Source organism: Myotis nattereri (assembly GCF_964212035.1).
Source record: "Myotis nattereri genome assembly, chromosome: 7".
Lineage (NCBI taxonomy): Eukaryota > Metazoa > Chordata > Mammalia > Chiroptera > Vespertilionidae > Myotis > Myotis nattereri.
Genome location: NC_138082.1, coordinates 36,308,236 through 36,806,097, shown reverse-complemented (window position 1 = coordinate 36,806,097; position 497,862 = coordinate 36,308,236). Strand labels below are relative to the sequence as shown.

Below are 497,862 nucleotides of genomic sequence, written 5' to 3'. Positions count from 1 at the left end.
GTGACAGGTTCTGAGCAAAACCAAAACCTGAAGGCCTCAGAATAATCCTCTGTCCTCATGTCTGCCTCTAGGCCCACTGGGGTAGAGGTCCCTCCTGGGCTGCAGTAACACACCAGTGGCTCTATCCACCTGGGGTCATCCTAATGGGGAGCTCTCTGCAGCGGCCTCACCTATGTAGGGCCTGGCTCTCTGCCTGGGTCATGAGCCCCCGCACCACTGCAACTCCAAACTCTTCAGTCATTCTTCCTGGTCTTGGACTAGAGGCCCTGACTTCTGTGTAGGGGGCTGGCAATTTCCCCAGGGTTGTAGAAAATCACCCCTAACTTCTTTGAGATGGCCAATTAATACTAATTTCCTTATCAAATCTGGGCACACCAGTCATGCTTCCTCAGAGCAAGCTTTCTCATTATTTTCAATGTGGATAGGCTGAGAATTTTCCAGATTTATAAGGTCTGCTTCCTTTTTAAAATATATATACCTTGTTGGTTTCAGAGAGGAAGGGAGAGGGAGAGAGAGAGAGAAACAATGATGAGAGAGAATCATTGATGGGCTGCCTCCTGCACGCCCCACACTGGGGATGGAACCATGACCTCCTGTTTCATAGGTCAACACTCAACCACTGAGCCACGCTGGCCAGGCAGTCTGCTTCCTTTTTGATGAACAACTCTGTAAGTCGTTTCTCTCTCCCTGCATTTTACTATAGTATTCAGGAGATACTAGGCGACTCGTTCAAAACTTTGACTTAGCTTAGAAATTTCCTGCCGAATAGCCAGTTTCATGACTCACACGTTCTACCCTCCACAGAACTCGGCCACAGACACAGTTCGCCCAAGCACTCTGCCACTTTATAGCAACCATCACCCTCCCTCCAGCTTCTAAGAACTTGACCCTCATTTCCATATGCGATGTCATCAGAATGGCCTTTACCATCCGTATTTCTACAACATTCTGTTGAGTGTTGAGTGGCTCAGATTTCTCTAAGATGATAGAGGCTTTCTCTCCACTCCCCACTTCTCTCTGAATCACTAGACTCACCCAAGACAGTCCATTCATGCAATGTAGCCTTTTCCTATCATAGACGTCTGTCAATTGCCAGGAAGCAAAATCTCAATGAATTGAGATAATGCTCCAGAGAATGGCAGTTTTGCACCTTATTTTAATTTTTGTTATTATTTTTTTTAATCCTCACCTGAGGATATTTTTTCCATTGATTTCCAGAGAGAGTGGACAGAAGGGAGGAGAGGGGGGAGAGAGAGAAAGAGAAACATTGATGTGAGAGAGACATATCAATTGGTTGCCTCACACGCGCCTCCTGAACGGGAATCCAGCCACCGAGCCAACCATCCAGGGCTGCACCTTATTTTATACATTACAATCAAAAGAGAAGGAGCAAGTGGGTTACATGAAATACATTGGTGATAGACTAGGGAGAGGAGAGAAAGCAAAGGGGGAACCTCTGGGATTGGATAAAAAGTAAAATGATAGACCTACTTCTTTTGCATAGGTGGGTATAGAATAGTTAACAGTCAACAATTAATAACAATGAGAGTGGTCTCTGCAGAGTGGTGCCTGTGCTTTGAGGGGTCCGGAAAAAGGAAACTTGCTCTGACATTCCAACAATGTGTTACTGTAGATGCAAAAAGACAATAGGCTCAGGGTAAAGATTGACCTTACATGCTGGCCTAGGACATGACTACCTGTCATAAACTGCTTTTAGTTTAAAAAGTTTTCATTTCAGACCAACCTTTGTGGTTACTCTAGATCTCTGCGTTTGCAAGGCCTCCACGCCAGGCCTTCCCTGAACTTACCAGGTTTAGTATGTGCCCCGTTCCATCCACACCTCAAAACTCTTACCTCAACCCATTACCAGTTCCAAAGCCACCTCCACGCTGTAGACATTGTTACAGCAGCACCTCACTTCTCAGTAACAATTTCTGTCATCCATTCCGGCTACTATAACAAAAATACCACAGACAGGTGGGTGGGGCTTATAAACAACAGAAATTTATTTCTTACAGTCTGGAGTCTGGAAGCCCAAGGTCATCCATTGGGTCCGATGAGGGCCCCTCCCTCGCAGCCACATCTCTACTGTAACTTCACGGGCAGTGGGATGGGGGATCTCTCTGGGGTCTGTTGCAAGGGCACGAATTCCTCCTGAGGATGGAGCCATCATGTCTTAACCTCTTCCAAAAGCCCTACCTCCTCATACCATCACTGGGAGACTAGGATGTCAGCATGGATTTGGGGAAAACGAACATTCAGACCATAGCACCAGGGACCTTGAAAGCTGGTATCAGCTGTCTACACTGCTGGCGAGAAGCCAACAGATGCTGGGAGCATCAAGGAAGTCCCGCCCCTGCATCCCACATCCCACCTCCACATCCTGCCCTTGCATCCCACCCCAAAACCCACATGCTGCCCCTGCATCACACCCCACACCTGACCAAATCCTGCCCCAGCACCTGCCCCCTCTGTCCCACACCCTGTATCTCACCCCTGCACTGAGCTGGGAGGGCAGCACTCGGAGCAGAGCTGAGAAATGAGAAGCAAATAACTGACCAATCATCTTACCCCCAACTCCTGCCACTGCTAGTTGGGAAGCTGGTCACTACTCCTCAAGGCATCCCCAGGCTGCAGTCTGAGTTCACCTGAGCTTCTTGTAGTGTCTGCCGTGTCCCTCTATCCCCTCTATTTCATGTAGTCTGGAAGCTGGATGGCGAGTTCTTGTTGGACACACTCCCTGCAGGGTGCCCAGTCCTCACACAGCTGGTCTCACTTTGAGGATGGGGACAGCCTTTCACGTGAAAGGTTTGCCGCCGAGGACATCGCCCGATGCAGCCCCTTGATTAGAGTGGTGGCCCAGTTGTCGTTACTTATGCATTCGGGGCTGGGACTCCCCCAGAACTTCCTCTGCTTCCACTAGGCTAAGTGTTGTTTCCCTGAAAATGTTCACACCAGAAAGCCAGCATAGAAGCATAACTCTTTTATTGACAAAAGAAATACTGAAACTTGTAAAAACCCTTTAGTGAGAGTTTATTTGAGCCAGGACTTTGAGGACATGCCCAGAAGTGAGATCTCCATGGACTGAGACAGTGCTCCAGGGAAGGATGCTTTTGCAGTTCTTTTAGGATCAAAAGAGATGGCAGAAAGGTCACATGAAGTCCACTGGTGGCAGGGAAATCTCTAGCTTGGCCAGAGAGGAAAATAGAGATACACGCCTGCTTTACATTGGTGGGTGCAGGGTGGTTCACACAATCACAGTGAGGAGACTACGCAGCAACGAGATGCGTTTCCACGCGGCCCTGCCCTGCTGCTAGCGGGCCGGTTTTGAGGGTCTGGAAGTGAAAATTACCCTGACATTCCAAAGACACGTTATGCCAGATGCACAAGAACAGCGGGCAGGCTCCCTCAAGGTGAAGACAAGCCTCTCACAAGGAAGCTGTGGGATGTGACCTTCCACCAGGACCTGCCCAGTCAGGGGCTGATGTTCAGACCCTCCTGTGTGGAGGTCTGGACAGCCGCTCTTCATTCTCACCTTTAACTGTGAATTGTTAGAGTAAGAATGTGCTAACCCTGGGTGATGCCCGAGGATCGCGCTCTTTTCACACCCCCACACCACCCCTCAGCTCCTCCTGCTCCTGCTCCTGCTCGGGCCGGTACTTCTGTACATTTGATGAAATTCTAGTCCACTGCAGCCTTTTTCTCTCTGACAGATGGGAGGTGCTCCAATGATCCCAGCACCACCACTGCCCCCCATATCTCCTGCCCCAGAGCCCATTCTTACTGGGGGTGGGGCATTGGAGAGGGTGGGACTCAGACCACAGGCAGCCGCTATGCTTCCAGGCCTGTTCCATGGGCAGAACCGGAAAATCACTTTATAATTGATTTATTTTCACTGAACTATGAGAGATGAAGGTGCTGCATGACCCTTCACCCTGAAATGCTTAGGCATGCAGCATACACATTTTTTAAGAAGGAAAAAAAAAAAGTATGTGTCTACACTGTTTCCAATTCAAAATTTAAGATTTTAAATTTTTTTCCTTAAAATTTTTCATTTTACATCTTTTAAGATGAAAATCGTGGTTCTTCAAAACATTGAAATTATTTGCTTTATTCTACAGGACACAATTATTTTGGTATAATAATATTCTTATTAACAATAAGATTACTGCCGAAACCGGTTTGGCTCAGTGGATAGAGCGTCGGCTTGCGGACTGGAAGGTCCCAGGTTCGATTCCGGTCAAGGGCATATACCTGGGTTGCGGGCACATCCCCAGTGGGAGATGTGCAGGAGGCAGCTGATCGATGTTTCTCTCTCATCGATGTTTCTAACTCTCTATCTCTCTCCCTTCCTCTCTGTAAAAAATCAATAAAATATATTTTAAAAAAAAACAATAAGATTACTGATAAAAGTTTGATATATTTTTAAAAATATATTTTATTGATTTTTTACAGAGAGGAGGGGAGAGGGATAGAGTTAGAAACATCGATGAGAGAGAAACATCAATCAGCTGCCTCCTACACACCCCCTACTGGGGATGTGCCCGCAACCAAGGCACATGCGCCTGACCGGAATCAAACCTGGGACCCTTCAGTCCATAGGCCAACGCTCCATCCACTGAGCCAAACTGGTCAGGGCAAAGTTTGATATTTTTGTTACTGTTTTTATGCATTCCTCATTGAAGATATAGTTAAAATATAATTGGAGCCCTGGCCAGTGAGGCTCAACCCATGCATGGAAAGGTCACTGGTTCAATTCCTAGTCAGGGCACATACCCAGGTTGCGGGTTCGGTCCCGGTCGGGCTGCATCCGGGAGGCAACTGATCTGTGTTTCTCTCTCTTTCTCAAGTATATATAAATGGAATGAGCAATTTCTCTGGTTGCTTATGTCATCAACTTGATACACAAACTAATTTAACTTCTACAAATTGAGTGTTCTCTTAGGTTAGCTTTGTGTAAAACATCCTATATTACTTTATTGTCAAAATCAAAACTGTAAGTTTGCCCTAGTTGGTTTGACTCAGTGGATAGAGCATCAGCTCTCGGACTGAAGGGTCCCAGGTTCGATTCCAGGCAAGGACACGTACCTTAGTTGCAGGCTTGATCCCCAGCCCCTGTTGGGGCACATGTGGGAGGCAACCAATCGATGTGTCTTTCTTACATCAATATTTCTGTCTCTCCCCTTCTCTGCCACTCTCTCTAAAAAATCAATGGAAAAATATCCACCGGTGAAGATTAACCAAAAACAAACAAACAAACAACAACAAAAATGGTAAGCTAAGGTACCTTTTGCCCCTCACAGAGCCCAGCGGTAGGGTGACCCTGAGAAGCCCTGTGCCAGTTTATCCAGCAGGTCCCCTCATGCTGGGCATTTACTTTGTTGTCTTTTATTGTTCCTGGATTATAAATCTCATTTGGGAGTGTTTTGCCCACTCCTCAGTTCCCAAGAAATTCACTTTTTTTTTCTAGTACTTGTTTCATTTTTTATATTTAGCTCTTTGGTCCATTTGGAGTTTGACTGGTGCAGTGGGATGTACGGTCTGGTTTAGTGTTTTTCCCAGTGGCTCGCTGTGAGTCGACAATCAGCGACAAACCCATCCTCCCTGCTGCCTGAGCTGCCGCCGCTCCGGGGCTTGTCCTCGGGCTGGGCCTGAGTCTGGGCCTGAGCCTGGACGTCCCGAGTCTGCCCGTCTGCATCTGGTCTGGTGCCTGTAGAGACGACCCAGTCTCTCCTCATTACTCTTCTTTCTCAGAGTTTTTCTGGCTGTTTTTGCCTTTTGGTTTCTCTCATATGAGCTTTATAACTAGCTTGTTTAAACTTAGGAAAAAAAATTCTGGTATTTTTTTGGTAAGGATTACATTAAGTTTATAAACGTGGAGAACTGTCTCATGTGGGTTTCCTCTCCGGAAGCTGGTGTTTCTGTCTGCTCGTCTACTTGGGTGTCTTTAGGGTCCTGATTGTCCTCACAGAGGCTTCACGCCCGCCTGGCTCACACCTAGAACGTGATCCTTTGCTGCTGTTGGAAATGGGGCACCTCTCCCAGTGTCTTCAACCTGCATATGCATAGACCACTGATGGGTCACTTCACCCCTGTGCCCTGAGCGCTCTCAGCGTCTGAAACATTACCTTATGCTGGAAATGCCAGCACATTTGGTCCAAGTGAATGACAGAAGGCGGGGGCAGGCAGGGTGGCCTTGTGCAGCACTGGTCTGAGGCTGTCCTCTTCCTCTCCACCCCCCATCCCTTTCTCCTGTCTGCTCCCTTCCTTCTCTCCACCTGCCAGACCTCACACTGCAAGGCCACTGGGGAAGGGGTGCTGAGCAGAGGCTGAGGGGACAGTGCAGGGGGTAGGGGGCCGGGAGGGGCAATGGGGGCAGTGAGGGAAGCTGCGCCATCGGGCCCCTTCTTCCCGAGGCTGCACGGGAAGCAGGGCTAGACCTTAGCATTGTCTGGCTCAACCTGCCTTGTACAGAAAGGGAAACTGAGGCTGAGAAGCCACATTGCAGGCCTCCTGTGCCGTGTGCCTGTGGCTTGAGCGGGAGTCCGATGGGCTGCAGGGGACAGGCCCTGCTGGGGACAGACGGGAGCCAGGCTCAGGGCCATGGGGCAGGCTGCAGTGGGGAAAGGGCTGTGTGAGCCAAGCAAAGGGATAGGAATGGCAGGGACGGACGGGGTTTGTGGGGAGTAGGGCGACTGGGCACCCTGCTCTTGTTCCCCTGTGTGTGCGTGCTGGTGTGTGAGCTCCTGCTTGTGGCCCACAGGAGCAGAGGGCAGCCGATGAGGGAAGACGGCCTATCACGCAGGATTCACCTGCCTCCTGTCCGGTTCAGGCAGCCGCAGGAGGATAGGCACACAGACGCAGGCAGGTCGCCTTCCACTGCTATGACACTTTATTGGAATCGAACACACACCCCGTCCTCGTAGGTCAGGAGTTGGTGCATTCACAGATCAGGGGTGCCGGCCTGGAGCCCAATCCCGGTCCCTGCCACAGGTGGGCGCGCTCTCCCGCCAGGGATGGATTAAGCAACAGCACATGAGCCTTATGCTCTGTGGGGTCGGTAAGATCCCACGGCTCCTCTAGCCTTGGCCAGGCCCAAGTCACCTTCAGGTCCAATGTCCTGACATGGTCACCCTTCGTGGATGGGACCCCAGTGTCAAGTGAGAGTTTGGTGTTCCCAGCTGCCTTCCTTTTGGGCCCGGGAGGTCACCCTGACCTTCTGGCTCCACAAGAGGCACAACGGAGCAGGCCCACAGGTGGGCACTGAAGGCCAGCTCCAGGCCCAGGGGAGCCTGCGTTCCCACTTCCCGAGGGTCTGGGTGTACAGAGAAGGGGCTCGCGGGAGGAGGGGCTCTGCGGGAGGAGGGCAGTGCCCTGGCCCAGAGCCTCCTGGTTCCAGGGCCAGGTTCATCTTTCTGGCAACAGTACAAAGAAGGCAGCCTTCAGGAAGCGGCCGAAGCTGCAGAGCGCAGTCACCAGCCAATGGGAGTGGAAGCCAGGGCTGCTGCTGACCACACACTTGAGGACGTCGGTCTGCAGGGAGGAAGGGACAGTTGAGAACAGAGCTGGGGAGCGGAGGCCCCCGAGCCTTCCACCTGCGTCAGCCGAGCCGACAGGGAGCACCGAGCCATGAAGGGAAGGTCTGTGGTCTGGTGGGGACTGAGGGCTCCAGCAGGGACCAAACCCCTCCATGAGGATTCAGATGGTGAGAAGGGAAGGGAGCTCAGGTGGGAGAGGAGGCAGCTGGGCCCCATGCCAGGAAGCCACCATGTCCAGCCCCAGTGGGGCTCCAGTGGGAGCGGGCAGGGGAGGACAGAGGCCTCAGAGTCCCTGTGCTGGGGGTGCCACAGCCACGGGAGTCACCTGGAGGCAATACCTCCCCGCCCAATGCCCGCTTCAGATGAGACCACAGCCCTTGGCTGCAACCTCAACGGAGGGCTGAGCTCGACACTCCTGCCAGTGTGTCCCACCTATTTTACAGAGAAAACAGATCTATGGGTGAGGGTGCCCCGCCCCACGCCCAGGGCCCAGCAGCCCCCACAGTCTGGCTGGGCCAGGTGAGTAGTTAGGGGCAGGGAGACAGTGTTGGAGATGACCAATGCCATCGCTCACTAGGCACTGGAGCCCGGTGGGCAGGGCAGGGCAGGGCAGTGCTGGGCCTTTCCCTCTCAGGCCTGAAGTCCCTCCCCAGGCCGCCTTCTGCAGTGCAGGGGCCAGGCAGCGGGTCTTTAGAGCTGGAGTTGGGGGTGGAGGGACAGGTCAACACTGAGGTGGGGGAGCAGGCCAGTCCTGGACCCAGCAGCCCAACCCTTACTCATCCTCCCACCTTTAGCACCACTCCCCTTCCCAGCACCCCTGCACCCCAGACCCCACTCACCCATCCACCACGCCTCCGCAGCCAGGTTGCCAGGGTCTTGCGCACAAATTCCCCGAGGCAATCGACGAGAGCATGAACCATGGCGGGCTGGGCCTGCCGCACACAGTCCACAGCCAGCCCCGCAGCCACCAAGTACAGGGACACCACCTTGCCCCACGTGATGCCTGCAGGGAGAAGATGCTGGTCAGCAGAAGGCCACCAAAACCCTGCTCCAGTCCAGCCCACGGGGTCCCATGATGGCTGGGGGTGAAACTCAGGGGGCTAGACCCTACCCACAGCGCCCCCTGAACAGGTGCCTGGCCATCATCTGCTGCAGGTCAGTCCTGCCCACCCTTTGGGTAGTTCTTAGGCAGAGATTTCTTTGGACTCCACTGCCTAACTGTGCACTTGTGCCAGAGCCCCAGACGACCCTGCTCAGCCCCCATCTCCTGGAGGAGGCAATGGGACGGCAAAGTATTCAGCGAGGAGGAAGCTGAGGGGGTGGAGGGTGCTAACTGACTTGCAGCTGGACACAGTGGACAGTAAGAAGCTCTGAGGCACACCTGCCCACCTGTCTGTCCCCGAGCACCTTCTCTGCGGGGCAGCAGGGTGTTCCATGGGAGGAAGGGCCTTCCCAGATCACCAAGCTGTGTGTGTGTGGGGGGGGGGGGGGGGGGGTAGAGCTGAGAAGAACCACCCAGAGAAGTATGCTTGCACATTATATGGTATGATTTCCCTTAATATATAAAAATATTTTATAAATTAATGAGAAAAAAGCGAAACCTTTCAAAAGAAATAAGCACAGAACATGAACAGCTGATTCACAAAAGGAGAAACAGAACTAATGCATTAGACATGAAAAATGCTCTCTAATAACCCGAGGGTGCATTACAATGGGATGCAGACTGTAGTTCACGAGATCAGAACTCAGATGGCAAAATGAGCCCCAGGCAGCTGCAGCCTCGCAATGGACGCACAGCCACCTGCAGGCTGAGAGGACACGCGGGCAGAGATGAAGCCCTTCCGTCTACCTACACAGCAGCACAGCTATCTATACGAATCAGAAATCAGCTTGAGCAGATACTTGTTCACGAAGTTCACAGCAGCCTTATTCCCAATCACCAAAAGCTGGAAATGACAAATGCACTAAGGTCATCCAGACAATGGTGTGTGACTCGGCCGTAAGGAGTGAGGCGTGGACACTCACTGCAGCCTGGACACACCTCTGATGTCCACTCAGCAAGGGCAGTGACACCAAGGCCACCCGTATGAGCCCATCTACACGGTGTCCAGGAAGCAGGTCCGTGGTTATGGGGACAGGGGTGGGGGGAGGGACAGCTAATGAGCATGCGTATTCCTCCTGATGGTGAAAAACTCCGGGGTGGTGGTGCTCAGTGTGAACCCACTACATGCCACGGAATCGTACACTTTAAAATGGCTAGCTATGTTATATGAATTTCACCTCAATAAAAACCTGATGAATCACATCATGTCTCTCCCCTGCTTAAAAACCTCCTGTCATTGTTACTTCCCTCTGTCAAAATAGGCCCAAGTCTGAAATGCCAGAGCCACGGTTCCCCCACCACCAGGTCTAATCAGGTCTCCCTCCTAGCGCCACTCAGGCCCTCACACTATGCTCCCCATTTACCAGATGCCACAGGGCACCGGGCCAGGTCCTGTTCTGCTCACAGCTGGGCTTTGGGCACCCCTAAGCTCAGCACTCTCAGGTGCTCAACAGAGAGAGGGCCGGTGAAGGCTTGATGTGGGCGGTGGGGACGGAGCCCGCCGCCTGGCTACAGCCTGGAATCTGAGACCGCGACAGCAGGTGCTGTGGTGCGGTCTGCAGAGAGGTGCCTGCTGCCCCCTGAGAGGACAGTGAGTCCAGGGACATCCTGTTTCCTTTGTGCTTTACCATTTATGGAGACGTAATATCACTACCCTAAACGCGTCCTTCTAAAGTGAGATATCGTGTTTTAGTCCATCCACAAAGCTGCACAACCATTCCAGAACATTCTCATCACCCCAAAAGCAACCTGCCCCCATGAGCAGTCACGCCCATCCGCTGGCCCAGGCACCCGTCCTGTGGACTCGCCTGTGGTGGACACGTCACCTACGGAATCACTGCGTGTCCCAGCGTGCCTGCCTCCTTTCACTCACCATGCTGTCCAGGCTCATCCCGGTTGAGGTGCATCCTTTTGTAGCCAAATAACATTCCATCCCGTGGATGGACCACACCCCACTCGTCTACCACTCCGGTGATGAACACTCGGGTCGCTGCACCTTCCTGACTCTCAGGAATCTGGCTGCTCTGAACATCCGTGCGCCAGTTTCTGTGTGATGTGTTCTCATTTCGCCGGCTCTCGTGGCACCTGCCTTACAGGCTCTGGCACTCGTCCAAGCATCAGCCCTCTTCCCATTCTTGCCAGCAGCTTATGGACCTTCCAACTCTTCCGATCCTCACCAACACATGTGCTACCTGATGCTCTTACCTGAGCCCTCCCAGGCGCCCAAGGGTGTCCCTGGTGGTTTTGGTGTGCGTCTCCCTAATGACTGACAACTACTGATCTTTTCGTGGGCTTACTGGCCATTTGTACATCTTCCCTGGAAAAATGTCTGTTCAGATCCTGTGTTCATTTTTAAACTGGGTTGTCTTTTTAGTATTATTTCCAAGAGTTTTTACTTTCTGATTCTTCTGTGGTAAAATAATTGCTCTTGTGATAAGGGAAAAAATGCAAACTCTTGCCAACTGTTAATCTGGGAGGAAAAATTAGTTTTTCCACGGAAGTGAATTGAGAAGCCCAAAGGTGCCTCTCCCTTGGAGGGGGCTCGACCACTGCAGGGGCCACCGTGGGAATCTGCCCTCCAGTCCTGGAGCTGCCCACAGCACCGGCACAGCCCCTGCCCCAGCCCCAGCCAGAGGCCTAGTGGAGAAAGAAAGGGGTCAGCCTGTGCAAGGCCTGGCGGCAGCTTGGCAAGAGCCAAAGGCAGAAAGGGACAAGGGCCAGCAACTGCCCAATGGCTGGGCTCACCCTGTGGCGAAAGGGTCCAAGGACCCCCAAGGCAGGGATGGGCGAGGGGTGACAAGGAGCCCACAGGCAACAAGCAGGAGGGCACCTCTCAGGCCTGTCCCCACACTGGGCGAGGCTGGGCAGGCTAAGGTAGGATGCCCTGGCCCCTCACACACCACAACCAACAGGGACCAGGCCCCCGCCTCCCTGCTCAGTCCCAACCACTAGCAGGCCAGAGCTGCCTTCTCACAGATGAACCTTCCTTTTAAAGCCAGCCTTGGGCTCGTAAACCAGCTGCCTGACAGCCTGGAGACAGACACAGGCGGCCACCCACACGCCGGCGTCGGGCCAGGGATGTGGGAGTCCAGGAAGAGCCAAGGGCAGGCGTCAGCCAGGACACCCACCTCGCCCTCCTGCTTTCTCCATGGCCCCACCCACCTCACCCTCCACAAGGTGCCTGACAGGTCACAGTCCCCCCACCCCCCAGGGCTTCCCAGGATCCGGGTCAGCACTGGGAGAACATTCTGGAGGAAGACATCCCCAGCCCACCCAAGCACCCCCTCATGCCGTCTTCACCATGGTCACTTCTGCCCAGGGCAGTCAGCACTGACCCACTCAGTGGTGGCGCTGGAGGCTGGACTCTGCAGCTGGCAGCCCCAGTCCGGGCCAGTCCTGTGTCCCGTGTCTCGCTGCCACACTTGCCACAACTGAGAGAGGCCTACGACTCAGGCTCTGCTCTGTCCCTGGTCGTCTGGCAAAGTGAAACCCAAGCCCCACAGGACATGTGCAGGGCTCCCTGGCCCCATCCAGCCCGGTCAGAACTTCAGGTCACTGCAGCCCCAGCTAACGTCCAACAAGAACCATGTGAGGCTCTGTGCCAGCTGCCTGGCAGGCCCCCCGTCTTTACCAAGAGAGCAGCACAGCCCAGCCCCAGCCCCAGCCCTGACCCCAGGGCCACACTGGCATTGTTGGCTTCCTGGGCTGGATGCAGACGTACCTGCAGCAAAGATCTGGGCGGCCACAGCCAGGAAGGCGTCGGTCACCACGCTCTCGGAGTGCAGGGAGATGTTCAGCTGGCGTGCCACGTTGCGGTAGATGCTGGGCCGAATCAGCTCCAGCTCGTCCCCTGCAGTCACACGGCGGGTCAGAGGGCTCCACACCTGCCTGACCCAGCCCCCTGTCACAAGGGCCTGGGACCAGCCCACTCCTCAGCCCCATTGCCACAGCTGGCTTGGAAACCCTTCCTGCACTGACTGGCCTATATCTGACCCCCACTCAGCCCCCGGGCAGAGGAAGACCAGGGAGGTGGGGTGGGCACTCTCAGAACCTGCTCTGTGGGCGCCCCCTTCTGACGAGCCAGCTCCCCCTATCCCTCCTCCCCCACCACCCCCACCTAAGGCCAATCCGGCTGGGCTGGTGGGGTGGGAATCCCGGGAGGAGCATGGGCCGTGCCTGATGGGTGACTCATGGCCCACAGTGAGCTGCCCGGGCAGCAGGCAGACAGGGCAAGCAGCCAGATCCAACAAGGGCAGGGACTTGGACCCACACAGGTGGGCAGCCCTGGCCACTGCCTCAGAGGCCACTCTCACTCAGGCCCCAGCACCGCTTGGTGAACCAAGAAACTGAGCCACCATCCGGGGCCTCCAGCACTGCCCGAGCTCCAACTGTGCTTGTGCCAAGTGGGTGTGTGCATGGGCGGCCACACTCTGGAGGACAGGCCCTGTCACCAGCTCTGCCTGCCGCCTGCGCTCCCTGCAGCGCCCCTGGCAGTGGCGTGCCGGGAATTCCACAGACGCGCGCTGGGTGTCTCTCAGCCCACCTCTCCAGCCAAAGCAAACAGGGAAACGCCGACTGGACAGTCCTGGTCGATAAGGACGCCAGAGTCATCCCTGGAGCCAGCTGCACACTATCTAATTAATTAAGATCTGGACCAAGCAGAACTGAGGCGGGGTGATGAGGGGGCATGGAAATTCCCAGGGCTGGCCTGGCTGTTCCCACAGAGACCTTGGGGGCTGCTGGGGAATTATCCCAAGAGACTGAGCATGGGAAGTGACCCAGCTTCTTCCTGTGTGTGCTGTCCCCCGAGCTGGGCGTTTGCTGAGGAGGAGCTGGGGGCAGGGAGGCAGCAACAGGCCCAGGGCAGGATGCAGGGAATGAGACAGACACGCTCACTCTGGGGACCCAAGTCACCTCCCTCCAAGGCCCCCTCAGCCATCTGGCAGGGGCTGTGCCCCAGGGACTGGACGTGGCCGGGCTGCACACTGGGAAAGGGCCTTGAAGGCCGAGTTTCTGAGAGGGCCAGTGCAATACCCAGGCTCAGGCCCAAGGGATGGGGCTCTCAGAGTGGAACAGAGGACTGAAGAGACAAAAATGAGCCCATCAGATCTGCAGTGCAAAGCAAGGCTTTTCAGACAAGCTTAAACAACAGGGACACCAGGCTTAGGGTAAGGGCAGCCCTACAAGGCCAGCGCCAGGTTGCAGAGCAAGCCAGGACAGATAGGACTTCTCTAAGCCCTGCCAGGGGTCCTCTAGAGTCTAGAAGGTGCCCCCTGGTGTCATCCCCACAGCCCAGCTAGAAGAAACAGCAGTGGGCAGCTGACCTCACGGGAGTCCAGGCGCTCCAGACCCCTGACTGATCCCCAAACCCACTTGCTCTCCACACCCATGGCCCAGGTGGAACCCACCCTTCTGGAGCCCTGCACAGGCCCCCACTGATTCTGTGTCTGTCTCTCACACACACTCCGGGAGTCCAGATACACATACAACCCTGCTCCCAGGGGCCACACAAAACAGGGACAAGCAAACACGAGTGTCAGCCTCTCCCCACACTTGGCTTGGAGAGGACTGGGCAGGGTCCATCTTTGCTGCCTCCTGCTCTCCAAGTGCCCACTCCCAGAACTGAGAATGGCTGGAGGTCAGGACCTCAGTGCCCATGGTGAGGGGTCCAGACCCTGGAGAAGGTGGAGACAATTACTGGGTTGGGTGTGATCCCAGAAACAAATATGGGCCAGCCCCACGGTGGTGTCAGCTGTCCTGGGCACCCAGTTCTGCCGGGAGGGGGACCCTTGGTGGCCTTCAAATCAAGAGAAAAGAGCAGCAGACAGCAGGATGTCAGCCAGTAACTAAAAGGACCTATTTTCCAAAATAAACACCGGCATGTGGTCCGACCAAGGATATTTGTGCCCAGCTGAGTACAAGGGTCACTGGAAATGTAGCCACCAAAACGTTTTTCTTCCTACAGCTTTCTATCCTTTATGGCCAGGCTGTCTGAAATCTGGGCTGAGCAGACAAGTTGGGGGAGGTCTGTAGAGTGCAGGGAGCCCCTGAGAGGGGTAAATTCAGGACTGTGAGAGAGGGGGAGCATCGCCTGGGTAACCTGCCTCCACGCATGGCTATTCCACCCCCGTCCGAGTTCGCGTCCCCCCAGACCAGCCCCCTCTCTGCCCCAGAGGGAGATTGAGGCCCAGAAGTGGAGGGTACTGGTCAGGTCACCCCGTGGGCGGGTCACTGTGGAGACAGCTGTACCCTAAGGCGCAGTGGGCCCAACCCAGCCGACCAGCTCAGAAGGCGCAGTCTGGGGACCCATCCCGCCTGGTCCCACACTCACCCAGGCGCAGCAGCACCGTGCACACCTCTGCGAGGCGGCCTCCCGGGGCGAGCGCGGCGCGCTCGGGCGCGCTCCAGGAGAGGCCGGCGCGCAGGAGCCGAGCGTGCACGAACTCCCGGCCGAGCGCCTTAGCTTGGGCCACCAGCTCCTTGTCGGTGGGCGAGCGGTCAAAGGCGTCCATGATCTCGGCGGCAAAAACCGAAGAGCGCCGCAGCACCTCCATGGCGGGGACGCGGGAGGGGGGCGCCGCACCTGCGGGCAGACAGCGCTCAGCCCGGCCCGCCCGGCCCAGCTGGCAGAGGGGAAAGCCGGCCGCGCGAGGAGGGCGGGAAGGGGCGCGGTGTGCACCTCGATCGAGTCCGCGCACCAGGCCGGGGCGCACGGAAAGACCGGGCCGGGTACAGCTCCAGGGAAGAGCTGCGGCCAGCAGGGGTAACCGTACGTTTCTCCGCCCCAAGTCTTTAAAAACACCGAGTCACACTCTTTTAGATTCCGGATTAAATAACAAAGACCCCCCGCGGCTGCCGGGGATAAAAAAAGGCTGAAGGGAAATGGCGATTTGCTCTGGGGCCGCCGTGCTCGCGCTCAAAGAGGAGTGCACGGTCGGCGGAGGCGCGGACGGGAGGCACAGCCCAACCTGCTCCGAGCTAGCCAGGACCCCAGCCCAGCCCTGCCACGACCTCCGCGCCCCGCCGCGCCGCAGTGTTTGTCCCTGGCCTGGCCGTTCCCATGGCGCGTCTGCCAGGGGAGGGACGCCGCGCGCGCCCTGCTCACCTCTCCCGCCGCATGTCGCGGGCGCGGGGGCCCAGGAGGAGTTCTGGCTTCAGGATCTGATCGCCGCCGTCGCCGGCGATCTGGATCCTAACATTCAAATCTTCGAGGACGCGGGCCCGCCCCGGCGCCCGCCCCGTCCGCGCCTGAGCCCGGCTGGAGCGCGGAGTGCGCGGGGCCTCGCGCGCTCCTAGGGCTCCGGCGGCGGCGTTGGCGGCTAGGGGAGCGCGGGGCGCACCGCGCGACTCTCCGCCAGCGAAAGGCGAGGCTTGGGGCTTCGCCTTCTAAGGAAAGGCAACCCCCGGGGCGGAGCCGCGCGGGAGCTTCCCCGCTTAAGGAGGCCTGAGTGAGTTCCCACTCAGGGCGGGCAGGAGCTGCCCCGCAAGGCCCAGTGATTAGGACCTAGGTGGGGCCTCAGACCATTTCCCCCACTGAGTTGGGAAAGAGTCCCCACCTGCGTTCACACCGGCCAGATTTTCTTATTGATTCCTAGAGCTCTTTATATATTCCGGTTCACCCTGGCCACATGGGTTTGTGTTAGAGATGGATCCGGGGATTTTCATTGTATTGAAGAGACTGCAAATACTTTGTGCTATTCTGTGGTTGCTATTGATTATAACGAACAGGAGTTATTCTCAATGAAGTCCAATTTATCAGTCTTTTCTCTTATGCTTCATGCCTTCCCATAATGATATTGTATGTTTTCTTTTTGAAGTGTAATAGTTTTAGCGTTCACATAGTGATGGGCCACATTAATTCTTGTGAGTGGTGTGGTAAGGGGTCAGAGCTCATGTATTTTCCATGTGTGTATCCAGTTAACCCAGCATCATTTATTGAAAGACTATTTCCCCCACTGAACTGGGAAAGAGTCCCCATAATAAACAAGTGATGTACATGTGAAGATCTGTTCTGGACTCTTCTATCCCACTATTTATTTCTCTATCCTTGAACCAACACAGCCCAGTTCAAAGAACAGGATTGACCAACTTGCTCCAATTCACACCTAAACAGCCAATAGAATACATGTTCTTTCCATGTGCACATGGATATTAACCAAAATAAACCAAATCCTGAGCTATAAAGTTGTAACAAATTTCAAAGGATTGAAATCATACAATTGTGTTCTCTCAGCATTAATTTAAAACTCAATAATAATAAAGCTACTAGAAAGCCTCCAAGTGGCAATTAAACATTACACTTGTAAATAATCAATGGGTCAAAGAGTAAGTCACAAGGGAAGTTGCAAAATATTTTGAAGTGAACGGTAGTGAAAATATGGGATGCAGGTAAAGCAATGCTTAAAGGAAAATTTATAGCTTTAGAAGAATGACTAAAAATTAGTGCTCTAAGTTACAACTCAAGAAGCTAGAAAAAAAATTAACAAATCCAGGCCAAAGGTGAAAAAAAATAAGATCAGAAATTAATGCCGAAACCGGTTTGGCTCAGTGGATGGAGCGTCGGCCTGCGGACTGAAGGGTCCCGGGTTCAATTCTGGTCAAGGGCATGTACCTGGGTTGCAGGCATATCCCCAGTGGGAGATGTGCAGGAGGCAGCTGATCGATGTTTCTCTCTCATCGATGTTTCTAGCTCTCTGTCTCTCTCCCTTCCTCTCTGTAGAAAATCAATAAAATATATTTAAAAAAAAAAGAAAAAAGAAATTAATAAAAGCAAAAATTAGCCGAAACCGGTTTGGCTCAGTGGATGGGGCGTCGGCCTGCGGACTGAAGGGTCCCAGGTTCGATTCCGGTCAGGGGGCATGTACCTGGGTTGCGGGCACATCCCCAGTGGGGGATGTGCGGGAGGCAGCTGATCGATGTTTCTCTCTCATTGATGTTTCTGACTCTCTATCTCTCTCCCTTCCTCTCTGTGAAAAATCAATAAAATATATATATATAAAAAAAGCAAAAATTAGAAAAAATAACAAAGCCAAAAAATGTTATTTGAAAAGATTAATAGAAATGATAAACCCCTGGAAATGGGTAAGAACTCCCCCCCACCCACACACACAGACACACACACAAATTCTAATATCAGGAATGAAAAAGAGCACATCACCACAGGTATTACAAATATTATAAACATAGCAAAAGGTTAGTATGAGCAACTTGGACAGTAAATTTGAAATTTAAATGAAATGCAATTTATCAAAACTGATACCAAATTAAATTTGTTTAATCTATAATTTAAAATTTTCTTACAAAGAAAATTCTAGGTTCAGATGGTTTCATTGACAAATTCTTCTAAACAGTTGAAGAAATATCACCAACTGTATACAATCTGTCCAAAGAATCGAAAACGATGGAGCCTTTCCCAGCTTATTTTGTAAGGCCAACATAACATTGACCCCCCCCAACCTGTCAAGAACATTAGAAGATATTAGGAAAGCTACCAAACCTGCCTTGGTATCCCCACCCATAGAACAGAAAATAACAACATCTGTCTCCTCAGGCTGTGGAGAAGACTGAATCAGTTAATATGTGTAAAAAAAAAACCTGTGTAGTAAGCACTCAGTAATTTTTAGCTGTTTTTGCAGAGCAGCCACAGAGCTCTAAAATACGAGTGTGCACTGGCCTGTTCTCTTCAATGCACAGAGCACCAGGACAGTCTGCCTCTGGTGTTCCTGAAGGGCACTCAGGCTTGGGGCTCCTTGTGTTTTGTAGATGGGAGTGTGGGACTTGCCCAAAGAGTGGCTGCAGGACGGGGCATAGCCCGATTGTGAACCCGAGTCTGACGCCAGGGCCCCCGGAAGGCAGCTCTGACATGAGAAGCATCTATGCCTGTGGATCCCTGTTAACACCCGCACCTCATATGTGGGAAGTGTGGCCTCAGGGAACTTCCGGTCCCATTCACAGCCTCAGTTTCCTCCCAGACAAAATGAGACCTGGCTCTCTGTTTCCTCTGTCCCAGGGTGTGGAAGGGTGTAGAAAGACTTCCTGGGCTCTGACCTGCAAGTGACAGATCACTGGGTGTAACCCATAGTGACAGGGCCCCTTCGGTCCCAGAGCTGCAGGCTTGAGACCAGCCATGCCTGACACAGGCGATGTTTTCCTGGACATTCCAGATCAGATAAAGCCGCGTCCCAGTATATGCAATACTGAATATTGACAGCAGTAAGGAACTGAACAGGCCCAAGTATTTATCAAGAGGGGGGCAGTTAAACCCACCTGTAGTACCCGGACCACAGCCTTATTCAGACCTTTAAAAGCTTAGGCCCTGCTAGAATCACTTGAGGTCTACCTGTCCCTTGAGGCTGGAGGAGGCTGGCCTGACATGCCCAGCTCAATCCCAGCCCCCAAGGGTACTTGGACATTCTTCCAATTACCTTGGCCCTGATTTTCTGCCTCTTAGAATTCTTGCTCTCCACTCTTATCTTGCATCTGACCCGTCTGTCTGCTCCTGGTTGACGCAGTGTAGAACTTGGTCCCTGGTTGGTGAGGAGCCTTCTGAGTGCTCACAGCCCAAACTGACTTGAGCATAAGGAGGTCTGTGGAATTGTGTGACTGAAATGTCCAGGAGAAGTGCCCTGGTTTCAGGCATGGCTGGATCCAGGAGTCTCCCTTTCCATCTGGGGTCTGTCTGTGCTCCTTCCAGATGGCTTTGCTCTCAGGCTACTTGTCCCCAAGTGATTGCAGACTAATGCCTCTGGCTTCTGTCATTCCCCCCCCCCCCCACACACACATAATTCAGCCTTTTCCCAGTGGAAAAAAGCCACTCTTTCTAGGTAGCTCCTGGGGGTGCCCTGCGACCAGCAGCCTCTGTCCTTTACCCGTCACTGAAGCAGCTGTGGCTGGAAGCGGGATAGGTGCCCCATGGTCAGGCCTGGTCACAAACCTGGCCCTGGAGCGGGTACAGGGGCCCTTCAGTGGCCCCATCAGCATGGATGCGGGCGGGGCTACTGTGGGAGGTGACAGGAGAAGGGTCCTATCCTGGCTTTCTGTAGAGGCCTGCTCAAGGCTATTGTATGGCTCCCAATTTGGGGAGCAGAAGGTCTATAACTCAGTGATGCCAGGTTTGTAAAGTGAGTGGCAATACCTACCTCAGATGTGGTCACGGGTCCCTGCCGGGTCCCCCTACAGCCATTCAGGAGGACAGACACACGCAGGATGGGGTCCCCGACCCCAGAGCAAATGCTTGGGCCCCCAGAACACCCTGTCTACACCACTGCTGCCTCTTCCTGGCCTGGCCCTAGAGGGAAGTGAATGGCTGGAGTCTGCAGAGGTGTGGACTGGAGTGAAGGGGTGTGGAGAGGTGTGGACATGTGGGGTTCATGTAAGAAAGCTGAATGCAGGGCTTGCTGTGTGTGGAGGGGAAGGTTCAGGCCATATTCTTGGTGGGAATCTGGATTTCAGGCTGTGAACCTGGTCATGAAGTAATACATGCTCATGTGATAAATTCTGGAAAATATAGAAAAAAAAACATAAAGAATTTGCACAAAAGATTCATAATTGGGCTCACAGGCAATCATTGTAAGTGGTTTAATATATCTTTATCCAACCACAGGAGGAAAAAGACAAAGAGAAGGAGGGAGCTGGGTTGTAGCTGTCTCTGTTTTCTCCACCGTATTGTCGCCTGTGAGAACCTCCCCAGCTCCTCACGGCGCTGCACAAATGGCAGTTTGATGACTGCACGCTGCTCCTCGGTGGCTGTGTCACTCAGTTATTTATAACACTGGGCATGTTTAACTTGTTTGTACTTTTCCACTATTGAACTAAATCATGTCCTCTGATCACTTTCTTAGCATTGCTGCCCAGAAGTGGTTTCCAGGTCAGTGGGAAGGGGTGTTTAAAAAAAATATATTGATTTCAGAGAAGAAGGGAGAGGGAGAGATATAGAAACATCAATGATGAGAGAGAATCATTGATCAGCTGCCTCCTGCACAGCCCACACTAGGGATCAAGCCCACAACCCAGACATGTGCCCTGACTGGGAATCAAACCGTGACTTCCTGTTTCATAGGTCGACTCTCAACTGTTGAGCCACGCTGGCCAGCATGGGAAGGGGCATTTTTAAAACTCCGCATCATGACGTGTTTGGGCCCTGGTGGGGTAGCTCCGTTGGTTAGATGCAGCGGCCGACAACCTTTCGGACCTCACGGATCACCGGTTGGCGACCGCTGGGTTAGAGCGTTGTCCCCATACACCAAGGTGTGGGTTCAGTCTCCAATCAGGGCACATATAAGAAGCAACCAAGGAATGCATGAATGGGTGGATGGACAAATCGATGTCTCTCTCTTCCTCTCCAAGTTACCAAATAAAAAGAAATTTTTAAAGAAGGGTTTGGGGGACAGCGTGGTCCCTGTGGAACCCCATTGCAAGGGTTTGAACACCAGAACAGGGAAAGGACTTTGAGTTCCGTGGGGTGGGCATGCGGCAAAGCGAGTGTCTGGTCTGCAGCCAGGGAGGTAGTACTGGCTGCCTGTCGGGGGGCTGGGGCTGGGCGGCACCTGAAAGCACCCACCTTCACTAACCTGGGTTTGAATGTTTCCAAAACTTATATTCACTCTTAGAAGGTGAAGATTTGCTGTCTGTGAGGATAGAGAAGGTGACCGAGGCCTCGAGGTGTGTGACGTATGACAGAGTGTGACGATGGAGTGGCTTACCTTTTGACCACCTGGATGTGGGTGGGTCTGCCTGGGGCCAGTGCTCCCCTGGTTCTCTGAAGGACACACGAGCGAATCCTTGAGCACACACTTGGCAAACACTGCGTGACCCAGCATGGGCTGCCCTCAACGTGCCAGAATGGCACCCCAGCCTGGGCTGTGAGGACCCTGACTTGGCCATCCCCATGGGACGTGACCTCCCCATGCACCCAGGGAGGCCTAGGCAGCCACACGGTCCCCTTCGCTGGATCATTCATCTCTTTGCTGAATGTTCATGAGGTGCCCACTCTGCAGGGCCTCACTGGACATTGGAGGCATGGTGGCCAGCACACTGGGAGGGGCACAGTGCCCTGGGACTAGGCAAACACTTCTCCCAGGATTACACAGCTCTCTAGGAAAGGGGCTGCGGTCTGTTGGGGGAAGGCAGCAGGGCCTGAGGCTGCTGTGAGCTCTGAGGACCCGAGGGTGGGCACTGGGCACCATCCCCCACAGCTACCAAACCCCCCCCCCCCCCAGCAGCACTGTCTCCTCAGCACCTGTGCTGGGGCAGCAGAGCCTGTGCTGGAGGGAGGCACTGAGGCTGGGACCCGAGGGGGGTGGCAAGCAGGGAGGGAGGATTCGGGGAGCAGGAGGAGGAGGAGGCATGGGCAGCAGGTGGGCCGGGAAGGCAGGCCTGGCCTGCGAGAGGGCAGCACTGACCCCTCCGGGGCTGGAGACCTCTGGGCACCCACCTGCCCTCCTGCACTGGCGGCACTGTGGAAAGGCCCCTGGTCTTGGCCCCGCGGCTTCAGGCTCCCCCTTTACAAGGCCCTAAAAACCATACATGTTTTTCCTCTTGGCTGCAATCACAGACCCCGATGAACCCAGCGCTCTCCAGTCTGTCACAAGGATGGACCTGCCAGCCAGGCACCCAAAGAGAGAGACACAGATTGGGGGCAGCTGTACATCCTGTGTCCCACACCCACAAAGCAGTGGTTCCTGTAGTGGAAGCCTGATGGTCCCTCTGAGGCTGAACTGGGGACCCAAGGCTCCCCTTCCCAGGGGGCCTGCAGCCTGCGTGTGCGTGAGGGACAGGAGCAGGCCCTGTTCAGACACCGGCAGGGACAATAGCCAGTGGGCCCTTTTCCTCCTGTCGGATGCTGGGTTTTCCCTGACGAGCTCTTTTTCTGCTGCCTTTTCCCCTTTCCTGAGATCTGGAGGCCTTTTCTGCACAAATATGTTGTTTTGAAACACTGTGTATTGTTCTGAGATTTCAAAGTCATGGCCAGCAGCCAAAGACAACATATTTTTGTGACTATAACAGTAAAACCTGGTCACTAAAGTATACTTGCAAAATCAGAAAAGCATATAAGAAGGAAAATTATAAAGTCATAGTGCTGTGTAGAGATAAGGAATGTGAATATTGTGGCCTGTTTCCTCTCGGTTCAAAATAATGTACACACATTTATACAGAATTCGTGTGCAGCTCTGAAACCGGGTTTTTACCTCACACTGGGTCCTGGGCGTGTTTCCATGTGCCCTGACACTCTCAGTGGCTGTGCTGTGTTCTGTCCCATACTGAGGCCCCCTCCCCCCCTCCCCATCCTCGTCCACAGACACATGCGTGGGACGCTCCTGACCTCCTGACACACCCCGAGCACCCCTGCCCGGAGGGTCTCAGGGTCCTGGTTCAGAGATGTCCCTTGGGGACCCTCTCCCAGGGGGGAGGGGAGGCCCGAGGACTAGGCAGTTTCTCCCAGCCTGCCTCCCCCCACAGGCTGTGTTCCTGACTCCCCAGGGGAGACAGTTCAGCCCCAGTGTTGGTGGGAAGAGCCTTCTTCTGGGCAGGAACTTCCAGGATGCCTCATCCCAACCGCAGACCCCAAACCGGGGTTCCCAGCGGAGTTCTGGCCCCAGGGTCACGGAGCGATTGGGATCCTTAAAAGCCACAGAGAGCTGGACAGGCCTGGAGGGAGTGGCAGGGAGAGAAGCCACTGTGTTTTACCTGGGGCCACTGGGTCTGGAGACCCCAGGGGAATTGAACTCTGGTGGCAGAGAAGCCCCTCCAAGCGGGTCAGCAGTAAGCCTCCACCTCCTGCCCGCCCTCCCCCAAGCACGGCCAGGTGGTGGAGATGGGGGTGGGGGGGCGGTGACCAGCCTCTGAAGTTCAGAAGGCGCCCCAGGCCCCCCTCAGGCATCTTTTCTTTCCCACCCAGGTGTTGAGAACCTGGTACCTTTGGCTCTTCCCACCCCTCACCCTGCACCGAGGCGGCCTCCTCCAAGCTGCAGCCCCCCATCCCCAACCTGGGCCTGCTGCCACCTCCACATGAGGACCTGTGTCCCCCAACCCCTGGGTGCCACCTTGCCTGACTTTCTCCCCACCATTCTCTTCCCTGCAGGTGTTCCAAGCTAAAGGGGTCTGTTACCCTGTGCACTCAAAGCCCACGCACAGAACAGGAGTCTGTGGCCTCGGGAGTAAAGGTGCCACGCCCGGATCACAGGGGAGCTCGTGCTCAAGGACTTGGCTCCCCCATGACTTCCAGGGGGCGGAAATCATTAACCATGGTGACTAAGGGAGTTGGGGTGGTGGTCAGGATCGTGGTCTCCATCTTCTGCACAACCTCAGGCAGCGCCACTCAGCCGTGGAGCCAGGCTCACCCTGGGCGCCTGCTGGGCGTCCTCCATACCCTGGTTTCCAGGACTTTCCTGGAAGACATGCTGCTGTGCCCCCACTTGGAAGTGTGTGAGCAGCCTGATACGGCTCACCTGGGCCTCCTCACGGAAACAATAGAGCCTCAAGACGACTGGGATGTCACCGGACAGGGGCCTGAGAGGTGAACCGGCGTGGGGGGGGGAGAGAGGGTCTATCCACAAAGTTCAGCCACGGAGTTCAGCCTGGGGTCCTCCACAGGACAGGGGAGGGATTCTTTTAGCACCTAAATAGCAAAGGGAAAAAGAAACAAGCCAACCCATGGTGGCACATGGACCTTACTGGGATCTTGACAGTCATAGACAGGAAATCATATGTCCATGTACAGGCACCCGTGTATGAAAGTGGAACGCTGGCTCCATCTGTGATATGGAGGAATTATTTAATTTTTAAATCTTTGTTTTAAAAATATGTACAGTGAAATTGCCTTTTTTTAAAAAACTTTTATTGATTTTTTACAGAGAGGAAGGGAGAGAGATAGTTAGAAACATCGATGAGAGAGAAACATCTATCAGCTGCCTCCTGCACACCTCCCATTGGAGATATGCCCGCAACCAAGGTACATGCCCTTGACCGGAATCAAACCTGGGACCCTTCAGTCCGCAGGCCGAGGCTCTATCCACTGAGCCAAACCGGTTCCGGCTGAAATTGCCTTTTTTTAGTGTTCAGTTCTGAGTTCAGCATGTGGATAGCTTTGTGGGCCTCAGGGCGCAGAGCAGTTCGGCCACCGGGCAAGCCCCTCATGCCACCCCGCTCCAGGCTGCCCCTTAACCCCTGGGACCACTGGTCAGTTCTCCCTCGCAGCTTTGTCCTCTTGACAATGTCTCCTCTCTGGAATCACATACCGTGTGACCTTTCGGACTGGCCTCTCTCTCAGGTTACCCGAGGCGGCTGCATCAGTGGCCGATTTCAGGTGCGGATTCAGGTACGGAACCTCAGGTGACCCACGTGTGGCTGACGGACCTCCGGGGTGTCCCTCCTGGCTAGGGGCTCTGAGATAGACATGCTGTGGACATCTATGTACAGGCTTTTGGCTGAAGACCAGCTTTCTCTTCTCTGGGATGAATACCCGAGAGTGGGAACACTGGCTCATGTGTCAAGTATCTAGTTGACTTTTAAAATAAAAAAGCCAAGCTGGATATAAAAGGATCTCTTACCCTTTTCTATAGCATGGATGGACCTGAAGAGTATTATGCTAAGCGAAATAAGCCAGAGAAAGACAAATATCACATGATCTCACTTATATGTGGAATCTAATGAACAAAATAAACTGATGAACAAAATAGGTCCAGAGGGCATGGGTGTGTGGAACAGACTGACAGATAGATCTCAGGGGGAGGACGGGAAGAGATGAACCAAAGAACGTATATTCATGTATGCATGGCCCATGGACACAGACAATAATGTGGTGAAGGTAGGGTGGGGTGGGGACTGGGTGAAGGGGGGCAAAGGGGAAAAATGGGGGGCATCTGCAACGCTGTCAACAATAAATAAATAAAAACACAATAAATCCCCTGGAGTTTAGAGGGGCTGCACCACTTAGCATTTGCACAATTTACAATGCGCCAGAGACCTGGGCTCTGCCTCCTCACCGGGGTGACCTAGTGACCCACCACCTCCTTAGCCCAGGACTGGAGGGGGGGGCGTTCCTGGGATGGGGAACTTTCAGTGTTAAAATGGGAAACTCCTGGGAAAATTAGAATGATTGGTCACCCTATCCTTGTCAACACTTGCTAGGGTCAGTTTTAAAAAAATTATGCTCGTTTTGATTTTAGAGAGAAAGAGGAAGGAAGAAGGGGAGAAACTTTGATGAGAGAGAAGCATCCTGCATGCCTCCTGCATGCCCCCTGCTGGGGCTCGAGCCCACAACCTGGGCATGTGCCCTGGTTCATGGGTCGAGGCTCAACCACTGAGCCACACTGCTGGGCATTATTTTTTACTGTAGCTATTCTAATGTGTGTGTAGTTAGTATCTCATCATTTTAATTTGCATTCCCCTGAGAGCTGATGATGTTGAGCATCCGTTCATGCACTGTTTGCCATCCATATGTCCTCTTTGGTGAACTGTCTCTTTAAATCTAGTCTCAATTTTTTAAAAATATATTTTATTGATTTTTTTACAGAGAGGAAGGGAGAGGGATAGAGAGTTAGAAACATCGATGAGAGAGAAACATCAACCAGCTGCCTCCTGCACACCCCCTACTGGGGATGTGCCCACAACCAAGGTACATGCCTTTGAGCAGAATCGAACCCGGGACCCCTCAGTCCGTAGGCCGACACTCTATCCACTGAGCCAAACCGGTCAGGGCTAAATCTAGTCTCAACTTTTGCTTACTGAATTGTCTTCTAACTGTTGAGTTTTGAGAGCTTTCTATATATTCTCTCTCTATAGTTGTTTGTGTGATTTCCATTTTGTCTCCCAGTCTGTTGCTTGTGTTTTCATTCCGGTAACTGTTGTTTTGAAAGCAAAATTTTAAAATGTTGATGAAACTCCAGTTATCTTTGGTTTTCTTTATTTGTGGTAAAATTTATATAACATAAAATTTACCATTTGAAACATTTTAAGTGTACAATTCAGTGGCATTAAGTATATTCAGTGTTGTGTAACCAGCACCATGATCTATTTCCAGGGCTTTTTATCACCCCAAACAGAACTCTGCTCCCACTAAGTAATATCTCCCCAGTCCCCTCACCCCCAGGCCCCTGAAACCTCTATTCTACTTTCTATCTCTTGAATGGGACTACTGTTGACACCTTATACGAGTGGAATCATACAGTATTTGTCTTGTTGTGACTGGCCTATTTCCCTTAGCATAATGTTTTCAAGGTTCTCCCATGTTGTAGCATGTGTCAGAACTTAATTCCTTTAAAGAAATTTTTTTGGTTAATCCTAACCTGAGGATATTTTTCCCATTGATTTTTTTTTTTTTCCTGAGAGGGAGGGAGGGCGGGAGGCAGAGAGAAAGAGATCATGTAAGAGAGACACTTTGTTTGGTTGCCTCCTCCATGTGCCCCGAGAGGGTGGAGGATGGAACCAGCAACCCAATACTGTGCCTTTGACCGTGCCCTTGACCCTTGACCGGGAATGGAAACCCACGACCCTTCCCTGCACGCGAGTGTGTGTGTGTATGTGTGTGTGTGTGTGTGTGTGTGTGTGTGTTCGCTCTAACCACTGAGCAACACTGGACAGGGCTGAAATTTTTTTAAAAAATTGTATTGATTTTTAGAGCGAGGAAGGAAGAGAGGGAGAGAGAGAGAGAGGGATGTGAGAGAGAAACATCCATTGGCTGCCTCCTGCACGAGGGCCAACCAGGGATTGAACCTGAAAGCTGGGTCTGTCCCCTGACGCCACCTTTGGTGTACACGACATTCAACCAAAGGACCCCACACTCCAGAGCAGAACTAATTCCTTCTTAAATCTCATTTTACTTATTTATAACTGTGGTAAAATACACATAATCCTAAATTTACCCTGTTAATAGTGTTCATTTGTGTTAAGCAACATTCACATGGTTGTGCAGCTGTTACTACTATCCATCCCCATCACTCTTTTAATTTTGCAAAACTGACACTCTGTCCCCATTAAAATACACTAATTCTCCCCCCTGTCCCCACCGTCCACTCATTTGTCTTGTGAGCCTGACTCCTCCAGGAACCTCAGATCCGTGGAGTCACACAGCTGTTGTCCTTCCGTCTGGCTTATTGCACTATGCTCCCTTTTCAGGCCCAATTCGTCGGTCCTTTCATCATTCCATGGACACTGGGGCTGTCGCCACCGCAGGGCCCACGGCCTCCACCGTGGGTGGGGGCGCGGTGGGGAGAATGAAGGAAGAGGAGGGGACGAAGAGAAGGAGGCGCGGAGGGCGTACTCTACCCCACCAGCGGCCGGCCTGGCCCCACCTCCAGGACCCGGCCCCGCCTCCAGGACCCGCCCCACCCCTGTCCCGCGGCCTGCCGGGAGACGTAGTCCAGAGCCTCTTAGGCAGCTGGACTCGGAGTCCCAGCGAGCCCCGCGGCGCGCCTGCGGTCCGCAACACCGTCCCGCCCCATGGCCTGCCGGGACTTGTAGTCCAGCTCTGGCGGATGCCCAGGCCCGGAGCGAGCGGCGGGACTCGGTGTCCCAGAGAGCTCCGCGCTGGGCTACAACGCCGCGCTCCGCCTTCGCTGTCGCCGCCGCCGCGGCCGCCGCCGGCCTTTCTTCGGCTGTCGCCGCCAGAGCCGCTGCTTTGCGGGTTGGAGGGCCCGGCGTCCGGGGCGAGCGAAGGCAGCGGGTGGGAGCCTGTGCGGGCACTGCGGAACGGGCCGGGGGAGGCCGGGATGGAGCCCCCCGGAGGTGGGCGCGCTGCCGGGCGAGCCCGCGCCTGGGGCAGTTGGGGAGGGGGCCGAACGGTGCGGGGCGTGGGGCTGGGGAGGAGGGCACCGGGGGCGGGGTCCGGTGCGGGGAAGCGGGCCTGAAGGCAGCGCCGAGCCGGGCCCTGAGGTGGGAAGGGCCTCAGGGATGCCCAGGGTGGGCAGTGCTCCAGCTGCAGTGGGTTTCCCCCCAGAACCTTTGTCCCCCCCCCCCCCTCCAGTTTGTTCCCAGATGGTCGGAGGAGGGGGCGGCCGCCCGACCTGGCGGAGCCCGTGTGCGCTGAGAGGGACACTGAGCCGGCCTGCTCTCTCTCCAGTTGACTGAAGCGAGCGAGCCGGGTTCCAGAGCCTCAGGCGGAATCCAGGGCCTCCGGGGCTGCGGCGGATGGTCTGAGGGCCGCGCAGACATGGCTCACCTCAGGGGATTTGCCAACCAGGTGAGGGTTGGTTTCTGGGTTGTGAGCGCGCGGTCGCTGGGTCCCCTGGGACGAGAGCACTGCCTGCAGAGTCCGAGGTCCCGAAGGGGCACCTTTTGCACCTATAAGTATCTCTCCTACGTCTGGGGTTTCAGGGGAGCCCCCCCCCAGGGTGTGTGGGATGACAGGAGGCCTTCAAGGGGAGCCTTGTGATGCGCGTGTGTGGGCAGAGTGGGGCGCAGTCCTCGGGGGCCGCTCGGGCGGGCACAGGGCTGGCTCCGTGTGGCTGGGGCGGCGTTTTGCGAGGCAGAAGCCCCCAGGCCTCTCCCCGGGAACCACTGGAGGTCAGTGGCAGGTGTGCAGAGACCTGTCTCAGGAACAGGGCGGGGCAGGGCGGGAACCTGGACCTGCAGGGACAGCGAAGGTCAGAGTCCACGCTGGAGGCTGGGCCTGGGCCGGAGGAGGGGCTCTGGGGGACCGCTCCCTGATGGGCACTGAGAGAGGCTGCGAATGTGACTAAGCAGCTGTCGCGTACCAGTGGCAGGTAGAGAAAGCAGAGGACCCCTGTGGGCATGGCGGGGAGGTGGGCCGGGCTGGTCTGCAGAACCGTGTTTGCCCAGGCTGGGAGTGCTTACCTGGGCGAGGCCTTCTCTCCGCGGTCTTTCTTTGGTTGATGGCTTGTATTTTGTGGCACCGGCTGCCTCTGAGGGACCCTCTGTAGTGTGCCCTGAGTTTGCCTGGAATGAGGACCCGCTCCTTGTGCCAGGAAGGGGGGTGCGCATGGGACTCGTGGTCTGTACCTCCTCCCTTTTTGTTATTTCAACGCCTGTGTGATGTGATGCTGATTCGAAGTGGAGTGAACCACCTGGTGGCAGGTGTTCCTCCTGACGTGCTGGCTTGGGCTAATGCAGGCCAACTGCTGCATGTTGGGAGGACCTCTGAGAAAGAGAGTGCTCCTCCAGCTCGCACGTGTGGGGGCCAGTGCGAACAGCGTGCAGGAGGAGCAGGAGGCCTGTGTCCATGTGCGGCCAGGAGGAGCAGGAGGCCTGTGTCCATGTGCGGCCAGGAGGAGCAGGAGGCCTGTGTCCATGTGCGGCCAGGAGGAGCAGGAGGCCTGTGTCCATGTGTGGCCAGGAGGAGCAGTAGGCCTGTGTCCATGTGCGGCCAGGAGGAGCAGGAGGCCTGTGTCCATGTGCGGCCAGGAGGAGCAGGAGGCCTGTGTCCATGTGCGGCCAGGAGGAGCAGGAGGCCTGTGTCCATGTGCGGCCAGGAGGAGCAGGAGGCCTGTGTCCATGTGCGGCCAGGAGGAGCAGGAGGCCTGTGTCCATGTGCGGCCAGGAGGAGCAGGAGGCCTGTGTCCATGTGCGGCCAGGAGGAGCAGTAGGCCTGTGTCCATGTGCGGCCAGGAGGAGCAGGAGGCCTGTGTCCATGTGCGGCCAGGAGGAGCAGGAGGCCTGTGTCCGTGCAGGAGGAGCAGGAGGCCTGTGTCCATGTGCGGCCAGGAGGAGCAGGAGGCCTGTGTCCATGTGCGGCCAGGAGGAGCAGGAGGCCTGTGTCCGTGCAGGAGGAGCAGGAGGTCTGTGTCCATGTGCGGCCAGGAGGAGCAGGAGCCAGGGTTCAGCTCCAGACACAGGCAGGCTCCTTGGAGAAACCTGGAAGGCCACACGCAGTGTTGGGCAGGGTATCTGGGCCCAGCTGTGGTCACAGATGGGAGCCAGGGCTTGCTGACTGATGCTAACAGGTTTTTCATTCATATCTGACATTGTGTATTTGGTAACTTACTTGACTAATGATGGGAGAAACGTCTGCCTCCAGCTTATTTTTAAGAGCTATAGGAATAGCTCCTGTGGGTTCCAAAATGAGAAATTGGAGCTGTGAGCTGCCTCTTACCATGTGCTGGTGGTGCTTGGTGCTCGGCCTGGGGCGTCGAGTCAGACCCGGGAGGGAGGGCGGGTGCAGAGGAGCTGAGGAAGGATGCCCCCTTTGTCCTTTCAGGGGCAGAGAGGCTCAGCCTTTGTCCGTGGTGGTTGTCACTGGACCTGGGGGGAGGTCCCCCACAGCCTGTGCTCCTACCCTGCCATTTCTCTTCACCGAGCTAGTGCCCACCTGCCTGCAGGGCCTGAGTGGCTGCCGGTGCTCACTGGGGACAGCTTGGCTCCTCTTATTTTGTGGGGTGACACTAATGGCAGGCACACTGCCACATGGTGTGCCCAGATCTGACAGCACCAGGGCTGACTTGGAGAACAAGGGTCTTGACCGCCAGTTGGGTGACCTGAGTGATTGTCCAGACCAGCTGTGGGCAAACTACGGCCCGCGGGCCGGATCCGGCCTGTTTGAAATGAATAAAACTAAAAAAAAAAAAAAAAAAAAAAGACCGTACCCTTTTATGTAATGATGTTTACTTTGAATTTATATGAGTTCACACAAACACTCCATCCATGCTTTTGTTCCGGCCCTCCGGTCCAGTTTAAGAACCCATTGTGGCCCTCGAGTCAAAAAGTTTGCCCACCCCTGGTCCAGACCACGTACATCACCTAGAAGGGCAGCCTGGGCCTCAGACGGGGGAGCTGCTTGCCTTTCCTTCACCAGGGTTTGGGAATGGTTGTCCCTGTGATTGCTTGTAGGGTCAGTATCATAGTTGGGACTATTCCCGTCACACCCTGTCAGCTCAGTTGACTGACCTGCAGAGGTGGGGACGCAGAGTATGGGAGTTGAGAGTTGGGGGTCCTCCTTCCATATTGAGCTGGAACCCTGGCTTAGGGGTGCTCTGAATTCTGCTTGAGGCTGCCTGGCGTTTCCCTTGGGTGGCTGCGTGGATCAGATTCAGCTCTGGCCAGGTGTGCAGAGCGACACTGTTGTGAGCGGAGGGTGTGTTAGCAGCAGAGGCCTGAGAGTGGTTTGGGGGCAGGGGCTGAGAGCTAGAGGGGCGGTGGTGATGAGGGTGCTGCCAGGCCTCAGTCCCACCTCCTCTGGGTCTTAGGCCACCTTAGAAGGAGAGGACTGTCCTTGCAGTGACAGAGGTCGCAAGGTTAGGGCACCAGCTGGACTGCAATCACTGGACAGCTGGGTGTCTTACAGGGCTGCCCCAACATGAGCTGGGGGCAAGCCTTTGGGGTACCCGTTAAGCACTGTGGGAGGGCACTGTTTGGGTCAGTGGGGGAGGAGCAGGCAGAGAGGGCCCTTTCTGGACTACATTCCACACGTGGCCAAGGCTGAGCAGGGTGCATTGAGGTTCCCCACCCAGGTCATGCTGATTGTCAAGTGGTCAGCGGTGTGGACAATGCAGTGATGAGAGGCTGTTCTCTCCAGGGGGGTTGGTTCTACCCATGACCCCATCTCCCTTCCTGAAGATGGCTGAGCAGCTGTGATTTGACGACACACACCTGTTAGAACACGTGAAGCAGGAGAGAAGGGGCTGGGGCAGCCTGGCGTGAGGGACCTGCACTGCCCTCTGCTTTCACTGTCCTGCCCTTGACCTTGACTTTGGGGATTTCTGGCAGCGGTTGGCTGCATGCTTCTGCGGCTGTTTCCTCCATGCACTGGACTGCCATTTCCCGTGAGGGAGGGAGAAGAGCCTCATTCCTAACCGGCTGAGTCAAGGTGCCAGTGGACACCCATAGGCCTGCTTGAGGCACCTGCCTGTGGCTGCATCCCCTGGCTTTGTCCGCCCTGCCTTATTGGGGAGGGTTCTGAATTGAGACCCTGCTCTGGCCCCTGGCCGCTGCAGTGCCTGCTTACCTGTCCCCTGCAGCTCTCTTCTGGCTTGCCTGGTACCTGGAATCTTCCAAGGTGTGTTCAGAGGGGTGGGCCTTCGTATGTCCCCTTCCTCCCTCCTGGTGAGGAACCCCAGGAAGGCAGGTAGCTGGTAGCTTCTGATTGACGTGTGGTCTCAGTCTGGGCCAGGCTGGAGCTCTGCCCGGGGGTGAGCCCAGGGTGAGCATGGGCCCTGAGGGGAGCACTCCCGCCCTGGGCCGGTGTCAGCACCTAGTGCAGCAGGTGTGGTTTTTGTCACTGCATTGGCCCTGGTGTAGGTGCTTTGGTGGGGTGGGGTGGCCTCTTCAGAGGGAGGTGTGCCCTGGGGCATTTGAGGTCTACGGGACTTGGGAGCCTTTCTGCCTCTGTCCAGACAAGGCTGCTAAAGGACATGTGGGTCCGGGCACCTGGCTCCCTTGTCACTGGGCCTGCAGGGCCAGCCCTGGCTTTCTGAGAACACGGTCTGTGGTGGTGGGTGGAGTGCAACATTCTCTGGAGCCCAGGAAGCCACGTGGGCAGGAGCTGGGGGATGCCCAGGGTGGCCCTGGCCAGCTCTCTGGTGTTGCTGTCCTCCATGCAGCCCCCACACTGAGCCCTCGGAGCCCCTGATGCATTGAGGGTCACAGCCCCTCTGCCAACCCTGTCCTGGGCACCATCTGCACTGGCAGCTCTGTACCTTTCCGGCCTTGTTTGTGTTTAAATCCGAGGGCCATGTGGGGCAGTTTGCTGTGATACTTGAGTGTCCAGGGTCAAGCTCCGTGCTGGTGTGAGGGTGCAGTGTCCTGAGGACTGCGTGGGGGTGGTGAAGGGAAGCCCTTTCTAAGGGGGTGTGCTGCCAGGTGAGTTCATGCACGCTGGATGTTTTGTTTAAGAGAATTTTTTTAGAGTAGTTTTAGGTTTACAGGAAAATGAGTGAGAGGTCTGGTCACTGCCCGGGTGTTAGCATATTATTATTTTTTTAAAAAAAATATATTTTATTGATTTTTTTACAGAGAGGAAGGGAGAGGGATAGAGAGTTAGAAACATAGATGAGAGAGAAACATCGATCAGCTACCTCCTGCACATCTCCCACTGGGGATGTGCCCGCATCCAAGGTACATGCCCTTGACCGGAATCGAACCTGGGACCCTTTAGTCCGCAGGCCGACGCTCTAGCCACTGAGCCAAACCGGTCAGGGCAAGCATATTATTAATATCTTGCATTTGTGTGTGAACGTTGGTTAAAACTGATGAGTCAACATGGATACGTTATTAACTATGTCCATGGTTTTCATGTGGTATTGTATCCTACAGGATGGTCTCACTGCCTAAAATCCTTATGCTCCCCCTACTTTTAACCCATCACTGTACCCCCCTTGGTCCTCCCCACCGGTGGGGCTGGGCAGCGGGTGTGACCTTTGTGGCCCCTCCCCTGCTCCACACCTCCATCCCTTGGCTGGAGCCAGGCCTCATGCTCTCTGAGGATCTCCCCGTGGAGGGTGCATTTTGGTTTCCTGAAACAAAAGGGATGAAAGAGGAAACTCAGAAAGAACCTGGGTGAGCTCCTGTCTGCTGCTGGCACATGGGATCCCCACGGCCTGCAGGGCTGCCCTGCCCTGACGGGGCTGCCCGCCCTGTGTTCCTGCAGCACTCGCGTGTGGACCCTGAGGAGCTCTTTACCAAGCTGGACCGCATTGGCAAGGGCTCCTTCGGGGAGGTGTTCAAGGGCATCGACAACCGCACCAAGGAGGTGGTGGCCATCAAGATCATCGACCTGGAGGAGGCCGAGGACGAGATCGAGGACATCCAGCAGGAGATCACTGTGCTCAGCCAGTGTGACAGCCCCTACATCACCCGATACTTCGGCTCCTACCTGAAGGTGTCTGGGGGTGGGGCCCGTGCTCAGGTGGATGCCCAGGGTTCCCTGGGGCCAGGGCTAAACCCAACAGTCTCTGCATCTGCCCCCATATTGGAACAACAGGGAGGAGAGGCATGGCTTGACAGCGAGCATGGACACAGCTTCACAGTTGAGCAGGCCCCCAAAACAATAGCCCAGAGGGCCAGGCAGGTGTTTGGGAGACTCCTGTCTCATCCTGAGGGGGAGCCCTGGGAGAGGCAGGGCCTGAGTGGAGTCTGCAGAGTCTGAATGGGCTGTATGACTCGCTGGCTGGGGTAGCCCCAATGGGATGGCATTTATGAGGTCCTGTAGTAGAGCCCAGTGCCAGCTCGGGGGCCTGGCCAGGGCACACTGTGTGGATACATCGAGGTCAAGCGCTAGCTGGGCAGCCGTCTTCCCAGCCAAGTTTTTGATGGCCTGTTGCAGAGTAGACTTGGCTACTTGTCTGAGCACATGTTCCATCTGCAAAGCTGCTGTCATAGGAGTGTGATGGGAGGGGAGCCGGGTGAGGCTGCTGGATCCCTTTCTTGGAGGGTTCCCCACAGGCCGGAGCCCTGCCTGGGAGTGTGTCATGGGGCCTGGGGTGCTCCCTGCCGACTACCACGTACTGACAGGCATTTCTCTGGTCCCAGAGCACAAAGCTGTGGATTATCATGGAGTACCTGGGCGGCGGCTCCGCACTGGACCTGGTGAGGTGTAGGCCGAAACAATGGGCAGCTTGCTAGGGGCAGGACCAGACCAAAGGTTGCTATGGGGTTGTCCCAGCGGTGTCCCTAGACTCCATGGGCCTCCTTTCCTACGCTGTGTTGGCATATTGTCAGCCAGGAGCCGACTAAGCCCAAATGAAGTGCTATTTTTAGTCCCACTGGTGGGTGCTGAGGGTCCTGGGCATCTTCTGGCCTGGGGAGGGGGCAGGAGGGTTAGTGTCCCCCGTCATACAGGCGTAGAATGTGGCTGGGACCCCATTTTCATCTGTTACCTTTACAGTGAAGGTGAAGGTATTGTATGTTCTCTAAAAACAGCCTCTTGACCCACACCTGAAACTTTATTTTATTTCCAAAGTAGTTAATGGAGTAGGGAGCCCCACTATGCACAGGGTCACCCTCCCCTGGTGGCGAGGCGGTTGAGCTGGGGCCTTGGTGACAGTCTGAGGTGGTGTGGAAGGAAGGGCAGATTGGCCTTGGTGGAGGGAGTCTGAGGCCCTGCTGTCCGGTCTGTGCACAGTTGAAACCGGGCCCCCTGGAGGAGACCTACATCGCCACGATCCTGCGGGAGATTCTGAAGGGCCTGGACTACCTGCACTCGGAGCGCAAGATCCACAGAGACATCAAAGGTCCCTCAGGGCATGGCTCCTGCCTGGGCCCCTGAGCTCTGTGACCCTAGAAAGACCAGGGCATGAGGTGGCAGGTTGATATGGGCATGTGGATGGTGGTGCCAGGCATCTGGGATGCGGGGACCCTTGTAACCCAGTTGCCAGAAAACACAGCCAGTAACTGGTAGAACTTTCTTAGCACCGTATTTCTGTATGGCAAAAACACCTACTGTGCGTCTAGTGTGAGAAGGGACCCTATTTAAGCCAGAGGTGTACATTCTTTATGTCAGGTGTGGGCTGGCCCTGCTGAGTGTCCCTAGGAGGGATGTGGCTGAGAGGCTGATTGGAGACTCTCGTGGAGTGAGGGAATCTGCATGTTGGGTGGTAGCGTGAGGGGAAAGCCCTGCTAGCTGGGCGGTTTGGGAGAAAAAGGCAATTACTGTGTTTTTGGGATCTGTCATAAAAGGCAAACTATGGCAGGGTCCTGGAGCTTGGGCTGGGGGGCTGCACACGGTGGGCCCCTAGCTTGCTGGCACTGCCCTATGGCCTTGGGTCTGAGGGTGGACAGATCTGTTCCCATCTATAGCCTGCTGGATGGAGGAGAGACAAGATGCGGTCTCAGGGACAGCTCTGCTGATGTCCCCAGGAGACCAGGTGGCTGCCAGCAGGCGCGTCTTTTGCAACTGCACATAGGGTGGCACATAGGCGCATCTTTGCAGTGGCTCAAAGGGTGACGCCCTGCTGTCCTGTGTTGGGCAGCTGCCAACGTGCTGCTCTCAGAGCAAGGTGACGTGAAGCTGGCAGACTTCGGGGTGGCGGGGCAGCTCACGGACACGCAGATCAAGAGGAACACATTTGTGGGCACCCCCTTCTGGATGGCACCCGAAGTCATCAAGCAGTCAGCCTATGACTTCAAGGTGGGCACGGCAGGCATGAGGGTGGCTGCAGCAGGGTTCAGGGTGCCCCTGGTGGCAACTGTCCTGTGTGGCTCTGTCCAGGCTGACATTTGGTCGCTGGGGATCACAGCCATCGAGCTGGCCAAGGGTGAGCCTCCGAACTCTGACCTCCACCCCATGCGCGTCCTGTTCCTGATCCCCAAGAACAGCCCGCCCACGCTGGAGGGCCACCACAGCAAGCCTTTCAAGGAGTTTGTGGAGGCCTGCCTTAACAAGGACCCCCGCTTCGTAAGCTTCAGGCCCCTGGCCACATGGGGTGGGCTAGGACAGCTCCAGCCCTCTGGGAAGGTCTGGTGGGAATGGGAGGTGACAGGGCCCTAGGCCCCGCCTAGTTCAGGGTCTTGGGAAGCTCTTGGAGGGTTTTGGCCCCGGCAGATAGTGGAGCCCAGCCCCAGCTTCCTGGTTGCCTCCCCCGGAACCCCTCACGGGTCCTGTCAGAGAGCTTGATGGCCAGGCCCGTTCCCAGCCTGGCTGCCTGGAGTCCAAGCTCCAGGAGTTTGCAGGATGAGCCCAGCCAGCCCTCACCCGGTGACGCCTGCCCATTGCCCGCAGCGGCCCACCGCCAAGGAGCTCCTGAAGCACAAGTTCATCACACGATACACCAGGAAGACCTCCTTCCTGACCGAGCTCATCGACCGCTACAAGCGCTGGAAGTCTGAGGGGCACGGCGAGGAGTCGAGCTCCGAGGACTCGGACATGTAGGCCTGCTTGTCATGCAGGGCGTCTGCCCTGGGCTGTGACATGCAAGGGGTCCCTGCTTCAGGGCGGGAACTTGGGTGCTGGTTTCTGAGGACCTTTGTGGTCACCTGGCTCCTGCAGTCTGAGCAAGGCCCTACCCAGCATTTAGGGCCGTAAGGATGCCTCAGAAAGTGGTGGGGTGGGGGTGCTGAGAGGCGTGTGCTTGGGATCCCCCTGAATCCTGGCCCTCAGGGCCCTCTTGACTTCACTCTCCTCTGCAGTGATGGAGATGCTGAGGACGGAGAACAGGGCCCCATCTGGACGTTCCCCCCCACCATCCGGCCGAGCCCACACAGCAAGCTGCACAAGGGGACAGCCCTGCATGGCCCCCAGAAGGTGCAGTCCCCCAGGCCCTGGCCCTGCATGTGCTGGGAGGGTGCCTTGTGCTTCTCACATTCTGCATCTCTCAAGGAGGCTAGAAACGGGGCCAGGGTGGAGCACACCTGCCCCGGGAATCCACTTGCCTCTGCCCTGTTCACCTCGCTGTGGCCTTTGCTTTTACAGGCTGTGGAGTCCGTCAAGAGGCAGCCGCGGTCCCAGTGCCTGTCCACGCTGGTCCGGCCTGTCTTCGGAGAGGTGAGGGCTAGGCTGGGGGTTCTGTGGGGCGTGGGGCTGCAGTGCCCAGTACACAGGGTTCCAGGTCCCTTGGAGTTCACAGTTTAATTCTTGGCCAGGCTTTGTAGCAGAAGGACTAGGAACAGCTGAGACTGGTTGCCCTAACCTGGCTCTCTCAAGTTCCCTGGCCTGCCCTTGTCCTGCCTGGGGTCCCAGGATGGCTTTGAACTGCAAACATATGAGATGACCAGAAGCATCTTGAGGCCTAGTTCTTGCTTCATGGTGATTGATCCTGTATCTGTGTCACCTGCTGATGGGAGTACGATGCAGCTGAGAGCCCCCAGAGTGGCCAGTTTCTACCCCAGAGTGAAGGCAGCACCGGAATCCAGGGAGGGGGACAGGATGCAGCAGAGTCTTCCCGAGGAAGGTGGGGGCGTCTGGGCAAGGCAGCGCGCTTCTAGCCCCCGAAGCCTGGAATTCGAGGGCAGGAAGTTGGATGGTGCTGGTTGTCATGGACCCTGCAGGAAATTATGAGCTCAGCTTGAATACTTGGATTAGAGGCTGGGCCCCACGTGGGGTAGGGACTGGGGAGTTGACAGGTGTAGGAGAGAATGGCGGGACTACCATATCCCAAACTGCTTGGAGCACGTGTGTGTGTGTGTGTGTGTGTGTGTGTGTGTGTGTGTGTTTATGGGGGGGGGGGGGATCTGTAGGCTGTTGCAGCCTCCACAGTGAGCCCAGTGGGGAGGCAGAGTCCCACCCAGGCTCACAGGGGCATCCCTTAGGGGTCCTGATCCTGTAAGCTGGGCCTGAGGTCTGGGCTGCCCGGTGGGGTGAACTGGGAGACATGCAGGCTCTTCCTCGTTTGTGTCAGGTGTCAGGGTGTGGCAGGGAGGGCCATGCTGACCTGTCCCTAACTGCTCCTGCCAGGTCAGTGGTTCCCACAGCTTGGGGCAGCGTGGAGGCTGAGGGGTGGCTACTAGTGCCCTCTCACCCTGAGGGTCAGAGCAGGCGGTTTGGCTGTGCAGTGCACTCTGGGAGTTATCGTTTCTGGGCTGTTTTCTCAAGTCCGTTGGTCCTGAGCCCTGAGTGTCACTTGCAATTGGGAGGAAGTCCTGTGGTTAGCTGGGTCTACCACAGCATGGGAGGCTGGCAGAGACACCCCTGTTGAGAACCAAGACCTGAGACTCTGAGGGGGGCAACCCCTGGTTGGACCCAGCCATCCTGGCTTTATGGTGGAAGGACCATGAGTGGGGCCCCCAAATGCAAGTCATAGGAGAGAGCCTGAGAAGCCTTCAGCGTGAGCTTCTGACCAGGCGCATGGTGGTCTGTCCACAGCTCAAAGAGAAGCACAGGCAGAGCGGCGGGGGTGTGGGGGCCCTGGAGGAGCTGGAGAACGCCTTCAGCCTGGCCGAGGAGTCCTGCCCTGGCATCTCTGATAAGCTGATGGCTCACCTAGTGGAGCGGGTGCAGAGGTGAGGGGGAGCTGGGGTGGGACCCCAGGACGGGCTATAGGGGTCACTCTGGAAGAGGCTCTCTGCCTCTCTTCCTTTCTGTTTTGTAGCTTCAGGGCTGGAGAGAGGAGGGTGGCGTTTCCTGCCAATCGTGGGCTACAATGGGAGGTGCCCCCATTCCCTCCCAGGCTGCTCTGTGTTGCTGACTCAGCCCACGCCACCTGGTGGCTTCCTGTGGGCCTGCACTGGAGCCGGGGTAGTGACAGGGTCTTTCTCCTCTAGGTTTTCACACAACAGAAACCACCTGCCGTCTGCCCGCTAAAGCTGCTGTTTGTGCAGAGGGGAGAGAATGGTCTTGTTTTGAGGTCTGTACAGACTGTGCTGACTTGGAACCCCTTGTGGGACAGGGCCCCCCACCCTGTGCTGAGGGCTGTTTGCTTCCATTTCCTCCTGGCCTGGCTGAGGTTACCTGGCAGCAAAGACTCATGGAGAACTGCGCAGCCCTGGAGGCGGCAGGTGCAGCCTCCTCAACTCCCCTTGGCAGAGCCGTCCCTCCTTGGACTCACGGGATGGTAGCCACTGGAACTGAAGGTGGGGGAGCTGTTGGGCAGGTCAGCCTTCTCCCCCACTCCCCCAGGCCCCCCGCCCCCACCCAGGGCCCACGTTGGCCCACAGTGGTTGTAGATTTGCCTTGTGGTGTTGGATCGGGTACTGTGTCTTCTCATAAGTACGAGTGTCAGCCAGAATGTTTTTTGTTTAAGAAAACCGAACTTCCTTGTTTCCCCTTATACTCTGAGGTTAAGGTGTTAGTTTTCATAGGACATTGAGAGACTTCTGCCACTTTCAATAAAGACCTGAAATGAAGACGTACTGGTGGTGGGTGGGGATCCAGGCCAGGCAAGGTCTCTACAGCCCTGTCTCCCCCTTGGAGTGACCTGAGACTGAGCAGGCAGGTGCAGAAAGATGCCCTTTATTTTCAGCCACACACACATAAGCAGGTGCATGTCTACTTCCACTCGTTAAGAAATACTGGGTACTAATAAATTAGAGGCCCTTGCACTCCAAGGGCCATAAGGAACTTTGGTTTCCACTTCTCCAGAGGTAGGGGGGGGGGGGGCACCAGAGTGGCTTATGCTGGACTTTTGTGCAGCTGTGACCTGAGGCCTGTGCCTCACCCCTGGTTGACCCAGACTGAAGGACAGGGAAGCCAGGCCTATGTACAGCAGTGAGTGATTCGGGGCCACCCTAGTTCCTGCTCAAAGCCCTTTCTCAGCAGGGCCCTGTTCTAGAAGAGGAGAGGGCAGGCGAGCACCAGCTTGGTGGCCACCCTGGAGCTGGGCCTGCATTTTCACTTTGGTGTTCTTGCCAGGGCCCCACAGGGCCAGGGGACTGCACTGGGTCTTCAGGAGGACAGTGTCCTTCCCCGATGTCACAGTGAGGCCCACCCATACAGCTGACCCGTTGTTGGGAAGACTCGGGATGAGCAGTCGTGGGGCCTGTGCTGACTGTGCTTTGCTTCCTGGGCGCTGTCCTCATCCAGGCAGAATGGGCTTCATGCCTCCTCGGGGCCCCCAGCCTTCCCGGGCGAGCTGCTGGCTCTCTCAATCACCTCCATCCACCTGCAGAAGGGGTTGTCCCGTCAGAAAGCCCAGGATGCCCGCTTGGGAAGCAGGGCACTTTCTGGCCATCTGACAGTGGGCTTGTGCTCAAATACCTTCCCAAGATACGGAGTGAATGGGACAAGACGAGGGCCAGTGAAAACCCAGGAAGCCATGCGCAGCCCTTTCTTCCCAACACCAGGAACTTGCCTCCAGCCCCCAGTGGGAGCAGGAGAACCAGGCAGTCCACCGCAGTTACCTCCCAAACGTGTACTTGCTCTCGGCCCGGAAGAAGTAAACGTGAGATTTGAACTGCAGCTTGAAGACGTGCTCCTTGTGGATGCCGTCAGCCTCCCTGGGGATGCTCACACTGTAGCCCAGCAGGGGGAGGCTAGCCAGGGGATAGTCATCCTAGAAGGCAGCACGGCTCCATGGGCATTCGTTCCCCAGCCACCCCTCCTCTTCTCCCCCCCTCCCCTCCCCTCCCCTCCCCTCCCCTCCCTTCCCCTCCCCTCCCCTCCCCTCCCATCCTGTGCCAGTAGGGTCACACAGGCCCAGAGGCCCTGGGGGAGGGTAAGGACATTCTGAAGTGAGAGAGAAGGGCATGGTGGGCCCTCTAGCACCATGGCAGGCTACCCTGGGCCCTGGTAAACACCCCTACCTGATGTGTTTTGTAGAAGAACAAGCAGAAATTGGTGAAGACCACCCAGAGCTTCTGCCAGCCATTACTGTTTTTGAACTTTCTTAGCAGATACCCTGAAAGCTGGTTCTAAAAGGAAAAAGCAAAAGTGCATTAGTTAAGGTCCCAAGACCGCCGCCCATCAGAGCAATCACCCCCCGGCTCCATCCTCTTGGGATCTCCTGGGAGCAGGTGTGCCCCCCAAGAATACAGCCAGCCCCCCCCCTCCCCATCCTCACAAATGCCCTAGCACGAAGGGAGAATGCTGTAATAGACCATGTGCAGCCAAGTCTAGAAGGTTCTTTCACATGCTGGGTGAGGGCAGGGAGGTAACCCCAGCCCAAGCAGGTATCCGCTGGGCAGCCTTAGGACTGAGGCGCTCTTGTGCTGATACGTTGGGAGCCCTGGCCCAGGGCTGACCCTTCTCTGCAGTGCCCCCTCCTTTCGCACCTCCCACCCTCCTGCTGGTACCACACTTCTTTCTGTGCCCTCACCGTGAGGGGCACGGGTTCTGAGCACATCTGCGGCCTTCACCACCCAAGCAGGCACCCACAGGATAGCACAGATGTCTGAGCTGCTCAAGTCAGGGGACACTCCTGTTCACAGGCACCCCTGACTGGTGAGGGGTGGGAGCTCCTGGTGACAGGCCCTGTGGAGAGCCTCTGGAGACACCAGTTTCCCTGTTCTTCCCAGCACACGGGGCTCTGAGTTTTCCTCACTGGGTGGCTCTAGTCCTGAGGGTGACTGTCACTCCACAGCTCTGGCCACTATGCCTGAGGAGACTTTTCCAAACCAATTTCCTGCCCAAAGAGAGCAGGAGGCAGCTCGCCATGGCCTGGCCCAGTCCTGCTGCCTGCGATCCCCAGGGTCCCTTACCCTCAGCAAGCACAAGCTGAGAGGGTGCTTTGCCAGTTATACCTCATACCTCAACGGCTGCGCTGTGGTCAGCTCTGGAGACACTGGTGTTCCGGTACCAGCACACGTGCACCGTGGTGTTGGCCCGGTGCTGGCCAGGCCCCTCCGAGGAGCTGTGGGGACCATGTGCATCATCTTCTGACTCCTGCTCCAGGGAGACTTCATCGGAGGGTCCTGGGGGAGAAGTCAGGCATCTGCTCAGAGGGGACAGGACCACGCTGGTGAATGGAGCCCTGAGAGCAGGGGAGCTATCCCTTTGTGCCCAGGCCAAGAGCAAAACCATATGGGCTTCTGCCGGAAGAGCTTGCCCTTCCGCCTGGAACCTTGTATAAGAGCACGTGGGCTTAGTGGGTAGAACATGACCGAGGAAACCGGTTTACAGGAAAGCTTCCTCAGTGCAGGGGGTCTCAGCCAGAACTCACTGCGGGGAGGAATGCACACCGCGCTGCTTGGCAGAGCCAGGGTCATGTTGCCGCTGCTCTTTGCCGCTTCAATGGCATTGTTCAGGTCATGCATCCACTTCTCCTTTTCCAGCTGAGTGCTGTGGGGAGAGGGAGGGGCGGGAGGGCGGGCTGAGGCTCAGAGCTGGCCCTCAGGGCCCGCACAATCTCTCAGAGGGGACAGGAGTGCGGGATGCCTGTCTCAGGGTTCAAAGGATGGTCCAGAGTGCTGCTGGAGGCCCAGCCTGCATCCCTCTGTGGGCTGCCAGGGGCAGGAGGAGGGAGGGCAGCACCTTGGTGTGGACTGGAGTTCTCTAGGGGTCGTCTGTTCCTAAAACAAGGTTTAAAGTCTCAGATACAAGACTGGTTGTTTCCTGGATCATTGTTTCCTGGTGGGAGCTGGTGGATGCCTGCCTGAGAGAAGGAGAAACGCTGGAGTCCGCTGGCTCCCCCAGGGGAGGACAGCACAGCATGGGCTGACGGAGGTCAGGCTGCCCCTCCTTTGTTGGTCTGATGTCGAATAGGGGAAAGTGGCCATTTGCCCCTGAGTTGTGGCCCATCAGCCTCACTGCACAGCTAGGGGCTAGGGTGCAGGTGAGGAGGGCCCCAGCCTGGCTGCCCTGTCGTTCTTCCACTAACCCGCTGGCACTGCCCCTTAACTTGAGTGTGCCAAAGAGCTTGTGCCCCTGGAGACCGATAGTCTTCACAGACCTGTTATTGTCAAGGGCAGGAAGCAGCTTGGCAGTGCCATGGCCAGTCTGTGGAGACGTTCTCTAGCTCCCCACCACTGGAGAAGCAGTGCTCAAGGGGCACACATCACTCCTGACTGTGGGAATGACACTCTCATCACTCAGAGGGAACTCTGGCTCATGGGCTCCCAGGGCCCACTGGGATGCAGATGTGAAAGGCTCTTACCTGGCTGCCACCACGATTGTTTTTTGAGCTGCATAAATAGTAAAACAGTGTGGAACAGACCACTCACTCTTGCTTTCTTCTACCTATGGGTGGGAGAAGAGGTAGAAGTCTGGACCAGGAGCAGGGCTGGCTGACACAAGCTTAAAGCACAACACAGGTGATGTGAAAATTCTGTGCTGTCCAAGTCTATGCTGACTCTACAAGGGGCTATGGGAGGCATAAGGAGTCCTCACACCATGGCACTTGCCACCCAGGTGGGTAAGCTGTGGGCCACAGGGCACCCAACTACTCACCGGTGGGTCCAGTACTATTAGCTGAAAATCAAGCACAGGAGAAAGTGTTGAGCATTATCATTAAATAGGGAGTTGGACAATTCATTTTATAAACTTGGTACCAAAACCTAACAAAGTTAGATTCAAAGAAAAACCTATACAGAGTAATCTCAGCTATAAATGACTAAACGAAATACAGTGGGGCCTTGACTTACGAGTGTCCTGACTAACGAGTTTTTCGAGATACAAGCCGTCTCTTGGCTGATTTTTTGCTTTGAGTTGCAAGCTAAAATTCGGGTTACGAGCCAGCTTCAGATACCCCACCGCTAGTTGGCGCAGTGAACGCCACATCAGCCCAGCATCACGTGTCTCACTCGTGACATACGAGTAATTTGAGTTATGAGCTCCGTCACGGAACGAATTAAACTCTTAAGTCAAGGCCCCACTGTAACTTAAAAATAAAATATTCCTACTCAAGCCTAAAAGCAGACAAATTATCCTGTGACCAAGAAAGGTTGTTCTAGGAATGGAAGGATGGTTTGACCCTAGGAGGTGATAAAAGCAATAACTTTGTCACAACGTCAAAGGGAAAATAGTGATCATTTCTCTAAATGCTCAAAAGAACTTTGCTAAAGTTCATCATATTATTTCTGATAATATTTCTTAGAATCTGAAAGAAACTGTTAACATGATAAAGGTTCTCTTTCTCAAGCCAAGAGTTATCATCCTTCCCTAGGTTCAGCCAAGTTACAGATCACTCCGTAGAACAGACAGCTTCCCTGTGCAGAGCCTATAGGATGTCAACCACTGAGCCTTACATTGAACATAAAAAATCTAAAATTAACATGAGCAATGACCAGCAGGAGAAGGTTGTCAAGATGTTAGTATTTCCCCAATATGTAATTTTACAGTTAATTGCCATATATCATTTCCATCAACAACAGATCACATATATGACAGTGGTCCTATGAGATTATAATAGAACTGAAAAATTCTTATCACCTAGTGATGCAGAGGTCCTAATGTCCTAGCATAACACATTACTCTTGAGTTTGTGGTGATATTGGTGTAAACAAACCTGCCACCAGTCATATAAAAGTATAGTAATACAGTTATGTAAGGTATGTAATACTTAATAAACTACTATGTCACTGGTTTATGTATTTACTATACCATAATTTTCATCATTGTTTTAGCGTGTACTCTTTTGATGATTAAAAAGCAGTTTATTGTAAAACAGCTGTGTTACATTGGCGGCACCCTCATATATCTTGTGTTTACCGTGTCATCTCTTGATGTCATCATTTTCTCTTGTGCTTGATTAAAATCATGTTTTATACATTGAATGTAGCCTCACTGTACAGGGTTTATAAAGTCTACAGTTGTGTGCAGTGATGTCCCAGACCCTCATGTCCACTCACTACCCACTGACTCACCCAGAGCAACTTGCAGTCCTATAATCTCCATTCACGGTAAGTGCTCTATTCAGTTATACTATTTTTAATATTTTTTTCCACTTTCATTTTTATACCGTATTTTTATAGTATCTTTTCTATGTTTAGATACACAAATAACATTGTGTTATAGTTGCACAGCCTAGGTGTGTAGTGGGCTGAACCACTTAAGTTTGTGCAGGTGTGGTCTGATATTCACATGACAAAATCACAGCATGGCACATTTCCCAAATGTATAGCCCCATCATTATATGGCATATGACTGCAATGCAATTTCAAGAGAAATCTCAATGGTGTTTTTTGAAGGAACTTGTCCAAATTATTCAGAAATTTACTGGAAGAATTAAATACTTGAGAATAGCAAAAAATTTTTTAAAAAGGAGGACAAGTGAGGGATGAAACTAATTCCCCTAGACCAGCAGTTCTCAACCTGTGGGTCGTGACCCCTTTGGCAGTCGAATGACCCTTTCACAGGGGTCGCCTAAGACCATCCTGCATATCAGATATTTACATTACGATTCACAACAGTAGCAACATTACAGTTATGAAGTAGCAACGAAAATAATTTTATGGTTGGGTCACAACATGAACTGTATTTAAAGGGTCAGAAGGTTGAGAACAACTGCCCTAGACAGTGACTGTAACACATAACACCACAAATTAGAAGAGTGTGGACTGATGAGAAACACACAAACGCCCAGAAAGAGCCCAAGCATGAAAACAAGGGCTATTTATATGGTCAAGGCAGCCTTCAAAATCAGAATATGAAGGGTCCAATGAATAAGGGGAAAACGGATTATATGGCAGAAAATGAGTCCCAATCTAATAACATCCAATGAAATATTTTAGGTAGATTAATTGAGAAAAATGAAACCATAACTGTACCAGGGAATACTGTGCCAATATACTCTTGGCATGGGAGGGACTTTTTGAGCCCACACCAAGGACAGGAGCCCTAAAGGAAAAGATGGACAGATCTGACTACAGAGTCTAAGTTCACTCTCAGCAAGAATGTGCCACATACTGTTCTAGGAACAAGACAAACACAATCCCTGCCCAGATGGGTTTCAATTCTACAAGGTAAAACCAAACTGCAGGCAAAGTAAAAAGGAGTTACTAGCTGGGGAAAGCATTTCTGACATGTGAGGGTTGGCTGGCCTCTTTATAACTGTCACAAAAGTGCATGAAAAGCTAACATCATGGAGACCAGCGTGATAGACATGAATGCCTCCTAGAAGGAGTGCCAGGAGACAAGGACCCAGCCAGCCTCACTGACGTCCCTGGGTTGCTCCACTCACCAAACTGGAAAAGATGAGGGGGAGTCCCCAGTGCTCCCCAGAGCTGTGCAGATGGTGCAGCCTTAGATGTGCTCAGTGCGACGGTCCCAGTGCAAATGCTCCGACAGCCACGGAGCAGCAACACTCACACTGGACATGGCACACTACGTCCACACAACGCCTTTTGGAATTTATTTCGAGGATGTGGTTGAGGTGTAGAGAGGCACACAGTGGTGCTACTTCTAATTCTGAAATGCTAGATGCAGCTGGAGTGTGCGGGATAGCGAGCCAGTCAAGTGAACGGGCTGGCTCCCCAGTGTGCCGTTCATCTCATCTCCACTTGACACGGTGGTGAGGGCACAGAGGATACGAGCACGTCCATGACACACTGCTAAGCAAAACCAGTGCAGCCACAAAACAGCTTGTAAAAGTGAGTCCACTGTGGCAGCAAAAACCCTCGGTCTACTCGTGAAGCTGGAAGGGCATTTTGTAAAACGCCAACAGTGCTTATTGGTGGTTGGTAAAATTGTGACTGATTTTCGTTTTATATTTTTAGTTATTTTTTTCTATAATGAAAGCATAATTATAAAAACAGAGGGGGTCTGCTTCCAGTAATGGCAGGTGAGCACTTTCATACTGATCCTCCTTGCTGAGAGCTGGAGAAGCTCGGAGGGACCCTGAGGGCCGGGAAAGGCAAGACACCCTAGAAGAAGATGGGGTGCGTGCAGGGCTGCTTTGAGTGCAGAAATCGAGACAGCGGGCCAGGCACAACAGAGCAGAGCATGATCGGACCCCACCCACGGACACCTGGAGGGGAGGCCTGGCTGGGGGGCCTCAGGGAGAGATACTCGCTGCAGTCAGATGCTCTGGACCCATGGCACCTCTAAACGGGGCCTCCTATCTACCATTCCTAAATGTGGGTTCCAGGCTGAGTGCAGACTTACACGGAGGGCAAATGAAGGTCTCTCTTCAGGCCATAAAATGAACTGACCACACAGGAGGTGGCTAACAACTGGATCACATTAAAATGAAGAATTTCTATTCATCAGAGAATTACAAGTGTCATGTTGCAGCTGTGACCGTGGGGATGGGGACATGCTAGACAGAGTGTGGTAGACAGAGTGCTCCCAGACCAGCAGGATCCCTAACAGCCCAGGCCAGCAACAACAGAGTGGAAATGGAGGTTAAAGGGCAAAGGGCAAACTGGATGCCACACAAGAGATCACTGCCTGGACCTCACACTGGACTCAGAGGAAAGAAGCCAGGCGCCAGCTCACTGGGAGCTTCTCCAGCCCATAGCTTCCCCATCAGTGGTAGCATGTGTTTTTTATTTTAATAATCCTCAGCCAAGGATATGTTTTAGAGAGAGGAAAAGGTGTGTGTGGGAGAGAGATACATCAATCAGTTGCCTCCTATACACACCCTGATCAGGGATTGAATGTGCAACCTAAGTATGTGTCCTGACTGGGAATTGAACCCACAAACCTCCTGGTGTATGGGACAATGCTCCCACTAACTGAGCCACCTGGCCAGGGCACGTCTGACTGTATTAAAGCTGTGTGTGTATCCGTGTGTGTGTGTGTGTGTGTGTGTGTGTGTGTGTGTGATAACTAATGATGCCATGCAGGACCAATATTGTCAATATAAAAGAGATACAAATCAAAGAAGTAGGAACTCAACAGTCTTAAGATGTGGTGGTTTGGTTTTGTCTTTCAAAACCTGTGTCAGCTCCCACCCCTCCAGCAGCAGAGTGGCCCCCGCGCCTGCCTGGGGTCTTTCATCGCACCTCCCACCCTGGGAGTGGCATGTGGACAAGGTGAGTTGGGGGCTTATCCTGCAGGTGCTGGTGGTGGCCCCAGGGTTGAGTCTGGAGGGGCTGCAGAGGCAGCTGTTTGAGCACCAAAAACAGTAACCACAACAGATAGAAACAGACCAACAGGTGCTTTAAGCTAGCCGGTTGAATCCCAAATACCACAGCCGGTTCCTCAGCACTCACCAGCATGCCACGAAGTGGGAGGAGGCCCCGGATCCGGAAGTGGCTGGTTCCCGAGACACCTCTGCTTGTGTACAGCAACATATCTGAGAACTGAGCCAGGCAGCTTTAGATAAATCATTTAAAAAACAAGTAACAGGGTTTTAACTGTCAGATGAACTTCAACTCCAAGGGCTTGATGGTGTTATCAAATCTATTCAGCTTGCTGGAGATTTTTGGCGCAAAAGGGATTTTTATTTCATTCATACAATAGTTTTTGACTAGAAGTAACTAGTAACCACACAAACCAGCAGATGTCCTTGGCCCAGTCACCCCTCATACAGGATGCTGAGGTCTGGATCTAACTGGACGTGAGGAAGAAGCAGATGACAGGAAAGCTGGTGGCAGCAGGGACTGGCTGGGAGGGCCTCAGCTCCCAGAGTCACAGCCGGACAGCAAGATCCTGTGAGCTGGCAGCTCGGCAGGATGGACATCCCTGCAGCCACAGGCACGTGGAATTTTCTATGTGCTGGCTTTGCTCATCCACAGACAGAATCAGGACGGCAACTGGCCTGGATGTGTTCTGTGACCCTCACATGGCTCCTGACTTTGAGGCTGCCCACCTGGCCCAACGTGCTGGCATAGTCCCCTAACACAACTGCTGCCCATCCACCTACCAGAAAGAACATTCTCTGCTGCAGGCCCTTCCTGGTGAGCTTGTGCAGGCAGCCCTCACGGATGAACTCCTGAAAGACAGCAATGAGGTCTGCATTGTGTGGGCCCACAGCCGCCTCAGCAGATAGCATGCTGGCGGGGCCAGTGCCTGGCTGATGTCACCATGTTGCTTCTCTGAGCCCTTGGATGAGACCCTCACAGCCCCATCCAGCCCTTCACCGGTGCCCTCCTGCCCAGATGCTCAAGGACCCTCCGCACCTTTCTGCCTTCCTCCTTCCTGTCTGCTCCTCATGGTCACTCGGGGCCTGTCTGGGTGCCAATTAACTCAGTCTCCAAACCATCTGCTGAGCACCTTACAGCAGGCTGGCTACACTAAGGCCGTCATGTAAAGCAAAGCGTGCTGCTCTTATTGAGAAGCTTCTGGAAAGTTCAGCCATAGAGATGAAGCCATGAGTTCCACATGGAGAAAAACTGAGTTGCGCACGTTGAAAGGTGAATTCTGTGGTATGTGAATTATATCTCAACCAAAACAATGAAGTAACCAGTGCAAAGAACTTTCTGAGTCACTTACCCTGCCTGGAGCGATGAGGTTCTCTATGCCAACCAAGTCCCGCTGCAGCTCTGTCAGCTTCTGGAGGTTCTCCAGTCGGACGAGGCTGTGTTGTAGTATGGAGGTCACTTCCGTGATGACCTGGAGGGCATCTGTGTGAAGAGATCCCTCAGTACAGGCACCTAGGCAGGTGGGCGAGGGGTGGCACAGACAACCCTGTTCCCCTGCCAGCACCACTTTTTGACAGGAACTGGCATTTTATTTTTTAAAATCCTCATCCAAGGACATGCTTCTATCAATTTTAGATGAGAGAGGAAGGGAGAGGGAGAGAGAGAAACATGGATGCGAGAGTGAAACATCCATCAATTGCCTCCCATATTTGCCCTGACTGGGGATTGAACTCGAAACCTGGGTATGTACCCTGACTGGTAATCAAACCAGTGATCTTTTGGTGTATGGGAAGATGCTCCAACCAGCTGAGCTACAGTGGCCAGGGCAGAACTAGCATTTTATTTTTATTAAAAAATATTTTTATTGATTTCAGAGAGGAAGGGAAGAGAGAGAGACAGAAACACCAATGATGAGAGAGAATCATTGGTCAGCTTCTTTCTACATGCTCCCCACTAAGAATTGAGCTTGCAGCCCAGACATGTGCCCTGACCAGAATCGAACTGCAACCTCCTGGGTCATAGGTCAACACTCACCACTGAGTCACGCTGGCTGGGCCAGAACTGGCATTTAAAAAGCCGTTTTAATTCAAGGAACACTCCACTCAAACTCTACCCATAGCTAAGGCACAAGGGCAGGTTCCTGCAGATGACCCACAACTTGAATTTGTTCAGCCCAAACTACTGACTAGCCAACACTCAGATGTGGTCAAGAGAAAGAACAGCCTTTCTTTGTAAGTAACTAATGTTACAGGCAAGGCAGTATTTGTTCTTTAGGGAAAAATCATTTACTGTAGTTTAAAGTCTAAATAATTTGCACCTTCAAAGTATTAGTAATTTTCTCTTTGAATGGAGGTGCAGATGCTAATCTTATAGTTCAAGCCAAGTTATGAAAATTTAGAATCAGGAAGGAAAACATATTCAGACGAAACACAACCTCAGATATTGAGTGGTCATTAGAGACCTGACCAGGACACTGGGAGCAGCTGTTGGCCAGACGGGCCCAATCCCACATGCAGTGACCACATCTTCCTGTCTCCTGGTCTCCACCACTGATGGGGGCCTGATATCTTCTCATGAGGATCCCGCTGACTGCCTGGCCACTGCCCCTCGAGGTCCCAAGAAGCACAGGTGACATCCACCCCACCCAACTCTGCACCTTCTCAGCTCCAGCTCTGTGAGTCTGGTAAATGGAGGTCTGTGAGTGCTGGCTCGGTCCCTCTTCAGCGGAGGGGACAATACCTTCCCCAGAGCTTTAGGAGGATGAAGTCAGATAGGAAGCACCTGGGGAGATGAATTACTCACTCATAAATGACCCATTATAAGAGCCTTGGTGATGCTAACACAGGGCGGACACCTGGAGTTGCTCTGTGCAGACTCCTGAGCTCCGGCCCATCTCTGACCTCGCTAGCCCTCAGGGCCCAGCTCAGATCTGAGTGACACACTGTTGGTAAAGATTCTTCACTTTGCTTGTTCACTGTAGGCTGCCTGGCCCCACGTGTCTGTGTCTGCCCTGGATGGCACCCAGTGCCACCTTGCCCTTGGACATGTGTGCATGGAGTGCAGGGATGAAAGGTTTGGCTGCCCTTGGGCTGGAACTAGAAGCTGCCAGATGCTGGGGATGTGCTTTGGACCTGATGCAGGGCTGCTGGACACAGTACCATCCTGTGCCTGGGTCTCCACAGAACCAGCGTGATGTTGACAAACCTTCAATGAACACTTAGCACCTGGCCAGCCCAGGCACAGCCCTGGGAACCCCTTACTGAATGAAGGATAAAATTAAGATGCAAGGACATCTTCTCTAAGCCCCAAGCCGGAGGTACCTCCTTTTGTCCAACAGGCTCAAGCCCAACTCTTGGGAAGACCAAAAGGGCTGGTAACAACTACAGCCCAGGGGCCTTCTTCCTTGGCTCTGTGGGAGGTGGGTCGTGGTGGGAAGGGACTCCATCAGCTGAGCCCTCCGGAGACGGCTGAAGCAAACCCGTCCAGGTGCCAGTTGTTGGCACCATGTTGCGTCCACAATTTACAAAGCACTTTCAGAAGTGCAGCCTCATTTGGCTTTTGCATCAGCCCATGAGATGGTTTGACTGATGAGGAACCTGAATAGTGAGGGCGCCCGGCCTTCTCCATGGGCATGGCCTCCCTGATGACCTGGAGAGGGGCCACCCTCTCCCCCTAGCACTGCCCCCCCCTCCCCCTTGCAGGAAAAGACTGACAGAGGCCAGCATGGCAGCATTTTTAATGTTGCTGCACTTTATTTCCCTGAAAATGCTTGGAAATATTTTTGACAATTTTGTCTTTTCCTTTGTAGCAAACACAAAACATTTGCTTTTAGAATAAAGAAGAGATTTGTCAACATCATATGATCCATTTTGTTTCTCATTCAGCAGAAAACATCTTAATTGTACCCATTTATAACTATGGGAGACCAGCAAGAAGTAGTGCCAGTCTTTTATCTTTTACTTGTAACGATGATGGTGAATTCACTTGTAAAAACCTTCCTATAGAGAGTAACTTCCTGCACTAAATTTATCCTACAACTAGAGGTGATATTGTAGGTTAAAAAGGTCAGGGTTTATTCTTTTGTTCCTTTAACACACAAAAATGATAAAGTCTGTCTATGACAGAAACTTCTAACAGCCACCCTGGACCAAATGTTTGAGTTTTAGCGTCAAGGCTTGCAGAACAGAAATACCTCCAGGTAGCAGGTCACTCTAGGGTCATCCCACCCCCACTGCACAGGGGGAGCTCCTCCAGGACGATTGGATCCCTTCACTCGTGGTTCAGATTTGGAGCAGGGCAAGGCCTTGCTGGGGCAGTGGGGCCGAAGGGCGTACTGGCCTGTGCAGACCCAGGGCCTGCTGGCCTCCATCAGCTGGGGAGGAGGGTGGGCAGTGCCAGCTCTGCCCGCTGCAGACTTGGCCCCTGGGGAGGGGAGTGCACACACCCTGTGCTTCCCAAATAAGGGAGCCGAAGCCTGCAGGTTTGCCAATGCTGCTCCTCCCTCAGCACGGCACGGCAGCCCCACTCACCACAGCAGTCGGGGTAGTCGCGGTGCCCGGGCGCGTAGTGCCCGCACAGCCGCCGCAGCAGCAGGCGGTAGTGCACCAGTCGCTGGATGGGCTTCAGCAAGAACGTGTTGAGAGGCAAGTAGCAGACCTTCTGGAGCTCGAACTCTTTGTACACGGTCTCCAGCTTCTTGAAGCGTTTGGTGGCCTTCTCCAGTTCCGTCAGGACCTCATCGAGCCTCTGGAAGCAGCCCGTGAACTGCTGCGGAGGCACCACAGGGGCTCGTTAGGCCAGGGACCTGAGAGGGCATCCGGGGGGAGTGGCCTCCTGTCTGGCTCCCCGTGTGGACATCACACAGGCTGGGAGTCCCAATGGGGCAGAACAGAGGACAACGGCCAGGGCGTCCGGCTGGGGAGTGGCCTCCTGTCTGGCTCCCCGTGTGGACATCACACACAGGCTGGGAGTCCCAATGGGGCAGACAGAGGACAATGGCCAGGGCGTGTCAGCTGGGTTTCCAGCCCCCTGGGGTCCATCCTGCCCCACGGAGGCTCCACCCCAACCCAACCTCACGCCAGCAGGAGGGCAGCGGCTTGTCCACAGCGAAACTACCCCTGCGCTGCTGACTGCCCTCAAACCTCCTGGGGGGGTGGGGGAAGACCACAGGCGTCACCTCACTCTGCAGATGAAGCGCTGAGGCTGAGGGCTGTACCCGCCTCAGGTGCCAGCAGGGAGCTCTCCACCAGCCACACTCCAGAGCAGGCAGAGTGTGTTCAACCCACTTGCCAGAGAGGGAGGGTCACTCCTGACACTGTTTACAGCACCATGTGCATACATGTACGGGCTGGCAGTGTTTCAGTCATAGTAAACTCAACTGGTCCCTACCTTCTAGAAGTTTCTAACATTCAATCAGTTTGTTTTAATGAACATTGCATGTGACTTGTGTGGTATAAGCTCAATCAAACAGATTTATATATATTTTGAAATAAATGTTTTGTAAGGGCTTTTGGGATAGATAACACTTACTAATGAACCTGGCTCAGAAAACCAAAAAGTGTGTGGGGGTAAAAAATGGGGCTCTGGGCAGAATGGAGCTCTTCACGCAGGGCTCTCTGAAGACAGCGTAAGCGAGCCTGTGGCCCCTCAGGTGTCTAGGAGCGGAATGGACCGGAAGGACCTCAGGACTCTGGGCGGATTGGGTGGAGGTGGGACAGGCTTGGGATGGAGGTGCCCGCCTCCCAGTGAATGGGCACAACAGCGAAGGCTTGGGGACTTGGAGCGATGCAAGCGGGTAGAAGACAGCGGTGGAAGGGCCCCCAGAGTCTCAGGCTAGATGCGAGAGCTCCCAGGACAGATGCATGGGCGGGAGAGGCCCATCCCATCTGTTCAGCAAGAGCAGGACCCTGTGCAGTGAAAGCACAGCCGCTGGTTCCAACGCCTGTGGTGACCGGCCCTCAGGAGAAGGCCTCCGCTTCCTCTGCGCTGCTGACCTGGTGACCTACAGCCAATCCTTCCCATGAAACTCTAATGCCTCTGAAGAAAAACCCCTGAACTATGAGCCCAGAAGGAGAGTGGACGCAAACCCTAACAACCCCTGGACAGGCTCTGCACACCCTGTCCAGGCGGGAGCTCAGCAAGCTCAGCAACACCGGCACCTGGGCCCGGGGCTCATGTCCCGGGTGAGTCCAGCGCACTTCCCTGGAGGCTGCTCTGAGGGGAGAGGGTGCCTGAGGGGCCTGGTTCCTAGAGGAAGGAGCCCTGTCCTGACCGAGTGCTGCTCGGAGGGAAGAGCTGCCTGGACGGGAAGGCTGGGCACCGGGAATGATGGTGCTCCCAGGGGATGGCTGCCCCGAGGGAATTCCGTCCTGGCTTGATGCCGTTCTTAGAGGAATGAGGGGCGCTCCTGTGAAGGGGTTGTTAGGGAGGACACTGTCCTTGGGGGAAGCAGCTCTGAGGTGAGTGCTGTTCCAGGGAACGTGGTCCGGAGGGCACACTGTGCTGCACGGCAGGTGCTCGCCCGGAGTCGCTACCTTTAACTGGCGCATGTTCCTGAGCAGGACGTCCCCGATCCGCTGGTGGCTGCCTGGGGCCTGGGCACCGGAAGGTCCTTCCCTGGAGCAGAGATGGACAAATACAATCACACCTCAGGAAGGCTTGTGAGATCCACGCTGATCCATCTCGTGGGCCAGCCGTCCCAGCACGGCCAGGACAGCAGTGAGCTCCTTGGAGGTGGAGGCCTGTGCCTGACAGAAGCATCTTTACTCTGGGCCATTCTCTAAAAGACAGTAATTAGGAAAAAAATAGAATCATCTACTTTTAACCAACTTTGCTCATTCTTCTGAAGCAATATGAATAAAAGTGATTATTACTGTCTACTCCTCCTCACACGTTTTAAAAATAGACTTCAATGACTCTGGTGAATTAGCGTCTGAAGCTGGGAGGTTCCCGAAAGCAGCGGTGGTGACGAGGGGCGGCCGTGTGTGCGGGGGCGGCCGCGTGTGCGGGGCGGGCACGGGGTTGGGCATTACCAGAGTGCCAGCCTCTGCTCCACCTCACACAGGAAGCCCCTGTGGAACTCGTAGATGGGGTCGATGTTGGAGAAGAGCAGCGTCATCAGGTCCGCAGGCATGGCGTCCTCCTTGACCACGGCGCTTCGGAACCACTGCGGGGAGAGCAGAGCTCGGGTGACTGAGGGATCACCCCGGGGCTGCGGCCACAGGGGCCTGCGCTGACCCAGAGTCCCCCTGAGGACAGCTCACATGCCATGGCTTCCTCTTGACTGGCCACCAGATTTTCCCAATATTACACGAGAACAATTCTGGTGAAAAGCTTCAAGTGGCTATAGTCTCAGTTTTATGAAAAAATGGACCCAATATTCTGACCCGACTTAGACATTGTTTAAATGTGTTTCACAGAACATGTACAGGTAGATCTCATGATGGCTGAGAGGTACTTCTTAGGAGGGCTCTTCCGTCTCTGGTTTAGAATTAAGAAATATGAAGAAAATCAAAGTAATAAAAGACTTAGTTTTCATACCACAGTGATAACTTCTAAATCCTTCAGGTATGTGCGTTCTGTGGCGAGAATCTCCTTCGCTATGAAGTAGGCCTCGTCGGCGCCCGTGCCCTGCAAGAGGCGCAGATGGTGAGCACGTGCCTGTCGGGTACGCCACGGACAGGCCACATGCGCAACCCTCGCTTTCTCCTGCTCAGATTAACGCTCTCACACGGTTTTGTCCATAATTCCTGAAGACTTTCCCCTCTGAGTAAAAATATAAGCCCGTTGTTTCTCCTTCACATGTTTTTCTCATTGTATGTTATTCTTTTTGAGAAAAGAATTGCTGTTCAAACATCAACATACTGAAGCTAATTATTGGTTTTGCGATAAAATTATTGTTCGGCTACCACTGCCAGGAGTGTAGCTGCTGAACACACAGACGCGAGAGTGTGTGTATATGTATACATGTAATGATAACTGTTAAGCCTAACTCACAAAAAAGTTATTACGATTGTCAAAGCTCTACACCCTAACGGTGCCCTGGAGAGCACCGGGCGGCCAGCACGCGTTGAGTGCAGGGCCCGAGATGCCCAGCGCTGGAGCTCTAAACCCCATCAGGGCCTCTGCCTGACGTGCAGGTGCCGGCAGGCCCGTCAGCAGTGATGGCACCCTCGGAGCAGAAAGGGTGGCCCTGTGCCCTGGGGCCCCACCATGCCTGGCTCTCGGCAAGCACAGGCCTCACACTTGGGCTCAATGGCCCCTTCTCCACCCTTCCTGGCTGGACGACACCTGGTCCTGCTCTAGGCCTGCGCCCTGTGCTGTCCTCCACCAGGCTGAGATCTCTGAGAGGCCAACTGTCCCGTCTGCCACGCAAACATGCCTGTGAAGCACATGCCAGCCCCAAGGAGGCACCTGAGACGGGCCAGGAACAGCGGACAGCCGCTCAGCAGGAAGGAGACAAGCAGCCTGGCACTGACCAGTGGGGAGGTTCCCGGCACAGGAGACAAGTCCTCTGGACCCAAAGCAGAGCAGGAGGGTGAGGCAGCCACAGCCTCCAGGGAGAGGGCGGGGCTGCTAGCTGGGTGTGGGACACAGGTCAGAGGTCAAGGGGGAGGGGGAAGAGGTGCAGCAAGCTGGTTACTGGCAGGGAAGGCAGGGAGGGGTTTTGGGGTGACGCAGGCTGGGGAGGGCCGGGCTCTTCAGGAGGCCTCTTCCCACCCTGGGAAGGGGAATGGCAGGAGGAGCGGTGGGACCCTGGATACACGGAGGGTCCGGTTCTGGTGTGGGAGGAGGTGTGAAGGACAAAGGAGGCAAGGATGACTGCAGTTTGGGGCCTAAGCCAAAGTAAAAAGCCTCTGAACCATGCAGGTGACAAGTTTGAGGAGGAAGGTCAGGGGCCAGGTTGGCCCCCATTTCCATTGCTGACCCCCATTTCTAGGGCAAAGAAACCTCTCAGGAATCCCTCAGTGGAGAGAAGGTAAAGCAGCCACCCACACCTCTGCCGTAGGCTGGGAGGTGGAGGGGGGTGCCCGGGGGGGACTGTGCTTTCTGCCAAGCTCTGCCACCGGCCCTGCAGAAAGCAGCTGAGATGCGGAGCGTGGTGCTGTGGCCCTTCTCTCAGCCCCACACAATCACCTGTAAGGGGCACCAGCCACCTTCAGCTCTCATACCTTTCGAATATTGTTGGTCCTCACCAATTTCTATTAGAAAGGAGGAGAAACAGCGCGTTAAGTGGGAGACGCTGGTGAGAACAAGTCACACGGATCTCCTGAGGGACAGGTGGTCCTGAGGGAGGCTCAGACGTGAACGCCCTGACCACACCCAACCCCTGTGTTTGTTTGTGAAGCTGAGGAACCCCAAAACTGCCCAGGTCCCACCGGGGAGTCATCAGTGAACCTGGGGGCCGGGGCCTTGTTGGGGACACTGGCTCACAAAACCAGCACAGAACACAGCTAGTCACTCACTGGGGTGACCCAGGGGGCAGAGGTGAAGAAAGTGTGTCCTGCCCCCCTCGGGGCCCCTGTGCTTGATGCTGCTTTTACATGTAGCCTGGGACACCAGCATCCCGTGGCCACGTGGCCGGGAATTAGGAGGCAGCGTGAGGGGAGGGAGCGGGCGCACTGTGTGAGGTGGCTGCACTGTGACGACCATGTCCCTTCTCTCAGAGGCCTGGTTAGATAACGAAGGCCATAGACACCTCTGTTAGCCCAATTAACCTCAAGTGTCAGGTGTCAGGGGTCATCACCCTACAGATCACCACCTAAAGATCAGCTGTTTTATTAGTACAGAAAGTGACAAATTAAAATTTAGTTTTTTAAACAGCTTTCCTCCAAAGCCATTTTTGTTATGGCACCAAAGCAACATGGCCAAGATGGAGGCCTGCGGGTGGGGGGCTGGCTGCAAAGCCCCAACCACCAGGGGGGCGTCCTAGGCTGGAAGCCAGCCGGCACCCACACCTCTTCAACAGCAGGCCTTCCATTCCAGGGCTGCTGTCACTGAAGAGGGCCCGGGGACCTGGCACAAGGACAGACGTCTGCAGAGGCCTCCCCATCCTTGGAAGAGTTGCAGCCCCCCGGCTGAGGAACCTCACGGGTCCAGCTCAGGTGGCCCTGGAAGTAACATGCTTTTTGGCCAATTCTAAGGTGCTAAGGTGTTCTCGATGACAGCTGCCCACATGACAGGCACCTGCGAGGCAGGGGTCCCACCACTTGGGGCCCAGTTCAACACGCTTCCTTCAGGTGTGCACCTCAGGGGCCTCTACTAGGTGCAGGGAAACAGATAGATGGTTCCTGGCTTCTCCCTCTCCATGGCCCCCAGGGCCCACACAGTCCACAGTCCATTATTTTAACCACTCTCTTCCCCAAATGTCAAATTCCCTGGACCCTTTGCCCTTCCTCATGTGCTCACATGCAAAGCCAGCTTGCCCTGGCTGCCTTGCCCAGGACATGGCCCATGATGCAGGCCAGGGCCACAAGAGTGGAAGTGGCCACGAGGCCAGGGGTGCCAATGCCTCTGGCCATCGCCTTGTCCTTGAACCATGAGCTTTCTACCCTACCTTTCCACACCTGCCACACTATCCCTGGGATCACCTCCACTTTCTACCCTAAATCCACCCCATCTCTTCCCTCCCCTTGCAATGACACTCCAGGAACCACTCATACATCAGCCCATGACTCCCTTGACTCCAGACAAGACTGGTCCCCACCCAGCAAACCCTTTCTGTGCATTAGACCTCCTCCCGGTTACTGGGCTGAGGGCTCCTCCAGGGCCTGCCCCTTTCTGCCACATCCCCAGGATCCAGCCCAACACTCAGAACCCATAGGTGCCAGGTACTGTTACAAAGGTCCCAAAAGAGTCCCCAAAAGGACAGGAGGACCTCAAGACAAGATTTCTCTAGGGAAGCCAGCTCACCATCGTTCCCTCAGCAGGCCTGGGAGGGAGGACTGTGTGGGCATAGAGCCCAGTCCTGCTCTGCCCACAGGCTTCCCAGCCCACAGAGAAGTTTGCAAATCCAGGCCCACCAGCACCCAGCCCTCTGCTTGGGGTGGTGCCCACCTTGTGTTTCGGCTCCTCCTCATCGTCCATCCTGGTTCCGCCAGCGTCGCTAAGGACAGGGCTCAGGAGTGGGGACGAGCCCCGCTCAGCTGGGCCCAGCGTCACCTGAAACACAGGGCTCAGGCTCAGCGGGCTCTTCTGGGTGGAGGGAGAAGGCTGAGGACTGTCCATGGGAAGGCCTGGAATTGAACAGGGCGGGGGATGGAGTGAGAAATGAGAAGGGCCAGGATACGGCCAGACACCACATTTCTTACCAGGCGTTAGCCGACACTAGCCTTATACTGCTGCTCGGCACTTTCTGGAAACTGTGTAAGTAAAGACGCAACCACATGCAGTTCTCAATGTGACATAAAGTGAACATGAGAAAAGGCTGCTGGCTGACCAATCCGATTTCACAGACACCAACCACAGGCGCCTGGACCCCTGGGCTGTGCAGTTGCAGGGCTTTCTCTTTGCTCTAGAGATAAAATCAGCAGCACAAGCATGTGAAGCAGGACAGACAGGGAGGAGCACCTACTGTGTATGTGTTAGAGACATACCGAACTGATGCCAACATATCTGAAGAAAATACCTATTTTAATGCCAAACTCATCAATCATTCAGTTAAAAATCTGATCATATAAAATTACAACTCATTGTTTTCTACTTAACTGAATTTTCCATTAACAAAGGTTTTATTTTGGTTTTCTAGAATTATAACACAAAAGTAATTCATAGTTAAATTTTCCCCCTTTTTAAATGTTTGCTTTTGATTAGACAGAAACCAAAATTTTCGCCTAGTTCTAAAAAGGCTAATGATGAGGCATATTCTATCATACATTTTGTAATAAAAAATTCTCTTATCCATTATTTTAAAAAAATTCTTAAAGGTTTATTTCTAATGTTTTTTCCCCCTCTGTGGGAAAACAATTACTATTAAATGCCGAATTTTAAAGATACCATTAAAGCAGAGCCAAAACCGGTTTGGCTCAGTGGATAGAGCGTCGGCCTGCGGACTGAAAGGTCCCAGGTTCGATTCCGGTCAAGGGCATGTACCTGGGTTGCGGGCACATCCCCAGTAGGAGATGTGCAGGAGGCACCTGATCGATGTTTCTCTCTCATCGATGTTTCTGGCTCTCTATCTCTCTCCCTTTCTCTCTGTAAAAAATCAATAAAATATATTTTAAAAAAAAAATAAAGCAGAGTTTGAACAAAAAATATAACTGCTGTTTAAAAGCTCCTTAAGATAATTACCTTAAGTTTCCAAATGTAGAGTGTTTTAACACTCAAACTACCATTATTTCTAACTATGATTAAGTCAGTTTACAAAATGCTGGGATAGAAATAACTCAATTCGAGACCGTGGTGGCTGCCCACTCCCTACACAATGGCTTAAAGCAAGATCCTCTGACACTACCACTAACGACTTCAGATGCAGTCACCTAGTGACCAGCTTATAAAACCAAAGCTTGGCTTATTCAGCCCAAAAACATGGGAGTGTGTAGACAGGTGTAGAGGAGTTTTGTGAACACCCGACACGCCTGTTTCCTGCTCCCCAGACAGTCATAAGCAACTGAACTAGAGTCAGTAGCCATCCCAGGCAGCGGCGGGCTGGCAGGGCCCTATTTTCACATTGACAGATCTGGAGCTGGGATGCCACCGAGTGCTTCCAGCGATGAATTACCAAAGCCAGGACGGCAGTTACCTCTGGAATTTCTCACAACTGACAGATTTAAAACATGATGAAACACCCATTCACATTAGAAAACCTGGACAAAATAAGATATGAAATTAACAACCAGTTTATTAGAATTTGCTTTTATTATATTTAAAATATGCTAGGCCACCTTAAAATAACAAAATTCCTATACCCATCCTCCCACACCAGGCCGGGTGCACTCTGTAAGTTCTGGAGAGCCCAAACCCGAATGGAGGGCACAGTTACTTTTCACATGGAGAAGAGGCATGTGTCCAAAGATGAGCTACTTAGGATTTGCACTCCAAAACCCTTTTGTCCCTAATAAGCCCAAAATTGCATTATGAGATACCGTCACACATTGAAATTTTAGAAAAAGCCTAGAAGTGACTAATAACTGATCTATTTATTCTTCACAATTGTATTGTTCAAGGTGTGAGAGCCAAGATGTTTTATGCTCATTGGCTGTGAAAGGAAGTACAAGGTCATTGTTTACTCTCCCGTCTACCAGCACCGCACACAGCACCTCCCTTGGAGATGGGCAGTCCAATAGCAAATTACTAGTTGGCAATTCACCAAAAAGTTGCTGCAAAACTTGACTTTATTTTTTCAATAGCAGGAGAAAGCTGAGGAGATGGGTGACCAGTTCTCTGCTATGTTGGCCAGTGCGGGCTAGTAAAGCTGTCAGATTAGAGAATGCAGCCCAGTAAACAGCCCCTCTGTGAAGAACTCATAAAAGAGAGGGACCCCTTTTAGGACGGACTGCTCATTTGGAAGGTTAAAAGTCATCATTTGATGTTAGCATTGTAGATACTTATTATTTCACAAAAATTGTCAACTCACAATTTAGTGAACAGATTAAAAAGTACCACAAACTGCCATTAAACACTTGTCTTTATTAAATCTGTCAGCTACAGCACAATGTTGTAAGTTATACCACCTCCTTCCAATTATGTAAACACAGATTCTACAAGATAAAGTCAACAAATCTGTGGGGAGATATTTTTTCAAGCAAATGACCCGTCTACACCCAGTTTGTCTGAGTGTACATCGTGTACCCATGCCCTACCTACGTGGCCAATCTTTCTACTGTGTGTATCGCTGACACACACTCCACACCAAGAAACAAGCGTGGACCGCGGCTCGGCTGGCGTCTCTCCAGAAGTGATGCTGGGGTAGCCCCATCCTGCTGGCATGATGTGAGAGGTGTATGAGCGCTCCCTTGCCTCTGAATATCCTGCCCGTGTTCACAATGCACATTAGAGCACCTGGATAAAAGGCAGATGCCTTCAGAATTTTAGGTATCACAGAATATGCTTACCCTTAACTGACATGGTGAAGAATTAACCTGAAATTTTTGTAAAAACAGACCCCGGTGTCCAAGGTCCTCTACTGAACAACAGGCAGGAACAACAGTTGTTCTGCGTTACAAGAGTCCCTATGACAAACATCCACTTAGACACAGAGCGAGCTTCCAGACCACTATGGTATCAAGGAATGGTAGACAAAGAATTTTTGGAAATTCTTCAATTTTCAAAATCTGGTTACTTGAAAGTAACAGACACAAGCGGTAGTTGTTTCACTGAGCTTCGAGTTTCTGCTGGAGCGGGTCAGATTGTCTACTTGTGTTCACAGACAGGCTCCGTTCTCAAGGCTGCAAGTTACAAAAGCTTAAATTTAAAACTGTTTCAAGTTCGGCAGTGAGTACCTCTGGCAGTTGGTTTTCTTTGCTTTGTGGCATTCGTTATTTCGAAAAATTTCTAAATATTTATCTTACAACTTTTGAAATGTCATTTTAGAAAGCACAGTATTATACATTGTGCTTAACTTCATTTTCTTCATCTAACTAGGTGATGAAAGACAAATATCACATTTAGAGGAAAGTTAACATTACTTTTGTTTCATACCTTTAAATCCTCTTCATCAAATCTCTATAATAAATAATCTTGAACATTTTTTGCCTAATAGTGGAGAAAGAACCAGCTCCAGTTTGGAAGACTCAAGGTTAAGTTTGAAGGTTAATGTGACAGTAGGAGGCATAAGATCTAGAAATTCCTTCTGTAGCTTGAACAATGGCTCAGTAATCCCATGAGAGTAGGGAAGGCTGACTTGTCCCAAGAACCCAGGTGAATGTGAGCTTGCTGCTGAGTTAGCAGAAAACTCTCTGGCTCCATTTTTGGACTAGAATGTCATGAGTCACTTTACACAAAATTTGGCTTAAAAAAATAAGTGGGCAGTAGAAAAAATGGCCCAATTATCAGTTCATCTTATACCGTGTTCTCGCAAAGGTCACCTCCCTGCTCTGCTTCTTCATCTACAAAACAGCAGGTGAGAACCTGACATGTGGTATGCCCTCCCCATGGGGCGGTGAAGCCTACACAAGGAAGCTTGGAGTGGGTGCCTGGCCCACGACCCACGTGGTGACCTGAAGTTCAGAGGGTGACTGACATCAACACATGCAATGCTCCAAGAAGCATGTTTTAGTTTTCTCTTCTGTTTGTTCTAAATAATCAAGACTCTTTCCTTGTTAAGAAAAACAGGCGCATTAACCAATAACATAGTGACACTTAGGGTCATGTGTCTGGCTTGGTGCCTGCTGGGCGTGGGTCTCCACTGTGTGTGCACACATATGGGTGTCTCAGGGAGCTCTGTGTCTTTGTTCTAATAAACGACACCTTTTGTCTCAAAACTGTGACTACAGATCCTCTAAACTATTGGATCAATGACAGCAAGGTCCCCAAAGCAAATTATTCAATAAATGAAAAAGTCTGTAGGTGACTTTCATTAGAAAAGAAATGTAATCTGAAATAACATACTTCAAATATAAAGGCCAAACAGTAGTACTCTCCTAACAGGGCAACCTACAGAGCCAATAGAGAAATGCTTTTGAGCAGTTTCTTAAAATCTGGATTTGTCACAGAGGTGTCTCTCTGAGGATCCACTCGCTTCCATCACCACTTCATCCCCAAACTGGGGCTCTGGGCAGTGGTGGCCTCGGTCAGGGAGCAGGGCCGGCCTGACATGGGAGGGAACTGACGCTCACTTGGTGACTCACCACCCTCTTCTCTCAGTGGGCAGTGACTGCCCACTCAGGGTCTTGGGGAGTTTGTGCAGAGAGGGTCTTTTCTAGAAGGCCACTGGCATGTGCCAGGCACCTTAAAAGCCAGGGAGGAGACCACACCCCCACTCCCGTGCAGCACAGAACAGCCCAAGGGAGCAAATGCTGCTGCCCAGGAGGCGGGGGGGGGGGGGGGGGCGGGGTAGGATATCACCAATCCCATGACCCAAGTGTGGCAGGAGCGCAGGGACAGCTCTGGGGAGGCAGCAGAAAGCATGTCAGCCGAGTGGGAAACAAGTTCAGAGCTGGAGTAAAGACTGTCCAGAATTTGAGCTGAGGCTACACCATAGGCCAGGGATTTTATAGCGTGGGTTCTAGCCAACTGGGTGGGAAAGGCAATAATGTTCTCTTTTTCAGAATTAAGAAGCCAACAGCACGTGTTCTGTGCACAGGACCAGCCCAGGGACTACATGGTTCACCCCAAGGCTATAAACAGTGCTGCCCTCAGCCAGAGCCTCAAGCTTAGAGCAGGCGACTGCCATCCACTTGTGCACCCGACCACAGAAAGCACTGAAAGAAGACTAAGGCTGAGAAAAGCAAGCCCTCTCCTTGCTCCCAATGACCTTCTGGGGACGTTGTCCACATGTGAAACAGACAATGCCTGTTTGCTGCTCAGAAGCCTATGAAGTGAAGAGCCGTTTCAGGGATTCATTTAACATGAAAAATAATTTTTAATTATATAAGTCAAAACTATAACCAAGTAGAGGGAAAGAAAGCTAAAAAGCCCATTTAAAAATTCATAGTAAATATGTCCTTATTTTATTGAATAAACAATTAAAAAATTCTGAATTAGTACAATCTGCATATTTATAAATGGCAATTTCAATGGAAAACAAGCTTTATAAGTACCACAAACCAGGCAACATAATGTTTCTTTAAAGAATGAACAAGTTCAAATGCATAATGAAACACCAGTTCCTTCTCTCTCCATTTTCTAGGGGAATGTAGATGCTTTCATGCAAAAACAAAACAAAACAAAACAAAAAAAAACAGCACCTGGGGAAACTTAAGGCACAGCTACTGTGTGACAAGAGGGGCCAACAGTGGCCACCACAGCGAGCTGTGACAAGCTCTGTACCTTTAGGACAAGGGCCAAGCAAAATCCCAGCAAAGTAAGACTCCATGGCTTTGGGAACAGATACTAAAATCCTCAATTTTAAGTGCCTGAGAAAACACTAACGTTTCGTCTATGAAGTAATTGATCTAGTAACAATTTAAGTTCCACAAACGAGGAGGGAATAACCGTACCGTGAAGACAAAGGACTTGGCATCACATGTCACCTACATATAACACGTAGGGGAACGGTTCATTGTGCTTGACAGCACAAGGTCGTTGCTGCGGCACGGGACATTTCCAGTCACCGCTGGGCAGCAGGAGCCGAGAGCCTGCACTGGGAGCAGAATGTTCCTGCACACCAAAGCCATTCAAAAGGCCTTTGCAAGATGACAATGACGGGCGTGACATAACCAACAAGCTTAAACATCTTTCATATTAAACTTCTTTGGTGTGCTATTTTTACTGCCCATCTCTCTGTCATTACTATTTTTTAAATGTGTGTTAAGTGGAAAAGGGAACCCTAAGCTGATTCTGTACTTAGAGAGAAAAAAGGTGCCCATAAATACCTAATGGTTAGAGGTGCTCCCATTGCACACCATACTGTCCCATGCATCACTCTTCCTAACATGGAGCTATACTGTTGTTAGATTTTAACATTCACAGATTGGTAGAATACCTGGATTTGGAAGCTTAAATACAAAAATAGATTTGGTAACTAATAAAAATATTCTACCTGGATTAGAGGTGGACTCCGCAGGGACAACAGGCACAGCCTGCTGGGGACCTGGCAGTGTGGGGATGGCGCAGGCCTGTGGTCAGCTGGCCATACCAGCACACATGCCCTCCTGTCAGGTGTAAGGCCTTGGGTCGAGTAAAGGATATCAACAGATAAAATGGGAAAACAATTATCCTGTCATCCAGGTAAATGGATCCCAGGTGGCGTCATTGCATAACACAAAGGTCTCTCATGATCAATAGGCATCAGCAGGCATGGCCTCGTGGCCTTCACTCTGGGCTGTTCTGGATGTCTGAGTATTTGCTACAAACCACTTCTCACTAAGATCAAATACAACAAGGTCACTGCTTACATGACCTGCCATGAGTAGAAAGCCACAATGTGAGCAGGATATATGGTCCTTTCTAAAGAAGTCCCTCTGAGTCAGAGGGATGTTTACAAGCCCTCAAAAATGAAAGGAGGAGCTATGAGCAGTAACCAAAGAAAGCCACAAGTGATTTTAAAGTAAATCATTTCATTATAAAGGAAAAGCTGTAAACTCAAAAATATTACGAATACCCTGGAAAGTAAAATTTAATTTCTGCCAGAAAGTAAAATTTAATAATTTCTGCCAAAAAGCTAAACCTGGATCTGAAAATGACAGCTTCACCAGCAATGTCCACAGAGCATCTGGGACCCTGGGCTCCTTCCTGCGCTGTGGCCCCCCAGGCCAGTGGGAGGGAGGGCAACGGTTGATGAGCTCCAGATCCAGGCCAAGGTGAGCGGCCCGAGGGGCGGGCCAGACTGTGGGCATGAGGAAGGACCACTTCTTCCACAAGCCACTGGCACAGAAGAGGGGTCTTCTACTGTCAGGGGAGCTAACAGCTACTAGCTACATGTGGCAAGCACTACCGTTCTTGTTTCTGTAAATTTCGAAAACTTTATAAACAAAGAGCTAAAAAATAAACTCTAGAAAATAAAGTTTCATTGAAGAAACCAAACCAAATCCTTTTATGGGAAGGCCTGGGCAGAGGTCTACACAACGTGTCTTCAGAATCTCCAGGACAAGAGCATGAACCACCACCTGCAGCCTGGCTGCACTCAGGAGTGGCCACCAGGCCGGATGTAGGGCTGACTCAAACCCACGTCTGATCTGCTACTTGGGCACTAGTGCGGGTGCCCTAAAGAAAAAAGGAGAGAAACATCCATCAGCTGCCTCCTGCGTGCACACCGACCAGTGATTGAACCTATAACCCAGGTTGACATGTCTAAACAAGGGCCCTACCAGGAGCTCAAAGATGCGATGATCTTTCCCTGGTTAAGCTTCTAGAAAGGATAGGGAACTACTTAACAAACGGTTGAACCTACAGGATATGGGACCTTGGGTGAAGTTGACTAAGAAATAGACCAACCATGCCTTTACTGCTTACTCCGACATGTTGAATGCTGAGTTACAAAGAAGGGAATGTTTGAGCTGATTTCCTTGGCTCAGATAGGTGACATAAGGGGGCACGTCTGATCTCTGCAACTCACTTAGTGACTTTAGGCTTAGCAAGAGGAGCTGGTGCCTGTCAGCTAAGCAAGGTGGGAGCCAATGGACACCTGCCTCCAGCTCGGATAAGGCTGTGTGACTGATGCCATTTGTAGATGGAACATCTGGAGCAAATGATACCCGCTGTGTACAGGGCCTGCTATTCTCTAGAGCAGCGGTTCTCAACCTGTGGGTCGCGACCCCTTTGGAGGTTGAACGACCCTTTCACGGGTCGCCTAAGATCATTGGAAAACACATATATAATTACATATTGTTTTTGTGATTCATCACTATGCTTTAATTATGTTCAATTTGTAACAATGAAAATACATCCTGCATATCAGATATTTACATTACAATTCATTACAGTAGCAAAATGACAGTTATGAAGTAGCAACGAAAATAATTTTATGGTTGGGGTCACCACAACATGACGAACTGTATTAAAGGGTCGCGGCATTAGGAAGGTTGAGAGCCACTGCTCTAGAGACTGCCAACTGGAGGAACCATCAGGAGACTCAAGTGTCAGTCTGATGCCTTCTACGGAGAGAGGCATTCTCAGCAGGACACCTATGCTGGATCGTTACAGCCCATCTAAGGCATGTGCTAGAAGGACAGAGTGCCTGTGTGCTGGCCTGTGGAACACAGTGGCAGGGAAGGCACACACAAACCTGGGCAGCCCAGAACCACCTGGATGATTCCCCAGCTCTCAAGGAATTCCTACAGCTCACACAGGAGGAGGGTGCCAAGGGCTGGCCACGTAGAGATCTACCAGGAAAAGGTGTTAGATCTCCTGAACCCTGGTGATCTGAGAAGACTGTAGAGTAAACATACTTATTTCAGGGCTCATACTGAAGCTCATCACTAGTTTTGCTGATTTTGAACAGCACTTCCTGCCAGCACTCCTCCCATAGTCATGCTGTGTTCCTGGTTAAGGTGGATCAGTGAGAATGCTTGGCCCCATTTCCTCAGTGGGAGGGGAAACTACCTAATAGAATTGGCTGGCTCAGAGGACAACCAGTGCAGAGGCAGCAAGGGCCTGAGGTTGAAGGAGAGTGGAACCATCTACTCCTCCCTCTTTGTCCTGGGCAAGATGGTGGATATGCTGAACCAGGGCCTCCCTCTTGTGCCTTATCAGGACAGCAAGCTCGCTCTCTTATGGCATCCTCATTGCCAACACTGCCCCTGAGAGATGCTTTTACCTAGACATAATCTCTACACTCAACTCTGCTGCCAGGTCCAAGGAGGTGATCAACTGACCTTTTACCAATGAGAGCCTACAGCTTCCTGTCTTGGCACCTGTTAAACTGTTTCAGAAAGAACTGGTAGACCCTTCAGAGGCAAAGAGAGCTCAAAGCCCTGAGGAATAAGAGATTGGGAATCCTGAGCCCCTGGTACCTTCAGCCTCTGTTTCCCAGAAGTTCAGCCCCTACAGAAGCTAAGTAGCATGGACTGGCCATGCTGTAGCACCTCCTGAGCTTGGGCCCTGTGCTGGGCTGCCAGGGGGTCCAGGAGACCCTGCTGCTGAGCACCCCAAAGTGAGAGCGAATGGTGATCATGGAGACAGTGGAGGAGAAGGACTTGGCAGAGCTAGCTGGTTTGGTTCAGTGGATAGAGTGTCAGCCTGTGAACGGAAGGCATTTGTTCGATTACAGTCAAGGGCACATGCCTGGGTTGTGGGCTCAGTCCTCAGTAAGGGCATGCAAGAAGCAGCCGATCAATGATTCTCTCTCATCATTGATGTTTCTATCTCTCTCTCCCTCTCCCTTCCTCTCTGAAATCAATAAAAATACATTAATAAAAAAAAAGAGAGAAGGATTTGGCAATTGAAAGGCTTAATTAAGATGAAAAAAAACCAAAACAAAACTGGAAGCCAAGGTGCGGGGCCCAGGAAACTGTGGACCCAAAAGAGAAAGAGAATTGCTCTCCCACAATGCTCTGACCCCTTTGCCCGCCACACGGTCACAGTGGCTAAGCCTCTCAAAAGGTTGTGGTGGTTCCCCTACAACAGATTCAGGAGCAGGCAGCATCCCCAGATGCCAACATCCATATCATAAAGAAGAAAAGCCACAAGAGAAAGTTGTAGTGCCTGGATACCAGGAAGAAAAGGCTGAGGACTCTGGGAGCTACAGATCAGCCTGGAACTAGCCCATGGGTACCAAAAAATACTAGATATCCCAGCCTGGGATCTGCACAGCCTGCAATGCATTGGCCAAAAGAAGGCCCAGCTCATCGTGGTCTGGAGGGAGCGCCACGGCCCCTTCAGCCAGAGGGAGGACTTGGAATGCGTGAAGGTCATGTCAGGAAAACAGCTGGAGTCTCTCCTGAAGGTATTTTGGGTCCTGCTGGCCCCTCCTGACTGCCAGCTCTTCTTTCCCATTGGCCTTTTCCCCACCCTTTTCAGTCCTGTATACAGTTTAACACTCCTTGTATACAGTTTAACTCCGTTAAAAGAAGAAAAAAAGGGCAACTTCTAGTTCAGCTGTGGGCAAACTACGGCCCGCGGGCCGGATCCGGGCCGTTTGAAATGAATAAAACTAAAAAAAAAAAAGACCGTACCCTTTTATGTAATGATGTTTACTTTGAATTTATATTAGTTCACACAAACACTCCATCCATGCTTTTGTTCCGGCCCTCCGGTCCAGTTTAAGAACCCATTGTGGCCCTCGAGTCACAAAGTTTGCCCACTCCTGTGCTAGTTGAAAGTATCACTGTGCAACAGCAGGTGCAGGACTGGGCAGCCCTCATAGGACTGAGGCCCAGGAAAAGCATTCTAGATGTATATGCTCATTGTCTTCACCACACAAGTCCAAACTTGGCTTTCTGAGTGACACAGAGGAAAAATGTCCTGAACAGGCTACTCTAAAGAGCAATTCTGACGACATCGCCTTTCTCTTGAGAGTCCCACGGTCTCTTTTCAGAGGTTAGCCAGCCCCTCGGAAGGATCCTGTGCCCTGAGGTGGGTCTGGAGCGGGAGGGAATGGGCTGCAGCCGCACACCCCAGACACCAGTCCAGAGACCTGGATGAGAGTTAGACTGTGGTGCAGGTTTAAGGCAGCTACAAAAACCAGGACATTTCTCAATACATTTAGCTAAAACCCCACCAGTATTGGACCAGCACTGATGAGAAGAGAATGAGTGAGCCTCACAAGAGGCCCAGGGCAGCTCTGAGTCCCTGAGAGCACGTGCTGTCACACAGCAAACCCACCCAGGCACAGAGCTACAGACTCACACAGGAGTAGAGGCCGTAGGCTTGATGTCACCACAGGCCTTGGAAGAAAATAAACCTTTAAACATGGTATCGCTCTCCTAGGTAAGAGCAGGAAGGATAAACCACAAAACCCAAAGCCTAATCCGTGGACTTGACAAATTGAACAGTATGTGCCCAGGGCTAGAGTGCAGTCACCTGAGGTCCTGATGCACAGCAGGGGTTTCCTTCCGACAGCCACAGAAGACGTGTACAGTGCGGGCTGTGAGCATCTGCCCACCTTCCACAGTGGTGTAGATGGGGCACTGAAGGGGCCTGTATGGCCACCTCAACCTGCCTTTCCCACTGCCTGGGGACAAGCCCATGTCCACGATGGGGGCTATGAGAGACGGCTAGGGACTGTGTATTACACAGCCCTGGCCAACAAGAAACAACACTCGTAAGGAAAGCGGGAGCCCTCGATGTTCAGGGGGTCCTGGGATGTTTATTTGTTTTAGCGAATAACCCATTCTGATAGTCCAAAGGAAACAGTTCTTGGATGAGAGCTTACACTACAACTCTCAAGCCAACCAGTGCGTCTGGTTCTGTTTTTCTTCAACCAAATACCTGTTATACCCCCAATTAAGCTAAACAGAAGGAAGGAGTTCAATTGCATTGTAAACCAATGCCTCTCCAAGCCAACTACCTAAACATAGCACTCTTTCTGGGTCTCAAGTCATTAATGGGACAATGCCTTTGGCACTGAGACACCAGGATTTGGCTCACTCAGGACTTCGTGCAGTGGCTGGACAAACCAGGCAAAGCTTCCATCCAATGACTTGTGGCAGCATGCCTCATCTTAAAAAGCAGCCTCAAAAGGCAGACTACACACATTCTACTAAAGATCAACATGAGTCAGACTGTGTGACGTTGAAAGTGGACAGCATCAGCTTTCAGCTGAATCAAAAAACAGCAAGAAAAATATAGCTGCGAGACTAATTCACCAGCTCCCAGGGGGACTAACTGCAAACACTTATCTATTTTAAACCCGATGCATAGTTTTAAACATCACTCCAAGTGAAAGTTTTAATTCTGTGACATTCAAAACAGAATACTGGACCAGAGAATTAGGAGAAGAAAGAATCCCTAGCCATGGGTACAAGCCAACAGTCTGAGCTCACTGCACGAGCAGGTGCAGGGCAGCCTGTGAAGGCTGGGAGTGGTCAACATGGGCTTTGATTTACCTGCTCTCCTGGACTCACATTCTTTAAATTATTCTGCAAATCGAAAATGACTCTCTCTCCACTGGTCTGTGCAAAAGAATTGCCAAAGAAAAGGCTCACGTCCAGGGGGGATTCGGCTTCAGAGCCCCAGGAGTCTGTGTCTGTGCTGCTAGAGTCCTCAGCCGTCGTGGGCGGGTAACTGAGCTGCTCTAACTGGTCGAGGATGTCAGAAAACTGAAAGGCTGAGCTGGCCTCAGAGCGCACTGAGCAGGCGGGGAAGTTGGCCATGGAGCTGGCCTCGGACTGGTTGGTGGAGCTGGGTGTGTGCACAGACAGGCCAAGCAGTGGGAGGTGGCTGAGGGAGCTGCTCTGGGAGGGACTCAGCAGGCTCTGCATCAGGCTGGCCTGGGCCTTCACCTCCAGCAGTTCCGACGTGTCTGAGGGGTGCACACTGCCAAAGCCACTCTCTCCCTCAAACTCAAAGCCATGCTCTACGCTTATGGGCGCTGCCTCAGTAGAGTACCTGTCTGGGCTGAACTGGGCAGAGTGTGGGTGACCACACAAAGGGGTCTGCAGGGCCAAACTGCCATATGGGCAAGAAAATGCCTCAGAGCCTCCAGCAAAGAAAGAGATGTCTGCTGGGTCGTCATCTATGAACTCCTCAGACACCTGCAGCTGGGTGTTTGTCAATGTGAAAACAGGGCTCCCCCCAATGCCCTGCCGACCACATGGGTGCTCCCCCATGGAGGGGAATGAGCTCGTGGTCAAGTCTCCCTTGCTGTGGTCATTTTTACCAGCAGCTCTGCACTCCCTGCTGCACCCCCCTGCACCCAGGGCTAAGGCACTGTGACTCTGCCCCCCAGGACTGCTGGGGCTGCAACTCCTCACAACACGACAAACCCCAACACCTTGACAAGGCTGGAGCGCAGGGGGCCCTGGGAGCTGGGCCTGTCTCATGTCGGGTCCTTCCATGGCTTCGCAGGTCCTCTCTGCAGCCGGCCTCTTGGTGTGGGGAGCCTGGGGCTCCGTCAGGGAGATGATGCTGTCCTTGATATTGGGCCGGCCAGGAGGGGCAACTGGGGAGGTAGGGACTGAATAGAAGGAGGCATGTGTTGATGATGGGGACGCAGAAGTCCTCATGCCCTCAGTGAAGGAGATGCTCTGGGGATCAAAATTAAGAAAAGAAAAATAGGAACATAATTTTATAACTCACCATTAAAAATTTGCAAAATTAACTGGGCCCAAATTAGTAAGTCCACACATTTCTATCACAACTTCCACAAAGGACAGTGGGGTCAGACTTTCCCTTTTACCAAAGACTTATCATGCACACAGGTGTCCAAAAGGACCAGGATCATCTGTGTACAATCCTTTATCCTGCCATTTTTCCTCTATGGAAGTAAATGTTCACAACACAGACAACTCCCATCCCTGAAAATAAAGACTGCCAAGAGTGACTGAAAAAATCGGCCTTGGAATCCTATCACTTGGAGATGACAGACAGATGATATGGTGAGGTTTGCTCCCCAGCCTTTTGTCTCCTTGTGTCTAACTGTCTTTTTTAATCAAATGAGAGTCATGGGCTTCTTTTCAATCTGCTAGTTTTATTTAGTGACATGTTTTGAATGTGTCCCTAGTCACACTATTTTTCTAAAACAAGACTTTTAATGGCTCCTGAGTGCATCAAAGGGACACAAGTAACACTGACACCTGTCTCCAAGAATGAAGCCTTCTCTTCACTTAGGACTCCTTTCTGCAGACAGAGTCCCAGGACTGGAATTGCTGTGTAAATGATACAACTAGTTTTAAGACTCTTGTTACAACATTGCCAGATTATCTCCCAAAAGAGTGCAGGGGATTGACATGGTGTCGGTTTTAACCAGAAGGACTCACCTGCTTTGGCAATTCTGTAGTTAGAGCGCGGCCCGACGTCCGCGTCCTGCTGTGTCTTCTGCAAACAGAGAACAAGCTGTGAGCCGCCCCCTCTGGATTCCTGCTTGACCGTGCTTTGCCCACAAGAAAGAGCTCACACAGAAATGTGGCTAAGACTCTGATTATATGCCAAAAGGCATCTAACTAGAAATGGGCAGGAGAACAGAAAACAAGAACAGGAAATAAAAAATAGATGTCTCGGAGAGGTAAAACTGTCCTCCCACACTGAAGGAAAACAAGGTGAATGTTCGGATTCAAAGTTTATTATACTATGTAAAAACATTTGTAAGCTAAGCTATGCACACTAGAAACTAAAAGTAATATCTGTATCTGTATACAATAACTGTACATAGATATTACAAATAAACAACTCAAGTTTCAAAATACATGTTTATGTATTTGAAATAACTTTCATTCAAATAAAGGTTAAAATAATTAAAATATTAATTTTTAAAGCATACACTTTACATCCTCAAGACCACAGAGCTTACCTTTCATAGGAAGTTCTCGTCATCACACCATCTTTGACATAATCTACTAGTTGTTTCTGAGTTCTTCCACTGTGAACAAAGGTTCAAACATTAAAGAAAAGAATCAATGATAATTTGCAGCATTAATTTTTCACAAAGGCAAGACGTGCCCATCCTTCCTCATAAATCTATATACACATTTTAAAGTTGTGCTGTGTAATAAGCATCAGCAATTTTCTAAACAAAGTTTTTATTACATCTACTTTTTCCACTACTTTATTTCATACTAGAGGCCTGGTGCATGATATTTGTGCACTGGGGAGGGGGAGAGGAAAGTCCCTTAGCCTGGCATGCGCCCTCTCACAGTCTGGGACCCCTTGGGGGATGTCTGCCTGCCATGGAGGTGAGAGAGCTGTGAGCCCAGTGGCAGCGGGAGCCTCTCCTGCCTCTGAGGCAGCGCTAAGAGCAGCGAGCCTGGCTTCTGGCTGAGCAGCGCTCCCCCTTGGGAGCGCACTGACCACCATGAAGCAGCTCCTGCATTGAGCGTCTGCCCCGTGGTGGTCAGTGCACATCACAGCGACTGGTCATTCCTCTGTTCGGTCAATTTGCATATTAGCCTTTTATTACACAGGAGGATACTTTCTCCAGTGTGACAGTAGCTGCCTTCTGTATGTAATTCTCTGAAACATCTTAAAACATTTTCCTAAACTAGGGATATTTCTGTTCTCAGCTCTACAATGCAGCTTAGTCCCACCTGTATCTGAAGGAGGAGCCCCTGCTGAAGAAGACGGCCTTAGCCTTTGGCTTCGGTTGATCAAAGAGTCTAAAGAAGGTGTGATACTCCACACAGATCTTCCAGAAGTTCTTACATTCATCTCTGCTACCCAACAAGAACTCCAGTGTGTCCTGGTAAGGTCCCTAGAAACAAATACAAAGGTTCAAGTAACTAATTCAACTATGAAATTTAGGGAGCATTTCAGATTACAGGATATTTCGAAGTTAAAAATTAGGAAAATGTTTTCCTGAAAATTGTAAAGATTCCTGGTTCCCTTTACATTTAAGAGAAGAAAAACACTATACACACACACACACACACACACACACTCACTGTTTAACTATCAGAACATGTAGCCACCCATAGTCACCCCACTGTGAACATCCTGGAGTGTGTCCTTGTCAGATTTCCGAGAGGGATGAGGGCACCTCCTGTGACGGTAGACATGCTTGTCTGTTATTACTGAACCATTTTCAGTGGGGCCCTGGGGGATGATGTCCAGGCTCACAAACATCACCATGAAGAAACTACTGCATTACCTCTCAGGGTTATTCCTGGAAATGTTATACTGAGCTCACAGAGAATGCAGTTTTAACCTTTTGATATATATTATTAAACCACATTCCAGAAAAACTCTAATACTTTGATTCCTAGTTACTCTTCGGCAAGCATGTTAAACTTGCGGCCCTAGGGCCGCATGCAGCCTGCGATGAATATTTTCGCAGCCCAGCCAATATAAAGGTATGTAAGAAGCGTTTTAATAAAAATTTCGTAACTTAATTTTTACAATATCCTATTATACATAATTATTAATAACAAACTACAACATTTACTAATGACTGTTTACTATAATCGTGTTGTATTCACTTCCCTTACATGCAGGCGCACCATTTCTCTCCACTAATACTAGCAGTGAATATTTTAGCAGCCAATTGCCACATCATTAATCTTGTACTGACTTGCTTGGTGTGTGCAACAGGAAATATTTCGCTCTCAGAGAACAAGAAAAATAGGTTTATTTGCATTACGCTTATTAATTTGTGCAGTTATTCAGTGTTTGGTAAGTTAATGTTCAAGAAAAAATATTAATTTTTATTAAAATGTTCTATTATTTTATGTTAACGATTACTCATTTATTTCAGTCCTTTGTATTCAGCTGTCTCTACTGAAATAAACTTACGTTTCTATGAAAATTGAAGCTTTTTTTTTTTTGCAGCCTACATAAACTTAAACCTTGTTTATTTGGCCTGTGTTAGCCTTTGGGATTGACATGCTTGCTCTTAGGAATCTAAGTGCTTGGGGACGAAAAAGGCAACTTTACCAAGTGCAGCAACAGATATGGTTCTGAACTTTGAATATTATGCTATTCTAATTAATAGTTGCTGTGCTATCTTGAGCCATAATTCTCTTCTTTCTCTGTCTTTTCAGAGTAACTGCTGGAAACATTTTTTTAACTTACAGAGAAAACAAGCAGTCTTTTGCTTGTGTTTTGTCTGTTTTTGGCATTCCTTGTGTTTCCTTTCAACTAAGGACGAAAGATCTGAATAATAAACAATTAGGAACCCTCTCACAGACAGCCTGTGGCTTGACCTTGACAAAAGCCCTTGATAATGAAGTGCCTGTGAATTCTCAGGGCAGACCCTCATCTGGACCAGCCCAGGTCTGAATCCCCACCACCAAAGCTGTGTAAACCCTCCCGGCCTCTTAAGCTTCCACCCAGCAGGTGGCTCAGCTAATCTTTCATCCCTAACTTCCTTTGTACATTGTAAATGTAACAATTTGAACTTATTTGAATAGTTTGAAGTACTGGATTTTTGCCAACTATCAGATTGATATACACTTTTCCCATTTTTACTCCTTTCTGTAAATTCATAGGCAATTATTACTTTACTGATTAATAATCTCAATAGAAAGGAATATTTATTTTCTGAAAATCAAGCTCCTTCATTTAAAGTTATTAAAAGGGTTGATTTCTGAGCCACAGATATCATGAGAACGTGGGGAATGCCCCTCAGTTAACTCTGGACATTACTCAGATTTGCTGTAGGGCTCCCATCATAGCTCATATTTTGTATCTCGACTCCTGTTACTTTGAGCACAACAGGCTGTAACATCCAGTATTCTCAGCAGCCCCGGGGCTTGTCAGACAGGCACTTTCTCAGGGCCACCCAGCCCTGCAGAACCTCCGCCCCCTCCGCCCCCCATGTTGCACTTTCACCAGAGAACTACTGGGCAGACTATGGGGAGCCCCGCCAGACCCCAACCCGAACCCTGTCCTTAAATTCCGTGTGCATTACGCTGAAATGACTTACAAAACAACTAATTACTCGCTATTCTAACAGAATACATTCTCTTACAATTTACCAACTGCTCAAAATATAATACTTACATGGACCTCTGGGTGGAGTTTGATAAGGAATCTTTTCCTCTTGAAGCTGAGTTTCCGGACCCGGGACCAGTTGAAGGTGTTGATTTTGGTGGTGCACTGAAACCCAAGAGCAGACACTTAGTAATATGGACACAGACTCAGGAGCTAGAGAATGTGTAAATGACATCCTTGCCAGATGCACAGCAACGCACATGGTCTTTTACAATCCCATTGGGAATGACTGAATTAAAATGTCAATACTATCGACTAATTTATGTTTTAGAAAAACAACTTGATTTCTTGGGTAAGGCTTTACATAACAAGTTCTTTTTTATTACTGTTAATATTAAGCATTTTAAAAAATATATTTTTATTGATTTCAGAGAGGAAGGGAGAGGGAGAGAGATAGAAATCTGAATGATGGGAGAGAGTCATTGATTGGCTGCCTCCTGCACACCCCCTACTGGGGATCGAGCCCTCAACCCGGGCATGTGTCCTGACTGGGAATTGAACTGTGACCTCCTGGTTCATAGGTCAATGCTCAACCACTGAGCCACACTGGCTGGGCAATATTAAGCATTTTCGAAGCTCACCCCTACAAGAAGGCTTGACAGTCGGGAAAGGGGAAGGGGCAACAGTGGAGGTTGGGCAGGGCTGCTTTTTCACAGCCACGTTTCTCAGAAGGAAAGGGAGGCCAGAGTGGGTCCTGGGTACTGAACTGAAACTAATGACATGAACTCTTGACACTCCGCTCACCTAGTGCATGGACCTGGGTTTCTAACTACTCTCTACTAAGAAGAGCAGGGTTCTATGGTCTTCCAGGGTGAAGCAGGCAAAGTAGAAAACGAACCTAGAATAGTTTGTTGTGTAAGAAAGTGAACAAGTGCTCAAAAAATGATGGGGACATGTCACAAGGACACAGGAACCAGCTCTAAGGGCCAAATGAAGGGACAATTTAAAAATCAAAATAATGATAAAAACAGAGAGTCAAATATCAGATTATAACCCAGGTTATTACAATTTGAACTTAATACAATTATAATATAAATCCATAAATCCACAGTAACATAAAGAAACTAAATAAATGTGGAGAAAACCCTTCTAGGAGCACAAAAAAGGGAATTTACAGAGTTGTCATTCAGCAACCATCACAGTAATTCAACTAGGAGGTAGTGAATGAGGTCTCAAAGTATCTTTCCACAAAATATTAATTAATTACAAAGGATGAATAGTAACTTTCACTAGAGAAGCCTGGGGACACCATCTGACCAAGTGATCAATGCTGATACCACCATCAATGGGAGAGGTGGGCTATATCACAGACTGTACCAGGTATATCCTTATGTCTGTGATTTCCTGCCCAAGAAGATGAGCCTTGGGCTAATCACTAGCAAGTACTGGACAAGCTCATATTATGGTCATTCTACAGCCTATAATGACCAGCCTATAATCTTCCAAAACCTCAAGATCAAGAGGAAGTTCGTGACTGAAGAGACCAGACACAGTGGTTCTCAACCTTCTGGCCCTTTAAATACAGTTCCTCATGTTATGACCCAACCATAAAATTATTTTCGTTGCTACTTCATAACTGTAATGTTGCTACTGTTATGAATTGTAATGTAAACATCTGATATGCAGGATGGTCTTAGGCGACCCCTATGAAAGGGTCATTCAACTGCCAAAGGGGTCGCGACCCACAGGTTTAGAACCGCTGGACTAGAGAGACATAATGACTGAACAGTGTTGGATCTTAGATGGGATCTTTTGCAACGAACAAGATTGGGGCAATTGGTGAAATCTGGATGGGTGAGGGTCGGGTTGGATGAAGGAGGTCTTGTATTGCGTTTGTAACTTTTCCGTAAGCTTGAAATTATTTCAACATAAAAAATCTAAATGTATTAATACTTTTCTGGCATTTTCTACTCTTGATCATCATGACCATTTACTCTTTACTGCAAACTTGAGGTGGGGGACAGCAAGATAAAGAATGTTTTCCCTTCAGAGAGACTAAAAAAAATCTCTGCCATAAAAGGGAGGCGGCCCTGATACGTGGTACAATGTGGTCTGACTGTGAGAACAAGGGGAGAGGCCAGGCAAGGCCAAACACTGAATGATCCCATTTCTGTGAACTGTCCAGAAGGAAATGCAGACAGAAAGCAGATTAGAGGTGGTCAGGGCTGTGAGGGGCTGCTGCCAATGACTGCGTGGGGTGATTAAATGTTCTGGAATTAGGTAGTGAGGATGGTTGCACAATAATGTGCAATTGTTTACACCAAAAGAACTGAATGTACACTTAAAGTGGTGAATTTTATGGCATGTGAATTATATCACAATGAAAAAGATTCCTGATTTATGAGATGTCCTCAAAGCCAAGACATACATGTCTGAGTCCAAATGAGACCGGAAGCTTCCTAGCCCCCCAACTATGGCCCAAACGCTAAATTACTCTAATTTCTACTCAAGATAAAATATTGGAGGATTTTCAAAGATGTTAAAAAAAAAAAAAAGAAAAAAGAAAAAATACCCATCACAGCCAACAAAACAACCCAAACACAAACAGCAACAACAGAGAAGAATTGTTTCCAGCTGCTTGCTTGCCTTTCCGGCTCCCTCTTGCTCGAATTAAAAAGCTGCAGAGGCACTTTCAGTCTGGAAGTTCCTGCCTCAGGTTCTGAGTGTTTTCCCTGGTAATGCCACGACTTCCTCTGCCTCTAGGATTCCTGGGTGCTGGACCTGGATTCCTGCTGGAATCTCCTTCACCTCTCCTATCGGTCATCCTTTAGCTTTTATTCTGCTTTGTGGAGATTCCCTCAACTTTGTTTTTCCAACTGTCTGGCTCTGCTAATGCTGTCACTTCTGCTCTCACATGTGGAAATCTGCAGGCCACCTGTCCTCCCTGTGCCTGCATCCCACTCCTATTTCAGAGATATAAGGTTTTCTCTGACTCCTGTGAGGCTTTCTGGAAAATGTAATACAGTAAGTACATTAACAAGGTTCAAATCCCAAAGGTACTGAAAGTGAGTCCATCGTGAAGTCTGCCTCTAACCCTTCCCCAAAGCCTGCCAGTTGCCACATCTTGCTAGAGGCGACCAGCGCCACCTGCTTATTCTGTGTGGAATAGTGTGTGTGAGTAATTTCCTTTTCCCCACAAGCAACCTGCACACAGTTTTGAGTCTTTTCTCCATGTAACGATCCATCTGGAAGTCTGTCTCCTGAGTCAGGACAGAGAGCTTCCGCATCTTTGTACAGCTGCTCACATTCCAATACTTCACTAATGCAAACAAGGCCAGAACAAAAAATTACAAGATGGGAGTTTTACATGTGTGATAAAGAAGTGATCTGGGTCCTCACGAGCTGACACAATGTGGAGCCTTCTGTTTTGCTGATATGACAGGTGATATGCAGTCATGTCCTGTGAGGACGGTGCAGGGTTGTTTTTTTCTTTCTTCCATCACTGGCACTTCTGTTTCTTCTGAGTTTCTTTGTCCCAACAATTTGGTTCTGGTTCTTCAAGAGAGAGGTCACGTGGGTTATCGTCCCTGTAACTCCTGCACAGCCCCTAATAGGGATGGAGTCCACAACTCGGGCATGTGTCCTGATTAGACTCAACTGGTGACCTCTTGGTGCATGGGATTATGATCAACCCACTGAGCACACTAGCTGGGCAATACCGCATGTGTGTGTGTATATACCTATAATTATTTTTTAAAAAAATATTTTTATTTCTGAGAGGAAGGGAGAGGGAGAAATAAAAACAGCAATGGTGAGAGCAAATACTTGATCAGCTGCCTCCTGTACACCCCACACTGGGGATCGAGCCTACAACCCAGGTATGTGCCCTGATCAGGAATCGAACAGTGACCTCCTGGTTCATAGGAGGCAGTGGTTCACTCAACCACTGAGCCATGCGGGCCAGGCAATACCACATGTTTATTGATACTGTTGTTCCACTGACTGTGTCTGGAATACAATTAATAGTATTTCCACACATGGTTTTGTTATAAATTCTGTATTGCCAGTTAGGGATATAAATATACATTTTTCCTATATAAAATAAATAAATAAAAATAAAGAGGGACTATAAGCCTGGCAACTAAATGCTCTTGTCTGGTCTTAGACTAGATCCTGTCCCAGAGGAAATGAAGTTCTGAGCACACCCCTGGCCAGTTGATGAGCCTGGGAAATAAATGGTGTATTAAGATGTGTTTGAGCCCTAACCGGTTTGGCTCAGTGGATAGAGCGTCGGCCTGTGGACTGAAAGGTCCTAGGTTTAATTCCAGTCAAGGGTATGTACCTTGGTTGCGGGCACATCCCCAGTAGGGAGTGTGCAGGAGGCAGCTGATGGATGTTTCTCTCTCATTGATGTTTCTAACTCTCTATCCCTCTCCCTTCCTCTCTGTAAAAAATTAAAAAAAAAAAAAAGATGTGTTTGAGGCCTCTGTGGTAACTGCATTGTGATTATGTAAGGGAAAATTCTAGTAGGAAATACACACTACAGTTCTTAGGGGTAAAGGTCCATGATAAATATCAAATGCTTCAGAAATAATTGTCTGTGTGCAGGTGTGCACGGGAGTGTGTGCACGTTTGTAAGGAGGAAGGAAAATGCCTGTAATGGCTGGATCTGGGTAAAGGATACATGGGATCCGAGCTACTCTCATTCTTACAGGTTTTCTGACAGTTTGAAAGTCTTTATAAGAGGAGGCTCTAAAATGTGGGCGCAGGCCACATTTGTGGAGTATCCCAGGGTCAAAACCTGTGGGGTTCCTGCAAGGCTGGTCAGACTTTCTGGAGAGCAGAGTGTCCTTCCTCCAAGACAGCAGCCCGGCCACACTCCAGAGGGGCTGAGATGGGAGGCCTGCAGCCTGATGGACATACATCACAGGCTCCCCCACCTATGCGACTTGGTATCTCTACCTCTGAGCTGCACCTGGAGAGAAACAGGCTGCTCTGCCTCGGATCTGAAGCTGTAAGTCTCCTCGCAGACGATGAACGGATGAAACCAAGTTTCCGTTTCCAGCTCCAGGCTTCCCCTGGCTGTCAAGGGGTGCCCTTGTCCACTACTGGACACAGTGGTCTGTTCACAGCTTTCCCTCTGCAGGCCATCGGATTCCAGTCTTTTCCAACCATCTAATCATTTCCCAACTTCCAAAATTTTGCTGTTATACCTCATCTTCTGGATTCCCTTGTTCTCACTGATTTAAACTTAAAAAGAAAAAAATTCCTTTACTCTCATTCTGTGGGGTTTGAGAGAACAGAAGTAAATTCAATCTAGAAGTCTCTGCTTCCTGCTTTTACAACTTCCTCTGGTTATAAATGGTGAAAAGTGACAACAGCTGGATTTGGATGGACATGCGATTAGAATCTGTGTGGTGTAGGAACGACCAGAGTGAGTAGGTTTGGGACCTGGAACCGCCTACTCAAAGGGGTGTGGCAGCTAAAGTCTCTACCTCGAATTTTATTGTTCCTGTCACATCTAGTGCATAATACAATTAACATTCTAAATTCAAAATTAATTTTTTTTCTTTGGACAAAAGACTGAAATTTAATGGCTAGGTAAAGAAAAAGAAAGCAAGCCTGAGCAGGGAGCCTGAACAAACCAGCCACTGCAGGTGATCACTGGCTGAAAGGCCTACAGGGGAAAGAGCTGCCAGTCAGGTTCCAGAAACGAGTGCCAACTGCCACCATGTGCCCTAGGAATCATTGTGCTCAACCAGAGGTGCACAGCTGTGCAAGGCCCAGTGACCAAAGAGCTGATAGGGGTCAGAGCCGATGGTGGGCAGGACTGGGGACCCACCCAGTGTCGGACACTCGAAGGCCTGCGTATATAGTTGTCAGACCCATGACACCACAGACCCTAGGGCACATATACTTAACTACAAATAAAACTCAGTAGTCATTTATATAACTATCTAAACACAGATGACACAAAAATGCCATTAGGCCCTACTGTTATCCCATGTGGCACCTTCTGGTATTTTCTAGTGTGTTCTACCTCATTAACCTAAATGATGGCTGCATCCACTCAGAGACCCACACCCGGAGGACCGAATGGAGGCATGGAGACTGCTCCAGGGAAGGGCCAGTCTCAGTGAAAGGTTCTAAGGGGCGAACTTTCCTTCAGCATTAGAAGGAACAGTGGGAACAGTGACTGGATGCCCTGAGGGGCAATGGGCTCTATGACAGTGAGGACAAAGGCCAGAAAACAATTTCTCTACTGGGTGAGAGGCCAGATCAGATGACATGCAAAGCTCTCCTCCAAGTCCAAGACCTTACTCATCAGAGCAAAGATTTACCAATGTATGTAAACCCTCCTCCCCATCACATTGAGAAGTTCCCACCCCCTACCTGGAACACGAGGACCCCCATGTGGGACACAGCCAGGTTAATCTTGGCTCCCTCCCTGTCGGAAGCCTTGTGAAACCTGATGCCATACATTTCCAACTTCCGGGCGACCTCGAGGACCTGGAAATCTGACTCGGCTGGCGTCTGGCCCCTGTGATAAAAGACAGCAGGATCACAGCACTAAAAACAACCAGGTTCTGAGAGAGCCGAGCACTTCACAGAAGTGATCAGGTCAGCAGAGTAAAACAAATCAGCACAGGAGGCTTTGTGTCACGGTCATCTTCACCTCACCCACAGTGACTGCCCTGGCTCTGCCTTCTCCTGCCCATCCCTACTGCCCCAGTATGTTCCCTCCAGGCGTCCTTCACTACAGTCTAGAAAACTTGCCAGGGGCCAGTGTGAAGAACCCAGCACCTCAGCACTGGGCCGAGCTCACTGCAGGGCCGGCTCTACCTGCAATGGATAAGAAAGCCCACACCAGCCACCCAGCACTCCTGTCCTCACTCCTTCCTGGCCCTGATGTCTCTTCCAGCCTTTTCTAAATGCTGTGTCCCCAGAGAGCCGTGGTCAGCTGTGGCTTTAGTCAGACCTTTAATGCAGGCTCCCCGGTGCACTAGTCACGACCCACCATAGTGACAGCAGTCCAGTGGCCGATTCTCACTGACTTACATGTGCTTCCGATGGAATTCTAGGATCTTCTCTAGACAACACTCCTGATGGGGCAGGTACTTGTTGACTTTGAGGTGCTCCCGATCCAGGGTTTCATCATAATCTCCTATTTCCGCTGAGATGAGATAATAACAGTAAGTAATTTTAATTTTTAAATAAAGAAAATATAAACTCACCCAGCCAGGGTGGCTCAGAGGTTGAGCATTGACCCATGAACCAGGAGGAGGTCCTGGTTCAATTCCAGGTCAGGGCATATGCCTGGATTGTGGGTTCGAGCCCCAGTAGGGGGCATGCTGTGGCAGCTGATCGATGATTGACTCTCATCATTCATGTTTCTATTTCTCTCTCCCTTTCCCTTCCTGTCTGAAATCAATAAAAAACATTAAAAAAAGAGAAAAATATAAACTCATATTATTTTACTGCAGACAGTATAATTTTTTTCTACTTTTAGTTTATGCATTTCGGTGTACAATACCTTCTCTGACCCATACTAAAAGTAGAAAATATTATCCTAAATATGTAGTATGGGGGGAGCAGGGGCAGGCTGGAGGGGGTAAATGGGGGAAAAAAGGGATTATCTGTAATACTTTCAACAATAAATAAATTTTTAAAAAAGAGTAATATAAATATGCCGAAACCGGTTTGGCTCAGTGGATAGAGCCTCGGCCTGCGGACTGAAGGGTCCTGGGTTCGATTCTGGTCAAGGGCATGTACCTGGGTTGCGGGCATATCCCCAGTGGGAGATGTGCAGGAGGCAGCTGATCGATGTTTCTCTCTCATCGATGTTTCTAACTCTCTATCTCTCTCCCTTCCTCTCTGTAAAAAATCAATAAAATATATTTAAAAAAAAAAGAGTAATATAAATAAACAAGAGTTTGTATCTGTATTCCAAATATTTTATGCTATGAAGGCAAATATAAAGACAGGTGAAGAGAATTTCTTCTATGTTTTGAAGAACTAAGACACAGGTGAGTGACTCCAGGGAGGCAAATGCTGGGCTTGCAAGCTTGATGTGTTTGTTAAGTTTTACATCACACTTTATACCAAAGTTGTTTCAAGACTACTGTGACCAGGATAAGGTATTTTACTTGTTTCAAGATAATGTATTTTAAATCATTTTTTCCTTCAGGACCTCTCAAATTCTTTAGGAACAATGTTTCTAATTTCATGTATTTCCAGGCTACAAATATTTTAAAAATAGTAAAGCCCAATAATTTTAAGCAATATACCTCTTGTTTTGTCTTGAGACCATTTCAAATCCACAGTAAAGTTTCATGCATAGAATCACACTTTAGAACAGATTTTCTATAAACCAGACGTCCTTGCTCACAACCACAGCACAGCACCCACATCAGGATGGAACCATGACCTGCTGTGACACCGAGCCTCAGCCCCTATTCATATTTTACCAGCTACCCAACTGTGTCTTTTACAGCTAAAAGCCCAGTTCAGAATCATGCACTGAATGTGGCTGTCAAATCGCTTTAGTGACCTTCAATCTCGGCAGCACACTTCTAAGGTGAAAACTATAGTTGGACAAGTTATTACGATATCTCTAAGCTGTACACAGAGCCCTCCAGCATGTGGCCAAATGAGTTTGCACTGAAAAGCCATCTGTCTGCCTGAGAAGACTTCAGGCCAAATAAAAAACAACTAAGTCACTTTGAAAACGTATGTTAGTGAAAGCCAACAAGTACTATCCTGCAGGAGAAAAACCATAGATAAAATTCGCTATTTGGACCTGGCTGGGTGGCTCAGTTGGTTGGAGTATTGTCCCATACATAGAAAGATTGTGGGTTCGATTCCCGGTAAGGGCACGACCCCGGGTCCGGATGCATACATGAGGCACTGATGTTTCTGTCTCACAGCGATGTTTCTCTCTCTCCCTTCTTCTCACTCTAAAAATCAATAAAAACATATCCTCAGGTGAGGATTAAGAAACAATGCTATTTGAAGGTGTGCCAGGGAAAGAACCAAGTAAATTATAAACAAACCCACATATATATTACTAAAGTTTCTGAAACTTTCTACAGCATGCTTCTTGCTTTCAGAAGCACTAGTTTACACCACAAAGATGTGCCTCCACCTCTAGTCCAGAAGCAACGTGGGTATTTCCTTCCTTCTGTCCCACCAGCTGGGGGCTTGGAAAAGCTCTGGCAAAGACCATACTTGCTTGCCAGAACCTCTTCTTACATTTCTCCTAGTTTGTTTTTGAAGTAACTACAGTTCTTCACATACTGCTTAACTTTCTCTTGTGTGAGATATTGAGGAAATATTTTCTTTTTCCTTCAGGGTTTAATGCCTAACCCATCACCAGGGGAGCTGTGACATTCACCCCAAGGAGACCTCTTTCTGGGGGTGCCACGTCAGGGTTACTGCCTGGCTTTTAGACTGAAGAGGTTTTTGGTAAAATGTGTGAAGGCACAAATGAGGGACAATCTGAAAGAATGTGTGTGGGACCGACTTTGGCCTTGAGCCTTTGTTTCTTAGCCGGGGGCTGTTTGCCTTAAGGAATTCCACTTTGTAGAAGTTAGTCTTCAGTTTATTACAAAATGTGAAAACTGAAAGGCCCGTTCTCGTTCAGGAGCCCTACGACACCTGCTGTCTGCCATACTGGCAGATACTGACACTGCAGAAGGTGGGACGTGAGGAGGGCCGCTGTGGTGTCTGTGCAGGTCAGGCGCTCTTCCAACAGGTCTCTCTTAAGTTGCAAGGCAAACAAGTATCTACAAGGGAATTCAAAACATCAGAGAGATCAGCTCCAAGGGTTCTAGAACACACTCCCCATGTCTCCATCACAGGAGAACACAGCCACTGATAACATCAAAGCAAAGTTATAAGTAACCCTTCATACCCCACAGCACTGAACACCTTCAAATTTCTCTTACTTCTGTTACACACCAACTGTACCCATGATTTTGTGTGAAAAAGGAGAATATCCAATTAAGATACAGCTTAAAACGTGGCTTTGAAACTTGTAAGCAGATTGATATTTCTTGGCTAGATTTTGAAGAACAGGGACTCCTAATACCACTGGTGAGAATGTAACCAGAAAAAGTGATTTGGAAATATTTATTTATTCCATCAATTAGAGGCCCAGTGCACAACATTTGTGCACTGCGGGGGGGGGGGCATCCCTCAGCCTGGCCTGTGCCCTCTAGCAGTCTGGGAGCCCTCGAGGGATGTCCAACTGATGGCTTAGGCCCGCTCCCCCTCGGGCCTAAGCTGCCAGACATCCTTAGCGTTGCGGCAGAGGTGGGAGAGGCTCCTGCCACCACTGCTGCGCTTGCCAGAGGGAGCACACTGACCACCAGGGGGGGCAGCTCCTGCTTGAGCGTCTGCCCCCTGGTGGTCAGTGCACATCATAGCGAATGGTCATGCCTCCTTTTGGTTGATTTGCATATTACCCTTTTATTATATAGGATAACTACCGAGCACAGATTGTATTCCAGATTTCCTGGATCTGGAAATATGACGGTGAACAAGACGAACACTCTCTCCTCCCATCGGAATTCACATTTTAGTGTGATATCTTAAAATGTACTGCATTCACTTAAAATTTACATGTGGGTACCCCCTGGGGAGACCAGGGATGGGGGGAGAGGGAGGAGGGTATAGGGGGGATAAATGGTGATGGAAGGAGTTTTGACTGGAGGGTGATGAACACACAATACAGTGTATAGATGATCAGTTGTGGAATCATGTACCTCAAACCTGTATGATTTCATTAACTTGTGTCACCCCAATATATTCAATAAAAAGGAAAAAAAATGTGCATACCCCTTAACCCGGCAATTCCAACAGAAATATTTCCAGAGTTCACAAAGATATGTGGAGAAGGATGTTTATTTATAACATTATAAGAGAGAAAAATTGGAAATAACCTAAATATGAATTAATATATAAGAATGGTTAAATAAATTAGATAGCAGCCATATATATACTAATAGGGAAAGATGTCCATACAGGCTATGGATGTGCAGGTAACAATATCCCCCTCAGAGTTTCATATGCACAGACTGCCTCTGCCCTAGGTGGGCTGTGCACTGCTGGGAATTCACCTGGAACATGTGGGGTCAGAGCTCCTGGGCAGAATGTGGTGCAAGGAGTGAGGGGCTACTTTTACTTTATAGAGCTTCATTTCAACATTTTTCTTCTCTTATCTCAAGTGAGTACTGTTTTTATATGAATAAACCAAGGACCATCTGCATAAACATGGCTTGGGCCCAGGATGCTGAATTAGGTAACACTTTATGTTACTCATCATTTTCAAGGTCTAAATATATTTAGAAGCTGTTACCTTAAAAGAGATTGTTTTGGTGTCAGGTATTTAATATGCCATTGAGATACATTCTGTACCATAAAAACTCTTTGTCATCCTTGGGGTCATTTCCTCACCTATATAGCGAGAGGTAAACAAATGGGATCTCGGACATTGCCTCACACTGACAGTCTACTTTTCTGATGGTAAATTACCTGTGAAAACTGCAGAGAGAGGTTCCTAAGACATCTAGGACAAGTCCATGTTTTGTCCGAGGGTTAAACAGTTGTCCTATTCAGCTCACACCTGACCTCGGCTGTGAGTTGTTTTAGGTTGTTGCTTTATTCTCATTACAAAATTGGTACATAAAACATAAGGGAAAAATCTTCTATAATCCTATTGCCCAGATGAAACAACTTTTAATATTTTCTTTCAATTATTTCTGCAAAGAATCGAGCATGAATTCAAGAGCTGCAGAAAAGAAGTCACCAGAAGTGTCTGCCCTACCTATTCATGAGGTCTCGCATACTAGGTACTTCTTCTAATTAAGTGTATTTTGTTGTTAAAGAAGTACTAGTAAATACACGGGCAAAATTTCTAAGAACTTTATGCACATGTATAAATTTATGCCCCAACCATATCCTAATACCCTATTTTTTAATTCTCAAATTTGTATCATAAACCTTTCTTCTAATTCCCATTCACATTTGTGTTTGTGCAAGGGTTAACTGTCAGAATGCTTCTTTTCACTACTACATACAGATTACAGTTTTTATATGTATACTGGATTACAGTCTTTATGTGTATTCATTCATTCTTTGAATAAATATGCCCTGAACATCTGATGAGCCAGGCGCTGTGGGAAACACAAGTGAATTCAAGGCCCTGCTGATAGTGGCCTCAGTTCAGAACAGGCTCTTTACCGTGTGTATTCCTCCTGCAACTGACCCGGATCGGGTGGAAAAAATTTTACTGCTAGGCGAAGCATTGCGTTCTTTGGCCCTATAAAAAGAAAAAATTTAAATGTCACATATAAGGCCATCTCTCTGTATTGTAGTTATCTTTCCATGCATTATGATATAGTTAAGCTAGTACTTTCAAATGGACTATTAAAGCAAATCTTTCCAAATGAGATAATAAGAAATTTCCTATGCATGAAATTATGAGTCCTAAGTACCAGTAAAGAAAAATTTTAAAACTCTTGTGTTAAATGGAGATTACTCAAGGAAACTTGAAGAAATGCAGGAAATTGCACATTAAAATTTTTAAATATATTTTTATGTTAAAAAGTTAAGGTATTTACATAATTAAGTAGTAATAATAAAAAATTATTTTTGAATTCCTTATATACTTTACTGAAAGAAAAATGTTGTCATCACTCACTATGCTGAATTGGAACAACCTGATTATTGTTTAAAAAAACATAATATATTAGCTCATCTAAGTATCTCAGCTTCATTGAAATGTTATATCATAACCATGTAATTTTTACCAAAAAAAAAAGAGGAACTGTTTGTTAAAATGTTATGGCAACCAAAATGGCCTTAGCTTATCAGTGAATAAAGAAGTTACTCCTCATGTCCTTTCTTCTTCAGTTTAGTACTAAGGAAGTTCCAGGTGAATTCATCCTATACAAATACATAAGAACTAAGAAGCATTACTACATGCCTTACATTTAAAAAAATTAATTAAGAGACTAACAAAAATAATCATGTTTACAATTACAATTATGTTTATAGTTACAGAATGGTATGAACTATTTTATTAAAATGCCAATTAAAGAAAGAACCTCAGTGTCATTTCATACCTTAAAGAGAAACTGCATACCTATTTTTGCATATTGCTTCCAAATGCGAGGCAAGTAACCTAGAACCAGCGTGAAAGCACTGGCCCCCTTTCCCCCTCCCCACTTATTAAACGGCACTGTGACCTCCAGGTCCATTTGCTGCGGGAGCACCCCTCATGGCTGTCCAGAATGGTGACAGGGGACAACTCATCATGCCTCAGATTTGAACAGTCAAGAACAAAAACAAAGCACTTTGAGTGAACAGAAGTTAAAAAAAAAAAAGGACTTACTTCGTACTTGCCTACTGATGGGTTTCATAGGTTCAAGCCAAATCTAAAGAGGATTTAAGAAGAGAGCAAATCCATGAAAATAACTTCTCTATTTAGTAAGTATGCTACAAACAAGAAAATAACTATAGTCATACTCAAAGGCTCTCGGTGACCTGTGGCTGTGGGGAGGGTCCTATAACATATCCAGGGCTATTTCCAAATGAATGAGGAGCACCTACCCAGTAGGAGGGGACGTTTTGAAACTCCAACCCGAAGTAGTCACATTCTATCAGATTCAAACGCCTCCACACTTGTGTCAGTAAGACCTGGCCGTCACATTTAGGCTGTGGTGAGACAGGTGAGAAAAAGCATGTAGAGGATTATATGACTTTAACAACAAAGACTTTAAACACTGTGTAGCATAAGGCTACTTCCTGCACATGAACTTTATTACAGTTAATTTCTTATTTCACATTTCTTCTAGGAGGGCTTCAGAACAGTCACAAAGTAGCCCTAGCCGGTTTGGTTCAGTGGATAGAGTATTGGCCTGAAGGATCTTGGGTTCGATTGGGATCCAGGGCACATGTCTGGGTTGCAAGTTGGATCCCTGGTCCTGGGGTCCTGGTCGGGGTGCATGTAGGAGGCAACCAACTGATGTGTCTCTCTCACATGGATGTTTCTCTGTGTCTGTCTCTCCCTCTCTAAAAAATCAATGGAAAAAAATAACCTCAGGTGGAGATTAACAAAAAAATAAAAAGTAAAATAAGAACTGTCACAAAGCAAATAAAATGAGTCTTGGGCTCTTTGTGCTCAGAAACTGACACCATTTAAATAAAGCTAAAAAATTCCTTCAATTTTACATTCTCAGTGTCTTTAGTCATATTTCTTTGTAAACTTAGGGCTATAGAAACCATTTTTAGTCTCAGTAAACATTTTATCAAATTTTGATATTTACTAAAAAGGCGGATCTCAGAGTCCATGTTTGCATAAAACCCCAGTGAATAAGTTACTTGGCGGCACTTCACGCTTATGAGAAGAGAATGGGCCATTCTCAAATGAGGTGGGGCAATCAGCTCTAAATTCCAGTGGACTAAAGACTAGAACAAAACCAAGGGGGATATTTCTATAATCTTGGGGTAAATAAAGTCTTCCTAAGATCAGCACAAAGGAAAGAATGACAAATTTGATTTGCTCAGTGAATGGAAAGACACTGAGCAAAGTTACATTCTAGAACCAAACTGAAAAAACCAACCATTATCTCATACTGCTTTTATGAATCGAGTGAGAAAATACAAAGGGCACTCCAGCCCTCTAATAACTAATGAAGTAAAACAGCAGGAACACAGCCATATCCGCGCACACTGCTGTGACCACAGTTCACATGACCTTCTGGGCTCGTTTGAAAACACCTCAAAATTTAAAGTGTATAAAATACCTTTGCCTCAGCAATTCTACTTTTAGAATTACTCCTAGAGATAGATATTCTTTTGTTTTGTTTTGTTAATCTTCGCCCAAGGATAGTTTTTCCATTGATTTTTAGAGAGTGAAAGGGATGGGGAGAGACAGAGAGAAAAATCGATATGAGAGACACATATTGATTGGTTGCCTCCTGCACGGGCCCCGACCAGGCCTGGGGATTGAGCCTGCAAACGAGGTACTTGCCCTTGACCGGAATCGAACCTGTGACTCTTCAGTCCATGGCCAATGCTCTACCCACTGAGCAACCAGCCAGGGCTCTCCTACAGATATTCTCACACAAATATACAGAGCTAAATATCAGGACAAACTCAGTAATGAACTGGTAAACTAAACAATGGTGCAATCATAATTGAAAATTGTGCAACCCTTAAAAAGAACACAGAACACTGCATATACCATCACGGAATGAAGCCAGGGCTACAGTTTAGTCAAGAAAAAATGTTTCCATGTCTATACAGTGTAGAAAATATGATTCCATTTCCCAGAACCCACACACCCTGTTTACATACAATAGAAACAAGTCCGGAAGGCTGGACCTGGCATCTTTACAGGTAGCCACAGTGAAAGGACTGAACGGAGATGGGGAGTGGTCAGGGCTTTTACTTTTACCTTATTTATGAACTTCTGTAATGTCTGCATTATTTTTCAATAGACATGTCATTTCCACGATTAAAAAATACTATATGCAAGTGTGTGTGTATTGTTCCAAAGGACACTCTGTTTCTTTAGGCTTAACAACCAAGTTTTCTAAATGTGTACCCAAGAAGTGCTTACTCTCCTAAAATGAGAATTCTTATCTGAAGGAATAAAACCTGCATCTGTTGTAACAAAGAAGCACAGAGAGACACAGCACAGTGAGAATCTCAGCAGAATGAGAAGTGAGCTGCAAGGTGATCTCATATGGAAAATATAACATAAAGACCAAAGAGCAAATCATCCTCTAGCACAGCGGTTCTCAACCTGTGGGTTGCGACCCCTTTGGGGGTCGAATGACCCTTTCACAGGGGTCGCCTAAGACCATTGGAAAACACATATATAATTACATATTGTTTTTGTAATTAATCATTATGCTTTAATTATGTTCAATTTGTAACAATGAAAATACATCCTGCATATCAGATATTTACATTACGATTCATAACAGTAGCAAAATTATAGTTATGAAGTAGCAACGAAAATAATTTTATGGTTGGGGGTCACCACATGAGGAACTGTATTAAAGGGTCACGGCATTAGGAAGGTTGAGAACCACTGCTCTAGCATCACCTCTTACAAGTGTCAGGAAGGAGCCCCTGTGACATGCTGGGGGATGGGAAGAGGCAAGCCCACGCCCCACATAGGCTCCGTGTCACTGGGATAACCACACAGTCCCTCCTCTCTATTCTCCCTGCTGACTGAGCTGACCAAGTTGCTGTAGCACTGGAGTTGGAAACACGGGGAATGTGGGGGTGGGGGGAAGAAGGCTGCACAAGGAACACCCAAGTCCCTCTGCTTGAGTGCACAGCCCCACACTATGAGGCGTCACCCACCAGGGGTGACCTGAACACCCAGGCTATTCCTGCACAGAAAAATTCCCTCACTTTCTTTCTGTTGGCCTCCAACATGTCCTCTGAGAACCTGGCAAGTCACTCATCTTTCAAGTCCCTGTAATTTCAGTCAGTTCCACCTAATACCACATAACCTGGTACTGACTCCAGTACTGCACTTCTGGCATTGCTATTTATACCTCTGTGGGTACATTTCTCCCACTAGACAGTAAATTTGAAGGACAGAGACTATGTCTCATCCACCTTGAATCTCCAGGCCCAGCACATGAAAGATGTGCCATCAATGACCTAATACCCTAACCAGCTGCTACTGCTCCACTATCCTCAGCCCATCCTTCTCCTTAAGCTGCCTGGCCACCCTTGTCTGCTGGGGGGGTTAACAGTCCTACCCAAGCCCTCCACTCCTGGTGAGGATAGCTGGGCTTGCTCCAGCAAACCTGCCGACTGGGCTAAGGGACGCCAACGCACATTACGTGTGCAGACCCACACAGGCACATTCATGATGCATTCTTGCCATGCAATGTCCAATACCCAGGATTGAGCTCATAAGTCTGGGCACAAAAATACATTTAGTGACACATGCATTTGTATTTATACACATACACACATGTATAATATACACATGTACGAGCACATATAGATACACATGTATAACACAACACACATATGTATAACGCACAACACACATATACAAACACTTGCATGCATAAGTATAAAACACACAAACACATGCACATATGTATAACACACACATGAATACATATCCCCAATACACACATACTCACAACATGGATGGATACACATATGGACATATGTATGTTATGTAGGTGGGTTTAACCTCCTGAATTGGAGTAATTTTATTAAACTAAGAAAGTTTTCGCAAGTCAATTAGCCTATGTTCAGGTAAGAAAAGGAATTTTGAATTCTCTGTGTCACCTGAAATATATATTCAACATCTACAAAACCATCAAAATCTGGTGTTTTTATAAACCATATAGAAACAGACAGTTCCAATGTTATTTAAATTGACCCTAGCACTGTAGTGGGGAATCCTTTCTGAATCTTTTTTTTTTCTGAAAAAGAACCCCCAATCTCCAAACAAATCCACACACCCCGCCTATAGAAACATCTCCATTTATGGGTATCAATGAAAATATCCCCACTAAGATATCAACGAACATAATCCAGCAACAACTAAAAGAATAATAAGCCATAACCAAGTACAATTATTCAAAAGATAGAGGATAATTTAACATATAGTGTTAGAAGATTTATTACTACATCATATTACTAGACCTGTAGGAAAAAAACCAATCCTATGATGAGATACCAATCCCAGTATCTGAGATGCTGAGAAGGCATCTGATAAAATTCCATTTCCACTCTTGGTATAAATTCTTAATAAAATAGGAAAGAGATATGACTGTTTACCATCTAACAAGACGAGTCACTCCCAAAGCACACTCCACCGCTACTGAATTAACTGACATCAACACAGAGAAGAAATGAGGGGTAAAAATCAGAAAAGGGGAAGCAAAACTATCATTTGCAGATACAATAATTAACTTTGAAAATCCAAGAACATCAATTAGAAAACTGTTATGGAAAAGAAGGAATTCCATTAGGTGGAGAGAAAAACTTATACAGATATCAACAGCCTTCACATAAACAATTAACCACCATTTTCAGGACAGAAAGGAAGAAATAACCATATTGTAACAACAACAAAAAGTTGAAGGAACTTGGAATAAATTTAACACTAAAAGAAAGCTTTATGGAGATAATTTATAAATCACTATTCTGAGAGAGAAAAAGGGGACAGTGAAGAGGCCTGAAGAGGTGGCGGGCACGCCATGTTCTCAGGTAGAAACTTCCCCAAAGAGACGTCAGGTCTTCTTGAATAAACTGCTGTCCTAGTAAGAGTATCAACAGGATTCTGAGGTACCTGATAGGCTGATTCTATAGTTGACATGTATTTTTTAAATGCAAAAATGGCCAAGAAAATTCTGAAAGAAGAAAAATAGGGGAGGACTAGCCTTATAGATATTCAAACTGTTGGAAACCGTAATTGAAATGTTTGGTACTGGTACATGTCTACAAAAGACAAATCAACGGAAGAGAATAGGAGGTGAAGAAATATATCCAAATATATAAGATACTGGAGTGTCTGATAAAAGTGACATTTCAAATCAATCAGTGGGAGAAAAACAGATTTTTTTTCAATGAATACTATTGGGTATCCATCTGGAAAAAATAAGGTTGTAGACTTACTTCATATCATAATTTCAAGATGAGTAAAACATTTAAACACAAACATGCCTATTCATCAAAGTGCTACAATGAGATAATTTTGTTTTATACTCTGGGTGGGGAGAAGGCCATTCTCAGTACACTCAGAAGCTAAAAGCCGTAATAGGAGGCTTGAGAGACTGAAAACATGAAGATCAAAAACATCTCCCAAGAAAGAAGCACTGTAAACTCAAAAGACTTTTTCAAAGACAAACAGGGAAAAACATTTATGGCTCCTATCACAGACAAAGGGCGCATTTCCTTAAAACACAGCAAACTGCACAAATCAGTAACAAGATAAGAGCTGAATTTTAAAAAGGGCAAAAGAACAGGCTGTTCACCAAACAGAAAACTAAATGATGTTTAAACATACACAAACACATCATGAAATATCCTATATGATAAAAGCCTAATATGCAAATTGTCCCCTTGGGCAGTCATTTGGGAGACCGGGAATTTGACCACTCGCCATGATGTGCGCTGACCGCCAGGGGTGGTGCAGAACATGGTGGGTGTGAGGGGGGCTCGATTGCCCTGCAACTGCGAACAGTGGCAGCGGCAGCGGGTGGGGCCACCACTGGGCTCCCAGGTGCTGAGGGAGCTAGGCAGAGGGCCTGGCCCCAACCGATCACCCCACAGGCGGGATGGTGGAACAGATAAGGGGGTGGCACCAGGCCAAGGTGGGGTGCCAGGCAGGGCTGTGAAGCTGGGGATGCGAGCTGAGGCTGCGAGGCTGGGGACGTGAGCTGGGGCCCGATCTTTGCAGGCCACCCTGAGGGAACCCACCCGTGCATGAATTTGTACACTGGGCCTCTAGTAAGAAAATAAAAATGAAGCTGAAATTCCATGTTTTGTCTATGGGGTTGGCAGAACTCAAAGTCTGAATGCACGTGTTGGGGAGTGTGGGAAAGGCATTCATTTGTCCACAGGGCTGACTGGAGCAAACCCTGAGGAGGCCAGAAACTACCTACTAAATGTCCACATCCACACCATTCTCTTAAAAACCCCACTTCTAACAAGTATTTCACAGGTGCAAAAACATACAGATAAATAAGACCTGTTCCAATAATGCCTCCAATAGCAAATGATTAAACATATCCGAAGTTCGCCAGGACAGGGCAGGTAATGAACTGCGGCACACCCAATGCCACGAAGGGCAGTCAGACCGAGGCTACTCCCTATGACCAACGTAGAAAAAGAGCACAGTGCAGAGCAGTGCCCACGATGTATACCTAATCCTAGCCAGCACCTTATCACTAAACCTAACCCGTACTTTAACCCTAGAGTGGGGGATATAAACACAGAATAGATATGCTGATGTGCATGTGAGGAAGTGCAGAGACTCTTGGGAGGGAGCACAGGAACAACAATGCTGGCGATTCAGAAAAATGAACCGTGTGAATGCATAACCTTCTTTATTATTATCATGAGCATGTACTAACCTATTTTTTTAAGTCTCTACATCTTTTTATTTTTTTTAAATATTTTTATTGATTTCAGAGAGGAAGGGAGAGGGAGAGAGAGAGAGAGAGTTAGAAAGAGCAATGATGAGAATCATTGATTGGCTACCTTTTGCAGACACTCCAGTGGGGATCAAGCTCACAGCCCGGGCATGTGCCGTTGACTGAAATCGAATCAGGAACCTTCAGTCCGCAGGCCGACGCTCTATCCACTGAGCCAAACCAGCTAGGGCTACACATTAAAAAAAAAAAAAAAAAAGTAGCCCTGGCTAGTGTGGCTCAGTTGGTTAGAGCATTGTCATGTATACCAAAAGGTTGCCAATTCGATTCCTGGTCAGAGCACATACTCAGGTCGTGGGTTCAATCCTTGATTGGGGTGTGTGCGGGAGGCAGCTGATCCATGTTTCTCTCTCACATCGATGTCTCTCTTCCTTCTTCTCTTTCTAAAAACAATAAACACATTTAAAAAGTAAAAAAGTAGGCTGAGTATGGAGGTAGGGGACTGTTTGTACACAGGGCCAAGTGCAGGATGTGGGAACCCAGGTGGACTGAGGGCTTTCCCTAGTGAGGGGGTGGGCGGGACTGGGGGGAAGGCAATAGAGACAAGCAGCCCAGGATGGGATGAATGCCAGACAGCAAGAGCGTATGTGTACATGGGAGGGTGGCTTGGAAGAAGGGGGACACAGCCCCCACCTGTCCATGAAGAGGTCCTGGGTCAGCAGGACTTGGAGAGGAAGAAGTGCACCCACCTCACACCTGCCACATTCCTTAGAGGATGGGGTGATGCCAGATCTGGAGCAGGAAGATGAACCAGAGCATTCTGCACCACAAAGTAAGGCAGTACTCACAGATCAATTGAGATGTGTCAAAGGACACAGACCAATTCCCACTGGTCAAATCTGGACAAACGGAGCTTCAGAGGAGAGAGTGACACAGTGGGCAGAATCCACTGATAGACAGGAACCCACTAGTCCACACTGATATACAGCAATGAATGAACTGAGTCTGAGGGGCAATGAAATGATCATGTGATTTCTAAGAACCTCCTCACAAAGTGCTAATTACAGAGGGAGGAAGAGTAATTTCACTGTGGAGAAACCTGGCAGGCATCACCTCAACCAAGCGGTCAAAATGAACATCACCAGAAATGGGACAAATTGAAACTGTATGCCACATGACCGGATGCAGTGAGAACCCATCATCCTTTCTGTGCCACCCCTGAGTCTTGGTCTGTTGGGCTACTACACCACAGACCTATGAACAACAGAAATTTATTTCTCATAGCTTTCAAGGCTGGAAGTCCAAGATCAAGGTGCCTGTAGATTCCATGTCTGGTGAGGACCCACTTCCTGGGTCCTAGGTGGCACCTTCTCCCTGTGTCCTCCATGATGGAAGGGGCAGGGAGTTCTCTGGGGTCCCTTTTATAAGGGCACTAACCCCATTCACAAGGGCTGCACCATCATGACCTAATCACCTACCTAAGGCCTCACCTCCTAAAACCATCACATTAGGGGGTATGTTTCCACATATGAATTTTGGGGGACACAAACATTCTGTCCATAACACCGAAATCCAATCATGAGAAAACAGTGAAGTCAACCTGAGACTTGTCTACAAAGTAACTGCTGTGATCTTCAGAAATGTCAAGGTCATGAAAGTCACAGGCTGGACACTAGAGACAGTGGACTGGGCCCTGTGTTATGAAGGACACTAGTGGGACCCACAGGGGACCTGACAGTAGGAATGGATCTATGCTACAGTCCTGATTGATGTTGATGAAGAACCTCCTGGTTTGTAGGAAACACACCAACAGGATTACGATGTTGGAGCAAAGTGCTGGCAGTTCACTGTCAAATCTTCAGATTTGTACTAAAAAAAATTATTTGTACTATTTTTGCTTTCCCCCCAAGTTTGAGATTTCTTCAAAATCGAAAGTTAAAAAAAGTTAAAAATACAAAATCTCAGCAGCTGAAAACAAAAGAATCCACATATAAACTAAGGGTGTTAAAAAATGAATTTAGCCCTGACAGGTTTGGCTCAGTGGATAGAGCATCAGCCTGCGGACTCAAGGGTCCCAGGTTCGATTCTGGTCAAAGGCATGTACCTTGGTTGTGGGTACATCCCCAGTGGGGAGTATGCAGGAGGAAGCTGATCGATGTTTCTAACTCTCTATCCCTCTCCCTTCCTCTCTGTGAAAAATCAATAAAATATACTTCAAAAAAAATGAATTTAGTAAGGTAACAGGACATAAAGTTATTACACAAAAAGCAATTCCATTTCTATAAACTAAAATAAACAACTAGAAAGTGAAAACTAAAAACTGCTATTTACAGTGGCAAAAAAAAAGAAAAAAAGAAGAAAAAGAAATCAAATGCCTCGGAATACACAAAAAGATCTGGAAGTCTGCTATTCTGGAAAGTATGAAACAAAGAGAAGCTAAAGCCTAAATAAAGGAGAGACAGAGTCAATGTCTTTCAATCTATGAACACAGCACATCCTCCATATGAGCGCTGATTTACCAAGTGAATTAATAAAGAAGCCCTGACATAAGGTGTTAACAACAGGCAGAAATGCAGACAGGTCTCACAGAGTATATACTCTGATGAAATTTATATGAAACTCAAGGTCTGGCAAAACCATTTTGCGGTAGCAGAGAGAGGGGTATCACAACTGACTGGTTAGCAGGGAGCCTGCCTACCCCAACCTGGGCAGTGGTACCAGCGTGGGGCACACTTGCAAAATCCACCCGGGTGCTCGGGGAAGGTATGTGCATTTTACGGTGGAAACTATACCTTGACAAGTAGTTACAAGGAAAATAAGGTAAAAAGCCCTTGGAGTTCATGAAAACTGACTGCCACCTTTTACATTAATCTCTGAGGTGTCACTGACCCGAGACTTGGAAACCACACAGCTCACTCATCACACAGCAGCCGGTCCTCTCACTGATGGTTCTGCTTGACAAGAACACTTGCCTTTGGCCAACAGGTCTCTCCAACCTCCACCTGCCCAAATCCCACCTGGTCAGTCCCCTCCAGACACAGTCCAGCTTGTCAAGATTTCTTTAAAATGGTTACCCAAAACAGAACACCCAAAAACACAAGTCTGGTCCAGTACCTACACAGTGGCACTGAGTCGCTGGCTATGCGTCACTGCACAGAAATTCAGTTTTCCAGAGAATAGAGCGCTGCTCTCCACGACCCCACAACACTAAACATATATCTATCCAGTTTACTTTATCAACAAATCATTTTACAAAGGATTGAATGCAAAAAAAAAAAAAAAAAAAAAAGGAGAGAATTTCTTAGACCATGTTTTGGGACAGCAGGAACCATATTTTGAATTTTGTCCAATAGTAACAAATCTCCACACATGTAGAGACTTTCAATGAGTTTTCCTTGAGGATAAAATGCTATACGGTTCTTGATACTTCAACTCAAATTATAAAAAAAGGACAGAGTTGTTTACATGGTAGGCACTCAGATTAATGAATGAACAAATCACTTAATAACTGGACAAAACCTCTGGTTATGACTATAAATAATGAAGTCCAATCTGATGTAACGTATAAAAGATGAGCAATTCATCAAGAACAATTGTGATGGGCTGATAAGGTATGATTCTGGCTGCAGGCCAAGAATGGTTTTCCAAACAGGCCCCCTGTCCCGGGAGTGACATAAGTACAGTTTCCAAGTATGTAAAGAATTTGAGGAAGATGTTCACCAGTTATTTCTAAACCTAAAGAAGACTAAATTAGAAACAGTTTAATTTTTTATTTATTTTTCTTTTGAAATATATATATATGTGTGTGTATATATACTGGTATGTTAAAACTAGAGGCCCAGTGCACGAAATTCATGCACTGGGGGTGGTGGTGGTGGGGTGTTCCTCAGCCCAGCATGCGCCCTCTCGCAGTCTGGGAGCCCTCGGGGGATGTCCTGGGGAATGCATTTAGTGAGTTCAGAGAGGAAGGGAGAAAGAGACAGAAACATCAATGATGAGAATCATCGATTGGCTGTCTCCTGCACGACCCCCACTGGGGATCGCAACCCGGGCATGTGCCCTTGACTGGAATCAAACCCAGGACCTTTCAGTTTGCAGGCCGATGCTCTATCCACTGAGCCAAACCGGGTAGGGCTAATTTTATTTTTAAAAAAAATACATTTTTATTGACTTCTGAGAGGAAGGGAGAGGAAGAGAAAGAGAAACATCAATGATGAGAGAGACACATTAATTGGTTGCCTCCTGCATGCGCCCCAACCAGGGCCAGGGATCGGACCAGCAACCGAGGTACGTGCCCTTGACCGGAATCGAGCCTGGGTTTTCCTCATTCGAAAAATAAATACCATTCTTACCTGGAAGGGTTGATGGGGATGTAATGAAATAACGCTCTGCATGATGCCTGGCCAGGCTAGTTTCCAAATTTGATGTCTGCATCCCAGAGCAGATCTCTAACTGGCTGAGAGAGCTGACACCCTCCCAAATCCCTTCATCCAGAACTCTGTACCCATCCAGTGTATACAATGGGAAGGAAGCAGATTCAACAGAGCCCCTGCTTTCCGTGACGGGGCATGTCACTCAAAATGGCAAGTGGTAACTAATTTCTCCTGCCAAAAAGTATGAAAACTTACTATCTTTTCTATAATGAAAGTTAAAGATACCAAACTTTAAAAGTTTTTTTGGTTTGTTAATCCTCATCTAAGGATATTTTCCCATTTATTTTTAGGGAGAGTGGAAATGAGGGGGAAAGACAGAGAGAGAAACATCCATGTCAAAGAGACACATCGATTGGTTGCCTCCTGCACACACCCGTGGGCCGGGGATTGAGCCTGCAACTGAGGTAAGCAATCTTGACCAGGTTCAAACCCGTGACCCTTCTTCTATCTGAGGGCTAATGCTCTAACCACTGAGAAAAATTGGCTAGGGCAGGAGTATTTTTCAACATAACTTGCCAAAATAATTTCTCACAGGTTCATTCCTCTTAATTTCTACAGGGGCATTGTGACTGGTACTAATTAAGTGTTGCAGCCAGTTCTGTTCTCAGTGTCTCTTGTTTTGTCACTTGTCCACTTCTACCCACTCATATCTGTACTTAAAATTTACTTTCTCTTCCTACAAGTGCAGAAATTCACCATCAGTTGGACTGCATTACCCACTGTATATTCCCAAAGTAGCAAATGGTTGGATGACATGAGACTGTCCCTGAATGGGGACGGCAAGTCCTCACAGATAGCAGAGGCACTGGTGTCATCAACAGGTCCCACAAACAAAGACAAACTGCCCCTTCAGCCATTTCCCACTGCAGTGAGAAGCCACCAAGTCAGCACTGTGCTTCGAGGGCTGGCTGCAGGAGAAGCAGCACCAAGAACATAATGTACAAAATACAGCTTAAAACCAAGATTTTTTTGTTCAGTGTTTCCATTTCCCCAGTTGGTCAGCTTAGACATAAAGCATATTGTTAAAGGTTTATATCCACAAAAATACCATTAAAGATTGTGTCTGGATGGGAATGGGCTACAAAAGCTTAGCTAACAAAGTACTTCTTTATTCTTTGTCTTAAGCAGTGTGGGAAAATCCTTCTTGAAAAAGCTTGATTTCTTCCTTCAACTTGTTTGTTTCATGTGTCCATTTACTTCATTTGCCAAATTCTAACATCTCTATCTAGATGCCTCCCCTGTTATAAAATGCATATCTCTACAGTTAGTTTCACTGCTTAAGATTTTTCTTCTCTAATAATTAAATCAGCCCAAATTTCCTTTTATACAATTCCATTGTGGAAGGAAACTAAGCATGAGAGCTTGTAGGAGACTGTAGCTACATTCATTCTAGATTCTTTGAAAGGTCACCAACATTTTTGATGGGCGTCTCATTCTCTCTGGCACACTTTCAACTCTTAGGTTCTCCCATATTCCTGAAATGCTGCAGCCACAGAGACTGGTGTTGAATTTGGGAGCACAGCTGTGAATGTTGCTTCTGATTGTTGGGGGTTCTGTATCAGCTCTTCCACGGTGGTTTCTCCTCAATGACATAAGGAAATAGGACAATGAAAATCCCTACACTTGAACCCGTGAATGTGGGGAAGCCCGTGTTCTAGACGTTGCAGCTTCTCCAAGCCCACCACCCTAAGCCTTGCTTTGTGAGACTGAGGTCCACAAAAATAAGCCTTTCTGTTTCTGCAGCTCTGGGCACAGATGCCAGCAGGTTGCCAGCTGAATGCAGGAGACCCAGTGCCCCCCACCCCCGGGATCTTCCCAGAACTCCAGTCCTGTCAGTGGGCAGTGACCATCTCCACCTCCCTGGTCAGAACCGGCCCTGGATTCCTCAGTGCTTTCCTTCCTCCTCAGCCATTCATTCCATTCATTTTCCAGTTCACATAACTGGTGAATTTGTCTCCTGACCAGTCCCTGGAAAATGCCCATGATCTGTGAGCCTCAACAGCTTTACCCCGGAAAGAAGAGTCCTGAAACTGGGGCATTTTCCTAATCTCCAGTGGCCAGCCTGCCATATGTCAGCTCAGGCAGTCAGCACCCAGAATGGCACAAAAGCTCAGCATGACCTGATGAGGTCTGAGAGTGGAAGAGGTCCATGTGGGCACCTGTCCTGCTAGTTCCCTTCGGAGTCCCCAAGTTCACTGAGCAGTTCTCACAAGTGGGGGGATAGAATCGGTAATGAGCTTCCTAAATCAAGTGGGTGCAGAGAAGATGGGGACATGAGTGCAGAAAGGTACACATGAAATCCAATCTGGTCATGCGGGAGGACCAGCGAGACCTCCTCACACCATGACAAGGGCAAGGGCACATAGAACAGGACACATGAGAGTGAACAGGCCCAGTTCCCCACCACAAGCATGGGACATGGGACATGTCAGATACTACGACCAAACATGCAACCTGCTATTTCTTTTTTTTTTGCTAATCATCACCCAAGGATATTTTGCCCATTGATTTTTTTAGAGAATGTAAGGGAGGGAGACAAAGAAAGAAAAACATTGACGTGAACGAGACACATCGATTGGCCACCTTCCACAGGCGCCCAGGTCTGCCAGGGACCAAGCCTACAACTGAGGTACCGAGTTGTGTGCCCTGGACCGGAAGTGAACTACTGACTCTTCAGTCTGTGGGCTGACACACTAACCACTGAAGCAAACTGGCCAGGGTGCAATCTGGTATTTCTGATAAGTTTTAGGAGTTGGGAGAGAACCTACTTTTTATTCCTTATCTTTTTGTTGTTGTTATTAATCCTTACCCGAGGATAATTTTTCCACTGATTATTACAAAGAGTGGAAGGGAAGGGGAGAGACAGAGAGAGAGAAACACTGATGCAAGAGAGACACATGGATTGGCTGGCTTCCTCCATGCACCCCGACGGGCTGGGGATTGAGCCTGCAACCGAGGTACCGAGGTACATGCTCTGGAGTAGAAGTGAACTAGCCCTTCATTCTGCCGGCCAACACTCTAACCACTGAGCCAAACTGGCTAGGGCTATTCCTTGTCTTTTATTTTATTTTTTATTTTCTAATCCTAACTCAGGGATATATTTCCCATTGATTTCTAGAGTATTCCTTGTCTTTAATTGAGCCTCAGGGACAAAGGGAAACAGATGTCTCAGCTCAGCCGTCAGCCACCTGGGCAATTCCTTGCTTGCTTCCTTCCTTCCTCATCAACCAAGGGCTTCTGGTCGGTCTGCCTGTCCTTGCTTGTGAAAACACACCCAACAGAAAGGAAACCTGTCTGTCAGCGTGCCCTACCCACTCACCCAGCCTGGGCCCTGCGGCCAAGGCAGTTGTCACTTTCACAAGAGAAGCCTGCCTGGGAAAATCACACTTATTTTTTTAATCCTCACCTGAGGACATTTCTTCCATTGATTTTTAGAGAGAGTGGAAGAAAGGGAAGAAGAGGGACAGAGAGAAAGAGAGAGAAAAACATTAGTGTGTGAGAGACACATGGATGGGTTGCCTCTCACATGCATCCTCACCGGGGCCTGGGATGGACCTGTAACCCAGGTATGTGCTCTTGACCAGGAATTGAACCTACAACACTTTGGTTTGCCGGCCGTTGCTTTATCACTGACCTACACCAGCCAGGGCAAAAATCACACTTTTAAAATGGTCAATGATCACTTCTCAGCCTTTTGGCTAAGATAAAGTGTTTACATCTGTTCTTACCAGTTTAAAAAAACAGTCAATAAAACCAGTATTGGTCAGTCTGAAACCTCATTCCAAAAGTACAGACAACCCAGAACACCAAATACTGAAAACCAAACTCCTGACACAAAGACAGCAACCAAATGCAGAAAAATGAACTCCCAATGAACAGTGTGAATGGGCTACACTAAAGAAAATTTAATACATTAAGATTCTTGAAAAGATCAATGTATTAATAAAATGTGGGGACTTTGGGGGGGAACTAAAAAATAAAAAGGGGAAATACAAAGATAATTGCAGCCTGGCTGGCGTGATTCAGTGGTTGAGTGTCAACCTATGAACCAGCAGGTCATGGTCAGGGCACATGCCTGGGTTGTGGGCTTGATCCCCAGTGTGGGGTGTGCAGGAGGCAGCTGATCAATGATTCTCTCTCATCATTGATGTTTCTATTTCTCTCTATATTAAAAAAGAAAGAAAGATAACTGCTAAAATTAAACCTCACTAGGAGGCCTGAATACCAGATTAAGAGGTGATGAGTGGTCCCTGGCCAGTGTGGCTCAGTTGATTGGAGCATTGTCCTGCATTCTCAAAGGTCATGGGTTCCATAAATTATCATTCTTCAATCTCTTGTGGAATTATTAAAAATAACAACAACAAAAAAACACACACACCAAAAGACAATATAAGAAACAAAAATGTGAATATCAGTTGGGGAAAAAAAGGGAACTCCATTTTCAGCAAAACTAGGAAGAGTGCAGGAAGAACCCAAATGTCTATGAACTGAAGACATTACAGTTACATCCTAAATCACAAATTTGGAGGGAGGTGTGCCGACAGAAACAGAACCAGAGCGCACAGTGCCAGGGCACAATTTCCGCAGGAGCCACAAAGAGCATGGCCAACGGCATAACCTGCAAAGTTAAACCTAAATTTCATCTGCAAAACTGAGGGAAGAAGCTCAGGTAGCAGAGTCCCAGCTTGGATCAGCCTGGCTTGGTATAGTAGCACAGGGGGCAGGACCACAGGAAGGTATACCTGTGTGGGACAGTGAGAAACTGCAGGGCAGAAACCCCACTGAGGGACCTTCCATTGGCTGAGAAGAAATAAAAGCCAAACTAACTCACACATAAGCCTGGAGTCATTAGCTACATTTCAAGTTTCAACTGGTCTATAATCAGCCACCCACACAAAACCTCCTTTAGAATAGCCAAACCGTGAACAACTTAATTCAAAAATGGGTAATCAAATAGAACCAACACTGCAAATATTCAAAGACATTCAAGATAAAAAGAGGAAACAAAACAAACAAATGTCAGATGCACACTCAGTAGAAATATGTTGCCTCTTTAGCAGATGAAACTGTGACCAAAATTTCATAATGAAATTAAAAAAGTTAATAAGGCACCTGCCTCTGAAATACAAGAGCACAAAGCAGAGATATAAGAACTCTAGAAAAAGAAGAGAAGGCAGCACCCATTAGAAGAAGGATCACTGTGTGAGAGCTCCTGTGCCGTTTTCTAGCCATGTGGCCTTGGGTAATACCTGAAACTGGGTTTCTTGTCTTTATATTATTGAGTTGTCTGTTATTTTAAAAAACATTCTAGATATAAATTCCTTATCAGATATATAACTTGCTCTCATTCTCTTTACTTTCTCAATAGTATTCTTTCTAGCACAAATTTTTTTTATTTTAATGAAGTCCAATTGATTTATTTTTTCTTTTGTCATGTGTGATTTTTGCTTCATATCTAAGAAAGCACTCTTTAACCTGAGGTCATGAAGATTTATTCCTAGGTCGTCTTCTAAGGGTTTTCTAGTTTTAACTCTGACATATAGGTTGTTGACCCATTTTGAGTTAGTTTATGTGTACAGTGTGAGGTAGGGGTCCTACTTTATACTTTGTGTATGAAGATCCAATTGTGTTAGAACCATATCCCCACTGAATCAGCTTGGCACTTTTTTCATTGTATTTTTATGAACTGACCATAAATGTAATGATTTCTGGACTCTCAACTCTATTCCATTGATCTGTGTGGCCATCCTGATGTCAGTACCACACTGCCTTGATTACTGTAGCATTGGAGCAAGTTTTGATATGAGCAAGTGTGAGTCCTTCAACTTCTTTTTCAAGATTGTTTTAGGTTATTTATTCTAGGTCCCTTGCATTTCCACATAAATTTTAAAATCTGCTTGTTGATTTCTGCAAAAAAAAAAAAAAAAAAAAAAGCTTGGATTTTGACAGGGATCACCTTTAGTTGGGAAGTACCACCATCTTAATAATAGTAAGACTTCTGATCCAAAATCATGGGATGTCTTTGTACTTATTTAGATCTTGTTTAATTTCTTTCAACAGTTTTATAGTTTTCAGTGCACAGTGTATTTTAAATTTTTATTTATTTATGTATTAGAGGCCCAGTGCACGAAATATGTGCATGGGTAGGGTCCCTAGGCCTGGCCAGTGATCAGGGCCCATTGGGGCCTTCCGGCTGCTGGCCAGGGCCTTCCTTTGTTCCGCGCCATGCCCTGGTGGTCAGTGCAAGCCATAGTGAGCGATCGAACTCCCTGTATCAGGTTGAACTCCCAAGGGGACACTTTGCATATTAGCCTTTTATATATATATATATAAGATAGCTAGGTTTCACTGGATCTTATGCCACTCTGTGTGGAATTTAGCCACACTGCCCCTGGTGGTCGTAGAAGCTGGGCTGTCCTCAAGAGGGAGCAGGTAGAGGAATGAAATGCAAACCAAACACCTGGGCTTTCACAGCTAAGATCTATGCTCCATTTTACTACTTTTCTTAGAAACACTGGGAACACTTGCTAAGTATTTTTTTAAAAATATATTTTATTGATTTTTTACAGAGAGGAAGAGAGGAGAGGGATAGAGAGTTAGAAACATCGATGAGAGAGAAACATCGATTCAGCTGCCTCCTGCACACCCCCTACTTGGGATGTGCCCGCAACCAAGGTACATGACTTTGACCAGAATCGAACCTGGAACCCTTCAGTCCACAGGCCGATGCTCTATCCACTAAGCCAAACCGGTCAGGGCCTTGCTAAGTATTTTTGATAAACACTACCCTAAAATGAAAGTGAGTGTATATGTTCTCTGAGCCAAAACTTTTCCTTCAATCTTTAGGTATTTATTGAAGGGGGGGGGGGATCTCAATTCCTTCTGATACTTGGTTCTGACATTTAAATATTTTCTTTATCCCTGGATGGTGTGGCTCAGGTTGGAGCCTCACCCTATAAACTGAAAGATCTCGGGTTCGATTCTCAATAGGGGCACATACCTAGGTTTCAGGCTCCAGCCCCAGTGCAGAGAGTGCAGGAGGCGGCTGACTGATGTTTCTCTCTCTCCCTTCCTCTGTCTCTCAAATAAATAAAAATGTATTTTAAAAAAGATGGACAATGCAAAGGGAGGATAATTTGATCCTATAAATAAACATATCAGTGGATTGTATTTTACTTAGAATTTTTTTTAATTATTATTTTTTTTTTTTAGGGAAAATTGATCTTTATTAGTATGAAAGAGCAGCCTTGAAATTACATTTTGATGACTATGGACATTTAGACATTTGCCATCTCTAATTACAGGCAGTGTGAATAAGTGGAGACAGCCAAGAATTGGAGGGAGGAGAAAAGTACAGCCCAATTTTTCAAGCTGTTTCTTTGTGACTCAGGTGTTAACCATGTGCCCATGCCTCAGTTTCCTTTTTCATACAACAGGAAAACCTGTTTATTTTTATTTTTTTCTTTATTGATTAAGGTATTACATATGTGTCCTTATCCCTCCACTGCCCCCGACCTCCCCCCATCCCTCCGCTCGTGCCCTCACTCCCCTAGTGTCTGTGTCCACTGGTTACGCTTACAGGCATGCATACAAGTCCTTTGGTTGATCTCTCCCTCTCCGCGCATACCCCCCACTCCCCCGCTCCCCTGCCTTCCCTCTAAATTTTATTGTGTTTGGAAATTTGCAATTATTTTTATAATAATACTGGGAAGGAGGGAAGATCTCTCTGGATTATTTCTTTTGTAATTTTTCCCCTATAAACAGTTTAATTAAAAACCTCTAGTTGACTAATAGGCTATTTGAAACTCTCTTTTTTATGATTTATAACTACAGATTTCCCCTTAAAAAATTAGTAGTTGACACCAGAACTGGTTTGGCTCAGTGGATAGAGCGTCGGCCTGCGGACTCAAGGGTCCCGGGTTCGATTCCGGTCAAGGGCATGTATCTTGGATGCGGGCACATCCCCAGTGGGGGGCGTGCAGAAGGCAGCTGATCGATGTTTCTCTCTCATCGATGTTTCTGGCTCTCTATCCCTCTCCCTTCCTCTCTGTAAAAAAGCAATAAAATATATTTTAAAAAAAATTAGTAGTTGACTACCAGGGAATATACAATTTTGAGAGGGGGAGGGGAAGAAGGGGAGAGAGAAAAAACGAGAGAGAGAAAGAAACATCAATTTGTTGTTCCACTTACGCATTCATTGGTTGATTCTTGTATGTGCCCTGACCAGAGATCGAACCCAAAATCTTGGCATATTGGGATGACGCTCTAACCAACTGAGTCCGACCAGGGCTGTATTAATTTTATAATTTGAAAAATACATTACAAATACCTTTTAGGGTGGAAAATACAAAAAGGCCCCACGAGACAGTTATTTTATAAATCTAGTAGATTTGAATAATTAAAAGTAACAGCATTAATTTCTAAACTGCAGAAAATTTACAGCAACAAAATTTTTTTTTTAAATATATTTTATTTATTTCAGATAGGAATGGAGAGGGATCGAGAGATAGAAACATCAATGATGAGAGAGAATCATTGATCGGCTGCCTCCTGCACGGCCCCCACTGGGGATCGAACCTGCAACTCAGGCATGTGCCCTTGACCAGAATCGAACCCGGGACCTTTCAGTCCACAGGCAGATGCTCTATCCACTGAGCCAAACCGGCTAGGGCATACAGCAACAAAATTTTTTTTAGAACTTTACAGCAACAATTTTCCAGAACAAGTCTGCCCTCCTGTAGTGCTCTTAGTTCTCTCCAAATTGGGTTCCACAGAGTAAGAAACAACTGAAGACCCACTGTCAAAGCCTATGTTCTTAGCAAGAGTTTATCAGACTCTCTCAAGATGTCTGTTTGTATTCTTTTTTTTAAAAAATTCTTCTTCTTATTTTTTAATCTTCACCTGCAGATATTTTTTCCATTGATTTTTTTAGAGAGGGGGAGAGGGGGAGAGAGAGAAACATTGAAGTGAGAAGACACACTGATCGGTTGCCTCCTCCACTCACCCTGACTGGGGCAGGGAATCAAGCCTGCAACCAAGGTAGGTACCTTTGCCTGGGAATTGAACTCGAGACCTTTGACACATGGGCCAATGCTCTAACTACCGAGCTCCACCAGCCAGGGTTGTTTGTGTTCTTTTTTTTTTTAACTTTTAATATTTATTTATTAAATTGATTGGGGTGGCATTGGTCAACATGAACATATAGGTTTCAGATGTGGATTTCTATGGTGTTTGTATTCTTTATGTTAATATAATAACAAGTTACATGATGTTAGTACTTATTTAAAATTCAGCATTTAATTTCATAATGAAATTTGCCTTAACCACATTTAGGGTATGTTTCTATTATTTTATATGGTTTTAAAAGATGCAAGATTTGAGATAAGTTAAAGCCAGAAGCAAGCAGCTATAGAGCTAACTATCCTTGATTTAACATAAATTTGATTTAAAAGAGCTCACTTAGTATTTTTAACATGAATGTTCCAACATATTTTCCAGAAGGATAGCAATATCTAAAGCCTTAAAGTCATTCTGAGTTGTCTTAACTGAAAATTATTTTAATAGGGAAAAAATGGCTTTTCTTCTGCTACAAAACTCTGACTTTACCAGTTTCAAATATCAACACATGCAAAAAGGCACATGGGCACATATTAGGAAGGACCAAACAAAAATGTTATAATTATGATGAAACATTATGAATATCTGAAAACAGAACACTAAGAAAAATGTATTTTTCGTAGTCAGAAACATTAGACTTATTTTAGAAAAAGATATTTTAGATTTATCAATGAAATATGCTGGGAGACTAAACTGAAGCTTTTGAGGAGGCTGTCAGTTCCAGACAGGGGTACAGGTTGGGCTTAGAGCACTTCTCTGATTTCCACTGTCAGCAGAGAAAGCCCTGGAGAAGGAAGGGCTGGGATCCTCTGCGACTGTGGTGAATGTGATCTACAAAATTAGACACAAAAATGCACAACATGTGTGCACAGACCATTCCAGTAACAACAGTTTGGAAGCACCTACAGATGTTTTTCATGTTTCTCTTTAACTAGTCAAAATCTCTAAAAATAAAAGCCTGCAATGACTGTGGCCCAGGAGTCAGCGGCTGAGGAGTTTCACTGCCTCCTTGGCTAGCAATGCAGCATCTGACACTGGGTGCAACACCAACTTGTGTGAATGTGAGGACAGCATCACAGAGGGACAACACTGGCACCTGTGGGAGGTCATGGCAGTGGCCACCCTGCCCTTGTGCATGAGAGCCCAGACCTCTGAGGAGACGGCAAGGCCCCTCCACGTGTCCACACCGCCCTGACCTTGCTCCCATTGGTGACTCAGGCCCAGCCTGCATCATCTTGGCATTTCTAAGCCCATGTCTCCTCTACCGGAGAACCCTGCAGCGGCAGCTTCCAAACACTTCCAGGACCACACTGATTCTCACCACCTCCTGTCACTCCTGTCCACACAACGTTCTGGGCCAGGCCCTGGACAGGCTTGGTTCAGAGTCATCGTGTCCTTGGTGCTTTTCTGTCCATGAACACTTTTCCTGAGAAGAGGTCCACCCCTCCCACCTTCCTACCCAAGTCCCCTCCCTGTGTGTTTCTCTTCTGAGCAACAAGGGCTCTGTTGTACCTTGTTTACCCTTGAGCTCCCACTGCAGAATAAGAAGGCTGGGCTCAGTGTCCATTCCCGCTGGCCTCTGTACCCCCAGTTTCTTTCTTTCTTTTTTAAAAAAATATATTTTATTGATTTTTTACAGAGAGGAAGGGAGAGGGATAGAGAGAAACATCGATTCAGCTGCCTCCTGCACACCCTCTACTGGGGATGTGCCCACAACCAAGGTACATGCCCTTGACCAGAATCGAACCTGGGACCCTTCAGTCTGCAGGCCGAAGCTCTATCCACTGAGCCAAACCGGTTAGGGCTGTACCCCCAGTTTCTAAATCAGCCTGGTGCCATCCCCAGTCAGGAGACCCAACTGGCAAGTTTCATTTCCATACCCCTCTGCTGAGATCCTGAAATGACTTCTCTACTATATAGCTATGGTGGTGGGACTGTTTGGCATGGAGATCAGTAGGACCTTGTTGCTTGCAGAACTTCGTTGTCACTGTGTCACCTAACATAGATTGTGTACACCAACCTTATGGGTTTGCGTGAGTGCATGTTTGTGTGTGTGTGTGTGTGGGGTGGGGAGGGGGAGTTGGCACTGGGAACCTTGGTACCACAACGAAGTAACTAAGAATAACAATATCCACATCTCTGCCTTGTGCCACATTTCTGGGCATCAGGGGCAAAGGAACAGATAAACTGCCCAAGACAAAATGACAGGTTTCAAAGGCCAGGGCAGAGTCACATAATAGCTGTGTGCACTAGAAACACACAGAACTCCTGTGGAAAGCCTATATTATCCTGGAGTTTCAGATGCTGAATTACTAACTTCTTCTCCTGAGATCAGACCAAAATAAGTTCTGAGGCAGTTTATTGCCATATTTAGGATGTTCATGTAGGAGCAATGACAAACATCTGGCTATGATGCTTGCTGGAATTTCGACTATTTTTTCCTGGCCAGAAAGAAAACATTAGTTTTTTACTGAAATAGCAACATAGTCTTCTAGCATGGAACTCCACAACTGAAAATCTGTCCTCCTATGTGCCACATGCTCAAGCAAAAGCTTTTGCAATTCTTAGAGAAAAAGAAGGAAAGCCCACTCTAAAAATGTTGAGTATTTTAAGCAAAGGCACGGGTGCTCACACCATGGGTGGAGTCTCACACACCCAAACTAGGTCCCAGACTGTTCTTTTAACCACCAAATAGCACTTTTCCACAGTACTAACTTCCAGATAAGATAATAGAAACGCTACAACTTGCATCAATTCCTAACCCTAATAATTACAAATTGTCTAGACACCTTGCTCTCTAAGCCGAGGAGGAGACACCCCTCCTCTGCGCCAGGGTTGACTTCAGACACCTCACCCCTGACAGGCTGGAGCAGAGTGACACATGGCTTCCACGTGGCTTCTTTTATTGCTCAGAAAAAAAACTTTCTAGAGCTGAGGCCAGATTTCTCCCCCCCTCCCCGATTTTATATATATATATATATATATATATATATATGTATATATATATATATATATATATATATATATATATATATATTCAAAACCACAGAATTCATTTATCAACTGAAAACAAATCAAGATTTTACTAGATCAAAAAGCTGGCCACTGCCTGGCCAGTGCTGCTCAGTGGTTGAACGGAGATCCATGAACCAGTAGGTAATGGTTTGATTCCCAGTCAAGGCACATGCCCAGGTTGCAGACTCGATCCCCAGTAGGGGGTGTGCAGGAGGCAGCCAATGATGTTTCTATTTCTCTTTCTCTCCCTTCCTCTCTCTAAAATGAATAAAAACATATAAAATATATTTTTTAAATAAAAAGCTGGCCACTGACTAACCTTTGGTAGATTAAAATCCCACCAATAAGTGTCAAACATCACACAATGAAGCCCACAACATGGGCTCCACTATGGATTCACAGATTTCTCTCCCTTTTTCTGTACTATAGCACATAACCTTCCACAGAGAGAAGTATTTTAATCTAATTAGTGATCAAGAGGAAGAACCACAAAGCACATCTCACATCATTACCTCACAAACCCTAGTGAGCACATCCCTATTGTACCAGTGATTTCAATGGACGAGGATTATCAGACACTGGTAGTTGTTATCTACAAATGAGATAAGTATTGATTTATTTTTTTTAAAAATATATTTTTATTGATTTTTTACAGAGAGGGAAGGGAGAGAGATAGATAGTTAGAAACATCGATGAGAGAGAAACATCGATCAGCTGCCTCCTGCACATCTCCTACTGGGGATGTGCCCGCAACCCAGGTACATGCCCTTGACCGGAATCGAACCCGGGACCTTTCGGTCCGCAGGCCGACGCTCTATCCACTGAGCCAAACCGGTTTCGGCAAGATAAGTATTGATTTAAATACAGCATCAATTAAAGGTCCCAGTTCTGCCCTAGCCGGTTTGGCTCAGCGGATAGAGCATCGGCCTTCAAACTGAAAGGTCCCAGGTTCGATTCTGGTCAAGGGCACATGCCCGGGTTGTGGGCTCAATCACCAGTGGGGGACTTGCAGGTGGCAGCCGACCCATGATTCTCTCTCATCATGGTTGTTTCTATCTTTCTCTCCCTCTTCCTTCCTCAATAAAAAATATACTTTAAAAAATAAAAAATAAAAAAAATAAAGGTCCCAGTTCTGTAAATTTACATGATGCCTCTAAATGAAACTTTGAGCCTCTGCTTTCTGCCAGCTTCACTTCTCTAGGTTCACTATGGTCAGCCGCGAGCTGTGCTTTCTCCACGGTCCTCACAACCCGGGGAGGTAGTTCATTCCTATACGGAAATTGGCTCAGCAAAGGTTAACATCACGATTACTCACAATCTATCCAAGGAACCACCCCTGAGAGTAACTTCTTAATGGTACAATTCTCATACTTTTGGTTCAAAACCTTCCTTCTTTACCCATTAAAAATAACTTTTAGCCCTGGACAGTATGACTCAGTTGGACGTTGTCCCATGCACCAAAAGGTTGTTGGTTGGATTCTCGGTTAAGTCACATGTCCGGGTTGCAGGCTCAATCCCCGGTAGGGGGCATACTGGAGGCAGTCCATCAATGTTTCTCTCTCCCTCTCCATTCTTCTATCTCTAAAAATCAATTAAAAATCTAAAAAAAAGGAGATTAAAAATGGCGGCAGAGTAGAGGATGCTGCACGGACATGCTCCCAGGAACGAGCTGGAATTACAACTGAAATACGGAAAGGCTTCCTGAATAATCAATGGAAAACTCACAGGAGAGAACCCTGATACCCAAGGACCGAAGGTGGAGACTGCATAGAGACTAGGAGGGGCGGAGGCGTAAAAGGGCTGGCTGGGCACCCACAGACTGCAACTGAAGTCCTGGAGAGATATCTCAGCTGTGTGTGTGTGTGGGGGGGGAGGTGCCACTGAGAACTCTGGGGTCTAATGCTGAAGCTGGGCTCCCCAGCAGAGAGCACCAAACTGAGGAGGGTACCCACATAACATCTAGCTATGAAAAGCAGTGGGGTGCTGTCTGTCAGGGAGTGGCAGCTGAAAGTTCTGGCACCCTCTTAAAGGACCAACCCACAAAAATTCCCTGTGGAGCCACCCACCTTGTGCTCTGGCAAAGGGAGGGTGAAGTGGACTGGACTTGTGAGAGCAGAACCCAGGACTGGGGACTCGGGGGACAGAGCTTAGAAGGCAGACACCCCAAGTTTCCTGGGCTGAGTCATTTCCTCACACAGCAGAGGACATCTTTCCCACATAGACACCTGCCTTGCCTGGGGGGGAAAGAGTCACCACACCCTATTGAAAACACCTTACCCTGAGGCCACTGAAGAGATTAAAAATAACCATTAGCCTCCAGGAAGAACCAACTGCCCCACTCTTGAAAAAAAACTCTCACCACACCTGAGAACGGTTGCCTGGGGGCAATTCAAGTTGGAATCCTATTAGTCTGTAGACAGAGGCAGTCTCTGGAGGCTTTGAGTCTTTGCCTGATCCAATTAGAAACAGCCTTTAACACTATCCTGCACTAGAGATTGAGAGGTATAGAGAATCTACCTTGAAAAATAATATTTTCCTTGAAATATTAAGGTTTATTGCATGTGACATTATTATATTTAAAATCGTTTTTCTTGAAATAAAAACAAAACAAAACGGAGAAAAAACAATAGAGCCAGAGGGGGGGGGGAAATATACTAGAATATAATAGAAGTAATCCTGTTATTTGCAGATTTTTAATATTTCCTATAACTTTTGTAATACCATACTATGTTAGTACAGTTTTGGTAATCCTATATAATAAAAGGGTAATATGCAAATTGACCCTAACAGCAGAATGACCAGAATGACCGCTCGACCAGTCACAATGAGGTTTACTGACCACCTCTTGGTCCCTTTCCCCAGCCGGCAGGCTCCCATCACCTGATGTCGAATGGGGAACTGGGGGTGGGTGGTGGGGGATGCGGGTGGCGCCAAGCCAAGGCCCCCACCCTGCCGGTTGCTCCATATACAGAGGGCAACCCGTGGTAGGGGTGGGGCTGGCGAGAGGGTGGGAACAGCTGACCTCTTGGTTTTTCCCCCTGGCCGGCAGGCTCCAATCACCCGATAGCGAATGGGGAACCAGGGGTGGTTGATGGTGGGGTGTGGGGCCAGCTGCCAGCAGCCAGGGAAGATGACCCTGATTGCAGGCCAGGCTTAGAGACTGTATCTGTGCATGAATTTCTCACACCCGGCCTCTAGTATTATTATACTTAAAATCCTTTTACTCTTGAAATATTGTTTATTGTATGTGATATTATTATATGTAAGATCATTTTTCTTGAATAACTGATGTTTATTGCTTGTAGAATCATATTTAAAATCGTTAAAAAAAAAAAAAGGCTTCCTGCCTGGCCAGCATGGCTCAGTGGTTGAGCATCAACCTATGAACTAGGAGGTCACGGTTGGATTCCTGGTCACATGCCTGGGTTACGAGCTCAATCCCCAGTAGGGGGTGTGCAGGAGGCAGCTGATCAATGATTCTCTCTTATCACTGATGTTTCTATCTCTCTCTCCCTCTCCCTTCCTCTCTGAAATCAATAAAAATATATTTTAAAAAATCTTAAAATAAAACTTTTAAAATCCCACCTCAAGCCACACTGAGATACCACTTCATATCTACTAGGAGGGCTAGAATCTAAGTCAGATAGGTGCGGATGTGAAGGTGAGAACGTGGAGAAAGCGGAGCCCTCATAACACTGCTGGGGGATGTAAATGGTGCAGCCACTTTGGAAAAGGCTGTCAGTTCCTCAAACAACTAAGCAGAGCCATCGCATGACCCAGCAATTCCAGTCCCAAGTATACAGCTAAACAAAAACATGTACACGAATGTTTAGAGCATCATTCACAACTGCCAAAAGAAGGAATGTCCGTCAGCTGATGACGGATAGATAGTGTGGTCCATTGCACAATGGAATATTTTTTGGACATGAAAAGGAACGAGGCCCTGACATATGTACTTGGACAACCTTCTGAAACATGGTGCTCTGTGAGGAGGCCAGTCAAAAGACCATTTGTGGATATTCCCACTGATATGAAATGTCTAGAACAGTGACATTCACACACAGAAAATAGATTTTTTTTTGCTTAGAGATGAGGGAGAGGGGATGGAGGACAGGGAGCTGACAGCTGGTGATGTGGGGTTTCTTTCTTTCTTAAATGCAAATATATTTTAAAATACTAGAGGCTCCTCCTCGCAGAGAGTGGGCCTAAGCTGGCACTCAGACATCCTTAGTGCTGCGGCAGAGGTGGGAGAGGCTCCCGCTACCACTACTGCGCTCGCCAGCCATAAGCTTGGCTTCTAGTTGAGCTGCGCTCCCCCTGTGGGAGTGCACTGACCACCAGGGGACAGCTCCTGCGTTGAGCGTCTGCCCCTTGGTGGTCAGTGTGTGTCATAGCAACCAGTCATTCTGTGTTCGGTCGATTTGCCTTTTATTATATAGGATACTTGTACTGATTTCAAAGAGGAAGGAAGAGGGAGAGAGAGAGAGAAACATCAATGATGGGAGAGAATCATTGATCGGCTGTCTCTTGCAGGACCCCCACTGGGGACTGACTGAGTTAGAAACCCAGGGATGTGCCTTGACTCTGAATCAAACTGTGACCTCCCGGTTCAGAGGTAGACACTCAACCACTGAGCTACACCACTGGGCTGTGGGGTTTCTTCCTAATGTGATGAAAGTGCCCTAAAATTGACTGCGGTGGCAGTTGCACATATCTGTGAGTATATGAAAAGAATACTGAATTGTATACTTTAAACAAGTGAATTGTATGGTAGGTGAATTATATCTCAATAAACCTATGAAACATTTTCAGTTTTATTGACTCTAGCTTCTGGCTTCAAGCCATCTTCATCCCAGCAGCAAGAATTAAACAAGCACGTGTTCTCTGGATCTAGACAGAAAGTGGGGCAAGCGTACAAGTGCTCCCCTGATGACGGGATGAGGCAATTACGTGGTTGTATGAACATCACTTCTGAGAAAGCAGAACGACTACTGTTTCTCCTCCAGGTGACAGCAGTGTGGCTCTACACCAATCTGCCACTACTGTGGCAGTCAGCACAGATAGCAAACAAAGTTCATTTGCACACGTGGGGAGACAGAAAGTATAATTAAAACTGGGTCTTGCAAGCCCATCTTTCTGAAGCAAGTATGATGAAGCAACAGGGCTGCCTCACTTGTTGAGGACAAACATGAAACAATTAGCCATAGACTCTGCGTAGAAAGACAGACAAGACCACAGGGAGGCCTTCAGGCCAAGTTACTCTATATTTTCAGTGAAGCAAAATATAGGCATTTCAAAAATAACTAAATGTCAAATTCTTCCCTAAGTTAAAAAGGTCCCTTAAGTATAAACCTGTGACATCAAGTAGAATATTCTACTCAGCCTCACTCAAGGCCAGTGTTTTGTCAATACCTGTGCATGTTAGCTAGGGCTCTGCAAGGTGTCACCAGCATGTCTGCCCTGCCAGTTCACAGGCTCTGCAAATTCATAGACTTTGCTGCTTAAGACTTAAGTGAAAAATAAACCAAGCAAGTAGGCACAAGATGGGCGCAGATGGCCAAAAACCCAGAATAAACAAAAAAGGAAACACTTGGATCTAAGGTCAAAAAGATTGCTGCAGAGAGAAGAACTCAAGCACTTAAATAAAGCATGTTAATCCAATCTAACTTCTGATTTTGTTCATCCAACGCATATTTACAGAGCAAGGCCCTGTCCAAACGCCGACGATAGATAGAACAACAGATAGATAGAACAAAGCCTTGCCTTCCAGGAGGAGAGACAGAAGCCAATTCTGGGACAGGGAGTGTCCTCACTGTGGCCAACAGACCCACCCAGCCAGGGACCTCACTGCTCTGTATGCCCACACCCTGCACTATAAGCTTGCATCATCCCACCATTCCAACAGCAAATGTGACTCTCTGTTCAAATATAAAAAATATAAAGGAGTATCTGGGTCACCTTATACATAAGGAGTATCTGGGCCCCTTTTTCTCTCTCTCAAAAAAAATTCAATTAAAAAAAAAAAAGCCCTAGCTGGGTGACTCAGTTGGTTGGAGCATTGTTCCGTACACCAAAAGGTGGTGGGTTTGAATCCCAGTCAGGGCACATACCTAGTTTGGGGGTTAAATCCCCAGTCAGGGTGTGTATGGGAGGCAACCAATTGATGTCCGTCTTTCTTTCTCTCTCTAAAAAAAATCAAATATAAAGGAGGGGGCAGTGGGGACACAGGTGATCAGTGAAGAGTGACAGTGGAACAGGGATGAAAGGCCCAAAGAGGTGATCAGACTTGATCTCTGGATCTTAGGAGCTGCAACACACAAGAGACATGGAGGCAGAAAGTAGCAGGGCGTACCTGCCTTCTCAGACTAGCCCCTTCCAGAGGAATTTAGGGGAAGCACTTATGAGACAGGGCAACGAAGTGTGTCTATCATCTAGCAAACCAGCCCACCAGGCACTGAGCTTCACAGACAGTCTTCTTTCCAGGACTGTGATCCTAATCCCCTGGCAACAGCTGCTCTGGTAGCTGCAAAAGGCCACAGCTTCCTTGGCACGCCCCACCCATCACGGTGGCTCTGCCTCTCCACCCTGTGAATCCTGGTTGGCCTGGGAGCTTGCTTTGATCAGTAAAACCTGGCAGAAGCTACAATGGACCAGTAAAACCTGGCAGAAGCTACAATGCATGAATTCCAAACCTAGACCTCAAGGGACTTTACAGTTTCCACTCATCCCTAGGTAAGCAAGGCCATGTTATTGCTGGAGGGAATGAGTCTGCAAGGAGGGAGATTCCAGTTGAGGCTGTGGAAATGTAAGGCCATCATAGACCACCCAGCCCCTAACAGCCAGCCAGACCAGAAGAACCTCCAAGCCAACACTCAGACACACAGGCAATAGTAAATGTTTGTTTTAAGCTACTAAGTTTCGTTATTTACCAAAGCTAACTGGTACATATTTGAATTTTAACTCCTCCTAAAAAGTATGCATCAGTAGATAACCACAATTTAAAAAGTACCCTATCTACCTCAGGATATGCAACAGCAATCTGAGTCTTTAATTTCTGGTAACTCTCCAGGTCTTTAAAAATACCAAACATGATAGTTGTATTTGATTAATATAAACAACAATCCCAATTTATTTATTTATTTATTTTAAATTATATTTTATTGATTTTTTACAGAGAGGGAGAGGGATAGAGAGTTAGAAACATTGATCAGCTGCCTCCTGCACACTCCCCACTGGGTATGTGCCCACAACCAAGGTACATGCCCTTGACCAGAATTGAACCTGGGACCCCTGAGTCCGGAGGCCAATGCTCTATCCACTGAGCCAAACCAGCCAGGGCAACAATCTCAATTTATTAAAACTTTTACATGCTCTAAATATTTTGAAACCTTTACAACATACCATCTCTAACTTCCTTATGTATAAAATGACCCAGATACTTAGTAAAAGTAAATTTCTCAGAGAAGGACTACATCCTATTTATGACTCAACAATAAGTGTGTTTTTTTTTCTTTTCTGGGGCCTAGTTTTAGTTGATAAAGACCATAAAGCAGAACAACAAAAAGGATGCTCTAAAGTAAACTTAGTACAATTATTTTCTTTTCTTTCTTCCTTCTTTCCATCTTTTAAAAATTTGGACCCTGTTATAAGCCCAGACCACAGCGAATGTGTTTAGCTACTTGGTGGAAATTCTTCCAAACATTTGCCTGGAAGAGTTTTGGGAGCCCTCTTAATTCCCAGATCTTTAACTTATTTCCTACAGGTGATTTACGGAAGGGTGTCTTGGTGAGCCAGGAAATGCGGTCATGGAACCAGCAGCCACCCATTAGCTGCTCAGGGTCAAAGGTTGCCTGTGCCAGACTACCTTCCCTACAGAGGCTGCCTCTTGCAACATAGTGACTTGGGAAGCTGAACAGACAGGTCCTGCCAGTTTCAGTTACCACTGCCCCGATGAAGTGATATTTGATGTCCTCCTCAAATAAGACCTTAAAAGTAATAGTCAGGGTCCCAAGTTCAGACACTATGAATCTGGGTCAGGGGTGGGCAAACTTTTTGACTCGAGGGCCACAATGGGTTCTTAAACTGGACCGGAGGGCCGGAACAAAAGCATGGATGGAGTGTTTGTGTGAACTAATACATGTTAACACTGCTGCTGGTGAAGGAGCGGAGGGGAGAGCAAGAGAACCCTCCGCTCTTTCGGCTCCGCCGGCCGGATAGAACAGCCGAACGGGCTGGATCCGGCTCGCGGGCAGTAGTTTGCCCACAGCTGATCTGGGCACTCAAGGTAGAGAATGGTGTGCCCTAGGCTCTAAGCAAGAGGCCAGCCTCCCTTCCTGCAGCCCTGCTGGTCCCTTTCTAGCCTCACTGTGCTCATCTCCTCCCTCCCCTCTCCTTTTTCATGCAATAAACTCTGCAATTAGGCACTGCCAGAGCCTAAAGGAGGTTTCCTTCAGGCCCCTTCACAGCCTGGCCCACAGCTCAATAACTGTTTTATTTTCTGTGTAGCATCTTGATTTCTTGACAAAAAAACCCAAGCATAAATTAACCTGCTAAAGTTTAAGTTCATTCTCTTGTCCTTACTTATGACATTAGATCAGGAAAAGCTTCTAAAAATACTTCTGTGCCCAGTGGGTGTGGCTCAGTGGTTAAGCCTCGACCCATGAACCAGGAGGTTACAGTTCGATTCCCAGTCATGGCACATGCCCAGGTTGTGGGATCAGTCCCCAGGAGGGGTTGTGCAGGAGGCAGCTGATCAGTGATTCTCTCTCATCATTGATGTTTCCATCTCTCTCTCCCTTTCCCTTCCTCTCTGAAATCAATAAAAAAATATATTTAAAAAAACCAAACAGATACTACTGTAAGTCAATATGAAATATTTAAAAAAGATTATATATTTATGCATTACATTTGAAAATAAATAACTTAAAAATATTCATTCTAATGTCATTTAGAAAAATCAGAATAATATTTTCTAATGTATTATATGGGTCTAAAATTTTCCTTTAAAAATATATATGTAGCCAAAACCGGTTTGGCTCAGTGGATAGAGCGTCGGCCTGCGGACTGAAAGGTCCCAGGTTCAATTCTGGTCAAGGGCATGTACCTGGGTTGCGGGCATATCCCCAGTAGGAGATGTGCAGGAGGCAGCTGATCGATGTTTCTCTCTCATCGATGTTTCTAACTCTCTATCTCTCTCCCTTCCTCTCTGTAAAAAATCAATAAAATATAAAAATAAAAAAAATAAAAATAAAATAAAAAAATATATATATGTATATACATAGATACATACATATACATAATTGTTTTTGCCAACATTATCAGTTCAATCTAATATTAGGAAATTTAAAAAATATAAATGTTATTATGGCTGACCTAGAAAAACCAGTTCTATGCTAAGACTGTGCAACACTTCCCATCCAGGCTCTCTGTATGATGAGTGTTCAGTCCTCCCCAGCCACCCTGAGCTTGGGGACTGTATCACCCCCACATTTCAGACGAGGAAGTTGACACGTAATGAGGCAAATGAACACCCCCCGCTATCCCACCCCCACCCCAAGCAGCCAGTGGCTGAGCCAGGAGAACCTGGTTCCAGTCTGCGCTCTGTAGCACCAGGCAGTTTCTCAAAAGAGAAAAGTGCAGAGACAACATGATCGGAATTTTAAAGGACAGAGAGGAGGATCCCATTCTCCAAACTGAAAGGAGAAATGCAATGTCACCATCTGCAAGGATTTTATTGGGTGTACCAAAGCCACCTTTAGTCAACTTCATAAAAAAGCAATGTCTAACCAGCAAAATGTAATTTGGGGCATAATATTCAATTTTCATGCCCTAGCTGGTTTGGCTCAGTGGATAGAGCGTCAGCTTGTGGACTGAAGGGTCCTGGTTTGATTCCGGTCAAGGGCACGTATGGCAGTTGCAGGCTCCTACCCTGTCCGGGCCCTGGTCAGGGCGCATGCAGAAGGCAACCAACCGATGTGTTTCTTTCACACTGATGTTTTTCTCTGTCTTTCCCTCTCTCTTCCACTCTCTCTAAAAAAAATCAATGAAAAAATATCCTCGGGTGAGGATTAAAAAAAAGAAGAAGAAGAAAATATAAGAAACTATGCCTCCAAAAATCACTTCTTACCTCAATGTCAAACATTTCCATAGAGTTGTCCAGCAGCTTTACTCTGAGAGGAAAGCGCTTCTCCTGCATTCTAGCTGCCATCCGCGTCATCCCTGCTGAGGGAGCCTGCCCAGGCTCCAGGGTACTCACTCCTGCCGGGGGCTGGGCGCCAAGGCGTGCCCCTGGGGTTTGCAGGGCTCGGTATGTTCCTTCTATCTCCCCCATTCTTCATCAGCTAAGAGTGAGGAATACGCTACAAAAAAAATAAAACCCAAAGAGTCACCACCAGCTATTTAGACATTAAAACAATGTAAAAAATGACCAGGTACACAGGAATTCTCTGCATGATTTTACAACTCCGATGAGTCTTAAATTACATAAAATTACAGAGGTGTCCTGGGTGGGTGGCTCAGTTGATTGAAGTGGTGTTCTATATACAGCAAAAGGTTGCAGATTCGATTCTCAGTTAGGGCACATACCTAGGTTGTGAGTTAGATCCCCAGTTGGGCGTGTATGGGAGACAAACGATCCATGTTTCTCTCTCCCTTCCACTCTCTAAAGAAAAATCAATAAAAACATATCCTTGAGTGGATTAAAAAAAAAAAAAAACTTCTCCTATCTTCTACTCATACTTGGTTGGTGGAAAAGAAAATATAACAAGCACCTCCAATAACAATATTTCCCAGGGGATTCTGCAGGCTGGGTGGCATCTGAGCACACCGACCCCACAGAAGCTCCTATGAGAGCTGCCTCACCATCACTCGGTGGGCAGAGGGCAAGAGGCTGGCAGGGCTAGTCCTTCTCAGGCTCTGCCAACCAGCCACACACCCACTGTGCTGTCCGGGCCTTCGGCACAAGTAACGGGTCCCACGTGGCACAGCACCAATGCACTCAGCAGGCTCCTCATTTCTGCTGATGGGTGGGGAAAATTCCAAGGACTGTAGCTCAAGACAACCACCCCTGACTCTGCCAGCTTTGCATTCCTTGGTTTTTCTACGTCGTGTCTCACAAGGCTGGAGTGGGTGCCACCCATGGCGAGGGAAATAGTTTCAGGCATGGTATAGAGGAGAGCCTAGGTGAGTGTCACGAGGATCACACACCTGAGGTTGGAAGGCATCCTTCCATCCCGTCCTCACAATGACCACCTACCACCCACCTAACTGGCAACAACACTGAGGGTCCAACAGAGCTAAGTAGCTGGGGCAGCACTGGGTGCCCTTTTCAATCCTCCTTGTGCCCTGGGGAAGGTCTCGCTTTTTAAGCTACTGAGTTGAGCAGGGCAAATCACTTCAGAGTTTTTTAACAAAGAAAGAACAGGCTAAGTATCAGCCAGAATCTAATAAGACTAGCTTGCTTTGAATTGTATTCATTAATATAATTACCTTCTATTTATGGCAAATTTCCTTCTTAAATATATGTATTTATGTTTGAAAGTCAACTTAAAGAAACATATTTAACAGTAAAACACAATATGACGAAAACGAATGCCAGATGTATAATCAAGAAAGAATGCAGCTGCTGCCAAGTGTTTTGTTTCACAAAATCACCTTCAAAAAGTCTTATACGAGTTTGCAGTAAATGTTTTAGAGGATTACTCTCACTACATTCCTGGTCTAGTTCCTTGCTTGCAAACTGCATGGCTGGCTGAGTCCTTCGGCCCTTTTCTCTTTGTCATGCTTATTTTGTTATCAAGACAAACTCATAAACTTTTTACTTGAATTAAGTCCTAAAAGCTTCTCAATGACCAGGTGCCAGGCATCCCACTCTGTCCAATTAAACCCTACTTGGGCGAGAACTTTCATGCACATCTAGTTGATCAGACAGAAAGCGCAAAAGCAAGGAAGTGAAACCCCCAGGAAAGTGGAAGGTGAGCAGCACGGCACAGGATGAGGCTGTGTGTCATTCTGCCAAGCACACCTCCTGTCTCAGTTCCCACACATGTTTGGGTTGGGTTAGCAGTTACCTATTATCTTCAGAATTCTCTCTCCAGGTTGTATGCCCCTGAGAGCAGGAACTAAATGCTACTGTAAATGTCTGCTATGTGTTTACTTAAAGTCACTGGCATCAAAGAACCCGAACTGCCTCATTATACAATGCATTGTGTAGAGTTCAGAAACAAAGACAGGGCTCCCTCACAAGCAGAAGGACACTTGAGGAAATCACTGTTTTCATGCCATTAAGAGTAAACCTGAGATATACAGGTTCTGAGAATCATAAATACGAGCTTTTTTATTTCAATTTCACAAACTTGAACAGTTAGTACAAAAGTGAGGGAAGGTGTCTCCTGTGTGAAACATTAAGTTCTTGGTCAGCTCACATTTAGCGAACCCGGAACCATCAAGAGTAGGTTCTTTTGAAACAAGTTGGGGGGGTGTTTTATTTTAGGCACCAAAGCTACCTTTCCACTTTTAAGCCAAGCTACAATTTTGAAAACATATGTAAACCAGAATATATTTTTAGAAGTCACTATCCTTATTTATTCCATTGTACAATTCTCATTTACATTTGTTCTTAATAATTTTATATGGAAAAAACTTCTTCAGGCTCTTTCTCTTCTGTCATTATAAGAAAGTCATGTCTACACACATACTTCTAAAAAAAGGCAAGAAAGACCAACCCATAGTGTCCAGAGGGCACATTCAGGTGAGAAAACGCCGAGGAAAATATGCAAGGAGGTTATTGCTAGAAAAGTCAGGGCAGTGGTCCCTCCTTCGTGGTGGGAGGGGTCTGTCACTGGAGGGTAAGGGGACTCAGTTCTATTACTTAACCAGGGCAGCGTTCACTTTATAATTCATTGAGCTATAGATTTGACTCATGTGGTTTTTCTATGTTTGTGTTTATTTTATAATAAAAACATATTTAAAACAGCATACTTTTAATTTAACACTGCTTCATCTATCAGAAGAATGAAAGACATATTACACATAAAAGACTTTTCTTAGTTCAAGGAATACTAAAACATGGCTCCCTAGAGGAAACTCCTTCCTCACAGCAAACTTAGATCCACTCTACTGTAAACATTGGCACAGCTGATGCTGAAACTCAGGGTCATCTGAGGAAGACAGATTCACTTGAGTCAATGCCCCAGGAGGGACCTTGCTGTGACGTTCCAAAGAAAAATCTATCTGCTATGACATAATAGCAATGTGGCATAAACTACCCGTTTAATGAGCATTCAGCTTTAAGTTTAAGAAAGCCTTGAAAGTAAGAAACTCCAGTGCTGTGAATGTCAGCTAACCTTGTTCTCAAAGGCATAACTGGATACTTCCTGTAGAAAGTGAGGCTGATCATCCAAGTCACTTTCTACAGCCCGATGACTTCCTCCAGCCTGACTCCGGGAAAGATGTCTGCATTGAGCCGTTTTCACAAATTATGACCTACAGAAGTTACTTTGTTCTGTTCTGTGTGCTTATAAACCAACATTACAAAGGCAAGAATATGCAAGCCAGACTAGAAATAAACACAGCAAGGTCACTACCAGTCCCTGACACACCCAGTGTTCTGCAGCCCCTGCTCACGTCTCTGCTGCTGCCAGAGAACCTTTCCAGAAATCCCGAGAGAAGTGACCTCCGAGGGACCGCAGCCCATTTTCCCATCTTCCTTGCACCAGACTGAAATGCTTTGTGGTCTTCATTTCTAAAAATACTGCTGGTCGCTGTATAGTTTCCACTACTGACATTTAGTGCTACCTACGACAAACTCAGCTCCTATGCGTACATACTCATTTAATAAAAAACTTAAAAAACCACCTTGAGACATATTCCACCTTAAAGTTGGAAGAATTTGGTTCAAAAGTCTGCCAAGGCTTTGACTAACGATGTGTCAATGCAGGTTTGTAACAAATGTTGCCTGGGGAGGGAGGGTGTTGATATCCAGGGAGGCTGTGCCAGAGTTGGGGCAGGGGTCATATGGGAATTCTCTATAACTTCACTCAGTTTAGCTGTGAACTAAAAACTGCTCTAAAAAAAAAAAGAAAAGAAAAAAGTCTAGTAAAAACAAAAGTCTGCCACAGAACACATAACTCAGAAGTGACAGAGTCAGGACTCAAGCCCAGCCTGGATTTGGCCACCATGTTCCCGGTCTCTGCTGGAAAACCAGCTCACAGCTCCTCAGACACAGCAGCCCGCAATCACACTAAGGGAGCTTGCTCAAATTTCTCTGTGCAAAAAAAAATCTACCTTCCATGAAATATTTTTGGTTGTTTCTTTTTGGAGGACCAAAAAACACACAACAGGTTCTCGAATAACGTCATTCTGTTCAATGTCATTTCCTTACAACACCGATGAGGAAAAAAGTCCATTCCTGGTGGGACCACTGTCTGTGTGGAGTGTGCACGGTCTCCCATGTCCATATGGGTTTCCTCCAGGGACTCCGGGCTCCTCCCAAATCCCAAGGATGTCACGTGAGGGGAATGCCCTATGTACAGGTACAGTGTCCCTATCTTTGTGCGCATGGGTGGCCCTAAGATGGAAGGGCACCGGTGGGGGTGGGGGTGGGGCGCCCCCACCTTGTGCCCTGAGCTGCTGGAAGAGGCTCCAGCCATCCATGACCCTGAACTGAAACCAGCTGGTTAGAAAATTGTTACCTTACTTGTTTTTACTATTAATGTTTCTCAAATGTATGTGTAGCTGACGTTTATTTCAATGTTTAATATTAGAAGTGTTTGGGGTCTTTATTTAGAAGTTTGGTGATGTTTTTGTGACCAGAAATATGTGGTAGGAACTTAGCTCTGATTCACATCATTAGCTGCTGGTAAAACTGGCTTACTTTAGGTTGTTTCTCTTAATGTTACAGTTTCCAAGAACCTGTCGACGACTAAGTGAGGACTTGCTGTACTTCTACAGTGACCAACGAAGGACGCAGAAGATGGCACTCATTCCCCTGCACGTTCTAATATCCTAAACCCCACGGCAGTGTTGGGAATGAACTTTTGGTGCTGGTGGCATTTAAATGGAATTGTCACCTGGTTCTCAACCTTGGATTGCATTACCTCTTTAACACAATGCAGCAAGAGATGGACCCTTTTTATTCCCTTTCTAGTAAGCATGGCTGATAGGTTTTAGAATAAACAACTGCGTAATTCAATCAATGTAAGGACCTGGAGGAAAACCGTCAGAACCTGCATTGCCAGGCAAGGCTTCATAGAGCTGACAAGGAATAAATGGCTGGCCAGTGGAGGGCGGGTGGGCATCCCACCCAGGGAACAGGGCCAGCTTCACAACACCCCCTCCCCAGGATACAGCCCATCTGTTGAAAGCCATAGAAAACACGTCTGGTGCTGAAAAGCTGGGGAGAAGGGCACTTCGGAACTCACCTGTACACTTGCTCCAATAGGTGCTTCAGGATCGATGTCACATATGTGAAGCCTAAGGACTGACAAGAACCTGCATCCTGGGCAATGCTGTCCCTCAAGTACCAAGAAGGGCAGTCATGGTCGCCAACCTCAAAAACCTCTGGTGTTGAAGGGCAGCTCACGAAAACAGAAAGGTGTCCCCAGGCTGTGATAAAAGAGGCCAAATAATCATGTGGACACTCAGGCACTCATGGGAAATGAGGAAGGAAGGACACAGCAGTAGCCTGGGGGCAGGGGGTGGAAGTCTGGAGGCAGTACACCTGGGATCTAAGTCTAACTCAGCCATGGATGAGTGGTTATTTCACCACACCCATCCCCACTCTTATGACTTTAGATAACCAATATTTTCAAACCTTACAATTCTTTTACTCCCTAGGTTTTTAAAAGAACTGCCTGAACACTAAATAGATGTCAGTAATTTTGACCTTCTACCATTAGGTATCCTGACTTTACATGAAACAAAATTCTATTAGCTGAAAAATAAAGTTTAAAAATTGTTTTTATTTATTGATTTTAGAGAGAGAGGAGGGGGGAGAACAGAGAATACATTGATTTGTTGTTCCACTTATTTATGCATTCATTGCTTGACCCTGGACCGTACTCACAACCTTGGAGTATAGGTATGGCACTCTAACCAACCAAGTACCTAGCCAGGGTGTGAACAATAAAGTTTTAAGAGCTGAAATGAATTTGGATAGCTGACTGATTTTCAACATTTTTTTTTATATGAAGTTGCCCAATTCACCATCAAAATCTTCACAAAGTCAGAAAGAGGTCTATACCAGTACACTGCTTTGATGTGAAAGCAGGTGTTTGGCGCACTAACTTCTGTTAGAGGAGTAGGAATATAAACACAAGCATTTGCTTATATTAAAAAGACTGAAGGATAAAGCAGAAACTAATGAGACAGGTAGGCATCGGACTAGGGAGGGGGGAGCGTTGGGAAGACATCCTGGAAGCCACTTCTAATATACTATGTTTAGTCATGTTGACTTGGGAACCTTGTAAATGTTCTTATATGATTAGAAAGCAAAATTAAATCAGTTTTTTTAGAAAAGCAAGCGCTAAAATTTCAAACAAAATGAGACAGATGATCCTCATTGTACACTAAAACAGTGACTAAACTACAAAGAGAATTAGTTCAAGTAACTTTAAAACTTAGTAACTTCGTTATATATCACTAATAAAATGTATCCTAATCATTAAAAGACTACAAGTGAAACCAGAATGTGGCATATTCCATAAAAAAGTGACCTCATTTCTTCAATAAATGGCAAAGAAAGTGGGGAGGGAGGAAAGAAACTATTAAAAGACTAGAGGCCCAGTGCATGAAATTTGTACACTGGTAGGGTCCCTAGCAGCTGCTGGCCAGGTACTCCCTTCCCTTCCCTCAGCCGCCTGCTGCTGTCTGCTGCTGCTGCTGCTGGCCGGGGCCTCCCTCCCTTCCCCAGGCCAGCCTGCCCCCTAGTCGAACTCCTGGAAGAACTCTGGTTGAGGGAACAATTTGCATACTACACTTTTATTATATAGGATGTTACCTGTCAGATGTGGACCTTATTTGAATCCTGAATCAAGTATTTATGGAACAATCAGGGAAATGTGAATAGTAACTAGATATTATATATTATAAAGTACTGTTAATTTTCTTAATGGTATTGTGTATATATAAAGGATAAAATGGAATAATGTCTAGGATTTACTTTAATATAGTAAGATGGAGGGGACTGTAGACGAAACAAACAAAAAACCCCCAATCTACTTGCCCATATGTTGACTATGGAAGCTGGGTTTGATATATTACCCCTACTTTTGTGAATGTTTGGAATCTTCCATAAGTTAAAAACAAACAGGTCTAGCAACAAGTTTCAATGTATATAAGGATCTAAGGATCCCCTGGAATAGTGCACAGCTGATAGGGAGTGTGTGAGGTTACTACACAATGAAATGCTGGCTCAGGCCCGCCCAGGCCAAGGTAACATAAGGCAAATTCTTCAAGATTAAAAAAAAAAAATTGACTTAAAAAACTACACCATGCATTATAAATTCACTGTTTCCTTTGTCACCTCCATTTTATTTCAGTTATTGTATTTTTCAGTTCTAAAATTCCAACTTGTTTTTCTGTATATCTTTTTTTTTTTTTGGCTAAAACTTTCTATCTTTCCACTTGTTTCAAAAGTACCCTTACTTCTTGGAACATTTCAATAATAGTTGCTTTAAAGTGTGTTTTAGTTTTTTTATTGAAACCATAACAGCTTACCACAAACTTAGCTTCTTAAAATAACAGCCTTTTATTATCTCAGTTTCTGTGGGTTGGCAGTCTGGATTGTATGGACCAGCAGAGTTCTCTGCCTAGGGTCCCGTAAGGTCTAAGTCAGGGTGTCAACTGGCTTAGGGTTTTATGTGGCTGCTCTGGGAAGAAGGTACTTCTGGGCTCGTTCAGTTCTGCTTGGATACAGGACTGAGGTCCCCAGCCCATGCTTCTGGAGCTGCCTGCACCCCATGGCTCCCTCCATCTTCAGAGGCAGCATGCTGAATCCTTCTCAGGCTTCCACGTCCCTTCTGCTGCAGCTGGGGAATGAACTCTGGTTTTAAAGACTTATGGAAATAGATGAGGCCCTGCTGGATGATCCAGGACACCTCTCCTTTAAGATTAGCTGATTGGGACCCTAAATTACATCTGTAAAGAGCTTTTGCAGCATAACATAACATGTCCCCAGAAGTGATACTAGTGGATGAAGGTCATGAAGGCCCAATTTTTGCCTACTCCAAGTCTTCATCAGGTGATTCCAACACCTGCAGCATTTCAGCTTTTGTCTGACTTTTCTCTTGTGAGGTGGCGTTTTCCTGGTTCTGCATATACTGGGTAATTTTGAATTGTATCCTGGACATTTAAAAAAATGTGTTATGAGACCTTGGGTTTTGTTTCAATCCCATGCAGAATGCTGGTACTTTTGCTTTGGCAGGCACTGGCCTGGCTGGGTGCAGGCTGCAAGTCCCGACCAGCCATCTCCAGGCTGTGGATGGCTTCAGCTCATCTGTAGAGGCTCTGTCCTCCCGTGTACCGCAACCCAATGGCCAGCATTGTTTCCATTATTTGAGTTGCCAAAGTCTCTGGCAAGTTGCTCAGGGTCAGAATCATGCCCGCACAGCTCAGTGTTGAGCCCCAAAGTTCATAAACCACTTGGGTCACTTTTCTGAGCTCCTCCCTCTTCACAATCTCCCTTGTGTACTTTCCAGTTGCCTGGGGCTCTCCTCAGAAACCTGGGGCTTTAGTCATTTCCTGTGACCAACCCATGTCTGGGACCAAGCTGCAGGAGGGGAGGGAGACAAAGCAACAGGGTTCCCCCACTCCCTTAGAGATTCAAGTGTCTGTAGGCTCCTGCTGCCACAGGTCTGAGTGGAAGACAAGGAAGGAGAGGACAAGTGTGGCTTTCTTCACCCTCTCTCTTCTCCTGCAGCTCTCCTTGCTCCCACCTGTGCCCATCTCTGGGTTTCAGATGTCTGAAGACCAGGCTGGGGATGCTGGGAGAAAAACAGGAGCCTCCCTGTTGGTGCAGTGTACTTTAAATTCTGTCCTTTGTCCCCAATCCGCCTGTCACCATTTACTTGTCAGAGTTCCCAAATAGCTCCATGCAGCTGTCCAGGCTTACAGTCAGTGCGAGAGTTAGCTGTGTGTACCATTCTGCTTTCTTGGAACCAGTCCTTGACATCCATACACACTAAACCAGGTCTACAGTGGTTATCTCTGGGTGAGGCAAGAGAGTTGATTTCTATTTCCTTTCTTCCAATAATCTGTACTTTTCAAATTGCCATTACTATTGAAATCAGATGGCTTTTCTGCAGACTACTGTTTAATTACAACCTGCTTTAGAAGTCTTCACTGACAAGGTTACTTATAGTATGTTCACCTGCCAAGAGAAAGCAGGAAGGACTATTCCATCTTTCCTCTAGTTGTGCTCACTCTTCTAAAATAGTTCATTTAACCCTGGTTGTTGTGGCTCAGTTGGAGCCTTGTCCCCTACACTGAAAGGGGCAGGTTCAATTCTCGGTTAGGACACATACCCAGGTTGTGGGTTTGACCCCAGTCGGGGTGCATATGGAAGGAAACCGGTCGATGTTCCTCTCTCACACTGATGCTTCTTGTTCTTTCACTCCCCTCCTCTCTCTAAAATCCATTAAAAATTTAAATAAATCAGTTCACTTAAATAAAAATTAATATTTTCAAACACCCGGAATAGCTATCTTGTTCAGATACAGTCATGGGCTGTTAATGACTGGGATACAGTCTAAGACATGCATCATTAGGTAATTTGGTTGTGCAAAAATCATAGAAGCACTTACACAAACCTATATGGGACCACCTATTGTTCCCAGTCTACTAGCCTGGACAGCACATTACTGGGCAAAACACCATGGGATTAAATCAAGCACGAGAGAAAATGATGCTATCAAGAGACAGTAAACACAGATGTATGAGGCTGCGGCCAGTCTAACACAGCTGCTGTTTTATAGAAAACATTTTTTTATAAGTAGGAAGAGTACACTCTAAAACAGGGATGGGGAATGTCCAGCCCGTGGGCCATATAAAGTCGGTAAAATCATTTGGTCTGGCCCTGCCAAAGTATTAGGGGTGAGTTAATTATTTGTTTGACCAGATATAGTAGGCTAATTTATTCTTATTGATTTCAGAGAAGAAAGGAGAGGGAGGGAGAGACATCAATGATGACAGAGAATCATTGATCGGCTGCCTTCTTCATGCCCCCTACTGGGGATTGAGCCTGCAACAGGGATATGCGCCCTAACTGGGAATTGACCTCCTGGTTCATAGGTCAACACTCAACCACTGAGCCACTGGGCGGGGCAGCAGGCTAATTTTTAAGCTGATAATTTCGTATGGCCTGCGAGTGATGTTATAAATATACAAATGGCCTTTGAGAAAAACATTTCCCCACCCCTGCTCTAAAATAATAAAAAGAATACAGTAAATATATAAACCTGTAACATGACCATTTATTACCATTTTCAAGTATTATGTACTGTACATAATTGCATGTGCTGTACTTTTATAAGTATCAGCAGGGTTTTTTACACTAGCATCACCACAAACACGTAATGTGTTGCACTATGATGTTGTGATGGCTACGACATCACTGGGATTTTGGGGGAACTGTTGTATATGAAGTCCCTTATTGGACAAAAGGTTGTTATGCGGCCATGGCTGTAGAGACTTGTTCCCCCAACATTCACCTGGTTAACTACCACCAATGCCACTGGGGTTTGACTCGTGAAGGAGACAAGCATTAACGAAGCCGAGCCATTTAAACAGTCTGTGAAATTGCCTAGTGTGCTTCCTCCTTCCCAAACACATTCTCATTGGCGGCTGGAGGATGCTCAGAACTCCCTCGCCCCCAAGAGCTCTACTGTATCATCATTTGGCATCAAGCAAAGGACCAGAAACTACCCCTGCAAAAGCAGCTATTCTGCCTCGGATTTTTGGCCCCTCACTTGCACTGGCCCCTCCCAAGGTCCTATGCAAACTGTGCCTATCATTAGGGCCTTTTGTAAAATTTGCAAAAAATATTCTAATTGCAATGGACTAAGACTGCTGCCTCTTTGCACTCTCTCCCTTTCCCTTTATATCAGGTTGCTTAGAAGGGGCATCTTAGATCCAGCTAAGGGCGCAATGAGTTGGAAACACTTATTTTAGGTTTAATAGGTTCATTTATATGTTGTTCGCTGTTACTTCTGTGTATACTTAAGTTATGACCAGCCATCTCAGTGCAGGTGTAGCTTCGAGGAATACTGTTATAGCATTGTGCCTGCTCACCAGGGGCTAAGACAAAGGGCCAGGTGGGGGCTGCAGCACGGGACTAGCACGGGAAGTGTGTGGGCAGAAACAAGGCTTGAAAACCTGTGGCGCTTCTGTCAGAAAAATGGATAATGTAGTAATATAATTATAAATGTACCATAGATTTTTCTACTTTTTTGAATGGAATTGTGCAAAACAGAATTTAAAAGAACTCATACTTTGCCGAAACCGGTTTGGCTCAGTGGATAGAGCGTTGGCCTGCGGACTGAAAGGTCCCAGGTTTGATTCTGGTTAAGGGCATGTACCAGGGTTGCGGGCACATCCCCAGTAGGAGATGTGCAGGAGGCAGCTGATCGATGTTTCTAACTCTCTCTCTCTCTCCCTTCCTCTCTGTAAAAAATCAATAAAAATTAAAAAAAAAAAAAAAAGAACTCATACTTTCCCAAGACACACAGCTGTAGCTCTGTAGCTGTACTAGACACAGCAAATATGTCTATATGTGAAATCATGTTTTCTGTATCTATCAATAATAAAGTTTTTTTTATCAACTATCCTAGAGGGATCACTAAATTCTTTCCATTCTCTGTCATATGAAGAGGCAATTAAAAGTACACAAAGAAAAAGTACTACAGCATGTATCAGGTAATTAACAAATGTGCTATTTTCTGGGATTTAGTGATTTGTGTTCCTGGTCAGATTCTTCAAATCTGTAACTTACTTGTTTTTTTAAAATTCTTAATAATTATTCACTTTCAAAATTAATTATTTGTAACATTGTATTCTTGTCTTCAAGAGGCCCTCCTTCGCCCAACTGTGTAAGTTTCAGGCCCCATAAAATTTGGCATCTGCCCTTGCCCCAAATGAAATCTAATTAATTTTATTGAGTACCCAAGTAAGTACTTAAGGACATGGGACTTTACAAGAGAGAGAGAATCCCTTCCATTATAGTGGAAGACTATAAAGAGGAGAGTGTGCTAAATGGTGGTAAGTCCATGGAGAATGTCAAGTAAGGACAGCAGATGGGATATGACAGGTGGAGAGGAAGGGGGAAGGCCTCAATAAGAAGACAGCACCTACATCAGGCTTAAAGAAGGTCCTGGTACATATTCCAAGAGCCACCGCATCCCGAGTGACTGCCATTGCTAGGAGCCCATGCCACACCCTCCTCCATGTCATCGCATTTGATACTCAGGATCCCATTTACAGACCAAGGTGCAGAAGGGTTAGTGACTTGCTCGTGGTCACTCAGCTCTGCAAGTGACCCAACCCCAATTCCATGGTGTACTGTCTCCTCTCTGCTTTGAAGGACCCAGGTGACTAGCACAGGGACACAAAGATCTAGAAGGGGAGACAACCATGTAAGTGGCCAAGAGCACCTCCCCACTGTAGTACCAGAGAGCAGAAAGTACGAGGTAACATCAAGGAAGAGAGTGCTGCTAGCCTGACCCAGAGAGGCTTCCCACGCCTGAAGTTGGAGTTGGGTCTTGCAGGTGACAGGAGACCAGCTGGACAAAAAGCAGTGTGCACAGGCATGGGACTGCTGGGTAAGAATGGAAGGCTGTGTGTGGCTGGGGCCCCAAGGATGCCCATGGCGGGCTGGGCAGCGAGGGTGTCATGGCCCAACCTAAGAGGTCTGGATGCAATTTCACACCTATTTGAGGTCTATAGCTGGGAAACAATGAGGAGAATAAGCTGGGAGAGATGGGCTGAAGAAAGAGTCATCATGCATCCTACAACATTATAGTAACATTTTGCATTTGAATTTTAAAATGGCTATAAACCAAATACCAGTTTAGGGGTAAAACAATCCTATGACTCTAAATAAAACTACTTATATCATTCTAATTTCACTTCTGATCCTTGTCCACGTCCTCACATACTTTTACAACATATAATTGCTGTGTACACAGTTTTGCCTTTTGGGTTAAGCCATGTTTTTGAACACATTTCAATTTTTTTGGGAGGGAAGGACAAGAATGGGGTTGCCAGAACATGCTTATTGGCTGTGGAGTGCTATTGCATGCATATTGGAATTTGTTTTAAAAACTGGAATTCCAAAATCACAGTCTTTATCACATACTGCCAGTTGCTCTCCAAAAAGATTAGATTTACAGAATCACCACCAATGTAACTGCTCCCCAGAAACTCACCAAACACTGGGATTTTTTTCATATTGAGTTTTATGGAACCCTCACCTTTTTTAGTCTGCTGCCAAGGTAAAACCTGGAGTGACTGCGGTTTCCCTGCATACCTAACACTATGCTGTGTGCAGGAAGCTCATGACCCATTGGTAAGCTGATAAGAAAGCGGGTGAAGGAAAAATGCAAACAAACCTGAAACGGGAAGCAGCATGTGCTGTACTTTATACGTATCAGCAGGGTTTTTTACACTAGCATCACCACAAACACATAATGTGTTGCACTATGATGTTGTGACGGCTACGACATCACTGGGATTTTTGGGGAACTATTGTATATGAAGTATAGAGGTGTTGAGTATAGAGGTGTTGATGTGACTATGGTAGGAGTGTTTAAGAAGAAGGACTTAATTCCTTGTGGCTATATGGGTTTAAAGAACTTGCATAGAATTATTCCTGCATCAGTCTTTGCTTTGTCAATCCAGTGTATATCCTTCCCTCCATGCAGAATAACTGCTTAAATCCTGTCCACTTCTCACTGTCTACTGTCTACTCAGACTAATCTTTCACCTGAGAACAGAATGGCTAACATTTATTAAGCACTGACTGCGTACCAGGCATCTTGCTAGCAGCTATCCTATTAGTCCTCACAACAACCATCTGAGGTAAATTTTAACCCCATTTTATCAACAAGGAACCTTGTTGAGGCAGCAATGAATTAATGCCATATAAACTTCTTTGGGAAAGGAATTAGTAAAAAAGAACTTGGAAGTCCATGATGAAAAGATGTTCATGTGTGTAAATGAGCCCAAACTGGTGCAGTTCAGCAACCTGGGCCATGAATGTGCAGTAAATGGGGCGGGGCCCATACCAATTACTCCAGTGCCTCTCCTTTAAAACGGTGCCACGCAAACTGGCCACATTTCTGCAGATTTGAAAGAACCAAACGGAATCACCAGCATGACCCAATTCACAGCTCAACACAGAATTATGTCTTCCGGTGTCCAGGCACTCAGAAAAACTTTTCAAAAAATACCAGATACAGGAAATTAAAATTATATTTGGTCTACAGGTAAAGGTCACTCCATGGTGCTACCTCAAATGTCTTCTCCCATCTCGCTGGCATCGAGAAAATCTGTGTCCTCTGTTGCAACACAGTCTACACTCTAACCTGGGGCCACCTGATGGTTATCAAACATTTCCATAGTGGTCCAGCCAAAGCTACCTCATGGAAACAAACAAAATGAAGGTAGAAAGAAAAACCACCCTCTAAAGATTTAGCCCTGGGTCTTAAGTCTTCCCATTTTTTCTTTACATTACGTACTGACGTTATTCCTATCAACATGCCTGTTTTGTTTTTTCACAGCCATTTCTGACTAGGACCAGGGTCAGTGAAAAAGATGTTTGTGTGATGGACTGGACCATATCCTGGTCCCACCATTCATGGTTTTCTTTTAGAAAGCGCCCCACTGCCTTAGGAGGACAGTATTTCCAGACCTTAGTGGAGTAAAAACTTTAATACCTAACGCCGAATTCCTACCTTTAAGATACAATAAGAGGAAAGGCCAAGAAGGGCCTGGTCCACGCCAACCAGGGGGAGCTGCCACCTGTGGCTCTGCGCAGGCCTCCACCGTGCACATCTGGGCCTCCGCGCGGGGCACTCTCCGTCCCACCCGCTCCCGGGGCCTCCACGCGGGGCACTACCGTCACACCACGGGACACTCTCCGACCCGCCCACCCACGGGCTCCACGCGGGGCCCTTCCGGGGCACCACAGGCCTCAGGCGGTGGGCTCCCCACACATGGCCCTCTTCTCACGGGGCCCGCCATCCTAGAAGGCCTCGCGAGCGCGGGAGTGGACTCCTCCGGTGGACCGCTGTCTGAGGCGCCCGAAACGCCGCGGTACATACGCACGCCCTGCCCAGACACTCGGCCTTCGGCTTCCGCCGCCCACCCCCGCGTCCTGGCAGCCCCGAGTCCTCACCCGCCAGAGAGCCCGTGCAGTCTCCAGCAGCGGCCTCCGGTCCTCCGCCGGCTCCGCCCGCTCCCGACTGCCCGCGGGCCGCGCCGCGCCCCCGCCCCAGCCCGGAGCCCCACCCCCTCCCCCGCGGACACGCCTCCGATTGGCTTGTCTAGGCGCGGCATTGAATTCTGATTGGTGAACGGACCTGGAGTGGGCGGGGAGGCAGAGGGGCTCCTGTGGATTCTAATGCAAATCATCAGAAACTCGGCTCTCTAAGCTGGACTCTGTCCTGGGCGTGGCTTCGACTAGGGAGCGGGGCCTCGGGCTCGCTGGGCAGGTCCCGTACTCTGTCCTGGGCGGGGCCTGGACTTGGGCCTGGGCGGGGCTTCACCTCTGAGGGACCGGCGCGGTTAGCCCCTCCCTGAGGCTCCCTCCGCTACCGGCGGAGCCGTCCTTCTTAATTCCACCCATTGCTCTCCTGGGGCTACCGAGACCATATAGACTAAGGGCACCGAGTGCAACAGGAGGATGTGATGCGGCGAAGATGCATTCCTCTTGGAGGAGAACCGCGGCCTTTCAGCCTTTGAGGACCACTCCTGCTTCCCGACCCCGACCCAAGCATGGAAATGTGACATCACCGCCCCCTCCCGGCTCGCAGGAGCACAAACTCCTTCTCCTCCAGAGGCTGGGTGAATGAACTTCAGGGCCACGCCCAAAGTGCCCTCCGAGATGGGTGTGGTGCTGGCACCGCGGCTTTATCCTCTAAGGCTGTAGAGGGGATTACTCCAAAACCGACTGGGGTCATCCTCCAGGCGACTTCTACAGTGCTCCCGACTCCTGAGCCATGCCCGATACCTCGTTTCCGAAAGCCGAGATGGGAGTAAGTGTCGCTCTCGGTAGGGGAGGCTCAGGTTCCAGGCACGGCAGAGACCCTCCCTCCTCCTGACCCCCCAAGCCCTCCACCGCTCCCTCTGGGACTTCCCTCCTTACGGCCCCCAGTGACACCACCGCCAGCCCCCACGTCAGTACCCCCAGCGGCTGCACTCACTGCCCCTAGGGTGACGCAAAGCCCCCACTAACCCCACCCGCACAACAGGTGCATAGCGCCATGGGGGACTGCAAACTGGAGAGTCTGGTTAGAGGGCGGGTGACCCTGTGGAGGCTGCAGCTTGCATGCTGGCTACCATAGGGGACAGAGAAGGAACTAGAGACAGCGGGAGCCTCACTACCCAGTGGGATAGCGAGTGCTGTCCAGACCTCCAGATCAGCCTTACAGTCCAGGTAAAGTGTAAAGGAACTTTCCTACTGATCTTAGTAATATTCAGAATAGATATGGTTTCTATTTGTCATTCATTGTACTTCCAGGTATTTAGTAGCTGCTGCCACAGTGAATGAGATTTTTTTAAAAATATATATTTTATTGATTTTTTACAGAGAGGAAGGGAGAGAGATAGTTAGAAACATCGATGAGAGAGAAACATGGATCAGCTGCCTTCCACACATCCCTACTGGGGATGTGCCCGCAACCCAGGTACATGCCCTTGACCGGAATCGAACCTGGGACCTTCCAGTCCGCAGGCCGACGCTCTATCCACTGAGCCAAACCGGTTTTGGCTGAATGAGATTTTTATCACTAAAAATTTTTGTAAAATACTGACTTTAGAGAAACATCTATTTGCTTGCCTACTATTGATACATTCATTGGTTGATTTTTGTATATACCCTGATCGAGGATTGAGCCTGCAACCTTGGTGCATCAGGAGGATGCTCTAACAAACTGAAATAGCTACCTGGCTGCCGGGAGCCGGTCCATGCTTGCTGTTTCAAGGGACCTGGCATATATGGCATACTGTTCTTAATATGTTTGCTCACCTTCTTGGCACTATGTGTTTTAACCAAGGTCTCCTCTCTGAGAAAGGTTGTTTCCCCAGGTAGGGATTTCCCCCTGAAGTTAGGGAGGGAATAAAACCCCTCAACTAAGTGCCAGGCGGGTAATTAATCACTTTAACTATGAACAATCATGCTTAAGCTACATAATCTTTACTCCCTGGAATGGAGATAAGAAACGCCCTAACCTTTGTAATAGAGATTGATAGGATTGAATCAACTGGTATAAATACAGATGTAATAAGACAGCAAGAGAGGGAGAGAGACAGAACCTAGGCACAGAACCTACACAGAACGTTCTCTAGAGACAGAAGAACTTCGCTGGAGAGAACATGGCAAAAGATCCTGGACTGAACCTGACTACAGAAATTGGCAAGAGAACCTGACTAGAACCTGGTGACTGAACCTGGCTGGAGAACCTGGACAGAACCTGGCTGGAGAACCTAGCGAGGGAGCATGGCTGCAGAACCTGGCTGGAGAGCCTGGAGAACCTAGCAAGAGAACATGGACACGGAACCTGGCTGGAGATCCTAAGCAGAACCTCTCTGGAGATCCAGACCAGAACTTGGCTGGAGATCCTGGCTGGAGATCCTGGCTAGGCTGCTGATCAACTGAACGCTGTCTCCGTGTCATTCCTTCTTCGCCGACTCCGTCCACACCTTTGGGGACCCCTGGACCCGCTGGGGTTGGACCCCAGCACCTGGCCAGAGTCCTAAGTAAAATTTATTAGTGAGTAGACATCATTGAACTCTTACTAGTGCTGTTTTATCAGACATTCTTTCACTTTATGTAGGAGACCAGATCATCTGTAAATAATTCCTTTTCCAGCCAAAACTGGTTTGGCTCAGTGGATAGAGCGTCGGCCTGGGGACTGGAAGGTCCCAGGTTCGATTCCGATCAAGGGCATGTACCTGGGTTGCGGGCACATCCCCAGTAGATGTGCAGGAGGTAGCTGATCGATGTTTCTCTCTCATTGATGTTTCTAACTCTCTCTCTCTCCCTTCCTCTCTGTAAAAAATCAATAAAATATGTTTTTTAAAAAATAATTCCTTTTCCAGTCTTTATGGCTTTTCTTTGGGATTGGATTGCCAATACAAAATTGCTGACTGCTTATACTATCGATGCAAGTAATTTACCTGACTTTACCAGCCGTGGGCAAACTACGGCCCGCGGGCCGGATCTGGCCCGTTTGAAATGAATAAAACTGAAGAAAAAAAAAAAGACCGTACCCTTTTATGTAATGACTAGAGGCCCGGTGCACAAAAATTTGTGCACTCGGGAGGGGGGGGGGGTCCCTCAGCCCGGCCTGTGCCCTCTCGCAGTCTGGGACCCCTCGGGAGATAATGACCTGCTGGCTTAGGCCTGCTCCCGGGTGGCAGAGGGCAGGCCCAATCCCTAGGTGCAGCCCCTGGTTGGGCTCAGAGCAGGGCCGATTGGGGAGTTGGGGCACCTTCCCCTGTATGCACAGAGCAGGGCAGATTGGGAGGTTGCGATGCCACCCTCAGTCACGCTCAGGGTAGGGCTGATTGGGGGGTTGGGGCACCTCCCCCTGTCACACTCAAGGCAGAGTCGATGGGGAGGTTGTGGCGCCCCCGTCACACAGAGCAGGGCCCATGGGGTGAGGGGGTTGGGGCGCCGCACCCTGTCACACACAGAGCCGCAGGGTCATCAGGGGGTTGGGGAGCTCGCCCCTATCAGGCACAGAGCAGGGCCGATCAGGGGGTTGGGGTGCCTCCACCTGTCACGAACAGAGCAGGGCCGATAGGGAGGTTGTGGCCCCACCCCGTCACATACAGAGCTGCAGGGCGATCAGGGGGTTTGGGCGCTGCCCCGTCACACTGATCCTGGTGCCAGGAGGCCTCTCAGCTCCGCTGATCCCAGTGCTGGGAGGCATATTACCCTTTTACTATATAGAATAGAGGCCTGGTGCTTGGGTGGGGGCTGGCTGGTTTGCCCTGAAGGGTGTCCTGGATCAGGGTGGGGGTCCCCACTGGGGTGCCTGGCCAGCCTGGGTGAGGGGCTGAGGGCTGTTTTCAGGCTGGCGGGTGACTGAAGCTCCCAACTGCTTCTTTTTTTCTTTTTTTATTCTGGGCCAGCTTTAGCTCTGAGGCTCCAGCTCTTAGGCCTCCGCTCCTGAAAGCAGGTATCTGGTTTGTTTCGGTTCTATAATCGAAACTCTGTATCAACTCCAGCTCTGAGATCCCAGCCGGCTGAAAGCTGGTTTCTGGGGTTTTGTTTAGCGTCTATATTTGTTACAATGTTTGAAACTGCAGGCTCAGAGGCCGGCAAGGCAGACCGGGAAAGTTGCAGTCCTCCGTCACTGAAGCAAGCAAGCCTCATGTTCGCTTTCAGCTGCCTGGCTGCTGGCCACCATCTTGGCTGGCAGTTAATTTGCATATCTTGCTCATTAGCCAATGGGAAGGGTAGCGGTTGTGCGCCAATTACCATGTTTCTCTTTTATTATATAGGAAGGATGTTTACTTTGAATTTATATTAGTTCACACAAACACTCCATCCATGCTTTTGTTCCGGCCCTCCGGTCCAGTTTAAGAACCCATTGTGGCCCTTGAGTCAAAAAGTTTGCCCACCCCTCCTTTAGACACACATTGTAAGGGCTTTGAACCTTTCCCAGAAGACCTTACACCTTTCCCTGGAAAAGAAACAATAATGAGGAGTACTACTTTGACCTCTAAACAATAGTGCTTTATTGATGAAAGGTTACTTTCAATGGATACAAAATGGCTGTGTAAAATTTTTTCAAAATAATTCTATAGGTAAAGAGTATGGCTTAGTGAAAGAACAGTTATCTAGTAGCAAAACTATTTCAGTTTGAGCAACGGGAAAAAAAAGATTTAAAAGTATAAAGGTGTAGGTCCACCCATCTCGCATAACCATTACTAGGTGCAGTCAGCCCCAAATAGTTTTACTCAAAAACACACAAGCTTACACAGATCACTTGCAAATGTCCCCCTGCCTCCCTTTAAACAGCTTTTATTAGCAGTTAATAAGTACCAAAATAACCCAAGTAATTGGCCTTGATGGTACTCTCAAGTTATGGAACACCTTTTCTTGTTGAAAACTTTGCAAAATATGCCAAAACCTAAAGGTTTTGACCATTCACAATACTTAACAGTGAGGGGCCAAGTTAGCAAAAATACCGTATTATTTTCTGTAGTACACTTTTGTAACTAACATATTTTGACCTGTTATTTTTTGACCAAAACCAAAAAACCCTCCTCATTCTCAGATTAAGCATTTTCTCTATTTTAACCCCTCCTGTTATAGCAAAATGAAAATAGTGAACCAGCACCTGCTCCCTCCAGGTCTCCTTTCATCTGTCACTTTCTTTTTCAACTTCAGTAGAAATGCTGAATAAAAGCAGGCCTTGGAGCATCAGCACCCTGGGAGTGCAGAGTGTGAGTGCCACAGTGGAGGATGAAGACATTCCAGGAGGGAACGGAAGGGCCAAGGCCACAGAGCACAGAGAACCCACCAGGAGCGGCTTTGACTGGCAGTACCTGCAAATGGCCCATGGTGTAGTTTTGAAGTGTTTTTCATTCTTACATGATACATAGAGCAATTTGTATTACAAGTAATGAAGGAAATGACGATGGCTAAAAATAGGCAACACAGTCCACACACACACACACACACACACACACACACACACACACACACAAAAATAACTACGCGATTTGCCTCTCTTCAGAAAACCATTCAAAAAAGAATTAAAGGAAAGCCAAATCTGGGTTTGGCACCCACCAAAGGACCCCATTTCCACTCCTGAGGCAGATCTTCTACACCTTTAGTTACAGAAATATATTAAAGTGCAGTATAAAAATACAAAAGGTCAGTTTCTGAACAGATCAACTGCTAATTTTCTTTAAAAAGTTGACTTAGTGGAGTAAAAATAGTTTATTGACTTTCACTGTGTTGATAAGAATCTTAGTTGCAATATGAAAACTGGAGCTCATGGACACTCTGACTTTTTCCATAGCAGAGTATAACGAGTATTAGTGGAAAACACTATAAAAAGTGGCCGTAACAAGTTCTCCCTGCCCAGTGGTTTAAAAAATGATCTAGTATAAGAATGTAGAAATTTCTAAAATTTACCCCTAAAAGCCTGTTTTTAAAAGAAAGCTACTTAAGTATAAGCATATATCTCATTACATAATTATTTTTCATTTGGTAAACAGATGAATGTGCAGGTGAATTAACGGTATTGTATTGTAGCAGCAAAACTGGTCTTGGGTGTTGTGATCAAACAGAAAGGAAGGCAGGGAAGAATCTCCACATGGTGCTACGGTTAAGTAAATGGCCGGGTACCTTCTATATCATTAGATGCATCTCTCTATCACTCAGAATATTTGGGGTAAATAACAAATCAAGAGTGCTCCTCCATGACTAGTTGGTTAGGCCAAATGATTTTAACATACATGCCGACTGGTCCCTGGAAATGAAATCTAACATTAGTGGTTAGTTAAGGTGGAAGAAAATGAAAATGCAAAGTTCACTCACAAAATATAAAGTCTACCCTCTAGTAATGAATATAAATGTTAAAAGTACTTCATACAAAAGAACACATCAACAGTTTTTTAAAAAATTAAATTCTCGGGCCACAGGCACTGTAAAGTGTGAATGCTCACTTCTCCAACAATTTCTTGAAAACACAGAGCTGTATTTCTCATTTGGAATACTTTCTTTATCTTGCAAAACGTTTTCTGAAAAAAAGAAAACAACATGTTTAAATGGGAGGGATGCAATGCCTGCTGCTTTGACCATTAATAGCATGCTTTTTCTGTTAACAACAGAGTTAGCAAAATCAAAATATAACTTAGGAGGCTCCAGGAAATTAGGACTGCAAAACTGAAAAGTATACAAAAATATAAATCCATTTTATGTACCTAAAGTTGAATTTCCCTAATTCCATAATTAAAGTTTTAAAAAGAGCAGCAGTAAGGTCAGAGGAACCCAGCAAACATCTATTGCCCCCTCCCACCTCAATAGAGCCTCGAGTCCTTGCTTCTTTCCACTTTACCCTCACGTAGCCAGTGGGTGCCAACTTGCACATGCAGAATCAGCCTCTGATGTCACTAGTTATATGACTGCAGGCAAATAATCTTAAATGCTTGCATAGCAGCAATGTCTTTATTGGCAAAGTGTGAACTCAGCATATACCCTGGGACTATGCTAAGGTGTCAACCAACTCTGACCCAGGTAGAGTTACATGGTCGGTCTCAGGACAGTAACTACTTATATTGGACAACTGTACTTGTGTTTTTTGGTGAATCTATTTCATAACTAAAACCTTTCCCAATAAAACACATGAGGGCAGGAGCTTTGTTTGGTGACCAATGCCTCTGGTTATGCTCTAGGTTCTTCCTTTATTACTAGTCTGTCTGTCATGGAGGACTCCTTGCCTTTTATCTCATCGATTATGCCAGGTGTCAGCTAAGCTCAAGACATTCCTGTCATTACACCCTGAGGGGGTTTTCATCAACACCCTCATGCTTCTACAGTGAGGTCCCTAATGTGCAGTGCAGATGATGTCCTTGCCGTCCAGCTTCTCCTCAGACCTGAGCCAGCTCACACTCTTATCCAGTGCGGGTCATCTTTCTTCTGAGGACAGGAATTGCCTTTACCTAACTCCATGTGACTGCTTCCTTCTTTCTCTTGAGGTGATGCAACAGCCACTAAACAGCTCTGAATGCCCACATATCCAGAGCACACAAGTCTGGGTCCCCAGTCTGTGGAGTTCCTTCAAGCAGGGAGGCCAGACACCTATTGAATCACTATTACCATGGGTTGGAGCAGAGCTGTGGTGAGGAAGAGGGAGGTCAGCAATCTCAATCAGGGTAACCCTGCCCACCAGGAATAATTCACCTGTTTTACCAGCTTTGTTTTTGGTTTACATAAGCTATTTAACACTTAAAATTCTCTTTGAAGAGATATTTCCAGCTTTAATTAACTACTAACCCTAACTAATAAAAGTTACTTTAATATAATTTTTCTTGTATTGTTAATCATATTTATAAGCTTGGAAAATATGAAAAATCTTTCCTAGACATGAGTGGAAGAGAAGCTTCCTTTTTTAGGAGCAACCTTCTCCCTTTATTTATTTTTTTGATTTTTTTAAAAAAAATATATTTTATTGAGTTTTTACAGAGAGGAAAGGAGAGAGATAGAGAGTTAGAAACATCGATGAGAGAGAAACATCGATCAGCTGCCTCCTGCACACTCCCCACTGGGGATGTGCCCGCAACCAAGGCACATGCCCCTGACCGGAATCGAACCCGGGACCCCTCAGTCCGCAGGCCGACGCTCCATCCACTGAGCCAAACCGGCCTTGGCCTTCTCCCTTTAAATACAGAGCTTCCGAAGGTCAACTGTTAGTAAAACCTGAGGAGGCAGCGGCACCTGCCCTTATGTTCGGGCTGAGTCAGTAACAAAGCTGCTCCTGGGCTCACTACCTCACACGTGGTGCCCGTGAACTGCGCCGTCACCGTCTCCGCCCTGCATCTGCAGCTGCATCTGTGCCTGCATCCTGGCGATCATCTCCTGCATGCGGCGGAGCTGTGGGCACAAGACAGGGACACATCACTGTGTGCAGGGTCTGCTAGCTCTTATTCTCTATGGGTGTCCTGGGAGGCCTAATATTAACTTCTACGCTTACCCAAAACAAGACAAAGAATTAACAAAGAACTTTTACCAGTAGAATGAGCAACAACTCAATAGAGAACTGAGCAAATGCTAAGAACATGCAATTCAAGTATAAAAAAGAAATGAGTAAACAAAATAAAGACAATGAGAGATTTTTTAAACCTAAAAGGTGGGAAAGAGACTGGGGCTACCCAGTGGAGAATGTGAGCCCAGGCCACGGGACAGCCCTGTCACTCCCCTGGAGAATGCACATCCTCTGCTATCCCTATCCATTCTACCAGTGTGGTTTCTACATGTTTAAAAGACCTCAAGGTTTGCAAGGATTATAAATTATTTACCTAAGTTTTCTTCAGGTAACTTTTTAGTTATGTTATTTAAAAAATATTTTAATTGATTTTTTAGAGAGGAAGGAAGAGGGAGAGAAAGAAACATTAATGTGAGTGAAACATCGATTGGCTGCCTCATGCACACCTTATGCTCACTGGGGAATGGAGCCACAACCTGGGCATGTGCCCTGAACAGGAAACCTTCCCATGAGCAGGATGCCACCCAACCAATTGAGCCACACCGGCCAGGGCTTGGTTATGTTTTTAACATTTAAATAGTTGCTCTATATTGAATTTATTTGGCCAAAGAAGTGAGTCTTATTTTTGTCTCCAAAAGGCTGCCCTGTTCTGGGATTACTTACTGAGTATGTCTAGATCCCACAATTCAACAAACCTCAAAGCCAGCTTTGTCAGAGCACATTTACATCCTTCTGACCTAGTTCCTGACGTGTACTGAATCAACCTCCCACACCTGGACCAACTTCTCAGGGTGACCACTGTTCTCTGTAACCACCAAAGCCAACCTCTTCTCATTAGTCTATTTCCTACAGCGTCCTGTGTTTCCCCTGCTTAGTCTTCAAAAGAAACAATACAATTATGTTATCAACCTCTTCCCTCAAAGTAAAAACTTGATAAGCACACACAAGTCTGCTGGGATTGCATTAAATTTAGAGAAAACTGTGATCTTTGTATTAAGCATCCTAAAAAGTTGTGTCTCTACTAAAATTTTGAAAATTGTCAGTAGTTTTCTAATTTCTTTCCCCACGTAAGTCCTATATATTTCTCCGTAAATTTGTTAATGATTATGAATAGCAGTTTCTCATTATATTTTCTAATCGGTTATTACCTATGTATAGGAAAGCTGATTAATGAACATATTACAAAATCAGTCATGTTACTAAATTCTCATTGGTTCCAAGTTTTTTCACTAAATTGTGATTGGACATTAAATGAGATAATACATGTAAAACAATAGGCATATTATTATATACTAGAGGCCCGGTGCACAAAAATTTGTGCGGGGGGGGGGGGGGGGCGGGGGGGGCGGGGGGGGGGAGGAGGGAGTCCCTCAGCCCAGCCTGTGCCCTCTCACAGTCTGGGACCCCTCAGGGGATGACCACCTGCTGGCTTAGGCCCGCTCCCCAGGGGTATTGGGCATAAGATGGCAATCAGACATCCATCTGGCAGCCTGGCAGCCCTTGGGGGATGTCCACTTGCCAGCGGGGAGTAGGCCTAAACTGCAGTCAGACATCCTTAGCGCTGCTGAGGAGGCAGGAGAGGCTCCCACCACCCTGCTGTATTGGCAGCCATCAGCCTGGCTTGTGGCTGAGCAGAGCTCCTCCAATGTGAGAGCACCCTGACCACCAGTGGGCAGCTCCTGCATTCGGCGTCTGCCCCCTGGTGGTCAGTGTGTGTCATAGTAACCAGTCATTCCCAGTCCTTCTGCTGTTAGGGTCAGTTTGCATATTACCCTTTTACTATATAGGATAGAGGCCTGGTGCACGATTGGGGGCCGGCTGGTTTGCCCTGAAGGGTGTTCTGGATCAGGGTGGGGATCCCGCTTGGGTGCCTGGCCAGTCTGGATGAGGGGATGATGGCTGTTTGCAGCTGGTCACACCCCCTTCAAGGTGGGGGTCCCAACTGGGGTGCCTGGCCAGTCTGGGTGAGGGGCTGAGGGGCGTTTTCAGGCTGGCGGGTGACTGAAGCTCCCAACCACTCTTTTTTTTTTTTATTCTGGGATTTATTTACCTTCTATGGCTGTCACTGGAACTGAGAGCCGGCTTTAGCTCTGAGGCTCGGCTCCAGCTCTGAGACCTCGGCTGCTGAAAGCAGGTATCTGGGTTTGTTTGGCTTCTATAATTGAAACACTGTTGCAGCTCCAGCTCTGAGGCCTGGCTGGCTGAAAGCAGGTTTCTGGGGTTTGTTTAGCTTCTATAATTGCAACATTGTTTCTTAGAGTGCAGCTCAGAGTCCAGCAGCGGCAGGCGGGAACCTTGGCTTCCTCCATCACTGGAGCACCCAAGCCTCCCGTTTGCTTCAGCTGCCTGGCTGCCAGCCGCCATCTTGGTTGGCAGTTAATTTGCATATCACCTTGATTAGCCAATGGGAAGCATGTCGCAGGTACGGTTAATTACCATGTTTGTCTATTATTAGATAGGATAGATGGGTATATGAAGTACATCAGCTACATGAAATATATTCCTTCTTAAAAATAAGGGAAGCTATAATAAGCTAATTATAAATAGTATTCTTGATATAAACTAAACAGCTTTAGATTTAAAAGTAATACTTTTCTACTTACCTCAGCTTCCTTTTCCAGCAAGATCTGATCTTTATTCATGTCCTCATTTTCCACCTTTCTAAGAGTTGGAAAAATATTACAATTATAATACGGCAACAAACATAAGTTGATTATTTCTGATGACAGATAACCAAAGTAACATTTCACTTTACATTCCTCAGACATGTATCTACTTAAAATTACATATATTTATCATTTGTCTAATTAATGGCATGAATAAATGAGGATGAAAAAAGAACAACATGAAATGGAAAATACAAGAGATACTCTAAGCTGGGATGATGACACTTCCATCGTTATCTACTAAAAATACAGCAGCTACTTTCTGAAGAATACTTTTTTGAGTTATTCTTTATAAATACAGACTATGTCCATCACACTGAAAATAAGGAACAGGCTCTGAGGTCTAAGCAGAGGGGGCCAGTACAGAGACCCCAGCTCATGAAGACACAGCTTCTAATATGCTGAGGCTGGCCTACCCGTGGTCAGCAAACTGCGGCTCACGAGCCACATGCGGCTCTTTGGCCCCTTGAGTGTGGCTCTTCCTAAGCCTTAGGAGTACCCTAATTAAGTTAATAACAATGTACCTACCTATATAGTTTAAGTTTAAAAAATCTGGCTCTCAAAAAAAATTTCAATCGTTGTACTGTTGATATTTGGCTCTGTTGACTAATGAGTTTGCCGACCACTGGCCTAGTCCATTGCCTGGTTGTCTGCTCCTCAATGGGACCTCCTTGTTGCTTCTACCTTTCTTAATGTCTAGTCCCCACATTAATAAAACAATAAAGTAGACTTTAATGTACACTTTGTATATATGCATATATCTATCAAATTTTAAAAATGTGAATATTTTAGTGAACTACAATACAGAAAATTATTTTACTGAATGCTGTACATTATTTATTAAGCTCTATGTACAGATGTGATTTATCAGACATGAATCAGGTCTCAATTAAAAACCGTTGAGGATAGTAAACAGCTGAGTGAGGGTGGCCATGTGCACTGAGGAGTAGACCTGCTGCTCCCACCTTAACCCTTTGGGTGCTGTACTTTCTTAATGTGAGTCTGTCCTCATTTATAGACAGACTGACACTTTTGAGAAAGTACCCCACCACATGTATATGGCCTTCCCATTTAAAGCTGTTCTGTCCGTGCAGATGATTAAAGCTGCCTTTAACAGGCAAAAAAGGGCACAATTTGATTAAATTAGCAACAAGTAGCTTATAATAGCTCGAGTAGAAAATCAAATCATATTGCTCTTAGGTCAAGGAAGAAGAGCTGGACACATATAGGACAGTGTGACTTGGGGTGACAAATATGGACAGAGAGGGATAGTCTCACCTGCCGCCCCTTTTGAGCCTCTCAGAACGGAAGTTCTCATAGTGAAGGTCCTGGGTCACCTCCTGGAGGTCCTGCATGTGAGTGCTGAAAGAGGTAAGAATGCACCAAGCTGGGCTCCATGCATGTGCCATTTGCATGAAGAAAACAACCAATCACGGACACAAAAGAACCCCTGGAACTAAAACTCCACTTATTGCCTGGCAAATTGTACACAAAGTTGATGGAATTTGGGGATAAGGCTGTGGAAACATCTACAGAGGTGTATCCTTCCTTGCTACCACAGTAAATGAACAACACACCCACCCCACAGGGCCAGGTTAAGAGCCCCTCCATGGGACCTCTACCACAGGTACGGCCAAATTCTGCACGAGACTATCATCCCTGGACAGGGCCAGATGCATAGACATTAGGAGATTTTTTTAGGTAAACAGTGTCTGAAACAGAACATACTTTCTGAATGTACTTATAGAAAACATGCAACTCAAATATTCATGACTTTGTATGCTTACAATGTATGTCAGAGAGAGTTAACTAGCTTAAGCTATGGGGAAGAACACAAAATGAAGTATTAACATTCTGGATAAAATAGAAACAGCACTTCAAATCTTCTAATCACTGTATAGAACATTCTTGGGTTTCTGGCTGAGTTTTTTCCAATATGTAAGAACTCAAAGAGTAGAGAGATTATATTCCTGTTACTCCGGATCCAGGGAATAGACTGAGTAATGGCAAAGGGGTGGCCCATTTTCCCTCTTTCTGAGAAACGTAACTGACACCAAAGTTCCCTCTTCAGCCCTCCACACCCTCCACCTCTGACAGGATCATGACAGCTGAAAACCCAGCCCTGTAGGGGCCAGGTGCACTTTAAATGACTGAAGTACGTTTAATGGAGCTTGAATACTAAATTTAATGGTATATTTTTTAGTGATTTTAATTCACTAAAACTGCTAACCCAAGTGAGACATATGTGGCATATAGAGCAGTTTTCAGTTATTTAAAGTTTATCTAGATTAGCCATTGTTTGAACTCTTCTGATTAAAGAGGTTTGGCAATACTCTTTCTTTCAACCTCTTCATTCCAGAGCAACAGCATTACATGTATGTTGCTAAATGTGGAATCTATTTTTAGAGGAAACAGTCTGTTTTTGTAGTCAGGGCTGTCCTAGTTGCTAGGACTCAACAGAGCAGTGGTTCTCAACCTTGGCTGCACATTAGAATCACCTGGGAATCTTTTTAAAATCCTGATTTCTGGGCCTCATCCTCCAGAAATTTTGTTATGGGGTGAGGCCACAACATTAGCAACAACGAAACAGAATTTCTGGAGGATGAGGCCCAGAAATCAGGATTTTAAAAAGATTCCCAGGTGATTCTAATGTGCAGCCAAGGTTGAGAACCACTGCAATAAGAGGAATAGAATGGGGGCGACCCTGAGAGAGCCTGAGGCTGACCAGCAGTGGCAGCATACCCCAGTTGGCCCCTAAGGCAGATCCAAACACATCCTCCCTGGAGCAGGAGGTGACTCTTGCTGGGAATGGCCCCCGCACACATTAAGTCTAGTCTACTTTTAGCCTCAAAAGAGACCCTGTCATTCAATGAGAAAGGAGTACTGAGCTAAAGGTCACAGGTGGAAGGGCTAGTTCAGATCATTCCAGAGAGCCTACAGGTGCGGGCCTTCTGTACTATGCTGCGGCAGGCCCACTGCAGGCACAATGGAAGTCCCATGCACATCCCACACTTTCTGTGCTGGGCTCTGCCAACTGTTGTGCATGACTGTCTTACATGAGCATTGTCCTCAGCTTCAGAAAGTCGTTGTGTTCTGGGTTCTCCACTTCCACGACACCCCACGGATAGAGGCGGCCTCGGACCTTCTTGCCTTTGGCTTCTATCAGCTGATTGGATCCAACCACAGAGAACGGGATACTGGCCTAGAAAGAGACACACAGGGTTGACAGGCTCCACACAGGGACTGCTACATTTACTGCAAACACAGGAGCATCAACACAGAGGGGACACTTGGCTGCTACCACAGGATTACTTGGAAAGCTTATGGTGCACATTTTACTTGGAAGTGGCAGGCATCTTCCACACAGGACAAACTGCACGAACAAATTAAACCTGCAATTAATATTTCTAAGCCTTACAGTGACAGTTAGGTCACAATTCCCGGACAACTTCTCTAAGTCAAGGCTCCAGGATCTGGTTCTTCACCAACTCCTCCCATTTTGAATGCGGACAGCAGGAAACAGGAGTTAGTCACTCTGTGCACCTGGAATTCTTACCTTGAGAAGTCTGGTCTGCTCTTTAAAATCTTCATCTTCATCTGATTCTGCATCAGGTAAGTGATAGATTTTGATGTTATGTTCTTCAATTTCATCCAGAATCTGAAAGAATGACAAAATCAGAAGCAATTTTAACAAACTGCACAAATTTTAGTCAAGCCTAACTCATCGGATTGGGAAATACATCAGAATTACCCAAACTTCAATAAAAAATAAAATGGATTATGACAATTATTTTCAAAGCTTTCATGAACTGCTAAAATGGTATTTAAGTATCTGGAGGGACCTCTGTCCATAGTAACACAACATACCACCACTGTCCATGTACACCCTCCCCCCATCCCCCACTGTGGCCAGAATGACAAGTGCCTGAGGAGAGGCACAGACAGATGCTGCCAGTAGAGAAGATAGAGAAGAGCCACAGGTGTTGTCTAAAGGGTTCCTGAAGAACACAAAGGAGTCTCATAAGGAGGGGGAGAGGCACCTGGGGAAAATCTGTCAAAATCATGAGGGGAGAACACAGGAAGTCCGTTTTGGTAATCACAAGAAATCTAGGATGGCAGAACACAGGACAATGAGTTGGGTAAGTCAGAAGAACTCCTGGGGTTACCAAGGGGCAAATCCCCAGAATGCCAGGCCAGGGTCTAAGATCTGGGATCCAGACTTTTACTCAATAGGCAAAAAGTGGCCTCCAGTGAAACCTCACACTCTACTGTCAACCAGGGAGCAGACCACTAAGAGGGAAGGGAAAAAGGCTGGAGTTGGGGTAAGCAGTCATTCATCTGTCTGTATGCTGGGCACTCCATAAGGTATGAGGAAGGCTGGAGCTCTCTTATTCTCACACCAAGACTTGGGCATTGTGGATGGAAAAAGGGGTCCTATGGAAAGTAAGCTCACAGGGTGACCTAGTCATAAATTCCTAACTGGGTTAAGTCATGGTGGATAGTCACACCCCAGGCATACAACTTCCTTAGTGAAAGGTTTATCTTCAATTTAAGCTAGCTCTGTCCATTGTTCCTAGGTGAACACACCTTTGAAATGCCCCCCTGCAGACCCGTATATGTCCTGTAATCTGATCACTGCCTTGCTCTTGCCCACCCTCATGTAATCTTGTGTTCCCTCCTTAATTCCAAATACATAAGAGAAGCTACAAAAATAAACTCATAAAAATTCTCTACAGTTTGGGTGTTTTTTATGCCTGACAGCCCAAGGGAAGAGAGAACATAATCCAAGCCAGCAGGGAACACCCACCTCAAACCCTGCTCCCAGATTTGTTTTTTTTTTTTTTTTTTTGGTTAATCCTCACCCGAGGATATTTTTTCCATTGATTTATAGAGTGTGTGGAAGGGAGGGAGGGAGGGGGAGAGAGAGAAAAACATCGATGTGAGAGACAAATCCATTGGTTGCCTACTATAGGCACCCAGACAGGTGGGATTTGTTCAGCTGGACAGGTGAGCCCCAAGTTAAAGGGATTAGGAGAGGGTAGATGGACATCAAGGCATAAAACAAAGGAGGGTGGGAGAGATTTGAGAGGTTCCTTTAGATCAGGGAGTAGTAAAGAGAAGGGGTTAAAAAGGCCCAAGATAAAAGAGATTAGTGCACCAAGTATTTCAATTCATTTCAGAGTTTGAAATCAAGCCCTAAGTGTTTTGAGTATAAGATGAGATGGGTATACAGCATGCTACCCTGGGTACCTCTTTCCCCTACCATTTGAAATGGAATGTAACACCCTAAAGAAGGTGAAGTTTCCTTAAGTGAAAGTGCTAAAATACTGACTATAACATATAAAAATGCCTAAGCTTTCAGGGGTTCCTTCAAGGGCCTGAATATTTCCTAAAATACTGGCAGCCTCTTGAGACAGTAAAGGGTACAGTTGAGAAATGAGTATATACAATTTAGAAACTCTGCTATGGAAAAGACAGCCAGAAAAATGTGAACACACAAAACTCAGACTTCGACATAATAGTCTAAAAACAAGAATATCTGTAACTCAATGAAAAGAGAGGCAAGTCTCTAAAACCTAAGAGAATGCCAAGGGCATCGAGCAGGAGGAAACACATGACAAAAACTGGTGATACATCAGGAATGTCGGGGAGAGAAGAGCTTGCTTGAATGCTGCTTAGGGAATAAGCTTATTTTGAGGAAAATTTAGCCATCTTTCAAGTATTTAAACATGCATTAATTTCCTTTTCAAGAATTTGTCTGACTTTACAACTGTTCAACATATAAACATTTCTGAGTGTCTAACACGTGCCAAGTCCTGTTCCAAACTTTTGGAATACACAAGCAAGCAAAGATCCCAATGTCAGGGACTGGGGGGTGGGTGGGAAGACCCAGAAACACACTGAAGAACACTATGCATGCCATAGATAAGGGTGAGAGGCATGCTTTCTGCGTAAGACTTAGAAAGTCAAGTGGCAGAGTCATAGGTATGATATAATCCTATTCTGTAAAAACAACATAAAGAGACCATGTTCTAGAACAGTGGTTCTCAACCTTCTGGCCCTTTAAACACAGTTCCTCATGTTGTGACCCAACCATAAAATTATTTTTGTTGCTACTTCTTAACTGTAATGTTGCTAATGTTATGAATCGTAATGTAAATATCTGATATGCAGGATGGTCTTAGGCGACCCCTGTGAAAAGGTCATTCGACTGCCAAAGGGGTCGCGACTCACAGGTTGAGAACCGCTGTTCTACAAGGACAGATACCTGTTAATAGTGGTTATTTTTGAGGATAATTAAAGGAATTCTATTTGTAGAATATAGCATACGAGCTTGGAATTCTCAGTAAGCATACAAACAGGTATGTAATTTAAACAGGTAACTGAATCTCTATGGGAGAACAGAGACCACAGCCAGCTCAGGAGCTGGAGGACCGCTGTGCAACCTCCACAGCTAAATGCAGGCCTCTCAGCCTTCTGACACCAGACTATCATCATTAGTACACGTTCCCAGAAAAATGTGGGGGTTACAGTGTTTAGATGGAACAGAGAACCTCAGGGAGATCCTCCCACCCAGTGCACATTGTTACCGACCATGAAACGTGACTGCACATTAGCCATCTTCTAGGCACTGAGGGGAAGTTCACCTAAGGTGAGTTATAAGAAACAATAGTAATTTGATACTTTTGTGAAGGAAAAATACTAAAACATTAGAAGTATTGGTGCTGTTTAAAACTGCCCCACATCTCCATCGCACTTTGCTGCCTGCCCCACAGTCACTCACCCTTTTCTTCAAACGTTCCCGCTCCTTCAGAGTGAGGGTATCAGCTTTCGCAATGACAGGCACAATATTGACCTTGTTGTGTATCGCCTTCATAAACGCGACATCTAAGGGCTTAAGCCCGTGTCCAAAGGGCGAGATGAAATAGAAGCAGCAGTGTACCCTGTTGTCCACAATGTGCCGTCGGTTGAGGCCGCTCTCATCATGTAGGTACCGCTCGAACTGCTCGTCAATGTAGGAGATGATGGTCTTGAAGCTGAGACACACACACACATTGAGGATCAAGGGTACAAAAGGCAGGCAGGCAGACCCTAACTTCAGAAACAAAGCAAGTTTTCTTGTCCCCTGTTCCCCACCTCCCAAATATAATTTTGTAACTCATCTGTAAGATGGAAATGGAAACTGACTCCTCCATTTGGCAAGATGGATATATCTGGAAACTGTGCCAAGAGCTAAGGGCCGGGGGTCAAAAGTCAGAATGGAAGAGGTCATAAGAGCCTGGGCTGCCAATGCTTTTAAGGGGCGTGGTAGCAGCAGCAGAACATGGCAAGAGCAGGCAGTGAAGATGTGGAGATGGTAAGCAGCGCAGCCACATGCCAAGGCTGACCTGCAGGAGGGGCAGTTCCCAATGATGCCTCCCTGTCCTCCCTTTTCTACCTAGTGTTGGGCATTGATGCTTTATGCTCCTGGGAAGGACCAGGGGCCTCTGTACATGAAAAGGAATCCTCAGCAGGATCCTGGGAAGACTGGTATCATTTTCTACTTGTGCATTTCCAAATTGGTGCAAATGCCAGCGAGCAGCCATTTTCAGGCCCTGGGTCTTGAGTGACTGAGAGAGTTCCAGAGGAACACTGGACCCCAATATTGTGTCCACTGGTTACAGCTCCGATCAGGCCAGAGGGTTGACTCTACAATCTCAGATCTCACTAGAATGTTCTTAAGAGGGAAAAAACCCTTATTCTCTGTGAAATTCCTTATTTAAAATATCCTAATTAATGTGCCTTAAATTGTCTTATTAATTCCCTGGCCAGTGTTCACAGTGGTTAGAGTGTCAGGCACGCATCAAAGCGTCAAGGGTTCGATTCCCAGTCAAGGGCATGTACCTGGGTTGCAGCTTTGATGGAGGCCCCAGTGAATATGTCTCTTTCACACACTGATTTCCCTCTCACCCTCCCTCCCAATGGAAAAAATATCCTCAGGTGAGGATTAACCAAAAAATAAAAATAAAAATTGTCCCATTATTTTACCATATCCAGTTACTCCATATCCAATAATTACTCAGCACTATACATTTAAATATAGCAAAACAAACAAAAGTGGAGAAGTAACCACTGACACCACAGAAATACAAAGGATTATAAGAAAATACTATGAATAAGCTGGACAAAGTGGATGAAATGGACAAATTCCTAGAAAAAATACAATCTCCTAAAACTGAATCAGGAGGAATCAGAAAGCCTGTATAGGCCAATAACAACAAAAAACTCCCAGCAAACAAAAGCCCAGGTCCCGATGGCTTCACAGGGGAGTTTACCAAACATTCAAAGAAGAACTAACACCTATACTCCTCAAACTATCTCAGAAAATCCAAGAGGAAGGAACACTTCCAAATTCTTTTTATGAGTCCAGCATTATCCTAATTCCAAAACCAGATAAAGATACTATAAAGAAAGAGAATTACAGGCCAATATCCCTGGTGAACACAGATGCTAAAATCCTCAACAAAATATTAGCAAATCGCATACAGCAATATATTAAAAAGATCATACACCACGACCAAGTGGGATTTATTCCAGGGATTCAAGGCTGGTACAATATTTGCAAATTAATAAACGAGATACATCACATAAACAAATTGAAAGACAAAAATCACATGATCATATCAATAGGTGCAGAAAAAGCATTTGAAAAAATCCAACACCCATTTTTGATAAAAACTCTCAGCAAAGTGGGAATAGAGGGAGCATATCTCAATATGATAAAGGCCATATATGACAAACCTACAGCCAACATTATACTCAATGGACAAAAACTAAAAGCATTTCCCCTAAGAACAGGGACAAGACAGGGATGTCCATTTTCACCACTCTTATTCAACATAGTACTGGAAGTCCTAGCCACAGTGATCAGACAAGAAGAAATAAAAGGCATCCAAATTGGAAAAAAGGAAGTAAAACTCTCATTATTCACAGATGGCATGATATTAGTCATAGAAAGCCCTAAATACTCCACCAAAAAACTACTAGATTTAATAAATGAATTTGGCAATGTAGCAGGATACAAAATCAACATCCAAAAATCAATGGGTTTTTTTATACACCAATAATGAATTCTCAGAAAGAGAAACTAAACAAACAATCCCATTTACCATTGCAACAAAAAAATTAAAATACTCAGGAATAAACTTAACCAAAGAGACAAAGGACCTATACTCAGAAAACTTCAGGACAATGAAAGAGATAGAATATGATATAAACAGTGGAAGAATACACTATGTTAATGGATTGGTAGAATCAACATCATTAAAATGGCAATACTACACAAAGTAATCTACAGATTCAATGCAATCCCTATTAAAATACCAACGGAATATTTCACAGAGCAAGAACAAATATTCCAAAAATTTATATGGAATGAAAAAGACCCTGCATAGCTGCAGCAATTTTGAGAAAGAAAAACAAAGTTGGAAAAATCACAATACCAGTTTTCAAATTTATACTACAAAGCCACCGTAATCAAAACAGCCTGGTACTGGTACATGAACAGGCATATAGATCAATGGAACAGAACAGAGAACCCAGTAATCGACCCAAGCCATTACACTCAATTAATATTTGACAAAGGAGGCAAGAGCATACAATGGAGTCAAGAGAGTCTCTTCAATAAATGTTGGGAAAATTGGACAGATACATGCAAAAAAAATGAAACTAGACCGTCAACTTAACAACATACACAAAAATAAACTTAAAAGGGATAAAAGAGTTAAATGTAAGTCGTGAAGCCATAAAAATCCTAGAAGATACCATAGGCAACAAAATCTCAAGACATCTCTCATAGCAAGATGTTTACAGATACATCTCCTTAAGGCAAAGGAAACTAAGAGAAAATATGCAAATGGGACTACATCAACATAAAAAGCTTCTGCACAGCAAAAGAAACCATCACCAAACGAAAAGAGAACCCACTGCATGGGAGAACATATTTGGCAATGATACATCTGATAAAGGGTTAATATCCAAAATATATAAGGAACTCACACAACTTAACAAAAGGAAGAGAAACACCCAATTAAAAAATGGGCAAAGGACCTAAATAGACACTTCTCCAAAGAGGACATATAGATGGCCAAGAGACTTATGAAAAAAATGCCCCAAAATCACTATCATCTGAGAGATGCAAATCAAAATGACAGTGAGGTACCGTCTCATACCTGTCAGAATGGCTACCATCAACAAATCAACAAATTACAAGGGCTGGCAAGGATGTGAAGAAAAGGTACACAGCTGGTGGGAATGCAGACTGGTGCAACCATTATGGAAAACAGTATGGAGTTTCCTCAAAAAATTAAATATGGATCTGCCATTTGACCCAGTGATCCCACTTCTAGGAGTATATCCTAAGAAACCCGAAACACCAATTAGAAAGAATGTCTATACCCCTATGTTCATAGCAGCACAATTTACAATAACTAAGTAGATGAGTGGATAAAAAAGCTGTGGTACATTTATACCGTGGAATACTATGCAGCAGTAAAAACGAAGACTCTCTTATCCTTTGAGAAAGCATGGAGGGACCTGGAGAACATCATGCTAAGTGAAATAATTCAGTCAGAGAAAGACAAGTATCACATGATCGCACTCATATGTGGAATCTAACAAAATAAACTGATGAACGGAGTGGATCCAGAGACATGGAAGCATGGAACAGTGTGTGGAATCTCAGATGAAGGTGGGGGAGGGTGGGTGGGTGGGAGGTAATCAACCAAAGACCTTGTATGCATAGATGCATAACCCATGAACATAGACAATAGAGTCCTGAAGGCTTGAGGCAGAGTGAGGGTTGGGGAGGGGTGGGAAGCCAGTCCCCTCCCTGCTTCCTGTTTTAGAGGGGGTCAACTGAGGAAAAAAGGGACACATGTAATACTTTCAACAATAAAGAATTATTAAAAAAATATATATATCCTTAGATACTTGCTACATATAGCCACACCTTAAGCAATAAAGCTGTGCAATCATGAAAAAAATAAATAAAATAAAATATAGCAAAACAGGTGTTAATACATGCACAGCCCTCAACACTTCTGGGTGCCCATCCCTGTGGGGTCCGTACCAATCCCTGCAGTTGATGGCATCACCATAGCCGGGTGTGTCCACCACTGTCAGGCGCAGCTTGACCCCTCGCTCTTCAATCTCAACAGTAGAAGCCTCAATTTGGACTGTTCTTTCAATTTTCTCTAGAAAAGAAACAAACTTAGTAAGAGAATGTGCCTTAACATTGAACCTGTTTGCAAAGAGATGAAATCATCTATTATCAAATGACCTGAAAGCCACAACCTCTCTGAGGAAGGTTTTCAGAAGGTAATATGAGGATTGTGTAAAAATGATTCCAGTGTAAGCAAGGGAAGTGTTGAAGCTAAGATTAAAGGGCTGCCCAGGAAGGTAAAAATGCCAATATTGAAAATTTTAATTTCTTTTCCTGGGACAAAGAATACATTTATGAATTTCTTTAAAATTGAATTCAATGACAGGGCTATAGCTCTCCATTGTGGTAGCTCAGGTCCTAGGATCTATCTGTGCTTAATCCATTCACTTAATCAGCATTCACAGATACCAGTGTCCTGCACTGGGAACACTCAGAGCCCCTGACCCCCACAGTAGCCTACTGGCTACACAGCTTTTTCCACGAGATAACACTGTCACCTGATCCTCCCATCACACAGAGAACACAGGCAAGAACAATTTATGACACTGTATAGACTTTATAGACAACAAACTTGGAGAGGATGGATCCACGGATACGTTGTCAGTCTACAACCTGAATCCAAGGACACAGGTGCAGCACACTCTTCCTTACCTAAATGACATTTTCCTTGTGTTTACAGCCAAACAAAAGCAAAAATTCAAGGCCGAGGCATCAAATATTAATTGTGCACTCTTAAATAACTTCTATGGTAAATTACACTTAGGAGTGTATGAATTTTTGTACCTGCAGCTCCAGGTATGATTCTTTCTGGGTAAAGATCCGTCAAGAACAGGCTGTTTATAAGAGTCGATTTTCCTAGCCCCGATTCACCTTTAAACAAAAAGGAAGACATATCATGGTATTATCCAGATGACCATCTGCTGAGAGTTTATGCTAGGCCTGGCACTGGGCTAAATGCCCCACAAACATCATTTTCTGGACTCCGTACGACAACTATGAATTTGGTACAACTCTCCCAATTTACTGATGGGGAGATGGATGCTCACAGGTCAGACAACCACCCAGAGCAGGGCCTCAATTTGAATCCAGTGTGTGGGGCTCCAGAATTCATACACTGTAAGATCAGAAGTGTGATCTCACCTCTTAACAAATATATGGAATGAATTCTGGAGGGGGTCTTTATATTTTAATAGAATGCAAAGTAGGTTTTCAATCATGAGTTTGCCAATCATTTAATGTGTCATATTTTCAGAAAACTGAACATATCTCCCCATCAATGTCAACAGCACTCACCTCCTAAGCTGTGGGAACGGGACAGAAATGGAGATCCTTATATACTTTGACTTGCTGCAATCCACCCCACCCCCCCACTGCCCCGCCCAAGGAGGGAGCCAGTCCCCCTCCCTGCTTCCTGTTTTAAACACCTCCATGTCCCAAACTGGCAATTGCCTATGTCAAGGTAACTCCCCCTCACCCCCACACTGTTGAATGTAACATGACCAAGATGGGCGATATGTATTCATTCTAGCATTTAAGGAGTTAAGAATCCCTCTTCAACTACATATTGAATGTTTAAAATTTTAACTTCAAGGATTTGCAAAATACCGAACAGTAAATCTTGTATTTGAAGGAAGCATGAACAGATTCCATCACTTCATGGTTAAGTTATCAGCTACAGCTTAATTTTGTACAGAGAAGTGCTTCTGAACTCGGTGCCTGACTGTCTCTCAGGCATCTGGGTTTGAATCTCCCCCTGCTAAGTCCCATAGGACATGTGAAAGGAGCACATGTTTTAAAAATCATTGTGTTGACAAAATCAAGAACACAAGAGTGAATGTGAAATGTGCAAACATAGAAATTAGGACTGAACTTCAATTAGACTTTAATTTTCACAGATGAAAAGGAACATCAAAAGGACAAAACTAGAATTACATGTTGAACATGTCCCAATATAGGAGCATAAAAAATGTGACTAAACGCATACTATCTCATCAAGTTATCCTTTTAATAAACTTTCCAGCAATCCCCTATATCTTTACCATGCTCAAAGGGGGCCAGATCAATATGTACTAAATCCTTTCCAAGTCCCTAGCAGAGGTCTGGGTGCTAGGACACAACAGAAAACAGGGAAGACAAGTCCCTGCTTCATGGAGCTTTGCAATCCAGTGGGGCAGATGACAAAGTTACCCTCTATCACCTGATGACTCATGACAGCTGAAGGGGGCTATCATGCAGAAGACATATGAGCACAAGTGTCCAAGTAGAAGCAGCCTCTTTTAAAAAGCAGTACTAAAATCCTGGTGGCTGATTCTAAATCTTAATTTTAAGGGTACAAGTGATTATTTCACTTAGGATAGCTTTAGGGTAACATCTACAAATAATCTGCTAACTCAGAACATGATGCTGTCCTTGAGCTAAATTCTGAGTGCCCAGCTCTGCTCTGCTCCACTGCCACTGATCTCTTTCCTGTAGTGGGTAGTTTCTCCCTTTAAATGGGGGAAACACACAAGAGATCTCCACCAGTGTAAAGGCATCACCTTCCAAAAACTTTGCATGAAACATACTGGGTCCACAAATCTTAATTAACTTGTAAAAGTAGTGACAACAAAGACTGGTTGGGATGGTGGTATTCAGTTTACAAAATGGCTCGTTAGCACCTTTTAAAAGAAAATATGCAGCACCAGGCACAAGGTGGCGCCACAAGATGAGAGAAAAGTGGCACGTGCTTTTACAGTTCCACTGAGATCCCATCAGGCAAACTGTCAGAGGCTTCAGATTTTAATCTGAGGTTGTTGTTTTTTTAATCCTCACCCAAGGATGTTTTTATTAATTTTAGAGAGAGGAAAGGGGGGATAAAGAAACTGATCAGTTGTCTCCCGTACATGCCCTGACCAAGGATCGAACCTGCAACCTTCTGGTGTATAGGACAATGCTCCAACCAACTGTGAGCCACCCTGCCAGGGCTGAGGTTTTATTTTTTAAACCCCAGCTAAAAAAAAGAAAAAACAACACCCATACATACATAGGGTTAATATCCAAAATATACAAGGAACTCATACAACTTAACAAAAGATAAACAATCCAATCAAAAAATGGGCAAAGGACCTAAATAGACACCTTTCAAAAGAGGACATTCAGAAAGCCAAGAGACATATGAAAACTTGCTCAAAGTCACTAATCATCCGAGAGATGCAAATCAAAACAACAATGAGGTACCATCTCATACCTGTCAGAATGGCTATCATCAACAAATCCACAAATGACAAGTGCTGGAGAGGATGTGGAGAAAAAGGAACACTAATGCACTGCTGGTGGGAATGCAGACTGGTGCAGCCACTATGGAAGAAAGTATCGAGTTTCCTCAAAAAACTAAAAATGGAACTCCCATTTGACCCTGTCATCTCACTTCTAGGAATATATCCCAAGAAACCAGAAACACCAATCAGAAAGGATATATGCACCCCTATGTTCATAGCAGCACAATTCACCATAGCTAAGATCTGGAAACAGCCTAAGTGCCCATCAGTAGATGAATGGATTAGAAAACTGTGGTACATCTACACGATGGAATACTATGCTGCTGCAAAAAAGAAGGAACTCTTACCATTTGCAACGGCATGGATGGAACTGGAGAGCATTATGTTAAGTGAAATAAGCCAGTCAATGAAGGAAAAATACCACATGATCTCACTCACTCATGGATAATAAAGACCATTATAAACTTATGAACAAAAATAGATACAGAGGCAGAGCTGCCTCGAACAGACTGTCAAACTACAGCGGGAAAGCTGGGGAGGGTTGAGGGGCGGGAGGCGGGGGGGGGGGGGGCGGTAAGAGATCAACCAAAGGACTTGTATGCATGCATATAAGCATAACCAATGGACATAAGACACTGGGGGGTAGGGGAGGCCAGGGGATTGTTAAGGGCAGGAAAAAAAGGAGACATATGTAATACTCTTTGTAATACTTTAAGCAATAAAACAATTAAAAAATAAAAAATAAAATAAAATAAAAAATAAAATGAACCAAAAAAACCACAAAAAACTTAGGCCAAGCCAGGAATGGTAGGAAATAATATTTCTAACCCGGGGAAGTTTCTATTCACATTTACTTTTGATTTTAATCAACACGAGACACTACTTCCTCAGTGTGTAACAAGGGCCTTTCCCGAAGGCCTCTGAAAGGCAGCATTCTGAGTGGCTAGGTTTTCTGCCCCTTCAAACAACTCCTGTCATATGCAGAACTCCTGAACCTATAATTAGGTTAGCATATTTTTGCTTAAGCCAGGTTTCATTTTCTGTGTTTACTCTAACACTCTTGTGAATTTGGTCACACTAAGCACCCTATTGACTTTCTATAAGGTAACATATTTGGCAATAGCCTTTATAATTTTAATCCTGCTTTTCTTATAAATTAAGCCACCATCCCAAAAAATTGTGGAAGCTAACAACTTGATATAAGTTATCACCAGCAGTCACCACCTAAGGAGACTCTTCAGCAGCATGGTCATCATGTTCCCTCATGGATGATCTTGTCTATAAACAACTTGTTATTTCAAATTCCTTGCAGATTGCTGCCCAAACATGTGTCTTTCATTCCCATATGCTCTATCATTTTGTGAAGTTTCTCATTTCTTTAGAAATCTGCCATAATTTTTAAAAACTACACCTTTCCTCTCTTATAGTCTCTGACTTACAAGTTGGGTGTATTGGGATTTTCCTGATACACCATTTTCTTGGGCTGCTAACAGTTAACATTTAAAAGTTTGGCCCTGGCTGGTTTGGCTCAGTGGATAGAGCATTGACCTGCAGACTGAAAGGTCCCAGATTCGATTCCAGTCAGGGACATGTACCTTGGTTGCAGGCACATCCCTAATGGGAGGTGTGCAGGAGGCAGCTAATCGATGTTTCTCTCTCATTGATGTTTCTCTCTCTCTCTCTCCCTTCCTCTCTGTAAAAAATCAATAAAACACATATTTTTTTTTAAAGTTTGTGGTTAACCTTCTAGATGTTTTTCACTACCCATCTCACCCTTAATGGCCCAAATTCACTGATTATGTATCATTTACATATACCTCAATTAAATATACAATGGGCACTCACTCAAACTTCACTCAAGATAGAGTACCTTTCTACCACTCAGGAGTCACTCTCCCTACCCCACCCCCACCCCCTGCCCCCAGTGCATACATCAATCTGCTTTCTGCTACTACACATTGGTTTCAATTATTCTAGGACTTCACATACTTAGGCTCATTCACACCTGCTTCTATCTGGCTGCTTTTGCTCAGCATAATTAGCTTTGGAGATTATTCTGTGCTGTTGACCTATCAGCAGTCTGAATCTGTTTCCTGAGCAATGTTCCACCCTCTGGGTCCACAATTTGTTGACCTACCCTCCTGCTGCTGTCCTTCCTTTTTCTTTGCCATGTGCACTGACATATCATTATTAACATGGTTGTGTTCAAGTGTCATTTTGCCACATTTTTTCTATTTGTATCACCTATTTTTTGTTGTTGTTAATCCTCACCTGAAGATATTTTTTCCATTGACTGTTTTTAGAGAGTAGAAGGGGGGGAGGAGGAGGAGGAGGAGGAGGAGGAGGAGGAGGAGGAGGAGGAGGAGGAGAAAGAGGAGGAGGAGGGGGAAGAGAGAGAGAGAGAGAGAGAGAGAGAGAGAGAGAGAGAGAGAGAGAGAAACATCTATGTGAGAGAGATACATCAATTAGTTGCCTCCCACACTCGCCTCAACCAGGGCCAGGGGTGGAACCTGCAACCCAGGTGCCTGCCCTTGATCGAGAATGGAACCCACAATTCTTTAGTGTGCAGGCTGATGTTCTAACCACTGTTCACGGGCCAGAGCTGTCTCACCTATTTCTCTTCTGCTTTCTTTTGGATTGAGCACTTTTTAATACTGTATTTTATTGAAGCTATTAGCTTTTAGCCAAATCTTTTTCTTTGGTCACTCTGCAGTTTGCAAAATGTACTTGCTGTCATGCCACATGGTTTACGTTATTCCTAAGAAGTCGGTTATATAACTTCTTACCTCTGATCCTCTGTATGCAACGTTTTCCTTTTTCCCCCCTGGCTACTTTTAAGAAGATTTCCCGCCCTGGCCAGATTTGCTCAGTGGTTAGAGTGTCAGCCTTCGGACTGAAGTGTTGTGGGTTCGATTCCTAGTCAAGGGCACACACAACCTCAGCTGCAGGTTCTCCAGCCCGGGGAGGGGCATGTGTGGGAGGCAGCCAATCGATGTCTCTCTCTCAAGGTGATCTTTCTCTCTCTCTCCCCTCCCCTCCTCCCTTCCTTCCATCTCTCTCTAGAAATCAATGGAAAAATATCCTTGGATGAAGATAAAAAAGAAAAAAGATGTTTTCCCTTTTTTTGAGGGGTCTTCACCTGTCTGCTGTTCTTGGTATTTATTCTGTACAGTGTTGACTTTAGTATGGATGCTCTTGACTGCCTTATGCAAAATTTTTTAAATATATTTTTATTGATTTCAGGGAGTGAGGGGAAGAGAGAGAAATAGAAACATCAATGATGAGAGGGAATCATCAATCGGCTGCCTCCTGCACGCCCCACACTGAGGATAGAGCCCATAATCCAGGCATGTGCCCTGACTGGGAATTGAAACGTGACTCAATGGTTCATAGGTCAATGCTCAACCACTGAGCCATGCCACCTGGACTCGACTGCCTTTTTTTTTTTTTTTTATTCTGTAGTCTATGATTTACTGTTGGCCCATCAGAAATTTTTCATCTCAGATATTGCAGGTTTTTTTACTCTAAGTTCCATTTGGTTAGTTTTTGTTTTCTTCTAGTTACCTCATTACATTCATGTTTTCCTTTGAGTACTGGAGTATATTTAAAATGCTTTAGTTCTGCCCTGGCTAGCTTGGCTCAGTGGATAAGAGTGTCAGCCTGTGGCCAAAACCGGTTTGGCTCAGTGGATAGAGCGTCAGCCTGCGGACTGAAAGGTCCCAGGTTCGATTCCGGTCAAGGGCATGTACCGGGGTTGCGGGCATATCCCCAGTAGGAGATGTGCAGGAGGCAGCTGATCGATGTTTCTCTCTCATCGATGTTTCTAACTATCTCTCTCTCTCCTTTCCTCTCTGTAAAAAATCAATAAAATATATTAAAAAAAAAAAAAAAAGAGTGTCGGCCTGTGGACTGGATCTCCGATGTGGGGGTGTGCAGGAGGCAGTCGATCAATGATTCTCTCTCATCATTGATGTTTCTGTCTCTCTCTTCCTCTCTGAAATCAATAAAAATATATTAAAAAATAAAAATAATATTTAAGTTCTTGTCTGCCCACTCTAGCATCACTGTCATTTCCCAACCTATATCTCTTGCCTGATTTCTCTCATTATATGCCACATTTTCTTGCTTCTTTGCATATCCAATAATTTTATAGTGGATCCTAGATATTGTGAATTTTACACTGAAATGATTGCATTTTGATGTCCTTCTCTAATGAGTGAGTCTTCTCCCAGAAAGTAGTTTAATTGGTTCTTTAAGTCTTGTTTAAAAGTTTTATTAGGGAGTGTTTAAAACAGCTTTTCTGTCTGGTTTAACACAACTCCCATGTACTTTCTGGAATTTCTATGAATGCCCTAAATGTTCAGTGATATCCCCTCTGCTTGGCTGAAATTCTAATGTCTCCCAACCCCATTTCAGCTTTCCAACTTCATGCGGTCTCCAGTTCAGCTCGCTCCCTTTGTGGCTACATTTTGCCCAGCCTTGTGGAATTTCAGTGTCAGCCAGTGTCCAAGGGAACCCCATGAAGATTTCTGGAGGCCTGGCTGTCTTTGGAACTCTGCTATGCTAACTCAGGATCCAGGTACTCAGGTTCACTTAATAGTGATCAGTCCTTCAGCTCTGAGACTCTTGTGCTCTGACCAACTTAGCTCTCCCCAGGTACATGCCAGAAAGCTGGAATGACTTTACACTTTATGTAATTTGTTTCCCTTCTCTCAGAGACTGAAGTCCTACATTGCCTATTGCAGAATGTCTTAGAGAAGCTGTATTTTGACCAGCCTTTAGTTATTCATGCCCTGACTAGTCTGGTAGCAGTTATTTCAGGGAGCAGCAAACGATGAACCTCAGTGCAAATCTAGCCCGCTACTTGTAAGTGAAGATTCACTGGAACACAGCAGAATTGAATGGCTCCACGAAAAACTGTATGGTTCACAAAGCCTTAAATATTCACTATCTGGCCCTGTGAATTATTTTATCATGGCAAGAAGCAAAAGTTATTGCCTGTTTTAGAATGCTTTAAAATGTAGCAATTGCGTGACAGATTACGCTGAATCTCTCTTCCACCAGGAGCTTGAATCTGCATTATCTTTATCATGTAATTGTGATTCTAAAACATGTCATCATTCCCTTCTCTGGACCAAGGGTCCCACAATTTCTCTCATTTCATTTATGAACTATTCACCCGAAGAAACAATAATTTGTACTACTCATTATCAAACTACCTCCTCATTTTGAGAGAATTTTACAGTTATCAAGATTGAAATGTGATATGGTAAACAGAATTAATAGTTAATTAGTAGATAGTTAAGCCTGTAATGGTCATGCTGAAACATAATATATACCCATGAAAAAATATATGTGATAACAGGAAATAATTCCAGTAACCATTCAATTTCAAAGGACTTTAATAATTTAAAAAATGTGTATAGGAAGAACTGTTACTTGTTTAAAATACATCCACCACAAAAATGTAAGAAGCTGTCTTTTTGAGTATTAAAGAAACATACTTTTCATTAAATATGTGTATTTGTTATCTATTAATATGTAAAACTCATAGGCCTAAACCAGCCGTGGGCAAACTACGGCCCGCGGGCCGGATCCGGACCTTTTGAAATGAATAAAACTAAAAAAAAAAAAAAAAGACCGTACCCTTTTATGTAATGATGTTTACTTTGAATTTATATTAGTTCACACAAACACTCCATCCATGCTTTTGTTCCGGCTCTCCGGTCCAGTTTAAGAACCCATTGTGGCCCTCGAGTCAAAAAGTTTGCCCATCCCTGGCCTAAACCAATAATGAACATTTATTATTATTTCATGGAGTTTTTGGTTAGGAATTCTATGGAGGGAGGCAGGGGGTGTCTCTCATGCAGTAACAGTGAATGTCAGCCAGGATGGCTGTGACCACAGGTTTAGTTGGAGCTAGAGGATATTTCTAAGATAGGTCACTACATGGCTACTGGCAGGCCTCAGTTCCTTGCCTTGTGGGACTTCGCTACAAGGTTGCTCGAGTGTCTTCTCAACATGGTGGCTGGCTGCCCTCAGAGTGAGCTAAGAGAAGGTACAAGCACAATGTCTTTTGTGACCCAGGCTCGAAGTAACAGACTTACCTTTCTGCAATGTCCTACTGGCTACACAGGTAAGCCCTATTCAGTATGAGAAGGGACTAGAGAGCTGCACGAATACCAGGAGGCAAGGACCACTGGGCAACATTTTGGAGGATGGCTGCCACAATGAGTAAAAATTATCACTACATATAAAGAAATGACAGAAAAGTTGTAATTTTACTATAAAGCAAAATTTTCTAAAAAATTCTCGCCCCTCCCTCCCCCTCTGCCAAATTCCCAAGTTATTTGATTCTGCCAACAAAGGAATTTTCCCTTTATAAGTCATGCTATTATTACACTCCACAGGTAGGGAAGGCAGATAGCCACATCTTTAATAAGCTTGAAAATAAAAGCTAATTTCTTACCGACCACCATTAGTGTGAACTCAAAACCTTTTTTCACTGATTTTCGGTGAACTTGGTTAGGAAGATTTGCAAATCCAACATAGCCAGGAGTTTCTGGATTTATAAACTGAGTTGGTTGTTGCTAAAATAAAATTTTACAGAAAAAAGAAAAGGGAGAGAAAATATCTTATCAATTGCTGATAAGACATAATAAAACAGTGACAAACCTAAGTATCAATAGTTCTCATGAATTAAATATATACAGTACATAAATAACACTTCTAAAAAGTTACTTCTATCAGAAAATTAATGGTATTCACCTAAGAACATTTATTTAAAAGAAAAACCAATCCAGTATTATTCCGTACCTATATATTAACCTAAAACTACATTTCTGTTAAACAATTAAGCAACACATAAAAGAAAAATGTATCAAGTGTGATGCATTTGTGAAAAGTATCCAGGAAAAAGTCTTCTCCCTTGCTCTATATTCCTAGCTCTTTGGAACAAGTCTCACCAAGGGTGAGTGAGGCAGGCAACTTGGGGGTAGGATTTTGAGTATCTACCTTTAAAGACCCAGAGAGAGAAGACTGAGAATGAGAGACATAGCTGACAATGTTAAGGGTCAATATTCCCTAACAGATGGACACCTGATGAGAAATGACAGATGGGCATGGGACAAAGTAAGTAAAGCTGTAGAACTGGGCAGTGGCACACTATAAATGGGAGGAGATCAAGATAAATCAATTAATTTACTTTCTAAATGTATATTCACATGTGTACACAAGTAATAAGAATATTCATAAGAAACTATCAGTGGTTATTTCTGGGTAAGAGAATTAATGGTTAACTTATATATTCTTACTGGTGTTCCACACTAATCTATCTATATATCTAAAACCCTAATATGCAAATAGACTGAACTGTGGAACAACCGAAAACTGGTTGCTATGTCGTGCACTAACCACCAGGAACATGGCAGGTGTCAGCCATGGCGGGATGGTGGAGCAGGTGAGCAGAGTGTCAGACCAAGGCAGGGTGCCGGTCACTGTCATCAGGGCGAGCTTCTGGTGGTTACTGAAAATTCTTTGCTCCCATGTGCCACAGTCCCGCCTGGTGCTTGCACCCGCTGCCAGCTACAGTCCTTTTTGCACCTGCTGCCGGCACTGGAGCTGCCATTCACACCCACTGCCGGCGCCAGCCCCACTTGCACCGGCTGCCAGTGCCTGGTGCAGGTCTGATCGCTCAGCGCCGTCAGCGGGTACGAGTGGCGGCTGCTGGCCCGGATTGCCTTTGAGGGCTTCTCCATCTGCCCTCCCCCACCCCCCTACTCCTGAGGGGTGATCGGGGCAGCAGCCGCTACTTGCACCCGCTGCTGGTGCCAGCCCCAATCACTCTGGGCCCCAATCACTCTGCGCCGTCATTGGGAGCAGGGCTGCCAGCAGACAGGGAACCAGGGGCCGCGGTGGGAGGGGCCAGACAGGGGTGCAGAGGATGGGCCCCTGTGCCCACCACAACCTCACGGCCCACAGTTCCTTTCAAGGTGCACAAATTTGTGCACTGGGCCCCTAGTATATATAAAAGACTAATATGCAAAGTGTCCCCTCGGGAGTTCGACCGGGAGAATGGGAGTTCAATCACTCGCTATGATGTGTGCTGATCACCAGGGGGCGGCCCGGAACATGCTGGGGGAACAGCAGCGGTAGGGCGCTGAGGGAGCAAGGGAAGGAGGAGGTGGGGAACCTGATGGGTCCTGATCACCGGCCAGGCCTAGGGACCCTACTTATGCATGTGTTTTGTGCACTTGGCGTCTAGTACTTGTATAAAAAACAAAAACTAGCATGATGCTTATGCATCAGATACTAATACCCAAAGATTCAAAAACGAAAGGCAAAAAGAAAGAACATAATCTTGTAATTTTAACCACAAATTCTGCTTTCCTCCACGTCTTTTAAAACTAATTTATTTCAGGGCTCTGGGCTAATCTGCAAAAGATAATATAAACCAATTTATCAAGTTGAAGAGCCCCATCAATTTCATCATGATAAATTATTATGTGATTAGTCTGCTAAATGGGTTGTTCTTGATGTATTTAGAAACAAGAGATTGGAAATCTGAGAGAAAAAAAGCTCAAAGCTTTCAGGACAATTAAATTAGAACATTTGTCTTAATGAGTCAAATAGACCAGCTATATTAAAAATAATGAATCAGCTATACCATAGTTAGATCAGCTATATTAAACATAATGCCTGGCTGGTATAGCTTAGTGGTTGAGTATAAACACATGAACAAGGAGGTGCCCAGGTTGAAGGCTCAATCCACAGTAGGGAGTGTGCAGGAGGCAGCTGATTAATGATTCTCTCTAATCACTGATGTTTCTCTCTCTCTCTCTCCTCCCGTTCTCTCTGAAATCAATAAAAACATACTTAAATAAAAATAATATTGAATCATAAATTTTGACTGTAAACAGTTTGAGAACATAAAGCCATTTCTGCTCACACTGTAGAAACAGGAAGTATAAGTTCTTACCTTAGACATCTTCAGTGAAGTTCCGTCAATCTGTAAAAATACACAGGCATATATCCATAATGCATACACGTATTTAACTTAGCATGAATTGACGTGAAAAACACACATAAGGCATCAATAGCTTGTTCACTCAGCTTCTCAATTACATCAAATACTTCCCCAGAAATGATAAAATTGTATCATTATAAAGACAAGTTAGATATGAATTAGTTCACAAAAGCAACCAGATATTTCTATGTATACATATATACATCATTCCATATTTTCAAGAATATTCAGACTTTCTTTAATAATGAGTATATGTTAGGTACTACAATCTCAGGTCACACCAGGAGAAGACAAGCTTCCATGACCTCTGGAACTGGTCTTCTTTGAACCTTTTCAACAAGAAAGGGGTGCCTGGCTCAGCTGATTGAGCGCTGGCCTGTGCACCGAAAGGTTGCCAGTTCAATTCCTGGTCAGGGCACATGCACGGGAGGCAACAGATTGATGTTTCTCTCTCTCTCTTTTCCTCTCTCTAACCATGTCTTCAGGTGAGGATTAAGAAGAAGGGGTGCTTGGAGAGTACTGTGCTACCTGGCTGTCAGAGATTCCTAGAGCGCCTGAGAATTAGATTTTGGCACTGGGGCATACAGAGCAATATGAACTACATTTATAAGCAAAGGAAAAAGGACTGAAGGCAACTGAGTGTTTGAGAAATATGACAGTTTTAGAGTTATCTGGAATTTTCACGCAAATTTTAGAAGCCCTGAAATTTTGGGAAATGTGTGGGATCTGTTGGCTAACCTTTGGTAACAAAGTCAAGAGATCTGAATGCAGTCAAATTTTATTCTCTCTGAAGCTTAGAAACTTTATTAGAAAGCTTCTTTTAATTTTCTGCCCCTCAATTCCCCCAAATCTTTTCATGAATACTTCAGACTCTTAAGTTTCTCTACCAAATGGAAATGTTTCCAACCACCTCTGAAGAAACGAGGCCCCTGCACTCCAGTGTATGGCTTGGTTAACCAAGGTAAAGATAGGATTTCTAACGAATTTGTTTCAAAGAACCAGCTTCTGGATTTTATTTAACCTTCTTTTTTTCTTTTTTTTAAAATATATTTTTTATTGATTTTTTTACAGAGAAGAAGGGAGAGAGATAGAGAGTCAGAAACATCGATGAGAGAGAAACATCGATCAGCTGCCTCCTGCACATCTCCTACTGGGGATATGCCCGCAACCCAGGTACATGCCCCTGACCGGAATCGAACCTGGGACCCTTCAGTCTGCAGGCCGACGCTCTATCCACCGAGCCAAACCGGTTTCGGCTTTATTTAACCTTATATTGCGATACTTTGTTCATCATTTCTTTCTTCTTTTTTTTTTTTTTTTTTAGAGAGAAGGAAGAGGGACAGAGAGAAACATCTATATGAGAGTGAAACATGTATCAGCAGCCTCCTGCACACTCCTTACTGAGGATCGAGCTTGCAACCCAGGCCATGTGCCCTCACTGGGAATCAAACTGGAAATTTTTTGGTGCACAGAATGGCACCCTACTAACTGACCTACACTGGCCAGAACCATTTTATTTAAATTTATTGATTTTAGAGAGGGAGAAAAAGAGAGCCATTGATTTGTTGTTCCACTTATACATTCATTGGTTGTTTCTTGTATGTGCTCTGAAATCTTGCCTTAATGCACAATGCTCTAACCAAGTGAGCCACCTGGCCAGAGTTCCACCTCCCCAGTTTTAACAGAGCATAATTTATAAACTGCTACTATAAAAATCTCTTTTCAGAGTTGCTTAAATTTTCTTCATAGCAGTTACATATTTTTAAAAATTTTAATTGTTTTAAAAATATATTCTTTTTAATTTGTAGAGAGAGGGAGAGGGAAAGAAACATTGATGAAAAACATCATCAATCAGCTGCCTCCCCCTACTGGGGATCAAGCCCAAAACCCTGGCACGTGACCTAACCGGGAATTGACCCATTGACCTCTTGGTTCATGGGTCCAGGCTCAACTGCTGACATATCAGCTGAGGACAAATTGCTTTTCTTTATGCACCTGGTTTTCAGTGAGAAAGTTTTGATCTAGCAACACAAAATGCCAAGTACTGTGGTTAATTTAATCTTTGGTGCAGATCAACTAGATCCCCCAAACCTCAGAAATGTGGTCAAATGAAAATTTTATTCTTTCAGGTTGTGTTCATTCTAGCGTTCTAGATGCTAGATCTTGTTTAAAATTTTTTTCTCCTTGACCCATGGCTTTCTTCTTCCACAAAGCAATACTTCCCAAGCAATACTCACATTTTCCAAAACAAAAGATGAAGAACGATGGATAAAACTGGATTCTTGGCAATATAAACATATTCTGCTGGTGGCATTTATATTAATGGACTACCCATAACTACCATTTATTGCCGGGAGCTGGTCTATCCTTGCTGTTTCAAGGGACCTGGCATATATGGCATACTGTTCTTAATATGTTTGCTCACCTTCTTGGCACTATGTGTTTTAACCAAGGTCTCCTCTCTGAGAAAGGTTGTTTCCCCAGGTAGGGATTTCCCCCTGAAGTTAGGGAGGGAATAAAACCCCTTAACTAAGTGCCAGGCGGGTAATTAATCACTTTAACTACAAACAATCATGCTTAAGCCACATAATCTTTACTCCCTGGAATGGAGATAAGAAATGCCCTAACCTTTGGAATAGAGATTGACAGGATTGGAATCAACTGGTATAAATACAGATGTAACAAGACAACAGGACACAGAACCTAGACAGAACCTAGAGACAGAAGAACTTCGCTGGAGAGAACATGGCAAAAGATCCTGGACAGAAACTGGAGACAGAACCTAGAGACAGAACCTAGCGAGAGAACATGGCAAAAGATCCTGGACAGAAACTGGCCACAGAACCTAGAGACAGAACCTAGGGAATGAACATGGCAAAAGATCCTGGACAGAAACTGGCCACAGAACCTAGAAACAGAACCTAGCGAGAGAACCTGGCTAGAACATGGCAAGAGAACCTGACTTGAACCTGGCTGGAGAACCTAGCGAGGGAACATGGCTACAGAACCTGGCTGGAGAACCTAGCAAGAGAACATGGACACAGAACCTGGCTGGTGATCCTGACCAGAACTTGGCTAGAGATCCTGGCTAGGCTGCTGATCAACTGAACGCTGTCTCTGTGTCATTCCTTCTTCGCCGACTCCGTCCACACCTTTGGGGACCCCTGGACCTGCTGGGGTTGAACCCCAGCAATTTATCGACATGTTACTCTTGTATTTTATATACATTACCCCACGTCCACAAAATGACCCTGCAGTGTAGGACCTAGAAGGTTCATAATCCCTTATCTAGAGCCCTTGGAATGTTCTGGCATTCAGATTATTTGGATCTGAAGAAGGTACATGTACAGTATATCCCATAACACCTTTAATGGTATCTTGGGCAGCACCCCACATCCAAATGCATTTTATGTAGTGACATGTATGACAATTAGCAAAAAATGGGATAAATATGGACTATACATATGGATTCAGCCCAGTTCTGCTGCCAAATGAGTTTTGGTGTCCTCTCTCTGGAAAAAGAACAAAAACTGTTCTTTTTTTAGCAGTTTGTCTTTGGTGTTGGATATAAAAAGGTACCTGAATCACATTTATGAATGATCGAGGTTCCACTCTCCCCTGCTCATTTCCCTAGGTCACCCTGCTAATCTGACCTAATGGAAAAGCCCTTGTTCTTTACCCTGGGCTGCTGTGCTGGGTGAGAGATCAAGATGGACAGTGGAAAGAAATATCAGGATATCCTTTCCAGCGGAGATCATTGCCAAGATTCGACAGAGCAGCACACAGTGAGTTAGGAAGTTGGGTGGTGCAAAGAAAGCCCGTGTCGGAACTACCAAAAATGGAAATCGTGAACCTCCAACTACAAACACCAGGAAGCAGCTTTCTTGACCCCTTACACCAGTATGTCTCTCTCCTCATGACAGTAAGTCTGTTTTGGAACATACTTATTTTGAGGTATTATAACAGTGAGTCGTTCAACAAATATTTGGGAACTTACTAGGTGAGGGTCACTGTGCTAGGCAAAGGGTAAAGGTGACTCAGTTCACACATCCCCTGCCCCTCACAGGACAACTACCATACAGTAAGTAGGACAAAGGCTAACATCAGGCCAACATCTATGCCGGCCGTAGGAAATCTAATCTGGACCAAATCCTGAATAGCAGAGCTGGGACTAGGCAAGCAAAGGGCAGAAAAGGTGGGGAGGTAGCTGGGTTCTAGACAAAAGAAAGGGTTTGGGCCCAAGCCAAAAGAAAGACCACAGCAGTTTGAGCAGTTCAGTGTGGTTGGTCACGTGTCTATGGGGGCGGGCAGACAAGGTAAGGATCGTCCTGGTAAAAAAAATTAGGCGGAAAAGTAAATGGTGGCCAGGTCTTGTGGGTCCTGTGGACCACGTGAGAGTTGGGGCTTTACAGAAAGCAAGGGCAGCCGCAGATGGGCCTCCTCCCCTCAGGCCTTCAGGGGAATGGTGGGGCCTCTCCCCAGCAGCCAGACAGCCAAGGAGGCAAGGACTTCTGGAGGCTTCCCTTCTGCCAGGGGCTAGAGGGAGGAAATCACCCATGTCAAAGGGACAAAAGGATGTCCGCACGACAAAAGCACTCTCCCTCCGGACCACGACCGCCAACTGCGCGTCCCGCACCCCTGGCCAACTACTGAAACAGCTGCACGGAATTATCACACAGCGAGCAAGGGGTCACTTGGGTTCTCCCGGGACACACCCTGTCGTTTCCGCCGGAGCCAGGACTCCCGGGGGGCGGGGTCCGGGGAGGGCCCGGAAGGCTGGGGAGAGGGGAGAGGAGGGCCCGGGAAAGGACGGGGGAGGATAGAGAACCTGGGAGGGCGGGGAGGACCAAGGACCGCAGGCTGACAGCCCCTCCCCCACACTGCGCGGTCACCACCGCCGCTGCGCCCCCCGGGACGGCTAACCGCCATCCAGGGCGGGCCCCCTACCCCTTCTCAGCCAGCCCCACAGCTCGCATCCCGGCAGCAGCGGCGGGGACCCATGGCGAGACACTCACCGCGGAGGAACCGAAGAAGAGCCAACCGACCGCGCCGCGTATCCACCCAGCGCCCGCCGTCTGCTCGCACCACGCCCCGCGGGCAGGCGGATTGCGTCATCACGTCGCCCCGCCCCTTTGCCAACGCATTCCTCTTCTCTGCGCGACCTGTCCTGCCTCCCCTCCCCCCATGCGCCGGTTTCTGAGTGCGCAGGCGCAGGCTCGTCCGCGTTTTCCGCCTCTGCGCAGGCGCCGTGCCCCTCCCACGGCGGTTGGCCATATAGACGCTGGGGGTGGGGGGGAGGTCAAGCGTAGCCTCTTCTCCTTTACCAAGATGGCGGCTTGTCCCTGTTTCGCCACAGTTCCCAGCTTGTGAGCCTGATCTCCTTACGCTGGTAAGACTGGAACAGGTAATGTGATTCTTCGCCTGTGGGTAACTAGAGTGGGAGTAGGGAAGTCTCTTTAGAAGGAACTAAGTGACTGCTGAGAACAGAGACGTTCGGGTAAGGGCAGGTGGCGGTAAGAGTGCGGAGCGACCGCAGGGGCGGGCGCCTTCGCCTCTGGCCCTCTCCTCCAGGAAGATGGCGGCAGCACCGAGCTGGAAGCACTGGAGCTGGGCCGGAGTGGGGGCGGCAAGCGGACGAGCGGGCCGCTCCAGCCCTGGGCCACCGTCGTCTCGATGGTCGGGGGCCTCCCCACGATTGGCTGCCGCACGTCACGTGGGCCGGCGGGTCTGTGCACAGACCCTAGAGTCGGCACGGGTCCCGGGGGACGTGGCCTTCGAGCGCCTGGGGCTGGGGCCTGTGCCCCAGGAGGAGGGCGGGGCCGCGGGCTCCTCTCCCCCTTTCTCCTTGGGGTCCGGGTCGCAAAGTGAGGCCTGGGGGACACTTCCAAACCCACTGGGATCGCGTGGCTCGGGGACTCGGGGGCGGGAGGGCAACATGCCTGGCCGGGGCGGGACGGGAGCAGCGCTGCCCCCTGCCCTTGCCGGGGTGTCCTCCCTCCCTCCCTCACGGTGGCCTGTAGGCCCAGCAGCGGTCCCACACTCTTGAAGGCTGTGCGCGGATGCTCTCCCACAGGAAGCCTTTGTAGATTGCTCCCGACTGAAAATAAACACATTCTTGAGTCTCTGACGTGCGACAGCTTCGTGTTGGGGACCTGAAGCTGTATCTGACACTAGCGGATACCGAGGGCATATTTTGGAAAGTGGTTATGTACTCAGGGGCAGCTGCCAAATATCCTCTCCCACCGACTTAGAAAATGGGAGGGTCAGACTTTGCGTGGAGTTTGGATACCACGTAAAACGAAAGGAAATACATATTATGTGCTATTTATGAAGCAACGCTTCTGGTCAGATGAAGCATCTTCAGGAACGGATGACTGGCCCTTCAGTTTTGGGTTTTGTTATGGGTCCTTCGCTTCATGGCTCACTTCAGCCCTCAGGCAATGACTTTACCAGTGTTTGGTATCTGCTTAAGGATCCTCACTTTATTGGCAAGTAGGGTGTTATAGTCAGGATTTTGTCTGAGGCAGTTGATGGATGTTCACGTATGGAAGCAAACCAGGAATGATGGAACATGGGAGGAAACCTAGTGCTCCAGTTTATATTTGACCATTTTGAACTGGTCAAATACCTGCAAGCTAAACTCATTAAGTATGTTTAATTTTAGGATGCTTGGAAGCAGTGTTTAAAGTAGTTGGGAAGGTGTTTCAAAGCCTTGAGGAATAACATTTGAAAGCCAGTTAATTTATAATGAGGATTGGATTTCCCTCTAATTGCCATTAGTTCAATTATGTGCCATGCATCTTCTGTAATCAGGTTAACATCACCTGGGTACGTGTGCAGTGAGCATAAGGAGAGCACTTCTGGTATCATTGGGGCCATATACCGAAGCACCTCCAGGCCCTATCCAGTGGGCTAAGCTGACATCTCAGCTGCTTGATGGGAGAATTTCTTCTTGAATCATTAAGTACTAGAGGCCCAGTGCAAATCTGTGCACTGGTGGGGTCCCTCGGCCTGGCCTGCGACCTCTCACAATCTGGGACTCCTGGGGGGATATTGGACTGCCGGTTTCCGGGGATCCCAGCAGGCCAGGCAGAGGGACCCCACCTCCCAGGCCTCTAGTATGCATATAAGAACTTTGGTTAATGTCTTCATGCCCTCCCTCCTTCCCTCTGATGGTCAGTGTGCTTCATAGCTACCAGTTAGGCATATATATATATATATATATATATATATATATATATATATATATGTTTTTCCTTTGGTTTTGCTGTTTGGGGCTTCTTATTCTCTGACTTCAGCCTCATAACTTCAACAGTTCAAGAAACATTTATTGGGAATTGCCGTGTGCCAGATACTGTTAAGGAGTCTGAGGATGCAAAGGTAAAGAGGGTATAGACTTTTTTTCACTAAAGCAGTTTATGGTCTAGTATAGGGGATTTTCTGGTAAAAGAATAATTAGATTACAGTGCTGTAAGTACAGTAATGGAAATAGGTCCAATATTTGGGTAGAGGAAGGAGAAGACTAATAAGTTGGAAAGTCTTCAGAAAGAATGTAGTTATTAAACGGGTTTAGAGAATGAATAAGAGGTTTTCTATGTGAAGTTGGCAGGATGGGGTGTTCTAGGCAGGAAGATTAGCTAATGCAAAGGGGACGTGTGACAGCTATAGCTTGGCATATATGGGCAAGAGCTTGAGAATTTGGTATGCTGCCAACCTCTGAAAGGGTGGAGGGCTTGTTGAGACCCTGTTGTGAAGGACTTCATGCCCTTTAGTTAGTCCTATCTAAAACACTGTTTGGGACAGGGTTTCAGGTGATCACACTGTCTGCCAGGATGACTTGTGACCTTCAGTCACAAATGGATCAGGTAGATTCTCCATTAATGCTTCCCAACTGAAACATTCATTTACCAAAAGGGCTTGAGCAGAGAACACACTTTTTGAACTACCGATGGTATTTATACTGGTATCACTCCTTCAGTACACATTCCTCCCACAGGGCTGGTGATCATACATAGAAAGGCATTTTCCTTTTCTATTAAGAAATAACCAAGCTCCTGGAAGAATCAGCACACAGCTGAGTTCTCAATTGCTCTGTTATGGCTGCAAAAAGTCTCAGGATTCATGTTATGAAAGTTTTTGACCCAGTAGAAAAGCAACCAGAGAACATGCCTTTTCCCTTAGAAGCACCACACATTCAACATTGAAAACCAAGAAGAGAAGCTCATGTGTATGACACTTTAAAAATTGATTATACGCTCTAGCCGGTTTGGCTCAGTGGATAGAGCATTGGCCTGCGGACTGAAAGGTCCCAGGTTTGATTCCAGTCAAGGCATGTACCTTGGTTGTGGGCACATCCTCAGTAGGAGGTGTGCAGGAAGCAGCTGATTGATGTTTCTCTCTCACTGATGTTTCTAACAGTCTATCCCTCTCCCTCTCTGTAAAAAAAAAAATAAAATATTTTAAAAAATTGATTATACACGTTATTTTGGGCTAAGCAAGATTTTCTTTCTCAAATCAGAGACATTTTTAAAGTGACATCCCTAGTAGGCTGTTATTTTCCGAGCACGCTGAAATTCCTCGAATACCGTTAAATACAAGCCAAACATGTTGTTCCAGGCATGTCTGGGCATTGTGTGGAGTTAGTCATCTTTTTTTTTTTAATATATTTTATTGATTTTTTGCAGAGAGGAAGGGAGAGAGATAGTTAGAAACATCGATCAGCTGCCTCCTGCACATCTCCCACTGGGGATATGCCCGCAACCAAGGTACATGCCTCTGACTGAATCGAGCCCGGGACCCTTCAGTCCACAGGCCGACGCTCTATCCACTGAGCCAAACCGGCTTCGGCTGGAGTTAGTCATCTTGATGCTTGCTGTTAATTTGGTAAAATACATTGACTGCATACTCACCCTTAATACTTGTTATTTGAATTCATATGAATTTTAAAATAAAAAATTAATTTTATTTCAAACCAATGATCTATCTTCATGTTTTTAAGAGGTCAAACAAATCTAGAAAGGCTTGTAAGGAAAAATTATGACTAGCCTTCCCCAGGTCATGTTTCTTCTGCAGAGCACCCAGGCTTGCTCTTGGGTGATTCCTTTGGTCTTTATAGTGTACTAGAGGCCCGGTGCACAAAATTTGTGCAGGGGGGTGGGGGTGGGCGGTCCCTCAGCCTGGCCTGCCCCTTCTCACAGTCTGGGATCCCTCAGGGGATGTCCTACTGATGGCTGCAGTCTGGCCTCCCTCTGCAGGAGGCGACTGGCTGATCAGGGGAACCACCGCCCCTATCATCCCCTTGCTGCTGCTGCCTCTGGCCTCCCTTTGCGGGAGGCGACCCTGCGATCAGAGGAAGGCGACACCCCCATCACGCCTCTGCTGCTGCCACTGCCAGCCATGAGGCTGCCTGAGCCTCGCCCAGCCCTCATTGCCTGAGCCTTGGGCCTTCGAAGTGGCAGCGGCCAATGGCAGCTTGCTGGAGCACCGGGCCAGCCCTGGGCAAGCGGCAGTGGCCACCTGGCCACCGGGAGTGCTCACAGCTGCCACTGCCATGTGGGGAGTACAGGCCGCCCTCCGACGGGCCCCACCCCAGTCCCCGCTTGCCCAGGGCCAGCCCAGCGCAAGCGGCAGTGGCCATTGAGTCCCCAATGCTGCAAGTCCCCACCCACCCGCTGCTGATGGTTGTTACTGTGATGGCGTCCCAACCAATTTGCATATTACTAGATAGATGTGCTGACTTGCTTATTTATGACTCTTCCTCCATTTCATACATTCTCTTCACTTAACTCTGGAATAGATGTGAAGTTTCTGGTTTTCTTTTATTCTTTGCTGTTGCTGTGCAGACAAATACATGGCTATACGAGCAGGCTCATCTTTAACTTGGACAGTTCAGAATTTAGTGTTTATATTATGACTGCATAGTCTCACAGCTAGGCCAGATAGTGTGATGGGTCACTTTATCTTTCCTAAATAAAGTTTTGTTTTCTATGAAGTTTTTATGAGTCTTGTTTGTTGGCTTAATTTTCTATGTATTTGTCACTAAAACTCAATGCCAAACCCACCTTTTTATCTTACAAAATTGTGTTTTTTATTTACTTCATAGTGTATAAATCTGTCCTAGGCCTCCATCCCCATCTTCCAGTGTTATTGCTGAAGCCTTTATGTACGACTGTTGTTGCGTTTGTTTTTTTTCAGCTTAAAGGATTTTCTCACTATGAAATTCAAAACACGAAGTGTGATGATGTCCCTTGGAACACTTCGGACCCCTTTATTTGGAAACTCCTGTCCTTCAATGCTGGGCAGTTTTCCTGATTTATTACTTTAATTTCTTCCCATTCACTTTCTCTTTCTATGTTTTTTCCTTTTAATTGATTTTTTTTTCTTTTTTTTTTTTTCCCCAGAGAGAGGAAGGGAGACGGAGAGAGAAAAACATTGATCGGCTGCCTCCTGCACTCCCTCTACTGGGGATTGAGCCCACAATTTGGGCATGTGCCCTGACCAGATATATAACCTGTGATCTCTTGGTGCATGGGTCTTAGAGCAACCAACTGAACTACACTGACCTGGGCCACTTTCTCTTTCTAGAATGAAACTCTTAGAGCTTCTGAATGGACACTGATTTTCTTAGGTGTTCTATTTTCTTTTTGGAAGACATTCTCAACTTTATCTTCTAGCCCTTCTATTGAGTTTTTCTCATTCTATTTCAAAGAGCTTTCTCTTATTCTCTCTATTCCTAATTTGTAACCTCCTGTTTTTGTTTCATGGATGTGGTATCTCCTCTTATCTGAAGACATTAATGAGTTTTAAAGTTTTCCCTGAAGTCATTGTTTCCTTCAGGCTGCTTTTTGTTTGGGGATTTTGCCTTTGATCAGAGCCTTTTCTGGGCTATCTGGGATGTTCCCCTGCCTGCACATTTTTCAGAGAGCTCCTGAGCCTGTGCCTAGAACAGCGGTTCTCAACCTGTGGGTTGCGACCCCTTTGGGGGTCGAACGACCCTTTCACAGGGGTCGCCTAAGACCATCGGAAAACACATATATAATTACATATTGTTTTTGTGATTAATCACTATGCTTTAATTATGTTCAGTTTGTAACAATGAAATTGGGGGTCACCACAACATGAGGAACTGTATTAAAGGGTCGTGGCATTAGGAAGGTTGAGAACCACTGGCCTAGAAGCACCTGGCAGGGCCATTAAAACATCCTGTCAGCTTCTTTGGGTCTCTTCGGATTATCCAGAAAAAAACTTTCCAGCCTCTTGCTTGGCTGCTTGTGTTCAGGGGGCCAAGAGAGGAGAAGGCTACAAACTCAGCAGTAACTTTGGAAGTACTTACTCCCTCTGTCTTCAGAAAGGTTTCCCACCCTCTATTGTAACAGGTGTCCCCAGGTGAAAGATTCTATTTCCCTTTCCTGAGAAAAACCTCCATAGCCTTTGACCAGGGCATGAAAGGCAAAACATATCTCTTTTGATAATATTTTCTTATCACTTTTGCCTGGGTGCCCTTTAGCAATGTTCTTTTGAGCTTACAACTTGAGTTTCACTGAAATTTATAGTTCTTTCTTTGCTTTTCTCCTTAGTTGCATAGCCATGGATTTTGCTTCATCTAATGTGTGCTGAAATACCCTGGCTGAAAAGTGGACAGAGGTTGTGAATAGGTTCGTCTTCTCGGTTAAGAAAATCAGATGGCCAGTAAGCAAAGCAAGATTTTACTTTCACTGACGATCAAAGAATTGACATTAAAATCATATTTCCCTACAGATTGGAAAAATAAGCATGACTGTGTTGGTTATCAAGGGTGAGGGGCCAGGTTAATGCAGATTTGAGTGTGAATAGTGTAGCTTATAGGGGGTTCATCTGCTTTGGCAGTGCCCATCCATGTACCCCTTGTGATCATGTAACTATTTCTAAAACTTTGTCCTGTGGAGATACAGGCTCAGGTGAGCAGATGGTATTCTCTTCAGCATTTGTAATCACTAAAAAGGGGGGGAAAGCAACATCAGCAGGGGATTTGTGTTCATCCTATTTCATGCAGTTGCTAATAGGTCAATTTGTGTATAAAACCTGGAAAGACAGCATGATGCATTTAAAAAAATGTTTTTATTGACCTTAGAGAGAGAGGAAGGGAGATAGAAACATAGATCAGTTGCCTCCCTTTTGCACCCTGAATGGGGATTGAACCTGAAACCTGGGCGTGTGCCCTGACTGGGAATCTAAACTGGCAACCTTCTGGTACACAGGACAACTCTCAACCATCCTAGCCACACCGGCCAGGGCATGATGCATTTTTTTTGTTTGTTTGTTGTTTTTTTTGTTTTGTTTTTTAATATATTTTATTGATTTTTTTTTTACAGAGAGGAAGGGAGAGAGATAGAGAGTTAGAAACATCGATGAGAGAGAAACATCGATCAGCTGCCTTCTGCACATCTCCAACTGGGGATGTGCCCGCAACCAAGGTACATGCCCTTGACCGGAATCGAACCTGGGACCCTTCAGTCCGCAGGCCGACGCTCTATCCACTGAGCCAAACCGGTTTTGGCAGATGCGTTTTTTTAATGGAACTAAGTGCAGCAAGTGGCGAAACACTGCATTAATGTGATCCTGTTTTGATTTAAACCATGTATTAATATATCCAAGAAAAATCTTAGATAAAGCCATAATTTTGGAGATAGTTTTTGGGGAAGAATCATGAAGGATTGCCATTTTGTTTGTTGGTTTTTTGTTTCGTTATTTCTCACCTGAGGATATTTTTCCATTGATTTTTAGAGAGAGTGGAAGAGAGGGGGAGAGACAGAAAGAGAGAAACATAGATGTGAGAGAGACACATCTATTTTTTGCCTCCTGCATGCACCCTGACAGGGGCCAGGGATCGAGCCCACAACCAGGGTACCTGCCCTTGACCGGAATCGAACCTGTGCCCAACACCCCACCACTGGTACAGCAGGCCTGTCTGGATGAGGAGAGGCAGGAAGTTGGTGGAGCAGAAAAACCTGGTTAGCAAGTGCCATTGAGCAGTCAGTATAAATTCTTTTCAAATAAGTGTTTTCTGAAAACCCTCTTAGGTTTGCCTTTTATTTGTATGAACTGATATTCTCAGATGTTCCTGGAGGTGGGCCTTGTAAGATATACAGCAGTGCTTGTGTGTTAGGTGTAGATTGCTGGCCATTAGTGCTTTTTCCAGACAGGACAGAGGGTTGAGTATTTCCTGGACTGTGAGTCAGGAGACCTTATTTCAGTTCGGACCTACTTACTCTTCATCAGCTCTGGGACTTTGGGTGTTTCCTAATCTGTAGGACTTTAGTTCCTTCCTTTTAAAGTTAAGGAGCTGAGCTCTGAGCTCTAGCCAGTTTGGCTCAGTGGATAGAGCGTCAGCCCACAGACTGAAGGGTCGCGGGTTCAATTCAGGTCAGGGGCACGTACCTTGGTTGCGGGCTCAATCCCCAGCCCTAGTCAGTGCAGTAGGTGCTGGAGGCAACCAATCGATGTGTCTATCTCGCATCAATGCTTCTCTCTTTCTGTCTCTCCCCCTCCCTTCTACCCTCTCTGAAAATCAATGGAAGAATATCCTCCAATGAGGATTAACAAGATAATAAAGAGAAGAAGCTGAATCTCTGTGGTCTCACCCCCTACCTTTGATAGCTCTGAACTCTTGGTCAACTCAGTTTATCAGTAACTTAATTTGAAAGAATGATACTTGGAGCAGATAGTCACTCATACAGCATCTCACTTTGTGATCTGTTTCAAGGGTGCGCAAGTGATGCAAAAAGCTTTGCCTATTAAAGCTTTTATTCTTTGCTTCCCTCTCACATACCAAGCATCATGCCCTTTGTTTCCAGCAATGGTTTAGTCAGACAATTTGTCCCCAGAGAACATATGGCAATGTCTGGGGACCTTTTGGTTGTCATGACTCAGGTGTGCTACTGGCATTCACTGGGTAGAGGACAGAGGTGTGCGATATCCTATGGGGCCCAGGACAGCCCCACAGCGAACCTCATTGTCTCATGCAAAAGGTCAGGGGCACTGAGGTTGAGCAGCCCTGCTTTCCAGGGTCAGTCCTTGAAAGGGCTGTAGGTGGTAGATCCATTTTTTCAGGCTGGCAGGTGAAGCTGCTTGCAGGAGTGGCTGAGTTGGGGCTGTATCACATGCACTGTTGGAGTCCTCAACGTCACAGATATTGACAAGGGTAATGGTAATAGAAAATCCTTACTGAACTTTTTGTCTTGTGTCCTTTATAATTTTGAATATCTCTCATTTATTCAGTCATCAAGCAGGTATTTTTCACCAAGTACATATTCATTAGTGGGTCCAGGTAAGGAAGTGAACAAATCAAAGTCCAGAACTAATGTATTCAGGGCCAGTTTCCACGGTAACCTGTAGGTGACTGCTTTCAGTCTATGTGCGGCCACCTTCAGGGGTTGGCTTTCTACTCTAGGCTCTTGCTGGACTAGTGTGTCCATCATCCTGTAGCAGCAGCCCAGACAGGACAGAGGGTTGGATGTTTACAGGAATCCTCCACTGGACTTGGGAGTCAGGAGACTTTATTTCAGTTTGGACCTAGTTGTATCATCTCTGGCTGCCTGAGCCAGGTCTCTCGGTCTTACCTGCCCCCACCCCCAGTTGGGTCACAGGCTAAGTCATCTATGTATCTTTACTTGTTTTGGGACCCCATGGCGTAGCAGGTGACCTGGTCATGGCAGGTGCCCTGTGCTTGTTTTGAGGGGGTGAACCGATAGGACTGTGTTGATTGCTAAAAAGGGAATATTCTGAATACTTGTCATGTTCTGACCTAAGGTGGATTATAATGGGCTGCTGCCTCCTAGGCTCTGAGGGAGATGCTGGATGTAGAAACAAGCCTGTCCAAAGGACAGGCCCCAAAGTGTTGCTCTTGTGTGTTTTAACTGCCATTGGGTTTGTGGCTTCAGCAGCTACCTTTGCAGAGCAGCTTTCTCTGTAGGTTTGGATGTGGTTGGACTGACAGACTGCTGAGAAGCAGAGTGTGCTGACCATGTGCCTACGGGAGAGCTGCTGCTGCTGAGTCCACTCAGAGCTCAGTGTATCTATAGACATACTTTAACTATTATCAGCATGATCCCTTTGTCTCACCAGCTAGCATCTCTTTTGGGGTGTGTGAGCTGGGGACCAAATTTCTGAAGCGGCCGAAACCGATTTGGCTCAGTGGATAGAGCGTCGGCCTGCGGACTGAAAGGTCCTGGGTTCGATTCCAGTCAAGGGCATGTACCTGGGTTGCCGGCACATCCCCAGTAGGAGGTGTGCAGGAGACGGCTGATCGATGTTTCTCTCTCATTGATGTTTCTAACTCTCTATCTCTCTCCCTTCCTCTCTGTAAAAATTCAATAAAATATATTAAAAAAAAAAGAATTATTAAAAAATAAAAAATTCTGAAGCGGAACAGTAGTTCTTCTTCTTGCTCTGCTAAGTGAGAAAGCATCCTGTCTAGTGTCCCCACTGCTCAGGTCTCTCATTGACCGGCTGCTCATGAGCAGGATACACTCTTTTTGGCCATGGGGTCAGTGACCGCACTTAAAGCTTCTAGACACAGCACAGCTGGACCAGTGGGTTTTTTCCTGGTGGGAGAATAACTTCAGCCTCAGTTGGGTGCCTTTAGTATATGTCGTTACTCTCTGGCAGAAACTGATGTGCCCTTCTGGGAAGTTTGGTGCTGTGAACTTGGTGTTGGTGCCTCTCATGAGGAGCCTTGAGTTAGGCCCCTGAATCACCTGGCCTGGGCGGCTGCAGTTTCGTGAATGGGGGCTGGGAGGCAGGGCAATGGAAATCGAAATTTCTTTGATTTTCTCAGGTCAGGCACAGGAGGGCCTGGGTGGCTGAACTCTCCCCTACTCCCTGGCTCTAAGTCATCCTGCAGAGCTCTGGGGGTATGGTTCCCCAGAGAGTAAAAGCAGTCTTCTTGCAGGTGCCTTGATAGCAACTACCTGTATGGCAACCGCTCCTCACCTGTCAGGAGAGGTTCATCTGGAGGCTCTGGAGAGAGCTGTTCTCCTCAAGAGGTTGCCACAACAGATAGCCTTAGGGAGTATGGCCAAGCTAGAAAAACTGCCCTTATCCCAAAAGGACCAGACCCCTTGGAACAAATAGGTCAGGGGGAAAGAGGAAACCAAAAAAGTATAGAGTTAAAAGAAATAATTTTTGAAAGAGGGCATGTATTTGGCATTTTTTGACATTGGGGTTGCAGTGAGTGACATCATTCTGCCCTCAGGGCTTCCTCTCAATATAAAATGTATGGTGTCTGATTCCGTGTTATATAGGGCTGAAAACTTTTTGCCCTCTCTAAAACTCTTTTTTCTTTAGAAATTAAAAATGAAAGAGGAAAGGATGGCCTTACACAGTCTTTTTTTGTCTTTCTGCTATACCGTCCTGATAGTAGTTGGAAGCATGTTCCTGGATGGTGTTCCTCATTTGGTGTTCTTTATGCTGGAGATGGTGCCTTGGCTCCTGGACCTACTAGGCGATTACTAGAGGGAACTCCCACCATTGTTGCCTGCGGGGAAGGGGGGAGGACAAAATCAAATATGTTGTATTATCCTAACAGGTTTTACTTTGTAATTAATGTGTGTTGCTCTTCATTTCACTCTTACATATTAGGTTTCTAATTTTATTAATACTTAGCTCATTTGTAAATATCTTCCAAATGGAATTATTGGATTGTATTTACTGTTTAGACTTTGATAAGTAGAAGATGAGTTAGGTGGTCCTGTAGCACTGGTTTAAATCAGTGTGTGTGAGATTAATTGGAAGAATACAATTTCTTTTGAGACAAAGCTGCTATTTTGCTACATTTGCCTGTGCTTGGAGTTGACTGCAGGCCCCTGAGACCAGAGTTCTGTTGCCTTTGTGCCTGCTCGGTGATGAGTTCTGCTGCCTGGCTTGCCTGTACACAGGAGCTCCTTGGCTCCCAGGCGTGGCCCTGTGGTCTCTGGAACGTCCAGACAAGAGCCGGCTGTAGTCAGGGCAACCCTTCCAACTTTGTGCTCTGGGGATCCCTCCTTAGTTTATACAGGTGCTGGAGATAACTCCCACATCCACTTGAGATTGGTAAGTGCAGCTCTTGTCTGCAAGATTAGGCAAACAGAAAAAGATGGTGTTACTGGGGGAGAGTCAGCTTTTCTTTGAGCTATGAAAGAGCCTTTGCCTTAGGAGCAGTGTGGCATGTCACCCTCTCCTTCTTGTCCTTTGTTGGTTGGGGCTTCTGGATGGATGCTTAGCCACCAAAGATGCTGTGAGTTGGAGAGTTTGTGCGTGAAATCCAGCCCTTGATTTCTTCCAAGAGAGGCCCTTTTGGTTTCAGGCTGTGCTGGCAGTTTCAGGACTAAATCTTCAAGTAGGAAATGGTTTGCAAAGGACTCAGTGCCAATCTATGGGTCTTCAGGTCCCTCAGATCTCACTGTACTTGACTTGTAGGGTAAGTAGGTTTTTGCTATCAGCTGGGGTATGACTTTATTGAAGGCTACTTTCCTCTTAGCTGATTCAGAACTTACTTGGGAGGCATTAGGGAGCTTCTTACAAGAATATTTTAATTCCAAAATGTACTTTCGCTCATCTTCTCACGCCAATCCTGCAGTGGTAGGTGTGTGTGTGGGGAGGGCTCCTTCCTTTAAGCCATTGCTTGTTGACAACATGGTCACCCTGCTCACCCAGCCCACATGCCACTCCTCTGTCCATGGGCAGTGCTCCTTTGGTATGACATGGGTGGCTCCATGTGCTAGTGTCTCTGAATTTGCCTTTTGCTAGAGATGTTGTGTAGTTTGCATTTGGCTGGCTCAGACAAGTGGCTTGTGCTCTCCCCTCTGAACGTGGTGTCTGAATTGTTCATAGGACACTGAGAGTAGAGGTCCTGGGGACGAGCTGGAGGGGGTCCTAATGTGCACCTTGAAGTTGTTTGGAAGGTGCTGCTATGCATGTCTAGGCTGTGGGTTGACAGCCACGGAACACTTCTTATGGCTCAAAAATCTGCTTTCATGAACTTTGAACAAATGATGTGTAACAGACTTTAGTATCATAACAGTACCCTCAAATGGAGGTAAAACTTTGTTGTGCTATATAAAATGGGGGTGAACAGTGCATTGGTCTTAATAGTTGCTCTCATGATGAAACATATCTAATTAAAATTGGATTTTGACTTAGAGCTTGAATGGTTAATGTCACTTGCCACCCCCTCTCCAAATGAAGGCGTTTATTTTTTCTAATTAAAAAAGTAGTACTATCTGCCATTGAATTTTTAAAAAGTGTCTTGTACTTATAGAGGAGTTGTGAGTGTGGCACAAAACACTTTTTCTGAACCCCTGAGTAAGCTGGGGACATGAACCCTCATCATCCCTTGGTTATATTGAAGTGTTTCCCACAAACAAAAACACTGTCTTTCTTCACCACATACAACCATCCAGCTCAGGGAGTTAACATGGATGCCTTGCTGCATTCAGACCCATTTACATCCCACCAGAATCATCCAGCTCAGAGTTGTGCTAACATATTCTTGTCAGGTATCGTTAGTCCCCTTCGCACTGGGGCATTTACTCCATCTTCTCTTGGCGTTCCTGACCTCGATGCCTGTATGGTTATAGGCTTTTATGTTGCAGACTGTCCCTCAGTGTGGATTTGGTGTTTTCCTTTCCTTTTTTAAAAAATCAAATTTATTAGGGTGACATTGGTTAATAAGATTATGTAGGTTTTAAATGTACAATTCTATGACACATCATCTGTATGTTGCATCGTGCACCCAGGTGTTTCTTTTGATTGAATTCAGGTTTTGCCTCTTTGGCTGGACTAGCACAGGAGGGAAGCTGAGTTCTTTGCTTTGTATTTTTTTTTTTTTTAAATATATTTTATTGACTTTTTACAGAGAGGAAGGGAGAGAGATAGAGAGTTAGAAACACCGATGAGAGAGAAACATCGATCAGCCGCCTCCTGCACATCCCCCACTGGGGAAGTGCCCACAACCCAGGTACATGCCCCTGACCGGCATCGAACCCGGGACCCTTCAGTCCACAGGCCGACGCTCTATCCACTGAGCCAAACCGGTTTCGGCTCTTTGCTTTGTATTTTGTTTGATGGCACACGATTTCAGTTTGTCCTACTACCAGTGATGTTTGCTTTGATCCCTTGATTAAGGTGGTTTCTGCCAGGATTCTCCACTGTGAGGTCTTTGTAATTAATAAGTATAGCGTGGGAAGGTACTTTTAAAACTAAATATCTGTTTCTATCAAACTTTCAGTTTATTTATTTATATCAGTACAGGCTAACAATTTTCCTTTTTATTGAGTTAGTTATTATTCTTTATTATCATTATTTTTATTCTCATATTGTCCAGTTTTGGCCACTGGGAGCCCCTTAAGGCCAGCTTGTGTCTTTCTGATATGTTCCCATATCCATTTAGCTCTTGACGCTTTCTGGCACCACATGATATTCTGGGCTCTTCATGGACTTACCTGTCCAGACCTGGAATCAGCCTTCTCTTCAAGGAAACCCAGTTTCTTTCTACAAGAGTTGATATTCAGCAGAGTCTGGGCACCAGGTAGGTGGTGGCTGTGGTGCCAGTGCATGCAGACCTTCAGTGGTCAGAGCTGCAGAGTGCGTGTTGTATACTTACATATACACAAATTCTTGTGTTGTTATAATATTCATGTCTGTTTTAACATCTATATATATAAAAGCTAAGCGACCGGAACGACAGAATGACGGGTCACTCTGACGCACACTGCAGTGGCCAGTTGGCCCCCCAACCTCCCGTGACCCCTCCCCCCAGCTGTGCATGAATTGTGCACCGGGCCTCTAATATATATGTATATAGTAAAACAATATATATTTCTATAGCTGTGATTTCAATTAATACCACAGGGTCTGTCCCAGTTTCTCCCTTTCTAAATCAGTAACTCCTTTTTCCAACAGTGACAGTCCTAGATGCTGGTGTTCCTACTATATTTATTTGACTAGTCATTCTATGTGTTAGTCTCATGCTGCTGTTCCTTTTCTTGCACAGATGCCCTCTGCCCTCTTCATCTCTGTTAGCCTTGATACCCCAGCTGTGTGGACAGCCTCTTATGTGGAAGCCCATGTCCCAGTTGTCAAAAACCAAGTCCTGTGCACTGTCTTTCCCTCTCCAGGCTATTACCTGAGCCAGCGCTTTATTGCTGGTAACTGTACACTTGTCATGTGGTTTTGATGTGCCACTGTGTAGTAACCATTTCCTCATTGATGTACACTTGTGTTCTTCCCAGTTCTTTGCCTGTGGATAGTGCTACTGTGTGCCTTCCTGTATGTATTATACCGTGCCTCTGCCATGTTCTGCAGGTACTTCAGGAGAGCAGCTTCTTTGCACTGTGATGGCTGAACTGGATTATACATGTATACATCTATCGTTATGTGTCTTTAAATGCCTTATAATTTTACACTTCCTCAGTGGTCAAGGAGCATATTTTTCTTAACCATTTCACAAACTGCATCACTTTTGTTCATATTTATTGATCTCAGAGTAAGGGCTAAATGAGAAGGAATGTGTATTTGTGTGTTTATGTGCAGTGTGTGTTGATATGTCTTAGCCTATTCAGATGTTTTTCAAGTAGAGAAAAACAGAATTTGTATTCTAACTTCTCTACTAGATAGTCTCTGCTACATAAAATTCTTAAGCATTTGGGGTCAAATGAGTTAACCCTTTGCGGTCGTATTAAATTTGGACATGGGTGTTGTACTGGTCGGAATTAATTTCCATTGAAAGAGCAGTGATACATAACATGCAAGATTATGAAGGATAAACAAGATTTATTAATTCTTTTTTGGAACTATGTCACTATTAGTAGAATCACTACAAACATTATCACTTTCTACGTCAGAGTCAGTATTCAAGGTGCCAAAATAAAACTCTTCATCGTTACTTTCAGATTCGTAGTACACTTCTTTCGGTAACTTTCTTTTTGCCATTTTGGAGTATTATTTTGAAATATCTTAACAAGCGAGAATGCCTAATTACAGTTAAACGTAATTTGTAAAGCTTTATTTGAAATTCTGTGAAGTATCTCTGAAGCTTGTCAATTTCTTCATTCTCAAAAGGTGACTGACTCCCCACAGTGTTTTGCATGGCGAGTGTGGAATGACCGCGTTTGTTTATATTGAGTTTCGATATCTCCGATTTGTCGGGGCAATGTTTTGGTTCGTGACAAGGTCGCTTAGACACTTAAGAGCTTTCAGAGAAATTATGAACTGATACATGAATGAATAGAGTTAAGATTCGTACGGTTCCTTGCTGTGGTGGCTGAGAGCAGACATACAACCGGAATGGTAAAAAAGCTTTGGTGGCTGAGAGTAGACAAACGACCGCAAAGGGTTAATACTTTCCTTGATGATGTCTGCAGTCCGAGTCATCATTAGGTGCTTGCACCCCCTGGTTGCAGTTTTTCCTCCTCAGTCTTCTAACTCCTCAAGGCGAAACTGTTAACCTCCACATCTCCAATTTAGCTGAAATTTATGTTGGACTATGGTGTGAGGTAAGGATCACCCTTTATATTTTTAAAAAATGGATACCAAATTGGCCTAAATCTCTTTATTGCCTAGTCCATCCTTCCTGCTGACTTGAAATGGCACTTGTATCAAAAGATAAACTCACAGGTGCACATGAGTTCTGTTTAAATAACAGAAATCAATTCTCTCAAGTTTCTGGGGGCTACAAATCTAAAATCTGGCAAGGTCACACGCCCTCTGGGGGCACTAGGACAAACCCTGTGATATTGATTGAAATCACAGCTATAGGAATATATATTGTTTTACTATATATATATATATAGATAGATAGATAGATAGATATAGATATAGATACAGATATATACATACATACACACACACACACACACACACACACACACGCACACACACACTAGAGACCCGGTGCACGAATTCTTTGCCTCTTCCAGCTTCTGGTGGCCACCCTCATTCCTTGGCTTGTGGCTGCATCACTCCAATCTTTGCCTGTCTTCTTAACAGCTTTTTCTTCTGCATTATGTTTCTTGACTCTCTTATTTTTTAATATAATTTTTTTGTATTGATTCAAAAGAGAGGGAGAGAGAAAGAGAAACATCAATCAGTTGCCTCCCATACAAGCCCCAACTGGGGGATTGAACCCGACTGGGTATGTGCCTTGGCCGGGAATCAAACCCACCCCTTTTTGGTTTATGGAATGACACTTCAACCAACTGAGCCACCCAACCAGGGCTCTTTGGCTCTCTTTTATAAGGACATTTATGGGGCCTTGTAGGACCCATTCAGACAATTCAAGGCAATCTCCTCGAGATCTTTAATCACATCTAGAAGGACTTTTCCCCCCCCCCCCAAGTAAGGTAACATTTACATTCCAAGTAATCAGGACTTGATATCTTTGGGTGGCCATTATTCAGCCTACCACAGAGATTTGACATTTCCTTGGGGGTGTAGCTGAACTTGGAGAGAACAGACATCTTTGTGATAAGTCTCCTGGGCTGCGATTTGGCATCTCCATGATTTGGACCTTGTGTATGTGTGTTTCTGTGTGTATGTTTTGCCTAGTCCATCCTTCCTGCTGACTAGTTTTTCATTATAGTAGAGGTGTCTTCTCTTTGCTTAATTATGTATTTTAGGTAGCATGATTGACAGTCTGACAACAGTAGACATCTTTGCCATTTTGTTACTAGTTTCAGTAGGATAATTTTAGCTTTAAATATATTTTACTTTGGGGCAATATTTTAAATTTTATTTTTGGTTAATCCTCACTCTAGGATATTTTTCCCATTGGTTTTTAGAGAGTGGAAAGAGGGAGAGAATATCAATGTGAGAGGGACACATTGATTGGTGGCCTCCTGGGTGTGCCCTGACTCGGGTCAGGATTGAACCTGCAACCCAGGTAGATGCCCTTGACTTGCAATCAAACCCAAGACCCTTTCGTGTGCAGGACTGATACTAACCACTGAGCACACTAGCCAGACCTGGGCAATATTATTTTTATAGCTATTTCTGTCTATTCCTGATATTAAATTTCATAGGAAGCAAGGAATAGATGCTGAATTGCATCAGTCTTTTGGCCATTTTTTAAATGGCCATTTATCAGCCATGCATATTTGTTCAATTATCCTCCTTTGAGCTATAAATGTGAGATGTATACACTTCCTAATACTGAATCTTGCCCTGGCCAGGTAGCTTGGTTGATTAGAGTGTTGTCCCGATATGCCAAGGTTGTGACGTCAGTCCCCAGGCAGGACACATACAGGAATCAACCAGTGAATGCATAACTAAGTGGAACAATAAATCAATGTTTCTCTCCTCCTTCCTTCCTCCCTCCCTCCTCACCTCCCTCCCTCTTCCTCTCTCAGTCAAATCAGTAAATTAAAAAAATAATAATAATAAATCCTTACTGAATCCCTAAAACAGATCCTACTTAGTTCTGAGGGCTTATTTTCTAAATTTAGTATGGATTTATTTGGCTGGTGTTCTGTTTAAAATTTTACATGTTTGTAAACTACATGGTAGTTAGTTGGTAATCTCTTCTCTCTGCAGATGTACTCATTGTTTTGGGGAGGGAAACAGTGCCATGATCTTCCTCTGGGAGCCACTCTTTTCCACCACCATGTACAAGCCATATGTTTTTGATGAAATGGTCCAGCTGCATGGGTAGACCCTGTTTGGCTGTGTCTGTCATATCCCATCCCCTTGTCCCCTTGACTACAGTTATTGGTCCCTTAATGGCCTCAGAACCCAATTAATGCCAGTGAGATGTAAAAATAATTTATGGGGCTCCCTTGGGGCAAAGAAACTCTGACTTCCTTGGGATCTACCCAGAGGTATAATTACTGCCATTTGTAGCACAGTTCTTATTTCAGAACAGGGTGAGAATAATCATTGTGAGCTTGGATTCGGTGTGTTCTTTCCTTTTCTTTGTCAGACTGAAAAGAGCTAATTGCTTTTTAAAAAATCGATTTTAGAGAGAGGGTAGGCGGGGCGGATGTCGATCAGTTGCCTCCTGAATCCACCCTGACTGGGGAGTGAACCTGCAACCTGGGTATGTGCTCTGACTGAGAACCAAACCCGCCATCTAGGTGCCCGGGAGGATACTTGAACCAAGCCTCACGGGCCAGAGCAGAACTAACTGCTTTTTAATTGAGTTTTTCCAGAGAAACTGACTCTGGTTTTGCTTGATTAACTCAGCTGTTTTTTGTTTGTTTCAGTTTTGTATTTTACCAATTCTTTTATTTATTCCTTCTATTTTTTCCCCTCTATCTTAAATGCTTAGTGCATTTATCTTAATTCTTTCTTATAATGAAATTTACAAGTTTGATTCATCCTCTGAGTGTGGTTTTGGCAGCATTCTGTAGATGTTGAGAAGTAGTACTCTTTGATTTTAAGGACACCTATGATTACATTTAGGTCCCACCGATAACTTAATTTGTCGGTAACATTCATGGGCTTCAGGACGAAGGACCTGGTTGTCTGTGGGGACCATGAGTTAGCCCACAATTGGCAATTGCAAAATAGAGATTTTTCTAATTCTATTTATACATTTATTAATTGGCATTCTTACACAGGCACACTTTGTTTTATTGTGCTTCTCTTTATTGCATGTTATAGATGTTGGATTTTTTTTTTTTTTTACAAATTGAAGGCAAGATTACACCAGCAAAAAGATTACATCTCGCTTTATTGCAGTACCTGCTTTGTTGCGGTGGTCAGGACCTGAACCTGCAGTATCTCTGAGGTCAAACTGTGTAAAGAAGACTTCCCTTATCATCAATTCTGGTTACACTGAAATACAGTTCATACTGGAGAGGAAGGAGAAATGAAGATTTCGTTCCTTAACGTTAGAATGTATTGGGACTAGCAGCTTCCAAAGTGACAATGCGTTTTTGTGGCTTTCCTTCCTGGTACTTTAAACTTGTGTATATGTACTAGTATAGAATTGTGTTTCAACCCATTGAGGTCATATTTTGACACTCCTATTATTCCCCAAGTTGGCTTCTCTTCTTTGGATGTGGCCCCATTAGTCTGTGACTGCTTCTTTGCTTTCTGCCACAGCAAGATGTCCCGTCTTGTCCATATTCTGCCCCAGACCTAGCTGTTTTCTAAGGTGCCCTGGTTTCGTTTAGTGGGGAGTGGTGTTTGAATGCCATAGTCTATGTCTGGATGTACCCACTATTGTTGTGTTGTTTCTCATAGCATACAGGCCTGGGAAACAATTTTGAGTGTAGATAGTTCCCACTCAGTAAAAACTTATATGGTTGTTACTTAAATGTATATCTTTTAATTATGCTGAAAAACCTTGGTTTTTAAGGATATTAACTTGATTACCTAGTCACCTTATGACATAATATTTTTAGAATAAAATACTCATATTATTAGGATATGTCTCACTTGGAATATACTGTCAAATTATTGTGTTTTACAGTTACATTTTCTCTGAAGGCTATATCACCAATGTGATATACAAAATGTAAGATACATTTTCTTTTTTTTTCTTTTTTTTTAGTAAACTCTTTATTGAAGTGCATTGAACGTACAGAGAACTGTGCAGAACTAATAGTATGTGGCTCAGTGACTGTCCACTGACTGAACTCACCCTGTGATCGGCCTCAAGATAGGGAGCGGGGCATTTTTAGTTTTGGAGTTTGTTTTCTAATTTATGTGATTCTCAAAGCAAAGCTGTAAAAATCATGGTATATTCAGAAACATTTGTCTTCCATCCCTATCCCCCTCCTTTTTTTCCTTCTCCCATTGTTTCTTTTGCAACTATAAACTGACATACAAATGTGTGTTTCTGATTCACTTTGCATGTCCTTCCCCCTTTGTCATTAACCATGTGCCCTAGGGACCACATATGGTCCTGTGTGCAGCTTTCCTACCCTCTTATGCTGCATGTTGTTTCATTGTGTGGACGTAGCATGATACTCATTCAGTTACCTCCATGTGGAAGTTGTTATTTCCAGACTTTGATAGTGTTTTATTCTCACTGTTTTCGTGGTTGCCTTCCACAGTCCCTTCATAGAGCAGCCAGAGTTCGTCCCAAGTGGCGCTTCATGTTGCCTTGGAGCTGGCCTCAGCGGCTTTCATTAGTTCTCGGTGCTGTCCCTCTCCTGTCCTTGGCCCCCTGTGGAGCCTCAGATAGATCATCTTTCTCTTAGGTCCCTCTTTATTTGGTGCTGGTTTTCTAATAGTGGGGTTAACAGTTTGTTCTTGCCCTGCTGGCTCTCGACAAGTGGAGCATCTTCGTCCCTGCTCCTAGATGCTCGTATAGCACGGCAGCCTGCTTGAGGCCAGGTTCTCCATTGCCTGCCTCAGGTGGAGTAGAAAACGGCACTGTGCACACTGTGCTTGTGGTAGGGCGCCCTAATGTGGAGATAGTTCTTGGGCGTACAGCTGTATCATTAAGAATTTTCAGAAGTCTTTAAATCCAAAAGTGAGATGCGTTCCATAGAGTAGCCTCAGAAAGATGGTACTGGAAGATAGAGTGGAGTCCCACATCCTCATCTGACAAACAAGGAGGAAACAGGCCAAGTGAAGAGGTGTGATGTGGCCAGTGTCAACAAGCAGAGTAACCACAGTGATTTACCCTCTAAGGAGGAGAGAATCCAAAGACTGAATTTTTCTGATATTTATTTCTTCTTTTGTAGAAAAGCATTACATTTGTAGGACTGGTTCTGATTCCTATGTATTTCCACCCATGGCTTTAGCTAGCTTTGTATCCATAGCAAAGTTTTTATAAACATGAGCTAAGCTCATTCCGGCTCATGGAACTTTTCTATGTAAATTGTAGGAAGAAAAATATCTTCAAGTAGAAATTGTTGCCCTAGGTCAACTTGGAATTATTTTGTTTCTTATGGATTAATGGGATTTATAGTTGGAAGATTAAAAGTATATTTTCATTGTAGGGCTGGGGGTGAGGCTGCCAGAGCTCTTTTCTCTAGCCTTCCCATCCCTGGCTGGCCTTATTGTCCTCCTTTTCCCAGAAGCACCATACATTGCAGCAGGTACTGGCTGTGGCGAGGAACCTGTGTGTGTCACCATGGAGGTCAGACATGGAGTGACCCCAGGGTCACTTGGATGCATCTCCACCTTGGAGCACTGGTTGGCTTCTTTAATGAAACAGTTAAACAGTTTTAGAGATGGAGACCCTAGAAGTTCTCTAAGCCAGACCATCACCCAGGAGGGAGCACAGCACCAGTGGGAAGGACTTTGCCCAGTGCTTGCAGGATGCAAGTCCATTGAAGTGTGCTCACTGTCAGATATGTTCTTGTGTTGAAGTGAACTGTGTCTGCAGCCTGCACTCCACCTCATTCTTACTGTGCATGAAGCGGTCCACAGGCTTGGCCCTTCTCTGCTGCTGTGCTGGTGTTTGCAGATGGCAAGTCTCATCTCTGCAATCAGCAGCTCCTTACAAGCAAATTAATAGCTGAGAAGTCTTACTTCAGACATCATAAAATTCTATGACTGCCATTCATTGATTTGTAGTAGCTAATGCTACTTAGTACCTGTTTCCCTCTTCAGAGGGAGCATCATATACCACAGAGATTTCCCCTGCTGCAGTTAGTTAACTGGCTTGAACACTCACCATAAGTCCATTCATAATTTCTATACCTGTTAAAACACACTTTTTTTTGGTAAGTGGTAGATTAAATAAATACGGTTTTTCCATGTGCTCATCTCCCAGCTTCACAGTCTATAACTTAACAGTACAGTTGCTGCTTTTTCAGGTCAGTAAGTGATGCCCCCTTCCTTTACCCAGTTGCTAATGCATGTGATTGTCAGTACCTGGCTCTGCCCTTCTGCTCTCAGTGGCTTGAGCAGCCTTCTAGAGATGCTGATGCATATAAACACGGCTCTCTGACACAGCCGGCTGCATATGAAAGAATACAGACTTGACACAGCACCGGATATGTGGTTCAGGGGAAGATGTTCATTTGGCCACTGGTCATTTCATATGGGGCTGAGAGTCTGTCTGAGGGTTTGCTGACCGGATGCTGTAGTCTTTTCTTACATAAACTCTACTTGTCCTCTAGGACATTCAGAATCAGTTTCTTTTTTAAGTAGATCAAGAATTTAAGACACAGAGTAGTGGGAATGTGGGATTTCTTGAGATTTTACAGCTTTTTTTGTACCTAACTGCATAATTTTTTAAAAGCAACTTTCCCTTGTGAGAAATTCCAGTGTGCTAAATTTAGTATTCACAGAATTATTTCTTTTGCTCTTATTTTCTTCTTTTATTATTATTTTTAAATTATGTAATTACATTACCAAGCATTGCTGGCAAGAGCAGGTTCGGAAGCAAGCAATGACTGTCTTGGGGGAGCTGGAATTCAAGGTGGCGTCTGTTCTTGCCTGTGCTGGAGAGTGAAGACTTGCTCCTAGGCAGGTCATCAGGAGGATGGTTAACGGGGCATGTGTTTGCTCAGTGCATTTCTCTTTGGACATATACCTGTATATGTGGGAAAAATCCTTAGAAGTAGGACTTGCTGGGTCAAAGAACATTTCTGGGTTGTTTTTTTTAATATGTTGTTTTGTTGATTTTAGAGAAACATCGATTGGTTCCCTCCTGTATGCCCCTGACCCAGGCCTGAACCCAGAATCTGGGTTTGTGCCCTGACTGGGAATCGAACCAGTGACCTTTCGGTGTACCGGATGACGCTCAACCAACTGAGCCACACTGGCCAGGGCAAAGAACATTTGTATTTTAAATTAAAACCTGTAATCAAAGTTGCTTTCCAAAGAGATCACATCAGTAATTATTCCTCCAGCCACACCAGCTTTCCCACACCTTTTCTGACAGCCATCAAACTTCGTTTTTGCCAAACTAAGAGGTGAAATGTAGAGTCTCATGCTACTGTTAATTTCGGTTTTCTTTTGTGAAAGGTGTTTGTATCTTTTGCCCCCCACTTTTAAAATGAGAGTTAGAGTCCTTGGAAGAAATACTGTAAATAAACTTGGTTGCTTCTTTCCTGGAAGTCTTTGATACTGTATCCTGCTCCGCACACCCCTGCATGCTTGTGGTAAAGGAAATATTTTTATGACTGAGACAAGTACCCATTTTGTGTTTTCTCCCTAGTCTAAATGTATTCATTATAAGCAAGAGATTTCTAATAGATTGATTTATACTTTCCTCTAAGACTGATATATTGAATTAGTAAGAAAAGCTTTTTTGTCAGATTACATTTTTGCTTTGGTTTGGGAAACCAAACCGTATAGCATTGCTGTTCAAATAACAGCTGCATATAGTGGTATAATTTAAAATTTACTAATGTCTGACTTAAAAATATAAAAAGAGCCCAGCCAGTGTTGCTGAGTGGTTGAGCATTGACTTATGAACCAGTCAGGGCATATGCCCAGGTTGTGGGCTCAATCCCCAAGGTGGGTGTGCAGGAGGCAGCCGGTCGATGATTCTCTCTCTTGATGTTTCTGTCTCTCCCTCTCCTTTCCTCTCTGAAATCAATAAAAAAAATAAAATATAAATATATATAAACAGGCAAAGTTAAGTTTGATAATATATTTGTTTAACCCAATCTAATATTTCAACATGTAATCAATATAAAATTATTGATAAGATGTTTTACATGGAGTTTTTTTTGTCTAAGTCTTCAAAATCCAGTGTGTATTTTAGACTAACAACATATATCAATGTGAGCTAGCCACATCGCAAGAATCAACAGACACATATGTCACTAGTATACATTGGCCAGCATGGCTCTGAAGAGTAGTGTTTCATTCATTTCTATGGGAATTCATTAACTTAATATTTTGAACCTAACATTTGTCCATTCCGTTTTTTAAAAACATAAGTTGTATTAATCTGACACATGTTCTTGAATTAGGCTTTAAATATTATTGTTTACTCATCTTTATAAAGACATGCTGATTATTTCAATATTCTATAAATTAATGTATAGAATATTGAAATACAGTACTTCGTTAAATGTATTCATTTGGTCAGATTAAATGCTGATGTCCCCAGTGAGATACCTACTTTAGAGCAGATGCTCTTTCTTTTTAAGAATTTGAAAAGGCTCCAAAAGTTCACAAATGGGAAACATGAGTTGAAAGCTTAAATATCTAGCCAAGGTAACCCAGACAGTATCCGAGCAAGGTTGTGAACTTTTGTGTCCTGACAACAAGTTTGGTGTTCTCTATACAGTCTCTTCTCATGGGGACGCCTATATTTTCAAATTACAGAAAAATATGTGAACCTAATAAGAGGAACAGTGTTATTGAGGACACTTCTAAGTTATCATTCCTGTAAAGAAGTGAAATTGACAGAATTAGTGGAAGAGCAACAAAGCCATGTGAGGGAAACCATGGGCCACAGCAGTTGTATCTCATCTAAACTTGTTTTATTTTAGAGAACAAGCTGCTGAGTTGAATGTACGTATGGTAATAAATGTACATTCTGTCAAATAAACGTACAATGAGTCAAAGAAGGAGCCTGGATTTGATATGTTCAGTGTTAAGACAAATCAACTTGGGTTGATACTACAGTTTATAATTTTAGCTAAGTATAAGCTTAATCATAAAAGGAGTTTATTGGCATATTTCAGTTATTGAGGGGGCTGAAAACATTGTTCTTTCCCTTGACCCGCCCTCTGCATTCAGGATGGGAGCTCTACTTGAACACCCTCCCTTAGCACCATTCCTATGGACACAGGGCTGCCAGCAAGTATCAGACCTTGGAGACAGCCTCTGGTCTGTCTACTTTTCTAACATGCGATTAGGTAAAGCTGTTAGGACAAGTAGCATAAATTATGCACCTCAGTTTTTCTACATATGATAATCCATTGGCAGGTTGTTAAAGTTGTGGCTAATGGTGCTGTGATTACCATTCTTGTGTATGTCTCCTTTTATTGTATTTTTCCATGTATAAGACTCTATTTTTTTCTAAAATCGAGGGGCGGCTTATACATGGAAGTCAGCCGAGGAGGGAGCCGTGTGGGTGCGTAGCTGGCCCATACCTTGTCAAACAGGCTTCCTCCAATCACTGAGCCTTATTATTACTGATGTCAGCTGATGCCGTAATTGGAGGTGAAAGTGGAGTGTGCGCAGAAACTACAGGGACCTGAGCGTTCTGAGCCCATAAAGCTGTCAAAAAAAAAAGATAAAATACTGGTAAGCAATTGTCTTACTCTGCAAAATTCAAACTGAATGTAATCACCTATGTAAAAGAGCATGGAAATAGAGCTGCAGAGAGACAATTTGGACCTCCTCCCACTGAGTGTATGATCAGACAGTGGAGAAAACAGGAAGAACAACTCCTTAAGATGCCAAAAAAGAAGGCCTTAAAGAGGAAAACCAGCAAAATGTTTAAAATATTGATTTCCTTAATTTTGGATTGGAAAAGTGGGGGCGTCTTATACATGGGTGTGTCTTATACACGGAAAAAATATGGTACTCATATGGGAGAGCTTCTTCCTAAGGTCTGTGTCTAGAAGTGGGCTTGTTATCTCATGGTATTTGCATATTAAACCTTAATGGGCCTTGTGAGTGGTGTGAAGGACAAAGGTTTTTTTCCTGATTTGAATAATCACTTTTCCCAGAGAGAGACATTGATTGTATAGTCTATCCACAAGGCCACCTCTGATGAAAATGATATCTCTCTTATTATGATGTCCATGCCAGGGGCCTTCTCAGCCTGTGTGCCTGTCCCTGCACCAGCACACTGCCTGAATTATTATAGCTGAAAATCTTGATGTTGAGGAGTGCAAGTCCTCCTTCCCATCTTGTTTTCCTGAAGCGTTGTATTGGCTGTTCAATGGTCCTTGATTTTTTGTATAAAATTTGTTGTATAAAGTTGTATATGTAAATATTCTAAAAACTTTGTGTCTATATATATTCTTTTACAATGCACTATTTTAAAAATGTATATAGAAATAAGTTTTTAAAAATAAAAATTGTATAAAATCTGATTGTAAAATTCCATACACACATGAACGGGCACAACCCTTTTGGAATTTAAGCTGCATTTGCTTTGCAATTCTAATCTAATTGGGGAGGATTGCAATCTTTATGATTGTCTTCTATGTAGGTAAACATGGCACTTCTCCAGTTTTTAGGTCTTTTATGCATTTTATAAAGTTTTTTAATAATGTTCTTCAATACAGCCTATTTTTTTTTAGTTTATTTCTAATAGTTTGTTGCTGGTGTTTGGAACATAATTAATTTTGTGTACTGGTGTTGTTGGACTCTAGTTCTGGTGGTGTGTTGACAGATTCCCTGGATCTTGTGCAGTTGCTCAGATAGTTGTGTTGTCTAAATAATGGCAGTTTTGCTCTTTCCAAGCCTCATACCTTTCTTTTTCTTGCCTTGCTGCTCTGGTTAGAATCTCTAGTGTAGGTTTGTATAGATACAATACTTGGTCTCTCATTGCAGCCTGTCTTCTTCATGACCCTGATGTGAATTCTGCTGAGGAAAGTGGCCCTGTATTCCTGGTTTTATCAGGAATGAGTAAATCATATCAAATTTTTTTATTTGAATGTTTTGAGGTTATCAAATCTTCTTGCTCCAGTGCTGCTAATAGTATGTTGAATTACTTTATTTTTCTAACTAGAGGCCCAGTGCATGAATTCATGCACCAGTGGGGTCCCTCGGCCTGGCCCGCAGGATCGGGCCAAAACCAGCTCTCAACATCCCCTTAGGTGTCCCAGATTGCGAGAGGGTGCAGGCCAGGCCAAGTGACCCCATGGTGCACAATCAGGGCTGGGGAGGGACACGGGAGGTTGGCCAGCCAGTGAGGGATCACAGGAGGGCTCTAGGGTATGTCTGGCCTGTCTTGCTCAGTCCCAATTGACCAGACCCCAGCAGCAAGCTAACCTATTGGTCTGAGTGTCTGCCCCCTGGTGGTCAGTGTACATCATAACAACTGGTAGACCGATCAACTGTCTGCCTCCTAGTGGTCAGTGCACATAAAAGAGAGCAGTTGAGCGACTTTAGCATATCATTAGCATATTATGCTTTGATTGGCTGAACAGCTGACTGGCTGACCGGACACTTCGCATATTAGGCTTTTATTATATAGGATAGTGTACCCCTTTGCATTATTATAATGAACTTGACTTTATCATGATAATTGTTTTACATTTCTGAATCAGTTGGCTAGATTATGTTACGCTTTTGCTTTTAAGCTCCTAGGTGAAATTCACATATTCTTTTCTCCTGTTATCTTGGTCTGAGAGGTATTAGAGTTTCCTGAGTTTGTAGGTAAGGTAGGAAGGTAATTTCTGTTTCTTCAAAGATTGGAGAGGCTTGTTTATTTAAAATTTACATTTCTAGCCCTGACCTGTTTGGCTCAGTGGATAAAGCGTCGGCCTGTGGATTGAAGGGTCCCAGGTTTGATTCTGGTCAAGGGCATGTACCTTGGTTGCGGGCACATCCCCAGTAGGGGGTGTGTAGGAGGCAGCTGATCGATGTTTCTCTCTCATTGATGTTTCTAACTCTCTCCCTTCCTCTCCGTAAAAAATCAATAAAATATATATATATATATATTTTTTTTTGCCACTTTCTGTTCTTTATTGGGTTTTATATATTTTTTTTAATTAAATCTTTATTGTTCAGATTATTACATTTGTTCCTCTTCCCCCCCCCCCCATAACTCCCCTCCTCCCAGTTCCCGCCCCCGCCCTCCGCCCTCACTCCCCACCCACTGTCCTCATCCATAGGTGCACGATTTTTGTCCAGTCTCTTCCCGCAACTCCCACACCCCTTTCCCCCCCAAGAATAGTCAGTCCATTCCCTTTCTATGTCCCTGATTCTATTATAATCACCAGTTCATTCTCTTCATCAGATTATTTATTCACTTGATTCTTAGATTCACTTGTTGATAGATGCATATTTGTTGTTCATAATTTGTATCTTTACCTTTTTCTTCCTCTTCTTAAAGGATACCTTTCAGCATTTCATATAATCCTGGTTTGGTGGTGATGAACTCCTTTAGCTTTTCCTTATCTGTGAAGCTCTTTATCTGACCTTCAATTCTGAATGATAGCTTTGCTGGATAACGTAATCTTGGTTGTAGGTTCTTGGTATTCATCACTTTGAATATTTCTTGCCACTCCCTTCTGGCCTGCAAAGTTTCTGTTGAGAAATCAGCTGACAGTCGTATGGGTATTCCCTTGTAGGTAACTGAGTTTCTTTCTCTTGCTGCTTTTAAGATTCTCTCTTTGTCTTTTGCTCTTGGCATTTTAATGATGATGTGTCTTGGTGTGGTCCTCTTTGGATTCCTTTTGTTTGGGGTTCTCCGCGCTTCTTGGACCTGTAAGTCCATTTCTTTCACCAGGTGGGGGAAGTTTTCTGTCATTATTTCTTTAAATAGGTTTTCAATATCTTGCTCTCTTTCATCTTCTGGCACCCCTATAATTCTGATGTTGGTACGCTTGAAGCTGTCCCTGAGGCTCCTTACACTATCCTCGCATTTTTGGATTCTTTTTTCATTTTGCATTTCCGGTTGGGTGTTTTTTGCTTCCTCGCATTTCAGATCATTGACTTGATTCTTGGCGCTCCTCTGGTCTGCTGTCGGGAGTCTGTATAATATTTGTTATTTCAGTCCGTTTATGCTTAATTTCTAGTTGGTTCCCCAATATAACATCGAGGGTCTCATTAGTTTTCTTGTAGATCTCATTAAGTTTATCGGCGGCTTCTAAACAGTTCTTGAGAGACCTTAAAAGTGTGGTTCTGAACTCTATATCTTCCATTGACAATTTTGTCCTGTTTCTTTGTCTCCGCATTTTGTTATGCTTTCTTGGTGCACCCCCTAGTGGTCTTTGTGCACAGTCTTGTAGTTAAACCTTGATTGTTGTAGCTAATGCCAGGGAGGGTTTGACCTCCAGGCCAAGTGGCTATGAGAATCAGCTGTGTCTGCAGTGAGATAACTTCTGTCCTCTAGGGAGGTGCTAATCTAGCCTTTGCCTGAGGCTATCCAGCAAATGCCTCTGTGCAGGGCTTGGGCGGGGCGGGTCACACAGGATCAACAGGGTGGGCCAGAGAGAGCAGTTATGGCGGCTCTCAGTCCTGTCCCCAGGGGCTCTGCCTCTCTGAGTCCCAGCACCCGCTGCAAACCTCGGAGAGAAAGCTGCACTCGCTACCGAAGCCAGACAGTCCCGCTTCTCCCGTTTGAGTCTGGGTTCCTAAAGACTCGCCTGTATCTGGAGCTCAGAGTCTGCGACTCCCTCCCGATTGAAAACGCCAACCGCGCCCTCCGCCACCAGCCCGCTCTGCGCACTCCGCACCTCAGAATTTGACTTCAGCACTGCGCCTCCTCTGAGTGTGCGAATGCGTTTCTCTTTCCTCCTAGTTGTAGGACTTCCACTCAGCCAGCGTTCCTGTGGTTCTGGGTGATGTCCCTTCCGTTTTTTGGTTTCACTTTTGAAGTAGTTGTTCAAAGCAGCAAACTCCGGTGTTAACCTATGCCGCCATCTTGGTTCTCCCAAAAAATCAATAAAATATATTTTTTAAAAAATTACATTTCTAAACAGACTCAATTTAGGGAACGTATTTTTCTTTTCTTTTTCTTCTTTCCCTATTTTTATTGATTTCAGAGAGGAATGGAGAGGAAGAGAGAGATAGAAACACCAGTGATGAGAGGGGATCATTGATTGGCTGTTTCCTGCACATTGAATGGAGCCTGCAACCCAGGCATGTACCCTTGACCGGAATCGAACCTGGGACCCTTGGGTCCGTAGGCAATACTCTATCCACTGAGCCAAACCAGGTAGGGCGGGAACTTATTTTTCTAGAAATTGCCTATTTCATCTGTTTCCAAGTTTTTTATAATACATATTTTTCTCAGTAGAATTCTTACAAGATTTCTCAAAATCTCTATTGTAGCTGTAGTTTTAACCTCCTCTAAATTCTTAATATTGCCTACTTACACATGTTCTCTTTTTTTTCATTCATCATTTTTACCAGAGATCTAGCTAGGTTTTCGTTTTATGACTCAGATATAGGGTTGTGTTTATTCTCTCTAGTATGTATTTTTTTTTTATTAATTTCATATCTTTATTTCTATTTGGGTTTATTCTGTGGTTTTTCTACTTTTAGGAGAAAATGATCAGCCAATTAATTTGTGCTTTCCCCTTTTCACTAATATGGTAGCTTAAGGCTATAAACTTGTCTCTATGTAACTAACACTCTGGCCTTATTCCAAAAGTTTGGATATAAACTGCTTTATTCTAAATATTTTCTGGATTCTAAATATTTTCAGATTTTTTCTTTGACCCATGAGCTAAATAGGAGCAAGTTTTAAAATTTACAGGCTTCTTAAAATTTTAACTTGACTTGTAATTAATTGTATTGTGGCCAGAGAATGTTGTGATACTAAATTTTTTTGCCATTTGTTTTTTTTTCCCCCCTCAGCTTGTGGCCAATTTTTATAAAAGTTCCATGTATGCTTGAAAAGAATATGTCACTTCTAATCATTAGGCAAAGAATTACATAAATCCAATAGAGTAAGTTTAGTAATTACATTGTTTTAATTTTCTGTATCATTTTAATCTTTGTAATCTGTTACCAAGAGTTGAGTCAGTCTTCCCCTGTAACTTGGATATATCAATTTCTAGTAAACTTCAGTTTTTACTTTCTATGTTTTTAAAGCTATACTATCAGATACACACATAATCAGAGTTGATTGAATCTTTTATTCTTGGCCTTCTTTGTTCTTAATAATGCTTTCTACCCTAGTCTGTTTCATGTGAAAGTAATACAGCTAGCCCAACTTTCTTTGGTTAGTATCTGCTTGGAGTCCATCTTCCATCCCTTTACTTTCAGCCTCTGTGTCTTAATGTTTTAGGATTCTTAAATAGCTTATAGCTGGATTTTGTAACAGGCCAGGTTTAGTGTGTTAACATTAGATTATTGCCATATTGGATTCATCTCTTCCATCATTTTTGTTTTGAATTGGCTTTTAAATTGTTTCTCTCTTCTTATTTTTTTTTCTTTTTTCCCTCTCTTTAATAATTAGCATTACAGAATATCATAACTGCTAAGTTATAACATTTATTGTATGAATACCTCTGAACTTAATAGCTAATCTAAGATAGAACATTGCCAACAACTTCCATTTGCATGAGTATGGTTTTTAGTTTGAAAGTTAAAAACTGTTTTTACTAGATTATCTTTAAATTAAAAATATATATATTTGTATTTATTTCAGAGAGAAGGAAGAGGGAGAGAGAGATAGAAGCACCAATGATGAGAGAATCATTGACCAGCCACCTACTGCACACCACATACTGGGGGGATCATGCCCACCTCATGGGCGCATATGTCCTGACAGGGAATCGAACTGTGACCTCCTGGTTCATAGGTCGATGCTCAACTACTGAGCCATGCTGGCCAGACTATCTTTAAATTTTTATCATTCATTTAACAAGAGCTAAAATTAATATTTTTAACTTCTCAAATAATATAATGATCTTAAAATATTATAACTTCAATTTTCCCCTCCTACCTTATATTTTATTGTTGCCTAGAATCTTAATTCTATCTTATATTTTAACTATTTGTTGTTGTTGTTGTTGTTGTTGTTATTAGTATACTAGAGGCTTGGTGCATGACATTCATGCATTGAGGGGTGTGGGGGTCCCTCAGCCTGACCTGCACCCTCTCCAATCTGGGAGCCCTCAGGGGAGCCCTCTCCAATCCGGGAGTTTCTGTCTGTCTTTGCAATCATATGAGCGAATTATCTGAGACCCCAACTCAGTTTGGTTTGTTGCTCACAGAATAATAGAGGCTTTTTTTTTCTTCGCTTCATGGGTGGAGATTTCCTGAAAGTTTTAGGATATCTTCCCTTTAATTTTTCCTAGACACTCTGATTTTACTTATGTCTCTAATCTTTGCTTTCCCTCCATCCCCCACTGCAACAGTAACTTGCTCCAGGCTCACTTTGCTCTAGTGCAGTGGTTCTCAACCTTCTGGCCCTTTAAATACAGTTCCTCATATTGTGACCCAACCATAAAAGTATTTTCGTTGCTACTTCATAACTGTAATCTTGCTACTGTTATGAATCATAATATAAATATCTGATATGCAGGATGGTCTTAGGCGACTCCTGTGAAAGGGTCATTCGACCGCCAAAGGGGTCGCGACCCACAGGTTGAGAACAGCTGCCTAGTGTCTAGGAGATCCGTCTGCCACCAGAACTACGATTCCCAGCCTTCCTGGTGCTCCCTGCGCTCTGGGCTTCCGGTCCTGGGGCTGCCACTAAAACTACTATTCCCAGAATTCCTGGTGCTCCCGCAATCTTGGTTTTCCCTTTCTGCTCCGTCTCCGTCCCATGGCCTCCCACTCTGCCAAGTCCTCCAAGCTGCCAGCTCTCCCTCTCTGCTCTCTGTCTGGTGGCTTGGGGAGCCAATTTCCCCAAGCTGCTCCACTCTCTGCTGGCTCTCCCACTCTGCGTCTGTGTATGCAAATTAACCTGCCATCTTTGCTGGGTTAATTTGCATACTCACTCCTGATTGGCTGGTGAGTGTAGCGGAGGGATGGTCAATTTACATGTTTCTCTTTTATTATATAGGATGGTCACTACTTGTTTCATTTTACCTAGGTTACTGGTTTCTTTATCAATATTATTATTGCAAGTCTCTGACTTTCACTTTATTCTTGCTGAAATATATCCTTTTATTTATTTTATTTTGTTAATCCTCACCCAAAGATATTTTTCAATTGATTTTTAGAGACAGTGGAAGGGAGGGGGAGAGACAGAGAGAGAAACATCGATCTGAGAAAGACACATCGATTGGTTGCCTCTGGCATCAGGGCCAGGGATCAAGCCTGAACTGAGATATGTCTTGACAGGAATCGAACCCAGGACTTTTCAGTCCGCAGGCCAGTACTCTATCCACTGAGCTGAACCAGCTAGAGCATGAAATATATCCTTTAACAGTTAACTCAGCAGCTAGCTACTGATAGTAATAGGTCTACTCTTTTGGCATTCTGAGGTTTCACTCTAGTGTGCTTTGGTGTGGGTTCATTTAAATTATGCTGCTAGCCACCTGTTCTGTCTCTTTTGGGGAAAGAAGGGAATGTTGTGTCTTTACATTTTAGGATTTTCTTTAGTCTTTTTTTCTCTGTTCTTTGTATTTCTTTTTGGAATTACTATTAGACTTATGTGGAATGTCCTTTTGTCTATGCTTCTTAACCTCTTCATTTGTCCCACCTTTAGATTTATTAATGTTGCCTTTATGTCTTATGTCTCCAATCACTAACATTTTTCTATAGTCTCAATCAGATAGTTCTGTCCTTTGAAGTTTTCGAGTCTAATCCTATTTCAGTCTTATTTTTTGAATTTTGGGCTTTTAGCCTCTCTGCAGTGTAGGTATCCTTTGCAGCCTGGTGTGAGGTTTATTCCCTCCTGAGCAGAATTTCTTTCTGTTTTATTTTCTACGTTTAACCTAGGTGTTCTTGGACAGATATGATTGTAGGAGTTTGAGCCCTGAATTTTATTGACTAGTCCATGGTTGCTAGTGCTCAGAGGTGCTCCAATCTCCCAGTGCGCAGGCTGGTCAGAAAGCATCCTGTAATATCTCTGTGCTTATAGGGTTTTTTTTGTTCGTTTTTTAAAGGAGTTTTTTTTGTTTGTTTTTTGTTTGTTTTTATTGATTTCAGAGAGGAAGGGAGAGGAGGGAGAGAGAGAGAGAGAGAGATAGAAACATCAATGATGATTGAGACTGCAACCTGGGCATGTGCCCTTGACCGGAATTGAACCCAGGACCCTTCAGTCTGTAGGCTGACACTCTATCCACTGAGCAAAACGAGCTAGAGCTGTGCTTGTAGGTTTTTCTTCTTTTCTAGCACCTGTCTTCTGTTGAGGGTTGGTCTTTTTGTAGATCATGGCTTTAAGTGGGGGTAGGGATGGTGGCCTAGTCTAACCTTTTACCTTGAGCAGGCTCAAAGCTTCTTCCCTATTCCCTTGAGGGCTGAAACCTAAAGTCACATAGACCAATGTTTGTCTTTTGAGCAAATGATTTGCACATTATCTGGTGTGAGTGTTGCGGGATCCAGACATCTTAGAATTTGCCTCTACAAACTGTTCACTGCACTAAACCTTGCTGGGAAGAAAAGCTGGTCATAATTGTCAGCACCAAGGCACCTGGGATGGTTTGTGGCGCCAATTTAACATTAGATTTTATTTTTTGTTAATAATAAGTTTCTTAATCAACTCTTTTAAGGCCTCCTGTGCACTAGGTATTGTGAGAGTTTCTGCCTGTGGCAACTTCTAGCTTCATTGGAATTTCTTTGATAGCAAACCTAATGACTGTTCCCAAATCCCTCTCTTCTTCCTCCTTCCTCATCCCTCAGTCCAGTGCTGGATCCTCAAAATAAACAGTAACAAAACACACCTGTCTGAGTTGCTGGTTTGGTAATCCCTGTGGAAAGACTACCTACAAACGGCAGTAATAATACAGGAAGGGGTGCTGAAGAGTTCCTTGGAGCTTAAAGAGGAAGTGCCCCTGTCCAGGTACCTTCCTAGTGACTTCGGGCACCTCTTTGATGATGTCCTTGGCTTGGAGTGGCGGGTTTTTCTGTCTTCCATCTCTCCCACGGTGATGTCATGAGGGGCCGTGGTATTTTTGCTCACTGTGCTGGGCTTCTTCCCTGGCCTTCAGCTTGCACATACAGTTGCCTACTTGACATTCCTACTTGGTCATCTAGTGGGACATCTCACATGTTAAATCATGAAGTTCTGATTTTTTACATCACACTCCCCCTTTTCCCTGAGGGCAGCTATAGAACCCCTATGTCATTCTTGACTTTTAATCATGCCCACATCCAGGTAAGACAACTTGGTGTTGCCTTCCAAATCTGGCCATTTAGTTAGCTACCATTGCCAGCCATAATGGAAAGCCAGTCATCTTTAGACTGAACAACTGCAGTAGCCTCCTGCCCTCCTCCTTCTCTATGTACTTTGACAGTGTGCCACTAAAAAGCACATTTGGTCAGTGCCTCTGCTGTTTGCTGGAAGCTCCCCACCAGCTTCCTATTATCCTGAGCAACCTCCCTATGGTGACTATAGGCTGTGCTGACCAAGTCCTGCACTGACTATTCCCAGCTGACCTCTCTGTTCCCAAAGGCCCATGTGCCCCTGTGTCTCACCCCATGTGGGATGGTCCTGTGCTCAAGTATACATGGTGCACTCCGTAATTCATGCAGGAATACCCTCTCTCCCCCTTGAGTGAGGGAATGAAAATTTGTGCTCCAAACTTTGGAGGCATGGCTTGTGTTCCCAGGGGAGTGTTGTTAGGCTAAAGCAGCTTGTCATCAGCTACTGAAAGTTGGAACTGGTTGGGGTAGCATTTAATTTGCTATGTGTTGTCTCTCAAAGCTGCTCGTTTCTTTTGGGTGGGGGACAGAGCGGCAGCTCTTTTTGCCCCTTCTCTGGTTGGCCCTGCAGGTCTCTGCGGTCTGGAGTAGGGCAGGACTCAGGCGCCCTGACCTGTGCGCCGAGCGGGGGCGGGGCCCCGCGCGATGGGGGGCGGGGCGCCACGATCTGACGTGTCTCTGCGGGATTGGAGCCGCCGCCCTATATAGCAGCCGGGGCCCGTGCGCCGGCCTCGGAGCGGCGCGGAGCACTGGCATTCTTGGAGCGGGCGGGCGGCGAGCGCGCACCGCACAGCGAGTGAGTGAGCGAGCGGGAGAGTGGCAGAGCAGGCGCGGGGCGCGGGCCCAGAGCAGCTGGCGCCACAGGCTGCGTGGGGAAGTTGGGCACCGGGGGCGGGGCCGGGTGTCCGGGCTGGCTGCCGACGTGGAGCGCCGGGGCGGGCAAGCGGGGGAGGGGCCGGGGTCGCCTTCCGTCTCCCCCACCCCGGCCCCTCAGTCAATACCCTTCTTCACGCCCCAGCCACAGGCGCCCCCTCCTCTCTGGCCGGTTGGCCAAGCGGGATGGGGCGGGGGGGGGGGGCCGGCTACGTGTCACCATTGCGCATGGGCCGCGGCGTTGGCTAGGGAAGAGTAAGAAACTTTCCCGAGTCCAGCGTCCGCCGGCCTCGCCCGTGCCGAGGTGAGAGCGCCCCTCCCAGCCCTCTACCCCTAAACAGGGTCGTATTCCCTCTGCACTACCCACCCCCACAACCCGGGTGCAGGGTGAGGTGCGGCCGACCTGGGCCCAGGTCGGTGACGTGGGCGTCTGGGCCGTGCCCCTTATCCCCCCTCCCACCCCCCCACAAGAGGAGCGCTCCTCCCCCAAGAGGGGGGCTGGTTCACAGATGTCTGTCCCGCAGGGTAGCCGGTGCCTGGGACAGCGGGAGGGGCCTGGTAGTCCAGTTGCACCTTCACCTGCCTCCAGCCCACCCGCCTACGTGGTCAGGGCTGGGCCTGCGCCCTCCTCGGGCTGGAGTGCAACTTGGATGTGCCCCAGGGTCCCGAACGAAAAATACATTACGGAAAAATACCGAATTTGGATGGAAGGCGAGGAGGCCGAGCGTGCTCCTGCCCCTTTAAGCCTGTCCCCGCCCGCGGGCTCGCGTGGCCTGTGGGAGGGCCGTGCTGAGGTGGCATCTGCGAAAGTTCCTCCTGCGGGATGGTGCAGACTTCCAGAACTTGGCGGAACACACGCATGCCCGCCTCTGCTCCCTGCTCCTCCGGTTGATCTGAAACAGGCTTGCTGATTTTTTCGGCCTGTGGGGATATTATGTTTATCAAGTTTGGTTTATGGATCCTGAGAAGTACTTTAAAAAAACTTCCCTTGCAAGTTTGCTGTGGGATGAAAGTAAATTTTAATTTTGGAAGAAGAGGGGAGAAGCCCTGGTTTCAGCCGTAGGTTTTGATACTCTCCATACTCAGTCCTGTCTCTATGTAAAGTGCGAGATTATCATTAGTTGGAGGTAACATTCTTTCTGAACTGTTACTGTGAGTTTTCTTTGCAAAGATTTATCCTTTTGAATATGTAATTGGCAAAACATCACAAGGAATCAACTTATGCTTTGTTTTTAAAAGCAAAAAAGTACAATTCTTAAAGATTTTCCTGTTGTGTGTGCTTTTTAAAAACTAGTTTCAGGTGTAATCTATACATTTCTCCCACGTGGGGGGGTCAAGAGCTCTTGATGTTCCCTGAGAGGAAGAGAAGAGTCTGGGCTTCACCCACCCTTCTTTTCTAGTTCTGTTTGCTGCATACTTATCATTTGAGATGTGGCTTTTTTTTTTTTTTTTTTTTTGCTCTGGACATTTACCCTGAGGAACACTCGAAGTCCAGGTTGAGAATAGTTTGAGATTTGTATGGGTGGACCAGAATGCTTAGTGCAGGGAAAGTAGTTGAGAGCCACCACAGAGATGAAGGGATTGGGACCGTCTTGGGAACAACTGAAGTAGGGGCACAGCCTCACACATCTGGAGTGTAGTAAGGAAGAGTGGGCTTGTTCTCTGGCCAGAACGGGGAGAGAGGTTGTAGGTTTAGCACAACATAAGGCGGACTGTTCTGACAGCTACACAGTGGAACAGAAGTAGAGTGTGGCTCCCTTGAAAGGCCATGTGGTTCCTGTCTCTGGTGGTGTTCAAAGACTGCAATAGAGTAATGTCTAAGGTCCCTTTCAATCCTGATTTGAGCACCATTATTAGATTAACTGAGAAATTGTGATAGTAGATGTCTGGTCTCTGTTCTTTGGGCCTGTCTAAGGTCTCCTGGGAACTTAAGATAGCAAGTGAAGGAGCTAGAGTGGAGACCACCTGCAGCCGTGTTCACACTTGTGAGGTGGAAAAAACATCTGTGAGCAGGAGTAAGTCTGTCGGGGGTTGTCTGTGAAGGCGCAGCTGGAGCCAGTGGGTAAGGTTGGTACTAGCCTTTTGTAAGGCTTTACCTCAGAGCCTCAGGTGGGGCTGAGATCTAATTTACATGGGGGTCATTAGATACATACTTAAAGTGGAATCTTTAAAGGTGGGAGTTTTGAGAAATTTAGAAGAAAAATGATAGCCTTATTTGATGATATCAGAACCTTAGGTGTTAAATCTATTGCTTAATTTAAATCCATTCACATAATCTGTTCAGCTGTGACATTTCAGATTCAGACTGCCATTTGAAATCTGAAGATGGGAGACCTAGTGTGTCCTGTCAGACCAGTCTGGAGTTTTCTGGAGGTCCACTCTGTTCTCAGCTGCCTGAGGGCCTGTTGCACATGTGGGGGCGTTAGAGACTGCAGCACATTAGGATCTGTTGCAGCAGTGCTTCTTTCTTGAGTCCAATAGAAGGGCTAGCTGGAGTTGACTTTTGAAAGGTGTGTGAGTAATATCAGAAGAGATCCTAAGGAATTTGTCCCATTTTGTGTGTGATACCAAGTGCAGAGTGGGGATTGGCTGGTCACAGATCTGTGGCTGGAGTGGACATGGATAGTGACTGAGCTCCATGGGCTTGTTGTGTGCCTGTCACTGGGACATGAAGACTTGCCTTGTCCAGGAAAGATGGAAGACTAGTCCATGGGAGCACAGAGGAGAGGGAGTGGCTATTGTTATGGTTATGTGTGTGAACCTGACTTGTTCAGAGATGGATGTTGCCCACGCAATGTGGCTCAGTGGTTGAGCATCAACCCAGGAACCAAGAGGTCACTCACTGTTCAATTTCCGGTCGGGCACATGCCCGGGTTGCAGGCTCGATCCCCAGAAGGGAGCGTACAGGAGGCAGCCAGTCAAAGGTGTTTCTCTCTCTCTATCCCTCTCCCTTCCTCTCTCTCTAAAAATCAGTAAAAACGTATTTTTTTAAAAAGAAGTGGATGTGTGTATATCTTAAGAATTTATGTTGGTGCCTGGGACAACCCCGGGTGGGATGTTGTTCAGGTGGAAGGTCACCTGGCAAGAGTGTGTGCAGCTGCAGTGGGAATTCTGAGAAAGGAGGGTCAGTTGGACACCAGGGTCCTGGCTTCATTGTCAGTGTTTGGACCTGTAACACCTCCATCTTCTGGACTGGCTACATGTACACTGGGAATCCCACAGAGTGCTTGCCCTTCCTAACTGTCAGACCTGGGTGGATGTGCTGCTCTGATACTATGACTTAATGGAAAGGCTTTCTTTATTCCTCACCGTAATCTTTAAAACTTGCAGATTAGAATTAGTTGGAGACAAATTCCTAAGTAAATAGTCTTAGTCAGTTTGTCTCCACTTTCTTCCTTGGTCTCAGGATGCATCTGTGTGTAGGGTGGGACTGGGGCCCCACAGAGGCTCTGGCCTATGGGTCATAGAACTTTCCCCATGTGGTTGCCCAAGCCCTGCATTTAGGGATTTCTAAAATCTTGACGTGCCACTGGTCTGTTTCCCATTTGGGACGATGAGACCCTTTTAAATCTAGTCTGCTGCATCTCAGATTGCCATGAGCTGTCTTCCGAGCTCCTGAGCGGTGCATATTAATGGGGGCATTATTCTTCAATTAGGTTACTGTTGTTGATTCTCCCACTAATGACCCGTGCCTGACCTTTGTTATTTAGTCTAGCTAGCTTATCGTACCTTGTCCAGCATATGGTATTTTGCCTAAAGTGGCAGTAACTGACCTGGCAGCCTCACTATCCCAAAGTCCCCCAAGGCAGGGTGACCCATACCCTCTTAATTCATAGAGTAGTTCTTGACTCTCCCCAGATGGCCTTGCAAAGTTCCTTCCAACCCTGCTGTTTCCTGGCCTGGTTTCTAAAACCTCATGGATTAGAAGGGAGCAAAGGACTTCTAAAGGCAGTAACTCTCAGTTACCCTTAAAAGCTTAGGGGGCCCCAAGGTCCACATTCTATGTCATAGCATAATATCAGAACCTTTTTTTCATCTGGCTCAGTATTCAGATTAGGAGGAGTATAGGGAAAAGGTACATAACCATGCAGGAGAACAAACCATCAATTTTGTGAGGATTTTACTTCAAAATGGTTACACTTAAAAAAAGTTTTGGCTCTATGGGATCACTCCCTCAAGGTCCCTGGAAAACTTGTCCTCTAATACAGCGGTCGCCAACTGGTCGTCTGTGAGGTCCTAAAGGTTGGCGATCACTGCTCTAAAAGATGGTTCAGGTTTTACTGCAGTATGTTTTGTTTGGAGCTAATGGTCTAAGAGCAGAGCTTCCTTTTTTCCCCCCAAGAAAAATGCCTAAATATTGGGAAAGTTTAAATACTATTTTGACTTTCTTTGGTTGGGAGGTAAAGGTCTGGTTTGTACAGTGCAGATAAGTAACTTTTCTCTGGTTTTCTCCTGTTCCCTCTTCCTTCCTGTTCCATACCAGCAAAAGCTGGCAGGCTGACAGAGGTGGCCTCAGGACGGACTTTCTGGCTACTGACCGTTTTGCTGGTAAGTTTGTCCTGTCTGAATGCTTCCTGTCCTTGGGCTGTGTGTGTACTTCCTTCCAGTACATTTCATCCTTAAGTTTCTAGTGGTTCTTGAGAAAGAATCAGGTCCTGCCTGAGCAGTGTGTGCACGTGTGCCCTTCAGATGTATCATCTGGCATCCATCCATTTTAATCTTTTTTCTTAAATGTGAATTATGTTTGCTCAGGATTATCTGAGTTTGCATATTGCTTCTCTTTAATGCTGAGCTTAATTTTCTTGAACTTGGGGAGAGGTCTAAATTATTAAAGTTATGTAAAAACTCACTCTTCTAATTAAATTACTTGGCCTTCTTATACTTTTTTTGCCAAGGTGGTATAAGACACTTGGTACATAATTGTGTGAAGAGGGGGGTTCTTCCTCATTATATTAGCATGGGGCTCACCTAGAGTTGGGGGAAGAAGCTAACACCCCTGGCCTCGGTGTCTTATAAGCCCTGTTTTCCAAATAAAGGAGCCGTGGCTTTTAGAGCTAGAGTCCCATGGAATCCCACTGAGTACTGTGGCTTGGGAGTGGGTTCCAGTTCCTGCCCTAATTGAGGTGCCCTTGTACCAGGTTCTACCTGCTGCAAGTCCCCTCCCACACCTGGGCGATAGGATGTTGGAGAATAACCAATGGGCATATGTTAGAGGCACTTAGCCCATCTGGGCAGTCCATGCTGCCTTTTGCTACTACATTGTTGCCACAGAGTGTTGTAAGGCTGCTCTTCCTGCCCCCCAGCCAGCCCCCTTAGCATTGCAGTGCTGTTCAGGTGACTGAGCCCTGGATGAGAGCCTTGCCTCTGCTGCTTGATTGGCTTTTTGGTAGCAACTGTCATGTGGTACATTGTATTATAAGCATCAGGAGGTAACTTGGTGAACAGAGAGATAGAATAACTGAGACCGCTGTTCGGAGAACCTTCCAGATGTTGATCTGTGTTGCTGGGTCACAGCCTGGTGGGTTCTAGTTGGCCCTAGTAGTTGGAGTGCAGACTGTATCTGCGAGCCCTGGCATTCTGGTGTTGATCCTTCTCAGCCAGACCCTCCATCTGCTCAACTACAGGGCAACTTTTGAAGGGACAGTTGTCCAAGGACCCTCCTTTATTTGCATTTTTCTTTTCTTCACTTGGTGAGAGTTTGGGTATCACCTTACTGATATTAGAGGTTGTAAGTGAGGAAAGTAAGGTACAGTTTGTTAGTAAAAGAGAATTAATTCTTGGTTGAAAGCTTTACAGTCTCGTGGACATGGAGAGCTGTCTGTGCCTGACTTTCTTCTCTCTCCTCATTCCCCACTCCAGTGCCTCACCAGGACTGTGTGTGGGCACCCCATCAACCATGAGCTCGGTTGCAGTTTTGACCCAAGAGAGCTTTGCTGAACACCGAAGTGGGCTGGTTCCGCAACAGATCAAAGGTGACAGCTTTGTACACACTCTTAACTTTTCAGACAGCGTTCCCTCCAAGCCCTTTTGAAATCTGTAGAAGTGCATTTGACACTAGTTGTGGGGTAGGGCCAGGGCCCACCTGTCTTGTGCACTTGGTTTTGCACTACCCTTCTGTGCAGGGAGGAACTAGCCAGGAGTAATAGGTGAATCTGGACTCAATGAGATTTAAAATGTGGACAACTTTCTGGAAAGCCGATGAATTTGACCATTGTTAATTAATATGATTCTTTTTTCAAAATTTCTGTTCCCAGTTGTGTTGAACTAAATCTGGGCTGTGGAGCACCCCAGTTGTGTTCAACTAAATCTGGGCTGTCAGGAGCCACCAGTGGGGTGAAGGCTGGACCCTCCCTGGCTTCTCAGTTCCTTAAAGCAGCTGGCCATGACCAAGAACACTCATCTGGAGGAATATGTCTAAAACATTGTCATTTCAATATCTCTTAATGTAGAAAGAAAAAATGATACTTGACGTTATTTTCTTCAGAATCTGGTCTCCATTTACAACATCAGGACAGCTTGATTTGCACACCAAATGTTTATCTAAAACCCTTCATCTGTATTTGATTTTATAAAATTTTCATTTGAAAGAGTAGGCTATTCTATTCCAAGTTGTTCCAAACATTCTTAAGTTTTCTATATATGAATGGGATATTGGTTCTTAAGTTAAAGTAATTAAAATTAAAAATTCATTTTGTCAGTCACTTGTGCCACCTTTCAAGTGATCCTCTCTGGGTTGTGGAGACCTGGACACTTCCTCGCTTTGATTCTGAGTGCCTGTAGTGCTAGGTCTTTCTAAATGACCCAGCAGCCCTATGGAGTACACATCATATCCCTTTCTAGATGAGTGACAGATGCAAGGTAGTGACAGAACCCAAGCACTGTGTCTTTATTGGTGTTTGGGTATAGCTTAGCCACATGGACAGAAGTGGTGAACCCACAGTTGGATATAGGCCTGTGTGAACCCAAAGGTTATCTCACTGCTCTGTGCACACACCCATCCACAGCGAGTTTTATCAGGCCCTCCTATTGCCAGACGCAGTGCTTGGCTTTGCATATAGGCTTATTCCAAATAATCACACTCCCGCTTTCATGGAGCTGTGGCCATTGGGACAGGAGTGTGAATGGTGAGGATGGAGGATGGAAGTGGGTAATGATGAGGGGCCCTGATTTCCAGGGCTTGCTGCTCTCTGAGAAGGGTGAGGAGTCCCTGCCGGAGTTCTTGTCAACGTTGTACATGACAGGCCATGCCTGGCAGCAGCGTTACTTTATTCTGCAAATTTGAGGGCCAGCTCTGTGCCAGGCATTGCCCTAATTATGATTTAAAAGAAAAAAAATACAGGATTAGAAGACTGTGAGGGCAAGGCCTGCCTTCAAGGGGCTCACCTCATCACGGGAAGGGTGGGGTGCCCGGTGTCTGAGCTGATCCTTCACAGGGAAGCTGCCAGGGCAGGGGTCTTGCCATCAGGTTCACATCAACTTGGCCTCTACAGTTCACATGTTGGACCTGGCGACCTCCTGGGGCCCTTTCCCATCACTGAATGAGACAGGTCACTGTCACTTGAGCAATTAGTGTTCTCTTTTTGACGTTAAAACCTCCCAAGTGTTTTTTCTTCTGATACTGAAAACAATGTGCTTCCTCTTACTCTGTGTTGGCTGGTCCAGTTGCCACTTTAAATTCAGAAGAAGAGAGTGACCCTCCAACCTACAAGGATGCCTTCCCCCCACTCCCTGAGAAAGCAGCTTGCTTGGAAAGCGCCCAGGAACCTGCAGGCGCCTGGGGTAACAAGATCCGGCCCATCAAGGCTTCTGTCATCACTCAGGTAGGAATGCCACTCTTTCTTTACCTGCCCTTCCCAGGAGGAAGAAGGAGTATCTGATTAGAGTGCTTGGGGAGGTGCAGAGGGAATAGGCCTTCAGGTTTAGCCCATCCCCACCCCAGGGCTGCTCCATGGAGTACACTGCCCTCATGCTAACCTATGTCCCCAGCACCCAGAAGGAATGGGTCTCCTTCTGTTCTTCAGCCTACTGCAATTCCATCTCTTCTCCCAACTCCTGAAACTGCCCCTGCCTTTCACCCTTCCCCATCAGTACCTCCAATAAGACCTGTCTATCTTGTCTACTTTGTGTCCTGTTGTCTTGAAGCAGTCATCTCTTCTACCTTCTGTCTGTGAACTCATGTGGGGTCACAGTTGGTAATTGCCACCTGTCCACCTCTGTGCTGAGAGGGCACCTCTCCAAATCCAGACTCATAACCAGCTGCATCTGATCATCTTCTTTCAATAGGCGTCTCCCAATCTTTTTCTTTTTTTTTTTGTAGTTAGTCATTATTCTTTTTTATTTATTTTAATCCTCACCCAAGGATATTTTTTCTTTTTTTTTTAAGAGAGAGTGGAGGAGAGAGGAAAAGACAGAAATATCTATGTGAGAGACATCAATTGGTTGCCTCCTGCATGAGCCCCAACCAGGGCCCAGGCTGGGAAGGAACCTGTAACCGAGATACATGCCCTTTGACCAGAATCGAACCCGGGACCCTTCAGTCCGCAGGCCGACGCTCTATGCACTGAGCCAAACCAGCTAGGGCTCTCCCAATCTTTTTAACGCGCAGCTTAGTGTGTCATGTTCAGTCCCATCTCCACAGAGCAGCTGGGGGACCCGAGTTGGCAGTCAGATGTCTCCTTCTGCTGACACCATCTCAATGCAAGGTGGCTTGAGGGGTCTGGCCCCTTCCTTTTTGCTGCTCAGACTGTTCTCACACCTGACTTTGTTAAGCCTTTGCCCTCTCTCTTCCACTCGTCCTTACCTCCCAGCAGAGCCGGCTGTGTCTTGACTCTTCAGGAAGGTCCTTCCTGGACATCCTCCGAACCTCCCTTACCTCTGCCCTACCCAGCCTCTCAACTCCGTCTGTTTCCTTCACTGCACTCACTGTGTTGGGGGTGGTTGCTTCTTCACTAGAAGGTCGGCCTCATTACCCTCGGCACCTGCTTATCTCTTCACTGCTCTCTGGGCCTTCCCTCAGTGGGTAGAGGAGTGGCACTTAGTGGACAGACTACAATATTCCGTGCCTAGACATTTAAATATCCTTGCTTCTCTTCTTGCTGTCTCAACTTCCCCATTGGTCCTTTTCTGAGCAGGTGTTCCATGTACCCCTGGAGGAGAGAAAATACAAGGACATGAACCAGTTTGGAGAAGGTGAACAAGCAAAAATCTGCCTTGAGATCATGCAGAGGACAGGAGCTCACCTGGAGCTCTCTCTCGCCAAAGACCAGGGCCTCTCCATTATGGTCTCTGGGAAGCTGGACGCCGTCATGAAAGCCCGGAAGGATATTGTTGCTAGGCTGCAGACCCAGGTGAGTGTCCCCTGTCCTGGTCCTCCCGAGTGGGCACACTTGAACTTCTTCAGGCTCTCCCACCACTAGAGCAGGTTGATAGTTCAGAGGTGGGACAACAACATTTGGAGCCTCCTGGCATTTTTAGTGCAACGCCACTAATTCAGTAATAGAACTGGGGTAAATGAACTGAAAGTTCAAGGGTTTCCCAGAGTTTGAGACATTTACAAGAAGCTGATGGCGTAGCAGGGGCGTGGTGTAGATGGGCAGTTCCAAGTGCAAAAAAGGCACAGGATCAGCAAGTAACATTGTAAGTACACATTTTCAGGCCCAGACTTGAGAGGTTACAAGTTCGAAGTTTATTTTAAACCAGTTTCATAGTTCTGAACAGTCTAATACCAGAATGAGGACTTATTTGGAAACCATTGTAATAAATAACCTGCAATTCATTTCTCCCCGAGGGGCGTCTCTCAAAGACCAAGACTCTGCGTGGAGAATTGTCAGTCTCATGACAGGTAGAGCCTTTGTAGGTTTATTTAGAACTAGAGGCCTTCCCACCTGCTGCTGAGCCATGAGCTCACAGGGGAGACCATTCTAGAACACGTGGTGAGAAGATGGGAGTCTGATGCAGGAGGGGCCATGGGACAGAGGCCAGGGGCTTAGCTTGTTAGCAGAAGGATGAGCACTGACTTGGCCACATGGAGCCTGGGACAGTCCCTAACCCCACTAGATTCAGGGAGTTAAATCATTAAGTGCAGGAAGTAGGAAATGTTGTGTGTAAATTGCTTCCCGTTGTGGCTGGTGAGTAGTACCCTCTGACTTTTGCTGTTACTTGCTAATTGGTGAATATTTGAATATTTTCAATTGAATACTGGGTGGGAGAGGGGACACTGAAAAGCATTTGTCCCTGGCCCATTTCATTACCTCCTGCCCTCCCCCCAATTAAGTAATACAGTGTGGTGTCCCTCAATCTTTTGTGTGTTTTTTATATAACCACTTTGCTTTTAACTCACTTATTAATAGTAATTTCTTAACATATCCATATTCCACTGAGTCTGCATATATGGACTTCCCTCATCATTGTGTTCAAGTAACTGTCCACTCACAGCCTGCTGTGTGCTTGTCAGGCCTTGAGTCCTTTCATTCTTCAGCAGTGCGTCTCCCTCCTTTTCTTAATGCCCTTGGGTTTTGGGGGTGAGGGGGCGGAGGAACAAGTGGGTGCCTGGTTTGCTCCGCTATCCATCATTATTTTCTGTACACTCGTGGTTAGGTCTTGGGGCTTGGTTATTTTCACATTCAACTTGTTTTTTTGGCAAGAAAACTTGTGGGTGGTGCTGTGTACTTGGTGTTGAGTCCAAGATTGATCCGTAGACTGAGGTGTCTTCAGCCAAATTCATCCATTATAAAGTTCCTGATCCATCTGTGTTGTCCTTGCCTCACGCATTGCTGGTGGCTACCTGGCTCCATCAGGGAGATGGCTTTCTCATCCCATCCCCATCCACCTCCACCCCACATCTGCAGGTACTCTGTGAAGAGCTTCTCTGCTGTTGGAGTGGGAAAGGCAGGTCCTCTTCCTTCCCCCTAATTTTTAGACTGAATTGGCCCTCTCACATCTTCACTGGTGATCATTAATTCTTTTTAAGTGTCATTAGAATTTTTAAAAGAATTTTTTTATTGATTTTAGAGAGGGAGGAAGGGAAAGAGAAAGAAACATCAATGTGAAAGGGAAACATCGATACGCTCCCACCTGCATACCCCCTGCTGGGGTTTGAGCCCACAACCCAGGCATGTGCCCTGACCTAGAATCAAACCTGCAACTTTTTTGGTGCACAGGAGGACACACTCAACCGAGTCATACAGACCAGGGCAGGACTTTTGATGTGTTTATTAGTTGTTCTTTAGGCTGAAGTTGCCTCATCTTCGGCCAGTGGTTGGACTCCTCCCTGTTGGCTTCTTGCAGTTTTCTGCCAGGACCATCCACCTTCGTTCACTTCCTGATTTCTAACAAAGACGTGTGGACTGACCTTAACCATGTCTTTCCACAGACCCAAAGTCGGCTGTTTGTCCAAGAATTCTTGACGTTTGTAGTGGGAAGTTTCTTGAGTTACTGAGCCTTCTAATTAAGGTGAAGGGTTGTGGATTTTGTAATCACTTGGAGTCATTTTTCTCTCTGTTTATGTTAGGCTATCATCCTGATTAAGTAGTTGGGTTCATTTTCTGTTATTTGCTTTCCATGTTTAAAAGTTACTTAGCCCTGGCCGGTGTGGTTCAGTTGGTTGAGCAGCATCCCATGCACTGAAAGGTCACCAGGTCAGGGCACATACCCAGGTTGTGGGTTCAATGACCAGTCAGGTTGTGTGTGGGAGGCAGCTGATCCATGTCTCTCTCTCTCTCTTTTCTCCTCCTCCCTCTCCCTCCCTCTCTCTAAAATTTTTTTAAAAATTTTGTTACATTTTTTAAAAAGTAACTTAAACATTTGATGATTGCACAGTCAAAGCTGTGTGATCAGGTAGGTACATGCAGAGCCAGACTCTTCGTCCTTCTCCCACCCTACCTGCTTGGTGGCTTTTATTTTTATTTTTTATTATTTCAGAGAAGGGGGAGAGAGGTAGAAACATCAATGATGAGAGACAATCTTTAATCAGCTGCCTCCTGCACGCCCCCTACTGGGAATCAAGCCCACAACCCAGGTATGTGCCTAGACCAGGAATTGAACCAGTGACCTCCTGGTTCACAGGTCAGTGCTCAACCATTGAGCCACACCCGCCAGGCCTGGGTGACATTCTTAGTCTTTGGTGTATCCTTCCTATTTGGGTTGGAGAATAGGAGCAAAAGGTAGCTGGCCATAGACTCTGTCCTACATCCTGTTTTTCCTGCATATTTTTTGGAGGTGTCTGCATATTAGCACATAGCGATCTTCCTCGCTTCTTCATACAACCAAGGGATGTGGTGCCCAGGGAATTATTCGGGCATTCCCATTGATGGGCATTTGAGTAGCTTCCCAATTTCTGTTGTTATGAATCATGTCACAGGAAAACCTTGTGCACATGCCATTTCCTATTTTACCTAGTATATCTCAGGGTTGGTTTCCAAGACGGTGATGGGTCAGCAGTAGCAGCAGGTGTGATTTTGCCATAACAGCTAGGTCCCCTTCCTCCAGGCTGTACCCTTCCACTCCATTCCTTCCCTATAGCCAAGCCAGGCCCAGCCAGTATTTGAATATTTCAGGCTGAAAGGCAGCGGAGTGAACTTTTTTGTTGTTGGCAGTCTTCACCCAAGGATATTTTCCATTGATTTTTAGAGAGAGAGAAAGGGATGGGTAGAGACAAAGAGAAACATTGATGTGAGAGACATATCAATTGGTTGCCTCCTGCATATGTCCCCACCAGGGCCAAGGATCGAGCCTTTAACTGAAGTACGTGCCTTTGACCAAAATCGAACCAGGACCCTTCAGTCCTCCGGCCGCTGCTCTATCCACTGAGCCAAACTGGTTAGGACTGAGTAAACTTATTTGCATTGTTCTGGTGAACAAGATTAAGCATCTTTCCACATCCAAAGGCCTTTTGCTTTTCTCTGTGCACTGTCTGTTCTTTTGCCCTTTTCTATCAAGTTAAAGTTGTGCATCTTGCTCAGTGTATTAGGGCTCCTAAAAACCCTTCTCAGTCATATGTTACAAATAATATTTCCCAGTTTGCCATTTGTGTTTGATCTTGTGTTCTGCTTTGTGAAAGTTTATTAATGTGTAGTGAAATTCATTGAACAGTTTGTTATTTTGAGTCACTGTTAGGAAAGTTTTTTTCACATAGGTATTTTAAGAATGTTTATTGTATTCCTCTAGTGCATTTAAGGATGTTCTTATATTCCAGTTCCTGTTCTGTGTGGAATTTATTGTGAATGGTGTGGGCTACACATCCAGTTTCACTCTTTCCCATATGGCTTTCCCATCATCAATATTTTTTTTAAATCAGTACCGTGGTGCTGGCAGTGCATGGCCTAAAGGAATTTCCCCCCACTGATTTTGAGTGGCTGTTTATATCAAGTTCTACATGTTCATATTAACTTGGATATGTTCCTGGGTTTTCACTTCTGACCTTTTGGGATCTCTGTGTGCTAGTGTTCTCCTGATTTAGTATTGATGGTTTTATACTTTCATGTGTATACAGTACAGTGTTTCCCATCTCTCCCGTACTGTTCTTTTTTGGGTTTTCCTGTCTGTTGTATTCTTTTTTGTTTACATGCAAACTTTATAATCAGCCTTTTGCTCACAGTTGCATTAGACCTCCTAAGGGATGTTTTCTGACTGCTAATGCCTACATTCCACCTCTTTTACTGGCTTATAGTCCAACTACTTTATTGTCTTTTTCCTTTCTTTTGCCTATTGGAAAGGGTGGTCTTTTTCATACGTTTTCTAACCCGGTTGTTTTTAGTTAAGATAAAGCTGTTGGCTTCTGGCCCTGGTCGGTGTGGCTCAGTTGGTTGGAGTGTCCTCCTGTACACCAAAAGGTAGCAGGTTCAGTTCCTGGTCAGGGCACATATGTGGGTTGGGGGTTTGATCCTCAGTCGGGGTCCATGTGGGAGGCAATTGATCGATATCTCCCTCTCTCCCTTCCTCTTTCACCCTTCCTCTCTCTAAATTCAATTAAAAAATAAAAATCAGTTGTTATAAAAAACAAAGGCTGTTGACTTCTGTATTCTAATTTTGCCTTCCTGTTATAGACAGTAAGAAAAATGTAATAAAGCAGCAGTTTCCCAGGGTTCGAGGCTGTGTGGGCAGGTGCTCTTCCTGTGCAGCCTTGTGCCCCTCTTGTGTGGGGACCTGCTCCAGTGGAAGTAAAGTCATGGTGCGGGCAGTGCATGGCCTAAACAAGCACTTTCCCATTAAGTAGAGCTTTGGGGCTGAGGTAAATGTATTTTGTCATGTTAAAAAATATAGTAAAAATCCACATATAAGTTGATCTGTGCAGTTTACACCTGTGTTCAAGGGGGTCAACTGAATATCCATTGATTTCTATTTTCTTGTAAATTTTTATCATGGATGGATTTAAATTTTGTGGACATGATCACTTGATTATTTCTCTTCATAGATCTAACAATATGCTGAATTATATAAATGGATTTCCTAATATTGAATCATTTTTGAACTAAACCTCATTTGATCACAATGTAGAAGCCAGTGGTCTTAGTTTCTATGCTAGTTGTGAAGTGAGGACCTTTTCTATTGCCTCTGTGATACAATTTAACGGTTTCTGTTGTAAATGTTGAATATTCTGTGTGAAACTGTATGCCTTGGGGGAGAAGAGAAGCTGGATGATCTGTGACTTTGCTGGGACAGTGGTGGGAACCTTAATGGTTTGCTTCTTTTTAAGTTGCTGGCTGTTCTCTGTACAGAGTTAGAAAGACTAGAAACGGCCATCTTCCTCCCAGGTTTCTCCGTGACCTCAGGAAGTTGGTTGATTTCTGACAGTTTGACTTACGAGATGAAGGGTTTAGATTGTTTCCATTTTCTTTACTCAGATGAGTTGTCTGTTTTATTTGCTTGTAAAAGAGACAGGTAGAAAAGTTTATTAATAGACATAGGGTTTATGTCTGAAAAAGGTAGCCCAGTACTCCAGAAACAGAAATGAATCTGGTCTGTCAGTACGTCTCTGCCTCCTATGATGTCCCAGTATGGTGTTAGGAGTCACCAACATGGAAAACAAGACAGATGAACTTGAATATCCCTGTCTTAGTGGTGGCTTGTAGTTGGGCCGAGAAGATGTTGAATAAAGAATTATCTCTAAATAATTGTGATAGCTGAAAGTGTGACCCAGGTCATACCACACTTGAACTTACCCTAGTCAGGAGGTCTGGGAAAGCATTCCCAAGAAGGTGATGTTTAACCTGAGACTATTCTAAAGGATAATGGGGGTTGGCTAGGCAAAATCAGATGAGACTTGTATTCTAACCAGAGAGAATAGTATGGAAAAACATGCTTTTTCATAACCTACAAGTACTTTTATTTTCTTTGTTTCTCTACCTATTGTAGGCCTCAGCAACTGTTGCCATTCCCAAAGAACATCATCGCTTTGTTATTGGTAAAAATGGAGAGAAACTACAAGACTTGGAGCTAAAAACGGCAACCAAAATTCAAATCCCACGCCCAGATGATGCAAGTAACCAGATCAGAATCACTGGCACCAAAGAGGGCATCGAGAAAGCTCGCCACGAAGTCCTGCTCATCTCTGCCGAGCAGGTAAGGCCAACTGTGGACCTAGTATTCATAGAGCAGCCTTGACCCCAACAGGCCCTGTCTGTCCAGGTTGTGCCCAGACCTGTGCTCAGCTGTGTCCTTTCATTTCCAGGATAAACGTGCTGTAGAGAGGCTAGAAGTGGAAAAGGCATTCCATCCCTTCATCGCTGGGCCTTATAATCGACTCGTCAGTGAGATCATGCAAGAAACAGGGACGCGCATCAACATCCCCCCACCCAGTGTCAACCGGACAGAAATCGTCTTCACTGGGGAGAAGGAGCAGCTGGCTCAGGCTGTGGCTCGGATCAAGAAGATTTATGAAGAAAAGGTAGTGGTGGGAGAAGGGAAATCCCCATGGGCAGGAATGGAGAGTGAACTGAGTTCGTGCTGAAGGCTTTCCCTTCTATCTGCCAACCTCACTCCGCCTCCCGCCTCTCTCACTCTCCCACCCTGGGCTAGATGCACTGCTCACAAGTGGCCACGTCTTTGAGTAAGCTGTTAGCTCCATTTGGTGACTTTGAGGTCTGAAACTTGTTCCTTAATTTAAGGAGAGGATTTGGTATTACTGCTCTTCCAAACTGACCCCTGCTTTTCCAAGTTGTAGTAATCGGTTTGGGCTTGACAAATTATCAGGTGATTCTTCTAAGGAGAAAACCCAACCCATGATGAGTGGGGTTTCTGGGATTGGCTGGTCATTGTTTCCCCTTCCAGGGCTCAGCAGCTGTAGTCTAGGCCCCGTGTCCTGATCCCTGCCCTTTTGGTGACAATATTCTGTCTTCGCCTGCCTCTCCTGTGCCCTTCCCTCTGACATCTTTATGGTACTCTTACTTAGAAAAAGAAGACCACAACCATCGCAGTGGAAGTGAAGAAATCCCAGCACAAGTATGTCATTGGGCCCAAGGGCAATTCCTTGCAGGAGATTCTCGAAAGAACTGGAGTTTCTGTGGAGATCCCACCGTCCGACAGCATCTCTGAGACTGTGATACTTCGAGGGGAGCCTGAAAAGCTAGGTCAGGCACTGACTGAGGTCTATGCCAAGGTAACTGCCTCCCAGGGAATCCAGGGCCCGGGCTGTGTTGGGTCAGGGTGCTCGTCTATCGCTAAGTCCAGCTGAGCAACCTGGTGCGTGCTTACGTAGCCTGGACGTTGGTTTGTTTGCTTGTTTTCCTAGGCCAACAGTTTTACAGTCTCCTCCGTCTCTGCTCCTTCTTGGCTTCACCGTTTCATCATTGGCAAGAAGGGGCAGAACTTGGCCAAGATCACTCAGCAGATGCCAAAGGTGAGGGAACATGTTGACCTGCTGCACTGGGTTGGCCTTGCATTCTGTTGTCCTGTTGCTGACTGACTTTTGTTTTGGTGTTGCTGTTTATCCCCTGGGGTGCCTTTGAAGATGGTGGCACTTTTTTTTTTTTTTAATTAGAATAAGTTTTTTTAAATACCTCTTTTTTTTTTTTTTTTTTTTAAATATATTTTATTGATTTTTTACAGAGAGGAAGGGAGAGGGATAGAGAGTTAGAAACATCGATGAGAGAGAAACATCGATCAGCTGCCTCCTGCACATCTCCCACTGGGGATGTGCCTGCAACCCAGGTACATGCCCTTGACCGGAATCGAACCTGGGACCTTTCAGTCCGCAGGCCGACGCTCTATCCACTGAGCCAAACCGGTTTCGGCATAAATACCTCTTTTTTAAGATGTCTTTTTAACCAGAGAGAATGCTAGGTTTGATGAATATCTTAAGAAATACCTCACTTCTAGTTACTATGGCATAATAACTTCCTAATGTTATGTCTGCACATTCTGAAGAGCAGAATTTGTCTACAGACTGTGAAGTGTAGAGCTCGTGGCGTTGTCCTCTGTGCCTCTGGCCTGGAGGCCTCAGTTTTCCCCAGGAAACACCAGAGGACACGCCATCGTGTTGGAGGCCTGTTATGTGTGGGTGTCGTGTCCTATTTGCCCTGTAGCCACTTTATTTCTAAGATCAAAGTCCTGGTCACACTTAATATGATAACTTGGTGAGGCTAGTCCCCTATGAAGTCACCTCCTCATCTGGTGTGTTATAAGTAGCTGGTCTGGTGACCACCCTCGCAGCTGTACTGGGGTTAAAATTCCGTCCCTGTTAGCTGTCTCATTCTTTATGCCGTCAGATGGGAGTAGGGGTCCTACAGTGCGAGTGATATAGGAAGGTGTGCTAAGGTATTTCATGCTTTGAGGTATTGGTGACAAGCACAGTGTGTAGGATTTCACAGTTCCTGTTTTGGTAAAGGAAAGATGATTAGACTATATTAAATAACAAAATAATGGTTGTCCTCAGGCCCCCTTTGCACTTTTTCATGGTGTTGGTGGATTTGCATTCTCGTGAAGCAGTTTGGAATCAGTCGCTGCCACTGTGCCATCTCGTGTTCACTGTCCCTTTATTTTGGTACGGTAGGTTCACATCGAGTTTACAGAAGGCGAGGACAAGATCACCCTGGAAGGCCCCACGGAGGATGTAAATGTGGCCCAGGAACAGATCGAAGCCATGGTGAAAGACTTGGTAAGATGCCCCTGTGAGTGTTCCAAGTGCTTTGAACTGGGGATGGGCTGTCATTGTGTCGTGTGGCAGTCAGGCTTCATGGGTGGGCATAGAGACATGAGGCTGGCCCAGTCAGAGAGTGGTGCATTCTGAGAGTTAGAAGCTGGCCAGAGCCATGGAGAGAGAAGACATTATTTTGAGGAAGGGCCTTTCATGGGGGCCAGAGGGATGAGCTTGCAATAGTCTTGATGGCTGAGGGGTCAGAAAAGGCGGCAGCTGCTGGCTCTCTCCTGTGGTTCTGGCTGCCCAGCTGGCATGTCTCATGGATGCGCTCTGTGTCCTTGCAGATTCACCGCATGGACTATGTGGAGATCAGCATTGACCACAAGTTTCACAGACACCTCATCGGGAAGAGCGGAGCCAACAGTGAGTGAAGTGGACACCATGGGGGCAGGCTGGGAGAAAAGCCACCAGCTATTTGACTGGGAGCCCTCACCCAGTTGTTTGGCCTAGAGATGAATGTGATCAACTGGGTCAGTTCCCTGAGTCACCCACTAGGGCCATGGCAGAGGGACTCCCCAGGGTGTCATCCTGCATGTTTCAGCCAGAGCTGCTGGGTGAAGTCCACCAGTGTTGTCCTCCTCACCTCTAACCCCTGACCTGGAGCTCACCAAGGAGTCAGACGTTTCTAGACTCATGCCCAAGTCAGACAACTCAGGGAGGGATTCTGTTGGACAAACAGTAATATGTGAGCCCAGGTTCCGTGTTGGATTACCTGTGTCAGGTAGGTAGCACAAGGTGGGGCAGCATTGGAAATGTGTTAGATGAGTTCTGCTTGAATCCCAGGATGTGTTTTAAAATCTCCTCCTTTGCTCAGTTTTATTGCATGGCCATCATGCACATCACAGTGCTTACTAGTTCTGGAGACAGTCCTGTGTTTCACCTTCAGTGGGAGGTGAGGGCTAACACTTAATCTGGTCGTGGGTCCTTCCGTAAGTTGCAAGAACTTCACCTCACTAAGCATGATGTCTCTGTGAGTGCGCCCTCTTTGGATTTTGCCCTGTGCGGTCCCTTTTTTTTTCCAGAGTACATGTAAACTTGTCACCTGCTTTATTTGGTGCCAGTTTTGTGTTATGGGAGCATTTTAAACAATAGCACCCACTCAGAGCAGCTCCGGTCATTGCTCACCTGCACACACCATAAACTTGCTTTTGTTCTCTTTGTTTATTTTGGTTAGTGTTTCCTTAAGAATGTAAGGAAATGCAATGCTAATAGTAATCTCTGGTTTCTGCTCCCTAGGATGTGTGAAACCACTCAGTGTGATTCAGAGAATTGTGTCTGTTCTGTTTCTTCTTGTTCATTTCCTAACCCGTGTTTTCTTTCATAATCTAAAACCTGCCACCAGCTTCTGTGTGCTTGTCTGTTGTCCTGCATGGTTCCACCTTGGAACAGTGCCACTTCCGGCCCATGTCCTAGCACATGGGCTCATGGCTATCTCTGTGCTTGGAACCCTCCCTGTGACCCTTTAAGGAGTTTGGCTTCCCTCATTACACAGTGGACCAAATGCTGACCCTGTTTCTGGTGATAAGGCTTCTCCAGGGTGTGGGGCCAGATCTCTAACAGTGGGCACAAGGTGCTGGAGGAGGGTTTTCAACTCCACCTGTTCTGCAAAGACAGTGAAGAGCTCAGTTTGCACCTGAGCTGACAATGGAGTGTTAGGCAACAGCATGGCCGCCAAGGGGTTCTGAGGTAGTTGATGGGGGTGCTCTTATTTTCAGTTAATGTAAGGGCTTCTGGTTTTCAATTTTTATTTATTTTTTAAATATTATTTATTTATTTTCAGAAGGGGAAAGAGATAGACATATCAACAGTGAGAATCATCAATCGGCTGCCTCCTCACAACCCCCACTGGGGATCGAGCCCAAAACCAGGGCATGTGGCATGACCAGGAATTGAACTGTGACCTCTTGGTTCATGGGTCAACATTCAACCACTGAGCCATACTGGCCGGGCTCCTATGACATTTGTCACAAAAACATCACCAAATTTTAAATGAAAATCCAAAACTCTTAAAATATTAAACATGAAATGTGAGCTACACATACATTTGAGAAAAATGAATGAAACAAAATAATTCTTTCTTCACCACTCATTCCAATTTAGGGTCATGTGTGGCTGGAGCCTCTCCTGGCAGCTCAGGGTACAAGGTGGGACCCACCCTGGACAGGTGCCCTTCCAACTCCAGGGATTCTGAGGAACTTTTCTGGATTTTCAAAGGCAGACAGATGACTCTTGTGTGTGTCTAAGATTGAGAGTCACTGGTATGACGTTATCTGCACACTCACAAAGATGGGGACAGTGCAGACAGGGCAGTTCTCTCACGTGCACATCCTTGTGATGTGGAAGGAACCTAGAGTCCTCAGAGGAAACTCCACACAGTCCACTGGGAGTCAACTTTTTTCTCATCAACATAATGAAAGCATATTGAACAAAATGACATTATGTGAGGACCTGCTGTATTCTAAGCCTTGGACACACTCCAGATCAGCTGAGTCTCAGGCTCTGAGCAGTTGTTCAGCATGGACAGGTTGATGCTCCATGTGGTCAGTCCTGTGGAGATTGTGCCCAGCTCCTGCTAGAATAGAGGCAGTCTTGCTCTGGGGGACCTCATCATCCTTTCTGCTTTGGGGTGACTGGTTAGGTTATTTGGGGCTTTAACCATGTTAATCATTGGTGGACTGTAGTACAGTCTGAGTCCAAAATGTTTCCTTTTGTTCTTAAGTCAACAGAATCAAAGATCAGTACAAGGTGTCTGTACGCATCCCTCCCGACAGCGAGAAGAGCAACCTGATCCGCATCGAGGGGGACCCGCAGGGTGTGCAGCAGGCCAAGCGGGAGCTGCTGGAGCTTGCCTCCCGCATGGTGAGCCCTGTGGCGGGTCCTGTGGGAGCATTGTTGGCATGTCCCAGAGAATGGAATTGCTAAGTGTCCCGTTGGACTACTGCTATGCCAGGGGGGGCTCTGAAGATCTGCAGTGGAGAACTCAGCCTTGGTCAAACCCTGGCTTCCATGACACGTCAGTACCAACTCCAGGGATTGTGAGAGACTTTTCTGGATTTTCAAAGGCAGACAGATGACTCGTGTGTGTCTAAGATTGAGAGTCACTGGTATGCTGCAAACAGAAAGGGGACACAGTGAGCCTTGTTCGCTATGTCAGATTAAAGTACTGTGCTGTCCTCAGCCTGCTACCAGCACCCGACTGAGTCAAATACACATAACCACACAATAGTGAGTCTCAACCTAGGCTGCACGTGACTCACTGGGGTGCCTTTGACTACAGATGAGTCCAGTATTGTATGAGTGCTCAGAGCTTAGCATGAACATGTACAGACTCTCAGGAAAGCCCAAGGCAATGTAGGACTTCTACCTCGTCAGGGTAGGAGCAAGTCCCAGGGTCAGCTTCCTTTACCCTGGCATTCTTATAGATCAAGCATGTCAAACTCAAGGGCTAACATGGGCCAAATAACAAGGTTTAAGTTTATGTGGGCTGCAAAAAAAAAAAAGCTTAAATTTTCATAGAAACGTAGGTTTATTTCGATAGAGACATGCTGAATACAAAGGGCTGAAATAAATGAGTAATCGTTAACGTAAAATAATAGAACGTTTTAATAAAAATTAATAGTTTTCCTTGGACATTAACTCACCAGACACTGAATAACTGCACAAATTAATAAGCATAATGCAAATAAACCTATTTTTCTTGTTCTCCGAAAGCAAAATATTTCCTGTTGCACACACCAAACAAGTCAGTACAAGACTAATGACATGGCAGTTGGCTGCTAAAATATTTGCTGCTGGTATTAGTGGAAAGAAATGGTGCACCTGCCCAGCGTAAGAGGAATGAATGCAACACAATTAGAGTAATCAATAATTAGCAAACATAGTTCGTTAATAATAACTAGAAACCTGGTGCACGGATTTGTGCACTGGTGGGGTCCTTCAGCCTGGCCTGCGGTGATCCAGCCGAAACCTGCTCCATGACATCCCCCAAGAGGTCCTGGATTGTGAGAGTGCGTAGGACCCCACCAGTGCACGATTTGGGCCAGGGAGTGACTGCAGGAGGGCTCCAGGGCATGTCCAGCCACGTCTCACCCAGTCCCTATCAGCCGGACCCCAGCAGCAAGCTAACCTACCCGTCAGAGCGTCTGCCCCCTGGTGGTCAGTGCACATCATAGTGATTGGTCAACAGTTGCTTAGGCTTTTACATATATATATATATATATATATATATATATATAATGTATAACAGGATATTGTAAGAATTAAGTTATGAAATTTTTATTAAAACGTTTCTTCCATACCATATTGGCTGGGTCACAAAAATATTGGTTGTGGGCTGCATGTGGCCCGAGGGCCGCAAGTTTGACATGCTTGTAGATCTTTTCACTACCCATGCGAAGGGCCCCAAATTGGAGGCCAGCTTTATGTAGTAACTTCGTGGCCTCAGCTGTAGTCCAGGGCATGGCATCGCCTTCTGCCACTCTTTGGCTGTCCCTGAACTTACTCCTCAGCCTGGGAGTGTCCTAGGTTCTCCCCTACATCAGCCAGCTCTTATCCTGACCATCCATGGTCCCTTGCTCTGGCGTCTAGTTACTAGAGTGCTGAACACTCGTTTCTCTGTCACCCCAATGCTCCAGAATCTCCCAGATAGGTAGTGTTTTTCCCTGCTTTCCACCCCTGCTTATATATCTTCTGACGTAACAGGCCCTCAGGAGCAGCAGTCGTCAACTGGTTGGCAACTGCTGCTCTGGAGGATAGTGTGGACCATATAGGTTCAGTGCCCCATGTTGAGTGATTCTTAATGCACATGGGCAGTCATCCCAGCCTCCTGGTGGTGAGGAGGGATCGTTCCCTGCTGTGCAGTGTCAGGCCTCAGTTCTTGTTAAAACACAGCACTGAGTGAATGACTCTGGTAAATATGGCTCCCGCGGTAGCACTTTTGGTTGGAGGGGTCTGCACTCAGTTCTCTCGTTACACTTTGTTCAGGAGAACAGTGTGCACCCAGGGCAGCACACAGTGTGGCAGGTAGAGAGGGCAGGTAGCTAGTGGGTGCTGTCTACTGGCCAGTGTGGCTGACACTACCTCCCTGCTGTGAGGGAGGTTGTTCACCTTGCTTGTAATAAGTGCATTTATTTCTTGTCCATGTATTTTCAGGAAAACGAGCGTACCAAGGATCTAATCATTGAGCAGAGATTTCATCGCACAATCATTGGGCAGAAGGGTGAACGGATTCGTGAAATTCGGGACAAATTCCCAGAGGTAGTTACCCAGCAGCCTTATTTTGATAACCCTCCGGCAGCGGTCTGATTGGCACTTGGGAGTATTCAGTTTTTTAGCGTTCTCACCAATAATCAAACTTGGTCTCCTCGTGATTTATTCTAGGTTATCATCAACTTTCCAGACCCAGCACAGAAAAGTGATATTGTCCAACTTAGAGGGCCCAAGAATGAAGTGGAAAAGTGTACAAAATACATGCAGAAGATGGTTGCTGATTTGGTAGGAGATGCTTTCCATCCTTTATTGTGTGATGGTGGGGGCGGGGGAGGGTAGGGGATGTGTGCCATCAGCACACTTGGGCATTAGGTGAGTCTGCCGTCTCAGGTACTTGGAACAAAGTCATGATGCTACGTTTCAACACCTGAAATTACACTGGCAGAAATTGTCACAGCTTGAGTGTTCCATGGAATTAAAGTGGGGAGCTCCTCTATGTCCCATACCAAGTGACCTTGTTTCCTTCATGGGTCTTCAGACACCTAGGAAACTGTCCCATCCAGTGAGGAGAGAGACTTGTACAAGTAGTGTCATTTATGGAGTGTTCTTTCCTCAGACCTAGAAAGGGAGGAGACGGTTGTTGGAGAGGCTGCAGGCGTCCCTGTGCTCTCTACAGTCACTTGCGGGCATGCACTTAGCTTGTGACCCCCTGGGAGAGGAGCTGCCTGGGCTCCTTAGCACTGGGCTTGTCCTGCTGCCCAGTAGAGCTGGGTGTTCTGAGCTTAATCCTCTTTTTGTCCATCCCCAGCTTGCTCTCCTCCTGTAGTGGCACCCACTCCCTTTTACCCTAGAGCAGTGATGGCGAACTTTTTGAGCTCGGCATGTCAGCATTTTGAAAAACCCTAACTTAACTCTGGTGCCGTGTCACATATAGAAATTTTTTGACATTTGCAACCATAGTAAAACAAAGACTTATATTTTTGATATTTATTTTATATATTTAAATGCCATTTAATAAAGAAAAATCAACCAAAAAAATGAGTTCGCGTGTCAGGTTCGCCATCACTGCCCTAGAGGCCCAATTGAGGGCACCTGGGTAGACTTGATTGCTTCTGGATTGTGGAACACACATCTGACAGGTTGTAGGGTCTGTGGCAGTCCACTTTTTATAAAAGGGGGCCCTGCACATGTCAACTGTGACAGGCCAGGTGAGTTAGTTGCTGAGTAGTTATCTCGCCCATCCTCGTGACGACTTCTGAAGGTCAGAAAGTAAGAGAGACGCAGGACAAAGTCTTCCCTAGCATTCTGTCGTTTAGGGATGCTCTAGCTTGACAGCTAATTTGGCAATCTCTTGTTTTTAAGGTGGAAAATAGTTATTCGATCTCTGTTCCGATCTTCAAGCAGTTTCACAAGAACATCATTGGGAAAGGAGGCGCAAACATTAAAAAGGTGACTGGCCGGCTTGTCCCCGGAATCGTGGCTCTTCTCACCTTGCCCTCCATGGTCCTGTGCCATTCTAGCTTTAAATTTGAAGGAGGGGCCTTACTTCCTAGCTCTGGGCTCTGGGTGTCTCAATGGTAGTTGCTTCTCACTGCGTCTTTTTCGTAGATTCGTGAAGAAAGCAATACCAAGATCGACCTTCCAGCAGAAAATAGCAACTCGGAGACCATCATCATCACAGGCAAGCGGGCCAACTGCGAGGCTGCCCGGAGCCGCATCCTGTCCATCCAGAAAGACCTGGTAATGTGGAGCTGGCTGTAGGACAGGCTCTGGCCTGGGGACAGGCAGGGACAGGAGGGCCAGAGCCCCTCATAGAGGAGCTTTGGTCTGGGTGGTGATCTCTGGCAGTGCTTACAGATAGTCCTAAGCAGCAGTAGCATTTGACTTGGGTGCTGGGAAATTTTCATGTCCTCAAGGTGTTGTATTTTTCCCAGTTTTTGAAAAATGAACATGTAAGAAACTGAACACATTTAAAGTGTGCAGTTGGATACATTTGCCATATGTATATATCCATGAAATCCCCTCCACAGTCAGGATAATGCACTTACCCATCACCCCCAAAATAAGCCTTGTGCCCCCCCCTTTTTTAAATATATTTTTATTAATTTCAGTGAGGGAGGGAGAGGGGGAGAGAGATACAAATATCAGTGATGAGAGAGAATCACTGATTGGTCGCTTCCTGCACGCCCCCCACTTGGGATGGAACCCGTAACCCAGGCATGTGACCTTGACCAGAATTAAACCTGGGACCCTTCATTTTGCAGGTCAATGCTCTATCCATTGAGCCAAACCAGTTAGCACCTCTGTTCAGCATCACTTTCCCAGCTTCCCCACTGTCTGTCGAACCCCCAGTCCGCTTTGTTAAAGTAGATGAGCTTGAATTTTCATGTAATTGTCTAAGAGTCATAGTATCTATTCTTGAGTCTAGTTGCTTTCACTTTGCATAATTATTTTGAGATTCATCCATGTTATGTATATCAGTACTTCATTTTTTTAAAATATATATTTTTTGTTGATTTCAGAGAGGAAGGGAGGGAGATAGATAGAAATATCAATAATGAGAGAGAATCATTGATTGGCTGCCTCTTGCATGCCCCTTACTGGGGGGGAGGTCTAGCCCACAGCCCAGGCATGTGCCCTTGGCCGGAATTGAACCTGGGACCCTTTAGTCCGCAGGCTGACACTATCCACTGAGCCAAACCAGCTAGAGTAGTACTTCATTTCTTAATTGAGATATAGTAGACATACAACATTATCCTTGGCTTCACTCATCTGCACAGACTAGTCCTTCCTATGGCTATTTTTTTTATTGTATCACCAGCTTTGTAGTTTTCTTCATGTTTCTTTGCTTGGAGTTCATTGAACTCCTTGGATATTTGAGGTTAGAGTTTTCATCAAATTTGGAAAAATTAAGGGCATTATTTAATAGTTTTTTCTGTCCTCCCCTTCAGGGAGTCTACTTACTGCGTGTTAGGCAGCATGACATCCTACCATTCACTGGCTCTCTGTTTATTTGGGTCGGGGGTGGGGGGGGGGTTGTTAAGTTTTTCTTCATGAGTTTCTTTCAATTCATTAGTTTTCTGCAGTGTCTATTCTGCCTGTGACCCCATCTAGTATATTTTTCATTTCAGATACTGTTTTTACCTGTAGAAGTTCAATTTGAATTTTTTTGGTTTTATACCTGACACGTTTAGTCATTTCCTTTGGCTTCTTGACTCTATGCTCTATAGTGAAAATACCTGTTTTAGTGTCATTCCTGGGTTGTTTTCTATTGTTTTATCCTGGTTGTGGGATTTTCCCCTGTGTCTTTGCATATCCAGTATTTTTCTTATTATGCCAGACATTATGAAGTTTACTTTGGTGGATGCTGGATACTTTTGTGGTTTCTGTAAATACCTTTATGCTTTGTTAAGTTACTTTGAAACAGTTTGCTCCTTTTTGGACTTGTTAGGTGGGGTCAGGGTGGTGGTGTAGGCCCAGTTGTTCCCTCTTGAGGTGAGACCCTTCTAGTACTGTGCCCAGGGTCCTATACTTGTGGACACTGACTAAGCTGTCATCCCCGTGTTCTCTCGTTCTTCTGCTGGTTCTTTCCCTGGCCCAGGCAGTCTCCCTACATGTGTCAATATGGGAGTCTCTCTCCACATTCTCTCTTCTTGGGCTCTGACCCACCAGCTCCTAGCACCTTGATCTTCCTGGGCTGTCAGCTTTGTGTCCTCAGTGCAGGGGCTCAACCAGGGCACAGTCATAGGGATCACCTCATTTGCTTTTGTCTCCAGGGTCTTGAACACCATTGTTTCATGTGGCAGATAAATGCAGTCTTTGTTGTTTCATCTTGGTGGGAGGCAGAGTCCTTGCTTATATATAGAGTTTAATGGGAAAGGTTGATCCATAAGCATCTCAAACTTGTCTTTACTGCTCGAACCAGAGAGGGCCTGAGGGAGCAGCGCTGTTTATGATCTGACATCGCAGCTTCTCTTCTGCACTGTGTGACATACACACGCACACATGCACGCTTTGGGCTCCTTCTGCACCAGGTCTATTGAATACTCACCACATCGATTATGGCTGACTCTTGCTCTTGCCCTTCTTGCCACACAAAAATATGGTTCTCTTGTGCCGTGTGTGATTTCAGGCCAACATAGCCGAGGTGGAGGTCTCCATCCCTGCCAAGCTGCACAACTCCCTCATTGGCACGAAGGGTCGCCTGATCCGCTCCATCATGGAGGAGTGCGGCGGGGTCCACATTCACTTCCCTGTGGAAGGCTCGGGAAGCGACACAGTTGTCATCAGGGGCCCTTCCTCGGATGTAGAGAAGGCCAAGAAACAGCTTCTGCACCTGGCAGAGGAGAAGGTGAGTGCCACCCCGGGAGGAGTCACTGTGTGCTACTTGCTGGAAGTGTCCTCTCTTCAGGATAGAAACTCTAAAAACCCTTTCTTTGTGGCAGGTCAGAAAACTTCATGTACCTTTATGTCTCTTTGATCTTGCCATTACTGAAGGGTCTTTCAAGGTCAGATGCCCACGTCTGTAAAGTAGGAAATCTATTGTTTACCTTAAAAAGGATTTTTATACAGTTAAATCCACCCTTGTTAATGTAGTGTTCACAAACAGTGTTTGTGTGACCACCTCTGTAATAACATGTTTTGCTCATCGGGCCCCCAAATTCTTCATTGAATCGCCTTTGCCCCTTTGTCAAACCTGTCTGCCAGTCTGTGTGTGGACACGCTGCTCCATTCCAGGGACACCACAGGTTGGAGTGGGCTGCCTTGACGGGACACCTGGTGCGTCCAGCAGCATTTTTGCATTTCAGATTGCTGTGGCTGTTACAGACCCTTTCCCTTTCCAAAAGCATTTGGAAAATTTCCAGGGGGGAAATTCCTGCTTGGATTTTTATTGGGATTATGTCAAAGCTAAAGATCAAATTCAGGAGAATTCTCAGCATTTCTGAATCTTCCAGTCTAGCACGTCAATTTTTTAAGGTTTTGACTTTTCATTGGCGTTTTGTAGTTCTTCGCATGCAGGTCTTACTCATGTTTTGTTCAGTTTTACATCTGTTTTGTTTTTTAATGCTATCATAAATGGTACTCTTGTAATTCATAATGTAGGGCGTAGAAATACATACTTGATTTTGTGTATTGGCCTTGTTTTGTGTGTCTGGTGTAAAGCTCACTTATTAGTTCCAGTAGCTTTTTGTGTGGATTCTTAGGAGGTTTTTTTTGTTTGTTTGTTTGTTTTTTTACTAGAGGCCTGGTGCATGGATTCGTGCATCAGTGGGGTCCCTCGGCCTGGCCAGCGGAAATCTGGCTGAAACCAGCTCTCCGACATCCCTCGAGGGGTCCCAGATTGCAAGAGTGCACAGGCCAGGCCAAGGGACCCCACCAGTGCATGATCCAAGCCGGGAAGGGACTGTGGGAGGGCTCCAGTGTGTGTCCGGCCCGTCTGACCCAGTCCTGATCGGCCAGACCCCAGCAACAAGCTAACCTACTGGTCGGAGCGTCTGCCCCCTGGTGGTCAGTGTGTGTCATAGTGACTGGTCAAACAGTCGGACACTTGGCATATTAGGCTTTTATATATTTAGATATTTGTTAATCCTCACCCAAGGATATTTTTCCATTGATTTTTAGAGCGAGCGGAAGGGAGAGGGAGTGACAGAGAAACATCAATGTAAGAGAGACACATTGATTGGTTGCCTCCTGCACACACCCTGACCAGGGTCAGGGAACCTGCAACCAAGGTATGTGCCTGTGACCAGAATCAAACCTGGGACCCTTCAGTCTGCGGGCTGATGCTCTGTCCACTGAGCCAAACTGGCTAGGGTGATTCTTGTGAGTTTTATGTAAAACACATAATCTGTGAGTGGACAGTGCACTTCTGTTATGTACACCTATGTGTCTCATCTTGCTGCGTTGCTAGGGGCCTCCAATGTGTTGCATAGCAGGAGTTGATTTTTTTTTTTTAAATGTTTAACCAACCTTGTATTCTTGGGGAAGCCCCACTTGGTTTTTTGTGTCATCCTTCATTGTATTGCTGGATTGGGCTTGCCAAAACTTTTAGCTTTCCATTGCTGCTGTTTGCGAGTAATTGTCTAAAGTTAGAGGCTCTCTGTGGTGTTCTGTGGAGTCAGCACTTGGAAGATGACAAAATATCGGTGTGCTGCTAGCATCCGGCAATCCTGCTTTGCTCTTCCTTGTGTTTCTTCTTCCTGCTTGTGGGCCTGAGTCACCCTAGAGAAGCGTGTCCCTCCAGGTGAATCAATCTGCCAGAGTAGCTGGCGTTGCAGCAAGGTTCCTGTGGTGGGGTCTTTCCTGGGCCCAAATTTTAAAACAAAAAATTGTTTTTATTGACTTTAGAGAGGAAGGGTGGGGGAGAGAGAAAGAGAAACATTGATATGAGAGAGAAAAATCAATCGTTTGCCTCCTTCACAGGCCCCAACTGGGGATCAAACCCACCACCTTTTGGTGTATGGGACAACACTTCAACTGAGTCACACTGGCCAGGGCTGAGTCTAGTTTCTTGGTGTCAGATGGTGTCCTGGTTGGCTAGGGTCTCTGAGCTTTAGGTTTGGGCATTGCTGGCTGTGTGCAGGCTCACCCAGGCCGCTGGCGAAGGAATACCTGGACGGAGAGCACTCTGCCTTTGTTGGGAGGAGGGGGGCTGATAGTTCTGTGTAGGTGTACCCCACACCATGTGGGTCCTGGCAGAGTTTGGTAATAGCTGATAAGTGACAGGCATGGGACTCTGGGTCTGATACTCTGTCTTGGTATCTTCCACTGAGGCTAAGCAAAGTACAAGGGCAGTTGGTCTGTGTGGCCATGCATTTCTTTCGGTGAGGTTTGATTAGCCTCATTAAGAAGACATTGGGACAGCGTGAGGTAAGCTCCACCCCACACTCTTGTCCTATCAGGCTTCTTCTTCACCTGCTCCAGGGGCCGGGCAGGTGGCATTAGGCCAATGTATATGGGGTTGATTTCTGCAGCAAACCAAGAGTTTCACTGTTGACATCCGAGCCAAGCCGGAGTACCACAAGTTCCTCATTGGCAAAGGGGGTGGCAAGATCCGCAAGGTACGTGACACCACCGGAGCCCGCATCATATTCCCAACGGCAGAGGACAAGGACCAGGATCTGATCACCATCATCGGAAAAGAGGATGCTGTCAAGGAGGCCCAAAAGGAGCTGGAGGCCTTGATTCAGAACCTGGTAAGGCCCCGTCTCCCTGGGGCCACCTGAGCATCGGGAATGGGGCCTTCACCGTTGGTCCTTTACTTTCTCTTGTCTCCATGCTACAGGATAATGTGGTAGAAGACTACATGCTGGTGGACCCCAAGCACCACCGTCATTTTGTTATTCGAAGGGGCCAAGTCTTGCGGGAAATCGCCGAGGAGTACGGTGGGGTGATGGTTAGCTTCCCGCGGTCTGGCACACAGAGTGACAAAGTGACTCTCAAGGGTGCCAAGGAATGTGTGGAGGCAGCCAGAAAGCGCATCCAGGAGATCATCGAAGACCTGGTGAGCACCTAGAAGTTTGTAGGGTGCTAGGCCTGGCAGCCACTCAAAGCTGGGGAGTGGGCTTGCCCCCAACATATCCCTCGGGTTGCAGGCTCCCTCCCTCCTCGCCCTTCCTTCAGTGGGTGAAGGCTGCCTGTGAGAAGCAACTTAGCTGTCCATTTTTTGAAAGTGCCATGTGTACAGGAACCAGCTGCCTTCCCTCCTCCTCTGCTCCAAAGGGAGGAAAGGAGGTTGACAGTGCCAGGGAGTCCACGGAGAGGTCACATAGACATACTGGGCTTTCTAAACCAGCCTGTAGAGAACTGGGCCCTCTCTCCTGGCACCTCCCTGCCATGGCCTTAGAACTGGAGTCACAGCCACAGCATCTTCAGGTCCCTATCACCTGGAACTAACATGGCCAGGTGTTAACATAGCAGGGGCTCCCTGTATGGAGAGAAATCAGATGCTGCTGTATTCAAATGTTGGTTGGGAGCAAGCAACAGAGTAGTTTTGTGTGGATGAACCATTGATGCTTTCCTCTTTTGGGGAAATGTTTCAGAAGGCCTCCTGTGGCCCCTCCCACATCCCTTCTCCCTTCAACCCATTGTAAGATGAGCCCTGAGTTCATCTTGGAAAAGGGGTGTGTCTGCACTCCCAGAAGTGGCTGCAGAGGAAGGTGGTGTAAACAGGAATCAATCATAAGTAGTTAACCTTAACCTTTGCCTTTGTTTTTCTTCTTGCTGTGCCCTCCTCCCCCCAGGAAGCCCAGGTGACCATAGAGTGTGCCATACCCCAGAAATTCCATCGCTCTGTCATGGGCCCCAAAGGTTCCAGAATCCAGCAGATCACTCGGGACTATAATGTTCAAATTAAATTCCCAGACAAAGAGGAGAACCCAGGTGGGTCCCCACGGGGAGTTCTATGCTAGGTGGGAGGTAGGAGTATGAATGGTTCTGGTCTGGGGAGAGGTGGGGACATGTTTCCTGGTGAAGCTTCATCCATCTTGGTGCTGGACATGTCAGGGGACCCGGGGCTTTCAGAGGCTCAGGCTCCCTGGTCCCCAGGTGGTGGCCTCGTCAGTTGCTTTAAGGTAACGAGGTGCCCTTCAGATGTCCTAGAGGCTTGCAGCTGATGACAAGGCCAGAGGAGAGAAAGGATCTGCATGCAGCCTCTTATGGAGGGGAAGCCTGTGTTCAGTTCCCCTGCTCCTCACAGGCCCTCTGAGCTGTGGTGAGGCTGCACCTGTTTTGCACAGCAGCAGCCTCCCTCCCTGGATTCCTTGTGGGTCCTGTGCCTCGTGAGGCCAGGCAGCTACAGAAGGGATAGCAGCCTCTGACCCATCCAAGGATGTCACTGGGTGACTGGCTGCCCTTCTGGGACGGTCCTTCATCTCCCAATATCTTGCTTGTCATCTGGTTCTGCTTCTTGTCCCCAGGATGGGATTGGCTAGGAGGTGACCTATAAGCAGGATCTGGCTTTTATCTCAGACCTAACTTTGTAAGTTCTTTGCGCTCCTCGTATTGTCACAAAAAAGCGTTCTCTCTCTGACTAGTCTCCCTGGACCCACGGGGGGCAAGCTGGGATGAGCTGGGGGCCTGCAGCCTGCTGAGTGCACTGGCGTATTCTGACTTTGCCTGGTGCTGCAGCTTGTCTTGGCCACCGAAGCTCCTCTCTTCTCTCGGAATATAGGCTAATTTGAGTTGAAAACTAGTTAGATCATACATGCCACATTTATGTTTCACACTAGAATATCTTTTAAATTTTGATATAATTTCACACTTCAGAAAAATTGCACAGAACAGAACAAAAATCTACTCTTTGTACTCACTATTCAAACCTTCCCTGTCTTTCTCACCCATCCATCCCTTTACACGCACACACTGTGTTTTCAGACCTGCCCCCTTTCCATAATGGCTATTTCCTAAGAGTAAGGATGTTCTTACATCAGTTGCGATAACCCTAGTATGTTCATCAGAATCTGTAGATCTGATTATGTGAGTTATGAATTCATTGTTGACATTCAGATTTTCTGTTTTGAAACGTTCCCCAATTTTAATCCAGGATCATGATGGCTCTAGGCCAGTGATGGCCAACCTTTTGAGCTCGGTGTGTCAGCATTTTGAAAAACCCTAACTTAACTCTGGTGCCGTGTCACATATAGAAGTTTTTTGATATTTGCTACCATAGTAAAACAAAGATTTATAATTTTGATATTTATTTTATATATTTAAATGCCATTTAACAAAAATCAACCAAAAAAATGAGTTCGCGTGTCACCTCTGACATGCGTGTCATAGGTTCGCCATCACTGCTCTAGGCAGTCGTGCCTGCTTGCTTATTTATATCGTACAGACTACTGGATTCTGTTTCACACCAGGAATATTCTTTTGGTGTTAATTTGGGTACATACACGGGAGCCTCACCAGCTGCTTGTGTGTCCTGTTTCAGGTCGCTTTATTCTTGTGGCTTGCTTTCTTCGTAGCAGAAGAAGCTGGTGCAGCGTCACCTTGTCCCTCCTAAATCTCTCAAGCCCCTCCCACTGACTCCTCCCAGAACCAGGTCTCCTGGGCCATGGGAACATCTGTCATCCCCTCTCAAACACGGTGGGCACCTCTCACCTCTCCTGCCACCAGTTCCTGTGTCTCGAGTACTCATGTCCATGTTGAAAGTGAGGCAGTATGACTGAGGCCTGTGTGACCTGCCCCTCTGCTCTCTCCCCAGTTCATAGTGCAGAGCCAGCTGTCCAGGAGAATGGTGACGATGCTGGGGAGGGCAGAGAGGCTGACCCTGGCTCTCCAAGGAGGTGTGATATCATCATCATCTCTGGCCGCAAGGAAAAGTGTGAAGCTGCCAAGGAAGCCCTTGAGGTGCGTGTGGCTTCTCCCCCTCTTTGGGGGTGAGTGGTGACCTGAGGGATGCTTCCCTAGTGGCAGATTCATGGTCTAGTCGCTTTATAGTCCTAAGTCCGAGCACTGTGGCTTGTACTGCAGGCTGTGGCATTTCCTTCCCCAGACCTGGCAGCAGCATGGGGGCTGCAGAGAGCACAGTTGGAGGGTCTCAGTGTCCCTCTCTGTGAAGTAGGGATGTTTGGACTTGTGAGGATGAGTCAAGTGTTTTTTTGTTGTTGTTTAAATGAATTGTACTGTTACAGATGGTTGTCTTTCTATTTTTATTGATTTCAAAGAGGAAGAGAGAGGGAGAAACAGATAGAAACATCAGTAATGAGAGAGAATCATCGATTGGCTGCCTCCTGCATGCCTCCCACTGGGGAATTGAGCCCACAACCCGGGCATGTTCCCTTGACTGGAATCGAACCTGGGACCTTTCGGTCTGCAGGCCTACGCTCTATGCAGTGAGCCACACCGGCTAGGGCGAGGATGAATCAGTTTTGCAGTGAGTACTTACTGAGTGCCACCTACATGTTGGGTGCTGTTCTAAATGCTGCACACACAGTGTACAAAGCCTCTGCATTGAGCCGAGAGACAGGTGAGAAACAGCTCTCCCATGTCTAGGGGTTGGTGCCATTGGAGGCGGTTGGGACTAGGGTGGTCATAGTCCATTCTTTACCTCTGTAAGGCTGGGGGTCGGGGCAGCCTCTGTGTCTAAGGGCTCTCCCCTTTCCCTATAGGTCTCAAGTCCTGTTTTTCCTAGATTTTTGTTCTATTGTTTTGCTTCAATAAGGGGCCTTCTATATTTAAGAGCAGAGGCTTGGGGCCAGGGTCTGAAAGCTGCTCTGCCAGCATTAATACTGGACCCTCTCCCATGTTTTCTCTGGGGTTAGCAGTGGCCTACTCAGTCCAGGGGGAACAGTATGGAAAGTTCTGACATGCACTGTACTTCTCTCCATGAAGTCCTGTTGCTGAGCCCACAGAGTCACTGCTCACTACTCTGGGCCTAACAACCCTCTTCCCTGTAGGCTCTGGTTCCTGTCACCATTGAAGTGGAAGTGCCCTTTGACCTTCACCGATACATCATCGGACAGAAGGGAAGCGGGATCCGCAAGATGATGGATGAGTTTGAGGTAAGCAGTTTGCAGGTCCGATCCCTGGATACCAGGTTTAGGGAGTGAGCTATCACACACCCAACCCAGGGAAGGTGCCCTCCTCCTGCTCTTGGTTATCATGCTTCACACTACCCAACCTCCTTGTCCCCAGTTTGTGGGTGTATCTCCTGGCCAAATGTGACAGACAGGTTGATCATGGCTTCCAAGCTCACCATCAGAGGAACCAGATAGACACATCCCCGTCCTGAGGAACCCCCACGTACACCAGGTCTGTTCCCGTGTTCACCAGGTGAATATACACGTCCCGGCACCTGAGCTGCAGTCTGATGTCATCGCCATCACAGGCCTTGCTGCAAATCTGGACCGGGCCAAGGCTGGGCTCCTGGAGCGTGTGCGGGAGCTGCAGGCAGAGCAGGAGGACCGGGTGAGCAGCAGGTGGGGCCGTGGATGTTTCTTTTCTCAGTGTGGTCACACTTGAGGATCACCAGGGGCTTCTAAGAGACCCAGCACCCCGGCTACACTTCAACCAGTTAAATCAGGAGGCTGGAGGCAGACCCAGTCAACATCCAGAGGTCTTGTTAAGTGGGGAGTCTTTATCAGAACAGTGTTGCTTGCTTATTAGCAAGTTCTTTACAAGTACATCGGGAGACGTGATGGTGCCTTCAACTTTATAGGGAAGTTGAGGTTGAGAGGCCCTCTGAGAGCTTTTGAGAGCTGTTGCTGGAGAGACTCCAGGATATGCTGAAGCCCAGAGTGGGTGCGGTGTCCCTGCTGTTGATGAGGGGTGACAGCCCGCCCACCCATGGTGGAGCCCGGGGTCACATGAGTGACGCACAGTGGGCAGGTCCTGGGCACTGTTAGTAGTGTTGCAGGTTAAGCAGGGTACCAACTCTTCACTGAGGGGCATGACTGAGCTCAGACATCCTGCAGTGTCAGTGTGGCACAGTTGTCTTGGGCACAGCACTGACTTCGCAGGGTGTCTGTCCTCTGACCAGGTTTCTGGCCACACACATTGGGGCTATGTCCCCTTACCACTTTGGTTCCCTCCTTTCTTTTTAGCCTTTTTAATGCTTGTTCCTTAGATCCCTGCTCCACATCTTAGGAACACACAGCTCCACCTGTTATCATCCAGGCCTCTCCGGTCCTTTTCTGAAGGCCCAGTGGACCTGGTTGTGCAGGTCAAGGCTCTGGTTTTCATTAGTAGCTGATGATGGGATGTGGCAGACTCATGGAAAAGCCGTGGCTTGTTCTTGTTGCTGTGGTAATAGAGAACACTTTCCAGGTGTAGGATGGAGTAGAGGCATGTGGATACATGTGATAGTGAAGTGAAGCTCAAGGCTCAAGTGTTCCACCCTTTGCCTCATTCTCACTTGTTTTATCCACAGGCTTTAAGGAGTTTTAAGCTAAGCGTCACTGTCGACCCTAAATACCATCCCAAAATCATTGGGAGAAAGGGGGCAGTGATTACCCAAATCCGCTTGGAGCATGACGTGAACATCCAATTTCCTGATAAGGATGATGGGAACCAGGTAAGAGACCTCTCGGGTCAGATAGCACGTTGGAGTACTTTTGGGGCAGATGGACTCGTTGACGTTTGTCCTGACTGGGAACAGTGACCAGGCAAACAGGAGGAGCTCAGCTGGGAGGTGAGAGAGCAGGATCCAGAGTGGCAGGTCTTTGAGGACTGAATTTAGCTCCGGATTTGGGCCCCATCTTGGCATGTGCCAGTTGGGTGAGGTTTCCCTGTCATGGATGTGTTGCCATGTGGACTTGGGCATTTTTCCTGTGCCTATCTGGGGGCTCTGGCAGGGTCCCTGCACAGTTGTCCTCACAGGTAGAGCCCTGCAGAACTTGCACGCCCTCTACCCTCTGCACTGCATTGGGCCCATCCCATCCCACACCCCTGCCTGTCTTATCTCTTGACCCTTCCTGGCCCTCCGGGAGGTGGGGAGCCCATTCTCTCCTTGGGTCTCCTGCAGTATTTGCTGCACAGCAGAGCACCCAGAAATGGTTCCCTGGAACCTTCTGGCCAGAAAATCCCAACAAGCCTCTGCAGACTGGCCTGGTCCCACCATACTATGCCTTTCCAACCTGTGTCTGAGCGTCACTGCGGGCCTCCTGCCTGCTTCTCTCCCCAGCCTTCCCTTTCAGGGTCTTTGTCATTCAGAAAGTGAGTCAGGTCTGTAGGTGCTGACCTCGCATCCCTTTTCCTCTGTGCTCCCTGAACTGATCCTGCCCCCAGGTACAGCCTTTCACTGCCTTTTCTTCGGTTGATCTCTGTTTCTAAGGATTATGTTTACATTGCTGTTCTTTTTTTATTTTTCTATTTGATGTTTTAATTATCTTGATCTTGAGAATTTAGCTCTCTCCAACCCCTCACCTTTATTTCCCACAAATTTCCCATATAATTATTGGTTTTGTAAAGTCATTATTTAGTGTTTAGACTATTAGCATCCCATGAACCAAGTAGGGTCAGTCAGCTACATCTTTCATACAAAGCTTTTTCCTGTGAGAATTATGCCAACTGTGTTCTGCCCTGCGTGATGCCTCACTGGGGAGTGGGGGTTTCTGGGCATTGCTGGGTGGGGACTGGGTAGGGTCATCTCCTGTCCTACATCTGCTTCACCTAGACTCCTGGGGTTTCTCTGTCTCTCTCCCAGATGGGTCTTTTAAGTTCCTGTTCCTTTATTCCATTTCCAGGTTGTTCTTTGTTTTATTTTGTTTTGATCCTCATTGGAGGATATTTTTCCAATTGATTTTAGTGAGAGTGGAGGGGAGGGAGAGGGGAGAGAGAGAAACATTGATGTTAGCCACATCAATTGGTTGCCTCCCACACACACCCCAATCGGGGCAGGGAACTTGCAATCCAGGTATGTGCCCTTGACCGGAATTGAACCCGTGACCCTTAAGTTCTCAGGCCAACTCTCTAATCACTGAGCCATGCTGGCCAGGGCTCCAGATGTTTATTCTGGTTCTCTTACACTATGTTCTGTTCTTTTTTTTTTGGGGGGGGGGGGGCGTGTATAATACTCTTTTCTGTCCTTAACACATTGCGCACCAGTAGTATTATTGCTAGCTTTACCCAGTGGCCAGATAAGTTTCTATTGAACGAGTACAAAATAGGTTTTACAAAGAATCATACTTAGCTTGTAAGAACATGTAATAAATAACTTAAAAATGCAATGCGTATTTAATTTTAAGGCGTGCCTTTAACATTTATGTAAAACACTGTGTAATATGCAAACACGAATGCTCGTGATCCACCCGCAGTGTGTTAAGAATGTGGTCTGAGGCTATTATTTTGTTTTCCCATTTCTTTCTCTGTGCCTTGAATTACCCGTTTGCTCTGCTCACTCTTTACCAATCTGGTGTGCTCATCCAGACATTTGTATGATCAGCGGTATGGAGTACTGGCTACACCGACTGGCACCTTCTTCCAGGTCAGGTCGGTCGTCTTCACTGAGACCCCTCCAGATGAGGGGCCCAGGGGGACCTCCCCAGACCCCTCACCTGCTAGTGTCCTGCCGTGTCTTTGTGGGCAGTTGCTCTTTCTTTTCCTGTGTGTTACTGGGAGGGGCAGGAGCTAAATAAATGGATACTGTTTCTTTTCACCTTCTTTCTCTTCTGAGTGGATCGGTCTTTCCCCTTGAACTGAAGCCTACCTCCTTCAATCCAGCTAACGCTCTCCAGTCCCTGTGTGCCCTCCCAGCCAGGAATCCTGGGACATGTCCTCTTCTGATGGGATTCTCCTTTCTCAGCCGCAGGACCAAATCACCATCACAGGGTACGAAAAGAACACAGAAGCTGCCCGGGATGCCATACTGAAAATTGTGGGTGAACTTGAACAGATGGTTTCTGAGGACGTCCCGTTAGACCACCGTGTCCACGCCCGCATCATTGGTGCCCGTGGCAAAGCCATTCGCAAAATCATGGATGAATTCAAGGTGTGTCTTCAGCCCCACGGTGAAGGGTGTATGTTAGTCCTGGAAGCCCCGTGGGTGAGATCGGCATGCTCCCTGCTGCCAGAGCTTTCTTCCATGGGCTGCTGAGGGACACCAGGGCCTCCGTTTCCCTGCCGAGACTGCTGAGCACACTCACGGGCCAGCAGAGGTCTGAAAGGGCGGACATCCAAGGCTCAGGTGCTCATCGCTAAGGCGGTGAGGTCAAGTGGGGTTACAGCTGTATAGTTGATGCCGTTGGTCAGTGCCCTGTGCTAGCTCCAAAGGTTTGGCTGCCTGCCACCCCAGCCAATCCCTAGGAGGTATACACATCTTGGAGTTGGGGCCTCTACACCAGCTGCTTCTGCAGTGCACTGGCCTCACATGTCGTGAAGATGAGGGACCATGAACCAGGTTCTTAGGTTTCATGAACCCAAAGGGAAAACACTAGAAATGGACTGTTCCAGCCATACCTAATGGCCACTGTTTAGTCCAAAATCCTCTAATGGGCACTTGGAGCCACCTCAGCTGCTATGTGTGCTCCTTCCAGGTGGACATTCGCTTCCCGCAGAGCGGGGCCCCGGACCCCAACTGCGTCACCGTGACGGGGCTCCCAGAGAACGTGGAGGAGGCCATTGACCACATCCTCAACTTGGAGGAAGAATATGTGAGTTCTGGGGTCGCATGAGGCCACATGCAGGTGTTTTCAGATGCCTGCCAGGTGCAGGCGAGCCCCAGCGCCTCAGAGCAGGGTGAGCACAGTGGTGGATGCTCACGGGGAATCACTACTGCCAGCTGATCCCACCTGTGCCCACAGCTGGCCGACGTGGTGGACAGCGAGGTCCTGCAGGTGTACATGAAGCCCCCAGCCCACGAGGAGTCCAAGGCACCTTCCAAGGGCTTTGTGGTTCGGGACGCTCCCTGGACCGCTAACAGCAGTGAGAAGGTCAGACAGTGCTCATCCTGGGTGCCCTCCCTGTGCCCGGGAAGTGGGGATGCCTGCCACACTTACCTGCCAGTGGGTGGGCCCAGGGTCAGAGGGTGGGTCCATTTTGGAGCTGCCTGAGTGAAACTTGCTTAGTAAAGCTGTGCCCTCTCTGTCCCCACAGGCTCCAGATATGAGCAGCTCTGAAGAATTTCCCAGCTTTGGGGCTCAGGTGGCCCCCAAGACCCTCCCTTGGGGACCCAAACGATAATGATCAGAAAACAAACCTCTCCAGCCTGCTGACCCAAATCCCACCACGCAATGGTTTGTTTCAATCTGACTCAGCAGCTGGACCCTCCATAAATTCTTGACGCTCCCCCCTCCCCGAGGTCTCACAGTGAAGCCGGGCGCCTGGCGCTGTGTGCAGCTGGTCCTCAGGCCTGGCCAGCGCCCGGCACGTGCTCAGGATCTGCCCTTGACACCGGCTGTGGGCCGGCTTTCCACGGTTCAAACACTAATAGAGGCAATTGGACATTTCACGACAAGCTTCCCGGTCCACCGGCATGTCAATAAGGCCCTGGCCCCACTAAGAGTGCTGCACAGCTGGGGCTGAACCCACTTCCTGTGTCGTGACCTCAGGAAATAAATTTCCTTGACTTTAGAAAAGCCAAACGTTTGCCCTCTTCCTTTCCCAGCTCTCTCTCTCCCTCTGCCTGTAGTCCAGCCCTCTGTAGACTGCAGTCCGCCTCCTTCCCACTGCCAAAGCCCACACATCCCCGTCCACAGGGTGGGAGGAAGGCCCATTGTGCACACTGGAGCACCTGGGCCCAGAGAGGGGACCAGGTTCCAAGTGTGTGCCCCTGCACCACAGGCACCCGAGGCCCCGCATCTGGTGGGCAAGGCCTGTAAGTGAGGCTGCATCTACCACCTGGGTTTGGTGTGAGCTTAGACCCACAGGGATGGGGAGAGAGGTGGCCCGCAGAGGAGACTCACTTCCCCTCCCCGCTGACCTGTCACATCGACTTCAGCTTTCCTGCCCCTCCCCAAATGCCGAGTCCAGTCTCCTTTCTACCTCAGAGCCAGTGTGGTGGTGATCTCATGGTGAGGGTGGTGCCGCCCCAGGTGCTCAGCCTCCTGATTGCAACGGCTCTGGTCACGAATGCCTGAGTCCACTGACTGTCACAGCTCTGGGTCGCACCCTCACTTGCAAGTGGCCAGTGGGAAAGTCCAGAGTGGAGAGTGCGTACACCATCCTACAGGCTGCCCTCGGACACATGGATGCCGTGTGCTGACCCTGGGAGCTGGCCTTCAGAGGCAGCTTCCTGGTCCTGGGGTAGAGAGAGGCTGTCACTCAACCTGGGCTGGAGGACCAGGTCCTGCTAAGGGAGTCTGCTTTTCTCAGGGTGGTGGGGCAGGGTGCCCTGCCCCAGCCAGCATGGTGATGTGCTCTGGAGAGGAAAGGTGGCCAAGGCAGTGTTGTGAGAGCCACAGGCCCTTGGTTTCCAGGTTGTCTGGTCTCCCATCCCCACCTCTACCCATGTAGAGGTGACTGAGCCCCTCTCAAGTTTTCCATCCAAATAATGGCGTTCCTAGAGAAGCCAACTAGTACCCCTTGCCCAGCCCTTCCCTGGGGAAGGTCACTTCTTCCCTGACCACCCCCTCCATGAAGTTTTCTATTCGGTTATTGCTCAGCTTGGCAGTCTTTAGACTGAAATTTCTGAATAGACCAGAATTGCTGAACACAAGTCTGGTATCAATCTTCTGAGTTCCCGTTAGCTCAAGCAGCCTCAAATGTGCCCATATGTAGAAGTGATGAATTGGGGTAGGAAAACATTTGCTCCAGCTGAGTAGGTTGGGTGACCCCAAATTAGGTGGAGTCAATTGAAAAAGGAAGTGAGAAGGGAAGTTGCTGTTTTGCCTTTCTCCAGGACCATCCCCTACCTCCCTGGTCCCTGGAGTTCCTTTTATCTGCATGAGTTTTGGAGCCTTTCCTATTGGCCAGTGTACTGCCCTCCCCTCCGACCCCTCCCTGCCCTCTGGCATCTGCCCGAACCTCATGTTTCTGTGATATCTAACCCCCTCCCCGCAAAGGTGGATTTTTAATTGCCCCAACAGGTGTTTGCACATCTGCACTTATTCCTAAATGTAGGTGCAGCCCCCTCTCCTACACTGTGCGGGTTCTCACTGTGTGGCTGTTAGTCAGGCTCATGAGGTGACTGTGCCTGGGGCTCTCCTGCTGCCTCTGGTGCTGCTGCAGGAGCCCTGGGCAGGGGTGGGGCATGAGTGTCCATTTCCTCTTGTTGACTGTCTTCCATATCATGTGTGTCCACAGTTAAAATCCATCCCTTGGCCTTAACTTTGGAGTTTGGAGATTATATGCAAACATGTGTAAAGGCTCATGAATATGGATGACACTGGAATTTTATAAATTCTAAAATAAAACCCAAAACCAGATGCAGTGTGCCGAGGCTCGTTTTATCACACCACATGTGTTCTCAGTCCATGGCACTCGAGTGGTCACAGACATCCATAAACAGTTCTCATCTTTGGTGCGATTCTTCCAGCTGGCATCTATAGTTCTCAGCACCACATTAACTGACTGCCCTGCAGGGGCCATGGTGGGAGGCTAGCAGTGGTCACAGCTGTTTGGCTGCCTGTCCCTGGGCTCCTGACCTTGCTTGCTTCACCTGCTGTGAAACCGTACCTTGCTACTTCACTCAGCTCAGGATTCTGCCTGAATGATCTCTATCAGCAAACTGAGGTGTCCCCAGGACTGGCTCCCAGCCTCCAGGCAGATACAGAGGAACCACCTGTCATATGAGGGAGGCCTGAGGCGTCAAGGGTCAGAGTTACAGGGAGTGCACATGGCAGCAGGATGGGCCCGTGATGCACCACCCCTGAAGGTCGGGGCCAGACTCTGGGTTCCACTGCATTAGAGTCCAAGGTGGTGGCCACTCTGGGTGGGAAGGGGTTAGGTGGGAGGGTCCATGCCAGGCACTAGGCCGATGATAGGCTGTCTAGATTGACATGCTAACTACAATGTGTGTGTTCACTTCAAGAAAACCTGAGTTAAGGCTCAAGTATTTTCTTATGTTCAATAGATTTACTCTAAAATTACAGAGTTTGAGAAAGCAACAACGCAACCACCGGCAGGACGTACTTGTGGATGTTGTGAGGACACTGCATAATGGAACCATTCGGCCTCACCACTGGGCGGCTCTGCTGCTCCAAGGACAGTCCCTTTTCTCAAAGTGGATGAATGAGTGATGCCCAAGAGTGCCAGTGGCACCTTTGCTCACCTCATTCGGAAACGCTGCCTGCAGTGCACACAGTGCTGCCTGAGGCCAGAGCGGTGGGTTTTTAATGGGACCACATTGGCAAGAATGCTGTGCAGAGAGGTATCGATGGGCCCTTCTGGAGGAAGTTTGACAGCGCGTCTAGGAGTGTGCCCCGAGGAAGCCAGTGGTGCGCACAGTACTTTGGGAGGTTTATTCCAGCATGAATTACAAGGTACAGGTGGAGAAAACCCACACACCCAGCAGGGAGTGCACAGCCAAGGGCAGGCACCCCGTGGTGGAGTCACACATGGGCACAGCGGTTAACTGAGTTAATGGAAGGAGGATGTGGAAGGGGGTTCACAAGCTGGTCAGTGGACAAGGTCCAACTGGATGTACTAAGGTGCTCCCAACTTTGGAGATGATCATGTGTAAACATACAGGAAACTCTAGTGTTTCACAGGTCAGGGAATAAAATTGAGTCTTCTTCCAAACCTTCCTCAGCCTCAGGCTGTAGTCTGGGAGGGAGCTGGGCAGTACAGCTTTTTAGCCTGAGAGGCCACTCATAGTGGCTGGGAGTGAAAGGGGGCACCAGGTTCAAGAAATGGTGACAGAATCAGGAGCCCTTGGCTAGGAATGGGGAGCGGAAAAAGTGGCTGAGGGGTTGAGCTGACTCCAGGTTGTGACCTGGAACATAGAGTGCTGGGGGGCAGGCAGGACTCTGTGTAACCAGGTGGGCCTAGGGAGGGCTCATTCCATCATTCCAAGGACAGCAGGATCAAAACACCAGAGAGGACGCAGGACCCAGAGTCCACTGGCTGGATTGGCAGATGAGTCATGTGAGGGCTGATGGGCAAGTAGGAAGTGAGCAGGGAGAGGCAGGGGGGGCCGTGGGTGCAGGGACCCAGGATGGCACGAAGTGGAGGGTTGAGGCCTGGAAGGGCCACAGCTCTGAGTAAAGATGTAGGGGAGTAGGCAGTGTGCCCAGAGGCGGGTGGGGGTGACAGGAGCAAGTCTCAGGGTGGAGCCATTCTGCCCCTGGGGGAGTGTGAGGAGAGGATACTGGCTTATGGGGCTGGGAGGGAGATGGTGGAGGCATGCCCCAGCCCACCAGGTTCCCCTGCTATAGTCGCCTGGCTTTGGGTACTCCAAAGGGGTGGCCAGTGGGGTCTGCAACCAGGACCTGGGAGGCAGGGGGCAGGAGCAGGGGCCCAAGGCAGCTGAGGAGGGGAAGGAAAGGAGGAGACCTCTCATCTCCAGGGCGTGAGGGCTCTGCACTCCAGGTGGGTCTGACTCCAGGCCCCTCAGCCCCCAACATGATCCCTGCGACCTTAGAGGGAAGGGATTGGCGAGGCCCGGCTGGCTTCTGGTCGTCTAGGCTGTGGGCCCAGACTCCTCTGAGGCTGAGGGCTGGTCGTCCTTGGCTCCATTCGTCCCCAAGAGAGCCTGTGTCCAGGAGGGTGGCCGAGGAAAGTGTGATTAAATGCACTCTGGCCTGCTTGGCAGCAAGTACCTGGCTGGGGCCACTCCACAGTGGGCGCACGAGGGCCGTGGGTGGGGGCTCACCTCGTTCTCAGCCAGCGCCTGCTTGGCCAGGTAGTATTCCCGCTTCACCTTGATCTGCACAGACTCAGGGATGTCAGGTACCAGGAGGTCGAGGATCCGGCCGATGGAGAACACCACATGCTGGGAGAGGGGACAGGACCAGCCATGGGAGAGGGCACCCTACCCAATGGTAAAACAAGTGCCCAGAGTGGCCTTCATGGGCCCAGGTGTGGACACCTGCTTCCCAGGTGTGGGTGAACTGAAAAGCAGCAGTGTCATGGCCCCAGAGACCACCCCCTGCTTCCGTGGCCCCATGTAGCTTCCCTGGGACACTACACGGTGCCCAGGGCATCCTGATGTCCGCACATCCCTGTGACAGGCTAAGCAGGGATTGCTCCCTTCTCCAGATGGAGAAATGATGCAGAGAGGAACTGTGATTCAACCACAGTGACAGAGCGGTAAGACCAGGGCTCTATTCCTTTGGACACACCAACCCCCCAAACCACATGGTGAGATTAGGCAAAGCATGAGGGTGGGGGAATCATGCTAAGGCCAAGAAGAGGAAGCCAACAGAGGGCCTCGTGGTGCCCCAGCTACCTCAAACACAATGACAAAGGCCAGGCGGATAGCCAGAAGGTTCCAGTAGGTCCCGGAATAATGCCCATCATCTTCCCTGAATGCCCGATACCTGCAGGAAATATGGGACTCGGTGTGGGGATCGCGGCAGATGACTTCTTGGCATCTCCACCTTTGGCCTCCCTGATGCTAAAATTCTGGGCCTCTGAGAGGATGAACTGGGTTATCCCATTCCCCAACTAGGCTAACCTGGGCCCACTACTGTAGCCACATAAGTTAATACCCCAAATAGATGTGATTAACAAATGACAAACTGTTTCTATGTGTTTTTAATAGTAAAATTAAAACTGTAGAACAATAAGATAGACTGATGGGTGCTCAATAGGTTTTGGTAAAGCACATGAAGATCCTTGTCACACACAAGGAAATGAGACAAAAATAAATTCCTTCAGGATTTGTTAGAAAAGTGTATAGTTAAGATTGTATGCTAAAAATATAAGGGTAGTCCCTAAAATAATAAAAATATACAGCATCAGTTCCAAATGAGTGTAAAGAGAAAAAATACAGAACACTAATTCATCAGGAAGTAGAAGAGGAATAAAAAGGAAAAAGAATAATGGAGAAAGACCAGCTGGTGTTGCTCAATGGTTGAGCACTGACCCATACACCAAGAGATTGCTGGTTTGATTCCTGCTCAGGGCATATGCCCAGGTTGCAGGCTCAGTCTCCAGCAGGGAACATGCAGGAGACAGCTTATCGATGATGTTTCTCATCTCTCATTGAGGTTTCTATCTCTGTTTCCCTCTCCTTTCCTCTCTAAAATCAATGAAAACATATTTTAAATAAAACAAGAAAGAAAAAAAGAATAAATGGAGAAAGTATCCACTAAAAAGAGATGACAAATATGAACTTGTACGCAACTAAGAACCTCAAAATACATAAGGCAAAACCTGACAGAACTACCTGAAAAGACTGAAAAGCTTTAATTCACCTCTATTAGAATCTGATAGAATAAGCAGGGAAAAGGGGGAGATGAAAATCCGAACAATAAAATTAAGAAGTCTGGCCTACTAGTATATAAAGAAACTTGCTCCAAAATTAACAGTGAAAAAAATATGTTTTCAAGTTCACCTGAAATATATGCAAAACCCATTGTGACCAGATCATGAAGAAGCCTCAACAATGTGAGAGATTTACATATCAACTCTTCAGGTTCTCTGCCCTCCAAGTAAATCAGAATCAATTACATATATATATATATATATATATATATATATATATATATTATTACACATATATATATTATAAATTTCAGAGAGGAAGGGAGAGGGAGAGAGAAACATCAATGATGAGAGAGAATCATTGATTGGCTGCCTACTGTATGCCCCACACCGGGAATCAAGCATGTGCCCTGACCAGGATTCGAACCATGACCTCTTGGTCAATGTTCAACCACTGAGCCACACTGGTCGGGCAATGACCTTTGTTTTTGAGTAGCAAACAGATTTTGTATGGGTGGATCTAAAGGGTATTATGCTAAGTGAAATAAGTCAGGCAGAGAAAGACAAATACCATATGATTTTACTTATTTATGGAATCTAAAGAACAAAACAGCAAAATGGAAACAGACTCTGATTCAGAGAACAAACTGTTGGTTGCCAAAGGAGAGGAGGGTGGGAGGATGGGTAAAACAGATGAAAGGGATTAAGAGGTACAAACTTCCAGCTATAAAATAAATAAGTCACAGGAATTTATTGTACATGCACTGTAGGGAATATAGTCAATAATATTATAATAATATTATTGTTACACTTGATAGCTAGATTTATCATGGTGTATAAAAATACTGACCTGAAACTAACATAATATTGTATGTCAAGTATAATTCAATTTTAAAAAAAGGCTGGCCCTGGCCAGTTTGGCTCAGTGGATAGAGTGTCTGCCTGCGGACTGAAGGGTCCAAGGTTCGGTTTCAGTCGGGCACGTGCTTGGGTTGTGGGCTCAATCCCCATTAGGGGGCGTGCAGGAAGCAGCCAATTGAATCTCTCTCATCACTGATGTTTCACTCTCTCTCTCCCTCTCCCTTCCTCTCTGAAATAATTTTTTTTAAAAAAAAGGCTGTTTGAGAACTTACTCTCCCAAATAACTCATGGATAAATAAGAAAATCACAATGGAAGTTATGAAATATTTAGAACTGAAGGAGAACAGATATGTTATCAGCCCTAATGGAAAGTGACTTGTAAGGGATATATATATATTCAAGTACATTTATAGACATTAATTTGTTTATTAAAACCCAAGAAATACTAAAAATGAATGAGCTAAGGTTTCAACTCCAGAAAATTGACTTTTAAGAGAAAGGAAAAGACACAAACTATATCTGGAAAGAAAATGCAGCCATAACTACAAAAACAGAAGAAAACCTAAGAGAATATTATGAGTAAATTTGTGTTACTTTTTAAAAAAAAATTTTTAAATTCTCATCCAAGGATAATTTTTCCATTGATTTCTGGCAAGAGTGAAAGGGGGGAGTGGGGGGAGGTGGGAAGAGAGAGAGATAAACATCAATGGGAGAGTGACACATCGTTTGGTTGCTCCACGCCACCCGCCCCACACACACACACGTGGGCAAGCACACTGGGGAACCTGCAACCTTGCCCTTGACCGGGAGTTGAACCCTTGACCCTTAGGTCGGCAGGCCAATGCTCTACTAAGCCAATGTGGCCAGGACTGTGTCACTTTTAAAGCTTAGCTGAGTTTTCTGTAAAAACGAAACGAAACTACCAAAATTGACTGAAAATGACCTAGAAAAAAGGGAACTATAGCCCTAGCTGGTTTGGCTCAGTGGTAGAGCAGTGGCCTGCGGACTGAAGGGTCCTGGGATCTATTCTGGTCAAGGGCACATGCCCAGGTTGGGGGCTCAACCCCCAGTGGGCGAGGAGGGGGGGTGCAGGAGGCAGCTGATCAATGATTCCCTCTCATCATTCTCATCATTGATGTTTCTGTCTCTCTCCCTCTTCCTTCCTCTCTGAAATCAATATATATATATGTATTTTTTTTTAAAGGGAACTATAAGTTGACCCTTGAACAACACGAGCTTCAACTGTGGGGGTCATATGCTCAGATTTTCCAAAAATTCAACCCGGGGTTGTTGGAGTGTCAGCTGTAACCGACCCCCCCACCCCTGACCCCCCCAAGCCCCCTACCCGGGGGATGAGGAGGATGGGCAATCACAGTCCCCTCCCCGTGTCCCCGGAGTCCGGTGGCTTGTTTAAGGCAGGATGCGCAGGGCTTGGGGGAACTCCCCTTCCAGCCAGTCCACAGCCCTGTCCTGCCCGCCCCTCACCTGGCGGCCTCACCTGCACGTGCGGTTGTGCGCGGCGGTGAAGGCCGGCGGGGCGCGCGCCAGTGTGAAGTTGACGAAGCCGCGCAGGTCCCCGGCGCGGGTCCAACGGTAATAGGTGCGCGGCAGGAAATCGGAGGAGAAGGCCAGCAGCAAGGCCTGGGCGCCGGGCCGTCAGCTTGGACCAATCCCACCCGCCCCGGGGAGCCCCGCCCCGCCCCGCCCCTCACCACCTCCCTGACCTCCCCCCACCCAGCGCTCACGTTGCTGATGACCGCCAGGTGCGTGATGCCAGCCAGGATGGAGAACCAGATGCCCACATCCTGCGCGCGCTCGGCCACTGGGCGCCGGCGCTCGCACACGAACTTGCGCGCGTCCAGGCGGATCTCCACCCAGTTGTTGAGCAGCGCGAAGAGCGGCGCCAGCGGACAGGCAGCCACGAAGATGGTGACGAAGCCGAACTGCAGCACTGTGGGCGCAGGTGTCACCGCAGGCCCTGACCCCGCCCGCCAGCTTCTGCTCGGATTCATTTCCTGGGCTTAGCACCAGGGCCCCTGCTCCCAGGAAGCCTCCCTGACTGCCCCGAGCTGCTCCACAGAGCTGCACGAGGGGCGTGGGCCTCCCGGGGCTCCCTGAGGTCTGGGATTCCCTCTCCTCCCCTGTGGGCTTCTGGCAGGAAAGGGAGTAGATTTTAGGCCGGCCTTCTCCATTTACCCCTCTCGGAGCAGCTGGCTCCTCTGTAAAATACTAAGAAGAGCCTTGGTCCCATCGCCTGCTGTCCAGTGGCGTAGGGCCACACAAGGTCAACCCCACTCACACATTATCATGAAAATGCACGTGAACTGTCAGCTCCCTCTTGTCCAGGGACCGATGCAACTACTATCGCCCCATTTGTTGTGGCTGCCAGGGAGCTCAGTGATGTTTTTGACTCAGATGCAACACTTTCCATTGAAGTGTGCCATGATCTCAGAGTAAGACCTTGGTCTGCTGGGACAAACATCCTGTCCAAAAGAGCACCATATACTCTGGTTTCTCTTCAGATCTCATAAATCTTTCGCCTTTTACAAAAGAGCACCATCCCGTGCAGGAAGTGAGTACAGGCACGGGCCACCACCTGGAGAGGGCACAGCTGAGGGTCTGGCAAAGAGTGTGGGCATCAAGAAATTTTCTGGAATCAACTCCCATATGGGACTCCATTGGTCAGGGGAACCTGAGGCCAGTCGCCTCCCAGGTGCAGCCTTACTCTCAGGGCCAGTTGTCCCACCCCTAGTGCCTGGTCTCCTGAGCACCCAGATTCCTTCCTAGCTCCTACAGGAGGATCTAGCAGATGCCTACTGGGGTGGGGGATTAAGGCCACTCCAGGAGAGCTCCATCAACTGCCCCAGTCCTCTTCGCAACCTCTGTGCCCAGGGCGCTGTCCCTTCTCATCTCCAGCCTGCCTTTCTGGGGCACTCCCCACTGCAATCCCAAGTCCTTTCGGTATCCTTTGTAGGCTTGGCTCCACTAGGGACCCTCTGTCCCCACCCACATCATGTTTCAAGGGAGACAGAGGAATGTTGAGGCTGGAGGCCCCCAGGGGCACCTACCCATTTCGAGGTACTCATCAAATAGGCCCTCACAGGGCAGGAGCTCATAGTCTGCCTCCCAGGGCGTCTGGCTGGCAGCAGCTGAAGCCCCCACCTTCCTCTTCTTGGAGCGAAGCCGGAACTTCTGCCACCAGCCTGTGAGCTTCCTGGAGGAGGAAACACCCAGGAAAATAGCTTTTGCTCCTCCAGCTGGTTGCTCTGCAGTTTGAAGGCAGCAGGGAGAGGGTCTGGACCCTGGAACCGGCACAGCAGGCTGGCCAGGCCTTGTAGAACCCTCAAGCGCATCTGCCTCCTCTGGGGGTAGCCCCTCCTCCAGCTCCCCTGCAGTGCCCCATTGTTCATGAAAGCTTTGGGGGGATAGGTTCCTCCTGGGACATGCAAAGAGGTGCCAAGAGGTATGTCCAGGTGGAAGTGAGCAGATGAGGACATCGCTGTGTCAATGGGGGCATGTGTGCTTGTTACTTTGTCATATGTAGGGGAATAGGTGTATGTGGCGTTGTCAGCACGCATCCAGCCCCTCCAGGCACCAACTACACCCCAAACACATGATCTCCTGGAATTCAGCTGCACAGCACTGACTGCACCCAAAGAGAGGCATGGGCTGGCTAAGGTCCCACAGCTACAGTTCGAGGTACCCAGGGGAGTCCATGCTGTCTGTGGGAGATCGGGTGTGCGGGAGAGATGGCAAGATGTCCAGGTTGGGCCCAGCCTTGGGCAGTCATTGCAAGGGCTCTTGCCTGGGAGGGGATCCAGTTGCTTGGATGGGAAGCACAGTGGTGCCAGTGGGGGTGGCATTGGGGAGAAAGGACCTCAGTGGCAGGGAACCTGAGGCTGGGGGCCTCGCCTGGACCCCCCTCTGGTGCTGCCTTGGCTGGAGGTGCTGCAGAAAGGATGGGCCTCCTCCCTTAATGAAGCTGGCCAGGACAAAAGAACTCAATATGCTGACAGCAACCACAAGTTGCGGGTGTGACAGAGCCCATGGGGTAGATGGCAGCGCAGACGCTCCCCTCCCCTGCAGGTGAGACAGCCAGGTCCAGGAGGGGCCCACCTGGCTTCCCTCCACCTCTTTTCCAGGTTGGGACTGGGCTGGTGCTACTGCCCCAGACAGTCTCAGTCCCAGGGTCCCTGGATGCTGCCCAGGGCAAGTGGGGGACTCACGGGACGAGAATCTCCTGCACATTATTGATGATTTGCTTGCCCACCATGATGACCAGGAGCTCCTGAGCCAGCTCGATGAGACAGCCTCCTGCCGCACACTGCACAGCCAAGCTCCAGGTTAGTGCAGGGGCGGGGGTCTCCTCCCCACCCAACCTCCTCTAACCCTGAAAGGTGGCCCTTGCCATGTCCCTCTCCCCTTCAGATATGCCATGGATTGCACAGACTCCCCCCCAGACCTCACTGAAGCCCCCCCACTGTCTCCCCAAGGTCCACCTGGTGGACAGTGCGTGGGAATGACCAGGGCCACTGCTACAAGGCACCCAGATTTTCTTTGGAGACCCACATGGTGTGAGGCTGATGCTGGCCCTGTGGCTCCAGGGAGGACCCACTATGTAGGTCCCTCAGCAATTCCAGCCAGTGAGAGGTGCACGGGGGCTTTGAGGGGGGGCTCCTGAGACAGCATACCTTGCACAGGGGTCGCAAGCAAGAGGGCGTCGGCCTGTACTGTTGGGATGTTGGCCCTCCCAGGGGTTGGGAGAACCTGACCGAGCACAAGGCCAGTGCTGGGGAAGTAGGGCAGCATTGTTCAGACGCCTGCACCCAGCCCCACCTGAGCCCACAGGGCCTGACCGGCTTCATTATAGGAGCCGACGGGAAGGAACTGTTTTCATTAAGCCAGTGTGCGTTGGGAACTTTTCCCACTGGTGACCAAAAGCCCCCTGAGTTGGGGTCCCAGCTGCCCAGTCCCTGAAAAGCCCCTCCCTCTCATGTGAAGCTAGACTGTTCCTCGGGGTTGGCCACTTTGCAGGCAGTGGGGTTGGGTCACAGAACAGACCCATGGGAGCGAGGGAGCCCTTCTGGCCAGAGAGGAGAGGGTCTTCCAGGTGAGGCACTCGGTGGAGCAGTTGGAGCCCCGCCGCCCTGGCCCAGAGACCGCCTGTGCACTGTTCCAGCTCCACCCAGGCTGGGCCCTCAGCCAGTGAGGAGCCAGATGCCTGGGGATCTCAAGGGGCTTTCGTCAGTGTCTATGAGGGTGGGGGAGGGCGAGCCCCGGTGCCCACAGTGGGCCCCGAGCCCTGGGAGAGTCACCAGCCTCTATGTTCCCAGCGGAGCTCTGGGCAGTGGAAGTGTCACCCTTTCCCCACTCTGACTTGATTCACAAGTCAGGTCAGCGTGGGGAAAAGGTGACACATGAGGACACGATTGTGTTGTGTGGGTGCTGGTCCAGGTGGGGGTCTGAGAATGCTATGGAGAGCCTGCTGTGGGGGTCCTGGGGCAGTTGCGACTGTGAGGGGGGAGGGCAGAAAGAATCCCTGCAAATTAACATTCTGATAGAGGTTAGGGGGCAGGACCTGTGGGTGTCTGTCCCTACACACTTACCTCCTCATTGCGAACCCCAAACAAGGTGTGGTAGCTGCCCGGGTACCCCACAAACCTAGAGGAAATGGAGGTCCTGAGGCTGCAAGTGAGGAGGTGCCATCAGCTGCCCCTCCCTCTCCCCCCACTATCTCCCTTGCTGCACACACCGGACCTGCAGGAACCTCAAGGTGGACCTGGAGCCCAGCTTTGCTCTGAGGCCCTGAGCCAGGACAGCTGTTGTCCCCACCCTGGACTGTCATCCCCACCCTCCCTGAGCCTCCGGGGCCACATGGTTTGGCGCAAGAGCAGGGCTCGGGGTGAGGTGCGGCCAGGGGAAGCTGTGCTGACCTGCCCTTGAAGAAGCCGATGTAGATGGGCGAGGAATAGAAGTTGACGAACTGGAAGATGAACACCTTGAGGGTGAAGGCGTCCTCAAACCTGGTCTGCGTCCGGTGCATTTCTGGGCAGAGAGGCTCACTCAGTCCCCCACAGCCCAGCCCTGTAACCACCTCACCCGTCCATGGAGTGAGGAAAGCCGTGTTGCCCAGATATTGGACAGACACTCGTTCAGGAAGGGGGGAAAGGGCAGCTTTCCTCAAGTTCTAATTTCAAAATCATCTAAAAACGTTATGTTGGTGCAGGAAGAGCTGGCAGGTGATAAGCCACAGCAATGCTGAGGGTGAAATGGCAGGGCACAAGAGGAGCCAGAGGCCGAGCGGAGTGACAGTCTGAGGCTGGGGTGACCGTGCCTGGAAAGCCGGTGCTGAGACAGAGGTCGGGGCATAAAAGGTGAATTGGAGGGGACACCTGAGGCCGGAAACGGGATGCACATGGCCCTGCTGTTGCAGGAACACGGTGGGGGCTTCCTGGGACACCTGCCCACCCGAAGGCTCCCCCCAGGTGGACACTGAGCTCTCTGTCCCACTCCTAGACCAGGGCTGCTAATAGACAATGTGTGGAATGAATGAATTGGTTCATTGGCGTTTGCCTTTAGGAAATGGGAGAGTAGAGAAAGTGGGGGGAGAGGCAGGCAGTGGGGGCGGGCAGAGGAGAAGGAAGGAGTTCCCTCTGCAGCCACCTCTAGTTATCTCTCCGACACTGAGAAAACAGGAGCACACAGGGGGGCCTGGGCTGGGCAGACCGTCCCAGGGGAGCTCAGCTTCGAACGGTCCTATGCACGGGGTGGGGGTGGGGTAAGGGCACCCCAGCAGCAGGGCAAGGCCTGGGTGCCCCAGAGGACCCTCCTGTCTCCACCCTCAGGTACTGCTCACAGTTGGGGGCGGGTCTCACATCCCATCTGTGCCTCATTCAGACTGGAGGACCCTGCGATCTGCAAGGAAGTGTGTTCTGCCTCGGGCAGCAGGGCTGGGATGGTCCTGAGTTGGCACTCAGCCTGGCCACTCACCCCATCTTGTCAGGATGTGGGCCAGGGCCACGTAGATCTTGGAGAGGACAAGGATGATGACCAGGTTCACCACGGAGCCTGTGAGGCTGGCAATTCGAGAAGCCTGGTGACAGGTGGTGGATCAGAGCTGGCGCTGGGGGTGGTCCCGAGCCATCCCCGCCCCCCCATCCCCACCGGCAGGAGCAGGCAGTGGAGGCTCACCCAGGCTGCCAGGAGGGTGTTGTTCGACCTGGACACCAGGATGGCCATGATGGCGCGGTACAGGATGATGGACACGAGGCACATGACCACCACTGCCACCTATGGGTGACCAAGTGCGTGAGCCCCCACACCTAGGCCTGGTACTCCAGCGCCCTCAGGCCACAGCCCCCACTTATAGGCCTGGCTGTGCTCCGTGCTTCTTCCAGTGGGTTGTTGGAGGGACAGGGAGGCAGGATGGGGGGCTGGGAGGGAGGGGCTGGAAGGCCATTTAGAATTACAGGTGGGCGATATCCGGATGTCAAGGGAGCCACTGTGCGTTGTTCTTGGTCCCAAGTGCTGAGAATCAACCATCCGGCCCCCCACCCTGCTCTCCCACCGGCCAAAACTTGGGAATTCCTGCCATCTTGGAAGGGGAGGGGAGGGAGGGTCATGCTAGGGAGCCCCTTTGGCTGGAGGAACCCCCTGCCGGGAACCCCCTCCCCGCCCCGGGGTTAAAAGATGCCCCAAGCCCACATCCGTGGGGAAACATTCTGGGAGTCCCTGCCCACACACATTCATGTCTTACAACCCAGACCCCCTGCCCTGGCCCCTGAGCTGGGCCCCTTCTCTGGAGCCCAGGCACAGGAGGGCCTTTCTGCAGCAGCGAGTGTCTCCCGGGTCCCAGGAGTACGGGGACAACAGCTGCCCCCAGCAGCTCAGCTGGAGGGGCGTGAAGGGGAGGGAGGATGGCAGGACCCTCACCATCATCAGCACCAGCACGGAGCCGGCCAGCACGCGGCGCATACGGCTCCTCTTGGGGAAGTAGGGCTCCTCCTCGCCGGTGATGGGGTTCAGGGCTGTCGTGGGGGCCGAGGCGGCAAACTGGGGCCGCGGCCTCTCCTGGAAGGAAGCCAATGCTTAGTGGCAGCCTCGTGGGCAGCGGCCATGGTCTGGGGACCGACCCACCTCGATGTCCTCGTAGTCGAAGCAGCCCCAGCGGTAGGCCAGCGTGGCGCTCTTCCGTTTCCAGTACTCCAGGAGCAGCACCGCCCACAGGGCCATGAACACGCTGAAGAAGACGGTGCCGCCGTGGTCGAAGAGCCGGCCGGCCTGCGGGCGGGGCGCGTGGTTCACACTCGCTTCGACTGCTGGCCCCTCTGTGCCTCAGCTTCTCCCTTGAGCAGCACATCGTATTGTGCAAGCAGGCGACTCATTCCCCGGCATGGGGCAGCAGATAGCGGGACGTTGCCCCAGGGTGGCCACACCCGAGTCCCCCCCATAACGACTTAGGTGATGTAGGTGAGATTCTGGACTTTTTGAGCTGTTGATATTTGGGAGATTTTTGGACTTGAGTTTAAAACTTTGGGGATGTTGGGTTGGAGTGACTGTATTTTGCATGAACTTGATGTTTTGGGGGCCAGAGGGGGGACTGTAGTGGATTGGATTGTGGCCCCCACCTGGAAGGTAAGCTTATTTGGAACAAGGGCCTTTGTGTGTGTAATTAAGGTGGGGGTCTCTACATGAAAGTACCCCGGTTTAGGGGCCCCTGAGCCCAGTGGCAAATCCTTGTGACAGAGAGAAGGGGGATAGGCACAGGTGCCCAGGGGAAAGGCCACGTGAACGCAGAGGCAGAAGTTGGGGTGATGCAGCCACCAGAAGTAAGAGGGAGGCAGGGAACAGGCCAGGGGAAGCCAGCCTTGCTAACACCCGGAGTTTGGACTTCTGGCCTCTGAGCTGTGGGAAAGTAATTCCTGTTGTTTCAAGAACAGGAATGCGTTAGAGCAGCCCTAGGAAACGGTACAGACGGATGCCAGGAGTGTGTCAAAGGTGTGTCTGGTCTGGGCCCCAACAATGCACCAAGAGCTCCAAGCCCGGTGTGTGGGGGCTGCAGGTGAGGCCACAAAGAAAAGCTAACACACTAGTGTGCTGGGCTGCTGTGGGGGCCCCCCGGGACCAAGGCCTCCGAGGGGCTACCTGCCCCCACCTCTTAAGCTGGGGCTCAGCTGTGCCTGCCTTGGGGGGTCCTCTGGTTCCTCTTGGTCAGTTACAGACAATAACAGCAATAAGAGTAAGGGCCCACCGCTGGGCACCAACTGGTGCAGGCACTCCGCCAAGGGGCGCACCAGTCCCAACCCCATGCCAGGTGCAGACATCACCACAGAGCTGGGTCACAGGGGGGGCAGGACCAGGACCCAGGGAGCTGCCTTCCTCCCTTCGCCCACCCTTCCTCGTACCTGGACCAGGGCGCAGGCGCTGGAGAGCAGCCAGAAGGGGCAGTTGAGGCAGAGTGGGCACATCTGGAAGCTGTTGGCGCTGCTGCACAGCTCCTGCCTTCAGAGTGGAAGGGGGTGCTGGAGCACGGGGACCCCTTCCCACCTGATCTGCCCCTTGTCCTCTCCCTCCCGCCACTGCCCTTGCCAGGCCCAGCATTTCTTTAAAATATATGCAATGATCATTTTTGAGATAACTCTGAAATTTCAGCTCCATAATAAAGTAAAATTCAAGCCCTGTCTTTTGTTTATTAAAAGAAAAGCTTACACTATTCCAAGAAACAGGGGTACCAATACAATTAGTCTGGGAGCACACCTGTCCACCTGTGTCATTCTGGAAACACACCTGTCCACCTGTGTCATTCTGGAAACACACCTGTCTACCTGTGTCATTCTGGAAACACAACTGTCCACCTGTGTCATTCTGGAAACACACCTGTCCACCTGTGTCATTCTGGAAACACACCTGTCCACCTGTGTCATTCTGGAAACACACCTGTCTACCTGTGTCATTCTGGAAACACACCTGTCCACCTGTGTCATTCTGGAAACACACCTGTCTACCTGTGTCATTCTGGAAACACACCTGTCTACCTGTGTCATTCTGGAAGCATACCTGTCTACCTGTCATTCTAGGGGCACACCTGTCTACCTGTGTCAGTCTGGAGCACACATATCAGTGTGGGAACACACCTGTTCAACTGTGTCAGTCTGAGGTCACACCTGTCCGATGGTCAGTCCTGGAGCACCCCTATCTACCTGTCATCCTTCCAGTCAGATCCATGGGCCCTCTGACATCCAGGAAGGCGGGAGGTGCTCATGTTCACCTCCATCCCCAGCTCTGCACAGGGTCTGGCAGGTGGGGGTCCCCCTTCCACCCTCCCCGGAGACACAGGGTGAGGCCTGGGAGCTGAGGAGAGAGGGCACTTACGTGGGTGTGTCTGAGAACACCATGAAACAGCCCACCAGGAATACCAGCGTGCCCACCACGGCCGCTGGCAGGAGCCAGCCTGTGTAGAACCCTGCAGAGGGGAGCCAGGTAGGGGCCCCAGGAGCCAGCTGTCAGCAACCATGATGGGTCTGTGCACCCAGTGCTGGGCTGAGTGCCGGGTGGGGGTCTGCACAGACACAGTTGTCCCCCAGAGACCCACCTCCAACCTGCAGGGTTTGGGGCCATCTGGGAGGCAGTCGTGAGGGGGACAGTCCTCAGAGGTTCCCCCTGGCAGCCCCTTTGTCCTAGCCTCTGTCCTGAGCTCTGAAGCCCCCACCACATGACCAAGGCCTCATGGGCCGGGTCTGGTGGCTGGAGTGGGGAGGCCCACCTGCAGGAGGGGGTTCCCAGCCCCTCACTGGGGTGTTAAGACGCCCTGGGCCAGTGGCTGTGCTGGCCTAGGAGGGATCAGCACGCTGGCAGCCCAGCCCCTGTGCTCGGTCCCCTCTTGGAGACTATTACCCTGAAGACTAAAGTCGGGGGCCCAGGAGGCCCCAAGGGGCAGTGGGTGGGACTTACCCAGCCAGGCGAAGTAGAGGGCCACCTTCTCCCCGAAGTACCTGCGCACGTGGTCCAGAGGCTGGTACTTGTGCCACTTGCGCCAGCGGGCCCAGTACTGGAACAGGACCTGCCGCTGGTTGAGACCAGGGGCCCACGGGCCCTCAGGGGGTGTTGTGAAGGGGCCCTGGGGACGAGAAGCCAGTGGGCGGGACTCAGGCTGGTCTGGGCATCCTACCAGGCCCTATTCTAAGTGTAGGCCTTCAGCGCTGGGCAAGGCCACGTGCCTGGTGTCCTGGACGCAGGGTTGCTGCTCAAGGACGACAGAGTTATGTTTGGGTCCCGGGGGCATCTAGGAAGGCCTCTCCGGGAAAGGCATCTGAGCTGGGCACCTTGGCCTCCTAGGAGTCCGGGGGTCTGCATCCAGGAGGAGCTGCGGCTGTGGTCCAGGATGGATTGGCATCTCTGGGTGGGCTTCTGCAGCCTGGGGCTCTGCTACCCCCCGAGCACCGGGCAAGTGAGGCCGGCTGTGCCAGGCGCTGTGCGTCCTGTGCTCTGGCCAGAGGCGGGAAGAGGGACACCCCACAGCCAAAGTGGAGCTGGCCATTCCACTGCATGTCCTCTGGTGGCCCCTCGGTACCTCACACAGCAGCTGCAGGCCTGACCCTGCCCTCCACCCTGCTGCCCCTTCCTGCAGCTCTGAATTCAGTGGGCAGCTGCGGGTGTGAGGGGCATAAACAGCCTCCAGACCTTGGTGGACATTTTGTCGGGACGATGGTGAGCGCCCCTCCCCTGTTCAGTTTACCCAGATTTGGGGAGCACAGGGGACCTCACTGTCTCCCCTACGAAGATGCAGCTGTTGGGCCTCTCGTGTGCTGAGAGGGCAGTGCCTGGCTGCCCAGGACCTTGAACAGCAGCATGGCCTGGTTACATTACAGGCTTCCTGTCTGGCTACAGCTGACCCAACAGGTGACAGCAAGATCCCCTCATCTAGGAACTCAGCCCATGCCTGGGTCCGAGACCCCCACCACAGCCTCTCCAGCCCCCAGGTCTCACCTCGTGCAGGGGGAAGGCCGCCTTGAAGACGCCCTGGGACAGCAGCTGGTCGATCCCAAACAGACCTTTCTTCTCATGGCCGTACAGGGTCTTGGCCAGGATCTCAAATAGCTGGGGATGGTGGGGTGGGGAAGGGCACTGGTCACCTGTCATGTGATGGCAGGGTAGGGACATCCTGGCCCTCCCATCTTGGGGCTGAGCCCACGGACAGCCTCCCACAGCCTCTGGTAACAAATGAAGAGAACACTTTGTGTGCCCCGATCTTCCTCCTGTCCCCGGCTCATACACCCCACACGCCTGAGGTGGGACGGTAACTCTCCACTGTACACCCACAAGACCTGGGCCAGATTGTGGGCGCTCGGGAGTCGGGCTTGGATTTGACTCCAGGTCCTGGCTGTGCACAGCCAGCCCTGGACCTTGCTCTGGGCAGGGCCAGCCTCCAGTTGGACGGCTGTGTCAGGCGTGGGCTCTGCCCCTTTGGTGGCCAGCAGGAGGTGGCCTAGGCAGGCCTGTCCAAAGCCTCTTCCTGTCACAGACGCCGGAGTGGCTGGCTCAGCCCACCCTTCTCAGGCACGATACTCTGACCCTCGGCTCTCTTCCTCACTGACCAGCAGGACCCACATCCACCAGGGTCAGTAGCCGTGGCTGTCTGTCCCACAAGTTCATAACCAGATATCCATCCTGAGCCCTGGGGGCTCCCATAGGGGCACTGAGCAGGGCCCCAACGGAGCTCAATGAGGGGGCACCCCTAAGTCTCCAGCCCCCAGCCCCCAGCCCTGGCCGCAGTGCTCCAATCACAGGAGAGCCTTCCCGTGTCCCGACCTCAGGCTCCTTTGAGCCGGGTCAGGGTGTGGGGACTGCAGTGGGGTCCCCCACTCACGATCTGGTGCCTGTTGGTGCAGGTGAAGAAGGTGTCCTGGTCGTCACTCCTGAGGAACCTGTGGGCAGGTGAAAAGTGCAGAAGAGTCCACAAAGGCAGGGACACACACACACACACACACACACACACACACTGACCACACTCATGCTTTCTCCTCGCACACTGGGGAACAGCCACCATCCCCTTTCCACCCCCACCCCACGCTCCACCCCCAACGCAGGATCAAGTCCCATTTTTGTCTTTTCCTTCCTGGAGGCAGGAGGTCACAGAACATTGTCCAGAAGTCATAGACATCCTCCATCCGGGACAGTGGCTGGCAGAGGGCAGGGCAGTGTGAAAGCCCCAGGGTCACCAGGGAGCCCGTGGCTTCCATGTGCATTGGAGCACCAAACATAGGCGTGCCATGTGACACACGCACACAGGAGAGGTGCCACCAGCAGCCAGTGAGGACTGACCATGACCATCTTCTGCCTTGTTTGTGAGAGGAGGGCCTCCAGCCACCTGGGCCTGGGAGACCCTGCCACCCACCATGGACATGTCATTGAGTCAGAAATGGGCCGTGTGGCCAGCAACTGAGGTTTGGGGAATATTTGTCTGCAGCACAACCTGCCTGTCCTGACTGAAGTGGACGTGCACAGAAACTTGCCCACCTGCCACTCACGCTCCCTGGTTAAAAAGCTCCAGAAAGGAGAAGGTTCTGGAGGTTTAGATCTGTCACTCGTTGACCTCTCATGCACGCATCCCTGGCTGTGTGCCCCAGTCCTGGGCACCGTGTGAAGCTGTCCCGCGGGCACAGCAGGGCCACTGTCTCTCACCTCGACAGCTTGCTCACTTTGAACTGGCAGGAGTAACACTCGGGGGGCACATCAGGCACGTCCTCCAGCAGGACATTGGGGATGCCCAGCCACTGCAGCAGGCTGGCCGACCAGTTGCAGGCCTGGTTGGGCAGCTCCTGGAAAGGATCATCACTTGTTCCTCCCACCCCTGAGCATGATGCCACGCGGCGGGGTGGGGTGTGTAGATTTGCAAACTGAGCAACAGCGAAAGGGCTCAGCCAGGGAACGGGCAAGCCCCTTCCTGTCTCGGTCCTGGGTGCTAGGGGGCTCAGCTGGTCCAGCTGAGGCCCAGGTTTCATGGTAGGGAGGTTCAGACGGTCACATGTCCCTTTGTCTACCAAATGCCATGATGATCAAAGGGAGCCAGAGTAGGTGGTAGAGCAGCCCCCAGGCACGTCATCCGGAGGTCACCCGCTGCCTCTTCACACTGTGTCCCCAGGCTCCCCCTCCCCCTCCTGCAGTGGTCCTCAATGGACAGCCTGGTGGGGGTCGGGAGCTGGAAGGCCCAGGTGGTTAGACTAAGCCATGGTTGCTGCACACACTGCCCATACCTCCCTACCTCCCCAGAGCAGCCGTGGTTGTGGGGTATGACCGCCCCACCTGTCTGCCTAATAAGGCTTCCTGGAGAACAGTGATGGCCGCTAGGAGGGACCTTTGAGGACAAAATGGGGAGCCTCAGGTTGTCAGCAATGGACACTGCACCCAGCACATGGGGTGCAGTCATGAGTAACCCTGGACTGGGGGGACCTCCAGGCCTTCTCTGCATGTCATGCACTCCCGGGTACCTGCAGGGGCAGCTTCAGGCGCAGGTCTTCCGCGTAGTAGCAGAGCACGGCCCAGGGGGCGCTGAGGAGGATGTAGTGCACAGCGCTGTCCTCATCCTGTACATGATGCTGTGGGGACCAGGGCTCTGTCAGAGCCTGAGGGTGCCCTGTGTACGTGTGCACATGTTTGCAGTGTGCATATATGTACATGTGTACACACATGGGTGCATGTTTGTATGGGTGCACATGTGGGTGAATATTTGTACACAGTGTGTGTGTGCACGTGCATGTGTGCATACGTGTGTGTGTGTGGGTGTGTGTGCACACAAAGGTGTGTGCCCTTGTGTGTGTGTGTGTGTGTGTGTGTGTGTGTCCATTCACGCTTTTAGGAAAAGGCGGATGTTTCTGTAGCCATGTTAACAACCAACCAGCCATGGTTTTAAAACTATTTGATAAGTGACAGCGCCTCTGAAAGCCAAGCACAGGGTGCCTGCCCCTGTCTGGAAATCAGGCAGTCAGCGACAGACAGAGGACACCAAGCTACTAGGGCCGATGCCAGCCATACCCCCAGTGATGAGCAAACCCACCCCGAGACCTGAGCTCAGAGTACTGCCCACGCAGCCCTGCTCCCCTGACTCAAGTAGACAATGACTCCAACACAGCGGAGTCACCTGCAGGTGCTCTATGCAGTGGCCTGGCAGCCGCTGCACCAGTGATGCAGGCGGGTCTCACATGCATGACGTCAGGAAGAGTCACACGGAACACAACTCCATCTTATCAAGTTCAAACAGAAACAAAGCTGCATTGTTTAGCAATGTAAAATGTGCTCACACGGTAAAGAAACACAAGAACAAGATTAACATGAAGCACAGGATTGAATACTCTGGGGCTGGGGAAGACACACTGAACAGCAGAGCCTGCTCTTGGGGTCAGAAAGCAGGCCAGACAATGCGGCAGACGTGCCGAGGGACCCGGGATGGGGGCAGTGATGAGATGGAACCAGAGTTCTGCATCCCAGTCCCCCCTGCTCCGAGCCCCACTCACTGCCTGCCTGCCCCCCCGCACACCAGCACCACGCAGCTCCTTCCTGCTTCTCATACTCCCTGCAACTGAAGTGGGACCAACTACTGTAACTGACATCGTACCCGTGAAAGGACTGATGCATACCTTTAAGCACACAAGAGTTATAATTACAGAAGAATTGTATTTACAAATGTCACATCTAGACAGAAGCCCTAATGTTGGAGGTGAGGCAATTGAATGGAAAAGATAGCTCCTGAGTTTTCTGGTGAATCTGAAGGGCTCTGGCTTCTGTGAGTGAGCTTGTGTGCTACGATGGGTTGATATTTTACCTGAGGGGAGGGCCATCCAGTACAACTCTGGGCTTGATTTGTTGTCATTCCCCCAAGCCTAGTGGATGCAGAGCCTAGGGCCCTGACCGCAACCAACCCCTGTACCTGGTCCACATGCAGGCCAGCCACACGAAGGTTATCCAGGAAGGTCTCCCGCCAGGCCCTGTGTGTGTCTCTCTTGTCCTGGGTGGCACTGTCCTGCTGCTGACCCAGCCTCAGGTCTTCTTCCCAAACAAGGACAAAGTCTGCTGGGAAGCAACAGGGACAGAAGCAGGGAGGACAGGCTCAGGGATGCCAGTCTCCCAGCTGGGACACCCAGGTACTGGGTGGGAAGTAGAAGTCAAGCACTTGGACACTGGCTTACCCCTCTATACAAGAGGATGTGGTCATGGTCAAAGGGACCAACACATATGATCTGAGAACCAGAGAGAGAGAATAGGAAGAAGCACTTTTTAAAGAAAAATGGTCAAGAATTTTTAAATCTGCCGTAACCAGTTTGGGTCAGTGGATAGAGCATTGGCCTGCGGATTGAAAAGTCCTGGTTCGATTCCGGTCAAGGGCATGTACCTTGGTTGCGGGCACATCCCTGGTGGGAGGTGTGCAGAAGGCAGCTGATCGATGTTTCTCTCTCATCGATGTTTCTAGCTCTCTATCTCTCTCCCTTCCTCTCTGTAAAAAATCAATAAAATATTTTTTTTTAAAAGAATTTTTAAATCTGATGAAAAAAAATTGTGGAGAGCGGCTCCCAGGTGGTTAAGTGATATAGGCTGCGGAAGTACAGCGAGTAAACAAAGCTTGATCAGGTGCATGTAATTGAGTAGATTCGAAACCCACGAGAACGAGAACGTTGTAAACATCTTGACCATGCCCTTACTTTGCCTCGTGGAATCTGGCTATAAAATAAAGACTCGGTTTGCAGGCCGTGACACTGTCTCTCCATCAGAGAGGGCATCGTCCCACCCAGCCCCAGCTTTCTTCTTTTGTCTGTCTTTTCTAATCCTTCACCACCGCCCCCCCCCCCCCTCCCGGTTCACCCATGGCCGTGTTCACCCATGGCTGTGCTGGAACGGCACAAAAATAATCAACAAAGAATAAAACATCTCAGTGATCCCCAAGCAGGATAAAGAAACTCGAGCTAGAAAAACCATGGACAGCGTGTCTTTGCTGTGCACTACAGATAAAGAGGAAAAAAAACAAACCATTATATTTCAGGGAACAATAAGAGTATGGACACCCAATTTCTCAACAGAAACCATGGAAGCCAAAGGACAATAGAATAGCATGTTTAAAGTGCTGGGGAAAATACGGAACACTGGAATTCTTATTCTGTAGAAATGTTCTTCAGAGATGAGGCTAAATGAAAACATCCTCAATCAAAATCTGGGAAATGAAGTTCAGCGCACCTGCTCTACAGGAAACACGGGAGGAAGTCCTTGAGGCCAAAGACGATACTCTCAGATGGAAATGCAGATGAGCAAGAAGAATGAATACACTGCAAAGGGTAAGCAGTTAAATGTGAAAGTAAAATGACCTATTTACAGAGGACATGATCTTGTATATAGATATTCCAAAGGAATTCACTACAGAAACTATTAGAACTAATAACAGGTTTGAGAAGGTGTTAGATACAAAATCAACATATAAATTTCAACTGTAGCCCTGGCCAGTGTGGCTCAGTTGTTTGGAGTGTTGTCCATGCACTGAAGCATCATGGTTCAATTCCTGGTCAGCACACATACCCAGGTTGTGGGTTCAATCCCCAGTCGGGGTGCATATGGGAGGCAACTGATCAATGTTTTTCTCTCACATCTATGCTTTTTTCTCTCTCTTTCTCCCTCTCCCTTCCTCTCTGAAATAAATTTTTAAAAAATCAATTATATTTCCATATATTAGTAATAAACAAGACAAAAATGAAATGAAGAAAAACAATTCCATTTACAACAACAATTCCATATACAACAGCACCAAAAAAGGAACAAATTAAAAAAATGTGCAAGAATTATACATTGAAAACTGCCTAATGTTGAAATACATTGAAGACAAGTTAAATAAATGTGAAGCATCCCTTGTGCATGAGTTGCATGTGAAGAAGACAACCTGGCCAGGATAGCAAACTGATTTACAGGCTTAATTCCTATCAAACCCACAACTGGACCCCACCCCCCACCCCCAGAAATTTACAAGTTTGAACTTCCTGTGGAAACACATGAGATCCAGAATATTGAAAAAGAACAGAGTTGGCCTCACCGGCATTGCTCAGTGGTTGAGCATTGACCCATGAACCAAGAGGTCACAGTTTGACTCCCAGTCAAACAGAGCGCATGCCTGGGTTGTGGACTCCATCCCGTGTAGGGCATGCAGGAGGCAGCCAATCAATGATTCTCTCTCACCATTGATGTTTCTATCTCTTCCTCTCCTTTCCTCTCTGAAATCAGTAAAAATATATTTAGAAAAGAATGAAATGATAATAAGACTCAGGAGAAAATATAGAGATAAATCCTCATGACCTGGATTCTTAGATACGACACCAAAAGCACAGCAATAAAAGAGAATATTAATAAGATGGACTTTGTCAAAATGAACAACCTATATGCTTCAAAGGACAGTGGCAGGAAAGGAAAAAGGCAACCCACAGAATGGAAGAAAAACATACTTGTAAATAGTGTTCTGTTAAGGGTCTTGTATCCAGAATACATAAAGAACTTTTACAACTTTATAAGAAGGCAAGGAACCCAGTTTTAAAACGGGCAAAGATTTTGAATAGACATTTCTCTAAAGAAGACATACAAATGGCCAGTAAGCCTATGAAGAGATGCTCAATATCATGAGTCATTAGGAAATTACAAACATGAGCCACATAGAGATGCCACTTCACACCCACTGGAATGACTGTCATCAAGACAGACAGTAAGTGCTGGACGGGACGTGGAGAAACTGGAAGCCTTGCACATTGCCGATGGTTTGTAAAACGGGCTGTCACTTTGTAAAACAGTTCGGCAGCTCTTCAAAATGTTAAACATTGAGTCACCATGCGGCCTGGCAATTCCACTCAAAGATGAACACTTACCACTACGCAAAATCGTGTTCGGGAATGTCCACCAAGACGTTACCACAATAGCCCCCACTCCCCTCAAATGGAGACAACCTAAATGTTCATCATCAATTCTCTTGGGTCTCTCCAGAAGTGGGGTTGCTGGGCCACATGGTAACTCTATGTTTAAATTTTTAAAAATATATTTTATTGATTTTTTACAGAGAGGAAGGGAGAGGGATAGGGAGTCAGAAACATCGATGAGAGAGAAACATCGATCAGCTGCCCCCTGCACATCTCCTACTGGGGATGTGCCTGCAACCAAGGTACATGCCCTTGACCAGAATCGAACCTGGGACCCCTCAGTCCGCAGGCCGACGCTCCATCCACTGAGCCAAACCGGTCAGGGCATAATTTTTTGAGGAACCTCCATAGTGTTCCCCACAGGGGCTGCACCATTTCACATTCCCACTAGCAGTGCACAGGGTTCTAATTTATCTGCATCCTTACCAACACTTGGTATTTCCTGTTTTTGTCGTTGTTGTAAGTGGGTGGGGGCTGAGGGCACATTAACAAGGATCTTTGCTGCATGGAGGGCAGGGGCAGGTGGGTGCGCCCAGTGGGGTGCAGTCCTCTCAGAGATGATGGTGGCTTGGGGCAGACAGGAGCAGTGGGGGTGGGGTGAGGAGAAGGTGGAAAAGCTATGAGGTACAACAGATAAGAATCTGAGGTGAGCCCTGGCTGGTGTCTTTTGGGCATTGTCCTGTGCACCAAAATGTTGCTGGTTCGATTCCTGGTCAGGCACATGCCCCGGTTGTGGGCTTGATCCCCACTGGGGATGTGCAGGAGGCAGCTGATCGATATTCCACTCTCACATCGATGTTTCTCTGTCTCTCTCTTCCTCTCCCTTCCCCTCTCTCTAAAAATCAATTAAAAATGAAAAGAGTCTGAGGTGACTCCAAGCTGTGCTGAGTCCAGAGCAGGAGGGAGATGGGCCTCCACTCTGCCCTCTGGAGCTCTCTCAGCTCCAGCCCCTCAGTAGGAACCCCCTTTCCTGCTGCGCCCCAGGCCAGCGATGGCGACCCTTCTGAGCACGGCGTGTCAGCATTTTGAAAAACCCTAACTTAACTCTGGTGCCGTGTCACATAGAGAAATTTTTTGATATTTGCAACCATAGTAAAACAAAGACTTATATTTTTGATTATTATTTTATATATTTAAATGCCGTTTAACAAAGAAAAATCAACCAAAAAAATGAGTTCGCGTGTCACCTCTGACACGCGTGTCATGAGTTCGCGTGTCACCTCTGACACGTGTGTCATAGGTTTGCCATCACTGCCCTAGACTGTGTTCTGCTCACCATGGGGCCCACACCCCATTTCCCAGCACAGCAATTGGCACCAGAGCTGGCTCAGGAGATAGTGCTGGGGTGGGGAGGGGCAGCCTGGTCACAGAGGATGGTGACCCAGACCTGCTGTCCTTCTCCTACCACCTGGGGGTGCCCCATCTGTGTTCCCACCCCCAGGACCAACACAGGAACAGCTGGCAGATACTGGGAAGGGCTCACCGATCTGGGGCTTGGCAGGGTTCCCCACCCTGCAAGTGTCCGCCTGGTGTCCATCGGGCTGGAAGGAAAGCACCTCACAGTGAGAACGCACCCCCACTCTGCCCTAGACAACCCAGGAACACGGAAGGCCGAATGGAGGGAGACACTATTGGGTATGGGCAGGGGGCCCATAGGCACATCCAGGATGAGGCAGCCCACACCCTTCCTGCCCTCCACTGGCTTCTGTGCAGTAGGCATGGGCTGTGGGCAAGGGTCAGGTTGCAGGCAGCATGCCAGTACCCAGGGTGCCCACCCTGCTGGCTCCAGGGGCTAGAGGGGAGTTGGGCTGCCCTGTAAGTGGCCTGTGGATGGCCATAGGTGGTCATGTGCCCAGAGGGTGGAATCCTGTTCTGGTGAATGAGGCCTTGTGTCCCCCATCCCCAGACACTGTATTGTGGGGCAGCAGGAAGGGGCCCGTGTCTGCTCTCAGCTGTGAGGGTGGGATGGGCAGCACCTAGAGGCAGACATGAAGCCCAGGAGGACCAGGAATCCTCCCAACAGCCTCACTCAGGGTGTCCGTGACCCCCCCGCCCCCAGGGCCAGGAATGGGAGTCCAATGTCCCCCTCTCTCTCCTCCATGCTGATGGGATCTGACCCTGCCCCCTCCTCCGCCTGAGTGGCCTCATCTAGCCATCCCAGGGGTCAGCGAGGCAGGCAGCACCTAACTGTGACGCCTCCCTCTTCCCAGGCAGCTTGGGGACACTGGAGGTCCATGCAACAGGTGAGGGCTTGGCGTCTCCAGGAAGCATCCACCCCAGGGGCTTGGGGCCAGTGCAAGCCATTGTCCACAGAGTCCCTGTGTCCATTCTGGGCGTGGGGGCCCAGAGACCCTCCAGTATCCACCTTAGACCATGGCCTGAAGCCCAGGGCGGGGAGCCAAAGGGCTGTGCTGGGCCTCCTGTACCCGAGGTCCCTGGTGATGGAGAGTTACCTGTGAGGTGTTGGCTGTGCTTCCGTAAGAGTCCCCCTTCTCCATGCCCGGGGCCATGTCGATCAGGACAGCACTGTCCTCCTCTGGGGCCCGCCTCCGCAGCATCCCGCTCCTGCCCCCGCCAGGACCAGGGTGGGTGCCAGAGTAAAGAGGGGCACACAAGACGTGCCTGCACCACCGCACCGCCCTCAGACCCCCGACAGGCGAGAACAGGCCCAGGGGCTGCAGGCAGGGCCCGCCGTCTGACCTGGGACCACGTGAAGACCCCAGAGCTGGGCGAGGGAAATGCCTACTTGTCTGTCTGTCTGTCTGTCTGATGAGTACCCACCTCCCCCTCAGCCCTGCATGTGGGTGTGGAGCATGGGTACCCCTCTCCCTTCTGTTCGCCTGTGGGGGACAGACGATACCCTTTAACAGAGACAGGACCCTGGCTCCTCCTTGGGGTCCTGGGCCTGGTCATGCTGAGTCTGCATTCTCCCCCTCCCCCTTTCTGGGTCCCCTTGTGGGGAGGACAGTCACCACGGTTCCAGTGGACGGGTTGGCAAAGTGGGGCAAAGACTGAGAGCAGCCCTGTGGCCTGGAAGGGGATTGGAGTGGAGCCGGGGCTGGCGGTTCACACCAGCAGAACTGGTGTGGCCCTGAGTGGCATCACCAGGGTCACTGAGCTGGGAGGCTATGTGGGTGGTGGCGACACGGGAGGCCAGAGGGGACAGGGAGCAGTTCATCTAGTCCAGATAGACTGAGGCTGGAGGGGCAGACGTGGTGCCCACACCTCCTGACCCTGCCAGGTTCCAGATGCCCCAGAGCCAGTGTGGGTGTGGGGCGTTCCTACTGCTGTGAGCAGGCGGGGAGGGGCCTCCTCAGTGCTCTGTTCAGAAGAGACAGAACAGAGGATGCCCCAAGCAAAAGGCCAGGAGTTACCTGTTCTGTGGTGGGTTCATTGGACAGGTGGGAAAACTGGACTCCCTAGGTTTGGGGTGCCCTGCACAAAGCCACTCTGAGCACCTGGTCCTTCTCATGACCCCCAGCCCTGTGCCAGGTCTTGGGGTGCCAGCCTCCCCGGAGAATCCACCCCTTGGAGCCCTGGTGGGTTGGGGTGCTCACCAGCCTCCCTAGAGTCCATCTGCCTACCTTCCTCCCTGTGCCCATGCGATGTAGAACAGTCCCCACCTGGCACAGTGGCTTCTTCCAGAAGAGGCCTCGGAGGTCATGGACCACTTCCAGCAAGAGCCCGGTCCAGGCAGCGAGTCTGGGCTGGTCCCTGGGGAGGACTAGGTGGGACCCTGTCCTGGTAGGCCTGCGCAGGCGGTGACGGCCACTCTGGTGTCCTCACTGAACTCAGCAAACGGGCAGACAGGAGAGGTGCCTGGCACGGGGCTGGGCAAGGTCTCCCAGCTCCCGGACCCAGGACCTGCCTTTGTTTGCAAAGGGGGTGTGCTCTCAGATCTGCAAACAGGCAACTCATTTTCCTAGAGCCTGCACACCCGCATGCAAATGCTGCCGTCTGCTTTCTGCCCTATTTGCTTAGGGAGCTCAGTGTCAGCTGCTGGCGTGGAGGGCAAAGGAGGGGTGGAATTCAGCTGGATGGCCACAGGTGGGCTCTTGTCATCCTCACCTGGTGCTGTGCCCATAGGGACATCTGGGGACCCAGGCTGCAGAACCAGCTCTGCTACTTCCTGGGTGTCAGGGCCCACCTGTAAGAGGGGATCCCAGCCCTCCTTCCCGTGGCCCTGCGCCTGTCTCCTGGGAGCCCATTCCCTCGTCCTCACAGCCTTCCCCACCAGATGACTGAGCTGGAGGCTGTGTGGATGGAGGAGAACTGGAGGCCAAAGGGCTGTTGTGCTGTGTGCGCGCCCCTGCCTGTTGAAACCCCAGAGTCAGACCCTCGCCTAGGCTGGAGTCCTGTTGGATTCCTGCACCCCTTCCAGAGAGCCCTTGAGGGGAGAGTCAGATCCCTGTGGCCGGGCTCTGTCCCTTGTGCCCAGCAGAGCCTGGATGGCAACTGGGATGCCCTGGGCCTGAGAGCAGTGGCACAGGGGGTCTGTCAAGGGTCAAGCTTTCCGCACACAGACCCTGAGGTGGAATCCTGTGCAAGGGTTGGATTGAGGAGGGACTCAGGGCCCAAGTGTGGGAGGCAGGCTGTGAGGAAGGAGGTGGCCTCAGGCTGACCCCACCGAGCTTCTGCAGGGGAGGCGTGGGCCACCCCATGAAGAGGACAGCTCTAGGGGGCTCTCTGCTCTTGGTGGTAAAATGGCTCTGGTGGCCGCATGGCTGTTGGTCCAACAAGAGCAGCAGGGGGCAGGAAGTGGAGCCTGGAGGGACATATGCATGGGGGACACCTAGATGAGGACTCATCTGGGTATAGTTTTCAATTTTTACTCTCTACAATATTTTATGGCTTGAAACTTTTTTCAAGTTGTGTTACTTTTGCAGTTAGAGAGAGAGAGAGAGAGAGAGAGAGAGAGAGAGAGAGAGCTACAACCAGCAGAGGTGTCTCCTTGGGTCCCAAGCTCTAGGAAGAGCCCTGCCCAGGACTTGCTACATCAGCTTTATTTGACTATAACTTTTTATATCCATTTATGTAACACTTAGAAATACATTTAATGGAAGTTAAAATGAAAAGCTTCCAATTACTGCAGCTTAAGAAAAAAGACCTTCCCTTTGGTGTGGAGGCGCCTTTGCCCTCTGCCCAGCCTTTTCCGGGCTGCTCTGTCAGTGTCTCCTCACCCTCTTCCTTCCCTCCTCCCTGCGCCGCGTCAGCCTCCTCCAGGGCGTTCTGATCAGTGTGGCCCTTCCTCAGGGTCATCCGCTCCTGCTAGATTCAGTGACTCCTCAGTGAGCACGCCCAACATGCTCTTGCCTTCTTCCCTCGCACACATCACCTTGTACCTACATGATTGATTATGGTTGCCTGATCTGCTCCCCTCCCCTGGACCTGACAGTGGGAGTGGCACAGAGTGGGGGGCTTTCCCTCTTTGTACCATCAATAGTGCCCCCCACTGGCTCTCTTTCCAACCCCACCCCCTCTCTAAAACTAGCCTCCTGCACTTTGTCTTTGGTTGTTTCAAAACTCAGAGAGGGTCGGTCCCTGCTGCCCAGTGCTCATGCGCACTCTCAGCCTGGATCCCCCGCCCACCCCATCCCGTCCATAAGCGTCCCTTCTGGAGCTGTCCTGTACCTCTCTAATGGAGATGCACTTCACGTGGCTGTGGCCTTGGTCCCCAGCATGGGCACCAAGGGTATTTCCATTTGAGCTCAGGCGACCCAGGTGCATGCGGGGTGCTCTGGTCTAGCTAGCACTTCTTTTGCTCGTGGCCCTCTGGCTTCTCCTGCCCTCACCTATTTCTATACAGATTCCTATCTCTTCTCTGATTTGGGGAAACGTCTTTACATGTAATATTAGGCTCTTGCCAGATTTAAACGCTGCAATACCGCAATACCTATCTGTTATCTGTGGCCCCTTCAAGGTGCTCTCTGTTCTACAGGAATTTTCATTTTTATGTTAAACCCCCATCAGCCCAGCTGGCGTAGCTCAGTGGTTGAGCATTGACCTATGAACCAGGAGGTTCCTGGTCAGGGCACATGCCCAGGTTGTGGGCTTGGTCCCCAGTGGTGGGTATGCAGGAGGCAGCCTATCAGATTCTATCATCATTGGTTATTTCTCTCTCCCTTCCTATCTGAAATAATATATATATATATATATATATATATATATATATATATCAACAAAAACACACCCTTGTCCAATGGTTGCACTTGGGTTCTAAGTTCTTCACTCTGCGCTCACAAATAGGTTTTCCCACATTTTCCTACTAACTTCCTGTTTTATTTTCACACCGAGGTTTTTCAGTCCTCTAAGTTGGCCCAATGTGCACCCTGCCTGGCCCGAGCCAATTCCCGAGCCCAAGCCTGTATCTGCCCGCTGACTGCTGTTACTGCAGGTCTGCAGTCAGTAGAATCCAGCAGGAAATCACCTCTACTGACATCTCCTCAGAGCTGACTGGACTTTTCCAAAGTTTCAATGTGGACCTTTTTTCTTCTGTATAAATTCTAAAGTTTAATGAATTTCTTTAAAAATCAGGTGGGATTTTAATTAGGATTGTGCTGGATTTACAGCACGTTTCCCTTCAACCTTTTTGTATAACTTTCAAATGTGAAAGAACAGACGCTGGACTTCAATTTGTGACCCAGTCTGAGTCTACCCTCCACCCCAGGGCTTCCTTGCCGTTTTTGTCCCCAAGAGGATACGAGGCTGGACAGACTGACAGCCTCACTTCTGCCCCCCACTCCCCCTGAATCTCCTCCCTGTCCTCTTTGCTGGAAGATTTGGATTTTTCCTAGTTGTGAGTTGGCTGTTTCATAACTGATTTCTGTTCTATTAGAGGTTACTTTAAACTTCTCTTTTCCTATAAACTTTATTGCTCCCTTTTCTACCCCAAGGTGAACATTCCTCCTTTTTCAGTTCTCACTTGGAGTATGTCATTTTTGGGGTGGAATAACTTCTTTCAACACAGGCACCCCAATCCTGAACCCTTGGCTGCGGGCAGAGTGCTGGGTCACCATGCCAAGGGGCCCCGTCCTACCCACCCCTTTCCTTTCGAGGAGCTTGCTCCTCAATAGGCGCTCACGGTCAGGTTGCATGGTTTATTTTGGCCAAGATTAAAATCAGGACTTGGACATGGCCTTCACCTTAGGGCAACCACTGCCATGCTTGTGGCTTCCCTGGCCATGGATCACCGCTGCCCCGAAGGCACCAATACGCTCCCGGCTCCCAGGGCCGCCTGCGCACAGCGGTGTCACAGCACCTAGGGCAGTGCTGGCCAGGAGGGCTGCCCTGGAGAGGTGTGGCTACTGAGCACTTGGGATGTGCCGAGCACAACCGAGAAACTGAATTTTTAATTCCACTTTATTTAAACGAAGTTAACTGTGAACCGAATCAGCCATGAGTAGCAGCACGTGGCTCCCATACTGGACAGGGCAGCTCTGAAGTGGGGAGCGGAGGGACCTGTGGTGACTGTGTGTGGGTCCTCCTTCTGCAGAGGAGAAATCTGAGACCCCGAGGATGAATCAGACCCCTGGGGCTGTTGAGGTAAATTTTATAAAACACGAATCAACACGATGATGGGGTCAGAGTGGGAGACAATGTTGCAGGTGGTCAGAGGTGAGCTCTTTGCAGAAAGTCTTTGAGGAGCCTCAGGTGGGTTTACCATCTGTCAGTGGCAACATGACCTCAGGGGGCCGGAGGGGCAGGGGGAACAGGAGGATCGGGGCCTGCACACGACACTGCTCTTTAAGAGAGCGGAGGGTCACAGCACAGAGGGCCGAGCCATCCTTTACGCAGTTTTGTTTTAAAATATCATTTTAAAACACTGGCATCACTGGTCTAAAAGACTAGAAGCTCTGGGCTGATAGGCTTCAGGCCACTGGGACGGCCCCTGAATGCCCACCCAGCAGCACACGGATGCTTGAGTGACCTCCCTCAGAGAGGACACAGAGCAATGGGACACCGTGTGGTGCATGGAACAGCAATGCCTCCCAGAGTGTGACTGGCAGTACACACGGCAGTGATCACTCAGTGCCTTTTTATTGCCATTGGGTTGTGACCGTTGATAGTGATGATTTCAGGAGCAACGGGTGGATTAAAAAACCGTGGCCAGGAAGTTCTTCTGGAGAGAAAGAGCAAGTGAGGGCGAGGAGGGTCAGAACCTGACGAAGGTGGCGTCGATCTGCCGCACGCTAGGCAGTGCCAACATCACCTTCCGTCGGTACTGTGGGTCCTTCTGCAGGGGGTTCCCCTCCAAGTATACTGTCTCCAGGTTCTTGGCTCCCTTCAGCTCGTCCAGGTCGCTCCAGCTCTCGAGGAGATTGTCGTTCATCTGGGAGGACACACACAGACACGCACAGACTTAATGAGACAGAAAATGTATATGTATTTACAAGCAACTGTTACTTCCTCCTCTGTGACTTGCCTGTTTGCTTCTGCCCAGTGTTCAAATGGCAGCTCTGTACGGCTGTGTTTAATGTCAGGACATCACCTCATCGGACAGAGTCGTATAAGCACATTCTCACTGTCATGCAGGCGCCCTCCACATGACTGCTCAGCTGTGAAATGGGCAACGCTGCCTGCCTCTCAGGCTGCCGTGATCGTCAGTCAGACGGGAAAGCCGTCTGGACTCCACAGCAGCTCTGTCTGTGCTTACTGTCTGTCTGGTGGTCTGAGGAACAGCATTCCTGTGTTCCGGGGCCAGGTGCTAGCCAACCTCCAGCAGTTGTGAGCCTGCCTGCCTCCCAGTCTCAGCAGCCCAGGTCCCATGTGCTGTCCCTTGGCAAGGCATGCAGAGGAACCCCATCTTCAGAAACTCTACTTAAGTGTCAGCTATGCCCCAAACCTGCCAGCACCCACCCCTTTCATGGTGCAGGTCTTGTCTCTGGTTGTTTGGTTTCTCTGTGTGGTTCCCTGGTCCCTCCAGAGCCAAATCCCCTCAGTGCAATGCACCCAGCCCTCCAGCAGCCACACCTTCCCTCAGGGTGCAGCACAGGGGCCTTGGGGCTCACGTTCCCTGTGCACTCAGCCCAGCACACCTACCACCATGGTCTGGCTGGGCATCCCTGACACACTCTGGTGCTACTCCAGGCCCAATGCTATAATAAGGGGTGAGACACTTTTCACCGTGGGCCACCTGTGGTCTAGGGACATTTGGATATCCTTTTAAGGAGAGAAAAGGAAAGCCACCAGGACACCAGCAGGGTCCGCAGCATAGTCAGAGGAGGAAGAATCATGCTTTAGACTCCCCACGCATCTTGGATTAGAGTGACGGCATCGAGGACAACACTCACTTCACAGAATCACAGAGAGTATATGGGCAGTGACCCCACAGGGCATGAGCTTGGGGACCAGCGGTACACATGCCTGGAACACGCACAGGATCCTGACACTGAGGACAACTTCACCATCATTTGCAACCTGTTTAGAGTGGTGTCCAGATGCCTGACATACGTTTACTCTTCCAACTGACGGCGACAGACTCCCTAAGCCACACCTGCAGCCATGAGACAGCTCGAGGCAGATTCCAGGGTGACCAGAGAGGACACACACCCATTTCCTCTGTGCTACAGGGCCCTCTGGTCACATGGCAATCCTCAGGTCCCCCTTCCATGTGCACCGCAATCACCCAGTCCGCTGGTCGGGTATAGATGGGGCCAGAGAGCCGCATCTTTAACAAGTTCCTGGTGATGCTGATGCCACAGGCCAATACAATGACGCCACCAGCCTTCAACCTCTGTGCACGCCCATCTCAGCTCGCACCTCATCACCCGTGAGCCCCATCATCCTGAATGCTAGGCCCAGGGCTGCAGGCCCCACACTCACTGACCACTTCACTCACCCACCCTAGAGGGTACTCAACTTACCCAGAATTCCAGCAGCTCTGTTAGATGGCTGATATTTTCAATCTTTTTAATTCTGTTTGCCGCAATGTCCAGCATCGTGAGTTTGTTCTAAATAAGGAAGTAAAGTTTGTCTTGGGTATACCTCAGTTCAATGGTGATTGCATGGCCATGAACATAGCTCAGAGCTGTGGGCCAGCTGCCCTCGCAGAACAGAGGCATGCTGACAGGATGATGACCCTTTCCACTGCTTGCAGGTCCTCCCCACCCCTGCCCACTACACAGCATCCACACAACCCCATCACCCAGCTCTCAGTATCACTGGGATATCAAACTGGTCCTGTTAGACCTGAGCCCGGATCTCCCAGATGCCCATCCACAAGGACCCAGTGAGACGACAGTCCTGGGAAGGGCTGGGTAGCCCCTGTCGAAAAGCAAAGGGAGGGCTGGCCCCTGGGGCTGTATGGGGCATGAGATTTAGTGCTTATCTCAAGGACCCCTCTGACACTAATACTTAGAATAGCATTTTTTCATTCAGGAAGGAGGAGCCTGGGCTAGTCCGAGGTAAGAAACTGCCCAGGCGCAGGTGGAGGTGGCGGAGGGGAAGGTCAAGCCCATTGTCCTGCAGTAGGCTGTCCTGTCCAGGGAAAGGCCAGCAGGAGCAGGGCAGGGGAAGCCTGGGCACTAAGGGAGGGGCTAGCTGGCCTGGATTGCAGCCGATGGAAGAGAGGCGATGGGAGGAGTCTGTAGCCCAGCCCCGCAGAGGACAGTGCCCAGAGCTCTGAAAGTGTGTGTTCCTCTGCCTCATCCCTCCATTTCTGACCGGGTGCCTTCTCCCATTCTCTTCGGTACCTTGGGACACTGACGCCAAGCCCTCCCAAGTTTAAGGGCAAGTTCAAGAATGTCCCAGTAAAATAAAATGACCCCCTGCCTGTCCCTAAAGCACACAGACAGCAGCTCTGCTGATTCAGAAGCACTCTGGCCTTGGTGTCTGACTCCTTGTGGGCCCAGCCCCACCTTCCCACACCCCATGTCCCACCTGGGGTGGAGCAGTGACAGCAGGAGCTGGGGTGCTCATGCTGGACTCGTCATGTTCCTTAGCCTGGCGAGTGCCTGTAGCACCCAGGGGGCTTCAGAGCAGGGACTGGAGGGGGCCTGTAGGCAGCCCTTGAGTGCACGGTAGGCACATGGCAGGGACAGGCCGGGCCCATGTTCCTGAGGGTGGGTCTCTCCAGCCATGCCCATGTTTTGCAATTCTCAGTGCAGGTGCAGAAACCAGCAGAGCTAAAGTAGCCTGACACATGGCAGATCTAATCTCTGCGCAGTCTGAGCTCATAGGCTCAGCAGCAGAGCGGGGTCCTGGCTACCAGAACCGGCCCTGAAACTCTGAGGACAGGGAATCAGTTAGGCACTCAACACCTCATGTTTTTCTGGGGAGCTGGACAATGTTTTGAGAGCAAACCAGTAAGAATCTCTCCCCATTCTGCAAAACAAAAGGAAAGTGGGAAGAGCAGGCACCAGAGGCTCCGACTTCCAGCAGAGGGACAGGTGTGAGAGCTAAGGCCAGACCAGCGGGAAGACGCAGTGCATGGAGGGAATAGCAGAGCAGAGGAGCACCAAGGTGCTGGGAGCAGGATTGTTTGTGGTGTTGAGACAGGGGATTTGCCCTTTCATTTACTGCCTTACCTCCCACCACAAAAATAAATGCCAGGTAAGTGAGGAGATAAAACTTAGAAGTATAGACAAATATTTGACCTCTAGCTGATTTCCAATCCTGAGGAAAAAAACTCTTGATCAGGACCAAAGTACAATCAGGTAACTAACTACCTTTAGAGCCACAACTGCTTTGTTTCTGTTCTGTTTCAGAGGCCTAGGGAGTCCTAACCTCTTGACTCACCCATAGCCTGCCCAGCTCCGGTCCTATGGCCTCCATCCACAGTCTCACCTCTCAGAACTATGCTTCAATGTACAGAGAAAGGTAACTAAACTTCCACAAGCAAATTCTAACTCTCCCCAAATTTTATGTGGATGTTGGTGACATGAAATTCACCTCATGGTTTCCCCCCCAACATTACTCATGGTAACCAGGTCGAAGGAGCCTTTCCTGACTAAAATGGTGTTTGCAGTAGCAAGTGAACAGTCAGGTGACACTGCTGACAACGAAGAAAACGAAAGCAACCCCGTAAAACTGAATGAGCAAAGTACATTATTTGCTTGAACGCTGCTCTGAGAAAAGCAGTTAGTCTGCAGGCAGCCTAGGCGGGCCAGGTTTCTGCAGGAGCTCCAGGGGAATCTGCCCCCCACACTCATTCACCTGCCTTTACACAGCTCCTGTGCTGGGCTGAGCAGGAGCAGGCCAGGCGTGGGGTTGTGGGAGAGTGTGGACAGGCCTGTCCTTACCAGGGATGGTGAGGAGGAGGAAGGAATGTGCAGGAATGACTGGGAGAGGCACCCATCCTGGGCAGCTGAGATGAGCTGTCCCTATAGGCTAGGAAGTGCAGTGGTCAGGAGAGGGCAGGAGAAGAACAGCTGCTGATACCTGCTGGCCTCCGTAGTATGGGGGTGGGGAGTACACGAGCAGGTAGGGTTTGGATTTTACACCCTAGCAAATGCCTACAGTGCTGCTGGAGGCTGTGCAGTGAATACTGTCTCTGTGGGGCCCTCACTGCCTGTGCTAAGACACTGGCCATGGTGGGAACACTGGTTTAGGGTTCACTCAGGGGACTTTGCTGCATTTCCTGGTGAGAGGGGTCACTCTGTCTGCAGGACTGGAAGCTTCTCTATGAGAAACCTCCAGAGGCAGCATCTACTGAAGACCAGCCCCGGAGGCCGAAGTGTGCTGCTGGCCAGCTGCCTGCCACTCAAGCCCCATGCCCACCCGCCCAGATGGACAAGAGGACGTCTTACGTTGTTCTCCAGGCCTTCTATCACTTCGATGCCGTTGTGGCTGAGGTACAGCTCCCTCAGGTTTACCAGGCTCTGCAGACCCTCCATCTTGGTCAGCCTGTTGCTCTGGAAGGGAGAGCCGACAGCCGTCAGAATCATGTGTAGGGTGTGAGGTAAGACAGCTTTTAGGAAAGGAGGTTTCTCTTGTTGGAGAATTTGGACAATTGGGCATTCCACTTAAAACAGGCCAGCATCGCGTTATGAAGAGAGAAAGATCAGCATGTCCAGTCTGTTGTTCTGGGCTACAATTCATGCGTGAAGGTTGAAGGTTTTTATGCAAAGAATTTGTTTTTAGATGTACTCAGGGAGGGTCTAAAAATCAGATTAGTAGTTCAAATGTTAAGATCACGGAATATTTTAAATTCATTCTCTCTCTCTCTCTCTCTCTCTCTTTCTCTTTTCTTTCAGGATATGTTGTAACTCAAATTAAACTATGAGGCTCTCCCATACCCAGTCCCTGTCACCAGAACACCCACCACATCCCACCTCCCTGGTCTGATTCCACTCATTGGCTTTTAACAGAAAAGGTCACGTGAGCCTAGCAATATTCAGGTGCTGACTCCCAAAGGCAGAGTAGGACCCTTGCCCACCATTGAGCCAAATATGCTAGGAACATTTGGAACAAACTTATCCTTCTGAAGGCGCCCCTTTGCCTAAAAACCACCAGGGACTTTTACCAAGAAAAGGAACGTGACCCATAAAAGATGAAGTGTTAGTCTAACACGCATATGTACACAGGAGCATGTGCACATATGAGGTCTAATGCTCAACTGCTCGTGATGCAGTGCTGATCATGGACATAGTGGGAGAGAAAGCTGTGCCAAGTAGCAGCTCTGGCTGGCTGGGAGGCCATGCAGGCCCTGTGGTTCAGGACAGGGGTGGAGGTGGGGCAAGCTGGTGTGATACCTGTATACTGAGGACTGTCAGGTTGGAGAGTGCATCCAGGTTTTGAAGTTTAGTGATCTTGTTTTTCCCCAAAAACAAACTGTCCAAATTGGTTAACGTGTCGATATTTTCAATGGCCTGTAAAACGGACAGAGCAACAGTTTTCCCAGGGGAGGGGACAGCGCTCTCTGGACTTGGTCTTGGGGTGTCAGGCAAGCCTCAATCTGGAAACTTTCTAGTAAAATCTTACTTCAAGTACAGAATGAAAAAACTGAGGCTAGGAGGAGGGTCTGAGGCCTGTCTCTCAGGCTCACTCCTCACCTCCATGCACCAGATTTCGCAACTCCTCCCAGTTCTGAGCTGACATTGTTCTGTTAGTCTATGTGGGGTTTGTTACAATGCATCCCACCGGCCTCAGTCTCCCCAGAAGTGAGCCCCCACGCAGGATCCGGCTGTGCCCCTCTTCCTCGTTCCCACCCTCTTTTCTCGTCCGCCCTGCCAGGTGCTGAGCTCTGCGCATCTGCACACAGCAGGGTTTAATGAATGTGCAGTGACCAGATCTGTCTCCCTCCTCTGCTCAGTCAGGGCAGGCTAGCACGGTGGTGACCGCAGCAAGTGCACGAGGTGCAGCTCGTCTGCCCATTGCAGCAGGACTTGGCTGGGGGGTCTATGAGGATGGAGATTCAGGAGAGGGCACCCTTAACAGCTACTGCCTGCGGTAATTTGTGACAAGCCACCTCTCCTGGAACGTGCCACAGAGACACTTAATAAAATACTGATGTGACTACTCTCTCTTTTTTTTTTTTTTAATATATTTTATTGATTTTTTTACAGAGAGGAAGGGAGAGAGATAGAGAGTCAGAAACATCAATGAGAGAGAAACACCGATCAGCTGCCTCCCGCACACCTCCCACTGGGGATGTGCCCGCAACCCAGGTACATGCCCTTGACCGGAATCGAACCCGGGACCCTTCAGTCCGCAGGCCGACGCTCTATCCACTGAGCCAAACCGGTTTCGGCTCTAGTTTTAAACGTATGGCTCTGCTGCCACATTACCACCAACAGTGTCTGTCCTCACTACAGCCACCTCTTTGGTTTGTGTCCTGCCCAACTCTCAAGGGCCAAGCCAGACCGACAACTGTCATCTGTAAGCTTCCAAAAGCCATACGGAGGGCTACTTTCACCAGGGATGGAGGGGAAATGCTCAAAGATACCTGAGCTCAGCTGCTCAGCAAGGCCAGTGGGAAGCACAGGCTTCCTGTGGCCCTGGTGAAGGTCAGGTTGCTGTCAGCCCCTCTGCTCGGGACATGCTCATGTCAGGCAGGATTGTCAGAAACACAACCGAAGTGTTTGAGGCCGATCAGTTCACCTCAGGCAGAATGTACTGGTAACTGGGATGGTTTGCTAAGAGTTTAGCTCAGACTGGGATGGACAGCAAGTGAAACCTACATGCAGCAGGCTAGGCCACTCCATTTGGGCACATATTCTTTTTGTTTTGTTTTGTTTTACACCAAGCAACCTATGTAACACACATGGTTGCTTTTTTTTCTGGGCACATACTCTTATTAATACTGACCCTAGTATTTTTTCTTAAAAATTAACTTTCGTTTCTGGGGGAGGGATCACAGAAACGAAAATATACATCCTGTACCCCAGGCCATGCCCACACCTACCCGGATGCGGTTGGATCCCAGCTCCAGCATCTCCAGTTGACGTAAGTTGCTCAAGTTCTCAATTTTATTGATTTTATTGTTGACCAAGAAGAGCTTTTTCAGTTTTGTCAACTTGTCAACCCCTTCAATGTTTCTCAGTAGATTAAAAGAAATATCTAGAATCCTGGAATGAGCAAAACAATTATTTTTGAAGAGTACAGGCCACACAGAACTCAGAATATAACTGTCTCAAGGGAGGCATCCCACCCGGGGATCAGCCTCCAGAGCCCCCAGTGCCCGCTCACAGGACTGCACCGAGGGCAGACACCATATCATCCCTGACTGACAGGACCAACCAGCAGCCTCTACCCAAAGGTTGATTTGCAGGCTGGGACTGGGCAAGCTGATGCCACCGATGGAGCCAGGACCCAATGGCAGAGGTGGCCTCTCCAGGGCAGACTGGTTCTGGGGACACCGGTCAGCCCCTGGCCATCCCTGGGGCTTGGGACTCACTCCAGCTCTGTTAGTGTGTCCAGATTCTCTATCTTCTTGATCTGGTTGTCATACAGGTCCAGTTCTCGGAGGCTGTGCAGCTCCTCCAGGTTCTCAATGCACTTAATTAGATTTTGACGGAGGCAGAGAGTCTGGAGGGTTGGAGAAAGGATACTTGACAACAAGCAGGGAGGTCATGGGAAAGCCTTAGGGGGAAGGACGTGTTTTCTAGAAAGGGGCTGGCATGAAGAAGATGGAAGACACCCACAGGAAGGCTGCAGACAGGCCCTGCACCATGCAGACCTACTCAGTAAGGGAGGCTTTGGTCAGTTTGGGGTGTATATTGTTTCCTGGCAGAGTGAACCCTTGGACTCAGGTGAGTTCAGGACTGTACAGTCTGATGTGGGCTCAGCTGCAGGCAAGCCCTGAACTGAGGCTCTGCAAGCAGCAGTGGGTCTGAGCCGCCTGCACTACTCCTCAAAACTGCCATGTTCAAGTCAAATATGCTCAGTGTGGTTCCTGATGTAGGCGGCACCTCCTGCTGGACTGTGCCTGCCCCAGAGCTGAGTCTCAGTTATGGATTTACCTATATTCTGTGGGTGGGGCAAGCTCTGGACTATTACAAAATCACCTCACATGAAAGGACAGACCTCCTCTCACCTTCACTTTCTTCAGAATCTCAAATCCTTCAATTTTTCCAATGCGGTAGTGATTCAGGTCAATGTCCTGAAACAGAGAAGAAATTGAACTTAGCTGCAGGAAAAGTGCCCAGAGCCCCACTTCCTAGGAGCCTTACTTCCTAGAACAGGAGTTAAAAAGGGGCCTGATAGGGGGATGGACATGAGGGTGGGGAGAACAGGTGAGCCAGTGCCACACAGGAGTCTGCAGCAGATAGGTGACAGGGACATAGAGGTGAACTTCAAGATGCTCATGGGTTTAGCTACGATTTATCATAGTTTTATGTAAAACTAACCCTCCAAATGAGCGGTATATAACATCTTCCTCTCACCCCCTAGTGCAAAACGAGGTGCAAGAAGGTACACCCAGCCAGGGCACTGCCAGAGGCTCCATGGTTGGTTATTATGCAACAGGTGCTTCTGCAGGCCTTGGATTATGATTGCTTTTCAGATGTGGATGTTAGCACCCCATATTTATAATGTAATCACTGGATCTATTGATTGACGATTCAAAGGAGTTTCATTTGCCACAACGTGGCAAACAGAAATGGAATTCAAATCAGTGCTATTAAAAACAATAAGAACCCAAGGAATCTGACCCACCCAAGGGAGGCTTAGACGACCTCCTCTAGGGGATCACTTACTAATCTGACACCTTCATAAAAGATAACCTGACGGTCAGAGTGGTCCGTCACCACGCCCCCTGAGGCTGGGTCGAGCAGGCGGCATTACCTCTGCATCTCTGTCCAGGGTAATGGTTTCCATATCCACAGGCAGCTCTTGTCCTGAAAAAGTGAGAGAGAGGAAAAAGAGCCCACTCAGAGCCCACGTGGCAGGAGGCAGCAGCCAGCCTCAGTGAAGAGCTGGCACGCAGGCCTCCTGGGGCCGAGTGGACTCCAATGCAGAGGAGACACCAACAGGTGACATCTGGAGGATCTGGACGGCACAAAGGTCTAAGTAACACCCTACTCCAGCCATGGTCACCTTTCCAGCATTCTGAGTTTCCTGAATTCAGCTATCGGCAAAGGTTTCCACACTTCCATCTGTACTGCAGAGCATTCAGAGAAAGGAAATGTGGTCTGAGGCTGGCCACCAACCTCCCACTTCTGGTGACAACCAGAGCTGTGTAACTGGCAGCAGGACACCCCCCCCCCCCCCCGAGTCTGTGGCAATATATCAGACCATTTGACTATAGACCATGCTGGGTATATCAGATGTTCTAGGATGTGCCTTTTATTGCTTTGGAAAGTGGCCCAGCATCTACAAACACTTCTCTCTGCAAAGAGCACAAGAGAATGAAGCATGGCTCAGCAGACAGATCAGCCCTGTTGAATAATTTAAATACACTTGACTGGGAGGCTGGAAGCTGAACCAGCAGAGGACCTCCACCCGGTAGGCTGGGCCTCCTGGGACATCCGATGGCTGAGGAAGGCTGCAAGAACCACTCTTGCTGCAGAGTTCACAGTCTCAAATTTAGCAGACCCCACCCCCCCATCTTAATTTCATCTGACCCTATCTAGGCATTATGTTTAAAAGGGTTAAATTCTTAAAAAGAGTAACAGTAATTTCTTGATTTCACCAACTATCTTATGATTTCTTCTCCCACTGAGTAAGTTCTGCTTGAATTAAGATATGAAGGTCATATATTGAGGATGAATGGCTTTTCTCTAAAGTCCCTAAAGTCCCTTTTTGCTCCCCCAATGCTTTGCTGAAGCAGCCAGGCTGCCTGTCTTACGGAGCTTCTCTGGGTCGGATTGGAGCGTGTGGCTGCCATCTCATCTATTTCCTGTAAACTGGTTGTTACACTCTTGCCTGGCTCCCATTGCTGCCCCTTCCATTCAACAAAACTGTGTTTGGTTCTGCAGTGCAGCTCGCTTGCAGCTCCCAATCTCCTGAGGTCAGCCTGGCCCCTGCACTGGAGGCCTCAGAGGGGCGCACTTGACACAGGACCAGCTTAATCAGGAAGTACTGGCCCCACACTGGCTGAAATCACTTCCTAGTCTTTTCACTATACCTTTTCCATAATGATCAATAGTGGCTAGATTTAAAAAAATGTCTTCTACAGTGTATCCAAAACTTTATGAGATATCACCAACCTAAGAATTAAATAAAAGAAGCTGAGCAAAACCAAGAGATATAACCAAGCTATCTGTCCACCGCCCCCCCCACCCCCCCAGCCCCCAAGACAGCCTAAATTCACCATTAGGACCCAGGATGCTGCAGTGAGAGAGGCTATGCAATGAAGGCCAGATACTCAGGTCACTCAATGTCCAAACCAGGATGCTTTAGAATAAAAGGGGCACCACAGACAATTATGCTGGGCCACCAGATGGAAATTGGGGCTGTCCTGGGCTCCTCAAGGACATGTGGTTACATGGCTTAAAGGGGTTCTGTCTGTAATCCATCCAGCACAGGATGGGCCCCCAAAAGGTCAGCTTATCCTTTAAAACAAAGTTACTAGACTAGAACATCTTTCTGTATATATTCTGCACTGACCATATTTTGTGATTTCTTAGGGAAAATAAGTAAAAGGGAACAGTTGACACGTTTGAATTTGTTTTATTTGAACTTCAGATTTAAATATAGGTAAGAGCAAGTCCTACTTTCTCTAAGGACTTACAAAAATGTGTATTCCCAGAGAACTTCGAACCAGTTAGTAGTTTGGAGGAAAGAATGCTGGGTTTAGGTAACCCGGCTCAAATCCAGCTGTTCCACTTTGGAGCCATGCGCCCTTAGGCTCACCGTAGTGAGCCTGGGAGAGGATGCCCATGACAGAGCTCCATCAACTCTCCAGTCCAGCACAAGCAGCAGGTGTTCATACGTGACGACAGGTGATGCTCCCACCTGCTTGGCTTTCTAGACCTCAGACAGACAGCAATGAAAGCTTTCACCATCACTCTCATGTACTTATCCCACCCACATCATCTCCAGAATATCGACTGCAGTTCTAAAATGTGACTGGTGCTTTTGTGGTAATCTTCTTTGCCTTAAAATTAGGTTGCCATAGTTACCAGTCATCTTCACCGGCACAGAGAGCACAATGTTATTTTAAAAATTTGTTTGGTTTTTATAAATTTGTTGTTTTTATTACTAAAAAGGTAAAATGTACGATTACTACCTTGAACATCCACAACTGTATATAAACCTAGAAAATGAAGAAGGTACAAGGCCTTCACCAACCTGCTGTTCAGTGACACCTTCAACAACAGCTTGAGGCATTTTCTCTGGAGCAGGTAAAACCACATATTAATAGTTTCTAAATAAAAACAAGATCTTAACATGCATACTTTTTGGAAATTTGTTTTCATGTAATAATATATCTTGGACAGCTTTTTTTCTGTTTATATGGTTTCTACTCTCATTCTTTTCAATGAAAGTTGATTTTCTAAGCAACAAACAAATGGGCTAAGACAGCCTTGGGCAAACTACAGCCTGCGGGCCAGTTTGAAATGAATAAAACTATTGAAAAAAAAGACCATACCCTTTTATGTAATGATGTTTACTTTGAATTTATATTAGTTCACACAAATACTCCATCCATGCTTTTGTTCCGGCCCTCCGGTCCAGTTTAAGAACCCATTGTGGCCCCGAGTCAAAAAGTTTGCCCGCCCCTGGGCTAAGATCATGGCTGGGGAGTGTGAAAAGCTACCATGTGGGCTAAGGACTTACTTCTCTTGTCTCCAAATTCATTTTGCTGTTCTTGTTATTCACTAAAACAACAGGAGGCCACTGGTACGTTTTCCACGTAAAAGGATTTCCCTAACACCTGGGCAGTGAAGAAGTCCATCCTCAGGCCTATAAAAATGGTGAAGAAGGACTCAAGAAATGACTTCTTTAAGACATTAGAAGTGCTATTCTGGCTCTAACTGGTTTGGCTCAGTGGATAGAGCAGCAGCCTGCGGACTGAAGGGTCCCAGGGTTTGATTCCAGTCAGGGGCACATGCCTGGGTTGCAGGCTTGATCCCCAGTAGGGGACGTGCAGGAGGCAGCCAATCAATGATTCTCTCTCATCATTGATGATTCTATCTCTCTTTCCCTCTCCCTTCCTCTCTGAAATCAATAAAGATATATATTTTAAAAAAAAAAGTGCTATTCTGAAAGCAGTTTGTATTACTATGGTAGGACATCAAAGCATAGTAGTCAGCCATAATGTTTACTGTAAATCTCATCCTGAACATATGGTTAATAAAACAATTTTCTGATTCTGTCCCAAATGACGCACTAGGACCAATATCATTATTAGTATTTGCCTTCAGTGGAATTAGAAAAGTTGCACTGTGCCTGCAAGTGCCAGCAGTCAGCTGGTTAGGGGAGTGCGCCTCAGACGGTCCCTGCTCCCACCAGCAGACCAACACAGTACAGTGGTCCTCCCCAGAATGACACACGCTGCCACCTTGGGAAGGGGGAGATAGACTGTGTGCAACACTGCCTGCACCCCTTTAGTGACCAAGGTTCTTAACTGGGCAGGGTACCTGCTGGTTCTTCTTCCCCCCGTTCCTCTCCATCCTTCAGGCTGTGCTCGCTGAGGTCTGCCACTATACGGCTGCTCTGCTTTTTCCCTTCTTCATCGCCCGATTCTTCAGACTCGACCCGCCTGTCAACTGAACCCACACAGATCAATGAGAATTCCCATCCACATCATGTTCTCTTTGAAGTACATATAACAGACAGACATCCAGTTGCAAGTAAAAAACTCCATTTAAAAACATTTGTTGAATTCAGTTCAATGAACATTTGAGTGTCTTCCATGTCCCAGGTACCATCTGTACAGTGGCAGGGAGACCTGGGTTTGGGAAGGGGGCAGGGAGGCCACATGGACATGACGGTGAGTATCATACTATTCCTCAAGGAGCTCATGAAGAGTCGCCAGGTGTTCTGAATGCCCTGGGATGTTGCGATTAAAAGTACTAGTGCTAAAATGCAGTGAAGCCTGTATATCCGTGTAGAGGGGACCATTGTGACCCTTCCGCCACATACCTTCATCCATGCTCCACTATCCATTTGGTCAAGAAAACCAGCCCAGTTCACAGGCCCACGTTCTGAAAGAAATCAAGACTAACTCAAATCAGACTGTGGGCAGGGAGCTCTAATGAAAAAGGAGAAGACAGCCAGTAGTGCTAACTGCCCCCCGTAAACGCCACAGATGCTAACCCTCAGGACATAGTGAGGCCAGCCAGCTCAAAGCTTTGAAGAGCTGGCAAGTAAATATTTTTTCAATTAATAATAAGGCAATGATGAAATGTGGCAGATTGGTAAAAATTCATTGGCAAAATTGTAAAATAATGCTCCTTTCTCCTAACTTTCTTCATGACCTCTTTGGAAGTTTGTCTAGAAGCCCCAACGCACTTAGAACTTACTTGGAATTATCAACCACACTGAAAGATTGTGTGTTCCTGAGTCCAGCTTATCTATAGAGGGAAGGAAGTGCTTTTCCATTTTTGTATCTCCACTGGGCCTAGTAAGGAAGCGTCTAGGAAAGGACTGCTGGACAAAACATATCCCTATGAAATCCACCTCCAAAACCTCCACATCTGTTCCTCTTCCCTGCCCTTGGCAACTGCTTTGGCTCAGCTACTCATTACTTGTGGCCTGGGCTCATGCTGGGCCTCCTAACTGGTCTTTCTGTGATTTGTCTGACCCTGTCTAATCTATTCTCCATTGTCAGAGAATCTGATCTGAGTCTAAAATCCAAATCTGATCTTTGACTCCAAAAACTCCTAGAATGCCAATGGCTCTTCCCGAGTCTACATCTTGACCCTAGAAGCACAGCTTAGCAAGTTATTTCCTTTTCCAAGCCGCAGCCTTCAAATCTGCAGAAGGGAGCTAGTATAGTAACTATATCTTAGAGTTGATCAGAATTAAATTAGAGAAGGCACAGAAGCAGTTAGCTTTTAATAAATAAAAGCAGTAAACATTTAATAAATTAATTACAGGTATTCCCTGCTTCCCAAAAGTTCACTTTATGCCATGTCATCTTTAAGAAAGAACTACATTAGTTTTTTCACTAATGAGAAAACTGTAAAGAGAATTTTCTCTTTCATGAAAAATGTGAAAAGCAAAAATAGCATCGTTTTGTTTTGCAATGAGCTCTAATAGAGGCAGTTTGAACTCCAACCAGCCAGCGTGGCACCATCAAGCTCCTTCCCCAGGGACTATACCCGACATCTCAGCATCAAGATGCCATAGCTTTGAACTGTATCTGGGAGTGTCTAGGCTTCATCTTGATTCTGTGCATCCATTAGGAAGATGTGCCCTAAGATAACTGCTTCTTCACTTTATTCCATTTTGGCTTTGAAAGGTTTCATAGGAACATTTCACTTTCAGATACTGAGGAAACCTGCATTGCCAGGCACAAGCACTCTGTGGCCTCGGCTAAAGGAGAGCAAGTTCTACTGGGCCAAGATCTGGTGCGGCTCAGCCCTGGGTGGGAGGGGCTTAGCTAATGAGGGGCAGCCAATGTGAAACCTGGGACTCTATTCTGAGGACTGCAGGGGTATGGGACAGGATCAGCATCTGAGGTGACTTTCGGGCACTGGGGCAATGGGCTGGCTCAAGGTATTGGCAGCACAGCATGAATAGAAGAGGTTCGAAAATTTGGAGATTTTTATTTTTTTGTTAATCCTCACCTGAGGATATTTCTTTTCCCATTGATTTTTAGAGAGTGGAAGGAAGGGGTAAAGACAGAGAGAGAGAGAAAAAAAAATCAATGTGAGAGAAACATCCATGGGTTGCCTCCTGCAGGTGTCCCCACCAGGGCCAGGGATCGAACCTGCAACGGATGCACGTGCCCTTGACCAGAACTGAACCTGAGACCCTTCAGTCCGAGAGTGGATGCTCTAACCACTGAGAAACCGGCTAGGGTGAATTTGGAAATTTTAGAGCCTGAACTCTCCCCACCTCATCCATGACTTTCTCTTGCCACCCTCAATGGCACTCTCTACCCTCAACCAAAATGAATGTCACCCTTGGTCAAACTCTCCTCCAAACAGGCCACATTCTTTCACACCCTTTGCCTTTGACTATGTGGTTTCCTTGGCCAGAAATGACCTTTGATCTTTCCTCCAACCTGGCTGAACCGTTAACGTTCAACTTGGAGCTGGCTTTGGTTGAGCAGCCATCACCCCCGAACATGCCAGCTCTTCCTTCACCGCCCCCGCCCCGCCCCCTTCTTCCCTAGCATTTACATACGAGACAGACAGGAGGAAACCTGCATTGCCAGGCACAAACACTGTATCCTCCATGAAACCAGCACATAAGCACTCAAGAACAACTGACTCTCCAGTTGGCATATAACTACATGCATAGACATGCACATCATATTTTTAACTAAGTGGAAGAGTTGAATTCAGTCTTTGCTTAACTGTGATAACTTTGTAAACAGGTACCGGTGTTCTGTAACAATCTCTCGGCTGCTTGTCACACTTCCCCACAACCCATTCGCTTTGGAGAGGACCCTGCTCCGCCGCCGCCACGATCACGAATGAACCAACTCGGGGCAGGTCCCACGGCGCCCTGCCCGTTTCCCGATTAGTTGCAAGGGGACCGACCCCGCGGGTCAGGCCAGAGGTTCAGTGCGAGGCTCCAACCAGCTGGTGGGCGCTCGGGCTGCGAAACCACCGCGCCGTCAGCTCTCACGCATAGGCCCGGCTCGCGCCGCCGTTGTCCCCTATGCCCGGGGTCCAGCACCTCCGGGGCTGCCGCGCCTTCCCGGCCACCCCCGCCCCTCCGAGCGGGCCAGCAGTTGTCAGGGGTCGCGCAGCAGGGCTGGGCCGCGGCCGGAGGCGGGACGCCCTGTGTCTCTCGGGGAAGACCAGTGCGGGTCGCCACCCCCCACCCTCTGGGCCCTTCGGTCGCCGCACCGCCGGGCTGCTCACCCTCCATCATCTCCTGCGACAGTTGCTGGCCCGCGCCGTGCTCCGCCGCCATGTTAGCTGCTCTTCCCCTTTCCGGAATTTGTCGCCTCAGGCCCCTCAGCCAATCAGGACTCCAAGCTCGGAGTTTTCCCAGCCAATGGAATCCCAGCGCAGGGAGGGATGATCCTCTATGCGCCTGCGCGACCCCAGTACCTCATGGGAGTTGTAGTTCATCCCTGAGGACGGCCGCCTGACTTCCCCCGGACAAGTAATTTAAGAACGCCCGTAGGTGTCTAGGCGAGGAGCGGGGAAGAGGGCAGGGACTGGCGGAGTGCACGCACAGAGCCGTAGCTGCAGGCGAGCGGAGAGAAAAATCTGAGCTGGCGCGTAGCGGGTCTCTGCGTGGGGCTGCAAAGTGCGGACTTTCAAGCCTCATCAACCGCGCCTGCACAATGGGCTGAATTTGTCCCGGCGTCGCCGCGCAGACTTAGCCTGTGTAAAGGGGCCTCCTCCAGTTAACGCTCAGCTCAGGGAGGGCTCAGCGCGGGGCACCCGCGCTCGTGCCGGGGGCGACTGCGCCGCATGTTCTGAGAGAGCCGGTCGAGACCCGGGACGCCGACCCAACACAGGCAGGCGCTGCAGTCTCTCGGTCCTCGGCCCCGCAGGCGCGCTTGGCCCGTGAAGGAGTCGTCCCCGCAGCCCCCGCCTCCACGACTAGGCTGCCGAGAGGCGTGCTCCGCGCTGCTCATCCTTCTTAATTCCGAGAAAGAAGGAACCGGCGACTGCGGGACCGGGTTGGAGGAGGCGCTGGCGCCTCTCAGGCGCCGTAGGAGCCTGGTGCGTCCTTAGCTACCGTTAGCGCGGGCTTCCCCACTCAGGCTCGCTAGCTCCCGTCCACAGGAGCCAGTGGTTGGCTTATGGGACCTGTCAATCGGCGTGAGTTGCTCTACGATTGGCCGGCAGGACTGGAGGGGAAGAACGGTTTCCTCGTGGCGGGGTACTCGGTCGGGTGTCGTTCGTCGGATCCAGGTGAGATACCTGCGCCCTGGAGAGGTGGCCCGGGCACCGTGGGGCCCCGGCTCGGCCCTGGGATGAGCCAACCTGAGTGCTATGTCCCCGCCGCTGCCGGCTCCCCTCCGTGCGGCTCCGGCCCAGGGGGTGGCCCGCCGTCCTGCGGCCGTTTGTCCGGGCCCGGGCCTCCCTGGTCCTCCGTGTCTCCGCCTCTGCCCAGCCCTTCCCGCGCTCAGTCCTCCCCTGGAGTTAACTGTGCGCTTTATCCATGATCATTGCCTGCCTCCGGGAAGGTGAGCTCTAGAACGGAGGCCGTGTCTGGCTCAGCTGCGGACGGTGCCAGGCACGTAGGAGCTTTTCAGTAATAGTGGGATGAATGCGTGAGCTGTGGGTGCAGACCACGGCTTCCCGACATCTTCACTTGGATGTCCCAAGCACGCCCGGCTTTCTCCTTCATTTTACCTTCACCAGTGTTTCTTTTCCAGAGAATGGCAGTGGCCTGCGTTGAAAACTCGTGATGTGGTCTTGATGCCTTTCATTCCCTCACTTCATCACCCAGAAAATCGATGGTAGTTTTATGTCGAGTTTTTTCTTAAGGGTTCCCCTCGCCATCTTTCTGCCATTGGTTTCATTTCAGACTTCATAATTTCTTGCCTGGATTACTGTAACCTTTCTCTCCCCATCTCCCCCAACCCTTGCCCTTGGAGTGATCTTCATGAAATCTGGTCTTGTTGCTCCCGAGCATAGAGGCCATTAAAGTGAATCTTAGGGATGAAATCCAGACTGCTTGGGCAGGCCTAAGGGGCCCTGGGAGTTATGCCCTGCTACTCCTTCCCAAGGGCTGTGGACATCTTTGACCTGTGGTGGTTCTGCCTGGAAGGCTTATACCCTCTGCAGTGCCTCCTGGAGGAACCCCTTGCTTATACCCTCTGTTACAGCAGCCATTGTCCTGGGTATTGTTTAGGATGCTTGATGCAAGAAAAAGACACAGTCTTTAAGACACAGTCTCAAAATGGCTCTGATGGCCGATAAAGTCATTGGCCCCCAAACCTGCAGTCCAGAGGAAGGTAGATTTTAGGATGGGTTCATTGGTGGTGCACAGTGACATTCTTGCCATCTTCTGCTCTGCTGTCCACATGTGGGCTTCATCCTGAGGCTGGTTCTGCTCTTGGTTGTATAGCAGTGGTGGGGGCAGTTGGAGGTATTTGCTTCCTAGCTTGTGTTCTAGTGGCACAAAGATGGTTGCTTCCAGAAGTTCACCCATAAGAGGAAGGAGTGCTTTCCAAAAGATCCCTGCAGTGCTCTCCTTGTTTCTGTTTGGTCTGAGCAGGGTCACTCACACCTTCTGGAATCAAAACTGGCAACAGGAATAGGATTATTCTAAGGCTGTGGTCGGCAAACCGCAGCTGACGAGCCACATGCGGCTCTTTGGCCCCTTGAGGGTGGCTCTTCCACAAAATACCACGTGCGGGCACGCACATACAGTGCGATTGAAACTTCGCGGCCCATGCGCAGAAGTCGGTATTTTGTGGAAGAGTCGGTATTTTGTGGAAGAGCCACCCTCGAGGGGCCAAAGAGCCTCATGTGGCTCGCGAGCCGCGGTTTGCCGACCACTGTTCTAAGGCATCATGAAGTCCTCTCTGTGTTCAGCTTCCCATGATAATCCCCCTTCACTCTGGTTCCCACTCCACAACCCCAATACCAAACTGCCATTGCTTAAAAATAAAACTATTCTAAATATCTAGGCCTGGACTTGCACACAGTTCTGGTTGCTGTTTGACTCAAAATTAACCCTGAGAAAAGGAAGTGATCTACAGTGGTGTGAAGTCAAGCTCTGTGCTCAGAGGCCAGAGGCCCTAGTCCCTGGGGTTGGGATATGCCGTGCAGTGCCAGGCTGGCCTACGAAGGACCACAGGCAGTGCAGGAAGCACAAAGGGAAAAGGATTTGTCTTTCCCACATCTGCTGGTTTATCAGTTTAAGACTAATTATTTCTTTTCATGAAAGACAAAATTTCTTGCCCTTATGGAGGCTTCACATTTCCTTCCCCTCAACCCCCCTTGTTACTTTTACAAAGTAAAGTTTTGTAACATTTACAATGTAAGTCTGAAGCTGTAATCAAGTCTTCTGTGTTTTGTCTGTAGATTGGTTGAAGAAGTAGAAAACTAGGATCATGTCATAATTACTTATAGAAATTATTAGAGACATTAAATATTGCTATTTGAACAAAAGCAATACATTCTGAGGGTTTCTTATTTAATTTCTTTCTAGCTTCCTACTCATTCAGCTGTTGCTTTTCAGGATCCCATGCTGGATGTATATGTGTATATAAAACGTCTCTGAATTTTTAGTACGTACAGTTGCCTCATACAAAAGGATAAATGCAAACAAACAAACAAACAAACAAACAAACAAAAAAAGGATAAATGCAGTATCAGTTGTGAATCATAACAGTAAAGTGAACCATTTAAACCCGCCACCTAATTTGGAACCAGGGGACCCTATGCCATTGTGTCCTTCCTCACCCTGCCAGCTTGTTGCTGGACCCACAGAGGAAACCTCTGCCTGAAGTTTGGATGATGCAGGCTTGGGGTGGGCGTGTCGCCCGGGCCCTATGACTCCTCACTTCTTAAGCCCCTGGTCCAGGCCTCTAGGCGGTTTTTCTGTAGTTACATAAGATGTAACCATCGGAGGAAACCCAGTGAAGGCCATGTAGAATTTTTCTGTATCTTTTTTCTTATATCTACATGAAAATCCACAAATAACTAAAAATAAAAAGTTCAAAACATAAATCTCGGCTGTGGTGCATCTCTAGACTCAGCCTTGGCCTTACATTGCTATGTTTTTAGAAGCTCCATGGGTGATTCCGGCTGCAGTTGGTTGGACCCATCTGATTCATGGCATTGATAACATTCCTCTTGATCTGAGAGCAGTTTCAGTTCTGTGACCTGCAGCCCAGTCTTCCCCTCGGCCCTCTCCCACTCTGGTCCATTTTCCTCTTTTTCTTCTTTCCCATCTCTTCCTGTGTATGCCACTGAAGAGCTCCTTTTAGCAGGACTTTGGTTCAACTTTCCTCATGTAGATTCTGACCCAGAGGGCAGTTGGGTGTGTGAGCCTTTTGGGGCTGAGCTTAACGCAGCCTTGGGAAGAATTACTTGGTTAAACTGTCTTCACCTTCTTGCATTGCAGATGTTGATTAGGGTCTCCTTGTTTTCTAGTTGACGGCTGTTCCACGACCTACCATCTCTCAATGGAGGACAGAGACTCACCCGCCTTGGAAAAGGACTGGAGGTGTCTGTGTGGGAACCCATCCTCGTTGGCACCCTCTGAGGGCCCTGCTGTGCAGACCTCCCCCCAGCTCAGCAAGTCTGTGTCCTCGGCCCACAGACACCTGAACAGAAGGAATGGGCTCTCGAAACTCTGCCAGAGCAGGATGGCACTCTCCGGTGACTACCTCCTTGTGGTCATGTGGGCATCTCGTCTCTGTTCTTGCAGAGACAGTTGTAGGTTTAGGTGCTCTGTGCACTGGCCAACTATGCCACACCTCTTTCCTGGTGTGTCTGTTCATGAGATTCTTAGGAAACTCTCCTTTTCAGGCAGCGGTTGAAATTCTCTACATTTCAGGATTAAATTAAAGCAAAATATCATCTCTTACTTCAGAGTGTGGGGAACACTGTCCTGGGCTGGGCTGCATTGCAGGTGAGACACAGATATGCTAGTTTAGCTCAGCCGGTACCTACTGACTGCACTGCAGGCTCAGGCTCTCCTCGACCCGGGCAGAGCAGACCAGGTGGGGACAGCCAGCTTCACAGCTGTGGTGGGTGAGGGTGCCAAAGCCCAGGCACAGCAAGGAAGAAAGGGTTGCTCTGCCTTTGAGGGGCTTGTCTTCTGTAGGGGATGGGGGCAGGGGTGCTGCTTCAGGAGATAGCAGGGTCCACCCTAGAACCTGGGTGGGCCTGGAACACAGGGTTGTTAGGACAGTGGAGAGATGGCAGGGAGCCAGAGATGGGCTGCAAGGGAGAGAGGATGGGTCCGGTTTTGAGGAAAGAACAGTTTGACAGAGGAGGGCTGGGGGTCATGAAGCAACCATCCCTCAGGACTGGGCGTCAGCCAGGTGCGCTGGCCCAGGGATGGGTCATTCGGGAGCAGAGGCAGAGCTGGCGCCACAGTGTCTGTTCCAAGGTGCGAGGTAGTGGAGCTGACCTTGGGCTCCTGATCTGATGAGGCCACTGAGAAGATGGAGGCTCCTCAGTGAAGGACCCAGTGGGGATAGGAGGGTGACTCTTTTTTTAAAAATATATATTTTGATTTTTTACAGAGAGGAAGGGAGAGGGGGATAAAGAGTTAGAAACATTGATAAGAGAGAAACATCAATTTAGCTGCCTCCTGCACACGCCCTACTGGGGATGTGCCCGCAACCAAGGTACATGCCCTTGACTGGAATCGAACCTGGGACCCTTCAGTCCGCAGGCCGATGCTCTATCCACTGAGCCAAACCAGTCAGGGCGGAGGGTGACTCTTGTTTGGTTTTCGATCCCCTAGAGCCGTGGTCAGCAAAATGGCTCGCGAGCCACATGCGGCTCTTTGGCCCCTTGAGTGTGGCTCTTCCTAAGCCTTAGGAGTACCCTAATTAAGTTAATAACAATGTACCTACCTATATAGTTTAAGTTTAAAAAATTTGGCTCTCAAGAGAAATTTCAATCGTCGTACTGTTGATATTTGGCTCTGTTGACTAATGAGTTTGCCGACCACTGCCCTAGAACAGTGGTTCTCAACCTTGGCTGCACAATAGAATCACCTGGGAATCTTTTTAAAATCCTGATTTCTGGGCCTCATCCTCCAGAAATTCTGTTTCTTTGTTATAGGGTGGGGCCACAACATTAGTAACAAAGAAACAGAATTTCCGGAGGATGAGGCCCAGAAATCAGGATTTTATTTTATTTTATTTTATTTTTTTTTAATATATTTTATTGATTTTTTACAGAGAGGAAGGGAGAGGGATAGAGAGTTAGATATATCGATGAGAGAGAAACATTGATCAGCTGCCTCCTGCACACTCCCCACTGGGGATGTGCCCGCAACTAAGGTACATGGCCTTGACCGGAATCGAACCTGGGACCCTTGAGCCCGCAGTCCGATGAGCCAAACCGGTTAGGGCAGAAATCGGGATTTTAAAAAGATTCCCAGGTGATTCTAATGTGCAGTCAAGGTTGAGAACCACTGCCCTAGAGGGAGGGACTGACAATACTGAGATGGGGCAGCTTCCGGAGCCAGGAGGGGAGCAGAGGTTCTGAGGCTGAGCCATGGCAGTGGTGCGAGGCTGGGAAGGGGAGGGGCAGGGTGCTGTACTGAGGGCAGGCACTAGGATGTGGGAGCAGCTGGGGGGAGCCACTGGAGGTATTGCCAAGAGCAGACTTTTTGGAGGTGAGGAGTGACCAGTTCAGCAGAATGGAGGGCGGGGCGTGGAGACAGCAGATAGTACTTGGATTAGTGAACTTCTGGGAACAAGTGATAGGACAGCAATGGGTTCTGTAATGACGTACATGGGAGAGTGCCCCTTGGCTGGCTGGTGGGTAGGGACCTCAGAGTGTTATTTGCACAGATGTTGAGCTCTCAGGGACACAGCTCTGCTGACTATGGAGCCCTTGGACTCGGGACTGTTAGCATATGAATCAACTCTATAGGTTAGTCATTTTGCAGGGGTTGGGGGTGAGGGCTGTGGGTTTTGTGTGTTTCAGAAGCAAGCTCCTGGCAGCCAGGGACTCTAAAGCTTCCTTTTCTTTTCTTTCCAGAAGACAGATGGTCCTCCTATTGTCTCTCGTCATTGGCTGCCCAAAACATCTGCACAGGGAAAGTGCAGTGCCCAGCCATGGCCGAGCAGGCGGACCCAGCTGGGTTCCTGGGCAGCATGTCCTGCTGCTCATTGCTGCGCGGCTTGTCCTCTGGGTGCTCCACGCCCCTGCTCCCGGCTCCTGCGGGCAACCCCAACAAGGCCATCTTCACGGTGGATGCCAAGACTTCAGAGGTATTTGCTGCGCTTTGTGATGCAGCCATGGATTTGGGGTCTGTGCCTTCAACCTGTAATCTCAATTAGAGGTATTTGTGCGTTTAAGGGCAACTAGAAAAATGTTTGGTTTTACTTCTATAGTAACAACAGAGAGATGAATTTGGAGACCTAAATGTGACTCAGTCAAGCACGTTGACTCGGCGAGGATGAGACCTGTTATTTACTTGTGCTTGCTGAGGCGTTGGCTGAACTGAAATAACACTGTTCAATATTTGAGCTAAATATGTTGGCATGAATGCACATTTTTATTCACAAAGAACTGAAACTGTTGGAAGTGTGGCACATGTCCCATCACTGCCTCCTGGTCTTGATGATATGCCCATCTTGTCAGGGGACAGTCTCCTTTCCACTTGGTCAGACACGGATATCCTGAGAGCGTCTCTGTGTGAGCCTGCCCACAGTAGATGGTAGGAAGAGGATGGGTCTCCCTCCCTTGAGGGTGCCCAAGCCACCTTCTTCTCACTGCTCCGGGAGTTAGAGATGCTGCTGGTGATGCAGGTGTCTTCTCTCTGCCACACTCAGATCCTGGTTGCCAACGACAATGCTTGCCGGCTCCTGGGGTACAGCAGCCACGATCTCATCGGCCTGAAGCTCACGCAGTTCTTTCTGAAGCCAGACTGTGATGTGGTGGAAGCGCTCAGCGAGGAGCATGTGGAGGCCGACGGCCATGCTGCCGTGGTGTTTGGCACAGTGGTGAGTCCGGGCTGTGGACTGCTGCCAGCTGGAATGTGCAGGCTGGGGAGCAGCAGGGGGCGGCGAGGACACCACAGGAACAGAAACCACTGCTGCTGGCCTGGTGCTGCTCATTTGGGAGCAAGCCTGACAGCATCTGCAAACCTGTAGGCACCACCTCAGGTTCCCGAGAGAGAAACATGTTTTTACTTTTTGGTGGTGTTGGGGGGTCTGGCTTGTGGGATGTGTCCAGCCTGGATTTTGATGGGTGGAACTGCATGTTAGATGCTGAGCCCTGGGTCTCAGGCACTGGAAGATTAGACAGCATCTAATACCCTGGAAAAATTACCTGTCCTAGGGTCTGTGTCTCTTTCTTTAAGAAATTACAGATGCTGCTGATAATAAAATCTACTCTTTTGGTAGAACTTTCACTCAGATTGTAAAGTTCAGTGTCAGAAACCTTGTTTGTACTTTATTTACACAAAGTACAGGCAGGTGAGCAGAGCTTGAAAATACCACGTGCCTGGATGGGGCGGGCCTGGCCGATGTGGGCGGGGTAGGCTGCAGGTGCAGCTTGTCCCTGTCCACAGGTGGACGTTGTGAGCCGAAGCAGTGAGCGGATCCCAGTGTCCGTGTGGATGAAGAGGATGAAGCAGGAGCCCCGCCTGTGCTGTGTGGTTGTGCTGGAGCCAGTGGAGAGGGTCTCGGCCTGGGTCTCTTTCCAAAGTGATGTAAGTTTCGCGAGTTTGACCGCGCATCTTCTCCCCAGCGCATCACACACACTGTTCCTACCATGTGCGTCTAAGCAGCAACAATGAGGGTTCTGGAGGTTGCCCCCATCTGCTGAGTCCTTTAGTAATTATATTAGTAATTATATTCTTGGGCAAGGAACCTTATCTCCCCATGCCTCCGTTTTCTCATCTGCCAAATCAGGATATAATTGTAACCACTCATGGGATTGCTTTAACAATTCAATAAAATAGTATATGTAAAGCCCTCAGGATGGTGGCTGCACACCGACAGCATGCAGATGTGAGCTGTGGACGTGGTCATTGTACTAGCTGATGAGCTTCTGCAGTGTGCTGGGCTCTGCAGATGCCTCCAGATTGAACAGTTTAGGTCCATGTGGCAGGAGGAGCCAGCTGACCTGTTGTTAGAAGTCCATTTGTTATGTACGTTTTGCAGGAGGAGTAGCTTGAAGGTTCAGTGAAGTTTGAAGCTGAAGTACAAGAAGCTGTTATTATAGTCAGTCAGTGTAGCTCAGTGGTTGAGTGTCAACCTATGAACCAGGAAATCATGGTTTGATTCCTGGTCAGGGCATGTGTTCAGGTTCAGTCTTGGTCCCCAGTAGGGGGCATGCTGGAGACAGCTGATCAATGATTCTCTCTCATCACTGATGTTTCTATCTTTCTCTCTCTCTCCCTTCCTCTCTGAAATCAATAAAAATATATTTTAAAAAAAGAAGCTGTTATTTAACACTGGCTTTTCCTCCAAGGGAACGATCACATCGTGTGACAGTGTCTTTGCCCATCTGCACGGCTACGAGTGTGGGAACGAGGTGGCTGGGCAACGCATCACAGACCTGATCCCTTCCGTGCAGCTCCCTGCACCTGGCCAGCCTCTCCCACAGGTGGGGTCCTGACCGCCTGCCCTGCCTTCCCTGGGATTCTGAGGGAGGGAGGAGGGTGTAGGGAGCTGGATGTTGAGGTGCCCCCATGCCAAGCATGTGATAGATGATCTAAAGCAGCAGAGACTTAGAGCTCAGTGATGAGATGCCACCTGTTCAGTGGTGCATCTTTCTTTCAGAATCTCAAGATTCAGAGGTCTGTCGGAAGAGCCAAGGATGGTACCACCTTCCCTCTGAGCTTAAAGCTGAAACCTAAGCCCAATAGCAAGGAGGCAGAAGCCGGCCAGGCGGCCCCTGAGCAAGGTTACTCGGCGTCCATCTGGGTGTTCTCCACCATCAGCGGCCTTATCACCCTCCTGTCGGACGGGACCATCTATGGCATCAATCACAGCTTTGCACTGATGCTGTTCGGTTATGGGAGGACCGAGCTCCTGGGCAAGGTGGGCTCTCCCTGCATGGCTGGCCACTCCCTGTGAGGAAGCTGGTCTGGGTCTCACAGTGAAGGTGTGCATTGGTCCCTGGCCCTGTGCATCCACGTCTTCCAGTCCGGCTGCTGGCTTCACTGGGGGCATGCGGGCTGAGAGGGATTTCTTGCTCATGGTACCACTTCCCTGCTTGATTTTTCTAGACCCCACTGAGCATTCTGACCCTCTGGACCATCTCCAGAGCCACCCCAGCAGAGGGAAGGAGCTCTTGCCTCAAAGCTTCATCCCTGTCGAGTCTGGTCTAAGAGACGACCAGGGTGTGTGTCACAGCTGTGGGCATTTGCTCTGAACCCTCAGGTCGGGGCTTGTCTGCTTCTCCCCTGACAGCCCTGGGGATTATTGGGGAAGCCTGCTATTCAAAGGAAGGTATTTCTGTGACCTTCTTCCTTGGTTGAGCTTTCTCTCAGGTCCTTGCACATGGGAGGTAGAAGTCTCCACACACCAGGGGCCAGGCTCCAGGGGTGCTGACTACCCCTTTTTTCTTACCAAGACTGCTGAGTGGTCCTGTGCCAGTTATTGCAAAAAACCTCCTCAAACTTAGTGCCCAAGTGACAATCATGTGTTCTGGTCATAAATCGGTCGTTTGACCTGAATTGTAAGTGGAACAGCCATTCTATTCCATGTGGTGTTGGCTAGGGGTGATGTCCTCCCCGGGCTCATGGTTCAGTTGAAGTTAATGGAGATTTAGTTGGCATGATTTTTGGACAAGGGATTTCGCGGGAGTGTTGAGGACAGCAGGTCCCTTCAGGGAGGGTGTGTGTGGGTAAGAGCATGTTCTGGATTCACGTGACGAAGGGCAGCCCGGGAGTCGCGGCCACATGCAGACCAGAGAAAGTGTCTGTCCTTGCAGTTCTGGGCCCAGGACTCTCACACTGGGGCCATGGTTGGTGCAGCACAGGCCCCTGCTAGATTCTGGGGGTCAATATCCTACTGCCCGAGGCTCTTTGTCTTTTTATGCCAGGACATTGGCGTAGGAAGCTTGTAAACATGGGCTCCCAGTCCTGAGGAGAACATGGGGCAAATTCAGAAAATGTGTAGAAATCTGAATAATTAGCTTCAGAGTGTGTTAGTTTTCTCTTTTCACAAGAAAAAGGCAAAAAGTCATGAATTCCATGTTGAGGATTAGAGGATTTCAGGCCTTTCAGGGAAATCTGACTCGGTCTCCCTCACCTGGAGGAATGATACCCCAGAGACTGGGCACCTTGTTTCCGTCCCCCCCTCCCTCCAGAAGGGATGGTGGGTGGTGCAGCAGGCCTGGATTCTCTCCTGTTCTGAGCACTGCTGTTTGTTTTCTAGAACATCACTTTCCTGATCCCTGGTTTCTACCGTTGCATGGACTTTGCAAATGAGGGCTCCTTACCACTGCCAGACCTGGTCAGCCGCCTGGGCATGGGAAACCGGAGTGAGCCTGGGGAAACGACCGCGGACCCCCTGCAGGGCTGGAGCACGGCTGAGGGTGAGCCTGGGGCCTCCTCCAAGGAGCCTGCCTGAACCTCCACTGGGGACAGGAGGGAGCTGGGGCTTGGGTGTGTCAGGTGGGACGGGGAGAGATCGGGAATTGTGTGTGTGGATTCTGTGTTCCTCTGTTTCTGATGGGCCTTCAGTGTTTCCTGGGGACAGGACATGTGTATCCCACTAATGTGTTAGCAGAGAAAGGACCAGAACTTCCCCACGTGCCTGTCATAAGTTCCCACAGGCCTGTATATAGGATGCCATAGCTAATTGTCTTTTGTAAATAAGTCTGTGTAGCTTTATGTAGTTTGAGGTCTGATGTAGCATATCAAGTTAACCTGATGTAAAACAATCACTGTAGGATTTCTTTATCTTGTTAATTACTGCATTTTTTTAAAAAAAATCCTCACCCAAGGAGTGAGGATATTTTTTTGAGGATATATTCATTGATTTTATAGAGAGTGGAAGGGAGGAGGGAAGGGGAAAGGGAGAAAGAGGGGAGAGAGAGAGATAGGAAAAAAGATTGATGTGACAAAGACACATTGGTTGGTTGCCTTCTATACACACCCTGACTGGAGGGCGGGGATTGGATCTGCAACCCAGGTACGAGCCCTTGACCAGGAATCGAGCCCTCTAACCATTGAGAACATTGGCCAGGGCAATCACTGTGCTTTTAATTTTTTTTTCAATTCTCACCTGAGGACGTGCTTGTTGATTTTAGAGAGAGGGGATGGGAGAGAGAGAGGAACGATTGATGTGAGAAAGAAACATTGATTTGGCTTCCCATAGGTGCCCTGACTGGGGATCAAACCCACAATCTAGGTATATGCCCAGACCAAGAATTCAACCCACAGACTTTCAGTATACGGGACAATGCTCTAACCAACCGAGCCACACTGACCAATGCCCCTGTACTTTTATTTTTAACATTTAAAAATATATATTTTTTTTATTGATTTCAGAGAGTAAAGGAGAAGGTAGAGAGGGATAGAAACATCAGTGATGAGAGAGAATCATTGATCAGCTGCCTCCTGCATACCCCACACTGGGGATTGAGTCCACAACCCAGGCACGTTCCCTGACTGGGAGTAGAACTGTGACCTGGTTCATAGGTCAATGCTCAACCACTGAGTCATGCTGGCTGGGCTAATTTAACATTTAAGATTATTCCCACACCTGCCCCGAGTCACACTCTATGACTTTGTTAGTGTCCAGTGAGGACTAAGAGCTCACGGCTCCTGCCCTGAGTGATTCCTACCATGGAGCTCAGGGCTGTGGCAGCAGCTTTAGCTCTAGTTGAATGGGGAAGGAGTGGGGCACTCTGCAGCCTCCTGGGTGCTCACCTTCCCTTGACAAGGAGCAAGGAGTTGCACCCCACACACTCCCTGGCAGCCTTCTCACTGCCCTCAGTGGGCGGGCGGGCTGGGTGCAGTTCTGGAAGGCTAGCAGGAGTCAGGTCACAGGGCTGTGTGGTCATCTTAGGGATGGTGTCTTTTATCCCGAGTCAGAGTGGAGCCCTTGAAGGGCTGTGGGCCGATGAGGGACCTGATCCAACTGCGGTGTTAGTGGGATCATGCTGGCCAAGTGCAGGGTCCAGAGCAATACAGCAGGGTGGGCAGAGGGTGCTGGCCTGGACTGGGTGTCTGTGAGGTGGCTAGAGGTGACCGGATCTGGGACAGGCTTTGAACGTGGGGCAGATAGAGTTTAGTAGATCAGGTTATCTCCTGTTCCCTCATGCCCTTGAGTCACTGGAGCTTTGTCTCAGCAGGGTTGCTTGCAAATGGAAAACATTTTTTTCTGCTGTTGTTGCTAGATCCAGGGGTTAATGTCATGCTCGCTGTTGACCACATGCTGCCCCCAGACAGGACCCCAAAGCCAGCGGGAAGCCAAGAAGTTGTCACAGGGACCCAGACCCAAGTGGACACTGGAGTCCGGCTCCCTTCTCCCCTCTCATCTCTGCCCACTCTGGGGTAAGTCCTCTGGAAGGTGCAGTTTACTTGGTGCTCGCTAGCAGCCTCTGTGTGATTACCCGCATTTTACCTGGAAGGAAACATTTAGGTAGGTTTCAGGTAACTGATATGAGCACAGTTTTCTCATTTTAAGAATTATATGAATCTGTTCTCTCTGTGTGTGTTAAGTAACAAAGTATTTTATTTAAAGAAAGTACATATTAGGGAATTTGGTAAAATGAGAAACGTAGAAATAAAAAATGCCCCTTTCAGTTACCACATCCTATTGTGCATAGCATTTTGGTGTGTTTCAACCAGTTTTATCCTTAAAAATCTGATGCGTAGCACACAGTAATGCCCCACACAAGGGTGTGCGTGTGCCTGGCCTTTCTGCTCTGCCCAGGACTCAGTGCCCTCCGTGCCCTAGGGCCTGGATGCAGGTCATAGGGCTGCCTTTGAACTTGACCTATGCATTCCCTATGTCTGATTTCTCTTGCTCATTGTTGTGTCTGGGAGATTTATCCACATTATTGTGTTTTCCAGTCTTCTTAAAATTATTTCAAAAATATGTAATATGTGAATGAATGTGTGCTTTTCGAAAGTACAGAAGAATAATGGTAAAAAGCAAATGTTCGGTGACTATCTCCCAATCTTTCCGAGAGGGAACCACTGTCAGCAGTTGTATTCTTCTAGACCAGTGGTCGGCAAACTCATTAGTCAACAGAGCCAAATATCAACAGTACGACGATTAAAATTTCTTTTGAGAGCCACATTTTTTAAACTTAAACTATATAGGTAGGTACATTGTTATTAACTTAATTAGGGTACTCCTAAGGCTTAGGAAGAGCCACACTCAAGGGGCCAAAGAGCCCCATGTGGCTCGCGAGCCGCAGTTTGCCGACCACTGTTCTAGACCATTTCCCTGTGCACTTAAATATAATATACTAAAGGCCCAGCGCATGAAATCGTGCATGGGTAGGGTCCCTAGGCCTAGCCTGTGATCAGGGCTCTCTTCCACCCGCTAGCCAGTCCCCAGTGCCGCCCCGCTGCCACCCACTACGGTTCCTTCCCCGTGGTTTTCCGTTTGCAGATTGGAGCCTGCGGGCCAGGGGGAGGGACCAAGAGGTCTGCTTTCCGCCTGCTTGCCAGTCCCCAGTCCCGCCCTGCCGCCAACCACCCTGGTTCCCTGTTGGCCATCCAGCAGTCGGAGCCTGTGGGCTGGGGGGAGGGACCGAGAGGTGGTCAATGCACCTCATAGTGACTGGTCGATCGGTCGTTCTGGTCGTTCTGGTCGTTCTGGTCTCTGGCCTTTTATTACATAGGATTATACATGTGTGCTCATATAAAGCTGCCCTGTTCCTTTAATAGATCACTCTGTGCATGTTGTGCTCCCTGTGCGCATGCACACATGCACACACACACTCATGTACACAAATAGGGTCACACTGTACATGTTGTCTTCCGTGTATACGTGCACACATGCACACACTTGTGTGTGTCTTGAAGATTTTTCTCTGTGGTGCTACCTCAGAACCAGCTTTCTATGTACCACCAGAGTTCAGGTCGATGTTTTCTTGTTGATAAAGTGTTCCAGCTGTTTCCTGTCCTTTGCTTAGGCTCCCTGGCTTCTTCTACCTTAACTGTGGTGTCCACTCTTGGTGTTTGTTTGTGTTTTTTTTTTTTTTTGACATTTTATTTTATTTTTTTTACAATTCTTTTTTTTTAAAATTAAATCTTTATTGTTCAGATTATTACAGTTGTTCCTCTTTTTTCCCCCATAGCTCCCCTCCACCTGGTTCCCACCCCACCCTCTGCCCTTACCCCCCCAACTGTCCTCACCCATAGGTGCACAATTTTTGTCCAGTCTCTTCCCGCACCCCCCACACTCCTTTCCCTCCGAGAATAGTCAGTCCACTCCTTTTCTATGCCCCTGATTCTATTATATTCACCAGTTTATTTTGTTCATCAGATTATTTATTCACTTGATTTTTAGACTCACTTGTTGATAGATGTGTATTTGTTGTTCATAATTTGTATCTTTACCTTTTTCTTCTTCTTCCTCTTCTTAAAGGATACCTTTCAGCATTTCATATAATACTGGTTTGGTGGTGATGACTCCTTTAGCTTTTTCTTATCTGTGAAGCTCTTTATCTGACCTTCAATTCTGAATGATAGCTTTGCTGGGTAAAGTAATCTTGGATCTTGGTTGTAGGTTCTTGCTATTCATCACTTTGAATACTTCTTGCCACTCCCTTCTGGCCTGCATAGTTTCTGTTGAGAAATCAGCTGACAGTCGTATGGGTACTCCCTTGTAGGTAACTGACTTTTTTTCTCTTGCTGCTTTTTTTTTTAAAATATATTTTATTGATTTTTGTACAGAGAGGAAGGGAGAGAGATAGAGAGTTAGAAACATCAATGAGAGAGAAACATAGATCAGCTGCCTCCTGCACATCTCCTACTGGAGATGTGCCCACAGCCCATTGACTGGAATTGAACCCGGGACCTTTCAGTCCGCAGGCCAACGCTCTATCCACTGAGCCAAACCGGTTTCGGCTCTTGCTGCTTTTAAGATTCTCTCTTTGTCTTTTGCCCTTGGCATTTTAATTATGATGTGTCTTGGTGTGGTCCTCTTTGGATTCCTTTTGTTTGGGGTTCTCTGCGCTTTCTGGACTTGTAAGTCTATTTCTTTCACCAGGTAGGGGAAGTTTTCTGTCATTATTTCTTCAAATAGGTTTTCAATATCTTGCTCTCTCTCTTCTTCTGGCACCCCCATAATTTGGATGTTGGTACGTTTGAAGTTGTCCCAGAGGCTCCTTACACTATCTTCATATTTTTGGATTCTTTTTTCTTTTTGTTTTTCCGATTGGGTGTTTTCTGCTTCTTCGTATTTCAAATCTTTGATTTGATTCTTGCGATCTTCTAGTCTGCTGTTGGAACTCTGTATAATATTCTTTATTTCAGTCAGTGTATGCTTAATTTCTAGTTGGTCCTTTTTCATAACCTCGAGGGTCTCACTAGATTTCTTGAGGGTCTCACTAAATTTATTGGCGGTTTCTAGAAAATTCTTGAAAAACCTTATAAGTGTGGTATTGAACTCTATATCCAGTAGTTTGCTTTCCTCCATTTCTGTCATTTGTGACCTGTTTCTTTGTCTCCGCATTTTTTATGCTTCCCTGTGTTGATAGAGTGGCTTTCTGTGCTAGGTGTCCTATACGGCCCAGTGGCTCAGCCTCCCCAATTACCTGAGGTGGACACTCTTGGTGCACCCCTTTGTGGGCTTTGTGCACAGTCTTGTTGTAATTAACACATTGTTTGCGGGTAGTTTTTATCACGCGCTAACAGGTGGCGCGGGCCATTTTTGCTAATTTTTTGCGCAAATGGCAACGTTCAGTAAAATTACGGTAACTTTAGTTTACGTATTTATACGTTACCCGCATTCTACCGCTAGTCTATAAAAAACGTATCCCGCGTCTACCAGTCAACGTAAAATGTATAAATACGTTTCCCGCATACAATGTGTTAAGCCTTGATTGTTGTAGGTATCACTGGGAGGAATTGACCTCCAGGCCAATTGGCTGTGAGAATCAGCTGTGTCTGCAGTGGGAGAACTTCTGTGCTGGGGACACCCTTCTGGGGCAAGACTTGCTTCAGTGGGGCTTTGGTGCTCACTGAGTCTGCCCCCTGAGTGTGTCCCTTATGGATCTGAGGAGTTGTAATCTGGATGGTCCCACTCTGACCACTGGGTACACTGGCTCTTGGATCTCTAAGGAGGTGCTAATTTAGCCTCTGCCTGAGGCTACCCAGCAGGAGCTATGGAGAGATCTGCAGATTCCTCTCCTTTGTTTGGGGTTTGGAGGTGCCCAGATGAGGCCCAGCTATGAAGCAATGCAAGCTTCTGTGGGGCCTTGGGCCTTCTTTTGGAAGTTCTGGGTCTCTCTGACCCAGCTGCAGTTTGTTAGGTAATTTTCAGATTGCAAAGGGCCAGGCCTTTCATATGCAAAAGCCTCTGGGAACAGCTTGGGTGAGGCGGGGTCTCTGGGGATCAACAGGGCAGAGCAAGTGGCTATGGCTGCTCCTCAGTCCTACCCTAAGACCCCCGCTTCTCAGTGTCCCGGTAATCGCTGTAAGTACCTCTGAGAGAAAGCCGCTGTTGAGTTCCGACCGATGCCAGACAGTCCAGTTTCTCCTGTATGAGTCTGGTTCCCCAGAGGCTCACCTGGAATTGGAGTTCAGAGCAGTCAGGAGCTTGAGACTCCCTCCCGATTGAAAAAAGACAACCGTGTCCTCAGTTTCCAGCCCTTTCCACGTGCTCCGAGTCCTCAGCTGCCAGCCCTTTCCATGTGCACCGCGTCCTCAGCTGCCAGCCCTTTCCGCGTGCGCCTCCGTACCTCTGCACTTTACTTCTGCACCTCCTCTGAGTCTCAGTGTGCTTTTCTCTTTCCTTCTAGTTGTAGAATTTCCACTCAGCCAGCCTTCCTGTGGTTCTGGATGATGTCCGTTTTGTCTCTTAGTTGTATTTTTGAAGTGGTTGTGTGAGGCAGCAATTTCCGGTGTTTACCTATGCCGCCATCTTGGTTTCTCTCCACTCTTGGTGTTTTGAGCAGTTAACCACTCTCCTGTTTCATCCACAGACAAGGAGGGAGGCTCTGCCCCAGCAGGCTGTGTGCTACAGGACAGGGTCTGAAAGCGCTTGCTGCGGGCATCTCAGATGGTGGCATGTTTCGCTCTGCCCTGAGCTTCTCAGGGCCCTGGACAGCTTGTTTTCTGGGATGTGATTATGCAATGATTCCACTAGATGAGCCTATCCTATGTTTCAGTCAGTTGGTGAAGAAGCAGAGTGGACCCTTAGAGTGTAGACCAGACGTTGAGACCCTGAATGAGGCACTCAGAAGCTGGGGGAGGGAGGGTTGTCCTAGGTTCCCACGGCACCCATCACTGGAGGCCGTGCCATCCCCCTGTTCCTCATGGCTTGCAGACTTGGCAGTGGGGAAGCAGGCGGGGTCGGGAGGCGGATAGGGGCCTCCCCATACTTCCTCACTTCTCCATGACCAGAATTTAGTGACAAGGTGACACCTGACTACTGGGGAGGTGCAGAGACAGTGCAGAGCTTGACCCTGGGACCACATCGGAGAGGTTTCCCATCCTGCTTAATAAGAAGAGTGAGACCCTCCTGCCTCAGCTGCTTTCCTGCAGATGGCCTGCAGCTCCTGAGATTGGCATAGGGCTGGTCTCTTGGCATCAATGGATGGATGGAGGTGTAGGTGTAGCTGTAGCAAGAGGGACAGATACTTATTGCTTGGCTTCTGCAGACCCTTTTCCCATCTCTCAGGTCCCTGTAGCAACTCCCACTGTCCCTCCAAACTTCTCGCTGTTCCCTCGTCCTGGAGTGGAACCCATCCTGGAGTGGAACCCATCCTGGAGTGGGGTCCTTTGTCTCCTGTGCCTCTCTGTGAACCTCTGGTACATCTACCACATCGCTGGCATGTCTGCCTAAGGAGGCCGGGCATGGCCACCTCCAGTGGTTTTGGTGCCAGTGTCTGCCTGGGGCTGACATCGGCCAGACCACCTGGAAGGGTCTTGACCCAGATCTCCCCACAGTTGCTCTAGCTCAGTGCTCGGCAAACTGTGGCTCGCAAGCCACATGCAGCTCTTTGGCCCCTTGAGTGTGGCCATGAAGTTTCAGTCGCACTGTACGTGCGTGACCGCACGTGGTATTTTGTGGAAGAGCCACACTCAAGGGGCCGCAGTTTGCCGACCACTACTCTAGCTGCATGGTGGTAGCCTCTTCCTCAATGGCCACCCCATGCTGAACATGCTTGTGGGGTGGCCACTCAAATCCCTTCTCCCTTTGCTCCCGCCTTCTGTGAGGCTGCTATATACTGCTGACAAGCCTTCAGCACATAGTCCTGATGCTCTGTGGCTTTGATTAATTAATCATTGCTAAACGTGCATTTATCTGGAAAATATGTGTGTGAGTGCTTTACTTTTTAACTTGGTTACAAAGTTTAATCTTTTTTTTCTGTTGTAAGTTTATGTTGTTAAATGCTTTGTACTTTTCTCTAATAGAGGGGGAGTTCACATGATCTCTGTTTTTGACTCTTTTGTGGCTCCTAAGTAACTGTGTTATCTGTATTGTAACCCCCAGAGGGGACAGCATCCCAGGAGGAAGCCCACCAGCCCAGGAACAGTCATTGCCTGAGGACCAGTGGAACATTCCAGAAAGAAGCCCACCAGCCCAAGTATCATCATCGCCTGAGGACCAGCAGGACATCCCAGAAGGAACCCCACCAGCCCAGGTATGGTCATCGCCTGAGGACCAACAGGACATCCCAGAAGGAAGCCCACCAGCCCATCGCCAGTTGTCATCACCTGAGGACCAGCAGGACACTGTCTTGGAGAAGCAGGAACCTACAGGAACAGAGAGCCTCAGACAGGAGCTTTTGAGGGGAAGCAGGTCTGCCTCAGTGGACATAAGACCCTTTGCTTCCTGTGAAGATTCTGAAGCTCTGACCCCAGCTGAGGACAGGAGCTGGGGTGAAGTGTGTGGCCTGTCCCAGGAAGCACAGCTGGAGTGCATGGGTTTGAGCATTGCCAACCATCAGGCAGATGCTGCGGGAGAGCTAGCAGAGGTGGGCCTCCCAGTGCTGCACCCTGGGTATGGGGCTGAGTGGAGCACACCCCAGGGGAGCCCAGCTACAGCCGCCAGTCCCTCGGGGCCCTCGGGGACAGCACGACTCTCACTTTCCGTACCTTTGGAGGAGCAGTGGCTAGGAGCGCAGGATGACAGGGAGGAGCTGCAGACTTGCTTACTGAAGGAGCAGCTGTCCAAGTCGAGCTTTGGGAGACCTCAGGATATTTCCTCCATTGAGCTGGTCCCGGCGGAGCATACTGCCTTCTCCGCCCCTCTGTCGCTGTGTGACCTGGGAGGCAGAGACCTGTACAGCGGCCACTCCGGCAGCTCCTCAGCCTGCTATGCCCTAGCCACAGACCTCCCCGGTGTCTTGGACACAGTGGAGGCCCCAGAGGCTGATGGAAATTCCTTTTTATGGAACCTCAGGGAAGTGTTTTACAGCCAGTGGACAGACCAAACTTCTTCCAACTGTTCCTGTGCCTCATCTGAGCTCGTGGGGACAGCCTCCCCTTCACTGGCTGGCTCCGATGTGGATGTGAGCACTTTGCATGGGCACAGGGCAGAGGTTCTGGATGACAGGGAACTGTTGTTGCTGACTGGCACCTATTTCAATCTTGGTGAAGGCCGGCAGTTCTGTGAGACCCATCTGGGCCTCAATCAGACAGAACCATCTGACACCTCAGAATGTGAAGACGTGAGTGGCCGAGAGAGCACTGGCTGTGTCCTTCCCAGTTTGGAGTCCAGCCCCATGGACATGTGTCCGTTAGAGGAGCCCAGGTCAAGCATCCAGGTCACCTCCACGCCTGTGAGAGGGGATAGCTCAGCGACATCCGGGACCACTAGCCTGCAGCAGGAAATCCAGGAGGGCACCTACTTGGGGAGCTGCTGCCACAGAGACGGCTCGCTGCTGAGTATGTCCCGGGGGTTTGTCCCTAGAGTGCAGCTGGGTGCAGGGCATCCTCGTCCCAGGGTCTGATGGCTCTCCACCCTAGTAGTTCTGGCAGAAGTGATGTATTGAAGGACATGAAGTTACAACTTACTTCTTGCACATCAGGATTATAGTATGCGTTCCCAGGACAGGGAGCCCAGGTCCCACTGGGGCTGCAGAGCAGGACGGGGTGATGTCCAGGGCCAGGCTGCTGTATCTCTGACTGGCTTCACTCTGGGAAGGTGTAGGGATTAGGCCCATTCACTTGCCTATTTGAGGGTGATTGCTTTCCTTTCCTTTCCTTTTTTTTTTTTATTAATACCCAAGGTTATTTTATTTCATTTTTATTTATTTTATGTATTTATTTGAGAGAGAGAGGAAGGGAGAGAGGAACGGAGAGGGGGAGAGAAAGAGAAATATCAATGTGAGAGAGAAACATAACATTGCCTCCTGTGCTACCCTGACTGGGAATCAAACCCACAACCTTTTGGTGTATGGGAAGATGTGCTAACCAAGCCACCGGCCAGGGCTTACTTTCTTTTTAATTTTCCTAATTACTTCATAGGTCATATTATTTTAGCCAGTTGTTTATGGTTTTGTGTTGTTGATTCCTAAGGCTTTTTCCCTAAACTTTAAAAACTTACTTAAGTAATACATACGTTATTTTAAAAAATATTTGAAAATATAAACAAAAAGAAAATAAAATCATCTGTAAACACCCCTCCCCCCATAAAAACCTCTTTTTTGGGTATAGGACCTGGAGGCCATGTAAAAGTGCAGGTGTGCACAAGCGCAGAGCATGTGTAGTTCAGTGTAACTCAGGGACCCACAGCCGGCACGTGTGTGTGCCTCCGCTGGGTCATTTACATGCCTCCACCGAGGCAGAGCCTCCCTGTTGAGGGCAGGTTTTCCAGGCTTTCCTGAGTTGGCCGGTGATTGCTGGTATCCCTGAAGTGCTTCCCTGGCTCTGGCTGCTGCGGATGTGCCAAGCTGCAGGCTCCACACCAAGTTGAGGTGATGCTGCCGCTGTGCTCAGCCTGGTGCTCTGTGCCCCCCTGCCCTCCTGCCCTGGGTGTTCTGTATGGTTTTGTGCTGCCCAGGGTGTGTGCTTGTTTCATCATGATGCTGTCTTGGTGAAGTCAGCAGAGGGCTGTGCGTTTTCGCCTTCCCCTCAGGTGTTCAGTTTGAGGTGAAGCGGGTGGAGCTCCAAGGCCCTGCTCCCCTGTTCTGCTGCTGGCTGGTGAAAAACCTCCTGCACGGCCAACAGGCCTCAGCCACTCATACCCAACTGCTGCTGGCCAGCCTGCCCAGCTCCACGCACTCCGCGTGTGAGCATCCTGGACCCAGCCCAGGGGAGGTGGGTATGTGCAGCTTGCTCTGCCTTGTAGTTGCCTGTCTGCATGGAAGTGTCTTCCTATCAGCATCCCTCTCTGTTTCTTCTGGGAAGGATGGGAGGAGGCTTTTTAACTCTGTCTTCTAATGTGCAGGATGGGGTGTGAACATGCTTCAATGTGGGTGCTAATTTGGCTCTCAGGCTGGGTTCCCAGGGGCACGGGAGGAATGGGCTGCACAGGGTTTGGGTGCTGCTGTCCATATAGCTGCAGGGAATGGGGGGTAATGCACCCATCTGCTACCGCCTCTTTTCTGATGGTTGCATGTGGCCCCTCATACCTTCCTTCACCCACACAGATACTTAGAAGCAGACCGTGGTTTGAGGAGCCCCCCAAGGCAGGGGAGTTGGAGGGGCTGGCAGCCTGTGAGGGTGCATACTCTCACAAGTACAGTACGCTGAGCCCACTGGGCAGTGGGGCCTTTGGCTTCGTGTGGACTGCTCTGGACAGGGATCAGAATAAGGAGGTACTTGGGCCCTTGGGGGCAGGTGGGGCTGGACCACCTCGGGTGGTCCCATACCTCCAGTCCTCGTGTCTGCCTGCCGGGACTCAGTGGGTAGTAGTCCTCTGTGTGCAGCACGCGGCCAGCCCTGCTTGGGGTCTGGATGCTGGGAGGAGGTCTCTGCAAAGCAAACACACTCAGCCCTGGCCGTCCCTCTGGCTGCTTCAGACACCATGAATGGCATCCATGCTCCTTCGTGCATTAGGGCTACATCTCCTTGACTTCCAGGTTCAGACCTGCAGGGCTTCTTCCCTGGCTGGTGATCCTGGCCATTCCACATATTCTGCTGCTGGATGAGCCTCAGAGCCAGTCCTGTGGAGAGGTGACTGGTAGTTGCCAGTGCGCGTGTGATTTGGGGATGTGACATTGCTGCCTGTCCCTGTGAACATTGTCTGGTGTCCCATGCCCAGTCTGCCAAGTTCTGGGAGTGCCATGCTTGCTGGAATTGATCAGAGCTGCATGCCTGGGCTGATGCCTGGTCAGAAGTCTGCAACTGTCTTCCTGCTTCTGACAATTGTTCGGTGGGTCCCTATATGAACGATCATTCCTCTGCGGTCATGACAATTGTCTCTCCTTTTCTGTCTGTGTCTCCTCAACTTTTCTTCCCCTCCTGTAACTGGGGCAGGACCTGCAGAGCCGGTGAAGTGACAGGTATGCCACTGGTCTCCTGCTGTTCCCCTGCCCTTCGCAGACACCCCTTTTATTTCTTGATGGATAACTTTTGTTTGAGGAGATTTTATTTTCAGTTCATTAAATTGTTTTTTGAGAGTGAGTGTTGAGTTTTATGAATTGTCTTTTCAGCATCTGTTGAGATGACCATGTCTGTGTTTACTTTACTATTACACTTTCAGGGGACTATCATTCATTGTACTCACACCACTTTTCATATATTGATCTTGTGTTCATCAACCTTGCTGAGCACATCTAGTCTCAGAATCGATGTTGATAATGGTTTTTGACTATTTTCTAGTTCTCAGGCATCTAGTTCCATTTTCTTGCCCAGTTCATCCAGTTCTCAGTTGAGAAATCAGGGTGAGACGGGGTGTTCTGGGGAGCGTCTGCTCCGAAGTCTCGGAGGCTTCCCTTTCTGGTGAGGTTGTGGCTCCTCAGCCCCTGGGTTCTGCGCTGTCCCATCCACCCACTATATATGTCCTCATGCCGCAAGAAGAACGTTATCATGTTCTTCTTTCATGTCCCTGGGGGCCAGGGGATTAAAGTGGGGACCCTGCCTGCCGCTGTTGAGCAAGTGTGAGTACCAGGTCCCATGGGGCAGCTTCTCCCTTCTGCTTTCCTCATAGGTGGTGGTGAAGTTTATTAAGAAGGAGAAGGTTCTGGAGGATTGTTGGATCGAGGATCCCACACTTGGAAAAGTTACGTTGGAGATATCGATCCTGTCCAGGGTGGAGCACGCCAACATCATCAAGGTGGATAGTGGTTCTCTTTGAGAGATGCCCTGATAGGACTCACAGGAGCATCCTAAACATGCCTGAGGCATCTGGGCAGTGCCGGACCCACGTTGTCTCTTCCTAGATCCTGGACATATTCGAGAACCAGAGCTTCTTTCAGCTGGTGATGGAGAAGCACGGCTCTGGCCTGGACCTCTTTGCGTTCATCGACCACCACCCCAGCCTGGATGAGCCATTGGCCAGTTACATCTTCCGACAGGTGACTCGGCCGGAGCTGTGTAGGGAGGGTGGCCGGGGCGCTCTGTCCTAGAGGCTGCACTCAGTCCTCTCTGAGTTACGTCTAGCCTTCAGTTTTTGAGAAGAGAATTTTGTGGTTGAAGTAGAGAAAGTGTGGTTGGGAAGGAAGGATGAGGCCAGATACCTGGAATGATTGGGGAATGATTGAAGTAGGGTTAATGATTGAAGTTTATTTACATACATAGATTATCTACACCAACCTCAAAGTGAGCCAACAGAGCTGTCAGCCTGAGCTCTTCGACCTGCAGGTTTGATCTGGGTTTTTGCCTACAACCAGGAAACTACTGCTAACTTGTGCAGCAGCAGTCGTTCTAGTGCCTCCACCATGAGGCTGTTTGGGTTAAATGAGAGAGCACCTATCTCTAAGGCATACGTGCAGCACGGCGGCCTGGAGGGGCGTGTGGACAGGTGTGCAGCAGGGAGTCCTGAGGGCGGTGTGCTGCAGGATGTCCTGGACAGGGCGGGGATGTGAATAAGGCAGATTTGCTCTTAGACTAACAGTCACTTGGAGGTGACTCAATCTCTAAAGGCAACTTCCCTGAATTGACATTGCTTCCTCAAAGCTATAAACTCCCAGAGGTTATTGGATTTCTGAAATTAAGTTTCTGAGGCACCTACTTGTAGTTTCAGGCACTGTGGTTCTGTGCAAGGAATGTTACCTCTCTCCCTCTTCCTTGTTGGAAGATCATATACTCGTCTGCTTTACTTCATGGCAAAGATTTGTTTCTGAATTCTTCATGGTAAAAAGAGTGTCTGTCTGAGGTAACAGTAGTTAAAAGCTGCCGCCTGACTTAATTCTGGGGCTACTGATATTGGTGATTATAGTGTTCGATATTGTACAATTTTTTAAAAATATATATTTTATTGATTTTTTATAGAGAGGAGGGGAGAGGGATAGAGAGTTAGAAACATCAGTGAGAGAGAAACATCGATCAGCTGCCTCCTGCACGCCCCCCACCGGAGATGTGCCCGCAACCAAGGTACATGCCCTTGACCAGAATCGAACCTGGGACCCTTGAGTCCACAGGTCGACGCTCTATCCGCTGAGCCAAACTGGTTAGGGCGATATTGTACAATTTTTGCAGGAAGTATCTATAGCCCATTAGTAAATCAATATACATAATAATATAGTAAACAGTCATTTTATAGAACTATTATTATTATATGTAAATATGTATACATAATGCCTGTTATCAGTGTGCTGCCTGCTTGGCTGGGGAGTGGAGGGGTGGTGAGTGGGGCCTGTGACCAGCTCTCCTGGCATCTAGGGCTTTAGGGACTAGCAGCAGGTCTGTTTATTGTCCAGGGTCAGGTTCTCTTACCCCTTTGTAGTTATAAGCTTGATGAAACTTTCCTTGTTCAGATGAAATGTGGTCTGTTTCCTGACTGGGCCCTGATATGTGTGTATGAACATAAGTGTGTGTGCTCATGTATATCTATGCATGTGTGTGTACATGCATGTTATAAAAACATGTTTCAATATATAAATATGCAGGTGTTTGCATACATGTGTATATAAATACATTTATTGATTGTCAGTTAACCTATCATTAGCCATTGCTTCTGGTTCATACTCATTTGTAAATATACATCCATGAAATCACTATGCTGATGGTACAACTGGTGTCCAGTTTATGAATGCAGCCAGAATGTACCAATCTACTTCAGCTTAACGGAACAGCTACCTTTGTTGGTGTCTGTCACCAAATAGGCAGTGTGGGCCATCCCAGGCCCAGGGGACAGCAGTGTATTATAATAACTTTGCCCTTTCGGAGTGCAGGCTAACACCTTGGGCTCATGGAAATGGAGCCGATTCCAATGGAATTACTCTGAATCCACGTGGCTGAGAGTCCTGCATGCGTTGCAGCCAGTGTGGGTGCTGCTGCTGCTTTTTGAGAAGCTGCAGAGCCCTGAAATAATAGTTTGGGGATGTGGCTTTGTGCTTAGGTCTGCTCCTAAACTGCTGCGTGAACTCTGCTGAACCCAACGGCCGGACTTGGGCTTTCTCTGGGGCCACTTCCCATTAGTGTCCACCCCACACTCATTAAAATGCCGCCACATGTCTCTGTAGCTTCTGCTTGTGGTCTGTGTCTTTCCTGTGTCATGGCGTGGGTCAGTGCGTGAGAGGATGTCTGCTGGGAAGTTTTTGTCAGTAGCACAGAGATAAAGAGGACGTAAGAATCATGCATTTGTGTGGGAGGAAAGTGGGCAGCGGAAGGTATAGTATCAGTGATGTAGGTGAGGAGCCCTGTGGTCTGCGGCTCGGCCTGCTACCTGTGGCCCTGATGCCGTCGTGTTCTTAAAAACGTGAGAAGAGGGTAGATCTTATGTTGTGTCCACGTCACAAATAATAGCAGTGGTACAGTTTTTAAAGTCATGTGTTCTCATTTGTGTTTGTTGGGGAGATGTGTGCCAGCCGTGGCGAGCACACTGCCTGGAAGCGCTCTGCCTCCGTGTTGGCCAGGTTGTGTCTGTAGCATCCAGTGGTCTTTCCTGTCACTGTTTCATCACGAGTTAGAGAACGTCTATTTTATTTTTCTTTGTTGTTTTCTGTTTTGCTTGTCAGTCCTTATTTTAAATGCATGTTTTGAGTGAACTACTTTGTACAAAGTCCTATGGCCTCTTGGTTTCAGCTGGTGTCGGCAGTGGGGTATCTCCGCTCGAAGAGCATCCTTCACCGGGACATCAAGGATGAGAACATCGTGATTGCTGAGGACTTCACCATTAAGCTCATAGACTTCGGCTCCGCTGCCTACTTGGAAAGGGGCAAACTGTTCTACACCTTCTGTGGGACAATTGAGTACTGTGCGCCTGAAGTTCTCATGGGGAATCCGTACGTATTGCACCACTTGGCCTCGTCATCTGTCAATTTTAGGCAGGGAAAATGTGTGATGAGAGATAAAGGATGATATTTGGAAAGTCGGCAAACAGGCAAAGGAAGGAAGATTGGTCAGGGAAGCTGGGCAATGAATACAGGATTCTCTATATTAATTTCTCAACTTTTGTTTATGTGTGCAATTTTATACAATTAAAAGTTAAAAAGATAAAGGAATCCCAAAAGATGGGACTCTCCAAATAAGCAAAGAGGAGTCTTGTTTAGTAGGGCTCATTTTGATGACAGGAATAATAATCTGTTCCCATAAAATATGTTGGGCTGGCCGTTGATACAGCAGGAAATCAGTAACAGAGGCAGAGCTGAGGCAGCACCGTGCCAAGACGGCACCTTGGCTGGAGGTGCTGTTGTGTCTCGCTGGGAGAAGCAGGTCCTGGGGGTGCGGGCTGCTCTGGTGTCTGTTCGGGAAGCCTAGGGGCTTTGGGGCAGCCTGGGCAGGGCCTGCTCTTGGGGACTCAGGAGAGCAGAGAACCCTGATTATTGCTCAGGTGTTGCTGGGGTGGAGTGCAAACAGTTCTCAGTATTGTCTGCTTCACACACACGAATTTCTATGTCATCCACATATAATGAAGTGACTTATTTTGGTCACATATAATGACTTATTTTGGTCAGATCCAGATAGCAGGCACTTTCCTGCAGCACCTACACGTATGTCAGGTCTAGGGAGACTGTCTCTGGAGGTGCTGTGACTAGGACAGATGTCAGTGTTGTGTGGGCTTCCCTGCAGTGCTGTGCTATACCCTCAGAGCCCACCTCTGGTTCTGTTCTGATGTGACAGGTGTATGGGGACATTCAGCCAGACCTGGTCAGAGCCAGATTAGAACCCAGGTGGCCTGAGTCTGGAGCATTTGCTTATGGACACTGCTGTCTCTTTGCCATGCCTCAGGGTCCCAGAAATCTCTCGGCATTGGTGTGAGATGTGACTGGCACTCTGTCACAGTGTCTGCTCAGGTCACGTTTCATTTCAGAGTCAGGCAGAGAGGACTGCAGGATGCTCATGTGGAGTCTGCTGCCCTCCTGATCCACACGCTAGGCTGGCCCTGTGAGCAGAACGACCAGGCTTTTTGTCCACAGCAGAAGGGGGGTGGGGTGGCTAAATAAACCATCTCCCTGTCACCTCTGTGCACATCTAGAGCCACAGACAATGACATACTTACGGGGGATCATCTACGAAGAGCCTATAAGATATAATTTGGTTACCCTGGCACCTCAGAGTGCCAGTGGCTGTTGTCCTGTGGTGCCCATCATGACATCCGTGTTGGAGGGGCCTTTGTGTCCACAGGACCGTGAATGTGCTGATGGGTGGCTTGTCTGCCCCACTCTCACCCCATGCCTTCCTCCCACTTTCTCCCGGTGGCCCCACCCAGTATCATTTCTGCTCCTTCCTCCCCAGCTGGGCTGCAGGTGTCCTCAGAGCTCCGTCCTCCATCCTGGGTGCTTCTCCCATCTCATGGGCCAAAAGACTTCTGAGCTCCGATTCTAGATCCTATCCTCAGGAGCTTTTCTTCCTCCCTCATCATTTTCATGTCTGTCCACTCAAGGGCTCAGCAAACTATGGTCCTGGGCCATATCTGGCCCACTAGTTGTTTTTATAAAGCTTCATTGGCACACAGCCACATGGATTGGCTTATTTATGTCTGTAGCTGCTGCTGTGCTGCCATGGCAGAAAGAAGGGGTAGTGACAGAAGCCGTGTGGCCTGCAGCCCAAATCTACTCTCTGCCATCTCTGAAGGGCACACTGCCCTGTTCTGGAACTCCCTGTGGTTCCCCATGGCCCTGCTGCCTTGCACGCTGCTGTGCCTTCTGTCCATCTCCACTGGGACATCCCCCACACCCCCAGGGGATGCTGTCTCTGATCCCTTGTGCCGTGTACATTGTCCCACCCACTGGTGGGCATTCTGTCTCCTGAATTAGTCTCTCAGCTGCCCAAGCACCATGGCTTTGTGTCGTCTCCCTCTCCTGGCACGGAGCGGTACCTGACCAGAGCAGATGTGCCGGATATTGAGGATGTGGTCCGGAGCATGTCGAACCTCACTGGGCACCATCTTGGGTGACTGGGGACTTGGGGCTCACACTCCTTGACTGAGCTGCTGTGTGCCATGAGTGCTGTCTTCTGTCAGTTACAAGGGTCCGGAGCTAGAGATGTGGTCCCTGGGAGTCACGCTGTACACGCTCATCTTTGAGGAGAACCCCTTCTGCGAGCTGGAGGAGACCCTGGAAGCTGCAATAAACCCCCCGTACTTGGTGTCAGAAGGTGAGCAGGGCTGCAGCCGGCATCCCTCCCTCCCTTCTGTCTCCTAGAGCCTTTGTCAGAGCTGCCTTATTTCCATTTCTCTCATACTTTGTTTTTTAATCATTATATATTTTTATTGATTTTAGAGAGGAAGGGAGAGAGACAGATAGAAACATCAATAATGAGAGAGAATTATCAATCAGCTGCCTCCCACATGCTCTCTACTGGGGAATGAGCCTGCAACCCGGGCATGTACTCTGACTGGGAATCAAACCGTGACCTCCTGATTCATGGTTCGATGCTCAACCACTGAGCCACACCGGCTGGGCCATTCCTCTCATACTTTGATTTGAACAGAAGGATGGTTGGGATCTGACTTTAAAATATCGCAATAATTCTATTAGTATGAGCTTCCCCTTTGGATTACAGGGGAATTAGACATTATTCTGAGAGTTAGGCATTAATGATTGTGGGTTTGGCCATCAGTGGGAAGGGGGGAAAATGGAGGGACTCAAGCCCCAGGAGCTCCCACGGAAGGAAGCCTGGGGGTGTTTGTCACACCTCAAGCGCCCCATGAGCTGGCAGTGTGAGCTTGATTTGCTTCTGAAGTGAGGACCAGCATGGGAGGCAGATATGAACTTGGTGGCTGGAAAGGACTTATTAGTCTGCAGCTGGCCCATAGGATTCTGAAGTCCCTTCCAGTCTTGACAGTTTGTGATTCCATAGTTGTCACTTATTGTTACGAGTATCAAGGTAACTAGTATCTTCAAGCATGAAGTCTGTGCCTTGATTCTTTGCTTGGGTTAGAAGCCTGTGTCTCAGGTGGCTGTGGCACTCACACAGACAGGGGGCTCAAAAAGCAACCATTTGCTTCTCAGTCTTAAGGCTAGGAGTCCAAGGTCCAGGCACTGGCCTTTTCAGCTGCTGGTGAGAGCCTCTTCCTGTGTTACAGACAGCAGCCTGTTCTGTGTCCTCACGTGGTAGAGAGAGGGACAGAGTGAGCTTTCTGGCCTCTCTTACAAGGGCATCAATACCATCATGGGGCCTCACCTAATCACCCTGGTCACCTCCCAAAGGCCCCACCTCCTCTTACCACCACCATGGGGGCAGGGCTTCAGCATGCGCATTTGAGGGGTCACAATCAGCCCCCAGTGACCCAGGAGAGGACTGTAGGGTGCTGCTGATCTCTGGATCCTAGGACTCCTGCAGCCCTTTCCTGTCACACCCTGTGTTATTCTGGGCTCTGCACAAGCACAGCCCCTGAAAACAGACCATGGTTAGGGATTTCTGCACAGTGAGTGATGAAGGCAGGATCTCAAGCTCCCAGCTCTCATTTCAGAGGTGATAGATGGCTTTTGTAGCCTTTCTCAAAGCACAGCTGAAGGCCCCATGTGCTGAAAACCTGGAGTTGCTAGTTAAAAATGAGGGTTCCAGGGCCACATGTCCAGTTGGAGGTGCTCCTGGGGGCAGGTAGGACTGTGGTTTTGATGCCCTTCACTTGAGCCCATCCTGGACCACTGATGGTCTTCTGGCCCTATGCTTAGGGTGGGTTTTTATGTCCCCAGATCTCATGAACCTCATGTCTGGGCTGCTGCAGCCTGTCCCCGAGCAGCGCACCACCTTGGAGAAGCTGGTGACAGACCCTTGGGTTACCCAGCCCGTGAACCTTGCAGACTACACCTGGGAGGAAGTGTGTGGAATAAACAAGCCAGGTATGAGGTGTGACCTATGAACCAGAGAGGGTGAGGAGGTTCCCCAGGCTACCTTCTGGGTCTCGGGAGGCAGGGTAGCTCCCACTCCATGCTGTCCTGTCCTGGACTTACACCTGTGGAGCAAATGGGGCTTGATTCTGTGGTCCCTGAATGTCACCAGGGTTCAGAACTTGGCTGTGGTCCTTGGAGGGTGGGGGAGTGCCCATGGACCCTGTGTTGACATGGCACCTACAGAGGAGTTTAGCTGGGGCTTTAAGAGGTGCCGTAGGTAATGGTCTGAGTGGGCTGAAGGGAATGATAAGATCACAGATAGGGAGTGCAGGCCTCTGGAGCAGTGGTTCTCAACCTTCTGGCCCTTTAAATACAGTTCCTCATGTTGTGACCCAACCATAAAAATATTTTCGTTGCTACTTCATAACTGTAATGTTGCTACTGTTATCAATCGTAATGTAAATAGCTGATATGCAGGATGGTCTTAGGCGACCCCTGTGAAAGGGTCGTTCGACCGCCAAAGGGGTCACAACCCACAGGTTGAGAACCGCTGCTCTGGAGGCTCCTGGCAGCACAGCCAAGCAGGAGCAGCTGTATGGTCACTGCTCAGAGCAGGTGGCCCAGCTGGTGTTGATGGCTCTGGTGTAGAAGCCCCACAGCACCTCAGCAGTCCAGGAACTCTAGGGCTTTGCCAGTTGGGTTCTGAAGAGTCCTTCTCGTCTTTCAGTCCTGTCCAGAGAGAAGCAAAGTGTTTGAGAATCATGTGTTGTTAGCATGTGATACAATGTCTTCTTTCTTCAGAAAGTAGAGTCGTGTCCACTGTGAGTCTGGAGGTGGAGAGCAGGAGCCCCAACGAAGTGGCTCAGCATCCGGAGCTGGCGGCGCCCCCTAATGGTCCTCATCCATTCAGGAAAAGTAATTCTCAAGATTGAGTCCAGTTCACCTAAAAACTCATGTGCATTTGATAAATGCTAGAACAAAAGCCAGTGGTGCTATATTATTTTAGGTTTATAAAATAGACATGGAGTTCATTTTTTTCATGGCCTTGGAAAAACACTGTAGAGTTCAGTACTATGAAAGGACTTTGAATCTGTGAACTTCTGAAAAGCATAAAAGCATTTTCAAATTCTCTCTTATTTCTGTATATATTCATATGTTTTGTTTCCTTTGACCCAGTCTATGCTTATCTGATAGGTAGAATTTGTAGAACTGATGACCAGGGTATTTCATTAATTTATTTCCTTGAACATTTTCCAAATTAAAGCAATTTTGTTAGTAAAAATTACACTGACTTGGACTTTATGAATTCTTGTACAATGCAAATGTGGGGAGCACTGTCAAGAGGTTCACCTTCAGACAGTTTGGGGGGTCCCTTCCTGGGTGGGAGCTCTTCAGCTTGCTTAGTCTAAGGCAGGGGTCCTCAAACTTTTTAAACAGGGGGCCAGTTCACTGTCCCTCAGACCGTTGGAGGGCCGGACTATAGTTTAAAAAAAAACTATGAACAAATTCCTATGCACACTGCACATATCTTATTTTGAAGTAAAAAAACAAAATGGGAACAAATACAATATTTGTATTTGCATGTGGCCCGCGGGCCGTAGTTTGAGGACCCCTGGTCTAAGGAGACTGAGTGTGTGTTCTCAAGACACTTCCCTTGTGCCCATGCACAGCTTGTTAGAGTTGGCCCACTGTCTGTCCAGGCTCTGAGGTACAGTGGGCTTTGCAGCAGGACTCTGCTGTTCACCCACAACACTGCCCTGCCCCGTACCCACAGACCTCCTGCAGCCAGAAGTCCAGGTCCCCCCTCTTCAGTGATATGTGGGCATCCAGCCCTGTCACTGTTCTACCCTTGCTCAGGTCCCAGTGTCTCTCAAACAATCAGCTAGCTCAAACACTTGAAATCTAGCCTCTATTTTGTATCTGTTGGGAGGGGAGGGATTGGTCAGGGGTAAGAGAAAAATCTTTCTTTTCCTCCCCACCACACTGAGATAGCAGGAAAAAAACAAAACCCAAGACTCTCCGCCCCTTTCCCCCACGTCGTTACTTTCTGCAGGTCCCAAAGCTCCTCCTGCCCAGAGCCCTCAGGAAGACTTCGGGGGCCAGGCTGCCTGCAGTGTTCCTGTGCTCAGTTTCTAGTGCTCATTTAGGAAGCACTCACTGTGTTAATATTTTAGGACACTCAGATGACAATTCACTTTATTTTCAACTACTAGGATATGGGATTTCACTATCTCCTTCCTTTTATGTATTTATTTTTAAAATATATTTTTATTGATTTTAGAGAGGGAGGAGAGAGATAAAAACAATGAGAATCATTGATCTGCTGACTCCTGTACGCCCCCTACTGGGATTGAACCCACAACCCAGGCATATGCCCTGACCTGGAATCAACTGGTTCCTGGGTCAAGGCTCAACTGGGCTATCTTCTTCCTTTTAGAAAGTGCTGCCCTAGTCTTCCTGCCATCACAAAACACTGATGGGCTCCCCTCCTCCATCAGGGACGGGAAAGGCAGGGTTTTTTTTTTTTTTTTTTAATTTTTTTTAAATATATTTTTTATTGATTTTTTACAGAGAGGAAGGGAGAGAGATAGAGAGCTAGAAACATCGATGAGAGAGAAACATCGATCAGCTGCCTCCTGCACATCTCCTACTGGGGATATGCCCGCAACCCAGGTACATGGAAAGGCAGGGTTTTTAGAAGTCTATTCTTTTTAAGTGTGTAGGAAAAAGCTAGTGATGTTTATACTCTTCGGAATGAGTTTATGTTCTAAGAACTGTTTTCAAGAGTGGAAAAAAACCCCAAAATTTATCCTTGGAGTGTTTATGATGCTTCTAACAAAAAAAATTACAGAATGTTTTCTTCAGACAGGTGTGCACTGGGCTTATAATGCAAAGTCCTTCCTCTTCAAGAACTCTTCCTTCTTTTTAAGAACAAATAATTAAAACTCATCTGACTTGAGGGCAGTAGAAGGTTTGATACTTTAAGAGTGTTCTTTGCAGAAAGAATCCTGGTAGAAAAGTTCTGAGTCTGAGGCTGACATTTTCCTATCCATGTCCCAACTATGAATCCAGAAAGCAAAATGTTCAGAACAAAATGAAGATGCTGTGGACCTTGAGAGCAGTTCCTTAGCTGGAGAACTGCTTAGGTCCCTTGATTATTTCTAGAGTGGGGGTTGCACACAGGATTTTCTTAGGCTTTGGTCATAAAAGCATTACCATAATTTACTTTGAGGTGCTGATAGATGAGTGTTTTAAGAAGAAAGATTAACCTTCCTTTTCTTTGATAAAATTGTTGTCCAAAAAGATATGTCTTAACACTCAGCCCAGTGCCTGGCACAGAGCAGGTACTTTGTAAATTGTATCCATGAGAGAATCAAATACCTTTTCTCAGTTCAGAAACAAGTAGATAAAACATGAAGAAATGCTTGTAAACTAATATTTGGGTCTTACGAGTGTGGGATTTAGGCAGCTGGGAGAGTACGCTGTTTCGTTCTCTTTCACAGCTACCCTTTTTGGAAAGACGCATAGGCTCTATACCGGAATTACTACAGGTCTAGATAAGAAATTTAGAATGAATACAGTGACAAGGAGAAAATTCTAAGTCGTCCTGTGTTAACGTAAAAAACCATTGACACCTGTAAAGAATTTTTGTGAGTTTGAACCAAACTGTCGACATATGCCGGGAAGCAAAACCTCAACGAATTGAGATAATGCTCCGGAGAATGGCAGATTACATCTGTATTTATACATTGCAATTAAAGGAAAGGGACGTAGGTGGGTTACATGAAATCCATTGGTGATAGACTAGAGAGGTGGGAGAAAGCAAAGTGGGGGGTGGGTGGGGGGGTGAGGGGAGGGTCTGGGATTGGATAAAAAGTAAAATGATAGACACATACTTAGGTGAGTGCAGGAACATTAACATAATAATGAAGGGATTTGTGGTATCTGTACTGGCGCCAGGCACATTAGGTTGTGCCCCAAGGGCTCCAGAAAAAGGGAAGTTACAAGTTACCCAGACATTTCAAGGGTATGTTATTATAGATGCAAAGACACATAGGCTCAGTTAAGGTAAAGGTTGACCTTGTCAGTGAAGATACTAGCCTAGGACATAACTACCCACCATAACTGCTTTTAAAGTTTAATTTCAGACCATACTTTGTGGTTACTTTAGGTCTCTGAGTTTGCAAGACCGCCATGCAGGCAGTCTTCCCTAAGCTTGTCAGGTTAGCATGGGGCCCTTTCCTCCACACCTGAATTAATTACAGCGGCCAGAGGGTGGAAGGAAGAGACAAGAAGTTAATCAGTTAACAGGAGGGCAAAACCAACAAAAGATGGTTCACATTCCTGAGTGTGTGTTGGAACTTTGAACTTCCAGGTGCCTATTTCCATGATTATCCAGAGAACAGCCAGGCACCACTGCCCCCCACGTGTGTGACTTTTCCATACTGTTGCCTGTCCTGGAACCAGCCCGCCTCACCTCCCCTGCCTTTATCTATGCCGATGTCAGTTTTTTTAAATCAACTTGCATCTTTATTCTCCTACGTGGTGTACAAAGAGTCCCTCAGACCCAGTACTGTGGGCACGTGCTCTTGTTACAGAATTTACCAGGCGACTGAAAAATACACAGGAGATATAGGAAAAACCCATTTATTTTCAGATGTACTAGTACCATGACTCAGGGGAGCCTATTTCCAAATCCTGAGTAAGCCAATATGGAGGAAGCTTTCTCTTTATACCCTTTGGTTTCTTTGTCCCCCAAATATGGATCATATTTCTGGAACTTTCACGGGCTTTGCAAAAACCCCATGTGTTGGGATGGGGGCCGTGAGACCACACCTAAAGGCCTGGCCTGGCGCCAGCACTGATAACCCCCTATTGTTCATGGTTTATGGCTTCTGTAAAATGGGAGTATTTAGTATTTAGGTAAACAGATCTTGCAAGACCAGATAATTAAGGAAAGGGCAGTGACTAGCCAGGGGTGGGCAAACTTTTTGACTCGAGGGCCACAATGGGTTCTTAAACTGGACTCAGAAGAAGGAGCTGCGGCGTGTTTCCCGACGTTGCCATGTTAACACTGCTGCCGGTGAAGGAGCGGAGGGGAGAGCAAGAGAACCCTCCGCTCTTTTGGCTCCACCGGCCGGATAGAACAGCCGAGTGGGCCGGATAGAACAGCCGAGTGGGCCGGATAGAACAGCCGAGTGGGCCGGATCTGGCCCACAGGCCGTAGTTTGCCCACAGCTGGACTAGACTATAGGCTAACAGCAATGTGCATTAGGGATAGAGACAGGCTGCTAGCACACTCCCCCCCCCCCCCCCCGTCCCCGCCCCCCCCCCCCCCAAATGTCTTATTTTCCTCTTCACTCTCACCTGGCTCTGCTGTGGTGGTTCAGGCTGATGCCCCAGGACCCTGCCTGCTGGGCAAGTTCTTTGTTTAACAAGTTCGTCTGAAACATTACTGGCTTTCATCCTAAGAGAAAACTAGACCCTAGTGGCCAGGGTTGTGTTTCTAGCAGTGGTTCTCAAACTTTCTGGCCCTTTAAATACAGTTCCTCATGTTGTGACCCAACCATAAAAGTATTTTCATTGCTACTTCACAGCTGTAATGTTGCTACTGTTATGAATCGTAATGTAAATATCTGATATGCAGGATGGTCTTAGGCGACCCCTGTGAAAGGGTCGTTCGACCGCCAAAAGGGTCGCGACCCACAGGTTGAGAACTGCTGAAGGGGAATGTGCTGCAGTTCCTGCCGTCCTATTCCTTGACAACTGGACTTCTGTAGTTTCTCTGGAGACTAGACATCTCTGGGCTATACCTACCATCTTTAATGTGTGTGTGTGTCCTCAGCATTCATGCTGAACGCAGATTTTCACATAATTAAAATCTTAAAACATCATTGCCTGGCTGCATGCTTGTTCGGTCACCGCGTCCCCCCCACGTGCGACGGCTGGGGAGGCTCTTGCTCATGAGACAGCAGCACAGCACGTGGCCCGTCGGCACCTCCGGGGAGATTCTGAACTGCGGCCACGGCGGAACGCGCCGCCCCACTCTCCCGCTTGTAATGGGGAGGGCGGAAGCACAGGACCGGGGAGGGCGGAAGTGGCGGAACGAAGAGGCTCTACTTCCGGCGCAGGAGTCGCAGCGTCGCGATCGCACGATGGCGGCGCTTGGGCGGCAGGTGAGGCCGCGCAGGGCAGGGCTCTTCGCGGGCCGCGGGCGGGGCCGGCTGTTTCACGACAGCCCGTGGCATCTTGCAGCCGGAGCCTTCAGGGAGGCCGGTGCGCGCTGACCGGGGGCCGCCCCTGCCCCGAGGAGGCAGCCGCTGGACCGGTGGCCGGGAGGGAGGGGAAGCCGAGAGCGGCGACTTACTGCCGGGTCCTCGGCGGGAAGGCGGGGCTGCCCGGTGACCTGCTTGGTTTGCTCGGCGCGAGCAGGAACCGCGGAAGGTTTTTGAAGCAAAGGAGCTATTCTGTATGCGAGATCCAGATTTCAGGAGTGGGTACCAGCCCGGCCCCCCAGAGTTGGCACGAAAATTGTTTTAAACTAAAGACATTTGAGATTCAGCAGATGCAGGAAGAAGCGTCGTAGGATTTTCTCTCACCACAAAGCAGAAACTTCTGGGAGTGAGGCCGCCATGGATCCTCTCTCCTAGGGAGTTAGTGGCCATGAAGGAAAAAAAAGTGGACACTTGCATCGGCGTAGACAAACACTATGGCAGACTTTCCTATCTCCCGTTGTTCCCCTGGAAACCCATTTGTGCTTCTTAAGTTATTAGCCCCTACTTTTAGCCACCTGGGGAGCTAGCTGCCTCTTTGGTTAGGTTCCATATGCATACTAAGAAACTTTGAGGCTTTTTTTCTTCTGTTAATCTGACTAAATGTGTAGGCCCCCAGGCACTGAACCTTAGCAGGTAAGAGGAAAAGCCCTCCTCTAAACTTTACCAGGTGGCCTTTAACTGGTTCTCCCTGTCCCCCCTGCCCCTGTCCCCCTCTGCAACTGAGGGTGCCTCTCAGTTGTGGCAGCAGAAGCTAATAGGGACTGTTTGAGTCCGTTCTCCGTGTGTGAACCTCTTCTAGGTTTTTAAAATTCAGATATGGTTTTGCAGATTTCTTACAAAATCTGTTATGTTTGTGTAGGACTCTGCTCACCAACCCTGTGGGTTCCCATTACATGGAGTGGTGAGGGAGTGACTCGCTTTTGTATTACATTTTACAGGTCTTGGATTGGCACCGCCTGATCCCCCTCTCCTGGGCCAGCATCTCGAGGCAGACGCCTCATTTTGGAGAACAGAAAAAGGCAACGGCTTTCTTGCTGCGTAAACTGACCACAGCCTCCAGTGGAGGGGCCCTTAAGGGGTTACCCCATGTCCAACCCAGAAAGTATGTGCAGGAACTAGAGTGCAGGACAAGCCTTCCTCAGTGCCTCCTTGAGAAGCAGAGGGCTCCTGTGGATGGAGGGTCCTCGGAGCGAGAGGAGCTCATCAGTTCCCTCCTGGACATGGGCTTCACTGATGTCCATGTCCAAGAATTGCTCAGTATACAACCAAGTCCCCACCCTCAACAGTTGCTGGCTATCGTCTCAAAGTTAATACTCTTGGGTGTGAATCCAGAGCCTGTGTGTGTGGCCTTGAAGAAAAGTCCCCAATTATTGAAACTGCCTATAATGCATATGGAGAAGCGCTCCAGTTACCTTCGAAAGCTTGGGATTGGAGAAGGTACATAGTGGGGTAACAACACTATGTTGTTCTAGGTGAGGAGGGCAGAAGGAGACCTAGAATATGAAGTACGCACCTGTCTGCTGGGAAGGTACATAGTGCTGAGTCATTCTGAGCTGGAATACAAATAGCCTAGGTGAGATGGGTTTAGGGAGGTTTCTGGGAGAAAGTTCTTGAAAGGAATGTGTGATTTGGTTTGGAGGTGAGGCAGCAGGCATTGCAGGAAGGAAGGGGGGATTGAATGACAGGCAGGGACTCTTGTCTGGATTGCTCACCTTGGGCACTCAGCATCTAGAACAGTGGTGGGCACATGATGCATGCTCAGCTGGTAGATGTTAATCTGTGATGTTGTGTATGTGGGCATTTGTAACCTTTGATGTTTAAATAACTGGATGTGGACTTAATGCTTTGTATCTGAATGATATAAAGCCAGAGACTTACAGAGTCCCTTGTAAAGACTGGATCCCAGCTGGGTGTCTTGACATACTGTGGAACATGAGATCTTACCAGATTCCTGGGAAGCTGGTGGAGTGGCTGTCTCCTCCAGACACTGTCCTCACCCCCATCAGGTTTTATGTCTCCAGGATCCTAGGAGTTCATTGGATCTCTTTATGGGCCTCTGGAGAAGGGGGGATAGGGCCCATGAGGGTCTCCAATTTGACCACAGGAGTTCTACTATTTTATTTTATATATTTTTTATTAATTTAATTTTTTATTTTACTTTATTTTATTTTATAGTGTAATCTGATAGGCCAAACTTAATGCCTTATGCGCTGTTACATAAATTGGCAAGCTCAGCACAGCTTTAAGCTGCAAAGATAAAGTCTAAATTTCTGAAAGTCATTCCTGACCATTTTATCAAGGCAGTGACTAACTCAACTGTTAGGAAGATTTTAATGAACAGTTTGAGTAAGTGATTTTAAGTTTCTAGGTGCTAATTTCCCCCCAACTGTCCATAGGAAACTATATGCCCTAATTCTAGGGCAGTCTCGATTTATACATTTATCCTAATACAGTTAATAGCGCCTCTTTCACTTAAAGTGCCCAGTTTGGGTAAAACATATGGTCTTCTCACTAACTTGGAATCAGTAGTTGTGGTTGTGCATTGTTGTTACCCCACTAAATATTGTCATGAATCATCTTCCCATGACTTTTACTATGGAAGGAACCTCAGCCCAAAGCCCCCACTTGGGGGACACTACTATCCCATCTTACTGTCTGACTTTTCCAGTCAGTCCTTGGGAAATTTTTTTTTTTTTAAATATATTTTATTGATTTTTGTACAGAGAGGAAGGGAGAGAGATAGAGAGTTAGAAACATCAATGAGAGAGAAACATCGATCAGCTGCCTCCTGCACATCTCCTACTGGGGATGTGCCCGCAACCCAGGTACATGCCCTTGACCGGAATCGAACCTGGGACCTTTCAGTCTGCAGGCCGACGCTCTATCCACTGAGCCAAACCGGTTTCGGCGGGAAATTCTTTTCTAGGTGAGGAGGGTAGAAGACCACCTAGACTATGAAGTACGCACCTGTCCGCTGGGAAGCCAGAAGGAGGCAGGAATGCCAGGGAGGGAGGGAGGGTTGTCCAGTCTGAGGAATGAGCGCATCAGCGGAATGATGGGCTGTTCTGGTTTCCCACTTCCATGTGCTGCTGGAAGACCTCGGAGGCTGGCACCCATTTGGGGGGTGTCCGTGTTCATCTTGAAATGCTGGCTTGACTTGGGCACAGCTAGCCCCCTTTTCTGGAATATCCTTTGTGTTCTACAGGGAAACTAAAGAGGGTGCTTCACTGTTGCCCCGAAATCTTCACCATGCATCAGCGGGACATTGACCGCATCGTCAAGGTGCTCAGGGAGAAGTGCCTTTTTACGGTTCAGCAAGTGACTGAGATTTTGCACAGATGTCCCTATGTTCTCCGGGAGGACCCGGGTGAGCTGGAATACAAATTCCAGGTGAGAGTGGCAGAGTGACTGGAGGACCCACAGCAGACTCTGGAATGTAGCAGGGTCAGCTCTGTGGGTAAGAAGCATGGGATACCCCCTGGCCAAAGAACCTGGTTTTGGTTCTTTCACGTCCATACAGGTGAGATGGATTCTGCAGCTTTTCTGTATTAACGGTGAGTAACCCTGCCCCATTCTCAGAGTCTGAGTGGGGCCTCTGTTTGAAATAACTAATTTAGAAATAGGTAAACCTTCCTATCTTTAGAGCCTGTTTTGCATGTTGATATCAGAAATGATTATGACACCTCTCCTAATTTTTTTGGTAAACAGTTATGATGACTTAGGTCAAATCTCTAAATGTTTCCTGATTCATTGTTTTCTTCCCCCATCTAAAGAGAAATAGAACTCCCGCTCTTTATTTCCTGCAACAAGAATTTGAAAAGGCTTTGGAACTTGTCAGCCATCATGCCGATGTGGGTGTCAGAGGGTGCCCTGTCTTGTTGGTTAGGTGTGCTTCCTGAATGCTTTTGCACAGTTGAGTTTGCTGTGACTGTGGGAGAACAGGTCTGAGGACACTCCCTGAATCCTAACCTGCCTGTGTCTCCAGTATGCCTACTTTAGGATGGGGGTGAATCACTCGGATATGGTGAGGACCGACTTCCTGCAGTACTCCATCACCAAGATCAGGCAGAGACACACGTTCCTGGAGCGCCTAGGACGGTACCAGACCCCGGATAAGAAGGGGCAGACGCAGATCTCCAACCCTCTTGTCAAGGACATTCTCAGAGTTTCAGAAGCTGAGTTTCTGTCCAAGACGGCCTATTCTACTGCTGAGGAGTTTGAAGTTTTTAAGAAGCTCCTGGCTCGGGAGGAGGAAGAGGAGTCTGAGAGCCACATGTCTGGTGACAGAAGCACTAGTGAGGAAGAGGAGGAGGAGGAGGACGAGGACGAGGACGAGGACTAGGAGGAGGAGGAGCTGTGATAGAAGGCCCAGAGACATTAAAGGACATTTTAGTTCTCTCAGAGCTTTTGGAGCTTCACTTGGACCTTCCCAGGCTATTTTTCATTCTAAAACTAGTGTTTTGATGAAAAATTATTATAGATCACCTGAGAAGTAGGTCAGACTGAGTTGGAGGTTGGTTAGTTTGATTTGTTGTCAGGTCTCTGGGGAGAGCCTTGCTCCATCGAAAATAAAGACTGTCAGCAGTTGGAATTGGGAACTCAGTGCATCGAAATTTGGTTTTATTTTCTCTGTCATAGCTGTGGGTGATGTTCCATGACAGTGTGGGGGACAAGGATCCTTCTTCTGGTTCTAGTCATTTTACATTTCCTTCTAGTGGTAAGGATACAATTATGAGAATGCAGGGAGGCTTTAGTACATCATAGCACTTTATTTTATGAAAACAAGTAGCAGGTTTTCCACAAAAATACTCATGTTTTTAATCTAAAAATATTACTTCATAGTTGCATTCAGTGTACAGCAGAGTAGGGGGAAGTGGGTCAGTTTGGCTTCATTTTGCACAGGTTCTTCCTGCCAGCACAGTGCTGGGCACTTCTCTCTCTTGTGAGGAGCAGGCCCTGGCTCTGACCTCAGGTTATTTGGCTTTCATGCCTGCTCACGGCCAGCGGGTCATGTCAGGGCCTGATGTCTCTAGCAGGCAGCAGTGCTGACCTGGGCATGCCAGAACAGAAGGAGCCATGGGGCAGATATAGTCAGGCATCCCCAATCTTTTTAGGAGGCTTTGGAGGCCAGAGGAGAAGAGCACGTGAACACAGCCAGGGGCCAAGGGTCTGGTGGTTGTGCAATCCAGGAGCTCTTCGTGACACCCAGGGGGAGGAAGTCCCCTAGGGAACCCAGTAGGTCTAATCAGTGACTTGAGGCGTTGGGTCAGAGGCCTAGACCTGAGGGCATGAGCTCTATGATTGGGGGGGGGGGGGGAGGGGAAGGATGGGTACATCCTAGGATGTTCTGGGCACCCCTTCTTTGGGCTAATGCTGCAGAGAAGAATTTTGGTGATGTGACCAGAGTGTAGGCTGGCAGCACTTAGAACCTTTAGGCTCCCAGCTCTTTCCTGCAGACCATGTGAGAATCCTGTCAGGCCCTGTTCTCACCCGGGGCCATCCTGACCAGGGAACATCTGGGGACATTTTTGGTTGTTAGGACCAGGAGAAGGAGCAGTTGGGACCCAGTGGGTTGAGGCCAGGGCTGCTGTCAATTGCCCTGCTGTGCACAGGACAGTCCGCACAGAATGACCAGCCCTAATGTCTCTGGCTGAGGTGAAGGAACAGCTCTCAGGCTTGGGCCCGCAAAATATGACCGTATCGGCTCCTGAGAACCTCTGGTTTTAAATGGGCTTACATTTGTTATATTTATTTTATTTAAAAGGAAAGTAAATCGTTTTTAAAGAGAGTTCCTTTCCCTGTGCACTGGATTGCAGTTGGCTGACTTGAGCTTTATTTTACAAGGGAATTCAGTGCTGAATCAAAACAATCGTGCTTTTGCTTTCTCTTGGCTCCGGGACTGCAGAGAGAGGCACTGTGTGCAAAACAAGTAGCTCAGGGAACCTCTGGACATGTGAGCCAGACGTCTGTGGCCCTGGCTGGCCAGCGGGAGGCGGTCCAGCTAAAGGAAGGTGCTGGAGCTTGGTGACACGAAGTGGCCCTTGCCTGCTGAACTCCCTGGTGGCGAGTTGCTCCGTTTCCTCTGTGACAGCCATGTGCAGTGGGGAAAGGGGACATTCTGTCTTTACTGCCTTTCTTGGCCAAAGACAAAATTTTTGAAAAAATACTTCACCACATGCCAGTGTTTTCACTTACTCTCCATTTTGTGGTGTCCAAGTGACCAGCATGCTCCCTGGAGCCTTCAGTGTGGTTTTTGTGCCCAGTCAGGAGACACAGTGGAACCCCAAGTCCCAAATCTATGCCTAATTGGATGGTCAGGTCACCCAGCCTGGCCAGCAGGTGGCTAACTCTGCAACTCACGGTTGCTCCCCTGTGATTTTGACATAGAAGTAAATGTTGATGCCCTGACAGTTTTCTGATCCAGTATTATTAATTTCTTTGGGTGGACACTGAGTATTTTCAAGGAAGAAGAGTTTTACGAAGGAGCCATGTGGAAGCTCGTTTGGAGTGTTTCAAGGATGATTTGTAATTTCCTTTAGTGTCAGAAGTCTTTGTACTAGATATTTAATTTGTACAACATCAAAATGGGCTAATTGTAAGACCACACGGCACTAAGCCCAGGATTCAGTAGACTTGTGAAAACAAATGCTTCTGAGCTAAAATCGAGCACGTCTGCCTCATGGCTGAGGGGCTTGAGGTCATTAACATGGTCACAGAAAGTTTCATCTGCTTTTCCAGTGATGCCACTTGGTCTTGTCATTTGCTGGTGATGCTGTAGCTTATGTGGACACACAGTGACAGGTCGCAGTGCCGCAGCAGGAGTCAGCGGCATGTGTTCATGGTCATGGTTTTCTCCTTTCACCCAGGGTTGGAGCCCCTTGATGGAGCTTGTGCCTTCAGATGGCCCTGAGACTGGGAGCGCAGTAGAGATTTCTGGAAATGACTAATCTCCTTTCTGAAAATGACAAGTATACTACACAGACACATGTACACACAACTTTAATAAAAAAAAAAACCCCACTCTAAAATATACTCTAACTCTTTAAAAAATGTTTTGTAAAGATGAGAGGAAGGAGCTCTTCCTATGGCTGCAAAACTGACTTGGGCGTGCCAGTGAAGACGCACCAGGGCTCTGGTTCCAGTTGGGTCGGTGTTAAAGTGCCCAGCAGGTGGAGGTGGGCTGGCTTCTGTAGTGGCCTCACTTGCAGGGAGGAAAGCTGTTCAGAAGGCTCTGGAATGCGGTGTGGCGATGATGTGCAATGCTGGGAGCTGTTTAGTGTGGAGATGGTGCTTGCTGCCTGGTAGTCTGAAACTGTGTTGCCTGAGTTGTGGATTAAAAGGATCTTAAACATCGTTTGGCCTCACCCGCCCCAGATGCCTGTCTTCATTACTCAGACCTATAAGGAGGAGCCCTGGCTACCGCCAAGTGCCTTCCCAAACAGGGTTTGTGTAGCAATTCCATGACACTCGGGTGGGTCTTTGGTGCCATGCTGTGACTTGTCGTCTGGGATGGCTTTCTCTGCATCAGGCCGAAGCCTGAGTGGAGTTAGCCACATATGGTCAAGGGGAAGTGGCCCCCAATTTTGTAAATCAAGTTTTATTGGAACAGCCTCACCAGACTAGGCACATGTCAATGGCTGTTTTTTTGCACAAGCGCAGGGCTAAGTTGTTGCCACAGAGACCATCCGGTCGACAAAGTCAAAGATATTTCCTGCCTGATCCTTTCTGGGAAAAGTGCTAGACTAAAAGTGTCTAAACTCCAGCTTAGTATGATATGAACGTTTTCTCTTTCAGAATCTGCTGGTTGGTGGATGGATCACTAGCCTTCACCTCCCTTCGTAAATGACCTGCTGGGGAGGTGAGCCTGCTTCCCTGTGCCCCTCATCAGTCTGCCCTCCTTGCCTCCCAGCCCCACCCTCTGCTCTGCAGGTTGTCGATGGCAGCTCTTCCTCATTTTGGCTCTTGGGTTTCAAAGGGAGAATTCTTTCTCTGATTTAGAATCTGGAACTAGTTTCTGGATGTTGCTGAGGCTTCATCCAGTGCTCTCCGCACGTGGTGGCTGCTCGTCAGCGATGCAGGCCACCCTGGAGAAACTTCCAGCCCTGTGCTGGAGACAGTGTGGGACTAGGAGGTGTCTGTCCTAGAGGACCTCCCTGGCTGGACCCGTCTGGCCATCTGTCTTCTAGAAGCCGGAGGAGCAAAGCCACAGAGGGGACAGACTCCAGCCAGGACCCTGTCACTCAGGGTGTTCTTGTCAATTCAATTTAGACCTCATCTTCCAGGGCTTTAGAAACTTGTGAGGTTGGTGGATTATAGCAAGAATGTCCAGAATCCTTTGAAGAAAACAAAAAGGGGGGGACATGAGAATGGTACCCTTATCTCTGAGACGGTGACTTCTCATCTCGCTTAGTGCCTTCGGTCGCTGCCCAGGCCCCATGTTGCCACATCAGAACTGTGAGGTCCTTGCCCTCTAATGTGGCCGTACACAGGGTGGGGCAGGTTTGTTGAGGACTGGCCATGTCCCCTGGGGTAGGGACCTTTCGGCAGCATCACAGGCTGCTCCGCCTTTCGGTGATGCCCTTGATCTTTCCTTGCAGGCATGCTGCCCCATTACTCTGGGTTGAAATGAGTTCTTATGTGGTGGCTTTGGGTGTGTGACTGTGTCTGTGTATTTCTGTGTCCTGTTGGCTGGTGTTTTCTCCATTGTTTCAAGAATTAGTATTGTAAAAGCCAGTATTTGATAATTAGTGGAGTGTTTCTGATTTGTTTTTAGAGAAATGGATTTGTTGAGCAACTTTTTAAAAAATATATTATTCTTTCAGGCGATTTATTGCAATATAAATATTTGAAACCCAAATCATATTTGTGGGTTCTTGATCCCAGTACTGAATTGCTTGCAGGGCTTGGAGTATGTGTTTTGGATACGCATGTCTTTGGAGCCTGCCGTGGGGGGTGATGCCTTTGAGTGACTTCACATCGTGGGACGGCAGCTGGAGGCCATGGTTCTCTCATGGCACTTCCCAACTGCAGATCCCTGCCTGGGTAGTGTGAGCTCACAACTGCAAGGCTCTTTTGCTTCTGGTTGTTGGTGAAGGTCTCTGAATAACATTCCTCAGCCATATTGTGACCATGGCTTGTGTGAAGCTGCGTGTACCCGGAGCACCTCCCTCTCCTACCACATAGGCAGGGGGCTATTTGGCTCATTGATGAGTGAGAGCAGTGAGTTGTCCCAGGCAGTGGGAAGCTTGGTATCTTTCAAATGACTGTGAAGACTTGGGCTGCTTACATGTGGGGAGGTGGCGCCCCAATAGGGTTTGGGAAATGTTAGGTGAAATCAAAGTCAGGAAGCTTCTTTCATCTCAAGGTTTCTGAATGCTCCTAGTCACTCTCTCAGTGACAGAGTCTTTAGGACCTCCCAGAAGTTGTGACTAAGGCCCTACACCCTGTTTTTTCTTTCAATAGATGGCCATTTACAGGGTCTGGAAAGCACTCCCTTAAGTCCCCAGCCCCTAGCATTCCTGTGTCCCCCACCCTGTTTCTTGGTTCCCTTTGAGACAAAGCAGTTTGTCTTCCCTGCAGAGAGCCTCATTTCTACCTGAAGACGTATCTGTCACAGGTTTGCCTACTAGGAGGCCTTATGTACTCTTTTTCTCACCCAGCTCTCTCGGAATTCTGAAGCCTGGTCTAGGCTTTCTAACAAGAGCCTCCCTGTAGCTCTCCGAGCTGCTGCGAATGTAAGTACGTACCTAGCACCTACGCTGTCTTCAGTGTTGCACTGTTACTTTGTTTCCTGAAAGAAATAGAGAAGGTGGTTTATGAAAAGAAATTGTGCATCTGCGACCTTGTGGTACCCTCCACTCAGCCGCCTGCTGCCACCCCTTTTCTTTAGCTCACACACCAGTGTGCCCGATGCCAAGGATAGCATTTCAGTCTATATGCCCCTTCCCACTCAGCTGAATGGCTGGGTGATTCATGCAGCATAAAGGGGGTGGGTAAGGGGGGCAGTGGGGAGCCTGACCTACCGACGGGGAGACAAGGACACACTCGCACCAGCAGCAGCTTTTGTGAATTGTCATCCTGTTTTTCCTGAACACAGTGATGCAGACCCAGTGTGTGTGGTTATTGGGGTCTGTGAAGACTGTGCCTAGGCTCTTTTGAAAGCATGTGATGTACTCAGTACTTTATGTAATAACTAGAGGCCGGTGCATGAAATTCGTGCGGGGGGTGGGGGCGGGGAGTGTCCCTCAGCCCAGCCTGCACCCTCTTCAATCTGGGCCATCCCTCTCACAATCCGGGACTGCTGGCTCCCAAACACTCGCCTGCCTGCCTGCCTGCCTGATTGCCCCTAACTGCTTCTGCCTGCCATCCTGATCACCTCCTAACCATTCCCCTGCCGGCCCGATCGCCCCCAACTGCCCTCCCCTGCCGGCCTGGTCCCCCCCAACAGCCCTCCCTCCCCTGCAGGCCCAGTTGCCCCCAACTGCCCTCCCCTCCTGGCCTAGTTGCGCCTAATTGGCCTCCCCTGCTGGCCTGTTCTCCCCTAACTGCCCTCCCTTGCAGGCCATCTTGTGACCACATGGGGGCGGCCATCTTGTGTGAGGATGTGATGTTCAATTTGCATATTACCTCTTTATTATATAGGATTATTGTGACTACCTTGAGCCTTTTAGGGAAGGAACCTGGGTGTGAGAGGGTAAAAAGTAAACAGAGACTTGCTGTATTTGCAGTTATGTACTTGGGCCTGTCCTAATGCTTCCCAATTTGAGCACCAGATACTGAGTGCACATGCATGACCAGAGTGACCCCTCACAGCCCAGCACCCACCCTCTGACCACCCCAGCACCCACCATGCCTAGCTCCTCCTGTCTGGGGTGCTCACATGCACCTCTGGGCAGATACACAGCCTGGCTCAGCCCCAGGCCTGTTGTATCCACAGTGCTCAGTCCCCTTGCCAATGGCCCTGTGAGCCACAGCAGGACAAGCAGGGCCTCCTCCTGAGACGTACCTGCTTGGGGTTTTCTTGATGCTTGTGCTCTCACAGCTCTCTTTGAAGCAGATATCCTGGTGTACCTTGTAGACCCGTTTATACCTGTCACAAGAAAGCTCCATCAAGGCAGGAACTGGAGCAGAATGGTGCCCAGCTGGTTCACCTAGGCTACATGGAGACCAGATAACTGTGCAGGTGTTTGAGGGAAAGGCCATTATTTTCTTAATAAAACTTTACCTTATCGGGGCATATTGAAATGTCCCACATAAAAGTCATGTAATTTTTAAAATTAACTTTACCAAGGCATAGTTTACATAAAATAAGACACACCCATTTTAAGTACATTTTGAGGAGTGTTGACAGTTATATGATATTAAGAGAGAAAATGTGAAATTTAAAGGACATATCTTGCTTGAGGCAGGCCACTTGGCCCAGTGGCCTTGAGATGCTATGACCCACTTCTCCATTGATGGGCAGTTCACTGTGAGAAACCTTGGAGATGCAGGCATTAGATGTGAACAGCGTGGAACAGGAGAGCTGACTTCATGCTCCACCTAGCATGTCTCTGGAACTTAAGCCTCAGTTTTGTGTAAAATGGGAATAATTCATATTACCTCTCTCACAGGTTTATAGATGACAATGAATGGAAAGGACTTTGGTTCTTTTTAAAACTCTCAAACATCACACCTGTGGAAGAGAGATCCAGGGAGTTGGATGGGCACAGCTCCAGCTCATGTGCTCAGTCTAGGACAGTGGTCAGCAAACTGCGGCCCCTTGAGTGTGACTCTTCCACAAAATTCCACATGCGAGCGTGCACATACAGTGCGATTGAAACTTCGTGGCCACACTCAAGGGGCCAAAGAGCCGCATGTGGCTCGCGAGCTGCAGTTTGCCAACCACTGGTCTAGGAGAGACATTGGGAGTTAAGGCCTTTGGTAAGACTTTCGGCCATCAGGGAGTAACAGGATCAGGAACTACCTCCCAATGCAAACAACCAGAGAACTGGACAGAATATAAGAAGTAACTTTTTTCCAGATATTAGAAAACAGAGCAAGACTGTGATCCCTGAGAGAAGGGAAATGAATGAAATGAGTCCTGTGGTCACCCTGGAACTCATTCTGGAAACACTTTTTGGACTTCGTGTCAGGTCAGGGGATCCAAGCAGTGGTTGCAAGTTGAGGAAACAGATTGGAGTTGGGAAGGCAGAGGCAGTGGGACCGTGTGGGGTGGAGCACTGGAGAGGAGGGAGCCATGCAGTGGAAGAGAGCCAGAGTGGAGAGATCTTGCTCAATAAGAGGCCATTCTATAAAAATAAAAACCTCAGTAAGGCCATGCCTTAGAAGTGGGGCAGAATTAATCCCAGAACAAAGCTGATGCTAGAGCCACCCTTAGCAAGCCTCAAAAGAATCAAAGTCAAAATAACTGCCTTGCAGAAAAAACCAAACCCAACATTCTTGAAAAGAGTACAAAAAATTAAAAATCCAGCATGCAGTAACAAAGTTTACAACATCCAGCATCCAACAAAAATTATAAGACATTCAAAGAATTAGACAAAGAATCGAGAAACTCATAAATAGGAAAAAAATAACTGATTAGAAAAACACCTAGAAATGAGAGCAATGACAGAAACAGCAGAAAGGGCCTTAAACATCTATGATAAATTTTGTTCCACATGTTCAGTGGTCTAAAGGAAAAATATAAACATAATGAGAGACATGGAAGATCTAAGAAAGAATTCAGTGGGACTTTTGAAGAAAATGGAAATTTTGCCAACTGGATTAGTGGTCAGTAAGACACTGCAGGAGGAAAGGTCAGTGAACTTGAAGGCATAGCACTCGGATCTATCCAAAATGAATAGAGAAAAAGACCGGGGGGAAAAAAATGAAAAGGAGCCTCAGTGACCTATGGGACAACATCAGTCTAATACATGCATAAGTGGAATTCCAGAAGGAGAGGAGAGAAGTAGAGGAACAGAAAATATTTTAAAGAAATAATGGCCAACATTTTTTCAAATCTGATGAAAGCTAAAAACCCAGAGATACAAGAAGCTTAATAAACTCCAAAGAGTAAACACACACACACACACACACACACACACACACACACACACAACCACACGAAGGCACATCATAGGTAAGTTTCCTGAAACCAGTAATAAAGAGAAAACAGAAGCAGCCACCGGGAGTTTGGGGACATATTTCATAGTCTTCTTATCTGAAACCAGGCAAGGCAGAAGACAAAGGAAGGACCTACCTCTTTAGAGTGTGGAAAGAAAAAAAAAAGTCAACCAAGAATTTTGTTTTTAGCAACTTTATCCTTAAAAATGGAGGTGAAGTAAAAACCTTTTTAGGAGCAGAGAGAATTCATTGCTAGCAGACCTACACTGTAGGGGTGAGTGCCGGAGATGGCGGACATGCAGGTAAATACAAAAGATTTTGCTCTCAACATTTTAAAATATATTGTTGAGAGGAAGACACCGTTTTGCAGCTTGGAGCATGGTGGAAGTAAAAGACTGACATCGGTAGTCAGAACTGAGGGGAAGTAGAGGCAAGTCTTCGCTTAGATAAAGGGATACTGTGATGAGCATATTGTTAATCTCTAGATCCCCTAAAAAAATTAAACCAAAGAAGTATAACCAATGAGCCAACAGGCGAGGTAAAACAGGATCTTAAGAAATAATCCAGAAGTAGGCAGGAAAAGAGAAAAAGGTAACAAGATTAGATGGAACGTAGAAAACAGGTAGCAATGTGGTAGATTTAAACCAATCACATAAATCATTATGTTAAAATGTGGTCTGGTCCCTGCAGTGTAAACCAAGGCTGTGAGCCTGGGCTTAAAGCAGACCCGCCCCTGAGGAAGGGGTGGTGGGGAGATTCTGGGAGGATCGGAGCTCTCCTAGTCAGGCCCCCGGGAGCTGGTGGCTGCTATGGCTTTGGATGGCCATTCCCCAGAATCCCAAGTCGAGGGCCTTTCAACGCAGATCCCAAGTCCCAGTGCAGCTCAGAACTTCCTGTGTCTAACACACCTATGCTCTCTGTGGATGGCTGTCTCCTTCTGGATGGAAGGAGCCGCGGGTAGGGCGGGGGCGTGTCCTGTTCACTGCATGTGCCAAGGGTTAGAGCTGTGCCTGGTTCCCAGATGTGCTTATATGCATTGGCTGCCTAACCAGATTGTGAGTGGGACCCAGAGTCACAGAGTGTGAGCAAGAAAGGTCCTAAGAGGCGAGCAAGGCCACATCACCACTTAGTGGCAGAGCCGACTCCAGCTCTCACAGGCTGCTGTTTAGTTTTCCGGGGGCTCCATGGCAGAGAGGACCCTGCTGTCCAGGGAAGGGGGCTAATGCCGCCCGAAGGGTCCAGAGCCAGGTTGTCAGGGTTCCAGAACTCCTGTGCCTCTGCTCCCTGCTGCATGGACTCAGACAAGTTGTTCAGCCTTTCTGCCTCAGTTTCCTAATTTGTCACATGGCAGGAACGGGTGGTCAAAACAAACCTCTGTGGGGTGAGCTGGACTTTGTGGAAACACTTCGGAGGTCAGGGACAGAGGGAAGAGACTTACACGTGGTGGCAGACACCTCCTTCCCAGACTGGCAGGGACTTTGTCTCCGAGAACAGGCGCGTGCAGGGCTGGGGCTGCTTTTTACAGGCTGCAGAGTACAAAAGAGGCCGAGGCTCACTGCGGCTTGGGCCCTGGCTGCCCTCTCCAGCACCCTTGGGAGACCCACACCCGGGCTGGGGTCCTTGGGGCCTGCAGGCTAGTTCCCCTCAGGGCTTACTCCAAAGTCTTCTGAGCGAGGCCTGTGGCCCTTTTCCCTCGCGCCACCTTTGGCCCCTGAGCCAAAAATAGCCCCTCACCCACCTCTCCCTGTGGGGGTGGCTGTCGCTCTGTGGTCCTTACTTTCTGGCTGTTCCCAGATCCCCCTTTTATCCAGGCAGCACCTTTTGGCCTGGCACTCGGGGCTGTGAGCAGCCCAGTGATTCATTGCCTGCTACCTCCGTGCCTGGACACCTGGGAGTCTGGGCACTTCATGGCGAACCCACCCTGCCCAGCAGTCTCAGCCCAGCCTGCTGTAAGAGGCATCTCAAGGCCAGGCCTGAACGGGCCCTGACTTACCAAGCTCGCAGCGCCTGCCTTTGAACCCTGGGCTGCAGTCACAGCTGTGGGTGTCCACGCCTGGCACGCAGGTGCCTCCGTTCTGACAGGGGTTTTCTGTACAGTTCCCAGGGGTGTCTGCAGACAGGTCATAAGTGGTTAGTCTCTAGGACCCCAGAGGAAGGCCTGCTGGCATTGCCACATTGTGGTCCCGTTTCAGGTGGTCAGAGAGATGCTTGGCTCTGACCCCATTGCCTTGAGGGCCAGGGCCCAAACAGTGCTTCTGCTGGGACCCTCCGTGCTGAGCCCTCCGTGGCGGAGGAGCCTCGAGTCACTGCTTCGATTATGGTCGGGCACTGGTGGTCTCAGGAGAGACTCCTGGTTCTGCCCTGGCCTGTGCTTCCACCCCCTTCTCTCCGGATGGAGGACTGTGCTGGGGACAGTCTCGGCCCTGTGTGGCCCAGTGTCAGCAGGGGCCCTGCCGGCCCTGTCCGCGGAGCCTGGGTCTGCCAGGTGGTGCTCCAGCTGGGCCACGCTCAATGCTGCCCCTCTGTGGATTCCTGCCTTTTTCTCAAGACGCTCCTCTGCAGGGAGGCGATGGGAGGGCTGCCGTATGTGGTGAGGGGCAGGGGCAGGAGGGACAGGGGTACGTCCAGACAGATCTGGATAGTTGGTCTGTGAAAGGACGTGGTGCCAAGTGCCTCCTTTCCGGGGTGGGGCGTCTGGCTGCCCCTGGGGTAGGCTCAGTGCCTCATGTTCCCACTCTGGGTGCTCAGCCCTGGAAGTCCATTCCTGCTGACTTACTTCCCACGTCCTTGTCGCCGCCACGTTTGGGGTGCTGCAGGGCCAGGCGGACCTGCTCGGTGGTGTCCTCGAGCTGCACCAGGGCTGTGGGTTCTAGGAGAAACCAGGATGCGTGCTGACCACATGGCCTGCTGCCTCTCCCCCAGGACTGCCCCTGGGCCTCCTCCTGAACTGCTTCTCTCCCTCAGGGTGTAGGGCCATCCTGTGTGGCAGGAGTAGGATGCTCGCTTGCATGGGCACAGAACCCATGGTCTCCGGCACTGTCTCCAGGAAGACCCACTTTTCTCCAAGTGGGGCCAGCCCTCACCTACTGCCAACCCTCCACGGGGACCTGGCTTCCACTGCTGCCCCAGCGAAAGCTGCTTTGTGAAGGTAGCCAGTGGCCTGAGGCAGGGCCGAACCTGCTGCTGACCTCCTGGCCTCAGCTTCTAAGTCTCCTTCAAACTCCATCTCCTCTCCGCCACCCCTGATTCTCGGGGGTGATGACACCTCCCCCCCTCATATCTGCGCTCAGGCAGATCGCACACTTGGCCACCCCTAACTGCAGGTCAGCTTCTCTGCAGGTCCCTGCCCGTGCCCTCCCCACTCCTGGTCACCGAGGGCTATGGACGCTCTGCCCTCCCTCATCACTCCCTGGTGCACCTGTCCCCTGCCTAGGAACGCTGTCATTGGCGGAAACTTCTCATTGAACTGGTGATTAGGCTCCCTGCCAGAGAACTCTGTGAAGGTGGGATTCTGGCTTAGAAGTGAGGGTGAGGGTGAGGCCTGGGGATCCCCACCCATAGTCTGAGGTCATCTGTGGCAGCCTGCGGGCCTGCCATGTCAGGATTTTGGGGAAGGCCTGCTTTGCCAGGAGGGAAGAGTCAGGGCTTCTCAGTCCATTGCTCATGCCCTATACTGCTGGGCCAGGCAGAGGTCCCGCTAGTCTGGGCCAAGCAGGACATAAACCCAAAGGCTCTGCTTTTAACATGGGCTATGACCTCAGTGTGATGAGGATGTGAGCTCCTGGGGCCACACTGTGAGTGCCAGTCACCTGGCTCCTTGTTTGCAGACAGATTCCTCCTGCACAGCTCCGAGCAGGACCCTGCATGTCTAGCAGCCCCCAGGCTGGTGTTGCTGGTCCAGGGACCTCTGTGAGTAGCAACACCTCAGATGGAGCCACACTCTCCTGTCTACTGCTTACCAACAATGCTTGGAGTCCTGGCTTCACAAGCAAAGCTTCCATGTCTTGGACCTGCTTCTAATATGTTAACTTTTCATCCTCTCTCATGTGCCCTGCCAACAACCTGCACCCTCAACCCGTATTAGGAAGGTTCCTCTGACTCTGGATGGCGTGAGCAATTCATGCTGACCCCAGAGGCCAGGGCCGTGGGCACTGTCCAGAGGTGATGTAGGCACTGGGAGTCATCTTTGAGTTCAGGTTTAGGGGCCTCATCCCTCCTGTGCTGGGGGTGGTGAGTGACAGGCCACTAAGGTTGGCATTGGTACTCACGTGATCTCATGGTGACCGATTTGCCAGGTGAGCCACTGAACTTGGCACTCACTCGTCCTCTCCCGTCTACGAGCTCCGAGAACCTGCCGGGAGAGTCACTAGTGTCGCCACGCGGAGCTCCATGCCTAGGGCCATGCCAGGTTACCCAGAGGGGGCTGATGGCAGAGGCGTGTACCTGGGCGCCTGCGTTGGCATTTCGAGGGCCCCATGGTCACTGAGTAGACGCAGCTCTGGCAGGCGCGCTGGGACTGGTCTGTTTCTGAGCACCCGTGGGTGGAGTCCTTCTCGGTGCCAGCGTCTGTCGGAGCTGTCCCTTGGGGCTGCAGGCAGTGAATCACGGGGTGGGGGCACATAAGGCAGGTCTGGGGCTTCCCTTTGTCTCCTTCTCGCCCCACTGCTCAGAGAGAACTAAAGGGACCTGACTGTCCCTGCGGTCCAATGTGCCTTTATGGCTTTGTGAGAAGCCTCGACCCCACACCCCACCTGAGGAGGAGCCACAGCATTCCTACTGGGAAGCAGACACTGCCTGGCAGTGTTGAGGGGGGCTGGTCCTAGCCCCCCCCCCCCCGGGCCCAGGTTCCCCACCTGTAGGGCAGGGCCAGGCACCCGACCTGGTGGGACTTCCCTTGGCCGAGGCTGCCACCCCACACTTGCCCTGAGAATGACAGTATGGTTTCTCGGTCGGTCCTTGTCATCTAGCTACGTGCTTCAGCCCCTGTACACCCCTCCTCCCTGGACCAGCTCATGGAGGTGGCCCCAACATGCCCTCGAGCTGAGCTGCGCTGGGTCTGACTCCAAGCAGCCTGCCATGCTCAGACACACCATCTTCCACAGCACCTCCCGTGAGCTTTAAAGTATGAGCAGGGCCATGCAGGACCTTGGAGGGGGACCCGAAGGGCCTCCATGCACTTGAGGGCAGGTCCACATCCTTAGTGTGGCCCATGGGAGTTGCCGTGCTCCTGAGCTGCTTCCCTTCTGTCCATCCATCCTGGCTTTCCTTCCTGCCTCTCCCCGCAACCCTTCCTATGGCTGTCATGGCCTCTCTTTCCCCTGCTCCTGTCCAGTGGCTCCTCTTGGGTCAGCCTGGCCCCCTCCCTGGGCCCTCCCACACTGCTCTCCTCACTGGGGTCCACAGAGTTGGACGGCACAAGGTGAGGAGCAAAATGCTGCTTTTCCAAGTTGCATTCTGCTGACCCAGCATCAACTGTTCATGAACCCTTCCTTCCCCACCGCTTTTCACACAAATTCACCTGTGTGGACACAGTCCTATTTCTAGGCAGTCTGATGTCCTTTCGACAGTGTGGCCATGCGGGGTGAGGGTCGTGGGGTACAGGTGGCCCACCCGGCCCTGTGCCCGCTGCCCTGCACTCACAGGTGATGATATAGAGGTGAGCAGGCTCGCTGTGCAGCTGGTCACCCTCTGTGCTCTGCACGGCTGTCACTGAGAGCTGGTACCGCCGCCCGGGCACCAGGTCCCGTATCGTGTAGGACACCAGCCTCCCATTGGGGACGTAGCGGCTCTTGGTGCTCTGGCTGGTGGTCACGTTGATGACGTACGCCTCCAGTGAGGTGCCTGGAGTGGGGGCATCCCAGACCACATGGGCAGAGGTGGCCGTGACTCGGGTGGCAGTCAGGTTTGCTGGCGGCAGAGGCCCTGGAAGAGGCACAGAGCAGGGGAGGGAGGGGAAGGGGGCTGATGGGTTCTTGTGTCCAGGACATAGTTTAAAGATCTGACACGGCCTGCAGAAGCCACATTTGAAGCCAGATTTAGTTACTGTGGTCCTGAAGGATGGGGGTGGGGGTCTGCAGCACTCTCCTCCTGTCCAGAGACCCACCCCCACAATGTGGCCCGCCAGCACCCAGCAAGGCCCTGAGCCTGCTCAGTGTCCCCTCCTATGTGGCACTTCTGACCCCCCTGAGCCTGGCCACACCCCTCCTCCTGGGATATAGAAAAGGGGAGTGGGTCCCAGCATTCAGGGTCAGAGCAAGGACTTAAGCCTGTGCTGACTCCTTGCCCCCCGTGGTCAGGCCCTGCTCACACCTTCCCTCTCACCAAGCCACCCATTCCCCCACCCTCACCCTCCACCTTGTTCACCATTGACAGCATGGTGCTCAGGGTCCACTCCCCCTGAGACACCCTAGAGCTCAGCGAGTGGGCTCCCACACCCGGTGTTCCTCTGGAGCCCCTGGGTGTGAGGGTCAGCCCAGCAGGAGGGGGTGATACTGCTGGGCACACTGCTGTGTCCGGTACACTCAGCTCAGGGCTGGGGTCCTAGTGCCTCAGCCATTATGGAGAGCACTGGTGGGCTGGAGGGAGCCGAGAGCTCCCGCAGGCTCTGCTCGCCACGAGCGGCCACACTGTACTCACGGGTCCACACGTGCAATGGAGCCGACGCCACGCTCTCTGTAGGGCGCTCCTGTGCCCCGAGCCCACTGAGGGCGGTCACCCGGACGGTGTATCTCCTTCCAGGAAGCAGGGCACTGAGGGGAGAGAGGACAGGATGGTCTCCGGCTATGTGTCTGGCTCTGTGGCCAGGCTGTGGATGGTCTCGAGTTGGTGGCTCAGGCGGCCTCCACGAGGGCAGATTTGTGGCCTGAGACCTGGGTGCTCCTTGGTGGGAAGCTGCTCCCTGTCTGTCCAGTGCAGTAAGTCCAAGAAGGCATAGGCCTGTCTGGAGTGCTTGGCATGGCCTAGAGGCTGATGTTCAGACAGGTAAGGGGCCCTTGGCTGGAATTCCCAGGTGGGTCCCCAGCCCCTCCCGAATACGAGGGCTTCGCTGAGCCTAATGTTTGTGGTTCACACAGAGCCGTCACCTCCTCCTGGGAGCCTGGACTCTTCCCCAGGCAGGGGGCGCCGTGACCAGCCCCAATAACCCTGGGCTCTGTGCCTCTGACTGGCTTCCCTGTCTGTCCTCACATGTGTCATCACAACTGGTGGTGGGGAATGAAGCGTGTCCAGTGTGGCTTCATGGGGAGGGGGCTCTGGGAGCTCATGCCTGGCCCCCAACCTTTCCCCGTAGGCCTCTTCCCTTCTGTGTGCTCATGACGTTTCTCTGTCACGGATTCAGCTGTACATGCAGCCTCAGTTGAATCCTGAGAGTCATCTCGGCAAGCCTGGGAGTGGTCTTGGGGACCCGACAGCCACCAAGTGCCCCTGGGGCCACAGGTGTTGTTTCTGTCATATATTCTTTGGAAATGGGCAGGATGTCAATCAAGAAAAGTGACAGCAACACTTAAAGCAGAGTCTTGTCTCCAGCACAGATGACCATCTGGTGGGAGACCAACATGGCTGGAAAAAGATGGGTCTTGATGAGGCTGCAGACGAATCTTAAACAGTGCGGATGGGTTAGAGTAGGGATGGCAAACTTTTTGACTCGAGGGCCACAATGGGTCCTTAAACTGGACTGGAGGGCCGGAACAAAAGCATGAAGTGTTTGTGTGAACTAATATAAATTCAAAGTAAACATCATTACATAAAAGGGTACGGTCTTTTTTTTTTTTTTTTTTAGTTTTATTCATTTCAAATGGGCCGTTGCCCACGGCTGGGTTAGAGGGTGCCCAGGGACAGAGTCCCTACCCCCTCATGACCTTGACCCCTGGCTGCTCTGGGCTGCACACTGCTGTGCTGTTCCCATGAGCAGCCTGGCCATCTGTTGGCAAGCACAGTGACTGGATGGGAGTTTCCTCCGCTGGAGCTGTGTCTACTCTGCAGGCCCCAGAATCCAGGGCCAAGGCCACCCCTCCCCAGGATTACTAGCCAGTCCCCCTTCCCCACTCTCTCATTGTTTAGCACTGTCTGCCTGCCCAGCCTGACCACGGGCGGCCTGATGTCTGATACCCTGTATGGGTCGTTAAGGTGGTGATTTCGATCAGCTATTTTGAATGAGTTGTGTTTGTCATTAATTTGTAATAATTGGGCATAAGAAGTTTATATGCCTAGGTTAAGGTTTGAACGTATCATTCGCCTGTTTTTTCCCCTCTCAGAGGGGTCTGTGTGACTCAGGCTGGAGGAGCTCTGCGGAACTGTGACAGGCTGGTCTCCAGGTAGAGAGTCTGTCTCACTCCCTTGCAGGAGATACAGCCTCCAGGTTTTTAGGGTATCTCTGTTCTTTTGGGACTTAACCCCTTGTCTGGCATCCCTGTGAGGAAGTACTGAAGGAGTGAGCCCAGGCTGAGAGTAGCTGGGCCCTGTGTGGACCACCAGGTGCCAGGTGGACTCAGGAGGCACATACCTACCCCTCAGGTGGGCAGGGCCAGTGGCAACCATAGGGAGCTGGAAGGAGGAAAGGAGGCCGGCCTGAGCTCTTACCTGAATGTGAACATGTCCACACTTTTGTCCACATCGGTGGACTGGTCCTCGTGGGCTTCAGGGTGGCGGATGGACACACGGACACTGCTGACAGTGGCGTGACGTATCCTATGCAGAGCCCACCGCACGGAGATGGCGTTGGCCGTCACATTGGTGACCTCAAGGCCCTCGACAGGGCGGGGTCCTGGGAGACAAAGGGTGCTCAGCCTTGCCAGCACCTCCTTACCCCTGGGAAGGCGGGGTCTCGAAACAACAGAAGAGGCTCAAGAAGGTGCTGGGGGAGGGGGGTGGTCACACAAAGGCACTAAGTGCATCCCTCAGCCACAGTGGGGACTCTGTCAGGTGGACCTGCCCCAGGCTCCTGCCCTGGCAGGGCTGTGAAGGGCCAGCCAGCTCCACCAGAGGCCAGCGGGTGGGCACAGGGCCCCTCCTGATACCCCTGTGTCTTTTCTCTGGCTGATGTTTTGGTCGCACTGATGTAATCATCAGGGTGGTGCTGGGGCCTGTTGGTGATAGAAGCTAAGAGAGTCCTCTGACCCAGAGAAGGGGCCGGGTGCAGACCAAACCTGGACCAGCGGAGCAGAGGTGGGTGCTGCAGCACCAGTCCAGTGGGCAGTGGTCCTCCCACCCACCCTGGTATCCTGGTGGAGACCCCATTCTGATGAGAAGGGGAGGCCATCTTCCTCCCAGATGCCTTTTCTGGGCAGACCCCTTCTCGAGGAGCTTTGAAAGTGCTTATTCCTAAAGCCAAGCTCAGGACGATCCCTATTCTCCCTTGGACCCCGAGGACTCCAACGCTGCCACATGCTCAGGGCCCTGCTGTCCTTTCCCGCAACACGCCTATCTTGACTCGGTATCTGTCCCTCACTTGGCCCTCAGTGTCCACACATCCGTGTCCTGTGAGGGCTGCACACTGCCCCAGGACGCCTTTCTGCTCCCTTCCCTGGGACCTTGCCTCCCAGCACCTGATGTGGTAGGAGCTCAGCGCTGCCCAGGGCTGCACACCCCAGTCCACCTTCTTCCCCCAACACCCCTTCCCCTGACCGCACCCCCCCTCCCCGACCCAGTGCTCTCCACCATTCCTAGTGGCTCCCACCCACCCGTCCCACTGCCCTTCCCCCACGACAGCCCCTCCTCCCACACTCCTCCACCAGCCTGGCTCCCTAACCCTGCCAGTCTGTCAGCCTGTTTCTGCCCAGCCTGTGTCTGGGGTGGGCCATGCTGGGTGGACTCACGCGTGCGGGTGAGCAGCACCAGGGGCCTGCTGATGTCGTTCCTATTGTTGGCGTGGCGCTTGACCGAGAAGATGGAGATGTTGTAGGCCCTGCCAGCCCCCAGGGCTCGGAGCTGGTGGGAGGAGCGGCTCTGGTCCACAAAATCGGTGCGGCGGAAGGAGCCGTCAGCAGAGGCGTAGGTGACCGCATACCCATCCAGCATCTGCCTGGCAGCCTGGCCTTCGGGTGGGCGCCAGGAGATGGTGACCCCACTCTCCTCCACTTGGTCCACCTTGAGGGCCGTTGGTGGGAAGAGCTCTTCAGGGTGTCAGTTAAGAACAAGGGAAGGGGGTGGTCAGCTGTCGGCCATCAAAGCCCCGGACCCCAAGCAGGTACCCAGCCTGGTGGCTCTGGGGCCTGGCTACCCTGGGGTAGATGTGGGCACTGCTGGCAGGGAAGCCACTCCTGGCACCTGCAGGAGGTGCTTTCATTTTGGTTTCTGGCTGTTGCTCCTGGAATAGGCTCTTGCATACACATGACTGCACTGAAGCCTCCTGGAGGGGCTCATGTGCACACGTGACTATTCATGCCACCTCGACTTATGTGCCCCTCCCTCCTTCCCTGTAGATCAGCGGTTCTCAACCTGTGGGTCGCGATTCCTTTGGGGGTCGAATGACCCTTTCACAGGGGTCTCCTAAGACCATCGGAAAACACATATATAATTACATACTGTTTTTGTGATTAATCACTATGCTTTAATTATGTTCAATTTGTAACAATGAAAATACAGCCTGCATATCAGATATTTACATTACGATTCATAACAGTAGCAAAATTACAGTTATGAAGTAGCAACGAAAATAATTTTATGGTTGGGGGTCACCACAACAAGAGGAACTGTATTAAAGGGTCGCGGCATTAGGAAGGTTGAGAACCACTGCTGTAGATCCTGGGAAGCAGCTGTCAGACACTCTCTGCCCTGGGGTGGAAGGGGAGCCTCGACCCTTTGGCCTGTCATTTGGGGTGTCTACTGCTCTCTGAGTGAGGAATAGAGGCCCTACCACCTCATTCTGGTGCCCTTATGCCTCACCTTTGGCGCAGTCCTTGCCCGTGTAGCCCACTTTGCAGGTACAGCTGTGGGACCCATTGCTGGCCAGGCAGTAGCCACGACCCCCACAGGGGCTGGAGAAACAGGGATCACTCACTGGAGGAGGGGGAAAAGCAGCATTGAGCTCTGGGGTGTCACCTGGCCCCCCACTGGCCTGGGCCTTGCTCTTGGGGGACTTGGTTGTTCCTGTGTGCGTGTGTTTTTGATGGAGGTGAGGGTACTATCAGGCATCTTTTGGGGGGGGGGTGGGAGTAGGAGAAGGGACACTCCAGGTTGTGGGGTCAGGGCTCATCAGAAGCTGGGCAGGTGTGGCCTTCTGACTCTGAGCCAGGCCATCTCCCCCCACCCCAAGCCAGGTGCCCTGGCAGGCAGTGACTTGGGGTGAGGTGAGCACAGTGCTAGCCCTTCCACACCTCCCTCTGCGCTGCGCTGTGGCTGGAGTCCCCACCCAGGGCAGGGCCCGCAGGTTCCCAGCATGGCCACAGGAAATACTTGCAAACCAGTAGCAAGTCCCTGATCACTGTCTCAGCTGCTGATCTCAGGGCCCCCGCCTGCCCCAGACCTGTTCACCAACAGTCCCTACCCTGCTTGTCCCTAGGCAGGCTCCTGTGTCTGCAGTCCCATCACAGGCCTTGTCCCTGGAAGCCCCGTCCACCCTGCACAGCTAAGTGCTGCCAGCCAGGCCCAGTCGGGGCTGGGGACATGCCCATAAGCAGGTCATCCTCCCCCACGGACACATCTGTTCTAGGAGGGTGGTGTGACACCAAGTGGAGGGAATACAGATGAAACAACCCCATAGGGCAGGGAGTGCTGGGGGCACGATCCGTCAGAAGTCAGGGAATGCCTCATCTGGGAGAGACATGTCCCAGGGGCAGACTATTCCAGGTGTAGGAGTCAGGGGGTGGGGGGGGGGCGGTGCCCGGACCCTGAGCTGGAAAGCCTGGCCATCCAGGGACAGCAGGGGAGGCGGGGGAGCTTGCAAGGAGCCTGAGGAGGAGTGCCCGGGCCATGCCCACACCTGTCTCACAGTGGTAGCCGAAGAAACCCTCTGGGCAGACGCACAGGTAGGCCCCGCCACCGTTCTTGCACTGGCCTCCGTGCTGGCAGGGGCTGGAGTCGCAGGCATCCACCTCTGGAGAACACCCAAAGAGTGGGCCCGAGCGGCAAAGGGGTGTCTGGGGGAGGGAGGAGAGGACAGCGGGAAGAAGGGAAAGGGCGGCGTGGACGAGCCGGGGGTGGAAGTCTCTCTCATCCTTGGTGGGTGCCCAGCTCTCCCTTCACCCCTAGAATCCTGCCTGCCAGGGGATCTGTCCAGCAGGGCCGGGGTGGCTGCCCCCTCCGCTCTGCTCTCTGAGTGGCCCAGGGTCTGGGCTTTCAGAAAGCAGTTTTGCCTGGGTGTCTGGGGCATCTCAAGTGTGGGTGCGGGCCTGGGCACACAGGGAATCCCCCAAGCATAGCCCCTACCTGTCTCGCAGTGGACTCCAGTGAAGCCTGCGGGGCACTGGCACACAAAGGCTCCTGGGAGGTCCCGACAGGAGCCTCCGTTTCTGCACGGCTGCGCCTGGCACTCATCTGTCTCTGCAAAGACAGGACACGGGGCTGCATGAGCCTACCTACCCCACATGGGCCTAATGGGCTTATAGGGCCCCACATGGTCTTATATGGGCTTACATGGGCCTACATGGACTTACATGACCTCCAGGGTTCTGTGTTCAGCCTGAGGTTTCTATCTCACTCCTGCCCTCTCCACTGCCTGTCCCACAAAGCCCCCACCCCAAGCTACTCCCAAGTTTACTGTCCAGGCTGGACATCCTGGGCCTGGCCCTCCCTGGGTGGTGTCACTGTCTCAAGGCTTAGAGCCCAACAGAGGTGTAAGGAGTGCAGGGCTCATCCAGCAGTGCACCTGGCAGGCCCCCACTCCCTCCGCCAGCTTGGAGCACTGGCCAGGTATCAGGGCTGTGACCTGCCCTCTCTGAACCCCATCTTGTCTGCCCCTGAAGCCAGAGTCTGCAGGAGCAGGAGAAGACAGTCAGTCAGTGTTTCTTAGCCAAGCTTCCAATCTCCCCAGGTAGGTGGAGGCAGAGCTGGCAGGGGCCTGAGTGTGTAGCCAGCCAGACACAGCAAGGGTGAAGAGGGTCAGGGCAGGTCATGAACATGGCCAGGCTGCTGGAGCTGCTGCCCCGTGGTGAGGGCCAGGCTGTCTTACCCAGCTCACAGTGGGCTCCTTCATGCCCCGGGCTGCAGACGCACAGGTACCCGGCGACTCGATCCTGGCAGGAGCCCCCATGCAGGCACGGCTGGGATCTGCACTCGTCAATTTCTGGGAGAGAGGAGTGCCCAGGTGCACGGGTGCCAGGAGAGATCCGAGAATAAAACAATGTTGCCGTCATTAGAGGCAATGGCTTGAAGCCAAATTAAGATGGACATAAATGAGTTTTGTTCTGAGGAAACACCGTGGGACTCAATTTCCCAGCTCAGGTGGATGGGCCCAATCTTGCCAATTCACTTAATAACAATCATGTACGAAAACAATAAAATGGGGTTGAGTCCTTTGTTTTAAAATGTTCACCCTGTGTGTTTCTTAAACTGGGAGTTGTGCTACTGAATTCAAAATGTTCCATTTAGAAAAGTTTATTTTGAATGCTTAGCAACATGTGAGTAACTAGATGGTAATGATATAATGACTCCTGGAGCTGCACTCAACCTGGGCACTAGAATGCTGAAGGGCTCAGCAGGGCATATGCACATCCCCACCCGGTGTGACACGAGTTTCTGTGGCTATCATTTCTGTGCCTGTTTGAATTTAAATTTTTATGGGTTGCCTAATCAATACTATAGATGGCTTTGCTTTTGCTATTTATGAACTTTATCTATAGGATATTGTGGTATATGTACTCTTCTCTGTCCACGCTACATTAATAAGACATCTCCATGTTGCTGCGGGTCTCTGTGGGACCCCCTTTCCCTGCTGTATAATATTCCACAGTGTGATTATACTGTACTTTACCCATCCTTGTGTGGTGCACACGTGGGTTGGTCCTAGACTTCTTACTATTGCAAAACAAGTGTTTCTGTGTCTGCTTCCCCATCTCCTGCTTGTGGATGTGCACCGAGAAGTGGAGTTGCCGGGACACAGCTTATATGAACGGTCAGCTCGATGGGCAGATTACCAAGTGGTTTTCAAAGTGCTTAAACAATTCACATTTCCTCCAGTAGTTTTCTCACAAATCCTGTGGATCCACATCCTCACCAACACATAGGCCTCTTCAACTTCGGAAGTTTGGCCAACTGCACGCATCTTGGTGTGCTTTTGATTGGCATATGGGTGATTGCTTCATTCTTTACGTTCACTGGTTCTGTGTACCTCCTCCTCCATGAAATGCCTGTTCATGAGTTTTGCTGATTTTCCTGTCAGGTTGATTATTCTTTTCTTATTGATTCATAGAGTTCTTCATATATTCTTGAAACCAGTTTGAACCTTACATTTCACTTTCTTCTTTAAGTTCCTAATTTTTATAGAGTCAATTTGTCCATTTTTCCCCTTTTATAGTTAGTGCTTTTTTTTTTTTTCCTGGCTTATGGCATCTTTTCTTACCCCAAGGCCAAAAAAAACCCCCCAAAAATTTACCTATATTTCTCAAAGTGCATGAAAATTTTATTTCAGCTGTGGTGAAGATTTTCTCATCCTTTTAAAAGAAGTTTATAGCCCTAGCCAGTTTGGTTTAGTGGATAAAGCGTAGGCCTGTAGACTGAAAGGTCCTGGGTTCTATTCGATCAAGGGTACAAGCCCAGGTTGCGGGCTCAGTACCCAGTAGGGGGGTGTGCAGGAGGCATCCAATCAATGATTCTCTCTCATCATTGATGTCTCTCTCTCTCTCTCTCTCTCTCTCTTCCTCTCTGAAATCAATAAAAATACATTAAAAAAGAAAGTTTATAATTTTGGCCTTTATATGGATGTTATAATGAATTTCACATATAAAAATTTATCATGATTTTGATACATCATTTTTGTTTCACTTCATTTCCCAAGTGTTCACTGCTAGAATATGAAAATATAACTGGTTTGGTATGTTGACTCTGAATCCTGTGACCTCATTGAATTCACTTCTTAGTTCTATAGCTTCTTTTGTAGAATTGCCTTATCATTTACTGTGCTCACTATTGTGTCATCTTCACGGCTTCCTTTCCAGTGGACACACCCTTTATTTCCTCTTGTCCATGGCCCTGTCTGGGGTCTCCAGGACCACACTGGGAGGAGTTGGTGAGATGGACACATTTGCCTCAATACTGATTATGGCAGGAAGCCAGTCATCATTAAGTATATTATTGGCTGTTGAGTTTTTCATGGGTTCCTTTATCAGGTTGAAGAAATTCTCTTCTACTCTTAGTTTATTAAATTTTTAATAATAGTTGAATTTTGTCAAATGATTTTTCTGCCTCTATTGAGGTGATCATATGGTTTCCTCCTTTATCTTCTAATATGGTGTATTACATTGATTGCTTTCCAGATGTTAAACCAGCCTGTGCTCTTGAGATAAATCCCACTTGGTCATGATGTGTTTTGCTTTTTATGTAGTACTGGGTTTAATTTAGTAACATATTGTTAAGATTTTTGTATGTATATCATGAGACTTATCTGTAATTCACTTTTTGTAATGTCTCTGTCTTGTTTTGGTATCACAGAAATACTGGTCTCATAAAATAAGTAGAGAAATACTCCTTCCCCCTGTGTTTTCTAAAAGAGCTTGTATAGGGTATAATTCCTTTCTTAGATGCTTGATAGAATTCGCTAGTGTTATGAAAATCTGGTCCTGATATTTTCTTTGCAGGAGGGTTTTTCATTCCAAATAAAATTTAATAGATATAGGGATATTCATATTTTCTAATTTTCCTTCTGCCAGTTCTGGTAATTTGTGTCTTTCAAGGTATTCATCTGTTTCATGTAGGTCAGTGATGGTGAACCTCTGACATGCGAACTTATTTTTTTGGTAGATTTTTCTTTGTTAAATGGTATTTAAATATATAAAATAAATATTAAAAATATAAGTCTTTGTTTTACTATGGTTGCAAATATCAAAAAATTTCTATATGTGACACGGCACCAGAGTTAAGTTAGGGTTTTTCAAAATGCTGACATGCCGAGCTCAAAAGGTTCGCCATCACTGATCTAGGTTGTCAGATATATTGGCCTAAAGTGCAATACCCCCTGTTGTCCTTTAAACATTGGTAGGGTCATTAGTGATGTCTCCTCTTTCATTCTAATATTGCCAGTTTTTCTTTTTCTCTTGATCAGTCTAGCTCGAGGTTATCTATTTCATTGACTTTTTCAAGGAACCAGATTTTGGTTTCATTGATTTTCTCTGTATATATGTTTTTTATAATTAAATTATCTAAATGTTTATTTATTTATTTTTATTTATATACTAGAGGCCCGATGCACGAAATTCGAGCAAGGGGCTTGGCTCTCTCAGCTGTAGCGGTTGCCTCAGCCCTCGCAGCCCCACCCCAGAGGGCCCACAGATCACTATGGCACTGGGGAGGCTCACTCCAGACGCCCTGCAGCTGGAAGACCGGATGGAATTAGGGGCGCTCAGGCTGTAGCCTTAGTCACTCGAGTGCCATGCCACCGAGACGAGCCATGTGCTGTTGAAGCGCCACATGGCATGCATGACCTCCTCGGGGGGCGCAGTCCACCTCTGCAAGGACACAGCAGCCCCTTCTGCACAGCAGGGCACCTGCCCAGCCCCATTACTCTGCCCACCAGGCCACAGAGCTCGGAACCCCTGCTCCCCACACAGCCTGTCCCATGGTGAAGGTGCCTTGACCTCCAGGAGGGCTGCCCAGAGGTTTCCTTTCCTTCTTCCCCTCTGTTCCCTCCACCCCCTGCACACTGTCCTCTGCTCTTCCAGGATTAGGAAGAACTCCTTGCCCCCACCCCAGTCCCCTGGCCCTCTCACCCGCCTGGCACCGGCGTCCTGTGTACCCGCCTCGGCAGCGGCAGAAGAAATCTGTGCCCAGGTCCTCGCAGGTACCCCCATTCACACAGGGGCTCCGGAAGCAGGGGGAAGGGGCTGCAAGGTCACAGGGGCCACTATCACCCATCACTTCCTCCCCACTGGCCTCTGGGCTGCACAGAGATGTCCCCTCTGTGCCGCTCTGCCTACCCCTCCACCCCTGCCACCCCCGCCTGGGCCAGCCATGAGGGGCGTGTTTTTTGTCTCTAGTGGCCTGCATCCACCTTACCTATCTCACAGTGCCGCCCGGAGAAGCCTGGGGGACAGTCACACTTGTATTTGCCAATGTAGTGGAAGCAGGTGCCTCCATTGTGACAGGGCCCAGAGGCGCATGAGTCTGGCTTCCCTGGGAGCAGAGGGCACAGTTGGGGTCAGGTGTCATATACCCACCACCTCTGCCCCTTCCCTGGTCCCCAGATCCCAAAGCAGACATGGTGGTGGGTTGGGGGTCCTGGTTTCCACCCCCGATTCCTAGCCGATCCCAGCTGGCAGGCCGCACCGATCTCACAGTGCCTCCCGGTGAAGCGGAAAGGGCAGTTGCACTGGTATTCGCCGCCTGCTTCCTTGCAGGTGCCCCCGTTCCGGCAGGGCCCCGAGCTGCACAGGCGCGGCCGGGCTGTGGAAGGACAGAGAGAGAGGGAGGCGGGTAAACAAGGGCTCACGGTACCCCCACCCATGTCTTCTCAGTCCTCAGGCACTTGTGGGCCCTGCAGGCTCTGGCCTGCTTCTCAGCCCCACGGGCCTGGCAGCAGCAGCAGGGGCCAAGCCAGTCTGTAGGTTCCCTCTCCACCTCGGGGCCTCTGCCCACCCGGCCTCTCTCCTCTGCCCCGAGCCCTTCAAACTGCATGGAGGGGACCATCCAGGGTGGGCGCTGGTCAGTACTTAGGGAAGAATAGTTACACTCTCAAGTGGCTGTGTTGTTGACATTCTCCAAGTTGGATTAGATGTAACAAAATCCTAATGAATGTTTTTCAAATCAATGATTCTAAAAGCTATTTGAAAAAATGCTGAGCAGGACACAAAGCCTATTCTGAGGAAAGCAGTGAGGACCAGGGGGCCATAGACCAGATCAAGGAACCTCTGAACCATTGGAAGGGGAGTGCATTATTCCCGGGATGACAATTTAAAAACACAATAATAATAAAATTTGGACTGTGTGACATATACAAAAATAAACTATATGACACCAATAGCCTGAAGCAGAGTGCACCAGCTCTCCCTGCAAAGGGCCCGCTATTAATATTTTTGGCTTTCCGGCCAGGTGGTCACAGGGCGACCAATGCACTGACAAATACCCTCGGGCAGGGGGAGGAGCCAGGCCACTGGCGCTGTCCGGGGTGCTGACACCCACCTTTCTCGCAGTGCCTGCCATGGAACCCACGTGGGCACTCGCACGTGTAGGAGTCATCCTGGGCCTCGCAGGAGCCTCCGTTGAAGCAGGGGTCTGAGTCGCAGGGTGAGGGCAGTGCTGTGGGGTCAGAGGGCAGCCCTGTTGCATTCTGGGCAAGAGGCTGACAGGGCCACCCTGACACTCTGGCTAGGACCTCGGCCCCTAAAATACACTCTGCTGGGTCTTGATTCCTCACTCAGGCTCTAAGGCCCCTCCCTGGAATTTCTCTTATCCTTGATTTTCCCAGAATTCAGCCTCCCTCTTCTAGGAGCCGGGATTGAGCTCACCAACACCATCATCACACATAGTGGTGGTGGTGGGGTTTAATCACATGCTGCATTAGGCACCCGTTGACATGCTAGCACAGGGGTGGGCAAACTTTTTGACTCGAGGGCCAGAATGGCTTCTTAAACTGGACCGGAGGGCCGGAACAAAAGCATGGATGGAGTGTTTGTGTGAACTCATATAAATTCAAAGTAAACATCATTACATAAAAGGGTACGGTCTTTTTGTTTTTTAGTTTTATTCATTTCAAGCGGGCCGGATCCAGCCCGCGGGCCGTAGTTTGCCCACGACTGTGCTAGCAGCTAAGCTAGAGGCTTAGGAAGACACTGCATGGCACCTGCATGCGGTCAGGTGCCCTTTGGCTATCAGCCTACTGCAGGGAAGATGGGAGGAGACCTGGCCTGTGTTAGAGGACTGCCTGCCGACTGGGTGGGGGTGCACCCACAGGTCCTCTGGTGCGCTGCAGGGAAGCTGCCACTTTCCTCCCAAACACCTCCCACCCCCAGTTTGTGGGCACCATCCCAGCCCTCAGGCATGTGCACGCCCTCCACCCCTCTCACAGTGGCTGATGTTGTGGTCAGTGTGGCAGACGCACAGGTAGCTCCCGCTGTACTCCATGCAGTAGCCGCCATCGGGGCACTGGGTGTTCATGTTGCAGGGCGTGGCTGTGACTTCTGCGCGGGAGGAAGGAGCCCTGTCTCAGGTCTTCCTAGGGACCTGGTGTTCTTAACAAGGGTGCAAGGTGTGCAAGACCCAGTGACCCCAACAGGAGATCAGGTTCAGGCACTTTTATTGCCAGCTCCCTCCTGGGGTGGGGGGTGGGGTCACAGAAACACTGGTGGAGGGTCTGACCTTGTGGATCCTGGTCCAGGCTGAAGCCACCTTCAAACCCTGGTTTGGAGGATAGTCAGGGGCAGGCAAGGTGTCCCCAGCTCAACTCTGGGCACCTACCAAATTCGCAGAGGAGCCCAAAGAAGCCCAGGGGGCACTGGCAGAGGGTGGTATTGCCCGCGAGACATCTGCCACCATTTCGGCACTCACAGTCATCAGGGGTTCCTGCCACGGAGAGAGGAAGGAGCCTCTAATGTGGGGGTGCTAGAGGGTGGAGCCCTTTCCTGACCCTGCCCTGCTCCTGGTGACCTTCCCATAAGAGCTGCTGTGTATACCCCCACATGCTCACACATTCTCTATCCTGCTGTTTGCATGCACACCCCACGGGAGGCCCCAGCCCGGCCACACGCACTGTCCCTGCAGTCGAGGCCCATGAAGCCTTCGGGGCACTCGCACACGTAGCCCTCATCTGCGTCGACACAGGTGCCCCCGTTCTGGCAAGGGGCCGAGAGGCAGGGGTCAGGCACTGGCTGGCTTCCTGTAAGAAAGACAGTGGTCACCAGAGCAGCAGCACACATTGGTGTTTCCACCTCTGATCCCAGTGCCAAGTGCAGTTTAAGCCGGAGGCCTATTTCCTGGGAGCTAATTTCCCGCTGCCCCTCCCCTGAGAGCCCCTCTTTGGAGCAGAATGAGAAGCAAGGATAAGAAGGGCCCATGGTGGGCACCGAAGGTCCCAGCAAGGCCGGAGGCCTCCAGATGGTTCTGCTCGAGCATCTCTTAGTAAAGTACGGCGATTTTCCTGGTACCTTTCTGTTGTTGATTCTACTTTAATTTTGCTGTGGTCAGAGAACACAATCCTTTTGAATTTATTGAGCCTTATTTTATGGTGGCAGGATGGCTTGTCATGGCGAGTGCTCCCTGAGCACTGAAAAGAATGTGCGTCTGGATGCCCATCAGGCCAGGCGGCCAATGGTGCTGGGCAGGTCCATCCTCGCTGGCTTCGTTCCCGTGTCCTGAGCTGCTGGCGTGTCCTGACCTCCCCACCGACAATGATCTGTGTCTCCTAGTGGTTCTGTTAGCTTTTGCTTCATGTATCTTGATTCATGTTAATAGTATATTTAAGATTGTTGATCCTCTTGGCAGATTTCTCTCTTTGTCATTATGAAAGGTCTCTCTTTGTCCCTGGCAGTATTTCTTGTTCTACAGAGAAGCCGGGCCAGATTCCCGGGATGAGTAATGGCCAACCCTTTCCTCTTCGTTTCTTCCATGTTCAGTTTCTTCACATAGTTTCAGAATTTATCTGTTAAATTAATACATAGTAAAGTTGACTTTTGTTGGCAGTGTACTTCCATGAATTGTAACACGTGTAGATCTGTGTGACCCCACCACACGTCCTATCCCCCCCACGATGTCCCTGTTCTCTCTCTTCGGGGTCACAGATGCCCTCGGTCCACTTCACATGCAACGGACAGACCTGGCAATGTTTTATTCCCTTTACTCAGAGGTGGGTAAACTGTGGCCCACAGACCAAATCTTGCCTGCTGCCAATTTAAACACAAAGTTTCTTTGGACACTGCCTTGCCCGGTCATTTACGTGTCATCTGTGGCTGGCTGCTTTTCATTACTCTGGCAGTGTTGAAGAGCTGTGACCACCTGGCCGGAAAGCCAAAAATATTAATAGCGGGCCCTTTGCAGGGAAAGCTGGTGCACTCTGCTTCAGGCTATTGGTGTCATATAGTTTATTTTTGTATATGTTACACAGTCCAAATTTTATTGTTATAATTGTGTTTTTAAATTGTCATTAAGGTGATCAAAAGATAAAAAGAAAAGTTATATCTGCTTACATATTTACTATTTCTAGAACTCTTCATTCCTTGGTATAGATCCAGATTTTCATCTGGTACCATTTTCTTCTATCTAAAGAGTTTCCTTTAGCATTTCTTGCAACGCAGATATGCTGGTGATGAATTCTCTCAGAGTTTTCTTTTTTTTTAATTTTAAAAATATTTTTATGGATTTTAAAGAGGAAGGGAGAGGGAGAGAGAAACATCAATGTTGAGAGAGAGGACCATTGGTCGGCTGCCTCCTGCATGCCCCCTACTGGGAATCGAGCCTGCAACCTTGGCATGTGCCCTTGACTGGAATCAAACCCGGGACCCTTCAGTCTGCAGGCCGACGCTCTATCCACTGAGCCAAACCAGCTAGGGCTCAGAGTTTTCTCTGTTGGAAAATCTTTATTTCACCTGCATCTTTGAAAGTAGGTCGACAGTGTTTTCCTTTCTGCCCCACAGTCTGGCCTGCACGTCCCCGTTCCTCTGCTTGGATTCTGTTTTTTCCTCTGGCTGCTTTTAAGATTTTCTCTTTGTCACCGGTTTTCAGCAGGCTGACTGTGGTGTGGCTTCATGTGATTTCCTTAATGCTTTTCTTGGACATGTGGGTCTTAGTTTTCATCAAATGTAGCGAATGTTTCTTCATATATTTTCTGTGCCCCCAGCACTCCCTCCTCCTGGGACTCCAAACGCACCACTAATCACTGAGAGCTGGTCCTAGCCTTACTCTGCCGGTGCTGCGTGTGGAGCTGTTCCGTTTCTCTCTTCCAGTTCTCATATGTTTCCTTCTCCACTGTCTACCTACTGTGAATATGGTCCGGTGCAGTTTTAAAATTCAGATACTATATTTTTCTTTTCTTTTTTTTTAAAAACGTTATTGCTGGGAGTATTACAGATGTCCCCTTTTTTTCTGCCCATTACCCCCTTCCACCCGGTTCCCGCCCCACCCCAGGCCTTCACCACCCTATTGTCTGTGTCCATAGGTAATGCATATGCATGTAAGTTCTTTGGCTAATATCTTCCTGCTTCCCCCTCCTCCCCCCACCTCCCTCTGAGATTCATCAGTCTGTTCCATGTTTCCATGTCTCTGGTTCTATTTTATTCATCAGTTTATTTTGTTCATTAGATTCCTTGTTCATTTATTTGATTTTTAGATTCAGTTGTTTATAGATATGTATTCATTATCATTTTATTGTTTATATTTTGATCCTCCTCCTCCTCCTCCTCCTCCTCCTCCTCCTCCTCCTCCTCCTCCTCCTCTTCCTCCTCCTTCTCCTTTCTGTATACCCTTCAACTTTTTTTGTAATACTGGTTTGCTGGTGAGGAATTCCTTTAGCTTTTTCTTGTCTCAGACGTTCTTTATCTGACCTTCAATTCTGAATGATAGCTTTGCTGGGTAGAATAATCTTGGTTGTAGGTCCTTGCTATTCATCACTTGAATATTTCTTGCCACTCCCTTCTGGCCTGAAAAGTTTTTGTTGAGAAATCAGCTGACAATCATATGGTGCTCCCTTGTAGGTAACTAACTGCTTTTCTCTTGCTGCTTTTTTTCTCTTTGTCTTTTGCTCTTGGCATTTTAATTATGATGTGTCCTGGTGTGGGCCTCCTTGGGTTCCACTTGTTTGGGACTCTCTGCACTTCCTGGACTTGTAAGTCTATTTCTTTCACCAGGTAGGGGAAGTTTTCTGTCATTATTTCTTCAAAAAGGTTTTCAATGTCTTGCTCTCTCTCTTCTCCTTTTGGCACCCCCATAATGCAAATGTTAGTACGCTTGAAATTGTCCCTGAGGCTCCTTACACTATCTTCATATTTTTGGATTCTTTTTTCTCTTCTGATTAGGTGTTCTTTGCTTCCTCATATCCCAAATTATTGATTTGATTTTCAGAATCCTCTGCTCTACTGTCGAATCCCTGTAAATTATTCTTTATTTCAGTTAGTGTATGTTTAATTTCTGACTGGTCCTTTTTCATGTCTTTGACATTCTCACTAAGATCCTTGGAAGTCTCTTGAAAATTCTTGAGTAACCTTATAACCATGGTTTTTTAAACTATGTATCCAGTAGTTTGTCTGGCTTTCTAGTTCTTCTTCTTTTTTTTTAATTTGCATATTACCCTTTTATTAGTATAGATTATTGTGTCATTTTCCATACAAACTGTAAACCTCCTTTTGCTCCACCCTGTCACCCTGTATATACTTAAACTCCTATTTCATGTTTTTCTACAAGCAGTATCTCTTCACTTTGTCAAATAAAAATATTGTATCATCTCTCTTGTTCTTGTTTACATTATCATGGTCAACATTTACAAACTGTTTGTAACCATAAATATTGGATTCTTGCTTTGTCCACAGTTGTACTAGAAACGTGAAAATCAGTATCTACATGAACATAGCTCCCGGCCCAGGCACCTGTAGTCTATGGCTATACTACTCGGTTTTTATATACTTTTGTCTTATGCCCCTTCCCTTACTGGACTCCCAACAGCCGCTTTACTTTTGCCTTGAATTTTATAACATCCTAAGAATAGGTTCTTCCCACATTTCTGGGATCTGACCACATTGACAGACTCTTTTTTCTACAGGAAGTTCTCTTATGATCCTGTGGTCACTTTTCAATTTGGATGGGTGGTTCTCAGGCCTGCGACACAGTTGGCATCCTGGGACTTACCTTCATTGCTTTTCTGAGTTAGTTCCACAGTTCATAGAGCCAACCTGTTCCAATTTCTTGGATAACTTCCTTGTTTTCTCAAGTAACATCCTAAAAAAGAGTCTTTGGGAGACAAAGCTTTCTCAGTTTATATTTAATTTCCTTTTTCATTCTGCCCTATATTTTATCAATAGTTTTGCTTGGTACAGAATTTCAAGTTATTGATTTCCCCGTGGAACTCTCTGGGCATTGCTTATCTCCGAATATCCAGTCCTGGTGAGGAGATGGCTTTCTAGTTCTTGACAGTAAGAGGGAAATTCTCAGCATAGCTAATCTTGCTTGGCAAGGAGCAGGAGGCCAGATTCTCTCTCTCACTCTCTTTAAATAATCTCCAAATTTTGGCCAACTTCTTGCTGGATCTGATTAGAATGTCAAGGTTTGTACCTTGTAATGTGGCTAATGAGCTGATATCAGGAATAGAATGTCAGTTCTGTTGTTTCTTCCTGCTTGCTTTCCTTTGCTTTATTCTTTTGTATAAAATGTGGTTTCTTATTTCGCGTAGCATAATATTCTCCAAGTCCCGCCTTGCTGTCTCAAAGGGTCAGAGAAAGACAAGTATCACATCATCTCACTCATATGTGGAATGAACAAAATAAACTAATGAACAAAATAGATCCAGAGACACAGAGCATGGAATAGACTATTGAATCTCAGGGAAGGGGTGTGTGTGTGAGTGAGTGGGTGGGATGAGATCAACCAAGGAACTTGTATGCATATATGCATAACCCATGGACACAGACAATAGTGTGGTGAAGGCCTAGGGTGCATTTAGTTAAACACGCTGATATTTAGATTAAAATCTGGACAAGGAGAACCATGACATACACAGTGATTTAAAGCAACCAAACCGGTAAGAGTGCCCCCCCCCCCCCCCCGCACTGCACAGCCTCACCCTCTTCTGAGGACACAGTGACCCATGGCAGCCACAGCATCCATCTGCATCTTACTTGTGCGCAAATATAATTTCCTCCTTAAGTTTTTAGACTCAAAGTAAATCGAACTAGATTGTCCTGAGTGTCTCCTGGGGAGAAGCTGTTCCTGCTGTGTGCACAGCTGTCCTGGCACAGGGGCCGAGGCCGCTGGAGGTTAGGGCGATGCCTTGAATGAAAGCCCTGTATTTAATCTGTGGGTTGTCACATCTAGTTGGTCTTTTAATTCATCTGAGTCATAACCAGCATTTAAAACAACATGAAATAGAGTGGAAACTAGCAGATCTCATCCCCAGTAATAAAGGTCAGTTTTCTTTCCGACTCCCACAGTGGTTCCCTCGCCTGGTGAGGGGTCTGGGGCACAAGGCAGTATGTTAAAAAGTCAGTGCTCTCCCCGAGAGTGGTCACCATCCCTGCATATAACCAGGAGACCAGGCCAAGAGGAGAACTGATTTGCTCGGTCTCACATAGCGCGTGGGTGGCACAGCCAAGACCAGTTTCCCCGCAGAGGCTCAGGGGGCCGGCCAGAGTAGAAGACAGGGGTGGGGCTAAGCCAGACAGTGATGGAAAGAGGCCAGTGACCCCGAAAGCACTATCACCTTTGAGGGGTTACATGGCCATTACCTGCCTCGCAGCGTGGTCCCTCGAAGGGCCCTGTGCACAGACAGGTGAAGTTCCCCACAAGGTCGACACATGAGGCTCCGTTCAGGCACGGGCTGGAGCCGCATTCGTCCACATCTGTGGGCAGTGGAGGTAGGAGCTGGGCTTCCAGCCAGCCTTTGACCACAGCTCCACATTTGGCCAGGAGTAGCCCCGCCCTTCCCGGCCCCGCCCCACCCCTCTCTGTCCCATTCCCTCTCCGCGCCCCCCTCCCCACCTTTCCGGAGTGCAGGCCACTCACCTGTCTCACAGGCGTTGCCCGTGTAGCCCACTGGGCACTCGCACACCGCGGAGCCGCTGACCACCTGGCACCGGCCGCCATTCACACACTCTTTGGTGTTACATGGAGATGGTGCTACAAGTGCAGAGGGTGGAAGGCCTGGAGTCCTGGCTGCAGTGCCCCTGGGGCCTGTCAGGTGGTGGGGGGGTCCTGACCAGGGCATTCCTCATCCACCGGCTGCTGAAAGCTCATCTGCTGAAAGCTGCTGTCTAGAGTTTTGTTCAGCAGAGGGTGTGCATGCTGGATGGGGGCTTCGCTGAGCTGACTCGGAGCCGGACTCTGGGGCACTGGCTGAGAGATTCTTTCCAGCCAGGTGGGGGGATACTGCCTGTGATGGAGACTTAAAGGGTGTGCAGTGCCCAGGGGTGCAGAAGGGGCCTCAGTGGTCCTGGGGGGTTGACATGTTGCTGCAGGGACATCGTGTAAGGTACTCAGTCCCCACCTCTGTCCACCCTCCCACCCCCCTTCCCTGGGGATTCAGTCTTCCTGACTCCCTGGTGGTCACTGACAGCAGATCCAGGGATTGGGAGACACTGCTTTGCCCCTGCTACATTGCCTGTCTCCAGGCAACTCGTTACAAGGACCAGATACATCCTGGATGAATGAGCAGCCCTCTCTGGAGTGGTGGGGTGCGGGGGGGGGGGGGCGGGGAGGGAAGGGAGGGAGGAAAGCAAGGGGAAGGCCCCACCCCCCTGGATGTGGAGGTGCTTTGGTGGCTAAAGTCGTGGGCAGCGTAGATGGGAGCACAGCTCTGAGCGAGCCCGTGACCACTCAAAGCCAGGGGTGTCTCAAGAAGGACCCCAACCCATACCCGGGCTGTGGGAGCTCTGGGGGTTGGAGAGAAACAGCTTCCATTCCTGCCAGAGCAGCTGGGGTTCAGGGTTCCAGGCTACAGGCAGGAAGAAGGTAGCGGGTGTTGGTCCTCCTCCCCACACCCCCACATTCTCTTCAAACCGGTTCTGGGGTGAGAGGGCTTGATGGCTCCTACCACACCCAGGCCCAGCCACCAGTCTGGCTCTGACACGGGCCCAGTTGGGAACTGGGCACTGGCCGGTCCAAGGCCTCCTCCCTGGTCTAAACACCAGGGCTCAGGAGGCCCCAGTGCTGTGGTCAGTGCTCCTGCCCTGGACCCTCAGGCCTCTCTGGTGACCCTTGCCTGGGGCCAAGCCCTCTGTGGCATGGCTGACCTGACGGTTCCTCCAGGCTGCCCACCACTCCTTGGTCGGGCAGGACCACCCGACCACCCTGCAGCCAGCAGAACTCAGGGGCCCAGGTGGTTTCCTCTTACCTGTCTCACAGGTGGGTCCTCCGAAGCCAGCTGGGCACTGGCAGCTGAAGCTGTTGACGCCGTGGGTGCAGGTCCCACCATTCTGACATGGGTGGGAAGCACACTCATCCACATCTGAAAAACAGGTGGGCTGGGGCCTCAGTGGAGGAACCAGGTTGGGAGGATCTGCCACGCCTGGGAGGAGTGGGGAGGGGACAGCAAACCTGGCCTTCCTGGGCCTCACCCTGGGGCAGTGGCTCAGAGGGGCAGCTGTCACACCTGTCAGGAAGCCACTGTGTTTGGCACCCCCAGTGGTGCCCCCACCACAGGGACAGAGACCCTTGACCTTGGGCACTTAGGGCCACTGGCTGCACTTCCAGGGTTCCTTCAGAGCCCGTGCCCGTGCCGCCCAGTGAACTCACCCAGTTGGCACCTCCTCCCTGTGAATCCAGAGAGGCAGGAGCAGGTGTAGGAGGGGTTGCCTGTGACGCAGTCATCAATGCACTTCCCACCGTTGAGGCATGGGCGCAAAGCCAGGCACACGGAGGCTGCAGACACAGGAGGAGCAGAGCAGTCATCCCTCTATCCTCCCAGACCTAAAGGTTCCATCTCCAAGGAATGACTGTGTCGCCCTCTGGCGGCAAAGCGTCCAGGGTTTTTCTTCCCAGGTCTGCGCAAGGTGCCCCGTGCCCCTGACGTCTGTCCTCTGCCTGTGTCTCCCCTGGATGTTTCCTAAGCTGTGACCCTGGCTGCCGGTGAAGGTGTCAGGCACCCCTGACACCCACAGCACCTTCATATTCCATTAATCTATCAGCTTCAAAATTTGTCTGAGGTACTAAGAAGACAGGGACCTGAGGACTCCCAGCAACATGGGGAGACACGAGTGCTCCTCGTGGACAAGGGGATCCCTATGTGGAAACCACAGGTGGTGTGGGGAGCCCCTCAGACGCTCTGGCAGGTGCAGTCTGGTCCCGGCGCTGCCTCAGACAGTTACATAATTCGGGCATGCCCTGTGCCCTCCGTTCCCCGTGTGCAACACCAGGTCTGTGCTCAGAGATGTTGAAACTGGTGCTTCCTGGCCAGGGTCGGGGTGCCTCCTGGAGTTGCTCAGGGCCACACAACACTGCCCTGCCCAGTCTTCTAGGAAAGGCAGCATGTAGAGCCCTCTGGAGAATCAAGGCTGCTGACATTTGCGGTTAATCAGCACAGATTGGCAGGTTATGGCTGCGTCCTGCTGTAACTCGAGTTACTGAGGGCCCCAGAGAGCTGGCATGGTGTCAGGCGTGGGAGGGGGCACTCCGGGAAGTACCCTGGGCCCAGAACGCCATCAAGGCTGTGGGACTGCACCTTTCCATCACTTAGCTACATGTCACTCAGTCTGCGCTTTGGCTGCACGGTGGCATGTGGCAGCTGACTGCACGAGCCCTGTCTCTGGACCAGCCTTGCTCACGAGCTAGAGTTCCCGGTGTAGACGCACTGCCTCTCAGGTGTGAACCGACCCTCCCTTCCTGGTAAAGCTGAAGTGTGTCATCCCAGCCCTGACCCACACTGGCTCCATCTCCTGGGCTTGCAGTGTGGGTGGGGACACCAGGGGGCTGGTCCTCCCCACAGCACTGCTCCCAGGGCCTCTGCAGTAGTTTGGAGGGCCCAGTGTGCCTGCTCCATCTGCTCCCCCACAGAGGCCTGGGACAGAGAGCGAGGCACCTCTACATGGAAGAGGGATCCACAAAGGACTGTGGGCCCTTTTCTGAGGACCCCACTCCTCAGGGCCACAGCCTGCAGCCTCTGCAGAGGAGCATGGACCTGCCCACACCTGCACCCACTTGGACTGACACCCACTCACACCAGTCCACACCTGCACCCATACCCTACTCTTCAACCACAACCCAAGCCCCTGAGGCACCACTGACCAGAGCCCCCCTGGGGCTGCAGGAGAGCCTGGCTCTTAGGTGCCCTGCTTGCTACTCTGGGGGAGGGAGAGAAATCGTTGGCACCTGGTGCCTTGAGCCCCTCACCCCCTAAGCTCAGTCCCCCAACTGGGGGCTATCGGGTGCTCCAGTGAGTGAGCAGACTCAGTTCCCAGGTCTCTCTCAGGGGGATACCATCCTCAGTTGTCTGTGAGTCTTTCTGCCCCAAGCATTGTCATGGGTGGGGGCTCGGTGTCTGCCCCTCAGGCACTCACACCCTACCTGGCCCTGGCCCTGGGGTGCATGCCTGCCTCCCTGGGTGGGCTCTCACCCATTTTATGTTAGGGGGAGCAGCCCTTGGAAGACCCAGGACAGGCCTCAGAATGGCCAGGGCTTGGCAGGGCTTATGCTCAGCCCCTCTAGGCGGAGTGGCTGAGTCAACCACTGACACCCTCCCTCTATGTATAAGTCCTACAGTTTCAGGAGGGTCTGTGACTCGCCCAGTGCCACACCCACTTCTGCAGCCAATCCAACTGTCCCCACCGGTCACGTGCTCTCCCCTGGGGTGGACTCTTTCTCCTCTGCAGTGTGTTCTGAGCCTGAAGGCCCCCTGGGTGTCAGGGACCCTTGGGTGTCTCCCTCCCGGCGGGTAGATGGATGTCCGGGTTGTCAAAAAAGCTGCAAGTCCCAGCAGAAAAGGTGAAATGGGGTGAACAGAACACCTGTTTCCCAGGTGGTCAGGGGACACAGGTGGCCGCGGACTCCCATCTCGACCCAGGAAGGAGGCTGGGCTCCTCCCCTTTGCACCGCAAACCTTGGGCTCCAGCGGGTCCCCGGGCCCCGCAGCTGAGGCGCGAAGGCCCCCCCCCAGGAAGAGACTGAGGCTCTGGGGCCAGCGGGGCGGGACAGTAGCCGCGATGGGCGGAGCCACGCGCAGCCCAGGGTCTGGGGCAGAGCTGGCGCCAAAGTCCCCGCCCCGCCCCGCCCCCTCCGGGCCCTCCCCCGCCCCTCCCTAGGCCACGCCCATCCCCGGCGCCCGAGCTGCTCGCTCGGTGCTCTTACTTGCATGGGCGCAGCCCCCCACGCGCACCTGGGCATCATCGATTCTGAAAGCCCAGCGCCCGGGCACGCCCACGTTGGTGCTGGTCTCCACCTCCGCCATATCCGCAGTGCGCGAGCCTGGGATGCTGAAGTAGCGCCTCCCATCTCCCGCGTTGAAGCCAGCCTGGGTGGGTGCGAGAGAGTGGGGGCAGGTGCGGGCTGGGTCCGCAGGTCTCCCTAAAGCTCCCACCTCTCCCAGATGGGGCCCTGCCCCATCCACCATTCCTGCACACACTGTCAAGGTCAAAGAGCTTGTGTGGGAGACAGCCGGAGAGCTCTAAGGTGTAGGGGTATCCACCCCTTCCCCCCACCACGCTGTCCTTGCCAATGTCAGCAGCCTCCCAGCCAGGCCCTGAGCCAAAGACTTGGTTCGGCCTGGCACCCCCACGCTCCCCCCCCCCCCCCCCATGACTCACTGCTGGGTTCTGGGTCTCCCCTAGGGGCCAGCGGCAAGTGCAGCCTCAGGGGAAGTAGATGGGGGTGCACAGCCAGAAGGGGACCAGCAGGCCCTGGGCAGTGGCCCTTGACCATGCCCTCCACACCTGGGACTTCCTGCTGGCCGGGGTCCTTGGGGCCACAGCCCTGCCAGACCTGGAGGCAGTCAGTGCAGAGATCCCAGGACCTTCTTTTCCTGCTGCAGTGGCCAGGCAGTGTGGCCAGGACAAAGGCCTTTGGCCAAGGATGTTTCCGTGGTTCTGGGCGGTGAGAGGGCTTGGATCACCCTGCACCAGCCTCTGCACAGTAGTGCATGTGGAGGTGGGGTGGGGCTGGGGGCGGGGAGAGGTCTGCCTGTTTCATTAGCTCATGACAGTGCTGGCATTGGGGAGCAGGGACCCCTACCTGGGCCGCGATGCCCCCCAGGCCAGTGGCGTCACCCCCGCTGCTGGCGTGTGTGCCTGTGGTCCACGTGATGGACTCATAGTTGAAGATGGTGAAAGAGAACTTGCCGTCCGTAATGAGCACAGTCTGGAACGTGTTGACCTGCCAAGGAGGGAGGCCTGAACAGGGTCCTGCCCGCCTCGTCTCCGTTCCCAGGCCCTGCCCCTCCACTACTCCTGCACACACTGTCATTGTCTCCCCAACTAGACGTTGTCAGCCATAGGGCAGAACCCTGATGGCCTCGTCCTCCATCCTCCACTGTGTCTCCAGTGCCTGAGGCCCTGGCACAGGCCAACCTGCCCCCCTCCCCAAGAATCTGCACGGGGGCTGTGGGGGCCCACCGACGCCAGGAGCAGAACCTGTCCCCTGTGGGGGCCGGGGGCACAGGGAGTTCCTGCTCACTTGGTCAAATCCACAAAACTGCCTTGAGGGAATAGGACAAAAACATAAAAAGAAAAGGGAAAGATGAACAGAGGAATCAAGGAAAAATGTTTTTAATAATCAGGTTTTATGATTTTCATGGAATTCTATTTCAAAATGTTAGTGGGTAGGGTACATATGAGGTGCTATTTCAGATCAGGCAAAGGATCATGGGATGAATAGGAAACTCTGAAAAACAATGAAATTAGAATTTTACATCACTCATGAAAATAAAGCCTAAATCAAGTAAGGCTGTAAATGACACTGTCGCAGCACTGGAAGCAATAGTGGGCACCATGGAGAGCCTTTCAGGGAGGCTTAAGCATGACTTATGTTAACGCAAAAACAAACAAAAAAAGAGATTTATACATTTGGCTACAAAAATTTCTGAATATCACAAAGTGCCATAAACACAAACTGAGTGGCAAACAGCAAAGTGAAAAATGTTTTTATAATATATGGAGCAGGCAAGACTATTCATATTCTTAATACAAGAACGTCTGTCTACAGATCAATGAGAAAAAGATAAAAAAGGTAACACAGGCTATGCTCGGATACATGACAGGTAGAATACAACTAGCAGGTAACACAGGAGCAAACCCAGCATCGCTAGGAATCAAAGATGTGGAAGTTTGAAAAGGCGAGGAAGGAAAGCGGGAGGACTCGTGGCTGGAGTGCAGGGAACCGGCACGTCCGATGTGGCATGTGAGAATGCATGGGCACATTTTTGAGGGGAACATGAAATTCTGCAGGCAGTAATCTCCCTTTTAGAGGCTCATGCCAGGATAAACCTCAGTGGACTTGAGGCTGCGCATGCCCACCTCAGGGTACCCTGGCACTCGAGGCCTTGGGCCAGCGACTCGGCCAGTGTGTGGACGTGGCAGTGACTAGAGACCATACGGTGTATAGGCACACTTTGTTTCATTGCGTTTCATTGATGGCGCTTTTAGAAATTGTGTTTTTAGAAACTGAAGACGTGCGATGACCCTGCATTGAGCACGTCTATTGGTGCTGTTTTCCAATAGCATTTGCTTACTTTGTGTCTCTGTGTCACGTTTTGGTAATTGTCACAATATTTCAGACTTTTCATCATTATGATATCTGTTATGGTGATCGGTGATCAGTGATCGGTGTTACTATTGTAATTGTTTTGGGGCACCATGAACCACCCCATTAAGACAGTGAACTTAATTGATAAATGTGTGTGTTTGACTGCTTTGCTCGTCGTTCCCCTGTCTATGTCCCTCTCTTCAGGCCTCCCTGTTCTCTGAAACACAATAGTGAAATTGGGCCAATAAATAATCCCACAATGGCCTCTAGGTGTTCAAGTGAAAGGACTAGTCACATGTCTCTCACTTTAAATCAAAAGCTAGAAATGATTAAGCTTAATGAGGAAGGCATGTCAAAAGCTGAGACTGGCTTAAAACCAGACCTTTTGCACCAAACAGCTAAGTTGTGATGCAAAGGAAACATTCTTCAAGGAATTTAAAAGGGCTATTCCAGCGAATACACAGTGATAAGCTAAACAGCCTTACTGTTTATGTGCAAAAGGTTTTAGCGGTCTGGATAGAAGATCAAACCAGCCACAACATTCCCTTAAGCCAGCGGTTCTCAACCTGTGGGTCGTGACCCCTTTGGGGGTCGAACGACCCTTTCACAGGGGTTGCCTAAGACCATCGGAAAACACATATATAATTACATATTTTTTTGTGATTAATCACTATGCTTTAATTATGTTCAATTTGTAACAATGAAATTGGGGGTCACCACAACATGAGGAACTGTATTAAAGGGTCGTGGCATTAGGAAGGTTGAGAACCACTGCCTTAAGCCAAAGCCTATCCCAGATCAAGGCCCTAACTCTTTTTAATTCTATGAAGACTTGGGCGAATTGAGGGGACTGCAGAAGGAAAGTCTGAAGCTGTCTGAAGTTGATTCATGAAGTTAAAGGGAAGAAGCCATCTCTATAACATCAAAGTACAAGGTGAAGCAGCAAGAGCTGATGTAGAAGATGTGGCAAGTTATTCAGAAGATCTAGCTGAGATAATTAACGAAGGTGGCTACACTGAACAATGGATTTGTAATACATAGAGACAGGCTCATATTGGAAGACACCACCTAGGACTTTCATAGCTGGAGAGAAGTCAATGCCTGGCTGTAACGCTTCAAGGACAGGCTGACTCTCTTGTTAGGGGCTAATGCAGCTGGTCACCCAAGAGCTCTGATAGAGATGGACAATGAGATTAATGTAATTTTCATGCCTGCTAACACAACACCCATTCTATAGCCCATGGATCAAGAAGTCATTTCGACTTTCAAGTCTTATTATTTTGTAAGGCTATAGCTCACATAAATATGATTCTTCTGATAGACCTGTGCAAGGTAAATTGGAAACTTTCTGGAAAGGATTCACCATTCTAGAAGCTATTAAGGACATTCGTGGAAATAGATCAACATAGCAACTTAACAGAAGTTTGGAAGAAGGTGGTTCCAGGCCTCAGGGGGGTTCAAGACATCAGTGAGGAGTAACTGCAGATGTGGTGGAAATAGCAAGATATCTAGAATTAACAGTAGAGTTTGAAGGTGTGACTGAATTACTGCAACCTCATGACCAAATTTGAAAGGATGAAGAGTTGATTTTTACAGATGAGGAAAGACAGTAGTTTTTTGAGCTGGAATCCACTCCTGGTGAAGATGTTGTGAAGACTGTTGAGGTGACAACAAGGGATTTAAAATATCACATAAACTTAGCTGATAGGGGTTGAGAGGACTGACTCCAGTTTTGAAAGAAGTCTGTGGGTAAAATTCTGATAGCACTACAGAAAAATAGTCTGTGAAAGGAAGAGTCCATCAGTGCCGCAAACGTCATCGTCATATGTTAAGAAACTGCCCTGGCCACCCAACCATCTGCAACCACCACCGCGACTAGTCAGCAGTCATAACATCGAGGCAGGACCCTCCATCAGCACCAAGATTACCCCTCACTGCGGGCTCAGATGATGGTTAGCTTTTTTTTAGCAATATAGTGTTTTTAATTAAGGTATGTACCTTTTTAAAGTGTCCAATAATGCTATTGTACACTTAATGGACTATAGTATAGTGTCAACATAACCTTTATATGCAATGGGACACAAAATAAGTCATGTGACTCATTCTATTGTGATATCTGCTTTATGGCGCTGTTCTGTGTGTCTTCTTAGGTTAACGTTAACAATGGGAAGGTGTGGACCTACGAGCTAGAGTTCTGAGGACAGGGAGGAGGTGATGGCCATGAAGGCGGAGTGGCAGCATGGTCGGTCCGGGCAGTGTGTGTGCAGGTGAGGCCCGGATGTGAGGAGCGTTAGCAGCTGCACTGTTACCGCCTGTGGATCACCTGCTTCCAGAGCTGCCGCTGCAGAGAGGGCTCCCAAGTCTCCCTGTCGCAGGCCACCTCCCAGCCCAAACTCAGGATCGCGACTCCCTGTCTTCTGAGGATGTGACGTGGATATTCCTTTTCTAACCCACATCTCCGGGTTTGGAAATGGGAACGTTAAGGTTCTCTGTCAACTCCGGAGGCGTTCTGGGTGCCTCTTCCTCCGCAGAGGTGAAAGAGTAATTTTTAAAATGAGGTAAGAGAACATATAAAATGAGGACAATGCCCACAATACTGTTGAGTGAAAAACAAAACAACAACCACTCACAAAACAGCATGTTCTTGGCGGCTCTATTTATTTTTTAGACTGTGGGTCAGTGGACACTAGGAAATGTTGACGGGGAGTTGTCTTCTGGTAGAGGAATTATAGTTGGGTTTTCTTTACCTTTTGTTACAAAGTTGTTCTGTTACAAATTGGTGGAAAGAAAACAAACAAACAAAACTTACAAAATACCAGTGAGCTCTGTATGCACAGAAATCCACCAGTGCGCGGCTTTGCAGTAATGTTCACAGAAAGGCCCACACAGTGAGTGTCTCCCTCTCGCAGGCACCTGCTAACTTCCTTCTTCCTCTCTCTTGTTCATTTTGGCTGCTGGGGAGCTCAGAGTCTGTGGGCATCTCGTCACTTGGCACATCCCTCCCTTGACCCACTTGCCCACCTTCCCAGTTCCCCAGAGCCACCTCTAGGGACCCTGGGCTCCATCTCTAGATGTCCGCTGGGCATGGCCATCTTGGCACATCCGGGACCGAGTCCCTCACCTGCACCCCCAGAGCCTGAGTGCAGGCCCCCCTGTCCACCCACCCTCCCCTGTGTGTGTGACAGGAACCAGGCTCTGCTGTGAGTGCTGCTGCTCCCCTTGCTGCCCAGGGTCCTGTCACATCCCCCCCGTGGCTGCTCTGAGCCATCCTGGTCCTCTACCCTCAACCCCCCACGTGGCTCAGACCCACCCTCCGGCTGGCACAGCTATGCTGGCCACTTCAGGGCAACTGGCACCTTTATCACATGGTCATTTGTGACACCCCAGAGAGGCGTGTCCTGTCTGCTCTGTCCAGGGCCTGCCCCCCGAGAGGTGCCCCTACAGAAATGTGGGTTAAATGCGTGAACAAACAGCTCAGAGAACCCCTCTGCTCCCAGTGCCTCCTCGTGCATGGTGTGACCCCCAGGAGGGACAGCACTGTCCTTATTGCGGGGGGTGGGGGGACCCACTCAGGGGGACCCGCACCAGCACTATCTTGCTGGGCAGAGTGCTCAGTTACTCCTGAGCTCACACTTTGTTGTTTGGCACAGTCAAGGATGAAGTATAAGATGCGATAACTTCCTGACTGACCCTTTGAGGACAGAAGCATTCACAACGGAAAACCCGGTAACACATCATCCTTCTCGTCTCCCCGGCGTGTGAGCTACTCTCCCGGGCCTTGTCAGGCTCGGACCTTCGTGAGTGACTCCCATGCCTGAACCCAGCTTTTCCTCTCAGGCATGGGCCGGCAACTAAAGCTGACCCCCTCAGCAAGGTGGGTGCCCTGGAGGGAGGCCTGGGCCCAGCTGTACCTCCTCCCTTCCCCAGGACAGAAACTCACGGGGGAGGAGGAGCTGCCGCCAAAGAAGGTCACGCGGTACCAGGTGGCGATGAAAACCCAGGTGGCAGAGAAGTCTGGGAGCTCGGGGAAGTAGCGTCTGACATCCTCCGTGGCTCTGCGCAGCATGGCGGGGTCGGCGGCCTCCCGGTAGTACACATCCCCTGCACGCCGGTTGTCCACATCCGCCCAGAAGGCCGCCACCACACAGCGGTCCTTGGCGATGGGGAAGGCCACCGGGGTGAACTGAGAAACCTCCTTCAGGAAGGAGATGATCCCATTGTTGTTCACCTGTCAGGGCAGAAAGCCAGAGAGGGACTGATGGGGGCTGTGGGTGGGCACAGCCTCCCAGCCTCCCCCACCAGGCACCCTGCGAGGGTGAGCTGGGCTTGGGAAGAGCATCCCGGGATGGCCTGGCAGTTCCTGGTCCCAGACAGGGGACCCCTCAGCCTGATCCATTGCCTCCTGGACCGGTTGTGTCCCAGATGCCCTGCAGGGTACCCAGCCCTGGGCTGCCACTCTGGGGTCAGGGAGCCCCAGTGTGGGCCCTGGTCTTTGACATGTGGGGCATTCAGGTCTGCTCAGCAGCCTGAGCTTCTGGATCCCATTCCAGCCAGGGGCCTTCGGAAGGTAAGACAGGGTCCCAGCCTCTGGTCTGGAAGGATCAGGTGAGGGCAGGAGTGCCCATAGAGCAGAGGCAGGGAGCGCAGGGGCCAGCATTGCCAGGGGAGGCTGCAAGGGCCTCAATGACCAGGTGGCTTCTGTGCTCAGGACTCTGGGAAGTGGGGGCCCTAGAAGCTCCTGAGCAGAGGAAGGGGAGCAGCATCTTTGCAGCTGGACAGCCCTGACCCTGCCACTCGCTGGGTATGCAACCACAAGGTGCAGCCTGCGCTCTCTGCGCTCTGGATGTTTACCTCTGAGGCGGGGCTAACGCTGCTGCTGGCCTCGCAGGGTGCTGGGCAGGGTCGAATGAGTTAGCAATCACAGAGCTGGGCTCGAGGCTGTCCTGACTCACCCCTGGGAAGATTGTGGTCAGAATTGTGCTTTTAGAAAACACCTTTAGGACTCCCCCTTAGGTGAGGGAGGCTCTGTTACCCAGACCACCAAAAAGGGCCGATAAACATACTTCTCAAAGGCACCAATGAGCCAACAAGCGAGTGAGGTTCTTGATTCCACGTGGAGGACAAGGAGCCTGGAGGGGCCCTGGCACTCAGAGCCCTTTCCCTGAGAGACTGTGTCCGCAGTCAGAAGCCACAGCTACAAAGCCGACCTGCGATTTGAGTGGCCTCATGGAGGGAGAGGGATAGGTGTCAGAGCTCAGAGCTGGCTCGAGGCAGGGACCTAGGGAACCTCACACTAAGCTGGGACCCCCCCAGCTGCCCATACAGTTCAGGTGAACCTGAAGGAAGAGTCTTGTGCAGACTTATCACCTCCCGTCAGGCCTGTGACTTGGATTAAGGTGTTTCCTGCCAGGCGGAAGCAGAGAAACACCCTTTCTGGAGGAAGATGGTCTCACCTGAGGCTCAAGTCACTCCCATGAATGATGCTTCAAATGCAAACCCCAGGACACAGTCGGAGATAACGGGCACGCAAGGAAGCAGGACGCCACCAACAGGAGTAAGTGGAAACATGAGAAACACCAGATACTAGAGTTATCTGACAATAAAATAACTAAATTTACTATGTTCATCCAGGCAGAGAGGCCCATGGGCCAGAACAGAGAGTCCAGAAATAACCCCTTGCTCGTGTGGTCAAATGGCTTTCAACAAACGGTGCTGGGAAAACAGGAGGTTCACAGGCAAAACAAGGAAGTGGGACCCTTACCTAACACCACAGCCAAAAATTAGTTCCAATGGATCAAAGACCTAAAGGTAAGGGCTCAAAATTAAACACTCAGAAGAAAACTCAGGATAAAGGCTTCACAACGTTGGACTTGGCAGTGATTTCCTGCAGGTGACACCAAGGCACAGGTAACAAACAAAACAAAACAAACTGCAGTCCATCAAAATGAAAAACCTTTTGTGCATCAAAAGGCATGATTAGCAACCCACTAGATGGGAGAAAACATCTGCAAATCATATATCTAATAAGGGATATATAGAAAACTCATGCAACAATAAAGCCCAAAGCAACCTGATTAAAAAATGGGCAAAGGACCTGAAATAGACATTTCTCCAAAGAAGATCCATGAATGGCGAATCAGCACATGCTGGGTCATCAGGAAAACGCGAGTCAAAGCCACAGAGCAGTACCACCTCACACCCATCAGGGTGGCTTTTATCAAACAAACAGGAAATACCAAGTGTGAGGGGCTCACAGAGAAGGGAACACGGCACAGCCGTGCCGTTGGGGTAAGAGGTCACCACGGAGCCCCAGCCCAGGCCCTTTTGCAGAAACTCCGAGATTCCCAGAGGAGCAGGTGGGACACAGCTGGAGCTGAAGCAGGACCCAGCCACACCCTGTTTAAAATTGGAACGCTGATGGGGCTGGTGAGTGCTTGTCGAAGCTGAGTGTGACCCGTGGGGGCCTTGTGACTCGCTGGCCTCTCATTTGGGGTGAGCTGACTGGAACTTGACACTAACAAGGGAAGGGCCCAGGGTGGGAGGCCTCATGGAAATGGCTCAGTGGCAAGAGTCACCTCGGTTTTTGTGAAACAGTGGAGCTACCCCTGGGACGCCTTTTCTCCCACTCCAGCAGCCAGTGAAGCCGCTGTTTTCCTGGGCCCTCAGGTCACAGCGGGGCCCCTTGGTGGCGGCAGCCTCCCAGTGCAGCCCCAACCCAGGGCGCTCTCGGGAAGCCAGTCAGTGCTGTGGGCAGAATTGGAAGTGGTCACCCTGGCCAGGTAGGGGGCTCTTTCGGACCAGACAAGCCGGATTTTTACTGACCTTGGGTTGTTGCAAATGGCCTCAGCAGGCAAGCAGCCTGTTCTCTGAGGGCCAATGACCCTCTTTGGCCTGTGGACCACATACAGTCTCCATTGTGCATTCCTCACCCTTCTTTTTGTTTTTGTTTTTACAGCCCTTTAAAAATATAAACAACATTCCTAGCTCACAGGCCATACCGTGGCTGTCCTATGAGGACCCCTGGTTTTGCAAATCCAGGCTTACTGGCACAGCCACGCCCACTCGCTACCTGTGGGGCTCAGAGCAGAGTAGCCAGTCAGAGCCCGCATGGCTACAGGCCGAAGGTGTCCACTGCCTGGCCCTCTGCTGCAGAAGCCTGGCGGACCTGTCTGCTGGCGGGCCTGCCACGGGAAGAGCACAGCCTGCCTCACCAAAGACGCCCACTTGGAGGCCACTGATGAGGGAACAGACTGCAGCTGCTGGTGAAACAGTCTGGGTCCCTCTGATGGGGCTGACGCGGACTGAGCAGCTGGAGGTGCATCCTAGGTTGCCCCGGCCTCTGGGACGCCTCATGCCAGAAATGGCAGCTGGGCAGGAGGGAAGGACTGTGTGCTATTGAGGCAAAGCCACCAACACACACTGGGCTTGTCTCCCACAGACACTGGCCTGCTATTCCCAGGGTGGGCCCTGGGACTGGGCTGCTGCCACCGGCGCCACGGGCCACCTGCTGGGGTGGGACCTGCCGCACTGCCCCTCCCGCCTCCCCCTCTCCTGGCCCCGCTCCCACAGACGGACCAGGTTTCCTTCCTGCCTTTGAAGTGCAAGTCCAACTCTCAGGTGTGTGTAGTGTGTGCAGGGGCCGCTCCAGCCTGCCCACTAGCACTTGGCCTCATTTCTCTCCTGTGTGCCTCCCCACGGGGTGTGGGCCCAGAGCCCGGGGGTCCAGGAAGGAGGCAGAACAAGCCGGCCCTGTTCCCCTGCCAGAGCAGGGCAGGGCCAGGACCACAGCGGAGCAGGCAGCGGGGCCAGGCACTGGGCAAGCAGGCTGCTGGCAGGCCTGTCACCTGGACAGGATCCTCTTTGGATGTCCTCTTTCCAGATGGGAACTCTGAGCATCCTGTGTGGGTGGGGAGTGGGCAAGGGCTGGGTGAGGTGGGCCCAGGGAAGCGAGCTGCCTGGCAAACGCTACTTCCTGCAAAATATCAATTTTATTATTATTATTTTTCTACTTTCAATAGTACTTAGTAAAACACACAGCACAGAGATGGAAACAAGGAGAAAGGGTGAGGCCAGACCCCCTGCCGGACGCATCCTGTGAACGGGTGCATACCCCAGATGAGAGGTGTGTTTAATCCCACCCTTCACCTACACAGGGGGCCCACCAGCATGCTCTTGTCAGAGACTCGGCTGTGGCCTGGCTGTTGCTGGGATCCAGGGCCCGGGTGCTGCCCCACACCAGGGGCCATGTGGGCCTGAAGTCAGCCTAGCCCAGCCTAGTGGGACGCTTGAGAGATGCAAGGAGACCCAGGAGCAGAAAGGAAAACTGTGTGGTGCTGTGTATAGGGCCTTCTGCTCTGCCCCCACTGCAGCCTCCGCAGACCTCCCTGCGGGCCCACAGGCCCAGGCCCTGGGGTTAGTGCTGGTATTGCTGTCCTTTCCAACAGGGGCCACCTCTCTGGTGTCCAAGCACCTGCTGCTGAGAAAAACAAGGTACAACTGGGTGTCACAGCCCAGGATGGGACAGCACAGGAGCTGAGTGCAGGGTGAGCAGCTGGCAACTGCCCCCTCTTTGCCCAGGCGGGTGTAGGAGGCCTGTGGTCAAGGAAGGGTGTTCCTGTCCCCTCTGAAGAGACTGAGAATCTTGGGAAGGGAGTAGCTTGCCATCTGGGAGAAGCCCTGAGGCCACATGCTACAGGAAGCCCAATGACTGTGAACTCCAGGTGGCCCTTGGGGCATGAAAGAGGCCTGTGCTTCACCTGGGGGGTGGGGACATAGTGGTCAGGAGGGGACTGGCCTGTGGGGACTCAGGCCTTTCCTGCAGGACACGGCTGGCCCTGGCTGGCTCAGGAGGAAGCACAGAGAGACTGTGCTGGTGGCATTTCCGACTTGGATAGAAGCAGGAAAGAGCGGAAGTATCCTGGAGAGTCTCTTGGAGAGACTTCCAGCCAAAAGCGTGTGAGTGGGACTGGCTGGTCCCCTGTGTGGGAAGCATGAGGGCTCTCTGGTGCCACCTCGCTGGGCGGAGGGGCTGCTCTGAGAGGGCACCCTGGAGGGGAGCCAGGGACCCCGTGTGTGCGGCCACAGACCCCAGCTCTGCAAACATCAGAGCCAAGAGGGCGGGCCTTAGTTCCTGCTTTGACTTCTCTGCCAAAAATAAAACAATAAAGCCCCTGAGGCCTTTTATAAGCTTGTTTTGAAAAATGTAGGCATGTCTTTTATTTCCTGGCAGCTCTCTGGGTAATCAGGGTTCCTCCCACAAGCACAGTTGGGGCCGGAGTTCTGCTTGAAGGGCAGTGAGTGGGCAGGGCTCCTGGGGCCCACGGGCAAGGTCAGTCTGAGCCCTGGAGCCCAGAGCCTGGTGCGCACCCAGCCTGGGGAGAAGGAAGGCGGGCTCGTGGCTGGCACCCACGTCCTGGGGGAACAGCACTTGGGTTGTGGGAAGATTGGGCGGGGAGGGCACTACCACCAGGGGCATCCAGGGCCACCTTCCTGCGGGAGGCGGATCCGAGGGGAGCCAGTGCCCAGTTGGCTGCGGGGTTGGGGTGGGGGTGAGCGTGGGGGGTGAAGGAGGAATTCCCAAGGCTGGGAAAGAGAAGCTGGTGTTGGGGGACCAGCCCTTCCTTCCCTTCCAGGCCAAGCCCTGCTGGGCTGTGGGCCCTGGGCTGCACTTCCTGCTGTCTGCTGTCCAGGGCCTCCCTGCGGCCACACCCTGGCCTGCAGGGCCTCATGGCACTGCCTTCTCTGAGTCCAGCCCTTTGAACCCTTCCAACACCTGTCCCTTCCATATCTTCTTGCTATCCCCCCTCTCTTCCCTTTCCCATGTACACCTAGCCAGCTCGTGCCTCCCCCTCCCTGGCAAAGCCACCTTTTTGCCTCACCTCTGGTACACCTCAGCCAGGTGCCCCTCTAGGGCCAGAGCCCAACTCCACAGAGGCCCCTGGACATGCTCGCCTGTGGGCAGCAGTCCCTCATCACCTGGGCCCCCATACCCTCCTTCTACACCCATCACCAGCCTGAGCCTAGACACAAACTCCCACTGTGGGCCTGATACGCCCCTGCTTCCCACACACACCCAGGCCTCTCACTTCTTGGGACAGTGGCTGCTCCCCTGGGACTCAGCCCCATCCCAGGCCCCATCCCCAGCAAGCATCCAAGGTGGCCTATGCCTGCTGCCCCCTCAGGCTAGTGCAGGTGGTAGAGTGTGTTCAAGTGCCAAGGGTGGTGTCTGGCCCTGGACAAGCCCTGAACCGACTGGAGGTCAGTGGGCCCTGGCTGCCTGCTGTGTGCAGGGTTTGGGGTTGGGGCCCATGCCTGGACACTGTCCTGTTCTCCCTCCTCCCTCCCTGGCCTCCCTGCAGAGCTCAGTGTGGGAAGCAGTGCTTCAGATGGCGGTTAACAAATCACTTGCCCCACTGAGGTGGGACCCCTGTGGGGAGGCGGGGGGAGGGTGAAACCAGTGGGGCGGCCCCACCAGCCGCCTGCTCACAGACCCGTGGGAGAAACATCCCCGGGGGCCAACTCTTCCAGCTTCTTCTGTGCTTGGGCCTGCTCGCTGCCCCCACCCCTATCATCAGTCTGACTACAAGGATGGCCTGGAAGCCAGGGGTCACAAGGTACACCTGTGGTTGGGGCCCTTAGGGGGCAGCTCGTCCCAGCCAGCCCTGCACTAGTACATGGGAGGCAGTGGAGACTTGAGCTTGCAGGGTTAGGGGTGCCCGGGGCACCATGAGCAGGATGGCAGGCCGGTGGGTGCCCTCAGGAGGAGCAGCGCTTCTCAGGTGGGGCCCTGGACAGGCACCAGGAACCTGATTAAAGGCTGATTCTGGGGCCCTTGCATCCTGGGGAGGGTCCAGGGCTCTGCATTTCTCTCCTGCTCCCAGGTGACCCGGCAGAGTCCCACACTAGGATCTGCTCTGGTCAGGTGCCTAGTCCTGGACCATGCGGAGCTGAGTGAGTGGTGGCCTCCTGGTTGACCCAGGCCAGATGAGGTGACTCCTTCACCCAGGAGAGAAGGGTGCAGACGAGGATGCCCTGTGGTTGACAGGCAGCAGGGAGATGCTGTGAGAAGCACATTCCCTCTGACCCACTAGGAAAGGAAAGCAGAGAGCGAGAGACTTGCATAAGGACACACAGGGGGTCATGTACCGGCGACATTAGTTCATGGGAGATCCTGAAACCACCCACAGTCAACAACTCATTGGTTAAAACGACATGGTGCGGCGACTGGATGAAATATCATACTGTCACCAAAAAGCATGCTCTTCCACACTCAAGGCATGGGGAAATGCTCACATGTGTGCAACATAAACTTGTATGAAAGGGTGAGTTTGTTTTGTAGAACCCTAATGGCGCTTGAAACAAACCAGGGAGTTTGGATGCAGGATCACGGTTCTGTCATCCCAAGTCAGAAGATGACTCGCACTGACTGAGGCCGCCAGGAGCCAGCACTCTCCTGGAAGCGGGGACAGCACAGGGAACAAAGCAGGAAACAGTGACTTCAACTCTCAGAGTGACACGCTGCTGCCACCACATCTTGCCCCCTAGGCTCAGCCTGGCCTCAGGCAGGACTTCAGGATGCTACATGGATGAACGCATTAGTGAAGAAGTCCATGGGGAGTGAACACACCAGGTTTCCATGCGAGTTGTCTGGGAAGACAGTCTGGCAAGCTGGTCACTTCTAGCTAAGAAGTTCTGGCTTCACAGAGTCCCCAAGAGATAAGGAGTGGGGACACCTGAGTCATTCCCAGCTGCCAGGCTTGCTGCCCAGTGAGGTGCACAGGGTCAGACCATCCAGCCTAAAGCCAGGGGCAGGTAAGGGCAGGAAATAGAGGCAGGGGAGAAGCCCATTTGGCTTTCTTGGCTGCCCTGTAAACAGGCTCGAGGGGCAGGGCCAGCAGCTGGAGGCCAGTGAGTGGGGACGGTGGCCTGGCCCAGGGACTTGACTGCAGGTGCTGGGAGGTGGACGTGTTTCCAAGGCAGAGCTGACAGGCCCAGCTGCTGACAACGTGGGGACAAGGAAGGGAGGGAGGTCCTGAGGAGGCTCCGGGGGCTCCTGCACGCTCTGGGCAGTGGGCCGGAGGAAGAAGGGCTCCGGGCTGGGCCCTGCTAGTTTGGGCTGGAGTGGTTAGGAGGCACTTGGACATGAGAATTGGGGGCCCTGGATCTGCCTTCTTCGCCTGAGTCTCCTCATCTGTACAGAGGATGACCATCCTGCCTGTCCTCTCACAGGCTGCCAGGGAGGAGGTCTGGGCGGGGGGGGCCAATACCAGCTCGACCCCGACTCCAGCTCTATTCCACCCCTGCATCTCCTTTCTTCTGCTGCCCCTCCCCAGGCACAGCAGGAAGGGAGCACCCATGAGGGCGCCTACAGCAGGAAGAGGGGCAGCTCCTGGGCCACTCTGGAACCGGCCGGGCTCTCAGAGGTTTGCTCAGTGGGTTCAGAAGAAGCAGGACTCTACCACCAGGCCTTCCTGCATCTCACCAGGCTGTCCCTGTGGGTCAGGGCAGGTTTTGTAGATGGCTTGGAACTGGCGGCCAGAACAGCTGTGACAGTGATGGTTGGACATGTGTCACGGGCATATTCAGATGGGGCACTCTACTGCAGAGAGAGGAAACTGAGGCTCTGGGAGGAAATGACTAGCCATGGTGGCCCTGATCTGGGGAAGGCAGGATGGGGACAGTATGTTCAGGGTGGGCATGCAACCTCCCTCGGTCAAATTCGTTGTTAATACTGTGCCTTCCCTCTGGGCTCCACAGGCACACTGTCCACCTCAGCTCCCACTCAGCTCTGCATGCTGGGACTGGCTCCAAGGTGTTCCAAAAGACAAGGAGGGTCAGAGGGGTCAGAGCAGCATGGGTGAGAGGCCAGCAGGGGTTGGAGGAGGCCCTGGGGTGACAGGTGGAAGGGACCCTAAGGTCACACCTTGTCTACCACTCCAACAGCTCAGTCTTGGAGACACGACTGTCAGACCCTGCACCCCCTTCCTGGCCTCCACAACCTTGTAACATACTTGTGGGCCCTTCACAGGGTGGGGCACCTTCACAGGTGTTGCTTACCTGGCAAACCCTTCACCCAATGAGGGAACAGAAGCTGAGTGGTGAAGTGCTACCTGAAGCCACTAGTTCAGCCGGGGGCAAACTATGGCCTGCGGGCCGGATCCGGCCCGTTTGAAATGAATAAAACTAAAAAAAAAAAAAAAAGACCGTACCCTTTTATGTAATGATGTTTACTTTGAATTTATATTAGTTCACACAAACACTCCATCCATGCTTTTGTTCCGGCCCTCCGGTTCAGTTTAAGAACCCATTGTGGCCCTCGAGTCAAAAAGTTTGCCCACCCCTGCACTAGTTGCAGTTCCTGGTGACAAAAAAACCGGGATCTTCCTTTACATCTCCATAACCCCACCCGGGGGCGGGCTGCACCTGGGACTTCTGCAGAATCACTGCCTCTCACTTCCCATGCCACCCTGAGTGGATGCTTCACCTTGACCAGGCCCGTAGGCCATGACACAGCTGCCATCTATACTCACAAACCATGTCCCTCAGCAGGCTGCTGCAGCTCCAACCTGCTAGCAGCACTGGCTGGTGTAGGACCTTAGCAATAGAATGACTCTCCATGATTTTCAGAGCCTCACGACTTAGCACATGCAGCTGCTATGACATGAGAAGAAGCCTAATGCTGGGTGCCTTCTGGAAAGGGTGCCCCCAAGTATCGCAGGACTGAATCCTTACTAGGGTGTAGTCTGTGTCCTGATTCCATGGAGACTCAGAAAGCATTGGTCTCCAAGCAGCGTCACTGCTAACTTCACACCTTGTGACAAGTGGGCCCTGTCAGAGGGCTGAGGCACCCATCCCTCCATCTCTCCAGCCACTCAACAAGCCTGCTCTTTGCCAAACAATAGGCTGGGGACTAAGGGGGCAGAGGCTGGGGAGGGGGAACTGGCCTATAGAGGGTTCTCACTTGGCTGGTGGGCTCAGGGCTGGCCCAGGTGTGCTCTGCTGGACAAGGGTTGGATCTAGGGACATGCAGGAAAGTGTCTTCTGGACCTGAGTGGGTGTGGGGGCCACCTGGTCAGACCCACTTGCTTCAGAACAAATACCATCCCTTCCCTCCTTTGGCTGTGATTCTAAGGCCTCCCTGCCCGCCGGTTCATTCCATTCCCTCCCTGACATAGAGCCCGTCGTTATTTCAGGCAAGGTGCTCTGGGCATTGCCCCTCAAGAACTCCATTCTTTCCTACAGAGTGAAGAGAAGGTGAAGGGGCTCACTATGTCCACATGGGCAAGTGTTTTTCAAATAACATCTCTGTTTCAGGACGAAGCTCTTATGAAGATCTATGTTTTGCTAGCAGCCAGAATGTTGGTTTCTGATGAAACCATTTGTTTTGCTAGCGGATCTGTCCACTTCAGCGCCCTCTCCCCCGTTGTTTTGGCAAGGGTCGATGTTTTTAGAGGGGCTGGTCAGAGGGTGGACTGTTTTCATAATATTTTCACCTGTGACTGTGGCTGGGAAAGTTGAGCCTGGCCAATTCCTAAGGGCCATGTTGATGCAGTGTTGTGTAAGATGGTGCCAACAAGTTTTCCCAGTTCTAAGATGTGTGGGGATCCTCGGCTCCCGGAGACCCTGAGCACAGCTCTGCCCTGCTCACTCCACTTTCTGAAGTCAGTCCTGGCTCCAGGTCCAAATCCTGGTCCAGAGGGACTTCCAGCAGGTGCTTCTACAGAGCAATGGCTGCCTCCTGCCACCACAGTCACATCAGCAAATGCTGCGCCCAATGGGAGGAGGCCTTTCTGCACTGGCTTGGGAAAGGCAGCTGCCCAGCTGTGGGGTGGCCAAGTGGTGGAGGGAGCCGATGATGTTGGCGAGGGGGTGGCAGAGGACACATGAACAGTGGCGGGTAAGAAGGACAGCAGTGCCAAAGCTGTGGATGGTGATGGAGGCGGTGTTGGAGATGGTGGGGATGAGGGAGCAGGTGACAATGCTGATGGGGGAGATGGCAGTGCCGGGGTGGTGCTGGTACTGGGCTGATGGGGGAATGGGAGGTGGTGGTGGTGATGGTGGTGGGAATGGCAGAGGTTGTGTTCCGGGCATTGGTGTTGGAGGTGACAGTGCATCGGGCTGCCCAGCCCCTTTCTAGCCCAGATTCAGGGCGGTGCACTGTGGCCCACCCACAGAAAGTGCACGATGCAGGGAGGAGAGGCACAGCATTTCTTTCCCGCAGGGGCCAGGGTCCCGCCCTGGGAGCCGTGGAGACAGAATTGGCCCATGCCTGCTGTCTCTGAGAGTCAGGAGCGGGCCAGCACTCCCCCCACCAAGCTGGGACCAGGCACCGGCAGACCCTCAGTGCACGCTGCCCACGCTCCGGGCCGGTCAGGCGGGGGCAGGGGCGGGGCAGGCGCCCGTCGCCAAGGTGGTGGGGCTGCAGCTCGCACCCCCGCCGGCCCGCTTCTCCTGCGGGCCGCTGTCCGGCCTTGGCCGCCGAGGGAGGAAGCGCTGTCCTCATTCCACCTCTGGCCACCGTGGTGCCAAGCTGCTGGCGGCGGCGGCGGGAGTCGGGGCGGCGGGCAGCGGCCGGGGCACAGCTCCCTCCCCGGCGCCCCGCGGGCTCGGGGTACTCACGTAGAGTCCGGAGTGCTCGGCGCCGAAGAACGGGAAGGGCACGGAGAGCGGCCGCAGCCCCGAGCCGCCGTCGTCCTGCTTGGGGGTGACAGCGTCGCCGTGCTCCGCGCCGAACGGGTAGAAGTCGGCCAGGGCCACCGCGCCGCGCACCCCGCGCGCCCCGAGCCCCCAGGCCACGGCCAAGAGCAGCGCCCAGGCGGCACCGCACGGCATCGCCAGCGGTCGGCGGCGGGGACCGAGCGGGACAAAGCAGCGCAGAGCTGGGACGGATGCGGACAGAGCGGGGACGGAGCGGAGCGGAGCGGGGGCACAGCGGGGGCAGAACGGGGACAGAGAGGGACAGAGCGGGGCTTCGCGGTCCCCGCCGCCGGGAGCGAGGCCGCTGTCAGGAGTGGTCCGCGGGGCCGAGCGGGCGTTCGGGCAGCGCGGCCGCGCCGTCGACAGCTCTGCGCCCGACACCCGCGAGCTCTGCCGGGCCGCTGTCCGGTGGCCGCTCCGCGAAGGAAGGCGCCGGGCGGGACCGCGTTCGGGGCCGGCCCCGCCCCTGGAGCGGCGATTTAAATATCGAGCCGGCCGCACACCGGACTGGGCGGGGCCATGCAAATAGGGCGACTCTTAAAGCGCCAGGACGGCGGAAAGCGCGGGCGCGCGCGCCGAGCCCCTGACCCAGGGCTTGGGGCACCTAGTGGCCCTGCCCCGCTTGGAGGCCCAGCCCACGGCCCCCGCGGCCCCCGCGTTCCCGTACCCCCCTGGCCGGGTGTTGGGGAAGTGAGGGCTTCGCGGGCGCACGCTCCGGGCCGGGGACCATCCTCCGTGAGGCCGCAGTGTGCACGGAGCAGTTTTGGGACAGACCTTACCTTGGGGGGCAGGCGTTCCGCGTGCTCTTTCAGGTTGCTGCCCGGCCAGGGAACCCGGCCACCCCGCTGCCAGAGTGTCATGCGGGGGGGGCCACGCTGGCTGAGCGGTGCCTGGACGAACCCTTCTAGGACAGACAGAGGCCAGCCCTACATTGCCCCCACCCCTCCCTAGCCTTGAGCCTGGGGGCATTGGATTCCTGTGCAGGGCGAGGCTTCCTATCTGGTTTAATGTGGGAATGACCCCTGGCCTGGGGAACCTCAGGGCATTAAAGTGTTTCTGCCCCAGAGGTTTCCTGCCGGGTGCAGGCAGCAAGAGAATTTTGGCGACTCCTATGGCTGGCCAGTGGGGGCCTCTGGCAAGTGGTTTGATGTCCCTGGGCCCCTGGGTGGGAGTAAGACCTCAGGAGCCCACATTCAGATTCTCTGTCCCCAGCTGTGGTCACCCCAGCCCTCCTTCTGCCTCCGGGACTGCTGACCTGGGACATCACTGTGCATTTGTCCCTCAGGGGGTATCTGTTCATCTCTGGGTCCCAAGGCCCAGGGCAAGACTTGACTCTTGGGGCCTCAGTTCCTCCCCCATCCTCTCTGCTCTCAGAGTCTTGATGTTGGTGACTCCAGCCAAGCCCGGGGCCCCTGAAGACAGGTGCACCCCCCAAAGATAAGCAGAGTGAACAGTCACCAGGTCCTGAGAGGTTTCACACTTGTCATTGTTTTTCTGTATTTTCCAAAACGTCTTCAATGAGCATGTTGTTTTGCAATCAAAACAAGGAACATTTGATTTGATTTTTAGGAACTAGTGGGAGGGCCCCTCCGTGTGTGGATAATTCTGAGGCCACCGGTTTACACAGATCCCGTTAGGATGCAATCAGGGCCACTCGAGAATTTCAGGAGGCCAGCCCTACACTGGCAGCACCCGGAGAGTGAGGGCCCGTAAATGCCCTAGTCCCACAAGGTGCAGCTGTGGAAGGACTGGAGACCCTAGGACATCAGGACAGGGGCTCCCAGCCCCACCGCCCAGGGAATCTCCTGGGCAGCTTTGTGAGATGCTCAGGCCCGGGCCCACCCAGAGAGCCTGCTTACTCCATGGCCTTCACCCTGGACTGGTCTGCAGCCTGGCCTGGGGGTTAACACAGGGCCTCACCCCCACTGGGCATTACATTAAAACAACAACAACAAAAACAACAACATCACAAAACACAACTCCACTGGCAAAAGGAGAAAAAAAATGTTTGTTTTTTTTCAGGTGCTAAAAATATTATCAGGAAATAGTTTTCAGCAATGTGTCGTTGTAGGTTCTCGTCTGGACTCAAGGGCGCCTTTGTCTCTGCCACAGAAAGTCCACATTTATCAAAACCAAAATGGTTTTATCAAGCAGGCTCATGTTCTGCGGCAGGAAACCTGAGCCTCCCCATAGGCCTGTGACATTTTAATTTAGGGCCTGAGTGTGTGTGCAGTTTAGATGGGGGAGCCTGGAGCCGGCCTCTGGATGCCCCAGGACTTGGGACTCCGTGCAGGGTAAGGTGGTGAGTGTCCACACCTGGCCCAGGGGGCTGTTCCCTGCAGGGCTGGGGGAGGGGGCTCTGGGGGAGGCTGCTAGTGGCAGGGGCTGGCTGGCTTGTTCCCCCCTACCCCCTACTTTCTCTTCTTCCCTCCAAGAGGCAGCTGGCAGGGCATAGATCTCCCCAGAGCAGTTGGTTCTACCATGCAGGTGAAACCAGAGACTCTGTCCCAGGTAACCCGCCACCTGCTCTGGGAATGAGGTTGGGAGATCACCGTGCCCAGAGGGGCAGGTAGGATCTGGCTCCTGTCACTATACTGTAAGGCTAGATGGGTGCCGCTGGTGTACCAAGCAGAGGGGGGAGGGCCTGGCTCAGGGTGCCCGCTGTTCACCTAGCCAGTGTGTTGAGCCCACTAACTCCGGCCCACTGGCTCTCTATGTGCAGTGAGGGACAGAGCCTCCACGGAGCCCCCACACCTGAACATCATGATGAGGCTTCTGCTAGTGATCATAAGGAAATGCTCAGAATGGGTGCACATTCACTGCTGGGATGTTTGTTGCTGCTTTAGCTCTGGGTGGGGGGTGGGGGGGGGGGGAGAGAGAGAGAGAGAGAGAGAGAGAGAGAGAGAGAGAGAGAGAGAGAGAGAGAGAGAAACTGGAAACATTGAGCTAAGTTCTGCAGGGAGAGGCCATAAATGGGTTACAGGTGGGCTCAGGTATGGCTCTCCTTGCCCTGGGGTGGTGACAGGCCCCTCCCTGCCTCCTGCATATCCCCTGGTTCAAGGGCAAAGATTCCCATTTCTGAGTGTTCCATGATGGCAGGGAAACCACAGTGGAGACCCAGGCATGTGGGAGGCAGGGTATATCCCTGGTTGGCAGCCAATAAAATTATGCTCTGTGGCCTTTCTAATGATGCAGGAAAACACAAGTAAAGTTTTTTGTGTGTTTTGTTAATCCTCACCTGAGGATATTTTTTCCATTGATTTTTTGAGAGAGTGGAAGAGAGGGGTGTGGGAGAGAGAGAGTGAGAGAGAGAGAGAGATCCCCACACATGTCCTGACTGGGGCCAGGGATTGAACCTGCAACTCAGCAACGTGCTCTTGACCAGGAATCAAACCCAAGGCCCTTTGGTGCTTGGGCCGACGCTCTAACCACTGAGAACACTGGCCAGGGCTCAAGTAAACATTTTAAAAAGAGTATTAAAAGTAGCAGATACAGTCTAACCCACAGGCTCCGAGCATGCATGTGCTGGGAGAGGGAGCGCTCTGGCCTCACTTTAGCATCCACAGGTGAGAATATTAATGTCAAGAGGCCCAGATACCAATTGCCCTGGCCCAGCTGCACTCCTGGGTCCCGCGGCTCATTTCCTCCCCAGCTGTGGCCAAGATGGGGCCTTTGCCTCCCTCAAAAGCTGGTGTGTTGGAGGTGGAGCCTGTCTCCTCGGGTGCTTGGTCATCCTCCCCTGCCTCTGTCTTACAGTGTCACTTCCTTCTTTCTGGCCCCAGTGCTTCAGGATGGCCCTGTTCCCATGGCTCTCCTGCTCTCTCAGGAGATGAGTCCTCCTCCCCCTGTGGGCTTCAGGTGTGTCCTTTGACTCCTGAGAAGGTTGGTGCCCCAGACCAGGTGGTCCCCGAGGCCTAGAGAGCCTGTCTGGGATTGCACAGCTGGAGAGCAGAACTGGGACTGCCCTGCAAGGCTGGCAACTCCTATAGGGATGCTGGAACCTGCCGGGCCTCTTACAGGCCACAGAACTCCATGTGGGATAGCAGGGGAGAAGCACCCAAGGGCCTTGGCCCGAGTTCCAGGGAGCAGGGGTGGGTGGGAGACGGGTTGCTTTTCTGCCCTATCCCTTCGACTGTGGGGAGGGCAGCAGTTCTGCCTTGACCTTGTATACCAGGATGGGCCCCTACCCCGCCCTCCTCCCTGCACCTCACCTCCAGGGTGCTGTGTGAGGATAGAGTCCAGTGCCCAACACTGGGCCTCACTTTGCTCAGTCTACCTGGCCCAGCTCTGTCCTCCAGTCAACAGGACCCTGTGCCCAAAGCTTTGCTGGGCAGATGAGGGTGGGCGAGGCCAGCATGGCCCGCCTCCTTGGGGGATGGCAGGGATGCCCGTCTCCAGCTGTGCAATCCCAGACAGGTCTCCAAAGGACCACCAGGTGAAAACAAGCCTAGATCCATCTTGAATGAGACAGACGGCCGTCTCTCTGGGCCACAGCTTACAGTGGCCGAGATGGGGTGGCTTCCGGGAGCTTTGGACCCCTCCTGCCCCCATGCTTGTCCTCCAGAGTATGACAGGGGTTCCCTGGGAGGAGCTGAACTCAGAAGAACCTTGGGTACCGTGAGTCCTGGGCTGGCTGGTGTCATAGAACAAAAGAGGCCATTTGGAGAGGAAAATAAATCGCTGACCTGGTATAAATGGGGGAAATGAATAAAAATGCCTATAGGTGAAGATGGCTGCCTTGTTTCCATAGCAACGAGGCTGGATTCTAAGGGTCCCTGGCCCAGGTTCACAGACTGGGAAAGTGAGAGGTTCTGCAACTCTGACTTTTAAGTTCCTGCTCCCGTGCCTCTCAGGCCAGTGAGTCACAGGGACCGACTGAGTCATTTCCAGCCACCTGCCATCGTGAGAGACCTGCAGTTCCTGGATACAGAAGGTTCCATAGCCTCTGGGCGTGGGAGGCGGGCACTGGGCCTTGAAGGACACTCTGTTTTTGGCTCCATTTGGTGGAAATGTTTTCCACGTGTTTCCCCGTGTTTACAGAGCTGAGGGCAGGGGATGTAGCCTGTGGCCAAGGAAACTGGCTTGGCGGGGTCTGTCCCGATGGCATGTCCAGGTGGAGACAGTGGCTGGAGGAGGAGGTGTGCAGCAGAAGCCCACGTCACAGGGTGGGGTGCTCAGTGGTCGGGGAGCCAGAGGATGCCTGCTGACATGGGACTCCTGGAGGTGAGTGTAGGCTCCGGCTTCCTGCTCCCTGAGCCCCTCTGCAGGCACCGGGCCCACACTGAGCCGCATGAGCATTGGTTTTCCACTTCATGGTTCTGCGTCTGGCTGGTCAGGACTGTGGCAGGGTTGGCAGCAGGGCTCACTTCTTGGCAGGGAAGGCCTGGCTGAGGTGGGCATGTTGCTGCCGTTGTACTTCCTAGTCCAGCTGCTCCTTCCTGGCCACCTGGGAACGGGGCAGAAACGGTCTTAGGCCTCCCCAGAGCTCTGTAACAGGAAGCACTGGGAGGCCACAGTCCATGGTTCCCCCAAGAGGTGACATGCATGGGACTGAAACATCAGCAGACACACAGGGACACGCAGGCTCACCTCATCCGGTACATCCACCCATCCTAGGGACCCACAGTGGACAGACCCCCTTCCATTCAGGCCATGAATGTACTCCGAGTGATAAGGAAATAAGTTCTCCTGAGCTCATAAATTCAGCAGACGTGGCTTGGTGGGTCAGGGACACTAACTTGGGGGTAACACTGGGCAGTCACTTTACCTTTCTGGGTCTCAGTTTCCTTATCTATAGAATGTAGCTGTCTCTGACAGCTTGGAGCCTGTGGGCCAGCCCTGGCAGGCATGTCTTTGCCGGTGTGTATACATGTGTGTGTACCTGTGTGTGTGTGTTGGGGGGGGGGGGCAGCACAGCTACATTTCCAAGGCTCTGTCACACTGTCACCACCTTGTCCCTACATGACACTCTCTCTTCCTGCCTGAAGGACAACTGCCACCTGCCAGGCACAGTCTGGACACTTCACAGGCCTCGACCTCTGACTGAGGGGCTGTCCTCACCACCCCTCCTTACGGGCAGGCAGTAGAGGCAGAGCAGGTGGCAACTGCCCCAGAAACCTGCTCCGCCTCTCAGTGAGCTGGAGCTCCTGGGTGTCAGTGTGGAGAACCCCTGCTGGAGGGGTGTGTTGCAGGACACCAGGCTTTCCCCAACCCTGCCCTCCCCTCCTTTGCCCTCCACCCGGCCCCACCTGCTCCTCCAGCACTTGGGACCCCAGGGCCTGCTTGGCCTCCACAGTCAGGTCTTGCTGGTGCTGGGCAGCCAGCTCCTGGGGCTGCTGGGCTTGGGCCTGTTCCAGCTCCGCTCTCTGGACCTGGGTGAGAACTTAGACACCTCATTGCTGCCCGCTTGCCCTTGGGGCCACTATTCCTTTGTCCAGTCCTCTGTTACCCACTGCCCTCTGGTGGGGGGTGGGCCCCAGTCTAGATCGGCAAGCAGATTTGGGCCTCATCTGAGCTAGAGCCCAGCCCACAGGCCGGCAGGGTGGACCTTACATCTGCTTTAATGGCATCCTGGTTTCTGCTTGTCTGGACTGGGTTCTGCAGGCATCCTAGGCTGAATCTTGCTGCCTCCCACCTGCTTGTAAATTCCTCGTCTGGGGTGGAGAGTCTGCCCAGTGGTGGAAAGGGAGATCCCCCCAACACATGCAGGGGAGCTGTGCTCCCCCACACCTCCCTTTTTGGTTTAGGTGCTGGCTCACGAGACACCCGACCGTCCCACCACTCCCAGGTGTGACCCAGCAGACACCCCTGTGCGTGCACCCCTGTGTGTGTCCTGAGTCAGGCAGGGTGGCCCACCCTTCCGGGACCCACACCACCTGGATACCCCCTGTGCTGAGCCCACTCCCAAGGCTGGGGTATGCAGAGCTGCGCCGGCCCTGCTCACCAGTAGGTGCTGGTTCTGCCTCAGGGCCCTGTCCACTTGGAGGTGCAGGCTGCTCAGGGGCTGGTCCAGTGGCTCCTCGGCCCCCCCTGTATCCCCTTCCCTGTTCAGCGTGTCCCTCTCTCTCTGCAAGAGCAGAGCCTGTAGTGGCTGCTGGGGGAGTGTGGCCTGCTCTTCGGGGAGCATGTGGGTACCTCTGGGAAGGGCTCTGGGTCCCATGAGCACTGGCTTGGTGGGGCAGGGCGCTGCCCTGGGCCAGGACCCCGAGCCCCACCCAGGGCCATTGGCATTTGAACGAGGGTGAAACAGAGAAACAGTGTTGGTGGGAAGGTCGGTGGGGCTCCATTTGCCCCTGGGGATGATCCCTTTGGAGGAAGGACCTGACCCCGGACGTGCCTCTTGGGTGCTGCTGGGGATGGTCTCTGGCCTGCAGTCCTAGCAGCAGCTGGGCAGCATCAGAGCCCAGGCCCTCTCTCCAAACCAGGCCTGTCCACTGCCCACTGTGCCCAGTCCTGCTGCAGCCCCTGTCGGTCCTCCCTTCAGGGTCTGGGCTCTCAGGGGCCTGCTACAGAGGAGCAGCCTCAGGGTGAGACTATGGGGTCAGTGTTCAAAAGCAAGGATTCCTTCTTCTTCAGGACTGAGAAAAACAGCCCCTCCACTGAAAAGGAAGTCCTGTTTCTTTAAAATCCCAGTGACAGTCCTGGCAGTGCATGTGAAACAGAGAAACATGAGGTCCAAAATAAACAAACGGCCACGGCCGGGCTTCCCCTCCTGAGACACCAATAAAGGGTTTATGGGTTTGCGGCCCCTCGCAGCTGACCTCCTGGAACTCATTAGCTGTTCCTCCCCTCCCCCACGGGGCGGGGCGGTGCCATAGCCGGGCTAATGCTCAGCCCCCCAGGAGCCCCTGGAGTGGCCGTGAGTCCTCCGCTTCCCCAGCTCAGCAGCTCAGCGCTGGCCCACCCTTCAGGAGAAGGGACAGGATCCTGGTGACTGTACCCAGCTGCCGACCCTCCTTCCTGGGCGGGCAGGTGGCCCGGTGTGGACAAGCTGGCCAGTGGTTGTCAGTGCCTGTGCTGGCCTGCTGGTCTCTGTGCCCCCATCCAGACCCCAATCCTATCCCCAGGGTCCCTTCCCCCCACTGACTTGGCCACTCCCCGCTGGAAAACCCTCCTGTCCCTGAGTCCACCTCAGCTGAACAGGACCTGCCTGGGACATGGGACAAATACTTTCCCGGGGGCTCCAGGCCAGCAGTCCCCTCCCCGCCAGGGCCCCACTGCTCCCTCAGGAGGCCTGTGGTCAGTGTCCGCATAGCTGTCACATACACCCTCCGACCCGTGGGGACCATGGCTGTTCCTGGTTCTGCCTCTGCTCCTGACACAACTAACTCGTTCCCTCCTGCCTGAGGTGGTGGCAGCCTCCACCTTGTCTCTGGCCCTGACCTTTCCTTTTCTCGCCTCTCTGGTGTTCGCATGCCCCCCTGGCATCTTTCTCCTTCAGAGTCTGAGAGCCCGGGGCACCTGTCTCCTTGCTACTCCTTCCACCAGTGATGCTAAGCCTGGCCTCTGCGGTCCCCCAGGCCCTTATGCCCTTGGGCCACACTGCCCAGACCAGACAAGCCCGCCCCAGCAGGAAGCCAGTCTTGATAGGTCTTGGTGAGCAGGTGACACAGTGACAAGCCCAGGGGTTCACTGGACCCGAGGAGGCCCTTGCAAAGTCTGTGGGGGAGCCAGTTAACATGGCCTCCACCACCCCTTCTGAGCAGCCCAGCCTGGGACAGCCATGAGTGACAGACACCTGGTTCCCTTTGCATAGGTGAGCCCAGGCTGAATGCCCTTCCGGGAGTCCTGCCTGGGGCCAGGGCTGCAAGGGGAAGGATGACAGGGTGTGGATGTCTGTGTGTTCCTGAGCCCCTCCCCTGTCTGTGTCCGCATACCACTCTAGATCCCTGTGCTGGGGGACAGGCAAGACCCTCTGCCTAGACGTGGCCCAGGGGTGCTCACAGAGACTCTCAGCCATGACCTGTCAGGCCCCTGGGGCAGTAGGACACATCCCCAGCCTCACCTGACCCCAGCGAGGGACCCTGGTGAGGGATCCCCTGACCCTCTCCTAGGGACCACTGTCAGAGCCCATACCAGTGGCTGGCATTCATGCCGCACCACGAGCTCCCCTTGTAGGTGGGAGCCCTTGAGGTGTTGGGAGGCCCTGTGTCCCTGCAGGATGTACCTCTTCATGCACTGTGCCCCCAATCCCTGCTTCCTGAGCTGCTGCCTCTGAAGTACCTGGGTAGATAGAGGCTACGTGGACCAGGCTCTCGGGTGGTCCTGGACCAGGGAATCCCTGCGTGTGCTCTCCCTCCTCCGATTTCTGCTCTGTCAGCCGGGCACTGAATGGTGTCTGAACACCTGGACCCCTGTTCATGCCCAGGGGCTGATTCTGTTCATGCCCTTCTGGGGGCCTCACCTGCCGCAGGGGCCCCTGTGCACTCTCGGCCTCCTGGCACCTGTGCTCCAGGCTGGCAACCTGCTCCTCCAGCCGCCGACTCCTCTGGGCCAGGCCCTGGCTGTGCCCCCTGCTCTCATGCAGGGCCCGGTGCAGTGTGTCCAGTTGCTCCTGGGGAGGGAGGCACAGGGTGTCTGCCCAGATCTGCTGCAGGTCGCTGGGATGTGAGGAGGTGAGAGGAGGCCAAGTACACTGCACAACTGGGCCGTCTGAGATGTAGCCGTGGGAACTGGGAAGGAGGCCTTGTGGGCCCAGTGTGGGCAGAGGCTCCACTGGCAGGTTCTGTGCTGTGGCCAGAGTGGCCTCAAGACTCAACCAGTGTCCCTCACCTGCTTCCAGACTTGGAATGAAGACCAGAGTCACCCCAAGTCACGGAGCCTGTTGGACTCAGCCCACCCCTCTACCACCTGCTCCCCTGCCCCAGGGCCCTGCCCTCACTGCCCAGAGTCCTGCTCAGCCCTGCAGCCCAACCAGCCTCACTGAGTCCCCCACCGACACCACCCCCACCAGGTCTCTCTCCTGTGACAGCAGACTTGCCCCCTCACCCCTCTGCTCTGAGCTCTCACAAGGAGAACATGGCCCCTGGGCCCCGAGCCGGCCTGCAGTGGGGCCTGGAGATTTCTGATGAGTTCTATGCAGACTCCATTGTGGAAACTTGAGGTTGGCTTGTGACCAGCATGGCTTCATGAGGTTGGGCCAGTCTCTAGCTTTTGAATTTTCCCCTGTGTTCTGTGCGAGAAGTGGCCAGTGTCTCTGGTCCTCTGACTCCGTGGTGGACAGGAGGTGGCTTGGATGTGAGCGGGGGAGTAAATGGACATGACATGGGACTTTGAGCCTGGAGGGGCCGTGTGGGGGAATGAGGACTCCCAGGCATGGGCTGCTGGGTGGTCCAGGACCCACTCACCCAGACTGAAGGCAGGCGGGGAACATGTCTGGGGGTGAAGGTTCAGAGTTCAGTCTTGAGGGGTGCCCAGGAGTCACTAAACTCAGGGGCAGTGTTTCAGAACCAGGTGGCTCTGGAGGCCAGGGGAGGGGAGGGTGTCCCGGTAAGAGGGGAGAAGGGGAGCGAAGGGGTCCTGACAAGCAGATGTCTGGACAGAGAGAAAAAGAGATGGTCGAGCAGGGAAGCCCAGAAAGTCAGCAGAAATTGGGAGGGAGGGGCCAGTCCCTTAATGGGGGTACCCCAAGGGGTCAAGGAGACACCCAAAAAGAACCCTTTGGGTGGGACCAAGTGTTGCTAGTGACCTTTTCGTGTGTGTGTGTGTGTGTGTGCGTGTGTGTGTGTGGTGACAGGCTGAGGGTGTGGGGGAGAGAGGGGCAGGCCTTCTGGAAGCCTGGCTGGGGAGGGGAGAAAGGGCCAACTGAGAGGGTGAAGTGTGAGGGCAAGAGGAAGCCTGGGCACCGAGCCAGGGAGAGGAGCCTGAAGGTGCAGGCACCCCAGTGGCCCAGGCAAGCTCTAGCTCTCAGGTCCCAGGGTCCCAGTCTCAGCAAACACCCATCCTCCACAGCGACCACAGCAGCCAGGCCCCGGGGCTGTCAGAGGGGCCATGGTCCATCCTTTCCCTTTATTCTCACTAAATGCTGGAGCAGACGCTGGCCGCTCACACAGGAGGGCTGCTCGGAGGAGCCGGGAAGTGACTGGAGACGGCAGGGTGACCCTGTACACACTTTTTTGGGGGCTGACACTAGTACTTTGAAAAAGGAAAGGGAGGAGGGCAATGCTTGTCCCTAAAATTGTGACGTTTCACCCTCCCTTGCAATTTTGAAAATTATAATTTTCTGTTTGTACACATTTTCCAGTAGAAAAGCAGAGGTTTCCTTCAAACACAGCTTAAATATCTCATGGTATTTAAAGAGGCCCAGACCACTTATGTGAAACACTGGGCTTCTCTTATAAGGACCCAGTGCCCATGGAATTAAATTCATTGTAATAGCGAATGGAGCCCAACCTGTAGCTCTGACCTGGGAGCCAGGCAGGGAAGAGCCGGGCGTGGGGCAGGGACACGGGGCTCCCCTCGTGCCCTTGGACCAGGCCCCCAGCCTCAGTTTCCCCATCTGTGCATGGGGTGATGCAATCTCACTGGGTTCTTGTTGAGGCCAGGAGAAGGAAGGGAGGGGGCTGTAAGGTGCCACACCCTCTGAGGGCTGTTGTGAAATGAGGGTCTTGTAGAAGGAAGGGTGGAAAATGTCTTGTGCACATACAGGGTGGGGGTCTAATTGCACAGCCTGCTTATGAACAGTGAAGAGCAGAGCATGCCACGACCCCCCAATCCGTCCTCTGGGCCTTGGGGTTCAGGTCCTCAGCCTGACACCTTTCCAGCCCCTGGGTCACAACGGACCCATTCATTGGTTGGCTGGTTCCGCCCTCTGGCCAGTCCCAGGACACAATGGGCCCCCGAATTGCTCAGATATAAAAGACTTGGCGCCAAGTAGTGACAGCTGAACACCTCTGGACTCTACCACCCTGCTGGCCTCTTTGTCCAGCCTGTGCTACCCCTCCTGCTGCCTTAAATCAGTTATAAACATCTTTTCTTCCCAGTAAACTTTGCAATCAGCTTGTTCAGCTTCCTCCAAACATACCACAAACAAATAGACAAAACCAAACCAAGAAAGCAAAGAGCAACCAGCAAACAGCCGACAACCAGGAGCATAAACCCAGATCCCCCCAGAAGCTGACCAAAGGCCCGCACTGCCCACTCCATACCCTCTCGCCAGTGAGACCAGATGTGGCGACAAAAGGAGGCACAAACATGGAATCAGTCTTTTGAATTAAAGAAGGAATAAAAACTGAAACTCCTGGAAAATGGGTAAAAAGGAAAATAATTCATATGGAAAAGCCACGGGTCACCCAGCAAACCTCAATTAGGGAAAACACGGTTCACAATGAATTCTCTTACTAGTGACAGACAAAGTCCAAACATAAACACACACTTATTCAATGTCGGAAATCAGGAAAATGACAACCAAAAGAGGATGTCAACAGAGATAAAAGCCGAAATGAGTAAAGTGGACAGAAATAAGAGAAGAGATAAAAGTTGATTCTTTGAAAAGATCAATAAAAGAGATGAACTGTTGACAAGTTGGATGAGGGGAAATAAATAGAATCTCCGACACCCAGCACAGGCACAGATCTAACTGCAGGTATAGCCACACATGTCACTATGACGACGGTAAACACACGTGCACTCAACAATGTAAGGTGGGTGACTGCCACGTGACAAGAAGAGGCGGAGAACTGAAAATGACAGAGATGGAGAGGAAGTTAAAGCCTATTTAAGATGACAGGAGGGCGCGGTTTGCACGCAAATTCAGACTAACCTTTAAAAAAGCTTACCTCTTAGGCTATTTAGATTATTCCAGGTGAGAGAAAAAGATGGAAAGCTCACCAATTCACTAAATCAAGATAAAACATCTCAACACAAAAAAAGCTGATAAAGACAATACCCTAAGGAGACACAAACACAGACATTCTTGACAAAAGTTAGGAACCAGCTAAAAACGTGTGCCCAGGGGTGCCAGGGGCTCCCCAGCTTCGCTTCTAGAACCTGGACTGAGCTCAGGCTGGGCCTGGGGAGCGTTCTCTGGAGAGGTGGGATGTGCGGCAGGGCTCACACAGGGGCACGTGAGAGCCAGTGGGGTCGGACGTGACAAGTCCGGGTGCCAGGAGGACACTGTGAGCCTTGGAGCGGGAGGCTGGGGCCTGGCTCTGATGCAGGGTCATGTGGGTGGGTGATGCGAGCTGTGCATCGCTGATCTAGTGAATCCCCAGGGTAGCCCTGGAAACGGGAGGGGTTTGCACTCAAACAAGAATCTTACTGTTTGCACAGCACGGCCTACCATTTAATTAGAAAAATATGTTTTTAATTAACTTTCTCTTGACAAACACATTGGCTTATGTGAAATGGAGAAAAACCCAGGCCGGGAACGTGAAAGTTGTCGTGTAGCTTGCAGACCTTGCTCTGGCTCACACCCTCAGTGGCAAACACTGCTGCCTGGGTTGGCTGTTTGTCAAAAGGGCCTGGGGCTGCCAGTGATTTAGGTGAGTCTCAATCCCCATCCTATGCCCACTGCAATGGTCAAGAGGTCACAAAATGTGGGAGAACTTTCCTCAGAGCTGGAGACCAGAACTTTGAGGGCTCCTGCAAGATGGAGGATAGACAGAACCAACCAGCCTGAAAATAGGAGAAATGGTAATTGCCAGAATTCTAGAAAAATTTCACATAATACTGATAGATTTTAGGACACACACTTCAATAAAAAAAAAATGAGGAAATTATTGATCAAGCAGAAAAATTAACATGGATACAGAATATCTGAAGAACCTCAGAAGACTCCCCAGTTCCTGGGAACCCCGGCTCAGAGCCAGGACTGGAGGGGGCGTCTGACATGGAGGGGAGGCCTCCGGGGATGAGGGTCATGGTGTGTGAAGAACAAGAGGCCTCCAGTCACTATGGCTGTGGCCCCAGAGCAGGGCCCTCGCCCACCCCATTCCTGGAACAGAAAAGCTCTAGTGAGGCCTCGGGACTGCTTTTGCCACCGGCTCCCCATGCCCCACGGCCCCCACGGCTCCCTTGGGACCTTTCTCTCTGCCTTTCCTTTGGGCCTGAAGTATCTGGAAGGGTCACACCAAGTCCCCAGGAGGTTCCTCTCCACTTCCAACTTTGAGCAAGACCAGACCCCCTTCTTTAAAGACGTGCAGAGGAAAAGAATGATGACGTACGTAGCAATCAACTGGTTCAAGAGACAAAGCCAATCTGAGGAATCAGATCTGAGGGTCTCAAACTATAGAGAACAAAGTGATTGCAAGAAAAGGGAATCCGTGTTAGCAAAGGTTCAATGATATTCTCAAGCTGAGGCCATGGGGGAGCCGGAGAGTGAACAATTGAGATAGAAGCACAAAGGCCGCCTACCTGGCTTGGCTCAGTGTATAAAGGTCGGCCTGTGGCCCAAAGAGTCCGGGTTTGATGCGAGGGCATGTACCTCGGTTGCAGGCTCCTTGTCAGCCCTGCCCTGGTCGGGGCTCACGCAGGAGGCAACCAATCGATGTGTTTCTCTCACATCGATGTTTCTCTCTGTCTTTCCCTCTTCCATTCTTCCTAAAAATCAGTGGGAAAATATCCTCGGGTGAGGATTAACAAACAACAACAACAACAACAACACACACACACACACAAAGGCCAACACAGGACAGGTCAGCTAAACAGGCAGAAGACCCTGAACTGCTGGGACCTGGAAAGGTGAAGTTCAAGGTCAGGAAGGAAGACAGGCCCAGAGAGCAGTGTTGGGCTGCTGTGAATTTTGGGACGAACTAACAGGGAAGCTTGGGGAGGAGAGATGCTTTTCCAGTGGAAAGAACCTGTATAAACGGAGGTAGATTGGATTCTGCCTCGTTGGGTTCACCAAGCCCAGGCACAAACAATGGAGGAGTCAATGTTTTTGAATTTCAAAGCTAAATGGGCGTTCTGGCTCCCCACTCTGGACATAACACTTCAAATAACCTACAACATTCTCACATTTCTGGAATCCAACCGAGACGGAGGTCAGAGGGAAAGCAACCAGCCTGAGATCGGAGGGAAAAAAGCCTCTCTCGGAGAGATGGGGAGAGGGCTGGCTCACCTGAGATAGCTGTGTGCACAAGAGTTCAGCCGACATGTCCAACAAATTCCTAAAATCCGGGGCCGGCAGTTACAGATGGCCTGTGACCTTTGGCCCTGATGTCATCCTCTAATGATTATGTAGCAAAGGGATTTGCAGAGGTAATGAGGGCTAGTAATTAACCAATGGGAGACCACCCACGCGGGTCTAGTGTCACAGGAGATCTAATCTTCGGGGATCCGATGAGGGCCCATGAGAAGGCCCATGCCAGGAACTGGGAGAAGCCTCTAGAAGTTGCTCCATCCTCAGCCGAGGGCTGGGATACGGGGCTTGGTCCCAGAGCCACAGGGAACTGAACCCTGCCACACCCTGAATGAGCTGCCAGGGGATTCTTCCAGCTTCAGGACCAGCCCACCCCAGAGGCTGAGACGTGGGAGAGAACAAGTCACCCACGAGGGATTTTTGGCCTGCAGGACTGGGAGCCCACAAATGGGGTTCCATTGGCCCCTGTGATTGAGAAGGAAGGCACCAGGTGTGGCTGCTGTTGGATAATCCTCTGGGTCTGTCTGCAGACACTGGGGGCTTGAACTCAGGGGCAGGCTCTGCACGAACCCAGCCAGCACTTAGCAGAAAGATAAGGGCAGGTCCCGGGACAGAACTCCTGGGGGAGGCCGGGCACAGCAAGGGGTTCCAGCTGCCACCAGCATTCCCTGAGCACAGTGTGACATCGCTAAACGCTCATCTCGGTAACACTCCTGTACCCCCAAGACCAGGGAAAGGGACGAGGCCAGGATATGGGCACTGAGGGAAGGGGAGAGCAAACAACCTACAGTCAAGGGCAGAGAAAAGCAGAGTGAACACACCACTGTGAGGCTTGTAAGTGGGACAAAGTCTCCTGAAACGGCAAAAGGGCAGAGACTCAGGTGGAGTTGAAACGGATTCCTGGCTGAGGGACGGTGGGGCGGGAAGGGCAGGAGTGCCTCTGGGACGGGTGGGCTGTGCCCCATCAGGTGGAGTGGAATTCAGGACAGAACGGTTACGGGCAGAGGCCTCCAGATCTGGAAAAGCTGGAGCAGCGAGAAAGGTGGAATTCTGAAGAGCATGCCGTAAAAATCCACAAATCAAAGACTCTTGGAATAAAGGAGACGTTGCCAAAAGAAAAAAAATCACAGTGGGAAAATTTAACGCATCACTCTCAGCCTGGATAAATTCGGGAGACAGATCCAGTGAGGAGTGTTGTATTTGTAACGGTTGATTTAATAGGTATAGTTCAACTTATTTTCAAACTAGAGGCCTGATGCACGAAATTCGTGCAAGAGTAGGCCTTCCTTCCCCAGGCTGTCGACACCAGCTTCCCTCTGGCACCCGGGACCCGGGCTTCCCTCGAAGCCCTGGCTTCCTCCAGAAGATCGTCCAGAAGGACAATTAGCATATTACACTTTTATTATTATAGATGTGCATGGGACACATACATGTGAACATATGTGTAAAACGGAACACAGTCCCACCCTACCTCTCCTGGTTTCTCAGACCCTCACACCTCACAAGTCCTGCCACCACTCAGCCAGGCACCTGGGCCCTGGGGTGACCCGCCCCCATCACCACAGCAGCTTCAGCTGGAGGGGTCTCGAAACAGAAACCACATTTTGTCTTACAAATCTTTTCTGGGCTGAGCGCCTCCGTGCTTTCTCGGGCCCCTCCCCTGCAGGACCATCCCTGTCCTCCCTCACCCATCCATCCAGGGCGCTTGGAGAGGGGTGACGTGCAGCTAGTGGCACTTGTGGGGCTGAGAGCCTGTGTCCTGCCCCATGAATCCCTTCTGCTCTGCTGCCCGCAGCCACCTCAACTTCTCAGGGTGAGGCCTGAGACCCTGGTCCCCCAGGGTCTCCCAAGGGCCAGTGCTCCACTCCAAGCACACTGTCCCCCATGCCCCCGAAGTCCTCAAGGAGCCTCAGCTTTCCGGGGCCGAGCAGTGAGGGGGAAGCCGGCCCCCATCACCCAGGCCGGCCCTTCTCTGGGCCCAGATTCCTCACCTGGAAACTGCAGACCACCAGCCACCTTCACAGCACAGAGCCCACATGGGGTCATTTACTGAGTCCATCCTGTGCAGCCTGCTTCGTGTGTGAGTGACGTGGGGTAAAAACCGCCCCACAGGCCCTGGATGAGCTGCTTGGTTGGTTGGAGGGTCAACCCATATACCAAAAGGTTTTGGGTTTGATTCTGGGTCAGGGCACATACCTAGGCTGGGGGTTCAATCCATGGTCGGGGTGCGCACAGGAGGCAACAGATTGATGTTTCTCTCTCACATCCATCTCTCTCTCTCTCTCTCTCTCTCTCTCTCTCAAAATCAATAAAACATCCTTGGATGAAGATAAAAAAATAAAAGTCCCGTAACAGCATAGACCTGACCCCATAGAGAGAGAGCACCGAGGCAGGGCCGCTATGCCTGCTGGTGTGGTCACAGAGAGAGGCCGGGTCTGCCCCTGGTCTGCCTCTGGCTGGCTCTGCCACCTAGGCCAACTCACTCTCTGCCCAGGACTCAGTTTCCCCAATCTGTAAAATAAGGGTTAGGACCACCTCAAATACAGCTCTGCAGGGACAGCCCTGATAAGCTCTGTGGGAACCCAGTGCCCCTGAGGCCACCTGCCCCCAGGGACCTGAAACCTCCCCTCCCCAGCAGCCCTTTCAGCCTCCTCCTTCCCCTCCCGGCCCTGGGGTGTGGGGTCCCCACCTGGAGCCGCCTCTTCTCCTGGCCTGCTGTCCGCACACTTGCCAGGTACTCCCCCTCCAGCCTCTGAAGCACCTCCTTCTGCAGGGCCCTGGTGGCCTGGGCACTGCCCGCCTCCCTCTCTGCCTGGCGCCAGCCTGTGGGGCAAGCAGGGTGGCTTGCCTTGTTCCCAAGGTCTAGGGATTCCCATACGGGGGATCGCCCCTCCCATCTCAGAGGCTGGGAAACTGAGGCCTGGGGAGTTTTAGTGACTGGCATCTAGACGGTGGGGGCTGAGAGGCTCCCCTCTGACAACCTTGCTCCTCCCTCAAAGCTCAAGGCCTGGACCCCAGGCCCCTCCACAGCCCACCCTTCTCTCAGGCCTTTCCTTCCAGACATTCAGGCCCTGGGCCTGCCTCCCTGGGTGACCCACTAATGGGGTGAGGGACAGAAATGCAGTGGGGTGACCAGCAGGGCAGGGGCTTCTCTGAGGGCAGAGACCCAATGGGGGGATGGGCCTTGTGACTGGGAGGAAGGCTCCAACTTTGGGCACAGCCAGTGCAGAAGCCCAGGTGGGAAGAGAATGCCATGGAGGGAGGAGGCCTCTCACAGTCTCAGGAAGTCTGTCCCCCAGTGAAGGGGGGGTGCTGGTTTGGTGTTACCCCATGGCCCAAGCCTGAGCTGTTCCCAGGACTGCACACTGGAGGCCAGGAGTGGGTGTTCTGGGGGACCCCCAGGAGCAGGTGGGGAAGGGAGGTCACCTTCCTCCGCCTGGGCCAGCGCTGTCTTCAGCAGCTGCACGTGGCTTTGGGCTCGGGCACGCTCCCTCTCCACCTCTCTCAGCCAGCTGCTCAGGTGGCGAACCTGGGCGCGCCAGTTGTCCTGGGAGAAGGTCAAAGGTCAGCAGGCAGGGCTGCGGGGAGTGGGGAGCTAGAGGTTTTGGGGGTCTGGTGGGCATTATAGAGGCACTCAGGACAGGCCCTGGGGAGGACTTGGAGGCGCTGTGCCCGCATGTCTAGGTTTGGGGTATGCACGTAGAGTGGGGCAATAGGTCATGCCATGACTATCAGTCTTTCCCATAGCTCCTCCCACCTGGCAGGTTAGGAGGGGCATCCCCGGGGTGGCAAGATGGGGAGCCCATGTGAGTAGCTGCTGGGAGCTTGGTCCCGTGTGAGAGGTCACGGGGGACACTCTGCAGGTGATGTGGCCAGCCCCTGGGATGGTTCTTCAGGAGACAGGCATGGGGATGGTGACGCCCCTGCCCTGGACCCAGGCGGACAGCACAGAGAGTGGCCCCTCCTGTCGCTCGGAGCCTTCAGGGCAGGTCCTCTCTGCCCCTTTTTACCCGCTCCTGCTGGGCATCCCGCAGCTTCTGCATGAAGTCCCTCAGGGCGTCCTGCACAGAGGCCACGTCCATGTCTGGGCCCTGCTGTCCTGGTGCGGGTGAAGGCCATCGAAGTGGTGAGCGGGACCTGGCAGGGGAGCTGGCACTGTGCCGCCCAGAGCGACCCTGAGAACCGTCCGAACCTGTAGGACAGTGAGGTCTGAGGGGACGGGCTCAGTGGCACATGGATGCCCTGTCTCCCTTTCTCTCTGTTGTCCCCACCCACAGGGAGCCGGGGATGGGGCACAGGGTCCGGGCCCTTATGGTGCAGAGTGTGAGGCCCAGGGAGGGGTGGGGGTGGCCCAGGTAGGTGGTGGAGCTGGGAGAGGAGCCCCCTGCAGCCACCAAAGACACTGACCTTTGGTGGGGGAGCCGGGCCGTTTAGGGGAGGCAGAGGGGCTCTGTGCTCGGAGCCCCAGCTCGCAGCAGAGTATGGACCAGAGCCGGCCCAGCTGGCCCTGTGCATCCCGCCTGGCACCCTCTGCCCGGGCCAGCTCCTGCTCCAGGCTATGGGCGCGGTGGCAGGCCCTGTCCAGGCGAGCCTGGAGGCTGTCAGTCACACTGCTGGCCTGCTGCAGCTTCATGGTGGCTCCGTGCAGCTCAGCCCGGAGGCTCTGTTCAGCCCTGCGGCTCTCACAGAGCCGCTCCTTCACTTCCGCCAGCTTCTGCTGCAGCCTCAGGACCTGTGGCAGGGCCGTGGGGGCTCAGATGGAGGTTGGATACTAAGGGACCTCTGAAGACTGGCCCTGGGTCTTTCGCCCCAGCCCCTCTTTGGCATATCACAGCTGGAGGGACCAAGGACCTGCCTCACAGCCCATGTTTGGCAGGGGAGACACCTGAGCCCGGGTCGGGAAGGGCACCCCAGGACCACGGAGTACATTTGGGCAGGCAGCAGAGAGCCCCCTGCAGCCTCATGAAAACCTGGGCCAGACAGGGCCGTGGCCCAGGCTGTCTGCCTGCTCAGGGCCTGTGGTAGCAAAGGCTGTGCCAGCATCCCCTGAGACCAGGGCTGGGGAACCTCAGGGTGCCAGGTGCCCCACCACAGACTTCCAAGTGGATCAGACCAGGGAAAAATAGAATGTCGTCCACCCCACACACAGTGCACGGCGGCTGAGGGGCAGGGAGGCGCTGGGTGGCTTCCCCGGCTCCTCTGGCTGGGCCTCCCTTGTTCCCTCTCTCTTCACTTCAGGCCCTGGCAGCCCCTCTCCGCACTGTCCTTGCTGGGCCACCTTCCCCTTTCTTCTTTGGGCAGCCCAGCCCCGGTGAGAGGGGCCCTCCCTGACCCTGCTGTCCTTCTGCTGCTATCCATCGCCCCGCTCCCAATTAGGCCACTTGTTTGCTGCTGCAGATCCTGGTCATGGCCTGTGTCCCCAGTTCTCCATTCTCACAAGGTGAGTGAATAGGGCAATAAACAGGGACCCCCCCCCCCCCCTGCTCGGAATGTGCACAGGTTGTGGGGAGGCAGCCAGGCCCCAGCTCCAGGCTATGTAGCCCCTGCCAGACTGTAACCCCCCGGGTAGGAGGCCTGGCGCCAGTGCAGGTGGGCCTCATCTCATCTTCCTCCCTGGGTGGCCGCAGTATAACGACCCCATTCACAGATGGAGGTGAGGGGCTGTGAGGTGACACAGGGGTCACCTGGGCCATGGGAAGTAAACCATGTTTCTGGGTATGGTGGGTACTTGAGAATAGCCACTCTGCACATGACTTTGGGTCTGAACCCGGGAGCCCCACCCAGGCCGAGGCCCAGGGAGACCTTCTCAGGCTGTGTGTGGGGGGTCTGAGGCCACCTGGCCGTGGCAGCACAGCCCGGCAGCAAACAGAACCTGAGGGGCGGTGCCTGGGACTGAACAGAGGGTCTTTCAAGCTGGTGTGGGGCTGTGTGAGCTGGTGGGGGGAGTGAATGTGGTAGGGTGTGGGGACATGTGTGCAGGCGTTTGGGGAGAGCTCATGGGAGAGTGTGTGCCTGTGTGTGCAGGTGTTGGGGCGTGGGACATGTGTGCAGGCCTGGGTGGAGGTGTGAGCTCAGAGACCTGAAGCTCTTGAGAGCTGGTCTTTTCTGGATCCCCCTGCCTGTCCGCAGGCTCAGAACTCTCTTTGCCTGGGGGAGACTCTGTCTTTGACTAAAATGTGATGAAACAAGGGTGAGAGCAAGGCCTGGGCGACCCCGGACCTCTGCCTCCCCTTCTGGGCCCCTTAGCCCTCTACCTCCTTCTGGGCGTCTTCCCGGGCAGCGTCCACCTCAGCTGCCTGCCTCTGCAGCTCCAGGGCCTCTCGCCAGCTCTGCTGCTGCCGCTGCGAGTCCTGTGCACACTGGGCCTGCAGCTGGCGCACCTCTTGGCTTTTCCTCTGGTTCTCAGTCTCCAGCGTCTTCACCTGGGGGATGGGGACGGAACTGATGGGGGCCCACGTCCCCTCATAGGAGCTCAGGCAGCCTCCTGCACCCATGCCTCTGCTCACGTGTCCTGGGAAAAAGCCTCCTTCCCGGGCATCTCCCCACACTCCGGGACGCTCAGGCCAAGTCCAGCTCTGGACAGGGGTCTGTGCAGTACCCTCAGACCTTCACCCTCAGCCACTCCACAGACACCTGGCACCTCCACCCTGGGGCCAGGACCCTGTGGAGCGCAGAGCTCAGAGCTCAACATCAGCCCTGGTGGCCCAGCTTACCACCAGCATCAGCCACTGGACATGTGAGAGGAGGTGCCTCCAGGAGACCCAGTCCCTGCTGTCAAGCCCCTGCTGTGGAGGCTTCCCCGAGGGTGCCTGTGCTGTGGGGCAGAGCCAAGCTCCCGTCTGCCCTCAGGCTGGATTTCTGACCCTCAGGGCTCATGAGCCTCAGAAGGTTGTTTTAGGCCATTAGGTTTGAGGTTTGTCATCTGAGCCCCATAGGGCAGACCCACCCAGGAACCCTGTGAGTCTGAGCAGAGCCCTTCTGCTGGTGGCTCCAAAGGCACAAGGCACCTGGGTGCCCTGGTGGGAGGGCCCCAAGGTGGGGGAAGAGGGAGGGCGGCCTGTGTGAGGCTCCAGAGAGCTTGGTCACCTGACTGCGGAGCTCCCGGAGCTCCCGGCAGGTGTCTAACTGGGCCTGCTCTGCCTCCTGCAGGCTGGCCCTCAGCTTGCCAGCCTCCTTCTGGGCTGCGGCTCGGGCCTCCTCCAGGACCAGCACCTTTTGCTCCTTTTCTTCCTTGGACCGCTGTAAACTGAGCAGAGCGTCATTGGCTGGGGCTGGGGGAGCCACCTGGGGGCTCTGGCGTCTCCCATGGTCACCGTTCAGGCTACCCTGCAGGCTGTTCACCTCACCCTATTGAGACATGCCTAAGGCGTCCCAAAGCCCAGCCTCCTTGGGGCTGCCTGCCACCTTTGGGCAGTGGGTTTGAGTGCCCAGCTGTCCTGGCCCCTCTCTATGTCTCCAGCTCCTCTCACCACTACTCCCCTCCCTCCAGCCCCGGCCATTTCCCACTGGCCACTGGGGCCCGTCTTTCCTGCCGGAGGGGAACTCCCTGAGGGCAGGGACGGGTCTGTGTGTCCCGGTCTCCCCCTCATGGCCAACAGTCATCATTCTGGATGGGTAGTCGGCACCCTGGATCTGCCGGGTATATCCCCCACCATCATCTGGCCCAGCTTAGTAGGAAACCCCTTTCCTACCACGGCCAGGGGTGGGGTGGGGGGGCAGGGAGCTTTGGGGCGAGGGGGACTCCCACAGCCAGTCCATGGTGGAGCCGTACCTGGCCTTCTCCTGCTCTGCCTTGTGCACTGCGGCCCGCAGCTCGGCGTTGGAGCGCTGCAGCACGTCCTTCTCGAGGGCCTCATCCCCCAGTGCACGGTGGGCATCCGCAACCTCCCTGCGCAGCCCCTCGAGGCTGTCCTCACTGCCCTGCAGCTCCCTGCGAAGCACAGCCAGCCCCTCCTGGGCCTCCCCGAGCTGTGCCCACAGCTGCTCGGCCTGGAGGAGGAGCGTGCAGTTCTAGGGGCCATGGGCCAGCCCGGGTGGGGGGTCAGGAGCTATGGGTCCAGCAGGCAGAGCTGCTGCTCTAGGGACAGTCACAGGCAGCACACAGCCTGGGGCTCTGGTCTGCCGTGCTCGTGTCCTGCTGGCCTCCTCTCCCAAGTGCTTGCAGAAGCAGACAGCCTGGTTCTGCCAACCCGTGGTTGCAGGGTGACTCCCCAGGACCAGTCCCAGAGCCCAGGCAGGTGACACCCTGACTTCTCCTAGTTCTGTTCCTGTCCTGTGCTCCCTCCCTGGACCTTAGGGTTGATGGATACTCCATTCATGGGACACGGCTCTGCCCACCCATCAGCACTGTCCCCATGGCGTGGCACCCAGGGTCACTGTCTGCCCCGGCATGGGCAGCAGTGTCAATGCTGAGGCTCCTGACCCCGGCGGCTCCGGGCCCCTGTTGGAACCGGAGGCAGTGGGAGGCGGGTCTCTGGTGTCCTTGGAATCCTCCGTTGGCACCAGGGCCACTGGGCCAGGCTGTCCAGCTGCTCGGGCAGGGAGTTCTCGCTGTGCTCTGCATGGAGTGCTCCAGTGTGAGCCTCCTAAACTCGAGGTGGGCCGTCGAGGCCCATGGTAGGAGACTCCCACGTCCAGTCCGCACCTCGGGGAGCTGACCCAGGGAGGGGCAGAGGCTGCAGGCGGGACACCCACCACCTGGAACCAGGACCTGTGCTCTCTCCTGCACCAGGCCCTACACCGGGGGCTTCTAGGCAGAGCCCGCTGACACCAAAGTGTGGGTGGGGGTCAGGGGCCCTACTCACCTTGGGGCACAAAGGCCCTGGGCTCAGCCCTGCTAGGAGGGTCTGGGGGAGAGTGAAGCCTGGGGAAGGGGCAGCCCAGCCTTCAATGCCCGGACTGTGGGGTGGGGGTTCTGCCAGGGCACCTGGTCTTTTGCCTCCTGAGCTGGCTGTGGCCCTAACCAGGACACTCTGCAGAAAGCTCTGTTCCAATTCGCATGTCCCCCAGGAGGAGACAGAGGAAGCTGGCGGGGACATGCCAGGGAGGGGAAGCCGCAGGAACTCTGGGCCATGTCAAGAAGCCCGTTTGCCAAGAGCAAACTCCACTTTGCTGGCTGCTTCTATGGGACACTGTCCAGGCCCCGGCCGGCCTGGCTCCTGCACGGGCCTGCTGTTATTGTTGTTCTGTTTTTGGGAAGGGCCTGAGCCCCCCCTCTGCTCCCCTCCCACCCCCCACATGTGGGAGCCACAAGTTGTGTAGAGCATTTTCCGCTGAGCTCAGCAGAAATCCACCCAGAAGGTCAAGGACCAGCAAAAGGGCCTATCCATCACAAAAGAAGCTGTTTTCATTTCCCAGGACAAGGAGATGAAAACAAGCAAAACAAATGCAGGGCCCCTCCCCCGCACCTCCACCCACCTCCCTCTGTCTCCTGAGAACAACCATCCCTTTTACAGGAATTTTACAGCCAAATCGCTTAATGTGATTATAATAATTATTTCTTTACTAAAAATTGTATAAACAGCCTCTTTTGAAATCTCCTGCAGGGAGGTGGTCGAGAGCTCTGCAAAGAGGAGGGAGGGGAGTTGAGGGCCCTGGCCTGCGTGGCATGTTCATTTGTGCACACATGGCAACACACATGTGTGATTGGTGTGCACGTGTGTGTGCATGCAGCATGGTGACTGTGTGGCTGTGCAACTGCATACATGTATGTATGTGTGAGCACACATGGCATTATGTATGAGCATGCAAGTATGTATGGAAGTGCATGTGCTCCTGTTGGATATACTAGTGTGTGTGTACTTCATGGTGTTCACATGTGTTTACATGTGCATTGTGCCCACACATGAGTGCATGTGTGTGTGCATGCATGTATGCAATGCCACTTTTTGTGTACACGTGTGTGCATGCAGGTATGGGGTGTGCATGCGTGTGAGCCATGCAGTGGGTTCATGTGTGTGCATGTACACACACATGTGTGGACTCGGTCAGGGCTGCCAGAGGCCTGGATGTGCCTTCAGTTTAAGGACTGTGAAAATGTTATGGTTTCCATGGCGACCCTGGCCAGCCTGGCGCCTGTGAGGGCGCTTCCACGCTCCTCTTTCTCCTTCACCCCCCAGGCTCCCTGTCCGTCCCCCCACTCCCTTTCTGGAGGCCCCTCTCCAAGAACCTGAACTTGTACATCTCCCAGCTCCTCCCACTGCTGCCCCCAGTTTTAAAACCTCATTTTGTTTCCCCGTGTGGTCGCTGACCGGCCTGACTTTGAAATCTGTTGAAAGGAGACCTTTCTCTTTGGGGGCCAAAGTAAACAGCCTGTCATGTTAAATCACGCTCTCTTCCTCCGTCCACCCAGCCTTCCCTGGTGCTGGGGGAGGGCGAGCCCCTCCTCCCCCTGCCGAGCCTCCAGGCTAGTGCATGAGCACGGTCAGCGCCGCCTGCCAGCCTTGGCACACTGCCCAGGGAGCACGAGCGCTAGAGCTGCTCGTCCCTGCCTGCCGGCCCTACCTGGGCGCCAGCTTACCCTCCCCCAGCCCCAATCCCGTGTCCTCCTGCCCTCCCCTCTCCCAGGCGCCCGAGTGCTGTCAAACCTACCTCAGGAACACCTCCCCAATCTGCCTGCCTGCCGAGCTCCACCCGGCCTCGGCCTCGCTGGGGCCTTTCCTGCTCACTTTGCCCAAGACTGTCCCCACCCAGGACACCATCACAGGGCTCTGGGGCCATGTCAGGCCCAGGCAGGGCCACCCTGCACCTCTGCTGCCTCTCTGCTCCAGGAGACCCCAGGGTGGCCTCACCCCACCCAGGCTCAGCTCCGTGGGTTCCACGCCTCACGCTGCTCACCAGGGATCTTCCCACAGCGTGTTGGATGGATGGGCCTCTAGGCTAATGGCCCAATTCCCTCTCCCCACCCCTCAGATCACACCTGCCTTCTCTCCCCTCTCCTTGTACTCCCCTCTCTCACCCCTCCTGGCACCTCCCTCTCTCCCCTTGGGGCACCCCCTCACCTCTCTGCCCGCATTGCTCCGCTCTGCCGCCATCTTCCGGAGACTGTGGCTCAAAGCCGAGGTCTCTCTCTGATGGGCCGAGATGGCCTCCTCAAACTGGGCCTGCAGGGCCTTCAGCTCCGCCTCCGTGGCTCTGACTGTGGCCTGGGGGGAGCAGTAAGCCACTGAGGCATCAAGGGGCCACCCATGGCGGGTGGGGGCCACACGGGCAGCCACACAAAGTCCTGGGACCAGATGGGCAGCTTGCTTCGGCAGCACAAGGCAGGTGGGGACCAGAGCAGGGACTGGGGCTCCACGGGACGGTTCTTGTCCTGGCTACAGCCAGTGCCACCAATGCCAGGTCCAGAGTGGACACAGTGGTGAAGGGTGGGGCAGAGGCCCCAAGGGGCATCCCTAAGGGAAGGGGCTGACCCATTCCTTGTCCCCTGGGCCTTTCCTCTGGGATCCCCAGGCTGCCAGGGCAGGGCTCTCCAGGGCCGACCTCTTTCCTGCCTAAATCATTGCTATCAGGCCCGCTTTGCTGAACAGTGAGTAGCCAGGAATGGCCACTTGGCAAACGAAAAGATACCCTGCCCTCAGGTGACACTGGACTTGGGCGCCTGCAGCCAGGCGGGGGCTGGCATTTGCACCAGGAGCTGAGCCTCTGCCCTCTTGGGTTTGTGGGGCACAGGAGGGCACCCCTCAGCCTGTGGCCCTTGGCCTGGGGTGTCCCAGGGAAGGTGCTTCCAGGGTCCCACTATCAGTGTAGGGCAAGAAGGCTGGACCCCCCAGCAGACACGGCAGTGGCTGGAGGAGAGGAGAGCGGCCCTATCCCTGAGTGCAGGTGACCACAGCAACCCCTCCATCAGCCGGAACTTTCAAACAGGCAGGTGGGATTAGGTAACATTCCCAGTCCTCCCAGGGCCGTTCCTGCAGGGACCACAGGCCATGCTCAGGCGGCCAGACATCCGTTCAGAACTCAGCCCGGCCAAATGTGCTTTTCTTAGGCCACAGCACCCAAGATGCTCCTCCCTGGCACTAACTGATGGGCACTGGGAGGAGGCACCTCCTTGTCCAAGAGCAAGGATGTCACCTGCTCACCTGTGCCCCAGGCCCACCCAGCCCAGCCTCTGTACTGGGACCCAGGGTAGTTTGAGGGTTTCCTTAGCAGGCTTCCTTCTCCCAGGAGGCACAGGAGCCCCTTCGGCTGCCCTGAACCCGTCTCTGGGACACACACTCCATGCCCCACTCCCCCGCTCAGGGCACTGGTGGGCTGGGCTCTATCAGCTCGTGCCTCCTGCTCTTTTTTTGTTATTGTTGTTAATCCTCACCTGAGGATATCTTTTTCCATTGCTAAAAAGAGGGAATAGAAGGGAGGGGGGAGAAGGGGAGAGAGAGAGAGAGAGACTTTCCAATTGGTTATCTCTTGCACGCATCCCTACTGGGGACTGTGAGCTGGGGAACAACCCTGCAACCCAGGTACGTGCCCTTGACCAGGAATCGAACCAGCAACCCCCGATCTGTGGACCGACACTCTACCACTGAGCCAAACAGGCTAGGGCTCGTGCCTTCTGCTCTTGGTGAGGGAGCCTCCTCTGTCTCCATGAGCCCCTCCACCCTCGTTGGGCTTGTTCTTACGTCGCCTGCAACTGGTGTTCCTTGGCTGGCCTTTCTCTCTCCCTCCTCTCTCAGTGGGTTTTCATTTTCATTTTCCAAGCTAAGGTGGCAAAAGGACCCTTAATGAGCTCCCTGAAGAACCCGCTGGCTGGCAGGCCATCCAAGGGGACACTCAGCCAGAGTGAGGGAGGCCCCCCTGAGAGCTGGGGGAGTTCCCAGGGTCTGGGCGGGGCGGCTTTCTTAGTTTCCTGCTGCCTGAGAGGGTTTGAAGGAGCATCTGCGGGGGTGGGGAGGGGGGGGTGGGGGGGTGGGGGGTGGGGGGGGCATGGGCAGGAAGGAGGACACAATTCCAGGGCCCCCCACTCCCTCTTGGCTGTGCACATGGAAGGGCCATCTGCTAGGGGGTGGGACAGAGCCTGACAGGGATCCAGGGAGCGAGGATCTTGGGCAAGGCTCCCTTGAGTGCTGGTGCCTCGGTGCCGGGAGTTCCTCCCCAGCTCCGCTCAGAGTGACTGGGATCTGGGCACCCGGCAGGCAGGAGGGGACAGAGACACCCTGGCAACCAACTTCTAAGTGCAGCCCCTTGTCCACTGCATAGCCCCCTGCCCCCTGTCCATAGGTCACAGCGAACTTCATGGCCTCCCAGCCAGGCCTTCCCACCCCTGCAGCTCAGGAAGGGAGCTCCGGGCTTGGCAGAGCAGTCCACACTCGTCCACACACTCATTCACGGACTCCTGAGTCATTCACTCAAGGCCAGGGAGCATATGACTGTGCCCCTGGGACGAGGACATGCCAGGGACCAGGGTGAACAGGGATCACCGAGGTTAAAAGTGAAAGAGCAGCACTGGACAGGAAAGGTGACCGGGGCTGGAGGGACAAAGGCAGAGCAGAGGGGACAGAGCTGGCCCCGTGAGGCTGTGTGGGTGCGGCTAGAGGTGGGGCTGTGTCCCCCTCTGTCCTGGAGGGTACCTGCAGCCTGTGTCTACTCAGGGCCAGCCCCCAGGACAGCTGTCTGACCCCAACTGCAGGCAGTGCAGTCCTCCTGTGAGTGGGCTGTTGCCTCCGCATTGCCCACTTCACAAATGGCTGAGGCCACCCTGCCAGCAATGGCAGTGGGTGCCCAGTCCCATTCGTGGGGTGAGGACACAGGGCCCCATCATTGCTGCCCCTCCCCTCTCCAGAGTCCTAAATGCTGCTGCCTGGCCTGCCCTAGACATGGGGTCCTGAAGAGGAGTCAGGGGCCTAGGCGACCCCAGCTGCAGCCTGCAGCAGTTTCCATGCATTTGTGGGCCTCTGTTCCCTGGTCGAGAGCAGGCAGCTGCCTCCTGGGGTCTCTCCCGGCCCACGGTGGCTGCCTCACTTCAGGCTCTATGGGATTTTCCGTGCGTGTCCTTCCTCTGGTTTGGTTTCTTCTTTGAAAGGGGTCCCTCCAGCGAGTCAGATTTCCTGCAGTTATGTTCAAGTGTCCAGACAGGCAAGGCTGGGGGCCAGTGGATTGGGGGCATAGGCCTGGGTTCTGCCCACTCTGATGCTGGCTCATGTGGAGTCCCTGGTGCCTTCTGTGGGGCAGGGACTACCTTCCTCAGCCTTTCCTTCCCATCAAGACAATGTTCCCTCCCAGCAAGAAGCCTAGAGATACCCAAGAGAAACTGAGGCTCAGAGGGGGGCTGAGGGGGAGTGTATACCTGGGACAAGGTGGGAAGGGGTGCATCTGGGGCTCTGCCAGCGCCTCCCGGGCACTGCAGGGGCCAGGCCAGTGCCTGGGTTCTGGCTGATGGGGGCACACAGGGCTCACCTCTGCTTGCTCCTGCTGGCCATGGGCCTCCTGCTGCACCTGCTTCAGCTCCCGAGTGGCCCGGGAGAGCTCCTGCTGCAGCAGGCTCCTTTCTGCTTCTTTCAGAGACAGGGCCTGGCGTGACAGTGGGTTACTGGGTGCTGAAGCCCTTGGTGGGACACAGCATGTTCCTGGTTCCACATCCCTGCTCTGGAGGGGGCAGTACCCCAGAGACAGCGACGTCTGGGGGGTGGGGGGTGGGAGCCTGTTGTCCTATATGACATGGTCCAGCCTTCGTGCCTGCACTCAGGCAGTCCCTCCGACCCCACCAGGTGCACCACCTCTCCCCCCCGCCCCGCCCCCCCCTCCCCCACCCGCCGTGCACCTGTCTAATACCTGCTCCTTCCCAGCACAGCTCAGGGGCTTCACAGAGCCCTTCTCCCTGGAGTCCCCCAACCCCTCCAGTCACCACTTCCTACAGAGCACAGAGTGGGGACCACTAATGATTCTGAACCTCTGAAAATGCTGTGTCACTAAGGGTGAGGGGTGCAGGTGAGCGCCCCCCACAGGGCTGCAGAAGGTAGAAGGAATTTGTCAATGACCATCAAAGTCACAGGTGCATGGGTCTCTGGAGGCCCAGGCCCACTGGGGCAGGTGGCCTGGAGACCTGCGTGTACATGAGTGGGATGACCTGCTCAGGGTCACTGATTATTGTTCATTATATCATTCATAACAGCAACAAACTGGAAATAAACCAGATGTCTGCCGATGGGGGGCCAACAAAACAATCGTGATACAAGCATCTGAGGACCTCACGAGGCTATGAGGAGGATAAGCAAATCCTGAGCATACGATGTGGAAAGACTCCCAACATAGATTGATCCCTGAAAATGCGTGTACTTGTCGTGTTACAGAGGCGGGATAGCCATGTGTATTTCTATTTGCTCTTCTGTGCACAGCGATCTCTGGGAGGCTCTTTCATAATAAGATTTGGTCTGTTTTTTGTCCTGGGAGGAGCCTCTAAACCAGCCGTGGGCAAACTACGGCCCGCGGGCCGCATCCGGCCCGCTTGAAATGAATAAAACTAAAAAAAAAAAAGACCGTACCCTTTTATGTAATGATGTTTACTTTGAACTTATATTAGTTCACACAAACACTCCATCCATGCTTTTGTTCCGGCCCTCCAGTCCAGTTTAAGAACCCATTGTGGCCCTCGAGTAAAAAAGTTTGCCCACCCCTGCTCTAAACCCTTGGAATTCACCAAGAGAGGAGCGTCTTTGTTATTCCTGGGCCCTAGGACCGCACCTGATTTACTCTAAGGGGTGACTCATGGCTGCCTGACATAGTTTGGGGAGGGGGTGGCCATGCCCCACCAGTCATGGATTAGAACACTGGGACTGTGAGCCACTGAGATCTCCCAGCCTCGGGGAAGGTGTGGGGACTGAGTTTCATCATGTGGCCAGTGATTCTGTCAATCACACCTATAGGAGGACCCCAGTGAAAACCCTAGACCACCCTGATATGCCAGAGGGTGATGTGCCTGATTCCAGGGGAGAGACCTCATCCCACATGTCTGTTCATTGGAGTGGTCCTGATTTATGTCCTTTAAATAACTCTGTAATCATAAGTGTAGCACTTTCTTGAGTTCTCTAGATGATTCTGGAGAATCACTGAACTCAGGGCTTCTGCACAGTCCTTTGTGCCATCCCCAGACATTCCCCAAATTCCCTTCCCTCCCTACCCAACCACCTCCTGCTCCTCCTTTACAGTCTCACTCTCCCTCCCCCAAGGCCACCACAGCTACAAAGCCTTTTCCTCCTCCTCCTCAGGAAGCGGAGGGTGGAACAGCTATGAGCACAGACCCCAGTGTGCTGTGCAAGCTGGGGCAAGGTGGTCACCATGTGTGAACCTTACTTTTCTCACCAATAAAATGGGGCTAATAAGAGCATGTACCTCAGCATGTTGAGAGAAGCAAGTTAAAAATGCATGGAGTCTGACAATAAACCTTGGTGACTCCTGCTACTGGAACCCATCCCCTGTGGTTTGTAATTTGTGCCAACACCTGAGAGTTCTATCACTTTATGTGACAACACATTGAATACGTTTACTTGTCCTTCCATTCACTGGACAGTGAATACTTCACGGTGTCACAGTAAAATGAAGAGCCTGGACTCAGAAGGTAACTTTTACATGTCCAGTGTCTGAATCTCAATAGCCGGGGGATGGAAGGATAGTCAGAAGAGTAGTTGGATACATGGATGGATGAATGGCTGGCTAATCAGATAGATGGATGTATAGTCGGATGAATGGTGGATATGAATGGACAGCTGAGTGTGTGGACAGAGAGAAGGCTGTTTAAATGAAGAAATAGATGGATGGTCAAGTGAGTGGTTGGATAGGTGGATGGTCAGATGAGTGGATGGATAGTCATGTTGATGGAAGATTGGGTACATGAATAGCTGGATGGATGTTTAAGCAAATTGATGAATTGATGAACAGTGATGTGTGTGAATAGACAATTGAGTATGTGGAGAGATCGCCATGTACGTGGGTGGACAGCTGGGTGTGTGGATAGAAGAATGGAGTCAGGTGAATGAATGGTTAATGGACAAGAAGTTGAGGGACAGTTGAGTTGCATGGATGTATGGACAGATAGATACATGAGCAGATGGATGAATGGATGGATAGACAGATGAAAGGATGGATAGATGGATAAAGGGATGGGTGGATGGATGGATGGATGGATGGATGGACAGATGGGTGGATGGGTGGATAGGTGCGTAGATGGATGGTGGATGGATGGATGGGTGGATAGGTGCGTGGGTGAATGTCTGTCCTCCAGGACTGCTGTGGAAGACCAGCACTACAGTAGCAGTGACCTGGAAAGGCTTCCCCTACACAGCCCTCTTGCTGGGCCAGAGGAGGCGTGGTGAGGTGGAAGTGAGCACATCCACTGCCTCACAGTCCCCCCATTACCTGTTGCATCTCATGTTCTAGTTGGAGGAGGCTCTCATCCCGTTCATGCTTCAGGCTCTGAATTTCCTCCTTCAGAGCCTCCCTCTTGGCTGCACTTTTTGCCACCAGCTCCTTCTCCTGTTCCAACCTGCATGCTGCCACCTTCTTCTCCTCTGTCAGAGACAGACTGAGGGTCTCCTGGGCCAAGACGAAGGGACAGGCTGTGAGGACCATACAGGTCAGGACATGTGAGACCAGCAGTGCCTGTGGTCTGAGTGAGACCTGGTTCATGGGACTCCAGGGCAAGACAGGTCCCCAGGGATTGTCGAGCTGGCTGCAAGCCCCTTGTCTCACACACCGTGTCACTGAAGCAAGAGCTGCAAAGGGGCTCTCTGGGCCTCCACCTCCACCTCCTCTATCTGACATGAACTAACAGTTCAAAGGCCTTTCCTGAGCCTCCACGGCATGCCACGCACCAGTGACATGCATGAGGTGTGCAGGCATGTCAAACAAGGCCTGCAGGAGTCTTGGCCAGTGGGATGGCTCGGATGGGTGATGAAACGCCCTCCAGCTTCGGCCCTCAACCTGCAGCCAGGTCAGTCAATGCCCACAGCTGGCCCCTCCTTCGAAGGAGAGGACCTAGCCACACTGGCTCAGCCCCATGACCTAGCTGCCCACCTTATCTATGAAGGGCCCTCTCTGGCCCCCACCTGAGTGTGGCCTGGCACCTCTGCCTCCTGCCTGGTCTCCTAGGACCCCTCCCCTGAGGGTCTTCCATGATCTGGGACATGTAAATTCCCAGGAGTGGCAGCAACTGGTGGCCTAGGGAAGCAGACCTTCTCCCTCTGGAGCCGTGCGATGTCTTCACAGTGGGCCAGTGCCTGGCTCTCCAGGGCCAGCTGTGCTTCCCGCTCCTGCTGCGCCATCTGCCGCTGTAGCTGCCCAATGTCCCACTCCAGCTTCGTCTCCTGGACCTCCCAGGTGCCTTTCAGTTGCTCTAATTCTACTGCAAAGTGACATATGTATCCAGGATTGGCCACAGGGCCCCATGCCATGGAACACCCTGTGGCCTGTGCAAGCCCCCTGTGGAGTGACAGCTACCTGCTCTGAGGATGCTGCCCAAGCAGGCAGGGACAAAGTCCCACCACAGCATGTATTCTGGCTATGGCCAGGCCTAGGGGCTGGGTGAGCCACACATGGTGAGGTGGGCTGAGCAGGGGTGGGAGCTCAGGGAATGGGGCAGGGGCTGCCACACTGACCCAGGTCTAGACCCTGGGAAGCAGACTGGGCAGGCCACCCCTCACAGATGAACCCATTTAGCTCCAGGAGCTCCAGGCCCGAGTTGGTGCCCTTCCTGGGGGACCAGGCAGTGGGAGCAACACTTTGGGACTGAGCTCTACGGAAGGGGCCCTTCTGGGCCATGTGGGGAGAAGAGAGACAGGCGGGGCTGCTGGAGCACCTTGCAGGGCCTGCCGGGCCTGCCGGGCGCTCTGGGCCTCTCCCTCCAGATGTTCTTGCTGTGCCTGCAGCTGCTCTGCCAGCTGTTGAGCCTCAAAGAGGCTGCTCTCCAGCACATCCCGCTCGGCCCTGTGGAGAACCATCAAACAGCGGGCCAGTCACCAAGCGATCCCATTTGCTGCTGGCAGGACAGAGCTTGCCAAAGCCAGGCTGGTAAGTCAGAGAATAAACAGAGGACATTTCTTTCATCTTAAATCTGTAATAACAAATTGATCCCACACAAAAAACGTTTCAGGTGGATGAAAAGCTAAATGAAAAAAAACCCCACAAAAATACAAAAACAAACAAACAAACAGAAACAACAACAATAATAACTAAAGCACTTAGAACTGTAAAGGTAGTAGAAAAAAATACAGAAGGGTATTTTATAATCTTCTTAAGAAAGACACAAACAACAGAAGATAAAAATAAAGAAGCTGATAGGTCTGAATATACTTCAAGATAGGGAGGGAGCGCTTTCCTGCAGAAAAGATTCCACAAACCAACTTAAAAGATAAGGAACAGACTTGAAGAAAAAAAAATCTGCACTAAATATACACAGGGCCCATAGCCATCATATACAAAAAGCTCCTACTAATCAATGACAGAAAGTCCGCTGACTCTACAGAAAAATGAGAAAAATGACTGTTATTCACACAAAAATCCACAGATGGTTAATAAACATATGAAACTTGCTAACCTTCTTCAGTACTCAAGGAAATTAAAACCACAACCAGGCACTCAATTACCAAAAGACTGAAGCAAGGATAATACCCAGTGCTGGTTAGGGTGCCTGACCTCTAGCAGCAACCCCACCTTCGGGTGTTAGCACCTTAGAAACACACTGGACCAACAACGCTGCACAGGGTGCTCACGGTGGCTGGGGAGCTGCACTTGTCTTCAGAGCTGGCGGATGGCAGAGTGTTGTGGAAATGATGGCACGTTGTCAGTCGTAAGGAGGATGAGGAAACGCTTTCACCTAAAGAGTTGCTCTGAGAAGCAGAACCTCACACGTGTGGCTCCATTATAGGAGAAGCTGCCTCGCGCCTCTGCACCCACGCGCACGCTCAGAAGGACCTGGGACGAGCACAGCCCTGACAGCAGCCCCCATTTCTGGGGAGGTGGCTTGAACACAGCCAACCCATTAGCATCAACCAGCCAGTGAGCATGTTTTAAGTGTTGCTCTGCTCTGCTGTGCTGGGTGACGTACACATGGGCACCCCACAGACACTGAACACAAATCCCACATGAGCACACAAATGGCCAATGCGCAGCCCCACGATAGCCCATGAGCCAGGGCAGGCCGTGGGCCTTGGGCAGCCTCGCTAGGTTCACACCGCTACCACCACTACTGGGGGTTGGGCACTTTCACACCTTCCAGGGGCCCGATACCTGCACAGCTCAGAAATTTTGCTTCTCTGAGACCCTGGTTCCCCCTCCAGTCCCTACCTGGTCAGCACCCACATGTTCCCCACTCTCTCTACCTAAACTGCTTTCCCTACCCAGAACCTTCCTCCACCCAGAGGCCCTCCAGGTCTCCTCTGCTGCTCAGAATCTGCACCTGGAGGCCGGAATCTAAGGGCATGTCTAGTCTTACCCTCCACAGGAGCCCACAGGCAGCTCAGCCTCCCGAGGCCAGCCAGGGTGAGCGTGGGGTATGCAGGCAGGGAACCCAGTCCATCTCCCAGACTGAACAGCATGCTGGCACCCTGTGAACTGAGGGCGTGTCCCCAGGGCCTGGGGCCCTCCCACATCAAGCTGACCATGGAGGTTTCACCAGGAGACCTGGAGCAGGACCGCTCACGCTGAGCGGTCATCAATACGGTCTGGGAACTCTTGAAAACTGAGCCGGCCAGAGAGTCCCACCCCAGCGAAATAAACACGCACCGCGGGTGCCAGGCAGACATGGTTTCGGGACAAGTCCCGAGCAGCCCTGTCATCAGCAGCTCAGATGGGTCATCCTGAAATGCTGTTTGGTGGGTATGTGACTGTGCAGGGGTCCTGGGCCCAGGAGTCAGGCTCGAGTTGGTGCAGGATCCCAGGTTCCCGAAACCACTGACCAGGGCCCATGATCCAGGGCCCATGATCCAGCAGCTCATGCTGGTGGGAGGAAAAGGGCCTCCAACCACACTGCCCTCTGAGCACTGTGGGCCTAGGAGGCGGTGGGCAGGGTCCTGTGACCCTCTGCTTCTGACAACCCACCCCAGCCTTAGTCAAGTTTCATCAATTTCCACCAAGCTTTCATTTATCAATTTCCAAAAGCTTTCATTTTGAGGAGAGGATTGTCTGAGAAGATGTACAAGGACCCCCAGATTCTGGCATTCCAGGAGGAAATCTTTTCTAGAAAAGTACTCGGATATTCCTGAGAAGGGCCCAAAAGGTCCAGAGGCTATGGGACCAGGTCAGCTCACGAGGCACAGCCTGCAGGGCACCCCTGGTGTTGCCTAAAGTGCCCATTCCATGTCTTCTGGAAGTGGCCCCATGGTCACTGAGCTCACTGTGGCCCCACTCTCTGCTTGGTAGTTCCCTGGGGCTGACACCCCCTCCCCCCGACTCCAGGGATGAGCATATGACCCGGCAAGCCAATCTGAGCCCTGTGACTCACTGAATTGGTTCAGGGACATGAAGTAGCTCAGGATGGTTAATGGCAGCAACTCTTGGGCCTTGTGGGGAGAAGGGCACTCTGTGTCTGCTAGAGGAGGAAGCCTGGAGGAGCCACTGACCACCTTGCCACCTCTCACCCTGAGCCCTTGAACCAGACCTCCTCAGGATTGAGCAGCACTGAGGGGGGAGAGGCAGGGTCCTACGGGCACTGTGGGAGTACCTGGATCCAGCCTTGCCTGAAGCCATGTATACCTTAAACGTCTCAGATCCACGAGTAAGACATTCCATGTTGTCATTCTGCAACTTGCCACCTGCCGGTGCAGCCACCTCTCACAGAAAGGCCACCCAGAACTCTCACTGGGCCCACCTCACTCACAGTCTCTCTGCCATGCAAACATACCCTCCCTGGCCCACCATTGCTAGGTGAATGCCTGCCCCCTGCCGCACTGCAGCCTCCCCGAGGCAAGGCCAGGCACACACACCCTGTCCATAGCCCCTGGGTACCTGAGATCAGCTGCCTCCTCAGCCGTGAGCCGGCCCTGCCTCTCCAGGGCCTCCTGCTTGGCCAGCAGCTGAGCTCGCTCCTCCAACAAAGCCTCCTTCTCCTGAAGGGCCGTCCGGAGAGTGTCCATCTGCGCCTCCTGGTCCCTCAGGCTCTGGGCCAGCTGCTCCTCCAGGGCCTGTTTCTTGCATGTGACCTAGAGGAGGGGGCAGGGGAGAGTCCAGCAGAGAAAGAGCGAGTGGGAGGGTGAGCGGGGCCTCTTCAAGGAAAAGCAGGACTTCAGAAGAAGTGGTGTCATGCAGAATGGAGTGAAGAAAAGGTAGAGGAGAGTGACTATGAGACACATGGGACCTCAGAGTGCTCACGGGCTAACGCAGCAGAGGCCTCCGCGCCTGTGACCATGATGGAGGAGTTACTGAACTGAGCATGCCCAGCTTCCAGTCTACATGGTAATCTTGGTTAGACCACAAGTGTCCAGGGGGCAGGAAAAATTGCACAGAAATGGCAGTAGAAGGTGACAGAGGACCAGGTTGCTACAGACTAACACTTCCACCAACAACATCACAAAAATCTAGATAAAATACACCATGGAATCTGAGTAAGGCCTGCGGAGCTGCCAGGTCAGCTGGGATGGAAGGATCTGAGATCTTGGAGAGAAGGGATTGAGCCCACATCATTAGGTATCTTGTCCCTCTTCAGAGAATGTGCTGATTTAAAAGTTTAGGCTGAGAAATTGGGAAGTCAAGGACAGCTTCTGGCAATATTATGATCTTAGGGGGCCAAAAACTTAAATTCAGAGCCTTTGAAGCAGAAGGATCCTGATAAACACCCCAGGTTTCTAGTTGTATGCACAGAAGGGCTTCACCCTAGTAATAGAGGTGGATCAGAACAGACCATCCCTCAATCATGGATTATGGTGATCATCTACCCTCACTACCTACTAGAATCAAAAGTAAATCCTCTCTGGAAGAATAGCATCATCAAATTATTTCTATAGTTTTAAAATATGATAATTGACATTTGATCAACATTACCAGGGATATCAGAAGATCACGTGGCAAAAACCATGTGTAAGAACATCAAATAAACACAGATACCTCCTTGTCTCTTTAAACTTTAAAATAGCTGTGATTAAATGTTCAAGAATGTGAATGGCAAGATGTAGAATTTTACCATAGAAGTAGAAACAAAATATAAGCAACATAATTTTAAAATACAATAAGCAAAATTAATAAATATAATGTTTCAATGACAGATTAGACAGAGGTCTAATAATCTGGAAGACAGACAAAAGAATGTATTCAGACTGAATCATGAAAAGAAAACATGATGGAAAATACAGAAAAAAGTGTAACAGACACATAGGGCAAGGCCTAACATATGTATAATTGAAGTTGCAGAGGGAGAGAAGAGAGAATATTTGAACAGACACCAGACAGAAATTTGGCAAATCTAATAAAATGCATCAAGCCACAGATTTAAAATGAGCCATAACACCCTAAAAAGATAAAGACAATGAAAATGTCACATAGATATATCTTAGTTCTAAGTTTCCAAATACCAAAATAAAGGAAAATATTTTTAAAATCAGAGGGGCAAACCCCCCTCCCCTGAGACATTACATTTAAACGAGCAACAATAAGTCTGACATTTGACTTCCAAATAGCAACAATGACAGTCAGAGGATGGTGGAATCTATATATATAAAACCTGAATATGCAAATAGACCGAACAGTGGAACAACTGAACAACCAGTCGCTATGATGAGCACTGACCACCAGGGGGTGCGTGTGGAACATGGTGGGCGTTGGCCATGGCGGGATGGTGGAGCAGGTGAGTGGGACCCCGGTCACTGATTTGGGGCGAGCCTATGGTGGTTACTGAAAATTCTTTGCTCCAGCACACATGATCGCGCCCGGTGCTCATACCTGCTGCTGGTGCCCAGCACCAGTCTGAATCACTCACCCAATCGCTCAGCATCGTCAGCGGGTGGGAGTTGTGGTTGCCAGCCCCAATCATCCCTGAGGGCTTCTCCACCTCCCCCTGCTCCTGAGGGGTGATCGGGGCAGCAGCCGCCACTCGCACCCGCTGACAGCACCGGCCCTGCGCTCTCACCCGCTATTGCGAGGGAGGCCAGCACCGTCAGAGTGTGGGAGTGGTGGCGGCCGAAGCAGGGCTGCCGGCAGACAGAGGACTGGAGGCCACGGCAGGAGGGGCCGGGTGGGGGTGCGGAGGATGGGCCAAGACCCACCCCTGTGCCCACCGCAGCCTTACGGCCCACAGTTCCTTTCAAGTTCCCCTGGGCCCCTAGTGAAACTATAAAAATGCTGAAAGAAAATAATGGCTATCCTAATATTCTATACCCAGCAAAAATAAACAAAAAGACCAAAAATTTCTGCATCTGACAATGGTGAAGTAGATTGTTGGAGGCCAACCCTCCCACCTAGAATGGCTAGAAAAGCTGCACCCTATATCTCCAACATATCTGTGTGATGGCCAGAAAGATACCAAGGCAGCCATGGCCCAAAGGGGCCTGATTACTGAGAGACATGTATTCAAATTAGCCTGACATTCTACCCAGATTTCCCTTGGAAGTATCTGCTAGCACATAAGTGGTGCAGAGCCCATGGCCTCAGGAGCCAAGGACAAACACAACATGGGCAGGAGAGACAGCCACAGACTGAAGAGGAACTCTGAGTAGCCCTATACCTGTTAAAGAAACTGAATTTATTATCAAAACGTTTCTCACAAAGGAAACTGCAGATTCAAATAACTTCACTAGTGAATCCTACCAACATTTAGAAAAAAATAACACCAAATTTTAAAACACTTCCCAAGAAACAGAGGAGGAGGAAATATTTTCCAACTTACTTTATGAGGCCCTGATTCCAAATCTGACAAAAACATTATGAGAGGAGAAAATTACAGACCAACATTCCTCATGAATAAACATGCAAAAGTCTTTCACAAGATATTATGAAATTTAATTGAAAGATATATAAAATATCTGTTAACTTATGACCAAGTAGGGTTTATCTCAGGTAGACAAGGTTGGTTTAACATTAAAAAATTAACCAATATAATTCATCACATTAACAGAGTGAGAATAATGACATGATCATCTTAATAGATACAGAAAAAATGTTAACAGAATGCAAAGGCTCCGGATTTAAGCAAAAGGGAACATTGTCAATCTGATAAGAGACATTTATAAAATGCCTACAGATAATATCATTCTTGAGGGTGAAATATTGAATTTTTTCCTAGTATTGTCATTGGTGGAAGGAAGGCCACTCACCACTTCTTACTGACTTTGTTCTGTTGGCCTTTAGTCAGTGCACAGAGAGAAGAAGAAATACAAGCGCTGAAGCCATAGAAAAAGTGAAGTCTGTTATTCCCAGATAACATGAAAATGTGCTCAACATCTCCTGTTATCAAGAGATGTAAACTAAACCACAATGATCTATAACTCCACACACATGGGAGAGCTAAAAAGTAAAAATGGGTGATACCAAGTGTTGACAAGGCCAAGGAGCAAAGGGAAGTCTCCCCGCTGTTGGCGGTAGAGTAAAACGACAGACCCACTTTGGAAAACTGCTTGGCAGTTTCTTATAAAGTTCAGCACACACCTATCCAATGACTCCACAACTTCACTCCTATATATTTACTCAAGAGAAATGAGAATATATACACAAGTGTTCATACCAGTCTTGTCCATTATCGCCCCAAACCCAAATGCCCCGCCACAGGTGAATAGGTATGGAAATGTCATTTATTTGTACAATGGAATATTACTACGTAGTGAAAAGGAACACACCCTTGATTCACCTGACATTATGGATGGCTCTCAAAGCCCTGTTGACATAGAGAAGCTGGGCACAAAAGCATCTGTACTGTGACTCCATTTACAAAAAGCTCTAAAACAGGCGACGCCAGTCTTGGTGGTACGTGGCAGAGCAGAGGCTGCCAGGGGTGGGGTGCCTGGAGGGGCATGAGGAAATGGGCTGGGCTGGTGGAGCAGACCTACGTCTTGGTCTCAGTGGTGGCTACACAGGTGCATGGAGCTGTCAAACCTCACTGAACTGTACACTGGCATATTGGATGTAACCGTGTAATTAAATACAGAGGAAACCAATGACTGAAAAAGGGACACGACAGAGTCTCAGAAGCCAAAAGAGGCTGCGCTGAGTCCCAAAGGTAGGTGACAGGGGCCATGGAGTCTGAATGCCACTGGGGGCCCAGAAAATAGCAAAGTTGCTTCAGTGTAACTACCCCCTAAGTGTGGCCTCCTCCTCAACACAAGATTTATGTCAATAGAAGACCTGGGAATCAGTGACCGAGTGAATAAGTGAGTCCAGCCGCGGACGAAAGGCAACAACATACAGGAAAAAGCAGTGAAGCCTTTGAGCCCTGAGTGTGCGGAATCACTGGGCCTCTGACCCCTAATGAGGGGCGGAACTCAGCCCCCGGGGTTGGTGGCAGGTATGATGTAAAGGTTCTTCTTTGCATACCCACCCCCTGTCCTCTCCCTGCCTTTGAATGCAGCCAAGTCAGTCAGCACTGCAGTCAGAATGCGCCGGTGCTGACAGCCTGAGCCAGTGCGATGTGGTGAGGTGACCTGTGACCCGTCCACACCACAGAAAGGGTGGCCCTGCAGGGTGGGGCCAGAGCCAGGAGCCCCTGCAGACCTCTCACCTGGCCCGCCTGCTCCTGCAATTGGGCTCTCTCACGCTGGAGCTGGTCTGCCTGCCCCTCCAGCTGCTCCAGCTGCTGCTCTGCCAATGCCAACCGCTCCCTGGCGTCTGCCCACTCCTGCCTCAGCACTTGCTCCTGCTCCCGCAGCCGGTCCCCCTCCTGTTGCAGCTGCCGGGGGAGGGGGGGGTGTTGGGGGAGTCAGCATCCAGGCCATGCCCCACACACCTGTGCCTCCATGGGCTGACCATCTCTCCCTGGACTGCCTTGGTGTGTGTGGCCTTCCCTCCACAGGCCCACTGTCCAGGCCCACTGTCCCTATGTGGGCCTCTTCTCCACACTCCTGTGCTCAGTCCAGGAATGGAAGAGGTGGGGGGAGATGGGTGCAGGGAGGATTTTAGGCTCAGAGATCAGAGCTGGGACCGAGTCTCATGGCCACCCTGGGGAGTGTGAGGCTCAGGGGAAGGGCTGCTCACATGGCCCTCGTCTCACCTGCAGGACCTGGTGGGTCAGGCTGCCTTTGTCCTTCGCCAGGCCCTCCATCAGGGTGGCCATCTTGGCCAGGGAGTCCCTTTGCTGCACCCCCTCTGACTTCAGCTGGCTCACAAGCAATTCCAGGTCAGCATTGCTGGACTCAGCCTAGGGTTGGGGGGGGGGGGGCGGGTAGGGAGGGCAGTGGTCACCCTGAGGGGGCATGCCAAGGAGGGACTTTCAGATTCACAGGAGGAACTTTCTCCCCGGCAGAGCTGTTGGTGCCAGGGAAGGAGGGAGCCCCTCGTCATGGAGGTGTGCAAGCTGGAGGTCTGGGTAGGATGGGTGTGGGAAGGGAATCCCACAGTGAGGAGGCCTCAGGGTAAACAGCAGCCCCTGAGCACTAGAGCTGCGGCCAGGAGAAGTGAAGGATGGCCTGGTGGGAGAGACAGAGGCATACCCGAGCCAGCGTGCCATGCAGGGCCTCCCTCTCACTCTCCAGAACGTCCCTCTGTAGCCGGGCTGCATTCAGTGCCTCCCGGGCCGACACCAGCTCCTTCTTGAGCCCTGAGACCTTCTCCTCCAGCTGCTCCAGGCGTCCTTGACTAAGGTCCCCAAATCAGAGGTAGAGGGTGTGAGGCTGGCTCAAGGCAAGACAGGCCACCTCACAGGACCTAGCAGGCAGGGTGGCCGCCTGCAACTTCCTCCAAGCCCAGGGACCCCCAGAGGAGCCCAGGTCACTCTGGAGGCCTGAACTTGGTGAGTCCACAGGGTGGCATCTGAACCAGAACCCTGTTTCCCGGCTGGGGGTGGGGTTCTGTCCATGCCTCAGTGGACTCACCTGGGTGCACACATGCTGGGGGCACCCCCTCTCCTGGGCCCGAGGTGGTGGATTTGCTGGGGCAGGCACTGGGTGGATGTTGGGCGGGTGTTGGGGCGATGGCTCAGCCTACAGGAAGCCTGGAGAGCCTGTCACCCCCACTGTCTCGGTGGGTGCCCCCACTCCCGGAAACAAGGTTGCTAAGGAAGCGGTCCCCTTAGTGGATGAGGACGCTGAGGCCCACCTGGTCTGCAGCTCCCTGCGGCTCCGCTCGCCCTGCTGCTCCAGCACCTCCTTCTGCTGTGTCCAGAGCAGGAGGCTTCTCTGCAGCTCAGCGTTCTCAGCCTCCCTCTTCTGCTTGTCCATGTCCCAAACATCCATCTTGCCCCTTAGCTCCTCCACTTCCAACTCCAGAGCCTTCTTCTCTCTGGGAGCAGGGGAGGCCAAGGTTGGGGCAGCCTTGGAGGAGGGGAGCCTGGAGACCCACACGGGGTACATTCCAGCCTCAGCCCACTGCCAGGAGGATGTGCAGGGCAGGGTGGGCGCCAGACATGAGGGCCCCTGGGGGCAGGAGCTCAGGGAAGTGTGGGGAGGGATGAGGAAGATCCAATAACCTCCAGCCCCAGGACAGCCTGCAAGGTGGGGTGGCCAGCAGCTTGTCCCCTCCTGGTGGCCCTTGGGAGTCCTTAAAACGCAAAGGCTCCTGGTGCAGCCCTGTGCTCAGCCCTCTGCCACCCGCAGGCCCGGCTCCACCAGTCCTTGCAGAACTTGCTGGACGGAAGAGACATCTCTCCACCTGCACCTTCCCAGCTCCACATCTGCTTGTACTGCTCACCTGTCCTGACGGCCCTGGGCCCTCCAGATCCAGCTCCCTGTGTGAGGCTGTGCTCAGCGCTGACCCACTCAGAGTCCTTGCCGCATGTCACCTTTCCGCCAGGGACCTGAACCTCAGCTGCACCCCCTGGCCCTGGCCCCCGAGGCCTCCATTTCCCAAATGCCCTTTAAATCTGGCCATGTTCCCTCCATGCTGAGGGGCCCACCTGTCCTCAGGAATCATGGCCCACTCCCTCCTATGTGGAAGGTTTGTGGGGGAAGCGTCCCCAAGCTGGGACGGCCCGCTCTGTCCAACCTGGACCCAGACAGCTCATCGCCCTGCCCAGCCCTCAGGCCAGCCACCTTCCCAGGAGCTCGCTGGCTGCCCTGCAGTGCTGTGCCTTCTGGCTCTGTGCCTCCAGCCTGTCCAGGAGGTCCCCGTGCTCCTGCTCTCGCTCCTGCAGGAGTCTCCGGGAGGCTCGCAGCTCCCGCTGCCTCTCTGACAGCTGCTCCCGGAGCCTGGCCGCCACCGCTTGGGAGGACTTCAGCTGTAGACGCAGCTCCTGCTCGGGGTGGGGTGCGGGGGGAGGTAGCATGAGCTCCCTCCGGCCTGGGCAGGCCTTTGAGCACAGACCCCCCCAGAAAGGATGCACCTAGGGCAGAGCCCCCTCCCTGGGGCTGTGGGTCTCAGGGGCAGGTCCTATAGCAACACCTGTCAGCCCCATGGGTTTCACATCCCCGTGGGGCCCAGGGTACAGCTCTGGTGGCTGCCCACCTGTTCCTGCTGCCTCCTCCTCTCAATAGCTGCCTGCACAGCCCGCAGCGCAGGGTCTGGGCTGGCCCGGGAGTGGGCCCGTGGTGGAGATGCACCCCAGTGAAGGGACGAGGTGCGTGGAGGGCTCCTCAGTGGACTCTGTGCCTTCTCCCTGTCAGTGCTGCTGCTCTGTGCCAGCTCTGGGCACCTTGAGTCTGCCTGGGCCACCTTCACAGTGTGGGGAGAGCGCTCAGGGCCATGTCCAGTGGGGACCTCCCAGATTATCCCCCACATCAGCTGGACCCCCCGGACCCAAGATGGCCTGCACCTCTGTGATGATGTTCAAAACACGCCGCAGGGACTTCACTTCCTCCTTCAGGCTGTCTGCCGCCAGCTGGCCTCCACTGCGCCAGGACTCCTGTGCCCAGGCAGACCCCTTAGCAGGGCGGCAGACGCTCCGGCCCCAGAGCCCCCACACCCCACCACGTCCCCAGCCCCACGCACTAGTCTCTGGACATCCATTCTGAGGGAAGAAATGGTTCTTTCCTTCTCCGAGTTTTGCTCTGTGAGCCTCTCCACCAGCAATGTCTGCTCGGAGAGTCTGCAGAAAAGTCGGGGGCGGGGGGCAGGGTGGTCAGCAGAGAGCCCAGAGCCCAGGGCACCGGTGGGCCCTGAAGACCACCTGGCTGAATCAGACTCCTCCTGTGGTGTGGCCGGGCCTCAGGCATTGGCCACATCTGTCTGAGTGGACCTCAGTCCTGGTCTGGTCAGACACCTCTCTCCTACTTTAGAACCTTCAATGGCTCCCACTGTCTTGAGAGTAAAGCACAAACCCCAAAGTCAGGATCCAAGGGCCCAGGCTGACCCTGACTCAGACCCTGCCCTGCCCTTGGGGCCAGCAGATGCAGTGCTCATCTGGGGCCTTTGCCCGCCACTGCCCTGCCTGGACTACCTCTGCCACCACAAGTCTAACAGTGAGTGAAGATATTATTGTCCCTTCCCAGGACCCACCTTCTTCTCCTGACTCCCCATGGCACCTGGATCTCCTTTCCCATAACCCCAGAGTACTCTTCTCTGAGTACGGGGGCCCTGAGTGCTGCCCTGCAGGATGTACGGGACAACCCGCACCCCATGAACTCCTGCTCCCTTGAGGGCAGGGCAGGCCCCATCCTGTCAGCTGGCAGGGTGTCTGTGGCCATGTGAGCCCCAGGCACCCAGATTCTGTGGAATTGTGCCCTGTGGACTTCTGTGGGGAGCTATTTCCCTGTTTTCTGCTGAAGGAAACATACTTCAAGCCCCCGATGCGGGTTCTGTGTGCAGAACAACCCATGCTTCCTCTGAGGCTCATGGACCCCAGATGGGCCCGGCCCACTGCCTGCTCTGCTTCTCAAATAGTTGACCCCAAAGCAAGTGCCCGCTCCTGAAGGACGTGCCTTTAGCCCCAAGGACAGTCCACTTGTATCCAATGCAGTGTCCACGGAGACCCTCCAAGTTGGGCAGCTCTAACTGGCCTGCAGGGCTGGAAGGAGTTTGGGCTTGCCTACCCGCGGGAATGTCATGTGGCAGCTGGAATAACAACTGCCTATCACTTGGATCCCTGGCTGCGGGGCAGATAGGAAGCGGGCACAGGGTGCCCCCACCCTGACCTCCACTGTGCGATAGCCCTCTCAGGCACCCACCTGGCCTGCAGTGCCACCTTCTCCGTGTCCCAGCGGCCCTGCAGCTGCAGCATCTCCCGCACCTTGTCCCGCAGCTGCTGCTCCAGCCAAGCACCCTGCAAGGCCTGCCTCTCCAGGGCACCTGCCGAGCTGCTGGCCGACAGCTGCAGGTTGGAGTTGAGGTTCAGGCAGGCCGTGTGCAGGCGCCGGGCTGTCCTGGCTGCCTCTGCTTGCATGTCAGTGAGACTCCTAGGGACAAGGCAGCACCCCCAGCTGAACCTCAGGGCCAGCTGTGGGCTCAGGGCCCTGAAGGTGTCCCACTGGCTAGGAGGGGCAGGGTATGGTCACATGGGTCCTGCTTTCTGCCCTCAGCAGACCCCCTTACCCTCCCCCGCCCCCATTCTCAGGAGAGGCCCCTACTGTGTGTTACCAACGGTCCCCATGTCACAGCCAGAGAGGTCCCCATGTCACAGCAAGGGCTCAGCAAGGCCACAGAGGACATGGACTCTCTCTGAGCCCTGTTTCCTTGTGTGCAGACGAGGGGCTGACAGGTCCCTCAATAATCCAAGGCAGACCCAAGAGGTGCCTGGCAAGGACTAGAGGAACTGGAAATTGTACCGTGTAGCTCCTCCCCTTCCGTCACCTCTGCCCTGCACCCCCTCCCTCCCTCTGTGCTTTAGTGCTTCTCAACCCTACCACCCTCCACCCCACAGGGACCCTGAGGCCCAGCAGGGCTGGGGCAGTGGCTTGTGAGCCAGGACAGCTCCTCCATGGGAGCAGCTTGGAGGGCCCCATACCTGGGCCACCATCAGATGCCCCTTCTCCTACACCCCGATGGGGCAGCTGGCTCACCTCTCAGAGGCAGATCGAAGCTCAGCCACCTGTGTTCGGAGCGCTGTCACCTGTCTCCACAGGAGGAGGAAGTCCTGGGGCTGTACCCCAAGGTGTGAACGCCGGGTCTGAAAGGAAGGGGCCCGTGCCCACCTCAGGTGCAGGCCCAGGCATGGGAAGTGAGAAGCCCTGTGACCCGTTCCTCTAGCTGTCACACTGGCCAGACCCCACACCCCCAAGCCATTCTGCAGCCCAATGGGCTCATCTTTCACAATAATGCAATCTGCCATCCCCAGAGAACCTGTGAAGGTGACAGCACCAGCTTCTGCCCAGGTCAGGACCCACTCAGCCTGGCCCTCTGGAGTGGGAGGCACTTCTGTAGCCCTCAGCTCATGTGCAGCGCCCCCCCCCCCCACAGGGTAGAGGCTCTGCCTCCTTCTCCAGAGTGGAGGGTGGCTTTTACTCTGGGAGGGCTCCTAAGATGTCCAGGTGTGTGGCCTGGCCCTTTTCCTTCAGAAAAAGCCTTTGCTGATCCCCTGCCCTGACCCCACGTCCCAGGTCCCCTCATTGGCCCAAACACTTTGCTGGGTGTCTTGTGTAGGGGGTGCCCCTCAGTGCCTGGCACAGGGTCCTCGGTATATGTGTGGAATAAGCTGCTTGCCCGGTAAGTGCAGGAGTGGCTGCCCGGACCAGCCTTCGCAGTAACTACACCTACATCCTTCAGATTCCACACTTCACAAGTCCTGAACTGGAGGCTGGGCTGGCCCACGTGGTGAGGAACACGCAGACCAGAAACCGATAAAGTCAGAGGTACATAGATAGCTTTTGCCAAATGGAGCAATTTCAACACATTTCCTTGACCTCAGGGGCTCAGGAAAGAGAGAGTAAAGCCCAGAGGCCACCCACCGGGGGAATCTAGTCACACAGAGAAGTGATACCCTGCAGTGGCACTCTGTGTAAGGTGTGCTAGAGGTGAGTAAACGTGAGGGTGAACTAGTACACACACATACATGCACACACGCATGTGCGCACACACGCACACACACACACACAAATGCTTGTATCCCCCAATTCATATGTTGAACTCCCAACCCCACTGTGTTGATGTCAGAGGGGGAACTTTGGGAGGTGATGAGCCATGAGAGGGGCTCTCATAATGGGGTTAGTGTCCTTATAACGGGGCCCAGAGAGCTTCCCGCCCCTCTGCCACGTGAAGTTATCCTGAGAAGGTTTGCGATCCAGGAAGGGGCCCTCACCAGTAACCGAATCTGCCAGCACCTTGATCTCAGACGTCCTGCCTCCAGAACTGTGAGAAATTAATGCGTTTATAAGCCCCCCGTCTGTGGGGTTTGTTATGGCAGCCTGGGTGCACTAAGACAGGAGGGAAAACTGCCTTCCCTGAGGGCCAGACAGCAAATTTCCAGTTTTCAGCCTGCATTCGCATAACTGGGGTGCTTTCAGAAAACTCAAGCTGAAAATTAACTTCAACATGGTCCCAAAGACCGTCAGAAGCTGTAAGCACCTGTCAGAAGCAAATAAAAATGCTCTCTAGAAGATACCACATTCATCCCAGCTGTCAAAGAATTTTCACAAAGTTCAGAGGGAAATAAGCAGCTCCCACTTTAAAAAAAACAAAACAAAATGAAGGCATCACCAAAGACACAAGGCACAAAGCACATGGAGTGGTGGCAGGAAGAGTGGAGGCAGAGCTTAAACCTCAGATACGAGACATCACACACAGGCCACAAGACAACTGCCGCTGCTATGCACCAGCATATACATGGCAGGCTGGAAAACAGGAGGAAAGAGTAAGATATTTGGGAAAGAACTCACCGGAACTCTTAAGGATGAAAAATACATTATTTGGAATGGAAGCCTAGTAGGCAAGTTTAACAGATTGGACACCTGAAGAGAAAACTGATGACCAGGAAGGTGGATTTGACGAAATTAACTAGAATATAGATCAGGGAATAGAGAGAAAGACGATGTGGGCAGTTCAGAAGCACGGAGGGAGCATGAGAATGGCTTACACACTCAGGCCGGAGAGGAGGCAGTGTGCAGAGTAATGGACACTTTCCCAAAATCACGAAAACACAGCGTCCCGAGGAAGTCTCAGCAGGACAGACAAACAGCAACCTCCACACAGACACATGGCAGTGAAACTGCAGGACAGCAGAGCCAAAGCCGAGACCCTAGAGCAGCCAGAGGGAGGAGGCAGACGGCCTTCCCCAGGACTCGGTCAGGATCAAAGGGGCTGGAAGCCAGAGACAGAAAGGGTGTCTTGGGGCTGCTGAGAGAACACATCTGCCAACCAGTGGGCTCAGTTCTTAAGGGCAAGGGGAGGAAAGACTCTGATAAACCGGAGCCACACCAGCTCAGACCTGTCCCCCAGCTCTCTGCGAAGACGTGGATGGCAGGGCATGGGGCGTGATCCATCTTAAATGTTACCCCTCTCAGGCTGAAAGTCCTGCTGTTGGTGACCACCTGTGAGGAGGAACAGCTTCTCCCTGCCAAGGCTTCACCTGCAGCACTTCGCCCTGACCCCCTCCCCCCCCCTCTAGCCCCCAGGGCTTAGGATGTCAGACAACTGTGACCAGGCAAGGCTTCGTGGCCCTGCTGGCCAGGGGCGGGGAGCCACGTGCTGCATCCTGCCCAGGAGGCAGGCCTCCGGAACAGATGGGTATGCTAGAGCCAGGATTCCAGCCCCTACTTTCCAGGTCTGGCCTCAGTCCTGCCCTGCTTCTCTCAAGCAGGAAGTCTCCCTACCTTACCCCCCCACCCCCCACCCCCGCAGACTGCTGTGGCCAAGCAGCGTGGGGGGGTGGCATGGCAGGAGGCCAGTGCCTTGCCCTCAAAGGGAAGCATGGCTGAAACCAGCTTCCCCTGTCCTGGTCCCTGCGGCCCATGCCCCCAGCAGCCACGGGCACTGGAGCAAGTATCCCTGCCAATGCGTGGAGGCCGAGGGAGCACCTGTCTCTCGGTCCGGCGCTGAGCCTCCCTCAGCTCCAGCTCGCCCCTCAGGCGGAGCACGCTGCCCGTCGTCCTGGCCAGCTCCTCAGCCAGCGCGTCGTTGGCTTTCTTCATGTGCTCCAGCTGTTCTCTCAGAAGGGCGTTCACCTGGGAGAGGCCGGTGCTCCTGGACGGGCGGGAACCACAGTGGTGGTGTGGGCAGGTGGCTCTGCTTAGAGGGGCTCGGAGACCCAGCCCTGAACCTCCTGGGCCCAGCCGATACCAGCTCAGGGTGCAGCTCCCTGCATGCCCCTAAGCAGCACTGACCATATGCAGTGGGTCCCCAATGGCCCCCAAACTGGGCCAACATCTGGATGCCACCCTGCCCCCCTCTTTCTCCCTTCTGAGCTTTCCTGGCTCTGCCCCCACAACTATGGTGGGCTCCTCAATCCTAGGTGCAGAGGTGAACCCCGAGACAAGAAAGAGGGGCAGGGCTGGGAGCCCTGGCCAGGGTACCAGGGCTAGGGGGTGGTGCCGTCCCTGCAGTGGGGCAGGTGAGAACAGGGAGGGGCAGCCCCCCACCGTGACCTGGGGGCCTTGTCCACCCAAGACAGGCCTGTGTGTGGAGGGATGCCAAACCCACCCTCCAGAGCCAGCATCTCCCTGCCAGGTGGCGAGGCCATGGCAGGACATTCTCTGCTCCTGGGGTGTGAGTCTTCACTTGGATTATGTCCCCCTCAAAACTAGTTTGCAAAGGGCTTCCCGGCACTCTCCTCCCTTTCCGGTCCCCTAGGATGGGCGAGTGCAGGAAGTGGAAGAACTCCACAGGCCTGAACCTCCCCAGGACTGCAGGTGGAGACACTGAGGGCTCAGCTCCTCTGGGCTCCTCTGGGCAGAGAGCTGGAGGGGTGCCCTGCCCTTCTGGGACTGTGTCCTGAGGCTTGGGCGTCCAGGGGTGCAGGGGCTATCTCTGCAAGGCTAGGGTATCACACATGCTCACCACAGTGAACAAATGAGCCCCTGACCATGAAATCAGAGTGACCAAGGCCAAAGGAGCCTGGGAGTCAGGGCCAGAGCATGAAGAGTGGGTTCAAGGACAGCACCATGGGCACCCCAGGACAGGCTGAGCCACCCGAGGGCCACAGTCGGCTGCAGTGCTGGCCAGATCACCAGCCATAGCAAGGGTCTGGGGGTCACACTTGAGGAGTAGGGTCAGGGAGACCCTCACAGCCTGTTGGACCTGCACCCCACGCCTGAGGCCATCAACTCCCCATTCTGCTCTACGCCCTCCTTCCCCTGCCTGCTCCCCCCCACCCGCCGCCCCAAGCCCTAAAGCCTGCAGCTGACTCTTACAGGCGAATTCGACTTAGAGCCACTTTGGGAGCAGGTTGGCCCTCATCTTTAAGGCACAGTGGAGTCCACTGCCTCTTGAGGTGATGGCCGAGCTCCCTGCAGCCCTGACTGCTGTGCCTGCCTGGCCTCACCTCTGCTCTGCAGCCTCCAATCGGCCCAGTGCCTCTTCCAGGTCCACGCTGTGCTCCAGCTCTGATCTCCGCAGCCGGGCCTGCAGCTAGAGGGGAGCATTAGCCCACCTGGAGGTCAGCTTTGGCACAAAGCCCTCCCAAGGGGCTGGGGTCAGATGGGGTCAGGTGGGGTCTGGGTCTGGAGAAGCTCAGGCCCCTCCCTCCACTGGATGGGTCAGATGGATGGGCATCCACACCCTGGCCCTGTGTCGAGGGTGTGCGGCCAGCTTAGGAGGTGGCCTCCAGGGTCTGCATTGGCCACATAGGGGGCAGGACAGCCAGTTGCAGAGCAGGCCTGGGGTCACCCTCTATGACAGTGTATGAGCTTAGGGTCCCACCTTCTGGCTGCCCCTCCTGCCTATGCTCACACCTCTGCTTCTCCCAGCACCACAGCCAGCAGCTGAGTGGGGACCACACCCACCATGTGTGGGCCAGGCCTGCCCCAGAGCCTGAGGAGATGGGGACCCTGGGGCTCTGAGGGGGAAAGCAGATGCAGGTCCCTATAAGATGCGCTGACTCAGAGCACACTCTGGGGTGTTGGGGGAGGGAACTCAGGCCCTGCAGGCAAGGTGGTGGGGGCCTGAGAGATATGAAGGTCAGGAGAGCGGAGGCCACACCTGTGGCATGACCTGAGGACCTGGGACCAGGTGTGTGGGGAGGTGAGTGTCCCCTCCTCAGCCACCAGCTGGGTGAGAGAGGAGGGGCCACAGGTCCCAAATGGATCTAGGGGCGGGAGCAAGGGTTGCCACTGGGGTTGGGGACATCAGGAAACAGTCACACCGACCACCCTGACCCCCACCCACCCAGGTAACTTGCAGGAGGCTCAGCCTCTTTGGTGCTGAACAGAGGAGCCTGGGCGTGGGCTGAGCTGCTGAGTCTGTGAGTTCAGATCTGACTCATGAGGTTTGCTAATCTGTCCACAGGATTTCTGCGGCCTCTATTCCCACTGGCCGGTTCCCAACATCTCCCCACCCTGTGCTAGGAACATCCCCCACCGCCACGGCCAGCGGGCCACAGACAGCCCCAGGAGGGCAGGCGAGCTCACAGAGTGTTCTCCATGCTCCCACCCCGGGCCCCATGAGAAGGACCCTCGCCTCACAGCCCTGCCCCGGGCCCCACTCTGGTGCAGGCAACCATGAGAATAGGAGTCCACAGTGTGGGAGACCCTGGGGCCCTCGGGCACTTAGCACAGAGCACTGGTCACTGGTGGTGGTCTCAGCCCCAATAACGGCAGCAGGGCCCTGGACACTCTGGCTGCTCGGAGCCTCTGTTTGCTCATCTGGAAAGTGGGATCATCTATCCAGAGACACATGGAGCAAGCTGTCTCTTAAGATAGCAAAGGCAGGTGCGGGGCCAACCCAGCAAGGCCTCTGAGCCCCCCACACTGTGGGCTGGGCCCCCCCTTGCCTAGTCATGCCTCAGAAGCCATCATGTCTAGGGGTGGCAGAAATGGGAGAGGCTCTGAGTAAGTATCTTCACTTCTCTGCCTTAGTTTCCCCACATATACAATGGGAGCCTGCCTTCCCCCCACTCCCCTTCCCACCCCCCGGACTTTGTAATCAAATCGGCCTCTGGCTGCAGCTTGCCGGACACCCTGGAAGGCACAGAGGATGGAGGACCCAGGCCAAGGGTCACAGCTGTTCCTCAGCTGTCAGGAGGGGTGGGGGCTGGGGCTGAGCCAATTCTCCGCAAGCTGGGTCTGAGTATTGGGGCCAATTCAGCATGATTCCAATGGGCTTGCTTCCTTCCGCCTGCCGCCCGCCCTCCTGGGGCAGGTCCTGACGGAGGGCTGGTGCTGGGCTCACCTGGGCTAGTCACTGGGCCAACAGCCAGGACTGATCAGGTCGCCCCCACAGGGCTCCTGGTCAGGCAGGCACAATTCAATGCCTTAGCTGGGCTGTGAGCCTGGCGCGGTCTGGCACCATCCTGCCCTCACCTTCCACCTCCAGCCCAGGGTTTGGATTGCGTGGCTGAGGTACATACTAAGACTCGATGCTGGTCCCACTGGTCCAACTGCCAGTCCCAATGGGTGACCGCCTCAACCTGGGCCCGGCTGCCCCAACCCTGGTCTGTCACGTGCCTATTATGAACACTTACCCGCTCGCTGACCATGTGGTACCTGCTGGCCAGCTCGTCCCGCTCGGCGCCCACCTGTGCCAGCAGGTCCTCCAGCCGGGACAGCTCCTCCTGCAGGAGCTCACTCTCCTCCTGCACCTGGGCTGAGGCTCCCGGTGGCTCCCGCACCCCTGCAGGTGGCACCGGGGTCAGCCATAGCACCCTGCCCCTATGGTGGCACTGAAGGCTGCTCTGACCCAGGGGACCGGATGTGGGGGAGGTAGACTTCACCCTCTGGGCCTCTCCTGCTCTCTGGTCAGTGGGCCTTCTCCTGCCTCCCTGCCTTTACAACATCCTCACCTCAAACACAAACCGATGCCAAGGGTGAGCCCCAAACCAATTACAACGAGTGGGGGTGCCCCAGCCCTGGGAAACAGTGGGAACTGCTGATTCAGTGAAATCAGATCCCATCCCTGAATAATGAGTTGCTTTTCCAACCACACGCAGGGTTTCTCTTTCCTTAATACACCCTAGCGAGCTCTCAGTTCCTTTAGAGGGCAGCACGGACCCTCAGTTCAGAAGGGGTCCTGGGACCCAGGGGGGGTGCCAGACTGGTTTGGAGTTATGAGCACCTCTGAGGCCCAATGGCTGGGTGGCCTCGGTGCAGAAACCCAGCCTCAGGGCCAGTTCCTCAGCTGAAAAGCATGACAATGAGCTGGTGCCTCGAGGGGGCCTGCAGGGTTGGGTGAGGCAGCTCATGGGGTGGGGGTGGGGTGGGGGAGGGGGGCTGATCAGCATCTGTTTCCTGAGTGTCAACCCTAAGGGTTTTCCCTCATCTAATGAAAAACAAATGTGGGTGAAACCAAGACGGGCGCTCACAAACGTTTCACAAACACAAATGCAGTGCTGGCTTGGGCAGGTCCCTGTGGCCTAGTAGTGAGGACAAAGTGGGTATGACACATGACCCCCCGGGCCTCCCTATGGGAGGATGTGGTTCTGTGGCCCTTCACACGGGACGATGACAGGCCAGCAGGGGCCCAGTAGGGGACAATGTGGGCTTGACTCCCTGAAGCTGGACTGCGGCTGATGGCTGGGCGGCTCCCCTGGTGTCCCTTCACCCCCATCACCTCTTCCGACACCTCTATTCACCTTGGGGTGGCTCCTCGCCCAGGCTGCTGGCCACGATCTCACGGATTCGGGCAGGCAGGGGGGTGGGCGAGGCCTGCCAGCCTTCCCCACGCACGGTCAGCGCCCGGTCTTCTTTGCTGGCTGTGGGGCTCAGGACAGTGTCCTCCAGCCTCTGAAAAACACCCACCCAGAGACACCTGGGGCTGGCAGGTCCTTGAACAGCTGCCAGGCACCCCTATATGAGCCCAGTGGAGTTCATGAGGGTGAGGGGTGACCATAGAGCTCTCCCACAGCAGAAAATGCCCTGGAGAGGACTGAGTGAGGCTGAGGTCACCCAAGACATGTGCTTTGGTTTCTCCACCGTACAGTGGCGTGGCGCCCTGCCTGTCCTGGCACCACTCGGTGAACCAATTAGCAAGTACAGAGAAGGGCCTGTCCAAGAACAGCTAGCCTAGGTCCTCACCACGCCCGCCCTTTGGCACTACTCCCCTTCTGAGGGGCTGGGCTGAGCCCTCACATGTGCACCTCTCTAGGGGTGCTGGGAGGAAGGGGCAGTGTGAGGAGAGCAAGGTGGCCCTCCTCCCTAGCCTCCAGAGCAGCTGACCTGCCTTGGAAGAGTCCAAAGAGGCCTGGAAGTGGGCAGCAAATTCAGGTCCGGGGCTTCTGGGACTCTGAGCTGACACTGCCTTGGCCTGGGGAATCTTTGCTCCACCGAGTCAACAGCAGGGGGAGGGCCTGGTCTTGGGGTGCCCAGACTAGGCAGGGGTCTTTCTGTCTGGGTCTCATTGTGGCGCTGACTGTGGGGAGGACGGTCAGGGGCCTGTGAACTCAGGGGGTGAGTGTATAGCCATTTGAAACCAGAGGAAGCCTGTGGGTGTGACAGGTGCCAGATAAGATCACCCAGGAGCAAGGCAGGTCTTGGCCACCCGCCCTGCTATAGTCAGGATGTCTGCTTTAAGGCAGGGAATTAAATATGAAAGGGTGACCCGACGATTCTCAAGGGGTTCTGAGGTGGATGTCCACTCGATTCTCAAGGGGTTCTGAGGTGGATGTCCACTCGCAGTGACTCTCCAGGGTGACAAAACAGGGCCCTGCTGTCACCCCACCCCCCGCCCCCACGACCCAGACCTACCAAACTGGCCACCTTGGGCCCAGATACCCCCTCCACTGGAAGTCCTCTCCCTCTGGCCTCTCAGTGCTTCCCCCACCAGGTGACTCCCCAAATCTCCTTTCCAGCCCAGGGTCCTGGTGAGTGACCACTGGCCTCCTCTCTGCCTGTCCTTCCTCCTCTGACTTCTTTCCAGTTCTCCCTGAAGATCCTCTCCAGTCTAGATCCCTCTGCCCGGCTCTGACCTCATGCCCAGCTGGCTGGTGGGAGCAGAGGGCCTCCTGGGTGCCCTCCCGCTCCCCAACCTTGTGGCCCCGATTCACTTTCCCTCGGGCCTCTCCTGAGACCCCAGCCTGGAGTCTTGGGTGCACATCCACCTCAAATGCTCCTGGTCCTGACTCTCCATCCCGACCAAACTGCCAGTCCCCCCAAAACCTGGCTCCTGCATGACATCTGGTGAGGCCGGTTCTGATCCCCAACAGCAGCCCACGGATGGGCAGCCGCTGAACAAACGCCTGGGACTGAATTCCACCGCTGCCCGCGGAGTGAGAGCCCCGGTCCCGGTTCCCCGGAACCAACCCAGCCCTGCTTCAGGCTGGAGCCTTACTCTTCACCCTGGGTTTGAATTTTAGTCCCCTGGGAGGTCTTGGGGAGGAGCCTTCGCTCGACATCCCCCCCATGACCCCCTCAAGCCCTGCTCTGGGCGGGTGTGAGCAGCCGGTGGGGGGAGGGGGGGAGGAAGGGGAGGCCAGGCCTCCTCTGGGCCAAGCGAGGACCGGGCGCCAAGACCACCAGCCGCCTCTCCGGTGCGCCTGGGAGGAGAGGCGCGGGGGGCGGGCAGGGGGGCCCAGCCACGGCCGCCTGAACCCTTCATGAGCGCGCGGGGAAACTGAGGCCGGCGGGTGGCGAGATCCGCCACCCCCCGCCGCCGGCAAAGCACGGACGGTGCGTCCAGGAAGCGCCCCTCCTGGGCCAGGCAGGCCTCTGCCCTGGCCCGCCGCCCGCCGCCCGCGCTCCCCCGGGCATCCGCGGCGCCACCCGCTAACGGGAAGGCAGCAGCGCGGCCCGAACTTGACTCATTCCGAGCATTTACAGAGGGTCACTTATTAGCCCAGGCGTCCCGGGAGGCGCTGCGCCTAATGGGTTCCAGCTGTGGCCGGGTGCCTGCGACGGGCCGCGGCCCAGCTGGAGCCGAGGGGGCGCTCGGCCCGCCCGCCCCTCCGCCCGCCCGCGGGGTGTGAGGCTGCCCCGCCCCCGCGGAAGCGCGGAGGGGGGAGGGGGAGAGGGGAGGGGGAGGGGGGAAGGGCCGCAGGGGTTGGGGCGCGGGGAGGGGCTCCGTCCAGGGCCGGCGGAGCCTGCGCAGACCGGGGGCTCGGACCCCACCGCTCGCGGCCTCTCCCCCGGCGGGGGTCCGCCTCTGGGGGGCTCACCGTCCCCACCGGCGGGCTGGGGCCCTGGGGCCGGGCCTGGAGGGCGGTGTCCACTCTGACGGGCAGCGCCCTGCCAGCTCCCACGGACCCCGAGGCGGCCGAGGGACACCAGGGCTGGACACCCGTTTCTCCAAAGACCCTGGACCGGACTCTCGGTTGAGCTCGGCCCTGTTCCTTCCTCCGGCCTCCCCAGCGCCGCCCTCCTCCGCTAACCTGCCCTAAAGACCCAGCGAGGTCACAGCTGGGCGGCCCCCGTGGCCTCAGGTGGCCTCTGAGTGGCCCCTGCCTCCGTGGAGGAGAGAGCCTCCACCGGGGAGCCCCACCCCATCAGGGCAGGACGCATTTCAGAGAATTGGGCTGGGGACCCTGCTCTGCCCGGTGGTGTCACCTGCACCAGCCCCCTAGCGTCCTTAACAGAGAGAGAGAGAGAGAGAGAGAGAGAGAGAGAGAGAGAGAGAGAGAGAGACCCAGAAGAACCCTCTCCCTCACAGCTCTATAGGGTGGGGGGTGCAGTCTCAGGGACCCCCCTCCATTTTCACAGATGAAGAGGGGAGGCAGCTGGGAGGAGGCGAGTGGACTTGTAGGTCAGAAATGGAAATCGCATGGAGGGATCTTGCCATTTCCCCTTGCTGGTGACCAGCACAGAACCCCCTGAGTGGATCCTTCTGGACCTCCCGGCTGCTAGGGCCACAGGGAGAGACCGCTGATGTCCGGGTCCCCAGGGGAGTGGAGGATGGATTAGGAAAAAGAGGATGAGACTCCCCCACACCCAGACTCAAATTAGGGGGACCCCTGGGCTGTCCAGGTGAGCCCAGTGGCAGGCAGGCAGGGCGGGGCAACAGAATGACCCCAACTCAACCAGGACCTAGTCCTAGGCAGAGTCTCAGTGTGGGGAGAAGACTGGCCTGGGCCTCGGAGGGGTGGACATGGTGGGTCCAACAGTGCCACCTCGTGGCTGCCAGGGGTGCTGCAAGAGACTGAGCCCGCTCAGCTCTGGGAGGATGGAGGCCTCGGCTCTGTCCCATGAACGAGTGAGTGCCCTGTGACTGCATCAGTGAAGTGAGGCAGGACACACCACTCGAGGTTTCTCAGCAAACATTTTCATATCCCTTATCTTGACCCCACAGGGCAGCTTCTCACTTCCACTTTATGGGTGAGGAAGTTGGGGACTTCCCCAGTCATCCTCTCACGCGTGGCAATGTTAGGATCCTGCCTGTGGGCCCCCAAATGCCCTTGGCGGCGGTTACTGAGCCAGCACCTGCCCAGTGGCCAGAGATCAGGATCCAGCAAGCACACTGACCTCAGGTGTTCTCCCCCATGTGGCACCCTCTTGAGCCCATGCAGAGGAAAAGGCGGCCAGGGGCCCGCACAAGCACACTGCCTGCCTTCCTCCACCACCTCTGCCCGCTCAGAGCCTCCCGAGCCTTTCCACAGTGGCACACCCACAGACCTCCCTGCACCCCCAGGTGGCTCTGGCCCTCGCCAGGGGTGGGCACAGCTTGAGGAACACATCTGAGGACAGGGCCCCCAGCCAAGTCCAGCCACCGGACGTCTGCTTGCCATCCTTCCACAGCTTGGCTGCTGCAGAGAGGGCCCTGGGCTGGAGTGGCTGCCCGCCAGGCTCCATTTCCTTAAGAGAAAGAGCTTCTCTGTGTCTGAGGCAGCACCTGGCCCCGCCATGTGTATCTCAGCCCATCTCAGTTTAGGCTTCTCACGGAGCCCTGGAGCCCTGGCGTAGGGTCATGCCTCTCATGAGTGGCAGTTTGGTCCTCAACTAATAGTACAGGGGAGATCCGGGCCAGGCATTGGCTCAGGCATTGGGGGTGAGGGGGACAGCTCATTCATCTCTGAGCCCCTACCCCAGCCCTCAGCATGATTGATGCTTGGCACACAGCGAGCTCAGAGGGGTCACTACATGAATGACTGAAACCCCAACCTAAGGTATAAATATCACCAACTGCAAAATGACTCATATCAAGGAACACTGGGGAGGGCAATAACCTTGTGGATCATGTTTGCTCCTGTGTCCCCAGGACCCACACAGGCTTCCTGGAGGAGGTGGCAGGCGAATTGGACCTTGAAGGATAAGTAAGAGTTCAACAGCCAGAGGGGGCACAGGTCAGGTGTCCAGGTGGAGGTAACAGTAGGAGCAAAGCAGTGGGATGGGCCTCCAAAGTCTGCCCGTGCACCCGCGTGCTGATGTTCACGAGGGGGCCTCAGTCCACTGCGTATGCACATGGAAGGCACCGCATGGTGATCCCCACCTCAAGCTGCACACAAAGGTCAGTCGAACATAGGTGTCAGATTTCCCGGTGAAGGTTAAACAACACAGCTTTTAAAAGGAAACAAGAACGTCTTTGTGGCCTGGGAGTGGGCAAAGTGTGTTTCTTAAACAGCACACAGAAACACTAACATCAAGGGGGAAATTGATGAATTGTGCTGTATTAAAATGATGAGCTTCTGTCCATCAAAATATGCCATTACAGGAGGAAAGGCCACCCACCCACAGAAGACATTTGCAATGCATGCCTTCAATAAAGGACTTGTTTCCAAATCAATAACAAAAAGAGAAGCCACCACAGTAGAAAAATGGGCAAGATTTTAGAGCAGACACTTCACCAAAGAAGGTACCCAAGGGGTCAATAAGCATGGGGACATATATTCAGCTACACTAGTCATCAGGCAAATGATAGACAGCAAAGCCACAATGTAACACTCAGGAACATTCACTCTAATGGCTATGTAGGAAAATGGTAGGAAGTGCCAAGTGTTGGCTGGGGTATGCAGCAACCAGCCCCTGGCATCCTGTGGCTTGGATGGCACAACCTCTTTGGAAATCCATTCGGCAGCTTCCACCAAAACTGCACATACAAAACCTAGGATGATTGTTTGCCCTCCTGGGTAGATCCCCAAAAGAGATGCATACACAAGGCCCCCAACGACACGTTCCAGAATGTTTATGGCCGTGCTGTGCCTGGCAGGACATATTGGAAGCCACTCCAATGGCTGTTAGCAATAAGCTGGATGAAAAGTATGGAGAACCAGATGGCCGTGAGCACAGTGAGCCACGGCCACGCATGTTCTGGGGATTCACAGATGTGCTGCCACACATACAAGCACACTTTCGTTGTGATAAAGTTCCTAAATAGGACACATGAATCTAAGTCAGGTGCTTCTGGCATTCTGATGATGCTCTAGTGCAGCGGTTCTCAACCTGTGGGTCGCCACCCCTTCGGGGGTCGAACGACCCTTTCACAGGGGTCGCCTAAACCATCGGAAAACACATATACAATTGCATATTGTTTTTGTGATTAATCACTATGCTTTATTTATGTTCAATTTGTAACAATGAAATTGGGGGTCACCACAACATGAGGAACTGTATTAAAGGGTCGCAGCATTAGGAAGGTTGAGAACCACTGCTCTAGTGGATGCACAAGGGGGCCAGAAGTGGAAGGGGATGCAGAGGACGAGGCAGCACCTCTGGCTGGAGGGGTGGGGCGTCAGTAGGCTTCTCTGACGTGGGGAGCATGTTCAGGCCTGGTCACACATGAGCCCCCCCATCCTCAAGTCACACTGTGCCCAGGCTCCCAGTTTCCCCATCTGCTGCCCTGCTGCCCTGTCTGGACAGGCCCATCTGGGTCTCCGTGGCGCCTGCCTGCTTGCTCACCCCAGTATCGTGCACTGAGATCTCAATCACTGCCAGGCAAATAACAGATGTTGGCCAGGCGGGTGGAGCAGACCTTGTGGGGTTTCTTGTGGCTTCAGATGACAGTTTCCCAGGGCAGCCATGTTTGCCCAGCACTGATGCCCACTGCCCACATCGATGCCATCCTGTATTTCTCTCACAAACCAGCCTGTCACCGTGGCAACTTGCTTCCACCCTTGAGCCTCTATTTGCCCCAAATCGAGGGGGGATGATAGAACGCTCACGGGCAGATGGGGCCACTGGGACACGCCGAAAGTCTTGGACACTCTGTGTGCAAGCCCCTCCCCTCCCTCACCCACCTTTGGTCAGACCCCCTGAGGCCCCCCTGAGAGCTGGACAGAGTGTCACCCACCCAGGCCACCTCATTTGTCTCATTTTATCACCTGACTCAAATACCCTCATCACATTCTGTCCTGTGTGGGCACCTGTGTGTGAGAGTGTGTGCATGCACATGTGTGTGGTGACTCCACCGTGTGGCCTAATCTCCTGGCACCAACTGTGGGCAGTTGCTTTTCCCCAGGGACCTGCATTGTTGATATAGGACCACGTCACCTCCAGAGTGTCGTTCCGAAGTTCCAAGAACTGAGTTAATGGACAACTCTGAGTCACTGCTGCATGGGCCTTCGCTGGGATGCCCTGGGGTCAGTCAGGCAGGGACTGCCTGACTGTGATAGCCCGGGGTGAGGGACACCTAAGGGGGTGAGATGGCAGGGATGCCATCAGGTTGGGTCAGGGGTGACGGGGAGAGGGGCATGGGGATAACAACCAGTCATTGTTGTTGTTATGTCAGTGGGGCTAAGAAAGTCAGAACTAGAACTTCTGGAACTCACAGGACAGACATTGGGGACGGTCCCACCCGCCCACCCATGGGCAGAGGTGACAAGCAGCTCTGGCGAGGGACTGCCGGCTCCCACACTTCGCCACAAAGGAAGCAGTGAATTAGACCCAGAAGTCAGCCTGGATCTAGTCCCCCCTCCTCACCATGTGCAAGCTGCAAGCCTGGGGCTCAGCGGGAAGGGGCTCTCCAGGGGTCTGGGGCCCCAGCCCCCTTTCCCAGTCAGTCTGCGCTGTGTGTGTGCGTCTGCGCATGCGGTTGTGTGCTCTTGCTGACCACGTGAGCTTGTGCAAAGTGCCCCTTGAGCCGAGGAGGCGTGGCCTCTGCAGGGTCCCTTCCCTCTCAAGGTGCCCTTGGAGCCTGCTCCTGGGAGCGTGCTGGAGGGCAGCCACCCCACTGACCTGGATCACGGTGTCCAGCCCCAGCTGCGGCCGCTCGGCTGCATCCCCGTTGCCTGGCTCGCTGGAGGCAGAACTCATTGCAGCTGGAGCACAGGATCCAGGAGAAAGCCGGGCTCCGGTCCGGGCGTCTCCTCCTAGGATCCTGGCCAGGACCTCCTTCAGCTCTTGGCCCCACACCTGTGCAGCACCTGCTCCCCTGTCCTGGGTTCCCAGCTGCCCCCTCCAGGTTGGGACCTTGTGGGCAACTGTAGCTTAGGTGTTGCTGTGGCAACTGGGACGCTGAAGGCTGGGTTTCCCTGGAAACAGGAGTGCAGGCCTTGTTGCGATGGGGACTAAGGAACGCTGTTGTCTGGAAGCTGTTTCCCCCGGAGACCTGGAGACGCCCTGGGAGAAGCTGTCCACCTGAGCAACCACAATCAGGGAGGGGCCGACCTCTCCCCCTGGCCCCCTCGCCTGCGGGGAAAGGCCCAGCCTTCCGTTGGCCAGTTGCCCTGGGAGGAATCGTGTGCTTGGTGGCCACAAGCTGTGGAGGTGGCATGCTGACCGCCGCTTCCTCCTGATGGAGAATCAAACCGTGACTTCCCCCTGATGTTTGGAGAAGAACCTAGAGTTCAACAGGGCACTGGCATGTAGCAGATGAGCAGACTGAGGCCTGGGGAGGGGAAGCCACCTGCTCGAGGCCCAAAGGAGACCTTGTCTTCCTGGCCTTGTGCTTGGTCACGCCTCCTGGAATCTGATTTCCCTCTGGACCCTTCAGGGTACCTGCTCCATCCTTGCCAGAGGAAGGTCATTTCTGCTCACTCACTGCACCTGCCCAGAGCCACATGAAGGACCAGCAGGGGCACCCCAGCCAGTGGCACCCAATCCCCATGGGAGAGGTGAAGGGAGAGAGGCAGGGCCATTCGTCAGGGCAGAGAGAGAAGTCTGCCCCTCCCTGCCTGGCCTTCTGGGGCCTCCGGACTGAGTGTGGCAACAGACGTTCAGCCAGGCCAGTGTCCCACCCCACCTGTCTCCCCTCGGGGCCTTGTTCCAAGCTGGACCTACCCCAGCTGGGCTGATGCCGATGGGAGTCCCTGTTGGGGAGGGGTGGCGCTGGAGTAGGCCCTAAAGCCAGAAGTGACTATCCCTCTGATGAGAGGAGGCCATTTGGGGGCCCTGGGGATGGGTGTGTCCCTCTGAGGCCACCAGGATGGACACCGCGGGTGAGCATACCTGTGCCCAGTGCTGCAGGAGGTGGGGCAGCCTGAGTGGCTGGGGCACTTCCTCAGAACCGAAGCTCACTGAAGCCTCCTGTGCTCTGTCCTGCTCCTGATGTCCTCAGGGGCTCCAGCCACCCTCCCCTTCCCGAGAAGACAGTTATAAGGGTGCCCCATGCAAAGACAGGCCAGCTCTCAGGGCCAGACACAGCCCCACTGGGCATCGGGGCTGGCGTGGGTTTATGGGGCAGTTCCTAGGGCACCAGGGCCTAGGCTGTCCCTCTGATCCCGGCCCCTCTGGTCTAGTAGTGAGTTCTGGCTCCTGAAGTCACAAAGCGGAGGTCCAGATTCAGAGCCCAGGGGACCGACGCCATGGCTTGGGCATCCTCTTGGCACCCAAGGCTTCCTGCAGCATCCCTGAGTCCTGGAGCCCCTGTGGGCCTGGAGGATGAGCCCAGAGGAGCTTGGGAGGGAGGGATGGTGGAGGGGCAGGCCAGCATTTCCTGCTGCTCAGAGGCTGGACCTCCTCTGACAGGAGGATGTGGCCCTGTCCTCTGGTGAGAGTTCCTGCCTTGGGCAGGGGGGAGGGGGTACCAGTGTAATTTGGGTGCTTAGGCCATGGGGGGTGAGATACTGCAGAGGTCGGTGTGTCCATCTGTGAAGGTCACTCAGATGAGTCTAAATAAGGCTCCAGTCACTGGAAACCATGACAGTTGGTGCCTTGAGGTGGGTGGGGCCATCCTGCCATGCCCCTCCCCCCAACCCTGATCTCAGCTTGCCCACTCCCCCTTGACCCCACCCTGCATGCTCTCCTCGGGGAGCCTTCTCCGCCCCCTCAAGGCCCACACAGGGCCTGTGCATACCCTGGAGCCTCACTGCCTGATGTCCATGCTTGCAGCTTCTGGGCCTGGGCCCTCCATGGACTAGGAGGAGAACTGAGGGCAGAGTCAGCGCTGAGCCTGGGCACAGCCCCAGGGAAATGTCTGGAATGAGTAGATGTGATAGGAGTCCTCACCATGCAGGTCGCTCCTCTGTGGGATGGACGGGCAGGCAGGGAGGCACGGCTGGTCCTGACCTACATCCTGACTGAGCTGGACTCAGCCAGCCGGGGCCCTGAACTGCCTGCTCCCTGGGGTTCAAGAAAGTGCTCAGAGGGCAGGCAGCCTCGCTCACCACGTGTCCAGAATGTGCTTGCCTCCCCTTGTCTGTGCAGAAGGCCCTCACAGATGGGCCATGGCTGCGTTTTGTCACTGCTCCTTCCTCCAAGCGGGAAACTCACTGGATTTCACTCGGCCCCACCGTGTCACTCACAGACTGCATTTCCAGCTCCCCTGGGACAATCCAAGTCCTGGCGGGGTCGGGCCCATGTGTGGGCCCGGGGGACACAGGGGTGGGGCAGGGACTGGGGAAGGGGAGGCAGAACTCAGCTAGCCTCACCTTTTTCTGTCTCCTGCTGGCCCCAGGGACACCAGAATTTGCCACCCCTGGCCCAGATCCTCTCTAAGAGGAGAGGGGACCTCAAAATTCACATGAAAGCTTTTGTACTTCCCGGTGCGCGGCCAGTCACTCCTGCCCTTGGTCGGCCTCTCGTCCTCACCCTGACAGACAGGCTTGCTGTGGGTGGGACACCCAGTTCTGACGTGTCCTCCAAAGACGGGTCATATGGAGGGCAATCGGGGAAGAGGGTGAGAGGCCACAGAGGAATGTGGTGCCCCCTGTCCCAGCCCTCTGGGCCTCCAGGCTGCCAGTCCCGCGCCAATCAGCTCTGGCATCTGCCTGTCTTCCCACCCCTGTCTGTACTCTTGGTGACTCTGCCCTGGGGACCGGTACTCTCCTGCACTCCCTACAGACATCTCTCCCGAAGGAGAGGAGTGGTTCCTGCCTGTGGCTGTGGCTCAGCTGAGAGACGGTTCGGTTCGCAGCCTCTAAGGGCGCATCCCCTGCAGGTGCCAGACAGGAAGCAGGCTGTGCATTCCTCCGTTGAACCAAAATACAGCCCTGCTCGGGACAGTGGCTGGGGCACTGGCTCCGTCACCGCCCAGAACTGCTGACTGGGGCCAAGGCTGACTGTCCTCCTGCCCGATGGTAGGTGCCCAGGCCCCTGGTGTCTGTGTTCCCCTGGCCATCTGTCCATGTCTGAGGCCTGGTTTGGGGACAGCAGTGGAGACCCTGTAAAGGGGTGGTTGGGTCAGGGAAGACACTGGAAGGCTCACAGTGGGGGACACTACCAGGTCAGCCTCTCAGGGTCACCACAGTGGACCCCTGGGCATATGTGCTGCAGGAGAGAACTCTCACTCCCTTCCCTCTCCATCCAGCTCTTGGGGCCTCTCTTTGCCTCTGGCCCCCTGCCCAGAGGACCACAGGGGGCTATCAGCCCTGGTTGGTGGGAGGAATCCAGACTGTGGTCAATCCTGAGAGGTTCCTTGGGACAGAACCCACCTGCATTCATCTATTCAAAGGGTTGCCTGAGGAGGATGCTAGGCACGCTGTGGGGGCCCATCCTGGGGCAGGGGTACGGGGGTGACTCATGGACCCTGCCCTCTGTCCCTTGCTTTCATGGGGTGGCTAAAATGAAATCCCAGACACTGCATTGCAATGAAGAAAGGAGCTTGTGGGGGGGGGGTGGGGAGGAGCTCTGCTGGGGTGACTGGAACTTGGAGCTGTTAGGGCCTAAAGCCCTGCCGAGCACCTAAACGGAAGAGCTAAGGCTGTACGACTCTTAGAAGAAAACACGGGGGGAAATCTTCACGGCCTTGGAGTTGGCAACAATTGCTTAGATATGACACCAAAAGCACAGGGAACAAAAGAAAAGAAAGACAAATTGGAAAAATTAAAAACTTTGTGCTTCAAAGGATGATATTGAGAGTGAAAAGGCAGCCCAGAGAATGGGAAAAAATACTTGCAAATCATGAATCTGATATTAGATTTAATGTCCAGAATACATAGAGAACTCTTATAACTCAACAACAAACCCCCCAAACACCTTAATTTAAAAATGGGTAAAGGACTTGAATAGACATCCCCAAAGAAGATACATGACTGGCCAACCAGCCCATGAAAAGATGCTCAACAGTGCCTGTGATGGGAAACGCCAATCGAACCACACCACAGTGATGCCTCTTCATCCATCAGGATGGCTGCTGTCAAAACCCCAGGAAATAACAGTGTCAGGAGGGTGTGGGGAAACTGGAGCCCTGAGCACTGTTGGTGGGAACGTAAAATGGTGCAGCTCCTGTGGAAAACAGTAGGAAGTTTCCTCAAAAATTAAACGTAGATTCCCATATGATCCAGCAATTCCACTTCTGGGGATACACCCAAAGAATTGCAAGCAGGGTTTCGAAGAGATATTTGCAAACCCATGTTCACAGCAGCATCACTCACTGCAGCTAAAACATGGGAGCAACCCCCGTGTCCATGGACGGATGAAAAAACAAAGGAAATGTGGTGCATCCACACGGGGAACATCAGCCTTAGAAAGGAAGGAATCGTGACACGGGCTACCACATGCATGTAAGTGGAATCATACCATCTCCATCTTCTTCTGGTTGGCTGATTTCACTCAGCACATGTCCTCAAGGAGCTCCTACTCCTCACATATGTGAGGCCCTTGGAGGATCCGAGTCATAGAGACAGAAGGTGTGATGGTGGGTGCCGGGGTCGGGGCAGGAGCTGGGGAGTTTGTGTTTAATTGAGACAGGGTTTCATTTTGGGAAGAAGAGCTCTGGAGATGGATGCTGATGTTGGCAGCACCATGTTAATGTCCTGATGTCACTGAATTGTACAGTTAAATGATAAGATGATAAATTTTCTTACGTTTATTTGTCACAATAAAAAACCCCGAATATTCCAACCCTGCCTGCAGCACCAGGGGCTGGATCTTCTCCCACACATGGCAGCCACAGCGGAGGTCTAGTCGGTTCCCGAGTCCAGGCTGTGCGATAGATCCACCCTCTGGGGGAGGGTTGGGGGGAGCTCCGGTCTGGCCCTGTGCTGACTGAATGGCCCCTGGCTGCTCTGTGTGGCCCCACTCAGGGCCACGCCCACTTGAGCCCCTTCTCCACACCACCCTTTCCCAGCCCCTGCGGAGGCCCCTTGGAGCCTTCCTGTCCCCACGGGCCCCTGCCCACGCCTGTCCTGGCTGCGGCTGCCGCTGGCCTCCTTCCTGCTTTGCAAATCTCCACGGCTCAGCTGTCTGCTCCTCACTTGCTTCTGCCAGGGTCCGAGGGCAGGCACTTCCCCGAGGACAATGCTGGTCGGCCACATACCTGCTTCTCCTTCGGGGGCCCTGAGAGTCTACAAACAGCTGGACAGCCCCCACCAGACAGGCTTACCCCTCACAACCCCAGCCCATGTTCTATAAGGAAGGGTCTTCCTGCTTCGCCAGCCTCTCCATTAACCTTGGGGTGAGTTGTCCCGGCACCTCCTTCCACACCTAGTCCTGCCTGTTTCCTGCCTTGAAGGAGCGGCAGGGGTGGAGGAGATGGGCACACCCAGGAGCTGGGGCTCTGTGGGAGGAGGAGGCAGGCCAGCGCTGGCTGTGTCACATCGGGGCCTGGGACTCCTCCCGAGGGGCCTGGCTTACCCTCTCAGCAAGCCCCTCACCACGTAGGGATTTTCACTCCTCACCGGGTGCTGAGACGCGGGGGTTTGGGTGGAAGGCCCCTCCCGCCCTCTTGTCAGCACCTCTGGGAATTCCTGAAATACAGGATCTGTGCTCTCACCTTGAATTACATGGAGGTGGAAGCTGGACAAACATGCAATCGAAGTTGTTGTGTGAGCTTCGAGCAATCCCCTTCCTGAGCCACCAAGGCCCCGATGGAACGATGGAACGCTTCCGATATGCCCACACCGGGTCCTGCTCCCCTCACTCACCACACCACCCTGCTCTCAGGGTGGTGGGCTGGGCTGTGGCCTGCAGGTCTCTGGCCAAACGCTTCCCAGGCGAGCAGGCACCTGCATCTCCTGTGCCAGCAGCCCGGTCCTCCCCGCTCTGCCCTGCCTGGTCCAGGTGCAGCTTATGACCATCTTCCTGGCCTTCACCTGTCCACAGCTCCAAGGCCTTGTCCAAGTGCCTGTGGCCACCTTCATGTGGGCTCCAGGACACACTGAAGACCATTCCCCACCCAGGGAGACTGTCTGACAGTGTGACCCTCTGATTTTGTCCCCCTCCCAACTGCCAGTGCTCACAGGGCCACTCCCCTCCCTCCTCCCCTAGCCTAGCGGGGACAACCCCTGCTCCACTGTCTCCTGATGGGCAGCTGGTGGGGTGTGGAGCTGGAGCTTGTCCTGACTCAGAGCCCTGGGCGCTTTGGGTAGACAGGGGTCCATTTGTCCCCTGGGTAAGTTCAGAGACAGTTGTAAGATTCCTGGGAAAGTGGAGGAACGTGAGAATCCCGAGAATCCCACTCGCAGACAAGGGAAGCCACTACAGGAACAGGACCCAAGACTGAGAGTCACGATGAGGGCTGTAGGACCAGCTCCCCTGCAGCCACGCCCCTCCCTCTAGGCCAGAGTCCCCTGGAGACAGGGGGGTCATGCAAAGCAGTGTGTGCAGGGAAAAGATCGGGATGCGGGTGTTATGTGAGGTCCTGGGGGAGGGGCAGAATGCTCTGGGCAACCCCCAAGGACAGCGCTGGGCCAGGTTTGAGGAGGGAAATGTCTTGTTTGATTGTGTCGTGGGCTCCCCAGTCAGGTGGGGAGCTCCCTGTCCTAGGAGGCATGGAAGCAGAGACCCATTCACTGGGGCTGCAGCTCCACAGAAGGGCTTCCAAGCACCAGGAAGTGAGTGCCTTGGATCCGGTTCTGCCCACAGCTCTGACTCAGGCACACGATCTGACTCAGGCACGTAGCTCCCGGGTGGGCTGCGGGTGTGGGAGGGCATGTTTGTGATAGCTGTCAGCCTTCTCCATGGAGCCGTCTCCAGTTTGCTGTTTACAGAAGCTCCAGGGGGCGCGGGTGTGTGTGTGTGTGTGTGGGGGGGGGGGGGCGGGTACCTGAAGCACACGGCCAGCCTGGAGGGGCCAAGGGTCATAGGGGCGGCTCCCACCTGCTGGTTGGGACTTGCTCAGCCCTGAGCAGAGAGGCAGTTGGGCTGGGCAGGGTGCCCAGCACAGGTGCTGGAGGGGCTGGCAGGCGGGGCTTTTCAGCCCCAAGAGGTGGAGCCAAGGAGACTTCCCCTAGAACCAGACTCACTCCAGCTCCAGGCCCAGGTGGGTACTCTTCTCAAGCTGAAGGGCAGGTGGGGTGGGGGACAGGCAACTTGAGGGCCCAAAGCTGGTGGTGGGCATCAGGGGGCACTGGACACAGGCCTTGCAGGAGCAAGGGGCAGGATTCACACCTGGACTTTGGTGGGCCCCAAGTTGGAAGTTCCCAGCTTCAAGGTGGGGGCACAGGTACCTGAGGGAATGCTCAGGTTACTATGGAAATGCAGTCCCCAGCTCTGGCCTGAGGCTGTTGCTTTTAGGATGCCTCAGAGAGTGACAGCTGGGAGGTGGTGGCCCAGAGACGGCCTCCACACTCAGGGGGCCCTGCCTCACCTTTCACATCTCAGCAAAAGGGGATATCTCGTGTCCAAACACCAATCTAGTGGGGTGGTGGTGGTGGGGTGATGTCACAGAGACCCTGAGGCTGCTGCCACTGGGATAAGGATGGGAGGGGGGACAAAAACAGGCCGCCGCCTCCAGGGACAGCACAGTAGCAGGGTGGGGGTAGGGGGGAGCCAGGCCCAGGAGGGTGGGAGTCTCAGCTTGAATGTGCCATGGGCCTAGAGGCTGAGGCAGTGTGAGAGAGGGAGGTGCCCAGCGAGGCCGCTCCCCCTGTAAACAGGCCCCCTCTCTGCCTGCCCCTGTGGCATTCCTAATTGTTGATGATTGACTCACCCTCACTTCAAAGGCTTGGGCCAAGTTCAGCTATTTAACCTGCTGCACCCCACATCACTCTGGAATTCTGCTCTGTGGGGAGCTGGTGCCCCACCTGCGGACCTGCTCCTCACCTGGGCAGGTGCCTCCTCCCGGCTTCGGCACAGCCCCTCCAGGGCTATGTCCTCTGCCTTGGCCCCAGGCATGGCCGTGCAGGTGCCCCTGTGGCACCACTACCTGCAGGCCATCCGCTCGCGGGAGGCCTCCCGAGCGCAGGACTACCAGCGTGCAGAGAACGTGCTGCTCACCGTGCTGGAGCGCGTGCATGCCCAGGACCCCCGCTTCCTTGTGGATTACTCCCGAGACCTGGAGGCCTTGCAGTTTGCCCTGCGCTCCTCGGACAGCCCAGTGGACATGGAGGTGCCTCTGAAGGTGGACGCGGAAGCCCTCCTGAGTGAGGAGCCAGGGGCCGGCGAGATGGGCGATGGACCCGTGACCTGCCGCCTGGGTGTCCCTCGAGAAGGGGCCGGCTTGGAGCAGTGGGTGACTGACGACGTCTTCACCGCCTCCTTGAACAGCAGCGCCAAGTGCTGTGGCCACATTGTGCCCAGCAAGGTCCTGCACGTCCTCAAGGACCTTCTGGTGGCTGCCATCGTGCACTGCAAGCACCATGGCCTCATCACGCCAGGTAGTGGGCAAGCTCTCTGTGCATGAATGAATGCATACGTGTGATGGTGGTGTGTGCACGCACACCTGTGTGAGTGCTCAGTGTGTGTGTCAGGGGCACACGAGTTGGGGACATCGCTCTGAGTTCTCAGAAGACATGTTTCATGTTATTTGAGTTTTACATGGTGATTTTGATAGTGACAGTAACCTTTTAAGGGATGCTACTTTGTAAGCTGCTGGAAACTATGACGAGTGTGCTGTTTTCCAGCTGATTTGCTTCAGGAGGGTCCCTGATGCAGTTCTGTCGTCAGTCCCAGCTGGACCTGACAGTCCTCCCAGCTGTCCTCACTTCCAGCCTCTGGTCACATTGCCCTGGGACAGGACACTGTGTGTGTGTGTGACTGTGGTATTGTGAAGGCATGTACATGTGTGAGCCTGCACACATGTGAGTGTGGGTGTGTGCATACATGCACATGTGTGCACAGGACTGGTTCAACTTATGGCCCGGTTGCTAATTGATGTCTTGAGCCCCAAGTGGGATCGGTGGCAGGTACCTTCAGTTGAGCCAGGGGTCTGGCCTCAGTCTCTCCTCTGGTGCCTTGTTGATGTGGTCTGGATGGTGGCCCACTCAAGGTGGGCAGGGCCAGGAGTGGCAGGCTCCCTGCTCCCCAGGACTATGAGGGGCTAAGCACAGGTGCGGGTTGTACAGGGCCCAGGACAGTGGGGCCCGGGGTGAGGAAGTCCATCTTCCTGGGGGTCAGGAAAAAGACATCAGGTTGTCCTGACAGGCAATTAGGGACTGAAATAGAAAGTCCTGCCTCCTTGGGAGGGACAGATATGCGTGGGGGTGGCTGCACCTGGTATTAGTTTGGACCTCACATCTGCCATTAGGTCAGTGAGTGGGGATGGTCAGACCCGTGATGGACGGTGACCTGCCCCAGGTTGCCCAGGTGTGGAGCCCAGGTGTGGAGCACAGGTGTGGAGCCCAGGCTCCGGCCCACCTGGTGACATGGTGACCTTAGCCACCTGGGCAGCCCACAGGACCAACCTCCTTCCTGTGGGTTCTAGGGAAGCCGGGCATCCTTCTCCATGCTGATGTAAAGATTCCGAAGGAGGCCAGGCTTCTGGATAGACTTGTAACACAGGAGGCGTGGCTTCCCATCCCAGTCCCTTCCCAGACCTGGCTGGTGACTTGGGCAGTTGGCCCTCATCTCAGGGCTGATGACAGACACTGCCCTCACAGGGTGGCCGGGCCTGTCATTAGCTGCTCCTAAAGCCCGGCCTGCAGACATCTTAGCTGACCATCTCTGAACCTTCCAATTATCGAAGGCAGCACTGGCAAGGCCTTTCTGTCTTCTTCTGAGACCTAGCCTGGCTGTTCCCACCTGGTCCTGCCACCTTCAGGCCCTCCGTCCTGCCTAGGGGACAGACCCACCAATTGGTTGAGCACAAGGCTCTGCCCAGCCCGGGGTCCTTCAGGCACATTCTAGGCTGCCAGGCCCCTCCTCGCCTTCCCCAGGTCCCCTCATCCTGGCTGAGAAGGCAGCCACACCCAGGGGCTGGCCAACCTGCATGCAGGAAAATTCCAAGCATTGTTTCCTGACACCTCCCTTAAAAGGAAGTGTGCAGCTGCAGGTGACAAGGTTCAGGCTGTCCACCCCACCCCCAACCCCACCCTGGGAGCCCCTGGGAACTGTGACACCAGGCCAGACTGGTGGGGAGTGGCTGGGATGGGTGGCAGGTGTGGCTGGCTACCTTCCAAGCCACCATTTCATGGACAAAATGTGTGACCAGTGGTAGCTAAGGAAATGAAGTCACCTGTGGCTTTGCATGACAGGTGCCTCAAATGCTAAAAGGGTGGGACTGGGGATCGCGGGACCCCTCTCTCTCTGTAACTGATGGGAAAACTGATGCCCATTCAGGGGGTGGAGTAGCCCAGGTGGCGGGGACAGGACCAGCCCTGGGCTGGGTCCCAGGAGGGCCTAAGAGCTGCCCTGCAGGAGATTAGGAGGAGGGGTATACAGATGGGGTCCTGGTTCCTTTCTGGAGGACCCCCCAGGGCCCTGGACTCTCCAGGGCAGACTGTGTATGCGGTAGGACAGGGGAAGGACAACTGAGGGAGAAGGCCAGTGTGCCGGTATCCCCCACCTCCCGAGCCCCAGGCCCATGACCCCATGGAACGCCCCTTCTGGGTGGTCTGGGGCCTCTGTGTAGGGGAGTAGGCTCTGGGCTGGGCCCCCTGGGGCCTGAGTGGGAAGGGGATCGGGAAGCATTTTTTCTAGAATGTTCTGTCTCCCCTACCCCCCAGATGCCAGTGGACTTTAGGGCAGCCAGGCTTGTCCACTGTGAGCCTTCAGGGAGGGCCTCCTGGATGCTGGGCACCGAGCCTGCTCCTCCTAACCCCAGGCCTTCAGGGGCATTGTTCATTCCCTTCTGAGCAGACTTGTCCTTCACTTCCCAGCCCCTCCCATGAGGGGTGTCTGAGCTGGCAGACAAGCCACTCAGAGAGAAGTGTTAGAGCCCTCCTGACCTTCCTCCTTGAGAGAGGGGCAGGTCTCAGAACCATCTGGGGGGTGGAGGGTTGGGCTGGTGGGCCCTTGGGCCCAGCCCATGGGGCAGTGTCCAGGACCACTGGCCGAGGGCCCTGCCCTGGGGCAGACCTGCTCCTCTTGGGTTGTGGCCTCTCCTGGCCCAGCCTGGGCAGCTGCTGCCACCCCTCCTCCAGCAGAGAGGGCTGCAGGGGACATGGCCATGGGGTGGAACAGAGCCCGGGTCAGGAGGGCCTGGGGAGATGCCCATAGGGAAGCCTCACTGCACCCTCACTGCACGAGTCAGCCGCTGGGTTGTGGGAACACATACCACAGCCAGGCGCTTAAACAACTTAAATTAGGCTGGAAGTCCAAGGCCACGGGGTGGGCAGAGTTGGTTTCTCCTGAGGCCTCTGGCCAGTCCTCACACAGCTTCTTCTCTGGGTGGGATTCCCTGGCATCTCTTCCATAAGGACCAGACGTATCAGATTAGCACCCACCCCGATGGCCTCATTTTGCTTCCCCTTTTCTAAGACCCCCATCTCCACATACAACCACAGTCTGAGCTGCTGGGGGTTAGGGCTTCCACACCTGAGTCTGAGGGGGCACAATTCTGCCCATAACAGTCGTGCAGGCACCTGCGGGGCCAGCCCCACGCCTGGCTGAGGTTCCGTGTTGATACAGGTGTTGGGGGATGGAGGGGCCTGCAGGTGTGGGCCTGGATGGGGCCGACAGGGCTGCAGGTGAGGGCCGAGGAGTGTCTTGGGAAGGCAGGGTTAGGCACGGATGAGGGGCCAGCAGGGCGGTCATTGCAGGTTCTCTGAAGGCGGACAGCCTGCGGGAGGAGGCGCTTCACCTGTCGCTGCTGGTGTCCAGTGGCTGGAGGACCATCCGCTTCAACGTGGTGCCCGTGGTGCGGTGGAAGCACAGGGTGCCTGTCCTGGAGGGGGCCCAGCGGGCGCCCGGGTTCCCTGAAGGCAGCTTGAAAAGGATCATCAGCCAAGAGGTGGCCCTGGTGCCCGCCAGCGCCCAGCTCTGGAGGTAGGAGGCACCTCCTGGGTCAGTGGGGTCCTGGGGAGTGGACAGGGAGGGTCACACCCCGCTGCTCCGTGGGCATCTCTACCACACAGAGGTTACAGAAGTGTCAGGGGAATTCAGGGCACCCCTCCGAGCTTTGGGGAGTGGGCTGTGTGGTGGAACCCTTCATGACCAGCCCCGTGCACGAAAGCAGCAAAGAGGTCAGGTGGCTTGTCCAGGGTCCCGGCAGGTTCCAGGAGCAGCTGGGCGGGTGGTCAGGATCTAATGAGACAAAGTAGCACCGGGGCTTCACTCCATCCGGGCTGCTCTTCCTGATTAGTGTCCCCGCTCCCAGGAGTCCCCCACCCAAGGTAGTTAGTTGTGATGTCCTCTCCCTGGCCCGGCTGAGGAGCCCAGCGATCTCGGGGAGGGTGGCATCTGCTGGGAAGGGAGCCCGAGAAGGTTCTGTGGGAGGGTGGGAGGGAGTGGGGGGCACAGGGCAGAGGCTGAGCTCCCTTCAGACCCCACACCAGGGCCCGGCGACCCCCATTGGGATCTACGCTGCTTAACTGCAGCGGGCACACAGGTCACCATGACTTGGCCAGGGTGACCCACCTGCCAGCTCTCATGTCCGGGGTGAAGTATGCAGGTGGGTGATGTTTGTAAAACTGGTTATGCCTTTTTATGGTTTTCTGCTGCTCAGAAAGGCTCAGTAGAGCACCTGGGAGCCACCTCACCCACCTGGCCCATCTTTGCACAGAGCAGGGGCTGTGTTCAGGCTAGTGATGACGCCGGCTGCCGAGAAAGGGGAACAAGGGCTGGGCTGAGCAGTCATTTTTTGCAAGTAAATGGCCTTTCCTGTGCTCTGCCCACCACAGACTCAGGGGGCAGTTGACCGTCCAGTGTTGAGACTGCACACAGAGTGGGGACCCTGAGGGCACCATGCCCAGGTCGCACCCTCAATCACCCAGCAATCACACAGCTAGTGCCTCTGGTGTGCCCTGTGCTGTGGGCACTGCTGGGGGCAAGATTCTGAGCCCCTTTGTGGTCTGAAGCTGCCCGGTAGAGGCTGGCTGCCAGAGTGGGGCATGGAATGAAGACATCATACCTGCCAGGCTGCGGTGGCTCCTCCCACACCCCTGCCAGGAACCAGAAACCTCAGCTGCTCCACCCTGGGCTGCTGAGAGTGGCACCTTCCAGTCCCCATAAAAAGGCTTGGCTAGCCCAGAGGCTCCCCATGTCCCTCCGTGCTCTGTGTCTATGTGTCAACCAGACATTTCACACTAGACAGCCCTCTGCATGCCATTCCTGAAACATGCATGAAGCCCGGCTACATGCATCCCGCTAGCCGCTGCCAAGGCCTGGGCTGTCCCCTGGGGCTCGGGAGCTGCCCATCCTGGGGAGGCTTTCCTTTCTGGGAATATGCTGTGGATGTAGGGTGCCATCATGACACCTGGCTGAGGCCGAGATGCCGACCATGAGTGGTGTGTCTGTCTGGGCTCCCAGGGTCTCCATGGACTACCTGCTCACCAGGCTGCTCAGCGCACTGGGCTCCCTGCCGGGCCACCGCCTGGACAGCCTCTCCGTCCTGGACCGGGTCAACCACGAGAGCTGGTGCGACAGCGGCCAGAGCCCCGGCCTCACCTTTGATCACCTGAAGGTACGTGTGGGGCTTAGGAGCCCTGTTCCCACTCTGCTGGGCCTTTGTCTATCACCAGGGGCCCGGGGCAGGGGACCCCAGGTTGGGCCCTTGGGCCGGCTCTGACCGGTGCACAGCCTGGAGCAAGCTCTGAGTCAGAGGCTTCTGAGGCCTTGCCGGGTTCCCGGAGGCCCAAGCTCACAGTGACATCTGGCTGCTGAGTGCGGTGGCACCTCAGACCCGCCTTTGCCATCCCAGGGCTGGTGACCCCTGGGGCTCTCCTGGCCCTTTGGGTTGGGTGGCACACAGCCAGACTGCCCACCAGCTCGTGTCAGCCCTGGGAGGTGCCTGTCCTCCGGCCTGGAGTCTGTGAATGTTACCGGCCAGGATTCCCTCTCTGAGTGGAGCCAGCCCAGCCCTGGCACCCCTTCCTCTGCTGCCCAGTGGCTCCGTGACAGCACTGGAACAGTGTCCTCCTAGGGCTGGGCACTGCCAGGCGCTGGAAAAGTAGGGGCAGGAGCTCACAGGGTGGTGCAGGGGAAGTGGGTGGGGCCATGGAGTCTTGGGGTCTCTGCCCAGAATGGGTAGTGGGAGGCCTCAGAATGCTCCTCCATGACATGGGTTGAGGGTTAAGAGACGTGGTCCAACCTGGTGCAGAAGAAACTCTACCAGGAGTCCCCGTGCGACCTCAAGCCACTCACCGTCCCTCTCAGAACTCCATCCCACGCCCTGAGGGGGTGCCAACTTCTGAGGGGGTCCTTTGGAGTCTGACACAGGGTGGCTCCTGCAGTGAAGCAGGGGTGGTGGGACGGCAGAGGGAGAGGGGACTCAGGACCAGGGGCGGGAGGGCAGCCAGATAAGTCTAATTGTGGCTTTCAGACATATTCTGGGCTCAGGAGTCCTGGGCACACAGACTAGGGCAGGGACTGTCATGGAGTGGGGCCCTTAGGGTGGAGCTATAGGGCATGAGTAGGAGTTCAGTGGGAGTGGGGCATGAGGAAAGGGCCAGAGGGTGGGTAGGAGCCTCAAATCCCCTCAGAAGGGTCTTGGTGGCTGGCGTCGGGGTGCCAGGGAGGCATGGAGAGGAGGCTGGGTGGGGACCTGCTCAGCTGCAGTGCCCTCCTGCCCCCGGGAGTCAAGGGAGGCACCATGGTGGGCACAGCAGGTGGGAAGGGTCTAGGACTCACGCTGGGGCACCCAGGGGAGGTGTAAAGAGTGGGGGAAAGTGCTGTGGGCAGCGTCTTCTGGGGGGAGGAGAGGGGGAGGGCTGGAGGGTCCGTCCACACCCCGCCCCCAGGGCCTGGCCCCCTGTCTTCCCAAAGGCTGTGCTGCTCTGGGCCTCCGTGCTCTTCCCGGCGCCCGAGGACTGGGCGGAGCTGCAGGGCGCCGTGTACCGCCTGCTCGTGGTGCTGCTGTGCTGCTTGGCCACCAGGAACCTGCCCCACTTCCTCCACCCCGAGCACAACCTGCTGCAGGACACCAGCCTGGACCTCAATGCCCTCTACCAGCGCGTGGAGCACTTCGCCAGCCAGCCTGAGGCGTCCCTGCGCATCCACGTCACCCACCTGGGCCGCAGCCCCCCGCCGCGCATCGGCCACGGGGTCAAGGCGCTCCTGCAGCTGCCCGCCAGCGACCCCACCTACTGGGCCACCGCCTACTTTGATGTCCTGCTGGACAAGGTGGGCGCAGACAGTTGAGGGGGCCTTGGGCAGACCTCTGCCAGGGTCAGGAGCTTGAGCAAGGAGGTTGGGTCAGGTCAGGCCTCTAGACAGCTTCTGTCAGGAAAGGATGTGACATTGGGATCAGATAGGCCATGATTGCCCCCTGCCCACCAGTGGCCCCAGAGGCCCAGGACCGCTTTCTCGGAAGTAGGGAAGCATGCCCAAGCCTGGCCCTTGTTCTCCCCAGAACCACCCAAACCCACAGTGAGAGCACTCAGAGCCCCAGCAGCTACCCCGGGCTCCATTCCTCCTGAAGGGGTGTGGCCTCTGTGGGCCTCATCGGCAGGTTCCCTGGACCCAGCAGTCCCATGCCAGGTCTCTTGGCATTTAGGGGGTGCCTGTCTGCTCCACCAGCTGCCCCTCTCAAGCCCCAAGGTTCCACCAGCTCTGCTGACCCTCCCTTCCCCCCGTCCCTGGGAGCCCCCTCCTACTCCTCCCCCAAGGGCTATCCCCGCCTTCATGCCAAAGAGCCAACATGTCCCCTTCCAGGGTACACTCAGGGACATGGAGTGATGGTAGCGGGAAGGGTAACCCACATTCAGGCCTCAGCAAGCACCTGCCCAGGCCTCCTTGGTGTCAGGCCATCCAGGGACACCTGGGTGTGAGGAAGGCCCTAGGCAGGTCCAGCTTCAGGGAGGACTGTCCAGGTGAGACCCAGAGGCAGGAAGCCCAGTGGTCAGGGACAGGTGCTATCCCATGCTGTGCCTGGGGCCCAGTGATGGACTCCCAGATGTCTCTGTGACCCCTCTGTCCCTGTCCTGCCCGCAGTTCCAGGTCTTCCACATCCAGGATAAGGACCGGATCTCGGCCATGCAGAGCATATTCCGGAAGACCAAGACCCTGGGCGGTGAGGACAGCTGAGTGGGTGCCTGGGCTCTGCCGCTGCTGCACTGCCCCACGGAGGCTCCTGGGACACGGGCAGAGGCCTTCACCTTGAGGCGGGTGGTGGGTCTTGGAGGGATTTTGTCCGGGGGGGTGGCCTCATGGGAGTCTAAGAGTGCAGGACAGTGGGCCTCTGGGAGCAGCTGCCTCGTCTCCAGGGGTGAGGGGCGTGTGCTTCTTGTGTCCATCCACCTGCGTGGTGCCATCAAGACTCAGAAAACTCAGTGTCTGGACCTGAGGACTCGTCCCGTCTGTGTCAAATGCCACTCCATGAGGTGAAATACTATGTGTCTGATCTGGAATAAATTAATGCACTCCCAGGGAATAGCAAGAGTTCTTGTACCTGCCCACCTACCACAAGCACAAGGATGGGGCCTGCAGCCTCACTGGATTCTGGAGATGCGGTTACCTCCTTGGGGAGGTCCATTTGTTGGCTGGCTCGGAGATGGTGAGTTCTGAGTGGGTCAAAGCACAGATTGGCTGTCCAGCAGGTTCATGGGCTGGGGACCCTGGAAAACCCTAGCATGGAAGCTGAGGTTCTGCAGCAGAGAACGATAGTTCACTGTTCAAAGCACAGTGTCTGGTACATGGGGCCCCACGGAGGGTGGGCCCGACCACAGAACCCAGGCCACTGCGTGCTGCCATGAGCTCCGTGTTATAGGTCCTTGCAATGAAGCAGGAAAACGTAAGTAAAAGGCATAGATATCGGAAAAGAAGTAAAACTGTCATTATTCATAGGCAACTTGATTATGTACATAGAAAACCTTAAGGAATTCACAAAGAAACTACCAGACTTGTTAATTTAACAAGTCAAGAAATACAAGGTGAATAGAGGAAAATGAACTGTATTTCTATATATTACAAGTAAACCACTGGAAATAAAAATTTAAAAATACCATTAACAACAGCGTAAAAATATCACACATGCAGAAATATATCTAACAAAGGCTACGTGAGACTTCCACACTCAAAGCTAGAAACAGCGCTACATACGATCTCAAGCGATCCAAATTAATGTTTAGGTCTTTAGAATTTTTAAATTAAAAATTTATAATATGTTGATGCTTTCCATTGTACATAACTTGATACATAGATTTAGTGCCAGTCCATCAAAACTCCGACACACTCTAGATAAGACAATTCTAGAATTTACGTAGAAATTCAAAGGCTCTCGGACAGGAGAAACAATTTTGAAATATCAAAATTGGAGGATTTGAACCACCTGACTTTAGACATACTAGGAAGCTGCAGTAATTAAGACAGTGTGGCGCTAACGTGAGGATAACTAAATACAACAACACAGAATGGAGAGACCAGAGCAGACCCATGCATGTGGACAGCTGACAGAGTGGCCAAGCCCATTAATTAGATGGGGAAGGAAAGTCTGGTCAGGGTGGGTGAAATTGTACCTCCACTCCATCTCAAAATTAATATGACGTGGATCATAAACCTACACATCAAAGCTGACACCAGTGCTTCTAGGAGAAACATGGTAAGATATCTTTAGGATCACAAAGTAGGCAAATGTTTCCTGGACAGCATCCAAGCAGCACAGACCATAAAGGAAAACACTCGGACTTCCTCAACATTTAAAATATCTGCTCTTTGAAAGACACGATATGAGTGCAGGTAAGCCACAGATTAGGAGAAAATGCTCATAGCAGCGTGTCTGACAGTATCCAGAACCTATCGAATAACTATCACAAGTTGACAATAAGAAGATAACATCAAATAATGCGAGCAAAACCCTTGGGCTGACACTCCTCAAAAGGAAATACATGAATGGCCAATAAACACATGAAAAGATGCTCAACACCATCAATCATCAGGGAAATGCATAATAAAATCAAAGCAGATTCAATTTCACACGCACTGGGGGGAAAGAACGCCAAGTGATGGTGAGAGTGTGGAGCAACAGGAGCTCTCTTCCACTCTGGTGAGAATGTAAAAGATTGCAACCACCTCTGAGGACATGGTAGCAGCACCTTACACAGTTAAACCTGTCCTTACCGTGTGACCCATGATTCCACTCTAGGTATGTACCCAAGAGAAATGAATAGGTGTCCACATAAAGCCTGTCTACGAATGGTCATTACCTCCGTATTCATAGTAGCCCCCAGTTGGAAATCACCCAGGGGTCCGTCAGCAGCAGGTGATGCACCAATTTTGATAAATCCATGCAATGCGATGGTAACCCAGCAACAAAGACTCGCCGCATTCCCACAGCAACAACGTGCGAAGGGAAAGAAGCAGACCAGCTAGAATATACTGTGTGGTTCCATTTATATGAACTCCAGTCACAAAACTGATCGGTGGTGAGAGAAATCAGTGGGAGGTGGGGCACGGACTGGATGGGGAGCTCAGGGGACCTGCCACTGGATGGTGCTTGTCTGCTTCTGGGGAAGCCCCACCAAGACAGGGCTGCTCTCAGGGCAAAGGCCAACGTCGTGAAGGTGACCTGCAGGGCCCTGCGTGTTCGGGTTCCCAAGCTTTCTGGCCTCTTCTGGAAAAGCACCCATCCCTGCCTTTGCTTTCTGGACTTCAAACCCTCTGGCCCTCACAGGTCCTGTGCTGACCATAGCTGTCATGTGAGTGTCCCACTAGTGCCCATCTCTCCTGGTGGCCCAAAGTCCTGGGGTGGATGGCCTCTGATCTGCTCAGGGCCTTACCCCAGTGCCCTGGGTGAGTGACAGGGGCAGAGCCAGTGAGGACCAGTGAGGACCTGGTAATGTGGGCATGGCTCTGACTGCCCAGAGCATACCCTGGTCCAGAGTAGGTCAGAGGTGGGCCTAGTCTGAAACTTCAAATTAGGGAGAGGCTGAGGGGGCTCGGCCCAAGTGAGGGCAGAGTGAATGGACAGAAGGTCCAAGAGCCAAACCAAGGAGTGGGGAGGCTGGGGCTCCAGGCCACCCTCAGCTGCACGTTGGAGGGTCTGCGGCGGGTCCGGGCAGAGGCCCCCCAGACTCGGTGCCTGCGCTGGCCTGCGGGCCAGGTACCCAGGCTCAGGTCCCAGCTGTGTGCTCTAGGCTTTCTGCCTTCACCCTCAACTCAGGTCACGAGTCCCCCTGTGGCTGTGAGCTCCCCTGGAGGCAGTGTGTGACCATGTGTTTTGCAGGTGTGAGACCTGGGGCCCCTGCACACCACATCTTCTAGCCCCAGGGAAGCCCTAAGCGAGGATCTGCCGTGAGCTCCCTCCAACAAAGGTGCAGTCAGGGGGCAGCAGTGCCTTCCTGCCAGACTCTTCCGCAGCCCAGCCCGCACAGTGAGGATGGATGGCCACCTGTTCTTTATTGAGTATTCTCAGAAGGCCAGTGACCTGGGGACTGCAGCTCAGTTGGGAGGAGCTGAGAAGCTGAGGATCCTGAGCCCAAAGGGCCATTTCCAAGGAGTTCTACGAGGAAGGAGAAGGGTCACTTGGGGCTGGGGCCTATCCGGGCCCAAGGGCAGGGCCTGGTGCCCAAATCATAGCTTGTTCCGGGGGCAGCGCTGCAGGGCCTCCTGTAGGGCCTCAATCACTCGGTCCACGTTCTCCCGGGTGGCGTTGCAGCCCAGGAGGCCGATCCGCAGCACCTGGGGGGCAAGGGCGGCGAGACGTCGTCCTCCACCCAGGACCCCACCTGACCCTGGCTGAGGTTTGGACAGAGCCTGGTGGGCTCCCAACGAGGGGACTCCCACCCAGGGTACACAGGGAAGCCAGAGCTTCCTCCAGTCACACAGGGAGCTCCCAGACCCAGGCAGAGCCCACAGAGCTCGAGAAGGGTATCCAGGGTGGCGGTCAGAAAAGGCTACTCAGAATCACCCTTTCAGTGGGCACAGCTGGACCTGGGCACAGGGCCTCCTGCCTGCTCTGCCCCACAGAGGGGAGGAAGGACATTCTGGGTGGAATTGGAGGTGCTGCACCTCACCAGCTGGGGAAGAAGGGCCCAGATCCCCCCTGTACACACCCCTGGGGTTTGGAGAAAGATGTTCCCTTCCGGACACCCCTGCTGTCCTGGGTCCATGGTTGACTGCCGACCTCAGCCTGGACCCAGGCACAGTCATGCTCCATGTGGCGGTGAACCTAGTTTCTGTGGTAGGTATGGTCACCCCTCACCTTCCCCAAGGAGGGCCCCAGGCCGCCTGTGATTTCGATGGAGAAGTGGTCTATGAGGTACTTGACGATGTCTCTCCAGTCGTAGCCAGCGGGCACGGCAATCGTGGTGACGGTGGGCAGCCGGAGCGTCTGCAGGACAGGCCTGGCTCAGCACCATCCTGACAGCTTCGGGCCAGCCTCACCCGCCCTGCCTTGGGCTTCAGAGGGACAGGTGGGGCTGGGGGAAAACTGGGGGGTCACAGGCTGCTGCTCAATCCCCAAGTGCCTCCATATGGCTGTTCCCTCAAGCAGGTCACACACACCCTGTGTCAGGGGGGCTTCGGTTGCCTGCTGACACTTGGGGTGCCTGGCTCATTCAGCCGACCTTCCCCCAGTCAAAGCCCATGACTGGTTGGGCTCTGGAGGCCGATGGGAATCTTCCAGGTCAGGGATCCCCCATAACTAGTCCAGGTGGAGGGGCTATGGGGGAGACTGAGGCATCGAACTAAAGATTCAGAGGCCGGGGAGCCATGACCTTGATAGTGATGGCCCCCAGGATTGTCCCCAACCCCCAGGACCACAGGAACCTGCGTCCATATAGAGGGAACCGGGCAGGAGCTGTCCCCCCTCTGCAGATCCCCATGGGGCAGAGCCTCCCTCCCCTACCCCCAACCCCCTTGCCCCTGCCCTCCTTACGGGATCCTTCACGAAGAGCTGCAGGCCCAGCCCTTGAAGGCGCCCGTGCAGGTAAGCGGTGACATCCCGGTGCCGTCGCCAGCTGTTCTCCAGGCCCTGCTCGGGGAGAGGGCACCAGTAGGCAGGTGGGTGGGGAGGAGTAAGCAGACTCCCACCCACAGGGGCAGCTTCAGACTGGGGAGCTCCAAGCCTGCCCAGGACTTTGAGCCCCTTGAGAGTCTCCTTGAGCCCCCAGATTTGGGGCTATGGTTCTGTGCCAGGGGCTACCTCTGGTGAGGGGGATGGGGCCCAGCCAGCACTGGAGCCCTGGGGAGGTGAGTCGAGAGCACCTTGTGCAGGTGGGGGGCTGGCCAGGGGAGGGCAGGAGGTTTCTCAGTCACACACTGCCCCCTGTCTTCCCAGCACACTGACCACAACCTGAGTTCCATGTGGCTCCACCCTCTCTCTGCTCTACACCCTCACACCCAGCCCACCTTCAGAGCCTCCCCCTGTGACACAGGGCCCAGTCTGGGGCTGGTGACCTCCGCCTCCTCGATGCCAGCTCAGCCCTGGGGCGGTGGCTTTATGAGTGGACACAGGAGGGCAAGTGCGACCAGCACAGCACTGAGCCTCGAGGAGAGGCCGCCCACAGCCCGCTCTCTTCCTGGCCTCTGGGCTGGGGGCCAGCGTGGCCCAGGGGGAGGTCAGGGCGGTGAAGGTGGGCTGAGCTGCAGCTGTGTGTCTGTCTGTGCCCTGCAGAGCCAGCCCAGCCTGTGTGAACAGTTGCCCCAGCACTGTCCCTGTCTGGCTCCTGACACCAGCCTGGGGGCTGGATGTGGCTGCAGGAAAGTGCCCGGCTGCTGAACTTGGGTAATTTTACACTCACAAACCTGGCTTCTGGCCTCACTCTGGGCCGCCCCACCTCTCCCCTCTGCACACCTTGCCTCTCCTCAGACCCCTCCTGCTGGCTGGGCCCTCACGGAGGTGTCACTCAGCACCTACCCGCCCTGGGTCCTGTCCCCGGCCACCCTCGGCCCGCAGCTGGTGCTCTCCTGCCTCACCTCTTCTGCGATGAGGGCCAGGCTCTCTCTCAGGCTGAACAAGCTGATGACGGGGGTCGTGTGATGGTACCTGGAAGACGGGATGGGTGGGCTTGGTCCAGCGTCACTGGGCTGGGGCCGGGCAGCCACAGTTGGGTCAGGGTCTGTGTCAACTGGGCCAGCTCCCTTCCCGTGTGGGAATCAGGGACTCAGAGCTGGTAGGGCAGCTGGATCTGCAGGAGCAGAGCTCAGAGGGGCACTGGCCACACCTCAGTGGGATGATGACAGGCACAGAGGCCCCATGCTGGCTCCCACCTCCCAGCTGGCCTCCCTGGGCCCCAGTGGCCCCAAGGAACCCACACTGCACCCACTGGGCCTGCTGGTTAGGGCACAATCCCAGGGTCCCTGTCCCCATGTGTGATAAGGAGCCTTGGGCTATGGCCAAAGCCACTGCACAGAGAGCCCTGGGTTCACCTCCTTCTTTTGAGACATGGGTAAACTGAGGCCCAGAAATGGGGAGATGTGGCCAGGTCCAAAGTACCTGCTGCCACACTTTTAGGGGCGCAGGGATCTGGGAAAGGGGGGGGCATTCGGCTGGCCCTGAGCCCCCAGGCCAGGGAGAAATGGGGGAGTGCAGGTGGGGGCATTGATGGGGAGCTTGAAACAAAGTAAGACTGATGAAGGGCTGAGGATAGTGAGAGGTCACCCCCCACACTCCTCAGGCACACCCAGCCCACCCCACCCCTGCCTCACATCCTGGGCTTGTCGTCACAGCCCCAGAAGTTGGCCAGCCACTTCATATCCAGGTAGAAGGAGTAGGGCTTCGTCTTCCGGCTGTAGATCTTATTTCTGGGGAGGAAGAACCAGCCTGAGTGCCCACCTGTCCGGCTGACACTATGGGACCATCTCCCAGGCCCTCCTGTTCCTCAGAGGTGGGTCCCGGGACAGGCCTATTGCTGGCCCTTGGGCTTGGCCTGTGCCTCTGCCACGTGGGTGTGACCTTGCCGCCTGGGGACTGCCGCATTGGTGAGTCCAAACACATCAAAATGACAAACAGGAAACTGAGGCCAGGGCCCCACCTCTCCTGGGGCATAGTCTGTGAAGCTGGGTATAACTGAGGGCCTACAGGCAACCTCATCCCCAGGCTGGGCACCTCCAGATTGGCCTCACAAACTGGGCCTCTCCCCGAGCTCTGGACTGAGACCCCGCTGTCTCCTCGACCCTCCCACAGTCATCTCAGACTTCCTGTCCACACTGAATTCCTGATCTCACCCCGAATAGTCTCTGTTCTGGTAAATGGCACCAACATTAACCTGGTGACAATCTGCTGGGGCCGGTCTCCTATCCCCTCCCCCAGACCACCCTGGCCTGGCATAGGGCTGGACACCCGTCTAGGGTAGGTGACAAGCATTCTAGGGGTATCTGGGAGCACAACTCAAGGCACCCTTCCCTCCCTCCTGGGGGCCAGCTGGACTCACTGCACATCCAGCCCTGGATTGGGGGCCCCGGGGCCACTCACTTGGCCTTGTCACTGAAGGAGATGAGGGCGGTGCCCGGAGGGGCATTCAGGACCTTCTGGGAACCCGAGTACAAGACGTCGATGCCTGTGGGGAGGAGGGACACGTGTTCCCGGGGCCATGCCATACCCAGGGTGGGGTCATACCAGCTCAGGTGTCCCTGAAGCCCAGGACCTGGCAAGTCTGACAGTTTGGGGTAACCTGGGGACCCATCATGCAACTGGCGTCTGGAGTGAGAGGGATACCCTGGCAGGACCAGTCCTACCCTGTGGAGTCTGACGCTGTCCCCACTGAGGTGCAGTGAGCTTGGGACACCCAGTGAGTGTCCACTTGGTATGGAGAGAGCCATGTCCTGGTGTTAGAGTACGTGAGTGCGCTGGGACAGTGCAAAGGAGGCAAAGAGGTTTTCTTTTCACACCTTGGAGTACTGGCCCCCTAATCTGTCACAAAAGGCCTACAATGCCATCACCTGAGGAGGCCTTATAGTTCTGAGTGGCAGCAAAGAATATCAGGGCTCCAGGATAAAGGGCCGAGCACATCTGAGCTGTGCCCACCTTATGATGCCCTGACGATGGGGCCAAAGGAATGGCTTCAAATGTGCACCCACAGGCCCGAAGGAGAATGTCCTCACAGCTTATTCCCAAGAGCCTGAAACTGGAGAGAAGCCCAAGTCTACCAATCGGAGAGTGTGCATGTGATCAATGAAAACTGAAGAACCGCCCTCCATGCCCAGAGGCATCGCAGTCCCCTACCTCCTCCCACCCCTCCTGCAGAGGTTCTGGGCGTCTCCCCCATATTAACTCCAGAGAAGCTCCCGCCTGCCCCCACATCCTCGCCTGGTAGCCCCCCAGAAACAATAGGTGTTGATCAGTTCATGGAGCCTAGCTGGCTGGGGTGTCGGGGGCACACCCTTACCTTGCTGATCCATGTGGATGGGGGCCCCGCCCAGGGATGCCACAGTGTCCACCAGGAGCAGGCACTGGTACCTGGGGGAGGGGCAGCAGAGTGAAGCAGGAGGGACTTCAGCTCCCTGCCCTGCCCGCCAGCCCCCCGGGACCCCATACAGGGGTACATGAGGCCAGCCCAGGCAGCCTGTGGTCCTGGGGTGGCTGGGGCCTCTGAGGGCTCAGCGCCAAGCATGTGTGTGGGGTCCAGGAACTGCACAGCATGAGCCTGGGCCTCCCGCTGCCAGCAGCCTGCTGACTGTACGGTCAGAGCCCAGGGAGGACAGAGTCCAGAAACAGCCCGAGCCAAGCGTTGCCTCTTCCCCACCTCCACGTTTTCTTATAAAAAAAGGCCAAGACGTGGAAACAGCCAAGTATCCTGCGGTAGAGGACTGGATGGAGAAGACGTGGTACATGTACACAGTGGGGTACTGCTCAGCCATAAGAAGGGATGAAATACTGCCATTTGCAACACCATGGATGGACCTTGAGAATGTCATACTAAGTGAAATAAGTCAGTCAGAAAAAGCTAAAAACCATACGATTTCACTCATATGTGGGATATACAACTGAAACTTGTGGACACAAACAGCAGTGTGGCGGTGCCAGAGGGAAGGGGCTGGGGGGTGAAGGATCCTAATATATGCTGAGGGGAGAAGATTTAACTTTGGGTGGATGAGCACACAGTGCAATATACAGATCTTGCAACATAGAAACCCACACCTGAAACCTGTATGGTCATATTAACCAATGTCACCTCAATAAATTCAACTTAAAAAAAAAGGCAAAATGAGTGTCCCATGCTGGGTGCAGAGGGACAGGTATGCCCCTCGGGAATCATGGCCCAGGTCACATTCATGAGCTTGATTCACTGGACAGCACTCCGGGGGCAGGCTGTCAGGGCTGGAGCTGTGCCCGGCGGCCCCTCCGCCCCCGTAGATCCTGCCTGGGTGTGAGCCTTCTCCTTTCAGCCTGTGGTCAACTCTGCAGAGCAGGACCGCTGGTCACAGGAAGGCCCTGTGCGCCCCTGCAGGGATCAGGGAGGCCAGAGGAGGGGAGTAGAGAGCAGAGCTGCCTTGGGGCACTGGGATCTCAGGTGAGGTGGGTCAGCATAAGCACTTCCCAGTGGGGACTGAAGGACAGTGGGCATTATGGGGGCACTGGCTATGGGGAACCTAATCCTGCTCTCAGCCAGAAGGAGCCCACCCAGACTCAGCAAAGAACAAGGAGGACCCGAGAGGTGCCTGCATCCCACACCATGTGACATAGGCTGGGTGGGGCTGTGAAGGATGGGTTTCAGTTTCACCTGCTACCACCCGGCTGGAGGGACCTGCCAGCACGCCCCCCCCCCCCCCCCAGCCTGGTCTGAGCTGGGCTTGGCTCTGCCCACAGCACTGTGACCTTGAGACAGGCTCACCTGTGGGGAAGGATCACCTATGGGACAGGCTCATCTGTGGGGACAGGCTCACCTGTGGGGAAGGATCACCTATGGGGATAGGCTCATCTGTGGGGACAGGCTCACCTGTGGGAACAGGCTCATCTGTGGGGACAGGCTCATCTGAGGGACAGGCTCACCTGTGGGGAAGGATCACCTGTGGGGACAGGCTCACCTGTGGGGAAGGATCACCTGTGGGGACAGGCTCACCTGTGGGGAAGGATCACCTGTGGGGACAGGCTCATCTGAGGGGACAGGCTCACCTATGGGAACAGGCTCATCTGTGGGGACAGGCTCATCTGTGGGGACAGGCTCACCTGTGGGGACAGGCTCGTCTGAGGGACAGGCTCACCTGTGGCAGAGCTCCCCGTAGCCATCCAGGGGCTGCAGCACGCCGCTGGAGGACTCCCCCTGGGTCAGGAACAGCAGCACCGGCTTGTGCTGGGCCAGGCCCTGAGGGGGTCAGAGGTGACAGCTTTGGGCAGAGCCAGTGCCAGCTAGTGCTCCCAGCAGGACTTTTCCTGGAGAAGGTGGGGCAGGATGCGTCCCAAGCACTCCCTTCCTCCCCTGGTTGGCGCACCCTCCTCATCTGCACGTGTGCTGATGTGGGGGCCGGCATCTCGACTCTGGGAGGAGGTTTGTTCCAGGAAGAGAGGGACTTCCCTCCCAGAGACCCAGGGAGAGTGGCCTCAGCCTCTGACCCATCTGTTGGGACCTTCGTGAGGTCAGCTGAGTCCCCAGCTCAGGGCCTGGGGTGTCAGGGCCTATTCTGCTCCCCAGCTCTTGCCTCCATCCCCTCTGGTCCTGCCCACAGGGCTGGGCTCCTGACTGTTTCCCTGCCAGGCAGAACCCTACCTATCAGGCTTCCCACCTGCTCCTAGGTATCACCTGTGGGTCACCTGGTGCTGGGCAGCCATCTACCCCAGCCTCCCAGCCCCAAGCCCCCCCAGCTGACCAGCCCCCTCCCTTCCCCAGGGTCGTACCTCCTCCACCTCCTGCTTTGTGTAGTGGCCTCCAGGGTCCTTGATCATCTGGTGCGTGCGGGCTCCTGGGGGCAGGAGCACAGTGAGCAGAGAGCCACCCCTGCCCCAGCACACAGAGCAGGAGCCACTGTTGGGGACGGCTTTGTGCTGAGCAGGCCACATGAGGAGAGGGACCTGCCACCCCAGGCCCAGCCACTGCACGGCAGAGGAAAGTGGGGCTTGCTCAGTGAGGCTGCTCTTCGTCAGCTGAGGTTTTGGGGTACGCAGGGCAATAATGTGCCTGGCTCAGCTGTGCTGTCCCTTCCTCAGGCGGCCTTCCCCCAGTCCAGCCAGGCTGGGCACCCCCAGCACTCCTCACTCGGGAAATCAACAAGCATTTGTGCAAGGCCAGTGGACGGTGCCTTCCCAGCAGAGGAAGGAATGAAGGAAGGAAGGAATGGAGGAGGGAAGGGGGCTCCCGGAACATAGGCCCTAGTCCTGCTCCCTCTCTCCCAGCCTTGCATCCCCGTGCACAGCGAGCCCCAGAGCCGTACATAGGAGATGAGGAGGCCCCAGGACCATGCAAGGCTCAGGGGAGAGCCCAAGCCTGGGGGCGGGCAGTCAGAGCCACTGGATTGTGGGTGCTGAGGTCCTGGCCTCTGCCCAACCGGTGTGTGCTCTCAAGGGGACCAGGTGGGGGGTTGGGAACCGTGAGCTGTCAGAAGTTGTCTATTAACCGGCGGAGTGCGGCCATGTGTGGAGCTGACCATGCAGGAGGATTTCCAAAGGCACCGTCAATCATTAACCCAGGGCTCACTCCCGCACCTGAGCTTTGTCTCTCAAGATATTTTCCTCTGGGAGTGAAATGCTGTCCACTCCTCCATATTTTGTGGCTTCACAGAAAGAGTTTGTTTCTGAGACTTTTGAGGGGGGCGGGGGGGACTTCAGCCTCAAAAACCCTGCCCGAAGGCCGAGCAGAGGTGACCCTGGGGACCCCGGCGAGCTGTGGGCGCTGAGACCAGAGGATTCCCTGCAGTGCCACCCAGGTGCTCCACAAACAGCTGTCCCCAACTCTGGGAGACCAGGGAGGTGGGACCCTCAAGCATCCTGACACCTGGACTGGCCAGAAAGTGACCACAGAGGGGGGTGGGCAGGGGCCAAGGTAGGTACCTGGGGTGAGGGGGCTGCTAGGCATCCTGCCAGAGGCAGGAGGATGGGGAAGGGTGGAGTGGGGGTCACACCCCACCCTCTGCCCCATCCCTTACCTATGCGCTCCCCGATCTCGGCTGCCCGCTGTCCCCAGATGCCGTTGACCCCAACCAGGAAGGAGTCCCCAGGCTCCAGGAGGTTGAACAGGGCAGCCTCCAGGGCAGAGTGCCCCGAGCCGCTGATGGCCAGCGTGAGGCGGTTCCTGGTCTGGAACACGTACTGGATGCCTTGCTTGATCTCATCCATTATCTGAGGGTGGTAGGGGTGCAGGTCAGACGCAGCTCCCGGCCCTCCTGCAGTGAGGATGCAGCTCAGGGACTGACCCGCCCCCACAGCCCACCTGGTACATCTCCTTGTGCATGTGGCCGATCATCTGCAGTCCCCCGGCCGCCAGGACGCGTGGAGCCAGGTTGGAGGGGCCGGGCCCCAGCAGGAGCCGGCTGGGCACCGACAGGGGCTTGAGCAGAGCCTCTGGGGGGGTCACCAGCAGCTGGTGCGAGGCCATGGTGCGCACCCAGCCTGCCACCCGGGGCCCCAGGGCCACACTGGCAGAGGTCAGAGTGCGGAGCATTTCCCGGCTGGCCCAGGCGGTGTCAGAGGTGAGGTCTGTGGATGGGCTCCCCCTCCAGCTCCGCCCGCTGCCTGCTGCCCGCTGCCCACTGACCGCTGACCGCTGACCGCTTGTGGTGGTTACCTGACCCTTTGTCAATGCTTAGCTTTCTGTCAGGGCCTGACAGCTGGGGTGTTGAACCCCTGGCAGGGAGGAGGCGCCTTCAGAGACCAGTCAATGGAAAACAGAGCCTGGGCATCCTCCGCCCCCAGCACCCTCTCTCAGGCTCCTCCCAGCCATCTGGGGTGGTCCCCAGCCCAGTGCTCATGTGGGGCTCAGGGGATCCCAAAGTTTTTATTAAAGGACCGGAGAGCAAATATTTCAGGTTTGGCAGGCCTTATAGTCGGTGCTGCAAATACTCGACCAGGCTGTTGGATTGCAGAGCAGCCACCGAGCTGTGGCCATGTGCAATAAACTTTTATTTACAAACAAGCCATGGGCCAGATTTGGCTCAGACACATGTGTACACACACATGTACACACACGCACGCACATACACGCGTACACTGAGGACATGGTCATTCCTGAGCCTTTTGGAAATAAGTATTTCTTCTGCTTCTCCATGTCCACAGCTCTGAGGGTTGGCATTTACACATGTAACCAAGGGCACACGCAGCGGGTGGGGTGAGCCTCCTCTCCTTTGCTGAGTCAACAGGCAGGTAGAATAAATGTAAGCCCAGGGCCCCTGCAGGAGAAGGAGCCAGACCCACCAAGGGGGCACCCAGCAGAGCTGCTTGTGTCCCCAGAAGCCAGCGGGGGCCTGGTGTTGCCAGACCTGGTGAAGGAGGCGCTGGGCCTGTGATCTCTGAGCAACTGGCAGGCTTCTTGCAGTTCTGTGCTCAGGGCTCTGACCTGCTGGGCCATAGTAACCAGGAGACCTCAGGGCTTCTGCAGGTGACTGAGGAGGCTGCACACCCCCTGGGACCCAGTGGGAGACTTACTTCCAAGCTCAGCAGAGCCTCTCCATTCAGCACTCATTGCTGGGACTGGGTTTGTGTGACATCCTGGGGGCATGGGGACCCCACCAGTTTTAGCCTGGCTGGTCAGTCATAGCCTGAGAACCTTACAGCCCTGCGGGTGGGCAGGAGGTAATCTGTCAATAAAAACATAGAGGAAATAGGCAGAGGGCCTCCAAGGTGTGGTCTGTGCTGGCCCAGGGCAGGCATGTGTGATGCTGGCCTTCACTTCCTCAGGGTGGCCTGGTGTGAGCTCCCCTTCCCTCTCTATTCCTCCCTCCCCCCTTCCTTACAGAGTTCCCTGTGGGCCAGAACCCAGTCAGGCTGCTCCAGCTGATGCACTTCC

General features: G+C 50.6%; 13 protein-coding genes, 1 long non-coding RNA gene and 1 pseudogene across 26 annotated transcripts; 7 read left to right on the top strand and 8 right to left on the bottom strand.

Annotated features, from left to right (window-relative positions):
• Positions 1-6,870: 6,870 nt before the first annotated feature.
• On the bottom strand, positions 6,871-16,110 carry BOK (BCL2 family apoptosis regulator BOK). The gene is made up of 5 exons (XM_081095361.1): positions 15,746-16,110; positions 14,972-15,223; positions 12,362-12,490; positions 8,378-8,541; positions 6,871-7,533 (listed from the first exon to the last, which is right to left on the bottom strand). Exons 2-5 carry the CDS (start codon positions 15,192-15,194, stop codon positions 7,408-7,410), a joined length of 642 nt encoding a protein of 213 aa, XP_080951487.1. The 5' UTR covers positions 15,195-15,223; positions 15,746-16,110; the 3' UTR covers positions 6,871-7,407.
• An 11,983-nt stretch (positions 16,111-28,093) lies between these two features.
• Positions 28,094-41,352, top strand: STK25 (serine/threonine kinase 25). Of its 7 annotated transcripts, none has more exons than XM_081096274.1 (12): positions 28,094-28,261; positions 28,697-28,816; positions 34,175-34,405; positions 35,056-35,112; positions 35,648-35,756; positions 36,495-36,652; positions 36,734-36,919; positions 37,244-37,389; positions 37,651-37,765; positions 37,934-38,005; positions 39,323-39,459; positions 39,721-41,352. In XM_081096274.1, exons 2-12 carry the CDS (start codon positions 28,787-28,789, stop codon positions 39,758-39,760), a joined length of 1,281 nt encoding a protein of 426 aa, XP_080952400.1. In that variant the 5' UTR covers positions 28,094-28,261; positions 28,697-28,786; the 3' UTR covers positions 39,761-41,352. The 7 variants fall into 7 exon arrangements, with proteins under 7 accessions (XP_080952400.1, XP_080952398.1, XP_080952401.1 ...); XM_081096272.1 differs by having other exon boundaries at positions 28,153-28,362; XM_081096271.1 differs by having other exon boundaries at positions 28,199-28,362; positions 28,601-28,816.
• Positions 40,394-130,160, bottom strand: FARP2 (FERM, ARH/RhoGEF and pleckstrin domain protein 2). The gene is made up of 28 exons (XM_081096268.1): positions 130,048-130,160; positions 124,755-124,986; positions 91,528-91,632; positions 91,310-91,352; positions 90,157-90,235; positions 87,601-87,698; positions 84,973-85,087; positions 84,307-84,454; positions 77,983-78,078; positions 75,573-75,736; positions 74,840-74,908; positions 74,310-74,367; positions 73,325-73,577; positions 59,911-60,089; positions 58,026-58,055; positions 56,395-56,484; positions 55,887-56,020; positions 55,389-55,470; positions 53,385-53,622; positions 50,207-50,337; positions 49,638-49,706; positions 48,985-49,074; positions 43,986-44,068; positions 43,053-43,171; positions 42,641-42,804; positions 41,698-41,805; positions 41,296-41,447; positions 40,394-41,057 (listed from the first exon to the last, which is right to left on the bottom strand). The coding sequence occupies exons 2-28, from the start codon at positions 124,956-124,958 to the stop codon at positions 40,991-40,993; spliced, it is 3,168 nt and encodes a 1,055-aa protein (XP_080952394.1). The 5' UTR covers positions 124,959-124,986; positions 130,048-130,160; the 3' UTR covers positions 40,394-40,990.
• LOC308522495 (kinesin-like protein KIF22) lies at positions 67,231-71,657 on the top strand (annotated as a pseudogene). The gene is made up of 3 exons: positions 67,231-67,253; positions 68,456-69,603; positions 71,452-71,657. The product of its transcript is annotated as a kinesin-like protein KIF22 (transcript).
• Positions 130,161-144,562: 14,402 nt separating the features above from the next.
• On the bottom strand, positions 144,563-180,202 carry SEPTIN2 (septin 2). Of its 2 annotated transcripts, XR_013996229.1 has the most exons (13): positions 179,733-180,202; positions 174,670-174,699; positions 172,162-172,282; positions 163,219-163,305; positions 162,343-162,466; positions 158,017-158,269; positions 154,789-154,890; positions 154,289-154,434; positions 152,511-152,594; positions 151,170-151,227; positions 148,352-148,454; positions 146,528-146,602; positions 144,563-145,399 (listed from the first exon to the last, which is right to left on the bottom strand). XR_013996229.1 is itself a non-coding variant. In XM_081095582.1 (12 exons), the coding sequence occupies exons 2-11, from the start codon at positions 174,676-174,678 to the stop codon at positions 148,353-148,355; spliced, it is 1,086 nt and encodes a 361-aa protein (XP_080951708.1). In that variant the 5' UTR covers positions 174,679-174,699; positions 179,733-180,202; the 3' UTR covers positions 144,563-146,602; position 148,352. The 2 variants fall into 2 exon arrangements, 1 of the variants encoding a protein (XP_080951708.1); XM_081095582.1 differs by having other exon boundaries at positions 144,563-146,602.
• Positions 179,977-256,779, top strand: HDLBP (high density lipoprotein binding protein). 2 transcript variants are annotated; one of them, XM_081095580.1, is made up of 29 exons: positions 179,977-180,121; positions 186,294-186,405; positions 220,901-220,965; positions 222,277-222,389; positions 224,080-224,237; positions 225,549-225,764; positions 231,769-231,975; positions 232,085-232,300; positions 232,805-233,011; positions 233,144-233,251; positions 234,404-234,508; positions 234,835-234,913; positions 237,270-237,409; positions 239,702-239,806; positions 239,930-240,043; positions 241,121-241,207; positions 241,367-241,498; positions 243,891-244,109; positions 246,733-246,954; positions 247,044-247,262; positions 248,002-248,140; positions 249,963-250,108; positions 251,158-251,262; positions 251,534-251,668; positions 252,630-252,773; positions 255,003-255,188; positions 255,733-255,849; positions 256,000-256,128; positions 256,292-256,779. In XM_081095580.1, exons 4-29 carry the CDS (start codon positions 222,314-222,316, stop codon positions 256,376-256,378), a joined length of 3,798 nt encoding a protein of 1,265 aa, XP_080951706.1. In that variant the 5' UTR covers positions 179,977-180,121; positions 186,294-186,405; positions 220,901-220,965; positions 222,277-222,313; the 3' UTR covers positions 256,379-256,779. The 2 variants fall into 2 exon arrangements, with proteins under 2 accessions (XP_080951706.1, XP_080951705.1); XM_081095579.1 differs by lacking the exons at positions 179,977-180,121; positions 186,294-186,405 and adding an exon at positions 216,275-216,340.
• A 2,418-nt stretch (positions 256,780-259,197) lies between these two features.
• ANO7 (anoctamin 7) lies at positions 259,198-284,862 on the bottom strand. Its single transcript, XM_081095581.1, has 23 exons — positions 284,751-284,862; positions 283,781-283,838; positions 279,288-279,430; positions 277,852-277,959; positions 277,046-277,182; positions 276,231-276,288; positions 275,351-275,461; positions 274,316-274,481; positions 273,737-273,827; positions 272,770-272,866; positions 271,502-271,645; positions 271,298-271,435; positions 270,557-270,655; positions 270,356-270,458; positions 269,299-269,410; positions 268,972-269,026; positions 267,592-267,689; positions 266,434-266,579; positions 265,111-265,316; positions 264,864-265,006; positions 261,525-261,615; positions 260,949-261,068; positions 259,198-260,828 (listed from the first exon to the last, which is right to left on the bottom strand). The coding sequence occupies exons 1-23, from the start codon at positions 284,853-284,855 to the stop codon at positions 260,757-260,759; spliced, it is 2,601 nt and encodes an 866-aa protein (XP_080951707.1). The 5' UTR covers positions 284,856-284,862; the 3' UTR covers positions 259,198-260,756.
• Positions 284,863-289,829: 4,967 nt separating this feature from the next.
• PPP1R7 (protein phosphatase 1 regulatory subunit 7) lies at positions 289,830-307,088 on the bottom strand. 4 transcript variants are annotated; one of them, XM_081095723.1, is made up of 11 exons: positions 306,663-306,735; positions 303,766-303,827; positions 303,261-303,389; positions 299,521-299,573; positions 298,772-298,837; positions 298,133-298,263; positions 297,641-297,803; positions 295,989-296,105; positions 295,044-295,148; positions 292,161-292,247; positions 289,830-290,626 (listed from the first exon to the last, which is right to left on the bottom strand). In XM_081095723.1, the coding sequence occupies exons 2-11, from the start codon at positions 303,773-303,775 to the stop codon at positions 290,450-290,452; spliced, it is 1,038 nt and encodes a 345-aa protein (XP_080951849.1). In that variant the 5' UTR covers positions 303,776-303,827; positions 306,663-306,735; the 3' UTR covers positions 289,830-290,449. The 4 variants fall into 4 exon arrangements, with proteins under 4 accessions (XP_080951849.1, XP_080951848.1, XP_080951851.1 ...); XM_081095722.1 differs by lacking the exon at positions 303,766-303,827 and having other exon boundaries at positions 306,663-307,088; XM_081095725.1 differs by lacking the exon at positions 303,766-303,827 and having other exon boundaries at positions 303,261-303,382; positions 306,663-306,736.
• Positions 307,089-307,558: 470 nt separating this feature from the next.
• On the top strand, positions 307,559-339,165 carry PASK (PAS domain containing serine/threonine kinase; the record flags this gene model as incomplete). The annotated part of the gene is made up of 18 exons (XM_081095140.1): positions 307,559-307,670; positions 310,869-311,096; positions 313,443-313,675; positions 314,240-314,410; positions 314,980-315,120; positions 315,885-316,019; positions 316,196-316,456; positions 317,798-317,957; positions 319,767-319,923; positions 326,048-327,444; positions 328,637-328,818; positions 329,151-329,318; positions 330,653-330,778; positions 330,885-331,019; positions 333,691-333,890; positions 336,071-336,204; positions 337,749-337,895; positions 338,688-339,165. The coding sequence occupies 18 exons, from the start codon at positions 307,559-307,561 to the stop codon at positions 338,816-338,818; spliced, it is 4,218 nt and encodes a 1,405-aa protein (XP_080951266.1). The 3' UTR covers positions 338,819-339,165.
• A 4,780-nt stretch (positions 339,166-343,945) lies between these two features.
• Positions 343,946-348,762, top strand: MTERF4 (mitochondrial transcription termination factor 4; the record flags this gene model as incomplete). The annotated part of the gene is made up of 4 exons (XM_081095509.1): positions 343,946-344,062; positions 345,100-345,598; positions 347,367-347,551; positions 348,147-348,762. The coding sequence occupies 4 exons, from the start codon at positions 343,946-343,948 to the stop codon at positions 348,501-348,503; spliced, it is 1,158 nt and encodes a 385-aa protein (XP_080951635.1). The 3' UTR covers positions 348,504-348,762.
• A 157-nt stretch (positions 348,763-348,919) lies between these two features.
• SNED1 (sushi, nidogen and EGF like domains 1) lies at positions 348,920-405,541 on the bottom strand (the record flags this gene model as incomplete). The annotated part of the gene is given in 35 exon segments (XM_081095506.1): positions 348,920-352,494; positions 353,908-353,951; positions 355,167-355,250; positions 358,704-358,791; positions 359,259-359,375; positions 360,042-360,134; positions 361,534-361,616; positions 361,709-361,853; positions 362,906-363,187; positions 363,902-364,014; positions 365,843-366,026; positions 367,078-367,374; positions 368,147-368,260; positions 369,183-369,296; positions 369,629-369,742; positions 370,371-370,484; positions 373,690-373,734; positions 373,737-373,767; positions 373,771-373,846; positions 373,848-373,860; positions 374,122-374,235; positions 374,408-374,524; positions 374,678-374,794; positions 375,530-375,646; positions 376,414-376,527; positions 376,805-376,909; positions 377,097-377,222; positions 382,771-382,884; positions 383,048-383,161; positions 384,375-384,488; positions 384,776-384,901; positions 387,323-387,485; positions 388,202-388,342; positions 393,651-393,938; positions 405,329-405,541. Coding segments are annotated over 34 exon segments (4,227 nt in total). The 3' UTR covers positions 348,920-352,494; positions 353,908-353,914.
• On the top strand, positions 351,956-391,998 carry LOC308522242. Its single transcript, XR_013996221.1, has 3 exons — positions 351,956-352,019; positions 353,821-353,899; positions 391,861-391,998. It is a non-coding gene; the product is annotated as an uncharacterized lncRNA (long non-coding RNA).
• A 5,284-nt stretch (positions 405,542-410,825) lies between the features above and the next one.
• Positions 410,826-467,668, bottom strand: CROCC2 (ciliary rootlet coiled-coil, rootletin family member 2; the record flags this gene model as incomplete). Its single annotated transcript, XM_081096026.1, has 33 exons — positions 410,826-410,852; positions 411,655-411,777; positions 412,350-412,472; positions 414,482-414,628; positions 414,810-414,959; positions 423,175-423,308; positions 423,912-424,032; positions 424,496-424,677; positions 424,893-425,217; positions 426,740-426,907; positions 427,572-427,731; positions 428,257-428,474; positions 431,486-431,629; positions 434,877-434,990; positions 437,832-438,008; positions 438,647-438,816; positions 439,270-439,397; positions 442,416-442,609; positions 447,109-447,276; positions 447,598-447,744; positions 448,037-448,181; positions 448,641-448,823; positions 449,573-449,772; positions 449,985-450,191; positions 450,292-450,381; positions 450,468-450,564; positions 451,643-451,870; positions 452,474-452,580; positions 455,423-455,588; positions 456,886-456,971; positions 459,001-459,170; positions 460,129-460,279; positions 467,591-467,668. The coding sequence occupies 33 exons, from the start codon at positions 467,666-467,668 to the stop codon at positions 410,826-410,828; spliced, it is 5,028 nt and encodes a 1,675-aa protein (XP_080952152.1).
• Positions 467,669-475,132: 7,464 nt separating this feature from the next.
• On the top strand, positions 475,133-484,419 carry MAB21L4 (mab-21 like 4). The gene is made up of 5 exons (XM_081095718.1): positions 475,133-476,331; positions 479,653-479,878; positions 481,361-481,514; positions 482,816-483,172; positions 483,983-484,419. Exons 1-5 carry the CDS (start codon positions 475,824-475,826, stop codon positions 484,073-484,075), a joined length of 1,338 nt encoding a protein of 445 aa, XP_080951844.1. The 5' UTR covers positions 475,133-475,823; the 3' UTR covers positions 484,076-484,419.
• A 1,944-nt stretch (positions 484,420-486,363) lies between these two features.
• AGXT (alanine--glyoxylate aminotransferase) lies at positions 486,364-496,654 on the bottom strand. The gene is made up of 11 exons (XM_081095692.1): positions 496,291-496,654; positions 496,007-496,199; positions 494,763-494,827; positions 494,132-494,232; positions 492,316-492,386; positions 491,403-491,487; positions 490,637-490,732; positions 489,905-489,974; positions 488,865-488,960; positions 488,190-488,318; positions 486,364-487,666 (listed from the first exon to the last, which is right to left on the bottom strand). Exons 1-11 carry the CDS (start codon positions 496,519-496,521, stop codon positions 487,559-487,561), a joined length of 1,245 nt encoding a protein of 414 aa, XP_080951818.1. The 5' UTR covers positions 496,522-496,654; the 3' UTR covers positions 486,364-487,558.
• Between the last annotated feature and the right edge of the window lie 1,208 nt (positions 496,655-497,862).

Bases quoted from the DNA above. Each gene is read 5' to 3' on its own strand.
- SEPTIN2 (XM_081095582.1), bottom strand. The intron at 152,595-154,288 runs GTAAGACAGTCA...TACCTCTTTCAG, and splicing joins AAGCTGAGGACAATGCTCAT to CACTCACATGCAGGACCTCC. The intron at 148,455-151,169 runs GTAAGTAGAAAA...TTGTGCCCACAG, and splicing joins TGCTGGAAAAGGAAGCTGAG to CTCCGCCGCATGCAGGAGAT.
- STK25 (XM_081096275.1), top strand. From the start codon at position 28,787: ATGGCTCACCTCAGGGGATTTGCCAACCAG. The intron at 34,406-35,055 runs GTGTCTGGGGGT...CTCTGGTCCCAG, and splicing joins ACTTCGGCTCCTACCTGAAG to AGCACAAAGCTGTGGATTAT. The intron at 35,757-36,494 runs GTCCCTCAGGGC...TGTGTTGGGCAG, and splicing joins GATCCACAGAGACATCAAAG to CTGCCAACGTGCTGCTCTCA.
- ANO7 (XM_081095581.1), bottom strand. From the start codon at position 284,855: ATGCTGCGGAGGCGGGCCCCAGAGGAGGACAGTGCTGTCCTGATCGAC. The intron at 271,436-271,501 runs GTGGGTCGGTCC...GCTTCCTTCCAG, and splicing joins TCGACTACGAGGACATCGAG to GAGAGGCCGCGGCCCCAGTT. The intron at 260,829-260,948 runs GTGAGCCCCCAC...TCCTGGACACAG, and splicing joins AGGCGCTGGCTGAGAACGAG to GCTCTCTTGGGGACGAATGG.
- FARP2 (XM_081096268.1), bottom strand. From the start codon at position 124,958: ATGGGGGAGATAGAAGGAACATACCGAGCCCTGCAAACCCCAGGGGCA. The intron at 55,471-55,886 runs GTAATGCCCAAC...TCTCTGCTCCAG, and splicing joins GAGCAGAGGCTGGCACTCTG to GGAAGGACCTTCCGGTGCCC. The intron at 50,338-53,384 runs GTGAGTGGGGCT...CTCTTCACACAG, and splicing joins CGACTACCCCGACTGCTGTG to ATGCCCTCCAGGTCATCACG.
- AGXT (XM_081095692.1), bottom strand. From the start codon at position 496,521: ATGCTCCGCACTCTGACCTCTGCCAGTGTGGCCCTGGGGCCCCGGGTG. The intron at 494,233-494,762 runs GTACGACCCTGG...TGACCCCCTCAG, and splicing joins CAAAGCAGGAGGTGGAGGAG to GGCCTGGCCCAGCACAAGCC. The intron at 489,975-490,636 runs GTGAGGCAGGGG...CCCGTCTTCCAG, and splicing joins TGTGACGACAAGCCCAGGAT to GTACCATCACACGACCCCCG.
- MAB21L4 (XM_081095718.1), top strand. From the start codon at position 475,824: ATGTCCTCTGCCTTGGCCCCAGGCATGGCCGTGCAGGTGCCCCTGTGG. The intron at 479,879-481,360 runs GTAGGAGGCACC...CTGGGCTCCCAG, and splicing joins GCCAGCGCCCAGCTCTGGAG to GGTCTCCATGGACTACCTGC. The intron at 481,515-482,815 runs GTACGTGTGGGG...GTCTTCCCAAAG, and splicing joins TCACCTTTGATCACCTGAAG to GCTGTGCTGCTCTGGGCCTC.
- HDLBP (XM_081095580.1), top strand. From the start codon at position 222,314: ATGAGCTCGGTTGCAGTTTTGACCCAAGAGAGCTTTGCTGAACACCGA. The intron at 224,238-225,548 runs GTAGGAATGCCA...TTTTCTGAGCAG, and splicing joins AGGCTTCTGTCATCACTCAG to GTGTTCCATGTACCCCTGGA. The intron at 232,301-232,804 runs GTAGTGGTGGGA...ACTCTTACTTAG, and splicing joins AGAAGATTTATGAAGAAAAG to AAAAAGAAGACCACAACCAT.
- BOK (XM_081095361.1), bottom strand. From the start codon at position 15,194: ATGGAGGTGCTGCGGCGCTCTTCGGTTTTTGCCGCCGAGATCATGGAC. The intron at 8,542-12,361 runs GTACGTCTGCAT...TTCTCCCTGCAG, and splicing joins CGCCCAGATCTTTGCTGCAG to GCATCACGTGGGGCAAGGTG. The intron at 7,534-8,377 runs GTGAGTGGGGTC...TCCTCCCTGCAG, and splicing joins TGCGGAGGCGTGGTGGATGG to ACCGACGTCCTCAAGTGTGT.
- PPP1R7 (XM_081095722.1), bottom strand. From the start codon at position 306,714: ATGGCGGCGGAGCACGGCGCGGGCCAGCAACTGTCGCAGGAGATGATG. The intron at 303,390-306,662 runs GTGAGCAGCCCG...GTGTGGGTTCAG, and splicing joins GTCGCAGGAGATGATGGAGG to TTGACAGGCGGGTCGAGTCT. The intron at 292,248-295,043 runs GTAAGACGTCCT...TTCCTTATTTAG, and splicing joins TAGAAGGCCTGGAGAACAAC to AACAAACTCACGATGCTGGA.